General features: G+C 40.8%; 5 protein-coding genes across 19 annotated transcripts; 2 read left to right on the top strand and 3 right to left on the bottom strand.

The window, feature by feature from the left end:
• The first annotated feature begins 38221 nt into the window (after positions 1–38221).
• LOC101112460 (ATP-dependent translocase ABCB1-like) lies at positions 38222–204509 on the top strand. Of its 5 annotated transcripts, XM_060414579.1 has the most exons (28): positions 38222–38423; positions 38979–39048; positions 45104–45164; positions 75282–75453; positions 82512–82561; positions 84853–85044; positions 85428–85599; positions 110740–110853; positions 110997–111107; positions 111195–111320; positions 111427–111630; positions 112532–112702; positions 114706–114867; positions 115911–116087; positions 116610–116756; positions 117948–118055; positions 121337–121414; positions 124591–124674; positions 130815–131018; positions 139446–139546; positions 141478–141618; positions 144243–144399; positions 144883–145080; positions 153215–153421; positions 157616–183373; positions 183983–184068; positions 187538–187592; positions 200714–204509. In XM_060414579.1, the coding sequence occupies exons 5-25, from the start codon at positions 82554–82556 to the stop codon at positions 157649–157651; spliced, it is 2898 nt and encodes a 965-aa protein (XP_060270562.1). In that variant the 5' UTR covers positions 38222–38423; positions 38979–39048; positions 45104–45164; positions 75282–75453; positions 82512–82553; the 3' UTR covers positions 157652–183373; positions 183983–184068; positions 187538–187592; positions 200714–204509. The 5 variants fall into 5 exon arrangements, with proteins under 5 accessions (XP_060270562.1, XP_042105087.1, XP_060270561.1 ...); XM_042249153.2 differs by lacking the exon at positions 45104–45164 and having other exon boundaries at positions 158627–183373; XM_060414578.1 differs by having other exon boundaries at positions 153215–183373.
• SLC25A40 (solute carrier family 25 member 40) lies at positions 152155–280170 on the bottom strand. 7 transcript variants are annotated; one of them, XR_009600340.1, is made up of 14 exons: positions 279971–280170; positions 239449–239517; positions 238030–238150; positions 236351–236410; positions 234476–234582; positions 219399–219466; positions 217375–217499; positions 216583–216756; positions 214593–214702; positions 210842–210923; positions 208571–208651; positions 195512–195592; positions 177122–177169; positions 152155–170535 (listed from the first exon to the last, which is right to left on the bottom strand). XR_009600340.1 is itself a non-coding variant. In XM_027968516.3 (13 exons), the coding sequence occupies exons 3-12, from the start codon at positions 238124–238126 to the stop codon at positions 195561–195563; spliced, it is 936 nt and encodes a 311-aa protein (XP_027824317.1). In that variant the 5' UTR covers positions 238127–238150; positions 239449–239517; positions 279971–280170; the 3' UTR covers positions 185863–187078; positions 195512–195560. The 7 variants fall into 7 exon arrangements, 6 of the variants coding, with proteins under 6 accessions (XP_027824317.1, XP_042105083.1, XP_060270569.1 ...); XM_027968516.3 differs by lacking the exons at positions 152155–170535; positions 177122–177169 and adding an exon at positions 185863–187078; XM_060414587.1 differs by lacking the exons at positions 152155–170535; positions 177122–177169; positions 195512–195592; positions 279971–280170 and adding exons at positions 206051–208231; positions 242687–242892; positions 243525–243771.
• Positions 280171–280326: 156 nt separating this feature from the next.
• Positions 280327–306228, top strand: DBF4 (DBF4 zinc finger). Of its 3 annotated transcripts, none has more exons than XM_012176520.5 (12): positions 280327–280654; positions 281765–281937; positions 289343–289522; positions 291803–291853; positions 292335–292404; positions 292611–292687; positions 295164–295203; positions 296051–296093; positions 300215–300343; positions 300791–300905; positions 302793–302917; positions 305044–306228. In XM_012176520.5, exons 1-12 carry the CDS (start codon positions 280609–280611, stop codon positions 306020–306022), a joined length of 2028 nt encoding a protein of 675 aa, XP_012031910.2. In that variant the 5' UTR covers positions 280327–280608; the 3' UTR covers positions 306023–306228. The 3 variants fall into 3 exon arrangements, with proteins under 3 accessions (XP_012031910.2, XP_004007844.2, XP_042105081.1); XM_004007795.6 differs by having other exon boundaries at positions 296048–296093; XM_042249147.2 differs by lacking the exon at positions 289343–289522 and having other exon boundaries at positions 296048–296093.
• A 30674-nt stretch (positions 306229–336902) lies between these two features.
• On the bottom strand, positions 336903–383196 carry CCDC126 (coiled-coil domain containing 126). 3 transcript variants are annotated; one of them, XM_060414574.1, is made up of 5 exons: positions 382968–383196; positions 382483–382563; positions 380944–381065; positions 365171–365549; positions 336903–338681 (listed from the first exon to the last, which is right to left on the bottom strand). In XM_060414574.1, the coding sequence occupies exons 4-5, from the start codon at positions 365406–365408 to the stop codon at positions 338497–338499; spliced, it is 423 nt and encodes a 140-aa protein (XP_060270557.1). In that variant the 5' UTR covers positions 365409–365549; positions 380944–381065; positions 382483–382563; positions 382968–383196; the 3' UTR covers positions 336903–338496. The 3 variants fall into 3 exon arrangements, with proteins under 3 accessions (XP_060270557.1, XP_012031909.1, XP_004007843.1); XM_012176519.4 differs by lacking the exon at positions 380944–381065; XM_004007794.5 differs by lacking the exons at positions 380944–381065; positions 382483–382563.
• On the bottom strand, positions 343316–383196 carry LOC101110932 (merlin). Its single transcript, XM_060414573.1, is given in 3 exon segments — positions 343316–365549; positions 382483–382563; positions 382968–383196. A coding segment is annotated over 1 exon segment (1788 nt). The 5' UTR covers positions 345201–365549; positions 382483–382563; positions 382968–383196; the 3' UTR covers positions 343316–343412.
• Positions 383197–425410: the final 42214 nt, after the last annotated feature.

The raw sequence follows: 425410 nt of genomic DNA, 5'->3' as shown, positions 1-425410 counted from the left end.
CATCTCTCTTTGCATCAGTATGCCCAGATTTTAGAGTGAAGTCCCTAATCACAGTGTCCCTGTGAAACCTAGCTCGGTGCTGTGCAGAAAACTGGTTTTCAATAAATGTTCGTTAAATGTAACTTGAGGTCGCATTTGACATTATTTTACTCTAATTTTACAGTTTTGGTGGCTCCAAAATCCATTAAACTTTCAGCTCTGGTGTTGACATTTCTGGCAAAGAATATTATAGAATAGATACATAGATATAGTGTAGGTATCTCTGTACTTCTTGTATATTATACAAAATACTACAGGAGGTTCTGTTACTGTATGTTGAATGCTTTTAAAACAGAGCTTTGTATATTAAAGCTGTTAATTACTAATTTCCAAGGTTGTAAAAAATTTGAAATCTCTATTTGAGATCATCAGGGCAAAGACTGAGCCCTTTCATCCACTCAGCCTAATCACAGTATTAATAGAATGAAAATACCCTGTAGAAAAAAACTGTCACAACTAATTTATTACAATAAATATTCAGACATTAAAATTATAATAAACAATGTAGACTTTAAACATGATCTTTCACATAAAAGTAGGAGGTTTTTCCAGGGCAGTGCACTGGTTGCCAAACATTTCTTGTCTGCTCTGTGATGAATGACATAGAGGTTTGTAAGGAAGTTTATCCTACTCAAATCAAAATTGTTATTTAAATACAGATGAAAACTTCATAGAGAAGAGAATGGGAAGTTATCAGTTATCAAGAAAATTCCATGCTGGTTTGTCCTGCCGGAGGCAGAGAACACACATGTCTGAAACCCTTATCAGGAAGACAAAACCGAGTGGTCACATCAAATAGAGAAAAGTGAGATGTCGTTATTCTTAAAACTGGCTTCCTAGCCTTTCGAGTATATTTTCATGTTACTTGTACTACGAATTTACAGTTATGACTGAAGACTTAGTAAAAGTCCATCTTACATGATTAGGTAATAATGTTATTTTCCAAAAGCTACCTTTACTGGGATTCAGTTGATGGCACTTGCTGCACAAGATTTCACTTAAACCTTCTTTCCTATGCACAGCGTGTCATTAAACTGCCACATGGGGGCCTTATTTGATAAAGCTTTTTTCTTAATTACCTTGAACTATATGTTGTGGGTCTCATTCTTTCTTCAGATCACTAACCTGGGAAATAATGAATCAATTATATTCCAGTGCAAAGTACAATACTACTATAGAAGCACATGAGTTTTCATGTTATGTTTTGAACTATTTTGGCACCTACTGCAATTCTTTATTGATCCAAGAATTGGCACAAAGGTTATTCAGAGATGTAAAAAGACGCAGTAAAAATAATGAGAACAGTAAATGCCGAATTTAACCCACAAGGACTTCATAGAATTCAGTGGGTAGATTATACTCACTCATCGTTTCCGCAATCTCCTCTGTTTTCCCCATCAAAAAAAAGACAAAAAAAAAATTTAGAAAGACAAAATTCCAATTGTAAGACATAAAATGTCCTCAAATCTAAAATATTATAAGCCAGAGAGATTACCAAATCATTTATAATCTCAAAGAAGTGGACTTTCTATGTATACCCAAGCCCAGCACATACAGAAAAGATTGATAAAACTGAAGACACAACATTTTTTAATCTATGAAGCAAGTTTCATCATAAACACAAAGGAAAAGTAACAGACTGAGAAAACATATTTGAAATTCACATCATGGACAAAAAGCTGCTGCTGCTGCTGCTGCTGCTGCTGCTGCTGCTGCTGCTGCTGCTGCTGCTGCTAAGTCACTTCAGTCTTGTCTGACTCCGTGTGACCCCATAGACGGCAGCCCACCAGGCTCCCCCATCCCTGGGATTCTCCAGGCAAGAACACTGGAGTGGGTTGCCATTTCCCTCTCCAATGCATGAAAGTGAAAAGTGAAAGGGAACTCACTCAGTCGTTTCTGACTCTTAGCGACCCCATGGACTGCAGCCTACCAGGCTCCTCTGTCCATGGGATTTTCCAGGCAATTTCCTTTTATACACAATTTTTCTGTAGATCCATAAGCTCTGTTTCAGCAGAATAACGAAGGTGGAAGCCAAGTAGGAGACTAAAAGAGTGGGAACTGAGAATCACACAACTCTTTTTAAAGGTTATTATAAAGGGGGAGAAAAGAGGGGAGTGACCTATGGAAATGTTAAGTAAAGGGATGTTGGTATTCTATCCCTACTGTTGTGTTGTTTGTTTTCATGGAAATGACGTGAGCACATTTTAAAGCTGATGGAATGAATCCACTGGTAAGGAAGTGTTAGTAATGCAAGAGAGGAAAAATGATCAGAAGTGAGAATATGGAAAAGCAATGGGATCCAACGCATAGGTAGATGGATTGAGCTTTGGCTAAAGATACTAATTCTCAGTTGTAACCATAGAGAAATGTGGGAGCCCAGGTGCGAACATCAGTAATTTCAAGCTTTTATTATTAGAAAGATGAGGAAGTCCCTATCTGGTAACTTCTGTTTTAACTTCAAAATAGAAGACAAAGCCACTTGTTGAAAAATTCAAACAGTCCATCTTACACCGAATGGTGAAATAAGTTGACTAATGAAATTTAGGACTCCTCGTCAAGGTCTGGGGACCAATTTAAGATTGATGAGGGCTTCCCTGGTGCCTCAGATGGTAAAGAATCTCCAGCAGTGCAGGAGACCCAGTTGGATTCCTGGTTGGGAAAATCCCCTGGAGAAGGGAATGGCAACCCACTCCACTATTCTTGCCTGGAGAATTCCATGGATAGAGGAGCCTGGCGGGCTACACAGTCCATGGGGACGCAAAACCGGGCACAACTGAATGACTAATATATTTTCTTTTAAGGTTCATGACGATGAATTTATAGTGAGCCCTATCTATCCTATTGCGTAATTTTCCTTGATATTGTTAGTGTCGTAATCATCTGAGGCTGCCATAACAAACACCATAGTCTGGAAGGCTTAAATGATGCAGATCTATTTTCTCAAAGTTACAGAGGCTGAGAAGTCCAAGGTCAAAGTACCAGTTAGTTTGGTGCCTGCTGAAAACTCTGTTTGGCTGTAGATGGCGCCATCTCCCTGTGTGCTCACAAGACCTCATTGCGTCCTGAAGGCGGGGTAGCGAATGAGCGGGAGAGCAAATTCTTTGCTGTTATCTTCTGGCTTCCCTGGTAGCTTGGACCATAAAGTGTCTGCCTACAATGCGGGAGACCCGGCTTCGATCTCTGTGTCAGGAAGGTCCCCTGGAGAAGGAAATGGCAACCCACTCCAGTATTCATACCTGGAAAATCCCATGGACCGAGGAGTCTGGTGGGCTACAGTCCATGGGATCGCAAAGAGTCGGACACAACTGAGCGACTTCTCTTCACTCCTCTTCATTTCTCTAAAGTGAAAGTGAAGTCCCTCAATCGTGTCCATTGCGACCCCGTGGACTGTGGCCTATCAGTCTCTTCCATCCATGGGATTCTCCAGGCAAGAATACTGGAGTGGGTTGCCATTTCCTTCTCCAGAGAAGGGCACTAATCCATCATTAGGGCCCATCCTCATGACCTCATCCAACCCTAATAACTTCCTAGAGGCTCTGTCTCCAAATACTGTCACACTGGGAGGGTAGGGCCTCCGTGTATGAGTCTTGAGGAACACAACATTCAGCCCAGATGATTAGGCTGCTGGCATGGAAGTAATAAGGGAAATGTTGATTTTATTCAGGAATGAGATTTTTATGAGAGCGTAGGAGGAAAGACAGAAATACAAGGAAATTTGGGATATTAAGAGTATGATTCTAAAGAGATTCTTAACGCATTTTACACCGGACACAGAGGGAAAGATGAAAAGAGAGAAATGATGGGCTGGGGTAGAAAAGAAAGATCAAAGGACTGGATGATCTTTTTTTACTTGTTCTTGCCCTGTTTATAGTGCCTATAGAGTTATGGTATAGAGAGATGTTGAGTATGTTTTATTCAAATTATATTCATCATTATTTTCCCTTATTGGTCTTTCCCTGGGTCGTTTTAGAAAGGCCTTTGCCACTCCCAAGAATATTCAGAAATGTGGTTTCTCCTTTATATAAAAAACAGTCCATCTATTTTTTTTATTTAAAAACTTATTTCTGTAAAAATTTATAGGTGCTGTGGCTCCAGGAAGACAGATATCACTTTCATTACATTTAACATCTAGCACATTGTTTTTAATATCATAAAACATTTTTTAATAAAAAGTTCATCTATGTGGAATATATGAATGTGTGAAATTAGGATATATGTTTATTTTTCCAAATGGTTAGCCATTTGTCTAAGTTTACTTATTAAATGTTTAATCTTTTCCCTACCAATTTGAAATGTTAAATTTGCCGACATCTACTTCTGCTTTGTTGACTATACCAAAGCTTTGACTGTGTGGATCACAACAAACTGTGAAAAATTCTTCAAGAGATGGGAATACCAGACAACCTGACCTGCCTCCTGAGAAATCTGTATGCAGGTCAAGAAGCAACAGTTAGAACTGGACATGGAACAAAAGACTGGTTCCAAATAGGGAATGGAGTATGTAAAGGCTGTATATTGTCACTCTGCTTATTTAACTTCTATGCAGAGTTCAGTTCAGTTCAGTTACTCAGTCGTGTCCGACTCTTTGCGACCCCGTGAATCGCAGCACGCCAGGCCTCCCTGTCCATCACCAACTCCCGGAGTTTATTCAAACCCATGTCCATCGAGTCGGTGATGCCATCCAGCCATTTCATCCTCTGTCGTCCCCTTCTCCTCCTGCCCCCAATCCCTCCCAGCATCAGAGTCTTTTCCAAAGAGTCAACTCTTCGCATGAGGTGGCCAAAGTATTGGAGTTTCAGCTTTAGCATCAGTCCTTCCAATGAACACCCAGGACTGATCTCCTTTAGGATGGCCTGGTTGGACCTCCTTGCAGTCCAAGGGACTCTCAAGAGTCTTCTCCAACACCACAGTTCAAAAGCATCAATTCTTCAGCTCTCAGCTTTCTTCACAGTCCAGCTCTCACATCCATACATGACCACTGGAAAAACCATAGCCTTGACTAGATGGACCTTTGTTGGCAAAGTAATGTCTCTGCTTTTTAATATGCTGTCTAGGTTGGGCATAAATTTCCTTCCAAGGAGTAAGTGTCTTTTAATTTCATGGCTGCAATCACCATCTGCAGTGATTTTGGAGCCCCCCAAAATAAAGTCTGACACTGTTTCCACTGTTTCCCCATCTATTTCCCATGAAGTGATGGGACCAGATGCCATGATCTTCGTTTTCTGAATGTTGAGCTTTAAGCCAACTTTTTCACTCTCCTCTTTCCCTTTCATCAAGAGGCTTTTAGTTCTCTTCACTTTCTGCCATAAGGGTAGTATCATCTGCATATCTGAGATTATTGATATTTCTCCCGGCAATCTTGATTCCAGCTTGTGCTTCTTCCAGCCCAGCGTTTCTCATGATGTGCTCTGCATATAAGTTAAATAAGCAGGGTATTTATAGTACTCCTTTTCCTATTTGGAACCAGCCTGTTGTTCCCCATCATGAGAAATGCTGGGCTGGATGAAGCACAAGCTGAAATCAAGATTGCTGGGAGAAGTATCAATAACCTCAGATACTCAGATGATACCATCCTTGTGGCAGATATTGAAGAGGAGCTAAAGAGCCTCTTGATGAAAGTGAAAGAGGAGAGTGAAAAAGTTGGCTTAAAACTCAACATTCAGAAAACTAAGATCATGGCATCTGGTCCTATCACTTCATGGCAAGTAGATGGAGAAACACTGGAAACAGTGAGAGACTTTATTTTGGGGAGCTCCAAAATCACTGCAGATGGTGACTGCAGCCATGAAATTAAAAGACATTTACTCCTTGGAAGAAGAGCTATGACCAACCTGCTGCTAAACTGCTAAGTCACTTCAGTTATGTCCAACTCTGTGCAAACACATAGACGGCAGCCAACCAGGCTCCCCCGTCACTGGGATTCTCCAGGCAAGAGTACTGGAGTGGGTTGCCATTTCCTTCTCCAATGCATGAAAATGAAAAGTGAAAGTGAAGTCATTCAGTCATATCCAACCCTCAGCGACCCCATGGACTGCAGCCTACCAGGCTCCTCCGTCCATGGGATTTTCCAGGCCAGAGTACTGGAGTGGGGTGCCATTGCCTTCTCGGTATGACCAACCTAGACAGCATATTAAAAAGCAGAGACATTATTTTGCCAATAAAGTTACATCTAGTCAAAGCTATGGTTTTTCCAGGGATCATGTATGGATGTGAGAGTTGGACTATAAAGAAAGCTGAGCACCGAAGAATTGATGCTTTTGAACTGTAGTGTTGCAGAAGTCTCTTGAGAGTCCCCTGGACACCAAGAAGATCCAACCAGTCCATCCTAAAGGAAATCAGTCCTGAATATTCATTGGAAGGACTGATGTTGAAGCTGAAACTCCAATACTTTGGCCACCTGATGTGGAGAACTGATTCATTTGAAAAGACCCTGATGCTAGGAAAGACTGAAGGAGGGAGGAGAACGGGACGACAGGATGAGACGGTTGTATGGCATCACCGACTCAATGGACATGAGTTTGAGTAAACTCCAGGAGTTGGTGATGGACAGGGAAGCCTGGCATGCTTCAATCCATAGGGGCACAAAGAGTTGAACATGACTTAGCCATTGAACTGAACTGAATAATTTTAATAGTAATTTTACATTTGCAATGAATATATGTGCTCATGATAATAAATCCACAGAGACAATGCACATAAATGTTTCACAGCAACTTTTTTCAAGGTATCTCTCCAGACACAAAATAAAGATATATGTACTTAATTTTATCCAGATGGTCTCATGCTATACACAGTCAGTATGTATTTTCACTACCTGTCACTATTTGTGTTTGATTATAACGTTTTCTGCCTTCCAAAAGTTTTGTATTTTTATGCAGTCAAATTTATGTTTTTATTTTTATGTTTTTTCTGTTTTTATGCTTAGAAAAACTTATTTATGCTTAGATTATAAAAATGATTAACATTTTGTAATATGTTTTTCCTTTTTGTTTTTTGCATTTGTATATTTGATACTTATAAGTCTTGCTGTAAGAAACAATTGATGAAAAAGCCTAACTTTTCCAAGTGACTGATGCTTTAACATTGGTATTAAATAATGCATTCCTTCCCATGGACATGAAATGCTACCTTTATTAGGCTCTAAATATTTACATATATTTGAGTCTATTGCTGGATTTTCTATTCTGATCCAGTGATTTATCATTTGTAAGCTACTGGTACCAAAGTCTGATAACCATTGAATGAAGCCTTCTAATTTTTTTTTAACTATCTAGTAGGGCTTGTGTGTTAGTCACTCAGTTGTGTCTCCCTTTGCGACCCCATGAACTATAGCCCGCCAGGCTCCTCTGTCCATGGAATTCTCTAGGCAAGAATACTGGTGTGGGTTGCCATTTCCTTCTCCAGGGCATCTTCCTGACCCAGGGATCAAACCCAGGTCTCCCACATTGCAGGTGGGTTCTTTACCTTCTGAGCCACCAGGGAAGTAGGGCTTATTTCCTAATTAAACTCTTTCAGGAAGTTCTTAAGTAACTTTAGAGTGTCTATTCTTCACATTAGAATCATTTTGACACATTCTTCCCCCAAAGAAACTATGGGGATTCTGCTGAAAATGCACTGCATTAATAGATTAGGTTAAAAATATAAACATCTCTGCAATATTTGCAATGTTCTAAGACCAAGGTATGTGTCTTCAATTCCTTGAATATTCTTTTATTTCACTTGGTGGAGTTTTTGTTATAAAGTTCCAGTGATAGTATGACTAGGCTTTTTACTTTCATTACATGTCTAACTATTAATGGTTGTAATTTTTCATAGGAAATATACTTCCTTTTGCACAGTTATCTTTTTGAGTGTGCTTATTGTTATTAATGGGCTTCCCAGGTGGTGGTAGTGGTAAAGAAGCCGCTTGCCAAAGCAGGAGACGTAAGAGATGTGGGTCTGATCCCTGGGTCGGGAAGATCTCCTGAAGGAGGGCATGGCAACCTACTCCAGTATTCTTGTCCAGAGAATCCCATGGACAGAGGAGCCTAGAGGGCTACAGTACATGCAGTCGCAGAGTCGGACACGACTGAAGTGACTTAGCACACACACACACTTTGTTATTAATGTATTTTCAGTCAATTTTCTTAGATTTCAAGTAAACAATTATATCACTTGAGTTTACTGCTATAGCACTTATAATATTGACAGACACTTGGTAAGTATGCAATGAGCATTAGATATAATTATTATGATTATTATTATTTACATTGGTTATTAGAATGATTAAATTGTCCATGATGAAGTAAGTAGGTTTACATTTGGGGGTCTTGGCAAAATTATTCTAAATTTCATCTGTAAGTCATATAAACATGCAAATATAGCCTAGATCACCAGGTAAAGCAAGAGTAACAAGGGAAGACTTGCTTTATCAGATAATAAAATCTATTGTAAAGTATACAAAAACATACTATAGAAAGTAAGATACTAGCTCAGAAGCATGAAGATTAATAATGAAGTTAGTAAAGTAACACACAAATCTCTCTAACATCAAGAATTCATTTTTATTGTAGCTGCACATTCGGGGAAACAAACTTACTCAGAAGAAGTCCTATCTTGGGTGAAGGGCTATTGGTGGAAAACTGTATTTACCATTGGTACAGTTGCCTTGATAGTTCTGCTTTGTGGACCCTGCATTTTACAATGTATTATGAACTTTGTAACCCGAAGGTTGATGTCATTCTCCCAAATTGGCAGTCAGAGAGCCAGGGTGCAATATATCCCTATGAATGATGCTCATAATATGAGTTAAAAGTGTTAGGTAGTTAGAACAGGAAACAGGAGTCCAGAATGGCGGTGGCTAAAAGACAAGGAAGGGAAAAGCGCGTGAAAATAGAACAAAGGAAGGTCCGAGGACCGAAGTGAGGACCTCCAGTAGAACAAACAGCAGTCCTGGCTGGCCCAGCTTACAGAGGGCGGGCCCAGGGTGGGCAAGGAAAAAAAACACATAAAAAGAGGAGCCAAAGGGCCAGGGCTCCCCTCTCTTCCCTTCGTGTCTTTGGGTTGGCATGTCCTCACGCCTCAAGGATGTATTTTCCTGCTATTTTCTAAATAAAATTGAGCTGTAACATTGATCTGTCTAAGAGCTATAACATGGTCTATTTGAGACCCAAGAGCTATAACACAGTCTGTCTGAGAGCTATGATACTCCGAGGGCTCTAACCATTGCTTCAAATTTTTGTTGAGATGAGACAGAACCAAGAATACACTCGCCTGACAAGAGCATCAAGAGGGGGGAATGAAGGAGGAAACAGACAGAGCTGGACTCCATCTTAGGCCAGCTGTGAACATTAGGCTATACGCATGGTCACCCTCCCAGTAGACTCTGAACATTGTGCCCGGTGTCTATAGAGACGGCATACCAATGGAAAACCAGACCCCCCGGATAAAAGAGCCTCAGAACTTGTACCTAGACTTTCCATTGCCTAAAAGAATATGCTAATTATCTCTGTAACAGAGCAAAGTTCTAAATCCCATTGTGCTTATTGGGGTATGACCATAGGCCTATTGATAAATGTCCACTGTTTAACCATCTAGGCTTATGACACATGAGTCATCTCTCTTTTACATTGTCCAGATTAGTTTCAAGGAATCTGGGGAGGTGGGTTTGAGGATGTACACTCAGGGCATATAAAATTTCCACTAAAATTGGTCAGGGTCCTTGGCTAAGAGGAGATTCTGCCTTGGGCCCGCCAGTGTAATAAACTGCACTCCACTATCTGCATTTGTCCTTCTGAGTGAGTTTGTTTCCCGGAACTCGTGGCTACGACATTATAGCTATAACTGGGTGACTGCCAAAGCGATTTTCTGTAAGTTATCTTAGTCAACTTATACAAATGTAAAGCTTTTCAAAATAATCATCTTGGGGATATTTGGCAAAAGTTAAATATCAGTGAGAAATGGGTTACTCATAAACTTCAAAAAGGATTTTAAGCCATGATGTCAAAGATATGTATATATATATTGCTTTAATTCTTTCTGCTGATGGACTAAATGAGACTTCTTGAGCTTAAAACAATTTTCAAGAGAATTCTCCTAGAGAGATTCTTTAAGTCAAGAGAATTAAAATACATTTAGTATCACTTGACTATGCCCATAGTTGAATTTTGCATATACATGTTTAAAATATATCAAAAAGACCATGATAATAATGATTGCGTCCTTGAATTATCAGGGTCAAATTAATTATATTGTTAAGGAACTCAGGTTTGGCTGCTTACCACTCAAAAGCCAATACTGAGGAGACACATGTCGGTTAGAAAGAAATTTGCTTTATACCCTGGCAACCTGGAGAGAAGGTAGACTTGTGTCCAAAAACCAACATTGAAGATCCAGCTCAACAATAAAAGTTTTTTAAAAGAGAATCATTTGGGGAGGGGGTCTTCATTATTCTCCACTCTATGCAGACTTTCTTCTGATTGGTTGGTGGTGAAGTAACAGGGTGAAGTTCTAAGAATCTTGTGCTTAGCATGAAGTCATCATCCTCCACTTGAGTGGAGGCCTTAGTTCCTGCAGAAAAACTCAAAGGTATTGTTAATGTCCTTTGAGGAGGAACCAGGACCCTGCTATATTGCTGTACTATTGTTTCTGGAGTGTTCCGCCTTTGTTTCTGCCTTCCCTGCTGCTGCTATGTAGTCACCAAGTTGTGTCCAACTCTATGCGACCCCATAAACTGTAGTCTGCCAGACTGCTTTGTCCATGGGATTCTTCGGGCAAGAATATTGAAGTGGGTGGCCATCTCCTTCTCCAGGGATCTTCCTGACCCAGTAGTGAACCTGAGTTTTCTGCTTACTTGGGCAGATTCTTTACCACTCACCAAACCACCATTCCCTCCCTTCCCCTATTATCAACTATTTGACTCTGCCCTTTGGAACTTGGGGAAGGTCAAGGAGGCTGAATAAAGCCTATATCCTACAAACAGCAAGCAGGAGGCACAGAAAGGCCCCAAGACCCCAGACTCCCACTTAATTTTAATTCAGGGAACTGGGCAACTATGGCTCTGATAGTTGATGCCTGTTAAAATAGGGCATAGGGCCGCCTCAGTTTGGAGAATAGACACTGAACTGGAAGCATTTCTGAGTTCCAAGTCCTAGATCTGAGTCTTGTATGATTAAAATCTAAATCCCTTGGTCTGTCATTTTGATGTAACAGACCCAGTTAGAAGTAGTTGGAGGAGTGACAACTGGAATTTTAATAGACAAAATAAATCTCATTTCTTTTCAGAAGAATAGGCCTGAAACCCAATCTGGACCTGGCACTTTGAGGAGACTTGTAGCCTGGTAGCCAGTTGTTTCGTTTTATCAAAAGTTTGCAGTTACTAGCTGCCTGCAGACATTGTTTTTTGACAATGTCTAGGCTTCCCTGGTGGCTGAGATGGTAAAGCGTCTGCCTACAATGTGGGAGACCCGGGTTTGATCCCTGGGTTGGGAAGATCCTCTGGAGAAGGAAATGGCAACCCACTCCAGTACTCTTGCCTGGAAAATCCCATGGATGGAGGAGCCTGGTAGGCTACAATCTATGGGGTCACAAAGAGTCGGACATGACTGAGCGACTTCACCTCACCTCATCTCAGTGGTATCCAAGTCTGACCCAACTCAGAAAGCTCAAGGACTAGTCTGAAATTATACCCATAGTGTCGCCTAGTGATTTCCTTGGATGTCTGAACCGTAGCTATTCAATCTTTTTTTTTACTTTTAATTGTAATAATCTTCTTAATAGCCAAAGTAGATGTCACTGTTAATAATGATGTTAGTTTTTCTCTAGGTATGAGAAGATGCAAGAGTTGGGACTCATAAAATCTCCTCCTGAAAATATCTAACTCTCTGCAGGCCTGTTCTGCCAGTTTTCCCCAAAGCACAGAGTGCCTCGCTCCTGATCTCCGCCCTGCACTCCTTCCAGGGGTGTTGAAGGTCAACAGCTGCAGTGGCCATGATTTAATCTTTGTAGAGGTCAGTGGCAAGTGCCAGTTTCTAGTTGGCAGAGTCCCCTCATGAGGAGAAAATGATGTTTCAATGAACACTAAACCCAGTTTGTTAATGAAGGTCTGTATTTACTAAGACTCATTTCCTGGATAGTTCTTTGCTGTTAGGGTATAGTAATGTAGAATTTAATTATATTATTAGAAGACACCCTAAGTTTGTTTCTGAAGCTTATCTCAGTAAGCTCGAGATAAACTTGACTGTTATGGGGGGCATTTCATGACCATGTAGAAGATATTTTAAACTTAAATTATCATGCTCCTGCTGCTGCTAAGTCACTTCAGTTGTGTCTGACTCTATGCGACCCCGTAGACGGCAGGCCACTAGGCTCCTCCAGGCAAGAATAATGGAGTGGGTTGCCATTTCCTTCTCCAATGCATGAAAGTGAAAAGTGAAAGTGAAGTCACTCAGTCGTGCCCAACTCTTAGCGACCCCATGGACTGCAGCCTACCAGGCTCCTCCGTCCATGGGATTTTCCAGGCAAGAGTACTGGAGTGGGTTGCCATTGCCTTCTCCATAAATTATCATAGCCTGGTGTTATCTATATAAATCCATCCCGTACTTGTGGAAGATTTCCTTTTAATAGACTAGAGGATTTGGTTGAGACTTAGCTCATCATTCTGATTGAATTTGAGTGACCCTGAAAAAAAATTTAAATCTATGACCAGAGTCAGAGCAGGCATTATTAACTGGCCAGGTGAAGTGATTCCATCTAGTAATATCAACAGTGACCTGAACATGACTATAATTTTCCTTTTAAAGTAAATTTGTTCACATCCAACCGGTTAGAGCCTTGGAGTAGAGAAATTCACCAAGGTAACCCAGAGCTTGACACAGGTAATTGGGCACAAACCCAACAATTGGATTGATTTCTAAAACTAGCATAGGATCATGTCTATAATAGGTCCAAGAAGTTAAGAAAGCATTATAAATGATCATATGAATCAGGTCCAGCATCTTGGGCAAGTTGTCTACTTCTGATGTCATCTTCCTCTTGTCCTGCTAAGTCGCTTCAGTCATGTCCGACTCTGTGCAACCCCATGGACGGCAGCCGACCAGGCTCCCCCATCCCTGGGATTCTCCAGGCAAGAACACTGGAGTGGGTTGCCATTTCCTTCTCCAATGCATGAAAGTGAAAAGTGAAAGTGAAGTAGCCAAGTCATGTCCGACCCTCAGCGACCCCATGGACTGCAGCCTACCAGGCTCCTCCATCCCTGGGATTTTCCAGGCATGAGTACTGGAGTGGGGTGCCATTGCCTCTTGTCCTAGTATAGTGCAGTTTTCTCTGAGTGCTGTTTTAAGGTAAATTCAGGTCAGCAGTCCTCTCTATAAACTAGTCCAGTGAAGGGGCCTTTGGAAGTGGGAATTAATCTAAGAGCAATTTCCCCTTTAATTTCACTGTGCATAAGCTAGCTAAGAGTACCTGATAAAAAGATTCTTCCATCCATGTTGGAGACAGTCCCTTATGTCTTTTTCCAGTTCTGGTTGCAGGTCGTGAGGCATCTGATCTTCGTTCAAAGATAGATTACTGAAATAAGCTTCAGAAACAATCTTAGGGTGTCTTCTAATAATCTAATTAAATTCTACATTACTAAATCCTAACAGCAGAGAACTATCCAGGAAATGAGTCTTAGTAAATACAGACCTTCATTAACAAACTGGGATTTAGTGTTCATTGAAACATCATTTTCTCCCTAAAATCACCCTCATTTTTACCAAATATAACCAAATTAAGACTACTTTGTTTATGAAATAGGTCTGGTCTCAATAAACTTGGCCTGATGATATATAACCATAATTGATCACAGACTTTTTCCTTTGCTGAAACTTTTATAGAGTCTCAAACAGAATTTTTTAAAAAATTCATTTATTTTACTTGGAGGCTAATTACTTTACAATATTGTGGTGGTTTTTGACATCAGTTCAGTTCAGTTCAGTTCAGTCACTCAGTCGTGCCCGACTTTTTGCGACCCCATGAATCACAGCACACCAGGCCTCCCTGTCCATCACCAACTCCCGGAGTTTACTTAAACTCATGTCTATCGAATTGGTGATGCCATCCAGCCATTTCATCCTCTGTTGTCCCCTTCTCCTCCTGCCCTCAATACCTCCCAGCATCAGAATCTTTTCCAATGAGTCAACTCTTCGCATGAGGTGGCCAAAGTATTGGAGTTTCAGCTTTAACATCAGTCCTTCCAATGAACACCCAGGACTGATCTCCTTTAGGATGGACTGATTGGACCTCCCTGCAGTCCAAGGGACTCTCAAGAGTCTTCTCAAACACCACAGTTCAAAGCATCAATTCTTTGGCACTCAGCTTTCTTCACAATCCAACTCTCACATCCATAAATGACCACTGGAAAAACCATAGCCTTGACTAGATGGGCCTTTGATGGAAAAGTAATGTCTCTGCTTTAGAATATGCTATCTAGGGTGGTCATAACTTTCCTTCCAAGGAGTGAGCATCTTTTAATTTCATGGCTGCAATCACCATCTGCAGTGATTTTGGAGCCTAAAAAAATAAAGTCTGACACTATTTCCACTGTTTCCCCATCTATTTGCCATGAAGCGATGGGACCAGATGCCATGATCTTCATTTTCTGAATGTTGAGCTTTAAGCCAACTTTTTCACTCTCCTCTTTCACTTTCATCAGGAGGCTCTTTAGTTCCTCTTCACTTTCTGCCATAAGAGTGGTGTCATCTGCATATCTGAGGTTATTGATATTTCTCCCGGCAATCTTGATTCCAGCTTGTGTTTCTTCCAGCCCAGCGTTTCTCATGATGTACTCTGCATATAAGTTAAATAGGAGAATGACAATATACAGCCTTGATGTACTCCTTTTCCTATTTGGAACCAGTCTGTTGTTCCATGTCCAGTTCTAACTGTTGCTTCCTGACCTGCATATAGGTTTCTCAAGAGGTCTGGTATTCCCATCTTTCAGAATTTTCCAGTTTATTCAACATAAATTAGCCATAGGTGTACATTTATCCCCCCATCCTGAATCCTCCTCCTACCTCCTTCCCCATCCCATCCCTCTTGGTTGTCCCAGAGCATCAGCTTTGAGTGCTTTACTTCACGCGTTAAACTTACACTGGACATCAATTTTACATATGGTAATATACATGTTTCAAAGCTATTGTGTCAAATCATCCCACCCTCGCCTTCTCCCATAGCCCAAAAGTCTGTTCTTTACATCTATGTTTCTTTTGCGGTCTTGCGTATAGGGTCATCGTTACCGTCTTTCTAAACTCCATATTTATGCATTAATATACTGTGTTGGTGTTTCTCTTTCTGATTTACTTCACTCTGTGTAATAGGCTCCGGTTTCATCCACCTCATTAGAACTGACTCAAATGCATTCTTTTTTATATCTTAGTAATGTTCCATTATGTATATGTACCACAACTTCCTTATCCATTCTCCAGACTGAACTTTTAAAATAAAACATTTCACAGCTAAGAAAATCATGCAAAATGCTTATCATAGATCTTGCCTAATAAATCTAGGTGAATTTCCTCCCTTTTCAAGGTCTCAAAAATTCCTTGAGATTTCTGTACCTGTTAATGAGATAATCTTCCTAAATTATCTGATGAAGTTATTGGAAACCTAAGAGTTTCCAATTTTGGGAGAGGTCAGATAGAGAGAAAAGATAATTATTTCAATTTGTCTATACAGTATAATTTTACCATACTACTGTCATAATTAGTTTGAGGGGAAGGTTTTCCATACTTCTGGAAAACACATTCAAACTAGTAATTTTTTCAGATAGAAACCATAGAAGTTATAAGCATATTCACTAGTTAATTCAGCCCTTTTGTTAACCTTTGTGAAGTCATCAGTTTTCCCATTAGAATACCAGGACATATCAGAATTTCAGGAACTCCGTGTAATTTCTAGGATATCTATATTAGTAACATTTACCATAAAATATAACCTAAAATGATGTATTACTCATTGATAATATAATATTTCCCAGGTAATTTTATATACCAAATGAACCTACTTAGCTTACTATCTTTCTTTCAGGTGTTTCAGGGGCCCTTTGTAACATCCCAAAGTTAGCTGAAGTCAAAAGAACTTTAATAGAATTTGATTTAGGAAATTTTGTCCAAAAAATCAAAAGGGTCAAGAACACTTAGTTAGATTTAGCCAATACTAGTGGGTGTATCACTTAACTTGTTGATATTTTATAATGGGTGTACATACCAAAGCTCAAAGTCTAATGAAAGTTGATTCTACCATCTTGGACCTAGTTGGTTCTAACCAGTTTTCCTATGGCTGGGTCATTTCTAACAAAGTCTATTTACCCAATTAATTATAATCTAATTTTAGAAAATCCTGATCATGCATAACTCACTCATTTCAGTACTTTTTCATTTCTTACACCTTCTTTTACTGAAAACACTTCCCTTAAAACTGTTTTCCCATTGAATTCCTTTTCTTGTTGACAAATTTGTAACAGATAGAATACAGTCTCATTTGACCTCTAGTAATCCTAGGTACAACAGAAGTATTATATTTATTGATGGTTCTAAAGGCGTGTCTATATTACCAGATATTAATTTAATACTGAATATTTCCCAGTTCACGTTAACCTGAAATTTATTTAGCTTAATCTGGAATTGTTTCCTTTGTAAGCACTTAGTTTTTCTTAAGCCAGTTAAATAGAGCTCATTTACAAATTAATTTCAACAGTATTATCTAGAGACAAAGACACATACTGAGACATAGACATATACAGACAGATACAACATGAGATCTAGCTTCATTTCCTAAACTTAGTCATTAATCAGATATTACAATATAAAATTCACTAGTTTATAAAGAAAAGTTGGAATAAATAAAAACTTTTAAGGCATCTTCCTGTTTTTCCCTCCATCTCAGGAGTTAGAGATGGTCTAGATAAGTGTTCCTGAGAGCCGTGGTTTCAAAGCACAGCATCAGAATTCTAAAAAGTCGTTTGATCAAGTTTGCTTTTACTAACTGTATATGCAAAAAGAACCAGTTTTGAAACTGAATTTTAAGACTTTTACCTAAACCAACTTTCTCTGAGGTCTAAACAAAATGGTGACCACACAAAGCAAAATGGCCATCACAAATCACAACACAAATCACAGAGCATAAAACACATACATAGACCCAGACCTCCTAATCAGACACTCCCTTAAATAAAAGATTACAGTCTTTCAGAAAGCCACCTACCAAGACGCAGAAGTTCAGATCCAAGTACTAACAGAATAAATGAAAATATCTCAGGTCTTCAAAGATTTCAAAGGGGAGAAAAGAGACCAGGTTGAAAGAAGAGGGGTAAGGAGGCAGGAGAGGGAAAATAGGTGGCCTTACAGACTTCTCTTGCCATCTGCAGATATCCAGGTATTACGGGACTTTACCCTGGGCCTCCAAGGAAGGGAGGACTGGAACTTGGCCCTACCAGAAACAGATCAGACCAGAACCTAACTGAGTCCAAATCAGAAACCAGACAAAAACAGAACCAGAATTCAAATTCTTGGCCAAACTGAGGTGATATTCCTCCAACTCTCAGCTCAGGCTGAAGCCCTTCGACTAGACTTTTGTGCCCAGGACTGGGGGACTAGAAAAAAAAGGGTAAGATAAGAAGGGTTAAAGAGGGAAAAGAAAGAGGGAAGAGGAGAGAGGTCCATAAAGTCTCTGGCTCCTTACCCAGTCAGGGCACTCTGGCCAGTTGTGTGTTTGGAGGAGACCAGGGACTAAAGGGTCCAGGTTGTGGCCGCTGGGTCTATTCCATCGGCAGGCAAACTGGTCCCTGAGTACCCCAAGTGATCAGGATGTCAGTCACAGTGAAGAATCCCACAAGAGTTGCCATTTGTTGCAGGAAGAGAGACCCCTTCCAGAGCCCAAGACTGGGCTCTTGTCTAACACTTGGAAATGAAGACAAAGAGACTTTGTTGGGAAGAAGCACCTTGGTGGAGAGCAGTATGGTAGGGAAACCAGGAGAACTGCTCTGCCACATGCTCACAGTCTTGGGTTTTATGGTAATGGGATTAGTTTCTGGGTTGTCTTTGGCCAATCATTCTGACTCAGTCCTTCCTGGTGGCACATGCATTCTCTCAGCCAAGATGCATGCCAGAGAGAAGGATTCCTGGAGGTGGTCAGAAACGTGGTGTCTCCTTTTGACCTTTTCCGAACTCTTCTGATTGATGGTGGCTTATTAGTTCCGTGTTTCTTACTAGGACTTCCTGTCATGAAACAACTCATGCAAATAGTTACTATGGTGCCTGTCCAGGGTGGGCGGTTTCAGTCAGTATGCTTCTCCTAACAGTTGCAGCAAGAGGGAGCTACTCTCTAACTGCAGTGCATGGGCTTCTCATTGTGGTGGTTTTTCTTGCTGCTGAGCACGGGCACTAGGCTCACAGGCTTCAGTAGTTGCAGCACACGGGCTCAGTGGTTGCAGAGCGGGCTCATGGGCACTAGAGCACATGCTAGACAGTCGTGGCACACGGGCTTAGTTGGTCCATGGCATGCGGGATCTTCCCGGATCATGGATTAAACCTATGCCTCCTGCATTGGCAGGCAGATTCTTTACCACTGAGCCATCAGGGAAGCCCTGTTTCTGTATTCTTTTTTTTCTTAAGATCATTAATTACTGAGAACAGTTCAAGGTCAAGCATTGTGACCAGGCTTAGATCACAAAATAATTTAGGCCCAAAATGGCTTCTCTTAAGTCAAGAAAGCCATGTCTGATCCTCTTTCTCCAGGGATGCTCAACTGTATTTGGTTGCAGGAACAGGACTCCAGAAAGTACTATTACCATAGAATATAATGTGAGCAGTGCCTCTGTAGTTGAACAACACTGTGTCCCTATAGGGATGTCAGGGAAGGAAGTAATGATTGAGCTGAGGTGTGAAGGAAGAATTGGGCTTCTCCAGTGACTCAGTGATAAAGAATCTGCCTGCAGTGCAGGAGCTGTGGGAGACACAGTCTTGATCCTTGGGTCAGGAAGATCCCCTGGAGGATGGCATGGCAACCCACTCCAGTATTCTTGCCTGGAGAATCCCATGGACAGAGAAGCCTGGCAGGTTGCAGTCCATGGGGTTGCAAAGAGTTTGGACACAACTGAAGCCACTTAGCATGAACACACATAAAGGAAGAATTAGGAATTAACTAGTTAAAGGAGCTTAAGATGAGAGAAGAAACGTAGGCTGAAGGAAGAGCATATACAAATGTCCCAGGGCTGGAGGAAATGCATTCTCCCTGAGGTCAGTGTGGCTGGAGCTCTTAGAATAAAGGGAAATAGAGAGTATTTTTGGACAGAAGACCAGAAAGGAAGACAGCATTTGCTTTACACAAACTCCTTGACCTCAGGAAGCATTTTGATCTTTATCTTAAGAGTCCTGAGAAGCCCTTGAAATTGTATGTAGCAAAAGGCTGACCAGAGCAGATTTGTATTTTGAAAAGACACCCTGGCTGCCTTGTGGAGAACGGCTGAAACAGCAAGTAAGAAGTGCTGCCACATTATGATTTGGTAGCACTTAACCCCGCTCCAGTACTCTTGCCTGGAAAATCCCCATGGGCAGAGGAGCCTGGTAGGCTGCAGTCCATGGGGTTGCTAAGAGTCAGATATGACTGAGCGACTTGACTTTCACTTTTCACTTTCATGCACTGGAGAAGGAAATGGCAACCCACTTCAGTATTCTTGCCTGGAAAATCCCAGGGACGGGGGAGCCTGGTGGGCTGAGGTCTTTGGGGTCGCACAGAGTCAGACTCGATTGAAGCGACTTAGCAGTAGCAGCAATGTTTCATTAGTTTCCCTAAAGACTTAGGGTTTCATACACTTTCTGATTGAAAACTCTAGTTCTTTCTTTCATGCCTTAGTAGGTTCCTGATAGTAGGTGCCAGTACTGTGTACTTTCATGTCCTGAAACAACTTGTACTTTGTCGAAGAAAAACAAAAACATTTCATTTGCGGGGGGTGGATTATGTTGCTGTGGCTTCGCTTCATATGAGAAAACTACACCTTGTCTATCTTCAGTGTTTTCTAACCATCAACTCAGTAAATGACATTGTTGTTACAAACGCTCTCCTTTATGATATATAGGAATCCCTACTTGACATACAGTCCTCATTTAATTTTGGTTGATTGTGTTGTTATAATTTTCTATCTAAAAGGAAAAATAGAGAATAGACAAGAGTGTGGGAATTTCCCACACTCTTGGGAATGGATAAATAATTTTTAAGGCAAATGCCTGAATGCAGGATTGCCCTGGTTATGGCCAAGCTCTCTCCCCACTTAAGTGAAATTTAGCCATCAGACCAGTGTCTAAATCCATTTAACAGAACCCCAGGCCAGAAGAGCTAGATAATCTAATTTTCTGATTCCCTGTTTGCACCATCAAGCAGAACTGTAACTGATGGAATGGATTGAATAGAACATATAACCCAAATCAGCCCATATCCTGTTCCCATGGGCTTCTCCTCTGCTCTGCTTTGCCATCCACATACCTCCTTCCTGTATTAGGAAGGACTCTTGGGAGAATCAGAAATGATAGTGTGTGTGTGTGTGTGTGTGTGTGTGTGTGTGTAGAAATTAATTATGAGGAACTGACTCACATAAACACGAAAGTTGAGAAGTCTCACAATCTATGCAAGCTGGAGACCCAGGAAAGCAAGTGACATGATTCATTCCGCATCCAAAGGCCTGAGAACCAGGGGAGACAATAGTGTAAATCTCAGTCCGAGAACAGGAGAAGGTGAGATGAGACGTCCCAGCTCATCTCTGAGGCAGGAAAAACAAGAAGTGACTTCCTCCTTTGTCCATCTTTTGTTTTGTTCAAGCCCTCAATGGATTGGATGGTGTCCACCCACATTGGGGATGGCAATCTACTTGACTGAATCTACCGATTCAAATGCTAATCCCATCCAAAAGACTGCACAGACAGACCCAGAAATAATGTTTAATCTGGGAACCCTACAGTCAGTCAAGTGGACATACAAAATTAACCATTACATCACTCATTCCTCTCACAACATGTTTTGGTTTTCTTTCTTTTTAATTGAAGTATAGTTGATTTACAACATTTTGTTAGTTTCAGGTGTAGAGCAAAGTGATTTTGTTTTTATATTCTTTCTCATTATAGCTTCTTACAAGATACTGAATATAGTTCCCTGTGCTATACAGTAAATCCTTTTTATCTATGTTATACATAGTGTATATCTGTTAGTGTGTATCTGTCAATCCCATACTCCCAATTTATCCTCTACCCTGCCTTCCCATTTGGCAATTGCAAGGTTTTTTTTTTTCCATATCTGAGTCTGTTTCTGCTGTATAAACTAGGTCATTTGTACTATTTTTTAGATTTCATATATAAGCAATATCATATTTGTCTTTGACACTTCACTTAGTGCAATAATTTCTAGGTCCATCCATGTTGCTGCAAATGGCATCATTTCATTCTTTCTTATGACTAATATGCCATATATATAATGTATATATATATATATATACACACACGCACACCACATATTCTTCATCAGTTCACCTGTTGATGGATATTTAGGTTGCCTACATGTGGCTATTGTAAACAGTCCTGTTATGAACATTAGAGTGCACAAATTTTTTTGAATCAGAGCTTTCATCTTTTCCAGGTGTATGCCCAGAAATGGGATTGCTGGATCATAAGGTAGCTCTATTTATAGTTTTTGAAGGAACCTCCATACTATTTTCCATAATGGCTGCACCAATTTATGTTCACATCAAACTATGTAGGTAGCAGGGTCCCCTTTTCTCCATGCCTTCTCCAGCATTTACTATTTGTAGACTTTTTGATGATGGTCATACTGATCAATGCTACTTTATTATAGTTTTGATTCACATTTCTCTAATAATGGCAATGCTGAGCATCATTTCATGTGCTTATTGTCCACCTGTAGTCTTTGACTATACCACCCTGAAAGTGCTCAATCTCATCTATGCCACACTTTTTGTTACCTTTTGATTGAAGAATACAGTGAATATGGCCCACTGAACCTTTCTCAGACAATTTGACCTTACCCTCAAGTTATGTGATAGCTCTCGGCATGGTCCTTAATGTATTAATACTATGTGACTTGTGAAAATTATGTAATTTCTAAATACTTCTATTCTCTGATTTCTAAACATGGGATGATGATGACAGCACTTTTTTCATAGGGTTTGGGGGAAGATTAAATGGAAAACAAGAGAAGCTCTTAAAACAGGGTGTGGTGTATAGTAATTGTTCAACAAGTGTAAGCCATTATTTTTAATGGTTCTTCCTAGAGTAGGTACCAGAACATCAAATCTAGATTCAGCCAGTTTCTCCAAAATTCTATTACATAGTTTGGCAAGAGTTTTATAAATTTGACTTTCACATTGATTTTTTTTTTCAACACAGAATCGCCCAGTTCCATATTGAACAGAACATCTATCTTTCTTTATCAGACAAATTCATTATCTGCAGTATCCATAATATAACAATCTGTGCTAAATTTAACTATAAAAATGTTATTGTATGGCAAGACTATATTTATTAAATTATCGTGAATTTCTTCACTTATCGTGAATTTCTTCACACCAAGGACAAATTTTTATTCCTTGTTATCTGCCACAGAAGCTGTGCCACATAGCACAATGCCTTGCACATAGCATACAATCAAATATTTAAACAGAAAATGACATTATCATATAAATTCTTCATTCTAAATGACAATTCCTTGTAATCTGATAAAACTCTATAGAAGTCAAAAACTAAAAGCACAAGTTTTGTCTTCAATAAAGTTTGTAAGACAAAAAAGTGTCACACTTACAGAAATACATCATGCTACTTATAGAATAAAAGAACATATATATTTGTAAATTTTGGAAATAATAATTCACATTTTCTTCACCCAAATATTCAGGGCTTTTCATTATGTGCAAGCAGTATTATACAATTGTAATTGTATGGTAAAAACAATCTTGTATCCTGTGTTTTTACTTATTTACATGATAAACTCTTGCTATGTTACTCCACTGTCCTCTTACATATGAAAGTAGTCACAAATCAAATTTACTTTTGTTCCTATACTGTTGGATAATTACTTTCCAGCATATCATTTGTATTTCAAACAACATTGTAATAATCAATCTGTCATAGAGCTTTTAGTATTTAGAATTATTTTTCTAAGACCAGTTTTCAGGAGTATACGTTGTTATTGTTCAGTTGCTGAGTTGTGCCTGGCTCTTTGCAACCCCATGAACTGTAGCACGCCAGGCTCCTCCGTCCGTGGGATTCTGGAGAATACTGGAATGGATTGCCATGTCCTTGTCCAGGGGATCTTCCCAGACCAGAGATTTAACCCACATCTCCTGCATTGGCAGGCAGATTCTTTATCACCGAGCTCTCAGAGAAGTCATATATATGTGTGTGTGTGTGTGTGTGTGTGCGTGCGTGTGTTAAGTTCCTTCAGTTGTGTCCAATTCTTTGTGACCGTATGGACTGTAGCCCACCAGGGTCCTCTGTCCATGGGATTCTCCAGGCAAGAATACTGGAATGGATTGCTATGCCCTCCTTCAGGTGATCTTCCTGACCCAGGGATCAAACCCACATCTTTTACATCTCCCACATTGGCAGGAGTGTTCTGTACCACTAGTGCCACCTGGGAAGCCCACATACATGAGAGTGTGTGTGTGTGTGTGTGTGTGTGTGTGTGTGTGTACACATATCTTGAGAAAAGATCTATACTTTTGGCTGGAATTTTCCTTCTTCCTATGCAAAGTGCTTAGGACAGTAATAATCTTCACTGTGTTTTGTAAAAACATTGTCTTCCACCAATTTATAAGTGAAAATTGTGGGCTTAAGGAATGTCTGAATGTTGAGGGGGAAAAAAAAAAAGAAAAGATCTTAATATTATACAGCCATGCTTTCCCATTCCATAATTTTATTCATTCTTCCAATTATCCCCATTTCCTCGGATACTTCCTTTGCTTTCTTTAAAGGAAATAACTACATAAATTCTGAAATCCTGAAATTCTGAAATGGGATTAACAGATACAAACTACTATACTCATACCAGTCAGAATGGCCATCATCAAAAAAATTACAAATAATAAATGCTGGAGAGGGGTGAAGAAAAGGGAACCCTCTTGCTCTGTTGGTGGGAATGTGAATTCGTACAGCCATTATGGAGAGTGGTATGGAGATTCCTTTAAAAACTAGGATTAAAACTACCACATGCCCCAGCAGTCCCACTACTGGGCATATGCCCTGAGAAAACAATCATTGAAAAAGACCCCAGTGTTCTTTGCAGCACTATTTACAATAGCTAGGACATGAGATCAACCTAGATGTCCATCAACAGATGAATAGACAAGGAAGTCGTGGTACATACACACAATGGAATATTACTCAGCCATAAAAAGGAGCATTTGAGTCAGTTCTAGCGAGGTAGATGAACCTAAAACCTGTCACACAGAGTGAAGTAAGTCAGAAAGAGGAAAACAAATATCATACATTAACATGTACATATGGAATCTAGAAAAATGGTGGGCTTCCCAGGTGGCTCAGTGATAAAGAATCCACCTGCCAATGCAGGAGATGTGGGTTCAATCCCTGGGTTAGGAGGATCCCCTGGAGATGGAAATAGCACCCCATTCCAGTCTTCTTGCCTGTGAAACTCCACGGACAGATGAACCTGGCAGGCTATAGTCCATGGAGTCACAAAAAGTCAGGCATGACTTAGCAACTAAATGACAACAGCAAGGGAAATGGTACTGATGAACCCATTTGCAGGGCAGGAATAGAGACGCAGACAGAGAACAGACTTGCAGGCACAGCAAGGGAAGGAGAGGGTGGGATGAACAGAGAGTAGCTTTGGAACATATACATTACCATATTAAAACAGATAGCTAGTGGGAAGTTACTGTATGATGCATGGAGCTCAGACCTAGTGCCCTGACAACATAGAGGGGTGGGATAGGAGAGGGGGTCATTGGAGGGAGGCTCAGAAGGAAGGGGACAGATGTATACTCCTGGCTGATTCACATTATTTTTGGCAGAAACCAATACAACATTGTAAAGCAATTATCCTCCAATGGGAAAAAAAAAAAAAACAGGTAAACAACAAGGTTCTACTGTCTAGCATAGGGAACTGTATTCAACATCCTTTAAACCATAACGGAAGAGAAAAAATCAAGGAACACATGGAGTTATACCATCCAGACACGTAAACTAGGCTTCCTGCTGTCACGCCCAAGCAAATAGCAGTTATGAATACTAAAACACTCTTCCACACATTCCACCCATAGAGCCCATGACAACACCTTTCTGGATTTAATTACCAATCTCCCCATGTCTCAAGGCTACGCTGAGAGCTATCTCATTCAGAAACTAGCTCTGAAAACTGCCTATTAAATCGTTCAAACATACTCCAGCTCAGTAGTGTTAACAGGCCAGAATATACTTATAAGAAACAGTTGAAAATATATAACAATTGTTGATGCAGGTTGGTTTTACATTTTCATAAGTTTGAATTGCTTTCCTTGGCACATGGATGGAGACTATTTTAAGTATTTCAACAACAAAACATGCACCTCAAATATCCATCCTCTCTAATAGAGTTGCATTTAGCATTCATCTATGTGATTTTTTGGTGGGGGGGGGGGAATGTCAAATGTGGATATATAGGTTCTTAAACAAAAAAAGGATGTCTTTAAGTAGCACAATAGATGCCTGAGAAAAGATCTCAGTTCTGCTTTTTAAACACTCTATCATTTTGAACCTGAGGAAACACAGAGAAGTGGTTAAAGATGTGGGTTCCAAAGTTCAAATTGCTGTATGGGATCTTGAATGCAAATTTATTGGTCACTGACTGGGTGTTAGTTTACAGCTTTTTTAAACATCACTGAGTTTTAGTTTTCTTTAAAATAAATATAATGATAGCCCTAACTGTGTCAGCTTTGTGTAAAAACATCTGCTGCTACTGCTAAGTCACTTCAGTCGTGTCCGACTGTGAGACCCCAGAGACGGCAGCCCACCAGGCTCTCCCGTCACTGGGATTCTCCAGGCAAGAACACTGAAGTAGGTTGCCATTTCCTTCCCCAATGCATGAAAGTGAAAAGTGAAAGTGAAGTCGCTCAGTCGTGTCCGATTCTTGGCGACCCCATGGACTGAAGCCTACCAGGCTCCTCAGTCCATGGGATTTTCCAGGCAAGAGTACTGGAGTGGGGTGTCATCGCCTTCTCCGGTTAAAACATCTGATTTACAGCTTAATAAATATTAGTCACTATTTTTACCTTCCTTCCTCTGATACATTAGGAACTCTATTGAGGGCAAGGGTTAACCTTACACCTAGAGTGTTCAGTACAATCACTCAATAAATATTTGTTAAGTTTTGTTGTTATGGGATTCTTAGGTCTGATAGAACCATCTGGAGCACTGCTATAAAAAATTTTGTAAATAATGTATTTCTTGTGGCACCAGATTACCAGGGTAAAGCATGTAGTGACAAAGAGCAGAAAATTCTTTCCAATGCTAGTCACAAATCTCGAACATTTAACGGTCTCCAGAAATTTCTGTCTTTCTCTTCAATAAAGGTGATTTGCTCTATGAGTAACTAAACTTTTTTTTTTTTTTTTTGCCACACCACATGGCTCGTGGGATCTTAATTCCCCAACCAGGGACTGAACTCAGGCCACAGCAGTGAAAGTGCTGAGTCATAAGCACTGGACCATCAGGGAATTCCCGTTTTATAACATTTTTTATATACAAAAAGCTGTAAATAAAAAATTATTCTTTTGTGAATAATTATTTCATTTATTTGTAAGTAAATGAATATAACATATCCTGATTTTTATTTGCAATATGTACACAAAACTGAAAATCAAATCTATTGATTTTGATACATAGTTTAAAGAATTTCAGACATAAGCATTTTAAAAAATATATTAATGCCCTATTTTCTTCATAAAGTCTTCTCTGATGACTTGGTTGGGAAAAAGTCTGTCTGCAATGTAGGCCACACAGGAGACTCGAGTTTGATCCCTGGGTCGGGAAGATCCCTTGGAGGAGGAAATGGCAGCCCACTCCAGTACTCTTGCCTGGGAAATCCCATAGACAGGGAAGCTTGGTGGGTTACATTTCATGGGGTCGCAAAAGTCAGACACGACTGAGCACACTAGCACACATGTCTTTTTCTTCATGGTCTCAGAAAGATGGGAATCTTTCAGCTTCACTGAGTCTTAGTTTCCTCATCTTTAAAGGAATCTTTCTAAGAATGTTAAATGAATGTAGAGACGTTAATCAGTTAAGATCTTCCAAACTTCTTCTACAAATGTGGAATGATGATTCAAAACAAGCAAGGCCCAGTATAAAGAGAGAAAAAACCAGGGGATGAAACAACAGTATTAATTTAGCCATTCCTTCATTCAGTAAATATTTACCGTGTTCACTATCCTTTCTTTGTTGGGAAACAGAAGAACAAAGCAGAAACGGGCTGCCCTTCCAGAGTTTATATCTCAATGGGAAAGACACATTTTGTAATGAGCAAAAATTGCAATTGTGATGTTTAATAGGAAGGAGAAGTGCAATATACTCTGTGAATTGCTATCAAGATGACAAAATCTAACCCAGAAGAATAGGGAATATTTCTCTGAGGAACTGATGTTTGAAGCAGAAGAATGAATCAATTAGCCACCTGCTGGTGTGTGTGTGTGTGTGTGTGTGTGTGTGTGTGTGTGTTTCTATGTAAATGCATGTTGGCCAGTTGTAAGGGGTAGGAGAGGGTAGAGGGGTAGAGAAAGACCACTCCAGGAGGGTGGGCAAGAGGAACACCATGCACAGTAAAGCTCCAAGGAGCTGACAGAGGCCAGCGCGCCTGGATCATGAAGGAGCAAAGAGAAGCAGCCTGTAGCTACAGAGATGAATGGGGAATTGAACCTGAGAGCAACGGAAAGGCATTGCAAGTCTTTACATGGGTGTGTGACATGACCATATGTGCATTTTTACAAGGTACTTTCCCTGCTGTGGAGAGTGCATTATAAGCGTTCTAGAATGGATATGGAGAAGCCAGGTGGGAAGTTCTGATAGTAACTCAGGTAAGAGAGGATAGTAGATATTATGGTTTGACAAAATTGCGTGCCTGCCTGTGTGCTAAGTCGCTTCAGTCATGTCCGACCCTCTGTCCATGAGATCCTCCAGGCAAGGATACTGGAGCGGGTTGACCTTCCCTTCTCCAGGGATTACAAGGCTATTATCACTGTTGAGGAGAAAATGGATTCAAGTCTGACACAGAAAGTAGGGGAGAAGCAGGTGCCGAGGTTGACTGCCCCTTTCCCCAGGTTTCTGATATGAAGTAAATGATGGTGTTGACTCAGATATGCAACTGAACGAGAAGCCAATCTGGAGACAGGATCAGAAGTTCAGAGGTTGGGGACTTCCCTGGTGGTCCAGTGGCTGAGACTCCACACTCCCAATGCAGAGGGCCCAGGTTCGAACCCTGGTCAGGGTACTAGATCCCACATGTGGCAACTAAGAGTTCACATGCCCAGCTAAAGATCCCACATGCCATAACTAAGAGCCAGCACAGTCAGATTAATAAATAAATAAATAATAAAAAGAAAGAAAGCAAAAACAAGTCCAATACTCAATGTGAGATGTTTTGAGCCACCCAGACGGCAATTTTAAAGCATGATTTTTGGAATTTACTGTATTTAGAGTAACAAAGATAACAGAGTGAGAAAAACTAGACTGTAGAATAGCAAGAAGGTTCATCTTTGTCATGTGATAAAATGGTAATAAGATAATATAATTGGCTTGTAGTCGCTTTAGTTGTGTCCGACTCTTTGTGACCCCATGGACTGTAGCCCTCCAGAATCCTCTGTCCATGGCATTCTCCAGGCAAAAATACTGGAGTGGGTTGCCATGCCCTCCTCCAGGGGATCTTCCTGACCTAGGGATCAAATCCACATCCCTTAGCATCTCCTGAACTGATAGGCAGGTTCTTTACCACTAGCACCACCTAGGAAGCCCCAATATACTTGGCTTGTGGGAGGACTATTTGACTGTAATGCATAATAATCAGCAAAATAAAAGGAATAAAATTAGAAGTGAGAGCAGATTGTTAATTGCAAACTAAATTTCCAGTTCCTGGAAAAGAACATGCAATACGACAGTGATTAGAAGCAACACAATAGCTACAAGGACATGGCAGGTTATGTCAAGTAACAGAGACAATGCAGTCAAAAATTCAGTTGAACTACAGAATTCCTCACTGGGACGACTAACACAAGGGAAACCAACTAAAAGATAAGAATCAGAATTCATCAGTGTCTCAAGAAAAGGTCATGCGATAAATGACAAATTTCGCAATTTCTTTTACACTACTGGGGTTAGCAGTATGTCCTCGTTTTCTAATGATATGAGAAATGTTAATATCATTAAAGGTATTTTAATACATAATTTAATTTTGAGCTACAACAAAAATGCAACTTTTAATGAGCAATATATTTCTTTCATGCATTTTCAAGTATGTGCAACAAAATAAACCCCAGGTCTCAGTTGGCCAGCTTTAGAATCCCAGATAATTGGACTTCAGACACTACTAAGGCAGAGTGTACCCTCGAACTATAGCCCTTCTCCTGGGTCCTGAAAAATGGTGATTAAAACAGGCAAGTCTCAATGAGGCAGGCTAAGACCTACAACTGGGACCATTTGCTGCAGTGCTTGCATCTGGACAAATATCCCCTCGAGTAACAAAATGAAAACAAAGTATAAGAAACTAAAAATAATCATGTGCATGTGCGATTGGGGCAAATTATGGACAACATGATATGAAGAGACCAAAACCTAACTGCCACTTTTGAAGAGTGGGAGGCAAAAGCAAGGTACTGTGCAAGCCCCCTGCACACAATCTCACCAAAGAAGTGGGCAAACTACCTAAGCCACCCCTCCAGCCTGGGCCCTGGACCCACCCCTTGCTGTTTAGTCACAACAACAAGTCCTTTAAGTCCTGTCTGACTCTCTGCCACCCAATAGACAATAACCCAGCCCACCAGGCTCCTGTGTCCATGGAATTTCCCAGGCAACAAATACTGGAGTGGATTGACATTTCCTTCCCCAGGAGATCTTCCTGACACACCTACTGTCACCCCATATAAGGAACCAACTTGCCCCACCTCAGGGAGCAATCGAGCAAGCAAGGGAACCTGTTCTTTGTTTTCCCTCCTCTTTGCTGCAGCATGAGCCCCAGTAATAATGCCTTGTCTAAATTTCTTGACTGGCCTCTCATCAATTTTGATTGATTAAGGAGGCTGAGAACCCTAGTCAGTAATGTAACTGATCAAGGGCAAAAACAAAATCAAGTGAGAGAAACTTGCCACAAAGGTGAAGTAAAACAGCTAGAGAGTCTGATTGCACCTGTGCCCCTAACGCGCACCCTACAGTAGCCAATCTGAAATCTTCACCATTAGGATCCCTCTCAACATGATAGAAAGAACAGCAAACTCAGTGTCAGAAAATCTATATTGTTAACTCGACCCTTGCTGATTATATGGCCTTCAGTCAAGTGACTTAGCATTTCAGAGACTTGGTGTAATAAAAGACCTGCATACATTGACCTCTAAATTCTCACACAGGCGTAAACATCCATGAATCTAGAAGGAAACACTGGAGCGTGAGAATTACCCTACAGCAGAAACCATTTTACAGAAATAATTTTAAGAGCATCATTATCCAGTTTTGAGTAGGATGACCTCATGTGACCCAGACAGGATCTCAGATTCCCAAGATCTTAACTCCATCGCTGATAACCTTCCTCACCTCCATCCTATCTCAGAACTCATGCGACCGCGACAGAATCTAGGATTCCCAAGATCTTAACTGCATCATGATAACCTTCCTCCATCCTGTCTCAGTCACATGGGGTTATCCTACTTAAAATTACAATCTTTTCCTGACTGGCACAGTCTCCTTCCAGGATTTACCACAAAAGAGTCATAGGAAGAAGAACCTCCTGAAGAATAAAAATTTCTCTTCTTAGGAGAAGAAGGAAAGTAGGTGAGAGCATAAAAAATAAATTATAATAGTGGCTTGAAAAGGTAATGAAGGGTTGAGGGAGCTAGGATATAAATAGTCATCTAAATATACAGCCAGAGAGCCTGGACATTCCTCAGAATTCATTTTTAGTCAGTGCTTGTTGGTTGATAAAAACACATGTAATGGATTTTCTATTAATGGCAGAATTTTAAAACTTCTGAAAATTCCACATTAAAGAAATAAAAATTTATTAACAACACATTTACAGAAATTAAAATGCAAGGAATTGGAATTAAGATTCATTTGTGAATAGTTTAATAGGCTGTAAGATAAAGCCAACTAAATAAAAGTAGCTAAAATGCTGGTAGTTCCACATCTAATATCTAATTTTTCAATGCACTGAGTGAAACTCATCCCTTATGGGACTTACATGGCAAATACTCTTTGCATTTAAGATTGAGTCGTCTGAACATATTGGTGAGGATATGGAGAAAAGGGAACTATTGTGCACTACTTGCTGGAATGTAAATTGGTATTATCATTATGGAAAATAGTGTGGAGGCTTCCTCAAAAAATTAAAAACAGAACCACTATGTGGTTCAGCAATTCCATTTCTGGGTATTCACCTGAAGAAACCAAAAATACCAGAAGACATACGCTTGCTCATGTTCATTGAAACATTATTTACAATAGCAAAGACATGGAAACAACAGAAGTGTCCACTGACAGATGAATAAAGAAAATGCGGCATGTATACATAAAATGAATATTGTTTAGCCATAAAAAGAATGTCTCTTACTATTTTCAACAACATAGATGGATATTATGCTAAGGGCGTTATTGAGGGTGTTATGCTAAGTGAACTGAGTCAGACAGAGAAAGATAGATACAATCTGATCTCACTTATATGTGGAATCTTAAAAACAAAAACAAAACAAGCTCATAGATCCAGAGAATAGACTGGTGGTAGCCAGAGGTGGGAAGTGGGAGTGGGACAAATGGCTGAAGAGAGTCAAAGGTACAACTTTTCAGTTATAAAATAAATGTCATGAAGATGTAATGTACAGATAGCATGAAGTTAACAATACTGAATAACATATTTGAAAGTTGCTAAGAGAGTGAAATCTAAAGATGCTTATTACAAGGAAAATAAACTCCATAACTAGACGTAGTGATGGATGTTAACTAGACTTATTGTGGTGATTATTTCACAGTATACACAAATATTGAATCATTATGTTGTACACCTAGAATGAACATTGCTGCTTAGTTGCTCAGTCGTGTCTGACTCTTTGTGACCCCATGGACTGTAGCCCATCAGATTCCTCTGTCCATGGAATTTCTCAAGCAAGAATATTGGAGTGGTTGCCATTTCTTCCTCCAGGGGATCTTCCCAACCCAGGGATCGAACCTAGGTCTACCACATTGCCAGCAGATTCTTTATCGTTTGAGTCACCAGGGGAGCCCAAAACTAATACGATAATGTATATTAAATATATCTCAATAAAAAGAGTTTTTGGTAGAGCTTCACACACTAATTTTGCTTGACATTGGGTAGAAAGGTGTGTTTCAGAAGAGGTTAATGTTATTTTAAATGGCAAACAGTTTCAAAGAATATAGAGAAACTATCCTGACAACGGCATTTGTGGTATCTCTACCACAGACAGTACAGTACTACATGAACTGTACTTTTAAGCACTCTATGAACTGCAACACAACCAAATAATAAAACACACAATCCCATTCTATTTGGGCCAGAAGAACTTCTATGAATAAAGCAATCTGCAATCTCCCTGAAGGCAGAATTTAATGTTTATACCGTCCATCACTATCATTTAGCTCCTCTATGACCTGAAAGTCTTGTTGTTATTTAGTGGCTCGGTCGTGTCCTACTCTTTTTTGACCCCGGGGAATGTAGCCCACTAGGTTCCTCTGTCCATGGGATTTCCCAGGCAACAGTACTGGAGTGGGTTACCATTTCCTTCCCCAGGGGATCGTCCCAACCCAGGGATCAAACCCGTGTCTCCTGCATTGGCAGGCAGGTTTTTACCACTGAGTCACCTGGAAAGCTTGTTGAAAGTAACAGAGAATACATACGTGTAGCTACATACATGAGTGGTGAAGAATAGCAAGGAAGGGCAAAAGTAGACTGAGAAGGGGATTTTATTACTAATATATAACAACTACTGAGTGCTTAATATGTTTCAGGCACTGTACAAGCCTTTTCAATACACAAATCACTTAATCTTGCAATAACTTTATAAGGTAACCATTATTATCTCCTTTTACCAAAGGGACAACTCAAGGACTGAAAAGTTAAGTAAATTACTAATTGGTCAAACTGACGCAGCGAAAGGGCTTCCCAGCTGGTGCTAGTGGTAAAGAACCCACCTGCCAATGCAGGAAACTCAAGATATAGGTTCCATCGGGTTGTGAAGATCCCCTGTGGTTGCATGGCAACCCACTCCAGTATTCTTGCCTGAGAAATCCCAGGGACTGAGGAGTCTGGCAGGCAACAGTCCATTTGGTCGCTTAAGAGTAACGCGAGACTGAAGCGACTTAGCATGCATGCAATAGTTGAATCTAAGTTCAAGTTGTTTGTGGAATTTGGTACCATAAAAGAAAATTGCTGGCTAAATTAAAGATTTACATGTAGAAAGGCACAGAGGGGAAAAAAAGCAAATCATCTGAGAGGTGAGTTGGGCCAAAATGGAATGAACACTCATGTATGTGTTGGGGTTGAGGGAGAGAGTGTAAGGAAGTGAGGTGGATGAAGACAGTCAGAGAGACATTACGTGTTACAGCCCTTAAAAGTCAAGTGGAAACTCTCAGATACGATACAGCTATGGTAAGGAGCCACTGCTTGATTTCTAAGATAGAGTCATAAGATGAAAATGTTTCATGGGGCTTGAAAAGGCAGTGTAGGACAATGTACTATAATAGCGTACCCTTGTAGGCAAGTGGTTAAGAGTATAGTTATGAGGGCTGGGAGCTGGATTGCTTTCAAGTCCTGGGTCAGCTGCATACCAGTTGTGTGACTTTGGGCACGTGATGTCAAACCTCAGTTTCTGTGACTGTAAAATGGGAGTAACAATAAAATTACACATGTCAGAGGATAATTGAGAGGATTAAATGATTTAATCTCTTTCAAATACTTGGGATAATTCCTGGCACACAGCCAGTGCTTAGTCAATGCTAGTTATTATTATTCCCGTAGGTATGTATTATTAATGGCACCCCACTCCAGTACTCTTGCCTGGAAAATCTCATGGACGGAGGAGCCTGGTAGGCTGCAGTCCATGGGGTCGCTAAGAGTCGGACACGACTGAGTGACTTCACTTTCACTTTTCACTTTCATGCATTGGAGAAGGAAATGGCAACCCACTCCAGTATTCTTGCCTGGAGAATCCCGGTGATGGGGGAGCCTGATGGGCTGCCGTCTCTGGGGTCTCACAGAGTCGGACATGACTGAAGTGACTTAGCAGCAGCAGCAGCATGTATTATTTCTTCAGGTATGTAATAAACTGTGGCAGGGACTCTAATCTTGAATGTTGCAAGAGTACATTAAAGCCTGTGAAAGGACTACATGCCAGTGGAAGACAGGAAGGTACATATAATGGGGAAGCACACTTCAAGAAGGAAAAATGTCTGCTTGAATGAAGGTGTATGAGTCAAGACCTGCAAAGGGGTTGCTTTCCAAAGGGTTTCACCGGAAGTTAATGAGGTTCACAGTGGAAGTGCCTAGTCCAGCTGTTCAATATTACCAGGAATGGCTGACAGTAATGTGAGACAGGAGTCAGAGTCTTTAAAACCAATGGTTATGGCTTGGGAGTAGCTAGAATCATCCATTGTTTTAGGTCCACTGTATTTTATATCCATATCTTCATGCCAGTGGAACAAAACAACTAATATATATATATATATAAAAGAACTTTATTGAAAATTCTATGGGCTATTCTGATCCTTGAACCATGTACTCCTTGATAGAGATTATCACTTGAAGCTCAAGCCTGTAGAAATAGTGCAGTCAACATAATATATGTTCTACTTTTAAAAAATCCTATTACTCAGCCATAAAAAAGAATGAAATAATGCCATTTGCAGCAACATGGATGGACCTAGAGATGATCCACTAAGTAAGTCAGAGGGAGAAAGACAAATATCATATGACATCAATATTATGTGGAATCTCAAAAACTGATAAAAGGGAACTTATTTACAAAACAGAAATAAGAGTTGTAGACATAGAAAACAAACTTTTAGTTCCAAAGAGGAAAAGGAGCGGGAGATAATTAGGAGTTTGGGAATCACATATACACAGTACTATATATAAAATAAATAATGAGGAATTACTGTATAGCACAGGAAACTATGTTCTTTATCTTGTAATAATCCATAATGAAAAAGAATCTAAAAAAGAAAAAATATATATATATATATAAAACTGAATTACTTTGCTGCATACCTGAAACTAACACAACATTGACCATCAACTATACTTGAATTAAAAAAAATCCTGCATTGTTTTAGGGAGGATATAGGGCATTTTTCAAGGATACGTAAAATATTGAATATATGACAAGATCAGTTCAGTTCAGTCACTCAGTCGTGTCCGACTCTTTGCCACCCCATGAATCGCAGCACGCCAGGCCTCCCTGTCCATCACCATCTCCCGGAGTTCACCCAGACTCAATGTCCATCGAGTCCGTGATGCCATCCAGCCATCTCATCCACTGTCGTCCCCTTCTCCTCCTGCCCCCAATCCCTCCCAGCATCAGAGTCTTTTCCAATGAGTCAACTCTTCGCATGAGGTGGCCAAAGTACTGGAGCTTCAGCTTTAGCACCATTCCTTCCAAAGAAATCCCAGGGCTGATCTTAAGAATGGATTGGTTGGATCTCCTAGCAGTCCAAGGGACTCTCAAGAGTCTTCTCCAACACCACACTTCAAAAGCATCAATTCTTTGGCGCTCAGCCTTCTTCACAGTCCAACTCTCACATCCATACATGACCACAGGAAAAACCATAGCCTTGACTAGACGGACCTTAGTCGGCAAAGTAATGTCTCTGCTTTTGAATATACTATCTAGGTTGGTCATAACTTTTCTTCCAAGGAGTAAGCGTCTTTTAATTTCATGGCTGCAGTCACCATCTGCAGTGATTTTGGAGCCCAAAAAAAAATAAAGTCTGACACTGTTTCTACTGTTCCCCCATCTATTTCCCATGAAGTGATGGGACCAGATGCCATGATCTTCGTTTTCTGAATGTTGAGCTTTAAGCCAACTTTTTCGCTCTCCTCTTAACTAAATGAGGGACAGGGTAAAACAAAAGTGGAAAAAAAGAGCAGAAGCATGAATCAGATGAAAAACACATGGGAGAAAGGGAAAGCCTTATACATTTGCCCCAGGTGGAACAAAGGGTTGGTGTTAAGCCTTTAAATGGTTGGGCTGATGCTGTACCCAAACATTTCCAATTGGAACACAGAGAATATGAGTGGTCTGTTAGAGAGGCTAATTAACAGTATGTAAGGAAAGAAACCTGATTGTATAGCTAAGCGAAAAAAAAAAAATCAAGGCAAAGAAAATCTGGAATAAAAGATAGAAAATTATGGCTTTGAAATATGTTACTTAAAGTACAGAAAATACACTATGCTGTAAAAACTAAAAAGATATTCTTCTTTTAAACTTTTGCAGTGAGCTGAGAGGTAACTCCTCTAAGTCAGAGAAAGCAGACAAAAGGTTACAAAAACATCCATTTCCCCTGGGTTGACAAGTATGAAAAGCTCTGATGTGAGTTAACACTGCTTTATGAATTTGAATTGTCTTCACAATTGCACTTACTTTTCATCAATTTGAGGAAAAGAGAGGACCAGAAAAACCTGCAAATGGTAACAGTAGACACAGCACTAAACTACAACTAAAACAACAGGTTAAAATGCACGATACTTTTAGAAGCCAAATAAAAATATGTTTTAAAATGCCTCGAGAAAACCAGGGCATTCATCTGATGGCTAAAACCCAAGAATATTACACTCTTTTACATACATTTCTACCTTGAAATGTCCATTTCGATTTATATATTTAAGAAAAAATCTTCCCATATATGTCTTGAAGCAGAAAGTGTTAGTCACTCAGTCATGCCCGACTCTGCAACCCACCGGGTGCAGTCAACCAGACTCCTCTGTCCATGGAATTCTCTAGGCAAGAATACTGGAGTGGGTTGCCATTCTCTTCTCCAGGGGATCTTCCCCATCCAGGGTTGGAACCCCATCTCCCGCATTGCAGGTAGGTTCTTTCCCATCTGAGCCACCAGGGAAGACCATTTATTTGTATGTCCCTTCAAATAAAGGATAAACATATACACCTTAGAAACTGTCTAACATACTGAAAAAAACACTTGCAGAAAAATTTCACCTGGCCTTTTAAATAAGGCTGCTTGGAAGGGAATTTTATCTTTTCACCATATCTTTACTTTGTTGTTATAAAGAAAAAAATACATGACTTAAAAAAACACAAGTACCAAACGGTGGATACTCTAATGAAAAAATATAGGAGAGCGGAAGGGAATTTTAACTACAGAACAGGCAAGGCTGGAGATTGTTTTATTAGAATATATTGGATGCGATATCAAAGAAAATTTCCCTTATCTACTCGAGTCACAAGAAGCGAATTGTATAGTGACATTTATATCTCAGTTCAGTTCAGTCACTCAGTTGTGTCCGACTCTTTGCGACCCCATGAATTGCAGCACGCCAGGCCACCCTGTCCATCACCAACTCCCAGGGTTTACTCAAACTCATGTCCATCGAGTTGGTAATGCCATCCAGCCATCTCATCCTCTGTCGTCCACTTCTCCTCCTGCCCCCAATCCCTCCCAGCATCAGAGTCTTTTCCAATGAGTCGACTCTTCGCATCAAGCGGCCAAAGTATTGGAGTATCTATATACTCATAATTTCGTGGACTTGTACAGACAAGGGCTCTATAAACATAAAAGTTCTCAGTGATTCAGCTGATAAGCGTTCCCCTGCTCGCCCTTTTGCTGAGGGACAACAGAAGCGTGGACATTCCTCCCTTAATTCCAACCTGTTTCGTAACTTGGCGCAATCAAGATTCAATAGAACCGGCCGGGAGCCGTCCCGAGCCTGCGGCTGATTGGCTGAGCGCAGAGCACCGGGCGTGGGCTTTGCGCAAGTTCTCCGCTCCGTACTCCCAGCTCCCAGGGGAAGCCAGGGCGTGTTGGACCAGCGGCTCTTCAAGGCTCAGAGGAGCCGAGACCGCTGTTCGCATCCGCCGCGCCTTTCCGCTGGAGTATGAAATCTACTTCCAAGATTCACGCCTTAGTGAACATTCCGAGGGAAAGCCCGAGGTAGGGCGCGAGAAGCTGGGGACTAGACGGAGAAGGTTGGGGGGAGGATGGGTGGGCTCTCTAATTTCCTGAGTTGGGTTTCGGAGGAGAGGGCAGGGGAGATTCCAATTGGCAAGTCCAAGGAGACCAAAACGGGTGAGACTTATTCTCAGTCGGGGAGCTCTTGAGGCACCCCAGTCTCTAGTGTTTTGTTTTGTTTTGTTTTGTTTTGCGCTTGTTATGCGTCCTGGAGTCTGCTGCCGCGAGCCTGCAGAGCCAGCGCTGTGCGGGTAGCCGGGCTCTGAGCCCGCGGGCAGATGGATGGCGTGGGAAACCGGGAGGCAGAAGCCGCGGTGGAGGCGGGCAGAGTTTGGGCCGGGCCAGCGCCCTGCCCCTGTACTCGCGTGAATGCCTGACGCTGAGGCATGTCCCTGCGGCGACCCTCGCGGCCACGAGCCGCTGGAGCATCAGGGCGAGCGCTCCGCCCTTCTGCCCGGCGCGCTGCAGTAAAGTTCAGTTTCACCTTAGCCTTCTGAGGATCTTACGTTTGACTGATTGGCTGGGGTTGCTCCTCAGGTCGCGATGGATCTTGACGGCCGCAATGGAAGAGCAGGGGGGAAGAACTTCTTGAAAAGGGACAAAAAAGGTAGTTTGTTTCACTTTCATACTTGACATGGCTTGAGAAACTTGGGAGATTTGTTTCTGGCCTCCAACTCTTAAATAAATGAGCTGATGATGGTGGTGGTGATGGGTTTTGTTTTGTTTTGTTTTTATCTTAAATGCAGGCAATTGCGGAGGTTCGCTCGCTTGAGTTGAGCCCAACATTTGCACGGTGAGCTTCTTCCTTAGCTTTCTGGTCCCACACAGACCAAGGCTCATTTCCTTTCCTGTGTTTTATAACCTTCTGCTTTACGTGTGATGTTGATCGTGCGTGAGCCTGAACCGTGCGCTGCTTGTCCTCCGCTCTGTGATCCAGTCTGTTCCTTCTGGTAAAACAGTCACATAAACATTGCATGTTTGTGGCACGCAGCAGTTGAGGCAGAAGGCCACGACTACTTTTAAGTATTCTTTTTTTCTTTTTAAGGCAATGAGTATCTGACTCTGGTAGAAGTAATTGTGAGACGAATGTACTACCAAAGAATTATTAGAATGGTGTAAAATTATCCTGACTGTATATAGAATTGGTTCTGTAATCACATAGGAAAAATAATTATCTTTGGTAAACTTTGATCAGAGTGCAGTATCTGTACAGGAAATTTTAAATTTCATTCAGTAAGCTCTTTGTTAGTAATAAATGGTAAAATTAGTAAAAATATTAATATTATTAGAAACCAAGCTTTTCAGTGGAAGAGAAAAGAAATACAAGTGTGGACATTAAGTAGACTTTTTAAAAACAATGTTGAATTTGAATGTGATTTCATGATTTTTTTTAATAGGTTAGTTTCTGTCCATTGAAATGGATAGTGAGTGGCAAAGAGCACACTCAATGTCAATCTTGGTTTCTCAGTATCCTTCCTTACAAAACAGGAATCTGCACCCCATAGAGAAAGGGTTAATGCCAGATGAGCCTGAGCTTGAAGTATCTTGTGGTAGCTGAAAACAAGAGGTGGAGGGCAATTATCAAAAACGACACAGGAGCTGGCTTGAAGGGGCTTTCACTGGCCCAAATCTGGGACAGTTTGAGCATCAACAAGAATAATAACTGTGCTTGATTGTAAAATACTGAATAAATTAATTTTTAATAAAATTCTGAGAGGAGGAGGAAAACTAAGGGGAAGAGAGGGAGAACCTTCTTCACAGAAAAATGTTGAAACCTGCATTGTTGTAATTGGTTCAGGCAAGGGTTGTTAATGGATCCTAAACCATTCAGAGAAAGTTTGAATCTAGGAATTAGCCACAATTCTTCACTGGAAAAAGGAAAATGTGATTTTTCCAGTGGAAAGATACCACAGTTCTCCACCTTATCCAAGTGATCATACCTGGTCTGGCTCCTGGTGGAATAGACTGCGTTAGTGACATGACACCACCTAGGAAGTATGTTTGCAAAATCATTTAGTGAATCTAACTTATCAAGCTTTCAGACTAATGCTGTGCAATAGAAATATAATGTGAACCACATTTGTAATTATTAATTTTCTAATAGCAACTTTAAAAAAGTAAAAAGAAACAGGTGAAATTAATGTTGGAAATACATTTTAAGGATCCAGGTATATTCAACCTATTATCATTTCTACATGTAATGAGGATTATTAATGAGATAGTTTACATTCTTTTTTTACAGTGCATTCTCAAATCTGTATTTCATACTTCCTGCACAATTTGGACAAAATTTGAAACAGACATATCCAAGATGTGGGATATTCTATAAGACACCCGTTTTTACTCCTATAAAAAGTCAACGTTTGGTGAGAGGTAGGTGGGAAGAAGAATTTCTAGATTTGAAAGAGAGTAAAGAGACAAGTGGAGAAGGAAGTGGTAGCCTGCCCACTCCAGTATTCTTGCCTAGCAAGTCCCTTGGACAGAGGAGCCTGGCAGGCTACAGTCCATGGGGTGGCAAGAGAGTCAGACACGGCTTAGTGACTAAACAACAACAAAGGAACAAAACCACCACGTATAATACATGAGCCTTAATTACATCAGAGTTCTAAAAAGGAAAAACCTATAGAAACCATTCTTGGAAATTTTAAATGTGGATTGATATCAAAATTGCTGTTAATTTTATTGTATTTGATGATGGTAGGAAAACATGTGAAGTGCCATGATCTTTGCAGCTTATTTTCAAATAGTTTGATGATTAACAGTTATAAACTTCTTTATGCATTAAAGAAAATATGGTCAAAATGTTCACAGCTGTTGAATCTAGGTGAATTTTTAATGGGTAGTCATTATTAGTATTCTTTTTTTGTTTGTTTGAAGGTTTTCATAATGAATTCTCATAAAATAGGTTATATAGAGTGGAAGGTAGATACATCCCTTTTTGTTTTTAAGTTTTTAAACTTGGTACCTTAAATATGTATTTTTTGATGAAAACACTTAGGGACATTGAAATAAGGCTTTGTGGAAGGAAAGAAATTTGTTTGACAGATTGGTGGTTTCCAGAGGTGGAGGAAACGGGGACAAAACGAATGAAGGGAGTCAAAAGGTCCAAAGTGCCAGTTATAGGAGGTGTAATGTACAGCAGTGTGACTCCAGTTAACACTGTATTGCATATTTGAAAGTAGCTAAGAGTAAATCGTGAAAGTTCTCATCAAAAGGAAGAAAATTCTGTGACTATGTATGATGACAAATGCTAACTAGACTCATGATGATTTCCCAATATATACAAATATCAAATCATTCTCTTGTACACCTGAAAGTAATACAGTGTTTATCAGTTATACCTCAGTTTTTAAAAATTTAATTGAAGGATAATTGCTTTACAGTATTGTGTTGGTTTCTGCCAAACATCAGCATGATTCACCCATAGGTATACATATGTCCCCTCCCTCTTGAACCTTTTTGAAAAAGGTGTTCAGTAAATGTTTGTGGGATATTTACTTATTTATTCTTCTTTAAGAGCCCATATTTTGAAAACAGTATTTCTTTTGAGCTTGCACATACCTTCATTTTATTGTTGATTGGTCTACAAACTTTTTTTTCAAACTAGAAATTTTTTTTTCAGTTAAGAAACTCTTATTAAACTGTGCTCACCATTATTGATGTGAATCTGTTTTTATAAAGCTATGTATTTTTCCAGTTTTATTGAGTTATAATTGACCTATGATACTGAAAGGTTGTTGCTGAACCACGAAAAGATGCTGGGATTCTTGACCTCTGGAGGAGAATTCAATCCAGGGCCAGACGCTCAGAGCTTTTGTGTAATAAAGTTGTATTAAAATATGAAAGAGACAGAGAAAGCTTCTGACATAGACATCAGAAGAGGGCAGAAAGAGCACCCCCTTGCTAGTGTTAGCAATGGAGTTATATACCTTTTAATTAGTCATCACAATGAATCAAAAGAATGTCTCAGGTTTGTGAAAATTTTACCAGACCCACTCCCACAATTTACATTTTAGGATAACAAGATCAGAATTTAACAGTAGATCCTACCAGACCCACTCCCATAATACATTCTAAGATATCAGGATTAGTCAGGTTTTCCGGAAGGAGAAACAGTCCTCCAGCCGCATACATTGTTGTTGTATAATCCCTGTTGCTGCTGCTAAGTCGCTTCAGTCTGTCCGACTCTGTGCGACCCCATAGACAGCAGCCCATTGGGCTCTGCCGTCCCTGGGATTCTCCAGGCATGAACACTGGAGTGGGTTGCCATTTCCTTCTCCAATGCATCAAAGTGAAAAGTGAAAGTGAAGTCGCTCAGTCGAGTCCGACTCTTAGCGACCCCATGGACTGCAGCCCACCAGGCTCCTCCGCCCATGGGATTTTCCAGGCAAGAGTACTGGAGTGGGATGCCATTGCCTTCTCCGGTATAATCCCTGCTGCTGCTAAGTCGCGTCAGTCGTGTCCGACTCTGTGCGACCCTATAGACGGAAGCCCACCAGGCTCCTCTGTCCCTGGGATTCTCCAGGCAAGAACACTGGAGTGGGTTGCCGTTTCAAGTTTAAACTGAGTTGTGTAATTGACTAAACTAAGGAATGTAGAGGGAAAAAAAAGTTTGTCATTTTCTCCTTGAGAATTACAGACCCCTATCTTCCCTTTGAGAGCCCCACATCCCTTTCTCCTCCTTGGGGACCCTGAACTTCTTATCAATCTGCCTAGGAATTGACTCTCTCAATACCTTGTAAGTTTAAAGTATATAGCATAATGGTTTGAATTACAAATATTGTGATACACTACCACAACAAGTTTAGCTAATATCCTTCATCTTATACAGATAAAAAGAAAAAAGATTTCTTATTGTGATGAGAACTTTTAGGATCCAGCCTCTTAACAGCTGATTCATCTGTATCATATAGCAGTTAACTGTAGGCATCTTGTGGCACATTGCCTCTCTAGCACTCTTTTATAACTGAAAGTTGGTACCTTTGGAGCAGCTTTCTCTCATCCTGTCTCCCCCCTCTAGAAACCACAAATCTTTTTTTATTTTTCTATGAGTTTGTTTTTTAAACTGTATATTCTAATTCAGAATCATAAAGAAGCATGTGACTTGCTGATAATGTGAATAGGTTTAATGTTTGGGTAATAGTACCCTTTGGTATATTTGTATTTGTATTTGTATTTGTAAAGATTCTTTATTAAGATGCAATTTGATAAGCAACTTCGTATTTGTCAGCACTGTGTTGGAGCAAATGGGGATAAATGAATCTTCTAAGAGGGATGACAGTCAGTGTTCCTGGCAGGGCAGTGTCTCAGAAGTCTGACGCTGCACCAGATAGCCTGGTATCTGGGAGTTAGACTTCTCCGTGGAAAGCTTGGCTTCATTCTGTGTGACCTTGGACAAGTGAGTTAACTCTTCTCATCTGTAAAGGAAGGATTAAAATGTGCCTGCCTCACAGAGATTAAGATGAAATGAGGTCTTGTATGGAACGTGTTTACTTAGCCAGTGTCTGAAACATTATAAATTCTTCAGAGTAGCCGCAGTTTTGGAGAATGAAAAAATAAATAAAAAGCTGAGAGCTAAAACTCAGTTTTGTATGGCTGTTTTTCTCCTCTTATCCTGATTCCAGGGGTACTGAAACCGTGCCTTTACTGGGAATAGGGTGGAACCGAATCTGAAGAGCTGTGTTTGTATATTTTGTGTGTTTCTCAGCAGCGGAACATCGCTCCAAAGCCAAATATGGAGTAGACTCTGGATTATTTTCTTTAGAAGTTTCTTTGACTCTTTGACCTTGCTTAGCTTAAAGAATAAAGACACAGATGAATTTACTTTTTGAACTTGAAAAGCTGTGTAAAAAGAATGTACTTCTTTCCTGAGATAGTCTTTCTTTTAGAAATAGGAAAATACAGATGCGGAGGCTGCTCTCATATGCTGGATGGCAGTTAGAGTAAAACATTAGTTAGAGTTTTGAATCTGTGCTCGAAGTAATTGACCTTTCTCTGCCTGAGGACAGCTTTTTTTTTTTTTTTTTTTTTTTTTTCAGTTTACAAACCATCCTTTTTGATGGTGCTTTTTCTAGGTTGTGTGTATTGCCACCATGGCCCATTTAGGGCTCCAGACATCTTTTCAGAATTAGATTTGTTCATGGAGAGTGATTGAATTATGTTTCTTTTTTAGGATAATTTCTGCCATGCATGTTTGCCACTACTCTCCCTGAGGTAAAGGAATAATATCTAGGTAGAAGGATAGACTATCTGTTGCTAAAATCACTGAGATGATAATTAAAGGGATTAACTCTGGGGAGCATGAGTGAGTTCTAAGTAGAAGAAAGACAGGAAGCTCTCTTTTTTTTAATGTTAGTTTTATAATTCCAAATTTGTGTGTCTCTGTATATTCATCATAGAAAATTAAGAAATATCAAAGGCACAAGGAAGAAAATAATTTGAAATCTCAACAGAAATCTCAATACCCAGTGATAACCCCACGTATAGATTTCTAGGTATATGTAAACATACTTAAACTTTATAAATGGGATCATATTATAACCCGTTTTTTTAATGACACTGTAGACATGTTTCTTTGTCCTGGTTGTTTCTAAATATAAGCTCTATGTTGATTGCATATAGATTTACATAGTTTTTAAAGTTTTATGTAATTCTGTTGCTAGATTCTTCAGTAAAAAAGATGAGAAGAAGGAAAAGAGACCAACTGTCAGTACTTTTGCAATGGTGAGTTTGAATGTGTTCACTATTCTATATATACACACACACAGCTGATTCACTTTGCACAGCAGAAACCAACACAAGGTTGTAAACCAATCTCACTCCAATGAAAACAAAGTGAAACAAAAGAAAAAGTGCTGTGCCTTCTCTTGATCTAAAAAAGAGGTTTCATCTGGTATAATATTTTCTTGGGGAGTATGTTAATGAAGAGGTAAAATGAACTCATTTAATTTAGCTTGTTTTCAGGGAATGATGAGCATTGTACATTTGATTTGTTGTATGCAACAAATTTGTTGTATGCAAAGAGCCTCCAGAGTCCCCTGTACTAGCCTGTTCCCATTGGTGGTCTCAGTCCGAGACAGAGGAAACCAGCCACATGGAGTGTGGTTCAAACAAAACCTGGGGTACCCTGTCGCCAAGGGCTCTAATCTTGGCAGGTTTGAGGTCAAAGTCCCAGGCACTCATGATAGAAGTTAGCAATGGGTTATTAATTACTATGGCTTAGTACCTGTCACTGTGCTTCTGTGCTGAATAACTGAAAATCTGGAATTTGAAAACCTTAATATACTTGTCTTATTTTCTGGTTTCTTGATGGCCACTTAGAAGCTTTTCTTTAATCAGATTTGGAATAAGACAGGCTGGTTGATGAGCCCTCTCTACCTGTATCCATTTTTGTTTTTCCTCCTGAGAATGCAGATTTAGGGAACTGTGCAATCAGAACCTGGAAGACTTACTAAAACAATTAAGTCTTATAGTACACACTTTGTAATTCAGACATAACACACCAGACACTTGTAAAATTAGTGTGTGTGTGGGAGGGGTAGGCTATCTTATAAAATGAATATTAGTAAAGTGAATATTAAGTATGGTTACAGGCATAAAAAAGAGCTGCCTTTTACATTGCAGTGATCTTATGTGAACTTCATCTTCTTGCACTCCAGTTGCTCTTGATAAAATTCCACCTGTGAGTCTGTCTTTACTCTCTTTGGAATTTTGGGGAAATGAGACTGTGTACTCGGGTTATTCTCAGAAATAACCAAGTGACAGTTTTTGTTTTATATTTCATTTTATATTCTTATATTAAAAGAAGCTTTGCTGTTAAAATAGGGTTTATTCCCCAGATTTAATTTCCAATTCTGTCATTTAGAGACCAGAATATTTCTGTCTTTTGTAATTTCGTATATATATTTATATATAAATTTATTTATTTTAATTGGAGGCTAATTACAATATTGTAGTGGTTTTGCCATATATTGACATGAATCTACCATGGGTGTACAGGTGTTCCCCATTCTGAACCCCCCTTCCACCACCCTCCCCATCCCATCCCTCTGGGTCATCCCAGTGCACCAGCTCCGAGCACACTGTCTCATGCATCAAAACTGGACTGGCGATTCATTTCACATATGATAATATACATGTTTCAGTGCCATTCTTCCAAAGATTCCCACCCTCGCCCTTTCCCACAGAGTCCAAAAGACTGTTATGTACATCTATGTCTCTTTTGCTGTCTTGCATACAGGGTTATTGTTACCATCTTTCTAAATTCCATATATATGCATTAATATACTATATTGGTGTTTTTCTTTCTGGCTTACTTCACTCTGTATAATAGGCTCCAGTTTCATCCACCTCATTAGAACTGATTCAAATGTATTCTTTTTAATAGCTGAGTAATACTCCATTGCGTATATGTACCACAGCTTTCTTATCCATTCATCTGCTGATGGACATCTAGGTTGCTTCCATGTCCTGGCTATTGTAAACACTGCTGCAATGAACACTGGGGTACATGTGTCTCTTTCAATTCTGGTTTCCTTGGTGTGTATGCCCAGCAGTGGGATTGCTGGGTCATAAGGCAGTTCTCTTTCCAGTTTTTTAAGGAATCGCCACACTGTTCTCCATAGTGGCTGTACTAGTTTGCATTCCCACCAACAGTGTAAGAGGGTTCCCTTTTCTCCATACCCTCTCCAGCATTTATTGCTTGTAGACTTTTGGATCGCAGCCATTCTGACTGGCGTGAAATGATACCTCATTGTGGTTTTGATTTCCATTTCTCTGATAATGAGTGATGTTGAGCATCTTTTCATGTGTTTGTTAGCCATGTGTATGTCTTCTTTGGAGAAATGCCTGTTTAGTTCTTTGGCCCATTTTTTGATTGGGTCATTCATTTTTCTGGAATTGAGCTGCATTAGTTGCTTGTATATTTTTAAGATTAGTTCTTTGTCCGTTGCTTCATTTGCTATTATTTACTCCCATTCTGAAGGCTGTCTTTTCACTTTGCTTATAGTTTCCTTTGTTGTGCAGAAGCTTTTAATTTTAATTAGGTCCCATTTGTTTATTTTTGCTTTTATTTCCAATATTCTGGGAGGTGGGTCGTAGAGGATCCTGCTGTGCTTTATGTCGGAGAGTGTTTTTCCTATGTTTTCCTCTAGGAATTTTGTAGTTTCTGGTCTTACATTTAGCTCTTTAATCCATTTTGAGTTTATTTTTTTGTATGGTGTTAGAAAGTGTTCTAGTTTCATTCTTTTACAAGTAGTTGACCAGTTTTCCCAGCACCACTTGTTAAAGAGATTGTCTTTTCTCCATTGTATATTCTTGCCTCCTTTGTTGAAGATAAGGTGTCCATAGATGCACGGATTTATCTCTGGGCTTTCTATTTTGTTCCATTGATCTATATTTCTGTCTTTGTGCCAGTACCATACTGTCTTGATGACTGTGGCTTTGTAGTAGAGTCTGAAGTCAGGCAGGTTGATTCCTCCAGTTCCATTCGTCTTTCTCAAGATTGCTTTGGCTATCCGAAGTTTTTTGTATTTCCATACAAATTGTGAAATTATTTGTTCTAGCTCTGTGAAAAGTACTGCTGGTAGCTTGATAGGGATTGCATTGAATCTATAGATTGCTTTGGCTAGTATACTCATTTTCACTACATTGATTCTTCTGATCCATGAACACCGTATGTTTCTCCATCTATTTGCGTCCTCTTTGATTTATGGCAGAAAGTGAAGAGGAACTAAAAAGCCTCTTGATGAAAGTGAAAGAGGAGAGTGAAAAAGTTGGCTTAAAGTTCAACATTCAGAAAACTAAGATCATGGCATCTGGTCCCATCACTTCATGGGAAATAGATGGGAAAACAGTGGAAACAGTGTCAGACTCCAAAATCACTGCAGATGGTGACTGCAGCCATGAAATTAAAAGATGCTTACTCCTTGGAAGGAAAGTTATGACCAACCTAGATGGCATATTGAAAAGCTGAGACATTGCTTTGCCAACAAAGGTCCACCTAGTCAAGGCTATGGTTTTTCCAGTGGTCATGTATGGGTGTGAGAGTTGGACTGTGAAGAAAGCTGAGCACCGAAGAATTGATGCTTTTGAACTGTGGTGTTGGAGAAGACTCTTGAGAGTCCCTTGGACTGCAAGGAGATCCAACCAGTCCATCCTAAAGGAGATCAGTCCTGGGTGTTTATTGGAAGGAATAATGCTGAAGCTGAAACTCCAGTACTTTGGCCACCTCATTCGAAGAGTTGACTCATTGGAAAAGACTCTGATGCTGGGAGGGATTGGGGGCAGAAGGAGAAGGGGACGACAGAGGATGAGATGGCTGGATGGTATCACCGACTCAATGGACGTGAGTCTGAGTGAACTCCAGGAGTTGGTGATGGACAGGGAGGCCTGACGTGCTGCGATTCATGGAGTCTCAAAGAGTCGGACACGAATGAGCGACTGAACTGAACTGATTTCTTTCACCAGTGTCTTATAGTTTTCTACATATAGGTCTTTTGTTTCTTTGGGTAGACATATATTCCTAAGTATTTTATTCTTTTCATTGCAATGGTGAATGGAAATGTTTCCTTAATTTCTCTGTTTTCTCATTGTTAGTATATAGGAATGCAAGGGATTTCTGTATGTTGATTTTAAATCCTGCAACTTTACTATATTCATTGATTAGTCTAGTAATTTTCTGGTGGCGTCTTTAGGGTTTTGTATTTAGAGGATCATGTCATCTGAAAACACTGAGAGTTTTACTTCTTATTTTCCAGTCTGGATTCCTTTTATTTCTTTTTCTGCTCTGATTGCTGTGGCCAAAACTTCCAAAACTATGTTGAATAGTAGAAGTTTCCCTTCCTCTGTAATTTTCTGGAAGAGTTTGAGTAGGACAAGTGTTAGCTCTTTTCGAAATTTTTGGTAGAATTCAACTGTGAAGGCGTCTGGACCTGGGCTTTTGTTTGCTGGAAGATTTCTGATTACAGTTTCAATTTCCGTGCTTGTGATAGGTCTGTTAAGATTTTCTATTTCTTCCTGGTTCAGTTTTGGAAAGTTTTACTTTTCTAAGAATTTATCTATTTCTTCCAAGTTGTCCATTTTATTTGCGTATAGTTGCTGAGGGCTTCCCAGGTGGCTCAGTGGTGAAGAATCTGCCTGCTAATGCAGGAGATACGGGTTTGATCCCTGGGACAGGAAGATCCCCTGGAGAAAGAAATGGCAACCCACTCCAACATTCTTGCCCGAAAATCCAATGGACAGAGAAGCCTGATGGGCTACTGTTCATGGGCTCGCAAAGAGTCGGACACGACTGAAGCGACTAAACAACAATAGTTGGTTATAGTTGTCTCTTATGATCCTTTGTATTTCTCATTTCTAATTTTGTTGATTTGATTTTTCTCCCCTTGTTTCTTGATGAGTCCGACTAATGGTTTGTCAATTTTATTTATCTTCTCAAAGAACCAGCTTTTGGCTTTGTTGATTTTTGCTATGGTCTCTTTTCTTTCTTTTGCATTTATTTCTGCCCTAATTGTTAAGATTTCTTTCCTTCTACTAACCCTGGGGTTCTCCATTTCTTCCTTTTCTAGTAGCTTTAAGTGCAGAGTTAGGTTATTTATTTGACTTTTTCTTGTTTCTTGAGGTAAGCCTGTATTGCTATGAACCTTCCCCTTAGCACTGCTTTTACAGTGTACCATAGGTTTTGGTTTGTTTGTGTTTTCATTTTAATTTGCTTCTATGCATATTTTGATTTCTTCTGTGATTTGTTGGTTATTCAGCAGTGTGTTGTTCAGCCTCCATATGTTGGAATTTTTAATAGTTTTTCTCATCTTACTCATTGTGGTCCAAAAAGATGCTTGGAATGATTTCAGTTTTTTTGAATTTACCAAGGTTCCATGTGCAGTTGAGAAAAAGGTGAAATTCATTGTTTTGGGTGAAATGTCCTATAGATATCAACTAGGTCTAACTGGTCTATTATATCATTTAAAGTTTGTGTTTCTCTGTTAATTTCCTGTTTAGTTGATCTATCCGTAGGTATGAGTGGGGTATTAAAGTCTCCCACTATTATTGTGTTATTGTTAATTTCCCCTTTCATACTTGTTAGCATTTGTCTTACATATTGTGGTGCTCCTATGTTGGGTGCATATATATTTGTAATTGTTATATCTTCTTCTTGGATTGATCCTTTGATCATTATGTAGTGTCCTTCTTTGTCTCTTTTCACAGCCTTTGTTTTAAAGTCTATTTTATCTGATATGAGTATTGCTTCTCCTGCTTTCTTTTGTTCTCTATTTGCATGGAATATCTTTTTCCAGCTCTTCACTTTCAGTCTGTATGTGTCCCTTGTTTCGAGGTGGGTCTCTTGTAGACAACATGTATAGGGGTCTTGTTTTTGTTATCCATTCAGCCAGTCTTTGTTTTTTGGTTGGGGCATTGAACTCATTTCCATGTAAGTTAATTATTGATAAGTATGATCCTGTTGCCATTTACTTTGTTGTTTGAGGTTCGAGTTTATACTCCCTTTTTGTGTTTCCTGTCTAGAGAAGATCCTTTAGCATTTGTTGGAGAGCTGGTTTGGTGGTGCTGAATTCTCTCAGCTTTTGCTTCCCTGTAAAGCTTTTGATTTCTCCTTCATATTTGAATGAGATCCTTGCTGGGTACAGTAATCTAGGCTGTAGGTTTTTTTCTTTCATCACTTTATGTCCTGCCAAGAGTTTCTATTGAAAGATCATCTGTTATCCTTATGGGGATCCCCTTGTGTGTCATTTGTTGTTTTTCCCTTGCTGCTTTTAATATTTGTTCTTTGTGTTTGATCTTTGTTAATTTGATTAATATGTGTCTTGGGTGTTTCCCCTTGGGTTTACCCTATTTGGGACTCTCTGGGTTTCTTGGACTTGGGTGATTATTTCCTTCACCATTTTAGGAAGTTTTCAACTGTTATCTCCTCAAGTATTTTCTCATGGTCTTTGTTTTTGTCTTCTTCTTCTGGGACTCCTATGATTCAAAAGTTGGGGCATTTAAAATTGTCCCAGAGGTCTCTGAGGTTGTCCTCGTTTAATTCTTTTTTCCTTTTTTCCTTTCTGTTTCATTTATTTCTACCATCCTATCTTCTGCCTCACTTATCCTATCTTCTGCCTCCGTTATTCTATTGTTGGTTCCCTGCAGAGTGTTTTTTATCTCATTTATTGAATTATTTATTGAATATTGACTCTCTTTTATTTCTTCTAGGTCCTTGTTAAACCTTTCTTGCATCTTCTGGATCCTTATCTCCAGGCTGTTTATCTGTAACTCCACTTTGTTTTCAAGATTTTGGATCATTTTCACTATCATTCTGAATTCTTTATCAGGTAGATTCCCTGTCTGTTCCTCTTTGGTTTGGTTTGGTGGGCATTTATCTTGTTCCTTTACCTGCTGAGTATTTCTTTGCCTTTTCATCTTGTTTATATTGCTGTGTTTGGGGTGGCCTTTCTGTATTCTGGCAGTTTGTGGCTCCTCTTTATTGTGGAGGTTCCTCGCTGTGGGTGGGTTTGGATGGGTGGCTTGTCAAGGTTTCCTGGTTAGGGAAGCTTGTGTCAGTGTTCTGGTGGGTGGAGCTGGATTTCTTCTCTCTGGAGTGCAGTGAAGTGTCCGGTAATGAGTTGTGAGATGTCAGTGGGTTTGGAGTGACTTTGTGCAGCCTGTATATTGAAGCTCAGGGCTATGTTCCTGTGTTGCTGGAGAATTTGTGTGGTATGTCTTGCTCTGGAACTTGTTGGCACTTGGGTGGTGCTTGGTTTCAATGTAGGTATGGAGGCGTTTGATGAGCTCCTATTGATTAATGTTCCCTGGATTCAGGAGTTCTCTGGTATTCTCAGGATTTGGACTTAGGCCTCCTGCCTCTGGTTTTCAGTCTTATTCTTACAGTAGCCTCAAGACTTCTCCATCTATACAGCACTGATGATAAAACATCTAGGTTAATGATGAAAAGTTTCTCCACAGTGAGGGACACCCGGAGAGGTACACAGAGTTACATGGAGAAGAGAAGAGGGAGAAGGGAGATAGAGGTGACCCGAATGAGATGAGGTGGAATCAGTAGAGGAGAGAGCAAGCTAGCCAGTAAAAACTTCCCTATGTGCTCTCCACAGTCTGGATCCCTCAGAGATTTTCATGGAAGTTACACAGAGAAGAGAAGAGAAGAGAAGAGGGAAGAAGGAAACAGAGGTGGCTAGGGGGATAAAGGGGGGAATCAAGAGAGAGACAGATCCAACCAGTAATCAGTTCCCTAAGTGTTCTCCACAGCCCGGAACACACAAAGAGATTCACAGAGTTGGGTACGGAAGAGAACGGGGAGGGGGGAGATAGAGGCGACCTGGTGGAGAAAAAGGAGTCTAAAGGGGGAGAGAGCAATCAAGCCAGTAGTCTCACTCCCAAGTGAAAATGGGTACTGAAGATTGGGTTCTTAAAGATACAAAATTGATGACAAATACCAAAAAGCAAAGATTAAAAATCTAGAGTAGAGGTTAGATTCTCAAAAGTACAATATTAAAGCAAAAAGCTAATTCACAAAAATTATGAAATATATATATATATGGAGTTTGCTTTAAAAATAGGGTCTTTTTTTTGTTTTTGCAAAGTAATTGTAGGTTATAAAAATGAAAGTTAAAGGAGTAATAGAGGACTTAAAAATTTTTTTAATTTTTTAATTTAAAAAATGCTAATAGTAAAAATTTATCTAGGACTATCTCTGGAGTTGTTGCGGACAGTGTGGGGCCAGTTCATTTTCAGATAATTCCTTGATCCGGCTTATACTTCTCAGGATCTCTAGGCCCCTTCCTATGTAGTCGGTGCTAACTGCAGGCTTTTAATCCATTGTACTTGTCACTTCCGTAGTGGTTCCCTCTGTTTATTTTAGCTTCTTCTGTTTGCTGGTCTCTTCAGTGTCTAATTTCGCCCTGACACAAGGGGGCAGTGGTGGTCACTTTTTTAGGATCACTTGTTCAGTCGCACTGTTGGGAGGGAGGAACACTGCAAACAAATGTCACTGGTGTGTGGGGGGAGTGCTCACAGTGCCTGGGCCACACTGGGTTTGCCCCCTGCTCACGGCGTGTGTGCTTTCCCATTCTACACTGCTCAGGCTGTAGTTTGTTCTGCTGGAAGCTGTCTGAGGCAGGCCCTGGGTTGCATGCACTTCCCAGGTCTAAGCCACTCAGGTTCAGGTTCTTGGGTACTCCACAAAGACGCAGACTTGGTTGGCCCTGCGTTTTTGCCCTTCTCCAGTCTGAGCAGCTCAGGTGACCAGGTGCTTTGCCAGCGCAGTCGCCCCCAGCTGGGGGCTGAGTCTTATCGCCTCCCCCAGCCCAGCCGCTCAGTTTTCTGGGTGTACGATGGGCGTGCCCTGTGTCTCTTCTGGGGAGCTGATCTCTGGCTGTGACCCTCCTGGTGGATGTCGACCATCCAGAATCCCAAGAAGTTTTGGTTAGCGAGGAAGCCTGCTTGCAGTTTGGTAGAGGATGCCTCTGTGGGGCCGTGATTTCCCCCTTCCAGCTCTGGCTGCCCTCACCTGCATGTCTCCTGCGGGGGGTGGGCCAGTCCACAGCCCGCTAGCTCTGCTCAGTCCTTTGTTCTGTGAGCAGGCCTGGCGGTGTCTTAGGTTAGGGCTTTTCATGGGATAGCTATCCCACAGTCTGTGTTGCTATCTCAAGTTAGTTGTCTCAGATTGTCCTCGGGGCATTCAGGCCTGGTCCTTACCCTAAGCAGTGCAGCCTGTGCCTCCCTGTCCAGTCCCCGCTTGCTAGTGGCAGATGCGAGCGTCTGAGCTGCTTCTCTGCTGGGAGTTGCTGTTGGGCACATAATCTATGAGTTTTAATTATTTATTTATTTTTCCTCCCAGTTATGTTGCCCTCTGAGGTCCCAAGGCTCGCCACAGACTCGCCAGTGAGAGTGTTTCCTGGTGTTTGGAAACTTCTATCCTAAGACTCCCTTCCCAGGACAGATCTCCGTCCCTACCTCTTTTGTCTCTCTTTTTATCTTTTATATTTTTTCCTACCTCCTTTTGAAGACAATGGGCTGCCTTTCTGGGTGCCTGATGTCCTCTGCCAGCATTCAGAAGTTATTTTGTGGAATTTGCTCAGCGTTCAAATGTTCTTTTGATGAATTTGTGGGGGAGAAAGTGGTCTCCCCATCCTATTCGTCTGCTATCTTAGAACTGCCCCTCTGTAATTTCGTTTTTTATAAGTAAGTTAAGTTTAAAAAATTACTCTTATGTTTTAGAACATTTAACAGACCTAATACATAGAGGTAAGACTATTAAACCAATATGGGCCACCAAAGAATAAAAATCTGGAATTTGAAGGCCAGGTAATAATTACAACACAAATATAGCTTTTTATGCCATGGATTGCAATATTTTCTGTGTGAATGCATTTAATCTTTGCAACTCCCTTGGAGATAGATACTAGTATTGTTCTAATTTTGTAGATGAAAGGGAGGTGAGACTTACTAACTTGACCAGGAATACTCGTCAGGGCCAAGGTTCAGACCTGAGAAATTCACACTGTAAATCATAATGCTCAGGTTGTCATAGGAAGGAAGGAATATATTCTTAGCTTTTTGATGGAAAGCTATACTAAATATTTATGTGGCTTTTCCCCATGCCTTTCTCTTAAAGGAGATGATGAAAGTTTGTTGTTGAATTACGACGCTGGGATTTTTGGCCCCCGGAGGAGAAGAATTCAATCCGAGGCCAGAGACAAGGCTTGATCGCTCAGAGCTTTTGTGTAACAAAGTTTTATTAAAGTATAAAGAAGATAGAGAAAGCTTCTGACATAGGCATCAGAAGGGGGCAGAAAGAGTACCCTCCTGTTAGTCTTTAGCTGGATGTTATATAGTCACCGGTAGTCTGTTAATGAAAGAAAGGAATGTCTCAAAACTTAGAATGGCACCAGGCCCCTCACCCATAAGATGTATTTTGGGATAATCTTGCCTCCAAATGGTTCATCTTGGGCCATAAAAGGATTAACTTGAATCTTGAAGAAGGGCAGTAAAATAGTAAATGTTGCTCAGTCATGTCCGACTCTTTGCGACCCCATGGACTGTAGCCTACCAGGTTCCTCCGTCCATGGGATTTTCCAGGCAAGTGGGTTGCCATTTCCTTCTCCAGGAGATCTTCCCAATCCAGGGATCGAACCCAGGTCTCCCGCATTGTAGGCAGATGCTTTACCATCTGAGCCACCGGGGAAGTCTGAAGAAGGGCAGAGCACCATACAAATAGTGTCATTTACATAGATTAGAGGAACAATTTCAGAGTATAACATACTGGTTTATTAAGTAGGTTCTGAGCCAAAAGGCGGAACCAACTTAAAGACAGAGTTTGGGGTAAATGCATAGTATATTAGCATAGCTTAAGATAAACATTTCCATAAGAAAAAGGCAATGGTTAACGTCAAGTGAAACCAGGTGTCATTATGGCAACACAGAATTTTAAGAGAAACCTCCTTTTAGATTTGCACAGAAAAGGAAAAAATATCACTAGTTTTTTTCCTCCTGCCGCTTAAGAGAGATAAAAATGTCTGACACTTGCAGGCTATTTCCTCCATTTGGAGACCCCTGGCCTTCCTGCCTTTTACCCTCTCAATGACACAGAAAACTGAACTTGTGTATAAAACCCATATAGACAGGGACATATTAAGAATGTTTGACAGTAAAATGCTGATGCTATTAGCATTGCTGATTAATAAAAATTTCCAGCTAAGGTAAAAACTCGTGTGTTGGGAGTTTCCAAGAACCCCAGGTTGGATGATTTACTTGGGGTACCCATAGGACTCAGCTTATTGCCATACTCATGGCTAAGATTTATTATAGCAAGAGGACAGAAAGCAAAATCAGCAGTGGGAAAAGGAAGGGAAAGGTCCAAGAGAAGCACCAAGCGTCCTGTCTAGTGGAGTCAACTTGATTCCTCCAGCAATGAGTTGTGCCGACTCACTGTGTGAAATGCTGTCGGGGAAGCTCCATAGAGACTCAGTGCCCAAGAGTTTCTGACTGGGAGCTGATGATGTAGGCACAGCGTGTACCAAAATTCCAGACTCACAGAAGGAAGGCAGACCCTCAGCATAAAGCACGTTGTTTGTACAAATCATTCGGCCACTTCTATCAGTTAGGGTGATGGTTACTCTTCCCAAAATCCAAATTCTAGATGCCAGCCAAGGGCTAGCCTTGAATGCAGACTCAGGCTTGCAGTATTAACTGTTTTCTGTACACCAGGCCTGTTCACTTTTTTCTAGTAGAAGACTTTTTTTAGCAGTCTTGAGAAAATGATGACAAAGAGGTAAGGAATAGATTCAGATTTTTCTACTGGCCTTTATTTTCTCTCAGGCTTTGTTGCAACATTTTGTTGCTACATTTTGTTGCTGTTTAGTCACTCAGCCATGCCCGACTCTTTTGCAACCCCATGGACTATAGCCCACCAGGTTCCTCCGTCCATGGGATTCTCCAGGCAAGAATAGTGGAGTGGGTTGCCTTGCTTACACTAGAGCCAGAGCCTTTAACAGCTTTAATCATTTATGATAGTATGTGATTGGTTAAATTTTTATTTGCTTGGAATTGACAGGTTCTTTGGTGCAGTTACCTTGTGGCCACCTGGTCCTTCCTCATTGGAGACTTTACCATCTGGCTCAGTGTCTCCCTCTCCGCCCCGGGTGCTCCTACTATCTTGGGTGACTTTTATGGTGTTATAAAGATAACCGCTCTTTCCCTCCCCTTTATTCCAGCCACCCATGCACACACTTAGATCCTAGGTTTGTTATTTGAAACTGTTCTACATCTAAAGTGCCATTAGGAAGCAGTTAGATAGAACTAGCCAGCTACTCCTCTGTCTTCAATCTGCTCACTGTTTCTTCAGTGAGCTCAGTGCTCACTGTTGGATCCTGAGTCCCCTGACCTGTCAATTTCCCAGCAGCCCCTTCTTGTTCCCCTTCTCTTATCACTTTAGAGCAATGATCATCACTTTGGTTATGCTCCTGCCTGAGCTGCAGACTTCCTTTCACCTGTCACTTGTCAAGCTCAGCCTGGGCAGATCGACCATCTGCTTTCTTGGTGCCTGAACCCCTACATCTGATGGATGCTGGAGAAAAACCTCATGGAAGCATGTATCCCACACAGAAATTTTACTCTTCGTCTTCTCACTGAGTATGTTAAGCCCTTTACGAATTTCCCACGTCTCCCCACAAGCCCCAGCTCTTCGTGGATGACCCCTCCCCTTTTTGTTAAATTTCACAAACCAAATGGAAGCCCCCTGACAGCAGTTCCTCAGCTCTTCTCTCAGTCTACAGACACCGCGGTACCCAGGTCAGTCGCTTCCTCCTCCCTCCTGTTCTAGCAGAGGAAGCATCTGGTTCTTTAATCGCCCTCTTGTGCTCTGTGCTTTGGCCCCTGTGTCCTCTGCTTTCTCAAGGACCTCCCATTATTGTGATTATCCTTTCTCTTCTGTATCCTCCCTCTCTCCCTCTCAACTGGGTCTTTCTGATTGATATTTACATGTCACCTATCTTTAATTTCACCAATGCCCTCCGTTTCACTAAGCCTCCTCTAGCTTGCTTCACAAATAGGAGGTGACTTTGCTCTCTGTCTGTTTCACCTCCAAATCACTTCTTACATTCTAATTTGGCTCTGTCCCCACCACTCAGCGAATTCAGTGAACAGTCTCTGCTGACTTTTGAGTAGCACTTGACGCTGTTCACCATGTTCATTCCTCCTGTTTGCGTCTGCGATGCCAGAGTCTGCTCACTTTCCTCCCAGTTCTTTGGTTCTGTTCTTGTGTCACCTTTGCCTGTGAACTTAGAGCGCCTCCACCCCCAATCCTTGGAGTCAGTGGTATTGTTGGCCGTTCTCTAGTTTCACATGGCCATTTCTGAATCATTTTCGTGCAGAACTCCTTCCATATTTGTTTCATTCTGCAGTTATCATACCTTCTATCCATTGGCAGCGATACACCTTCTACTGATTTCTAGTCACTTCTGCTTCTCCATTGAGAACCTTGGCATTTGATTGCTTCTCCTTTGTTCACCTGTGCTCTCCGCATTCTTTTATTTTGGTCACCTTATTAACATCTCCTAGGTGCTGCATTCTTTGACCTCTTCAGTTCCAGTTCATCCCTACCTTCCTTTAGTAAATTACTTTATGAACAAAGATTTTTGGTTTATCATCTAGGTGGACGCCCATCTCTGCTGCTGTAAACTCAGATGAACCTCTTCCCCCTGCTCCCCCCAGCTACTTCTGATCCTTCTTGGTTGGCCATTCTTCCTTATCATCCTTTTTATTTTATTTTGAGTATTTATTTTCTATTGCTGCTGGAATAAAGTACTGCTAGCTTAGTGGCTTAAAACAACACAAATGTATTATCATATAGTTCTGGGGCTCAAAGTCTCACTGGGCTAAACTCAAGGTGCCGTCAGGGCTGGATTCTCCTCGTGGCTCCAAGAGGGAATGTTTCCCTCCTTTTTCAGCTTCTACAGGCTTCCTGCCTTCTTGGACTCCTGGCCCCTTCCTTACTTCACTCATCATTTCTCCTACTACTGACTCTGATCCCCATGGCTCCCTCTTATAAGGATCCTTATGATGACATTGAGCCCACTTGGATAATCCAGGATAATTTCCCCATCTCAGTATCCTTAATGTCTGCAAAGTCCTTTTTATCACATAAGGAAGCATATTCACAGGTTCCTGCGATTAGGATGTGGTCAAGCTCGGGAGGTGGGCATTGTTCTGCCTCCCACTCCTGCTCTGGACTTGGTTCTGTCAACCACTTTCTACCTCCTAGTCCCCCTGCTCCACGTTAGCTCCTCTACAAATTGCCCTACCCATGGTAGTCACATCAAGTCACCTCAGTTCCTACCTGAAACCCCTTTATTTTACCCTCAGATGGGAGGTTTAGCATAAAAACAAACTCCCTCCTCTGGCCATCAAAGGCCATCTATAGCCTGACCTCCATCTCATCTCTAATTTCACGCCAGACAGGTCTCCTCTACCTTCTTCTGTCCACAGTAATCATCATGTCTGGTCTTTGAAACACACAGGGCTTGTATTCACCCTGGGATTTTTTTTTTTTTTTCGTAAATGCCAATATAAAATTTACTATTAGAGACATAGCATAACAACAGATGGGAGAGCACACAGAGAAATGGTTTGTTAAGATAGAAGCAAGGCAGAGAAAGGGTGTGGGCATTCCCCCGCAGTGAGGGGGAGTGCAGTAAAGAGGCGGTCAAGTCGTTTATAGCAGTCATTTAGGGCAGTTCTTCTGAGTCTTTGTCTTCCTTCAGCCCAATTATCTGGTTTCTTTTCCCACACCTGACCTACACTGGGACCTTCCCCTGGGTACACACTCACCCCTCAGCCAAGATGGATCTCGAAGTAAAGGCTTCTGGGAGAAGCAAGACTCATTATGGCCTGGCATTATGTCTTGAGTTCTACCCATAAGAAGCCTTTCTGTGCATGTGCAGTGTCTCCCTTGTCCCAAAAGTCTGAGGGGCAGAGATACCTTAATCCTTTACTCACACAGGCTTTTGCCCCCTCTTCATCCTTGCCATGACTATTACCTTAAAGTGTTTGCAAGAGACAAACACTGGCTATTTACTCTCTGTTGTTACTTTCATTTCAAAGGGCAAATAGGAGGCTGACTGTAAATACCTAGACTGAAGCCACCTGTCTCTTCTCAGAAATGCTAACAGTTGTAAGCATCCAGCCTGAAGCCTACTTCTTCATGCCCCATGAAATGCAAACAGAAGGCCAGAAATGTCTAATCTGGAGCCCATCTATCCCCTACATCAATAATACACTAAAATCAACACACGATGAGACTCTGGTCTGATGGAGGTCAGATTCATGGCCATGTTGGTCCTAATGAGGTAGAAAAATATTACCTAGTCAGTGTAGGGTCAAAAGAAAAAAAAAAGCCTCAGTTTCTTCTTCTGAAAATCTAATTCCAATCTCCACTTATTTTTCGCATAAGCATTTCACTCCAGTAATCTATAACCATACTGGCTGTTCCAGTTTCTTAACATTCAAAGAGAATGCCTCCATGTCCCGTTAACCTGAAGGCCGTGAAACACCCAAACCCATGACAGGACAATCAGAAACTGATCAAGGTGAAAAACACCAGGTGGTCCATTAACTTTAGAACACGCTGTGCTCCTTAGACAATGGTCTGAAGTCATGAGAAAAGGTCAGGGCACCCCAGGATCTTTGTGTTTGTTCTTTCTGCCTGGGATCCTCTGTTCCCAGATCGTCACATGACTTTTTCCTTCCTATGACTGATGACTCAGCTCGGATGTTGCCTTTTCATAGTGACTTTCCCAGCCCTGCCAATCTGAGCCAGCTACTTGTCACTGTGACATCTCACTCCGTGTGATATTTCTCCTGAATAATTAACCACTGTCTGGTTCCTTGTTTATGTTTCATCTTCTCCTTGAATCTAAGCTCCATGAGGGCAGAAGGGTTTGGTGTGATTTCTTCATTGCTGTGCTCCAGGTGCCTAGAACAGTGCCTGGAACTTTAATAGGGACTGATTTACTGAATGAATGTTGAATATTGTGAATGAATATTGAATATGTCTATTTTCTCTTTAACTATTTGCATATTAGTAAAATATAAGCTTTATGAGGAGAGATAGCTTGTATTAGTCACGGATGTTGCTAGTACCTAGAACCACGCTAATCCTTACTAGGTGCTTACTAAACATTTTTCGAATGTTGAATGAATGCATGCATGAATGAATGAATTCATTGACGCTGGCCTCCAGCCAGGTACCATGGTAAGATCATGTTCTCCATCTTGCCTGCTGGATATTACCTAAGCCTCTCCCCTGCCAGCACCTTCTACTTCTTTGCCCTGGGAAGTCCACCCCTTGACTTTCAGTGCTGATCACCCTGTCTCCTGTGTGGTTCTGGCTCATCCGCTCTCTCTTCCCTGTAAGTATCTGACCAAACAGTTTTCATTTCCTTGTATTTAAAGGGCTCTAATTGTAAATAAACTTCTGTCTTAAATTTCCTCGAAGAAGGAAATGGCAACCTACTCTAGTGTTCTTGCCTGGAGAATCCCATGGCTGGAGGAGCCTGGTAGGCGACAGTCCACGGGGTTGCAAAGAGTCGGACATGACTGAGTGACTTCACTTTCACTTTCTTACATTTCACCCTATGTGTTACTTTTTTGGGGGGTCTACTTGACTCCTCACTGTAACCCCCTGAAGAATCTTATTTTATATTTCTAAAACTGATGACAGTGTCACGCGAGTGTATGTTCCTCGGTTCTTTGTCTTTTCACAACAAAGATTTGGAGTGACGGACATTAAAGCCCCCTTGGCGTGTCACAGCTCTCAGGTCTTGGATAGACCGTGTTATAGCTCTCAGGTCTCGAACGGACCATGTTATAGCTCTTAGACAAATCAGTGTTACAGCTCTATTTTATTTAGAAGATAGCAGGAAAATCCATCTTTGAGGCGTGAGGGCACTTCGATCCAAAGACGCAAAAAGAAGAGCACCCCAGCGTGCGGGAGAGAGAGAGCGAGCTAGCTTTGGCTCCTCTTTTTATATGTTTTTCTCTCCCTGGCCCTGTCCTATGTAAATTGGACCAGCCAAGAGTGTTGTTTGTTTTACCTGAGGTCCTCACTCCGGTCCTCGAACCTTCCTTTGTTCTATTTTTACAGGCTTTTCCCTTCCTTGTCTTTTAGCCACTGCCATTTTGGACTCCTTTTCCCTATTCTACCTACCTAACATTACCCCCTCAAGAGATGAGAGGCCCAGTTCTTTGGGAATAGGGTCATCGAGGTCCTTCTGGCTACTTCCTGCTGAACTGGGACGGCAAGGGGTATTGGGCCTCCCCCTCTTGCTAGTCTCAAGCCTCAGAGTCCTTATAGCGGTTTCCATCTAAGGATGTGTGATATTTTCTGTGGTCGGCTGTAGTTTTATATCTTTGTTGAACTGGCACTGCATGTTGTAGCTGGTTGACCTGGGCAGAGACAAAACAGGTTAGACAGTTGACAGTACATGGAATAAGCATAAGCATCATCAATATAGCATAACAAGGACTAGTAGGGGCATTAACCAATTTTAAATTTGCATCACCGGGATGCCTCAAGTCCCTCCTTGTTCAGGGATCAGAAGATCTATCTCCTGTCTGTTTTGGAGTACAATCTCTGTCAAGCTGTGTTGACTCTTTAGAGCTATCCTGAGACATCTTATCCCCAGAAACTTAATTTTGGGGGTGTTCATTAGAATGGCACTCATTGGTAGTCCTAAACAGGTATCTGAGATCTCCCAGAGGCTCACAGGTGTATGGAGTGTCCTCCTCTGTTTTCTTCCAAAGCTTGACTCGTGAGTAGTGAATCCAGGAGTATGTCCTGGTACCTTGACTGCTGTGGTGGTAGAAAGTATTACAGGGTAGGGGTCCTTCCATGTGGGCTGGAGTTGAGCCTTTGGGGACTCATATTTCCATGCTTTAATTAGGACTTGAGTCCCTGGAGCATATAGTGGTGACTCCTTAGAATCTTTTGGGTCCTGGTTCATACCCCACAAGCGTATATCCTGTTGGACTTGCCCAGTCGCCATGGTATAAGACTGGAGGGTCTGAACCTCTGGATCTAGGAAGAGGTCATTGACATAAGCAAAAGGTCTCCCATATAGCATCTCATAAGGACTAAGACCAACCTGTTCCTTAGGGGCAATGCGGGTGCAGAGGAGAGCTATTGGTAAAGCCTCCTTCCATCCCAGGGAGGTCTCCTGGGTTATCTTTTTTATCACTGATTTTAAGAATTGATTGGCTCTTTCTACTTTTCCTGAGGATTGAGGCCTCCAGGCACAATGGAGATAGTAAGTAATGCCCAATGCTTTTGAGATCCCTTGGGTGACCTTAGAAGTAAATGATGTCCCATTGTCACTTTGTAATGACCTGGGCAGACCAAATCTTAGAATGATTTTATGGAGCAGTTTTTTTTACCACCTCCTCAGCCTTCTCAGTCCTGGTGGGAAAACCTTCAATCCATCCTGTGAATGTATCTATCATGACTAATAGGTATTTATACCCTTGAGAAACTGGCATCTGGGTGAAGTCCATCTGCCCGTCCTCTCCTGGGTAGGTCTCACATCATTGGACGGGCTAGACCAGCTGGGGTCTTCAAGCTCCTTGGGGGTTGTTTAATTGGCAAGTGGGACAAGAGGAGACCACCTGTCTTATTGTTGTTTGGAAGCCTGTTCCTCCGAAGGAACTTTCTAGTAATCTTTGGAGGGCCTTTTCTCCTAAATGAGTGGTGGCTTGTAAGGAGTTAACCAACTTCCATTGGAAGGTCCCAGGCAGAAAAAGGAGTCCCTCCTTTTGGAACCACCCCATATGATCTTCTTGAAAGCCCTCACTCTTAGCTTTAAGAGTCTTACCTTCAGTATATGAAGGAGTTTCTGGCAAATTAGTCTGTGGAACTAAGATGGCAATCCCTATTAGGTCATGGTTCTGTAATGCTGCTCTCCCAGCTGCCTGATCAGTTGCTTGGTTCCCTCGTGCCACTTCTGTGTCCCCTTTTTGGTGTCCTTTACAGTGGGAGACTGAAACCTCGGTGGGCAGATGGACTGCCTCCAAGAGTCTAAGAATCTGATCACCATATTTGACTGGGGACCCTCGGGTGGTCAAGTGGCCCCTTTCTTTCCAAATAGCCACATGTGTGTGTAGCACCGGAAAGGCATACTTGGAGTCAGTGTAAATGGCTATTCTTTTTCCTTTTCCCAGCTCCTAAGCTCGAGTCAGGGCTATGAGCTCCACTAATTGGGCTGAAGTACCTGGTGGCAGAGGCTTGGCCTCTATGGTCTCAAAATTGAAGACTACTGCATACCTGGCTCTTCTTTTTCCATCCGAGACAAAGCTGCTTCCATCAGTGTACCAGATTTCCTCAGGATTGGTCAGAGGATCTTCTGACAATCCCTCTCGGGGTTTCGTCCAGTAGTCCAAGGTTTCTAGACAAGAGTGAAAGGGGAGAGAGCCCTCAGGGGTAGGCAGGAGGGTGGCAGGGTTAAGAACCTCACAAGGGGGTATAGCAAGGCCTGGATTTTCCATCAGCATTACTTGATATCTGAGGATTCTTTGATCAGACATCCATAAATGGCCTCTCCCATTTGGGAGTTGTTTTACTTGGTGGCTGATAAAAATAGTTAGTTTGCCCCCAAAGGAGAGTTTTAAAACATCTTCTATCATGATTGCAATAGCTGCAAGATTTCGAAGGCAGGGGGCCAGCCTGAGGTGGTTGGATCGAGCCTCTTGGATAAGTAAGCTACAGGCTGGGGCTCAGATCCCAACCTCTGAGTTAACACTCCCAAGGCTATTCCCTCTCTTTCGTGGACATAAAGTTGGAATGCTTTTTCTGGGTCTGGCAACCTCAAGGCAGGTGCCTGAGTTAAGGCCTGTTTTAACTGTTTAAGCCTTTGCCTTCTTTTGAGGAGTTCCCCATATCAGTGGGATTGAATCATCTTGTCCCTTTAAGCTTTCATATAAGGGCTGGGCAATTAGACCGTAGTTGGGTATCCAGATTCTACAATACCCAGTTAGCCCCAGGAAAGCTCGCAATTGTTTTCGAGTCGTAGGGGAGGGCAACTGGAGGATTCCTTGTACCCTATCAGAGGACAGCCTCCTGGACCCGTGTGTAATCTGAACTCCCGGTAAGTGACCTTTGTCTCAACCATCTGTGCCTTAGCACGGGAGACTTTATATCCCCTTTCTGCCAAGAAGTTTGGAACCTGAATTGCATGTTGTTGGGCACTTTTCTCATCTGGATAGCAGATTAGTAGGTCATCTATATATTGTAATATTTTCCCATTAGGTCCCAGGTCCAGATCTAGGAGATCCCGGCTAAGGACCTGTCCAAACGGTGGGGGCTGTCTCTGAACCCCTGAGGTAATACTGTCCAAGTCATCTGTTGGTGTTTTTCTCCTGGGGCCTCCCACTCAAAGGCAAAAAGATACTGGGATTCTTTAGCCAGTGGTATGCAAAAAAATGTATCTTTGAGATCCAAGACTATAAGCCACTTGGCACTGGGTGGGATTTCTCCCAAGATTACATAGTGATTGGGTACTGTGGGATGGAGGGGGACTACAGCTTCATTTATGATCCGGAGATCTTGAACCATTCGCCAGGTTCCGTCTTTTTTCTTTACTGAGAGAACTAGGGTGTTACATGGCGAACTGGTGGGGACCAATAGCCCACAAGCAAGGAATCTATTTATTAAAGGCTGTAGTCCCTCCCGAGTCTCTCTTTTGAGAGGATATTGTTTCCGGTTAGGAAACTGAGTGGAATCTCAGAGGACAGTGATGACCAGTTCAGCTTGGTGGGCTTGTCCAGGAATCCCCTGGTCCCACACCTGGGGGTTAATTTTGTCTTCCCATAGTTTTTGGTCCCTGTCTATTGAAGGTGTAATGGGTTCCTCAGTAGTAACCAGGAGCTGTAGACTCTAGGGGCTGAAAAACTTCCCATCACAAGGGTGGTCCCCAGTGTAGTGAGTATATCTCTTCCCAATAAGGGAGTAGGACACTCAGGGACCACCAGAAACTGGTGGGAAAATATTTGTCCATCCCAGCAACAAAGAAGTGCTTGGGTGAATCTTTTAGTAGTTGCTTTTCCTGTAGCACCTCAAATGGTACAGGTTTGGCAGGAGAAGGCTCCAGAGTAGGAGATCAAGACAGAGTAGGTGGCCCCTGTGTCAACCAAGAAATTTTCAGACCTGCCTGCCACATCCAGTTGTACCCTTGGCTCCAGCCCTGTGATGGTTATCTGTGACAGGCGGGCTGGCTGGAGTGGGCCACTTCAGTCCTCTTGAACCATCGTGAGGGTAGGCTTGGTGCTTGACCTTGAGGCTCTTGGGTCCCCAGGGCAGAGTGCCGCCCAATGTCCCAGTTGATGGCATTTATGGCAAGCCATTCTAGGAGACTTGTCATGGTTTTGATACTCTTTGGCCCAAAGCCCCGCCTGTCTACAGATCAGGCATTTGTCTCATGCCTTGTCCTTCAAGGACTTGGGGTTTGCCATAGAGCTTCTCTGGAGGGCGGCCAGCATCTAGGCATGCCTTGTCTCTTTCTTTCTCTCCCTCTCCTGGGCCTTGGCCTCCTTCTCCTGTTCTCTGTTATAAAAGGTATTGATGGCTGTCTGGACCATCTCATCTAAAGAAGCAGCAGGGTCCCGCTGTTGTAGCTGTTGTAACTTAATTCTGATATCTGATGCACATTGGGACAGGAATTTGTCCTTTTAAATCACCTGTCCCTCTTAAGAGTCTAAGTCCAGGTTGGTAAACTTTTGGAGGGCCTCTTTTAGCCTTTCCAGAAAGGCAGTGGGGTTCTCACTGGGCTCCTGAGTTATTGTTGAGACTGGGCACAGTCCCACAAGTAATAGGCTTCCTTCTGTTTCTGTGGGTGGACTACCTTAGGGGTGAGTCTTTCTGAAGCTTATCCTACCCAGAACTGTTGCAACCTGAGAGCCAGGCATCCCCGGGTCAGGGTGCAGATCTCCAGGCAGGCTGAGGCATGACAGCCTCCTAGAGATCGAATCCCCGGGCAGGTCGAGGCGTGACAGCCTCCCGAGAATTGGGTCCCGGGGCAGGTCGAGGCGTGATGACCTCCTGGGACCCTTGGGACTAGCGGATCCCCAAGCAGGTTGAGGCATGACAACCTTTTGAGGACCAGATCCCTAGGCAGGTCAATGTGTGATGACCTCCTGGGACCCCTGGACTGGATTTGGGCATCCCCAAGATCTCCAGTGTGACCAGTACTGGGTAGGATTAGGGGGTTGGATATTATACAGTATTTCCCTCCCAAGGCCAGCTATTTTCTGGTTGTCTCTCCAGAAGATTGTAGAGGCAACCTTGTGGGTCTGGATGGGGCTCAGGAAAAGAGCATGAAACAGGAGGAAAGGGGGCAGAGCACAACCTTTGAAAGAGTGACATAGCACAATGGTATAACGTAAACCAATTAAAACCAACTGGGTCCAAGATGACAAGTCAAATTCAAGTAAACCTTAATCCCCAATCTATAAGCCAACAGACACACCCAGAGGTGGCAGGACAGTTTCAAGGGACTGTCAAAAGATGGAGGAGTGGGTGGTTCCCCAGTGGCTGGGATGATCCTTTCACTCATTAGCTTATGAATTCACCCCCCTCCCAAAACCTAGCCAGGCCGCATTCCATGGCCAGTACCCTGTAGAGTGGGCACTTCTCTCTGAATCTTAACAAGTCTACCTCTTACTTATCGCTTTGACTCTCAATGAATTTTTGCAATGAGACCTCAGAGCCTGAGCTTTATTGGGTACCCAAAGCCATTTTGGGTTTTGGTTGGGCTCAAGTCCCAGGAGAGGGCTGAAGGACAGGAGGAAAAAGCAGTGGGAAAAACGTGCCAAGGAATCCCCTTCATAGCCTGCTGGAAAACTTGCTAAATATCTGACCAGTGCTTACAGTTTCATTGGTCTGATCCTTGGCACAGAGAAGAGAAAGGACAGAAGAACCCCCATTGGCTTGTGTAACAGCTTCTGGGCCTCAGCAGATAGCGCCTTTGGGACGTGCTGAGGAGTAGCCTCTCCAGAGTCCCTCAGTTGTGCTCCCTGTCGCCCGCCTGTTCACGGGAGGTTCGAGGAAGCAAGAAATGAGAGATTGTAAAGGAATTAAGGTTTCGATAGGCATGTCCCTCAAGCCGTAGGAGCGAGGACTTCCTACCTTAACTGGAGGTCTTCTGGAATCTGAGACTGAGCCGTGTGAGCTTTCTGCTGAGTTCGTTTTTCACTGTCCCGGTTTCCAACACGATGGGCCTTCCCCTGTGCTGGATTTTCTTCACATTCCACTTCTACCACAGGAGCTTCGCTGAGCTGGGCTTCTGCTGTGCTTGGCCTTTTCCGCGCGGAGGTTGTTTCAGCCAAGTTAAACCCAAGTCACAGCACCATAGATGTCACGCGGGTGTATGTTCCTCGGTTCTTTGTCTTGTCACAACAAAGATTTGGAGTGACAGACATTAAAGCCCCTTGGCGTGTTACAGCTCTTGGGTCTTGGACAGACTGTGTTATAGCTCTCAGGTCTCGAACGGACCATGTTATAGCTCTTAGACAAATCAGTGTTACAGCTCAGTGTTACAGCTCTATTTTATTTAGAAGATAGCAGGAAAAATCCATCTTCGAGGCTTGAGGGCACATGGATCCAAAGACGCAAAGTGAAGAGCGCCCCAGCGCGTGGGGGAGAGAGAGAGAGAACTAGCTTTGGCTCCTCTTTTTATGTTTTTCTCTCCCTGGGCCTGTCCTATGTAAATTGGACCAGCCAGGAGTGTCGTTTGTTTTACCTGAGGTCCTCACTCCAGTCCTGGGACCTTCCTTTGTTCTATTTTGGCGGGCTTTTCCCTTCCTTGTCTTTAGCCACCCCATTTTGGACTCCTTTTCTCTATTCTACCTACCTAACAACAGTACCTGCTTATATTGTATATTAGTATTATATCATACGCCTAATAAATGTTTCTATTATGAAGTACCATTTTTAGCCTCATAACAGCTATATGAAACTTACTGTATATGAGTATTTTCCTCATTTTATAAATGTAGAAACTGAAGGTCAAGATTATTAAGAGATTTTTTTCCCCAAAAGTTTCCTTTTGAGTAAATGACAGAGATGAGACGTTGCCCTGAAGCTTTTGTCCTATTCAGCAGTGTTACTACTGCCCTCAAATTGAAAAGTTGTTGCTAAGCCGTGAAAGATGCCGGAATTCTTGGCCTCCGGAGGAGAGGAATTCAATCCGGGGCCAATGACAAGGCTTAATCACTCAGAGCTTCTGTGTAATAAAGTTTTATTAAAGAATAAATGAGATAGAAAGCTTCTGACATAGACATCAGAAGAGGGCAGAAAGAGTGCCCCGCTGCTAGTCTTTAGCCAGATGTTATATTGCTACTAGCAGTCTGCTAATTAGAGAAAGGAAACGTCTCAAAACTCAGAGACTGGCACCAGGCCCCTCACCTACAACATGCATTTTGAGATAATACTGGCACAAGGTGAGTTGTCCCAGGCCATAAAATGATTGATATGAATCTTGAAGAAAGGCAGGTTTCCAAGCAAATACAGTCTCATTAACACAGCTTAAGAGAACATTTGCATGAGTTTGTCAAGTTCTTCTGAGTCTTAGGCAGAACCAACTTGAAGACAGAGGCTAGGGTAAATGCATAGTCCATTAACATAGCTTAAGACAAACATTTCCATGAGAAAAACCCATTGGTTCTCTCAAGGTTTGAGAAAAGTTAGGTTCAGGTGGAGCCAGGTGTCGTCATGGCAACACAGAATTTTAAGAGAAGCCTCTTTTTAAATTTGTATGTTGCTAAATCGCTTCAGTCGTGTCCGACTCTGTGTGACCCCATAGACGGCAGCCCACCAGGCTCCCCGATCCCTGGGATTCTCCAGGCAAGAACACTGGAGGGGGTTGCCATTTCCTTCTCCAATGCAGGAAAGTGAAAAGTGAAAGGGAAGTCGCTCAGTCGTGTCCGACTCTTGGCGACCCGATGGACAGAAGCCTACCAGGCTCCTCCATCCATGGGATTTTCCAGGCAAGACTACTGGGGTGCCAAATTTGTATAAAGAAGGGGGGAAAAAATCTAAAACTTGTTTGTTTCCTCCTGCTGCTTAAGAGAGAGGAAAAATGTCTGACACTTGCAGCCTGATTCCTCCATTTGGAGACCCCTGGCCTTCCTGCCTGTTACCCTCTCAAAATCTTACCACGTGCCCTCCAGAAGTCAGTCTTGCCTCACGTCACAAATAAATATGAAGTTTTGTACTTTTTCAAATTTGTCCTCATTCTCAGATACTTGTTTGTATCAGTGCTCACTTTTAGCTCATTCCTTCTAGCCTGAGATGAAGAGACATGCCTTTCCCTATGGGAGAACCTTTTCTCCTTTTAAAAAGTTTTATTTTTATTTTTCATCCACGTAGAAAGGTGGAATAGAAAGTGCTTACTCATATAACCATTGTCTATAACTAGTAGTTGTTAACATTTTTTACATACATTTCACCTGGAATTAGAGATTCATGATATTTTCTAGTACCTCCGTTTCTGTCTCTTAAAAATTTTCCTATCAAAGATTTTCCTCTAAAACATAATACAGTGATTATCTTTAACAAAGTGAATGTTAATTTCTCAGTATCATCTAATAGTTAATATTTGAACTTTCACAATTAGCTCCCCTAAGTGTCTCTTACAATTGATTTGTTCTGTTTTCTTCTTTTTCAAAATAACATTGACATGTTGAAAATATGATACCAATTTTCCTATAGAATGAATGCTTCACCCTCTGGACAATTTTTATTACTTTGTTCTGATGTCATTTAACTTATTATTCCACATCTTGCTTTTCTTATATGCTAAAAAAAGTAAAAGTCTTTCAGTTATCTCCGACTCTGTTGTAAGCTCATAGACTGTAGCCCACCAGGCTCTTCTATCCATGGGATTTCTCAGGCAAGAATACTGGAGTAGGTTGCCATTTCCTTCTCCAGAGGATCTTCCTGACCCAGGGATCAAACCCAGGTCTCCTGAAGCATAACCAGATTCTTTACCATCTGAGCCACCAGAGAAGTCCTATGTACTGAGAGTTAAGTCTAAAGATTTTAATACATGGCTGTTAAATATTTATGGTAAGAAAATTGCATAGGGAATGCTATGTACTTCATGTCCCATCACACCTGGAAATATCAAATGTCAATATATTCTACTTTTTTATGATGCTGAGTTTGATTGCTTGGTAAAGGTGATGACAGATTGGATTCCTCCATTGTGGAAGGAGCTCTACCCCCTTGAAGATATGAGGAGTCTTGGGGCATCAGGAAATATCTTGTCTCTCCTAATAGTTATCATACCTGCTGATGATCCCTCACTCCAGGTTCTCAAAATAGCTATTTCTCTTACTTTCTCGGACACTGTTGCATCTCAGTTTCCCTCCTGTATTTTCACCAATGCTCTCTTTGACTCATTTACCTACAAACATGTAGAAAATTTCTTTAAGAAGTTATCCCTTGGCATTACAACCATCTCTAGTAACCATCATCTCTCTTGCTTTTGTCCTAAGGTCATAAAAGAATGGTCCACGTGCTATCTACATTACTTGGTCTCCAAATTATTCTTAATCACACTCATTATTTCTTGCTAGACTACGGGACCACCAGGGAAGTCCTCCTCCTTGCTTTTCAACCCATGGTAAGCTTTTTGAATCTGGGAGGAAGCATCACCTTCTTTATGAAGCTTTTCTGCAAAGGACAGAATGACCCATTCACTCAAGTTTGTGTCTTCTCTACTGTGTATACCATGCTGTCAAAGCATGCAGAATGTATATTGAATATCCTTTTTTTTTTTACTTGAATTGTATTTTCGGTATTTATTACTGGATTTCTTCAGTCATTGAATCAGTTCAGTTCAGTTCAGTCACTCAGTCGTGTCTGACTTCTTGCGACCCCATGAACCGCAGCACGCCAGGCCTCCCTGTCCATCACCAACTGCTGGAGTCTACCCAAACCCATGTCCATTGAGTCAGTGATGCCATCCAACCATCTCGTCCTCTGTTGTCCCTTTCTCCTGCCTTCAATCTTCCCCAGCATCAGGGTCTTTTCAAATGAGTCAGCTCTTCACATCAGGTGGCCAAAGTATTGGAGTCAGCCTCAGCATCAGTCCTTCCAATGAACACCTGGGACTGATCTCCTTTTGGATGGACTGGTTGGATCCCCTTGCAGTCCAAGGGACTCTCAAGAGTCTTCTCCAACACCACAGTTCAAAAACATCAATTCTTCGGCGCTCAGCTTTCTTTATAGTCCAACTCTCACATCCATACATGATCACTGGAAAAACCATAGCCTTGACTAGATGGACCTTTGTTGGAAAAGTAATGTCTCTGCTTTTTAATATGCTGTCTAGGCTAGTCATAACTTTCCTTCAAAGGCGTAAACATCTTTTAACTTCATGCTGCAATCTCCATCTGCTGTGATTTTGGAGCCCAGAAAAATAAAGTCAGCCACTGTTTCCACATCTATTTGCCATGAAGTGATGGGACTGGATGCCATGATCTTAATTTTCTGAATGTTGAGCTTTAAGTCAATTTTTTCACTCTGCTCTTTCACCTTCATCAAGAGGCTCTTTAGTTCTTCTTCACTTTCTGCCATAAGGGTGGTGTCATCTGCCTATCTGAGGTCGTTGATAATTCTCCCAGAAACCTTGATTCCAGCTTGTGCTTCCTCCAGCCCAGTGTTTCACATGATGTACTCTGCATAGAAGTTAAATAAGCAGGGTGACAATATACAGCCTTGACGTACTCCTTTTTCTATTTGGAACCAGTCTGTTCCATGTCCAGTTCCAACTGTTGCTTCCTGACCTGCTTACAGATTTCCCAAGAGACAGGTCAGATTGTGTGGTATTCCTGTCTTTTCAGAATTTTCCACAGTTTATTGTGATCCACACAGTCAAAGGCTTTGGCATAGTCAATAAAGCAGAAATAGATGTTTTTCTGGAACTCTCTTGCTTTTTCGATGATCCAGCAGATGGTGGCAATTTGATCCCTGGTTCCTCTGCCTTTTCTAAATCTAGCTTGAACATCTGGAAGTTCACATTTCACATACTGCTGAAGCCTGACTTGGAGAATTTTGAGGATTGCTTTACTAGCGTGTGAGATGAATGCAATTGTGTGGTAGTTTGAGCATTCTTTGGCATAGAGTTCCTGATAAGCTATGAACGGAGGTTTGTGACACTGTACAGGAGACAGGAATCAAGACCATCCACAAGAAAAATAAATGCAAAAGAGCAAAATGGCTGTCTGAGGAGGCCTTACAAATAGCTGTGAAAAGAAGAGAAGCGAAAAGCAAAGGATAAAAGCAAAGATATACCCATTTGAACACAGAGTTCCAAAGAAAGCAAGGAGAGATAAGAAAGCCTTCCTCAGTGATTAGTGCAAAGAAATAGAGGGAAACAATAGACTGGGAAAGACTAGAGCTCTCTTCAAGAAAATTAGAGATACCATTTAGTAAATATTTATATTCATGGCCCACTTACTTTTATTCCAGCCAGTGATTAGTTTTTGAGTTAGTACTTTGGGAGTGGTGATGAGGGAAATCTTGTATATCAATTATCTTTTCTTCCTCTATTGAGGAATTCGACACTTTTCCACTTTATAGCCTTTAATAGAAGGTAAATCCGCCTGCCAGTGCAGGAGATGCGAGTTCGACCCCTGGGTCAGGAAGATCCTCCCGAATGGGAGAAGTATTAATCGCTTCCCAAGTGGGCCTGTCACAGCCCCAAGCCCACTCCCCTTACTGTGTCCTCTTCTTATCAGGTTTGCATCTCAGGAGCTCACTCTTTTCTTTCTTATGGTTTGCCTGCAATTAAAGAGTTTATGCAGATCTACTCTGGTCTTTGGGAAGCATGTATCTAACTCATTGCTTTCCCTTTCCTTCTCACTGTGGAGGCCTAATTGGTTTCCCAGGTGGTTCAGTGATAAAGGATCCGCCTGCTGCTGTAGGAGATGTAGGTTCGATTCCTCTGTTGGGAAGATCCCCTGTAGAAAGAAATGGCCACCCACTCCAGTATTCTTGCTTAAAGAATCCCATGGACAGAGGAGCCTGGTGGGCTGGGGTTGCAAAGAGTCAAACATGACTGAGAATGCACACAGGCATGGAGGCCTAATTACATTAATACCAGTTAACATTTATGCTAGTGCTGTTAGGCAGCAGATATTTGACCCAAGCCACTTTCTGAAAGCAGCAAAACATGTTTCCTCAATGGTGTCCTCAGAGGGACCTTTGGCAATCATGGTGTTTTAACCAAGAAAAATCTTGACCTGAAAAGTGGCTTCCACTCTTGGGAATCAGAGTCACAAATACTATATTTCTTACATTGAGCCATTATAGATCTCTTTAATGTTCCAGAATGTCCTGTGACATTCATTTTCTCATGAAGCCCTCATATGTAAGAGAAGGAAGATGAAATCAGGCGCATTCAGGGTGGTATGGCTGTAAATTGGTACAGCCGTGGAAAACAGTATAGAGGTTCCTCAAAAATGTAAAAGCAGAACCACACTTCTACTCTTGGGTATAGATACAAAGAAAATGAAAACATTAATTTAAAAAGCTCTCTGCACCCAAGTTCTTAATAACGTTATTTACAATTGCCAAGATGTGGAAGCAACTTAATTGTCCATCGACAGATGGGTGAAAAAGATGTGGCATACACACACACATACATACAATGGAATGCTATTCAGCCATAGAAAGAATGAAGTTATGCCTTTTGCAACAACATGAGTGGACCCAGAGTGTATTATGCTTAGTGAAATAAACCAAAGACCAACACTGTATGTTATCATATGTGTAATCTAAAAAATAAAATAAATGAATATAACAAAACAGAAACAGACTCACAGATACAGAGATCAAGAGTATTATCTGTGGGGAAAGGGAAGATAGGAGGGGCAAGATAGGGGTAGGGATTAAGAGGTATAAACCAACTGTATAAAATAAATAAGCTACAGGATGTATTGTACAGCATAAGGAATATAGCCATTATTTTATAATAAGTTTAGAGTATAATCCATTAAATTATTGAGTACCTGTTGTACACCTGAAGCTAATATATTGTAAATCAACTATAGTTTAATTTTTTATTAAGTGGATAGACTTAAGTCCAATATAAAGAATGTCAAAACTCAAAAAAAAAAAAAAAAAGAAGCAAATGCCTGCTTCTCTTAGGTTATTAGGCCAAGGTGGTTGCAATAGTAATCTACAGGTAACTATTTAGATTTTGGATACATTCGGAAAGTAGAGTTAACCTTCCATGACATCGTGCTAATTGTTTCTGTTGTCTGTATTTTCTCCTTTTTCAGTTTCGCTATTCAAATTGGCTCGATAGGTTGTGTATGGTGCTGGGGACTTTGGCTGCCATCATCCACGGAGCTGGACTCCCCCTCATGATGCTAGTGTTTGGAGACATGACGGATAGCTTTGCAGGTTTTGGAAATTTCGGAAACGTAACTTTTCCAAACATGACTAATGAAAGTAAGTGTTGTTTGTGGTACTGATTGTTTTGAAAGCTTGATGAAAAATCATTCATTGACTCACAGTGAAGTTTGTGGAGTCCTCACCAAGTATGCATGAGTGTGTTTAGTGCTGTGGGAGATGGAGGGGTCTGGCTATAGCTCATATCTGTAATGAATTTGAGAAGATGATATTCACAATCATTAGAACATACAGTGAAAGTGCTGGTAGAGATAGATAGGAAAAGAGAGCACTCTATGAAGGCAGAAATATCCCAGGCAGTTTCAGGAAAAGGTATTGGAACCTAATCTGGTATTTGAATATTAAGCAGGAATCAGTTACACAGTTCCCTGACATATTGATTATGGGTACAGGAGACAGGAATCCAAGATGATTCTAAAGTTTTTAGTCTGAGAAACAGCATAAGCTGGATACAGTTACTATCAACTGAGATGAGGAAGATAGAGGGAGATCAGTTTTGGCAGTAAATACCAGAAATTTAATTTTGGGCATCATCACAGGTTGGGCTTTTTGGAAACATGGAAATGGAGAAATGGGGACAAGAGAAGCTGTGTGTGTGTTTAGGATGGGAGAATGACAGATTGTTTGTATGCTGATAGAAATTATCCAAGATAGAAGAGAAAGTGATGCTTTGGGAGAGACGGAGAGATTCGTTTGAGTGCTGTCCTTGAGAAAGGAAGGAAAGTTATGCTTAAGAGGAAATACTTGCTTGAAGTACAGGCGTGAATAGTTCACCAACAATAACGGGTGAGAAGACAGAGTATTTGAATGTTAGTGCTCAAAGGTTGGAATACTTGGACATGAGGATTTGTAGAACTTGTCTTCTCAGTCAAATAGGAAGCAAGACATTTGGCTGATCAAGAAAGGAAACCTAAATTAAGTTCTAGGAATTCCCTGGCCATCTAGTGGTTAGGACTCCACACTCTCTCTGCTGAGGGCCCAGATTTAATCCTTGGTCAGGGAACTAAAATCTCCTAAACTGCGTGGCATGGCCGAAACAAGCTAAAACAAGTTTCTTAGCAGAGTGAGAAAGTGAGTGGACTAGGGTGTCACACACTTTCACGTCCTTGAACTTGATTGAGGAGAAACTGGCTCATAACTGTGAGCTCCCAAGTCACCTCTGGTCAAGTGTACATTGATTTCGACTAAACTGCACAAAGACTTACAGCCTGGTGTGCACTCAAGTCATGGAGACCTTGAAGAGGCCTGTTTGTGCACTCCAGGATTTAGTGACATAGATTTTGCAGGACCTTTAAGTCTCTGATGATTGCTATGAATCCCTTCCCCCAGAAATATGCACGTAGATATGCATGCGATTTGGGGTCTTTATGGATCCTCTGATACCTGTCTGTGGATCCTAGGAACTGTTTTTGTGTGTGTGATCCTGAAGAGCACATTCTTTACCCTGCGGCAGGACTGCTTCAAATTATGTGAATGCCGGTAATGAGTTGGGCTAGAGAATCTTACTGTGTGTCTGAGCTCTGTAAAATTCTCATGTGTTTGTTAAGCCCCTTCAAACGGACCAGCCAAAAGATGTTGCACCACCTTTGAACTGGTACCTTTCCTTCATACCAGTCACCAAAAGGAAATGTTTAGCTTTGTTTTTAACCAATGTGTTCATTGGTTCCCGTGCATGCTGTAATTTAGCAATATTCTTTGTTCATTGGTTCCCATGCATGCTGTAATTTAGCAATATTCTTTGGAGTTGTTACCACCTTACAATGCAAGGATCCTTCAGTGCTCTGTGGTAGCTCAGCCGACTTTATATGTACATCTGGGACCCCTATTGATCTTACTTATTTTTAAATTCAGTCCAGACACACACTGATCTAACTGTTGGAGGTGTTCCACGAGCCACGCTGTGCACCTGCATGCACTCCATGGAGGGCCGGTGCTGAACCCAGCTGTGCTAGTTGGGAAATACTGGGCTGTTAACGCACCTGTTGAAGGTTGGCCCAGTCTGGGAAGAGTGGGCTATCACATGGCTCCCTGCAGCTAGCAGAGCTGAGCTCACATGGGCCACGGTAAACGCACCTGGAGCTGTGTGGATTGGTCTTTTGCAAATTTTATTTTTTAAAATGTTTTTGTGTGAGTTTATTTTTTCTAATGTTTAAAGGTTATTTTCCATTTCCAGTTATTATAAAATACTGACTGTAGTCCTGGTGCTGTACAGTTCATCCCTTGTAGCCCGTCTTACACCCAGCGGTTTTGTACCTTCCCCTCCCAGCCCTGTGCTGCCCCTCCCCTGCTCTCCCCCTCTCCACTGCTGACCACTAGTTCTTTGTATCTGTGAGTCTGCATCTCTTTCGTTATGTTCACTAGTTTGTTGGGCTTTTTTTTTTTTAGATTCCACATATAATTGATAATATTATACAGAATTTGTCTTTGTTTTTGACTTATTTCACTTAGCATAATGCCGTAGAAGTTCACACCTGTTGTTGCCAGTGACAAAATTTTGTTCTCTTTTGTGGCTCAGTAGTAATCTATTGTATATGTATATATACACCACGTCTACTTTATCCATGTTTCTGTCAGTGGACACTTAGGTTGCTTCCATATCTTGGGCAACTGCAAATAATGCTGCTGTGAACATTGGGATGTGTGTTCAGCTGGTCTTTTTTTTAAAACTGCATTAACATTTGCATACATTTTATCTTGATCACTGAAAAATTATTTGGCCCTTACTTTCATAAGAAAATAATCAATCTCTTTAAGTAGGAGTACTAACCATTACTGTGTCTTGGCTTTGCCTGGTCCATATTTACATGTGAGATGGACAGTAACCTGACTTGTTCCCTAGTAGCATATATAAGTTCTCAAAATGGTCCAGCTGTGGAGACTTGCTCCTCCTTGGCATGCATCTTCATATGTTCGGATCACAGAGTTTCCACCTGGGGATGTAGTTCATGTTGCATTCCTTGCCAGCCCTTCCCGTTCAGCTCCCTCTTCCAGTCTTGGGGAAATTTAGAGGAATATTTGGACGTTTTGTCTGTCTCTGCTACCTTCTTAAGAGATACTATATCCAGTAGTTAAAGGGCTGGCTCTGGAGTGTAGGACTGCCTGGCTCTGAAATTCCACCTTTGCCACTTTTTGGTTAAGACGATTGGGGGATTATTTTCATGCTTTAATTTTCTCATCTTTGGAACAGTTAGATAGCAGTAGAACCTACTTCATAGAATGATTGTGAGAATTAAATGGATTCCTCACTTAAGGCTCACAGGGGAGGGTTTAGTCATGAAAAGGTGCTCAATAATTGTTAATATTTGTTATAATTATCAACAAGAAGCTCATGTTTCCATGTTCCTCACAAATGAACCTTCATAACTTGTAATGATATGGTTCCTTATCTCATTTCATCTTTTCAGAACTCTGTGATACTAACTCAGTTTTTAGAGTTGTTGAAAGGCATACTGCAAGTCACTCAGTACCTGTTATAAATGTGAAGCCGTCCTTTTCAGATGCATTTCCTTAGTAACTATGGACTGCTAGCCATGCCTTTCAGGGAAGGCAAGAGCCTCAAACTATGGCCCGTGGGCCATATCTGGCCTGTTGCCTCTTTTTACGCCATCTATGAGCTTAGAATGATTTTTGCATTTGTAAATCACTGGGAAAAAATGAAAGAAAAATCTTTTGTGACACATTATAAAATAATTTGAAATTGAAATTTCAGTATCTATACATAAAGTTCTAGTGGAACAGAGACATGCCCGCTTGTTGGCATAGTATTTATGGCTGCTTTCATGGAAGCCACAGACATTACTATGCTATTTATGGCTACTCCCTTTAGGGGAGTTTAGGATGGAGATAAAAAATGAGGCACTCTGTGCTCTGGAGAACTGCCAGAACAGGTCTTCAGATAGATGTTTTCAGGATTTGATCTTAGGAGCCCAGTTCTTGCATCTCCTCATATCTAGAAAAGCACTTATTTCCTTCATGGTGACGTTAGTTTCTCTTGACTAGCAGAAAACCTTTGCAAAGATAAGTGCTTGATTGTGTGAACTCCCCCTTTACCAAAATTAAGTATATACTGTCCTTCCCTCGCCACTTCTTTGGAGCAGTTTCTCAGAGCTATCTGAGGTGCTGTCTCCCAGACTATAGCCCTCATTTTGCCTAAAATAAAACTTAGCTCACAACTCTCTCGTGCATTTTTTAAAAACTTAAAATATGTCTAATTTTTCTAGAATAGTAGTAGTAGTGTAGAATAGTCAGATTTTTGTTGTTGTTGTTACTATGGGGGAGACACTTTTTTAAAAAGTAGGTTAGTTACAGTGTAAACTCTATAATATTATAAAAAGCAGCAAAAAATGAAAATAGATAATACGTGACCCACTCTAGGTGCTTAAGAAGTGAGATGAATAAATGAGAGACCAAATTACAGAATTTTATAGGTTAAAAAAGAGCCCAGAGAATCATCTGGCCCAAACCCATAATATTATGGATGTAGAAACCAGTGCTCAGGAAGCTGAGCCAACGTGGCCAGAATGGAATTGCTTGCTAGTGAGCATTGCTGAATTCCTGGGCCAGGAATCCTGCCTTTTATTCTGGTATTTCCCCCACTCTATTGGTGGTTTCAAATTCTGCCTAAAATTGAAGCAAACGCTTCAAACCCAACTTTTCATTTGGTCTTTTCTCTCCCTATGATGCCACCCTGTGGACTTACATATTAGTGTATCAGGCAGGGCAGCTCTGAGGTACCGCTCTCCAGGCCAGGAGTGACTGTGGCTCCCAGAGTCACCTCGGTCACCTGCGATGATCCCAGCCACCCTGAGTGGCAGGCAAGTGCCAGAGGGGAGTGATCATCTAAGCAGAAGGTCCAAGCTGCTCTTGCTTGTGTCTGATGGAGCTTCGTGCACAAGATGACGGGAAAAATTGAGTCATAGCATTCTTGAGCCAGAACGGCCCTGACAGGCCATTGAAGGCAGTGGTTTCCTCACGTCTGTGATCAGAGAATCCTCCTGTGTGAATGATGTCTGTCACAGAGGCTGCCTGGGGAAAGCAGCTCACAGAGAGGCCTCCTTGGTTGAGAGTGGTGGAGGGGGACCTCTGCTAATTGGCTCTCCGACCACCTGGCAGCAGGGCTGAAGTCACCGCATATGTTGCCACCACATATGTCCCAGCTCAGCCTGTGCCGAGTCATCCTTTTTCTTCCCAATTCCTCTCTGTGCTTCCACTCACCCCCGCCCACTAGTATCCAGTTCTCCACACACTCTCAGGAGGAGCTTTTAAAAATTTTTTGAAAAAATGTGTTTGGCCGTTCTGGATTTTAGTTGCAACATGCTGACTCTTAGTTGCTGCATGTGAGAAGTAGTTCCTTGACCAGGGATTGAACCCAGGCTTCCTGCATTGGGATTGCTGAGTCCTAGCCACTGCACCACCAGGGAAGTCCCTAAGAATGAGCTTTTATAAACATATGACAGTCACATCTATGCTCGATGGTTTTCCATAGCCTGGAATAAATACGTCTTCCATTGGCCTACCTGGCCCACCTGATCTGGCCCCCTCCTGCCTCGTCAGTCCCATTGCTCATTGCTTTCTGAGTACAACCCACCCACTGTTCCATGAATATTCTCATTTCCTCCCTGGCTAGGGGCCATGTAGAACCTGCCCAGCTTCTCATCATTCATTTCTCTCTCAGAAAGACCTTTGTCCCCAGTCCACTCCAAAGTTACTGTAGCATCACTGCTTTATTTCCCTTTTATGAGTTATTACACTTATCTTGTTGATTTATTGATTTACTTGTTTATTCAGTTCAGTTCAGTCACACAGTCATGTCTGACTCTTTGCGACCCCGTGGTCTGTAGATTGCCAGTCTCCTCTTTCCATGGAATTCTCCAGACCAGAATACTGGAGTGGGTAGCCGTTCCCTTCTCCAGGGGATCTTCCCAACCCAGGGATCAAACACAGGTCTCCCATATTGCAGACATATTCTTCACTAACTGAGCCACTGGGGAGGCCCCATGTACACATGTACTGACATGGAAAATTGGCCACTGAATGTGAACTGTGATTCTGTCTTTTAAAATAAGCATGTACGTGTATACTTGCATATAGAAAATAAAATCTGAAAAAAATTCACACCAGAATATGAACAGTGGCTAGTGCATGCACGCACGTGTGTGTGTGTGTGTGTGGAGGGAGGTGTTAGAGTCTAAATGTACCTTGTCCTAAAACGTTAACATCTGCTAATACTGCATAATGAGCTCACTGGTGTTTATTACTTTCTTCTTTGTATCTTATATTTTTAAAATAAAAACTGAAGAAATGTGTTGTTCAGTTTGAAATACTAAATGGTTTAGGGTCAAGCCTGCACTGATATTTATCAGGACAAAACCCACAGAAAAGATTTTTCTCCATGTCATCTTGGAGTGGAATTTCATAAAACATTTTAATCCAGGGACAGTAGTATCTCGGCTGACAGACTGCTTCTTAATCAATGCAGCTTTCTTCTCGCAAATAAGCCTCACTGAATTTAGTGTGTGTGGTTGCACACAGCCAGTAGTAAAGGATTTGCACAGATGCTTATAGATAATCGCAATTAAATTAGTTCGACCTGTTTTTGTGTAAGTTGTTAAGTGACACCAGTTTGATTCATTTTGATATGTTTATCTTTTTGAAATTCCCTCATTAGTCTGTGTTGGGTCTTAGTTGCGGCATGTGGGACTTTTGGGGGCACGTGTGCTTCTCCCGTCCGGGCGCGTGGGCTTCTCTGGTCGGGCCACGTGGGCTTCTCCCCTCAGGGCACGCGGGCTTCTCCTGTCGGGCTTGCTGGGCTTCTCCTGTCGGGGCGCGTGGGCTTCTCCTGTCGGGCCACATGGGCTTCTCCTGTCGGGGCGCGTGGGCTTCTCCGGTTGTGGCATGGGTGCTCCAGAGCGTGAGGGCTTAGTTGTCATGCACAGCATATGGGATCTTAGTTCCTTGACCAAGGATTGAACCTGTGTCCCCTGCATTGGAAGGCAGATTATTAATACTGGACTGTGGAGGAAGTTCTATTTATATGCATATTTTTAATGAAAAAAAAAAGAAACATAACAGTGTATGTTTGTTTTGCGATCAACTAGATACTATAAATAGAAGAGTATGGCAAGAAGCTGGAGAAGGAAATGACCAAGTAAGTAGATATTTTTCTGCTACTGCTAAGCCTTTCTGTCTTAATCCAATTGTAATATGGTTAAAAATTTTGCACTATTATAATAAAGATTCAAACTTTTGAGGGGATCAACATCATTGTTAGTGTTTTAGGAGGATACAATGTAGGTTTTTTTCTTAAAGAAAAGAATTTGCTTCATAAAACACTCTAAAGTGAAGGTTAAGCCTGGATCAGACTGATGTATGCATTGGTAAATATAGAATATCATCTGCAGGGAAATTAGAGGGGTTCAAGGTGAGCTTATTTAAAATGCAGTTAAGAATCACATTATTTGCAATGGCTTTGTATTATTAGTTTGCTTCTTGGTTGGCTTTAGTCATGATATAATGCGATCAGTTAAAGAGGATTTTTTTAAATATAGCATCTTATTCTGAACAATGAAGCAATGCATTCCAGAATAAATATAGTCCTTTTAACCTTAACTCACTTTGGAAGCTTTCATTAATGATTTACTTACCTTGAAGTTTGCTCTCAGAACAGCTTATAAAACATGTCCAAAGGCATGAGTTAGTGATTCAGAAGAAAATGATTGCACATTACCCTGTAAGTACTCTAGTAGATTTGAAGAAAATGGACATATTTGACCATATTTTGAAAGTTGAGAAGCAAACACTTCCAGATACTCTTATGGAGAGGCGCTTTTTTAATATTGATGAAAAGCAGTGTCTTATAAGCATCTTCAAAGTGAAAGTTTCTCAGTCATGTCCAACTCTTTGTGACCCCATGGACTGTAACCTGCCAGGCTCCTCTGTCCATTGAATTCTCCAGGCCAGAACACTGGAGTGGGTAGCTGTTAGCTTCTCCAGGAAATCTTCCCAACCCAAGGATCAAACCCAGATCTCCCACGTAGCAGGTGGATTCTTTATCATTTGAACTGCCTGGGGAGCCCATAATCATCTTAGAAATGCTTAAATACAGGTATTTTTTTCTGAGTAAATGTAGACTGGTGGCTTACAATACATTAGCTTATTTTCAAAGCACAGGTTCCACTTGTTAAATGAGGCTTCTTTTTAGCTATCTCTTGCTGTATCATTAACACTTGGATAATAAATATTGAGTTATATATTAACTAAAATGTAGTATTCTAATTCTAGCTTCCCTGATAAAGACATTGTACATTACCAGGTATAACTTGGGGGAGATATGTTTACATCAGGCTGTGAGCATCGACATCAGCAGCTATCTGGTTGTTACATCACCATTTTTATAGTTTCTGCATGATTCATACAAGTTGTTTGTTTGAGGGTGGCCAGTTGTGAACTTCTAAAAGTAGAAATATTGGAATCCTGTATTTCATTTTTGAATGTTTGTTTTTACCTAAAAAGTAATTGCTTAGTGAGGCACATGAGTTGTTTGCTTTTTTCTGTATGAAGACTCAGATAAGGAAATATAAATTTGGCATTTCTAGTTGATCAAGGGTCTGGTTTTAGAAGATGCTCATTCTTTTTATCGTTAGAATTTAAACTGGGGGGCCCTGCTACTTGATTCATTAAGCATTTCAGGGTAACTCATGATGGCCAGTTGGGCAGATGGTATAAAAACATTTTTTATTCTCAGTTGTCTGGCAGATTAATAACCCAAAAGGTCAGGTGACGATCTCCATCTCTTGGTTTCACTTTCTGGCAAGTTCTGTCCCTTCTTTCCATTCCCCAGTGTGCAGAAACCATCCCAAGTGTTCAGCTGATATAGGGGTAATCCAGGTGTGCAGGATGACACTGGTAGACCTCACCTAATGCTGTGATGCTTTTAGGCACCACTCACGTCTTTCACAATAACTGGCATTCTCTACATGCTAACTGGGTGCCAGGCACAGACGCAAGTGTTCTTATATATTAGTGTGTTACGGTTCTTTTTCTTGGCCATGTTACGAGGCATACGGGATCTTAGTTCCCCAGTCAGGGATTGAACCCATGCCCTTGGCAATGAAAGCATGGAGTCTTAACTGCTGGACTGCCAGGGAAGTCCCACTGTGTTACAGTTCTTATCTCCATTTTGCCAGTTAGAAAACTGGGACTTTGAAAGGTGAAGTCAGCCTGTATCGCAGTTAAGAGCTGGGATTTGAGCCAGAACAGAAAGCACGCTCTTCACCATGACATTCTACCAGGGTGGCTGGGGTTGGATGCTGACCATCAGTGCTGCTTTGAAGGAGGGCGAGGTTGCCAGATGACTGAAAAGGGCAGGGCAGGGGGTCTGCTGGGGACAGTGCATTGATGAGAAAGTGGCGTGTGGGCAGCTTTCTTGCTCTTTTCCAGGTACGCCTACTATTACTCTGGAATTGGTGCTGGCGTGCTTATTGCTGCTTACATCCAGGTCTCGTTCTGGTGTCTGGCTGCTGGAAGACAAGTACACAGAATCAGAAAACAGTTTTTCCATGCCATCATGCAACAGGAGATAGGCTGGTTTGACGTGCATGACGTTGGAGAACTTAACACGCACCTCACAGAGTAAGTACCTGGGTGTGTGTTGAACTCTGACATGTACTTCTTATTCTTTTAAAATGGAAGTGATGTCATAAAATCTGAGAGTAATTCTGAAACTAAATTCCTTCTGAGTCTTGATCGTGCCTCATGCGTCTTTTTGTTCCCAGAACCCTGGCAGGGCATGAAGAGGTCCCGCGTGACTGGTAGTGAATGAGGGGTTGGACTTGCTAGACCCAAGACATCCTGTGGGAGTGAGCATTAGGGCGGCGCCATGATACTTGCTGGGGACATTCCTGAGCAAAATCCTAGATGTAAACTGATTACCCCCCACTGAGACCAACAAACACTCAGGAGAAAAGTTCTGGTGTTCATAATCCTGATGTTTATTTCTAACACTGTTCTTTCAGTGACGTCTCCAAAATTAATGAAGGAATTGGCGACAAAATCGGAATGTTCTTTCAGGCAATGGCGACATTCTTCACTGGTTTTATAATAGGATTTACAAAAGGTTGGAAGCTCACCCTTGTGATTCTGGCCATCAGTCCTGTTCTTGGCCTGTCAGCTGCCATCTGGGCAAAGGTAGGTGTGAAGCCTGTGAATCCAGGCTATTAAACTGTCTCCACCCTCAAAAAACACCCCACAGCTCCTCCAGTAGAGGCTGTTTTTGTCACATGATGACCCCGACACTGACAATGACGTTAAATCTTCTGTTCAATCTTGGTGTTAAATCTTCCGTTCACAGTCAGTGGGAATAGGCAGATGTGAGCTCACTGAGTTGTCCCCACCCAGAGTCTGTGCTGTTACTGGGGGGAGGGAAAGATGGAGCTCTCCCGTCTCCTTCTCTGCCTTCATGCAGAAGGCATGCTCGGCTCTCGGAGAGCTGTGTCCCCGGTAGACAGTTCCACGTTCACAAGCAGAGCTTCAAGTTCAGTGACTAACACGTAAGTCCCATTCAGTCACCATTATTGATGTCAGTGTTTGTGTAGATTTTATTTATTTTGTTGGCAGAACAGTTTTGTCAGCATTATAAATGGCTCTGTGTTTATACATACTTAAGTCCGTTGGTGTGAAGACAGCTTTTTAAAAAGAGGTTTTTTCTAGCCCCTTACGCATGTACATCTGAGGTCTGTGGTTCCCTCTCTGTCTTGAAAGCAAAGCAATGCAAATGGCCCTCCCCACCTCCGCAGGGAGGCCTTCCTCTTGAGACTGGGTGTGGTGTTCATTCTAAATTGATTTCCTGTAAGTGTAGGTGGCTGTGGAGAGATTGGCCTGGTATGTAGTTTCTTAGAGAAAAAGAGAAATGAGAGACAGAGCTACACATTCACATGGCAAAAGGATGTGAAATAACGGAGGGCCAAGCAAACCCAAGCCTAACACAAAATGAATCAGGCTGTATTAAGAAATTAAAAAAATTTAACCCTGTGGGATGGATATTGTTTTGCTATTATAAACAGTAACTGCCATTTTTTAAAATATCTACTGTGTCAGGCAAGTATATATATTTTTCTCTTTTTTAAAAAATTTGTTGAAATGCAGTTAGTTTACAGTGTTGTGTTAATTTCTGCTGCTCAGCAAAGTAATGCAGATACACATATATATACATTATTTTTCATATTCTTTTCCATTATGGTTTATCACAGGTTATTGAATACCATTTCCTGTCCTATACAATAGGACCTTGTTACCCAGATTCCACTGTTTTTAGGTTAAAAAATCCCAGGGAATTTCAGAGTATAAAATAACAACATATCTTAATCTCCCCCCAAATTAGTAAATGTTAGTTACACTGTTTGCAATATTTAGCTATTATATTTTCTACATGTGAAGTAGAAGTTTATAGAATATTACAGAATATTTTCCCCCTCATTCCATCATATTATCTTCTTCTTCAAAGGCATGAAATACATGTTCTTGCAAAGTTTAGATATCATCTCCTTTAACAGAGGAAGAAATTGAAGTTCTGAGAATTCTTATTAATTTATTGTTCATACTAACGCAATGTTTGAATGGTATTGTTGGTGGCTAAACTGTATCTCTGTTGAAATATTTGGCAAAAGCCTTTGTGTTAAATGATTTTTCTGTTTACTAGCATGTTAGGCAAGGCAGGTGGCAGATTCTTCATATCAGTATTTGCTGAAAAACTGTTCTAAAATATATTGATGTTTGTTCTAGTTAAGTTAGGGGGGAAAGCAGTAAGTTAATCTTTTAATAATTAATTGTGCATTACTTCAGATACTATTTAATATTTTCTTTAAAAAATTTTTTAATATAAGTTAATTTATTTTGATTGGAGGGTAATTACTTTACAATATTGTATTGGTTTTGTCATACATTGACATGGATCTGCCACTGGTGTACATGTGTTCCCTATCCTGAACCCCCCTCCCGCCTCCCTCCCCATACCATCCCTCTGGGTCATCCCAGTGCACCAGCCCCGAGCTCCCTGTATTATACATTGAACCTGGACTGGCAATTCATTTCACATATGATAATATACATGTTTCAGTGGCATTCTTCCAAATCATCCCACCCTCGCCCTCTCCCACAGAGTCCAAAAAACTGTTGTATACATCTGTGTCTCTTTTGCTGTCTTGCATACAGGGTTATCATTACCATCTTTCTAAATTCCATATATATGCATTAGTATACTGTATTGGTGTTTTTCTTTCTGGCTTACTTCACTCTGTGTAATAGGTTCCATTTTCATCCACCTCATTAGAACTGATTCAATGTATTCTTTTTAATAGCTGAGTAGTACTCCATTGTGTATATGTACCACAGCTTTCTTATCCATTCGCCTGCTGTTGGACATCTAGGTTAATTGTCTGGTTGTCAGTCTTATTAAAAAAGAAATGAGGAAGCTGCTTTGTTCCTGTGATTCTGAGGCTCTCCTCTATAACTCAGAGGCAAAGGGGCAAGAAGGCAGAACAGGAAGAGGCTTGGCCCCAGCAAGCTTCCTACTCCAGAAAGCCTCTTTTGATCTCTGCATGCAATTGTCTAACCCCGCCCAGAGACACTGGGTCAGTTAGGGGGCAAAGGGAGGGGAAACTACCATATCCTACTGCTACATGAGGGGGTCCAACCTTAAGGACACTTTCACGCCCTCAGGTAGCAGAAGCAAGGGCCCTAGCAACTGGAGACAAACCATGCTGACGAAAGTCATACCACAAACACTCTGAATGTAAAACTGCTGCTTGACCCACAACTCACAGAAGTAGGTTAAGAATTATATGCTAAATCCCCAAAGGGTAACTGCTTGCTAAAGTAAAAGACTTTAAATAGGACCCAGAGTCTCCTGACATAATAGACACCACACCCAAAATATAGTTAAAAGAAGACCACTTGTCATACCAAGAACTACGAAAATCACAACTTGAATGAGAAAAAAACACTTAACTGACAAGTGCTGATACAATTCATATGTCAGTATTGTTTGGCATGGATTTTGGAATAGTCATCAGAAAAATGCTTCACTAATCAATTACAAATTATCCTAAAACAAAAGGAAATAGACAATATCAGCAGTGAAAAAGGAATTAAGAAAAAAGGACAGAATGGAATTAGATAACTGAAAGGTACAACCGTAGAACAAAAGTCACGATGGAGGGGTTACTCTTGTTGAGTGGAGAGGACAGGATAGAGTCAGTGGACTGGAAACAGAACAGTAGAAGTCGCCCAGCATGAAACAGAAAATGAAAAGTGCCTCAGGGACCTGTGGGACAGTAGTACCATATGGAACATTTGTGACCATCAGAGTCCCAAAAGAAAGGAGAGGAGTGAGGCTGAAGGAACACTGGAAGAAATAATTGCTGAGAATGTCCAAGGTTTGTGAAAGGCAGACCTTTAGCTCCGAGAAGCTAAGCTGACCTCAAACAGGATAAACCCAAAGAAATCCATGCTAAAGCACATCATAGTTAAATCATTGAAAACTAAAGACAGAAAAAGTTGAAATTGGCTAAAGATGAACAGCATATTACCTACAGGGAACATCAGTTTGAATGACAATATATTTCTTATCTGAAACCAGAAGGAAGTGGCAAATTATTTTTCAAGTGCTTAAAAGACCTGTCAACTGGGGATACTTCGTTAAAGTATTTTTTAGGAATGATGGGGGAGATAAAAACATTCCCAGATCATGGAAGACTATAGAGGAACTTTCCATTAGCATACCTCCTATTAAAGACTGGCTAAATGAAGTTCTTCAAACAGAAGGAAAGTGATACAAGGCATATTGGAGCATCAGGAAGGGAAAAGGAACAACAGAAAGAGCAGGAATTTGAGCCTTTCTTTTTCTCTTTTTTTTGGGCCTTTCTTTTCCCAGGAGATTTCTAAATCATATTTGAAGATTGAACCCAAAATGATAAGTGGTAAAATGTTGATACCAGTAGATTTTTATGTCGCCTATGAATATTGTGATATCCAGAACAACTAAGATGAAATAGTGATTAAAGAAATCTATTCAGTAAGTTCTGAGCTCCTGAAAAAGAATTCTCCAGGCACAGGCCACTTTTACTGGAAAATTTTACTGGACATTTAAAGAGGCATTGACACCAATTTTATACAATCTCCTCTAGAAGAAGGAAGACTTTATCTGCTTTCCCCCAAAAGCAGGAACTCTTGCTCTGTGAAAACCATGTAAAGGAGATGAAAAAACAAGCTACAACCTGGGAAAAAAGTAACATGCACATCACATATCTGACAAAGGATTAGTCTTTACCTAATGTATAAGGAACTCTCAAAATTTAATAGTTTAAAAAAAATCACCAAAACTACTATTAAATAGAAAAACCTGTAATCCCTTTTTAAAATCCAGATACATATTAGAATTATCTTGGAATTTTTTTAAAACTACCAATGCCCAGGTATTGCTTTTTTCCTCCAGAGTTCCAGATATGTTTCTAATAAGCAACCATGTTTCAAAACCACTGGACTGTATAATGATCTTTGTTGTGAGTGAAATGACACAAAGACAAAACACACGAGACACACAAGAGACAGACAATACACCACTCCGGCCGGAGGAAAAAAGCTGCGCAAAACTAATTGTGATTTATTTTTATAAAGCCCCCTAGGCAGAATTCCAGACTGCATGAATAAGCCTTTTCAGTACAGCGCAGGTGCATACATGTTATCGTACAGCAAGCGGAGTGAAATCTCTGTCTACTGCAGAGTTCTGTCCAGAGCCCTTTCTTTCTTCTTATCACAAGAAGGGAATGTTCCCTCGTTTGCAAGGGACCATTAAACTCAAGGCTGTGTCCAGACTCCTTGGCGGAATGCCTCGTTTGCAAGCATGTTCAGCCCAAGCAGAGACACCCGTTTGCAGGCACATCTCCGCTATCCTATTATGGCTGCAATGACCCTTCATCTCCCCCTTTTTTATTTGCTTTTATAAATTGTAGCATGGACTGAATCTTCTCTGCTTCGCGCTTTAGTTGTTTCCCTTTCCGCCATCGCTGGAAAACTAGAAAAGCAACACAACATAAAAGTAATATAAACACAGTGTTCCCAAAGGTAGTCCCAATTAGTGAGGATACACGCCCTAATGGACTTAAATTATTCATTCTCTCTTGAAGACTTTTCAGCAAATCAGGACCCCGTAATGCCAGGTAAAGTCCTGCTAAAAGTACACAAAATTTGTCATTCCAGGTCCATAATCTCCATAGTGAGATTTGGATGCCCAGTCAAGGATCATTTTACTTTATCCCATCTTTCACTCATGCTAAATGGTAAAGGTGTTATACAAAACTGAGAAGAATTCCAATCACATTTCAACACACTTCGTGTAGATAAAACAGCTAATTGATCTCCAAGCCAGGAAACGATGTGTTGAAGATTGAGCACGTCGGTAGCAAGTTGTGCATCCAAATCTCGCTGTTGTTGCCATAACAAATGAGAGTCTTTATGCCAGTCCCGAATAAAATCAGCTGCTTGAATTCCTTGGTGTAATGCAAGTCCTGCCACTGCCACTGTTGCAGTTACTGACGCGACTGCTAGAATCGAAGCAATGACCACACCAAGCATACGTCGAGATCGATGTAGCAAAGTCTGTACAGCGGTTACTAGATGAGAAACAGCAAAAGAGTCTGACCATGGCCGAGTCAGATTTATAGGTAACCATACTTCTGTCCGAGCCTTAACAATTACTAACGAGAAATTGGAGTTATAGGTTCGTCTTTCAAATTCTTCCCACCAAGACTGATTTACACATTGAGTTAGATTACAGTAGTCACATGACACAGATCTCACAGTATCATTCCAGGTCCAATTCCCATATAACAATGCAAAAGGATATTTTACACATGCCATTGCAGAATAAGATTTATTAACATGTAAATTAACATGGAATGGACCCGAAGAGTCACCACTATCCAAAGTATAGTTTGCTGACCAGATAGTGAGATTACCAGAAACTGCCCATAGTTTCCAAATATCCCCTTGAATGTGCAGATACCCTTGCAATTGTAATTGAGGAGGGACAAGTGCAAATTGCTGCCATTTAACTGTTTCATTACCATTGCCGATCAAAGTGCTATTTGCACAATGCCACCTAAAAGATTTATTTGACCATTTTTCTAAGAATTGCCCATGATCTGGACTCCAATCTACAATGATAGACCCAGAATAATTCATGACTTTAAAGGGTCGATGACCTCGGCAACATTCCCATTCCAAAGATTCTAGAGAAGAAGCAAAAAAGTTAACAGGACATAGTGACATATGTATTTCATTATGAATATCTACCGGTTCTGTCGAGATGCTAAATCCCCTGGTGGAAACAAGCACAGTAAAAGTAGCAAAATGGTAATTATTATATTTTACCCCCCATGTATTGTAAGAATGATGAGAATGTTCCTTGGTGGACAGACAAAAGGGGTGTCCTCCTATACATAAAGGAATACCTTCCACTGCAATGGTCAAATTACTAATATTATATTGCTGTTTATGATGAGATAGTTGTTCTATTCCCCCTCAAGCTGGTGGGGGAAAAAAGGCAGTCTCATTAGTACATACCTGCACTTCTGGTTCCCCTCAAGAAACTGCTCTTACTAATGGGGGATTAGGTATATATGCCCAATATGTATGATTACTTGCCGATACACCGATTACCTGACATGTCACCAACGCCATCATGGCAAGCAAAAGATTGGTAGGATTCAGAGGTTGCCCCGCCTTCATTAATGTCTTCTCTGCTTCCTGGGTCAACCTCTTCATTTGACCCCATGTAGGAGGTGTTGCTTCCCTTGTACAGAAAGTAAAGCTTCTCTGCATAGTAAGCTCTTTGAATTTTTGAACAAAGGGATCAGCCATTGTTGATTTTGATCAGTCTTGCTGGGGTCCAAAACCTGTAATTATTAACAGAAATGAAAGCATACCCTCGTCCCAAATATATTAATGATGCTGGGATCCAACCTTTATCTTTATCTTTATACCAAATAGGCATATTCAAGATCTGCTTATCCTCTTCTTTCCCTTGAAAATTCAACTCTGCTGCTGATAGATTTCCCTTACTCCAAACATTCAAAAAATTTAGGGTAAGTAAGGTTTTATTCAGAATGTCTTTAGGTTTCATAAATCTCTCTTGTTCCCCCTTTTTTATTTTTTCAAGATAATCACACAAGGTACGATTAGCTCTTTCAATGATAGCTTGCCCTTGACTATTATAAGGAATACCAAAAGTATGAGTTATATGGTATTGAGATAAAAAGTGAGCTAATTTTGCAGATTGGTAGGCAGGTGCATTATCAGTTTTCAATTCAATTGGTAATCCCATAACTGCAAAACAAGATAACAAATGAGTAATAACAGCGTCAGCCTTTTCAGAATGTAATGCAGTGGCCCATTGAAAATGTATGCAAGCATCTATAATATGATGCACACTTTTTTGTTGTCCAAAAGAAGAAATGTAAATTACATCCATTTGCCATATCTGATTTGCTTGTTGTCATCTCATGTTGACACCTGGTGAGGTAAATGGCAAAGCAAAGGGTGCACATATGGAACAAGAATGAACAATATTTTGAGCTTGTTTTCAAGTAATAGCATGAGATTTTTGTAACCCTTTGGAGTTGGTATGCTGTAAGAGATGTTCTTGTTTTGCTGCTTCTATAGGATAAAGTAAGGCATCAATTGTAGCATTTCCGAATGATAAGGGTCCAGGAAGGGCAGAATGTGCATGGATGTGAGTAAAGAAAATTAACTCTGAACATCGCAAGAGCAATTGTTGTACTTGGTAAAACAATTCATCAATAGCTGTTTTAAGGGTCAGTGGAAGGGAGACATGGGGAAGCTGTAGGCAAGAGAGAACAGCATATCAAGAATCTGAAACAGTGTTAATAGGAAGTTGGGGAAAATCTTGCAAAACTAAATAGATAGCCCACAATTCAGTGGGCTGTACAGAAGAAAATGAGTGGGGGAGAACCCTGGAACTTTCCGGGGTCCAATATCCAGCAGTATTTTTATTTGCATCTGTAAAAATAGTGGGCCCCTTAGCTGGAACATCTGAAATTGGGAAATGAGATATCATAGTGTTAGTCCGAAGAAAATCAATCAATTTAGATGACGGATAATGATTAGAAAATGAACCAGGATATGAGGTAAGAGAAATTTGCCAGTTTTCATTAAATTGTAAACATCGAGATATTTGAGCAGTTGTTAACTGAGTAACAATCTGGTGTGGTTCACATCCTGATAATTGTGAAATACGACGGCGACCTTTCTGTATAAGGAAGGCTAATTTATCCATATATGTAGTCAATTTTTTGGAAAAACTGTTAGGTAAGAAAACCCATTCTGTTAATCCTTTTTCTTGAGCAATTACACCAGATGGAGAATAAGGGGTATGAAATATTATAAACGAAATAGATTGAGACACATGTAAGTAAGTAAAAAAGCTGTCATTTAGTCGTTGCTCAACAAATTGAAGTTCCTGTAAAGCCAATGGGGTTAAGGTCCGGGGGCTATCCAGAGCTGTATCTCCTTCTAAAGCAGAAAACAAATGTCGTAATTGATAAGTAGGAATCCCAAGTACCGGGCGTAGCCAATTAATATCTCCCAATAACTTTTGAAAATCATTTAAGGTTTTGAGATGGTCTCTTCTAATTTGCAACTTTTGGGGCCTTATTCTATGTTGTTCCAATATTGTCCCTAAATACGAAATAGGAAAGTCCTTTTGAATTTTTTCTGGGGCTACTTGCAAATTGTATAGTCTTAAAGCCTCCTGTACTTTTAAAAAGAATTCATCACGTTCAGCAATATTAGGAGCTGCTAATAGGAGATCATCCATATAATGATATAGAATATAATTGGGGTATTCTCAATGGAGGGATTGTAAAGAGCGAGCTACGAATTCTTGGCATAAGGTAGGACTATTTATCATTCCTTGTGGTGAGACTGTCCACTGATAACGCTTAACAGGCTGAGCATGATTAAGAACAGGAACTGTAAAAGCAAATTTATCTCTATCTTGCAATTGTAGGGGAATGGTAAAAAAAAACAGTCTTTAAGATCTAGCACCATTAAGGACCAATTCTGAGGAATAAGAGCTGGAGAGGGGAGTCCCAATTGCAATGCTCCCATAGGTTCAATACATTTATTAACTTCTCGTAGATCAGTTAACATTCTCCATTTTCCAGATTTCTTTTTTATAACAAAAACAGGAGAATTCCAGGGGGAGGTAGAGGGCTCTATATGACCAAGTTGAAGTTGTTCTTGTATTAATTGTTTTAATGCCTCTTAGCTTCACTTGTGGTAATGGCCACTGCTCAACCCATTTTGGAGTATTAGTTAACCATTTTAATGGGAGTGCTCGAGGAATTTGAGCAGTGGCTACTAGTTTTCCGATGGAATGGTTACAGAAGCCCCCAAAGGAGAGAGAAGATCTCTTCCGCATATATTGATAGGTATGTGTACAATATAAAAGGTAACAAACACTGATCTTCCATTATGGAATTGGCATTGCAAGGGATGGGTACTCTTCCAGACGTCTGCAATGGAGCCCAGTCCCGTCAGCATTAGAGGGCTTTTTTCTTTTTTCCAATCTTGGGGCCATTGTTGAGAAGAAATGACTGAAACATCTGCCCCTGTGTCTACTAGTCCCTCAAAGTTGTTTCCTTGTATAATCAAGGAGAGAACAGGGCAAGAATCTTCGATAAGCATTTTCCAAAATATATGCCACCCAGTACTTCCAAATCCTCCTGTTCGTTCATTAGGAAGAGCCAAAAAGGGGTGATAAGATAGGAGAAGTATTTGAGCAATACGCTCCCCAGCTAACAATGAAAGCTTGGTAGAAGCAGAGACCATAATTAAAATTTCCCTAACATAGTCAGAGTCTATTACCCCAGGAATTATGGTTAAACCTCTCAAAGCCACGCTGCTACAGCCTAATATCAAGCCAAAAGTGCCTTTAGGCAGTGGTCCAAATACATTTGTTTTTAATTTGTAAATACCTCCCCCTGGTGACAAAAGAACATTATCAGCTAGTGGCAAATCAGCAGCAGCACTCCCTGAAGTAGCAGACCGTAAGTCCGAAATCATCATCTGAGGTCCTTATAATGGGGCATCAACTCGTAACGGTTGTTGGGAGGGAATAGGGTTGGGGCAGATGGGATGGGAGGAGGGCAAGGAGGAGAAGTCCCCAGTAATGTTCCTGGGCCCCAAGGACTTAGGCCCGCAGGATAGTTTCCCAGTATCAGGTTGCCCATTTTGTCTGTTTTAGATCTGCATTCATTAGTCCAACGAAGCCCCTTCCCGCACCGACGGCAAAGTCCAGGAGGAGTCTTATTCTTCCCAGCAAGAGATCTGTCTTTAGGAATTGCACCTTGATCAGCTTTTAATTTCTGACACACTCTTTTCATATGACCAGGTTTTCCACAGTGGAAGCAGTTACCTCCCTTTTGTGGTCTCATAGCTTTGGCCTAGGCTATAGCAAAGACATTAGCCTGATGCTCAGTTCCTCCTACTCCTGAGCAGGCTCTGATATATTCAGCTATAGGTGCACCCTGTCCCTTTAATGGTGCCAGTATACACTTGCATTCAGGATTTGCATTTTCAAATGCTAAAGTTTGTAATAATATCTCTGAAATCTCATCCCTCCCTACAGCCCATTCCACAGCTACCCTCAACCTTGCTAGAAAATCAGTATAAGGCTCATTGGGGCCTTGCATTGTTTTAACAAAGGAGGGCTGGGCGTGGCCAGTAGGCACCACACGGCGCCATGCTCTTAAAAAGACCTGGTGGACTTGTTGTAAGTCCTGATCAGAGTATTGAGCCTGTTCTCTTAAAGCCCGATAATGGCCCTCTCCCATTAGCTTGTCCTCGAGAGGACCGGGGGGATTCTGTCCCTCATTAATCTGAACCTGCTTTCTAGCTTCTTCCTACCAGCTACGAAGTTGCAACCATTGAGAGCCCTCCAAGACAGCTTGGGCAATAGATTCCCAATCTAACGGAATGATTAATTTGCCTTTTCCCAGTGATTCCAGCATAGCCAAAACAAAGGGAGATTGAGGACTGTATTGTGCTACTGCAGCTTTAAGATCTTTAAAAAATTTATATTCCAAAGGAGTGTATTGAATATTTATCACGTTGTCATTTTGCTGTCTCTGGATGGGAAATAATTGTGGAGGATCGATAAACCCACCAGGGGGAGCAGGCAAGTCATCATCATGAAGCATTGACAAAGAAAAGGAGAACTGACAATGTTCCCTGCCCACATCGCGCCGATCAACCGCAGTGGGGAAAAGAGAAGCACAAGGAGGAGCAGAAGGTGTAGATTTTTTCTCCTCCTTACGGGATTTCCACCATTCCCGGAATAGATGGGTCATTTCTTTCATCTCTTTGCCCTCCTCTGACGAAACCGAAGAAGCCTCTGAATCTGATTCTGAACTATTAGATGTTTCACCATTTACAGGAGGAGACTCACCTGTATCCTTGCCTTCAGGCGATGCAGAAGCCCCACCAACGTCTGACACATCCTCATAAATTATTTCTCCCCTCCTTGAAGCATTAGATTTAGTTTCACTGTCAGTAGAAAGCAAGGTCAAAGCCTGTGTTATAGCACTACACATAGTCCATAACTTCAAAGGGATCACATTACCCTTCTGATGTTGCTTTCTCAATTCCTTTTGAATTATTTTCCACTCCTTCAAATTTAACTGTAACTTAGTTTGATATTGAAACCAATGACAACATTGCTCCACCAAGCGAAAGAGCTCACTCAATCGATGAGTCGAGACCTTAACGCCTATGGAGTGGAGAAGTCCTTTGACTAACTCCCTGTATTGTGTCTGAAATGATGATGAGGAATTCCCCATGATTTTCCGAAAGTTACCCTGCTAGGGTGAGGAATTCCCCATGATTTTCCCGAAAGCTCCCCTGCTATGGATTTAAAATCCCCCCGGGGTTACTCACCCTTTCGGTTTCACTCAAGCCCCACGTTGGGCGACAGATGTCGTGAGCGAAATGACACAAAGACAAAACACACGAGACACACAAGAGACAGACAATACACCACTCCGGCCGGAGGAAAAAAACTGGACAAAACTAATTGTGGTTTATTTTTATAAAGCCCCCTAGGCAGAATTCCAGACTGCATGAATAAGCCTTTTCAGTACAGCGCAGGTGCATACATGTTATCATACAGCAAGGGGAGTGAAATCTCTGTCTACTGCAGAGTCTTTCCAGAGCCCTTTCTTTCTTCTTATCACAAGAAGGGAATGTTCCCTCATTTGCAAGGGACCATTAAACTCAAGGCTGTGTCCAGACTCCTTGGCAGAACGCCTCGTTTGCAAGCACGTTCAGCCCAAGCAGAGAGACCCGTTTGCAGGCACATCTCCGCTAGCCTATTGTGGCTGCATTAACCCTTCAACCTTTAATTTTATTCAGTTTGTTTCACTTTCTATTTCTTATTCAGTGCTGGCATTTCATTTAGTTTGTGTTTTCCAATTTCTCCATCTCTTTTTTTTTTTTTTTTAAGATGTTCTTTCTCAAGCCTTTATCGAGCATGGTAGAAAAGCTTTTGTATATATACATATATATAAGATATATAAATAAATATATAAATATATATTTTTTAGAAAACTTACAAACTTTTGCCTAACTGAAAAAAATTGATGACATTTTGATTCCACTTGTTTGACTTAGTATAAATAGAATGCTAGATTTCTAATTAAAAAATAAATATGCCACAAGCAACAAAGGTTTACTGTATAGCACAGGGAACTATAGTCAATATCTTGTAATAACCTGTAATGGAAAATAATCTGAAAATAATGTGTGTTTATGTATAACTGGATCACCTTGCTGTGCACCTGAGACACTGTAAGTCAGCCATACTTCAATAAAAAATATATATATTAAGGGAAAAAAGCAACCCTGAATGAACCAGTTAGAGAATGAGCAGAAGAGATAAACAAACATCATCAGAGAGGTTATACAGGTGGTAGGTCAGCACATGAAAGGTTGTTTAACAACGTTAGTCGTCAGTGAAAAGCAAATTAAACTGCAACAAGATACCATTATGCATCTACCAAAATGCCTAAAATAAAAGTGAAACCCCAAATGCTGCTGAGATGCAAAGAAACAGGGTCACTCATGTATTATTGGTAGGAGTGTAAAATGGTATTCAACCTGAAAAAATAGTTTGCGATTTCTTAGAAAACTAAACATGCAATTACCATACAATCCAGCAGTTGTATTGGACATTTATCTAAGAAAAATTATGTTCATGTGTTGAGTTGGACTGTGAAGAAGGCTGAGCGCCGAAGAATTGATGCTTTTGAACTGTGGTGTTGGAGAAGACTCTTGAGAGTCCCTTGGACTGCAAGGAGATCCAACCAGTCCATTCTGAAGGAGATCAGCCCTGGGATTTCTTTGGAAGGAATGATGCTAAAGCTGAAACTCAGGTACTTTGGCCACCTCATGCGAAGAGTTGACTCATTGGAAAAGACTCTGATGCTGGGAGGGATTGAGGGCAGGAGGAGAAGGGGACAACAGAGGATGAGATGGCTGGATGGCATCACTGACTCGATGGACATGAGTCTGAGTGAACTCCAGGAGTTGGTGATGGACAGGGAGGCCTGGTGTGTTGCGATTCATGGGGTCGCCAAGAGTCGGACACGACTGAGCGACTGAACTGAACTGAACTGAACTGATTCACTCAATCTGTATTCAGGTGTTCATAGCAGCTGTATCGGTAATAGCCCCAAACTGAAACAACCCCAGACACTCTTGAACAGGTTACTGGTTGAGCAACTGTGGTGCATCCAATGATAAAAAGGAAAGTAGTACTGATACACACACAACCTGGATGAGTCTCTAGAGATTTGTACTTGGTGAAAAAGGCCGGTCCCGAAAGGTCACATACGTTATGCTCTATTTATATAATATTTTTGAAATGACAAAATAACAGGCAGAACAGTTTAGTGGTTTTCAGATGTTTGGGATGGTGTGGAGGGGAGGAGAAACGAGGAGTAGGAAAGGAGGTGGCTGTGGCTACAAAAAGCAGGACTGAGGGATCCTTGTGATGGATTTGTTCTGTGTTGTGACTGTCATCACATGAATCTAGCAGATGATAACATTGCTTGGAACTAACACACACACACACACACACACACACACACACGAGTACATGTAAAACTGGTAAATCTGAATAACATTGAATTAATGTTAAGTGTTAAATTTTTGGCTGGGATCTTGTTCTGAAGAGATGTTGGAGATGTTGTTTGGGGAACACCAGATAAAGGGTTTATGGGATCTGACTGTCTTCCTTAGAACTGCCTTTGTGTCTGCAATTATCTCAGAATAACAAGTTTAAAAAAATAAAGCATGTATAAATTATCCAAACAAAATGAAATAAAGACCTACACTGAGAACTGGAAAAAAGGGACAAAGATGAAGGCCAAAACATCTGTCATGAACAAAACTATTGCTTCTGAATGTATTAGTTTCAACAATATATAGTGGCCTGTGTTAGCTTTTAACTTAAGAGGAATAACAATTTCATGTGTCTGGCACTAGTACAATTAGGCTTTGTTAAAAAAAAAATTAGCAGCCTTTGGCAGAAGGGATGAGTTAGTGAAATTTGATATCATTTAAGTGGTTGATTGTAATAATGGAACTATCACCATTCTGTTATTTTATATTAGAGGAACAGTAAAGTTGACTTTTCACATCCCTGAGAGTATTTAAAAGTGTTTTTTTTCCTTTCAATAGACATGATCTGTTAAAAACAAAACACTTCATGAACATTCTATCATAGTCTTGCCTAAGGATATGCTTTTCATTATGGAAGGTCATAGAGAAGCCAGGTTTATTGAATCAGTTGGAATGGTACTTGATATTTCAACAATAAATTAGAATAGCACATTTTGAAACTCCTCATTCAAAAATAGTTCTGCTAATCTTCTGTTGTCAGCTGCTTCTGGTGTGGTTGATGGCTGAGGTTTTCAACAAGAGCAGAGAAGCAGAGCTAAACTGTACTGTAGGCACCTCTTGCCTTATGCAGACCTGCTTGTTCAGGGATGACAGTGATCTCCCTGGGTCAGGCCCAGCGCTGGGAGCAATTCTGGCAGATGTGATAGGGCAGCCCTAGGCAGGTCATTCTGAGAGGTCAGGAAGGTCTAGAGCATCGGTGGGTTGTTGTTTGGGGAACCAAAGAGGAAGGTGCACACCGTACAACATCTGCCATGGAACCTGGTTGGTAAAGGTTTGTTTCCCTCAGCCACCCGTTCCTGCATCTGCCGTAGCTCCTTTACATTCGCGCGCAGCAGAGGGAGAAATGCGCTCTTAAAGTCAAAACAACTTTGAACTTTTTATAAGAAGGCATAGACTGTTTTTATAATAAGAAGGCATAGAACTTTTTCTGACAAGAAGGAATAGGCTGTTATTACTTATACAAATGAGTCCACAGATGCTATAAATTATTTATTGAAAGAGTATAATATATTTACTCAGAATTTGATTTGAATTCTTGTGTGCAATATTTAGATGGTTGACTAGTCAAGCATTTCAGGTAAAAATAGTGGTCCTTTGCCCTCGTCGGTTCACAGTTTTACTCACAGAGCCCTCTGGGATGCCACACATGTCGGTGGCTGGTTTTAGAGAGAAATTCATTCCAGTGGCCGTTGATTCATACTGTGAAGCCTTAAATCCTGGATATTGCACTTACTAGCAAACGACTTGACCTCTTTCTCGTTCCATTTCCTCATGTATTGAGGGGGGAAAATAATGCCTACTTCTTGGTACAATTGAGAAGAATCGGTGAAGGAGATCCTGTGTATATAAAGGACCCGGTACCGTTCCTTCCAAAGAACAGATGCTCAGGGACCAAACAGAAAAACCAAAGAGCGTCCATAAAAGAGGCCTCCATGGTGGCCTAAAGTGGTGCTAAGAAACCCTGCTGGAAGGAGCTCTGCTTCCCTGCCATTTGAAACCTCCCTGAGGTCCTGTCGCTGCACAGTGCTTGGTCCCCGTGTTCTCCTGGCCTCCTACCTTGGTGTTTCTGAACCAGAGTATAATTAGCAATTGCTATGTTGAGTACACCTATGTTTTTGATATACTGCCCCATTTTCTGTATTTATTGACGTCTAGAGTATACACTTTTTTAAGATGTAAAATCTCCCCCAAAGTCCCAGATTTATTTATTTGTATGAGAATCCATGGGGTACAGTGAGAAAGTTGAAATTTTACTTTACTATATACCATCTCAGTCCAAAAAGAAATGGCTATCATATGTATACTAAAAAATAGGACTTCATAACCAAAGACAAGTAAAAGATTTATATACATTACAGTATACTCTGTACCAGCAGCATTTGTGTACAAAAGGTAAAATTAACTTGTTAAAAAATTTAAATTATCTGCAATTGCATTTTTAAACAGATACTGTCTTCATTTACTGATAAAGAACTTTTGGCGTATACAAAAGCTGGAGCAGTAGCTGAAGAGGTCTTAGCGGCTATTAGAACTGTGATTGCATTTGGAGGACAAAAGAAAGAACTTGAAAGGTTTGAGTCTCCTTTTTTAAGCTGGTAGAGATGTAAAATTCTGTCATCTCAAATGCCCTTCAGGTTGACGGTGATGACTGATGTATATATTTCCTAAACAGCTTCTTGAATATATTACAGCATAATTAATATTCTAGAAAAGTTGTGATTCCAGTTGTAATTATCTTATATCTGCTAATTCAAAGTGTTTTCTAAAGTCTCCTAGATGGGTAGTGAGATAAAATAGTTTCTTAAGGCTGAAACATAATTAATATCTCTGATGATAATTTTTCTCCATCAAGTTAATTCTTGATTCTAGATGGATGGGGTCATTAAGTCAAAATAATGGTTACTTCTGGGGGAGGTGAGGGGTTGGTGGTAAAAGTGGGGCACATGGCAGGGGCATCTTGATTCTGACATTGTTGTATTTCATGACCTCAGCTGTGCTTACATGAGTGCTCACTGTATACTCTTTAAAATGTACACACTGTGTTTGGAGTGTTCTTTTCTCATATGATATATTTCATACCCGTAAAGATATCCTCTGGGAGATTTGTGATGGCTATGTACCTATCATAGTTCAGAGGAAAGGAATATCTGTGCTCTATCTCATTTCTTGCAAAGTTTTTTGCTTTTGCCTTAACATGAGTCTGACTAGAAAATGGGAAGTCTTGCTTCATTGCCTTGCAAATAACCAGTCAAATGAAGCCCCTCTTCTCTTGGAGCTTAAATTCTGGCAGGGGAAGGGGACAGATACAAACAACCACAGGTCAACAACATATCTAATGTAGCAGTTGGGGTAAATATTGTTTGGGGAAGTTAAATACTCCACTAGAGTCATGAGGGTACAGTTTCAAGAGTGTATTCAGCAAAGTACTTTCTGAATAAATGTCTGAGTAGAGACAAAATGAAATTTTGAACTTGGCGTTCATTTCCAGTTTTTCTCAATGGAGAAGTGTATCAGAAAAGGAATCTGTTTACCAACATGGGGCAACAAATCTTATCTGATTCTGCCTAGTTATTGCGCCAAGGGAAAGCATCTCTCTGTAGAAATCAAAAGTGCAAGCCTCACCTTCACCTGCTGCTAGAGTCTGAATTTATAATACTCTGAGCACCAGGGAGCTCTCTCTTCCTAAAGCTGAGGGTTTCAAATTAAAAATGAATCCGTATCCAGTGGTAGCGCTAAGGTGTTTGGTAGAAGACATTTAAAAACTGCTGAAAATTCATGAACTAAGCAGCTAAATTAAGAAGTTACAAAAAGAATAACAGAGAAAAGTAAGTATAAGAAGGATAAAGGATTAAGAGGAAAAACATTTTAATAGAAAATAAAGATAAAGAAGCAAAGTTCAGTTCAGTTAAGTCGCTCAGTCATGTCCGACTCTTTGTGACCCCATGAATCGCAGCACGCCAGGCCTCCCTGTCCAAAACCAACTCCCAGAGTTCACTCAGACTCATGTCCATCGAGTCAGTGATGCCATCCAGCCATCTCATCCTCTGTCGTCCTCTTCTCCCCCTGCTCCCAATCCCTCCCAGCATCAGAGTCTTTTCCAATGAGTCAACTCTTTGCATGAGGTGGCCAAAGTATTGGAGTTTCAGCTGTAGCATCAGGCCTTCCAAAGAACACCCAGGCCTGATCTCCTTTAAAATGGACTGATTGGATCTCCTTGCAGTCCAAGGGACTCTCAAGAGTCTTCTCCAACACCACACTTCAAAAGCATCAATTCTTCGGCGCTCAGCTTTCTTCACAGTCCAATGTTCACATCCATACATGACCACTGGAAAAACCATAGCCTTGACTAGGTGGACCTGTGTTTTCAAAGTAATGTCTCTGCTTTTGAATATGCTATCTAGGTTAGTCATAACTTTCCTTCCAAGTTCTAAGCGTCTTTTAATTTCATGGCTGCAGTCACCATCTGCAATGATTTTAGAGTGCAGAAAAATAAAGTCTGACACTGTTTCCACTGTTTCCCCATCTATTTCCCATGAAGTGATGGGACCGGATGCCATGATCTTCATTTTCTGAATGTTGACCTTTAAGCCAACTTTTTCACTCACCTGTTTCATTTTCATCAAGAGGCTTTTTAGTTCCTCTTCACTTTCTGCCATAAGGGTGGTGTCATCTGCATATCTGAGGTTATTGATCTTTCTCCCGGCAGTCTTGACTCCAGCTTGTGCTTCTTCCAGCCCAGCGTTTCTCATGATATACTCTGCATATAAGTTAAATAAGCAGGGTAACAATATACAGCCTTGACATAATCCTTTTCCTATCTGGAACCAGTCTGTTGTTCCATGTCCAGTTCTAACTGTTGCTTCCTGACCTGCATATAGGTTTCTCAAGGGGCAGATGAGGTGGTCTGGTATTCCCATCTCTTTCAGAATTTTCCACAGTTTATTGTGATCCACACAGTCAAAGGCTTTGGCACAATCAATAAAGCAGAAATAGATATTTTTGTGGAACTCTCTTGCTTTTCCCATGATCCAGCGGATGTTGGCAATTTGATCTCTGGTTCCTCTGCCTTTTCTAAAACCAGCTTGAACATCTGAAAGTTCACAGTTCACGTACTGCTGAAGCCTGGCTTGGAGAATTTTGAGCCTTACTTTACTAGCATGTGAGATGAGTGCAATTGTGCAGTAGTTTGCGCATTCTTTGGCCATTGCCTTTCTTTGGGATTGGAATGATAACTGACCTTTTTCAGTCCTGTGGCCACTGCTGAGTTTTCCAAATTTGCTGGCATATTGAGTGCAGCACTTTGACAGCATCATCTTTCAGGATTTGAAATAGCTCAGCTGGAATTCCATCACCTCCACTAGCTTTGTTTATAGTGATGCTTTCTAAGGCCCACTTGACTTCGCATTCCAGGATGTCTGGCTCTAGGTGAGTGATCACACCATCGTGATTATCTGGGTCATGAAGATCTTTTTTGCACAGTTCTTCTGTGTATTCTTGCCACCTCTTCTTAATATCTTCTGCTTCTGTTAGGTCCATACCATTTCTGTCTTTTATCGAAAGAAGCAAAGGGTTGACAAAAAATCATAAACTAATTTTTATGAAAATATGGATAAATAATGAAGGAGTATTTTGCAGGTTTAATCAGGAACAAAATGAAAGAGAAAAGGAAAAACGTTGCTATAGATTTTTAAAATATTACTTTAAGAATTACAGTTTTATACCAGTAATTAAAAATCCCTGATGAGATAGATGATGTCTCAGAAAAATATATGTTAAAATTCTCACTTAAGACGAAAACTTGAGTAGAACCATAATCATTAAAGGTATTGAATCCAGTTTAAATTCTCCATCTTTTGCCCTTCATCTACATACACACATAAACACGCAAAAACCACCAGGTCCAGATAATTTTTCAGACATATTTTACCAAAACTTCAAGAAAGAGATAACCCCATCTTACAGAGATTGTTTGAGAGAATGAAAAAAACATATATTATAAAGTTGTGAGTTCATTTTATGAGGCTAGTATAACCTTGACATCATAACAAGATAGCAGGTATATGAGAAAGGAAAATTATAAGACAATTTCATCTAATACATGGATGCAGAAAGTCTAGATATATTACTTGCTAAATGAATCAATGTGAAAGCTGTCATCAGATTTAAAAAAAATTTCTGAACCTGATGGCTTGATCCCATAAGTGCAAAGATGATTTAACTTAGGAAATCCATGAATATCATTAACCACATTAGTAGATTGGAAGAAAGACATTTTGTTTTGATGGATGAGGTAAAAGTACTAATCACAGATGATTCATGACAAAAACTTTCTTAATTTAATAAAGAATATGTACCAGATACCTATAAGAAATTTTATTAAAGGGTAAAATGTTAATAGTATTACTTTAAAATGATGAAACAATATGTCTGCTAACATCATTTCTATTTAAGGTTGTACTGGTACAAGATAATAAAAATAAGAGTAAGAATAATAAAAATAGAAAAGTTACTAGGTTGCTAGACAAAAAGCAAAGCTGTCATTCGGTATAGAGTATGTGATTGTCTTCACAGCAAGTCCAGTAACAGTGTAATAAGATCTGCAGACCAGCAGTGTACGGGAAGGCCTCTGGGTACCCGATGACAGTTCAGGGGTAAACATGGCATTCCTGTGAACAGCAGTGAACAGTTAGAGAACATGTAGTATTCCGTCAGTTCTAGGATGCACATTTTTCTCTTGCATTTCATCGTCTCTGAAATTGAGACAAATCCTACAATCAGAGCCATCTTACAATTGCTGTGGGTCTGGACAGAGAAGCTGAGTTCTTGCAGGAAGGATTTGTGTTTGCTTCTGCCACTCACTGGGGGCACTATTAACCTGAGCCCGTGTACATTATATTCTTTGCCTAGGAGTTTTTGACCACACTGGTGAATTCATATTTTTCAGACCTGTATAAGCATTGCCTTTTATGGTTCCAGTTCCCAGGGGACATGTTTCTTTCCCCCCACCCTTCATCTGCTGTCAAGGCTGAGACAAGCAGGCTCTCCTGCTGCCACTTCCCATGGTGCACATGCTTCTTATGTTGAGGCTGTAGCCTTTTGGGTCCCTGCTGTATATGGAGTGTTCTATTAAACTCCTTTATTACTGTTGCATAAAATAACACGGTTATAATACTTCTTGATTAATGGCATCCAAAATTGAAGAACATGATAATTTTAGAAGATATTATTAGCAATGAAAAACTATAATGATGTATAACCTGGGTGTAAGGAGGGAAAGGTGTCAAGTCCAATATTCAAAACTTGGATAAATCTTATTTTAGTTCACTGAAAGTTTAAAGGAATTGAACGTATTTTTTAATGGAGAGATCTAGGTAATTAGATCTAAGTAATTAGATGGTGATTGCAGCCATGAAATTAAAAGACACTTACTCCGTGGAAGGAGTGAACAACCTAGAGAGCATATTAAAAAGCAGAGACATTACTTTGTCAACAAAGGTCCATCTAGTCAAGGCTGTGGTTTTTCCAGTAGTCGTGTATGGATGTGAGAGTTAGGACTATAAAGAAAGCTGAGTGCCGAAGAATTGATGCTTTTGAACTGTGGTGTTGGAGAAGGCTCTTGAGAGTCCCTTGGACTGCAAGGAGATCCAACCAGTCCATCCTAAAGGAGATCAGGCCTGGGTGTTCATTGGAAGGACTGATGTTGAAGCTGAAACTCCAATCCTTTGGCCACCTGATGCGAAGAGCTGACTCATTTGAAAAGACCCTGATGCTGGGAAAGATTGAGGGCTGGAGGAGAAGGGGACGACAGAGGATGAGATGGTTGGATGGCATCACCAACTCAATGGACATGGGTTTGGGTGGACTCCAGGTGTTGGTGATGGACAGGGAGGCCTGGTGTGCTGCCGTCCATGGGGTTGCAAAAAGTCGGATATGACTGAGCAAGTGAACTGAACTGAATTAATTAGATATAGATTGTTTTGTTTTGTTTTTTAGAGAAGATAGTGATCAACTTTTTAACAAGCAAATGGGCTTACACAGTTATATTCAAAGATTCATATTCTGTGTAGAATTATTTCTTCAGAAGATGTTATTTACTGGACTCTGTCTTTGAAAGGTCCCCTAGAAAATTTGAAATTAGCTTTTCTTGAATATCAGGAGTAGACTGAAGACTACAACCTGAGGGCCTAAGGTTCTAAGGAGTGGGTTGCTATTTCCTTCTCTAATCTTTGAATAAAAAATAGAAAAATATATTTGTTAATCAGTGCTCAGGCTGATTTCTTTATACATTGTAGCATTATTCATATATTAAATTCTGGCATTCTTACAGAGTTTGAATTCTGGTATTAAGCTATTTCAATTAAGCAGTGTTGTGTTTTGTTTTTTTTTAAGTAGATACTAATAAGTAACCAGGTCTTCAAAAATTATAATAAACTTTGAAAAACCAAAGTAGCCCTCACTGGATTTTTTTTTTTTTTAACATTAAGAAACTTAAAAATCAATTATCTGTAAAAAAATGAAAATTTAGAAATATTTTCTCAAAATATGGATATAATTATGGTAAACCCTCCAGAATATGACAGAAATACTTTTCTGAATTTTATTCAATTTTAATTTTACTTTAATTTACTTTGCATGTCCTGGTAAGGAGTCAGGATTTAATTCCAAGGGCACAGGGAAGCAGTTAAGGGATTTAAACAAGGGAATGACTGTCTACTTTATATTTTAAAATCATTTCTCTGTCTGTAATTGGTCCGGTGAATGGATGAAAGCCATCAAAAATTTGAACTGCTCAGAAGACTGTTGAAGTGGTCCAGAAGAAGGAGGATAAGTCCCTGGATTTGAGATTTAAGTTGGAAGTGGAATTATTAAGGGGCTTCCCAGGTGACTTAGTGGTAAAGAATCCACCTGCCAATTCAGGAAATGTGAGAGACACAGATTCGATCCATGGGTCAGGAAGATCCCCTGGAGAAGGAAATGGCAGCCCATTCCAGTATTCTTGCCTGGAGAATCCCATGGACAGAGGAGCCTGGTGGCTACAGTCCATGGGATGGCAGAAGAGTCAGACACGACTGAGTGACTTAACAACAGCAATAATAGAATTATTAAAGCTATTCTTAGACCAAATATAATTCTTCAGTTTTCCTTCTAGTTCTTACCCTTCCGTTTGCTGCTTCCACATAGACAGGAATTAAGGTCTTTACTCTGATTTTCTCTTCAAATTAGCAGGTATAGTAAGATGTCTCAAATTCTCTTATAATTTAAAGTGGATTTAATTCAGTAGTACACAGTGGGGCTTCCCTGGTGGCTCAGATGGTAAAGAATTTTCTTGGAATGCAGGAGACCTGGGTTTGATCCCTGGGTCGGGAAGATCCTGTAGCTATCCACACCAGTATTCTTTCCTGGAGAATCCCATGGCGAGGAGCCTGGCGGGCTCCAGTCCATGGGGTTGCAAGGAGTCAGGCAGGACTTAGCACAGGACGCAGTTTATTTACATGTAAATAAACTGTGGAGTCGGACACCAGTGAGTGACTAACACACCCACACACAGCAGAAATTTTTCCTTGCTCCCATAGGTGGCTATTTGCATCATTGATAAATGTGTTCATATTACTTAAGAAAAATAGTTTTTCTAATTGTCAGTGTTTTGTTATGTAACTTTGACCCCTTTTAGGAAATTCTACTTTACCATTTTGATACTAGAGTTTTTAGTGAATTGATGATTTTAATATCTGATTTTGTACATGTGACATTTTTGTTGACAAGCTAATCAAAAAGCCTATGCAAAAGGAGTAGTGTTTGCTTCTCCTCCTTCCTTATCCCCTTCTTTTTTTCATTTATCTCTTCTGGCATCTAAGTGATTTTCTTCCTTGTTGCTTCTTCCTGTGCGAAAGTTTCCTCGGGCTGCTTGGGACACAGCGTATCACAGTGATTTCTACGTTAGTGTCGGTAAGCAAGAACTGAAATAAAGGCAAAACAAAGTGTGAGTCATGAGCGTTAAAGTTCCTTAAATGTAATCATGTGTAAGTTATGCCCAGTGGTACTTTCATGTCACATCAGCTCATAAAGTGGGAGACTGTATATTCAACCACTGAAGCACATTTCTCAAAAATAATTTTCTATTCAAGGGTTATAACTGGCTAGTTGAAGATTTACATTTTTTGGAGGGAGAAACTTTAATAATGTATTACCATTTTATCACTATAAAGTTCTGTTTAAATTTACTCTTTAGGAAGTAATCATGTAAATTTCATTAGGCCATGCCATGCTTTGGTAACTGGTTTCGGTGAGGTAGTTTTTAAATGTCATGAGGGCATGAAAGAATACATGCTCATATCTGAGCAGGGCTTGACCTCTGCTTGTACATTCTCAAATGGAACAAATCCTCCAAAAAAATTAATATAATACTGTATAATGTTTATACCATCCTGTGTTTATGGATCAAAGAACTCAAAATATACATCCTATTAAAAATAAACTCTTTCATTTCTGCAATTATGAGCTCCTCTTTTTGCAAGGCAGTGTTCTGACGGCCTGTAGGGAATTGTATTAATTGAATAAGAACAAATTTAAGGCTCAATTACAGTCTGTTCTCTCTGATAGTTTTACCATGGTTCTGTATCTGCAAAGATCCTTCTTTTTTTTTAAATCTGATCCCCATTCACTTATCTCCATATCTCCCTTCTTAAGCAGAACAGTCTGCTATGCACCTGTCTCCTTTAATTTGAATGTCAGAAATTAGCCACTTCCCCAGGGTTTAAAAAGTGCTCAAATTATGTTAAGTGATTAGAATGAGAGGGAAATGTCTATCCGTGCTCTCCAGCATTGCTTTGGTTTTTGTTTGCTTCCTTGGTTTTGCCCTCTTTTGCGTAATCTCCTGTATTTGACTATCTCTTGTCTCTTTTTGCAAATAAAGAAATTGAAGTCCAGACTGTCAGAGAATCACCTGAAGACATACAGCCATTTAGAGCTTAATCCAGGGTTCAGACCTCAGGTTTCTGACTCTCATAGTAGGGTTTATCTCCAGTATACCCTGCTGATGCTCTAAACCAAAATTCTTGGCCTTTGAAGACATATGAAAAGATTCCAGTCATATAGAATTTATTATTTCACGGATCCAGTAAGACTAATTCAGCATTCTCAACTGAAGAGTACTTCAATTTTAAAAATAGTTTTAATAGTCAGTATTCATATGTTATCTTGCCATGTAAAAATTTAACTAATGATGTTAAAAGTGTGAGAAAAGCGTACTAAATACGAAGTAACTCGATGCTTTTACTTCACATTCCTCAGGTCTTCTTTTCTGTATTAATTGGAGCTTTTAGTATTGGACAGGCATCTCCAAACATTGAGGCTTTTGCAAACGCAAGAGGAGCAGCTTATGAAGTCTTCAAGATCATTGATAATGTAAGTCAGGGCTGGCCATTTATCTGTCTGTCTAAAACAGGGTATTTCTTTATCACTTTTATTCAGCTCTCCACAAATGTAATTGAAAGTATTTATTGTAACCTAGTAGTTGCTGTAACCTTCTGAAATTTTATTCTGTTTAGAAACCAAGCATCAACAGCTATTCAAACGCTGGGCACAAACCCGACAATATTAAAGGAAATCTGGAATTCAGAAATGTTCACTTCCATTACCCATCTCGAAACGAAGTTAAGGTACAATGAAATGATGACTCAACGATTCAACAATGTACGTAGTCCTGAAATCTGTGGTTTAAGTTTATTTCTCGTTCATTCTCATAGATCTTGAAGGGCCTCAACCTGAAGGTAGGGAGTGGGCAGACGGTGGCCCTGGTTGGGAACAGCGGCTGTGGGAAGAGCACCACCGTCCAGCTGATGCAGAGGCTGTATGACCCCACGGAGGGCATGGTGAGGTGACTCTTGTTCAGCCAGATGCTGCAGCTCTGACTTACCTCAGCAGGTCGCACATCACAATTCTGCGCTGTGTGCATATCACCGCTCCTTTTTATTTTAGGTCAGTATCGACGGACAGGATATCAGGACCATCAACGTAAGGTATCTGCGGGAGATTATCGGGGTGGTGAGTCAGGAGCCTGTGCTGTTTGCCACCACGATAGCTGAGAACATTCGCTATGGCCGTGAAGATGTCACCATGGATGAGATTCAGAAAGCTGTGAAGGAAGCCAACGCCTATGACTTTATCATGAAACTGCCTAACGTGAGTCCTTCTCCATCCTTGTTGTGCTGGAGGGTCATGGCACGCCGGCCTGACGCATAGGAAGTCAGGGCAGGAATATAAACTGGAGGAACTTCCCAAGGTGGCAGATCAAGATGACTCCAGATTGTAAAGCTCGACTAGCATCAACTAGTAGCAGACATGCTTTTTAAAAACATGTGCTTATTTTTTGACTACTCTGGGTCTTCATTGCTGCCAGCCGGGTTTCTCCAGTGCGGGCAGCAGGGGCTACTCTCCAGTTGCGGGCGAGGGCTTCTCAGTGGGGTGGCTTCTCTTGTTGCAGAGCACGGGCTCTAGGCACCCAGGTGCCAGTAGTTGTGGCTCCGGGGCTCTGGAGCACAGGCTCGGTAGCTGTGGCACATGGTATTAGTTGCTCCGTGGCGTGTGGAATCTTTCTGGACCAGGTTTCAAACAGGTGTGCCCTTCATTGCGAGGGAGATTCTTACCCACTGCACCATGAGGGAAGACCTGACTTTTTTTTTTTTTAATTAGGGTTGGTTATTGCTAAGTTTGAGGCCTCCCAGGTGGTGCCAGTGGTAAAGAACTCACGTCCTAACGCAGGAGACATAAGACACAATTCCTGGGTTGGGAAGATCCCTGGAGGAGGGCATGGCAGCCCACTCCAGTATTCTTGCCTGGTGAGTTCTATGGACAGAGGAGCCTGGTGGGCTTCACTCCGTAGAGTCGCAGAGTTCGACACGACTGAAGTGACTTCACACACACACACACACACACACACACACACACACACACACACACACACAAAACTAGAGCATACTGCCTGTTAGATTTGGGTTGTTTATAGGATTACTTCCCATCTTAAAAATCTTAGGTGAGATTGCTTATTCTGTTGTTTAATCCTCCTGCGTTTTCGATGTTGTAGAAATTTGACACCCTGGTTGGAGAGAGAGGAGCCCAGCTAAGTGGTGGACAGAAGCAGAGAATCGCCATTGCCCGGGCCCTGGTTCGCAACCCCAAGATCCTCCTGCTGGATGAGGCCACCTCAGCGCTGGACACAGAGAGTGAAGCGGTGGTTCAGGCGGCCCTGGATAAGGTGGGTGAACCTCAGTTCAATCCTAGCTGGTTTATAAGCATAAGAACATTCCATTGTTAATTCTTCTTAATATTATTTTTAAAGAAATCTCTCCTAAAGTAATTCTTTAAGCTATTAAAACCATCAGGCCTCTCTGGATCTGTATAACTTCTATTTCTCTGGTATATTTTCAGGTAGAGATGAATAAACTTTCATTGAAAGATACTTGCACATTTTTTTAATTTAAACAATGAGAAATACAGACTCAGATGAAAGTTGGTCTTCATTGTGCTCTTAAAAACTTAGTGTTAGAGATCACCCTGATACCTAGGTTTTATGAGTTTTTACTGTTGTCACCACGAGGAAGGTTTACATCTAGTTCTCAGGAGATCAGATGCCTATCAAAGACAATGGGAAATGAGAGATCTCTTATCTTGAGGAGAGTGCCAGAGAGTTGATGACGCTGGGAATGAAATGAAATGTCCTTGACCATCGAGAGAGTTCGACCTTCCTGCAGTACTGAGTTCACGTGACTCACTCACCGGCTAGATTGAGTGTGTGCCACGCCAGTCACCGTGTGCTTGGTCTCTGGTGACAAGTAGGCTCGCTCTGTGAGGACACGGAACGTGGAAACCTTTTCACCCATAAGTGCTGTGAGTTCAAGTGCTCCCGGTAGAACTGAAAGATGAGCTCATTTCTGCTCCAACTATCCCCCTCTTCTAATAACAAAACAACTCTGTTTCGCTAAACATCCTGTCAGAGTGCATAACAGATTGTTGAGAAAGGAAAAAGAAAAAAGGTCCCTAACAATTTTGTGGACCAGAATAGATGGAGATGCGATTGAGTCTGCTTTTCCCTCTTCACTTTGCTTATCTGTGTTTTCTTTCTATTCTACCATGTTACTATGTATTAAATTATTAATAAAATAATTTAGAAAGGTTGCATTTAAAAATACCTTTTCCTGTTAATGCACATTTTAAAGGGGGCATTCCACATTTCATCCTTTGAAAACATCCAAAGAATCAATCCATTGTCTTCTCTGCTTTCTAGTTGTTTCCACCTAATTTTTCTGATGTGCTTTTTTTTTTTTTTTCTTCCAGGACTTTTTCTCACTTCTCTTTTTCAAACTGATCCTTATACCTCTTTTTGCTAGCTTATTCTTAGAATTTTATTGCTAGTTTCCAGAGAGAAATATGAGTAAGAAAAATTATAAGCACTGGGGAAGTTACAAAGGTTAAAGAAATCTCAGACAAGTGCTGGTTATCTGGCTTTGTTCCATATGAAAATAAAAATAAGATTGGGTGTTTAAGACATTTACTTAGCTCCTTAGTTTTTTCCATAATGCTTCTCCCTAGAAATAGGCATCATTTATTAAGCACTTACTGTGTACATCACAGTGCTACCTGTGCATTATTGTATATCACAACCACTCCAGAAAGTAGCCTTGCACTGTTATCCCCATTTGATATGTGAATAAGTTGAACCTTGCACAGGTTTAAAGGCTTGTATAAGATCCTGGAACTCATACAGAGCAGAACTAAGGTTTGAGTTCAGATCAGTGCGACACTGAAGTCTGGCCTGTGTTGCCTCACATTTAGTGTTGGTCTTGGTCATCCAGATGTCTGTGAGAGAGCACAGGGGGACTTCCAGGGGGCCTTGCTGCTGGCTGGCTTCACGGGATAGCAGCGGGCCTGTGTCTGCTCCGATTGACTGATTCCTGGGCTGTCGAGTGTTTTACCTCTGTATAAGCCCTGGATTATTATGTAAACTTAGGCTAGTAGAGATTGAGTAAAATCTTAGAGGCTTACATAGTGTTAATATGAGACTATCATATTTGTGTTTATACTTATTAAAGCATCATTTAAACCATTAACAATACATTTACTGAAGCCAGAGACTGCCTCATATGGCTTACACGGCTTTGCAATGTCCAGGGCATTGGTGGTCAGGAAATATACATTGAATTGCTGAATGTTTTTCATATAATCGTTCATGTATTCAAAAACGAGATTTTCTCCCTTTAGGCCAGAGAAGGCCGGACCACCATTGTGATAGCGCATCGTCTGTCCACGGTTCGCAATGCTGACGTCATCACTGGTCTTGATGATGGAGTCATCGTGGAGGAAGGCAGTCATGATGAGCTCATGGGGAAGAGAGGCATTTACTTCAAACTTGTCACAATGCAGGTGCAATCTGACTCTAGCAGTTTCCTCAAGTATCCCAGGCATGAGCCGATTTTGCTGATCTGGTGCTATAAATAAATGTTACTATTGATTATTTTGAGAAGAGGGAAAAAATTTTGGGGTGGGAAGCAAGGAAGATCACACCAGGTTTTAGATATTTTTTTCCCTCTTGAAAGGAGAGAAATGAAGAAGGATAGAGAAAGGTAAAATTAAAAAGGCTTAAAAGTGAGCTATCCACTCTAGTAGGGGCTTCGAAGGTGGCTCAGTGGTAAAGAGTCTGCCTGCTAAGCAGGGGATGTGGGTTCAATCCCTAGGTCAGGAGATCCCCTGGAGAAGGAAATGGCAACCCACTCCAGTATTCTTCTGGGAAAATTCCATAGCCAGAGGAGCCTGGCAGGTTACGGCCCATAGGGTGGCAAAAAGAGCAGGACCCAACTGAGTGGCTAACCAGCAGCCACAGCAGTATCCACTCTCGCAGCTGCTAGCCACTCATGGCTGTTGAGCACGTTAGTGGTGGCTAATCTGAATCGAAGTGGTCGTAAGTTGAAAATGCATACCAGAGTCCAAAGACTTAGTCCAAAGAAAAATGCAAGGTATCTCAAAAAGTTTTTATGCTGATTACGTTAATCTAATATCTTAGATACATTAAAGGTTAGATAAAATATAGTATTAAAGTTAACTTTACCTGTCACTTTTTTTGACATGTCTACTGAAAACATTGTGTCTCACAGTATGACTTGCACCGTTATTTGTGAGATGTCACTGGTCCAAAGCAAATCTGACTGAGCCAAAATCACTCACACAGAGGAGGTGACTAGATAAGATACTTGGAATGGATGCCATATTGTTTCAGCATAGTTTATATGGATCCTTATTTAATGGTTTCAATTTTCAAATATAATCACACCAAAAAAAATAGCAGTTCCATTTCATCCTTTCCCATAAGGACTTAAATTACCATTTTCCTTGATACCTACTGTTGAGCGATTAGATTTTGTTGGTTAATTCCGCCTAACCAACTTATGCGTATTTCTTGTTTATTTTAGACAAAAGGAAATGAACTTGAATTGGAAAATACCCCTGGTGAATCCCTAAGTAAAATTGATGACTTGTACACGTCCTCCCAAGATTCAAGATCCAGTCTAATCAGAAGAAAATCAACTCGCAGGAGTATCCATGGATCCCAAAGCCAGGACAGAAAGCTCAGTACAGAAGAAACTTTGGTACAAAAGAGGCTGCAGACTGATGTCTTTAGCAGAGGGCTAAGGCTGGGATGGGAGTGGGAGCAAGAAAGGGTTATCCAGAGTTCCCTGTCCTGTCCCTTCGCTTGGTCCACAGACCCAAATCTCAACCTGTTAACTCTAAGGTGGAATTTATGAATGATAATTTATAGGATAAGAACTTTAGAATTAGAGTTTATAATGTAAAGAGATAATAGTGGGTCTTCAAATACAAACAGTTTTGTTCTTTCATCCTTACAAATATGCTTGTCACATTCCAGATGTCCGGTCAGACTTATATATTTATGGACTCATCATGTATTCCTTTAAAAATGAAGGCACAATGTAACAGAATCTGTCAGCACTCTTTAAGAAAAGTTCCATAGCCATCAATTGATAAGGAAGTAGGAATAAGATATATTTGCTTAAAAACTGTTGTGCATACAGAAGAACTGTACGTCAGTTCAATCCATTAAGATCAGTTATTTTCCTAACGAGTTTGTTGTAATATTTTGTGTTCTCCAGGATGAAAGTGTACCTCCCGTTTCCTTTTGGAGGATTCTGAAGCTGAATATAACTGAATGGCCTTATTTTGTGGTTGGTGTATTTTGTGCCATTATAAATGGAGGTCTGGAACCAGCACTGTCAGTCATACTTTCAAGGATGATAGGAGTAAGTGTTTATGTTCGCTTTTGGGGACTTACCTGTGAGTCCTGACTAAAGAATGAACTGTTTGTATTTGAAAATTTATATAAAAGCCACAAAAACACACATTGCACCTTCATGAAACAGCTTGAAGATGTAGAGGTTTTATTTGTGATAGGAAAACTGATTCAAAACTTCCTTTGTCGTGGCACTTGGTTTCTATCCTAGGGCCCTGGGAATGAGATCCTGGAAAACAGTCCATGAAGCTGACTAGGCGACTGTCCCCTACCTGCCATCGCTGGACTCTGAGTCAACCTGAGCAATAGTTCTGTGACTGGTGTACAGAGAGGCTTCCTCACGTGTTCATCACACCAGCTCAAGGGAGAGCCACTCTCTGATTCGTGTGCTTGTCAGGACGTGATGAGGCTGAGCACTTGGCCTCTGTGGGATGTCCATCCCACGTATTAAGAGGAAAACAAATGGGATGGCTTGAAAAGATTCAGGTTGACAGATACTGGTCGCACCTGCTTTTCATGATGTCATTTTCAACCATAAAGTTACAATCTCACACGTCAGATTTTGGCCCAGTGTGAAAGAAGATGGGTTTCTTTCCCTGTGAAGTGGTTGTTCTCTGCCCTGCTTTTTGAGCCCAAGGCATCCTGTTTAGCTCTTTTAACCAAGGTCTCTGAGTGTGGTTCCGGGTGAGCTGGCTCTAGTTGCCCACTGTCTAACAGGCCACCCTACAAAGAAGGCTGGCTGAAGAAGCATCCTTTCTTCAGAGAGACCTGGGCTGAATATATGAGCTCACCTCCTGGGCTCACCAAAACCACATCAGCAGATGTGTCCCCAGACACCTTGGGACAGTTGGAAATGTCCCGTGTGAAACAAGACTGCCATGCAGTGTAGTCTCCATCACAGGAATAGGAGAGTATCTGTCCCCAGTTCTGCGGTAGTGGGTTTGGTGCTGACTTGAAGCACCCATTACTTCAAGAAGGAGTATGAGCGGAGAAAGACTTGGATGGATTAGTGAATGAATGACAGGCCCTGGCCCCCAGGGAAGGCACGGTGCTGCCCCATTTAAGTCTGGCCTTAGGGAAGCCTGCCTGAGCTCCACATGCTAAGGCCCTCTTGACCCCAAATACTATAACTCGATGTAACATGGGTCAGACTTTGATTTCTTCAGTGGTACTGAAACCCTTAAATATTTTCTTTTGCCAGATCTTCACCAGAGATGACGATGACGAAACCAAACGACAGAACAGTAACTTGTTTTCACTGTTGTTTCTAATCCTTGGAATTATTTCTTTTATTACATTTTTCCTTCAGGTAAGTGTCTACATTTTCACCTTTTTTTTTCCATTTGGAGAACTGTATCATTACCCAACTGGGGGAATTTATTAAACATCTGTGTGATTTGCTGTTGAGCAGAGTCACTCTTCTAGTCACTGGGCTCTTAGCAGTCAGTTTACTTGACTTAAACCAAAGATGTTTGCTTCCTCCGGCCTCCTCTTACACCCCAAGGGAAGGAACCCTTGCTTCCTTCCTTCTCCCCACCTTCTCCCCTGACTTGAAATGTTCATGAAGTCAGAGGGAACGGAGATTGTCTGATCTAACACAATGATTGGAAGTAAAAGCAGGGGTCTTAGAAATGGAATCTAGGGGAGCTGTGGACACATGTTTGGGTATATAAGTACTGCCATCCAGTTCTGATACTCAAGTATCTTCCAGTGTTCTAAAAGCAAGAACAAACCTTAGAGCCCCACAAGCCAGTCATGCTGATTTCAAAAATATTTGAAGAGTTTGTCATCCTTTTCCTGAAGAAGAAGAAATCTTTTCTAATGATGGAGGAATGTCAGTCTTCAAACAAAAAGTGTAGTAAGCATATGTAAAGTATCAGATTTTACAGATTGCCGATCATTTGGCTGAAATGAAATTGCCAGGAGTTTAAGCACTCTAGAAGCTCCGCATGGTAAGGCAGTATGGGCTTTGGTGTTAGGTGTAGGGTCAGGTATGAGTTGCACCAGTTCCTAATTTTGTGTCCTTGAACAAGTACATAACTGAACTGTGTAAGCCTCAGTTCCCTCATGTGTTAAAATGGGGATAATGGTAGCTGACTCTTGATGATGAAAAGAGGTAAATTCCTAGTTGTGTGTGAGATGATTATAAACATAATCACTCATTAAATGAATGAGTGGTTCCTGCTGCTGCTGCTGCTAAGTTGCTTCAGTCGTGTCTGACTCTGTGTGACCCCGTAGATGACAGCTCACCAGGCTCCTCTGTCTCTGGGATTCTCCAGGCAAGAATAATGGAGTGGGTTGCCATTTCCTTCTCCAATGCATGCATGCATGCTAAGTCACTTCAGTCGTGTCTCACTCTCTGCGACCCTATGGACAGCAGCCCTCTAGGCTCCTCTGTCCATGGGATTCTCTAGGCAAGAATACTGGAGTGGGTTGCCATTTCCTTCTCTAGAATGAGTGGTTAATCACATGTAATTTTTTAAGGTAGAACTCTCAATAGATCTCTTTATTTTGCATGATGTGAGCATGTTAATATATTTTGAATAGACAGGACACTTTTCTGGACATGATAGGAGATCGCAAACCCCAGAATCTTTTGTTACTGAGTCCTTCAAGTCTCTTTGGGGATTCTGATCATACTAGAATAAATGTGACACTCTTAACTTGTATACAAGATTGTCATACCAAGTATTAATGCCAGAGAAGTTGGGAGAATGTAGAGGTTACTGAGGGTGCAGTTCGTTAAGGAGTTTGGAGAGTCATAGGCTTTGAGCTGGAAATCTGAACTGGTGATGCAAAGGCAGACAAAGTGGTACCTTTGTCACACAGTGATACCCAGGGAGAGTGGAGCCTGGCTTGCCTGGCAAACCGAGGTGAGAACTAAGGCTCTGAATCCCAGGACCTCAGAAGTGCAGAGGTGGCACTGTGCCAACAATGGGATTAGAACATGGTGTTAGATGGTGTTAGCCCCTCATTTAGAAAAGCAAGGAAGGAGCTCATGGGGGATTACAGCCCAGGCTCTGGGTGCTCATTCTGGTCAAGATTCTCTTAGATGCGCATCAGATTCCAGCTCTGCCACCTTAGAACTATAGCCTCTGGCCACTTCCCAGCCTCCCTCAACCTCCATTTCTTCTGTAAAGTGGTAATTATAGGTTTGTCCTGAGGACTTGTAGAGAGAATGTTCCTGACATACTTATCACTGGCTAGTTCTCAACCAAATGACAGGAGTAGTATTCTCATAGTGGGCAGGATAGTTCCGGTTTCATTCAGTTTAAAGCAGAAACCTTCATCTGGTCACTTCCTAGTAAGGTTAATCATTTTGGTAATGGAGGGCTTCAGCTCAGTTAATCCAGGGTCTCTTTCTCTCCCGCTTGTCCCTGGCTTGGTGTGTCTTAGCAGAGAGTATACGCAGCATTGCAGCACTGGGTGGGGGGTGCTGGTCTGTGCACCTCCCCTGCCCCCTACTTCACACTGGTGACTGGAGGGGCTGGTAGCCTGCAGTTACACGGTCCAGCCTGGCTGTCCCCCTTGATCAGGACCATGAGGAAGAGTTCACTTTCTCTCCACTTGGCTCTTTGCCCGTGTTTCTTCTCTCTCTCTCTTGATAATGTCCGGCCTGCCCCCTGTGAGTGTGGAGGAGCTACAGTTGCCTTCCGTCATGTCTCAGATGCTGCAGGAGACTCTGGGCTCTTACTAGGGCTTCCCTTCCTCCAATGCACCGTCCAGCCAGTTCCACTCTGCTCTCCCTGGGCCACTGTGTGGCAGGCTCCATCTGTGAACCTCCCCTTCCCAGAGCTCCAGAGAGAAAGTGGCGCAGTGCCTCAGTCTGGCCCTATATATCCTCAAGCTCCGGGACGAGGGTCTGTCCTCCTTCCTCCCCAGATGTGGCCCTGCATGGCCACACAATCACATCTTACGCTCTTCTCTCCTCCCAGGCATAGGTCATATCCTTGGGGAAGGGGGAGATCAGTGCAGAAAACTCTCTGTCCAGTAAGCCTTCCTTTCCAGCCTATTTCTCTCCTAGACTTTGGCTTTTCTTTTAACTTGGAAACAAAGCGTTTGATATCTTTGTGTCTGCATCTTTTATGGCTGGAGGGGCTGCAGATTCCTGTTTTTCCAGGTTGCACCTCAGGTCTGGTGTAGTTGTGACCAGTGCCCGCCATCCTCCCACCCTCATTCACTCTCACAAATTTCCTGCTGGGGATGATTCATAATATAAACCCCTGGGTTAGAGTCGAATTCCCTTGCCTTGGGAACAACTCCCCAGCTTCCTCAGTGGCAGGCCCTGGTTGCTGAGAGAGAAGCCGGAGTGGGAAGGGAGACAGAGGAACCACTTCCTTGTAGATCCGCGATGGGCCCGCCGGCTGGCTGGGGAGCGGCAGTGTCGATTTCAAAACCAGATCCTCCCAACTCTGCCGGTGGCCCACCTCGCTCGTGGTCGCTGTTTGAGAAGCAGAGCCGCCAAGCCTTGAAACCGGGCTTTCCGGCTTTGTGTCCTGCCCCGGCGCTGACCCCACGTCCCTTTCCCTGGTGTCGGCGGCGGCCGGGCCTCTGACCAGCCTTCTCCCTGTGGCATGTCCCTCTCCACAGGGCTTCACGTTCGGCAAAGCAGGCGAGATCCTCACCAGGCGGCTGCGGTACCTGGTTTTCAGGTCGATGCTGAGACAGGTAGGCCTGCTGGGGATGGCGCCCCGGGGTGTGCACTGTGCCCTGTGGGGAGGCGGCGGGATTGTTGTCGGTGCCGCAGAGTGAGCCCGGGGTGCTCCGCTGGGGATGGGCTCGGGACCAGGGCGTCTCCCGGGCAGGCTCCCCTCTGCCCTCCGCCTCAGCAGCTGTAGGCGGAGGAGATGGAAGCGATCTTCCGCGCCCCCACATCCCTCTCCTCTCTTTCTTTCCTTCTCTCCGCGGGAGACCCGTGATGCTCATGTTTATTCCTGCCAAGAAGTGCCCTCTGAGCCCTTTCTTTCCACAGATCAAAAGTCAGCCCGTGGCCCACTTGGTGCTGCTTGGTTTCTGTGCTGGGGCTTGACTGATAGGCTCGTTCAAGCTGCACTGTTCCTAGCAGATAGTGACTTAGGTCCCCCCCACTGGGCTCCCTCCAGGCCCTGACAGCACATGGATGTGAATGTTTGCTTAGGGGAAGGGGAAGGGGGGTCCTAGACATGTCACTCAAAGCAGATCAGTGCAAAGGGGAAGGTGTCATTAACACAATCACCCACATTTTGCCTGTGACTTTGTAACTTTCCATTTAAAAATCACTAATACAGTGATACTTCACCAGAATGCCTCAGATATACCTGGGGGGATGGGGCGGGATTTGAACCCTGGCTCAAAGCATGGTGACCCCCTGCCGCTTAAAAACAAGACCTGTTTATGGGGATTGCTGGCTCAGGACTGACAGAGCCAGGACCAAGTCCAGGGAGTGAGAGAGCACTGTTTGGTGTAGGGCCTCTTGTCAGGATTTTCAGTCAGACAGTATTTATAAAGATCCGAATTAGACTCAGGGCCTGGGCCCAGGGCTAAATGCCCCATTCCCCGGCCAGGCCGTAGGCCAACTCCTAGGCCCCTTATACTTTGGATTTGAGCTGAGGATTTGTGTCATACCCTCTCCACCAATTATTCAGTCTAGCCATCATGCATTAAGTGCCTTCTGCTTACAAGGCATAATATACTAGGTATTGTAAGGTCTTCAAGTCAGAGTGGTGCCTGTATATATGGCAGTTATGTTCCAATAGGGGAGACACTTAAGCACTTAACAATTTTTAGAAAGCAAATGGATATGTACTATAATAAATTATAATGCATTATAACTAGTTTTTTCTTGAATATTTGATAAACACTGCTTTAACTGCAAATCACAGTTGAGATAACTTCTTATAAGCTTAGTTATTTTTGTAACAGATACAAACTGAGATACAAAACTCACAATATTTTTAGTATTTTTGTATTTAAAAGTGTAAGTGGTTTTGTAAAGAAAATCCTGTTTTATGTTGAATGTTAAAATTTAATCTAGATTTCTTTGGTTGATTTTTTTTTAATCCAATTCATTTATTCGGCCATAAACCATAGTCAGCTGTTTATTTGACTTCTCTATTTGAATGTCTATTAAGAATTTCATACCAACTGAGTTTTGGACACCCCTCCCACCCTTTGCCAAAGGGCTTACTCCTTACCTGCTGCTGCTGCTGCTAAGTCGCTTCAGTCGTGTCTGACTCTGTGCGACCCCACAGACGGCAGCCCACCAGGCTCCCCCATCCCTGGGATTCTCCAGGCAAGAACACTGGAGTGGGTTGCCATTTCCTTCTCCAATGCATGAAAGTGAAAAGTGAAAGTGAAGTCGCTCAGTCATGTCTGACTCCTAGCGACCGCATGGACTGCAGCCTACCATGCTCCTCCGTCCATGGGATTTGCCAGGCAAGAGAACTGGAGTGGGGTGCCATTGCCTTCTCCCACTCCTTACCTGCTGCTGCTGCTGCTAAGTCACTTTAGTCATGTCCGACTCTGTGCGAACCATAGACGGCAGCCCACCAGGCTCCCCCATCCCTGGGATTCTCCAGGCAAGAATACTGGAGTGGGTTGCCATTTCCTTTTCCAATGGGTGAAAGAAAAAGTGAAAGTAAAGTCACTCAGTCATGTCCGACTCTTAGCGACCCCTAGACCTCCCCAATATCAGTAAATGGCCCCTCCATTCTGCCAGTTGCTCAGGTTAAAGTCCTAGGAGTTGTCCTTGTCTCCTCTTCTCTGTCCGATATTACAACAGCCTCCTAACCCATCTCACTGCCTCAATCCTTATCCTAGTCCACTAGGTTCATTGCCCAAGAACCAGAATCATTCTTCCAAGATAAAAGTTAAATCACATCCCTCTGCTTAAAAGCTGCTGAAAACTACCCATATCTCTCAGGGTAAAATCTGGAATCTTGTGTTTTTTTTGTTTTTTTTTTTTTTTTTTGTCCACGTGATGCCACTTGTGGGATCTTAGTTCCCTGACCAGGGATTGAACCTGGGTCCTCAGCAGTGAAAGCATGGAGTCCTAGCCACTGGACCACCAGGGAATTCCCCAAATCTGGAATCTTTGCATTTGCCAGTAAAGTCACAAACTCTGTGTCCCCACTACCTCCCCAGACCTCATCTCCTAGAGCTTCACCTCATTCCCCATACACAGTCTACTCTCTACACATTGGCTGACGTAAGTGGGTATGGGGGTAGGGAAGAGGGAGAGCCCAGTGAGAATGGATGTCTGTCCCGAGGAAGAGGCAGCTTCTGTACATTTACATAGAGGTGCTTTTAAGGCTGGTGACCACCTTTACGCTTTCTTGCTTGTATGTGAGCGGATCAGAAACGCCTCAGCCTCGGGGCTTTTGCACATGCTCTTCCTTCCTTGTCCAGATACTCTCATCCCTCTGTACTCAGGTCTCTGCTCAAAGGTCACCTGAGCAAGGCCTTCTCTCTCACCTCCCCAGTCTATAAAATGATGCCTCCGCCAACTTTTTTTCCCTTCTTACCCCATTCTGTTTTTCTTCTAGCATTTATTACCCCTTGGCATAGTGTATATTAATTTGTGGCTTCTGTCCCTGGAATCTGGGCTTCATGAAAGCAGCAACTCTGTCATTTTTGTTCAGTGTTGAATAGGTCCAACATTTAGCAAGTATGTTTGGAACAGAATAGGCACTCAGAAATTTTTTGAGAGATGATCTCTTTATGACTTTATTAAGTCCCTTTCTTATCTACTCAGTGTCAAATCCTAAGTGCTTAATGTAGGAGATAAGGGCACCCTGTCAGTGCTCTTGAGCTGAAGGTCTCATGCGTCAGGCTTTAAGATAATGAAATGAGTTTCTCTGCCACAGGATGTGAGCTGGTTCGATGACCCTAAAAACACCACGGGAGCATTGACGACCAGGCTTGCCAATGACGCCGCTCAAGTTAAAGGGGTATGACAGCCTCCTTTCTGCTGTGATTGTCCTAATGGGCCATTTAGAATTTGAGCATGAAACTAATTCTCTCCCTACAGTTAATTCTCATCATCATTTAGAAAATGTCAAACCTTTAACCTATGCAATATATCATGTGCCTTACAGAAAAAATATTATCTATTTAAATATCATATGCTGTATCACGATAAAAGTGATAACTTTTGAGCTTTGTTTGTTATTTTTCATCTTATTCATGCTATTATCTAAATACATGTAGAAGGATAATTATTTAAAAAGGAAGTGTTTATCAGTGTATCATGCAAGCCCAGTCTTTTTTTATTTTATCTTTTCAGTCTGTTTTAATGCTTTGCTAATCCCCAGAAAATTGTAATTGCTACTGAAAAAAAGTGTGTGTAGCTGCTGTAAGAAAGTTTAGGGGCACTGAATTCAGAAGGGAGGGAAGAAAATCTAGACAAAGGTTGAAAGAAATGAAGAGTATGAAAAAATTAAAATAAGGGTAAAAGGAACAATTCTATCAGACTATAAAACTTAAATTCTGCTGCTACATGAATCTCTTTAATTAATATAACTAGAAACTGTTAAACCAGCAGGTTTTGATTGGTGGATAAAGTGACAGTCTTTTCTTTAACTGTACCATGTGTGCAGCCGAGTTGCTTCAGTCGTGTCTGAGTCTTTGCGACTCTATGGACTGTGGCCCGCCAGGCTCCTCTGTCCATGAGGATTCTCCAGGCAAGAACACTGGAGTGGGTTTCCGTGCCCTCCTCCAGGGGATCTTCCTGACCCAGGGACTGAACCCACGTCTGTTATGTCTCCTGCATTGGCAGGCAGGTTCTGCACCACTAGTGCCACCTGGTCTCTTTATGACAAAAATCCACAGGATGATGTGGAATTTGGGCGGGGGGAGCATGTGATCTCTGCTATGTCTTTACCTCCCTTGAACTATATCAATCTTTAGCTTTTAATCTTTCTGTAAGAGTACTATGATTACATTTCTTTTAACTAATACATGGGGATTCTGTAAGGATAAACTCAGTTATGAATGTGGAAGCACATACAGAGTTATAAAATCACAATAAAATCCTAGGCATTGTTATTTTAATACAGATCTCTTTGCTTAAAGCAAACACATCAAGAGAGATTGAGATTTAGGTCAAACTGTACAGAATCTAATAGAACAGAATGTAAACATCACTTGAAATAACTTTGAACTTCCTCAACAGACAATAATGTTGCCCTTATGAAGTCCTCACAGGATGTCAGATTGTCGTAAGTGCTATGGGAAAAATGGCTGCAGGATACGCTGTTAGGGCATGGTGGGGAAGGAGGGCCTCAGTCTCAGTGGTACAGTGACGTACTCAAGAGGCATGAAGGAAGGAAAGATGCCAGCCCTGTAGATGTCTAGACTGGCATGTTCTCTAACAGAAGGATCAGCAAGTGCAAAGCCCCTGAGGCTCCTGGAGCCTGTATTTCCACAACTGGTCCTAAAACAGCAAGGAATATAGTATAGTTGGGAATAAAAGGAGTGAAAGGAAATGTTGTAAGTTGAGATCAACAGCATATCGGAAATTATATGAGAAACCATTGTCGAGTTTTGAACATAGTAGGTACATGATCTGAAAATTCTGAAGACTGCTGTGTGAATAGGCTAAACGGGCCAGGGAGAGGCAGAGGGATTATTGCAGTAATCCAGGGGGAGGGCAGATAGTGTTTTAGACTAGGATAGTCATAGTGAAAGTGATGACAAAATCAAATTGGGTATAGTTTGAAGAAATAGCCAACAGAATTTGTTGAGTGGCTGAATGTGGTTATGAGATATAAAAGAAAGGAGATTTAAGGATGACTCCAAAAGTTTGGATCTGCGCAACTAAAGAAATGGAATTACTTTTTAATGAAACCAGAAACCTGTGAAAAGGGTTGTGTTTGGGACATGGTGCATGTGAGGTGCCCACAGTAGATGGGAGATGTCCTGATGGCAAATAGGTTTGCAAGTCTGGAGGTTAACAGAAACGTCTGGAAATAAACATTAGGAGATTTTTCATCCCGTGGGTGGCTTTTAAAGCCACAAGTCAGGAGGAGATAGCCAAGGGAGCATGGGTGATAGAGAAAACAGCATAGTCTGAGCTCAGCTACGAGGATGACCCAGCAAAGAAGAGCAAGAATTCTTGGCTGTTGAGGGAGATGGGCAGTATCCTAGAACAACATGAGAAAGCATTTTAAGGAGAGAACAGTTTAGGGTCTCAAATCCTGCTGATAAGCATGCAAGACAAGCATACATTGTACAGTGTTGTAAGACTTTCTGGTAAGTGGGGCAGGGAAATGGGGTGGTAGGTGGAAGAAGATGTAATGTATTACTCTACTTTATTTTTAATTTAAGCTAGCATAAGATGATAGCTGATTCACATTGTACAGTAGAAATGAACACAACATTGTAAAGCAGTTATCCTCCAGTAGAAAAAAACAGACTAAAATTTCTTAAGTGCAAATACTCATAACTTTCAAAATAAAATATAAAATGACAATAAATAAATTAGCATGAGGATCTGTCCACAAGCTTGGGGTTAATCTATTATGCTGGCTCCTTGGAAGGGCAATTCCTGGGGATAATGATCTCTGGGGACAAATTGTGTCCTGAAGTTTCCTAAAGCCAGTATTCCCTAGCTAAACTTTGCTTCCATAACTTCAGTGTCTCTTTCACAGAGACGTTGCCATGTGTGTTCATGTGCTTCCCACCGACACACATGCCCCACATCCCGTCTGGTGTGGAGGACTCAACCTGGAGGAAACCCACTAATTCTGTCCCTTGCAGCCTAACATTGAGCAGATGCTGCCTGGATGCTGTGCTGGTGGTCAGGCCTTCATAAATTCCTCTGGAGGCAAGCTTTCATAAATTCCTGAAGTCAGGCCTTTCCTGTCTTTGTAGAATTGTGCTCAGTCCTTCTCCTCTGCAGTGTTGTTGGCGGGGCCCTTGGCCACGTCCAGGAACTCCATTCTGTCTAATTCCCTGTTGGGGTCGGCCATCTAGAGCTTCTCACTTGTTTCCTCAAAGGCGTCCCCAACTCCCACTGTCACGCCCCCAGTAGCAGGAGCCACTCTGAGTCAGAACTGTTCTCCAGAGGGTAAAGCAGTGGCTGAAAGAGACCAGGGAAGAGGAGGCAAGAAGATAGGGGCGCTTCACCAGAACCAGGAAGCTCAGAATAGCTGTTGTCACAAATTGGCTGAGAGAGGACAGTTGAATCCCCTCCATGCCACCAACTGACCTGCCTATGATGGTGGATATGTGTGTTGCATTTGTGTAAATGTATACACATACATACACACACGGGGCTCCCCAGGTGGCCCAAGTGGCCAAGAATCTGCCTTCTATGGAGGAAATGCAAGAGATACGGGTTCAATCCCTGGATCGGGAAGATCCACTGGAGGAGGAAATGGCAGCCCACTCCAATTTTCTTGGCTGGAAAAGTCCGTGGACAGAGGAGCCTGTTGGGCTACAGTCCATGGGGTTGCAGAGAGTTGGACATGACTGAGCATGCTCGAATAGTGAATACATACATATACATATACATGTGTGTATCTATTTTACAGTAGGAAGTAGTACAATTTATATATATATAAATATGTTAGGCAAGCAATGCTGTCAAAAATCATTGCCACATAAAACAGGGCAAACTCAAGTCTGTGTGTATATAGTTAGTAATGATGTTCATCTAATTTTTTCATATTTAACTTCACCATCAATGATTTTCTCCAAGGTATTGATATTTTTGAGTAAGTAGCTTGCTTAATCCTGCTAATCATAAATCAGAAGAAAACTTTTATTTTCTTTCAAAAGTCTCAACATTTTGCCTATGAAATGATGGGCTGTTTAATTTTCATAGAAGGGTTAGAATTTTGAGGAAAAAAGCAAATAAGAGCCACATAGAAGTCAAAAGAAGCTATTTTAGAAAGAAAATTTCTGGAGAAGAGGGATGAGAGAAAGATGAAATGTTCTTAATTTCAAAAGGAGGTTTGGGAAATAGCCTTTTTTTCCCCTAGTAAACACACATATTTTAAAATTGGGTTTCAAGCGATCTGATGGTGCTCTGAGGAGGAAATAAATAACAGGGAAGGGAGAGACCGGAAAAAGTGGTTAGAAAAATGTGCATAGGGGAGTGGGGAGATTTCAGTGAGAGACTTAGTGAGTTTCAGATATTAGAGCATTTTTGCCCTAAACTTGTTTCACTCTTGGGCTCTGGCGTTAGAATGTTACCTGCCCTCCTCCTCACTGCTGAAATGAAAAATTTCTGGCTTCTAGTAATCTATGCTCTCCCTTGGAGTGTTCTAGAGACTCTTTTTCTGTATGAAGAATAGATATTGGGATGGTGAATGTGTCATTAGAATAAAGAACAGTAACCAGGGCAATGTCACCGGAAGCATTTAATCATACTATGCCAAGGGGCTTACTTCCCCGCCAGCTTAAGGTTCTAGGCTTTTTGGATCATCTTTCATGAAGCATCTTTGATCCATTTTACTTATTTCTGTGGCCTTGGCTGCCATCCTCAGTGAAACATTTATGTATATGAAAGCTTAGGTACTGGAGTAATTTATCTGCTGTGAACTTGGGGGATATTCTGAGTGCTTCTTGCAGTCGGGTGCTGTGGGAAATGAGTTCTGAGTAGGGTTTGTGGATACTGAAAAAGGAACAGTCTCCATCTTGCCTGTGCCACAGACACTTTTCAGATTATAACCCTTGACTTTGAAATTGAAAATGTGCAAATACAGAGCTGATTTGAAAGGCCGCTCCGCTCTGACTTATGCCAGATACGGCTAACCCTCCCTTTATATAAGCTCAGTGATGGCATCAGATAAAAATAAATGCTGTTTCTTGCAGCCCTGGTGCAATTCCTTGGTATGGAATTTAATTATAGAGCTATTGGTAGTTTTTAAATATTGTTTCCCCCTAGTTACTGGTTTGGTGTTTATACCAACATAAGTTTCAAATGATGTCAGAAGGTTGACATTGAGGCAGGGGGCTTGGAAAGAATTTGTCTTAAAACTCAGAGCCGCCAGAAGCTTTGGTTATTAATCAGTGTACCTAGTCATTTTGGAGTTGGAAAAAATTTGACCAAGGCCCCAGAGGAGGAAATGACCATTCTAGACTGTTCTCCATCATTAATCTTTCCCTGAGAATGGCCCCACTCAGGCAGAGGAAATTTGGAGAGTTGATAAGGCATGGGCCAGAGCAGGATTTTGGAAAGGCTTGAGGTTATGAGGTGTTTCCAGGGTAAGGGAGGGAAGTGTAGAGTAGTGAAGCAAATTGACTTTGTATTTTGACTTCTGACTTTTCAGTTGGAAATAACTGAAAGCTTCTGACAGTTATGCTTCAGGCTCCTTCTGGCATGTAAACTGAAGGTTCTGATGTCTGCTTAGTATCGTAAATTTAAATTCCATAACATTCAGCACTGGGTATTTTTTTTGGACACAGTCTCTCTAGCTCTACCTTAGTCGTGTCCAACTCTTTTGAGACCCCATGGACTGTAGCTCACCAGGCTCCTCTGTCCATGGGATTCTCCAGGCAAGGATATTGGAGTGGGTTGCCATTTCCTACTCCAGGGTATCTTCCTGACCCAGGGGTGAAACCTGCGTCTCCTGCATTGGCAGATGGATTCTTGACCACTGTACCACCTGGGAAGCCCTCTAAACACAATAAGCATCTCAAATAAGCCACAAAATATGGTTCAATATTAGGCTTAAATTATGGGTAGTTATGCATCTAACATTGGAAGTTTCCAACAGTCGCAGTTGAAAGTAATTGTCAGACTATTTTATCTTGCTAATTTGCAGAGTTTGCTTTAGGGATCATGGTGTCATTGTTTAATGAAAAGTTTAGTGGTATTAAAAAGCAAATGAGATAGAAATATGTAATTGAATTCTGAATTATTGACCTACTTTCAGTATTTATTCTGAAGTCATGGAAATCCTCATCTGGGAAACCAAATAAAGTTACATGTAAACTTTTACTACTAACTTATTAGCTCATAACCGGGGAGATGAGATTTTCACAAAGCTGAATTTTCATAATCACTAAGAAATACATAAGCATGGACTTTAGAGATGATCGGAAGGTGTCTCTCTAACAGTGTTTTCTGTTCGTTTTGCAGGCTATAGGTTCCAGGCTTGCTGTAATTACCCAGAATATTGCAAATCTTGGCACAGGCATTATCATATCCCTCATCTATGGCTGGCAGTTAACACTTCTCCTGTTAGCAATTGTACCCATCCTTGCAGTAGCAGGAGTTATTGAAATGAAAATGCTGTCTGGACAAGCCCTGAAAGATAAGAAAGAGCTGGAAGGTGCTGGGAAGGTGAGTCAAATGAGATAAAATTTCTGACCTGGGTAGAGTAAAATATTCAAAGCAGTGTTGTTCTGTTAGTCATGGCTACTTTCTATGCTCCGAGGATGGCTTTGGTTTTTGTTTATTTGGCTGTGCTGAGTCTTCGTTGTGGCCTGTGAACTTAGTTGCAGCATGTGGGATCTTAGTCCCTGGACCAGGGATTGAACCTTGGCCCCCGGCATTAGGAGCACAGGGGTCTTAACCACTGGACCACCAGGGAAGTCCCTGAGAATGTTTTTATAACCATTCCTCAAAGCAGTCTTATTTGACACTTACTGAGCAGATTGCAAACTGAAGAAAAGTAGCAAAACCAATTCTTAGACTCACAGACTGAAGACTCATTTTGTTGGACTTTTCTACTGCTGCTGCTACTAAGTCGCTTCAGTCGTCCGACTCTGTGTGACCCCATAGACGGCAGCCCACTAGGCTCCTCTGTCCCTGAGATTCTCCAGGCAAGAACACTGGAGTGGGTTGCTGCTTCCTTCTCCAGTGCATAAAAGTGAAAGTGAAGTCGCTAAGTCATGTCTGACTCCTAACGACCCCATGGACTGCAGCCTACCAGGCTCCTCCGTCCATGGGATTTTCCAGGCAAGAGTAGTGGAGTGGGTTGCCATTGCCTTCTCCGTGGACTTTTCTAGTTACAGACAATGGTTTTCATATCACTTTTTTAAAAATTTAAATGTATTTATTTTAATTGGAGGCTAATTACTTTACACTATTGTACTGGTTCTGCCACACATCAACATGAATCCACCATCGGCATACACGTGTTCCCCATCCTGAACCCCCCCTCCCACCTCCCTCCCCATACCATCATTCTGGGTCATCTCAGTGCACCAGCCCCAAGCATCGAACCTGGACTGGTGATTCGTTTCTTATATATTATGCATATTTCCATGACATTCCCCCAAATCATCCCACCCTCTCCCTCTCCCAATGAGTCCAAAAGACTGTTCTATACATCTGTGTCTTTTTTGCTGTCTCGCATACAGGGTTATCATTACCATCTTTCTAAATTCCATATATATGCATTAGTATACAGTACTGGTGTTTTTCTTTCTGGCTTACTTCACTCTGTATAATCAGCTCCAGTTTCATCTACCTCATTAGAACTGATTCAAATATATTCTTTTTAATGGCTGAGTAATACTCCATTGTGTATATATACCACAGCTTTCTTATCCATTCATCTGCTGATGGACATCTAGGTTGCTTCCATGTCCTGGCTATTATAAACAGTGCTGCGATGAACATTGGGGTACATGTGTCTCTTTCAATTCTGGTTTTCTTGGTGTGTATGCCCAGAAGTGGGATTGCTGGGTCATAAGGCAGTTCTGTTTGCAGTTTTTAAGGAATCTCCACACTGTTCTCCATAGTGGCTGTACTAGTTTGCATTCCCACCAACAGTGTAAGAGGGTTCCCTTTTCTCCACACCCTCTCCAGCATTTATTGCTTGTAGACTTTTGGATCACAGCCATTCTGACTGGCGTGAAATGGTACCTCATTGTGGTTTTGATTTGCATTTCTCTGATAATGAGTGATGTTGAGCATCTTTTCATGTGTTTGTTAGCCATCCGTATGTCTTTGGAGAAATGTCTATTTAGTTCTTTGGCCCATTATTTGATTAGGTCGTTTATTTTTCTGGAATTGAGCTGCAGGAGTTGCTTGTATATTTTTAAGATTAGTTGTTTGTCCATTGCTTCGTTTGCTATTATTTACTCCCATTCTGAAGGCTGTCTTTTCACTTTGCTTATAGTTTCCTTTGTTGTGCAGAAGCTTTTAATTTTAATTAGGTCCCATTTGTTTATTTTTGGTTTTATTTCCAATATTCTGGGAGGTGGGTCATAGAGGATCCTGCTATGATTTATGTCGGAGAGTGTTTTGCCTATGTTCTCCTTTAGGAGTTTTATAGTTTCTGGTCTTATGTTTAGATCTTCAATACATTTTGAGTTTAATTTCATAATTTGTATGGAAATACAAAAAACCTCGAATAGCCAAAGCAATCTTGAGAAAGAAGAATGGAACTGGAGGAATCAACCTGTCTGACTTCAGGCTCTACTACAAAGCCACAGTCATCAAGACAGTATGGTACTGGCACAAAGACAGAAATATAGATCAATGGAACAAAATAGAAAGCCCAGAGATAAATCCACACACCTATAGACACCTTATCTTTGACAAAAGAGGCAAGAATATACAATGGATTAAAGGCAATCTCGTTAACAAGTGGTGCTGGGAAAACTGGTCAACCACTTGTAAAAGAATGAAACTAGAACACTTCATATCACTTTTTCTCCTTCCTTCCCCTTTCTCCAGAGTTGCTTTATTGAGGAAAGGAGGCCTATTTAATTAGATGTGGGGAGGGGAGATTTTAAAAAACTTGAAAAGTCTTAAAGGTATTCACTCTAACTGGCTAAAATATTATCACTCTTTCCCTCTCATTACACTTCCTCCCTTCATGCTACCTGTGTTTGTGGTCTGTTGTTGTTGTTGTTAGTCGCTCAGTCATGTCCGACTGTTTGCAACCCCATGGACTATAGCCTGCGAAGCTCCTCTGTCCATGGGATTTCCCAGGCAAGAATAACTGGAGTGGGTTGTCATTTCCTTCTCCAGGAGGTCTTCCCAACCCAGGGATCAAACCTGCGTCTCCTGTTTCCTGTATTGGCAAGCGAATGCTTTACCACTGCCTGAACCACCTGGGAAGCCCCGTTCACCCTTCAGCCTAACGCATTTTGCTGGGGATGCAGGAAGCATGTTGCATGCTTGCCTGTTTGTTATTGTTGCTTGATTTGCATTTTGAATCTCCCTTTTTTTTCCCAAAAAGTTTTACTTTATATTGGAGTATAGTTGATTACACTGTTGTGTTAGTTTGAGGTGTGCAACAAAGTGATTCAGTTACACATGTATCTGTTCTTTGTCAACTTCTTTCTTCGCTTAGGTTATTACCGAGTTTTGAGTGGAGTTGTTGTTTTGAGCAGATGCGTATACAGCAGTTGCTCTACTCCTCAGGGTGGCCTGTGAGACAGGTTCTTCTATTAGCTCCTTTCGCAGGGGAGGCTGAGGCACAGGCAGGTAATGCCACAGTGCCTTAGAGCTCATAAGTATCAGAGCCACAATTCAAACCCAGACAGTCATGCTCCCAAGTTGTACCTCAGTTAAGAAACAGAGAGGTCTCTGACATATACAGACTACCATGTGTAAAATACATAGCTGGTGGGAAGCTGCTGTTTAACACAGGTAACTCAACTCAGTGCCCTGTGCTGACCTAGAGGAGTAGGATGGAGGGGAAGTGGGAGGCTCAGAAGGAAGGTGGTATATGTACACTTGGAGCTGATTCACGTTGTTGTACAGAGGAAACCAACACAACATTGTAAAGCAGTTATCCTCCACTAAAGAAAATAAAACAGAGTCTGCTGATGGTGGAGCATAGTCTGATATCACATGATCTGTATCACTGCAGAAAAGAGCAGTCAGAGCCAAGCTCCCTCAGAACTAGGCCTACCATCTAGGATAGGGTGACATCTACCTGTGGACCCTCCAAGGTCCCTAAGAGTCAAGGCAGTGACCCGGGAAGATCCAGTGGCCTTGGGTCCTTTGTCTCTGGACGAGGCACCTCACCAATAAGGATGATGAAAGGGGTCCTTTGGTTGGTTATCAGCACTCACACTTTTTCTGTTGCCTCCCTGCTATCTCCTCTGACTTTCTGTACCCTGTGTCCTTGGGATTCCTTCAGGAAACTTCTTTGGATCAGCTTTAGTGCTTCTCGGTGATTGTCTGGGGGAGAAAGTCCTCATGTGAGGTTTCCCTTTGGTCCTGAAGTCCAGCAGCATGGTGCTGGCCCTCGGACATTGGCTGTGGTCAGGCCCAGGTGACGTTGGCCCCTGGCAGGGAGTCCGTCCTGTGACCAGTCACTCCATTTAACCCTGTCCTTTGTGGGATTTTCCCCTGTGGTGTTGATTCATCTAATGAGAAGATGGAAAAGCGTGCACATGAAGAAAGTGCATTACTGTTTCTAGTGTCATCATTTACGGAGGTGTTCAAAGTGCCCCAGAGAGGAGGTTCAGGTTGTTTGCAGGAGGAAGACCAGTCAAAAGCTGATTCATTGCAAGCCACAGGTTTTCCGTCAAAGTGTTGCGTTAGCTTTAAGACTCTGGTAATTTGTTGGAAGTCGGGCAGGTGAAGGGGTGCAGATGGAAACAGATATGTTTGAGTTTAGCAGGTTTTCTGGATAAAGGTTGGGAGTGAGGTAAATGCTCTAAATCAGTGGTGGTTCATGAGAGACATAAGAGCAGGTAGGGGAAGTGATTGCTGCACCAACCAGTCTGCTACTGCTGCTGCTAAGTCGCTTCAGTCGTGTCCAACTCTGTGCGACCCCATAGACGGCAGCCCACCAGGCTCCCCGATCCCTGGGATTCTCCAGGCAAGAACACTGGAGCAGGTTGCCATTTCCTTCTCCAATGCATGAAAGTGAAAAGTGAAAGTAAAGTCGGTCAGTTGTTTCTGACTCCTAGCAACCCCATGGACTGCAGCCAACCAGGCTCCTCCGTCCATGGGATTTTCCAGGCAAGAGTACTGGAGTGGAGTGTCATTGCCTTCTCCAACCAACCAGTCTATGAAATAGTAAGTCAGCTCCCATCTGATCATCATTCTCAGGCTACCAGTTATTGATTGTTTATTATTTACCAGGCATCATGCTAAGAATGCTACATGTTCTCACTTGATACTCTCAATAACCCTTTTGAATTACCCTGTTAGATTATAAAACTCAGGGTTCAGAGGAGTCAGGTAACTTACCCAAAGTCACATAGCAGCAGCCTAATTGGTCTGTCTGTCCGCTTTTTATATTTGTCTCAGAGGCCTCAGTCATCTCTTATAAACACAAATAAGATCTTGCTAACCTCCACCCGTCTAGTGACTTCTGATCACACTGGCAATAAAATCAACCCTGGATTATGAAACTCTGCGTGAGCCAGCCCATGATGACTGCTCTGACCCTGTCTTGCACTGCTGTCTGCCTCATCCACTCTGCCCTGGCCTCATGGGCCTCCTTTCAGTTCCTACAAAACTCCAAGCTGGTTCCCTCTGATCTTCATAGCTCTTCTGAGAGGTCTCTCCTGATGTTCAAGTTCATTCCTGACACTTTTCTGCACTTGCTGTTTCTTTCCCATTTGTTTATTGATTAATGACTGTCTTCCCTACTAAGGTGGGGACCAGTAGCATATCTGTTGTTTCCCTTAGAAGGACGGATCAGGTCCAGGGTTGCAGAGCAGGACTGTGTGATCTCAGAGCCGGCTCTTAAAACCTCTACACTGCTCGTGATCTCTGCCCCATTGATGTCTGTCACATTATTCATGAATGAACATTTTTATAGAATAGATGCTTTGTCTTCTTTAGAAATAAAAGCCGTAATCACACTTGAGTTGCTACAAGGGTAGAAAGAGAAGTGTGAGGTTTTTTAGGAAATGTATGCATATTTTTTGCATTCCTAAAAATTATTTAGTACATGATGGTTTCTGAGGGAAACCCAGTGCTATTGATATTTCCTCCTCTTGAATTACAACTTCTCTCTCCTCACAGTGGTTACTGAGTCTCTATGTAAAATCTGGAGCGAATGAAGCTGTGAGGATGCAGAATACTAATTAAGCCTTTTCCTAATTTCTTCTTGTGTGACAAGATGAAGATGATTGTGCAGTGATTATATTATTTTACTCACTATTCAAGGTGTGTAACTCATGAACTCTCACTTTTATTGGGCTTTCCACACACTCTATAAAGTGATGACGTTACAAACCAAACAATACGTACTGGCATTAGAAAAAATGTGCCCAGAAAATAAGTATTTCTTAAAATCATTACATTGAAATTCACAGTAAAGTCTGGTTTTTTTTCAGCAGACAGTTTTAAAGATTGCTGAATTTTCTTAACTAGTGAAAAAAAAAAGCTTTTTGTTTGAAGCCTCATAAATGGAAATATTTCTGCCAACGATTATCTCTGAGGGTTTGACTGGAGGTGGATTTTTTCCTCTAACTTTTTGCTTTCTGCACTGTTAGTATTTTCTAAAATAAGTATAATTTTTATAATATGTAAAGAATTGCATAAAATAGTTTAACATAAATTGAATCTGTACATTTCCCTGTATTTGTTAGTAGCTTATGGTAAACTTGATATGCAGATGACACCACCCTTATGGCAGAAAGTGAAGAGGAACTAAAAAGCCTCTTGATGAAAGTGAAAGAAGAGAGTGAAAAAGTTGGCTTAAAGCTCAACATTCAGAAAACGAAGATCATGGCATCTGGTCCCATCACTTCATGGGAAATAGATGGCGAAACAGTGGAAATGCTTACTCCTTGGAAGAAAAGTTACGACCAACCTACATAGCATATTGAACAGCAGAGACATTACTTTGCCAACAAAGGTCCGTCTGGTCAAGGCTATGGTTTTCCAGTGGTCATGTATAGATGTGAGAGTTGGACTGTGAGGAAAGCTGAGCACCGAAGAATTAATGCTTTTAAACTGTGGTGTTAGAGAAGACTCCTGAGAGACCCTTGGACTGCAAGGAGATCCAACCAGTCCATTCTGAAGGAGATCAGCCCTGGGATTTCTTTGGAAGGAATGATGCTAAAGCTGAAACTCCAGTACTTTGGCCACCTCATGCGAAGAGTTGACACATTGGAAAAGACTCTGATGCTGGGAGGGATTGGGGGCAGGAGGAGAAGGGGATGACAGAGGATGAGATGGCTAGATGGCATCACGGACTCAATGGACATGAGTTTGAGTGAACTCCAGGAGTTGGTGATGGACAGGGAGGCCTAGCATGCTGCGATTCATGGGGTCGCAAAGAGTCGGACACGACTGAGAGACTGAAATGAACTATGATAAACTTAGTTCAGTCTTGTTGGCCTGCTGGGTCAGAATATAATATTTTTAACTTTATTTTTAAATTACTTTTTTTGTTTTTAAGAATATGGTATTAATTTCTTTCTTCTAGTAGCCTTTTGCATTAGTCTTTAAAACCAACAATGTCCTATCAAATATTCACTATTATCTTTGAAGTTAGGTATTGGTGTAGGATTCAGTAAAGAATCAGTGAGATTTTGGATTTGTGATTTTTGTGCCATTAATCACTCTCATATAATTGAATTTGTCCGTATTAGAGTCAGTTCTGACCAGGGAAGAGGCCAGAGAAAGGAAGAACATCTTAATATGGGTAATTTCTCTTAGTGATTTATAATTTAGACTTACAATCTAAAAATTATTTGCCTTAAAATTAGAGTCAAAAGGGACTCCAGAGACCCTCTTGTCTACCCTCATTTTATAGATGAGGAGAACAAGACAGAGAGATGTTTTAAGGTCCGATGCTGAAGCAGGCTGAAATATCATTTTGTATTGTACACTGGTGTTTTCTGTATTTTCTATAGCCTTTTACCCAGACTCTAAAAAGTGGTAAATGATGTATTTGTCCTAATGAGATAGCCTTGTTGGAAGTTAACTTTTAACTAAAACATAATCAAATGATAGTAACTTTCTGGAAAACAAATTGTTAATATGTGCTATACTACTTAAAAATTGGTTTATTTTCCTTGACTTTGTTAATTCACTTTTAAGAATGTCTAAGAAAATAATTTAATAGGGACGTAAATGTGCAAGGATGTTTTCACAGCATTCTTTTTAATAAGAATGGAAAACTTTGTTCAGTAAAAGCTTTGTTCAGTGGCCCTTTAAACAACCCATTGTTAGTATATATATTTAATAACCTTGGAAAAAGCTCTTGATATTTGTTAAAGCAAAAATAAGACTTTAAAGTCAAACATAGAACTGCAGCCCAATTTTGTTAAACAGGTATATTTTTAGAAAATAACAGCACGTAAGCTATTATGTAAAGTATACCAATATGTAATTTTCATTATCTTCTTTATCTTTTCAGTACTTTCCAAATATTCTTTAGTTGTCTCAAATGATGATTATGCACAGAAAAATATAAACATTACATTATATATTTTTAATAATAGCAATTATAATGATATTATAATAATTTATGTATAATAATTATGAACTTGAAATGTGACCATCATAGAAGAGAGAGTACTTCAATAGAGGTAAAATACTGAATTCTCAGGTTACTTTCACTCCTGTAAAGCTATGTGGCTTTAGGTAAGGGTCTTCATCTGTTGACACTTGAGAATCTCTTTCTGCAGAGAGGAGTTTAAATTAGCTCATGTTCTTTCTAGATCTAAACCTCAATTTGATAAGTTACTTAGTATCTCTTTCCATAGCAAAGAAACTTGGAAGTCATAATAAATATTATTTAATATATAATATTAATCTCTCTAGTGGAATTCCAACTCATTGCCACTGTTGGCTTTTGTACCTTTAGTGACGGAGCGTTCTCTCTTACAGATTGCCACTGAAGCGATAGAAAACTTCCGGACTGTTGTTTCTTTGACTCGGGAGGAGAGGTTTGAATATATGTACGCCCAGAGTTTGCAGGTACCATACAGGTAATAGCCACTGATGAGTAGGAGGGAGTATGGGGAGTTTTTCAATCATCAGGTTTGTTTTCAGGAAAATTACTTCGACCAGAAGGTAGGGAGTAAGTGGAGAGACTTCTAGAAGGGAACCTACTGGGAAGCAGTTGTATTTCTCCTACTTTTGCATTCCAGTCCCCCATAATGAAAAGGAAATCTTTTTGGGGTGTTAGTTCTAGAAGGATTTGTAGGTCTTCATAGAACAGTTTAACTTTAGCTTCCGGTCCCATCCCTTCATGGCAAATAGATGGGGAAACAGTGGAAATAGTGACTGACTTTATTTTTCTGGGCTCCAAAATCACTGTGGATGGTGATTGCAGCTATGAAATTAAAAGACGCTTGCTTGTTGGAAGGAAAGTTATGACCAACCTTGATAGCATATTCAAAAGCAGAGACATAACTTTGCCAACAAAGGTCCATCTAGTCAAGGCTATGGTTTTTCTAGTAGTCATGTATGGATGTGAGAGTTAGGACTATAAAGAAGGCTGAGTGCAGAAGAACTGATGCTTTTGAACTGTGGTGTTGGAGAAGACTCTTGAGAGTCCCTTGGACTACAAGGAGATCCAACCAGTCCATCCTAAAGGAGATCAGTCCTGGGTGTTCATTGGAGGGCCTGATGTTGAAGCTGAAACTCACATACTTTGGCCACCTGATGCGGCGAGCTGACTCATTTGAAAAGACTCTGATGCTGGGAAAGATTGAGGGCAGAAGGAGAAGGGGACAACAGAGGATGAGATGGTTGGATGGCATCACCGACACAATGGACATGGGTTTGGGTGAACTCCAGGAGTTAGTGTGGACAGGGAGGCCTGGCGTGCTGTGCTTCATGGGGACACAAATAGTTGGACACGACTGAGCGACTAAAGTGAACTGTAATTCTCCAAGAGAGGAATCACAGGACCTAACCTAAGGCAAGGACATCTCTGAGGTAGATCCAGTGAGAACAAGTAACCGAGGGCAGGGGAGGGAGCGAGGATACTGAGAATGCCTCTGACCCTGTGTTTGCGGCATGACCCTACTACAAGATCCTGCTGGGAATGAGTTCTTTGTGGAACATGAAATTCAGGGTGTCTGTGAGGCTTGAGGGGGTGCTTCCCGAGGACACCCTCCCTTCCTTGTTCTCTTTACCTGTCTCCAGTGCAGACCCTTTGTCCTTTAATGAACTCACAGTGAGTGCTCTAAAAAGTGACGTGGATACGAGCAGGCCCGACCTCTTTGACTCTCTTGTTTCTTATACGATGAAAGGAGCAGACTTGGGTTTTGTAATAGAGCCTTTTTATAGGAAAATAATTGTTTAAATCCCAGTCCTTGAAATAGAAGCAGAGGTGCTCTGCTTGAAACAGGCCCACTCACCAGTCTGCGCCCAAACCACCCAGCTCCATGTGGCTCAAAACCACACGTGTTAACTCCCTGGGGGCGCCTTCCCTAAAACCCCAGAGGGTTAGTGCCTCCTCCTCTCTTGCTGTAATGTGTTACAAGGGAAACTTCCACTGCATGAGTCATCCAGCTCAGCTTCTGGGTCCCAAGGACAAGAACATAGCTGGCACCTCTGCGTGGCCCTTCACGTCCCTGCAGCTCATGGGTGTTGGGTCAACACGTGTTGAGCGATTGTTCAGTGTAGAGTACATATATGTTACATGTCCACGGGTGGGGGGAAAAGGGAAGGAGTGCATTAACCCCTAACAAACTCTTCTTGTCCTTGGCTTATTTTACCTTGACCTCAACACTTTGAGGTGTGGTTAGTTCTCTGCTGAAGTGGAAATGTGAGGACCAAAGTTAGTGTTTTGGAAATGAAACCCATTTTGTCTGCTATGCCACCATCCCCTACTGCTAACGCATCAAAGATTATGTTTTAAGGACTGAGAAGTGAAAGTCAAGTAAATGTGAGAATGTCTTCTTTTCAGAAACTCTTTGAGGAAAGCACATGTCTTTGGAATTGCATTTTCCATCACTCAGGCAATGATGTATTTCTCCTATGCTGGCTGTTTCCGGTTTGGTGCCTACTTGGTGGCCCAAGGCATCATGGAGTTTCAGGATGTTCTCTTGTAAGTATGGGGCTCCTATTGACAGTCGGGCTCTAGAAATGAAACCAAGGAGCATGTGCTTCATGCCTGGATAGGAAGCCTTTCTGTGAAGCTTCATGAAGAGGTTTTGGTGATTCAGAAGTTAGTGTTTTGCCGCTGAGTCTCCTTGTGTTACTCTGAAAGCATCCCATTTCATTTGGAGAATTGGTATCTGCCCTTCTCCCCAGTATTGACTCACACATTTGACCTTCTCAAATCCATGTCTAGGTGGGGTTGTGATTCAATGAGGGGTTTCCAGCAGGTCTGGGTGTTTGGGAAGGAGCCTCACCCAGAGTCAAGTACTTAGTTCCTTTGAGAAGATTCTGAACAGGGCAGCTAAAGAATAGATGTGGAGCACTGAGTTCTGAGAGCCCTGGAATATTCTAGGATACATTTGCTTTGCTTGATAAAAGGAATTAGAAGGTAAGAGCTGGAGAAATTGAGGAATGAAAAAGGAAAGCTCTATGGGAATATCTGGCTCACCACTGTGAAATGCAGAAGATTGTCCCTGGGTCAGAAGACAGGCCTGGACTTCCTTCTAAAATACTGAATACACAGTTAAACTAAAATATGTGGTTTGGTAGTGAAAAGTGAGTGTACTTTTTCTGAGTGTCTTGATTTGGTGATGTGTGAGCTGCCTTTTGATAGCATACCATACTCAGTGGTGACAGTTTTATATTTAAACCAGCATCACTGAAACTTAGAAGTAAGTGTCAGTATAACATTTCCATCCTATTTAGACGTCGATCTGTGCATGCATTCCAGGTTTCTCAGGATGACCCCAACAGAAGATTGTAAAATTTCCACCCAACCTCTCTGACAGATGATATGCAGGTGCTCTTTATAACTATGAACAAAAGATTGTAATCAGGCATCACTGGTATTGGTGCTTGATTAGATAATTATTTGATAATTATTGCTTTGAAAGTGAAAGTATAGTCACTCAGTCGTGTCCGACTCTCTGCAATCCTATGGACTGTAGCCCACCAGGCTTCTCTATCCATGGGATTTTCCAGGCAAGAATACTGGAGTGGGTTGCCATTTCCTTCTCCAGGGGATCTTCTGGACCCAGGGATTGAACTCAGGTCTCCCAAATTGCAGGCAGACTCTTTACCGTCTGAGTCACAAGAGAATCCGAATTAGTGCTTTACTCTGAGGTTAAGGTATTCAGCTGATGGAAGTTGCTGACTCTCGGATTGTTAGATTCAGAAAATAAGTCTTCTGAGTAAGAGATAGGGGAGACCTGTCTGAAGAGCTATCTGTTTGAAAAAGATCCCACAGGTCTAGATAAGAAGACCAAACGAACCATCTAAGTGATTTGTTCATGGACTCACAGTATGATCCTCGGAAGATCCCCATGTTGTATCGGTTCTAGGCCCACTGTTTAAAAAGACATTTTGATCAATGTGTCCAGAGAAGGGCAGCTGGAATTTTGGGAGTGAAAGGAGTTACCAAAGATGCACAGGGCTTTTTAACTTATATTCCAGTTCTTTGAAGGGCAGTATTAGGCAAAAGGATGTACATTTCTCTTTGATTTGAAAAAGAACTTTTTAACAAAAGACTTCCTTCAGCAAACTTCCTCCTTCCTGAAACAAAGCATGGGAGCTGGCCTGGGGTGTGCGCCCTGGCACAAACTTGGAGAGCTGGACTCGACATCCTGTGAAGTCCTTCCCAACTTGAAGCTACTATGATTCTCATGATGTAGATTAAGAATGGCGATGCAGGGACTTCCTTGGTGGTCCAGTGGTTAGGACTCAGTTGCTTTCAGTACTGTGGCCTGAGTTCGATCCCTAGGGGGAGCTAAGATCTCAGAAGCTGCAGCATGGCCAAAAAAAAAAAAAACCAAAAAGAACTCAGTGCATCTTGAGAGCAGCACACTATCTGGCTGTGTAAGGAGCTCTCTTCTTTGCTGCATGGCTCACAGCTTTTCTAACACTCTGATCCAATTCCAGCAAAACTGCCTATATCCATTATTGATGGCCACAGATACTGCTGCAAGACAGCCACCCACTAGCCCCCAGGAATGCACAATAGTGAACATTTGTTCTTGGCTCTGAAGTCTTAAGTGGGTCAGCCAGGCAGTTCTGCTGTCTGGGCTAGGCAGAGGAGATCTCAGCTGGGCTCACGCGTGTGTGCAGTGAGCAATGGGCTGGTTGGCTGGGGCCCACACAACACTCTTCTGTCTGTGCCTTGTCCTCCAGCAAGCCAGCCGGGCTTGTGGTTGTGGCAGAATGAGAGAGACAGGAGCACTCAAGGCCCCCTGAATCATAGGCTTGGAGCTGGAAACCGTCACTTCCACCGCATCCTGTTGGCCAGAGCAAGTCCCAAGGCCAACCCAGACTCCAAGGGTAGGAAGACAAATTCCACTTCTTCCATGGAGAGGCTGCAAGGTCACGTTATAAGAAGGCGAAAACCCAGAGAGAGATGAAACATGGGGTCATTTTACAATCAGTTAACCACACTGATATGAACTTATAGGAAACTGTTGTTTTATTTTTTGGCTAATGTGTTGGGATTCTTCAAGGTAGCGCTCTCAGGTTGTAGAAGTGTCACTCTTGGCATCGCAGTCAGTAACTGTTGACATGTTTTGTCTTTGTTGTTGGCAGAGTGTTCTCAGCTGTTGTCTTTGGTGCCATGGCTGTGGGACAGGTCAGTTCATTTGCTCCTGACTATGCCAAGGCCAAAGTGTCAGCAGCCCACGTCATCAATATCATTGAAAAACTTCCTCTGATCGACAGCTACAGCACGGAAGGCCTAAAGCCGGTCAGTTTCATGTTTTGAGTAGGTGACCTGCTCCTAACTGATGAATGAATGGAATCTAAGTGGAAGTTTAATAAAATCTGTGCTTTCACTTGCTGGTAGTAAAATGAAACTTTCTTGATCATGGGTTCATTTTAATAAATGCTGATAATATTGATACATGTTAACATCTAGTACTTTTATATAACAAAGCCACAGGGATATAGGAATACTGCCCATTTTATACACAAATCCTGCGAATCAGGTTTTCTTATGTGTAGGTAATTCTGTTATAGCTTTGGGTTATCACGTTTGTATTGTGTTAATGAGACATGCGGTGGGAACACTGACCCTTTTAGATCTGTATTACTTTCTAGCAGTTACAACTGAAGCTTGATTGGAATCCAAGATCGCTGCCTTCTGATACCTGGCAGTACAGAGGATTGGCTCTAAAGTCAGTTTTCAGGATTGCAGCAATGAAATTTACTTTCACTGTCCTGATTTTAGAGTACAGTGGAAGGAAATGTGGCATTTAGTGACGTCGTGTTCAACTACCCGACTCGACCAGACGTCCCGGTGCTTCGGGGGCTGAGCCTGGAGGTGAAGAAGGGCCAGACGCTGGCCCTGGTGGGCAGCAGCGGCTGCGGGAAGAGCACGGTCGTCCAGCTCCTGGAGCGGTTCTATGACCCCTTGGCTGGCACGGTGGTGAGCACACTATTTTCTTCATCTTTTTGTGGAGTGTAGTTGATTTACAATGTTGTGTTACTTTCAAGTATATGACAAAGCAATTCAGTTATACATATATCCACTCTTTTTTCAGATTCCTTACACATATAGGTTGTTACAGAACATTGAGTAGAGTTCCCTCAACCGTAGGTCCTTGTCAGTTAGCTGTTTTATATAGAGAGGATTGTGTGTGCTAATCCCAGGCTCCTAATTTATCCTTCTCCAACATGTTTCCCCTTTGGTAACCATAAGTGTGTTTTCGAAATCTGAGAGTCTTCTTTCTGTTTTGTAAGGTTCATTTGTATAATTTTAAAAAATTTGATTCCACATGAGTGATAGCATATATTTGCCTTTCTTTATCTGAATTACTTCATTTAGTATAATGATCTGTAGGTCCTTCTGAGCATCCTTTCTTGTTCAGCTCATTCCAAATTTTTCATCTTCTTAATGCCTAGATGTATTTAATTCTCGACAATAAGCCATGGCTTTACAAACCTTTAAACAGTGATTCCACTTAAAGCCTGACCTGCTTGATACAGTCTCAAAGCTGTGTCCACTGTTCCAGCCAATTGGTCCTTTCCTTCAACTCTACTACCCTCCCCTCCTCTACAGGCAGCCTTTTTGCCTGCCATCCCCCTCCCCTTGGTCTCAGTTACATGAGAGGGTCCGGGGGGTGGAAATCCAGAAAGGCAGAGAAGGGTGCTGAGAGAAACCAGGTGGAAGCCAGGGATGGCAAGGAGAAGGTGGCCCCAGTGGCAGATGCCGTGGAGAGACGGGCACGATGAAGACTGCAGAGACGTGGGAGGGTCTGGCCGCTGATGGGCTGCTTCCAGCATTTCGCAGGCTGCTCAGTGAAGTGGTGCTGGGGGAAAACAGGTGGCATGGCTGAGGAGTGGTTAGGAGGGAGCAGACACGAAGTGTGTGTAGGCCAGTGGCAGACCAAAGGAGAGGGAAGGAAAACACGCCTGGGCAGAACCCAGGGGAGACGGTCATCATAGGGAATCGTGAACATTGTTATGGCTGAAGATGGGATAAAACCATTGATGGAGAAAGGAAATTCACACACCTTCTAAGGAAAAAAAAAAAGCGATATCAACAAATTTGGGAACCAGATAAAGAACACAGAGGGATTCTCTTTTCTTTCTAAACTAAAAGGGTACGTGAAGGGTCAGATTTATTCACGGGACATTGAGTAAACTGTCAATGAGTGCTTGTCAGGGACTATCTTAGGCACGGAGAAGGTGTTGTGAAGGGAGTAGGGACATTTTTTATTGTTATTTTTTGGTCGCACTGTGCAGCTTGTGGGATCTTAGTTCCCTGACCAGGGATGGAACCTGGGCCATTACAGTGAAATTACGAAGTTGTAACCACTGGACCGCCAGGGAACTCCCCCAAATAGTGAATTTTTAAATGACTGTAATGGGGACTAGAAAAGAATCAAATCAGGAAGGAGTGAAATTTATAGCAAAACATTTCCATTATGTAGGCCTTGAGTTATTGGTTATACTCAGGGGTGACATTCAAAATATTCAACAACTGGAATGGCCTGGGCACTGCCCAACCAGGATGGACACCTGCTTTGTACAGTGAGGCTGATGCCTGCCAGCTCCTTATGGGTCTTACTTGCATTAATGATTGACATGGAAATAGAATTTTCTAGCTGTAGGCGAGGGCTCTTTTCACTTCCTCACAGTAATCACAGTGATCATAAATATTTCTTACTGTATCCAAAGACAGTTGTGCCTTTAGTGAGTCTATTCTGTGACAGTTATGTACGCTTTGTTCTTCTTTAAGCTTGGTTCCTTATTTTTACTACTTATTACATATTTTCTGTGAATTCTGACTTTATGCTTCAGTTTTATGATTAAAGTTTGGACAGAGAACTCTCAGTGAAGACCTTCCTGACAAATGAAGCCATCCGAGGAGGAAATGTTGACTCTCAGACAGTGATTGTGGTCCTTAAGAGACATTTAGTAACCAGCATGTTATATGCTAATCTCTAGGAGATTCAGCCAGTCCATTCTAAAGGAGATCAGCCCTGGGATTTCTTTGGAAGGAATGATGCTAAAACTGAAACTCCAGTACTTTGGCCACCTCATGAGAAGAGTTGATTCATTGGAAAAGACTCTGATGCTGGGAGGGATTGGGGGCAGGAGGAGAAGCGGACAACAGAGGATGAGATGGCTGGATGGCATCACTGACTTGATGGACGTGAGTCTGAGTGAACTCCGGGAGTTGGTGATGGACAGGGAGGCCTGGCGTGCTGCGATTCATGGGGTCGCAAAGAGTCGAACACGACTGAACGACTGAACTGAACTGAACTGAATGAATTATAGGGGATGCTTAAAGATTTTAACTGAAGAGATAGGGCATATCCTTCCATGAGTTAAAGAAGATAGCCTTTGAGACGTCTGTAGAGTCCATTGGTTAAGACTCCATACTTCGAATGCAGGGGACATGGGTTTGATCCCTAATGGGGGAACTAAGATCCCACATGCCACCTGGCATGGCCAGAATTTTTTTTAAAACAGATGATAGATCTAGAGTTGATTCTTAAGGGAAAACTAGAACTAGAGGCATAAGGCTATACGGGTGTGCAATCAAGATGTTGTTTGATGAAAGAGATAATGTGAGCTGTGGCTGATGAGTGATTTGTTCCTAATGTAGCATAAGTTGGGCTTCCCAGGTGGGTAAAGAACCCGCCTGCCAATGTAGGAGGCTCAGGAGATATGAGTTCGTCCGTGGATCGGGGGGATCCCCTGGCGGAGGGCGTGGAAACCCGCTCCAGTATTCTTGCCTGGAGAATCCCTATGGACAGAGCAGCCTGGCAGGCTACTGTCCACGGGGTCACAAAGTCAGACACAACAAAAGCAACTAATCATGTCCGCATGCAGCATAAGTTGGCTGAAACAGCAGATTTAATTAGAATAATGACTCTCAAACGTGTTGATTATAACCCAGTTAGGAAAGACAAAAAATTTCATTCCCCACTCAGCACCCCCAGCTGCACTCATAGTCACTGTAGTGGGAAAACTCTTAGTAATAACAGAGTGTTGAGGTTGAAAACAGCAATAATGGTAAACAGTAAAATAATCAGACTACAAGAAAGTGAAGAAATAAATGAGTATTCTCCACATACATTAAGGCAGGGGAGCAAAATTAAAGACGTGAACCTTGTCAGTCATGGTTCGGCGTAGGAAACAGCACTGTGGGTGTCCGAGCAGCTGCATGTTTAATAAGGGGTTCAGTGCTCACGTCATGACTGGCAGAGGGGGGAGTCGGAGTCAGCGCTCCCAGCATGCAGATCAGTGCCACAGCTGCGATCCTGCGGCCAGGGAGCTACCGGGCTTGTGCCCGTGTCTCAGCTGCTCCGAGCCTGAAGGCACGAGGACAGAGTCTCACTGCTGCAAGAGCTGCTCCGCCGGAACACGGCTGACAGCTCACCACAGCTTCTGGTTCCAGGTTTTGCACAGGGCATCTCACTGGTAGACCCTCAGTTACTTCTGGCGCCAGAAGGGAGCCTAGGAAATAGATTTTAGTCCTGCAGCCCCTTGACAGGGGAAAGGACAGACACAGGAGAATATGGACATGAGTGCTGGGTGCACAGGAGAATAACCCTCTCAGGACTACAGTGACGATGCCCTGCAAAGTGCCCTCATCTGTTGGAGGAACACGATGATCTGCTCCTGTGTGTTTGCACTAGAGCTTTGAAATGCCACCAAGTGCTACACAGCAGCCAGCCTTCTTAGTCAAGTGCCCACAATAAAGGCTAGTAAATGTGCCAAGTTCTGTTTACGAACATCAATTAGCGATCTTGAAAGACTAAGTCAATAGGTTATTAGTGATTAGTTCTTACTGCCATGAAAAAAAAATGAGTCTGGTGACTGGAGCGTCATTTGATTGTAAGAACTGAAGCAAGGACTTGACCCTGAGGTCAGGAAATCCTCGTGACCATCAGGAAGCCTCAAGTCACACTTAGCAACATTGACCGGAGCAGTGGTTCTCAAACTGGTGTGGGTCCTAATGGCCTGGAGAGCTCACAAAGAATGCAGCCACCCTGGCTCATTTACACAGATTAGGACCTGGCCTTTTCATTTTTTAAACTTTCCCAGATGATTCTGATGCCAACCAGACTTTGAGAACCGCTGAACTGGTAACTGCAAGTTTCAGGTCACACTGTGGCGAGTCTTACCAAAGGAAGCTATGGGATTGTTCAGAGAGTAGAGGTTCTGAGTTTTGTGGGGCCTGAAAGTTGTACAGTTTCAGGGACTATACTTGAAAGAGTTAGGAACACAGAATTAGTCACAAGCGTAAATATTTACTTCTAATGAAAAAATTCACAACAAAATATTAAAGCCGTAAGGATTCTGGTCCCTCTCCTTTTTAGGCAAGTTATCCTAAAGGCTTAGCCAGAAAAGCCCCCTGACTACAGCCTGGCCTCCCCTCACCCAGGGCATTCTTTAACTCCCAGCCTTTGCCTGCAGATGAGGGTCCTTGAATCTTACATTCATTAGCTTCACTGAGACTCACTCGAGTCTTGGGTCTTCCCCTCACCTTTCCTTTCTCCCCTTGCCCCTCCCACACACCACCATCAGAGTCCTCTCTCCCTCTTAGGACACAGCTAGAAGCCTGTCATCTGGCTGTTACCCAGTGGGTACCTGGGCTTAGGTGGACACATTGTTCCTTTGAAAGAAGAGGGAAAGTATTTTTCAATTCTCAACCACTGTGTACCCAAAATCTAACCTGTAGTGTGCAGACCTGAGTTTCCTCAGCCACTAAGAACGTGACCATGCACAAGTGACTGAACTCTGCTCGTGTCCTTATCAGTAAAATGGGGATTGCTAAGTCACTTCAGTCGTGTCCAACTCTGTGCGACCCCATAGATGGCAGCCCACCAGGCTCCCCCGTCCCTGGGATTCTCCAGGCAAGAACACTGAAGTGGGTTGCTATTTCCTTCTCCAGTGAATGAAAGGGAAAAGTGAAAGTGGAGTCACTCAGTCGTGTCTGACTCTGCAAAATCACACCTATCTTGCAAGTTATGTCAAGATTAAATGAGAGAGTGCATGAGGCATACTTAATCACAGGACCTATAATATAATCAATGCTCAATAACTTATCTAAAACAATTATTTCAGAGTAAATACATACAGGAAAATGATACATATTTAACATTTGATTGTGCTACTGAAATCAGGCTGTAGATTTAAGTCTAGAATAGGGATAGCTCATCATTTTAATTTAGCCTTTCATTGTTACTGTCAGTGTGTTACCTGAGATTTTCATTTAGGCCAGGATCTTTTGAGCAGTGTTCACAGACTCACTGGATTTCCTTGGTCTTCCTCAGACCACCACCCGTGCCTCAGCCAAAGAAGATGTGCATTGATCTTTTCACATTTGGACTTTTAAACATATTTTCCCTCAGGAAAGGATCCTTTAGGAAACACAAGTTTTAAATAGTTAGCAGTGTCTGTGTATAGTGTGGGGATGAGGAGCTCTAAGCATCTTATTATATGTCTGATGGAAAAACTCACTGAAGCTTGCAGGGATCAGTCATATTCATCTGGTTATATTAGTTAAACAGTGTCTTTTTTTCTCCTAGCTCTGTGTGTGTGTGTGTGTGTGTGTGTGTGTATGTGTGTGTGTGTGTGTGTGTTTGCAACGTGGACTGTAGCCCCAAGGCTTCTCTGTCCATAGAATTCTCCAGGCAAGAATACTGGAGTGGGTTGCCATTCTCTTCTCCAGGGGATCCCCAACCCAGAGATTGAACCTGGGTCTCTTGCATTGCAGGCAGATCCTTTAGTATCTGAGCCACCAGGGAAGCCCCCTGGGGGTATAAGTCTGGAAAAAAATTCTTTTTCTTTCCTCAGTTCTCCACTTCTCAAGTACGCAGTGTTCCATCTAGCCTGACCTGCTCTATGGTTTGTAACCATCCTTGTGTGGTTTGTCCTTCCTCTCTTCAGCCTCTACTTTCCACTTTCACTTAACACCATGAGGAAACCTGGAGCGTAGATGCTTGGAATAGTCTCCATGACAACTGGGCTGGGTACTGTTGAGGTCATGGCTATGTTTTCCATCCATCTTTGCGCCTGCTAGTTTCACAAATAGAAGCTACCTTCCTACAGCAAAGCCCGTATGTACCCTGTCCTTGGCCAGCTGTCTCCCAGAGGGGTGCAGCCAGGCATTTGGGATTCAGAGTACATTTATAGCTCAGGATATACTCATCAGTATTAGAAAAGCTCAAAGCTGAGTCACTGATGTCTTCTTCCTCGGTTATGGCAGCTCTCACTTGAATGCCAGCGTTCTCTTGCAAAGTAGATCTTTGGGGCAGGTACATCTCCATGAGAGAGGAAGGATTTTTATCTGCGAGGCTGTAATGGGCACGCCCCAGGCTTCTGCAGGGTGATCCAAGGGGAGCCAGGTCCCTAGAGAAAGGCCAGGCTCTCCCTCCTGCTTCTCTGAGTAAGCTGTACATGTCTGTCCATCCTTTTATCCCCTCAGACATCTGTCCCTCTGCTGAGGTTCCGAGTGCATCACACAGGCGCCGTGCCAAACCACAGACAGTCCTTCACACACTCTGTGCCTCGCCCTGTGCCCAGTGGGGTCCCTGCTGACGTCCCTTAATCCTCAATTCCGGAGTTTAGGGATTATAATCATCCCCATTTTACGTGCAGAGAAACTGAGATACTGACTCACTTTCCTAAGATCAACAACTATTTAGAGAGATAGCGGCATCCTCCCACGCTCACTTCTGTCTCATTTGAGTCCTCAGAAACCTGATCCTAACTAACAGGTCAGGTCAGAAATGTGACCTCCAGGCCTGTTATGTGATGATAGCAGTTAGTTATTTCCAATTGAATCATGGATGCTTTTCCTGTGAAAAATCAGTACATAGCAGTAAGGATGGGGGACTTCCCTGACTGGTCCAGAGGGTAAGACTCCAGTTGAACTAGGGTTCAGCTTCTGGTTGGGGAACTGGGATCCTGTGTGCCACGTGGTACGGCCAGAAAACTAAAATTAAAAAGTAATCTTATTTTTTTTAAATGCCAGAATATATTCCAGAAATAGAATATGCTTTATTAGTTTCTGGTGATGGCTACAACAAATTACAGCCAATTAGGGGAATAAAACCCCACAGGTCTATCTTATAGATTCTGGAAGTCAGATGTCCAAAGTAGACCTCACGGTGTCAGCAGGGCTGTGTGCCTTCTGGAGGCCCTTAGGGAGAATCTGCTTGCTTATCTTTTCTGGCTCATGGCTCTTCCTCCGTCTTCAAAGCCAGCAACGACTGATTGAGTCCTCCCCATGTTGCTTCACTGTGATCCCCAGTCTCCTGCCCTCCACCCCTCCGCACAGTTCAGGACCCTTATGATTATGTTGGGTCCACCTGGATAATCCAAGATAAGCTCCTCATCTTGAGGTCAGGTGATGAGCAACCTTCCATCGTAATTCTCTCTGCGTGTGAATAACATGAGCAGGTTTCGTGAATTAGACCGTGGATATCTTGGATGGAGGAGATGGGCATGATTATGCCTTGTTGCTGTTGTTCAGTCGCCCAGTTGTGTCCAACTTTGCGACCCCACGGACTGCAGCACGCCAGGCCTCCCTGTCCCTCACCGTCTCCCGAAGTTTGCCCAAGTTCATGTCCGTTGCATTGGTGATGTCATCCAACATCTTATCCTCTGTCACCCCCTCTCGTCTTGCCCTCAATCTTTCCCAGCATCAGGGACTTTTCCAGTGAGTCAGTTCTTCACATCAGATGACCAAACTACTGGAGCTTCATCTTCAGCATCTGTCCTTCAGTGGCGGTGCGGGGTTGATTCAGGGCTGATTTCCCTTAAGATTGACTAATTTGATCTTGCGGTCCAAGGGAGAGCAATTATTCTGCCTTCCAGATGCATATATCAGGAGCCAGAGTTAAAATGGAAGAAACATAACAGTTCCCCACAGCATGCAGTTATGACCTGACCCAGTTGACCTTGACAGGCCAAACTAAAAGCCACAACGGCAGTCTCATAACAACTTGGCAGTCTTAACATAGGAAATAACAACATTCATTTTTCTAAATTCAAAAATGTTCTGGTTCTGAGGCCGATCCGTGATCTCTTGTTTTCAGTTTATCGATGGCAAGGAAGTAAAGCAGCTGAATGTCCAGTGGCTGCGTGCACACATGGGCATCGTGTCCCAGGAGCCCATTCTGTTTGACTGCAGCATCGGCGAGAACATCGCCTACGGAGACAACAGCCGGGTCGTGTCCCAGGAGGAGATTGAGCACGCGGCCAAGGAGGCCAACATCCACTCCTTCATCGAGATGCTGCCAGACGTAAGTCTCTCACCGGATGCGGTGCCTGGGAGCCTGTGGTTGTGATTCGTAAAGGGCTGGATCCCAAAGGTGAAGAGAAATGAGCAACCAAAACACACCCCTGATGTGGACAAGCATCTTCCCATCCTATGTCATGATTACAGGACACCTCCCGTCCCCATCTATGTCAGGATTATATGACACTTTCCGTCCCCGTCTATGTCATGATTACAGGACACTTCCCATCCCCGTCTATGTCATGATTACAGGACACTTCCCATCCCCGTCTATGTCATGATTACAGGACACTTCCCATCCCCGTCTGTGTCATGTTTACAGGACACTTCCCATCCCCGTCTATGTCATGATTACAGGACACTTCCCATCCCCGTCTATGTCATGATTACAGGACACTTCCCATCCCCGTCTGTGTCATGTTTACAGGACACTTCCCGTCCCCGTCTGTGTCATGTTTACAGGACACTTCCCATCCCCATCTATGTCATGATTACAGGACACTTCCCATCCCCATCTATGTCATGATTACAGGACACTTCCCATCCCCGTCTATGTCATGATTACAGGACACTTCCCGTCCCCGTCTGTGTCATGATTACAGGACACTTCCCGTCCCCGTCTATGTCATGTTTATATGACACTTCCCGTCCCCGTCTGTGTCATGATTACAGGACACTTCCTGTCCCCGTCTTTGTCATGTTTACAGGACACTTCCCGTCCCCGTCTGTGTCATGTTTATATGACACTTCCTGTCCCGTCTATGTCATGATTACCGGATACTTCCCGTCCCCGTCTATGTCATGATTACAGGACACTTCACATCCCCGTCTATGTCATGATTACAGGACGCTTCCCATCCCCGTCTATGTCATGTTTATATGACACTTCCCGTCCCCATCTATGTCATGATTACAGGACACTCCCGTCCCCGTCTATGTCATGATTACAGGATACTTCCCGTCCTCGTCTATGTCATGATTACAGGACACTTCCCGTCCCCATCCTATGTCATGTCTACCCAACCACCTGCCTGACTCCCTGTGAGCAATCTGACTAAAAAGTACACGTCTGGGAGGCCTTTCCCTCCACGTCAGGGCACGGGGCCCACAGAAGCAGGTGTGACCCTCCCCATCATTTCTCTCCGAACCTTCCTTCCACCTCCTGGCAGCTCTCCCCCAAGCCTCGAGCCTCTCTCTGTGAAGTCAGGCCAGGCCAGGGGACTGGACCCATTCAGAAAAAAGGCTCTGAGCGAGGGTGAGTTACTGGAGTGTCCGTGGTATGGTGGCATCTCTCGCCATGGCACGTTCCATGGGCCCCACGCTCCACTTGCAGGACTGATATTGAAGCCCGCCCTGGGCTGTTATCCCATGGGTGCCCTCTGAATTCCTCCTAGGAAGTTAGATAAATGGAGCCTCTTACCCTCTCTTAAGCCGCTTAGGTCCTGTATTTTAAGTGCATCTAGACTGTCTGGAGTAGGAAATGGCAACCCACTCCAGTATTCTTGCCCGGGAAAATCCCATGGATAAAGGAGCCTGGCGGGCTACAGTCTACAGGGTTGCAAGACTCAGACACGACAACACATATACACTAGACCTGTCTTGTCTCATGCCCCCCCATTGTCACAAGTTATGTTCATTATCGTAAGGAATTGCCCCCTGAAAACACAGCTCAGCTTCAAACTGGCAGAGAAGGTCCTCTCCTCGTGGGGAAAGATGACAATGCCTTATGGCCCTAGGCTGCTCCCGAGACTGCCTTTTCTTGAGGCTCTTCTCTGGATCACTGCTATCACCACACATCACAGTCCCCCAGGAAGAAGCAGTGTCCCCTCTCTCCCCTGCTTTAACCTTCTAGCCCATCTGTGGATAATGGGCCCTTCCCAAGGCTGGAACGTTCAGTGCATAACTTTAGTCCCCTTCACTAATGATGAGGTCAGTTAGTCCCCTTCACTAATGATGAGGTCAGTTAGTCTGGGCATGGGCCAGCACCTCAGTATCACCTGGGATCCTGTGAGAAATGCAGGTTTTCAGGCCCTACCCCGGACCTGCTGCACCAGAAACTTGGGTCTAGGAATCTGTGTTCTAATACCCTAGGTGATAAGCAGGTACAGTTAGAGAACCACTGGGCTAGAGGTTAACAAAGACAAATACTGAGAGTGATTATCATCTAGCTTATGCAATGTATCTTTCCCCTTCTCACTTTGTCTGCCACAGGGACCCATCTTCGTGGGCTCTGGGCTCTGTCCACAGAACACGCCTGTACACATCAGAATTCTTTTCCTCAGTGTCTACATGTGGAAAGAAAAGCCAGAACCCCTTAAGTCCTACTTTCTGTCCAAGGACCTACTTCTTCACCTTTGTGGTTCACACTAGGATTTACCTCATCCTGCAGCAGGGCTGGTCTAGTTTCCTTCTCTCAGGGTTTACAGTTGTGCCTTTACCTGCCTCAGTGGGATCTATATTGTGGCCATACAGCCTGGAAACCGCTCCACCTGTGTGGGACTCACTTCAGTGGATCGGCCTCTCCGGTGGCTGCAGCTCTGGGGTGGGCCTGTTGGCAACCAGCTGACCAAACCTCCCCCAAGCTTGGTCACACCATGTACAGGTGGAGAGATCTATGTTGAGTGCCACAGAATTAGGGTTGCTAGAAATAGCAAGGAAAAACAGGCAACTCTACATAGCACATGAGTTTTTTATAATTGAAGTACAGTTGATTTACAATGTTGTGTTAAGTTCTGCCATACAGCAGAATTGTTCAGTTACCTATATATGTACACCTTCTTTAATATTCTATTTCATTATGGTTTTTATAGGATACTAATTATAGTTCTGTATGCCAAACAGTAAGACTTTGCTGTATATCCCTCCTGTATACAATCGTTACTTCTGCTTTACGCCAGCCTCCCTCTCCGTCCCTCCCCCTCCTCCCTCCCCTTGGCAACGCAAGGCTGTTCTCTGTGTCCGCGAGCCTGCTTCTGTTCCGCAGCTAAGTTCATCTGTGCCATAGTTTAGGTGGCACATGTAAGTGATACCATGTGATATTTGTCCGTCTCTTTCTGACTTGCTTCACTTAGTGTGATAATCTCTAGTTGTATCCACGTGGCTGCAGATGGTATTATTTCATTCTTCTTTATGGCTGAGTGATAGTCCATTGTACCACACCTTTGTTAACTGTTCATCTGCCGGTGAATATTTAGATTGCGTCCATGTCTTGCTACTGTGAATAGTGCTGCTGTGAACATAGGGGTGTGCGTATCTTTTTGAGTTAGAGTTTTGTCTGGATGTGTGCCCTGGAGCGGGATTGCTAGATCACATGCTAAGTCTGTTTTTAGTTTTCTGAGGAATTTCCATACTGTTTTCCACACTGGCCGCACCAGCTTACATTCTCACCAACAGAGTAGGAGGTAGGACATGATTTAAAATCGAACTCTGGATGTCAGAATCAGAGCCCACCGTTTACAGGATTTCAGCCTGGCAAGGATCTGAGAATAAAAAAAGATAATGTGGTTTTCTAGGTTATACATTGCATTTCGTCTCTCACTTATTTGCCCTATTAATTCTAGTCCTTATCGTTATATTTAATACTTAATTATCTACTGTGGGAAACAATATGTGAAAAATTTCAGGAGAATTCTAAAAACAAAAGTAAATCAGGAGATTTCAGCTTTTCAAGTTAGATACCAAAATAGAATTTCTTAGCATCCATTAAAATTGTTGACGCTTTGGAAATAGTCTTATAAAAACAGACAGCAAAAGGTGAGCATTCTAAGAATCTTCCCTTCCTCACTTTCTGAAATAATGCAGAGAGCATCACCTGCTGGTCATAAATAAAATGAGCTTCAATTATATTATTACGCATAGCCTGTTAAAATCAAATTTCCTTCCTCTGACCAGTCTTTGTCCCAAATAATAGTGAAACCAGAAGGCTTGTAGAGACTAACATTGCAGCAGTAGTCTTCCTCAGGTTAATCTGTCCACACTAAAACATAATTTTTAAGACACAAATGTCTGTTTTCAAGAAGAGAAATTAATCCTGCCATTTAGAGCTATGTTTTTGCTGTTAAACTCATCAACCCATTCTTAGCTTCTGAACCTCAACCTTTTTGTGTATATGGACGTGGTTATCCTATTTTCTGCAAGCAGACTCTTTCTCACAGCTTGATCAGTTCTGCTTTTCATAATAACAAAACCCTGTTTACAGAAATACAACACCAGAGTAGGGGACAAAGGAACTTAGCTCTCTGGTGGCCAGAAACAGCGCATTGCCATAGCTCGCGCCCTTGTTAGACAGCCTCACATCTTGCTTCTGGATGAAGCTACCTCGGCTCTGGACACGGAAAGTGAAAAGGTGAGAATTTAAATTGGCCTCATTCACACTTGAAGCAGCTGTCCTTAGATAGTTTAAATTTGTGCTACTCTCTTCCACAGTAGAGAACAAAATTCAGACTGATAACGAATTTTGTTACTTTCAGTGGAATTTAAACTCTTTCTGTAGCTCTCATTCAAGAGAACTAAGATGAAATGAGGCAGTTAGTCTTAGAGCACGTGTGCTCCAAAAGATAGCCCTGGATCACTGTGTATTGATCCAAGAAGCTGCATTCAGGAGGCATGGTCCCATCTCTACTGACAGCATCTCCTCAACAACTGTATCAAAAAGTGGAAGCACAGAAAAATGTTTAAACCTGGCTGTTCCTTAAGGTAAATACTAGCTATCGTTTTTAGTTTGAGAAAAAGTTGAGTATTCAGGTATCTGAATGATAATCTCATTCTGAGTTTTGTTTTTTTTTAAATCTTTTATTGGAATATAGTTGTTTTATAATGTTGTACTGAGAATTATTTTTTAATCTTAAAAATACCAAAATTCAAAGAAGCTGTGTTTGGCCCGTGCCTAGGCTTCCTGACTTAACTGTAGTGGTAGACCAGAAGGATGCTGCGTGGCTAAGCCCACTACTGAATGCTTTTAAATGATTGCAGGGGCTGTATTTATAGTCACAACTTGGAGATAGCCCCTACCCAAGAACTAACCCAAACTAGGATTCGGTATCTTCCAGTGTAACAGATCCCTTGCTTTGTAAAATATGTATTATATTCCACTGACACTGTTAAAGAAGCACTTATCGTTGGATACATTAATAGTGAGGCTTGTTGTGAAGGGGGAATTCAAGGGGAAGGATTATTCTGACCAGAGGTAATTTGTGTGATTACTGAACAGGTGGTCCAAGAAGCCCTGGACAAAGCCCGAGAGGGACGCACCTGCATCGTGATCGCTCACCGGCTGTCCACCATCCAGAACGCAGACTCGATAGTGGTGTTTCAGAATGGCAGAATCAAGGAGCACGGCACACACCAGCAGCTGCTGGCGCAGAAAGGCATCTATTTCACCATGGTCAGTGTCCAGGCTGGGACAAAGCGCTAGTGAACGGTGACCATATAAGCTGTCAAACATTGTCTTATAGTACTTGTGTTAAAATATGGCAGTTAATCAAAATTAAAAAGCGAACACCTACCAGAGAAACTATGTAGAGTTACTTATTTAACATTTCCTGCCACAAAGGAAGATCCATCCCACTCTCTTCTGGGTCTTCAGAGACTTTATAATTGAAAGAACAGAAAGAAGCATCATCGACGGGAGTAAATCAGTGGATTTGATTGCATTAGAAAGGTTATAGAATCATTCAAAATAGATTTTGTTAATAAAGTGTATAATTTTTGTTTATATTTTCTTATTCGAACTGTAACTGATGACCCTGCTAACAGATTATAGAAGTAGCAAAAAGTACTCAATGTTTGCACATAGTGCCTATAATAAAACTAAACTTTTATATGACTGGAGTCATCTTGTCTGAAGTGCCTGTAAATCTGTCATCTCTCACTTGGACTATTGAAGATCATTTCTGCACTTAAAAAAAGGAATTCTTTAAAAACCTCCATTAATTTTGTAAGAATGGTTAAACTATATATTAATTCCTGTTGTACATGCCTTTTCACATTGTGTTCTACAAAACCATATGGCTTTCTTCTTCTTGAACTTGATCCTGCTGATTCTTGTATTTCCACATTATGCTGACTCTCAGACCAGTCACATAGATCAGTACAGGATTTTAGGGGCTGAAATGGGCAGAGGATGGACAGCTGTGAAGCATGTACTGTCGTGTATGTTGGCTATGTTGCATTGGTCTTATTAAGGGGTTTTACAGAATTTTCATCTTTTTGTACTTTTGAAAAATATTTGCATGTATTTATTTGGCTGTGCTGGTCTTAGTTGCAGCATGTGGGACCTTCGGTCTTCATTGCGGCATGTGGGATCTGTTTGCGGCATTCACACTCTTAGTTGCAGCGTGTGGGATCCAGTTCCCAGACCAGGGATCAAACCCAGGCCCCTTTGTCTTGGGAGCACAGAGTCTTAACCACTGGACTACCAAGAATTTCTTTTTGCACTTTTAACAATAAAAATCTTCCTCTGTTTTGATATTGAATCACTTTTCCCAGTAAACTGGACTCTTCCAAATTGATCCTTCTGGTGGCAGATGATTAAAATGTGCCCTAAGTTTAAATGCAATCAGAAAATGGTGCTCCAACTACAAAAAGACAAGCCAAAAAGCACTATAAACATGACTGAAAGGCACAAGCTGGGAGCGATATTTGCCATATTTATTACGAACAATTGGTATCCTGAAAATACAAAGAATTTTAAAAGGAACAAAAATGCCATCACCTCCAAGGAAAAATGGGAAGAGAACATGGTCCAGAAACTCCCACAGAAGAAACGCTGGAGAAAGTGCACGGTCCCAAAGAAATGCAGATTAACATGGCAGACCCTTGAGTAGTGACATCAGCCTTGTGGCAGAATAAGGCATCTGCCCTCTTTGTTTTGCCCTCAGCGACAGTAATTTGGCATTGAACCATGACAGAAGTACCGTCTGGGAGCTGCGGCATCCAACACCCTGTGCCAGGGGCACCTGAGAGGAGTCTTGCTTCCCCACAAGTCGACTAATAGGGATACAGACTTGGGCCCTGACTGGACCCTGAAATAGCCTGTGAACTGGCTGGAGCAGCCCATCCCGCCCCCCACCAGCCTTGGTCCAATAGCCCCTGGAAAACACTGTCTAAAGCAGTCACCCACAGACCAGAGAGCCTTTGAGAAGTCCAGGCTTCCAGAAGAGAAGTTTCAGCCCGCCTTTGGAGCCCCAAACTGAGTTTGGATGCTCTGAGAGAGCAAGAGGTGCAGCTTCACTTGACGTGCACCACCCCGCCCCCAAGGGGACCCAGCTCAGGGCAGGAGAGAGAGCCTGCAATTTATCTCAGGGAAAGTGAGAGCTTGTGGGTGACACGTGGCTTCCCAGTCCATGTGGGAGGCTGCCAAAGAAGCTCGTTTCTCTCTCCCCACATCCGGAGTCCTGAAACATGGGCTGCATGACTGGGAGGCAGGGAGAGATGGAGATGGCAGGTAGCCCCCTCAGGGCATTGAAGGCACACGGGTCCAGCTGACCGCACTCAAGAAGCTTGTCCTGAAGCTGCAGGGGATGCCTCACCTGCAGTGCTCAGCATATGCTGTGCTGTGCTTAATCAGTCAGTCATGTCCGACTCTGCAACCCCATGGACTGTAGACTGCCTGGCTCCTAAGTTCATGGGATTCTCCTGGGAAGAATATTGGAGTGGGTTGCCCTTTCCTCCTCCAGGGGATCTTCCTGACCCAGGGCTCAAACCCAGGTCTCCTGCATTGCAGGCGGATTCTTTAGCATCTGAGCCATAGCGCTCAGGATACCTCCCCCACGAATAGCCCCTGACCCTGTGGCCAGCTCCCTGTGTGCTCCCGACAGCAGTGGCAAGAGCAGGACCTGGCTGATGACTGGTGAGCACACACAGACGGCCGAGCCAAATCTGCCAGCTAGGGAGAAACCCCAAACTTGAGCTTTAGTGCCGCCTTTGGCAAAATAGGAGGAAGACAGCCAGTACTTGGCCAGATGCACTGCTGATCAAGAGAAGACATAAGCCTAAGGGTTCTGCCACAAGAGGGAGCAAGAAGAGTGGATGAGGCGCAGTCAGAGGAAGTCAGAAAGCCTCAGAATCCCTGGCAGGGCTGATGGAAGATACTTCTCTCCTGACCCAGTTAATAAAGGCAGGAGAAGGTGAATATTACTTCAGATGGGAGGACTGCAATGCAGACTTCAAGGGACATGAAAAATCAAGGAAACATGATACCACCAAAGGGTGACAATGTTGACAGAACTTTAGCTAGAAATAAAAGCAGAGGAATCAAGTAAATTGGAAGTGAAAGAGAAATGACAGCTGATACCACAGAAATAGGTTCTTAAGAGATTACTGTCAACAGCTATATGCCAGCAAGTTGAATAATGTTAGGATAAACTGATAAATTCTTAGAAACATACACCATATCAAGACCGAATCAGAAATCACAAATCTGAATAGACCAATAATGAGTGAGGAGATTTAAGTCAGTAAACCAGAACCTCCCAACAAAGAAAGGCCCAGAACCAGGTGGCTTCATTGGTGAGTTCTACCAAACATTTAAAGAATAACACCAATCTTTCTCAAACTCTTTCAAGAAATGGAGGAGGAGGGAACACTTCCAAAGTCATTTTACAAGGCCCGCATTGTCCTGATTAAAATGTCAAATAAAAACATTACAAGAAAACTACAGATGAATATGGGTGATCAATATAGGTGCAAAAATTCTTGATAAAGTACTTGCAAACTGAATTTAACAGCACATTATAGGGATCATACAGCATGATCAAGGGAGTTTATCCCTAGAATACAAGGATAGTTCAACACAGGCAAATCAATAGTTTATTAATAAGTTAATCCTATTAGATTAATAAAATGGAAAATAAAAATCAGATCATCTTAAGAGATGTAGAAAAGAATTTGAGGAAATACAACATCCTTTCATAATAAAAAATTTTCAACAAATTGGACATCGAGGGAATATGTTGTTCAGTCACTAAGTTGTGTCTGAGTCTGCGACCCCATGGACTGTAGCCTGCCAGGCTCCTCTGTCCGTGGGATTTTCCAGGCAAGAATAGTGGAGTGGGTTGCCATGTCCTCCTCCAGGGCGTCTTCCTGAGCCATGGATTGAACCTGCATCTCCCGTGTCTCCTGCATTCCAGGCAGATTCTTTACCTCTGCGCCACCAGGGAAGCCGTAGAGGGAATATACCTTAACAGAATAAAGGCCATATGTCGTGAGCCTACAGCTAACATCACACTCATTGGTGAAAGACTGAAAGCTTTTTCTCTAAATCAGGAATGAGATAAGAGTCCCCACTCTTGACTCCTAGTCAACATAGTACTGAGCATTCTAACCAGAGTAATCTGGCAAGAAAATAAATAAAAGGCATCCACATCAGAAAGGAAGAAGTTAGCTTGTCTTTGCAGATGATAGGATCGTATACACATACAGAAAACCCTAAGGATTCTACCGAAAAATGTCTTTCTCCCCATGGCTGCTTTCACGCAGCATAATGCCCTCCAGATTCATCTGTGTTGCCACAGATGGCAGGGTTTCCTTCTTATGGCTGAACAGTATTCCATTGTAAGTATTCACTGTGTTTTCCTTACCCGGTTGTCTCTTGATGGGTACTTGCGTTTCTGTATCTTGGCTATTGCGAGTAACGTGACAGTGAGTATGCAGTGCTGACTTTGTTTCTTTCAGGTGCACACCCAGGAGCGGAACTGCTGTATCCTGTGGTAGTTCTAGTTTTAATTTTTTAAAAATGTGTTTTGTGGCTGCGCTGGGTCTTCACTGTGGCGCTCAGGCTCTCTGTGGTGGTGCACGGGCTTAGTGGCCCCGAAGCCTGTGGGATCCTTGTTCCCGATCAGGATCGAGAGCACGTCGCTTGCATTGGAAGTGGCTTCTCAGCCACTGGGCCACCAGGGAAGGCCCTGGTGTTTATCTCTGAGAAACCTTCACACCGTTTTCCTAATTTGAAGCCACCAAAGTTGTGATAACTGGTTACAGTAGCCTTGGGAAACTAACAGAAACCTCAGATCAGGGAAGCTAAACATGATGCGTTTATTTTATTTTACTTTTTAAAAAGAAGGGGAATGAGGCTCTGAGTTGGGCTAGTGAGAAGAGGGAAGCACAGGTGGCTATGAGAAATATCCAGAGTCTAGATATGAACGGTGGAGGGAGGGGAAGAAACTGGCTAGGAGAATGCTGTGACACGGATGGAGGTGAACAGCTCTTTTAGGAGGAAGATTGTTCGTGTGGCTTGAAGGTGACATCTTGGTAGAAGGTTTTTTAGAGTGTGGCCCCTGGTTACCAACTAAACCCAGACGGGTCCCACTGTGTGCTGTTTGCTTGAAATCAGCTGTTTTATTTTCTTCGTTCCATCCTAGGATTACCCAGCTCTGTCCAACTTTAAACGATGATGATTTTTTTGTTCACCAGAATGAACTTCTGAATTTAGGGCAAAATGTGTTTCTGTTTCCTGATGCACACAGCAGCCGTTTGTTCCCAGGTCTCAGTGAGGAGTGTTTTTTGTTTTTTGTTTTTTTTTTGAGGAGTGTTTCTGAGTCCTTTCTCTTACTCGCATCTTCATTTCAGATGCCTGCTTCGAGCTTATGAGCCTTTTGAGGAAAGGATTGTGTCTTTGCATCACTTTGCTCTTTTGTCTGGCGCTGTCCTTAGGATACACTCAGTCAGGCTCAGGAAGTGTCTGCTCTTCTGCTAAGTTTTTTTAAAATCTAGTATGTACCTTCCTCTCTGTTACTTTTGTTTTATCAAAAATTAAGATCTAAAAGTGATGGGTTAATGTAAGATACATTAAGAGTAGTCTTATGTAAGTAAGGCCATATAGTTTCACATAGAAAATGAGAAGGGAAGCCCATGATTACCATAAGACCTGTGACCCAGCTCTATCTACTCCACCAAATAAAGGGGGAGCCTTTTAGGAGTTGTGTCCATAATTTTGTAAAAGAAAAAATATGAAGTGAGAGTAGTCCGATAACAGTATGATACCAATATCAACGTCCTGGGTTTGATTTTGTATTCTCCAGGGGATCTTCCTGACCCAGGGGTTGAACCTGGGTCTTCTGCATTGCGAGCAGATTCTTATTGTCTGAGCCACCAGGGAAGCCCTGTTATAGTTGTTACCTGCTGTCATTTAGGGAGGCTGGATGAGGGGTACACAGGACTCTACAATTTTTGCAACTTGCTGTGGGTCTATGATTATTTAACAACAAAAGGTTAAAGATGGAATCATATGGAGAAACTTAAAGATCTGCTGCTCTTCAAGTGCTGATTATGTGGGCTAAAATGAAAAATGAGTTACCCAAGAAGTGGTGTGAGTGGAGAAGACAGGCCCTGGGGATGAAGGGACAGCATTTCAGGTGGAGGAATTTCAGCCTCTACTCTGATTTCAGTAGAGCCTTTCAGCCGCTACTTAAAAGCACCTGAAGTACACATAGAAGGATGTTGCGGTTGGAGCTGGCTGAGCCAGGCAGAGAGGCAGGAAGCACTGCCGCCTTCCTCTGGGAGCCCTACTGACAAAATGCAGTTCGGGAGTGTGGTAAGCTGAGGATCAGATCTTGAGCTATGATTGCCTTTCCCTGTCAGAACCTAGCCAGCGTGCCATAGGAAGCAGCCCGAGATACGTGGGCCGGCCACATGACGTGACTCAGCAGAGCCCACAGCCATGATCAAGTGGCAGCCACGTGAGGGGGTACCACAGACTGCAACCCATTCAAGCCTCTAGATGACCGGCTCCAGCTAGCACCTAACTGCATCCTCATGAGACGAGACCTACCCCCTATGCCCAGTCAATCCACAGAACCATGAGTCATAAAAACCAGTATTTTAAACCAATTGATAACTAGAGCGAGTAATAGCCCTCTGAGTTGGAAAGCCTATAAATGACTTTCACTTACCTTAACTCTCGAAAACTTCAAAAGTATCCTGTAGGCTGTAACAACAGCCCAATCAGCATCTTGCACGTTAGAAGTCCTCACTAAGAATGTCTGTTAAGTGAAAACAACGAAAGATCTGTTGATCTCAGAAAAGAGATCAGACGAGATTTTCAGGAGTGTAGTCCTTTGTCCCACTTGGCACTCGTAACACCAAGGTGAAAGACCTCTGCTCTTGGCGTCGGGAGGACTCAGGAGAGCAGAGAAAAGCGGGAATGCTCACTGATGTGTGAGAGGCAAAGATGCATGATGAACTGTTTTCACCAGGACTCTTTCAAAAGAGCCAGTTTGGGTCATAAGGAAAGGTGACCTTTGAATTGGAAATGGAACATTTTTGCTTTCTGTGCTAGGCAGCTCAATTTAAATGTTTTCCCTCTTATTGATTGTCGGTCGTTCTGTGGAGAAGCATCAAGGTTCTCCAGCCAGAAAACCTGGGTTTCTCTCCTGGCTGGCTGTTTGTTACACATGTCATTCTTTGGGCAAGTTACTGATTGTGTCTAAGTCTTTATTTCCTCATTGGGCCTCATGGAATTTCAATAGCTACCTCACTGGATTACTTGAACACTGGATGTTATGATATTTAGGACAGTGCTTATCAGACAGAATAACGCAAAAACAACAATAATAATAATGTTGGTTGCCTTCAGGTCATGCTCTTCAAGGCCAGCTGTTCTCTTGCATGAAAAGAAAGTTCTGTTTTGTGTTTCTTCAACAATTACTTAAGTGCCTATGGGCTAGATATTAGGAGCACAGTGATAAGGAGCTCACAGTTCAAGGAGGCAGGAAACAAGGTTAGTAATGTGTAGGTGCCGTTACACAAGACTTTGGGGGAAGTTAAACAGAACGCCAGCACTTCTCTTGGGAGTGCTCTGAGGGTTAAAGAAGTTTCTTGGAGAACTGAGTATCGACTTGTCAGATGGATGCTAGAGGAAATCTGTGCACAGAGAGAGCGGTGTGCACATCCCCGAAGGCTGCATCGGAAGTGACTCACGGGCAGTTTCAGGTGCTGGCTTGGGAGGAGTGGGTGGTGGCCACCACAGGGATGAGGCTAGGAAGCCAGGAACTGAGCCTGAAGGGCCAGGTGTGCCAGCATAAGTGTAATTCTTTTTAATGCTTTATTTTTTTAATGGCACAATTGCTGTTATGTATTTGTGTGTTTGGTGTGTGTTTTTTATGTTTTTGTTGCCGTGTACAGGCTTTCTCTAGTTGCGGCTCGCAGGAGCTACTCTCTATTTGTGGTGTATAGACTTATGACTGCAGGGCCTCCTCTTGTTGTGGTTCGCAGGCTCTAGGCACACAGACTTCAGTACTTGTGGGCAGGGGCTTAATTGCTGCACAGCATGTGGGATCTTCCCGGACCAGGAATTGAACCCATGTCCCCTGCATTGACAGGTAGATTCCCACCCACTGCTCCACCAGGGAAGTCCCAGAATAGATATATTTTTATTCTTGCTGTAAGAATAAAATAGTTGTTTAAAATATTTAAATATTTTAAATATTTAAATATTTTAAAACAAAAATAAAATATTTGTTTAAAATAGTGAGAGTGTTGAGATATACCTTACTTTCAGGTGTCCACATTCCTACAAGGGTACCTGTGCAGTGAGATTTTATGAAAAAAAAAAACAGCTTTAACTTCTTTGATATTTCTGTTATGCAGATGGACATATCACCCTTTTACAAACTCCTTACCTAAAGAAAGAAAAGAACACGAACACACTAGAGAGCTAGCTTGCTACCCTTGCATGTGTGGGTAACCTGTAAGACTGCTGCTAACAGAATATTTCAACCACAAGCATCAGGGGCCACAGCATCCTAGCATCTGCTACTGCTACTAAGTCACTTCAGTAGTGTCCGACTCTGTGCGACCCCATAGACGGCAGCCCACCAGGCTCCCCTGTCCCTGGGATTCTCCAGGCAAGAACACTGGAGTGGGTTGCCATTTCCTTCTCCAATGTATGAAAGTGAAGTCGCTCAGTCGTGTCCGACTCTTGGCAACCCCATGGACTGCAGCCTACCAGGCTCCACCGTCCATGAGATTTTCCAGGCAAGAGTACTGGAGTGGGGTGCCATTATCCTAGCATCTCGGGCCAGAAATCACACTGTTCTTTTTTGGGAAAGGGAGGAAAGGCAAGGTGAGGGGAAGAGGGCTTTTTTTTTTTTTTCTCATTTTAGTGAAAAGATAGAGAAAACTAAACAATGTTATCAAGATCACCCTTCTAATCTATATTTTTATCATTAAACAACGGCATTTGAAGCTTTTCTGTTCTATTGGAATTTGAGTATGACAGTTTTTGCATTTCCCAAAGAGTGCATTGGGCTTCCCCGGTGGCGCAGATGGTAAAGAATCTGCCCGAAATGCAGGAGATCTGTGTTCACTCCCTGGGTTGGGAAGATCCCCTGGAGAGGGAAATGGCAACCCACTCCAGTATTCTTGCCTAGAGAATTCCATGGACAGAGGAGCCTGGCTGGCTACAGTCCATGGAGTCGCAAATTATCGGACATGACTCAGTGACTAACACTTCAAAGAGTCCATTGTCCCTATCTAATCCCCTCTTATGCAAAACATGTCTGTCAGTGTGGGCAATGACCCCATTGCTCCCACTCTTTTTAGACTTTACATAAATGACTCGGGCAATAAGTCATTTTCCCATGGATGGTCTGTGTTGCCTGGAAGACTGGCAGTTCTTGCCAGGCTACAGCTGAACCTACCTGAATTATTTGGGAAACACTCCCTGGTGGCTCAGATGGTAAAGTGTCTGTCTACAATGTGGGAGACCCGGGTTCGATCCCTGGGTTGGGAGGAAATGGCAATCCACTCCAGGACTATTGCCTGGAAAATCCCATGGACAGAGAAGCCTGGTAGGCTACAGTCCATGGGGTCTCAAAGACTCGGACACAACTGAGCGACTTCGCTATTCACTATAAGGCCACAATAATCTGCTTCCTTAGACTATAACATTTAAACTTATATTACCATATGTAAGATAGATAGCCAATGGGAATTTGCTGTATGGCTCAGGAAACTGAAACAGGGGCTCTGTATCAACCTAGAGGAATGGGATGGACAGGGAAATGGGAGGGAGCTTCAAAAGGGAGGGGATATATGTATACCTATGGCTGATTCATGTTGAGGTTTGACAAAAAACAGCAAAATTCTGTAAAGCAATTATCCTTCAATAAAAAATTAATTTTTTTAAAAATGGTGTGAAATTGTTTGGAATCAGGGAGCCCAGGTCTGGAATTTGTACATATAAATAGAACCTGGAGAGCGATATGCTAAAGGGAAATGGTTGGGTTAAAGTGAAAAAAAAAAAAATTTTATGGATTTCCTCTGTGAGAACAAATACTTAAGAGTGTCAGAGGCTCAATACAAAATACTGGACATTTCATGGAAGTTCAAATTCCTGAATAAATCTTTTGCATGTACTTCAATTCTGAAGGCAATTTTTTGGAGAAGCTAAATTTTTTATTGCCTATTAATCGATGGAATTAAATTTCAAGTACCTTTTAGATTGTCAAAATTTGCATTTATGCCAGAAAGTCCACTTTGGCTGATGGTTTTACATACTAGCATTGCATATCAAGGGCAAGGTCACAGGTTAGCTTTGCAAATTCTCAGCATCAACCTACCGTATGCTTTCTACACCTTTCTATGTTTCACAATATATTTTAGTTGGTTCTTTCCTTCTCTGGTTATCAGGTTTTAACATGCCTGACAGCGAGCGCTTGATCTTGCCGTCTGCACATCTTGTCTGTGCTCAGTCAGGGTCTTGGCCTAGTGCATGCCTTCTGCAGAGCACTGTGTGCACCATGAGTAGGCACAGCTGGGCAGGAGATGGCAGAGTCACCAGTCTCCAGGTTCTTCCTCTTGAGACAAGCGCCAGATTCTTCCCTTCACCCTTGTGTGTTTGCTGTCCTCCCTTCTCTCCACATGGCTTTCCGCCCTGGGAGATTGCCTTCTGTGGGTTCAGCTAAAGGAAAACCTGGGGTACGGTTGGAGGGGATCACTGCCCTTCTCAAAGCAGTTTTCTCTACGTGACATTCATAAGTGATCTGGTACCTCCTCCCTCCCCTCACCCATGCTGGCCTGGGCAACAGCCCCCGACCCATTTGCATGGCCCCAACATACGTCCTATCCATTCCGGTGTCTCCATGACACCCTATGTTCTGCTCATACCTTTGTAAATAGTCACTGAGTTAAATCCTCCTTGAATATCCTAATTAGAGTGTGCCATTCCACTCCATGGGACTTCAACTGATAAAAGACAGTTCCGTGACAAGGTAATGATTGCTTTCTGAAAACCTTCTCCATAATGGTTGTGAGTCTAGAATCCTACCTAATCTGTTCTAGCACATATCCCGGTGCATCCTTATCTGCCTGTTGCCTCAGTCGGATCATAGCTTCTTCCTTCCCAGGCTCCACTCTTCACTTTTATCTCTTTCTGTATTATTCCCTGCTTTTGGACTTTTAGAATTATTTCTTTTAGATAGAGCTTCATGCGTGAGGTTAGAGAATATGAATTTTGTATTTTCAATGGATATTGTGGTCTTGGAGTGGAGGAAAGAAATGTATCTTAAAAAAGCTAAATGACCTGTTACTATAGAACTCTCAAAACGTTGGTATCCTCCTGACCTCCGAGACAGCAGCCTGGTAGCCAGCACTTCTTAAATTATGTGGCCAGGGAACCCTTGTCATCTAAGCACATGGTGGGCTCCTCAGGTTACAGTTTGGAAAACGTTGCTCTTTTTCCACCTTTTCCACCTTTTCCACGTTCCATCCTTTTCCACCTCCATAAATATTTATTGAACAAATATTGACAAAACTGGTCAGAACTCTCAGAGAAGGGACATGGAAGACAGGATCCGTCAGCCTTTGCTTTTCATCCATCAGTGCTTGTTGTGTCAGAATCTTGCAGGATGTGTGTGGTGGGTGGGAGGTCACCCGCACTTCCTGCGAGATTTAGTTTGAGGGACTGATTGATGGTGCTTGGATTTCAAATCAGAGGTCTTCCCCCAGCCCTTAAGCCCAGATGATTTGTGGATGTAGTTTCTCCTCTGGGCTTTCTGTGCTGATTCCTGAGCCAGCTGGGGTGGAAGAGAAGTGGGAGAGAAGGTGGAGAAGAGTGATTACCAGGTGCTTGCAATGTGCTGGGAAATTTAGTTCATCCGCTTTCTTTAAGGAGATCACAGTCTAGTGGGAAGAAAAAGACGTTAGAATAATTAAGGCAGTATAATAGAGCATAACATAAAACTATGAAGATCTTGTACCCTGGTTTCTCTAAAAATATGTATACTTATTTATTTGGCTGTGCTGGGTCTTAGTTGCAGTATACAGTATATTTAGTTGTGCCATGCAGACTTAGTTCTGGTGTGAGGGATCTAGTTCCCTGACCAGGGATCGAACCTGAGCCCCCCGTGTTGGGAGCGTGGAGTTTTAGCCACTGGAACACCAGCAAAGTCCCTACCCTGGCTTTTTTAGTGTCACCTCATTGTTCTACTTTGATAAGCCCTATAATTGTCAGCATTTGACTTCATATTTTACTATAGAGTAAGTTTAAGGCCAGGAAATATCCACCTACCTGCATATTTTACATATAAAAACACAGATTTTTGTAAGTGGCCATCATCTACTAGGTGTTACTAAGAAGGTGAGAGAGTGTGGAGGAAGAGAGTGAGCAGATAAGTTAGAGAAATCTTTTAATCTAATACTTCATATCCCTTTTTCTACTGATGAACAAATAGAAAGACTGGCTCATTTGGTTTCACAATCTTCCTTTGCCTTGGCATCCAATTAGAGAAAATGGATTTTAAAAATCCAGGAGAAGGAAATGGCAACCCACTCCAGTGTTTTGCCTGAAGAATCCCAGGGATGGGGGAGCCTGGTTGCCTGCTGTCTCTGGGATCGCACAGAGTTGGACACAACTGAAGCGACTTAGTAGTAGTAGCAGCAGCAGCAACCCACTCCAATATTCCGGTCTAGAGAATTCCATGGACTGTGTAGTCCATGGGGTCACAAAGAGTCAAACACTTTTGAGCAACTTTCACTTTTATGTAAATGCAACATTTTTTTGTCTTTTTAAAATTCTGTTGAGCATTTTGTTAAAAAGTAAGAACAATCAAGACTTGCAATTTAGAGAGTTCCCTGGCAGTCCAGTGGTTAGGACTCAGCACTTTCACTGCCACGGCCCAGGCTCAATCCCTGGTCAGGAAACTCAGATCTCATGAACAGAACACTACCAAGCAAAAACAAACAAACAAAAAAAAAAGATTTGTAATTTCACGTTAATTTTCCTCTTGGATGGTAACTCCAGTCATCAAATCTGTTGTCCTTATGAATCTCCTAAGATCTTCAAAAGAAGACAGAAGATCTGGAAACTATTTTCAATACTTGTGAAAGCCTGTCCTGTCAGAAGTCATATCTATATTGAGGCTTCAAAACCTAATAATAAATATCTTGTTTTTAAATATTCAATATAAACTATAGTAATTAAGGTAATCTAGATAAGTACTAAATTTGCTGATGGAAGAGTTGATTTGCAATTGTCTGCTTTGTCTAAATCCACTAAAAGGACCAATAATAAAAATGATGGATCGTAAAAGAACTCGGAAAAAAAAAAAATCCAGCAGCAACTTCCAAGAAGATGGAGGAGACATATTTTTCCCTATTCCTCCTGCTAAGTACAACTAGAAACACAGAACATTATTTATAAAACAACCATAAGAATACTCGGAGAAGTGAAGAGAAGACAACCATGTCAAGGAACTTGGAATTCAAAGAAAGACATGGTGGTGAGTTCCTCATTTCTGTTTTGGCTTGTTTTGTGGGGATTTTTGTTTTTCTGTAATTGAAGTATAGTTCATAATGTTGCATATCAGATGCAGAGCAAAGTGATTTGGTCATGCATATGTATATACATGTATATATTCTTTTTCCATTACAGTTTATTACAGTATATTTAATATAGGTCCCTGTGCTATACAGCAGATCCTTGTTGTTTATTTTGTATATAGTAATGTGCATCTGTTCATCTCATATTCCGAATCTACCCTTCCCCTCTTTCCCCTTTGGTAACCATAAGTTTGTGTTCTATGTCTGAGTCTGTTGCTGTTTTGTACGTAAGTTCATTTGTACCGTTTTTACGATTTCACCTATAAGTGACATAATACTTGCCTTTCTCCGTCTGACTTACTTCCGTTAGTATGGTTTCTAGACCCATCTGTGTTGCTGCGGATGGCACTCTCTGCTTCTGGCTGAGTCATATCCTCTGTGTATAGGTTTACCACATATTCCTTATCCATTCAGCGCTCAGTGAACATTTGTTTTGCTTCCATGTCTCGGCTAAAAATTGCTGTGAACATCGGGGTGCATGCATCTTTTGATTTAGAGCTTTTGTCTTTCCTGGATGTATGACCAGGAGTAGGATTGCTGGGGGGGTTCCCTGGTAGCTCAGCTGGTAAAGAATCCGCCTTCAATGCAGAAGACTCTGGTTCAATTCCTGATTCAGGAAGATCCCCTGGAGGAGGAACCCACTCCAGTATTCTTGCCTGGAGAATCCCCATGGACAGAGGAGCCTGGTGGGTTATATAGTCCATGGGGTTGCAAAGAGTTGGACATGACTGAGCGACTAAGCACAGCATAGCATGGGACTGCTGGATCATATGGTAACTATATTTTAATTTTATTAAGGAACCTCCATACTGTTTTTCATAGTGACTGCAGCAATTTACATTCCCACCAATAGTGCAAGAGGATTCCCTTTTCTCCACACCCTCTCCAGCAGTTATTACTTGTGGACTTTTTGATGATGCCCATTCTGGTGTGAGGTAATAACTCATTATAGTTTTGGTATGTATTTCTTTAATAACTAATGATGTTGAGCATCTTTTCACGTGCTCCTTGACCATCTGTTTGTCTTAGGAGAAATGTCTCTGTAGGTCTTTTGCCCATTTTTTGATTGGGTTGTTTTTTTTGTTATTGAGTTTTATTTGCTGTTTGTATGTTTCAGAAATTAATTAAGCTCTTGTTGGTTGCATGGTTTAATCAACCAGTAATATTGTTGGTTTTATTAGCTGTTTTAACCAACCAATAATAAAATGGTTTAACCAACCAATAATAAAATTTGCAACCATATTGCATGGTTGCAAATATTTTATCCCACTCCATAAGTTATCTTTTCATTTTGTTTATGATTTTCTTTGTTGAGCAAAGGCTTGTAAGTTTGATTAGGTTCCATTTGTTTAGTTTTGCTTTTATTTCTACTGCCTTGGGAGACTGAAATAAAAAAACACTGCTATAATTTATGTCTGAAAATGTTTTGCCTATGTTCTCTTCCAGAAGTTTTATGATGTAATGTCTTATATTTAAGTCTTTAAGCCATTTTATTTTTGTGTATGGTGTGAAGGTGTATTCTAACTTCATTAATTGCAGCTCTTAGCTTTTGTAATACCACTTACTAAGGGACTATCTTTTTCACACTTTATATTCTTGCTTCTTTTGTTGAAGATTAATTGAACTTAGGTGTGTGGGTTTATTTCTGGACTGTCTACTCTGTTCCATAGATTTGCTTTGTTCTTTTTCCTCAGGATTGCTTTGGCAATTCTGGGCCTTTTAAATGGTTCCAAATAAATTTTAAAATTATTTGTTTCAGTTCTATGAAAAAAATGTCATGGGTAATTTGATAGGGATCACATTAAATCTGTAGAGTTCTTTGGATAGTATGGCCATTTTAACTACATATATTAATTCTTCCAGTCCAAGAGCATGATTATTTTTCCATTTTCTTGATTCATATTCGATTTCCTTTATCAATGTTTTACAGTTCTCAGTGTATGAGTCTTTTATATCCTTGGTTAGATTTGTTCCTAGAGTTTTTTTTAATGGGATTTTAATGGGAGTTTTTTTTTTTTTTCTCCTCTCTCTCTGGTAGTTCATATCACTGTAAAGAAATACAACTAATTTCTGCATATTAATCTTGAATCCTGTTATCTTGCTGAATTCATTTATCAGTTCTAATAGTTTTCATGTAGAGTCTTTAGAGTTTTCTATATAGAGCATCATATCATCTGTATGCTATAATTTTACCTCTTCCTTCCAATTTTGATATCTTTTATTTAGTTTTTTATCTGATGTTTCTGTCTTGTTTTGCTTTATTCTTGTCTTATATATGTCAGCTTGGAGCTGAAGAAGATGAAAACCCAGAAATGCCAGTGTGTACAGACAAAAAGCCCCAACAAAAGCCAGCTCTCTCTAGCCAAAGGACCAGGAAAGGGGCAGCCCAGCAAAATAGAAAGTGTGTAGATGGCAGCCTCTACTCTAGCCAGACATCATAGGAAAAACTATGGTATTCTCCAGACCCATGCCCGGAAAGACTGAGTGGCAAGCCTTGACTTCCACCCTCACGAGGCTGTAACAAGTGCACCCCAGCTTCACTGCCTGCCAGCAGGGAGCCGACTTTTCATCCCTACCTAGCAGTGATGAGGATTTGAGAAGAGGTGGCCTAGTGGAGGCTCAGGGCTTTCATGTTGACAGTAACAAGGCTGCCTCCCCATGGCGGTGTCAGTAGAGACCACGTGGAGAGCTGTAACAATGCACTCCCTCTCTGCCAAGCCAGGAGGGTATCAGTGCAGGCCTAGTGGGGGGTCAGCCCCTCTGCCTCTGCTCTGCAGCAACAAGGAGCCCCTCCCACCTCAGTGTCAGTGGAAACCAAGTGAAGAATGACACCCTCTCCCTGGTGGGGCACTGTCCTCAAATCAAGGAGAACAAAAGGTTTCAGTAAGAAATGGAATCTCACAACAGAATACCTCAGATGTCCAGGTTTCAATGGAATATCACTCAACAGACCAATATCCCTTATCAATTTAGATACATAAAGAAAACATATCACCATTGGGAAAGCTAAGAAAAGTATACAGCGACTTCTCTGTATTTGTCTTACAACCATACGTGAATCTATAAGCATCTCAAAATTAAAAGTTTTAAAAGAGTAGCAAAGGAGTGAGATAAAGAGAGTTGTAGATTCTGCCTAATATTAGTAGGGTTCCAAAAATATTGCACAGATGATTGCAAACCCAAATTATTTTGCTTCGGTAGATTTCTGAACATCTCACAACACTCTCTAATGTGACTGAAGCTGCCACAATTTTAGGGCTAGGAAATAGTGCTGTGAGTATCTGAGAACTAACATCAAATACAAACATAACGTTATTGTTCTTCTTTGTTATGTTATCCATAGGTATTTTTATCAAATAGTATGATATGAGCAAATATTTAATCTGTTATGAAGTAAAGTATAATTTTTTGAAAATGTGCAGTTTTAGAATAAACTTAAGAGTCAACATTAATGACCCAAAGCATAGTGACCCTACCTGGGGCTTATTCATTCACTCTCCAGCCTTGGCACCCTGCACCCCTTCCTGTCTACCCAACTGTTACCATAATCCTCACAGGGCACAGAATTCCATGAGGCAATGAGACCTGGGCATTCTCAATGTGCCATTACTCTATCCTGGAGGAAATGATATGACATTGGTGATTAATAATGATGCTTCTGCCCAACTGCTTTAATTTTAACTTCTGTCATACCTTTGCAAGTCTACCCTGGTTTAAGAGGGTGTAAGGAAGAGTTCAGTCTTCCGAGGTGGCACAGTGGTAAAGAATCCGCCTTCCAGTGCAGGATACACAAGAGTTGTGGGTTAGATCTCTAGGTTGGGGAGATCCCCTGGAGTAGGAAATGACAACACACTCCAGTATTCTTGCCTGGATAATTCCATGGTGAAATGAGCCTGGCAGGCTGTAGTTTACGGGGTCCCAAAGAGTTGGACACCATTGAACACACACAAAATGGGCAAGGAAGAGATCATTGGAAATATCCATTAAAGCCAGTTACGTTGGAAATCAGCATTACCCTCATCCTTAACATCTTACAGATGCCTTCCAAAGTGCTGGAGCCAAGTTAGATGAATTTTATAATGAGCAAAGAAAAGCGAGACCAAAAGGGAAGGATTTTTAGAAGATAAGAGGTCAGAGGTGGAGAGGAATTTTTGTTTTTCAAGCAGATAAGAAGGTTTTTGAAAAGAATTTTGGGAGAAAATTGTAAGATTGAACATGGCTTGAAAGCAGTGAAGACAAGAGAAATTATACTCTATCAACCTGGAGAGGAAGATGGAAGATTTAAGCAGAGGTATCGGTGGCAGGAAATTTGGAAACAGAATGCAGTGAAGTGAGAAACTGCTAGTCGCTCAGTTGTGTCCGACTCTTTGTGACCCCATGGACTGTAGCCTTCCAGGCTCCTCTGTCCAAGGAATTCTCCAGGCAAGAATACTGGAGTGGGTAGCCTATCCCTTTTCCAGAGGATCTTCCTGACCCAGAAATCGAACTGGGGTCTCCAGCATTGCAGGCAGGTTCTTCAACAGCTGAGCTACTAGGGAAGCACCAGTGAAGTGTGAAAGTGAAGTCGCTCAGTCGTGTGCGACTCTTTGCGACCCCATGGACTGTAGTCTACCACACTCCTCCGTCCATGGGATTTTCCAGGCAAGAGTACTGGAGTGGGTTGCCATTTCCTTCTCCAGAGGATATTCCTGACCCAGGGATTAAACCCAGGTCTCCCGCATTGTAGGCAGACGCTTTAACCTCTGAGCCACCAAGGAAGTCAAGTGTGGTGACATGCAAATATAACAGTCAAAGATAACATCTAACAGTCTATCTTCAGAGATGAAAAGTCAGAGAATTGTTAGCCACAAATACAACATAGTGGGAGAAACACTGCAGAGAATATTACCGTCAAGCTGAAGGTCCGCTGGACAGAGAACCGATTCCATCATTCTCTCTGCAGAGAAAACTGTTGCCAATTAATACACATGTAAATATAATATAAAATATAGAAAATAGTATATTCAATTACAATATAATATTATATAAAATATACAAAATATTAAGTAGTTTAAAATACTTTGGTAGATGGAGTTTGTTCTTCCCTTTGGCTCTTAGTTGTAAGGCATTCTTTTTTACATGTAAATCTTTTATGCTTCAGCTTAAAGGTATGGATCTATTCAGTACACATTTAATGACCTTCAAGTGCTGTGGGGACAGATAGAGAGATAGGCATGACTCTGCTGGCACAAGTCTTCCCCAGGGAGTCCTAATTCCATTCACTTTTTAGGAACTACGATTTCCTCACCTTTAAACTTGGAGAAGGCAATGGCACCCCACTCCAGTATTCTTGCCTGAAAAAATCCCATGGATGGAGGAGCCTGGTGGGCTGCAGTCCATGGGGTCGCTAAGAGTCGGACACAACTGAGCCAACTTCATGCTCACTTTTCACTTTCATGCATTGGAGAAGGAAACGGCAACCCACTCCAGTGTTCTTGCCTGGAGAATCCCAGCGACAGGGGAGCCTGGTGGGCTGCCATCTATGGGGTGGCACAGAGTCGGACACGACTGAAGTGACGCAGCAACACCTTTAAACTGAGAATAATACCACCTCACTTGTTCACCTTGAACGTGCTTCTTTTTTTCAGATTTAAATGAGGTGATACCTGCATGTGATGGCTTCATAATTTTATAAAACACTATAGAGATCTGATTTTTGTATTGATATATTCTCAGTTCATTTTGAGGCAGGAGCTGAGACCTGTTTTTCTTTATGTCCTCAAATCCTTGCACAAGGTCTGGTACTTAGTAAGTATGGGTAGCAAATGTTGGCTACCTCATTGAATAAAGCAGAGAAAAATACCTTTTTTTCCTTGGGTCTGATGTATTACTGAGGTGACACTAAACAGCAAGCATAGCCATTTCATACATTATATAGTATACTAGGTGTGGGAAGTGGTGTGGGAAGAAAAACTGAAGTAGAGTAAAGGGGAACTGGGGGTCCTGGGAGTAGAGATGCGGTTTTTAAGCAGGTCAGGAGTGGTCTCATGGACAAGATGGGAATGGAGAGGAGGCGTGTAGGAGGTGAAGGTTTTAGCCATGTGAGTATTTGGGGGAAGAGACTTCGGGGCAGAGGGAGCAGCTAGCACAGACACCCTGAGGTGTAATTCTGTCCTGTTTGAGGAACATCCAAGAAGCCAGTGTGGCTGGCAAGGAGTGAGGGAGGGAGAGAGGTAGAAAATGAGGTCAGAAACATTGCAGAGAGGGCCAGCCACTGCAGGCCAAGGCTCCCAGTGGACTGGGGCCTCTGGGGAATTAGGGTTTGAGGTGTTACGTGATCGGAGCCACTTTTCAGAAGAATCACTGGCTTCTGCTTTGAGAATGAACAAAGGCAGGAGAGGAGGCAAAGACGGGAGCAGAGGAGACTAATGGAGCTACTGCGGTCATTGAGGTGAGAGATGAGAGCGGCTTGCACCATGCCGGTAGGACTGGGGAGAGACAGACGGTCAGACCCAGGTGGCGCAGTGATACAGTACCCACCTACCAATGCAAGAGACGCAGGAGACCCAGGTTCGATCTCTGGGTCAGGATGATCGATCCCCTGGAGGGGAAATGCAACCCACTCCAGTATTCTTGCCTGGAGACTCCCATGGACAGAGAAGCCTAGCAGGACCAATAGTCCAAGGGGTCTCAAAGAGTCGGACATGACTGAGCAACTGAGCATATGATTTGAAGCCAGAACCTATAAAATCTTCTCATGGAGTATGAGGTGGGGAAGAAAGAGAAGAATGCAGGATGACTCTATATTCTTGCTGGTCAGTTGGATGGCTGGAGGTGTCAACTGAGAAGGAGAGACACCTGTTGGAGAGGCCAGCTTAGGGGAAAGGTCAAGAGTCAAGGTTGGGCACATTAAACATCCAAGTGGAGAGATCAAAATGCAGTTGTATATATAAGCCAGGAGTTCAGGAAGGAAGTCTAGATTAGAAAAGAAATTAGACATTGTTGGAGACAGATAGTATTTAAAGCCATGAGACCGGCTGAGATTACAGAGGGAGTGAGTCTAGACAGAGGAGGTTCACGCGCCAGCCTCGGCGCACTGCAGTGTTGGTTGAGAGGCAGAAAGAAGAGGCACAAACTGAAGGACACTGAGAAAGAGTGGCCATAAAGCTGAAGAAAATCCAAGAAACATGTGGTGTCCTGGAATTCAAGTGAGGAAAATTTGTCAGGGAAGAGAGAAAGACAAATTCGTCAGCTGCTTGAATTTGTTAAGTCAGATAAGGACAAAAAATTGACCTTTGGATGTAGCACGGTAGAGGTTATCAGTGACCTAACCAGGGCAGTTTTGGGAGTGTGACAGGTCAAACTCCTGATGCGAGTGTGTTTCAGGGAGGACAGGAAGACAGGAAACGGAGAAAGTGATAGAACTCTTTTAGTAGCTTAGCTGCAAAGAGAAGGAGGGAAATGCAGGGGCAGTCAGGAAGAAAAGCGGGGTCAAGAGAGTGTTTTTTAAGATGAAGAAACAGGGGTGGTCCAGCAGGGACAGAAAAGTGGACAAGGCAGGAGAGAGAAGGAATAACGTCTGCTAAAGAACTCATTCCTGAGGGGCTGGGATCCAAAGCATAAAAGTACAGATGAAAGGACTGGTTGCATATAAGGGCATGGACAGTTCATTTGGAGAAGCTGGTTCATTTAGGGAAGGCAGGGTGCTGGGTGCAGATGCTGGTCAGTGGGTAGGTGTCGCGGCAGGAGATTATGGCAGTTCCCTTCCAAACACTGTGACTTTTATCAGTGAAATAAGACGCATAGTACTTTAGCAGAATGGGAAGATGTAAAATGACTGAAAGATATTTGAGGGAAAAGGAAGCATGAAGTAATGGTCTGACATAGTGGGAGAGTGAATAAGGAAACAGTTGCTATTGGGCAGTAAGGGTTGGAATACACCAGTGGATAAGACAGCAAAAACTCTGTTCTTATGAATCTTGCATCCCTCAGAATGGACAATAAACAATAAGCATAGTAAATACATTAAATATATAGTACAGGGTCACTTAGTTTCATGGTGGGACATGTCAAATGGTTTTGTGTCTTTCTTTAGCCATTCTTTGTTGCATGCTGGAAGCTTGCAGTAGCTGGATAATTTAAATTAGCCAGAGTTGTACTTTTACCAAGAAACCTGATAAAGAGAGAAGGCAAGGGGTTGTGGACGTCTGCAAGATGAGTGGAAGACAGCACACCAAAATAGTGCGGAATAGTTAAAATACGCTAAGATCAATGAATTGGAGGAAGAAGGTGTTTTAACCATCCAATACATTTGACCCATCTTCTCCATCCCCGCTGCCCTGCACTAGTTAATGTGGTGGCTAAGAATACTGGCAGGATCAGAATTCTGGCTCTGTCAGTTAGAAGATCTGTATTCTGTTTCACTTTGTTTATCTCTGTCCAAAATGTACTGCCTTAATCACTATAGTTTCACAATAAAAGTCTTGATATCCAGTAAGGCAAATCTCTGATGCAAAGAGCTGACTCACTGGAAAAGACCCTGATGCTGGGAAAGATTGAAGCCAGGAAGAGAAGGGGGTGACAGAGGATGAGAGGGTTGGATGGCATCACTGACTCAATGGACAAAAGTTTGAGCAAACTCCAGGAGATAGTAAAGGACAGGGAAGCCTGGCGAGCTGCAGTCCATGAGGTCACAAAGAGTCCAACACAACTTAGCAACTGAACAACAACAACAAAGGCAAATCTCTGAATAATTTTCCTAAATAAATGTGGAATAACTTTTCAGGAAAGAAAAGTTGAGAAAAGTTATCACTGGCTAAAGGAAGCACAGAGCATTCTTTAGGTAAAAGGAAAATGATCCAAGATAGTGACTCTGAGATGTAGGAAGAAATAAAGAGGAAGAAAAGGATAATACATGTATAGATAAATCTAAATGAGAATGAATATAAAATAATTTCTCATAAGGGTCATAAAAGATAGAAAAAAATTAAAGTACATGACAGTAGTAGTGTGTAAGAGGTGGATAAATGAGGTTTGAGAATTTTAAAGTCCTTACATTGGCCTGGAAGAGGAAAAAGTACCACTGTTTAGTCAAAGATAGGTTATAATCTCTAGTAAACAATAAAATGAAATATGCACTTACTAAATCAAAAGAACCAAAGAATAAAAATAATCCAAAAAAAGCAATAATTAAGATTTTAAAAGAAAGAACTAATGGAACATGTAGAATAAGTAAGACGGAGGGAAGGACATTGACTCTACATCAATGAGAACAAAGCAGGATTCTCTCAATATCCTACCAACAAAAGAAAGTTGAGATTTCTTACAGCCTGAGTGTCATGGAGAATTCTCCAGTTTATCACAGTGGCTTAAATACTGTTTTTTAAAGAATAACCGGATGGATGCACCAAATAAGGTTGTTTTACTATTATTAGATAAATGTAAAAGTAGCCCTTGGAATGGACTGTAACACTGGCAAATACAAAGGACAGTCATTTGGGCAAGGCTTCTCTCTCCCCACACACAGGCCTCAGATGCAAGCCACATGTGATGAACACTTTTTATAAGGACAACTTTATGAACTGACTCTGACAGGGGAAAATGTCATATTCCTATGTGTTGGGTTTTGTTTTGTTTTGTTTTTAGTTCAGAAGCTTCCTACTTTCTCACGTGTCTACCTTTTCACTCCCCGAAGATATCTTTTATAGAAACTTAAGAGGCTACCATCTCCTTACAGGCTACTGAGTTTTATAATGTTCTCCTGTCACCACCAAGCTTTCTTTCAGCTCAACAATTTCAGTTGCTTTAATTGTAGAGTATTTTTTAAATAGTGATCTGACCACCTGTTAGACTTGTGAAGAAGAGGAATTCTGGTTGATCAAAGAAGAGAATCCTCTTGATTGTGGTAGATGGGCTAAGAAGAAAAAACATTTTTAGGAAAACTTGTAAATAAATTCATTTCTAATAATTCTAGAACATGCCACAGTTTCAGTCAACTCTAAGTCATCTCTTCAAGTCAGGTTCTGCCTAGCTCAAGCTGATATGCAGAGCGGGGTAGAGATAAGTGGCATACTTTATAGAGAGTGCTGGAGCTCCTGGCTCTTATCCCAGTCTCTCCTCATCAGCCTCTTCTGATCTTGTAACTATTAATACCTCTTATATGCCAGGCACTTTACACACATTATGTCTAATCCTAATAACACCTCAATTTTACGGTTTCAGTAAAATCAAGAATTAAGTAAATTGCCTAAGGCCAAACAGTAAGTGACTGTAAGAGGTGAGATTCCAAGGTCTGCCGACAGCACCTCCTCTTATAGGATGCTCTTTGTTAATTTTCTCTGGGAACCCGAGAAAGCCACGGTATGGCTTCTGTGTTAACAAGACAGCAGGAGCAAGGACCAGCAGGCAACCCTGCCACCTGGTTGGGAAGAGGGGAAGCCATGTGTATGGAGTGTACTCTGGTTCAGGCTCAGTTCTAGCTGCTTCTACCTTCTTAGTTCATTTATTCCTCACAGTGGCCTAGTAAGGGGGGTGTTTTACCCTCATGTTACCATATGAGGAAACCGAGGCTTAGAGAAGCGAGAAAGTGTCCAAGGTGACATAACTAGTGAGATAGGAAGCTCTGAGTTTGAATCCCACTGGCTTCAAAGCTATGATAACATGTTGCTCCCTGTTTTCGATTTTCCCTTTAAAGGAGTGTGGCGCGAGGTTCATGAAAAGGGATGAGAAAACCACACAGAGGATTCCCGAGAGCGCGAGGTTTAGAGACACCTGAGCACAGAGGGAAGTCCAGGATCAGAACAGGATTCCAGGAGAGGACACTGGAGACTGGACCCTGGTCCTGAGGATGTAGCCACAGGCGAGACTCGACCTCCCTGGGCTTCAGTTTCCTGTTGGAAAGGGAGTGGACGAGAAGCGGTTGAATTTGGCGATTTCTAAAGCGCCCTCCAGCCCTGAAGTTCTGGGCCTCTCCGTGTGAAGAAAGGCTTCCCTGGTGTTAAGAAGGCACCGACTGCATTATCCTGCGAAGAGCTTAATGCGATGTTTTTGGGTGGCCCTGCCCTGTTCTCAGCATCCCGAGAGACGGGTGGGTTCGGTGCCCCCCGGGGATGCAGAAGCAGCGGGAGGCGAGCGTAGGGGTCCCTCAGCTGCCCCATCATTGGTGAGCAGTACAAACTGTCCCCGCAAGGCTTCAAAAAGAAAACTGCTCTGAAGGAGTGTGACAGTCACTCTGGAGGGCTCGAGGGGCCCGCAGGCCAGACTTTCGGAACACCCAGCGGCACCAGGCTGGTCGCGGGGCTTATCGGCCGCAGCTGGCGCGGCGGGCCCGGGGCTGGCAGCTGGCCGGGGGTGGGCGGCCGCGGAGGGCGGCGCGCCGGGCGCCCGTCCCCGCGGGGTGTGCGGAGCGAGCCTGGCGGCTGGAGCGCCGCCTCTGCCCGGGGCCGTGGCCCCGGCGGCTTCAGGAGGCGTCTCTGGGGCCGGACCCTCTCGGGGTGGGGCGGGGGCGAGCAAAGTCTCAGGCCCCGCGGCTGCAGCCCCGGCGCGCCCAGCGGCTCGGCCGGAGACAGGCGCAGCCCCGGGTGAGGGGAGCGCGGGAAGGTGGGCTCCGCGCGGCGGGCAGCGTGGCATCCGCGCGGTCCTCCCGGTCCCCGCGACCAGTCTGCTGGCCCCGACCCCCCGGCGGGGTGGGAGGGGGGGTGTTGTGAGGAGGCTGGGCCACCTCCCCAAGCTGGGGCTGGTGCCTTTGCACCTGAGACTGGTTTCTCCCCAGGCTGAGATGGATCCAGAGGTGGGAAGGATCGCAACCTTCCGGATCACCGAGACCAGGGAGGACGGATTTGAACTGGGCGTCCGCAGGTACACCACCCTCGGCCACCGTTTTTCAGCTTTTCTCGTTACACGCGAGTCAGCAGAGCCACATGTAGCCGAGGAAAGAAGCTGAGTGGAGGATGCCTTTGGCCTTTGTTTTGGAGTTTCCTTAGAGTCTTTTCTGTGGTTCTGACTTAACCCAAGGAGTGTCACTGAGGCTTCTTTTGCGACAGGCTGGCTTTCCTGGTGGTTCAGTGGTAAAGAATCCCTCAGAGACGCCAGGATCCCTGGGTGGGGAAGATCCCTTTGAGACGGGCAAGGCAACCCACTCCTGTATTCTTCCCTGGAGAATCCCCATGGACAGAAGAGCCTGGTGGGCTACAGTCCTCTGGGTGGCAAAGAGTCGGACACGACTTAGCCAATAAACACCACCAGGAAAGAGAGCATGGTTTGAAAGCGCCCCCTTCCCTTTTTGCAGGGCCCTTCCATGAGCTTGTGTGGTATAACATTCCTTGCATTATGGAGCTCACGACTTTTCCAGAAAACTTTCCAGAAAACTTTCATAAGCATGGTCTGATCTTCCTGGCTTAAAGAGCATCAGACATCTGCTGTTGATGGTTGTGCTTTTTAAACAAGTGTAGAGAAGCAGGCAGCTTCTTCCTTCCACTCATTATTCCTCTTCCTCCTTTTACCCACCCTCCTCTCAGCTCTCCGCTTCCCTCTGTCTCCCCTCTGGGGGGTGAGGGGTGAGTTGGGGAGGGGAACCTTGAGCAGCCTGGGGCGGGTTACCTGCGCTTCCAAAGAAATTGTTGCTCAGATGCGAGGGGGAAACCTCTGCCTCTGTCTGCTTGCCTGTCTTTCTCCCTGTGCTGGCTCTTTGGTTCCCGAGGGCCCTCGTCACTCTCACTTCTCCACCTTAGCAGGGGCGTAAGCAATCAGTAAGTGGCAAGCTGTCTTTGTCCCTCTTTCACTTTGAGGACAGTGAATCATTTTTGCCTTCAGCCTCAAAATTTATGAGGCTGTTGTGGTCTCTGAGTTCATGCCAAGCCACCCAGAACTAACTGACCTGTGTCATCCAGAGATCACCCAGAGGGACAGACTTATCAGGTTCTGTAGTGGGTCCTCAAGCTGCAAGTGGCCTGATTAGTTATCAGAGAACATGCCTATCTGGTGGTTAGACTGGGGCATTATTTTAGTCTGTTAATTTCTTCAAACATGATCTTGCTTTATTTCTTCTATGTACTGTGGTATTCATTCACAGAATATCTAGTTCACCCTATAAAATTGGAAAACCAACGGGTGGTATTTTTTATTCTAGAAAAATGTGGTTTTCATTCGCTGGCAGTTTAGGCTGGAATTGACTGTGAATCTATAAATAGATGGTATTTTCTCCAAGAAGTCTGTTTCGTGTTGCACTGGCTAAACATTGGTGAGTGTACAGAGGGGCTACCCCTGCAAAAGACACAGTGGCACAACAGAGCCCAAGGAAGTGCTCAGAAGTGGCGCTCACAGCCTTGTGTCAGGAAGAAGACAGTTCAAAGAGTATGAAAGACTAAGAAAAAGTTAAGATTATGAACTCAAGTGTAATGAGACACACTTTTATAAAAAATGGACCAAAACTTGTATGCTAAAGGAAGTTCAGCTCACTTCAGTGGTCTAGGGAAAACTGAGAGTTCCATGGTCGTTCCGATCACGCAGTTTTGCCTGTCACATTCTTCCGAACACATTTCGTTGCAGATGTCAGTCCTTTGATTTTAGAAAATGTTCCAGATAGTTTGGGATTAAGTCCTGTGAATAAAAGTTTACCTGGAAATTTAAATGAATGCATTTAGGTAAAAAAAGTCTGCTCTGCTACAGTTAGCTTTTATTTATTATTGAGAATAGATGTAAACAATACATATGCTGAATATGTAGTTGCTAGAATCTTGCAAGTAGTCTTTATATGGCATGGAATTAAAGCCCAAGATACATAAAAGAAAAATATTACATCAAATTCCATCTTCCTGCCTAAGGGGAGAACCAGATTGTGTTTCATTCTATACCCAAGACTGAGGAAGCAACAGCATTTCCAACCTAAAACCAAATTAATAGCCTGTGCTTCTGAGACAAATTATCACCAAAGGGCATCAGATATCCCAGACCAGGAAACCAGGAGCACTCTTGGGCTGTAAGTAATATAAAGTTAGATCTATGCAAATAGTTGGTCATTTGTGAAAAAGAAGCATCCATAAACTCTTTTCCCAGGGGCACTTAGTCCTGCAAATAATTGTTAGCAGGTTATGAATGCTATGGGAACACGTTAATTAAGGCTAAAGAAATCAGGAGTGCAAAAAAGCAATTTTAAATAGGGTAGTTAAGGTAGGTCATATTGAGAAGGCAATATTTAAGCAAGAACTTGAAAAAAAAATGAGAGAGCCGTGTGGCATATATGTACCACTCCTGGCAGAGGTAATGCAGGCCCCTCAGGGGGAGCGTGTTTGGAGGGTTCACAGGACAGCAGCAGCAGAGAGAGCTGGGTGACTGGGGCCGAGCTGGCAGGGGTGGGAGTGGGCACTGTGCTCAGAGAGGCAACAAAGAATATCGTGTGGGGCCAGAGAGGCCAGGGTAAGGATCTGGCTTTTACTCTGAGAAAAGTGGAAGCCACTTGTAAGTCTTTGAGCAGAGTAGCAGCATAATACGACCTGAGAGTTGTTTTTCATTTATTGAAGTATAGTTGATTTCCAATGTTGTGTTAATTTCTGCTGTACAGCAAAATGATCAGCTATACATATATATATGTTTGCACACACATTCTTTTTCATGTTCTTTTCCACTATGGTTTATTACAGGAAGTTGAATACAGTTCCCTGTGCTCTGCAGGAGGACCTTGTTGTTCATCCATCTTATTTGTAATAGCTGGCATGTGCTAATCTAAAACTCCCAGTCCATCACTCACCTCTTCCTCCTCTTTAGCAAGCATGTGACTTGTGTTTTTAAATGATGACTCTGAGTGTTGCGTTGCGGATAGACTGAAGTGGGCACGAGCGGAAGTGGAGAAACAAGGCAGGAGTTCTCCGGGCTGTTAGGATAGTTATGAAAGTGGCAAAGAGTGAGTGAACTCGAGATGTATTTTGACTGTAGAGCCGACAGGATTTCCTGACGGCACTCCCTATAATCATTCAGAAGAGTGGCCTTTACTAATTTTAGATCCAGATGTACCTTTTCAGCACATGAAGAATTAACTGATCTTGCAGACATTGTTGACATGGTCATCTTCCTTCTGTGCATGCGTGCTGCAGGCAGGTGACCATTCTTCAGTTATCCAGAGATTTCTATCGTGCCTTGGACAGTTACCTTTGCACTTGGTTATTGTCTTACACCGTGTGTTAAACTGGATAACTTCGACAGTTTGTGGGCATCACTCTTTTACATTTGAAAATAAAATATTCAAATATGGTAACTACTTAAATTTATATTCAGTTGACTGTGAAATATTTTGTAAGAGTTTTTAAATACAGGTTTGTTTTTTTTTTTACAGCAGCCAAACTAAGGAAAAAATGAAGAAAGTAAATTTGATTGGACCATTAACACTGGTAAGCTGTGAAATATTAAGTTTGAATCAGTTCTGCCTTCATTTAAGTTTGATGTCTTGGATCTGTAGCGAGAAGTACTTTAAGATACATGTCCTGGATTGGCTCATTGTATTTAATGGCCCATATTCTCAAGGTGGATAATAAAACAGGTAGGGATAGGCTGGCTGGGAGAGCAGGTACACCAGTACTTTAGAGAATAAATTGTTTATACAACTAAATCTGGTTTTAATGCAAAGGTTTTAAATCTGCCTCTTACAGAAAACAAAATGTCACAAAACTTAAAGTAGAAACTGAAATTTTCATTTGAATTTGCAAGTTTAACCTTAAATATAAATGTAATCTTTTCTACTCTCTTAATTTTTTTTGCTGCTGTTCTGATTGAGGTTCAGGATAAAACTGCATTTTACTAGGAGTTAGGCATTCAGGCTTCTCTGGTGGCTCAGATGGTAAAGAATCTACCTGCAAAGAGGGAGATCTGGGTTCGATCCCTGGGTTGGGAAGATCCCTTGCAGTAGGGCATGGAGTAACCCCCTCCAGTATTCTTGCCGGGAGAATCCCCATGGACAGAGGAGCCTGGCGGGCTACAGTCCCTGGGGTTGCAAAGAGTCGGACACGACTGAGTGACTAAGCACAGCACAACACAGAAAGGCATTCTTCTGTTGGAAACTCACTGAAAACAGATCTAGGTTACTTAGGATATTACTCTGAAATTCCTGGAATTTTCACTGAAGCTTGGAGACAATAAAAGTATGTTTCATTAATACGAGAAACTTTTTAATTGAGGTGCAGTGAATATATTATATTACATGAGTTTCAAATGTACTATGAAAAGCCTTTAAAACTTTCCTCAGTTTCACATGGAGAAGGAAATGGCAACCCACTCCAGTATTCTTGCCTGGAGAATCCTGTGGACAGAGGAGCCTGGTGGGCTGCCATCTATGGGGTCGCACAGAGTTGGACACGACTGAAGCGACTTAGCAGCAGCAGCAGCAGCAGCAGCAGTTTCACGTAAATGTTTGGTGGAGACAACATTACATGTTGACTTGCTCCTATGCTTGAGCTGTGGCCCAGAAACTCAAGTGCTCTATCTCCCTTCCCCTCCGGCCACTAAGGTGAACCTTGGGGACACTGGTCCCTTTTGTGCCAATTTAAGGGGCCCTTCCCACCTGCTCTGGACTTTACCTGCCCGCCTTGTTTCATTCCAAGCTCCACCTGGCTTCCCACCCTTTGCCTCTCTCAACACTCTTGCTTGCCCTCTGTGTTTAATGATGGAATTTGGTCTCCCAGACCGAACTTCTGGAAATCCCTGAGAGCAGTTGGCACACCGCCCCCCACCACCCCCTACTTTGTGCTTTAGCCTCAGGGTGCCCCTGCATGGTGACTCCCTCTGACTCAGCCTCCACTCTCAAGGACCCCACTCTGCCCAGCCTGACTCATCACCCATTCTCTTGATGACTGTTCCTTCCTTTGTCCCCCAAAGGGAGTGGGGTGGCAGAGATAAGGGTTAAAAAGATGAGAGAGATGTGAGGGACAAAGGGAAAAGTATAGCAATGGAAGACTAAGAGACGGGAGATGTAGTCTGGAAGGCAGAGGATGAAAAGAAGAACAGAGAGAGAGGCATAGTTTCAGTCAATCAGAAATGGGGAGAAAAAGTGGGAATTTGGAGAGAACTAAAACAGGTGGTGAAGGACAAAGGGTTTGGAGTATCATGACACTGATCGCTGGTTAGTTCTTGGGTGTCGTGCACTTTACTGGTATAACTACTTCCCTCTATAAGTGATAAGTGCAAGTTGCTCAGTCATGTCTGACTCTTTGTGGCACCAAGGGCTATTCAGTCCATGGAATTCTCCAGACCAGAGTACTGGAATGGGTAGCCTTGCCCTTCTCCAGGGATCTTCCCAACCCAGGGATCGAACTGAGGTCTCCCACATTGCAGGCAGGTTCTTTACCAGCTGGGCCACCACAGAAGCCCTCTATAGACGGTACTACATCCAAGATAGTTGGTGTGGCCACCAGGCCTTTTAGACCTCTCTCTAATATCGTCTTCCATGGTCTGTACTGTGTGCTTAGAAATTCCACCACGTGGAGTTCCCTGAGGACTCAAGGCAATGGCACCCCACTCCAGTACTCTTGCCTGGAAAATCCCATGGATGGAGGAGCCTGGTGGGCTGCATTCTATGGGGTCGCTAGGAGTTGGACATGACTGAGCTACTTCACTTTCACTTTTCACTTTCATGCATTGGAGAAGGAAATGGCAACCCACTCCAGTGTACTTGCCTGGAGAATCCCAGGGATGGGGGAGCCTGATGGGCTGCCGTCTATGTGAACTACTATGAAACGACTCATGTAGTTTCCAGTCACCCTGCTGTTTTAACCCCCCACTTCCCCCACTTCCTCTGCACTCCCCAGTTCTTCTTCACTAACTCCCCCTTGTCCTTCAAGATTCTACAATGAGTATCATCTCCATAAGCAAGACTTCCCTAAAGCACACACCCAGGCACTCCTTACGGAGAAGGCAATGGCACCCCACTCCAGTACTCTTGCCTGGAAACTCCCATGGACGGAGGAGCCTGGTAGGCTGCAGTCCATGGGGTCGCTAAGAGTCGGACACAACTGAGCGACTTCACTTTCACTTTTCACTTTCCTGCATTGGAGAAGGAAGTGGCAACCCACTCCAATATTCTTGCCTGGAGAATCCCAGGGAGGGAGGAGCCTAGTGGGCTGCCATCTATGGGGTCGCACAGAGTCGGAAGCGACTGAAGCGACTTAGCAGCAGCAGCAGCAGGCACTCCTTAAGTTTCTTGCCCTTCACTAGTGATCTGTCTTCCAAAAGCTAACTTAAGTCTCTTAAAGGGGCCTTATCCTCAAGACCCAGAATATCTGTTCCTTCTCCACTCTATAATTCTCCCTCTGAAATATTCTGAATGTCTTTTTAAAGGATGTATTGTGTCTGTGTGTGTAAATGACATCAACCCCTAGCTGTTTCTACTTCACTACCTCAGGAGCTCTGGAAGATCAAACAGTGTTTCTTAATGAAACCAAATCTTAGTCCCTTCTGATTATATTGCAATCACTTATCCGAATAAGACACTGATTCAATGAAATTAGGATTTTTTCCACACAGATACAAAATAAATAGAATCTCAAAATTACTCTGACAATGATTTGAATTGAAATTCTCTTTCTTCCCTAATACATTTATTTGGAACGGTTACAAAAGTACTGACCTTAAAGAAAAATCCAAAGAACATACATGGTGAAAAAAGAGAAATTCTGTTTACAAGCTAAGTATTCTTCTCTTCTCTTTCCTTCTTTTTTTTAGTTTCGATACTCTGATTGGCAGGATAAATTATTTATGTCTTTTGGCGCTATCATGGCCATAACTCATGGGTCAGGTCTGCCCCTCATGATGATAGTATTTGGAGAAATGACTGACAGATTTGTTAATACTGGAGGAAATTTCTCCCTTCCAGATAAGCATTTCTTTAATTGAGATATGTAGATGTATAGATGTATTCATTTATTTAACTGAGTGAAAGATTAGAAATTGACTTTTCTACTCATCATCTGCTTGCTTCATGGTTTGGACAGCTGGGTAGCTTCAGATATCACAGAAGGAGTTTTAAAATACTCAGTAAAATTCCTCAAATAATCAGTTAAATTTCAACAAATAAGTGTGTGCTATTGGACTTTAAGTATAGAATAAGGAAATTTCCAGAAAGCTTTGAATTTCAATAAAGTAAGGAAGTCAGTCTGCTTGAGGATGGTGGACCCATAGCAGAGCATGTCTGCACAGTGTCCATTCAGTTAATGACTATTGATGAGCTCGCTTCAAATGCAGCAGTTGGCATGGCAATACTTCTTAGCCGTCCTCAGCTTGCAGGTCTGTTTCTGATGTTTTCTTCTTCCCCTCCCCCTCCCCCTCTCCCTCTCTCCTATCCTTCTTGCTAAAATTACACCTACTTTCTGTCTCTAATATTTGGATCAACAAGGTTGACTGTTCCTTAACAGAGCACTTTACTAAAGAGTGAATGGATTCAGTATGAGAATGATGTGCTTTGAAACTCACCCAAAGGACTAAAATTACTGGAGTGCCAAAGGAGTCACATAAGTTAATGCCATCTATACGAGGGGCTATGTCAGCAGCATTGGAGTGAGGTTCCAATGGACAAAGTTATTTTCATATTAGACAGACTTAACACAGAAAGGAAAATAGCCACACTTTCTGCCCAGCACGACGGCTCAGTTCCTCCCTAGAGACCTGCAGGCTCTAGCTGGAGGAGACCGAGTGGAGCCCTGCTGCTCAGATGGGGGATGTGCAGGAGATGGCTAATAAAGGGGAGGCAGCTTCTGCAGTAGAGGCACCTGATAGGCAGTAGACTGTATTTAGATGACACTCAGGAAGAGTTTCCAGTGTTCACTGCTGAGAGCTACATATTTGGTTAGCATTGTAGGGCTGGTTGTAATTACCTAAGAACATGATTGCTTAATTTATGCAATAGGATCTCTTTACATGGATATTGATGAATATTAATACCTTTTAGATGTCTAGCAGAAGCATCCTTTGAATAGTTAAAGCACACTCCTACAAAAAGAGTTTATTTATTCTCTAGTACTACTGTCTCTGAGAAGAAACTCTTTGTAACAAAAATAACAGAAATCTTTCATAGTGTGTATCATGTGCTAGGTCTTATTCTCAGTGACACATGAAGACAGCTGAGGCTTGGAGAGAATAAATAACCTCCCAAAATTACACAGTGTTAGGGCAGAATTCAGACTCAGGTCTTTCTACCGTCCATACCATGCTCATGACTGTACACATTCTACTGCCAATGTAGGTAGCTGTACATTCTCCTTTAAAAATTGTGTCTGGGAAAGTTTTAACTGGATTACTTGTATTCAACCAGTGGCCAAACCTTTAACACAAATATTGTAAAGAGTAAGATAGGATAGTTTAAAAAGTCTTTAAGGAAACTAGGAATTTTTAATTTACTTTCCTTTTACTTCTTATAAGATTTATAGATGTATAATACACACACAGAGAACAGGAGAATGCCCACATTAGAATATATCAATCAAAACTGGCTTCAATTTAGGATTTTTAAAAAATCAGATGAATGACTGGATAAACAAAAGTTGTTACATACATACAATGGAGTGTTAAAAAGCCTTAAAAAGGAAGGAAATTTTGACACCTGCTATAACAAGGATGAATCTTGAGGACATTACGCTAAGCGAAAGAAAACAAATATCATATTATTCTGCTTATAGGAGGTGTCTGCTGCTGCTGCTAAGTCGCTTCAGTCGTGTCCGACTCTGTGCAACCCCAGAGACGGAGCCCACCAGGCTCCGCCATCCCTGGGATTCTCCAGGCAAGAACACTGGAGTGGGTTGCCATTTCCTTCTCCAATGCATGAAAGTAAAAACTGAAAGTGAAGTTCCTCAGTCGTGTCCGACTCTTAGCGACCCCATGGACTGCAGCCCACCAAGCTCCTCCATCCATGGGATTTTCCAGGCAAGAGTACTGGAGTGGGGTGCCATTGCCTTCTCCGATAGGAGGTGTCTAGAGTAGCCAAATTCATAGAAACAGAAAAGAAGATAGTGGTAGCTGGGGCTGGAGGATAAGGAAATGGGGGGTTGTTTAATGGGCAGAGTTTCAGTTGGGGAAGCTGAAAAGTTCTGGAGATTGATTTTACCATAGTGTAAATATATTTAGCACTACTTAACTATACACTTAAAATGGTTAAGACTATAATGCATATCTTATCATAGTTAATTTTTTTTAATTGGATGCAATGTACTTATCCCAAGGAAGTTGGCATTTGGTCCAGTTTTATTAGTCCCATTTTTGTTTTTGCTAACACCAGAGTAATTCACAGCTTCCTTATTTGGAGCAGTCTGCTTATTTTTAATGTGTTTCTAATTATGCAACCAAATTGCTTTGAAGCTGGAATGGCAGACAGGTGCCACGTACTGTGCCCAGGGCCAAATTCAATGTCTTTCTGGGGAATGGCACGAGCAAGTCATTTGCAGACCTGTGACTACTGGAGTGATACACTCACTAGAGTTGCCAACTTAGTTTCGGTGACCTCCAAATTAAATGACACTTGGTTCTCTGCAGCCACGTTTGTCATTAGGCAACTTGTCTTGGAGGATTTGGAATGAGAAGTCCCTCAAATGTTATTAATGCCAGTGTCCACTCTTTAGGTTTGTACAAATAATATTCCCATGGCTCTTTGGAGAAAACGAATTGTATCGCTTCTCGGCCTTTTGGCTAAGATCAGGTGTAGAAAACGAATTGTTACATTTCATGCTCACTCTGAATCCAGAGAGCTCCTTGATATGTTTAGGTTTGTAGAGTTTAGCCAAAGTCATGGGGGCTGAGAGATGGCGGAGTCCTCAGGTGTCCCTAGCTGAGCTCGCTAGCTTGTCTCACCAAGATGATGTTTGTTTAGAGTCTATTCTTTAGAATTGTTGGATTCTTGGACAGCAAGACTCAATGGGAGCCAAATGAGACAAGAATGTTAGAAGGAAAAAAAAAGGTTTAAATTACAAGAGGGTCTGACAGTGAGTTATTGTGAACAGAGTCCATCCTTATCAACAGAATAAAGTCTCCGTGACAAGGTTGTTCCCTCACCATGACTCAGCTGTGCAGAAACTATGCATAAAACATTCCACATCCAAACCTTAAGAATGGAGTCCTAGGAAACAGGGTTTCTACAGAGTATTAGGAACTTGATATTTCATGCCAAGTCTATGTGGCTGTAATAATGTAGGAGGTTGTGTGGAGAAATTGATACACCCTGCGTGCCCTTGCATTGCCACATAGATGAAAGGAAAAGACATTTTTGAGCCCCAGTTACCTTGATTTATTACCCATACTGCTAAAACTGCCTGGCCATCCAGAAATTCTGTCTTGTGCTGTTTTTCCATGTAATATTAATAAAAGTAGTCCTGGACTGAATCAAGGGAGGCAGGCATCAATTTACTTTGAGACTCAAAGTGACAGCTCTCCTTATTTAGTGTCTCTTTGAGTGTTCCTTAAGGTATACGTTTATTACTGAGGCCTGTACCTGAATTTGGGGCAAATTACTTAACCTCTATAATCCCTGCTGTTACCACCTTTGAAAGGTAGGCTTGCTGATAGAATTAAATGAGATGACTTATGTCAAGTGTCTGGAACATAAATATTGAGGGGAAACTAGCTGTAAGAACTTGGAAATGCAACAATCACTCTTAGACTCTGTTTCCTCACCTATAAAATGTATAAATGTATGGAGTATATGTGGGTTCTCTAAAATGAAAAGGCAGCTTTAGAATTTCCCACATTTTTGCTATGGGAGGCATTTAGGTAGAATAGAGAAGTTCTCCATCCTGGTATATTAAAGTCAATTGGAAGCAATTTTTAGATTATGATCTAGTCTCAGCTAGAGGTTCTGATTCAGCTGGTCTTGGATGGAGCCTCAGTTCAGTTGCTCAGTCGTATCTGACTCTGCGACCCCATGGACTGCAGCACACCAGGCTTCCCCGTCTATCCCCAACTCCTGGAGCATACTCAAACTCACGACCATCAAGTCAGTGATGCCATCCAACCATCTCATCGTCTGTTGTCCCCATTGGACATCTATATTTTTTTCCACCCACCCTACATGATTCTAACAGGCAGACAGTGCTGTGAACCACTCAACCAGATAACTGCTTGAAGACTGTTTATGAGGCTGAAGCCTAACACATAGCATCTGGGAAGACCAGGCAGCGGCCTCCTCCAGATCGAATCCCATGAGATTTCCAGATCTAACATTCCAGATTTCATCACATGACTCTTGAAGGAGCACATTCATACACACGTGTCACACCCTGGTCCTCTGGCAGCAGAAACTTGGTTTCCTAGGGGCTGTAGGGCTTCTAGGGTTACTCACCCAGGATTAGATTGCCATTCTTGGCCTGGGACTCTGAGAAAGGAGCAGGTCAAGTTTGTAATGGTCGTAGATTTTTATTTCCTAGGAGGGAAGATCAATTTGAGTTATAATATTGGTGATGGAGGAGAGAAAAAGTCATTTTAAGATTTCACCTGCTTTCTAAGTTCAGGGGGGAAATAGCCCTGTACGCATAATCTGCAGGTTTCCTGTGGTTTTGAACAATGATTTCTACACATACTTCAGCTTTCATGTAGCTTGTCTGCCTCTCATTCCAAACACACTTCCAACGTAGCTATTGAAGGTGCCAGATTTATGAACTCAGGAAGCAAATGAGCACACAGAACTGAATGGATGAGAACAGAAGTGAAATAGAGTCTGCTTCCTCAAGGACCTAGTAGCTGATAAAGAGCTAGACTAATAAGCAGAAACAGTTTGCTGTGAACATCTATAGAAAGAACAATCCTGAGGGAGAAATTATGCCGCCATCGGGGCTACAGGCCTGGTAATTGATCCTGACGGTAGGTTAAGTTTAAAATAAATTTCTACCTCATCTCCCTTTGGTAACGCAGCACCCAGAAAATGTGACCTCAGGGCTGTCTGCACGTGATAAAGGAACAAAGCCCAGTTTCTCTCCTGGCGTCGTGGCAAGTGTGTTTTCCCAACAGTGCTGTGGTAGCATTTTATCCTGTCATGCTGTGAATGCAGTCAGTACGGGCTGTTTTCTTTTTATTTTTCACTTTGTGCTTGTTAAGTGAAAATAAGTCGTTACCACGTGAACCAGTCGGTGTGCAGTGTCGGGTGCTGTATGAGAGTGTTAGACGCTCAGCCTACTTACTGTAATAACTGAGTGACTTTGGCTAAGTTGCTTTATATCCCTGTGCTTCAGTTTCCTCATCTGTAAAATAGGAATTTATGATGTAGCCCTACCTGTATTGTCCTATCTATGGAATTGTGAAATTAAACCATGTAATGCATGTATAGTATTCAGAACAATGCCCAGCATATAATAAATGCTCACTGGATCCTAGCTGTTACGAAAACATGTGAACCAGAAAAGGCACAGTGACACTTTTACCAAAATTAGTTCAAAGTAAAAGACCATTTCCTTCCAGTTAATACTGCTTTAAAAATACCAATTTACAGGACTGCTAATAACCAAGACAAGGAATGCAGGACCCTGACGGATCACCATGATCCACTGACTTGTCTTTGAGCAACTCAGTGACTTTTCTTGTCTTTTTCTCCCTTTGCCATGAATGTAATTCAGACTTTCCATTATTTATGTTGTGAGGAAGCATGTAAGGGAAACACACACATATAGTAACGTAGAATCAAAAGAAGCAAGTATCTGTAAAGTGCTTTGCACCACTAAGAAAAAAGTGCCTGTTAAATCCTGTGTTTCTATGTGGACCATTTCTTTCTTCTTCCTCTGCCTTCTGTATGCCCTTCATCAGCTCCTCTCTGCTGCTCTAGGAAGCTGTGTTGCTAAAGGCCCAAGGCCTCTGGTAGGGGGGCAGTACCTGGGGCGGGGGGGCTTTACTTCCCCAACTGGACCCTCGATGTGCCTAAACCCTAGGGCCCTTTACATGGGCCAGATGATAAGAGTGACTTGAGAGTGACAGGGAAAGAGAAAAAGATTTTAAAAACCCGGCAGTGCCTTTCAAAACTGTCTTATTTTAATTTTGTTTTTATTTAGTGAATTTTTCACTGGCAATGCTAAATCCAGGCAGAATTCTGCAAGAAATGACTAGGTAATTGGCTAATGTTGTATATATCATATGTATTTCTTTATACTGTGCTTTTAAAAAACATTTTATTTGAAAATAATTTCAATCTTATGTAGAGCTATAAGCGTGTGCAAAGAATCCCTGTATACTCTAGCTTTTGCTAGACTCTTTATCCTATTGTTTCCATTTATACCCCCACCCCTGCCATTTAAAGTAAGTTGCACAGGGGACTTCCCGGGTGGTCCAGTGGTTAAGACTCTGTCCTCCTAATGCGGGAGGCCTGGGTTTGATCCCTGGTCAAGGAAATAGATCCCACATGCTGTTAAGAAGACCCAGGGCAGCCAAATGAATAAATATTTTTTAAAAAAGTAAGTTGCCCGGAGCATGGTCCTTTACTTATGAATACTTGATTGGTTCCAAGAACAGGGTATGCTCTTAATAACCACAGTACAGCTATCAACCTCAGTACATTTCATATTGATACAATACTTTGGTCTACCATCTGAATTCCAGTTTGGTCTGTTGATCTAATAATGTCATTTATGGCACTGTTTTTCCCTTTCTTCACCTTCTTAATAGAAATCCCAAAGCCTGTCACATAACATTTGTGTTTACTTATCAATTAATGTTGCCGACTTAAATGAGTACTGTGTGTTGCCATCGTGGCCTGAAAGGAAAATATATTTGAGAGTAATGAAATTGAATTTTTATTTCTAAAGATACTAACTTCCCTCCAATTTAGTTAAGACTACACTCTGAGTTGATTTGAATCCATAACATTTTAGCATTGGTTTTAAAAAATCTTTCCACTTCTGCCAATCAGGAAGAGGGTTTTTTGTTCTTTGTGTAAACAGTATGGGAAAAACTTACACTAAGAGCCATTTTGCATGTTCAGCCTATTTATTCCTGTATTTGCAATGGGGTGAAGCTTTTCAGAACAGTGAGATATGCAAGTTTAGAATGTGAATCATGGAAGTCAAATTGTGTCTACAGATTATTAATATGTTTAAAAATGATTCATGAACACCACTGTATATTTGCAGTTGACCACACAACTTTATTTTACCTTTGGCTGATAATTCAAGTGGATAGATTGGCCACTGTTCTATTATAATGTAAGAAAAGAGAAAAAAAAATGTACGTTATAATGTCCTACATGGTCTTTGTGATCTGTCAGTAAATTTATTAACTTCCAATTCTGAATATTTCTCTTCCAAACATAAAGACTCTATTTAAAAGAAACTTTTGAATTGTTTTCCAGATATGCATATTATTATTCAGGATTAGGTCCTGGAGTTCTTGTTCCTGCCTATATACAGGTTTCATTTTGGACTTTAGCAGCTAGCCGACAGATTAAGAAAATTAGGCAAGAGTTTTTTCATGCTATTCTATGACAGGAAATAGGAAAGTTAGGAAGTTTTTTAAAGAAAAATATACCTAAAATTTATTTTATTTTGTAATTCATACATAAAAGGTTTCCATGTGCTTGATTTTGTATATCTTTCTTATGAGGAAAATACTGGTCCCTAGTTTACAGGAACATAATTACTTGCTTTTCCTTATTATTTGTTCTAATTTCAAAGTAATATTATCTCTATTAGTAAAATAGGATAAATTAATATAAATTTTTAATTATTTTATCTTGTGAATATATCCCAGAGTCAGAGTACTATGCTTAAAATTCATCTCAACTCTGCTAACTTCTACTTTCCTAACTATCTTATTAATTATCTATTGATCTTTAAAAATATATGCAAATTAAATTCATGTTCCTCAATATAAAAGATAACATATTATGTGCTTTGCTTTTTCCACTACATAGTATATCCTGGAAATTTTAGAGATTTTTCTCATTCCCTTTTACACCTGCATATTACTCCAGTGTGTATGTCAGACTGTTAGTCTTTGCAATTACTGTTATAATCTGTATATTTTAAAAATATGTGTAATCTAAGTATATACTCTCAAAGAATTGAAAATAGGACTCAAACTGATACTTGGATGCCAGTGTTCACAGCAGAATTATTTTCAGTAGTTGATAGGTGGAAACAACCCAGATGTCCATACAGATGAGTGGAGTAACAAAATGTCATATATACACACCATGGAATGTTACTGAGCCATGGAAAAGGAATACATACCACATGCATGAGCCTTGAAAAAAAATATTACGTTAAGTGAAATAAGCCAGACACAAAAGGGCAAATGCCGTATGATTCCAATTTTAAGAATGAATCTAGGACAGGCAAATTCACAGTTAAGTAGATTAGAGGTTTCCAGAGACTGAGGGGAAGGGGAGAAAGGAAAGTTACTGTTTAAAGAGGTAAGGAGTTTTTGTTTGGCATGATGAACATTTTTTGAAATAGTGGTTGGTGATGGTTGCACAATAGTGTGAATGTGATTTTCACCTTACTAGCCTTTCACAACCCACTCCAGTGTTCTTGCCTGGAGAGTCCCAGGGACGGCAGAGCCTGGTGGGCTGCCGTCTATGGGGTCGCACAGGGTCAGACACGACTGAAGCGACTTAGCAGCAGCAGTAGCAGCAGCCGCCTTTCACAGCCTTAGGCCGGCCTCTTAGAGCAACTGTGTGCACACTGGGGGTTGAAACTTGTTCTGCTTGGGAGAGAACGAGTTTTCCCCAGACATGGACACAGACCTCTGCCACTCCTCCTTCAGGGACCGACTGACCTCTAGCAGGTAACCGTATTCCTGGTGCAGAGTAGATGCTGAATGTTTATTCAGTCAGTGGACAGAGGTTCCGTAGGTCAAGCCTCCAACTGAACTGCAGCAGTTCTGCTGCTCCTGCATCGCTTCGCCTTTACCCACATGCGGATTTCCTGGTGTTTCTGTCGCCTGGGCACTTGTGTTGTTCCTGTAGTTTTTTGTTATTCTTTACTAATTGGATATGACCATATTCTCCCCCCAAAAGGTAAATTCCATATTTGTTCCAGAATATCTCAAGCTTCCATATCTAGAACTTTAAAAGCAGCACAAATAATCCCACTGTAATGTTTCTATAAGGGGTAGCATTGAAACTACTGGAAGATCAAAAGTCAACATACAGATGTTTGATTTTACAGTATGTTTGCACTGTTTTATACAGTATGTATGGCGAAGGCGATGGCACCCCACTCCAGTACTCTTGCCTGGAAAATCCCATGGACGGAAAAGCCTGGTAGGCTACAGTCCACAGGGTCGGAAGAGTCAGACACAACTGAGCAACCTCACTTTCACTTTTCACTTTCATGCATTGGAGAAAGAAATGGCAACCCACTCCAGTGTTCTTGCCTGGAGAATCCCAGGGATGGCAGAGCCTGGTGGGCTGCCGTCTGTGGGGTCACACAGAGTCGGACATGACTGAAGCAACTTAGCAGCAGCAGCAGCATACAGTATGTAAAGTTTAATGGTTTTAGGATCTTACTAGTATCAAGTTTCAAGAGCAATTAAATATTTGTTATTTTATCCTAATTTTCAGGTAAAGAAGATACTCCCTCATTACTTGGCCTCTGTGGGTCTCTAACATCAGTGGCAAGTTACAGATCTCTAACAAGCCTAAAATAGAATGACTATCTTGCAAGTCCCACAACAGAGAAGACAAGCAGGTCTGACTCCATCCTAAAAAATTGTGTGTAAAAAACCAGAAGTTTTTATGTTGCAAATATTCCATATACGTAAGTTTGACTGCTGGGATAATCTTTGGAATTTTATATTGTTCTGGGACATGTCTGGAATTCTGTTGTTTATATTAGAGAATTCAGTCCACTCCATGTAAACTTCTGAGTGAAAAAAAAAATGCTGCCATTTTTCATTTAAAAATTATATTTGTCACTGAGGTTTAAAAATAGGCTTAAAAAACTTTCAGATATCCTCCAATAATCCATTGCAAATTGTACATATTTATTATTCAGCTGATTTTCATATATTTAAATGTATCATAGTCGCCAGAGACTGAGTTCAAGGTTTTATTCTAGATATTTAAGTATTTTCTTTTGCTCTCTTATTCAATGATTACATTTTCTAAAAATGACTTATTTCATATTTCATGAACTCCTTCCCAGGTTCTGATGTTTAAATGCCTTGTCTTTGAAGTGAAGAGAACGTTTCTCAGCTGCAGTTTCACAGCAGTTTATTCAGTAACTGTCTGTAACAGTTACCATTTAGCATTAACCTAACATTCCATTCAGCATTTTATAAATTTTGTAGGACATGCATTTAGGCAGTTACTAAATTTGTTGGGGCACAAGGAAAATATTTTACACTATTTTAGGCCATTTAGGTAAAATGAATAACATTTTGTTTTCCAAAATTTCCTTTAAAGTTTACCAGTTTTACTGGTCAACCGCATGTAAAAGAATGAAACTAGAACACTTTCTAACACCATACAAAAAAATAAACTCAAAATGGGATTAGAGATCTAAAGGTAAGACCAGAAACTATAAAACTCCTAAAGGAGAACATAGGCAAAACACTCTCCGACATACATCACAGCAGGATCCTCTATGACCCACCTCCCAGAATATTGGAAATAAAAGCAAAAATAAACAAATGGGACCTAATTAAACTTAAAAGCTTCTGCACAACAAAGGAAACTCTAAGCAAGGTGAAAAGACAGCCTCCAGAATGGGAGAAAATAATAGCAAATGAAGCAACGGACAAACAACTAATCTCAAAAATATACAAGCAACTTATGCAGCTCAATGCCAGAAAAATAAATGACCCAATCAAGAAATGGGCCAAAGAACTAAATAAACATTTCTCCAAAGATGACATATGGATGGCTAATAAACACATGAAAAGATGCTCAACATCACTCATTATCAGAGAGATGCAAATCAAGACCACAATGAGGTACCACTTCACACCAGTCAGAATGGCTGCGATCCAAAAGTCTGCAAGCAATAAATGCTGGAGAGGGTGTGGAGAAAAGGGAACCCTCTTGCAGTGTTGGTGGGAATGCAAACTAGTACAGCCACGATGGAGAACAGTGTGGTGATTCCTTAAAAAACTGGAAATAGAACTGCCTTATGACCCAGCAATCCCACTGCTGGGCATACACACCAAGGACACTAGAATTGAAAGAGACACGTGTACCCCAATGTTCATCACAGCACTGTTTATAATAGCAGGACATGGAAGCAACCTAGATGTCCATCAGCAGATGAATGGATAAGAAAGCTGTGGTACATATACACAATGGAGTATTACTAAGCCATCAAAAAGAATACATTTGAATCAGTTCTGATGAGATGGATGAAACTGGAGCCGATTATACAGAGTGAAGTAAGCCAGAAAGAAAAACACCAATACAGTATACTAACACATATATATGGAATTTAGAAAGATGGTAATGATAACCCTGTATGCGAGACAGCAAAAAAGACACAGATGTATAGAACAGACTTTTTGACTCTGTGGGAGAGGGAGAGGGCGGGATGATTTGGGAGAATGGTATTGAAACATGTATAATATCATATAAGAAATGAATCGCCAGTCCAGGTTCGATGCAGGATACAGGATGCTTGGGGCTGGTGCACTGGGATGACCCAGAATGATGGTATGGGGAGGGATGTGGGAGGGGGGTTCAGGAGTGGGAACTTATGTACACCTGTGGCGGATTCATGTTGATGTATGGCAAAGCCAATACAGTATTGTAAAGTAAAAAAAAAGAAAAGAAAAGAATTAAAAATAAATAAATAAATAAAGTTTACCAGCTTTAAAATTGATCACATTTATGTCCCATAAATTAGAAAAACTTAAAAATGTAGAGAACATGTTGAAAACAATTTTATCAGGAAGGATATCAAGTCCATTTAAGGATTTGAGAAGCTTTAAGGTAAGGATCAGCAGGCTAATCACCACACTTAACAGCATGCCTGACATCCAGTGCTGTTTTTCTCGTGTGCAAGAATGAATTGCATCTCACGTGCTTTAACAGCTTCTGTCATTAATCATGCCATAATCTCATTTTAAAACTGACCTTAAAAATTATTAGTTAAAAATCAGTTTTCTTTAAAAGTTCTGAGATGTCTTTTAAATTTTTGCAAATTTTGAAACAATTGTACATTTGGTCCCCCCAAATTCCACCATATTGAAAGAGGAAATGTATGAAGTATATTTTCTAAAGTAATATGAGGAAAACATGGTCAGTTGTGCCAAAGATCTTTTATACATTGTTTACATGAAGAGGCTACTACAATACTTATCTGGGACTTTGTATGCTATTTTTTCTTTGTTAATAAAACATTACATTCAAACTTAGCAACTTTGACTATTGAAAGAACATTCCTCCTAAAATATTGAGAGAAAAGCAGCACTTACCACAGTCATTCTTTGTATTCGAAATGTGGGAGTGTGGTGCTTCTCTGCAATACTTGACTCTCATTATTCGGAATTTAAGATAATAAACAGTAACAAGGCTAGTCATATGTTAAGACAGTTCAAACAATGTCATTTCAGGGATAAAGAAGACCTGGAAGCCCTTAAATTATTTAGATGTATCAGAACATACTCAGAGCTTTCTTCCTTTAGCTTAAGTTTTTGGTACTTGTAGTAATGCAAATATTCTTGAGAAATGGTACCATCAACCTAGTCTTAATTCTGTATACCTTATTGTGAATGATGTATCTACTGCAATTTGTAATTCAGCATGGGGAATGGAAGGAAGGTTAAAACAAGGTTACTGGAAACCTTGGGAGGAGCGAATGAGAGACAATTAAGGGTGGGAGGAACTTGGAAAATTTTAGGCTAGCCTTAAGCACTGTTGCTGCTGCTTTCCTAACAGTCAGACTATTTAAATGCTTTCATTCATGGTCCACTCTCAAATGACATTATCCTTCAATAATTAAAGAAAATCATTGTTACATTTTCCATACATTTTTATAATACAGAAAGGAAATACAGGATTCCATAATTGATGAAAATTTTCAGATTTGTTCTCACGTGTACCGGATCTTGTGCATCTTCACACGCTGCTGAGCGCATGCTGAAACACGGCCTCTGAGGACAGCGCCTCTTCCTCCTTTCTTGGAGCTCTTGGTGTAAAACTGAGCTGCTGATGTGACTTCAGGTTTCTACACAGTTCATTCCACGCTAGTTATAGAGGCAGTCTGTTAATGTTTGCATGAGGTATGTCTCTATCTTCAGTAGTGTTCATTGTTCACACACTCTGCCCTAAACAGAATGCTGAACTATATGCTCCTATTTCCATGCGTATTTTGTTGCCTTGATGTACGATACTTGTTGCATGTATATTAAACATTTTGTACCATGCAGTAGTCGTCTTATTTTTTCTTTGACAAAATGTTATTTGATTCAAGGTATACACTGAATTTTTGTTTCAACAAATGTGGTAAGTGTATATTAACACCTCAAATACTAATATGAAAATGCTTTTGGAGAAACCTTCATTTTGTTTCAAATTTTTATTTTCTAAAAAATGACATAATATGCTTTAAAATTGACAACATTCACTCAAGTGGTACAGGACAGTAGTGGTTTTGGCTGAGCTGTGATTTATGTAACAACCCTGTTTGTTTTCTGACGTGTAAAATGGACCCACCACCACCCTCTCAGCACCTATGTGGTGGCATCAGGATAAAGTCAACATTAAATAAAATTATAAGTTCTGAAACGGTAAGTACCAAATGCAAACTACTATTAACTGTGACTGACAGGAACCTTAAACATCCAAGTAGACTAAGTTGGTGTTAAGTCCTCTTTATTAGATAGATGTACATACAAGTTTTCAAGTGGTTAAAAATGTTTCTCAAATTTACAACTTATGTAAATTCTTTGTTCAATTTCCCATTGTTGGTTAGTTTCTGGTTTTAATAAACTCATCCACTGGATTACTCTGGAAATGTCACATGACTGCTTTGAACATCAGGGCCCTTAATTTTTTTGACCTAGTCCACTTTGCTCTTTAGTAAGCAAAGCAACTTCTATTTTGCTTTAGCTTTTTTTCCCCACAGATAGGAGGGGGAAGATAAAATTATACCAATGCCATGGTGGTGCCTTTTAAAAACATACTTTAGTATAAACCAAAACTTTTTTTTAAAATAGGTCACCTCATCATAAGCCCCATTTTTCATCCTGCCAGTCATTTTTCTAAAACCAGCTTCACTATACAACACTTAGTATTAATATGTGACACATTCTGGTGTTTTCTGTTTAGGCTAACCTATGCTATCCTGTTTTCTTTCAGTTAAAAAAATAAATAGGTCTTGAGAGAAAAACAAAACACAACTCTGTAACTTTTCAGAGCTGGGCCCAAAATACTTCCTTGGTTTTCTGTTGCCTTCTTGTTCCTTCTTGGCAGACCAGGCCCCCTGGACTCCTTTTCCCATCTGATCTACCACGGGGCATGTACACTCTGCTCAAGCCACTGGTGCTAAGTACCACTGCCTGATTGAAGACTCCCAGCCTCCAGGTATGTTGCCTTGGACTGCCTGTCCTAAGAACCATTTGCTGACCAGCCTGTGCACCCCAGGCCAGGGGAGAATTCTTCAGCTTTTCCATTACTTCTTTTGTTTATTCCTAACAATCACAGCTGAAACCTTAAGACCAGTGAGAGTAACTGCAGTGTCTTACCTCCAATGCTTTTTATACTGCCTACCACGTAAAAGAGCTCATCCCAGTAAGTGTGGAGTGATGGATTGAAACATAACAACAGTCATTTACTTTTAAAAGTTCACTTGGACAAAAATTAAAAAGTAATACACCAAACTTTCCCGTATTCCTGGAATTTGTGCCCCAGGAGGAAAAAAAGAGGCTAGAATTAAAGGAGTCAAATGTGGCTAAATAAACATAGTGATTAGTTTTCCTAGAAATAACTTTATTTTTGAAAATATGGAATTATATGAAAAGCAGCAAGCATGTAATACCTGAAGAAGACATTTTTCTTAAAAAACTTACACGTAAGAAATTAAATGTGTATGTTAGAAATTTTAACATTAACAGAATGCATTTAGAAACATTACCAAGAATACAGTTTGTAGCCAAACCTTTTTTGGTTCCTACTAGTAATGCTTTTTACCACTTAAGTATAGACAAAGCCTAAATTCAGACTTCTTTTCTTTCAGATACCTTGCATGTAATGTATGTTACAAAAACTACAGGGAGTTAGGTTTATTTAAGTTCTTTTAGTTATAAAATAATAATTTTCCACAATGCCGTCAATAGTGGGGAAGGAAAGGATGAAAGTTTCCCTTCTGTTTGTTTATAAGTGACATTAACTGAAATACATAACTGATTTTTGAGACTATTGTTCAAAACCTAAATTTTTCTGCCTCTTCCTACCAGTTACCCAAAAGAAGCACAGCAGGACAAAGGTAAATTTAAATTTAATACTGTAAAAATCAGTGTTCAAGATAAACTTCCATGTGTGTTTTATATATGTGTTTATAGAATAGCATTAACATAATTTTATATGAAAGTATTTAGCTAGAAGCACAGTGGTAGCTTTAAGAAAGCACAAAATATTTCAATGAAAATATATTTATATTTTTATGGATATATATGTTGCAAACTTAAGGTAAATCAACACAGGATAAAATAAACACAAAAAGTTTAAAATATAAACCCTATATAGTTTATTTCTGGTGAAACATTAAATATTTTTCTACTATATTAGAAAATACATTAATTCCTACCAACACTAGAGATTTGCCATTTAAATATATATTACTCTATTTTAGGGAAAAAATGTTTCACATTTTCATAAAATACAGATAGACTGCAATAAAGTGCTTTTTCTTAGAGTATACATATCCTGAGGAAAACAAAAATATTTAAAAATATTGTTTGTCTTGAAATCATATTCTTTTTCATTCTTACATTCATAAATTAAACGTCTTAGGCATTAGCCTCCAGTGACCAAAAGCTTTCTTCAAGGAAACTGGCTTGGTAGTTCTTGGTCTAGCACTCTCGTGTGAGATGTGTAAACTCAAGGGACATCTTGAACATACTCTGTCTCAGTGGTGTTAGGACAAGCGAAGAGATGTGACCTAGAGAACTTCACAAATGGTAATGCCTGATGACAAGATAGCTGAAACCAGAGGCCTTTCTTGTGCTGAAACGGCTTTCTCGCTGGCCTGAATACAACGTGCTTTTCCACTGCACACCCAAGTTTGACTGAGGTGAACACTGAATACGGTCAGTGAACACTCTCTCTCACAGAAACAGTAGATAACACAGGGTCTTTAGACATCAAAAATAGCAGCATCAATATCATACAAGTTATATTTTTGGTTCATGAACATAACATAGCCATACCTTTGATCAGAGAAATCTTAATACACATGAGGCCTTAAAACAGTAACATGGTGGGGGGCGGGAAAACACCCAAATACATGTGAATTAAAGAAAATAACTGATAGGCAATATTTGGTAAATGATGTGAATAATAATATTTAAAGACTGCTTTCCATTATCTACTTTGTTGAAACACTTAAGTATCTATGTCCATGATTTAAACGTGTATAAAAGACTTGGGAATTCTCATAGACTCTGTACATCATTCAGCACACAATTGCAAAAATGTTCGACGACTCTGACACTCCCAACAGGATGAAGTTACACAGAAATCTATACCAAACTCTGAGATTATTGCTTTCAGTGTAGAATAATTTCTCTCTTCTTTACAAGAATGCTCAACGGTTATGATTTCTGGAATATCTTTTTCAAGTTCTCAAAAATTAGGATAAAAATTTGAAGTCAGAATGATTAAATGCAAAGTAGGGTTTTACTATTCATTTAAATTATAGATAAGAATGATAGAAAACCACTGTAAGATAATAGCGAAAAAGGTGAAAAAAGCTCTTGTCTAAGAGTCTCCTCTTATTATTTGGTCATGGTGGTTATTTCAGGTTGAAACAGCATCTCTAGTATTGCTGTCTTTGAGCATTTTGTTTCTGGAAAAAAGACTTTCCAAATTCATATGTACTGATCATAACAGCACAAGCAGGAGCAATTTTAATTAAACGAGGAATCAGTCCTAAAAAGGGAAGAGAAAAATTCAGACCAAATTTTTCCTTACATTTTAAAATGTAATTTATTTGGTTTCATTCTGATAGTTATCAAATTAAGTGAAGTTAACATATAAAACACCGCCCCATAACTGGTGTCAAAGAACAAGCCGAACTGTTCACTCCTCACTTTAATTCCAAATTACTTCAAAAGCAACTGGTATTTAAAATTTTTAAACTTACAGCAAAGATACTTAGGAGGAAATAGTAAATGAGGAATATTTTCAAAAATTTTCTGCTGAAAAGCAATTAATTTAAAAGGAAAAGTAAACATTTTAGTCAACAGTTGGTAAAGGAAATATTTTTACCTGTAAATAATCCAGAAAATCCGTTCTGAGCAACAATGTTCTTCATTATACTCCAGGTTGACATTTGCAAGGGCATAGAAACTAAATGTTAAAGAAACGATGCTATTATAAATTACCACTTAATTTCTAATATAGATAAATACACATCAAAGAGTGTTAATGGGCTTTGGGATATATCAGTTCATTATAAGAACAGATCTGTTTACATAAAGAACTATTTTAAATCTTATTTTTAATAGTTGGATTCATTAAAAGAAACTTTAAAGGAACTTTTAAGGTACATAGGACCCGATGCAATCAGGGAGGTGGTGTGTATCCTTTATACTTTTATACGTATCTTAAAAATTTTTTCATAATGAAAAATTTTAAAGATGTACAGGAATTTTCATGGGGTTCCCCAAGTGAAGCCATGATAACCATTTTTCATTGTACTTTTAGTGCATACATTAAAAAAACTCTTTTCCCCAAAGAGAAGCTTTAAGGAAAATAGCTCATTTTCCCTAGGGAGGTTCCACCTTACTAGAATCTTTCTGAATAAATGTGCTAGTCTTGAAATAAATCAATCCTGTCTGCTCTGAAAGGAAGAGTTTTCCTGTAACTAACAGTAACATCTCGCTTATTTGCAACTGCTCAAGTGTCTGGAACACAGTAAAGAAACAGATTTATACATCTTTTGAAAACAGCAAAAATAGATGTTACTCAGATTCAAACATAAACCTCATGAATGTGCTGTACATACACCAAGTTCGCTCACCTTCGTTGTACACAATGATTCTAAGCAGCTGGCTTAGCCCCCAGACTACAGACGCTAAAGGTGAAAAAAAATCTGCTAAAAGGTGGGCATCCTACCACGTGAGCACTGTGACAGCTGAAGATTTCAGTCTTGCCCAGCCCAGTGCGTGATAAGCCAGCACTCCTAAGTGTCTCACTAGCTTCTGAGAGCTGCGTTATGAAACTACAGTCATCAATGTGTACAGTGACGACAACTCTGAGTCATTAGGATTAAAATACATTTTAGTACGTATGCCTAGGGAGAAAGGGAAAATTAGGGAAAGGGATCATTCAGTAACAGCTCTGTAGAATCTGCAACTTAATGACGAGGGGCTCATTATCTCAAAATTTCTTCTATATAAATCAGATTCTCTATGAAGATAAATAAGGCCTTGTCATTTAAGAAGCTAAACTATCTATAGTAATTAGTAACTATCTATCTAAAGTAATTAGAGCAACCAAACAGAAAGGATACATTTTAAAACCAAGAACAAAGTATTTATGATTGAAATTTAACTCTCTAAACACAGTCAGTGACAAAAGCTTTATACTGCAAGTTGACAACTTATACTCCTTGCTTAAATGTTTTCAAGTTTGGAAACAACTAGTAAAGAAAGGAGGCTAAGTAGCTGGGTATTTCTAATGTTATGCAGCTCAAGCTCCAAACCGATCTCTATTTTAACAGTAGGGTGAGATGAATGTAAAAGAAGACGAAGAAGACGACTTCTCAGCTGGAGGGAAGCCATGGCAGAGCCCTGCCTAAAGAGCCAACGTCCAGGAGCTCTTTCTACAGGGGAAAAGCAGCTTCATATACTGTAAGGAAACACTGTGTGATTACTAATATTTCAAGCACAGACAACAATAAACACTCCTCTACTGACCGTCCAAATGATCAAATCCTAAAAATGTTATGTTTCAGAAACAAAGCCCTATTTCCAGTGGGCTTGCTACACTTTCTATAATAAAAACAGAATGAATATAGTAGAAGCAACTAATAGTACTTTTTTATAAATACGGACCATTGTTAAATTCTTTATTGAGGTTGTTCAGTATTGCTTCTGTTTTATGGGTTTTTTTGCCCAGGAGGCATGTGGGATCTTAGCTCCCCAACCAGGGATCAAACCTGCACCTTCTGCATTAAAGGGGAAGTCCTCAGGACAATTTTGTTCTAGAAGAAATTACAGGTTATAAAGAAGTAGATGGGATAACAGGCAGGGGGAAAACAAAACACATCAAAAGGGAAGCTAAAAAATAGAAAAGAAAAAAAAGTATGTATATGCATACTAATATAGTCTTTAAAATTTCTTAAATTTTTTGCTTAGGTTTAGAGGTTTTTCTGGGTACTCCATTCTAACAGTACATTAGTTTGAGTTAAGTAGAGAGGAAGGCAACCAAGCGACAGGGGGAATCTTGTCTTCCCTATCTTAGATATTCCTAACTATCTAGAAAGAAAATATTTTTCATGGCATCTTAGACACATTTTAAATTAATTAAACTTACTTTTCTGGCTTTCATATATCCAAAGTTGTGTCTGCTTTTGTGTTTTTACCACATCAAATGGCAAAGTTACAACAGCTGCAAACTAACAAAAAAAAAATTGATTAATTTAAATTTTTCCCAAAGTATTTTATACTCTAATTAGCATATTACTTAATAAGCATAGTAATAAAATCATAATTAAAGTGAAACCAGGGATGTTTAAGAGAAGCTCCTATTGAAGAGGACAGATAAAGTCTTATGTATTCCTCCCAAAGTTCAGGACTAAAAGAATAGTCCCCCTATATTCCTGAGGTCACACCACACTAGTTGGCAGGCAGAATTCCAATCAGACCTCTGACTGCAAAACCAGTATTCACAATTTCTGATGCTCCTGTGTGTTCCTTTATTCCTTTACTACAGATGAAGGCATATGTATTTTAAAGCAGAAATTACTTAGTAATTAGCATTTAAAATGTTCCAAATGTTTTTTAAATTGTTAAAAAAATTAAAGAAAATGGACTTTTGAACTTTTAGTCCTACATACATTTTCTTTATGGGTTTCAACATATTTATCAAATGTAGTTCCCAAATCATTTTTAAAAACACATTTCATGCAAATCAAAACCACAATGAGGTGCCATCTCACACTGGTCAGAATGGCTGCTATCAAAAAGTCTACAAACAATAAATGCTGGAGAGGTGCAGAGAAAAGGGAACCCTCTTACATTGTTGATGGGAATGCAAACTAGTACAGCCACTATGGAGAACAGCGTGGAGATTCCTTAAAAAACTGGAAATAGAACTGCCATACAACCCAGCAATTCCACTGCTGGGCATACAAACTGGGGAAACCAGAATTGAAAGAGACACATGTACCCCAATGTTCATCACAGCACTGTTTATAATAGCCAGGACATGGAAGCAACCTAGATGTCCATCAGCAGAGGAATGGGTAAGAAAGCTGTGGTACATATACACAATGGAGTATTACTCAGCTATTAAAAAGAATACATTTGAATCAGTTCTCATGAAGTGGATGAAACTGGAGCCTATTATACAGAGTGAAATAAGTCAGAAAAACACCAATACAGTATATTAATGCATATATATGGAATTTAGAAAGATGGTAGTGATGACCCTATATGTGAGACAGCAAAAGAGACAGATGTAAAGAACAGACTTTTGGACTCTGGGAGAAGGCAAGGGTGGGATGATCTGAAAGAATAGCACTGAAACATGTATATTAACATATGTGAAATAGATCACCAGTCCAGGTTCTATGCATCAGACAGGGTGCTCAGGGCTGGTACACTGGGACGACCCTGAGGGATGGGATGGGGAGGGATGTAGGAGGGGGCTTAAGCATGGGGAACACATGTACACCCGTGGCTGATTCATGTCAATGTATGGCAAAACCACTACAATACTGTAAAGTAATTAGCCTCCAATTAAAATAATTAAAATTTTCAAATTAATCAATTTAACAGTTATTTCCATAATGCCTTAATTAAGCGAGAAAGGTTTTCTGAAAACAAATTCCCTTAAGAATGTCTTATATTTAATATAACAGTCATGCAAAGTAAAACAGTCTCTATTTTCTGTTTCCCAACTTACATTTGGCCAATATGCTCATAAAATGACCTTTAAAGTCATCTACTTTTATTTCACCTATCAATGTAAGGAGATTTAAGTTCTTGAAACCAGTTTCAGAGATCTCAGGTAAGATAAAATCAATGATCGTTTCTCCACAATCCAACACATATAGTTGTTCTTTAGTTTCTGAGGTGCATTGGCTGCAGATACTGAAACCTGCCGAGTATCTGTCCCTTATATAAAATGTCATAGCACAGCTGGTCCTCTGTGTCTGTGGTTCCACATCTGTGGATTCAACAGCCAAGAATCGAATTGGTTCAATCTGCAGGTACAGAAACCCTGGATAGGGGGTGCTGATGGGAGTATCAAAGGCAGCAACAATGCGGGATGAGCCTGACACTCTGCAGAATAACAGGTTTAGGCTGTTCGGTTTTCTAACAGAAAGCCTGGACATTATCCCACTGATGTGCTTTTCCTGTTGCAGACACATTTTTATTTGTTTAACAGTTAAAAGGCAGTAATATTTTCTAAATTATTAAAGATTTTAAAAATATATTTTCTGTGTTAGGTAAGAAATAGTAAAACAACATTCTTTCGTTACTGGAAAGCTGCGACCCTCCAGCCATCCAATTTTTTCTGTTTTTTACATAACGCACTAAGTACAGAATTGGTTCTACAATTGTTATGGATCACTAAACATAAATGGTACTTGTTTTTCATTTCATGGTGGATTAAGATATAAATAAAATTTGAAGTTACTTTTAATCACCTCACAAATAGAAATAATGAAAAGATTTTGCTAGTATTCTAACTTCTTAAATTAATACAAAGAATTTCTCTTTTGCCTCAGTATATTTATACCCCACTAATGCAGGAGACCCGGGTTCGATTCCTGGGTTGGGAAGATCTCCTGGAGAAGGAAATGGCAACCCACTCGAGCACTCTTGCCTGGAAAATCCCATGGACGGAGGAGGCTGATAGGCTACAGTCCATGGGGTCGCAAAGAGTCGGACACAACTGAGCAACTTCACTTCACTTCACTTCACTTCACTTCAGGGTTAATCTGCAGAAGGCAATGGCACCCCACTCCAGTACTCTTGCCTGGAAAATCCCATGGATGGAGGAGCCTGGTACGCTGCAGTCCATGGGGTAGCTAAGAGTCGGACACGACTGAGCGACTTCACTTTCACTTTTCACTTTCATGCACTGGAGAAGGAAATGGCAACCCACTCCAGTGTTCTTGCCTGGAGAATCCCAGGGACGGAGGAGCCAGGTGGGCTGCCGTCTATAGGGTCGCACAGAGTCGGACGTGACTGAAGCAACTTAGCAGCAGCAGCAGCAGGGTTAATCTGACATATACCAGACCCGAGAATCTTCATGTCTCAATTTTGAACACAATCTCAGGGTCTTCTGTAGCCTGAGGTTAGGTTTTCTGACAGTGACTCCAGTATTTTTCTGCCAGTCTCCATGACTGCACTGTGTTCCTTCACTGTCTCTATCTGGTTCCAGTATGTCAGCACATCACTGTGTCATCACAAATTCATTCTCTAAGTATGTGGGGATAAGAAAGCTCTCTGTGTCCAAGATCATGGTGATAAGAATCTGCATAAAGGCCCACTACATGAGTTTTCATTATGTGGAGGAGTGGCCAAAGGTGAACTCCCTACTACCCAAAAACGGTCACTGGGTGCTGCTCCCTTCTAATTGTAAGTTTTTTTTAAATTCTTTTAAGAGGTACTCAGCTAGAATGTTCCCAAAGAAACAGGAATTAGCAGCAAAGGATGCAATTACTTCTATTCAATCAGATGATATATAAGAGATAAATATTAACTAACAAGATCTACTGGTATTTAATGACCAAACTGCCAAATACTTTGTGTAATAAAGTACATCTAAACTCATTATCATAACTAATGATCTAACAAGTTCAAAAGTTTCAGAAAGATATAATGTACTTGTAATGTAATAAAGACAGATATAAAATGCATTTTAAAATATTTAATGGCTAGTGCTGATAATTTATCTTCAAAATAGGGTAGTAAATACTTAGCACTTTGACGATACACTACCCTAAAGCTGTTCTATCTCAATGGACATGAAATGCTACATAATATTTTGTTCTGTTTCAGTAAGACAATTATCACTATTTTGGAATATAACAACAATAGAATAAACTTACAGAACCAGACAATGCCCCTGAGGTAAAGTTGATCATAAATGTTGGTTCATATAAGCCAGATTTTGCACACAACCACTTCTTTAAGACTTCATAGTTATACCAGTACATTGCTACAAAAACAGAATAGAATGAACACATTTAGAAATGAAATGTGGACTTTATGGAAAATATTTGAAGAATATTATATATTAAAGGAAAACAGAATTCTAGTATTGACACACCTTGCTTTCTGCTTAGGCAAATACTAGGTGAAATTTGTAAACACAGTATCCAAATTCTCAGTAATATTCTAGGAGTCTTATAAACAAAACTATGCATCAGTAAAAAGAAGGACTTTAATCTCAAATCCCAACAAGAACACGAGAGGAAAGGAGAGTCACATCTCATGAACACTGATATAAAACTCCAAAAGAAGAAAAACTGAAGTATTTCATGAACTATCACACACTATGACTAAATTAGGTTATCTGATAAACACAATGATGGTAAACATAAGAAATGCTTTAGATACCGTGTATCACATTAACAGAATTGTAGAATCATCTAAAAATGATGGAAAAGCATTCAAAGGAATTTCTTAGAAACCTAGGAATAAATGGCAGCTTCTTCAACTGGATAAAGGATATTCATCACGAACTTAAAAATGAAATAGTTATAATTTACACATTATTGTCTACATAGATAAAAGGGAGGCAGACAAATTAGAATTTATAACAGTTTTAGAAGAAGCTGAATATAAGCTAACAGACAAAAATCAACTCACACTGCAACATCCACAAACACCTGGGAAACTTTTTTTAAATAGATTTTTAAAAATAGGCACTAAAAGCTGCAGATTCTTGTACATACCCAGCAAGAGACTTAAAAAATGTTCACAGCATTGTTTATTTGTTTATTCATGTATAAACAAGAGTGAAAAAAACACAGTTGCACATATAAAACAAAACAAGGAATATTTCCAAGTAAAATAACTTTTATACCTCAAAAATAGGCAAAACTGAATACCACTGTTTAGCAATAATACATATGTGGTAAAACTACTTTTTAAAATCAAATAAATGATAAAAATTCAGGTAAGAGGTTACCACTGAGGATGTGACAGTGGAGGTGGACATACGTGGTTTCATGATTTTAAAAACTGCAGTGTTCTAATTCATATACAGAGGCGGTGATGGCACAGGTGTGTCTCAGTGCACTTGGTAATTTATATCCTTACTACTTTTTATGTGTAAAACATCAAAACAAAGAATGAAAAAGTACTGGTCTAGGAATCCATGGTGTTTCTAAAAAGCATAGCTGAACACAAAAGTTGAAGAAAAATACTAACGGAAAGGGAAAGATACAGGACTGTGAACAGGAGTCCAAGCAAAGGATTAAATCAAAGACAGAAAGAATGTGGAATGTTAATACAACGGTTCTCAATAATTCTTTCTTCCAGGTTTTAAATGGAAACATCAGTTTCACAGCAGAAGTACTACTGAAGTATGCACATTCTATAAGCTGTTAATTTTGTATTTCTTCATGATTTTCTCCCTCTTCATAATTCAATGATTAGCATAATCTTGAATCTGATTTATAATAGTCCCTATAAGACATTCACTCAAGTGGGGGAGAATTTTAATAACTGAATAAAGTAGGAGTCAATATAATTCACAGGTGGTCTTAAATGTTATGATATTTTGATTCGTAGTACTTTACATATCTTACTAATTATGACTTCTTTACAATAATTTTAAAGGTAGCTTGCATTACCTAAATATGAGTAGTCACCAACTGATATTTAAAAAGAAAACACAAAGAGAAAAGAAAACCAGGCTTGAAACAGAAACCATCCATTAAATACTCATCAAGATCTGAGAGAGCCACACTGAACGAGGTGTGTGTGATCACCTAAGACAGTAGCTTACATTTAGCCTTAAAGAGTCTAGAATTTCCTTCATTTAAAAGTAGTACATACAAAGCTACTTAAAATGTAGCAGATAAGTCCTACCTGAGAATGGTACATCTCTAAGAATGGTAGGAGCCCAGCCCCTCCAGAGGGAAATCCAACCATCTTCAGATACTTTCTTGCTGACAAATCGATGCAGTTCCTCATAAGAAAACTTCTTAGATTGCATCTTGGTTCTGATCAATTCCAGTGGACTTATTACAGTCACTGCGCCAACTGGTACAAAAGAAGCGAATACAACTAAAGCAAGCCATGCAGTACGAAAACATGCGTGCAGTAATGAGTATTTCATGCATCTTTATATTTTAAAATTTTATTCTGAAATGTCTGCAAACTGTGTCTAGTATCTCATGATGGCAACATACTGGCTCAGATTTTTTTCCTTGATAAAGGGATTTCACATACCTTACTCTTTCAAGAGCAGGTCCACAGCCATTATACATCAACCAGGACTATTATAAACCTCACTTCCACTACACAGAGAAAAATGCCCTTCTGATTAAACTCTGAATCTCAGAGTGTATAAAGAAAATGATGAAAGATTCTGGCATTAATTAGACTCTGTTATTATCCTAAAATCTAGAATCTAAGGTCTACAATCTCACATCTGAGACTCTGTCCAAGAATTAACAGGATAGGCTGATCCCGTCTGGTTCTGACGGCAGTCACCACACAATGTGACTGCTAGAGCATAGGTGTCAGCATAGGAGGACAAACTATGATGCAAAATAAACCGTCACCAATACTCTGCTTGAAATTCTCCACGAATGTAAACATTTTAAAGCAAGCTTTAAGTAGAAATCAGAATGAAAATATTCTGAATTTATTACTTACGTCTGGCCATGATTCCAGCAACGATTGGTATGCGGCTTTCATTTTCTCCTAATTTAGATCTCAGAAGAGCAGTTAATTGATCATAGCAGGTAAAATAAATAACTGTGGCAGGAACTGCCATCACTCTGTTAGAAAAAACGAAAAGATTGGTCCAACACTATCAAAAGGCAGAAACATATTCTTACGTTACTATGAAGCACAAGATACAGTCATAGTGCATATGTATTCAGTCATATCAGACTCTCTGAGACCCCATGGACTGCAGCCCGCCACACTCCTCTGTCCATGGGATTTCCCAGGCAAGTATACCAGAGTGGGTTGACATTTCCTTCTCCAGGGGCTCTTCCTGACCCAGGTATCAAACCCACATCTCTTGTGTCTCCTGCACTGGCAGGTGGGTTCTTTACCAACTGCACCACCTGGGAAGTACAAAATGAAGATCCTTCTATTTTACAGAAGCTGAAAACCACAACAAATCAGCTATGAGATCAATTTTTCTTTAGGAATTAGCAGTGTTTAACTTAGACAACAAAAAGATGTAAAGTAGGTTTCTGCTCTCCAGAGATTTGTAATGTAGTAGAGAAGGGAAGTTTAGAGCACCCAGTCAGGTCAAAAATATGAAAAGACAAATAAGTCGTCTTGACTTATTGTGTGTCTGGTCTTCATTCCCAACTACATATATTACGGTAACATGAAAATCACTAAAGTAAAAAATCTTGTAAAAATTACTTGTAAAAAAGTACAAGCACAATTATAAAACACTGTTGAACTGTGGACCATGTCATACCTGCTTATAACTGAAAATAATGTCACCAGAATTATACATACTCAAAGCAAATTCCAATGACATTCTTTCAAATGGAAATATCAACAGGGACTTATTAATTAAACACAAAGTTGAAGGTACTATCATGTCATAAAGATTTAACACAACAAGAAACTGGTCTCTGTTTCTGGTCTAACCAAAGGACTATCACAGACCACACGTGGCAACGCCTAACACTCGACAGTGAAGTGCGGTGACGAGCACTTAGGAACAGGACTGACTGCTGCTCCTGGATCTATCACCAACCTTACAACCTTAGGCACTGTTCACAGTATGTGCCTCAAAACTGACTAATGTGCTCCATAACAAGATAAATCAGAAAAGTGAGGCAGAGAAAGGCAAGGTATTAATTGGAATTTTTACATTCAGCCTTACTAGCTTGTCATGTGAATTCACCTAATAGCTAGTTAGTACAGAATTTCAGTATCTGGAGAAGAGGTATAAATAGCACAATACCTCTCATTATTTTAGTAAAAACTCAAATGAACACTAATTTCTTAATTTCTGAACATGGAAAAATAAAGTATGCTTGTGCCCCAAATCCAGTATCTTCAGGAGGGTCTATTTGTCTACTTGACCTAGGGTCATCTTCAAGGAATTTAGCCCTCAAAATACTCCCTGTAACAAGGCTTTTCTGTATGTCTAGAGCACTAAACTAGCTTGCCTGCATTGATTTGTGCAACTGATGTGAGTTTTGGTAAACATCTGCTTCTTTTTGGGGGGCTGGAGTTTCAGTAACCACAGCCAGTCATGAACACAGCATGCTATATCATCAGCCCCCAGTGCAAACCCTAGACTCAGATTCAAGTGCCGGTAAGGCTGAACCCCTGCACTGGCCGCGGCGGCCTGGGGCTAGGAGAGGCAGCATGCGCCCTGCGTGTCACAAGCGGGGTCTTGGGAGGACTCCACCTGGCCAGCTCCTGTTGGGCCTCTCCCCTCACTGATTCCAGTTCACGCCTCTCCCCTCACTGATTCCGCTTCATGCCTTTTGCGGTAATAAACCACAGACATTAGTATACATCCTATGAGTGCTTCTAGCAAATCATTAAATGTGGGGTAGTGTCAGAGTCACAAAACAATGCTCTAGAAAATGAAAAGTTCTGATATTAAAAATGCATGATGTTGTCCCATCATACTGATAAGGCAAAACAAAACCACCACCATCACTAAGTAAGAAAAATACTAAATTTCAACTTACAACGTAGGAGGAAGGCCACTCCATAGGGATTTAATGCCCTCATTTCGAATGATTTTCAAAAAAGCATCCTAAAATTGTAATAGAAAAAAAGTGGTCAAAATAAACAAAAAAGCTTATAGTGATAATTGGTATTTGATTCTTTTAAGCATTTATTTCTAAAATAAAAGCTTCCCAGATTTATATACGCCCATTCTTTAAAAAGGAAAAAAGAATTTTTCTCAACTTCTAGACACAAATAATGCATTTCTAAATGACAGTTCCTGCTTACAAAATAAACCTATATTACTCAGCTTGGGACTGTTCTACTTAGGGCTGAGAAGCAATGTTTTTTGAAGATTATTATAAAAAGGAAGTGGAGGGATGGCAGAAAGTTAGAATAACTCTCCTCTCAAATTATGAAATCTGAGAGAACATTATTTAAACCCAGTATTTGAAACCTCTCAGGAAGAACAAAAAGCAAGTAGAAGCTAGAGGGAAGCTTACTGTTAAAAGTCAAATTGCCATGAATGAGGTTTGCACATTTACAGCTTTTTGCCGATGGGAGCTGCAAGGAACAGTACATTTACTTGCTTGAGATGGCAAACACCAGAGTTCAGGCTCGTGGATTAATCAGAAAGTCAGAAGGGAAATCCTAGGAAAAGAGGCTACAGAGGACATGTTGTTGTTGCCGTTTTAGTCGCTCAGTCATGTCTGACTCTGCGACCCCATGGATTGTAGCCCTCCAGGCTCCTCTGTCCATGGAATTCTCCAGGCAAGAACACTGGAGTGAGTTGCCATTTTCTTCTCCAGAGGACCTAAGCCCTTGAATTTAGAGACAAAGTCAGCCCCAAGATGTGGCTCACCACTCAATTGTGCAGCCCCAGGAGAAGACAACAAAAACAAACCAGACACCCCGTGGATGGCAGACGGGGTGGGAATTTCAGCTGCAGCCCCCCACAGTGGTGCCTGATTGTGAAGTCTGAATCTGGCCAAAGTTAACTGCCTTTTAGAACAGAACAGACTCTTGGGAAGAATATAAAAGAACCAACAGTCTTTACAAAGCATTCTTCATAATGTTCACTATCCAATCAAAATTCATTAGACATAAAAAGAAACAAACGAAGCAGTCGTCATCAGAAACCAGCACTGAGATGATTAACATGAGGCTATCTGCAGATAAGAACTCCAAAACACCTATTATAAACATGTGCAAGGGTTACAAAGATGATGGGTCCATAGTACGTGGACAAATTTGGAATTCAGCAAGGAAATAATTACTGTTAAAACTGACAAGTGAAAATTCTGAACCTGAAATGAAAAATTAACTAAGTGGGCTTAACAGCAGAAAGGAGACAGCAAGGAGTCACTGAAGACAAATCTAAAATTAAATCGGAAGAAGGAAGAGAAAACGAATGAAGAAAAATGGGAACTTCTCCGTGGTCCAGTGGTTAAGACTTTATGCTGTCAATGCTGAGGGTCCAGTTCAATCCCTGGTCAGGGACTGTGATCCAGCAACCCATGTGTCATGGCCAAATTAAAAAAAAAAAAACTTTGGAAAAATGATCAGAGACTCGGAGATCTGAGGGTACAAAAATGATCAGAGGCCCAGAGACCTGAAGGGAAATATCAAGCACTACAGCACTAGTTTATGTGGAGTCATAGACAAAAGGAAAGAAAACAGAATAGGAAATTACCTGATGCAATGATAAGCAAAAACCTCCCTGAATTAGTGAAACATATCAGTTGACAGGGTCCCAAAATATCAAAAAAAAAAAAAAAAAGACTAAAGTGAATAAAAAACAAAACAAAAAACAGTAGAGGAAAATGACAAAATACATATAGGGAATCCAGTTCAGTCGCTCAGTCGTGTCCGACTCTGTGACCCCATGAATCGCAGCACGCCAGGCCTCCTGTCCATCACCAACTCCCAGAGTTCACCCAAACTCATGTCCATTGTGTCAGTGATGCCATCCAGCCATCTCATCCTCTGTCGTCCCCTTCTCCTCCTGCCCCCAATTCTTCCCAGCATCAGGGTCTTTTCCAATGAGTCAGCTCTTCACATGAGGCGGCCAAAGTATTGGAGTTTCAGCTTCAGCATCAGTCCTTCCAATGAACACCCAGGACTGATCTTCCTTGAAGTCCTTCTTGAAGGAACCCTCAAGAGTCTTCTCCAACACCACAGTTCAAAAGCATCAATTCTTACGCGCTCAGCTTCCTCCACAGTCCAACTCTCACATCCATACATGACTACTGGAAAAACCATAGCCTTGACTAGACAGACCTTTGTTAGCAAAGTAATACCTCTGCTTTTCAATATGCTATCTAGGATGGTCATAACTTTCCTTCCAAGGAGTAAGCATCTTTTAATTTCATGGCTGCAATCACCATCCGCAGTGATTTTGGAGCCCCCAAAAATAATGTCTGACATTGTTTCCACTGTTTCCCCATCTATCTGCCATGAAGTGATGGAAACAGATGCTATGATCTTAGTTTTCTGAATGTTGAGCTTTAAGCCAACTTTTTTACTCTCCTCTTTTACTGTCATCAAAAGGCTTTTTAGTTCGTCTTCACTTTCTGCCATAAGGGTAGTGTCATCTGCATATCTGAGGTTATTGATATTTCTCCTGGCAATCTTGATTCCAGCTTGTGCTTCTTTCAGCCCAGCATTTCTCACGATGTACTCTGCACAGAAGTTAAATAAGCAGGGTGACAATATACAGCCTTGACGGACTCCTTTTCCTATTTGGAACCAGTCTGTTGTTCCATGTCCAGTTCTAACTGTTGCTTCCTGACCTGCATATAGGTTTCTCAAGAGGCAGGTCAGGTGGTCTGTATTCCCATCTCTTTCAGCATTTTCCACAGTTTATTGTAATCCACACAGTCAAAGGCTTTGGCATACTCAGTAAAGCAGAAATAGACGTTTTTTTCTGGAACTCTCTTGCTTTTTTGATGATTCAGCAGATGTTGGCAATTTGATCTCTGGTTCCTCTGCCTTTTCTAAAACCAGCTTGAACATCTGGAAGTTCACGGTTCATGTACTGCTGAAGCCTGGCTTGCAGAATTTTGAGCATTACTTTACTAGCATGTGAGATGAGTACAATTGTGTGGTAGTTTGAGCATTCTTTGCCATTGCCTTTCTTTGGGATTGGAATGAAAACTGATCTTTTCCAGTCCTGTGGCCACTGCTGAGTTTTCCAAATTTGCTGGCATATTGAGTGTAGCACTTTCACAACATCATCTTTCAAGATTTGAAATAGCTCAACTGGAATTCCATCACCTCCACTAGCTTTGTTCATAGCGATGCTTCCTGAGGCCCACTTGACTTCACATTCCAGGATGTCTGGCTCTAGGTGAGTGGCAGAGATTTTAAAATTATGAGACTGGGGCTTTTCAGTAACAATGATGAGTATGTCAAGGGCTCTTAGTAATATCAGAGGACTAGTAGTGGAGACCCGACAGTAATAAGGCCGCCTCACCAGAGGCAACGGAAATCACCTGGGGAGTCAGAAATTCCACTCCCACTGTCTTAGTCTGTTAAGGCTGCTGTAACAAAACATGACAGAGTGGGTAGCTTAGGAACATCATTAATTTATTTCTCAGTTCTCAAAGCCAGAAGTCCAAGATCCAGGTTCTACTAAGGTCAAATGAGGGCCCTGTTCTGGATTTCACACTTCTCATTGTGTCGTCACAAGGCCGAGGGGCGAGGAAGCTCTGCAGTCTCTCTTCTAAGGGCGTTAATCTCATTCATGAGGTCTCTGCCCTCATGACCTAATCAACTCCCAAAGGCTCCACGTCCTAAAACGACTGCATCAGGCATTAGGATTTCAACAATGAATTCTGGAGGGAACACAAACACTCAGACCACACCGTCCCACAGTGAAAGCCCCCGACTCCCACTCTGTGTGTCAGTGGAGGCTGACATGGAAGGAACACGGACTTCCAGCTCTACCAGCCTAATAACAAGGTGGCGCCCTCTTCCTCTGAGCCGACAGTGTCAAAAGGGCCAACTGGCATATTTAAATGAGATTCAGAGCCTCATAATACTCAAAATTTCCTGGTTCCAATTTAAAAAAAAAAAAAATCACTTGTCATTTTAAGAAGCAGGAAGAGGAAATTCCCTGGTGGTCCAGTGGTTACAAACTGGCACTCTCATTGCCAGGATGCCAGGTTCGATCCCTGGATAGGGAACTAAGATCCTGCAAACCACTTGGTGCAGACAATAAATAAATAAACAAGAAGGAAGATGTCAAACTGAAAGAAAGGAGACACCAGACAGACACCAAAAGTCAGACTGACAGGATTATCTGACAAAGGTTCTAGAGCAATCAACACAGAAATCACTGACTGATCACTTACAAGATGTCTGAAACAAATGAAACATAAGAACAGCTCAGCAAAGGAATATATACACAAAAACCTATATATCAAAATGGAATTTCACAACTGATACCACGGAAATACAAAGGATCATAACAGATTAATGACTATATGCCAGTAAAATGGATGACCAGGGGAAAAAATGGAAAAATTCCTAAACCAGAAAGAAATATAAACTATGAATAAATGAATTACCAGAAATGAAATTAAATCAGTAATTTAACAACTTCCAATAGACAAAAGTCCATGACCAGATGGCTTCACAGGTGAATTCTAACAAATACTTGGAGAAGAGTTAATGCCCATCCTTCTGAAACTATTCCAAAAAACTGTACAGGAAGAAAAACTTCCAAACCCCCAAAATGAGAAGCCCGTGCACCACCAACTACAGAGTAGCCACCACTCCCTGCAACTAGGCGGAAAACAAAAGCCTGCGTAGCAACAAAGACCCAGCACAGCCAAAAGTAAAGTGTACAAATGAAAAAATACATAAAATAAAATAATTCAGCTAAAAATAAATGCATATGATCATCTCAATAGGTGCAGAAAAAGCTTTTTACACAATTCAACATTCTTTCATGATAAAAACCCTCAACAAAGTGGGTATATGTTCCCTCAACAGAGGGAACATACCTCAACACACTGTAAGCCATAGACAACAAGCCCACAGCTAACATCATAGTCAACAGTGCAAAGTTGAAAGCATCTCTGCTAAGATCAGGAACAAGACAAGGATACATCTACTCTCATCATTCAATATGGTTTATTCAACATAGTTTTCAAAGTCCTAGCCACAGAAGAGAAGAAAAAAATACAAGAAATCCAAATTGGAAAGGAGGAAGTAAAACTGTCACCATTTACAGATGACATGATATTAAACGCAGTAAATCCTGAAGATGCCAGCAGAAAACTACTAGAGCTCCTCATGAGTTCAATAAAGTTGCAAGATGCTAAATTAATATACAGAAATCCACTGCATTTCTAAACACTAAAAACTATCAACAAGGAAAACTACGGAAATTATCCCATTCACAATCTTATCAGAAGGAATGAAATACCTAGGAATAAATCTAACTAAACAAGGTGGTAAAATATTAATACTGAATTATTATAAGTATAATAATACTGAATTATTATATTATAATCAGAAAATTATAAGACTAGAAATTGAGGGTTACTCAAACAGATGTTTTTTGATTGGAAGAATAATGTTAAAATGACTATACTACACAAGGCAATCTATAGATTCAATACAATTCCTATCAAAATGACAATGGCATTTTTTACTGAACTAGAACAAATATATTCTAAAATTTGTATGGAAACACAAAAGATCCTGCATTGCCAAAACAATCTTGAGAAAGAAAAACAAAACTAGAGGTTATCATTATTGCTGATTCCAAACCACATTATAAAACTGCAGGCATCAAAACAGACCCCTAAGGTGGCAGAGTTGAAGGACATGCGCTCATCTTCTGCGAGAACTCCAAAATTGCAACTAGCTGCTGAGCAACCACTGAAAGGAGAATATTGGATCCCACCAAAAAATGATACCCCACATCCAAGGGTAAAGGAGAAGCCCCAACAAGACGGTGAAGTGAAGTCGCTTAGTTGTGTCCAACTCTTTGCAACGCCATGGACACTAGGCTCCTCCGTCCATGGGATTTTCTAGGCAAGAGTACTGGAGTGGGTTGCCATTTCCTTTTCCAGGGATCGAACCCAGGTCTCCCACACTGTAGACAGACGCTTTCCGTCTGAGCCACCACTTGATCTTAGCCAGATGGTAGGAGGGGAGAAATCACATTTAGAATCAATCCCTATACCCGCCAGAGACGCTTGGAGGGCTCAAACAAAACCTTGTGTACATCAGGACCCAGAGACCCCACAGGAGACTGAGCCACGCCTGCCTTTGAGTGTTTGAGTGTCTCCTGCGGAGGCATGGGTCAACAGTGGCCTGTTGGGGGGACAGGGGCTCTGGCTGCAGCAGACCTGGGAGGCACAGCATGCGGCCTAAGGCCTCTTGGAGGAGGCTGCCATTAGCTCAACCATACAGCCACCGAGCAGATGACCCACAAACTGGAGAACAGTTATAGCAAAGAAGTTCTCGCACTGTTGCAAAAGTTCTAAGGCCCAAAGCAGATTTCTCAACCTGGGGATCCGGCAAAGGGACTGAGAATCCCCAGGGAACTTGACTTTGAAGGCCAGTGGGATTTGATTACAGAACTTCCACAGGACTGGGGACCAGACTCTTGGAGGGTACAACAAAAACTTGTACACACCAGGACCCAGGAGAAAGGAGCAGTAACCCCATAAGAGAGTGAGCCAAACTTGCCTAGGAGCATCCCAGAGTGTCCAGCAGAGGCATGGATCAACAATGACCTGCTGTGGGTCATGGCACTGAAAGGGAGGGAACACAGTCCCACCCATCAGCAGAAAATTGGATTAAAGATTTACTGACCCACCCATCACAGCAAGATTCAGATTCACCCACAGCCAGTCCCTCCCATCAGAAACCTTCCACAAGCCTCTTACCTTTATCCATCAGAGGGCAGACAGACTGAAAACCACAATCACAGAAAACTAACCAAACTGATCACATGGTTCAAAGCCTTCTCTAACCTAATGATACTATGAGCCACCCAAGACGGATGGGTCATGGTGGAGAGTTCTGGCAAAACATGGTCCACTGGGGAAGAGAATGGCAAACCACTTCAATATTCTTGCCTTCAGAACCCCATGAACAGCATGAAAAGGCAAAAAGATATGACACTGAAAGATGAACTCCCCAGGTTGGTAGGTGCCCAGCTGTTACTGAAGAAGAGTGGGTAAATAGCTCCAGAAAGAGCGAAGAGGCAGAGGCAGAGCAAAAACAATGCCCAGTTGCAGATGTGACTGGTGATGGAGGTAAAGTCCGATGCTCTAAAGAACAATACTGCATAGGAACCTGAAGGGTTAGGTCCATGAATCCAGGTAAATTGGAAGTGTCAAACAGAAGATGGCAAGAGTGAACACTGACATTTTAGGAATCAGTGGACTAAAATGGACTAGAATAGACAAATTTAATTCAGATGACCATTATATCTACTGCTGTGGGCAAGAATCCCTTAGAAGAAATGGAGTAGCCCTCACACTCAAAAAAACACTCTGAAATGAAGTACTAGGGTGCAATCTCAAAAACGACAGGATGATCTCGTTTTGTTTCCAAGGCAAAGCATTCAATATCACAGTGATCCAAGTCTATACCCCCACAACCAATGCCAAAGAAGCTGAGGTTGAATGGTTCTGTGAACACCCACAAGGCCTTCTAGAACTAACACCAAAAAAAGATGTCCTTTTCATCAAAGGGGACTGGAATGAAAAAGTAGTTAAGACGTACCTGGAGTAACAGCCAAGTTTGGCCTTGGAGTACAAAATGAAGCAGGGCAAAGGCTAACAGAGTTTTGCCAAGAGAACACACTGGTCATAGCAAACACTCACTTCCAACAACATCAGAGACAACTCTACACATGGATATCACCAGATGGTCATTATCGAAATCAGATTGATTATATTCTTTGCAGCCAAAGATGGAGAAGCTCTATACAGTCAGCAAAAACAAGATTGGGAGCTGACTGCGGCTCAGATCATGAACTCCTTATTGCAAAATACAGACTTAAATTGAAGAAAGCCGGGGAAACCACTAGACTATTCAGAAATGACATAAATCAAATTCATTACGATTATACAGTAGAAGTGACGATAAATTCAAGGGATTAGATCTGATAGAGTACCTGAAGAACTATGGATGGAGGTTGTAACACTGTATAGGAGGTGGTAAACAAAATCACCCCCAAGAAAAAGAATGCAGAAGGCAAAATGGTTGTCTGAGGAGGCCTTACAAATAGCTGAGAAAAGAAGAGAAGCTAAAGGTGAAGGAGAAAAGGAAAGATATACCCATGTGAATGCAGAGTTCCAAAGAGCAAAGAGAGATGAAAGAGCCTTCCTAAGTGATCAGTGCAAAGAAATAGAGGAAAACAATAGAATGGGAAAGACTAGAGATCCCTTCCAAGAAAATTAGAAATATCAAGGAAATATTTCATGCAAAGATGGGCACAATAAAGGACAGAAATGGTATGGACCTAAAAGAAGCAGAAGAGATTAAGAAGAGGTGGAAAGAATACACAGAAGAACTATACAAAAAAGATGTTAATAACCCAGATAACCACGACAGTGTGATCACTCACCTAGAGCCAGACATCCTGGAATGTGAAATCAAGTGGGCCTTAGGAAGCATCGCTATGAACAAAGCTAGTGGAGGTGATGGAATTCCAGTTGAGCTATTTCAAATCCTAAAAGATGATGCTACGAAAGTGCTGCACTCAATATGCCAGCAAATTTGGAAAACAAAGCAGTGGCCACAGGAAAAGTCAGTTTTCATTCCAATCCGAAAGAAAGGCAATGCCAAAGAATGTTCAAACTACCACACAATTGCACTCATCTCACATGCTAGTAAAGTAGTGCTCAAAATTCTCCAAGCCAGGCTTCAGCAATATGTGAACCATGAACTTCTAGATGTTCAAGCTGGTTTTAGAAAAGGAAGAGGAAGCAGAGATCAAATTGCCAACAACTACTGGCAAGTGTTGAAAAAAGCAAGAGAAATTCCAGAAAAACATTTACTTCTGCTTCATTGACTACACTAAATCCTCTGACTGTGTTCACTTCAGTTCAGTCGCTCAATCACATCTGACTCTTTGCAACCCCACGGACTGCAGCACGCCAGGCCTCCCTGTCCATCACCAACTCCCAGAGTTTACTCAAACCCATGTCCATTGAGTCAGTAATGCCATCCAATCATCTCATCCACTGACTGTGTAGATCACAACAAACTCTGGAAAATTCTTAAAGAGATGGGAATACCAGACCACCTCAACTGCCTCCTGAGAAATCTGTATGCAGGTCAAGAAGCAACAGTTAGAATTGGACATGGAACAATGGACTTGTTCAAAATTGGGAAAGGAGTACATTAAGGCTGCATATCATCACCCTGCTTATTTAACTTATATTCAGAGTACATCATGAGCAATGCCAGGCTGGATGAAGCACAAGCTGGAATCAAGATTGCCAGGAGAAATATCAATAACCTCAGAAATGCGGATGACACTATCCTTGTGGCAGAAAGCAAAGAGGAACTAAAGAGCCACTAAAGTGAAAGAGGAGAGTGAAACAGTTGGCTTAAAACTCAACTTTCAAAAGACTAAGATCATGGCATCTGGTCCCATCACTTCACAGCAAATAGATGGGGCAACAGTGGAAACAGGGAGACTTTAGTTTCCTGGGTTCCAAAACCGCTGCAGATGGTGACTGCAGCCATGAAATGAAAAGATGCTTGCTCCTTGGAAGAAAAGTCATGACCAATCTAGATAGCATATTAAAAAGCAGAGACATTACTTTGCCAACCAATCTCCGTATAGTCAAAGCTATGGTTTTTCAGTAGTTGTCTATGGATGTGAGAACTGGATCATAAAGAAAGCTGAGTGCTGAAGAATTGATGCTTTTGAACTGTGGTGTTGGAGAAGACTCTTGAGAGTCTCTTGGACTGCAAGGAGGTCAATACAGTCCATCCTAAAGGAAATCAATCCTGAATATTCACTGGAAGGACTGAAGCTGAAGCTCCAACACTTTGACCACCTGATGCAAAGAACTGACTCACTGAAACAGACCCTGACTCTGGGAAAGAGTGAAGGCAGAAGGAGAAGGGGACAAGAGAGGATGAGATGGTTGGATGGCATCACCGACTCAATGGATATGAATTTGAGCAAGCTCCGGGAGATGGTGAAGGACAAGGAAGCCTGGTGTGCTGCAGTCCAGGGGGTTGAAAAGAGTCAGATACAACTGAGCGACTGAACATCAACAACAAATGTGTACAGTGGATAGCTAGCAGGAACCTGCTATAAACCACAGGAAGCTGAGCTCTGTGATGACCTAAATGGGTGGGAAAGAGGTGAGGAGGAGGGAAGTCCAGGAGGGTTAGGATATATGTACACATATAGCTGATTCACTTTATTGTACAGAAGAAACTACACAACATTGTAAAGCAATTATAATCCAGTACTTTGGCCATGTGATGCAAAGAACTGGCTCATTGGAAAAGACTGATGGTGGGAAAGATTGAAAGCCAGAGGAGAAGGGGATTACAGAGGATGAGATGGCTGAATGGCATCACCAACTCGATGGACTTAAGTTTCAGCAAGCTCCAGGAGTAGGTGATGGACAGGGAAGCCTGGCATGCTGCAGTCCGTGGGGTGGCAAAGAGCTGGACACGACTGAGAGACTGAACTGACTAACTGAATCACAACAATATGGTACTGGCTGGAAACAGACACAGATCAACAGAACAGAATAGAGAGCTCAGAAATGAACCCACAACTATATAAGCAATTAATCTATGATAAAAGGGGCAAGAATACACTGTGTGGGCAAGACTGCCCCTTCAATAAACAGTGTTGGGAAAACTGGACAGCTACATGTAGAAGGATCAAACTGGACTACTCTCTCACACCATGTACAAAAATAAATTCAAAATACATTAAAGGCTTATATCTAAGACATGAAACCAAAAAACTTACAGAAAAAAGCATAGACAGTAAACTAGAGCACCACAACAAGGTGAGACACCTGAGCACCACAACTACAAAGTAGCCCCCGTACAAGCTCGCTGCAACCAGAGAAAGCCCTCATGCAGCAACAAAGACCCAGCACCCACAAAAACAAACGTTAAACTTCCAAAACACTTTATATGGAAAGACAAAGGAACTTTAGAAATAGCTAAAACAACTTCCAAAAAGAAAAATAAGAATAAAGCAGAAGGAATCTACTGATTTCAGGATTTACTCTACAGCTACACTAATTAAGACCATGTGGTACTGATATAGGTAACAGATAAATGTTACAGGATAAACAACCTATAAATAGATTCACACAATATGCCCAAATGATTTCTGATAAAGTGCAAAAGCATCTTAATGGAGGAACGATACCTTTTGAACAAACGCAATTGGACAACCAAAGGGTAAAATAAACAAAAAAGAAGAAACTTCAACCTCAAATCTATAGATTATATAAGAATGACTCAAAATGGATCAAGGACTTTAAAAATAGGAGAAAATCTTCAGATCTAAGAGTAAATAAAGAGTTCTTAGATTTGACACCAAAACCATGATCTATAAAGTAAAAACTAACTGGACTTCATCAAAATTAAAAACTTTTACTCCATGAAAGACTTTGCTTAAGAGGATAAAGGGGGAAGGTAGAGAGTGGGAATAAATATTGAGTAATTTAGTAACTACATATTCAACAAAGGACTAGTATCTAGATAATACAAGGAGAACTCAAAACTTAACAGTAAAAATATAAAGAGTTCAATTAGAAAATGGGCAAATGACATGAAGAGTCATTTCACTGAAAAGGATAAACTGATGGCTAATAAACATATGAACAGGTTTTCAACATCAGTAGCCACTACAGAAAATGTAAATTAAAACCACAATAAGGTATCAGAACTGCTAAAATGAAAATAGTAACAACACCAAATGCTAGTGAGGATGTGGAGAAGTTAGAACAGTCATACACTGCCACTAGGAATGTACAATGATACTATCAGTCTAGTAAACAGGTTGGCAGTTTCTTAAACCATGAACAGGCAACTACCATATGACCCAGAAACTCATGGATATTTACTCCAGAGAAATGAAAACTTACCATGATATTATAATTAAGAAAATATATACATTTTGGTCTTAATCCATGGATCCTGGCACACAGCTCCAAAATTCCTATAATTTCCTAACTGACATAGAGCAAAGGTATAAAAATGGTATGAATTTAACAGAAGCAGAAGATATGAAGAAGAGGTGGCAAGAAAACACAGAAGAATTATACAAAAAACATCTTAATGACCTGGATAACCACAATGGTGTGGTCACTCACCTAGAGCCAGACACTGGAGTGTGAAGCCAAGTGGGCCTTAGGAGGCATTACTATAAACAAAGCTAGTGGAGGTGAAGGATTTCCAGCCGAGCTACTTCAAATCCTTAAAGATGATTCTGTTCAAGTACTGCATTCAATATGCCAGCAAATTGAGAAAACTAAGCAGTAACCATAGGACTGCAAAAGGTCAGTTTTCATTCCAATCCCATTAAAGAACAATGCCAAAGAATGTTCCAACTACCACACAACTGAGCTCATTTTACCTGCTAGCAAGGTAATGCTCAAAATTCTTCAAGCTAGGCTTCAACAGTATGTGAACCAAGAACTTCCAGATGTACAAGCTGGATTAAAATAGGCAGAGGAAGCAGAGATCAAATTGCCAACATCCTTTGGATCATAGAAAAAGCAAGGGAATTTCTGAAAAAAATTATCTACTTCTGCTTTCTTGACTATGCCAAAGCCTTTTACTGTGTGGATCACAAAAAAACTGTGGAAAATTCTTCAAGAGATGGGAACACCACACCACCTGACTTGCTTCCTGAGAAATCTGGAGGTCAAGAAGCAACAGTTAGAACCGGACATGGAACAACAGACTGGTTCCAAATTGGGAAAGGAGTACGTCCACACTGCGTATTGTCACCTTGCTTATTTAACTTATATGCAGATTACATCATGAGAAGTGTTAGCCTGGATGAAGCACAAGCTGGAATCAAAACTGCAGGAGAAATATCAATAACCTCAGATATGTAGATGACACCACCCTTATGACAGAAAGCAAAGAACTAAAGAGCCTCTTGATGAAAGTGAAAGAGAAGAGTGAAAAAGTTCGCTTAAAACTCAACATTCAGAAAACTAACATCACAGCATCTGGTCCCATCACTTCATGGCAAATAGATGGGGAAACTGGAAAAAGTGACAGCCTTTATTTTTTGGGCTCCAAAATCACTGCAGATGGTGACTGCAGCCATGAAATTAAAAGACACTTGCTCCTTGGAAGAAAAGCTATGACAAACCCAGACAGCATATTAAAAAGCAGAAACATCACTTTGCTGACAAAGGTCAGTATAGTCAAAGCTACAGTTTTTCCACGGTCATCTACAGATGTCGGAGTTGGACCATAGAGAAGCCTAAGTGCCAAAGAATTGATGCTTTCAAGCTATGGTGCTGGAGAAGACTCTTGAGAGTCCTTTGGACAGCAAGGAGATCAAACCAGTCAATCCTAAAGGAAGTCACCTCAATATTCATTGAAAGGACTGACGCTGAAGCTCTAATAGTTCCGCCACCTGATGCAAGGAGCCAACTCACTGGAAAAGACCATGATGCTGGAAAAGATTGAGGGCAAGAGAAGGTGGCAATAGAGGATTAGATAGTTGGATGGCATCATCGACTCAAAGGACATGAGTTTGAGCAAACTCAGGGAGATGGGGAAGGACAGGGGCACCTAGTGTCCTACAGTACATGGGGTTGCAAAGTCAGACACGACTGAGTGAACAGCAAGGAATGCTGCCTGCATTAAAATCTCTGAAGAAAGGCATTTGGAGGCTTCCAGGCTGGTGAGCATAGGGAGGTGCTGGGAGAATGACAGGCCTGGGGAGGACGCAGAAGCTCCATGCCTCCCCTAAGTCCTGCCCTGTGCACCTCTTCTATCTAGCTCTTCCTGAGTTGTGTCCCTTCATAATAAACTAGTAATCTCTTAAGTAAATTTCCTTCCTGAGTTCTGCAAGCTGTTCTAGCAAATTACTGAACCCAAGGAAAGGATCGTGGGGACTTCTGTCTTTTGACTTGCAACCAGTCAGTCAGAAGCATGGGTGACAACCTGGCCTTGAGAGTGGTGTCTGAAATGGGACAGTCCCGTGGGAGCTGACAACTAACTCCAGGTAGATGGTGTCAGAATTGAGTTAAACTGCAGAACACCACCGGTCTGAACTAGAGGACTGCTTGGTAGGGGGAAAAATACCACTAATCTGTTCAGAAGAATTCTGAGTTTTCAGAGAGAAAAACAGCGAGTAGTTTTTTCTTGTACGTTGACACCAAAACCTGTGAATGACCGTATGCAGCAGTCTTATTCAGAGTCAAAAACTGGATATCACTTGAAACAAACTATGGTATACCCATACCATGTAATACTAGTGAGTAGTAATAAAAAGGAGCAAACTGGATACATTAAACAACTTGAACGAATCTTTAGACAATTAAAAGAAGTCAGAAGTACCAATCCCAAAATGTCCTATTACAGTTCCATTTATAGAACATTCTTAAGATGACAAAAATTATGTAAACTGGAGAGCAGGCTAGTGGTTGGTAGGAGTTAAGAAGTGGGTGTGACTACAGAAGGGAAACAGGAAGGATCCCTGGGTGATAGAATTGTTCTGTATCTTCACTGTATCAATGTCAACATCCTGATGGTCATATTGTACTCATCCTGTTACATGTTAGCAACTGAGAGAGGGTACACAGGGTCTGTCTCTGAATATTTTTCTTAAAATTATGTATGATCTACAAGCATTTCAAAATTTTAAAAGTCTACTCCTTTTTCCCCCATATATAAGAAAGCATAAACAGATGAACATAAAGTTAACAAAGAATTAAAAGTTAAAAAAGTCCTTCCCCTCTCCTGCTTCAATGTCTACCTTTTAACTGTGTGCTAACTACATGATGGACTTTTTACTCTCTTGCAACTGCTGAATCTTTCATATAGAAGAATAAACATAAGAATAAAAAACATGCTGTGATTATAAATAATGTAATCTCTTTACCAATGTTCCCTGGAAACGTCCTGGCTTTTTATACCATGCTTTGTTGCCTTCCTCTTCACAGACACACAGATGATCCATAAGTCCGTTACTATATAGAAAACATTTTCCTAACAAAGAAGATTACAATGGTCAACAATTATTTCAGACAAGTGTATTATTTTTACAGATGATCAAATAAAAAATACCAGGAGCAGGATGAACAAGACACAATTTTGTCTTCACCTTTTAGGATGAAAAAAACAATCTGATTTGTTTAATGACAGCACTGGGCTCTACACTCACAGTGGTGAAAAGCAATTGAATAAGTGACTGGATTCTGTGTGCAGGTCTATAGTCAAAAATGTACACAGAAAAAAATTCTCTTCAGTTATCTGAGGGAATGGAGAGGAAAGATAAGAGGAAAACCTCTTTTGAAAAGACAGTATGGGTGTGCGTCTTCTCTATCTGATCAGAACTCTGTGGTATGTAAGGGAAATTCTGACCAAAATGCATTATGAAACAATGCATATCTGAATCTTAAAAGAGCTCATTACAAGGAAAAAATTATATTAACTATATGAGGTGATGGATGCTGGCTAAACTTATTGTGGTAATCATTTTTCAATATATACATACATGAAATAATTATACTGTACTCCTAAAACTAACACTATGTTCTGTATCAATTACATCTCAACTGAAAAAAGTAGATTATGAAAAAATGTTTTTCATAATCTCAACCCATGCAAATAAAGCTATGCTTTGTCCCTTTCTCTGTATTTTTACTGCTTAATCTAGACACTGGCCAGCTCCCTCCTAATTGACTACAACTTTTTCTAATAATGATTCCTTCCCATTATTGGATTCATTCTTGCTCCCGTAATTGTCTTCCCCACTTAACCATATATAATGCTGTCAGTTTCATAATACACTGGTCTACCTTCAATATACAGGAAACTACTCTGCTTTTCATCCTTTCCTACAATCCACCTATTCTTTCATCTACCTGAATACCTGTTGTTCATTCTGTCTCCCTGATACACATTCAACAGGGTGGAATTTATGTATGAGCTTTTTTACAGTCTGTTTTCTGCTATTTACACACATTTGAAATGACATTATCTTTATAAAAACCGCAAAATATGGATCAAGGAATTGTTATTTTGCCTATCTAATAAAAACATGTAACTAGTCTTCTCAAAGTCCACATAAGCTCTAATGTCCAGCAATTAACCAAGCTGCTTGATAAAATATTGAATTTCCTATTACTATTCAAGCAACAGTTAGATGCCTATTGGAGGAATACTGTAGGATGGACACAGCTCTCGGACTAAAGTAGGAAGCTAGATTCAAGGCCCCTTATAAGTAAAATTCTGTTCTTACTAGTGAGGCATACACTGAAATACAAAATTGTCCTCTTCATTTGCTAGTAGGTTCATCAAAGTGTTACATGTGTTACATATATGCACACATATACACACAGCCTGTTGACTCTTGAACAACATGAGTCTAACTGTGAGGGTCTACTTATACAGATTGTTTTCAATAGTAAATACCACAGTGTTACATGATCTGCAGTTGGCTGAATCCAAGGATGAGGAACTACAAAAACAGAGGAATTATGGACACTGAGGGCCAACTGTAAATTATAGGCAGATTTTCAGCTACACCAATGGTGGGCAACATTAACCTCCTCATTCTTCAAGGGTCAACTGTACTTGTTTTCTGCCTAGACTTCATCAGGTATAACTAAGAAATGAGGAAAATGTTTCCGCATGAAGATAAAGGCATCAGTTTTCAAAAACTGGCAAAAAGAGAATTTTTTTTTTTTTTTCAATGAATGCAGTGACATTTAAAAACCTAACATAACATTTTCAGGATAAGCTGAACACATACCTTTGGGGAATGGGTTGTTTTGGGCTTGGAGTCGAATTTTAACAACATCAAAGGGTGTCACTATGAAGATACATAAAATTTCAATTAACAAGTGATATCTGTAATTTGCATAGATGTTTGTCCAAAGAAAATACACCACATGATACCTATATAATGGTTAAAACTATTTATCATAAAGTGGTTTCAAGTGTTAACATTCTAATTTTTTGCACTTGAATTTTGTTTAAAGAGGACCAACGAGAAAATGTAGTTACTTTTTTCACAGGTACTAAACTCTCATTTCGGAGAAGGCAATGGCACCCCACTCCAGTACTCTTGCCTGGAAGATCCCATGGATGGAGAAGCCTGGTAGGCTACAGTCCATGGAGTCGCTAAGAGTCGGACATGACTAAGCAACTTCACTTTCACTTTTCACTTTCATTCATTGGGGAAGGAAATGGCAACCCACTCCAGTGTTCTTGCCTGGAAAATCTCAGGGACGGGGAAGCCTGGTGGGCTGCCGTCTATGGGGTCGCAGAGTCGGAGACAACTGAAGCAACTCAGCAACAGCAGCAAACTCTCATTTATACTATTTCTACAGCTATAATTCCATTAACATTAAAGCTAAAATACTAGTATTTGTAAGAAAATGTTATCTAAGATAAAAGTGAATGTTCCAAAAGACCACTTAAATATCTAAAGATAACTATGTATTACAAGTAATCAATAATCAAATAATATAAGTCTCCCTATATTAAAGTCTCCCTCTGTTAAATTCACCTGCATCAAATAAAAACCACAGGTATTGAAAATTTGAGTAAGCTAGCCATAACTCTTTCTTGCTATCATATTGTGTTACTGTATATGGGAACAGTGCAGCAAAGGAAAATGGGCATTATGGTCTGAAGTAAAATACTATATTCTAAAGCAATTAGTTTACATTTGTTCTAACCATCTTGGGCTTCCTGGTGGCTCAGACAGTAATGAATCTGCCTGCAATGTAGGAGACCTGGGTTCAACCCCGGGCTCAGGAAGAGCCCATGGAAAAGAAAATGGCAACCCACTCCAATATTCCTGCCTGGAGAATTCCATCGACAGAGAAGCCTGGTGGACTACACTCCATGGGATCACAAAGAGTCAGACACGACTGAGAGATGAACGCCTGCTATCTTATTTAAATAAACTAGCCAACTCGTTCAAATGTTAAACTGGCACCTACTGTGTCATTTGGCTGTGTCTATAAGAAATTCATTTAAAGACAGAGAAATGTAGTCCAGAGAAATTTAAGCAATTCACTAAAAGCAAAGTAAATGATCATCTGAATTTGTTGGTACTGTAAGTTATCCACCTTCTATGTTTTTCATCATGCTCATATTTAACCCCGTATTTTTACTATTTTAAAAAGGATAACAGTCATAAAAGTTTGATATTGACAGAGACCTCAAAGAACTTCAGATCTAAGCCCCTAAATTTAGAGAGGGAAAATTAAGTTCAAAGAGAATAAAGACAATCCCAAAGTACATTCATCCTGAGAACGGCAAAGCAAAGACTAAAATGCTAGTCTCTCGATTCTCTGTCCAGGGCTCTTTCCTGTTATCATGATGAAGCATGAATGATAATATCATCAGTATTTCAGAGTAAAACTCAAGTGGGATCAATAATTCATTCAGATACATAATCTACATCCAACATTATTGTACCCATCAGTGATGTCAGTATAGCTCCAGTGCAAGAGGCGAACATTTGCTGAAGCGGCGTCACTGTTGTAATTGGTGGTCCCTCTGATTCAGGATCCATATCCTTAACTAACAACAGCAAAATCTGTTAAAGAAAAGCAAGATGTAAAATAAAAATGTAACAGAAGATGCCCTCAAAACTAACTGCTAAAAGTTAAATAAACTATAAAAACTAAAACCAGTATAACTATCAAAGCACATCTTGACCAGCAGAAGTATACACATAAGTTCTATACGCAAAGGCACAACACGGTTGTCATTAACAGAACATGTTCTCAGATGTTCCAAAGGTGTAATGTACTTCAGCTAAGCTATGTGAGCAGCATCACATTTGCAAGACAAATCAACAGGGCATTAAGAAAACAGAATCTGGCCATGGGACAGAATGAAAGCAGCTGACCAGTAAGACTCAAAATCAGAATTCGGTCTCATAAGAACCACTCAGATACTTGAATCTAGTAGAGTTATCAGCAAATATAGCACTATTTTTATTGCACTGCAAACACTGCTGCAAAAGTACAAAATAAACCAAAAGCATAACCTTCATAAAAAGCATTATTTAGAAATAAGATAGTGAGAAAGGCAACATATACTCTTTCTGAAAAACTCAACACAAGAGTATAAAATTCACTTATAAACTTACTAAAAAAATAACCATGGGCAACATACAGTATCATCTTTCCAAAGGTCTATGTACACAAAAACGCAAATATGGAGGCAGATTACATCTAACCAAATATGTACAAACATTCAAGTATCTATACATGCATCTTTTTTGAAAGACAAAATAGATTAACACCATTCATAGCTTTTAGTAGCCAACTTTGATGCTTAAAAAATAGATGTATTAATAAATACAGATTGACATTATCATTTTTAATGCTTTCATGGTATTCAATTATATTTATTTCGCCTCTTAGATATTCAGGTTATTGCCAATTTATTAATTCTTTAATTTCATAAACTCTCATATAAATATCTTTATACATACATCTTGTTGTAGTGTCTTTACAATTACTATAGGAGAAAAAGTAAGATTACTAGGCTAAACTAAAAACCTGAGAAAAATTACCAGTGCTTTCCAGAAAGACTGGACCAATTTTTATTTCTATGGAAATATATGAGTTACTGTTAGCCCATAAATTCACCAACACTCTCTCATACTTTTTCTGACCCATTTGAAAGTAGACTGCATACATCATACCCCCTTCATCCTATACACCTCAGAATACTTTCATATAATTGAGGTCCAATTACCAAATTTAGGAAACAATACTGACAGTATTCTAAAGTTCATTTTCCAATTCTGTCAATTATCCCAATTACAACCTTTATAAAAAAGAATGCTTCTATTGTTTCTTTAGGCTTTTAGTATTTACCTACCTGATTTAAGTCTTTTCCTCAACTCTATGTTCCAATATTTTATTGTTTGTAACATCAGTATCTGAAAATCTGTAGTGAAAAAAGAAAGAAACTGTCTTATCTTTTCACACAGGAAACAGATAGCAAACCTAAAGGAAAGGAGTATATAAAAAAACTTTAAAACATAAATCAACTAATATTTATTAACTATTATTATGAAATATTTTATTAAGTACTTTGCAGAATATGAAGAGCACTCCAGAAATATTATCATTAGAGTTATAAAAGTATTATCACACAAAAATCTTCATATTATCCCAGCGAATATACTCTACTTGAAAAGCAGACAATTCTAAACCTGAACATACTGACCCATCTTAGTATCAACAGGAGATGAACCACCAGATTTTGTGACGCTTGGAGGAAATCCAGACTAAAGTAACATGGTAAACATGTGCATGTTGCCACAGTACAGGAGAAGGTAACACTCTGGTCTACAGGACTAAGGTCTTAGCTGCTTCAAGTGAAAGTATGGTGGGAAAAAAGGTGGCAGGGAGGCACACTGTTCTAGAATAAAGGAATCCACTCAAATGCATCCTGGTTTAAATAAGAGAATTTTAAACAGCCAGTTTGAAAGTAACTAAAGAAATCTGAATGTGGTTGCATATCAGATATTTTTAAAGTATTCTTGATTTTGTTTGGTGGATAATGTTATTGTGCGTACATAAGAGGTCTTTTGGAATGATTTTGTTTGCTGCCTACTGTACAATATTACGGACTTCTATCTATAGTCCTTCAGGCACTCTGTTTATTAGATCTGATCTCTTGAATCTGTCAAATTTCCTCTTCTTCAACAAACTATGCAAAGAAATAGAGGAAAACAACAGAAAGGGAAAGATTAGAGTTCTCTTCAAGAAAATCAGAAATATAAAGGAACATTTCATCCAAAGATGGGCACAATAAAAGAAAGAAGTGGTAAAGGCCTAATAGAAGCAGAAGAGATCAAGAAGAGATGCACAGAAGAACTGTACAAAAAAGGTCTCAATGACCCAGATAACCATGATGGTGTGATCATTCACCCAGAGCCAGACACTGTAGAGTGTTAAGTCAAGTGGGCCTCAGGAAGTAATGCTATCAGTAAGGCTAGTGGAGGTGATGGAATTCCAACAAAGCTATTTAAAATCCTAAAAGATGATGCTATCAAAGTGCTGCACTCAATATGTCAGCAAATTTGGAAAACACAGCAGTGGCCATAGGACTGGAAAAGGTTGATCCGCATCCCAATTCCCAAGAAGGGGAGTACTAAAGAATGTTCAAACCACTGGACAATTACACTCATCTCCCATGTTACTAAGGTTACGCTCAAACTCCTCAAAGTTAGACTAGCATCACGTGAACTGAAAACTTCCAGGCATACAAGCTGGATTTAGAAAAGGCAGAGGAACCAGAGACCAAATTGCCAACACTTTCTGGATCATAGAGAAAGCAAGGGAATTCCAGAAAAACATCTACCTCTGTTTCATTGACTATGCTAAAGTCTTTGACTGTGTGGATTGTAACAAACTGTGGAAAGCTCTTAAAGAGAAGGGAATACAAGACCATCTTATCTGTCTCCTGAGAAACCTGCATGTGGGTCAAGATGCAACAGTTAGAACTCTGTATGGAACAACTGACTGGTTCAGGATTGAGAAAGGAGTACAACAAGGCTGTTGTTTACTGTCATCCTGTTTATTTAACTTATACACAGAGCACATCATGAGAAATGCCAGGCTGGGTGAGTTACAAGCTGGAATCAAGATTACCAGGAGAAATATCAACAACCTCAGATAAGCGGATAATACCACTCTAATGAGAGAAAGCAAAGAAGAACTGAAGAACCTCTTCATGAGAGTGAAAGAGGAGAGTGAAAAAGCCAGCTTACAACTAAATATTGAAAAAAAAACTAAGATCATGGCATCTGGTTCCATCACTTCATGGTAAACAGAAGGGGAAAAGATGGAAGCAGTGACAGATTTCCTCTTCTTGGGCTCTATAGTCACTGCAGATGGTGCCTGCAGCTGTGAAATTAGAAGACAACTGCTTCTTGGCAGAAAAGCTATCACAAACCTGTGTTAAAAAGCAAAGACATCACTTTGCAGACAAAGGTCCGTATAGTCAAAGCTATGGTCTTTCCAATAGTCACATATGGTTGTGAAAACTGGACCATAAAGAAGGCAGAGCATTGAAGAATTGATGCTTTTGAACTGTGGTGCTGGAGAAGACTCTTGAGAGTCCCTTGGACAGCAAGGTCAAATCAGTCAATCCTAAAGGAAATCAACCCTGAATATTCATTGGAAAGAATGATGTTGAAGCTCCAATACTTTGGCCATCTGATGCGAAGAGCTGACTCATTGGAAAAGACCCTGATGCTGGGAAGAAATGAGGGCAAGAGAAGAGGGAGACAGAGGATGAGATAGTTGAATGGACAATGGACTGACTCAGTGGATGGACCCAGTGGACATGAGTTTAAGTACGCTCCTGGAGATAGTGAAGGACAGGGAAGCCTGGCATGCTGCAGTCCATGGGCTTGCAAAGCTGGACATGACTGAGCGACTGAACAAGAGAATCAAGTGATAACCTTGGGATTTTGATTTCATCTGCTTGATGATTAGTCTCGCTCAGTGTCTTTTCACACATTGTTGGTCATTTGTACCTTATCTTTGAAAAATGTCTATTAAGGTCTTCTATCCATTTTTAAATCAAATTATTTGGTTTTTAAGCTGTAGGTGCTTCATAAATATTTTGGATACTAGACTCTTAATAGATATATTGTTTGTAAATATTTTTCTCCCATTCTATAGACTGTCCTTTTACTACAGTTTACTGCCTTTGGTGTATAGAAACTTTTCAGTTTAATATACTTTCATTTTTATTGTTGTTTCTCATGTCACATCCAAGAAATCACTGCCAAGATAAATGCTACGAAGCTGCTATCCTGTTTTCTTCTAGGAGTTTTTATATTTGGGGCCTCATGCTTAAACCTTAATCCATTCTGAGTTGATTTTGTATATGGTATAAGAAAAAGGTCAAAGTTCTTAATGTAGCCAAATTTATTGATCTTTTCCTTTACAGATAACACTTTTTTGTGCTTTCTTTAAACAATCTTTCCCTACTCAAATGTCCAAAACATATTCATCTATATTTCTCCCTAAAAGTTTTAAACTTTTGCTATCACCAAATTTTAAATCCTTAATCCATGACTGAGTGACAAAACTTTCACCTTCAATCCATGCAGAAGTATTTTAATAGCATGTGAAGCAGTGATCCAGTTTCACCTTTTTCCATGTTAAAACAGATAACCACTTTACCCAGCTCCAATATTAAATCCCTCTGGGACTTCCCCAGTGGTCCAGTGGTTAAGACTTTGTCTTCCAATGCAGGGGGTACAGGTTCAATTCCTGGTCAGGAAGCAAGGATCCCCTAGGCCTCAGGGCCAAAACATGGAAAGATAAAAGCAATACTGTAACAGACTCCAAAAAGACTTTTAAAATAGTCCATGTCAAAAAATATATATATTAAAAAAAATATTAAATCCCTCCTTTCTCCTTTAAACTGACATACTACTTGGTCAAAACTAAGTTTCATTTCGGTATGGAATTGCTTCTGGTCTCTCTATTCTATTTGCCAACTTATGCATCCTTAAACTGTAGCACACTCTATTATTATTATGTCCTAAGAAGCCCTCCTGTTTGGTAGGGTAAGTCTACCCTCCCTGTTCCTCTTCTTCACAAGTGTCATGCTTCTCTTGGCCCTATGTTCCCTTCAGAGTTTAAAACCCATCTTACCACGTTCCTTGAAAAACCTCTTTGGGATTTTGACTCAAATTGGATTGAATCTACAGATAAAACTGGTGAGGATTTTAACTGTGAATACACTCTATTCTTTTATTTCAGTTCAGTTCAGTCGTTCAGTCGTGTCCGACTCTTTGCGACCCCATGGACTACAGCACGCCAGGCTTCCCTGTCCATCACCAACTCCCAGAGTTTACTCAAACTCATGTCCATCGAGTTGGATGCCATCCAACCATCTCATCCTCGGTCGTCCCCTTCTCTTCTCACCTTCAATCTTTCCCAGCATCAGGGTCTTTTCCAATGAGTCAGTTCTTCCCATCAGGTGGCCAAAGTATTGGAGCTTCATCTTCAGCATCAGTCCTTCCAATGAATATTCAGGACTGATTTCCTTCAGGATTAACTGGTTTGATCTTGCAGTTCAAGGGACTCTCAAGAGTTTTCTCCAACACCACAGATCAAAAGCATCAGTTTTTCGGCACTCATCTTTCTTCATCCAACTCTCACATCCATAGACAATTACTGGAAAAACCATAGCTTTGACTAGACAGAACTTTCTTTCATTTATTCCGATCTTAATGTTGTTCTGAGAAGTTTTAAAATTTGTGCTATAGAGATATTGCATATTTGTGGCAGACCTAGTTCTAGGTACCTGATAATCTCTACTACTAACATAAAACAGTGTCTTCCTTTTAATCACATGTTCTCTGTACAGTTGGGCTTCCCTGATAGCTCATTTAGTAAAGAACCCACCTTCAATGCAGGAGACCCCGGTTCAATCCCTGGGTTAGGAAGATCTGCTGGAGAAGGGATAGGCTACCCACTCCAGTATTCTTGGGCTTCCCTTGTGGCTCAGCTGGTAAAGAATCCGCCCACAATGCAGGAGACCTGGGTTCAATCCCTGGGTTGCAAAGAATCCCTGGAGAAGGGAAAGGCTACCCACTCTAGTATTCTGGTCTGGAGAATTCCATGGACTGTAGTCCATGGGGTCGTAAAGAGTGGGACATGACTGAGTGACTTTCACTTGCTCTGTGCAATTAGAACATGCAACTGATTTTTTTGTCTGTTAAGCATGTACCCAGCCAATCTTGCTAAAATAGAAATCCTTTATTATTTTTAACTGTTGACTTCTAGACTCTCATGAGTTTTTTATGTAAATGTGTATGCTATGCTGTGTTCAGTGGCTCAATCATGTCTGACTCTTTGCAACTCCATAGACTATACCCTGGTTCCTCTGTCAATGGAATTCCAGGCAAGAATACTGGAGTGGGTTGCCATTTCCTCCTCCAGGCAATCTTCCCAACCCCAAGGGGTGAAACCACCTCTTGCATCAGCAGGCAGGTTCTTTACCAGTGTGCCATGTGGGAAGTCCATCAACGTGCATATTTGTCTGCAAACAATGACTGATTTCCATCATTCCTAATCATCATGCTACCATCTTAATTTCCTTTTTGTATAGCTAAAATGTCTAATACAGTCTTAGATAAATAGAGAAAATGAGTATATTTGTTCCATTTCTGAATTTTAAAAGAATTCTTCTAAGGTTACCCATGAGAATGATGTTTGCTCTAGACTTTTTATCCATTTATTTTTAAACGGACATTCTTCACCACATTAAGGAATTTTCTTTCCAATCCTAATCTGCTATAAAGACTTTCTTTTTCTTTCATTCTTTTTTCTATTCCAGTTTTACTAATGTAAAACTGATATAAAATTCGTAAGATTATTATAGTGACTTGATATATATGTATATGCTGTGAAAAAGTACCTTCTATCTAATCAATCAGCACATCCATCACCTCACATATTTAGCGATACTTGTTTTAGTGAAAACATTTAAGTTCTACTTTCTTAGCACATGTCAGTTATACAACACAGTATTATCAATTATAGTCACCATATTTTACATGAGATCTTCAATCTGTATTTCTCTTATAGCTGGAAAATTTCGCCATTTACTAACCTCTCCCTATTTCCTCCACACCCTGGCCCCTGACAACCACTTTTCTACTCTGTTTCTGATTTTTTTAAGAATCCACACACAAGAGGTACTATGCAGTATTTGGGTTTTTCTTTCTGGCTTATTTCACTGGGCATAATGTCAAGGTCCATCAGTGATGTCACAAATGGCAGTATTGCTTCTCCTGGCTGAGTAACATTCTATTTATCTATACCACATCTTATCTTCTCTCTTCACAATTTTACTGAGGATTAATTGACATACAATGAACTGCATATAAGTAAAGCTTACAACGTGAGTTTTGACCACCTGTGAAACTATCACTCATCAACAAAATGAGCATACCGGGCAGGCCCATTAGTGTCCTTCTGCCCCTTTGCCGGCGCTACTTCCCAGCTCCCATGCCTGCACCGATGCAGCTGTGAGCTGCTGTCACTACAGTCTCGTTAGAATTTCTGAAAATTCCACACGAATGGAATCACACAATATGTATTAATTTTCTTTTGGCATCTTTCATTTACCATAAGTGTTCTGACACTCATTTATGTATTGATACTTACTTCCTTTCTATTACTAAGTAGTATCCCACTGTCTAAACATACTACAATTTTTTTATTCATTCCCCGGCTGATAAAAATTTAGGTTGCTTCAAGTTGGGGACTAGTACAAATAAAGGGGCAATGAATTATTCACATATAAATCTTAAATAAATAAGTAGAAATAAAATGGCTAAATCAAACAGCAAATGCATGCTTAAATTCTTAAGAAACTGCAAATGTATTTTCCAAAGCAGTTTTATCATTTTATATTCCCACCAACATGTAAGTTCTGGTTGCTCCATATCCTTAAAACACTTGGTACAGTTATTTTTAAAACCTGTAATCATTTGAATAGCTGAGTAGTGATATCCCAATGTAGTAGTACTTTGCATTTTCCCAAGGAATAATGATGTGCATCTTTTCAAAATATGCATAATTTTATTATTTGTTGAATAGTTGGAAAATTTCACGTATTTTTTTGGTGATGAAAAGGCTATTAATACTTCGTACATAAACAATCACCAACCTTATCACAAAAAAGTAATAGCATATACTAAGCCAAAGAAAGTCTTCCCTGATGGCTCAGACAATAAAAAATCTGCCTGCAATGCAGGAGACCCAGGTTTGATCCCTGAGTTGGGAAGATCCCCAGAAGGGAATGGCTACCCACTCCAATATTCTTGTCTGGAGAATTCCATGGACGGAGGAGACTGGAGGGCTACAGTCCATGGGGTCGCAAACAGTCAGACACAACTGAGAGACCAACACACACAAGCCAAAGAAGAGAAATCCTTACTGAGTTTTATAATTTTTGGCCACTTGAGTCACTACTTGTAACATAAGAGATACAATGCTCTTCACTATATACATGGGTTTCTTGTAGCCACAAGTATTCAATTCCACAAATCACTATAAAATTTTAAATGCATAAATACTCCATTTGGTAGTGGCTACTTCCATGGGGAGTTTTAAACAGGCTATCTAACATTCATCCTTTAGATCGTCCGCAAGTATTAAACTACTCTTCTGCTACTGGGAAAAACAGACACACAATTTACCAAACAATTTACCACAATAAGCCTCATTCTAGTCATGAGACAGGTCTCAATGAACTTAACAGGATTTAAATAAAATATGTTCTCTGACAAACTAGAAAATAACAGAAAGGTATCTGGAAGTCCCTAAATAATGGGAAGCTGAATAACACCCCTCTAAACATCTCATGGATCAAAGTAAAAATTAAAAAGCATTCTTACACTTAATAATGAAGTGCTGAAGGTTTCCTTTTGATATCAAGCACATGATAAGAATATAATTACCACTACCCCTACTTAATGTTTTATTAAAGTTCCTAGCCATCTAGATAAGCAAAAAGTACATATAAACTTTATAAAGAAAAAAAAAATCAGTATTTCCAGATGACATAATTGTGAACACAGAAAACTTAAACGCATCATAGAATTACTAATATTAATAAGTTAGCAATGTTGCTAGCTATAAAAATCAATATGCTAGGCTTCCCTGGTGGCTCAGTGGTAGAGAATCTGCCTGCCAATGCAGGAGAGACAGGTTCAATCCCTGGTTCAGGAAGATCCCACATGCTGCAAGGCAAGCCTGCATGCCACAACTACTGAGCCTGTGCTCTAGAGCCTGGGAGCTGCAACTCCTGAGGCCACCTGCCACAAGTCCTGAAGCCTAAACACTCCAGAGCCTGTGCTCCACGAGAGAAGCCACCACAATGAGAGGCCCATGTACCCCACAACTAGAGAGTAGCCCGTGCTCATCACAACCAGAGAAAAAGCCTGTGCAGCAACAAAGACCCAGCACGGCCAAATAAATAAACGTTATTTTTAAAATTATAAAAAATCATTTCTATATACCTGTAATTCACAGAAAATAAACTTTAAAATAAACAGCACATACTGAGGCATGGAAGAATTTCATGTACTCTGGGGATAAGTTTCACAAAATATTCTCAAGACATCTGTTTAAAAAACATAAAATTTCACCAACTGAAAGGTCTTTCTGGGTGGAGTCCAGATGACAGAGCAGGAGGATGCTGAATTCACATCTTCTCACACCCCGGACACCTACCAGGGCTGCTGAGAGGCCCTGGCCACCTAAGGGACGGGAGGAATCCCCAAGCGACTGGGTAGGATGATGGAGAGAAAGGGGGAAAAGAAAAGTAGAGGTGGGATGGGAGAAGAAACCCTGAGGGGCAGCAGGAGGATGAGAGGGGTCACCACTCAGAGGGGCCCGCCCAAGGAACTAGGATTAGCAGGGATGCAAAGGGAGTTTGGGAGATAGTGGATCAGAGGGGAATGTGTCCAGCATCTCACCCACCCACTCAGCCACTGGCAAGCCTGCTGGGGTCTCAGACCCACCTTCTGGGGTCCCCTCCAGCCTAGAGGGTCCTGAGCCCCCACCCCCGCAAGGGCCTTTTCTAGCTGCTGGGGTCTTCAGCCTAAGCGCCTTCCTCCTCCCCTGGGGCCTTTTCTGGCTTTTTCTGCTGCTGTAGTTTTGTTTTATTTTGTTGTTGTTGTCTTATTTTCATTTCTCCTAAAATATCAAATTTTTTTTTTAATTTTTTATTCTTTCTTACTGTTTTGCTCCTTTTTCTTTGTTGCCTACCCACCCTACCCCACTGTATGGCATACAGGGGTCTCCGTTCCCTGGCCAGGGATTGGGCCTGAGCTCCCATGGTGGGAGCACCAAGTCCAAACCATTAGACCAACAGAGAATCTAGGATCCCAGGGAATGTTAATTGGTGTGAGTTACCCCAGAGGTCTTCATCTCAGCACCAAGACTCAGCTCCATCCAACTGCATGCAAACTCCAGTGCTGGACACTGCCTGCAGGTCAAACAACCAGCAAGGAGAAAACAAAGCCCCTTCCATCCAAAAAAAAAAAAAAAAAAATGAGATGACAAAACAATATGGGACAGATGAAGGAGCAAGGTAAAAACTTACAAGATCAAACAAATGAAGAGTAAATAGGCAATCTACCCAAAAAAGAATTCAGAGTATTGATAATAAAGACAACCTTAAACCTCAAAAGCAGAAGGGAGGCACCGATCAAGAAAACAGAAGAAATGTTTACCAAAGACCTAGAAGAACTAAAGAACAAACAGTGGTGAACAACACAACAACCGACAGAGAAAATACGCTAGAAGGAATTAATAACTGAAGCACAACTGAAGCAGAGAAAGTGAATGAGTGAGTGGGAAGACTGAAGGGTGGAAATAACTGTTGAAGAGCAGAATAAAGAAAAAAAAATGAAAAGAAAGGAGGGGAGTCTCAGAGACCTCTGGGACAACATTAAATGCACCAATATTTAAATTACAGGGATCCCAGGAGAAGAGAAAGATAAAGAGTCTGAGAAAATATTTGAAGAGACTATAGTCAAAAATTTCCCTAACACAGGAAAGGAAATTGTCAACTAAGTCCAGGAAGCACAGAGTCTCATATAGCGTTAAACCCAAGGAGAAACATGCTGAGACACATATTAATCAAACTAACAAAAATTAAATTCAAGGAAAAAAAATATTAAAAGCAGCAAGGGAAAAGCAACAAATAGCACACAAGGGAATCCTCATAAGGTTATCAACTGATTCTTCAACAGAAACTTGCAGGCCAGAAGGGAGTGGTGGAATATATTAAAAGTGATGAAAGAGGAAAGCCTACAACCAAGATTGCTCTATCTAGCAAGGGTTTCATTCAAAAATAATAGAGAAATCAAAACCTTTACAGTCAAGCGAAACTTAACAGAATTCAGCACCAGCAAACCAGTTTAATAACAAATGCTAAAGGACCTTCTCTAAGAAGAAGAAAACTTCTCTAGGAAGAAGAAAAATAACCACAAAAACAAAGCCAAAACAGTTAAGAAAATGATAATAGGAACATACATATTGCTAAGTACCTTGAATGTAAATAGAATGATTGCTCCAACCAAAAGACGCAGACTGGCTGAAGAGATATAAAAACAAAACCTATATATATCCTGTCTATAAGAGACCCACTTTAGACCTTGGGACACATATAAACTGAAAATGAGGAGACAAAAAATTATTCCATGCAAATGGAAATCAAAAGTTGGAGTGGCAATACTCGTATCAGATAACTAGACCTTAAAATAAAGGTTGTTTCAAGAGATAAGGAGGGCCACTACATAATGATCAAGGAATCAATACAAGGAATCAATTACATAATGATCAAGGAATCAATTACAAATATACATGCACCCAACATAGGAGCACCGCAATACATAAGGCATATACTAACAGTCATAGAAGGGGAAATACAACAACACAACAATAGTGGGGAATCTTAACACGCCACTTACACCAATGGACAAACCATGCGGTCAGAAAATAAATTAGGAAACACAAGCTTTAAATGGCACAATAAACCAGTCAGGCTTAACTGATACTTACAGGACATTCTACCCAAAAGTGGCAAAACACACTTTCTTCTCAAGTGCATACAGAACACTCTCCAGGAGAGATCACATCTTCATCCACAAATCAAGTCTTAGTGAATTTAAGAAAACTGAAATCATATCAAGCATCTCTTTTAACCACAATGCTGAGATTAGAAATCAATTATAAGAAAAAAAAAAACCTGCCAAAAAAAAAAACAAACACATGGAGGCTAAGATCTACACTACTAAATGACCAAGAGATCACTAAAAGAAATATCAAAGAGGAAATCAAAAAAACATAGAAACAAACGACAGTGAAAAACACAACTTAAAATCTACAGAACAAAGGAAAAGCAGTCCTAATGGAAATTTGTAGCAACTCAATCTCATCTCAAGAAACAAGGAAAATCTCCAACAAACAATTGGGTGCTTCCCTGGTGGCCCCGTTGGCAAAGAATCTGCCTACAGTGCAGGAGACCTGGGTTCGATTCCTGGGTTGGAAGATCCCCCTGGTGAAGGGCATGGCAACCCACTCCAGTGTCCTTGCCCGGAGAAGCCTGGCAGGCTACAGTCCATTTGGTCGCAAAGAGACACCACTGAGCGACTAACACTTTCACTTTCAACCTTACAACTAAAGCAACTAGACAAAGAAGGGGAAAACCCCTAAAGTTAGCAGAAGGAATAGATCATAAAGACCAAAGCAGAAATAAATAAAATAGAAATAAAGGTCAATAAAATTAAAAGTTGGTTCTTTGGGAAGATCAAGTTGATAAACATTTAGCCAAGGTCATCAAGAAAAAAAGGATAGGATTCAAATCAATAAACTCAGAAATGAAAAAGCAGAAATTACAACTCATGCCATGAAATACATAAGGGACTACTATAAGCAACTGTATGCCAATAAAATGGACAACCTGAAATAAATGTATAAATTTTTAGTAAAGTACTATCTTCCAAGGCTGAACCTGGAAGAAATAGAAAACATAAACAGATCAATCCATAAGTAATGAAGTTGAAGCTATAATTAAAAATCATCCAACAAATAAAAGTCCAGAACAGATGGCTACACAAGCAAATTCTGTTAAATATTTAGGGAGGAGCTAAATACCTATCCTTCCTATACTTCTCAAACACTTCCCAAAAAAACTGCAGAGGGAAGAACACTCCCAAACTGATTCTATGAGGCCACCATCACCCTGATACCAAAACCTGACAAAGATATCACAAAAAAAGAGAAAACTAAAGACCAGTATTGCTGACGAATACAGACACAAAGCTCCTCCATGAAATCCTACCAAACAGAATCCAACAACACATTAAACGGATTATATGCCATGATAAAGTGGGATTTATCCCAAAGCAAAGATTCTTCAATATACACAAAATCCATGTGATATACCAGACTAACAAACTGAAGAATAAAATCCACACGATCATCTCAACAGATTCAGAAAGCATCTGTCAAAATTCAGCACCCATTTATCATAAAAACTCTCCAGGAAATGGGCACAGGGGAACCTACCTCAATACCATAAAGGCCATACTGACAAACCCGCAGCACAGATCATTCTCAGTGGTGAAAAACCAAAAGCATTTCCTCTAAAATTAGGAACAGGACAAGGATATCCACTCTCACCACTTTCATTCAACATAGTTTTGGAAATCCTAGCCACGGCAATCATAGAAGAAAGAGAAATAAAAGGAATACAAATTGGAAAAGAAGAACTAAAACTGTCACCTTTTGCAGATGACATGACACTATACAAAGAAAATTCTAAAGATGCCATGCCCTCCTCCAGGGGATCTTCCCAACCCAGGGATCCAACCCAGGTCTCCTGCATTGCAGGCAGATTCTTTACCGTCTGAGCCAGCAGGGAAGCAGTCAGTAAGTATGGTAAAGCAGTCTCTGATCGAATTCAGGACACCCTACCCCCCAAAACAATACCTATTGAAAATTTCAAGCTGAAAAAGTCTGAGAATATAGCAGAAACAAGAATGTCCCTCTAAACTTCCCTGCCCTGTCCTCTCCTGAAATAAAACCATAGCACTTTCATGTCAGAGGTGCCCTCCCTACATCTCTTCCTCTTATTAATCTGCTAGTGTCAGTTTAACGTTCAGATCCAGCCAAGGACCATAAGAGAGTTGAGGAAAACCTTTTCCGCCCTTTCCACTATTCTTCTACATAGTTTTCTTATTTCCTGGTTTTCTTTTTTTTTTCCAAATGAACCTAAAATAATTCTGTCCACAAAATTTTTAGGATTCCTATTCATATATGCATAGGGTATATATCCGGAAGAGATTACAACTTGTAACCATAGTTTCCTCTATAGAAGGAACTAATTTGGAACTTCATACAACTGAACTTCTAACTTGTGCATATATTACTTTTTAAAAAGTAAAAATCGCTTTTGAGTTTTCTTATTTTAAAAAAAAAAGATGCCATTGGAAAACTACTAGAACCGATCACTGAGTTTGGTTGCAGGATACAAAATTAATGCACAGAAATTCTTGCATTCCGATACACTAATAATGAAAGATCACAAAGAGAAATTAAGGAAACAATCCCAATTATCACTGCAACAAAAACAATAAAACACCTATGGGGCCTCCTTTGCGTTCAGTAGTGAAGAATCCACCTACCAATTCAGGGGCTGCTGTTGCTGCTGCTAAGTCGCTTCAGTCGTGTCCGATTCTGTGAGACCCTGTAGACGGCAGCCCACCAGGCTCCTCCGTCCCTGGGATTCTCCAGGCAAGAACGCTGGAGTGGGTTGCCATTTCCTTCTCCAATGCACACATGCATGCTAAGTCGCTTCAGCTGTGTCCAACTCTGTGCAACCCTATGGACCGCAGCCCTCCAGGCTCCTCCATCCACAGGATTCTCCAGTTAAGGATACTGGAATGGGTCGCCATTGCCTTCTACCAATTGAGGGGATACGGGTTCAATCCCTGTTTATGGGATCCCATAAACAACAACATAAACAACATAATCTAGGATCATACATAGTAATAATCAATCAAAAGACACAGACTGGCTGGGTAGATACAAAAAGAAGACCCAAATATATGCTGTCTACAAGAGACTCACTTCAGACCTAGGGACACTTACAGACTGAAAGTAAGGGGATGGGAGAAAGGTATACTATGCAAATGGAAATCAAAAGAAAGCTGGGGTAGCAATACTCATATCAGACAAAACAGACTTTAAAACAAACACTATTATAAGAAACTAAGGACACTACATAATGATTAGGTATTTGAGGCAAGAATATATAACAATCATAAATATACATATACACCCAACACAGGAACATCTCAACATGTAAAGCAAAAACTAACAACCATAAAGGGAGAAATCGACGGTAACAAGGTAATAGTGGGGGACTTTAACACCACACTTACACCAACGGACAGATAATGGAGACAGAAAATAAATAAGGAAACACAAGCTTTAAATGACATAACAGACCAGACAGATTTAATTGCTATTTATAGGACATTCCATCCAAAAACAGCAGGCTACACATTCATCTCAAATGTACACAGAACATTCTCTAAGACTGACCACATGCTGGGCCACAAGGCGAGCCTTGGTAAATTTAAGAGAAATGAAATCATATCAAGCATCTTTTCTGATCACAACATTATGAAATTAGAAATAAACTATAAGAAAATATCTATAAAAACACAAACAAGTGGTGGCTAAATATGTTACTGAACAATCAATGGATCACTGGAAAAATAAAAAAGGAAATCAAAAAATACCTAGAGATCAATGAAAATGAAAGCACAACAGTAAAAAACCTGTGCGATGCAGCCCAAGAAGGTCTAAGCGGGACGTTTATAATGATACAATTCTACCTCAAGAAACAAGGAAAAAATCTCAAATAAACCACCTCACCTTACACCTACAGATAACAACTTAGTGTAACCTAATGAAGCTATGAGACATGCCGTGTAGGGCCACCCAAGATGGACAGCTCATGGTGGAGAATTCTGACAAAACATAGTCCATGGGAGAAGGGAATGGCAAACCACTGTAGCATTCTTGTCTTGAGAACCCCATGAACAGTATGAAAAGGCAAAAAGATAGGACACTGAAAGATGAACCCACCCTCCCAGGTCAGTAGGTGTCCAATATGCTACTGAAGTAGAGAAATAGTTCCAGAAGGAATGAAGAGGCTGAGCCAAAGTGGAAACAACACCAGCTGCGGATGTGTCTGCTGGTGAAAGTCAAGTCTGATGCTGTAAAGAACCACACTGCATAGGAACCAGAAAGGCTAGGTCTCTAAATCAAGGTAAACTGGAAATAGCCAAACAGGACACGGCAAGAGTGGACACTGACATTTTAGGAATCAGTGAACTAACATGGAGGGGAATGGGCCAGTTTAACTCAGAGGACCATTATATCTACTACTGTGGGCAAGAATCCCTTAGAAGAAATGGAGTAGCCCTCACAGTCAACAAGAGAGTCCAAAATGCAGTACTTGGGTGCAATCTCAAAAACAACAGAATGATCTCGGTTAGTTTCCAAGGCAAACCATTCAGTATCATAGTAATCCAACTCCAACCACTAATGCTAAAGAAGCTGAACGGTTCTATGAAGACCTACAAGACCTTCTAGAACTAACACCAAAAAAGACGTCCTTTTCATCATAGGGGACTGGAATGCAAAAGGAGGAAGTCAAGAGATCCCTGGAGTAACAGGCAAGTTTGGCTTTGGCATACAAAATAAAGCAGGGCACAGGCTAACAGAGTTTTGCCAAGAGAACACACTGGTCATAGCAAACAGCCTTTTCCAACAACCCAAGAGACAACTCTACACATGGACATCACCAGATGGTCAATGCTGAAATTAGATTAATTATATCCTTTGCAGCTGAAGATGGAGAAGCTCTATACAGCCAGTAAAAACAACAATGGGAGCTGACTGTGGCTCAGATAATGAACTCCTTATCGCCAAATTCAGACTTAAAATTGAGAAAACTAGGGAAAACTACAAGGCCATTCAAGAGTGACCTAAATCAAATCCTTTATGATTACACAGTGGAAGTGACAAATAGATTCAAGGAATTAGATTTGATAGAGTGCCTGAAGAACTATGGACAGAGGTTCGTAACACTGTAAAGGAGGTGGTGAACAAAACCATCCCCAAGAAAAAGAAATGCAAAAATGCAAAATGGTTGTCTGAGGAGGGCTTACAAATACCTGAGAAAAGAAGAGAAGCAGAAGACAAAAGGAGAAAAGGAAAGATAAATCCATCTGAATGCAGAGTTCCAAAGGACAGCAAGAAGAGATAATAAAGTCTTAAGCGAACAGTGCAAAGAAAGAGAGGGAAATAACAGAATGGGAAAGACTAGAGATCTCTTCAGGAAACTTAGAGATACCAAGGGAACATTTCATGCAAAGATAGGCACACTAAAGGACAGAAACGGAATGGACCTAACAGAAGCAGAGAGATTAAGAAGAGGTGGCAAGAATACACAGAAGAACTAAAAAAGGTCTTAATGACCTGTACTACCACAATGGTGTGATCACTCACCTAGAGCCAGACATCCTTAACTGTGAAGTCAAATGGGCCTTAGGAAGCATTACTATGAACAAAGCTAGTGGAGGCGATGGAACTCCAGCTGAGTTACTTCACGTCCTAAAGGATGATGCTGTTAAAGTGCTGCACGCTACATGCCGACAAATGTGAAAAACTCAGCAGTGGTCACAGGACTGGAAAAGGTCAGTTTTCCTTCCAATCTCAAGGAAGGACAATGCCAAAGAATGTTCAAACTGCTGCACAACTGCACTCATTTCACATGCTAGCAAGGTAATGCTCAAATCCTTCAAGCTAGGCTTCAACAGTATGTGAACCGAGAACTTCCAGATGTACAAGCCGGATTTAGAAAAGGTAGAGGAACCAGAGATCAAATTGCCAACATTCACTGGGTCATAGAAAAAGCAAGGCAATTACAGAAAAACAACTATTTCTGCTTCACTGACTACACGAAAGTTTTGACTGTGTGGATCACAACAAACTCTGGAAAATTCTGAAAGAGATGGGAATACGAGACCACCTATCTGCCTCCTAAGAAACCTGTATGCAGGTCAAGAAGCAACATTTAGAACCAGACATGGAACATACGACTGGTTCAAAATTGGGAAAGGAATATGTCAAGGCTGTAAATTGTCATCCTGCTTATTTAACTTATATGCAGAGCACATCATGGTAAATGCCAGGCTAGATGAAGGTCAAGGTGGAATCAAGATTGCAAGGAGAAATATCAATGACCTCAGATATGCAGTTGACACCACCCTAATGGCAGAAAGTGAAGAGGAACTAAAAAGGCCTCTTGATGAAGGTGAAAAAGGAGAGTGAAAAAGCTGGCTTAAAACTCAACATTCACGAAACTGAGATCATGGCATCTGGTCCCCTCACTTCCTGGCAAATAGAAGGGGAAAAAATGGAAACAGCAACAGACTATGTTCTTGAGTTCCAAAATCATTGCAGATAGTGACTTCAGCCATGAAATTAAGACACCAGCTCCTTGGAAGACAAGCTATGACAAACCTAGGCAATTTATTAAAAAGCAGAGACATCATTTTGCCAACAAAGGTCTGTATAGTCAAGGCTATGGTTTTTCCAGTAGTCATGTACGGATGTGAGCATTGGACCATAAAGAAAGCTGAGTGCTGAAGAATTGATGCTTTTGAACTGCAGTGCTAGAGAAAGACCCTTGAGAGTCCCTTGGACAGCAATGAAATCAAACCAGTCAATCCTAAAGGAAATCAGCCCTGATTCATTCATTGGACTGATGGTAAAGTTCCAATATTTTGGCCATCTGATGCAAAGAGCTGACCTACTGGAAAAAGACCCTGATGCTGGGAAAGATTGAAGGCAGGAGGAGATTATGACAGAGGAGGAGATGGTTGGATAGCATCACCATTTCAATGGACATGAGTTTGAGCAAACTCTGGGAGATACTGAAGGACTGGGAAGCCTGGCATGGTGCTGTCCGTGGGGTTGCAAAGAGTGGGACATGACTGAGTGGCTTAATAATAACAACAAATACACCTAAAACAACTAGAGAAAGAAGAATAAAACCTAAAGTTAGTATAAGGAAAGAAATCATAAATATCAGAGCAGAAATAAATGGAATAGAGACAAAGAAAACAACTGGAAAGATCAAAGAAACTAAAAGCAGGTTCTTTGAAAAGATAAATCAAACTAATAAACCTTGTATCAGACTCATCAAGAATAAAAGGGAGAGGATTCAAATCAATAAAATTAGAAACAAATTATAGCTGGTTCATGTTGATATATGGCAGAAACCAACACAATATTATAAAGCAATTATCCTCCAGTCAAAAATAAATAACTTTTTTTAAAAAGATATGTAAAAGGAGAAGTTACAACTGACTCCACAGAAATACAAAGGATCATAAGAGACTACTAGGAGCAACTAACTGTGTGCTAATCAAATGGACAACCTGGAAGAAATGGACAAATTCTTACAAAGGTACAGTTTCCCGAAACTGAACCAGAAAGAGATAGAAAATATGAACAGACCAATCAAGCACTGAAATTGAAATCCTGATTAAAAGCCTCCCAACAAACAAAAGTCCAGAACCTGATGGTTTCACAGGCAAATTCTACCAAACATTTAGAGAAGAGTTAACACCTATCCTTCTGAAACTATTCCCAAAAATTGCAGAGGAAGAAAAACTTCCAAGCTCACTCTGTGAGGCCACCATCACCCTGATACCAAAACCAGACAAAGATACAACAAAAAAAGAAAATTACATGCCAATATCACTGATGAACATAGATGCAAAAACCCTCAATAAAATACTAGTGAGCCTTATCCTACAATATATTAAAAAGATCATACACCATGATTGAGTGGCATTCATCCCAGGGATACAAAGATTTTTCAATATCCACAAATCAATCAGTGTGATACACCACATCAACAAACTGAAGAATAAAAACTGTATGATCATCTTAACAGACGCAGAAAAGCTTTTGACAAAATTCGGCACCTATTTATGATTTAAAAAACTCTCCAGAATGTGGGCATACCTCAACATAATAAAGGCTGCTGCTGCTGCTAAGTCGCTTCAGTCATGTCTGACTCTGTGCGACCCCATAGACAGCAGCCCACCAGGCTCCCCAATCCCTGGGATTCTCCAGGCAAGAACACTGGAGTGGGTTGCCATTTCCTTCTCCAATGCATGAAAGTGAAAAGCGAAAGTGAAGTCGCTCAGTCGTGCCAGACTCTTAGTGACCCCATGGACTGCAGCCTACCAGGCTCCTCCGTCCATGGGATTTTCCAGGCAAGAGTACTGGAGTGGGGTGCCATTGCCTTCTCCCGTAATAAAGGTAGTATGTGACAAACCGACAGCTAACATCATTCTCAATGGTGAAATGCTATGAGCATTTCCTCTAAAATAGGAACAAGACTAGGACGTCTACTCTTGCCACTTTTATTCAACATAGGTTTGGAAGTCCTACCTTCAGCAATCAGAGAAGAAAAAGAAGTAAAGGGAATCCAGTTGGAAAAGAAGTTAAACTGTCACTGTTTGCAGGTGACATGATACTATACATAAAGGACAGTAAAAGTGCTACCAGAAAACCACTCATCGATGGACTAGGCAAAACTACAGATTACAAAATTAACACACAGAAATCTGTTGCATTTCTATACACCGACCACAGAAGATCAGAAAGAGAAAGCCAAAAAAAAAATTCCATTAATCACTGCATCAAAAAAAAAAAAAAACTAGGAATAAACCTACCTAAGGAGACAAAAGACCTGTATTCCAAAAACTCTAAGAAGCTGATCAAAAAAATTCACAAACAGATGGAAAGACATGCAGTGTTCACAGATACAAAGAATCAGTATTGTCAAAATGACTCTGTTACCCAAAGCAATCTAAAGAGTCAATACAACCCATATCAAATTACCAACCAATAGCATTTTTCACAGAACTAGAACAAAAAAAAAAAAAAATCTCAAAATTTGTACGGGAACACAAAAGTCCCTGAAAAGCTAAAGCAATCTTGAGAAATTAACTTCAGACTATACTACAAAGCTACAGTCATGAAAACAGCACAGTACTGGCACAAAAATAGAAATACAGATCAATGGAATAGGATAGAAAACCTAGAAATAAACCCATGCACCTATGAACAATTAATCTATGACAAAGGAGACAAGACTACACAATGCTGCAAAGACAGTCTCTTCAACAAATGGTGCTGCACAAACTAGACAGCTACATGTTAAAAAATGGAATTAGATCATTCTTTGACACCATACACAAAAATAAGCTCAAAGTGGATTAAAGACCTAAATATGAGACTGCACACTATTAAACTCCGAGAGGAAAACATAAGCAGAACACCATGACATAAACAGCAGCAATATCTTTGTGGATCCATCTTCCAGAATAATGGAAATAAAAACAAAACTAAACAAATGGGACCTAATTAAACTTAAAAGCTTTCACACAATGAAGGAAACTACAAGCAAGGTGAAAAGACCACCCTCAGAATGGGACAAAACAATACCAAATGAAACAACTGACAATTTCCAAAACATACAAGCAGCTCAATACCAGAAAAACTAATAACCCAATCAAAAAGTGGAGGAAAGATCTAAACAGACATTTCTCCAAAGACACAGAGATAGCTAATAAACACAAGAAAAGATACTCAACATCACTTGTTATTAGAGAAATGCAAATCAAAACCTCAATAAAGTATCATTTCACACCCTGTCAGAATGGCCACCCTCAAAAAGTCCACAAACAACAAATTCTGGAGAGGGTGTGGAGAAAAGGGAACCCTCTTACACTTGGTGGGAATGCAAACTGGTACAGTCACTATGGAAAACAGTGTAGGAATAGAACTGCCTTATGACCCAGCAATCCCACTGCTGGGCATACACACCAAGAAAACCAGAATTGAAAGAGACACATGTACCCCAATGTTCAGTGCAGCACTATTTGCAATAGCCAGGACATAGAAGCAACCTAGATGTCCACTGGCAGATGGACGGATAAGAAAGTATTGAGTATACTCAATAGAATATTACTCAGCTATAAAAAGGAACGCATTTGAGTCAGTTCTAATGAGGTGCATGAACCTGGAGCCTATTATGCAGAGTGAACTAACTCATAAAGTGGAAGACAAATACTGTATAGTTAAACACACACACACACACACACATATGGAATTTAGAAAGATGGTATCGAAGACCCTAAGTGCAAAGGAGACACAGGCATAAAGAACAGACTTTGACTCAGTGGGAGAAGGCGAGGGTGGGATGATCCGAGAGAACAGAAACGAAACATGTACATGGCCATGTGTAAAACAGACGACCAGTGAAAGTTCGATGCGTGAAGAAGGGCACCCAAAGCCAGTGCTCTAGGACAACCCAGAGGGATAGGGCGGGGGATTCAGGATGGGGGTGCACATGTATACCTGTGGCCAATTCATGCTGATGTATGGCAAAAACCATCACAATGTTGTAAAGCAATTATCCTCCAATTAAAATTAATTAATTTTCAAAAAAAAAGCTTTTGCACAGCAATGGAAACAATAAACAAAATGAACAGAGCACAGACTGGGAGAAAATATTTGCAAACGATGTGACCGACAAGGTATTAGTCTCCAAAATTTACAAACAGCTCATGAGGCTTAACAGCATCAAAACAAACAACCCAGTGAACAAATGGGCAGAAGATCTAAATAGACAGTCCTCCAAAGACAGACAGATAGCCAAGAGGCACATAAAAAATGTTCAACATCACTAATTATTAGGGAAATGCACATCAAAACTACAATGAGATATCACATCACACCAACCACAATGGCCATCATCAAAAAACCCACAACAAATGCTGAAGAGGGTGTATTGATATTTCTCCCGGCAATCTTGATTCCAGCTTGTGCTTCTTCCAGCCCAGCGTTTCTCACGATGTACTCTGCATATAAGTTAAATAAGCAGGGTGACAATATACAGCCTCGACGGACTCCTTTTCCTATTTGGAACCAGTCTGTTGTTCCATGTCTAGTTCTAACTGTTGCTTCCTGACCAGCATATAGGTTTCTCAAGAGGCAGGTCAGGTGGTCTGGTATTCCCATCTCTTTCAGAATTTTCCACAGTTTATTGTGATCCACACAGTCAAAGGCTTTGGCATAGTCAATAAAGCAGAAATAGATGTTTTTCTGGAACTCTCTTGCTTCTTCCATGATTCAGAGGATGTTGGCAATTTGATCTCTGGTTCCTCTGCCTTTTCTAAAACGAGCTTGAACATCTGGAAGTTCACGGTTCACGTATTGCTGAAGCCTGGCTTGCAGAATTTTGAGCATTACTTTACTAGCGTGTGAGATGAGTGCAACTGTGTGGTAGTTTGAGCATTCTTTGGCATTGCCTTTCTTAGGGATTGGAATGAAAACTGACCTTTTCCAGTCCTGTGGCCACTGGTGAGTCTTCCAAATTTGCTGGCATGTTGAGTGCAGCACTTTCCCAGCATCATCTTTTAGGATTTGAAATAGCTTAACTACTCAGTCATTAAAAAGAACAAAATAATGTCATTTGCAGCAGTATAGAGGGACCTAGAGATTGACACACAGAGTGAAGTAAGTCACAGAGAAGCAGAAACATATTATGGCATCCCTTATATGTGGAATCTAAAAAGAAATGATATAAATGGACTTACAAAACAGACAAAAGACTCACAGATTTAGAGATAAAACTTATGGTTACCAGGAGAGGAAGGATGTGCGAGAGGGTTAGTTAAGGAGTTTGGGATGGATACGTACACACTGCTGTATTTAAAACAAGTAACCGAAGATCAACTACTGTATAACACATGAACTCTGCCCAATGTCATGTGGCAGCCTGGATGGGAGTGGGGTTGGGAGATAATGGATATATGTATCTTTATGGCTAAGTCCCTTTGCTGTTTACCTGAAACTATCACAACGTTGTTAATGGGCTGTGTGTGTTAATTGTTAAGCAGTTGCTCAGTCATGTCCAACTCTTGGCAGCCCCATGGACTGTAGCCCACCAGACTCCTCTGTCCATTGAATTTTCCAGGCAAGAATACTGGAGCGGGTTGCCATTTCCTACTCCAGGTGATCTTCCAAATCTGGGCATCAACCCATGTCTCCTGAGTCTCCTGCATTAGCGGGCAGATTCTGTACCATTGTGCCACCCGGGAAGCCCCATTAATTGGCTATACCCCAATACAAAATTAAAAGTTAAACAAAAAAAACAACTACAATGAGGTATCACCTCACACCAGTCAGAATGGCCATCATCAAAAAAAAAAACCCCTACAAACTATAAATGCTGGGGAGTGTGTAGAAATGGGAACCCTCTTGCACTGTTGGTGGGAAGGTAAACTGATACAGCCACTATGAAGAACAGTATGGAGGCGTCTTAAAAAACCAAAAATAAAACTATCATATGACCCAATAATCCCATTACTGGGCAAATCACAGTGGAAAAAAACACCTGTACCCCAGTGTTCATTACAGCACTATCTACAATGGCCAGGACAAGGAAGCAACCTAAATGTCAAGATATGGTACATATAAACAATGGAACATTTATTACTCAGCCATAAAAAGGAACAGTATTGGGCCACTTGTAAACACGTGGATGGATCTAGAGCCTGTCATACAGAGTGAAGTGAGAAAGAGAAAAATAAATGTCATATATTAGCACATATATGTGGAATCTAGAACAACAGAACAGATGAACTTATTTGTAGGGCAGGAATAAGTCATACAGAACAGACATGTGGACACAAAGGGGCACTGGGAGGGTGGGATGATTAGATTAGGATTGGCATATATACTCTATCATCAGTAAAACAGATAGATACCTAGTGGGAACCTGGTATAGGGCACAGGGAACTCAGCTTGGTGCTCTGTGACGACCTAGATGGGTGGGATGGGAGGAGCGATGGGAGAGAAGTCCAAGAGAAAGGGGATACGTGTACAGCTGATTCACTTAGTTGTACAGGAGAAACTAATGCAACATTGTAAAGCAAATTATACTCCAATAAAACAACAATACAACAAAACATTGCTGAAGGGAAAAAAATACAGGTCTTTATAATTCAAAAAGATACATGCACCCCTATGTTCAGAGCAGCACTATTTACAATAGTCAAAACACGGAAGCACCCTAAGTGTCCACTGGAAAATGAATGGATAAAGATGTGGTACACATATACTATGGAATATCTCTTGCTGTTTTTAGTCTCTAAGTTCTGTCTGACTCTTTGCAACCCCATGGACTGTAGCCCGCCAGGCTCCTCTGCCTATGGGATTTCCCAGGCAAGAATACAGCAGTGGGTTGCCATTTCCTTCTCCAGGAGATCTTCCCAACCCAGAGATCAAACCCGTGACTCCTGCATTGGCAGGCAGATTCTTTACTGCTGAGCCACCAGGGAAGGCCACAATGGAATATTACTCAGTACTCAGCCATAAAAAGGAATGCAATGTGGGTCATTTGTACTGGGTCATTTCCAGAGATGTAGATGGACCTAGAGTCTGTAATACACAGTGAAGTAAGCCAGAAAGAGAAAAACAAGTATCATATGTTAACACATGTATGTGGAATCTGGGGCTTCCCAGGTGCCGCTAGTGGTACACATAGCAGACGTGGGTTAGATTCCCGGGTTGGGGAAGATCACCTGGAGGAGGGCATAGCAACCCACTCCAATATTTTTGACCAGAGAATCCCATGGATAGAGGAGCCAGGGAGGCTACAGTCCACAGGGTCACAAAGAGTCAGACATGACTGAAGCAACTTAGCATGCACGCACGTGTGGAATCTAACAAAGAATGATACAGATGGACCTATTTGCAGGGGAGGACAGGACAGACTGGGAAATCAGGACTGACACATATATACTACCATGCGTAACACAGATGGCGAGGGGGAACCTGCTGTATGGCACAGAAAGCGCAGCTTGGTGCTCTGTGATGACCTAGATGGGTAAAACGGGAGGCTGGAAGGGAGGGCCAGGAGGGAGGGGATGTATGTGTACACACAGTGATTCACTTCATTGTACAGAGATGCTAACACAACCTTGTATGTCAATTACACTCCAATAATAATAAAACACTTCAAAAAGAAAAATGCAAGTTTTTATAATTCAAAAAGATACATGCACCCTTATGTTCATAGCAGCACTACTCACAACAGTCAAAACATGGAAGCAACCTAAACGTCCATCAACAGATGAGTGGATAAAGATGATGTGGTACATACAGACAATGGAATACGCCTCAGCCATAAAAAAGAATGGAATAATGCCATCTGCAATGACATGGATGGACCCAGAGATGACCATTACCAAGTAAAGTCAGTCAAAAAATAAAGGCAAATACCACATGATGTAACTTCTATGTGGAATCTAAAATATGGCACAAATGGACCTATCTAGAAAACAGAAATGAACTCAGAGACACAGGGAACAGTCTTGTGGTTGCCAAGGGGAGGCAAGTACTGGGAATAGATGTACCCTATTATATATAGGGCTCATGAACAGCAAGGTCCTACTATATAGTTATATTCACCATCTTGCCATAAACCATAATGGAAAAGAATATTTTAAAACATGTCTATATGTACATAAGAGAATCACTTTCCTTTAGAGCAGACATTGGCAAAACACTGTAAGTCAACTATATTTCAATTTAAAAAATAAAATTAAAACAAAATTAAACGTCTTAATAGAAAAAAATACCACTTTATGGACTGAAATAATAAATGCTATAACTATATCAAATCTTCCAAACTGGTTCTAAATTTACAGGAATCCTAACAAAAATTCTCAATTTTTTAAAAATTGTGGATTTGATAAAATACTTCCCAAAACCTATATTGAAGTAAAATGGCAAGAGTTGCCATAAATTGTGAAATGCATCTAAAGCAGTGCTTACATGGAAATTTATGGCATTATATGCTTCTATTAAAAAAAAATCTAAAAAACAAGGATCTAAGCACTTGCTTTAAGAAACCACAAGAAGCAGCGCAAATTAGAACCAAAAAAGGCAGAAAGAAACAATTCAACCAAAAACGGAAATGAATCATTCACAAGAGGTTCAACAGCATATATGAGAGAACAGACAAAAGAATCAGTAAACCTGAAGATCAACTGAGATCATTCAATCTGAGGAACAAAGAGAAAAATAATGAAGAAAAATGAACAGAGTCTAAGAGACCTAGGTGACATTATCAAGCATATCAGCCTACACATAATGAGAGTCCCAGAAGACAGAAAGGAACAAAAAGAACAGAGGCCAAAAGCTTCCAAACCTTGATTAACAGAAGAGTGGGAGGAGAGAAGAGAAGGAGAAAAAGAAACTACACATTCCAGAGTCTCAACAAACTCCTGGCAGGATAAGCTCAGGAACAGCCACACTAAAAACATTATAATTAAACTGCCAAAAGCCAAACACAAAGAGAATCCTGAAAACAGGGAGAGGAGCAATTCATTACATTAAAAGGATCTTCAATGATTACAGGCTGATTTCACATCTAAAACCTGGAGGCCAGAAGGCAGTATACATTCCCGGATAATCTGATAGATTTTGTCTCTAGTGATCTTGTCCTCTAAGAAATACTAGGGGGCATCCGTTCAAGTTAAAATGAAACACACCACTATATAGTAACTAGAACTCATATGATGAAGCAAAAAGCACCAGCAAAAGTAACAACATAGATAAATATAAAAGACAACTGGTCTTCCAGCTCAAGATGGCAGAGTACAAGGATGTGTGCTTGTCTCCTCCGGCAAAAGCACCGAAATTGCAATTACCTGTCGAACAACAACCGACAGGAGGACATTGGAACCCACAAAAAACATACCCCACGTCCAAAGACAAAGAAGAAGCTGCAGCAAGACAGTAGGAGGGACGCAATCACAATAAAATCAATCCCATACCTGCCAGGTGGGTGACCCACAGACTGGAGAACAACAATACCAAAGAAGTTCTCCCAGCATTATGAAGGTTCTGAATCCCAGCCTGGGGATCCAACAAAGGGACTGAGAATCCCCCAGGTTATCTGGCCTTGAGGGCCAGTGGCATTTGATCACAAGCCTTCCAGAGGACGGAGGGAACCAGACACTCTAGTCTTGGAGGGCACAAACAAAATTTTGTGTGCATCAAGACAGAGAACAGATCAGAGGGGCAGTGACACCACAGGAGACTGAACGAAAACTACCTGCTAGTGTTGGAGGGGCTCCTGTGGAGGCGTGGGTTGGCAGGGGCTCACCACAGGGGCAGAGTCACTAGAAGGTCCCCCTTAGCATAAACCCTGTTGGAGTTCACCATTAATCCTATCATAAAGCTTGCAGACCCCAGGGCAGGTCACCTCAGGCCAAAGAGCTACCAGGGAGGGCGTGCAACCCCCCCCCCCCCCCCCCCCCATCAACAGATAACTGGATTAAAGCTTTACTGAGACTCTGCCCCTAGAGCAACACCCAGTTTTCCCCATAACCAGTCCCTCCCATCAAGAAGCTTACACAAGCCTCTTAGCCTCATCCATCACAGGGCAGACAAAAGAAGAACACAGAATCAGAGTCTCAAGGCAGCTAAAACAAAAACCATACTACAGAAAGTTAATCACAAAGAAAAAGCAGAAAGTTATGTCCCAGATGAAGGGACAAAGATAAAATCCCAGAAAAACAACTAAATGAAGTGAAGATAGGCAACCTTCCAGAAGAAGAATTCAGAATAATGACAGTGAAGACGTCCCAGAATCATGGGAAAAGAATGGAGGCAGAGAATGTGAAGATGCAGGAAAGGTTTACCAAAGACCTACAAGAACTAAAGAACAAACAAACGGAAATAAACAATACCGTAGAAGGAATCAACAGCAGAATAACTGAGGCAGAAGAACGGATAAATGACCTGAGCACAGAATGGCAGACATCACTGCCACAGAACAGAATACAGAAAAAAGAATGAAAAGAAATGAAAAGAGCCTAAGAGACCTCAGGGACAACAGTCAACACAACCAACGTTCTTATTATATGGGTCCCAGAAGAAGAGAGAAAGGACCTGAGAAAATATTTGAAGAGATAATAGCTGAAAACTTCCCAAACATGGGAAAGGAAATAGTCAACCAAGTCCAGGAAGCACAGAGAGTCCCAGGCAGGATAAACCCAAGGAGGAGCACACTGAGACACATAGTAATCAAACTGACAAAAATTAAAGACAGATAAAATATTCAAAGCAACAAGAGAAAAGTGACAAATAAAATACAAGGAAACTCCCATCAGGCTATCAGCTGATTTCTCAGTGGGAACTCTACAAGCCAGAAGGGAATGGCATAATATATTTAAAGTGATGAGAGGGAAGAACCTACAACCAAGAATACTCTACCCAGCAAGACTCTCCTTCAGATTTGATGGAGAACTCAAAAGCTTTCCAGACAAGCAGAAGTTCAGCACCACCAAAATTTAGCACCACCAAACCAGCTTTACAACAAATGCTAAAGGAACTTCTCTACACAAAACACAAGAGAAGAAAAAGACCTACAGAAAATAAACCCCCCAAAATTAAGAAAATGCAATCGGGTCATACATATTGATAATTACCTTAAATGAAAATGGATTAATAAATGCACCAACCAAAAGACACAGACTGGGCGGATGAAAACGTGCGTGTAAGCACTTCCACTTGTCATATCACTCTGCTTGACCCCCCCCAAAATTGTATGCAATTATTTTATATTGTTAAGTTAATCATGTTCTCATGATGGCTTCCAATTACAATTATCCTTTTTTTTGGGGGGGGGGGTCTGGCTATTGATTGTGAAAACTGATAAACATCTTTTACTCTTGTGATTATGTAACTCTTACTAACTTAATTGTATCATGATTGGTTAACAGAAAAGTAGAACTCTATATCACCAAAACTAGGATCTAATAGAAAAACTTGTAATCCCTTTTTAAAATCCAGATGCAGACGAGAATGTTCTTGAGATTTTTTGAAAAATACAAATGTATTTGTATACAAATACCTAAGTATTCCCTTTTTTCCTCCAGAGTTCCAATGTGTTTCTAATGAGCAGTCATGCTTAAAAACAAGATCTTTTATCTAGTTTGTTTCCTTTTTTCTATTTCATTTCAGTGCTCCCATTTCATTTATGGTCTCCAATTTCTCCATCTCTTCTTGCATACATATATATATGCATAATATATATATATTTTAGAAAACCTATGAACTTCTGCCTAACTAAACTAATTATAACATTTTGAATCCACCTGTTTGACTTAGTATAAGTAGAATGCTAGATTTCTAATTAAAAAATAGATATGACACAAGCTACAAAGGTTTACTGCATAGCACAGGGAACTAGAGTCAATATCTTGTAATAACATATGATGGAAAATAATTTCAAAAATAATATATGTGTACTTGTATAACTGAATCACCTTGCTGTGCATCTGAAACATTGTAAGTCAATATACTTCAATAAAATATATATTTTTAAAAAGACAACTGGATAAAGCAACAAAATAAATCTTTGATGATGAGGATACAATACATAAAGATGTAACTTGTATGAGAGCAACAACACACAGGGAGGTGTTAGGGGACGTAGCCACATACTACTGAAATTAAAAAGACACTAATCTCATTGTTATAAATTAAAATACTAATTAGTAATTAAAAGTAATGTCTCTAAAAGTAATGTCTTCTGCTATGAAGACCTACAGGATCTTCTAGAACTAACACCCCAAAAAATGGTCCTTTTCATTATAGGGGACTGGAATGCAAAAGTAGGAAGTCAAGAAACACCTGGAGGAACTGGAAAATTTGGCCTTGGAATACAGAATGAAGCTGGGCCAAGGCTAGTAGAGTTTTGCCAAGAGAATGCGCTGGTCATAGCACATATCCTCTTGCAACAACACAAAAGAAGACTCTACACATGGACTTCACCAGATGGTCAACACCAAAATCAGATTGATTATATTCTTTGCAGCCAAAGATGGAGAAGCTCTATAAAGTCATCAAAAACAGGACCAGGAGCTGACTGTGGCTCAGATCATGAACTCCTTATTGCCAAATTCAGACTGAAATTGAGAAAGTGGAGAAAACCACTAGACCACCCAGGTATGACCTAAATCAAATCGCTTATGAGTATACAGTAGAAGTGAGAAATAGATTTAAGGGACTAGATCTGACAGATAGAGTGCCTGATGAACTATGGACAGGAGACAGGGATCAAGACCATCCTCAAGAAAAAGAAATGCAAAAAGCAAAATGGCTCTCTGAGGAGGCCTTACAAATAGCTGTGAAAAGAAGGGAATCAAAAAGCAAAGGAAAAAAGGAAAGATATACCCATCTGAATGCAGAGTTCCAAAGAACAGCAAAGAGAGATAAGAAAGCCTTCCCCAGCACTCAATGCAAAGAAGTAGAGGAAAACAATAGAATGGGAAAGACTAGAGATCTCTTCAAGAAAATTAGATACCAAGGGAACATTCCATGCAAAGATGGGCTCGATAAAGGACAGAAATGGTAGGGACATAACAGAAGCAGAAGATATTAAGAACAGGTGGCAAGAATGCACAGAACTATACAAAAAAAGATCTTCATGACCAAGATAATCACAATGGTGTGATCTCACCTAGAGCCAGACATCCTGGAATGTGAAGTCAAGGGGGCCTTAGGAAGCATCACTACAAACAAAGCTAGTGGAGGTGATGGAATTCCAGTTGAGCTGTTTCAAATCCTGAAAGATGATGCTATCAAAGTGCTGCACTCAATATGCCAGCAAATGTGGAAAACTCAGCAGTGGCCACAGGACTGGAAAAGATCAGTTTTCATTCTAATCCCAAAGAAACACAATGCCAAAGAATGCTCAAACTACCGCACAACTGCACTCATCTCACACACTAGTAAAGTGATGCTTAAAATTATCCAAGCCAAGCTTCAGCAGTATGTGAACCATGAACTTCCAGATGTTCAAGCTGGTTTTAGAAAAGGCAGAGGAACCAGGGATCAAATTGCCAACATCTGCTGGATCATGGAAAAATCAAGAGAGTTCCAGAAAAACATCTATTTCTGCTTTATTGACTATGCCAAAGCCTTTGACTGTGTGGATCACAATAAACTGTGGAAAATTCTGAAAGAGATGGGAATACCTGACCTGCCCCTTGGGAAACCTGTATGCAGGTCAGGAAGCAACAGTTAGAACTAGACATGGAACAACAGACTGGTTCCAAATAAGAAAAGGAGTACATCAAGGTTGTATATTGTCACCCTGCTTATTTAACTTATATGCAGAGTACATCATGAGAAACGCTGGGCTGGAAGAAGCACAAACTGGAATCAAGACTGCCAGGAGAAATATCAATAACCTCGGATATGCAAATGACACCACCCTTATGGCAGAAAGTGAAGAGAAGCTAAAGAGCCTCTTGAGAAAAGTGAAAGAGGAGAGCGAAAAGTTGGCTTAAAGCTCAACATTCAGAAAACGAAGATCATGGCATCTGGTCCCATCACTTCATGGAAAATAGATAGGGAAACAGTAGAAACAGTGGCTGACTTTATTTTTCTGGGCTCCAAAATCACTGCAGATGTTAATTGCAGCCATGAAATTAAAAGACGCTTACTCTTTGGCAGGAAAGTTATGAAGCAGAGACATTACTTTGTCAACAAAGGTCGGTCTAGTCAAGTCTATGGTTTTTCCAGTGGTCATGTATGGATGTGAGAGTTGGACTATAAAGAAAGCTGAGCGCTGAAGAACTGATGCTTTTGAACTGTGGTATTGGAGAAGACTCTTGAGAGTCCCTTGGACTGCAACGAGATGCAACCAGTCCATTCTAAAGGAGATCAGTCCTGGGTGTTCATTGGAAGGACTGATATTGAAGCTGAAACTCCAATACTTTGGCTACCTGATGGGAAGAGCTGACTTATTTGAAAAGACCCTGATGCCGGGAAAGATTGAGGGCAGGAGGAGAATGGGACAACAAAGGATGAGATGGTTGGATGGCATCACCGACTCAATGGACTGGGTTTGGGTGAACTCCGGGAGTTGGTGATGGACAGGGAGGCCTGGCATGCTGCAGTTCATGGGGTCGCAGAGTCAGACACGAATGAGTGACTGAACTGAACTGAAATGTAAAACGGATTAAACAATCCAAGAAAAGGGCAAAGACTGGCAGAATTTTTTAATAAAAGACAAACTCTACCTAGCTATAAGAGACCTATTTTAGATTCAAACACAAACATAAACTGATAATAAAATAATAAAACATAAGTATAGGCAACATAAGGAGAAGGCAATGGCACCCCACTCCAGTACTCTTGCCTGGAAAATCCCATGGATGGAGGAGCCTGGTAGGCCGCAGTCCATGGGGTCACTGAGGGTTGGACACGACTGAGTGACTTCACTTTCACTTTTCACTTTTCACTTTCATGCACTGGAGAAGGAAATGGCAACCCACTCCAGTGTTCTGCCTGGAGAATCCCAGGGACGGGGGAGCCTGGTGGGCTGCCGTCTCTGGGGTCGCACAGAGTTGGACACGACTGAAGCGACGCAGCAGCAGCAGCAGCAGCATAGGCAACATAAACATAAAAGTCTGCATTGTGTGTGATGTGTGAAGTCGCTCAGTCATGTCCGACTCTTTGTGACCCCGTGGACTGTAGCCACCAGGCTCCTCTTTCCATTGGATTCTCCTGGCTAGAATACTGGAGCGGATTACCATTTCCTTCTCCAGGAGATCTTCCCAACCCAGGGATTGAACCCAGGTTTCCTGCATCGCAGGCAGACACTTTATCCTCTGAGCCACCAGGGAAGCCCAGAGTCTGCATTAATGGATCTTTAATTAGTAATTCCTCTTTTTCTTCCCTCTAATGACTTAAAATACAATTATACAAAACAATAACTGTGTTAATCACTGTCATGCATAGCATTGTTATTTACAACATACAATATCATTAATGTTGCATATTTACTTATATACGATATATGCTTTCCTATATATAAACATCATATATTTATACTTATGTTACATACTTGTAATAGACACATTTAAATGCACATTATATGTGCTTATATATATCACATACATTATATATAACAGTAACAATATGTCATTTACAAGGGGGCTGGAGGAATGGAGTTATATAGGAGAAAAGTTTTTACATACCATTAAAACCAAGTTGGTATTAATCTTAAATACACTTAAAAACTAAATGTGAACTGCAATCCTCAAGAAATAAACTAAAAACATAACTAAAATATATAGAGAAAAAATGAGAATGCAATCAAAACATTACACCAGAACATCTAACACAAAAGGTGGTGAATGAATCGAGAAACGAAAATGTATGACATACAGAAAAAAAGAGCAAAGTGGCAATGTGAGCCTTCTATTTTGAATAATTTCATTAAAGACAAATGGATTAAATTCTCTAAGCGACTGGAAGAGTCAATATAAAAAGTGATCTAACTACATGCTGTCTACAAGAAACTCATTTTAGAACCAAATACACAAATGGGTTGAGAATGAAAAAGTAAAAATTTATTCTATGAACACTGCAACCAAAGGAGAGCCAGACTGCCAATACTAATGCCAGACAATAACTTTAAAACAAAAAGTTACAACATCAAAGAAGAATGATATAAAAAGGTCAATCCAGCAAGATTTTAAAAAATTATAAACGTATATACAACAGAGCCCCAAACTATACGAAGCAAAATCTGACAGAAGACAACAATAGTCGGAAGCTTCAGTATTCCATTTTCAATGATAAACTGAACTAGACAAAAGATTAACAAGGAACTAGAAAATTAAATAGTACAAACCAACTAGACCTAACAGACTTACATAGACTACTCCACCAAACAAGAGCAAAACATGCTCTTCAAGTGAACATGGAATATTCTTCATGACAGCTAGGGTACAAAATAAGGTTCTGTTAAGTTTAAAAAGACTAAAAATTATACAAAGCATCTTCTTTGATCACAGGAGGAAAAAAATAGAAATCAATAACAATAGGAAATTTGGAAATTTAAAGCTGTTGAATGAAACAATACACTCTTAATTAACCAACAAGTCAAAGAATCCATTACAAGGTAAATTACAAAATACCTTGAGAGAAATTAAAATGAAAACACAACATACCAACACTTAAGGAATGCAACAAACGCAGTGCTAAGAGTACCAAGAGGAGGGAAATTTATAGTTGTACAGGCCTACATTAAAAAAATAAAGATCCCAAATCTCTATTCAAAGCTGAACTTCTTTACAGAACCCAAGAAAAAAGTTAACTAATCCCGAAACAAGAAGAGGAAAGGAATATTACAGATTAGAATGTAAATAGAGTAGAAAAACTACAGAGAAAACTCAATGAAACCAAAAATTGGTTCTTTAAAAAAGAAGCGAAATGTTTGTTAGTCACTCAATCATGTCCAACTCTTTGCGATCCCATGGACTATAGTCCACCAGGGTCCTCTGTTCAGTGAGACTTTTCAGGCAAGAATACTGGAGCGGGTTGCCATTCCCTTCTCCAGGGGATCTTCCTGACCCAGGAATAGAACTCACTGCAGGCAGATTCTTTACCATCTGAGCCACCATGGAAGATCTCTTTAAAAAAGATCACCAAAATTAACTTTTGGCTAAACTGACCAAGAAAAATAAGAAGACTCGAACTGGTAAAATCAGGCATGAAAGTAGATATTATCAAAAGCTTTACAGAAAGAGAAATTATTACACGAGATGAACAAGTAGAGTTGGACCATAGAGAAGGTTGAGCGCCAAAGAACTGATGGTTTGAAATAATGGTCTGGAGAAGACTCTTCGGAGTCCCTTGGACAGCAAGGAGATCAAACCAGTCAATTCTAAGGCAAATCAACCCTGAATATTCATTAGAAAGGGACTGATGCTGAAGCTGAAGCTCCAATACTCTGGCCACCTGATGCAAAGAGCCAACTCCATGGAAAAGACCCTGATGCCGGGAAAGACTGAGGGCAGGAGAAGGGGGTGACTAAGGACGAGAAATGGGCGGATGGCATCATCGACTGAGAGACACGAGTCTGAGCAAACTGCAGGCGCTAGTGAAGGGCATGGAAGCCCGATGCGCTGTGATCCACGGGGCTGCAAAGACTCAAACATGGGCTGCGCAACTGAACAAAAACCCGTCAACAAATCACTTGAAATAAGCAAATTCCTAGAGACACACAAAGTACCAAAAGTTACTGAAGAAAGGTACCACTTTCTAAATCATTCTATAAAACAAATATTACTCTTTAACACCAAAGTCAGAAAAAGAGATCACCTGAAAACTACATTCAGGAGGGAAGGGGGCAGGACATAACCCTTGAAGAAGGACATATCGATGATATGACAGAAACAGGTCAGAACCAAGATGGCAGAAGAATCCACTTTCAGTAGACCTTGAACAGTAGCACACACTCATTGTAATACATTAACATGCTAAATGACATGAGCACCTATGTCAGTTCCCTGGCCAACCATAAAAGGATAAAAGGTGGGCAGTGGTCCAATTCCTAGAAATCTCTGATTCCTAGAATTCTCCTGGAACAGTCGGAATAATCCTCCCACTTGTTAGCCTATGAAGTTACTCAGCTCATTAAAAATTAATGCCCCCATTTTTCTGGCCACTCTCATCTTTTGACATGGGATCTCATTCTGTCTACAGAATGTGTATCTCTCTAAATAAATCCCACTTCATACCTATTACTTTGTCACTCACTGAAGTCTTTGCCTGTGTGGATCACAACAAACTGTGGAAAATTCTTCAAGAGATGGGAATACCAGACCACCTGAACTGCCTCTTGAGAAACCTGTATACAGGTCAGGAAGCAACAATTAGAACTGGACATGGAACAACAGACTGGTTCCAAATAGGAAAAGGAGTACGTCAAAGCTGTATATTGTCATCCTGCTTTTTTAACTTGTATGGAGAGTACATCATGAGAAACGCTGGGCTGGAAGAAGCACAAGCTGGAATCAAGATTGCCAGGAGAAATATCAATAACCTCAGATATGCAGATGACACCACCCTTATGGCAAAAAGTGAAGAGGAACTAAAAAGCCTCTTGACAAAAGTAAAAGAGGAGAGTGAAAAAGTTGGCTTAAAACTCAACATTCAGAAAACGAAGATCATGGTATCCGGTCCCATCACTTCATGGGAAATAGATGGGGAAACAGTGGAAACAGTGTCAGACTTTATTTTGGGGGGCTCCAAAATCACTGCAGATGGTGACTGCAGCCATGAAATTAAAAGACGCTTACTCCTTGGAAGGAAAGCTATGACCAACCTAGATAGCATATTCAAAAGCAGACACGTTACTTTGCCGACTAAGGTCCATCTAGTCAAGGCTATGGTTTTTCCTGTGGTCATGTATGGATGTGAGACTTGGACTATACAGAAAGCTGAGCACCGAAGAATTGATGCTTTTGAACTGTGGTGTTGGATAAGACTCTTGAGAGCCCCTTGGACTGCAAGGAGATCCAACCAGTCCATTCTGAAGGAGATCAGCCCTGGGATTTCTTTGGAAGGAATGATGCTAAAGCTGAAACTCCAGTACTTTGGCCACCTCATGGGAAGAGTTGACTCACTGGAAAAGACTCTGATGCTGGGAGGGATTGGGGGCAGGAGGAGAAGGGGACAACAGAGGATGAGATGGCTGGATGGCATCACTGACTCAATGGACTCTGAGTGAACTCCGGGAGTTGGTGATGGACAGGGAGGCCTGGCGTGCTGCAAAGAGTCGGACACGACTGAGCGACTGAACTGAACTGAAGGTCAATATTTACCTAAGGTCATAAAACTACCTAGGAACAGAATCAGTACTGAATAAAACTCATTTTCTCTTGATTCACTGCCAAATGTTCATTTAATTAGACCATGATTCTGCTCATGTTCTCCAGCTTTGCTTAACAGAACTCTTCAATCAACTTTCCACAAGGAATGCTGCCTCCATACCTCTCTTCTTGCATTCATACCTTTCACCTGAAGCACATCTCAAGAAATACTTTAACATAAACCTTATTTTTTTTACCAATAACTCCGATTATATACATGATGGTAAAGAGGTGTCTATGTTTACAAGCCATAGATATATGACTACATCCTTCTTTCACTCGCTACCAAAAGATCTGAGCTCCAATAATAATTTTTTTACATTGTCTTTGGGTTACAGATCAGAAAAATTCTAACACTATACAGCAAAACAAACTTTCTGCTTATTCACAGCTGGGCATTATCACCTGCAGCGCAGTCAAGGGTGTGTCTCAAAGCCTAGGGTGCTGTTACTGTCCTTCCTCATTATAGCAAATAAGAAAGGTACCTCAGCTTTCACTGCAACATAAAATGGCCTTCCTATTTTTGTGTTCTTCAACAGAAACATATTTAAATCTTTTCCATATCCCCTAAGAGCTTCCCAGATGGCTCAGACAGTAAAGAATCTTCTACAATGCAGGAGACCTGGGTTCAGTCAATGGGCTAGAAGATCCCCTGGAGGAAGTAATGGCAACCCACTCCAGTATTCTTGCCTGGAGAGTTCCATGAATAGAGGTACAGTCCAGGGGGTCACAAAGAGTCAGACATGACTGAGCGACTAAAACTTTGACTTTCATATCCCCAAACCTTCCAAAGACCCTATCTTCCCTTCCTATCACTATAATTTCCTACAATGACACAGTTTTTGCAAAGAGTATACTCAATCCACCTCCACTTCAAGCCCATCATTTTCATCTAGTACTGTATTTAACTTAGCTATCTCCTGAAATTCTCACTAAGGCACCAAAGACATCTTAGACACCAGAATCAAAGGCCCATTTTTCAAGACTTAGCTTTTCAGAACCCGTGAAGTTGGAGAGGCTGATACAGAATAAAGTTCACCAGGATGACAGCACTTACTTAGCTCTTACTCTGTGCCAGTTCAGTTCAGTTCAGTCACTCAGTCGTGTCCGACTCTTTGCGACCCCAGGAATCGCAGCACGCCAGGCCTCCCTGTCCATCACCAACTCCCGGAGTTCACTCAAACTTACGTCCATTGAGTCCGTGATGCCATCCAGCCATCTCATCCTCTTTCGTCCCCTTCTCCTCCTGCCCCCAATCCCTCCCAGCATCAGAGTCTTTCCCAGTGAGTCAACTCTTCGCATGAGGTGGCCAAAGTACTGGAGTTTCAGCTTTAGCATCATTCCTTCCAAAGAAATCCCAGGACTGATCTCCTTTAGGATGGACTGGTTTCATCTCCTTGCAGTCCAAGGGACTCTCAAAAGTCTTCTCCAACACCACACTTCAAAAGCATCAGTTCTTCGGTGCTCAGCTTTCTTCACAGTCCAACTCTCACATCCATACATGACCACTGGAAAAACCATAGCCTTGACTGCTGCTGCTGCTAAGTCGCTTCAGTCGTGTCAGACTCTGTGCGACCCCATAGACAGAAGCCCACCAGGCTCCCCCATCCCTGGGATTCTCCAGGCAAGACCACTGGAGTGGGTTGCCATTTCCTTCTCCAACGCATGAAAGTGGAAAATGAAAGGGAAGTCGCTCAGTCATGTCCGACTTGACTAGACGGATCTTTGTTGGCAAAGTAATGTCTCTGCTTTTGAATATGCTATCTAGGTTGGTCACAACTTTCCTTCCAAGGAGTAAGCGTCTTTTAATTTCATGGCTGCAATTAACATCTGCAGTGATTTTGGAGCCCAGAAAAATAAAGTCTGACACTGTTTCTCTATCTATTTCCCATGAAGTGATGGGACCAGATGCCATGATCTTAGTTTTCTGAATGTTGAGCTTTAAGCCAACTTTTTCACTCTCCTCTTTCACTTTCATCAAGAGGCTTTTTAGTTCCTCTTCACTTTTTGCCATAAGGGTGGTGTCATCTGCATATCTGAGGTTATTGATATTTCTCCTGGCAATCTTGATTCCAGTTTGTGCTTCTTCCAGCCCAGTGTTTCTCATGATGTACTCTGCACTCTGTGCCAGGCACAGTACTAATTAGGCTTTCAAAAAGGTTCCAATTAATTTTCACATCTGAGAAATGTTTTTTACTCCCTTTTCAGATATTAAAATTTAGGATCAAAATTACCCAAAAACCATATAGTCAGTGAAGCCTGCACGATGCCAATGTTCATAATTTTGTGACATTTGAAGATCAATTCCATGTTTTCTTCCTAACTCTGTGGCCTTTTCTCCAACTCTCACTATTTCATCATCCTGCACTCATCACTACTTCTCTTATTTCACATGCTCTACTGGGCAACTTCTATTTCCTCCCATTACTTTAACTGCATTCTATATCAGTGTTTCTTAATCTTTTAAAACTTTTTAGAAACATAAAAACCTTGCGTTCTTTCTGTAGCTTATATTTTGAAAACAGATTTCTCCCAAATAGAAATTATAACGCTGCATGTTTGTCCAAACTATACCTCCTTCAGCCTTTAAAGCTCTGATAACCTCCTAGGCATCACCCCATGACTGAGAATCAGTGCTTGGGCTGTAAGTCTCTCAAACTATCTTCCCTTTATTCGACAAGTCCACCATTCTCTCCCAGACATCCCTCCTGCTGCTGCTGGCTGCTGCTGCTGCTGCTGCTGCTAAGTTGCTTCAGTCGTGCCCAACTCTGTGCGACCCCATAGATGGAAGCCCACTAGGCTCCCCTGTCCCTGGGATTCTCCAGGCAAGAACACTGGAGTGGGTTGCCATTTCCTGCTCCAATGCATGAAAGGGAAAAGTGAAAGTGAAGTTGCTCAGTCGTGTCCGAGTCTTAGCGACCCCATGGACTGCAGCCTACGAGGCGCCTCCAGCCATGGGATTTTCCAGGCAACAGTACTGGAGTGGGGTGCCATTGCCTTCTCGGCATCTCCTGAACTCCAGACAAATGTTACCAACGATCTAATAAAAATGGATCCTTTAGTATCTCCCCAGACCCTTCAAACTAAGGCCATTCACAGCAAAACTCTTATTTCCCTCAGCAAAGCTGAACCATCATCCCTCTGTGTCCTCCATTTTGGCTAAAGGTATTTACAATACCCCTTTTCTACAATTTAAGGTACCTATTTGTGGAAACGCGGTACTGGCATTAACTTCCCTGAGCTTTTTCACAAGTTAAAAATCAACCACCAAACAATGAGTGCTTATCATAGCCAGGTGTTAAGGAATGCATAGTACAAGATTTAACTCTTTTACTCCTTAAGAAGTTTACAGGCAGAAACATACCAAAATCCTTTTGTGTGTGTGTGCAGTGTTTTCTCACAAGGTGAAATTGACTTAGTTTTCAAAGCATCCCAATGGAATCCTTACCACAAATCCCATTTTACGAGATGTAAAAAACTGAGATTCAAAAGGAGTAAGTAATTTAACCAAATTTTTACAAAAGGATCTGTGGAAGGTCCAGACCCAAAAACCTAGACTTGAGATTTCAAATTTCCTTCCCAGTTACTGTTGAAATAACCTTCTCAGTAAAACGAAATCAAGTGTAGGTACAAGAGGTCAATAGAGTAGCGCACGCAAACACCAAAAAGCACAAGGCGCCCAGGACGCGCTCCAGGCCGGGGGCTTCCTGGCCCAACCCTCGCTCCGACGCCTCCCGGCAGCTCTGTCCCGTGAAATGTCTCTGCGGCCTGCCTCCAGATGGCCCGGTGACCGCGGGAAAACCGCACTCGGGGCGCGGAGAACAGAGCCTGCAGCAGCCAACCCGCCCCGCCCCAATCTGAGTCCGGGCTCGGCCGCAACCGCTGCGTCCCCAGCAGCCGGAACAGTCGACCCGCCGGGAACAAGCGTACCTGGTGGAGGAAGCAACTGGAGGGCAGGCGGTCCGGGCAACCTTAGAAAGCCGGAATGACCCCGGTGGCGAGCTGGGCCGGCCGGCGGCGCTAACTGCATTCACTCTGTTCGGTCAATTCGGAACCACAAGGACTCTTCAGGGTAGCGACGTGAGGCGGCGGGCACCGAGCGCGGACCTGAAGCCGAGAAAAGGCATCGCAGAGGAGGAGCCGGCGGGGCACAGAGACACCGCCCGTGGGGGCGGGGCGCAGGCGCGAGGGGCGGGGCGCGCAGGGCGAGGAGGCGGGCACTAAGGGACCGGGTGCGCGGCGCGAGGGGGCGAGCGCGAGGCGGGGCGCGCGACGTGAGAGGGGGCGGGGCGCACGTATCGGCGCCGCGGCCGCGTGACGCGTTTTCAAATCTTCAACCGCCGCAGCCCACTCGTTTTTGCTTTTCCTCTTCCTTCTCCGCGCCCTGGGGCCGGATTCGGCCCCGGAAACCAAGCCGGCGGGTGAGGCATCTCTACTGCGTGGGTGTGGTGGCCCGCGGAAGGGGAGAGGCGACCGGCGGGTCAACGGGCCTCGAGGAAGCCGAGTTTCCTCCGCGGCCCGGGGCGACACTCTCTCCCGACCCAGCATGTAGGTGCCGGGCGGCTGCCATGAACTCCGGAGCCATGAGGATCCACAGCAAAGGACATTTTCAGGGTAGGAAGCCCTTCCTCCGTTTGCAGTCCCTTTAATCCTTTCCTCCTCTCCTGGTTCCATTGTTTCTAAAGAGTTCTCGCCCTGGGTCTCTGCTTTTCTGCCTGACACGTGCGTCCTGCTCTGTGGCCTGAAGGAGGCACGGTTCGGGGAGCAGAGGGATCCCAGCCCCTGGAGCTCTCCCGGCTCCAGCTTCGGCCCCAAATTCCTCGTCGTACGGTCGGTTATAAAACGAGAAGACAGTGTGCGCACCCGGGAACCCGCCGGGGCTCCCACAGATGCTGCGACCCTTGGAGGCTGCAGATCGAGCCTCGGTTTAAAAGCAGATGTGTTCAGGGCTTTTCGCTTCCTGATTAAATTGTGGATTTTTGGTCTTATGAAGTTGAAGCAAAGTATTTTATTTCAAACACACCTTTGCTGTTTTCAACATTATAAACAGAAACAAAAGCAAACCTTCGTTTTCAGGCACTTGTTAAGTAGTCCGGCCTCCAAGTGTTTCTTCTTAACATATAGTGTGTAGTGTGTATACGTGGTCTCCTACTATAAACAGATTTGAGTTCTTTAATTTTTAAGCAGTTGTTTGTAGTTCAGATCTGTTTTCAAAAGAAAGAATGAAATGAATGGTGATTTGGTTCTTCAAGTGGACCGTTTAGTCTTTTCAATATACATTGACTCTACCTGAAACTTAACCCTTGAGCAGTCAGGAACCTTTGAGGATTAGGTCAGTACCAGTTTTGAGTGTTCAACAGAATGCCAGAAGCTCAGTTAAGTATTTGTTGAGTAAATACTCCATGGAGTTTACATCCTATGAAAACTTCGAAATTGGTTTCATAAAGTTCCATGCCTTAATGCATAAAACAGGATTAAATGCATGAATATTTCCTGCAAATCAGCTCCTATGAACAATAAACGTTTTGTGACATAACAGTATCTGTTTAAAGACTATTTTGTCATTATCCTAAGTGACACTACAGAGGAAATAAAATGTTAATGCTGAGTTAGTAGGATTATATTTTTCCCTCTGTGATATGATTATTACATAAACAAATTATTTTTTAAACAGAAATTTTGTCTGCGTAAAGCATGATCTAATTCTAATTTTTTAAACAACAGGTGGAATCCAAGTTAAAAATGAAAAAAACCGACCATCCTTGAAATCTCTGAAAACTGATAACAAACCAGAAAAATCCAAATATAAACCTCTCTGGGGTAAAGTATTTTACATTGACTTACCTTCTGTCACCATATCTGAAAAACTGCAAAAGGACATTAAGGATCTGGGAGGGGTAAGTCAAATCCATGGACTTTGATCAAAAAGAAAAACTTTCTAACTTATAATCATTTAAAATTTTCCTTTTGGGAAAAAAAGGTATAACCATATAGCACCAGGGGCTTCCCTGATGACTCAAAAGATTTAAAGAATCTGCCTGCAATGCAGGAGACCCATGTTCAATCCCTGGATAGGGGAGATCCTCTGGAGAAGGGAATGGCTACCCACTCCAGTATTCTTGCCTGGAGAATTCCATGGCCAGAGGAGTCTGGAGGGCTATACAGTTGAGGGTCACAACGAATTGGACACAACTGAGCAACAAACACTTTCACTGTTTACCAAGCTTAAATTTTTTATCATCTGTTTATCATTAGTGCAAAGTCATGTAGCTTCAGAAACCTGACAGAACTTTCAGATTTCTGTCTGGTGTAAAGTTCACAGTGTGAGAAATGAGACACCCTTGTCCTGGAGGAACTGCTGACTGCCTTTTCATTGTAATGTTGGCATGTCCTTCAGGTGGCAGGAGCTCTTTGATTGTGATTATTAGGAACTTAAATATAAATAAGATGGTATTTACAGAACAAGGGAAACCTGTTTAAACCACAAAGATGTAAAATTTCTTTTGACTGATACAGTCTCAAAAGAATGAATGTCACTAAGGTACCACTTTTGGATAATGAATATGGGAAATGTGCTTCTTTTCTACATTATACATTTGAGTAGTAGAAAATTTGGATAAGATTACAAGATTTTTTTTAGAAGTAAGGGTAATACTGGATAAATTTTGGCAAGGTTAAGATTTAATTTCCTGATTCTTCCTGTTTCAGAGATTTTTGTCTTGGTTAGCATTTTTTAATAATATGAGTAAATCCTGCCACAATGAGGATAAAAACTTGCAGAACATGTAAGAGGTTTTTTGGAACTATTTAATCTGTCTTTGAAAAGCTATTCTACTGTTTTGCTGTTTTCTTAAAACATTGTCACACACTTGTCGTAGTAGTAACATGTTATCAGAATAACCATATGACTGCATTCCTAAAGGTTATGTTTTGTAACCTAGCACATTTGAATAAAGGATCCTTGCATTTTAAATAGTAAGTACTCAAGTGTTCAGAGAAGTTAAGTGACTGGCTCAGGGTAGAATCAGCCTAATTTCCAGACTCACATACTATTGCACCATTCTGTTCCTCTAGAATCCATGGCTACAGTGGAAAAACTCATTAACCCTGCTGATGTAAATCAGTAATTTTAGATTTATGTTTTTAGCAGTGGAGCTCTTCAAACAAAATCGTGTTCAGAAGTCCAATGTATAAAGCCACTGCTCTAGCTAAAAGAACAGTACAGAAGCTCTCATCCCTATAGCAGTTCCTGAGACACTTGCAAGAACCAAATTTTGAATTAACTTATACATTAGATAATAGTTGAGAGTTGGTTTTATCAAATTTTCATCCTAAAATGGTTTGAACTAGGCCAATGAAATGAAGAGTATATTTCCCCAGAGCTGTGGATTTTGAACTGAATTTGATTATTCTTTAATTTTTCTTAAAAACTCTTAAATTCTGATCTTCCCAACACACTACGATTTCTGTCCCTGGCACAGTATTGTTTCTATCACTGAAAAAGGCTGTTAAGATCTCAAATGTGAACTATAAAGAAACTTTGACCTCCATACACTTAAGTTTTAAGATTCAACTCTAAGAAATAGTTCCATAGATATTCCTTGAAAGGATTATGCTTACTATTAATTTTTATAATTACCTAAATCTTTTATCCATTTGTAATTTATCCTGCCTCAGGCTATTAGCAGTGTTAGTCTGTTTTAAAATGGTCTATGCGTTTTTTTCTCTCATCTTAATGAAAATATCTGGTTCAGTTGCTCAGTCATGTCCAATTCTTTGTGACCCCGTGGACTGCAGCATGCCAGGCTTCCCTGTCCATCACCAACTCCCAGAGCTTGCTTAGACCCATGTTCATTGAGTCAGTGAAAACATCTAAATACACTTTTTATTTGGAGAATACACTTCTGACAATTAAACACTGAGAGCACATCAGGAAAGTCTGACATAATGGGAAAATATCTTGAATAGTGGAAAGGAAGGCTGCTATTGCAAAACCAGCCATGTAAAGGCCCATGTCTAAACACTGGACTAAAATAAGAGAGTTGGGAAAGAAAAGAGATTAGGGTCAGATACCTTACCATATCATGGACTTGAGGATAAAGTACTTGTTTTTGATGTTCAGTGTAACCTTTGAGTCATTAGAAAATAAATTGTGAGTTTGTACTTTTAAAGACCTAGATTCAACAATAGCTAATAAAGACAAAACTAAGTTAATGGTACAGGACCCAGTATTAAGTATTTTGGTAGATTCAAAAATGAATCTGATACCTAGTCCACCTGCAATTTCTAATCAAGTAGAGATGGCATTGTTACAATTAATTGTTATATAACAGAATGTTAAAAGGGAAAGATTATTTCCAACTGAGGAACCTTGGAGGCCATTGTATGGACACAATTTAAACTCAGCTTTGAAGATTGATTATGATTTGAGCATATGGAAATTCATTCAGAAATTATTCCACCACTGTTTCCCATATGGTAGCACTATTTAAGATGATAGGGATGCAAAAATTAGATGTAGTCTAATCTTCTAGGAATTCAGCCTATAGGAATATCAGACGCCTAAATAAATAAGTTGCAGTATAACATTGTCAGTGCTTTATCAGAAATTATGTAGAAATTGCCATTAGAATACAGAAATGGAAATTATTAACTCTGCCTTTTACAATTTATAGCAATGATAAAGTTTGAGCTGAATCTTGAAAGCCTAATAGGAATATACCAGGGAGAATGAACAAACTAAATAGAAGAAAGAGCATACATAAAATATATGTATGTGTGGTTTGAGCAGCTGTTAGTAATAGAGTATGAGTTGATCTTGGGATTTAGATGGGGGAAACAGCAAGAAACAATGTTACATTGGGACCAAACTATGAAAGATACTTTGTTCACTACTAAAGAGTTACAAGAGGTGTAGGAAATGGAAAACCAAAGGAAATGTGGGTACTAGCATAATGAGTCCGTCAGGACTGAGCTTCCCTTTCACTTTTTACTTTCATGCATTGGAGAAGGAACTGGCAGCCCACTCGAGTGTTCTTGCCTGGAGAATCCCAGGGACAGGGAAGCCTGGTGGGCTGCCATCTATGGGGTCACACAGAGTCGGACACGACTGAAGCAACTTAGCAGCAGCATGACAGACATACAAACCAATGCAATAGAAGAGAGAAACTAGAAATCGTCTCATATAGTCACCTGATTTTCATCAAGGTTGCCAAGACCATTCAATGGGGAAAGGCTAATCTTTTCAACATATGATGCTAGGAAAACTGAATATCAACATGCAGAAGAATAAAGTTGTACCCTTACTGTACATTATACAATGTGGTTAATTAAAAATGGATCAAGACCTAAAACGTAAGAGCTAAAACCCATAGAGGAAAGTATTGGGGAAATCTTCATGATACTAGATTTGGCATTGATTCCTTGACTATCATACCAAAAACACAGACAACAAATGAAAAAAACAGATAAATTCGACTTAATAAAAATGAGGTTTTGTGCATCAGAGGACTACTGTCAAGAGAGTAAAAAAGACAGCCCACCTAATGAGAGAAAAAAATTTTGCAATTTTTTTCTGTTTGTAAAATCTGTTGATAGATTAATATCCAAACTATAAATCCTACAATTCATCAAAAATCAACCCAGTTAAAAACTGAGCCAAGGACTTGAGTAGACCTTTCTCTAGAGAAGATATGTATGGATAGCCAATAAGCACAAGAAAAGATGTGCTACATCACTGCTCAGTGCAATTCAGTCGCTCAGTCATGTCCGACTCTGCGACCCCATGAATCTCAGCACACCAGGCCTCCCTGTCCATCACCAACTCCCGGAGTTCACTCAGACTCACGTCCATCGAGTCTGTGGTGCCATCCAGCCATCTCATCCTCTGTCGTCCCCTTCTCCTCCTGCCCCCAATCCCTCCCAGCATCAGAGTCTTTTCCAATGTGTCAACTCTTCGCATGAGGTGGCCAAAGTACTGGAGTTTCAGCATTAGCATCATTCCTTCCAAAGAAATCCCAGGGCTGATCTCCTTCAGAATGGACTGGTTGGATCTCCTTGCAGTCCAAGGGACTCTCAAGAGTCTTCTCCAACACCACAGTTCAAAAGCATCAATTCTTCGGTGCTCAACTTTCTTCACAGTCCAACTCTCACATCCATACATGACCACTGGAAAAACCATAGCCTTGACTAGATGGACCTTTGTTGGCAAAGTAATGTCTCTGCTTTTGAATATGCTATCTAGGTTGGTCATAACTTTCTTTCCAAGGAGTAAGCGTCTTTTAATTTCATGGCTGCAGTCACCATCTGTATTGATTTTGGAGCCCAGAAAAATAAAGGAAAATGCAAGTCAAGACCCCAGTAAGACAAACATAGAAAACCAACTTAAAATTAAACAACAAGTTCCAATTGTATAGCACAGGAACTATATTCAATATTTTGTAATATACTATAATAGAAAAGAATATGAAAAAGAAGATATATATGAATGTGTAACTGAATCACTTTGCTGTACACCACACACTAACACAACATTGTAAATTAACTATATGTCAGTCCAAAGAAGCAATGTGTTACCACCTCACATCCATTAGGACAGCCACTGTCAACATAGGTGTCAGTGAGGATGTAGAGAAACTGGAACCCTTGTGCACTGTTAGTCAGATTTAAAATGGTGCAACTACTATGGAAAACATGTTGTTTCCTCAAAATGATAAAGAAAGGAATTATCATTATGATCAAGCAGTTCCACTTCTGGGTATATATCCAAAAGAACTGAAAGCATCTTGAAGAGATAATTTATATACCCATGTCCAGAACAGCATTACTCACAGTAACCAAAAGGTGGGGGGGGGGGGACAAATATTAATAAGCAGATGAATGCATAAATGTGGTTTATACATACAGTTCAGTCGCTTAGTTGTGTCTGACTCTTTGTGACCCCATGGACTGCAGCATGCCAGGCTTCTCTGTTCATCACCAACTGCTGGAGCTTACTCAGACTCATGTCTATTGAGTCTGTGATGCTATCCAACCATCTCATCCTCTGTCGTCCCCTTCTGCCTTCAGTCTTTCACAGCATCAGGGTCTTTTCAAATGAGTCAGTTCTTCGCATCAGATGGCCAAAATATTGGATGTTCAGCTTCAACATCAGTCCTTCCAATGAATATTCAGGACTGATTTCCTTTAGGATGGACTAGTGGGATCTCCTTGCAGTCCAAGGGACTCTCAAGAGTCTTCTCCAACACCACAGCTCAAAAGCATCAATTGTTTTCGTGCTCAGCTTTCTTTATAGTCCCACTCTCACATCCATACACGACTACTGGAAAAACCATAGCTTTAACTAGATGGACCTTTGTTGGCAAAGTAATGTCTCTTCTTTTTAATATGCTGTCTAGGTCATAGCTTTTATTCCAAGGAGCAAGTGTCTTTTCATTTCTTGGCTACAGTCACCATCTGCAGTGATTTTGGAGGCCAAAAAAGTAAAGTCTGTCACTGTTTCTGATGTTGCCCCATCTATTGGCCATGAAGTGATGGGACCAGATGCCATGATTTTAGTTTTCTGAATGTTGAGTTTTAAGCCAACTTTTTCACTGTACTCTTTCACTTTCATCAAGAGGCTCTTCAGTTATTCTTCGCTTTCTGCCATAAGGGTGGTGTCATCTGCATGTCTGAGGTGATTGATATTTCTCCCGGCAATCTTGATTCCAGCTTGTGCTTCTTCCAGTCCAGCGTTTCTCATGATGTACTCTGCATATAAGTTAAATAAGCAGGGTGACAATATACAGCCTTGACGTACTCCTTTTCCTATTTGGAACCAGTCTGTTGTTCCATGTCCAATTCTAACTGTTGCTTCTTGACCTGCATACAGATTTCTCAAGAGGTAGGTCAGGTGATCTAGTAGTTCCATCTCTTGAAGAATTTTCCACAGTTTGTTGTGATCCAGACGGTCAAAGGCTTTGGCATACTCAGTAAAGCAGAAATAGATGTTTTTCTGGAACTCTCTTGCTTTTTTTATAATCCAAATGATGCTGGCAATTTGATCTCTGGTTCCTCTGCCTTTTCTAAATCCAGCTGGAACATACGGAAGTTCTCTGTTCACGTACTGTTAAAGGCTAGCTTGGAGAATTTTGAGCGTTACTTTGCTAGCATGTGAGATGAGTGCAGTTGTGCAGTCGTTTGAACATTCTTTGGCATTGCCTTTCTTTGGGATTAGAATGAAAACTGACCTTTTCCAGTCCTGTGGCCCCTGCTGAGTTTTCCAAATTTGCTGGCATATTGAGTGCAGCACTTTCACAGCATCATCTTTCAGGATTTGAAATAGCTCAACTGGATTTCCATCATGTCTGCTAGCTTTGTTGGTAGTGATGCTTCCTAAGGCCCACTTGATTTCACATTCCAGGATGTCTGGCTCTAGGTGAGTGATCACACCATTGTGTTTGGAATATTATTTAACATTGAGAAGGAATGGAATTCTGTTCCATGCTACATCATGGGCAAACCTTGAAAACACTGTTACATGAAATAAATAAGACCCCAAAAGATAACCACAGGATTCCACTTATATGAACTACCTAGAATTGTCAAGAGACTTCCTTGATGGCTCAGCAGTGAATCCATCTGCAATGCAGGAGATACGGGTTTGATCCCTGGGTGGGGGAGATCCCTTGGAGAAGGAAATGGCAACCCACTCCAGTATTCTTGGCTGGGAAATCCCATGGACAGAGAAGTCTGTCTGACTACAGTCCATGGGGTCATAAAAGAGTTGGACACAACTTAGTGACTAACCAATGACTGAATTGTCAGATTCACAGAAATAGGAAGTAGAGATTAAAAGAGATAAAAAAGGCTGGTGGGAGGGGGAAATGGGGAATTACTGTTTAATGGGTACAGTTTCAGCTTACAATGATGATCAAGTTCCAGAAACAGATAGTTCAGTTCACTTGCTCAGTTGTGACCGACTCCTTTCAACCCCATGGACTGCAGCACACCAGACTTCCCTGTCCATCACCAACTCCCGGAGTTCACTCAGACTCACATCCATTGAGTCCGTGATGCCATCCAGCCATCTTATCCTCTGTCATCCCCTTCTTCCGCCTTCAGTCTTTCCCAGCATCAGGGTCTTTTCCAATGAGTTATTAGAACTCTCCTTGTACTTTCTCAGGACTCAAGGCTTAGAATAATACAGCATAGAAATTTAGAAAATATTGAAAATGTTTCAGATTGACATTTCCTATTGTGCCTAGCATATGAAACAGTTAATGGTTTATATGAGTTCCTTAAAAATATTGTGTTTTCCTTTAGCGAGTTGAAGAATTTCTCAGCAAAGATATCAGTTATCTTATTTCAAATAAAAAGGAAGCTAAATTTGCACAAACCTTGGGACGAATCTCTCCTATACCAAGTCCAGAATCTGTGAATACTGCGGAAACCACATCACCTCATCCCAGCCATGATGGAAGTTCATTTAAGTCTCCAGATACAGTAAGTCTCTGAAATATGCTTTGAGACTCTGAAAGGCTATGAATGAGTGAGTGAAAGTTGCTCAGTTGTGTCCAACTCATTGCCACCCCATGGACTCTACAGTCCATGGAATTCTCCAGGCCAGAATACTGAAATGAGTGGCCTTTCCCTTCTCCAGGGGAACTTCCCAACCCAGGAATCGAACCTAGGTCTCCTGCATTACAGGTGGATTCTTTACCAGCTGAGCACAAGGGAAGCCCAAGAATACTGGAGTGGGTAGCCTATCCCTTCTCTAGCAGATCTTCCCTACCCAGGAATCGAACCAGGGTCTACAGCATTGCAGGTGGATTCTTTACCAACTGAGCTATGAGGAAAGCCCCTGAAAGTCTATAGGATGTTATAATTAAGAGTGGGCTGACAGCAGAGTTCACCTAGGTAGAATAATATCTACATTAAGTGTATCTACATTAAATGTGGCTTTCCAGTTGTCAATAAGGCTGCTGTTGTATATAGAATGGTGATTTTTTCCTCCTAATAATACTTATACATAGTCTTACTCCAGGGGGCTTCCCATGGAAGTGGTAAAGAATCTGCCAGCCAATGCAAGAGACACAGGTTCAAGCCCTGGGTTGGGAAGGTCCCCTAGAGGAGGAAATGGCAACCTACTCCAGTATTCTTGCCTGGAAAATTCCATGGACAGAGGAGCCTGGCGGGCTACATACAGTACATGGGTTGGCAAAGAGTTGGACATGACTGAGTGACTGAGCACAGTCATACTCTGATTCCTAAAATACATCCTTCCATTTAGTGATGACTTATGTTTAGAGTAATTTACAACTAAAAGATGACAGCAGGTCATTTTTTAAAGAAGGAATAGACACCTCTTGTTTGTTTCAGAGCATGGTAAACACACAGTAGCCCAGGGGCCAAATCCAGCGTGCTGCCTGTTTTTTTTACAGCATGCGAGCTAAGCATGAAGTTTACATTTTCAAATGGTTGGGGGGACATTCAAAAAGAATACTTTGTGACAAGTGGCAGTTATATGAAATTCAATTTTCATTGTTCATAAATAAAAGTTTTATTGGAATACAGACATACCCATTCGTATAGGTATTGACTGAGTGCTTTACTGCTATAAAGGTAGAGTGGGGTAGTTGCAACAGAGACTGTATGGCCTGCAGAGCCATATGAACATGTACTGCAGGGCCATATGAACATGTACTGTCTGGCCCTTTAAAGAAAAAGTTTGCCAACCCCTGGTCTAGATTTACTAACATCACTTCAGTTCAGTCGCTCAGTCGTGTCTGACTTTTTTGTGACCCCGTGGGCTGCAGCACACCAGGCTTCTCTGTGCATCACCAACTCCTGGAGTTTACTCAAACTCATGTCCATCCAGTCAGTGATGTCATCCAACCATCTCATCCTCTCATCCCCTTCTCCTCCTCCTGCCTTCAGTCACATCACTACCACTCAGTTGCCAGTAAGTTGTAAGATACAGTGAAGGGTAAATTAAATTGATTTAATTGGTTATGAAAAGCAGAAGAGATTGGAAAAATACTGTTTATCTCATTTTAAAATTGAAATTAATTAAATAATTTTAAATATTGTCCCCATCTTACCTCATGTAGCCATTTGGGAAGCAGGGACACCTGGAGGCAGGGAAGAGAAATCACTTGGGAAAAAAGAGACAAATATATAGAAAAAAAAAAAGAAGAAGAGGCCTAGGAAGCCTCATACATTCTTTCAGTTCATGCTTTTTTTGAGGAACAAGGTTGTACAACAGTGACTAGTTCCAAATTAGTTCCTGCTGATAGCATTTCAACTAATTTTCCTAATGTCTTATTTAAAACTGAAACTGTGTAAGAACCAGTATATCCAGTCTACTCATATCATTAGGTCTTCAGTTAAACAAGAAATTAAAAATGTAAGCTTACATTTAATTACAGGCAGAATCTCAAATCAGTCTATTTTATTTTTACGTTGAATAACGTTGACTACAGAACTGACCTTGGATCTCATTCAGCTGAGTTCAGTTGCTCTACTTAAAAAAGAAGAAACAAACTTTTTCATCAGAAATCTAATTGCAAACAAAGACCCTAAGGAGATCAGTTTTTACCATATTTACACTGATGGTTATTAAGACTTGTGTAAATAAAGTATATGTATTTTAAAGCTCATGTTTATATTAAATTTTATTTTTAAATTTTATCTACTTGCTTTGCTCATTTTGTCTTTTTAAAATTTTTTCCAGTAGGCACTATGTATAACTATATGTTTGGTTGTTCTTTGGTCTTTCTATAGGTGTGTTTGAGCAGAGGAAAATTATTAGTTGAAAAAGCTATCAAGGACCATGTAAGTAGGGATTTTAAAAATTCACAGTGTTCTGTTACTTCACTGAAGTGTAAAATAGAGATGTTCCTGCAATCTTCTTTTCCTCACTTTTAATAGAAAAAGCCTAAATATCAGCATGTGTCTTGTTTATAAGAACAGAATCTGCTTTTCATGAAGAAACACCTCCATCATGTGGCCTTTTAAAGTATTACTGGACACTTCTGAAGCTTGTGGCATTCTGTGATTTAAAACAAAATAATTTCTTGAAACTATTAACTGTAAGGCTACAGGGTACATTAATTTTCAAGAATATCAGAATGTATTAATCAGGAATGGTTTTAGAAATTCCAGAAGGAAAAACTGATGTCTTCATTGTTGTTGTAATTGTGTAGGGTCTGTTCTGAATAACCGTAAGTGACATTAAACTTCAATAATATTTTTAATTTAGCTCATTTAAAATAGTAATTTCCTAGAAAATCTATCAAACTTTTTTTTTTAACAGGACTTTATTCCTTCAAACAGTATATTATCTAATGCCTTATCATGGGGAGTAAAAATTCTTCATATTGATGGTAAGGATTTTATTACTGTTTTTGAGAGTATTTTCTATAAGTGTCTGTCTGTCTCTTGCTTCCTAATTTTAGATAGAGTTTTAATAGCAAGACATACCTGTAACATTAATTCTTTCATCTAAATTTAGTACAATTTTAAGAAAGTAGCAGTGTTTAACTCCAAAGTCAAAAATGCTAATCTTAAACCCTTCTTTCTTTTAAAAAAGACATTAGATATTACATTGAACAAAGGAAAAAGGAATTGTATTTACTCAAGAAATCAAGCACTTCTGTAAGAGATGTGGTATGTTATTTTCCTTAATTTTTAAACTAATTAGAGACAATGATTAAGCTCGGTTTTTAGTTATGTATCTATAAGCTTCTTTGCCAAGTGGAAAATATTACTGCCAGAATATCCTAGGGGTAATCATGTATGCTATATGCATGATTCTGTTATCTGAATAAATTATTGCATATCACTTTAGGATTTACTTACACGGTGAAAGTTGTTTCAGGGATGGTGGCATAGTTTTATTTTCTTCTTTGATGGCTGCTGCTGCTAAATCACTTCAGTCGTGTCTGACTCTGTGCGACCCCATAGATGGCAGCCCACCAGGCTTCCCCGTCCCTGGGATTCTCCAGGCAAGAACACTGGAGTGGGTTGCCTTTTCCTCTTCGATGGCTACTGGAGCCAAAAGAACAGATATTTTTGTTCATTCTGAAGGAAAACACCATGCCTGACATATTGCATTTTACTCCTAATGTGCATATACTCCTTTCAGGAACACAAATAGGGAGGCTTACTGATCAAGTTCTCTAATTTCTGTCATATAGTATGACTGTCTGGGCTAACCTCAAGATGTTTGTTAAACAAGTGTGTTGGGCATTAATGTCTGTTAGACCTAATGCTCTACATCTTCCGTTTCTTCCGTTTTTACTAGCTTCCTTGACAAAGCCTCTGTATAGAATTATGCCTTCATGATCCTTTAAAACAAACCTCTTCTGTCCTTTAAAACAAATACAGTAAAACCTTCCTTGACCTCACATCCCTACCTACTATTTAATCTTTATATCATCCAGACATTTGACATTTCCACTTTTACACTTCCCACTTGCTTTTCAACATGGATGGTACAAAACTGCTGACCAATTTGGCATTTTAGGTGTGCACTTTTAAAAAACCAGTCATATTGGTTCTCTATGCTACTGTTCACTTCCTCCTTGAACTTATTTTCATCTGGAACTTCTCTCATCCCTTTGCTTTCTCATAGTTCTCATATCTCAGAACATTCTTTGTGGTCTGGTTTTTCTTCACTCAATCATTAAATGAATCTAAATGGTAAAGAAGTTTTACAGAAGACTGTATATAAAGACATGAAGCCATATGTAAGGTGGCATGTTTGGGGAATTTTCTGTAGTATAATACAACCTGATCTTTGAGTATGAAAGTGATAAGAAATGAAGCTAGAAAGGTTAGTAGGTTAAGATAGGTCTTTGTACACTACATAGAGTTAGATTTTATTTTTAAGAGTTTGGAACATTACTGAGAAATAACGAATAGAGAGGAACCTGGTTGGATAGGTATTTTGGAAGGATCCTGTGATAGCCAATTAACGATATTTCCTTGCAAGGCTGATCATTTTACTCTCATAGTTCTACCTTTTCCAAAAATGCAGTAGAGTTGGGAATCATACAGTATGTAGCCTTTTCAGATCGGCTTCTTCACTTACTAATAGGCATTTAAAGTTCCTCCATATTGTTTTGTTACTTGATAGCTCATTTCCTTTTGTGGCTGAGTATTCCACTGTCTGGATGTGCCACAATTTACCCATTTACCTTCTGAAAGACATCTTGGTTGCTTTCAAGTTTGGCTGCCTGTGGCACCTTTACAGCTGCAGTTTCTTAACTGGGGTCCACTCTCATGTCAAAACTGGGGGGGAAAAGAGGAAATAATACAGGGATTCCCTTTGTACTCTTTGGACAGCAGGAGCCTCTTTCCTGGCTCTTTGTAGCCAAAAAGATGAGGTTTGTATAGGAGTTACAGCCACTGACTCTGCTATTGCTGCCAATCTCAGAACTAGAGGCCCATTCTTCAAGAAGCATTGCAAGAGAAAAGAGGGTAGGAGAATAGAAAATATATCCCCTATCCCCTTAAAGATAATTCTGACTTCCTTCTGCAGTATACCTACTTTTGTTTACTTTTAGTCCTCAAGTAGTAGTTCATTGAATTTTGTACGGTTTTTATTGTCATCACTTCATATGGGGAGTGACCATATAAAATATATTCCATCTTGACTAGAATCAACAGGCTAATAAATTTTTTAATAATTCTTTGATGAGTTTATCATCACAAAGGTTTTGCTGAATAAGGGCATAAAAATAATTAACATGACTATTTTTAGATTATTCTGTTAACCATGCTTTTTCTTTATTGGTTGATTTCTTTTTGTGAAGATAAAAACAATTATAGCTAAAATGCAAGGTATGTGTTGGGTGTACTGTAAAAGTAAGCTTAGGTTACTAAGTTCCATACCAGTGGTTAAGATCTTTAATTCTTGAATGATCTTTGTTTCCTTTCACTTCTTTGGTTGAATTGATTTTTAAAAGCAGCTTTTTCTTGTTTTTTTTCCCCCCATGAAACTACAGTAATCAGCCTTCCTTTGTATAGTTCTTTTTCTATATGGTTTTTTAATTTTAAGGATATTGAACAGTTGCAGTACCCGTTTTCCCTTTTCAAGCCCAGTGTTTTCACTATATATTTATATTTCCCCCCACTCCAGGGCAAGAGAGTAGGAGGTGTTGGCACTCAGAAAACAAAAAGTAAGTATTTTGATTTTCTTAAGTGTGCATGTTTTGCTAGAAAATAGAACAAACATAAAACATCTACTGAAAAATCATGTAACCAACCCTTTAAATGACTTATTCAGTGGTTCGTAGCCTTTTCCCCCATGGCTGTCTGGTGAAGCCTGTGGGCTTTTGTTAGAATGATTTTTTGTAGCCTACCAGGCTCCTCTGTCCATGGGATTTTCCAGGCAATAGTACTAGAGTGGATTGCCATTTCCTTCTCCACATTATATTACTAAGAAAATAAATTATATTGAAATTCAGTTATCAGAATATTTTTCAGTATACAATAGTTACATACTTGTTTTTATTACACATTAAAAAGTTCTACCAGATATTATAATTGCTACTGTAATTCTGTTTTTAAATGATGACTGTAAATGATGCTTTGAAATATTTGTAGTAACTAATATGATATGGAAATGTTTCAACTGGTATCAAAATTAGAAGCACTGCTAATACTACTGTGGTCCTCTTGGTTATGTGCAGAATTGGAGGAAATGTTGAATTTAGGTTAGAGACTAGTGAACATGAAATTCAAATTTTCCTTTTTTTAGCTCAAAATTCTCCTGAATTCTACTTATAGATCCTTTGAGGGATCCATTCAGTTTAAGAATTTCAGAATATAGACAGAGAGTTTGTTATTTTGGAAATGGATTTATAATTATAAGATACCTTACCTGAAGCTGAAAATTTCAAACTGAAGTGAAATGGGTAATGGATACTTAGTTGGATTATTTTAACCTGAGAAGTTTTGTTAAAAAATAAAAAAAATTCTGGATTTATAAATACCTAATATCATACTTTATATATTCCCAAGCAGGTAGACTCAAAAAGCCTTTTGTAAAGGTGGAAGATATGAGCCAGTAAGTATCTTCAATTCAATCTGTATGATTTAAAAGGAGAAAATATTTTAATAAAGGAGAAAATCTAATTAAGCTATTTCCACTAATACTCTTAGGTCCCTTTATGTTAGATTTACATGATGCTAATATGCATGTGGCACAGTTTCAAAAAGTATCATTAGGGCAGCAATGGAGCAGACACAGAGAGCAGACCTGTGGACACGGTAGGAGGAGAGGAGGGAGAAAGGGAGATCTATGGAGAGAGTGACAGGAATTTACAGTACCATGTGTAAAGCAGATAGCCAGTGGGAATTTGCTGTATGACTCAGGGAACTCAAACAAGGCCTCTGAGACAGGCTGAAGGGTGGGGCTGGGAAGGAGGTCCAGAAGGGAGGGGACATGGGTGTACCTATGGCTGATTCTTGTTGATGTGTGACAGAAAACCACAAAATTCGGTAAAGCAATTATCCTTCAATTTAAAATCTTTTTAAAAGCATTAATTACTTTGTGCTTGAGGACTGAATTTAGTTTCAGTAGGTTTTAGATAATAATTACTTAAAAATATAGTTTAGAGCAACCATGAGACCATCTCATTTTTCAGTACTTCAAATAACCCTTCTCTGGCTGAATGTAATACCATATGATTTAGAACTATTACTTATATTGCATTTACATTTTTGAAAAATAAATTATTAGTTACTACTTGGAAATATAAAATCTGACTATAACATGTAAAGTTGATAGTTTTCTTAAACTCATTCTGAACCTCTGTAATACAATCTTAATGAAGACTACAGACATAAGTAAATTAATTAGGCATGGGAGAATTAGATTTCTCTTAACATTCTACTGCTTATTTAGACACATGTGATTAATTCTCTTGGGTACTCACTGAAGTGACAAAGATACATTGAACACTTTTTATTAAATGTGCTTGCTGTGACAGAAAAGTACAATTTAAAATTAGGCCTAGAGAAGCATCAATAAGTAGAAAGACAGCCCATGTTCATGGAATGGAAGACTTCTTATTTTTAAGATGTCAGAACTACCCAAAGTGATCTACAGATGTAGTGCGGTCCCTATCTAAACAATGACTGTTACAGAAAGAGAAAAATCCATCCTAAAATTCATATGGAATCTCAAGGGACCCTGAACACCCAAAGTAATTTTGAAAATGAAGAACAGAGTTGGAGGTCTATACTTCCTGATGTCAAACTTACTACAAAGCTGTAGTAATCAAAACAGTTTGGTACTGACATACAGACAGATGTATGAACCAATGGAATAGAAGAAAGAGCCCAAGAGCAAATCTGTATATGATCAAATGATTGTGGACTAGGGTGCTGAGAGCATTCAGTAGGGAAAGGACAGTCTTTTTAATAAATGGCATCGAGAATACTAGGTAGCAACATGCAGAGAAGAATGAAGTTGAACCCTTACTTTATGCAATATATAATATTAACTTGAAATGAATCAGAGACCTAAAACTATAAAGCTTTTGGGTAAAAAACCATGAGTAAGCTTTATGACATTGGAATTGGTGCTCATTTCTTGGATATGACACTAAAAGCAGAAGCAAAAAGAACTAAATTTCACTACATCAAAATTACAAATTTCTGTGCCCAAAGAACCTAACACGATGAGAAGGCAACCTATGGAAAAGCAAAAGAAAGTTGCAAATAATGTATCTAATAAGATGTTAATATAAAGAACAATAGAAAGTCAAATGTCCCAGTTGAAAAATGGGCAAAGTTCATACATTGATTCAAAGATATACAAATTACCAACAGGCATATGAAAAGTTGTTCAACATTACTAATCATTAGAGAAATGCAAATCAAAACCACAGTAAGAAATCGGTGAAGTTGCTTCGTTGTGTCCAACTCTTTGTGACCCCATGGGCTGTAGACTGCCAGGCTCCTCTGTCCATGGGATTTTCCAGGCAAGAATACTGGAGTGGGTTGCCATTTCCTTCTCCAAAGAAATCTATTGCCTCACAACTGTTAGGATGGCTACTGTTTTAAAAAGAAAAAACAAGTATTGGTGAAGATGCGGAGATACTGGAACTCTTGTGCACTATTGGTAGGATTATAAAATGGTGTAACCACTAAGGAAAACCACATAGAGACTTCTCAAAAATTCTGAACTGTATGATCCATGAATTCCACTTCCAAGTATATATATCCAAAAGAAACACACAGTTTTGAAGAAGTACTTATACATGCATGTTCAGCACTACACTATTCACAATAGCCAAGAGGCAGAAGCCACCAAAATTTCTTCATCAACAGATGAATGGATAATATGGTGTGTGTATGTATGTATGTATATATATACAATGGAATATTGCTGTGCTTAGCATTGCTCAGTCATGTCTGACTCTTTGCAGCCCCATGGACTGTGGCCCACCAGGCTCCTCTGTCCATGGAAATCTCCAGGCAAGAATACTGGAGTGGGTTGCCATTCCCTTTTCCAGTGGATCTTCCCAACCCAGAGATCAAACCCAGGTCTCCCGCATTGCAGGCAGATTCTTTACCATCTGAGCCACCAGGGAAGCCCTCAATGGAATATCATTCACCTTTAAAAAGGAATGAAATTTTGATACATACCACAATATGGATAAACTCTGAAGACATTGTGCTTAATGAAATAAGAGGAAATTACTGCATGATTCTACCTAATGAGATAACCTAGGCAATGGCACCCCACTCCAGTACTCTTGCCTGGAAAATCCCATGGACAGAGGAGCCTGGTAGGCTGCAGTCCATGAGGTCACTGAGAGTCTGACACAACTGAGCGACTTCACTTTCGCTTTTCCCTTTCATGCATTGGAGAAGGAAATGGCAACCCACTCCAGTGTTCTTGCCTGGAGAATCCCAGGGACGGGGGAGCCTGGTGGGCTGCCGTCTATGGGGTCGCACAGAGTCAGACACGACTGAAGCGACTTAGTAGTAGTAGTAGTGTAGTCAGATTCATAGAGACAAAGTAGAATAGAATGGTGCTTATCAAGGGCTGGTGGAGAAGGGAGAATGAAGAGTTACTTATTTTATATATGGATACAAATTTTCAGTTTTGAAAGGTGAAGAAAGCTCTAGATATGAACAGGTGTTAAGAATCTGAAAACATTGTGAATATATTTAATACAACTGAATTGTGTTCTTAAGAACAGTAAATAGTTGGAATCAAGATTGCCAAGAGAAATATCAATAACCTCAGATAAGCAGATGACACCACCCTTATGGCAGAAAATGAAGAGGAACTAATAAGCCTCTTGATGAAAGTAAAAGAGGAGAGTGAAAAAGTTGGCTTAAAGCTCAACATTCAGAAAACGAAGATCATGGCATCCGGTCCCATCACTTCGTGGGAAATAGATGGGGAAACAGTGGAAATAGTGTCAGACTTTTTTTGGGGGGGCTCCAAAATCACTGCAGATGGTGCCTGTGGCCATGAAATTAAAAGACACTTACTCATTGGAAGGAAGGAAAGTTATGACCAACCTAGATAGCATATTCAAAAGCAGAGACATTACTTTGCCGACTAAGGTCCATCTAGTCAAGGCTGTGGTTTTTCCAGTAGTCATGTATGGATGTGAGAGTTGGACTGTGAAGAAGGCTGAGCACCAAAGAATTGATGCTTTTGAACTGTGGTGTTGGAGAAGACTTGAGAGTCCCTTGGACTGCAAGGAGATCCAGTCAGTCCATTCTAGAGGAGATCAGTCCTGGGTGTTCTTTGGAAGGAATGATGCTAAAGCTGAAACTCCAGTACTTTGGCCACCTCACGCGAAGAGTTGACACATTGGAAAAGACTCTGATGCTGGGAGGGATTGGGGGCAGGAGGAGAAGGGGACGACAGAGGATGAGATGGCTGGATGGCATCACAGACCTGATGGACGTGAGTCTGAGTGAACTCCGGGAGTTGTTGATGGACAGGGAGGCCTGGTATGCTGCAGTTCATGGGGTCGCAAGGAGTCGGACACGACTGAGCGACTGAACTGAACTGAACTGAAAGATAGTAAATTTCAACTTATTTCTATTGTTTGTTTCAGACTTCAGATGAATTATATGATTTTAAAATATAAGACTTAAAGCATGTTTTCTTTCATCATAAAGATTCTCATGTGTTTGTTTTTTTTACTCTTTTAGGCTTTATAGGCCATTTTATCTTCAGCTGACCAATATGCCTTTTATAAACTATTCTATTCAGAAGCCCTCCAGCCCATTTGATGTAGAGAAGCCATCTAGCACTCAAAAGCAAACTCAAGTTAAACTAAGGTTGGTTTTACCTTCAAACAGTTTTTAATCTTTTTAATAAATACTTTAAATAATTCATTTAACGCTGTGGAGGGGGGCAGTGTATGTGATCACTATTAAGGTTTCTCCTTTGGATATTTTAATGCCCCTTTGCTAGATTTAAAGTCTGAATTTTTTTCACTCTGTCACATTTAGACACTTCAGATTGGGGTTTGAGAGGAGAAGCTAAAAAATATTTACAAATAATTAAAATACATTGTTTCTCTTCAGTGATGAGATAATTCTCCTGAATAATCATTAATTCTCATTTTGCTGCTTAATTTCTTAAAAAGAAAAATGGTTAGAAGTATTTGTTTATATAAATCTCTGCAGATTATAGCAGATGCTGTTTAAAGTCTAGGACTGTAAATTTTTTTTTAAGTATTCCCTGTGTTCAGTAGTTAATCTTTTACCATGTATTTCTATCAGGATCCAAACAGATGGTGATAAATGTGGTGGAATTCCAGTTCAAATCCAGTTAAAAGAGAAGAAGAAAAAGGGATACTGTGAATGTTGCTTGCAGAAATATGAAGATCTTGACATTGTAAATATGATTTTGTATTCAGGGGGTTGATGTTTCTAAAACTATGAATAATATTTGCTGTATAAATTTTAGCTTATTCTTTTGATTGTGGTTGGTAGCTTCGTAATTAGGAAGTAGCATATACTTCTTTTTGATAGAATTATCTTAAATTTTAAGAACCCCAAGTGGGGAAGTATATATTGAAAAGTCATTTTTATCCAGTCAACAAATATTTATTGAGCGGTTACTGTGTACCAGGCACTGCTCTAAGTGAAAAGCATCATACGAAAGAGACCGATTCCTTATCCTCATGAAGATTACATTCAGTGGAAGGGGAGGAAAGAGAGGTAACCATAGGATAAAAGAATAGTGAAGTATAGAGAGAGAACATTAGATCAGTGCTATGAGAAAGCAGGAATAGAAGATGTTGCTGTTTTATTTAGAGTAAACAAGGAATTCCTAATAAGGTGAGCTTTGAGTAGAGACCTGTGTGACTTTGAGGGGACAGACTTGTAAATATTGAAATAAGCAGTGCAGAAGTGGTAAAGTAAACTGATGGGATCAAAAAACAGATGTTGGTGGACTAAACAATAGTAGTAGAAGTGATCAGACATGGTGAGACTGTGGATGCAATTTAAGCTGGGGCCAGGAAGGCTTGCGAATTGGTCGGATGTTGGGGGAGAGAGGAGATGACGGGCCATGGCTGTGAAGTGCAGCATTTCAGTCCTTAGCAATTTACAAGTGGGCAAGAGATTACTGATGGGAGGATGAGAAGAAAGTGGAGACTTTTTTTTTTTTGCAATAGCAGAAAGAGAAATAGTTGAAAATGTATGTGGGATGAAGAGAAGGTGGGAATAATTACAATTTGTAAACTGATAAAAAAGCAAAATAGCTTTGGATCCAGGCTAGCCCAGGTTTGAATCCTGGCTTCCTGCCTATGTGACTTTAGACAATACCTAGCACTGTGCTTGTTAAATATTAGCTGTTATTGTTTGAATGTTAATTTTTAAAATAATAGGTAGGTCTGTTTTGGTACTTGGTTTTGGTAGAAGATAGTGGGAAAGTTGAGAAAAAGTACTTGAAATGTCTGATTCATAAACTACCTCTGTCCTCAGACTCTAAATTCAAGTTTGTTTTATAACAGAAGTTTGTGTCACATTTTTGTGTTCAGTTTATTTAATAAAGGAAGAAAACAGTTTTAAATTATTTTTAATCAGAAGCTGAACTTTCTCAAAAATATTTCGTCTAAGTTTTATCTCAATACACTGAACTTGTTGACTTTGTTCTTGACCACCCTTAAAATGAAGAAGACTGTCTCGGTACTCTCTGTCATAAGTACTGGGTAATTGAGATCATTATTTGCTTATCTCAAAAATGTTGTTTTTATTCCCAGCATTAGTTGTACTTTTTTTTTTATTTATCTTCTAGATTCTTCTTTTGGGTTCTTATATGTTAAGTAACGTTTCATGTATTTAATATTTTATAAGGTTTACCTAACTTACTACTTGGTGGTAATTATATAAGGATAAAATAATGTAGTAAAGAGAAGTCTTTCCAAAAATATTAGCATACTCTAAATGCTCATTAGCATACTCTAAATGCTCAGTATTTCTGTTTTTCTTCAGCTTTATTTCATTTTCTGATGTAACTCCCTCATTTTCAGTTCCCTTAAAACCACAAATTCATTAGTACTTGATTCTTCTCACTGGAAAATGGAAGACTGAAAACCAAAGTAGTTTTAGTGGTTTCTGAGAAAATAACTTTTATTCTACTTATTTTAAGTTCTGATAAAGGATATTTCTTTGGAGTAGTTATTAGAAACTTAATTTTAAGGGCAAGAAGATACTAGAAAACCTAAACAAAAAAGCATCTATTACTTTATAATTATTATATACTTTTTTGTTTTAGCATCTTCTGAGTGAGCAACACAGAAACTTTGCACAGAGTAATCACTATCAAGTTGTTGATGACATTGTATCTAAGTTAATTTTTGACTTTGTGGAATACGAAAGGGACACGCCTAAAAAGAAAAGGTAATTTATCAACCTAAGTTTTAAGACTATCAGACTATTAAACTAAAAATAAATACAAAGTTTTCTGTTCTTAGAAGGATTATAATTTCAGGATATAAATATGGTTAATAACTTATTACTTGCACCACCAAAAGTGCTTACCTTAGATTACTTTTAAGGCTCTCTTCTTAACATAGTCGAAAAGAGGAGTTGGCAAAAAATACAAAGAATTGTTTTAGGCTTTGTGAACTACAAGATAGCTATTGCAGCTACTCAGCTTTGCCTCTATACAATGAAAGCAGCCACAGACAGTAAGTAAATGGGTGTGGCTATGTCCCAATAAAACTTTTATTTGAAAAATAGATGGCACACTAGATAGATTTGGCCCCCCATCTAGACCATCTCCTTGGACTCAAAAAATTGAACTTTTTGTTATTCTTAAGGAGTTTTAAGAAATTATTCTACTTCTGTTAAATCTTCTTTATACTTTTACTAGATATTTCTGCTCTGCTTGCTGATAAAAGTTGTGTCAGTACCTTTAATAAACATTAAGGTGAATACAGTGCTGTTCAATATACAGTAACTGTACATGACAAACTAAGCCTCATTAAGATTATACCAATAAATCTAAAATTTTAAAAAATGCTTTCATGTGGATATACCCTAGAATTGGTAATAATGCAATAGGTTATTTAGTCCTTATATCTGGTTTTAGACCAATCATAAAGGCATAAAGACTACTAAACATCATATTTCTGTAACATTCAGAATGACTGCTCATGACTGATTTAATAAAATATTTGGGGAGGAAGCATATCTTCAACTATTAAAACATATATAGGCTACGGTAAGAATGTGGAATTTCCTAAAAACTCATTCTGCAGCAAAATCCTACACTAGTACTTATACATAAACTGGTTATTCCTTAATCAGTATCCTATTACCTGCACAGTTTTTATCTCTACAGGCAAGTCACCTAAACATCTCTGGACTTTCAAAGGAGAGAGTGGTGTTGGACTAGTGTTTTTATATTTTATATCCTCCATTTTGTTCAAGAGGAGTCTTAAGTGAAAGTATCAACAAAATAAGTAGAAAAGGAACCATTCTGGTTTTGAAGGGGCAGTTGGAATTCTGTATTTTTCTTCATTATCTATAACATGTATAACATAAAACATAATTAGTGAGCTGTTGTAACCACATGGCTCAGTGGTAAAGAATCTACCTGCCAATGCAGGAGACATAGGTTCAAGCCCTGGATTGGGAAGATTCCCTGGAGGAGGAAATGGCAACCTACTCCAGTATTCTTGCCTAGGAGATCCCATAAACAGAGGAGCCTGGCAGGCTACAGTCTATGGGGTCACAAAGGGTAGGATATGACTTAGTGACTGAGCACGCACACACAATACAAAATAGCATCTCAGGAATATTAAGAGGCTCTATGAAGTGGCTTCCCTGGTGGCTCAGACAGTAAAGTGTCTTCCTGCAATGCGGGAGACCCAGGTTCAATCCTTGGTCTGGGAAGATCCCCTGGAGAAGGAAATGGCAACCCACTCCACTACTCTTGCCTGGAAAATTCCATGGACAGAGGACTCTTGTAGGCTATAGTCCATGGGGTCGCAAAGAGTTGGACATGACTGAGCGACTTCACTCCCTCATGAAGAAGAGAGTTTCAGGTCAAATATGTGTATGAAACTTAAGGACTACTAATTTGTCATGTTTAGAAGTATGTTACAAGTTTCTGGTTCATTATAATATAGAACTGTTATATTTAAATATAAATAAATCAAAATATAGAAGTTAAGAAAATTTTCAAGATAATAAAAAAATTAGGAGCAGACCCAAATCCCTTCACTATCATCTGTCTTTGATTTATATGGTCAAAGCAGTTTTAAATACCAAGTTCAAGATACTGCTTGCCTGTGGTAGAAAGTGGAAGAATGTGGATAAGGAGTGGCACACTAGAGTTTTCAGCTATATCTGTGAAGTTTCATGACTTCAAAACATCTAAAGCAAATTTGGCTAAAGGTTAAGAGTTCTATATTTTTGTAATGTTTTCTTAATTAAATAAGTTTCATAAACAGGTTTAAAAGATACTCAGAGTTTTGATAGCAATTATTTTTAATTTTTTTCTTTTTTTTTCTTTGAAGAATAAAATACAGTGTTGGATCCCTTTCTCCTATTATTGCAAATGTTGTGAAAAGGTCTGGAACTAAAGAGCTGGAATTGCTGCATAATTCTCAGAAAGCCTCCAGGGAAAATGTACATATGAGGAAGCAGGGTTTCCTATATAAAGAACCTGTTCAGGAACCTGAACAAAAGTCTGTGTCTTCGTCAGAACATTCCCGCCACCATTCTAGTGAACTGAGAGAACTTGATGATAAAACATCTCATAAATGTTCCATGTTAAATCCAGCTGAAAATAACATAAAACAAAATTTTACACCTCTGCCTCCATGTAAAAATAAACAAGAATGCATTCTTGATGTTTCTGAACACAAATTAATTTCAAATGAAAGTGACTTAGAAGTGAAGGTAGATCACTGTCCCTGTAGGCCACAGACATCTATACAAGTTTCTAATTTCAATACAGATGATAGCGCATCTCAACAGAAACAAAAGTCAGATACTGTGCTTTTTCCAGCAAAGGATCTGAAAGAAAAGGACTTTTATTCGGTATTTCATCGTAATTCTGATCTGTTAGCAATAAACAGTTCACAGGAGCACCTAACAATTTGGGCAGAAATTCCATCTGAAAGCCCTCATGAGGAACCCAACACGTGTGACATCAAGAGTATGGATAGTTTGCCTTCTGGTAAAATCTGTCGGAAAGTGAAAATACCATTAGGAAGAAATAAAAAAGAAAACCTGGAACCAAATGTGGAGTTAGATAAGAAAAGAACTGAATTTCTTACAACACAAGAAGAAAACAGAATTTGTAGCTCACCAATACAATCTCTACTGGATTTATTTCAGACTAGTGAAGAGAAATCAGAATTTTTGGGTTTCACAAGCTATACTGAAAAGAATAATATATGTGATGTTTTAGATATTTTGGAAGAGGAAAATTCAAATCTGTTAACAATGTTTTTCTCTTCCCCTTCAACTTCTACATTTACTGGCTTTTAGATTTAAAATAAATGCCTTTCAGAAGCAATGATCATATTCTTGACTTCTTTATAAATATATATAAAAATTCTTAGTTTGGGGAATGGGGGTTTGCCAGTTTTGTTTATAGAACCAAATGTAAATATTAACAATAAAGGTGATTTTACATTTTTCTATAGAATCGCATATATTTTTTTTTAATTATGGAATAAACTTGTGACTCTTTACATACTGTGTTCATAATTGTTTTCTAAGAATTTTTATGAATAGTAAATTTGCTTTATGTCAGTGAAAACTAATTTCAAGTGAAATTTAGAGAATATGAAAATTCAGCATTATAAATTAGGTACACTGGTTTTATGTATTGTCTATTAAAATAATTTCCATAATATTGCTTTTAAAAACCTCATTTTCACACAAACAAATGTGGTTCAGTGTCTTGAGTTCTAGAAATCATTACCACCAGAAACATTGACACCTGAAGGTGAGCTTGGTGGACCATGCTGGTGTGCTGGCACTGAGGAGTTATTTGTAGCTCATTAGAAGCTATGAGGAAAAAAACCAGGCTAGCTTATGAAATGAAATAATCTTTCTTACCTTTGGAAATACTTTCTTCCAAAATTAATTCTTTCATCCCTAGTTTAGGGGACTTTCCTGGTGGTCTTGTGGCTAAGACTCCATACACCAATGCAGGGGGCCTGGGTTCCATCCCTGGTCAGGGAACTAGGTCCCACATGCTGCAACTAAGGATCCCAAGTCCCACAACTAAGACCTAGCGCAAATATTTTGTAGAAAATAGTAGTTTTAAAAAATCCCTAATTTGGTATCAAGAAATGAGAAAAGGGGTGACAATGAATTGTAGATAAGTTTCGAAACGGAGACTGCCTTTGATCAGTAGGCAATTCAATAATTTAGAGAAATTCAAATATAAGGAAAATTTCAACACCAGTAGACAGTTAATAAAAATTGGTAAACAGGATAGAAAATTCCATTAGTTAAGTATGAGGGTTTTTACAGAGACATGTTTTCACTAGTGAATTCACATAACAATGGACAAATACTCATTTTCAGAATGCTCTCATATTTCAAAAACAGTTTGTTCTCATTGTTAACCATGTTTGAAGGGCTAAATTGGGTGGGGTTTTATTTTTCCAATAACTCTTTGAGGCTCCCCAGAGACCATATTAGTTGCCCCTAATAGTAATCCCATACTCTACTCTTCTCTGTATTAGTACATTTAAACTATAAAAGCTGAGAGCCTTAAAGGCAACTCATCACAGGTTGGGTTCCCACAGGAAGTAAACTAGTTTAGCATACAGGTGGTTTTCTAAGGAGTGCCTCTGGACATAACTGACCCCACAGGAATCTTAAGGGTTCCTAGGTGAAGCTGACTGGTACATCAGTAAATGTTCAGTAACCAAGGAGGTTCTGCAGCTGGGAATTCCTGAAGGAGCTGACAGTGTCTACTGCCTTGTACCCTCACCAACAGGGGTGCACATTCTTTATTAGAGGCATCAGGGTCAGTTACTCCTACCGGGATGGTGCCTCCTTGTCTGCTGGTCTCTTGATATAAGGAACCCAAAGGGGCCAAGTGATAACTGCAGCTTATCACTCAACAGGAATTACTCAGATGGGAAGCACAAATTCCAAGAGGAACACTGGTAAGTAGGGCCACTCCTGCTTCTGCCTGTTGGTTCCCACAGCCATGTATTCTTTTATCAGAGACATAGCACCATTAAATCTTTTGAACTAAGTATATACTATATCCTAGATGCTATCCCATCCTCAAAAATACCACCTCCACACTGCTAAGCTAATGCTACAGCTGTGCCTTTTAACAGGCTTCCTGGGTGGTTCAGCAGTAAAGACTCTGCCTGCCAATGCAGGAGACATGGGTTCAATCCCTGGGTTGGGAGGACCCCCTGGAGGAGGAAATGGCAATCCACTCCAATGTCCTTGCCTGGAGAATCCCATAGACAGAGGAGCCTGGTGGGCCACAGTCCACAGGGTCGGAAAAGAGTCGGACACAACTGAAGAAACTGAGTACATATGTCTTTAACAGGCCATTCCAATATTCCTATCATTGGGGAAGCTTCTGGTGATTGGGTATGAATTAAGACCACAGACGACCTGATATGGGCTCACTACCATACCTCAGCTATAAAGTCAGTCCCCTACTGTAACATGAAAATATGTAAGATGCCATGCCAATAAATCAAATCCTCAAATTGCAATGGTGTAAACAAGAAAGACAAACTCATACCTGGAATACATCTGCTACCGTGTCTAGCGTAATCAAGTTGCCATCAAGTGCCAGCTTGGTCTCTTCAAGGTGCTGTAGCAGGAGCTCACTGTTAGTCTTTCTGACAAGTTGAACTTCAAGCTGAAGCAGAAACGCTAGATCAACTTAAATGAATAGAAGTCCATATTATTGAGCCCAGTCGTGGCTTTCATCCCTGCCCCCATAGCCCTTCTGCTCATAAACCCACTGTGCCAGCACTGGGGTGATACTAACGTGTGATATGAAGATGCTCACACTTCACGCCCACTCCCATATGCCACATGCCTCTACCCCTTTCACTTGATCTTCCAATCTTTGTCTCCACAAACCCCTTAATAGCCAGTCAAATCATTTTTCACTGCCCGAGAGTCCACATATATTCTAAACTCATGCCATTTCTCTTTCCACACACACGGGTAGACTAGGTCACCACTTGAATCTCTGCCCATTGGAAAGATTTTCCCTGTGTTTGACTTTAAATGCCATCTATTTTCAGCTTGCACCCACAGAAGCAGCTAGTCCATGAACCAAGTCTGGGTTTTTCCTCCTTTTTACAACTGGTCGTAAAGGATGGCCCATACACCTGTAGGTGTGACCTGAGAGACATACAGCAGTGATGGATGCCATGGGGTCCATGCTGCCTGCTCATGCAATTCCCAGAAGCCCTCAGGTCCTGCTCTTGCCCAACCCTGGATGGACCAGTCCCATCTTACCATGGATTACTGCACACCTGCTTCAAGTTATGACTCGATGGGTCTGAAAGAATCCCAACTCAAGAGTGCCAGTTGTAGCCACATGAAGATTTTGCCCCATGCTCAGGTACTTCATCTCTCATACATCATCTCATAAAATGAACTATTTTCATTTTTCATACAATATGTAATTCTCCACTGAAGATGGCATGGCCTTACTCTAAAACCCAAGGCCTCAGTTGTGATTTCCTATCGGTGCTTGCCATAAACTCCAGCTTTCCTTCAACTGAAGTCTCTAGAACCTTTGAACCTGCCAGGCTATATGACTGCAGAGCCCTTTTCTGCTCACAGCTGGCACCCTTTCATGCCATTGTGTGGAAGCACCTAAATATATTCCAGTGGGAATATACTGCCTCTAAGATCCGAAGAGGCCTACTAGACATCATACTTCCTTCTTCATGTTTGGGAAGTTCAGGGTGCAATCATTTGTCCTTTACTTCGGAAGCCACATCCTGGAATCCCTCTGACCAATGGAACTCTAAAAATGTTACTGACGTGAGGAGGCCCCTTAATCTTAGGTTCTCTCTCCTAGGATCTCTCTCCTACTATTTAGGGGGCATGTGTGTCTCATCAGTGTCCAATGTGCTAGCAACTTCTTGCTCATAGGGTCTAATAAATACATTATCATTGACATAATGTATTAAAGTGACGTTCTCTGTGGCATCCTCTTCAAATTATAGGATGACAAAGGACAAGAAAGTTTAAACAGCTATGAGGTAAAATCACAAAGGTATACTATAATCTTTTCCCTGTGAATACACACAGTTTCTGATCTTCTACTTTCCTAACAGGGATAGAAAGTATGCATCTACCCAACCAATGTCTGCCCACCACGGACTCGAGACTATGTTCATTTGCAAAGGAAAGGATACCACATGTGGCACTTCAACTGCAGCTGAGCCTGTGACTTAGTGCGGTTGCAGTCTACAATTGCCTTTCTCAACCCAGACGACGGGAATCAATTAGCCTTTAGGTACTTAATATCTCCTCCATCACCACCACCCCCTCCACCGCTACCCCATGGTAAGATATCATTTTTGAATTATTATTTGCCTGAGTGATAGAGGCAGTTTTGGAAATTCCTACTTACTTGGGTTTTTTTTTTTTTTCTTCTCTTGTCTCCTCCATTATAATGATTCTTATATATTATAGGTTGGGGACAAAATGTGAGGGATTTTATGAAGTACTGAGTATTCTCTAATAAAACATTCAGAGGCTAAACAAATGACATTGCAGAGCTGACCCACTGCGAGCCAAACCTTGGCCAGGACTCCATTTATTAGCTGGTTGGCACATCCCCGCATTATATGAGGTACTCTGGATCCCAGGTATCAGTGTCAGTTCAGACGCTGTGTCCAACAAATATTGGGCTATTCTTACCTTTATCCCCAGTGCAATTACTCAAGCACCTCGAGGTACGTCCCTTGGGGGAGGGGCTAGGGGAATCATCACCACATGTACTTAACGTGTGTCGCAGGGTCCTTCTCCTGGGAACAGGACTGGGGTCTTTTCAGTCCATTTCTTCAGTCAGTGGTTTCTGGGTTGAAAAACTGACTCAAGTTTGGAAACAGAACATGAGAGCATGGTTTTATCAACTACTCTCAGCCTCCCAAGGTGAATTTATTTTAATGATACATATTGAGTAAATTCCTTGGTTGTTATCCATCTGTTTTTGCTCCTAAAGGAACTGTGTTCTCCGAACCAACTCCACAACTTTCTGAGGATCAGGCCTTCTCTGGCTGCCTCTTTAACCTTGCCAAGTATTATTATAATTATGTGCACCTGGCATCCATATATGTGAAAGGTTTCATTCAAATATATAAAATTATAGATAGATATGTAGAACAGGCAAGATGTGGCCAGAAGCACACTACTTCAACAACAGTCAAAGGAGATGAATATGATACACCACATAAAATGAAAGTTAAAAACTGTATGATCATCTCGACCAATCCATGAAAAGTGCTGAACAAAATTCAAAATCCATTCATAATAAAAAACTGTCAACAAACTGGGCACAGAGAGAATGTTTCTCAATATAAGAAAGGTCATATATGACAAGCCCACAGCTAGCATCATACTCAATGGTAAGAAACAACGTTCTTCCTCTGAGATCAGGAACAAAACAACGATGTCCACTTGTGACACTTTCATTAAACATAGTATTAGAAGTTCTAGCCAGAGCAATTAGTGAACAAAAAGACATAAAAGGCATCCAAATCAGAAAGGAAGAAGTAAAACTGGCTCTATTTATAGGTGACGTGATATTATATACATAGCAAACCCTAAGAATTCACCCTCAAAACTGTTAAAACTGATGAATTCAGCAAAGTTGAAACATGCCTTTGAAGAGCTCCAAGTGAGGTCCTGAGCCAGTTCTACTTAGCTGAGGGTTCTAAAGAATGCTCAAGAGTTCTGTAATAAAGCCTTGCCTTTCTCCAATCTATCAAGGACAAGGAGCAATATCTGTAGTTCCTTGATCATTACATAGTTCTTCCAAGTTGGGGAAACCCCAGCCATATTTTACCCAGGGGAAGTTGTAGAGCAGACAGGAGTGCCTTAAGTAAGTCACCCTCGGTGTCTTATTAAAAAGTTCCGGGCTTAGAACTAGTACTTCAGGGATTCCTTCCAAGTTCTATCTCTTTCTGACTCTGAACCCACTAGCTATATCTGGCTGGGCAGACGTAAACACAGGAGTTAAGATAATAATTCTGAGAGATGTAACCCAGAGAATTTTTTTTTTTTTTGCTATGGTGTAGGGATATCTCACTGGCCTCTACCAATGCCTAGGATAAATATTCTACACCAATTCCCAGCCAAAAACTTTCTGATTCAAAAGTTAATATCTCAGGAATCTTACTACCTACCAAAAAAAAAAAAAAAAAAGGAGCTGGAAGACTCAGCATCATTAGACAGGAACAAAGTTCATTCTAAATGAATAAAAGCAGCATTTCTGTTTAAATACCAGTCTCAAGTAACACTATAAATAGTACTTAGTACTTATATAGAGCTTCCTATGTACCAGGCATTATTCTCAGAGCTTTTTATCTATTAACTCCTTTATCCTTATAACAATCCTATGATGAAGTAGGTTCTATCACTATTGTTCTCATTTGCCAAACGAATATACTAGGGCATAAAAATGTTTGGTAACACATATCCAGTGGCAGAGCTGATTTAAACCCAGGCAGTCTGGCAAAGAATTTGTTTTCTTAGCCACTCTGCTATTCAGTGTAGAACCTGCCCCCAGGATACCTGCAAAGTTAAAACCCAAGTCTAGGACAGGAAGTTCTAACCCCACATGCCAATGCAAACAAGCCCTGACAGCACTCTAGATCTTGATAACAGCTCAATCAAATGATCTCATTGCCCAAGTCAGATCTTTAAATATGGAAATACAGAAAGTGTGGAATATGATGAATAAATCAAAGGCTTCCAGAAAAGTTCTCACTGATGCACACATCACTTCAGATTTCAATGTCTTTGTATATGCTGCAATATTCTCCTCTCCTCATCATGCAAACTCCTCCTTAACTTTCAAATTCAGAACAAGCATCCTGCTCCCTGGAAGGCCTTCCTCATTCCCAACTCCAAAGGCAACCCTTTTTCAGCACTCTTTATTGAAGCATTTAGCACCTTACAGTCTATCTGCTATTATTCTCATCACCCTAGATGGTAAACTCTTTGAAAACAGAACTCTTTGGAAAGCCTCTGTTTCCTCATTTGAATATTGAGAGTAATAAAATTACATCTCCTGTGAGAATTAACTGGATAATCTCTGTAGACTTTCTTGACATTTAGTTAGCACTCAAGTGAAGGATAGCCACTATGAAAGTACAGTTTTGTAACCTCGGGTAGCTGATAGTGTTGACATACAATACACGGTAATGCTAAACAAGTACAAAATGATATTCAGAAGTCATTGAGGAAACAAACAAAAACAACAAAAAACTCACTGAAGATATACTTCAAACGTCTCAGTTAAAGGTCTTCATTGCTAGTGGATTTGTCAGTTTTGCTTGTGGAAATTTCACAATTCATGTTGTCACATACCTTGCTCATTTTTCCTTTCTTTGGTTCCTTTTTCTGTTTCATGGTTTTAACTTTAAATAAAAACAATGGTTGCCTTCAAAGGTTATTTAAAACAGATCAAGTTTTGTTATAATTGCTAGCACAAGAAAAATTTCAGTGTATCCAAAAAAATTTCTAAGCTCCTTGACATAACCTATTTTACTGTATTATCAAGGATACAATAAAAATGCCAGACTAATAAAGAATTTGGGACATTCCTTTGAGAAACTTGATATTATCTATTGGATAAAAAAAATTTCTGACCCTTAAGTAAGTCTTGGTCTGTATAGTTTGTTTACCTTCTTGAACAACTCCTAAGTATCTCTAAACTCTCCTTCTTACTAATTATACAAATATATAAAAATTGATTAGTATAAAGTTATTTTACCTTAATTCCTTTGAAGGGAATAAAATAGCCATCTTATATCATTGAATAAGGTATCTATTTCCTTATGCAGGGAATTTCATGCAGTTATAAATACAGTTTATTTTACTCTAATAATTTTTACCCTTTATATATTTAGGAAACCTGAGCCTTACTGCAGAGATTCAACATAACATAATTATTTTCACAGTTTATAGACATCCATGCTACAAATTGTTACCAAAAGTCTATGCTATATAAGCATTATGCTAGGTGCTTGGGATAGAGGAAGACAAATGGAACAAAACAAAGTCAGCAGTGATAAATATCACAAAGAAAAAGAAAGCAGGTTAAGGGGAATAGAGAATGAAGGGGAAGAGGTGTTATACATATCAGGTAAGTATCTCTGAAGGAAACAAGACAGTGTCACAGGACGCTGAGAAGCAGAGTTTCAGGCAGACAGATTAGTGAGTACAAACTGTACTGTCCCAGGGCAGAAGTATATTCTGCTTGTTCTAAGCACAGAGATCAGTATGACTGTAGTGTTCATAAGGGAGAGGAAAATAAGTAGGATATGAAGTCAGAGAGGAAGCAGGGCCCAGATCATACGGGGCCTATGGATTCAATGGAAAGATGACATGAGACACATATGTAAATCTTCTAGCAACCATATTTTAGAAAGTAAAATGAAACACATGGAATTAATTGTAATAATGTACTTTATTTGACCTACCATATCTAAAATATCATTTCAATACATAATCAATACAATAAAATATGAATAACATTCTCACATTTTATCTTTCCTACTAAAAGTCTTTGAAATCTGATGGGTATTTTATATGCGCAGCACATCTACATTCAAACTAGCACATTTCAAGTGCTCAATTGCTCAAGTGCGCATGTGACAAGTGGCTACGGCATCAGTGCTGTTATAGACAAGTATAAAGCCTTTAAAGGGTTTTAAAATTTGTTTTACATATATGTATACATATATATAAAAGAAGAGAAGTGAAAGGCAAAGGCAAAAAGGAAAGATATACCCATTTGAATGCAGAGTTCCAAAGAATAGCAAGGATAGATAAGAAAGCCTTCCTCAGTGATGAATGCAAAGAAATAGAGGAAAACAATAGAATGGGAAAGACTAGAGATCTCTTCAAGAAAATCAGAGCTACCAAAGGAAATATTCAAGCAAAGATGGGCACAATAACAGACAGAAATGGTATGGACCTAACAGAAGCAGAAGATATTAACAGAGGCGGCAAGAATGCACGGAAGAGCTATACAAAAAAAGATCTTCAAAACCCAGACAATCACGATGGTGTGATCACTCACCCAGAGCCAGACATCCTGGAAAGCAAAGTCAAGTGGGCCTTAGGAAGCATCACTACAAACAAAGCTAGTGGAGGGGATAGAATTCCAGTTGAGCTGTTTCATATCCTAAAAGATGATACTGTGAAACTGCTACACTCAATAGGCGAACAAATTTGGAAAATTCAGCAGTGGCCACAGGACTGGAAAAGGTGAGTTGTCATTCCAATCTCAAACAAAGGCAATGCCAAAGAATGTTCAAACTACTGCACAATTGCACTCATCTCACATGCTACCAAAGTAATGCTCAAAATTCTCCAAGCCAGGCTTTAACAGTACGTGAACCATGAACTTGCATGTTCAAGCTGAATTTAGAAAAGGCAGAGGAACCAGAGATCAAATTGTTCGATCATCGAAAAAGCAAGAGAGTTACAGAAAAATATCTACTTCTGCTTTATTGACTATGCCAAAGCCTTTGACTGTCTGGATCACAACAAACTGTGGAAAATTCTTCAAGAGATGGAACTACTAGATCACCTGACCTACCTCTTGAGAAATCTGTATGCAGGTCAAGAAGCAACAGTTAGAATTGGACATGGAACAACAGACTGGTTCCAAATTGGGGAAGGAGTACCTCCACACTGTGTATTGTCACCTTGCTTATTTAACTTATACGCAGAGTACATCATGAGAAATACTGGCCTGGATGAAGCACAAGCTGGAATCAAGATTGCCAGGAGAAATATCAATAACCTCAGATATGCAGATGACACCACCCTTATGGCAGAAAGTAAAGAGGAACTAAAAAGCTTCTTGATGAAAGTGAAAGAGGAGAGTGAAAAAGTTGGCTTAAAACTCAACATTCAGAAAACTAAGATCATGGTATCTGGTCCCAACACTTCATAGCAAATAGATGGGAAACAATAGAAATAGCGTAAGACTTTATTTTGGGGGGCTCCAAAATCACTGCAGATGTTGACTGCAGCCATGAAATTAAAAGACGCTTGCTCCTTGGAATAAAAGCTATGACCAACCTAGACAGAATATTAAAAAGCAGAGATATTACTTTGCTGACAAATGTCCATCTAGTCAGAGCTATGGTTTTTCCAGTAGTCATGTATGGATGTAAAGTTGGACTATAAAGAAAGCTGAGCACCAAAGAACTGATAATTTGAACTATGGTATTGGAGAAGACTCTTGAGAGTCCCTTGGTCTGTAAGGAGATCCAACCAGTCCATCCTAAAGGAAATCAGTCCTATTCATTGGAAGGACTCATTTGAAAAGACCGTGATGCTGGGAAAGATTGAAGGTGGGAGGAGAGGGACAACAGAGGATGTGATGGTTGGATGGCATCACCGAATCAATGGACATGAGTCTGAGTAAACGCCGGTAGATGGTGATGGACAGGGAGGCCTGGCATGCTGCATTCCATGGGGTCACAAGGAGTTGGATGAGACTGAACTGACTGAACTGATAAAAAACATTTATATGTTATATGTTATAATATATATAAAAGAACAATATAATGAATTTAAAGTTGCCACCACCCAGTTTTAACAACCAGCAATATGTGGCCATCACTCCCTCTGTGCACCTTCCCCAAACCTAGATTATTTTGAAGAAATATACTGAAGAGTTCTTCACAAAGGAATGATTTTAACAGCTCACCTGACTGCCAAGTGGAGACTATCTTGTGAAGGAGAAGCACAGATGGAAACAGGAAGACCTGTTATGTTGTTGCTCAGTTGCTCAGTCGTGTCTGACACTTTGCGAACCCATGAACTGCAGCACACCAGGCTTCCCTGTTCTTTACTATCTCCTGGAGTTTGCCCAAACTCGTGCCAATTGAGTCAGTGATACCATCCCACCATCTCATCCCTTGTCTCCCCCTTCTCCTCCTGCCCTCAATCTTTCGCAGAATCAGGATCTTTTCCAATGAGTCGGCTTTTCCCATCAGGTGGCCAAAGTATTGGAGCTTCAGTTTCAGCATCAGTCCTTCTGATGAATATTCAGGGTTGATTTCCTTTCAGATCGACTTGTTTGATCTCCTTACTGTCCAAGGGACTCTCAAGAATCTTCTCCAACACCACAGTTCAAAAGCATCAATTCTTTGGTGCTCAGCCTTCTTTATGGTCCAACTCTCACATCCGTACATGACTGTTGGAAAAACCACAGCTTTGACTACACAGCCCTTTGTCTGTTATGAGCCTGTTACAATAATCCCAGTGCATTTACAGCAGCTCAGTTGGAAGTGATGGAAGTGGAAGTGGTAAGATATGGTAGATCTTTACTATACATCAAGGGTAGAGGCTGACAAGACACATTGGTGAATTGGTTACGGAACGCATGACAGAACGATCAGAGACGACTCCACCTATTAGGCCTGAGCACCTGATACAGCTGCCATTTACTGAAACAGGGGAGACTCAGAGGAATACCTGCATAGAGACTGAGAGTTCATCTTTGGACTTGTTAAGTTTAGATAACCTATTAGGCATCCAAGTGCCGATAGTGAATAAAAGTTGTATATCAAGATCTGCAGTTCAGGGAAGAAGTCCAGGCAGAGATATACATTTTAGAGTGATTAGAAAATAGGTCGTATTTAAATCCATGGGACAAGATGCAAGCTCTAAGAGATGAATATGAACGGAGGAGAGGTCCTGTTACACTCCAATGTTGAGAGCAGGAAGAGAAGGAGGATCGAAGAAAGAAGACTCAATCAAAGCCCCAAGTGAGGCAGAAAAAAATAAAAATAAACACAAGAAAAAGTAGTGTCCCAGACAAGTAAAAAAGTATTTCAATATAGCAATACATATTACACATACACACACAGCAGTATTCAATACAGCACCAGTAACCATACTCAATATCTTATCATAACCTATAATGGAAAAGAATCTAAAAAAGAATACATATGTACATATGAGCCAGACACGACTGAACACACACGCATATGTATAGCTGAATCACACTTTGCTAATATTGACAAATTAAGTAAATACAGAAAACATCAAAATGTTCCCCTTTGACCAAAATTTGCTGTATATCTAAAACACTGTAAATCAACCATATTTCAATAAGAATTTTTAAAGAAAGAAGTATTTCAAGAAGGAGGTGGTATAGCAAAACAGAAAACTAAATTTAAGAAGAAAATAAAAACCAACGCCTAGAATTTGAAAACAAACTGAAACAAATGAAATTAATTGTGTATCAGTTTGGCAACAAAAACAGAAAAAAGAATTATTCCAATTAGTCCTAGAGCCTACTATTTTGCCTTTACAGTCCTTAGTACAAAATATTCTTAGGAGAAAAATACTGAAATGGCAAACAAATCTTAAAATACCTAATGTTGTTTGTAGTTTTATTGTTAATAGTAACAACTATATTATTATTTTGAAATTAACGTGTATATATTTTTAACATAATAGAACTAAGAAACTATGTTAAAACTGCTAAAGACCAATGTTCAACATAAGAAGGTCAGTTAAAAAAATCTTATAGTTTTACATTGTGGCTCTAAGTATTGGTATGAACTTGTAACCTTTTTATTTTTTTAAGTTACATATTTTCTAGCTCTGTCCACTGAAGGTGGTGATAATCAAGTAGCAACAAGCCATTTTGTGGTCCCCAAACACCATTCCACACCAAAAGAACTCAGGGTTGTTTTTTTTTTAACAAAGGCAGTTCCAGGAATTGTACCAACTACATTTGGGATATCACATTGTGATAGAAAGGAAGGAAGCTATCAAAAGCTAATATTGACAAATTAAGTAAATACAGAAAACATCAAAATGTTCCCCTTTGACCAAAACAGAATAATGTGAATATCAAACAACTGCAACTGACAAAAATACATTGAATGTGTAAAGTCACGAGTTCATAGTGATACTCAAAAAAGGAAAAAGAGAGATTTTTTTTTGGACATGATGGAGGTTGCTAAGTAACCAACACAATACTCTAAAATTGGGTAATTTTAAGGAAATAACTGAAGATCTTTGCTGTCTTTCTGGTTTGAACAGTATTCCAGGGTCATCAAATAATTCTAAAGGACATAGTAAAATTTCCTCTATACATAATAATTCTAGCTAATAAATGTAGAAGTAATGATCAAACTGGAAACCACCATCTTATAACCCCTATTTCAAGATGAATCAGATAATGATCATCAACAGATATTAAAATCATTAGTTAAAAGTTTGCTGGGAAACTTCACAGGGAAGGAATCAAACTGAATTAGCACCTGAATTAATTAAGTCACCACCTGAATTAAGCATTACTAAAGAAGTGAGACAATCTGACACTATGTGGTTCTCCGGGTGATAAACAGTATGAAGTCTGTAATGTCGCTTATGGCAAAAATCTGAAACAGAACAATCAGTTCTTTAGATCTCACTTCTAGACAACAAACAGGACTACTGACTCACCTTCTACAAGACATAAATAAAATAAGCTTCAGCTATCAAGAGAATCCCTTACCCCAGCATAAAAGCCCTGAGTTCTTCCACAGCCATAGAATACTGTTCCTGCCTCAGCAACTCAAACACCACAACTCAAGAGGTGTTGAGTAGAAGCATAAAGGTCAGAACTGAACTAGGCAAATGCAGCAACCTCAACGTAAGGGACCCATTTTGACAGGGTGCCTGCACCTACTTCACAAACCTGGTGTGGGCAGATCTGACATAGGACACACAAAACTCTATGTTAATGGTAGGACAGATATCTTTGTAGAACAATTCTGTTTCCAAGAAGATCTGTCCATCATTGACAGAAATAACATTCATTGGAATGTAACCAGACACATCAACAGCTTGTGCTTCTGGTAAAGAAGGCAAGAAGCCACCAACAAAAGAATCCTTCGCTATGTTTGCTCTCTCCAGGAGGTGGGAGTGTAGATCTAACACCTCACCAGGCTGGGTCTCACGAGTAGTAGAGTGGTCAGCGCATCAGCGGAGGCACCTGACAATAAGCAATAGCCTGTTTATAGGTAATTCATTCGTGAACAATCAAAGTATGTTTGCCATCGTCCCTTAAATACTGCCCCCACCCCACCATAGGATGGTAAGAATAAGCAATCAGGTACTGATGTGGGGCTGTGTTAGAAGGAGAAGCTGAAACCACAGTAGTGTATTCGTGTTCTCCATGGCATCCACATCTGTTACGTGTCTTTACCAACTGGCCAACGATGGATCTCTTTTGACCAACAGCAGTGCAGATATATAACAGTACAGCTTCCTCTTTCCATCAGAAGAAAGTGAAAGTTGCTCAGTCATACCTGACTCTTTAAGACCCTTGGACTGTGGCCCAACAGGCTCCCCTGTCCATGGAATTCACCAGGCAAGAATACTGTAGTGGGTTGCCATTCCCTTCTCCAGGGGATCTTCCCAACCCAGGGATCAAACCTGGGTCTCCCACACTGCAGGCGGATTCTGTACCATCTGAGCCAAGCTGTCCTCTGTTCTTGGAGAGTGTAATCTTAGAGCCAGTCCCTCTGAAGTACCAGTCTTCTGAAGACAAATGTTAGAGGCATGGAGGTTCCTTTTAGCAATAAAGGATGATCTCAAATTTTGAACATCAGCCTGGCCTGCCAAGGGAGGGTGTGCAAGCCACACAGCCCAAGGATGTGTGCACAAACAGCATCTTTGCAACTCACCTTGGATGCTTCCTCTGCAGCTGCTATCTCTAGACTGACTCCCAAACAAACATTGACCAGAAGAAATCATACTAATATTTTAAGATAGTATATAAGGATTATGAGATAATTATATAAGACAAAATATATTTGTAAGAAAAATCCTTATTATAAAGTCATAAGAAAAATAAATAAAAGTATAATTCAGTATAAACATAAAATAATTCTTATATAATTTTTTAACTTTTTATTATGAAATTTTAAAACATACACAAAAGTAGGAAATGGTATTCTAAGATTCAACCATTGTTCACATTCTGTCATATCAACTTTATGAGCACATATCTCAAAGATAACACTAGCAAAAATTTTTTTAATTGATTTTTTTATTGAGGTAAATTGACATACAGCATTGCATGTCAGGTGTACAACATAATGATTTGATATTTGTGTACACTGTGAAATGATCACCACAATAAGTATAGTTAACATGCATCACCAGAGTTATAGAATGTTTTTCTTCTGACGTGAGCTTTGATGTTTCATTACTCTCAGCAATGTTCAAACACGCAATATAGTATCATTAAATATAGTTGCCATACTATACATTACATCCTGACTCATTTATCTTATAAATGGAAATTTGTAGCTTTTAACTCCCTTTATCCATTTTGCCCACCCTGCAACCCCCGCCTCTAGCAACCAACAGTCCGTTCTGTCTACAAACTTGGTTTCTGTCTTTTAGATTCCACATGTAAGTGAGATCCTTAACGAGCAAATTTGCTTTAAAACATACATACAAAGGTATCTCCTTCAGCACTATTTGTTACAACATTTATTAAAAGAGGATTGGTGGCATGAATAGCCACTATGAAGTTCTGTGCAATGTTGGGGAAAAAAACGGAAGACTTCTTGAACACTACTATGAAGTGATCTCCAGAAAATATTTTTAAATGTATAAACTATGTCACAGACAATGGGTATAAAATGCCCAGAAATAACTGAAGAGCAAAGCAAAAACTAAATGAAAGCAACAACATTACAAACCACACTAGATATTATTATTATTAACAACTTTAAGCCAATAAACTTGAAAATTTAAATGGACAAGAAAAAAAAATAGAGAAAAGCCAACTTACTAAAACTCACACAAAAACAAAAAGTAAATCTAAATAACTCTATACCTATTAAAGAAAATAAACCCATAATTAAAGACCTTCCCCCAAAGAAATCTCCAAGCCGTATCACTTCACTGGTGACTTCTAAATTAACAAAGAAATAACATCAATCTTATAATGCTCTTATAGAGAATACTTTTCAACTTGTCTTATGACACCAGAATAAACTCAACACCAAAACTGAAGGACTTACAAGGACAGAAAATTACAGATTAATTTTTTCATAAATCTATAGATTTAAAAATCCCTAAAACAAAATAGTAGCAACTGAATCCAATAACTTATAAAAGATATAATACATTACAAACTTGAATGCAATGTTGGCTTAATATTTGAAAATCAATCACTGCATTTCGCCATATTAAAAGAATAAAGAAAAACACAAACTGACAGGAATATAAAATAGAAATTAAACACTGGTACCCGAGTTGTACAGTAAATCTAAAACAAATGTGTATATATATAGATAGATAGATAGATATAGATATAGATATACACACACATATAAAATTTTTCCCAGGGATATAGGTAGCAACTCGGTTTAGAATACTGTCAAAGAGTTACTCTCTCCTCTTGGCTAGGCCTTATTCTGTTTATAAGCAGCAATGAGATAAGTTTGGGGACATCAACAGACAGAAATGGGTCAAAGGGTTCCTTTATTCTCTGTTTTCAAGACAATGCTTTATCATCCCTTTGCTGGTAGAATTTACTTTTTTCCAGTGTATGCATGAGCAGTTCAGGAATTCCACTCACATGATTTTACCAGTTTGCTCCTAATCTATAACTAAGTTCTCTGGGCACAGTGAAGTAAATGTCCTCAAAGGAATGAAGTATTATGACTGTTCTATTACCTACCCTGAGCATGGGGAAGTATGGAGATATCCAGTCACACCACTACCAGAGAGAATGCAAAAGGCACAAGCACTTTGAAAAAATAGTGCATTTCTTAATATACTTGCTATATGATCCAGTACAACAGAATGGTTCCAAACAGGAAAAGGAGTACGTCAAGGCTGTATATTGTCACCCTGCCTATTTAACTTATATGCAGAGTACATCATGAGAAATGCTGGGCTGGAAGAAGCACAAGCTGGAATCAAGATTGCTGGGAGAAATATCAATAACCTGAGATATGCAGATGACACCACCCTTATGGCAGAAAGTGAAGAGGAACTAAAAGCCTCTTGATGAAAGTGAAAGTGGAGAGTGAAAAAGTTGGCTTAAAGCTCAACATTCAGAAAACGAAGATCATGGCATCTGGTCCAATCACTTCATGGCAAACAGATGGGGAAACAGTGGAAACAATGTCAGACTTTATTTTGGGGACTCCAAAATCACTGCAGATGGTGACTGCAGCCATGAAATTAAAAGACACTTACTCCTTGGAAGAAAAGTTATGACCAACCTAGATAGCATATTCAAAAGCAGAGACATTACTTTGCCAACAAACGTCCTTCTGGTCAAGGCTATGGTTTTTCCAGTGGTCATGTATGGATGGGAGAGTTGGACTGTGAAGAAAGCTGAGCGCCGAAGAACTGATGCTTTTGAACTGTGGTGCTGGAGAAGACTCTTGAGAGTCCCTTGGACTGCAAGGAGATCCAACCAGTCCATTCTGAAGGAGATCAGCCCTGGGATTTCTTTGGAGGGAATGACACTGAAGCTGAAGCTCCAGTACTTTGGCCACCTCATGAGAAGAGTTGACTCACTGGAAAAGACTCTGATGCTGGGAGGGATTGTAGGCAGGAGGAGAAGGGGACGACAGAAAATGAGATGGCTGGACGGCATCACCGACTCAATGGACGTGAGTCTGAGTGAACGCCGGGAGTTGGTGATGGACAGGGAGGCCTGGCGTGCTGCGATTCATGGGGCTGCAAAGAGTCGGACACGACTGAGCAACTGAACTGAACTGAACTGAATGCTACTCCTAGGTATTTATCCAAAAGGAATGAAAATTTATGTTCACAAAAAAGAATGTTCACAGCAGTTTTATCATAATAGTCCAAAACTAGAAATAGCCCAAATGTTTACCAACAGAAGAGAATGTAATCTGTGTTATATTCATACAATGAAATACTACTCTACATTAAACAAATTACTGACACATGTAACAACATAAATGAAAATCAAAAACACTTTTCACTTCACGACGACTGTAAGCAGCCAAACTGGTTCCACTTATATGAAATTCTAGAACGGGCAAAAGTAATCTATGGCGGAAAAAACTGCATTGGGGTGGGGGGGGGGGCGGTGGGATTTAACTAGGAACAGTATAAGGGGTCTTTCAGGTGTAATTTTAGTGTCATATATATTAACAGTTAACAGGCTAATGCATTTGTCAAAACTCAGCTAAAGTGTGTTAAAATTTGTGCATTTTACTTCATATAAATTTTACATCAAGAGGAAATTTTAAACACTGAACTCCAGTTAATGACACAAATGTTAAAGCACTTAGCAAAAAGTGGGTGAAAACTGTAATTTGCTTCAGTGAACATAAAAAAAGAAAATGACGTTAATGGGTGGATATAGCAGACTATAACAAAAAAAACCTAACAGTAGAATCTGGATGGTGGACATATTCTTTCAACCTTGCTGTATGCCGGAAAGTTTTGTAATAAGAGACTGAAAATAAATTTAAAGCTCTGTTGCCTTCTCTGAAATAGGTTCACTGAGAAAGCTTTCCTCAGGTAGACACAGAGCAAGTAAGCATAATTTGAAGAAAGAGAGAAACTTGTTACAGGACTTTGAAAAACACAAATCTTCATTCCTTTTAAGCAGTGTATATAATTTGCCTTCACAATACCTTTGAAAGGACAGTCTTTTGTTGTTTTTGGTCACTAAGTTGTGTCTGACTCCTTGCAACCTCCTGGAATATAGCACGCCAGGCTTCCCTGACCTTCACTATCTTCCTGAGTTTGCTCAAATTCATGTCCATTGAGTTGGTGATGCCATCCAACCATCTCATCCTCTACTGGCCCCTTCACCTCCTGCCCTCATTCTTTCCCAGCATCAGGGTCTTTTCTAAAGAGTCAGTTCTTCGAATCAGGTGGCCCAAGTATGGAGCTTCAGCATCAGTCCTTCCAGTGAATATTCACGGTTTACTTCCTTTAGGATCTCCTTGCAGTCTAAGGGACTCTCAGAGTCTTCTCCAGCACTACAGTTTGAAAGCATAAAATCTTTGGTGCTCAGCCTTCTCTATGGTCCACCTCTCACATCTATATATACTGGAAAAACCATAGTTTTGACTATATGCACCATTGTCAGTGAAGTGACGTCTGTTTTTTAATAAGGTGTCTAGGTTTGTCATAGCTTTTCTTCCAAGGAGCAAGCATATTTTAATTTCATGGCTGCAGTCACCATCTGCAGTGATTTTGGAGCCGAAGAAAATAGAATCTGTCACTGCTTCCACTTTTCCCCCTTCTATTTGCCATGAAGTGATGGGATCAGATGCCATTATCTTCACTTTTTGAAAGTTAAGTTTCAAGCTAGCTTTTTCACTCTCCTCTTTCACCTTCATCAAGAGCTCTTTCTCTTCACTTTGTGCCATTAGAGTGGTATCATCTGCATATCTGAGGTTGCTGGTATTTCTCTTGGCAATCTTCATTCCAGATTGTGATTATCCAGCCTGGCATTTTGCATGATGTACTTTCCATATAAGTTAAATAAGCAGAGTGACAAAATATAGCCAAGAAGGGTAATGTCAAAGAATGTTCAAACTACTGCACAGTACTTAGTGTGACATAAAAACATTAGTTGATCCTCATATTTTGACAGTGCCATGTTTCCTATAAAGAATGAGAAATGATTAATTGCACAGTAAGGGTTAGGTCTATAAAAAAAATTAATCAAGGAGCTCCCAGAACATAACTTAAATTTATTAGTAAAGTAGGTGTATTTTAGTTTCTTCAACCAATCTGAAGGGAGATAAGAGTCCTACCTGGCTTGTCTGGTATAGAATTTTGTTACTCTCCTTGCTGCTGGTTCAGTTCAGTTCAGTTCAGCCGCTCAGTCATGTCCAAATTTTTGCGACCCCAGCGACTGAAGCACTCCAGGCCTCCCTGTCCATAACCAACTCCCGAGTTTACTCAAACTCATGTCCATTGATTCAGTGATGCCATCCAACCATCTCATCCTCTGTTGTCCCCTTCTCCTATCTTCTATCTTTCCCAGCATCAGGTTCTTTTCAAATGAGTCAGTTCTTCACATGAGGTGGCCAATGCATTGGAGTTTCACCTTCAACATCAGTCCTTCCAATGAAAATTCAGGACTGATCTCCTTTAGGATAGACTGGTTGCATCTCCTTGCAGTGGGAAAACTGGTCAACCACTTGTAAAAGAATGAAACTAGATCACTTTCTTACACCGCACACAAAAATAAACTCAAAATGGATTAAAGATCTAAATGTAAGATCAGAAACTATAAAACTCCTAGAGGAGAACATAGGCAAAACACTCTCAGACATAAATCACAGCAGGATCCTCTATGATCCACCTCCCAGAATTCTGGAAATAAAAGCAAAAATAAACAAATGGGATCTAATTAAAATTAAAAGCTTCTGCACAACAAAGGAAAATATAAGCAAGGTGAAAAGACAGCCTTCTGAATGGGAGAAGCAACTGACAAACAACTAATCTCAAAAATATACAAGCAACTTATGCAGCTCAATTCCAGAAAAATAAACGACCCAATCAAAAAATGGGCCAAAGAACTAAATAGACATTTCTCCAAAGAAGACATACGGATGGCTAACAAACACATGAAAAGATGCTCAACATCACTCATTATTAGAGAAATGCAAATCAAAACCACAATGAGGTACCACTTCACACCAGTCAGAATGGCTGCGATCCAAAAATCTGCAAGCAATAAATGCTGGAGAGGGTGTGGAGAAAAGGGAACCCTCCTACACTGTTGGTGGGAATGCAAACTAGTACAGCCACTATGGAGAACAGTGTGGAGATTCCTTAAAAAATTGCAAATAGAACTACCTTATGACCCAGCAATCCCACTGCTGGGCATACACACCGAGGAAACCAGAACTGAAAGAGACACATGTACCCCAATGTTCATCGCAGCACTGTTTATAATAGCCAGGACATGGAAACAACCTAGATGTCCATCAGCAGATGAATGGATAAGAAAGCTGTGGTACATATACACAATGGAGTATTACTCAGCCGTTAAAAAGAATTCATTTGAATCAGTTCTGATGAGATGGATGAAACTGGAGCCGATTATACAGAGTGAAGTAAGCCAGAAAGAAAAACACTGATACAGTATACTAACACATATATATGGAATTTAGGAAGATGGCAATGACGACCCTGTATGCAAGACAGGGAAAGAGACACAGATGTGTACAACGGACTTTTGGACTCAGAGGGAGAGGGAGAGGGTGGGATGATTTGGGAGAATGACATTCTAACATGTATACTATCATGTGAATTGAATCGCCAGTCTATGTCTGACGCAGGATGCAGCATGCTTGGGGCTGGTGCATGGGGATGACCCAGAAAGATGTTATGGGGAGGGGAGGTGGGAGGGGGGTTCATGTTTGGGAATGCATGTAAGAATTAAAGATTTTAAAATTTAAAAAATAAAAAACTAAAAAAAAAAAAAAAAAAAGAGTCTTCTCCAACACCACAGTTCAAAAGCATCAATTCCTTGGTGCTAAGCTTTTTTATAACCCAACTCTCACATCCACACATGACCACTGGAAAAACCATAGCCTTGACTAGATGGACCTTTGTCGGCAAAGTAATGTCCCTGCTTTTTAAAATGCTGCCTAGTTTGCTCATTACTTTTCTTCCGAGGAGTAAGTGTCTTTTAATTTCATGGCTGCAGTCACAATCTGCAGTGATTCTGGAGCCCAAAATAAAAGTCTGTCACTGTTTCCCCATCTATTTGCCATGAAGTGATGGGACCAGATGATATGATCTTACTTTTCTGAATGTTGAGTTTTAGGCCAACTTTTTCACTCTCCTCTTTCACTTTCATCAAGAGGCTCTTTAGTTCTTCTTTGCTTTCTGCCATAAGGGTGGTGTCATCTGCATATCTCAGGTTATTGATATTTCTTCCAGCAATCTTGATTCCAGCTTGTGCTTCATCCAGCCCAGTGTTCCTCATGATTTATTCCGCACATAAGCTAAACAAGCAGGGTGACAATATATAGCTTTGACTGACTCCTTTCCTGATTTGGAACCAGTCTGTTGTTCAATGTCCAGTTCCAACTGTTACTTCCTGACCTGCATACAGGTTTCTCAAGAGGCAGGTCAGCTGGTCTGGTATTCCCATCTCTTTCAGAATTTTCCAGTTTATTGTGATCCACACAGTCAAAGGCTTTGGCATAATCAATAAAGCAGAAATAGATGTTTTTCTGGAGCTCTCTTGCTTTTTCGATGATCAAGTGGATGTTGGCAATTTGATCTCTGGTACTTCTGCCTTCTCTAAAACCAGCTTGAACATCTGGAATTTCACAGTTCACGTACTGTTGAAACCTGGCTTGGAGAATTTTGAGCTTTACTAGCATGTGAGATGAGTGCAATTGTGCAGTAGTTTGAGCATTCTTTGGCATTGCCTTTCTTTGGGATTGGAATGAAAACTGACCTTTTCCAGTCCTGCGGCCACTGCTGAGTTTTCCACATTTGCTGGCATATTGAGTGCAGCACTTTCACAGCATCATCTTTCAGGATTTGAAACAGCTCAACTGGAATTCCATCACCTCCACTAGCTCTGTTCGTAGCGATGCTTTCTAAGGCCCACTTGACTTCACATTCCAGGATGTCTGGCTCTAGGTGAGTGATCACACCATCGTGATTATCTGGGTAGTGAAGATCTTTTTTGTATAGTTCTTTTGTGTATTCTTGCCACCTCTTCTTAATATCTTCTTCTGTTAGGTCCCTACCGTTTCTGTCCTTTATTGAGCCTATCTTTGCATGAAATGTTCCCTTGGTATCTCTAATTTTCTTGAAGAGATCTGTAGTCTTTCCCATTCTATTGTTTTCCTCTATCTCTTTGCACTGATCACTTAGGAAGGCTTTCTTATCTCTCCTTGCTTTTCTTTGGAACTCTGCATTCAAATGGGTATATCCTTCCTTTTCTCTTTTGCTTTTCGCTTCTCTTCTTCTCAGAGCTATTTGTAAGGCCTCCTCAGACAGCCATTTTGCTTTTTTGCATTTCTTTTTCTTGGGGATGGTCTTGGTCCCTGTCTCCTGTACAATCTCATGAATCTCCATCCATAGTTCATGAGATACTCTATCAGATCTAATCCCTTGAATCTATTTCTCACTTCCACTGTGCAATTGTAAGGGATTTGATTTAGGTCATACCTGAATGGTCTAGTGGTTTTCCCTACTTTCTTCAATTTAAGTCTGAATTTGGCAATAAGGAGTTCATGATCTGAGCCACAGTCAGCTCCCAGTCTTGTTTTGCTGACTGTATAGAGCTTCTCCATCTTTCGCTGCAAAGAATATAATCAATCTGATTACGGTATTGACCATCTGGTGATGTCCATGTGTAGAGTCTTCTCTTGTGTTGTTGGAAGAGGGTGTTTGCTATGACCAGTGTTCTCTTGGCAAAACTCTACTAGCCTTTGCCCAGCTTTATTCTGTACTCCAAGGCCAAATTTGCCTGTTACTCAGGTGTTTCTTGACTTCCTGCTTTTGCATTCCAGTCCCCTATAATGAAAAGGACATCTTTTGGGGGTGTTAGTTCTATAAAGTCTTGTAGGTCCTCATAGAAACGTTCAACTTCAGCTTCTTCAGCATTACTGGTCAGGGTATAGACTCGGATTACCGTGATATTGAATGGTTTGCCTTGGAAACAGAGATCATTCTGTCATTTTTGATATTGCATCCAAGTACTGCATTTCAGACTCTTTTGTTGACCATGATGGCTACTCCCATTTCTTCTAAGGGATTCTTGCCCACAGTAGTAGATATAACGGTCATCTGAGTTAAATTCACCCATTCCAGTCGACTTTAGTTCGCTGATTCCTAAAATATCGACATTTACTCTTGCCATCTCCTGTTTGACCACTTCCAATTTGCCTTGATTCATGGACCTGACATTCCAGGTTCCTATGCAATACTGCTCTTTACAGCATTGGACTTTGCTTCTTATCAACAGGCATGTCCACAACTGGGTGTTGTTTTTGCTTTGGCTCCGTCTCTTCATTCTTTCTGGGGTTATTTCTCCACTGATCTCCAGGAGCATATTGGGCACCTACCGACCTGGGGAGTTCCTCTTTCAGTGTCGTATCTTTTTGCCCCTTTTCATACTGTTCATGGGGTTCTCAAGGCAAGAATACTGAAGTGGTTTGCCATTCCCTTCTCCAGTGGACCACATTTGCTGCTAGTAGCAAATTATTAGAATTCTGTACATTATTTTTCTTCTTAAATAAAGAAAAATGAAAACAGCTCTGCCAAAAGTCATACCATGAATGTAGTAGACGTTAAGAAACACTTTTTTTCAACTTCAAAAATCTAAAATATTTTTAACAGAATATTTTGAAAAATCAACTTCAAAATAGCATTTATTTTTAATATTAAAATACATAATGCCTTTTAACTGGATTAAAAGTGTGATCATGTCCTATTTAAGTTATATCCATCTATCATAACATATTCATATGTACATTAAATACCATTTAAAGATAAAAACATTTGTCTTCAAATCCCTAGAAAACAACTAAGAGAAGACCATAGAGAATGAGGAAAACATGAAAAATCACTCCTATTTACTCATATTACTATCCTTGAAACATACACTGGCATCTCACAGGTTTCATCTACTACAAGGAGTTATTTTCCAGAAAACTTCTGAGTTCCTTACACAAATGGACATGGGTCGCATCACTTCTGTTTTGTGATATGTCTCAATTCTTGGAGTTAGCAAAGTTTTTGTTCTTTTTATTTTTCTATATATATATAACTAATAAAAATGAAATGTAGAAAGATACAACTCTTAACAGTATAAAACACACTATACTTAGTAATAAATATAAAAAAACGCATACAAAACCTCTGCAAGGGAACTTATAAAAGTTTACTGAGAAACATTAAAGAAAATCTTAACAAATTTTTAAGAGTTACCAAATTATGGAAAGAAAGACTCAATTAAAGATTTCAGTTCCTTCCAAATTAATTTCTAGTTTGATCTTATTCTGAAAGCTTTTGTTTTTAAGCTGCAAATCATTACACATTAAACTGAAATAACAGGACTTCTTCCCTGGTGGCTGAGTGGTAAAGAATTTGCCTGCCAAAGCAGGAGACAGTGAGTTTGATCCCTGGTGGGGGAAGATCTCATATGTAATACAGCAACTAAACCCATGGGCCACAACTACTGGCCTGTGCTCTAGAGCCCAGGAGCACAACTACTGAAGTCTATGTGCCCGGGAACCCCTGCTCCACAAGAGAAGTCACTACAGTGAGAAGCCCGCGCACTTCAACAAGGAGTAGCCCTGCTCACCACAACAGAAAAGCCGGAACAGCAATTTAGACCCTGTACAGCCAAAAATGATAAAATTTTTAAAAATAATATACAAATTCATTTGTTAATTCATTTAGTAAACATTTACTATGTACCAGCTACTGTGCTGGGAGCTAGGAACCTGACGGTCTCTGAATATACAGAAAAGCCTCCTATTTTAGAATGGTAGTGAGAGAAGGTCTCTCTGTAGAAGTGACTTTCAGTTAAGACTTAAAGAAAGAGAAGCCACTCATGACAGATGGGAGAAGAGAATCCAGAGGGAACAGTGTGAATGAAGGACTAAATGCATGAAGCAGGGACCACAAGTGATAACAGGATTCCAAAGAAAGAGGCAATCTCTTGAGGGTGGGAATGGAAAGCCTGGAATACTAAGTAGGTAAAACCTGACAAGAATATTGGAAAAAAAAATTGTACTCAAACCAGAGAGAGTAAGGGGAAGGATTTCCAAGAAAGCAAATAGAAAAGAACAAATCAGGACTACATGATATAAAATAGGGTAGTCAAAGCCTGACAGCAGAATTGTTTCGTAGTTGTGACTACTTTAGGACTGGGCTTCATCTGCTTGGAATCCCAATGGGACACTGTAAGATAGCAATGGGTCCCAGCTGTGCCTATTATCATGGGACGTTATTTCACGAAGCCAGCACTCATGCCTTATCATCAGCAAGAAATACTAGTTATCCTGGCTTTGCACAGGCAAAGAATACTTTCCATCTGGCCTTCTGGGTTGTGAAGAGATCAGTTCTCTCCACCATGGCATCAGTATATGTGAAGGGAAGACTCCCTGGAGAAAGGTGTAAAAAGTAGAGCTTATGCCCTCCCCAAGTTCATTATTTCCCTGATAAAGGTTTAACTGAGTCCTAATCAACAGGAAGAAAAATGTTCTCCTTTTAGAGCTGTGCCCTTGACTTCCTTTTTAGCCTCAGGAAAAGTTTCTTTCTAGAAACAGAAGGCAGAGTGGCCACTTTTGCAGTCTCTGGGCCCCTCAGCTAACACGCTGTGTCAGAAGTCACTTGTTTTAATCAAAGAAAGAGCAACCTTTCTTCTGCTTTAACCATGGTTATCTAGCACTGTATTTAAACTTAACATTGTTTTTAGCACATGGTATTTAGGGGAAAAGATAAGAATAATTAAGCCACGTAAAGAGAAAGTTATTTTTACTTGAAACTATCAATATTCATAGCAACTTCCTGGAAGAGTTTATTTCCAAACACCATTTAGTTATTTCCCAAGGCAGAAAAAGCAGCAGCCTATAAAGAGAGAATAAACTACATAAATATGTCAATCCTCCAACCCCCAACTTCTGACTGCCTTTCTCCTCCAACTGTGTCTTTGCCTGGAAGTTAAAAGAAGGGCATTTTCAGCTAAAATGTACTGTTACAGTTCACAACATTCTTTACATTCATTCTACTTTTAAATACGAGTTCAGGTGAAGGCCAGAGAAGCCTTTTATTTATACAGGATGAGTATTAATGAAAATGCTAAAAAGAGGAATTCTATGAAAATTTTTCCTCACTTCTCCATGGAGAGATCAATTCCAGGCTGGTAATCAGTGCAAGGACCATGTACAGTGAGCAGAAATCATCCAGAGACAGAAAACAGGTGGACTCAGAGCTTTTGCAATTTAAAGTACTCTCAATAGCTTACTACATGGCTCAGTGGTAAAGAATCCACCTGCCAATGCAGGAGGATGCGGTTCAATCCCTCGGTCAAGAAGAGCCCCTGGAGAATGAAACGGCAACCCACTCCAGTATTCTTGCCTGGGAAATCCAGGCAAATTCTTCCGTGGAGCCTGGCAGGCTACAGTGCTTGAGGTCGCAGAGTCAGACACGACCGAGCATGCCCACACACACTAGATACTGATGGAGAACGGCCCTAAATTCCATGCTGGACACACAAAAAATGGCCCTAACAGCAAGACTGAGCAGATTCTATTCACCCTAGAGAATATGCACCAAGTTGATTCCTCCCTTCTCTTTAGCCCAAGATGTGATGTAACAGCCGCTATTGTGACAGGCTTGTTCATAAGCTCCCAAACACTATGGCGTGTGTTCATCTCCCAGTATCCACAAATCCAGCTATTCTGGGCCATCAGCCTTGGTCGGGGCTACCACCAATGCCTGGGAGCCCAGTACCTACTGTGTGACGCCTCTTCAGACTCTATGTGCTTTGTTGACCCAGGCGTCTGGAGACAAAGTGAGGAGATCTCTCCTGGATCACAACAGAAAAGTCCATAGGTCCAGGGGACAAGATAAGGAGAGGAAGGGAGAATGCTTGAGCTTACTTAAGCCAAGATTTGCAGAACACCTGATAAGGCACAGTGACCAAGAGCACAGACCCTATAAACCAACCCTTCTAGGTTTCAATCTCTGCTGAACAGCATAAGAGATCTGTGACCAGAGCCCTCATATCCAGCTTCTGCATACCTTAGTCCATTACCTACAAAACAGGGATTAACAAAACCTATCTCACAAAGCTGTTTTGAAGATTAAAACAGGACATTGTACATGATGGCATAGTGCAGGGCTCAGCCCTTAGTAGATGCTCAGTAAGTGTTACTGTAATGATATCATCACATGAGGGATATTATTAAAAATAAATTATCCAAATCCTTCCTGCTCTAACTCCTTCCTCCCAGAACACACTGTGGTTTTGAATAGTTCTAATATACAAGGTGTAGAGCCTCTTTCAGGAGGCAGAGGCCAGTGGCCCTTCTTACCTGGCAGAGACCCCCTTTCTGGGCTATCCTGCTTCAGTTATCCACTCAAGGCTTCTGGCCTGAGACTCCCAATTCCAATCTCAAGAAAACACTCTAAAGGGAATTTTTTTCCTCCTTTCAAACTCATGAAGATGAAAAAGCAAACAAAAAGCACATTTGTCTTAAAATTGAACATAATCTGGTATGGGTTAATTTCCAAACACCAAATGTTTCCTCTCCTCAAACTTTGCTATTATACCTCACATCACCTTCCCGTTTAAAAAGAATCCTCAGAACCAAAGTTTACTTCTTTGTCTGAAAAAAAATCAGTATTAACTATTAATGTCTAATTGATATGAGATAGTAAAGAAAGAGTGGGTGGATGACTGAATTAAACACTCAGAAAACTAAATGAAAAATGATTTATTTAAATGAATGATAATGCTAATCAACACTCAAAAAGAAGCAACATGAAGTAACATTTGACCTAATAAAGACTTACTGGAAGCCCTAATCTCATTCTGGAAAGATGTCTGAGAGATACTGACACTAATTTAAAAATACATATATATATATATATATATGAATGTATATACACACGTGGGATAGCTCCTCTAGGCCCTCCTGCGCCTGCTCAGCCACCGCTTCTTGGACGTAGGGCTGCTCCTCCCCAGCCGCCGCCCCTGGCCTCAGACGCCAGGTGGCTCCTCCAGGCCGCCCCTGGCCTCGGACGTGAGGTAGCTCCTCTCAGCCGCTGCCCCTAGCCTCGAACGCAGGGTAGCTCCTCTCGGCCGCTCCTGAGCCATTGCAGCCTGGCACTCACGGCCGCTTCCCCTGACCTCGGAAGTGGGATAACTCCTCTTGGCCGCCGCCCTTCGGGCATGGGGTCCTCCCAGTTTCTGTCCCTGACCTCGGATTTGAGCTATTTCAAATCCTGAAAGATGATGCTGTCAAAGTGCTGCACTCGATATGTCAGCAAATGTGGAAAACTCAGCAGTGGCCACAGGCCTGGAAAAGGTCAGTTTTCATTCCAATCCCAAAGAAAGGCAATACCAAAGAATGCTCAAACTACCGCACAATTGCACTCACCTCACATGCTAGTAAAGTAATGCTCAAAATTCTCGAAGCCAGGCTTCAGCAATACGTGAACCGTGAACTTCCAGATGTTCAAGCTGGTTTTAGAAAAGGCAGAAGTACCAGAGATCAAATTGCCAGCATCCGCTGGATCATGGAAAAAGCAAGAGTTCCAGAAAAACATCTATTTCTGCTTTATTGACTATGCCAAAGCCTTTGACTGTGTGGATCACAATAAACTATGGAAAATTCTGAAAGAGATGGGAATACCAGACCACCTGACCTGCCTCTTGAGAAATCTGTATGCAGGTCAGGAAGCAACAGTTAGAACTAGACATGGAACAACAGACTGGTTCCAAATAGGAAAAGGAGTACGTCAAGGCTGTATATTGTCACCCTGCTTATTTAACTTATATGCAGAGTACATCATGAGAAATGCTGGACTAGAAGAAGCACAAGCTGGAATCAAGATTGCCGGGAGAAATATCAATAACCTCAGATATGCAGATGATATTACCATTATGGCAGAAAGTGAAGAGGAACTAAAAAGCCTCTTGATGAAAGGGAAAGAGGAGAGCGAAAAAGTTGGCTTAAAGCTCAACATTCAGAAAACTAAGATCATGGCATCCAGTCCCATCACTTCATGGCAAATAGATGGGTAAACAGAGGAAACAGTGTCAGACTTTATTTTGGGGGGCTCCAAAATCACTGCAGATGGTGATTGCAGCCATGAAATTAAAAGACGCTTACTCCTTGGAAGGAAAGTTATGACAACCTAGATAGCATATTCAAAGCAGAGACATTACTTTGTCAAAAAAGCTCCGTCTAGTCAAGGCTATGGATTTTCCTGTGGTCATGTATGGATGTGAGAGTTGGACTGTGAAGAAGGCTGAGCACTGAAGAATTGATGCTTTTGAAGTGTGGTGTTAGAGAAGACTCTTGAGAGTCCCTTGGACTGCAAGGAGATCCAACCAGTCCATTCTGAAGGAGATCAGCCCTGGGATTTCTTGGGAAGGAATGATGCTAAAGCTGAAAATCCAGTGCTTTGGCTACCTCATGCGAAGAGCTGACTCACTGGAAAAGACTCTGATGCTGGGAGGGATTGGGGGCAGGAGGAGAAGGGGACGACAGAGGATGAGATGGCTGGATGGCATCAGAGACTCGATGGACGTGAGTCTGAGTGAACTCTGGGAGTTGGTGATGGACAGGGAGGCCTGGCGTGCTGCGATTCATGGGGTCGCAAAGAGTCGGACATGACTGAGTGACTGAAGTGAACTGAATACACACATGCGGGCGTGCGCACACACACACACACACACACACACACACACACACACGTGCGCTGGAATATTACTCAGACATTAAAAAGAAAGACATAATGCCATTTGCATTATGGCAACATGGATGGACCTGAAGATTATCATACAAACTGAAGTAAGTCAGACAAAGGCAAAGATCGTATGATATTGCTTATATACAGAATCTAAAAAAATGATACAAATGAACTTATTTACGAAACAGAAATATACTCACAGACTTACAGCATAAGCTTATGGTTAACAGGAGGGAGGGGTAGAGGGGGAGGAATATATTGGGAGTTTGGGATTTACATGTACACACTGCTATGTTTAAAATAGATAATCAACAAGGACCTACTGTACAACACAGGGAACTCTGCTCAGTATTCTGTAATAACCTAATGAAGAACGAATTTAAAAAAGAACAGACACATATATAACTGAAACCCTTTGCTGGATACCTGAAACTAACACAACACTGTTAATCAACTATGCTCCAGCATAAAATTAAAATTTAAAAAAAGACTCAACAGTAAACTTCAACTTGAGGGAACAAATCTAGGAACCACTTCCAATCACAAACCTCAGAATTCGTTCCCATCAATCCCCAACTTCAGACTCTTCTAATCTGAACGAGGCAATCTTTCATTTTTCTCTTTTGAATTGATGGAACAAAACCCCAAATTATCTAAAATTCCTGTTAATCACTTACCATTTATTAAAAGAACAATCACCATTAAAGAAGAAAACTTATAACACTTTAAAGTACAAATAATACATTTTATTTCATCCCTGAAAACAAAAACAAAAAATGTACACACCTAATGAGAGACTGAACAGCTATTCCAAACTTCACCTGGAAATGGTATGTAAATAATTTCTTCACATAAGGCAGGGTACAGGGAAGAGTTTGCAAAGATACCTTCAAGAAGTCTTTTCTCATACTTACTTTAATAAACCAGTATAATTATTGCTACCACGTCTGGTAGCACATTGTAATAATGAACAATACAATTTCTAAAACTAAATGCAATACTGTCTAAATCTAGAAGCTAGCTCCACTTAGAGAATAAATACTATGAAACATAGGGCACCATATGGCAATTAAATTTGCAACAAGGAAAATTTAAATAAAGGTGTACTTTGCTCTATACTAGAATTTACCCAAGATTGAGCTCTCTTGTGCTATATATAGAATAGCTGTTTTCCTGAAAAGATAGTCCATCTTCATAATTTAAATTACATTTTAAATGCTCTTATTTTTAAGTGGTCACTAAATAAATGAATATCTACTGTGTATCATACAAATCCAACATTTCATAAAGAGTATATATTCTATATACTATAATGTTAACATTTTCCAAACAATTTAATGCAACACAAATACTTTTATTATATACATCTTGCTAAAGTCCTTAAGAGTTCCAGTCTCACAAATATCTCAGTATCCCCCTCCCTTGTCAATACAATAAAAGCAAAAATTACCCAAATATGGAAATAATGTGCTTTCTTGACAGCATAATCACTCAAAGTGTTATATTTTTAAATTAACATTCATCTATATGAAAAATCATGAATATTTAATCTCATCATAAAAATATCTTTTATTCTTCAGAATACAAGTATATAAGAAAATGTTACATACGAGATTGGAGATTACTATTTTAATGTTATTTAATTGCCCCAATGTTTAGAATAGTTTACAAACAGTGGCTACTACCCATTTCAAGATTATACTCTTACAAATGTAATTTTTTTTAATATACAATAACCTTCAGTTATTCTGAAGGGATAGTGCAAATGAAGACATTCTTTGGGTCACCATTTCAAAACACTATTTTCAACATTATACTTCCTTTCTCTCTGTTCATAATCTGAATAACAAAATATAGTAAGTACTGGAATTAACCACATTTTCTAATAGTATTAGTCCAACAGTTACATCTATCCATAACAAATGACAAAACGACTCAATAACAATATTCCTCATCTGTCTAAAAAATATGTTATATATTTAAATAAATATTTTGTAGAAATGAATCCATCTTTCAGTGTTTTTGTTTCAACTTGGTCTCAAACACAAAGGTTTATACAAAGATCACCTACCTGCTTACTACATCAACCATGTTACCAAATTCCCTTTAAGGCTATAGTACAGCATTGAAGAGATGTGCCTGAAAGCAAACTAATAACTTTTTAAATTATATACAGAATTAAAGTTCCATGAATCCAGCATATTCCTTGAAAATGCGTAGAGCTTTTATTGTAAAGTATTACTCTATGCTAGCCAGTGATTTTCTGCCATAGGATATAATCCATGGTGAATGTAGCAGCACCAGGTGATCTTCAACTGCTATCTAATGCTGCCTGATGCTTTTATCCTTTTATTTGTGGTCAGTGGCACTGGATTCCCACTAGTACCACTGGTAGTGCTAGCTGCTGAGCCATTCACAACAATATAGTCGACTTTGTTCTCCAGCTTTACCAAACGTTGTAAAATGTCATCCAAAAGGACAGCAATTGTTCTTCTTAGATCCGCTAGGGGGAAGAAAAATGAGAATAAATCATAATAAACAGTGATAGAGCACTTAATATTTGTGCTTTCATAGTTTGACGGGAAACATGAACAATTATTGAATCATCTGAAATATACTAGAGAGAAAGCACTCAAACCGCAAACAGGAAAAGCCCCAGTATTTTAATCTATAGTATCACATACAGAGTTTCTTATAGGAATAATGTCAGTTATAAATGTGGGGAAACTCACTTTTCTAATGCAATAAAACAGATTTAAGTGCTGGTTTAAAATGTTAGTCCCTCTGTAAGAAATTCATTTACTTTGAGACTCTTAAGCAGACTGTAAAGATGACTGTGGGCTAGGCACGTAAGGTTAAAAAGCTACCTAAGTAAGAAACTCAATGAAATGCAGAAACAAAAAAACCTAGAACCTCCACAGGCTGAAATGTGGGGGGAACCCAGGAACCAGAGCAGAGCCAGGAACCTGGTTAGTGCAGTACAGATAGTAGTTTTGACTAGCAAATGAGAGGGGGAACTATCTTCTAATCTCTCTGGGAGGTTACATGATGTCAGCAGAATTTAACTGGCAAGAATGAAATTATGCGAAGTAAATCAGAAAGAAAAACACCAATACAGTATATTAACGCATATATATGGAATTGAGAAAGATGGTAATTATGACCCTATATGTGAGACAGCAAAAGAGACACAGATGTAAAGAACAGTCTTTTGGACTCTGTCGGCGAAGGCGAGGGTGGGATGACTTATGAGAATAGCATTGAAACATGTATGTTACCATATGTAAAATAGATTGTCAGTCCAGGCTCGATGCATGAGACAGGGTGCTCAGGGCCGGTGCACTGGGATGACCCTGAGAGACAGGATGGGGAGGGAGGTGGGAGGAAGGGTCAGGATGGGGAACACATGTACACCCATGGCGGATTCATATCAATGTATGGCAAAACCACCACAATATTGTAAAGTAATTAGCCTCCAATTAAAATAAAAAGAAAAAAAATGAAATTATGACCCTCTGCTTCATTTTAAGTCTCTTTACTCAGGATTCCCAATGGCACCTAGCACATATTAGGTATTCAGTCAGCGACAACTAATACAGTTATTTTTGTTGATCCTGGACCCACCTCAACCCCAATCTGTGATCAGAGAAAAAAATCATTTTAACAACAGCTAATAAAATTGTTAATGGTTCTGCTACTAAGTCATCAGAAAAAAAAAAATAGAAGAAAAATAAAACAGGTAAATTGGACTTTATCAAATTTAAAACTTTCGGATATCAAAAGATACTATCCAGAAAGGGAGATGACAATCTACAAAATGGAAGAAAATATTTGCAAATCGTGTATCTGACAAGGGCTTAATATCAAGAGCATATAAAGAACTCCTAAACCCAACAATAAAAAGATAAACCACTCAATTTTTAAAATCAGCAAAGGACTTGAAAAAACATTTCTCCAAAGGCGATATACAACTGATCAACAAGCATGTGAAACAATACCAAACATCACATGATACATCACTTTACACCTGCTAGGATGACTATAATCAAAGAAAGAGAAAATAATAAACACTGGCAAGAACATGAGGAAGTTAGAATCCGCATATACTGCTAGTGGGACTATAAAATGGCATAGCCATCATGCAAAACAGCCAAGCAGTTTCTAAAAAAGCTACACATACCATGAAAAAAGTGAAAGTGAAAGCCACTCAGTCGTGCCTGACTCTTTGCGACCCCATGGACTATATAGTCCATGGAATTCTCTAGGCCAGAATACTGGAGTGGCTAGCCTTTCCCTTCTCCAGGGGATCTTCCCAACCCAGGGATCAAACCATACGACCCAGAAATTCCACTCGTAGGTATATACCTTTAAAAAGTGAAAGAAGAGACTCAAAGAGGTACCTGTATACCAATGTTTATTTCAGAATTATTCACAATAGCCAAAGGTGGAAATAACCTAAGTGTCCGTCAGTAGGTGACAAGATCAACAAAATGTGGTATTCACATACAAGAGAATATTATTTAGCCATAAAAAGGAACAGTGATCTCTAATACATGATACAAAATGGATGAACCTTAAAGATATTACACAAAGTAAAATAAACTTCCATACCTATATGTCTCTATCTTGATTTATCTCTTATTTATATCTCAATAGGTTTTACTATTTGTATAAATGTGAAGAGAGGCAGATACAAATAAAATTAACCATGTGTACACAAAAAAGAAACACAATTATAATAAAATGCAAAAATGACTAATGAAAATAAAATATATTAAGTGTTTAAAGTGTAAGTCAAAAACTTTTCCTTATTAATATTTTTCAAATTCAAATGAATATTTTACTGCCACTAACATCTGCTTAATTGTACAAGGGAGAAAAGTTAGAAGTCACTTCTTGATCAAAACAAATCACTCACTGTAAAGTTTTATTGTGAAGCCAGCAATAAAACAAGAATGCTTCCTCAGAACTAAAAGCTAATTTAAGTATCAGAGCAAATAGCTAGGTAAAAATCATTTCAAAAGCCTCATAAACTCTGTAATTAAGTGGACATTAATTGTTCAGTCTTTTACATTTTTAATACAGCTACCCTCTCCCATTGAGTGCTGAATAAATTATATCATTCAACAAATATTTTATTACTTCCCTACTTAAGAGTGCAAGGCACACTGTTTAGATCTCATGAGTAGATCAAGAGATGTTCCCATCAACTTCCCATGCAAATTCAACGCCTAGGTACATTAAAAAAGCCTAGTTCTTAAGCAAGAAAAGAAAAGCTACATAATGATCTGACTAAGTGCAAGAAGTAACAAATACAAGTTTTCAGTACCCTTTACCCAGTTTCCCCCAATAGTGACATCTTGCAAAATCACATAAAACATCACTACTAGAGTACTGAGTCTGGTACAGTCAAGATGCAGAGTATTTCCTTCACCACAAGGATTCCTGGGTTGCTCTCTTACAGTAACCCTTTCTTTTCATTAACCTTCTAGTATGATGGATTAAGCTGATTGCTTTTTGAAAACTAAAACAGACTCGCATTCCTGGAATAAATTCCACTTGGTAACAGTAATTAATTCTCTGTATATGTTGTTGAATTCCACTTGCTAAGTTTTTCCTAAGGACCTGCACATCTATACTCACGAGGGATACTGGTCTTTAGTTTTTATTACCAATACAGTCTTTGGTTTTGATGTAAAGTTAATACTAGCCTTATAACTGAACTGGGAAGTGTTCTCTCCTCTTCTATTTTCTGGAAATGACTGTGTAAGATTGATACTCAGTTCAGTTCAGTTGCTCAGTCGTGTCCAACTCTTTGAGACCCCATGAATCGCAGCATGCCAGGCCTCCCTGTCCATCACCAACTCCTGGAGTTCACTCAAACTCATGTGCATCGAGTCAGTGATGCCATCCAGCCATCTCATCCTTGGTCGTCCCCTTCTGCTCCTGCCCCCAATCCCTCCCAGCATCAGAGTTTTTTCCAATGAGTCAACTCTTCTCATGAGGTGGCCAAAGTACTGGAGTTTCAGCTTTAGCATCATTCCCTCCAAAGAAATCCCAGGGTTGATCTCCTTCAGAATGGACTGGTTGGATCTCCTTGCAGTCCAAGGGACTCTCAAGACTCTCCAACACCACAGTTCAAAAGCATCAATTCTTCAGTGCTCAGCCTTCTTCACAGTCCAACTCTCACATCCATACATGACCACAGGAAAAACCATAGCCTTGACTAGACGGACCTTAGTCGGCAAAGTAATGTCTCTGCTTTTGAATATGCTATCTAGGTTGATCATAACTTTTCTTCCAAGGAGTAAGCGTCTTCTAATTTCATGGCTGCAATCACCATCTGCAGTGATTCTGGAGCCCCCAAAAATAAAGTCTGACACTGTTTCCACTGTTTCCCATCTATTTCCCATGAAGTGATGGGACTGGATGCCATGATCTTCATTTTCTGAATGTTGAGCTTTAGGCCAACTTTTTCGCTCTCCTCTTTCCCTTTCATCAAGAGGCTTTTTAGCTTCTCTTCACTTTCTGCCATAAAGGGTGGTGTCATCTGCATATCTGAGGTTATTGATATTTCTCCCAGAAATCTTGATGCCAGCTTGTGTTTCTTCCAGTCCAGCGTTTCTCATGATGTACTCTGCATATAAGTTAAATAAGCAGGGTGACAATATACAGCCTTGACGTACTCCTTTTCCTATTTGGAACCAGTCTGTTGTTCCATGTCCAGTTCTAACAGTTGCTTCCTGACCTGCATACAGGTTTCTCAAGAGGCAGGTCAGGTGGTCTGGTATTCCCATCTCTTTCAGAATTTTCCACAGTTTATTGTGATCCACACAGTCAAAGGCTTTGGCATAGTCAATAAAGCAGAAATAGATGTTTTTCTGGAACTTTCTTGCTTTTTCCATGATCCAGTGGATGTTGACAATTTGATCTCTGGTTCCTCTGCCTTTTCTTCTTTTTTTTTTTTTTGCTTTGGACGAAGGAAGCATAGGATCCCACATCAGACAAGGAGAGACAAATACTCCTGAGAAAAGACCTAAAGACTCAGGTCAGGAGAACTAGAACCCCACGAGAGAACCCTCTGCAGGGTCATAGTTCAAGGCAATTGCACACGAAAGGCCTGGGCTCTCCGCTTGCCCTGCCTTCGGGTGGCTCCTGCGGTGTCGGTCCCATCCCGTCGGTGCAGGGGGCAGACTGGCAGAAGCAGCCGACCCTGGGGTGGCCGGGTCACTTGCTAGAGCTCTTCAAAGAAGGCCACTTGGGACTTGGCGCTCTGCAGGGTGAGCTTTTTGATGGTGTTGTGCTTGCTGCCACCGCCACCCCGGTCGGAGTTCTCGTTGTGCAGCATGTCCAAGGCCGTCTCCCACTCTTTGAGTCTCAAGGCCTCAATCTCGGTCTTGAGCTCGTTGAGCTGCTCCTGCAGGTGCTTGCTCTTCTCCATGTACTCCACTTTCTCTTTCTGAATCTCCATGGAAAGCCACTTCATGTCGGTGTCCTTGAAGTCGAAAGACAGGCTGTTGCCAATGAGGTTGAAGCTTGCCATGTCGGGAGGCAGTGGTGCTGGGAGTGGGTTCATGGGCGGGTACGTGGGCTTGGTGGTGATTTCCAGCAGCTTCTCCTTGGCTCTTCGCTCTGCCTCACCGGCTTCCTGCAGGTCCTGCTTCAGCTGATCAGCCTCTTTGGCCCTCCTCTCTGACTCCTCGGCCATCTTCAGCGCCAGCACCTTGGCCTCCAGCACCTTCTGCTCCATCAGGCGCTTCTCCTCCTCTGTCCAGATAGCCGTGGCCTTGATGCGCTGCATCTCCCGCTTGGCCTCTGCCGCCTTCTGGGCCAGGAGCTTTGCCGCCTCCTCTGTGATCTGGGCCTTTTCAGCCAACAGGTCAGCTGTCTCCTCGGACCGCATCAGGGCTTCATTGGCCATCGTTGCCTCTTCCTTCATCTGCAGCAGCCGCCTCTCCAGCTCGTCCCACGTGCGCTCAGCCTCCTCTCGCATCTGCTTCTCCTGAGCGAGGCACTGCCGTTCCATCTGCTTTCTAGCCTTCTCCTCCCTGGCCTGGGCTTTCATCTGCTGGACTTCCAAAGAATCGGCCTTCCTTCTCCTCATAAACAGGTCGTGATTCCCAATACACAGCTGGAGAATCAGCTTATTGACACGAAGCTTTGAGGAGTTAAATTTGAAGACATCGATTTTCTTATCCAAAGGCTTAACGGTAAATTCCTTGTCGCTATAGGAGATGTTCCGGATTTCGTTCCACGGGAAGATCTTGGGGATCAGCCTGTTCTCAGGGTCATAAGTGTGAAGCCCCAAAGCATCCACTCCGAGCAGCAGCTCTGTGCCCTTTTTATTCCTGATTGTGAAGTAGTTCACACCATACATCTCCAGGTCCTGAGCTATCTTTAAATACTCCATCTCCGCTTCGTCCCTGGCTCGGCCTCGGTGCTCCGCGCACCAGGCTGTGATCCTCTCCTCCCACATTTCCGGAGTCATCTGATACAGATTTATTACCCTTTTTGGAAGCAATTCCTCTTGGGCCAGAAACCCCCGCTTGTGAACAGAGGGGTCGTAATCGCCGTACTTGGCCTGGATGGCCTAAGAAGTCAGGGGCACAGAAGCCTCGGGAGGGCAGTAGATTTTTTCATCCAAGATCTGCTTCTTCACCTGCAGGAAGAATAAGTGTTGCGTGATCTCCTGAACCAGCTCTTCCTCGGCATTCTCAGGATAAAATTTGGCCGGGAAGTGAAAGGTGACTGGCTCTTCCTTTGAGACATCGTGATCCAGCACCTTCTTGTCCATCTTGAGCCAGGCCACGGTGTCCTTGATCGTGTACTGCAGGCCGAAGAACCAGGTTTCGCGAAGCCCCAGGGTCCGGCACACCAAGTCAAGCAGGTCCTTCCCCTTCCACTTCATCTCGCAATTGAACTCCATCTCCGCGTCCATGGTGACGATCCGCACGGTGAATGTCTTAGGCTGCTTCCTCTGGAGCGAGCTGAAGCTCATTCGGGAAGCGATGGCCCCGGCCATGGCGCGGGGCTCAGGCGCAGGACCCTCGCGCCCCAAGGCCTGCGCTCGGGACCTTTTAGCCTCCCTGGAGGAGGCGCACAGGCCTCAGGGCCACCATGGTGGCCGGCCGGCCGGCCCGAGAGCTGTCTGAGCGGCGCGGGCCCCCAGCGGCCAGCATGGGCCGCGAGGACCCTGCCCAGGAAAGGAAAGAGGAGTCCCGGGGGCGGACCCTGACGGCCCTGGGCAAGGATCGCGATCGGGGACCGACGGGGAGGGCACGGCCCCGCTCTCCGGTACTCGCGCCGGGGACGCTGGGAACGCCCGCGGACGGGGCCCTTAGACGGCGGCTGCCCAGAGCCCGCGCGCCTTTCAGCGGCCGACGGAGGTCTCAGGGCCGCGCTACAGCCGGGCGCGCACGTGCGCGCGTGGCTGTCACCGTCCTCGCTCCGCGCGCCTGCGGGAAGCGTCCCCTCCCCGCAGCCTGCTCCCCTCTGCCTTTTCTAAAACCAGGTTGAACGTCAGGGAGTTCAAGGTTCACATATTGCTGAAGCCTGGCTTCGAGAATTTTGAGCATTACTTTACTAGCGTGTGAGATGAGAGCAACTGTGCGGTAGTTTGAGCATTCTTTGGCATTGCCTTTCTTTGGAATTGGAATGAAAACTGACTTTTTCCAGTCCTGTGGCCACTGCTGAGTTTTCCAAATTTGCTGGCATATTGAGTGCAGCACTTTCACAGCATCATCTTTCAGGATTTGAAACAGCTCAATTGGAATTCCATCACCTCCACTAGCTTTGTTCGCAGTGATGCTTTCTAAGGCCCACTTGACTTCACATTCCAAGATGTCTGGTTCTAGATTGCTATTAAAAGTTCTGATAGAATTCAGTGCAACCACCTGGGCCTGAAGATTTCTTTTTGGAAGTTCTTAAACTATAGTCAATTTCCCTAACAGTTAAAAAAATTATCTCACTTTGTAAATACTGTGATTTTTTTTTTAATGTACAAAATTTTTTTTTATACAAATTGACAGGTTGTGGCAACCCTGTGCCAAGGAAGTGTATCGGTGCCATTTTTCCAACAGTGCTTGCTCTCTTCATGTCTCTGTGTCACATTTTGGTAATTATCGCAATATTTCAAACTTTTTTATTATGGTATTTGTTATGGTGATCTGTGATCAGATGTGCAGATATGTGAAAACAGTATGGGGACTGGAATTCGAAGTGAAGCCTGATGACTGTCACTGAGTTGATGCAATCTCATGACAGAAAAAAAAATTAGCAAACAAAAGAAACCCTTTAACAAATGAGAAGTTGCCTCTTTAAGGAATGAGTAATGTAACTGGTTTACTGACACGGACTCTACTCCTAGTGAAGTTGCTATGAAGACTTGAAATGACAAAAAAAGAAAAAAAAGACATTAAGAATATTACATAAACTTAGTTTGCAAAGCAGCAGCAGAATTTGAGGACTTATTTCAATTCTGAAAGTTCTACTGTGGGTAAAACACTATCAAACAGCATGGCGTACTATAGAGAAATCATTTGTGAATCAGTCAACTGATGCAGCAAACTTCACTGTTGTTTTATGTGAAGATATTGTCAGCCCGCCAACCCTCAGCAACACCACCATGACCAGTCATCAGCCATTGACATCAAGGCAAGACCAGTTTAAAAAAAAAAAAAGATTATGACTTGCTGAGGGCTCAGATAATGGTTAGCACTTTTTAGCAATAAAGTATTTTTAATTATGGTGTGTACATTTATTTGGTTTCTTAGATAATGCTATTACTATTGTACACCTAATAAACTACAGTGTAAATGTAACTTTTACATGCACTGTGAAACCAAAAACTTGGAATGACTTGCTTTATTGCAGTGGTCTAGAACCAAGTATCTCTGAGCTATGCCTATACAGAGCCATTCAAATTACTTATTCCATACTGGGTGACTGTGCTAGTTCATGGTTTTAGAGGTACTGCTGATGCTGCTGCTATGTCGCTTCAGTCGTGACCGACTCTGTGCGACCCCATAGACGGCAGCCCACCAGGCTCCCCCGTCTCTGGGATTCTTCAGACAAGAACACTGGAGTGGGTTGCCATTTCCTTCTCCAATGCATCAAAGTGAAAAGTGAAAGTGAAGTTGCTCAGTAGTACCCAACTCTGAGCGACCCCATGGATTGCAGCCCACCAGGCTCCTCCATCCATGGGATTTTCCAGGCAAGAGTACTGGAGTGGGGTGCCACTGCCTTCTCCATTAAAGGTACTAACCCCTTTCATATAAGTTACTATGTTTATGCGTGGAGCTGTTCATAGTAGTCTCTTATTATGCTTTTGATGTTTGCAGGGTCTATAGTGACAGTGCAATTTTTCTGTCAGTCTTATTAGAAGTTTGCCAGTTTATTCCCCACTCTTTCAAAGGAAAAGCTCCTTGTTGCATTGATTTTCTCTACTGATTTTCTTTCATTTATTTCTGTTCTTACTTTAATCATTTCCTTCTTTCTGCTCTGCTCTGGGTTTCTTTAGCTCTTTTTTTCCTAGGTTCTTGAGGTAGGAGCTCAGATTACCCATTTAAGACTTCTCTTTTCTAAAGTATGTACTTTTCTAAAGTAAACTTCTCTCTCAGCATGGCTGTAGCTGTGTCCCACAATTTTTTATGCTGCACTTTCATTTGGGGATTGTCCTATTACCACTCTTTTATTTCTAATTTGAGCTCACTGCAGTCACAGAATACACTTTACAATCTCAATTCTTATTTGTTGAGGTTTGTTTTATGTCTTAGGATAACTATTTTGGTAAATGTTCTATGGACTGTTAAAACCCGTGTATATTCCCTGTGTTGACTTCAATTTTGGAGTGTAGTAGCTATGTTAAAGATTAACTATTTGGTCTCATTGAAGCCAACACAATGCTCCTGTGTTTTTTCTTCAATGATAAGTAAAATGCTTACAGAATTTGAAAAAAAAAATGTGTATCTTGCTGTTATTGATGGAGCTTCCATATATGTAGGAGTCCACTGCTCAGACTGGGTTCTTCAGGTCTTTTATATCTTTGTAGATTTTCTGCCTAGTTCTATCAGTTTCTGAGAGAGCAGTGTTTAAATTCTCAACTGTAATTGTGGATTTATCCATTTTTACTTTCAGTTCTATCATTTTTGTAGATACATTTAGGACTGTTATTTTTTCTGGGTGGATTGACCCCTTTATGATTATATAAGGTCCTTCTCTAACACTGGTAGTTTTCTTGCCTCTGAAGTCTACTTGATCTGTTATTAATGTAGACATTCCTGCTTTCCTTTGACAAATATTTGCATGAAATATCTTTTCCAATCCTTCTACTTACAGCCAGCCAGTATCATTAAGTTTGAAGTGAGTTTCTTGTAGACAGCACATACTTTGTCATGTTTTTTAACCCAACCTGCCAGTGCCCTCCAACTAGTGCACTTATAACACTAATAATTAATGCAATTCTGGTACATTAGGACTTAAGTCTGAAATTTCATCTTTTGTTTGTTCTGTTTTTTCACTTCCCTGTTTTCCTTTTCTTACCTTCCTATGGGGTACTTGAGTATTTTTTAGAATTTTTTTCATATTTCTGAAGGGTTTTTAAATGTATCTCTCTGCAAGTTTTAGTTGTTCTGGATATTACATCATATACATAATGTACGATAGTCATTTTACCAATCACAGTGATATACAGAAGCTTTACCTCTCTTAACCATCTGTGATCCAGCAGATCCAGCAGGTCCAGCAAAGGGACTGAGAATCCCCAGGGAATTTGACTTTGAACGTCAGTGGGATTTGATTACAGAATTTCCACAGGACTGGGGAAACAGACTTTTGGAGGGCACAACAAAACCTTGTATGCACCAGGAAGCAGGAGAAAGGAACAGTGACCCCACAAAAGACTGAGCCAGATTTGCCTGTGAGTGTCCTGGAGCCTCCAGCACAGGCGTGGGTTGACAGCGGCCTACTGTGGAAGCAGGGGCACTGACTACAACAGTCATGGGAGCCACAGCATCCTGGCTTAAGTCCTTTTTCAAGAGGTCACCATTACCCCTAACACAGTTTGGCCTAAGGCCAAGATACAGGGAGGGAACACAGCCTCACCCATCAGCAGAAAATTGGATTAAAGATTAACTGAGCATGCCTCCCCAACCATAGCAAGACCCAGTTTCCCCACAGCCAGTCCCTCCCATCAGGAAGCTTCCACAAGCCTCTTATCTTTATCAGAGGGAAGACAGAATGAAAACCACAATCACAGAAAACTAACCAAACTTATCACATGGACCACAGCCTTGTCTAACTCAATGATACTATAAGCCATGCTGTGTAGGGCCACCCAAGATGGATGGGTCATGGTGGAGAGTTCTGACAAAACGTGGTCCACTGTAGAAGGGAATGGTAAACCACTTCAGTATTCTTGCCTTGAGAACCCTATGAACAGTATGAAAAATGCAAAAAGATACGACACTGAAAGATGAACTCCCCAGGTTGGTAGGTGCTCAAAAGGCTACTGGAGTAGAGCAGAGATATAGCTCCAAAGGAATGAAGAGCTGGAGCCAAAGAATAAAGAACCCAAAGCTGTGGATATGTCTGGTGGTGGAAGTAAAGTCTGATGCTGTAAAGAACAATACTGTATAGGAACATGAAATGTTAGGTCCATGAATCAAGCTAAACTGAAAGTGGTCAAACAGGAGATGGCAAGACTGTACATCAACATTTTAGGAATCAGTGAACTAAATGGACCGGAATGGGTGAATTTAATTCAGATGACCATTATATCTATTACTGTGGGCAAAAATCCCTTAGAAGAAATGGAGTAGCCCCCATAATGAGCAAGAGTCCAAAATGCAGTACTTGGATGCAATCTCAAAAACTACAAATGATCTCTCTTCATTTCCAGTGCAAGCCATTCAATATCACAGTAATCCAAGTCTATGCCCCAACCACTAATGTGGAAGAAGCTGAAGTTGAACGGTTCTATAAAGACCTATAAGATGTTCTAGAACTAACACCAAAAAAAAAAAAAAAAATGTCCTTTTCATCACAGGGGACTGGAATGCAAAAGTAGGAAGTCAAGAGATACCTGGAGTAACAGGCAAATTTGGCCTTGGAGTATAAAATGAAGCACTGCAAAGGCTAACAGAGTTAAGCCAAGAGAATCCACTGGTCATAACAAACATTGTCTTCTAACAACACAAGAGACGACTCTACACATGGACATCACCAGATGGTCAATACCGAAAACAGACTAATTATATCCTTTGCAGCGAGAGATGAAGAAGTCCTCACAGTCAACAAAAGAATCCAAAATGCAGTACCTGGGTGCAATCTCAAAAATGACAGAATGATCTTGGTTAGTTTCCAAGGCAAATCATTCAGTATCACAGAATTCAAGTCTATGCTCAACCACTAATGCAAAAGAAGCTGAAGTTGAACAGTTCTATGAAGGCCTACAAGACCTTCTAGAACTAACACCCAAAATAGATGCCCTTTTCATTATAGGGGACTGGAATGCAAATGGAAGAAGTCAAGAGATACCTGGAGTAACAGGCAAGCGTGGCACTGGAGTACAAAATAAAGCAAAGCAAAAGCGAACAGAGTTTTGCCAAGAGAATGCACTGGTCATAGCAAACAGCCTTTCCCAACAACCCAATATACATATACACACTACTCAATATAAAATAGATAATAAGGACCTATCGCATAGCACAGGGAACTCTATTCAGTAATCTCTAATGACCCATATGGGAAAAGAATATAAAAAAGAGTGGATATATGTATCACTGATTCACTTTCCTATGCACCTGAAATACAATATTATAAATCAACTATACTCCAATAAAAATTTTTTTAAAGATTAAAAAAAAACCATCCCAAAGAAAAAGAAATGCAAAAAGACAAAATGGTGTCTGAGGAGGTCTTACAAATAGCTGAGAAAAGAAGAGAAGCGAAAGGCAAAGGAGAAAAGGAAAGATAGATCCATCTGAATGCTGAGTTCCAAAGAATAGCAAGGAGAGATGAGAGCCATCGTAAATGAACAAAGAAGAAATAGAGGAAAACAATAGAATAGGAAAGCCTAGAGATCTCTTCAAGAAAGTCAGTGATGCCAAAGAGGCATTCCATGCAAAGATGGGCACAATAAAGGAGAGAAAGAGTATGGACCTAACAGAAGCAGAAAAGATTACAAACCGGTGGCAAGAGTACACAGAAGAAATATACAAAAAAAGATCTTAATGACCCAGATAACCATGATGGTGTGATCACTCACCTAGAACCAGATATCTTAGAGTGCTAAGTTAAGTGGGCCTTAGGAAGCATCACTACCAACAAAGCTAGTGGAGGTGATGGAATTCCAGTTGAGCTGTTTCAAATCCTAAAAGATGATGCTGTGAAAGTACTGCATTCAATATGCCAGCAAATGTGGAAAACTCAGCAGTGGCCACAGGACTGGAAAAGGTCAGTTTTCATTCCAATCCCAAAGAAAGGCAATGCCAAAGAACGTTCAAACTACCATACAATTGCACCCATTTAACATGCTAACAAAGTAATGCTCAAAATTCTCCAAGTGAGGCTTTAACAGTACATGAACCAAGAAGTTACAGATGTTTAAGCTGGATTCAGAAAAGGCAGAGGAACCGGAGATCAAATTGCCAACATCCGTTGGATCATAGAAAAAGCAAGAGAATTCCAGAAAAACATCTACTTCTGCTTCACTGACTACACTAAAGCCTTTGACTATGTGGATCACAACAAACTGTGGAAAATTCTTCAAGTGATGGCAATATCAGACCACCCTATCTGCCTCTTAAGAAACCTGTATGCAAGTCAAGAAGCAACAACAGTTAGAACCAGACATAGAGTAACAGACTGATCCAAAATTGGGAAAGGACTACATCAAGGCTGTATACTGTCATCCTGCTTATTTACCTTATATGCAGAGTACATCATGTGAATGCCTGGCTAGATAAAGCACAAGCTGGAATCAAGACTGCAGGGAAAAATATCAATAACCTCAGATATGTAGATGACACCACCTTTACAGCAGAAAGTGAAGAGGAACTAAAAAGTCTCTTGATTAAGGTGAAAGAGGAGAGAGAAAAAGTTGGCTTCAAAGTCAACATTCAAAAAACTAAGATCATGACATCTGGTCCCATCATTTCATGGCAAATAGATATGGAAACAATGGAAACAGTGACAAATTTTATTTTCTTGGGCTACAAAATCACTGCAAATGGTGACTGCAGCTATGAAATTAAAAGATGCTTACTCCTTGGAAGGAAAGCTATTACCAACCTAGACAGCATATTAAAAAGCAGACACATTACTTTGCTAACAAAGGTCCATAGAGTCCAAGATACCGTTTTTCCGGTAGTCATGTATGGATGTGAGAGCTGGACCACAAAGAAGGCTGAGCACTGAAGAACTGATGCTTTCAAACTACGGTATTGGAGAAGACTCTCGAGAGTTCTTTGGACTGCCAAGAAGATCAAACCAGTAAATCCTAAAGAAAATCAATCCTGAATATTCACTGGAAGGACTGATGCTAAAGCTGGAACTCCAGTACTTTGGCCACCTGATGGGAAGAGCTGACTCATTGGAAAAGATCCTGATGCTGGGAAAGATTGAAGGCAGAAGGAGAAGGAAGCAATAGAGGATGAGATAGTTGGATGGCATCACCAACTCAATGGACATGGTTTGAGCAAGCTCCAGGAGATGGTGAAGAACAGGGAAGCCTGGCGTACTGCAGTCCATGGGGTTGGAAAGAGTAGGACACGACTGAGCGACTGAACAACAACCATCATCTGTGACGGTTCATTCTGTGTCAATTTGGCTAGGCCAAGGTATGGAGACAAATCTACCAGTCTGGATATTGCTGCGAAAGTACTTTTTAGATGGGATTAGCAAGGCCCAGTGGTAAAGAATCCACCTGCAATGCAGAAGCCACAGGATACTCAGGTTTGATCCCTGGGTCAGGAAGATCCCCTGGAGGAGGGCATGGCAACCTACTCTAGTATTCTTTCCTGAGAATCCCATGGACAAAGGAGGCTGGCAAGCTACAGTCCATAGGGTTGCAAAGAGTCAGACATGACTGAAGCAACTTAACACAGCATTTAAACCAGTAATGTAATTACTCACCATAATGTGGGTATACTTCATCTAGTAAGCTAAAGATCTTAAGAAAAGACTAAGGTTTCTGGAACAGGAAGAATTTTGTCCCCAGACTGACTGCCTTCAGACTCAGGACCTAAACATCAGTTCTTGCCAGAATTTTCAGCCTGCCCTGAAGATTTTGGACTTTCCAGGCTCCACAACTGCATAAGCAGCAAATTTCTTAAAGTCCATGTCTCCCCTTGATTTGTTTTATTCAGATTTAAAAATCTGAATATGCCATCCTTTTACCAACTACTTCATTTATAAGATACTGCCTTAAATATTTCCTCTACATAAATTTAGAATCACATCAAGCAGTGTTATAATTTTTCCTTCAACAATTTTTGCTTCAGTTTAGAAAAATCAAGAAGAAAAACAATCTGGTGACCTACCTTTATTTTTATGCATTGTGTTTTTCTTTCCCTCCTGATTGCTCCAAGTTTCCTCTATTTTTATCATTTCTTTTCCATTGAAAGAACTTCTTTAGCTGTTTCTTAGTGTAGGTCTGCTGGTAACAAGCTCTTTTCCTTCATCTAAGAAATACCTTTGATTTCCCTTAATTTCTAAAGGATATTTTCACTGGGTATAGAATTCTGGATTAAGAGTTCTTTTCTTCAAGCATTTAAAACAAAATATGCCAGAAATCAACACAACATTGTAAAGCAATTATCCTCCAATTAAATATATATATATACACACACACACACACACACACATACACATATGCCACTTATTTCTAGTCTTGATGGTTTCTGATGAGAAATCCACTATCATTTGAATTGTCTTCTCACTGTTAAGTGTTGTTTTTCTCTAGGTGCTTTTGAAAAGATTTTTTTTTTTTTTCTGCCATATCACACAGTTTGTGGGATCGTCCTTGACCAGGCATTGAAGCCAGGCCACCACAGTGACAGCCCAGAACCCTAAGGTCACCAGGTAAGTCCAAGTGGTTTTTTTCCTAAGTTGCTCTTTTAAGTTTTCAGAAGCTTACTTATGATGTATCAGGGCATGGACTTTTTTCACTAATCATACTTGGGGTTCACTCAGCTTCCTGAATCTGAGGTCTGTGTCTCTTGAAAAATTTAGAAAGTTTTTGGTCATAATTTTTTTGAACTACTTTTCCAGCTCTGCCCTCATTCTCTTCCACAGAAGTTATATCTTTTGTTATAATCCTACAGGCCCCTAATGCACTAGAATTTTTTTTTAAGTCTATTTTCTCTCTGTTGTTCAGGTTGGGTAATTACATCGTTCTATAGTTCAGTTCACTGATTCTATCCTCTGTTTTCTCCTTTCTACTTTTGAGTCAATCTGCTAACTCATACTTTTCATTTCAGTCATTGTATCTTTCAGTCCAAAAATTTCCATTTAGTTTTTCTTTATATGCTCTATTTATCTCCTAAGACTTTCTGTTTCCCTGTTGAGCCTTTCTGTTCTTTCATTCTGTTCTTTGTGCTCATTAATTCCTCACTGAAGCATTTAATTCTGACTGCTTTAAAATCTTTTTCAGATAATTCTAACATCAGTCATTGGTTATCTTTCTTCATTCAGTTTAAGATTTCTCTGGTTCTTGGTATGACAACTGATTTATATTTGTAACCAGGACATTTACATATTTTATTATGAAAGTCTGGATCTTATTTAAACCTCCTATGTTAAGTAGTATTCTCTGATACCACTGTGGCAGGGCAGAGGGGTGTCACTTTGTTACTGCCAGGTGGAGAGAAAAATCTAGGTTCCTGCTTAGCCTCCACTGCCACCTGAAGGTGGTGAGCTCTTTGTCACTGCTGGATGGAGGGAGGAGTTCCAGGCTCCCCTTCCCCACATACTCTTCACTGACATTGTGATGGGGACTGCTGCTTACCACTGGGCAATGGTGGAAGTCCTCACTCTCCACTCCTCTGACATCACCCCTGAGGGAGGGAGCTGAGCACCTCATTACTGTGTAAGGGTAGAAGTCCTGGCTCCCCATGTGGTCTCCACATGGTGTAGGGGGAGTCTGGATGCTCTGTTATAGCCTCACAAGGGTGGGAGTCTGTGCTCCTCACTTGGCCTTTGATAACGTGGGTGGTATAATGGTAACTTTCTTCTGTGTTGTCTGGCTAGAGGGGAATGGTTTATGTCTGAAAGTTTTTGTCTTGCTAGGCTGCCCCTCTTTGGCTACAGAGAACAGGCATCTGTTGGAGTTTTGCTTGTTTTGTCTCTGTCTACGCCTGTTGACAGTTCTTAATTCTCAGAATAGCATTTAAATATTAACACTAAACTGTTCTCCAATTCTCTGAAAATATTTGGTGGAGTCCATTTTCAGCAACAACAACAGATGGTAAAACCAAAACTCTTAAAAGAAAGTAAGGTCAGACTTTGGGTGGAAAAGCCTGAGGTGAAAAAAGATGTGTTGCTGTACATTCAGGTGTAGGAAACCACAGGTCAACTGCAAATGTTCTCTAACAGTCACTGGGCATCAGAACAATAAGCCCAAATTCACTGCTCTGCACAAATGACAGAATCCAAAAAATGTTACATGGGAAGAAACATTTTCTTTCTTAGAGAAAACTAAGAATGTTAAGCAATATTCTTAGATACCTTTTTAAGATATCTTAAAAAGAAATGATGGTATCTTAAAAAGAAAGCACAAGTTACTCCTCAAAATTTACAGACAGTAATCTTAAAGCTGAACTGATCTGTCCATGGCTCTTGCAATAGTAACAATTCACTGTAGACCAACATTTTAAAAAATATATTAGCTTGTGTTTTGTTTGCCAACTGGGAAAATCACATTATATAGCTCAAGGGAAAACCATTCAATAAATATTATTTTGACTGACTAGCCTTTTTATATGGTAACAACTAGAGGCTAAATGGTTTCTATCAATGGCTGAAAGCTCAAGTTCACCAGAACTCACAAAATTCTGACCTTACTGTAATTTATATTGCCATTCCAGATTACTGGCACAAGGATAGAATTCAAATAATGAAACTGAAATAACTGGCTACCTAGTCTGCAAAAAAGAATCAGCATCTCTTATTGTTTGCACCAGAAATCTCAACTGTATTACAGACATGCTTGGTTGCTCAGTTTTGTCTGACTCTTTGCGACCTCATAGACTGTAGCCTGCCAGGCTCTTCTGTCCATGAATTTTCCAGGCAAAAATACTGGAGTGGGTTGCCATTTCCTCTTCCAGGGGATCTTCTTGACCCTTGACTAAACCTGAGTCTCCTACATCTCCCACTCTGGCAGGCAGATTCTTTACCACTAGCACAACCTGGGAAGACCATATTACAGACAAAAATGTAAAAAAAAAAAACAAAAAAACTGCAATATATTACAATGTGTTTTAGAAAAAAATTTTTAAGCATATAACTAAACCATAAAAGATGACAGACACGTTTTACCATACAAATTTTTTAAAACAATATACCAAGTTATCAGACAACTGATGAATGAGAGCAAATCCATATGCTACATATACTGACAGCGTGAATGTCTTTATTAAAAAATCAGTCAAAAAGTAATTTCCCTGCAGAAAAACTGACAAAGGATACAAAATATTCCCTCTTGTATGTATAAGAAATACAAAGCCAACAAACTAGAAAATCTTTCAACCTCTCCTCTAAACAAAGAAATGCAAAAGCAAACAATTAGCTGCCATTTAAAAGTAGACAGAACTGGTATAGTGTGGAGAAACTGGCACTTCCACAGTGGTGGGAGAATGGAAATAGGAGTGCACACTGGCAGCACAACCCTGGAGGGCAACTTGACACGTGTCTATTAAATTTAACATGCATACCCTTAGCCAAATATTTCATTTTGAGGAAAACCATCCTGCTGAAACAGTCATACAAACATAAAATACCCACACATGTATTATTCACACATATATTTCATACACACACACATATCACAGCACTAAATCCAACATACAAGGTTAGCAACAAATTATCCATTATTACAGAATAAGCAGGGAAAAAAGGAACCTTTTAAAATGAAACAATATTAAGTCACTAAAAAGAATGAAACAGACTATAATAACATGGAAAGGCATCTATAATCAAGTGAAAACAAGAAAGTTTCAAACTAGCATATACATAGTACAATCCCATTTTTGTTCAAAATGTGCTGGATGATATGTCTGCAAACTAGAGCTGGTTGGTTATCTGTATTTGTAAAAAAGTTTTACTGGAACATAGCCATGCTCCCTAGTGGATCCCTGGTGGCTCAGACAGTAAAGCATCTGCCTGCAATGCAGGAGACCCGGGTTCAATTCCTGGGTAGGGAAGATCCCCTGGAGAAGGAAATGGCAATCCACTCCAGCACTCTTGCCTGGAAAATCCCATGGATGGAGAAGCCATTCTCCGACGCAAAGAGTCAGACGCAACCGAGCAACTTTACAAGCAAGCCAGCCAGCCATGCTCATTTACTGAAAAGAAGACCAAATGACCCACAAAGCTGAAAATACTTACCATTTAGCCCTATATGAAAAAGTCTGCAACTCCCAATATATACCAAATTAACTGACATTGTCTCTCTCTGCTCTTTTACTTATCTATGGTGCATATTTCTGTAATATTTGAATGCTTTTATTTTTTTATAACCAGAAATAAATAAAAAAACATTTCAGATCACTGGTTAAATACCATCTGGCCATTAAATGATGCAGGTATATATTCACTGACATTGAACTAGCTCTACCATATATTTTAAATATAGTTTAAAAGATACCATGTGTATATGAGTCTCATTTTGCTCTTATAACTGAGTTGTTATATACAGCTACCCAGCATAGCACAGAACAGCTACCTTTAAAAATATCAGTTATTCTGCTCAAGCAGAGAAATTTTTTTCTTTTTCCAAAAGAATTGCTTCTTCACATTTCTATCAGTGTCCTTGGACTAAACAGAATGCAAAACAATGTAACATTTCATCTGCATCTGCCACCAATACCGCCATCTCAGTTTATACCAACTCCATCTCTGCTGCTGCTGCGAAGTCGCTTCAGTCGTGTCCGACTCTGTGTGACCCCACAGACGGCAGCCCACCAGGCTCCCACATTCCTGGGATTCTCCAGGCAAGAACACTGGAGTGGGTTGCCATTTCCTTCTCCAATGCATCAAAGTGAAAAGTGAAAGTGAAGTCGCTCAGTCGTGTCCGACTCTTCGAGACCCCATGCACTGCAGCCTACCAGGCTCCTCCATCCATGGGAGTTTTCAGGCAAGAGTACTGGAGTGGGGTGCCGTTGCCTTCTCTGAACTCCATGTCTAGTCAACAATATTTGATTCTCAAGAGCCAATGCAGACTAACGCTCATCACTTCATAAAAATCATCATAAAGACAATAAAAAAGTGTCCAGGGCATTCCCAGATAAAAATAGTTAACTCAACAAAGGCACTTAAACCTTTGCTGACTCGAGATACTCCATCAAAACAGTAAAGGTTATTCTTTTTCACGCTCTCTTTTTTTCATGCATACATGGATGAGGCCAAAGATAACAGGAAAGGAGACAACAGCAACAAAATTCCAGAAGCTGGAAAGCAGATGGATGAGACCTGGGGCTTCCCCGGTGGCGTCAGTGGTAAAGAATCTGCCTGCCAATGCAGGAGACACAAGAGATGCAGGTTCGATCCCTGGGTCACGAAGATCCCCTTGAGAAGGGCATGGCAAACCACTCCAGTATTCTTGCCTGGAGAATTTCATGGACAGAGGAGCCTGGTGGGCTACAGTCCATGGAGTCACAAAAAGTCGGACACAACAGAGCACGCACCCACAGGGGAGGAATGGCTACTCTGTGTCCTAGATAACTGATTTAGCATACCTGGAAAAGTTGGATCTTGAAACAGAAACCAAAAAACAATTGAAAAAAATAAAAGAAAACAAAGAGCAATTCATTTTTCTCCAAAGAAACACAGCCCAAATGGCCCAGAAATTGCTGTATCAGGTACTAATGAAAATAGGAGTAAAAAAGGAACCAAAAATCAAAGAACTGGATAAAAACTGATTTATAAAGAAATCTGATTCCTAAATTTTCTCTGCTACTCCAAACTGGGCAATGGCCCCTCCACCACTGCAGAAAATCTGAGAGGCATTTTTGGAAGCCAGTAAAACAGCTGAAGGCCTGGGCACCACACTGAAAACTGGAGGAGGAAGTGAGAGTTCACATAGTGAGCACTGAGGCCACTCCTCCCGCCGCACCCTTTTCCCCTGGCTCAGAGAAAAAGTGTTCGCTCCCAGAACACTTGGAGGCATAGATGTTCTGCAAGTGTTGGAAGAGACTGGAAGCCCTTCTCTAAGGAGTCTGACCAGCTTAAGAGAAAAGACCTAAACATACTGATATTCAATTCATTTCAGTCGCTCAGTCGTGTCCAACTCTTTGCAATCCCATGGACTGCAGCATGCCAGGATTCCCTGTCCATCACCAACTCCTGGAGCTTGCTCAAACTCATGTCCATAGAGTTGGTGGTGCCATCCAACCATCTCATCCTCGGTCATCCCCTTTTCCTCCCACCTTCAGTCTTTCACAACATCAGGGTCTTTTTAAATGAGTCAGTTCTTCGAATCAGGTGGCCAGAGTATTGGAGTTTCAGCTTCATCATCAGTCCTTCCAGTGAATATTCAGGATTGATTTCCTTTAGGATGGACTAGTTTGATCTCCTTGCTGTCCAAAGTACTCTCAAGAGTCTTCTCCAACACCACACTTCAAAAGCATCAATTCTTCGGCACTCAGCTTTCTTTATAGTCCAACTCTCACATTCACACATGACTACTAGAAAAACCATGCTGCTGCTGCTGCTAAGTCGCTTCAGTCGTGTCCAACTCTGTGTGACCCTATAGACGGCAGCCCACCAGGCTCCTCTGTCCCGGGATTCTCCAGGCAAGAATACTGGAGTGGGTTGCCATTTCCTTCTCCAATGCATGAAAGTGAAAAATGAAAGTGAAGTCACTCAATCGTGTCTAACTCTTCTCAACCCTGTGGACTGTAGCCTACCAGGCTCCTCCGTCCATGGGATTTTCCAGGCAAGAGTACTGGAGTGGGTTGCCATCTCCTTCTCCAAGAAAAACCATAGCTTTGACTAGATGGACCTTTGTTGGCAAAGTAATGTCTCTTTTCAATATGTTTTCTAGGTTGATCATAGCTTTGCTTCCAAGGAGTAAGCGTCTTTTAATTTCATGGCTGCAGTCACCATCTGCAGTGATTTTGGAGCCCCCCAAAATAAAGTTTCTCACTGTTTCCATTGTTTCCCCATCTATTTGCCATGAACAGACACTGATACTATAATTTAAAAACTGGGGCACTTCCCAGGTGGTCCAGTAGTTAGAAACCCACCTCCCAGCACAGGGGATACAGGTTCTATTCCTGGTCCGGGAGAATTCCACATGCAGCAGCAAGGCAGTTAAGCCTGTGCACCAGAACTACTAAGCCCACGTGACACAACCACTGAAGCCCATGCACAGCAACAAAAGACCCAGCACAGCCAAAAATCAATTCGTTAATTATTTTTTAAAAAGGGAAAGAAAAATTTAGCTGGCCTTTGTCCCAGGATCCTGGGAGGCAGACTCTGAATGCCAGGAAGTTCCTGTCTTTGTTACTCATGGTGGGCCCAAGGAATTGCACTTGATATTAACATATTATTGACCAGAGATTAGCACCAGAGGCATTAGTTTCCGCCAAAACCACCCCGGGTCAATAATGTGTTAACCTGGGACTCTTGGTGCGCCCCTAGATAGTGTGTACGGAGGTGACTCAGAATGGGGACAAGCCATACAGAGAGACCCATCTTGTGATTAGAGGGTTAGGGCTTTCCAGTAGTGGAGAGGTGAGGGAGACTGGGAAATTGAGCTCAACCACATGGCTCATGACTCAATCAATCATACCTCCACAATGAAACATCAATAAAAACTCTAGACGCCGAAGTTTCGGTGGGCTCACCTCACTGGCAATGCTCTTAATACTGACACACGCTGACATGCCAGGAGGGCAATGTGTTCTGATTTCATAGGGAGAAAACAACAGAAACTTCGCATCTGGAATCCTCACAGACCTGCCTTGTTTGTCTCTTCCTTTGACTGATTCTGATTTCCATTCGGTGGTAATAAAACTGTAACAGTTAGTATAGTACTTTCAGTGAGTTCCATGAGCTGATCTCATGCATTATAAATCTGAGAGGATAGTGTGAACCCTGGAACTTGTAGAGAGCTGGAAAAAAAGTGGAGATGACCTGGGGACACCCAAACTTACGGCTGGTGTCTGAAGTAAAGGCAGTATTGTGAAGGATTATGCCCTTAACCTGTGAAATCTGGCTGAATTACAGGTAGTTAGTAATCAGAAGTCACTGTAAATATTAAGGATATGCCCAAACAAATGACCCAGTCAGATCATCTGAGCGAACACCACTCAGCAACTCAGCATTTCCCATCAAGGTTTTAGTATCTCACTATTTAAGAACACTTCAGAAAAGTTATCACTAATTAACCTTAGGAAATAACAAAAACGGAGCTCTTAGCAGTTAAAAATGAAAGAGACAAAATTCCATATAGAACTGAAAATACAGCTGAGAAAAAACTTTAATGAATAAAACAAAAAGACTAAAAGGTGGAAACTAGGAAAGCAAATAAAGAGGAGTTAGTGGAAAATTCTGAAAAAGATGGGAATAGCAGGCCACCTGACCTGCCTCTTGAGAAACCTGTATGCAGGTCAGGAAGCAACAGTTAGACTGGACACAGAACAACAGACTGGTTCCAAATAGGAAAAGGAGTACGTCACAGTTGTATATTGTCACCCTGCTTATTTAACTTAGATGCAGAGTACATCATGAGAAATGCTGGGCTGGAGGAAGTACAAGCTGGAATCAAGATTGCCGGGAGAAATATCAATAACCTCAGATATGCAGATGACACCACCCTTAAGGCAGAAAGTGAAGAGGAACTAAAGAGCCTTTTGACAAAAGTGAAAGAGGAGAGTGAAAAAGTTGGCTTAAAGCTCAACACTCAGAAAACTAAGATCATGGCATCCAGTCCCATCACTACATGGCAAATAGATGGGAAAAAATGGAAACAGTGGCTGACTTTATTTTTCTAGGCTCCAAAATCACTGCAGATGGTGACTGCAGCCATGAAATTATAAGACGCTTACTCCTTGGAAGGAAAGTTATGACCAACCTAGACAGCATGTTAAAAAGCAGAGACATTACTTTGTCAACAAAGGTCTGTCTAGTCAAGGCTATGCTTTCCCAGTGGCCATGTATGGATGTGAGAGTTGGACTATAAAGAAAGCTGAGCACCAAAGATTTGATGTTTTTGAAGTGTGGTGTTGGAGAAGACTGTTGAGAGTCCCTTGGACTGCAAGGAGATCCAACCAGTATTTCCTAAAGGAGATCAGTCCTGGGTGTTCATTGGAAGGACTGATGCTAAAGCTGAAACTCCAATACTTTGGCCACCTGATGGGAAGAGCTGACTCATTTGAAAAGATCCTGATGTTGGGAAAGATTGAGGGCAGGAGGAGAAGGGGACAACAGAGAATGAGATGGTTGGATGGCATCACCAACTCAATGGATATGGGTTTGGGTGGACTCTGGGAGTTGGTGATGGACAGGGAGGCCTGGCGTGCTATGGTTCATGGGTCACAGAGTCGGACCCAACTGAGCAACTGAACTGAACTGAGAGGACTAGTTTAGAGGGCCCAAATGCTGAATAACAATTCTAAAAAGACAGAATGAAAACAATGTGCAGGAAAAAATCAAATAAATAATTTTGGAAAAATATTCCAGAATAAATGACGTAAGTTTCAGGATTTAAAGTGCCCACTGAGGTTCCAGCACATGAATCCATACCCAGGCACATCATCAAGAAATCTCAAGACAACAAGGTTCTACTGCATAGCACCGGGAACTATATTCAACATCTGGTGATAAATCGTAATGGCAAAAAAATGAAAAAGAACATGTACATATATGTATATAGTTATAACAGAATCACTTTATAGAAGAAATTATCACAACACTGTAAATCAACTATACGTCAATAAATTTTTTAAAAGAAATTTCAGAACAACAAAAATCTTATAAGCATCCAAAAATAAGTCATATATAAAGATTGAAGAACCAGAACAGCATTAGATTCCCAAAAGGACAATGGAAGCTAAGAAGGAAAAAAAAGAACAAAGCCTTTAAAATCAGACAAAAACTATTTCCAAACTAGTACCAAAACTGTCAGTTAAGCATGAAGATAGAGGGTAGCAATTTAAAAAAAAAAACTTTTCAGATATTCAGATATGCAAGGACTTTCTCCTTTTCTACCTTTCTGAGAAAATTCCCAGTGGGTCTGTTCCCCCAAAATGAGGGCTTAACCAATAAAGGGGAAGTCCCAGGATTCTAGGATACAGGAGATCCAACATAACAGAGGGAAAGGGCACCCACGGGATGGTGGTGGAGTGGGATCCTAGAACAATTCAGTACTGAAGCCTAGAGAGGACACAGACCAGGCCAGAGCAAATCCAAAGGCTCTGGGAAAGATTTTACTCAAGAAAAAAGTGGTGAAATACCTAATGTGTCTGAATATACGGAAGGAGATTTATATGGCTGTGGGGATAGAAAACTAGGCAAAGAAATAAGAATTGATCCTTATAGATTTTATTTCCAGGGGAAAATATAGTTGTACAGAAAAAGGAAAAGTAACCATTAGGTATTATATGGCTCAGTAATATTAACAAATGCCACCAATACAGTCATAATAATAAAATACTAATTACTGTTCCAACCAAAATTATGATGGGCCAGGAAGCACGTGTGTGTGTGTGTGCATGCGTGTGTGTATGAAAGTAGCCTAGGGTGGCTGGGATTTGGAGTAAGACATTTGGAGTAAGAAAGAAAGCTGAACTCTCACCTTGTAGTGAGATGTAAACAGATAATTCCTGTAAGTGAAAAAGTCAAGAAGTAGCTCATAGAACATGCTATTTAGAGGCACGGATGTAATCACCAAATACAGCAGATTAAATAATTTTAAATGGCTGACTCTAAGGAATGGGAAATTTGAGGGCTGTTGGAGGTGGTAAAAACTGCCCTTTCACAATCATAACATGTTTGCTTGTTTAAATACATACATGTATAATTTTAATTCAAAAGATATTGAAATAGTCCCCACATTCATATACACACACCATGATCTAGCTCTTCTCTTTAAGTCTTAAAGGCAAGAGAGAACACAACACATAAGGAACTTCAAACACAGCAGCAAGTGGGATGTGAAAAGGAGAATGGCGACAAGCAACAGTGGAGACGCTGGCAAAGGCTGCTTCTCAGGAATTCACAGATGTTATGCGATTGATGCTCTACAGTAATGTGAAACCCCTGGAGTAGGGAATGGCAACCCACTCCAATGCTCTTGCCTGGAGAATCCCATGGACAGAGGAGCCTGGCGGGCTACAGTCCATGGGGTTTGCAGAGCTGGACACAACTGAAGTGACAAAGCAGCAGCAGTAAAGCGACAAGCAGGAAAAACACAAATATGAACTAGGGATGACAACAGTACTGATTATGCAGGAAAAGTCACTCTATCAGGGACACATACAGAAATATCTGGCAGTAAAATGCCACAGTTTTTATAATCTAAATATTTTCCAAAAATTGGACAAAGCAAATATTGCAATACGTTAGAATTGTTAAGACTTCAGTGATGGATTATTTGGATATTTATCGGGTTTCTATTTTTCAGTACATTTGAAATTTTTCATAATAAAAAGTCATGACAAAATTACTTTGTGAACACCTGTGCATGAAGTAGTGAGTTGGATCTCCATGATTATCATTAAATGGGGACAAGATGAAGAGGAGAAAACCAGGAATATTCTACGGTTATCTTACCATATCCTGCCATAGAAGCGCCGTTCTCGACATCCATTGTGTTCTTATTTTCCTCTGCTAGGGCTTTAACATATTTTTTGCTTAAATCTAGTATCTGCTCACGTAACTTGACACTGCTTTGATGTCTTGGTCGTTGAAAAATATAATGCAGTAACATCAATCCCCAAAGGAGTCCAAATACAAGCAACAGTAAACTCAATTTCTGGGACATGGATTTTCTTGAGATTGTAAAAACCATTTCTGAGGAACCAAACAGACTCAACTGAAAAATGGTACCTAGAGGCAAGTCACCAAGCAATCAAGACGTGAAAGAAAAATATCTCCTCCTCTAACGTATATTCTTCATGTTCAGCAAGGTTGCCGCCAAATCACAATAACTCTGTAAAATTGAGAAGAAAAAAGGCGATTAGTCTTAACTATATCAGTAATAGAATAGACAATGATAGATTAAAGAAGAGATTCTACAAATAGTTTTCATTTGGAATTGTACTGTCTTCTTTTTGATTAATTTTCTCGATCACTAAATAAGCCTCCAGGTCTTTTATCAGCTCTGTTTACACAGTTCTTCAAAAATTTAAACTAGAAATAAATGTCAGTTCATTAGAACTACCTGAAAGAAACGCCACCATGGTCATGAAACTCTTTGAATAACTTCTCATCGTCTGTAACTAAAATGATGAATATATAAGATTTATAGAGATATCAGACTCTTCCAATACAAGTCACCAACCTAAATGTGTGAAAGCAATTCCTCCTTCTCCTTTAAAAAAAAAAAAAAAGTTGATTCCAAAATGAAAGTCAGAAATGGGAAAGGTAAAACAGACGGGAAGATCAAAACGGCTGACTGAAAAACAAAACCAAGCCCACAATAAGTATGCCAACATCACTAGAAAATACTACTAATGACAGTGGATAATCTTAAAAAATAACCAACCTAAGATGAAAAATAAGTCATAATTTCTAAGTTTATACTTTTAAGTTTATGCCAGACATGACAAGCACTTTCTTTTTTTTACATTTCCAAATTTACAATTCTAAACAGGTATGTATTTTTTATAATTTGAGGAAAAACTGAAAAGTTATATTTCAGTTTTTTAAAAGAGATAAAGTAATAACAATCAAGGAATCATAAACATCTTAACAGTAATAATGTGCCCAAATCACCAAAGGGTCCAGTGAAGAAAACTCTTCAATTATGTCTAATGGGATAAAATTCTTCAGGGAGAAATATACCTAGAGTCCAAAAAATTCATTACACAGCTTAATGAAAATAATCACTAAGAACTTTTTAACTTCCTAAAGTAGTATGGGCAAATAAAACACACTAATTCCAACCTACTTAACTGAAGTAATAAAATCTAGTTTGAGGATAGTATGACTAGAAATGAATATAGTATCAATGAAGGTAAAGCATTCAATCACTCTCAACACATATTCATAAGCCAGCATATATGATAAGCAGCAGGAAAATCCTGTTTTGCCCTAGGAATCTGATTTCTAGCATAGGTGCTTTCAAACCTTTTTGAAAATAAATTAAGACAGTATTTACTCAATGATCTTATGCAAAATATCAAAATACAAAACACATATAATCAAAGTTTTTTAGCAAACGCATGTGTGTTGAGGTATGCTTAAGGGGGAGATCTACTGCCCTGCCAATTTTGGTTCAGAAAATTCCCATTCTTACTTTACTCCACCCTGCCACCCAGTCCCTGACACACATCCAATAAATTCTGGAGCTTCAAGGTTTGAAGGTCTACCCATCTACTCTAACTGAAGTATATTTATCTTTCCAAACCTCACTACAACCAAGACTACACCACCAACTAGGTATGTTAATTACTATGTAAAGCAATTAAAAGTTAAGGAATTAACTCATTTTCTAATTTTCTTCTGCTTTTTTCTCCAGTTACCGTGCACCCAACAAACTCCTTCAGAGTTCACTGAAACAGTATCATTAATATCAATATTGGATTACTAAATTTTGTTTAACAAAGTAAGGTAAACATCACCTAATATTTTTTTCTACAAATATTTTTACATTTAAGTTCAGAAAAAATAGAAATTATGGGTTCCCAAGCAAAATTTAAAAACATTCTTTCACATATATAAACCTTCCTTCACACATCTTTACAGGTGCTTGTGTCTTTTCAAATTTGACCTGAGTGCTAGATTATCCAACCCAGTACCCAGTGGAAAAATCAACTGGGAATCTGTCCTGAAGCAGTCAGAGCAGGGTTCTAAAGGTGGCACGCCCACAAAGCCAGAAAAGTGACATCACCAGAGAACTGAGAACACAGATCTGAAGGTATTTTGGCAGATGAAGGTTAAAATGAGGGCCTAAAAAGCTCTAGACTACTGTACCTGTACAAGGCCACAAAGGAAGAGACTCAAAACCAGAAGCAAGAGGATACTTCAGTTAAATAACAGCAACAATCATCACTACACTTACTTACTTCATACCAGATTCTACTCTAATCTCCTTACAGAAATTAGCTTATTTAATCTTCACAATATCCCATACTAATAATAATCTAACTTAAACAGTTGAAAAAAACTGAAGCAAACAGACATTAAATTGAGTTGCCCAGTTCAAGAGGGTGGGGACATATGTATACTTATGGCTGATTCATGTTGATGTATGGCAGAAACCAACACAATATTATAAAGCAATTATCCTTCAATTAAAAATAAATAAATTTAAAATATATATATATACATATATATATATCTTACATTAAAAAAAAAAGTTACCCAAGATCAAACAACTAGATAGTGGGAGAGAGAGGATTCAAAGCTCAGGCTCTTAACCACTGCCCTCTTTTACAGCAACGGCATTAAAAGAGCAGCAGCAGCAACCACTGCAGTGAAAGTACTGAATCCTTATCACCCGTACAGACTGAAATAAACACTTCACAAAGGTTATTTCATTCACTATTTACATAACCTCAAAAAAAAAAATGTTGTTGTTCCCACTCCAAAGATGACTAAAGTAAGGCTTTACGAGGTTAGCCTGCTTAAGATTTTTTAATACCCAGGACCACTCACTTCACTTGCCTGAAAACTTTGACAAGGATCACCAAGTCCACAAATTCAGAATCTATATCTCCATTCAGGGTCTCTTCTTTCCTTTAAAAGGGTCCTTGCTGCTGCTGCTGCTGCTGCTAAATCGCTTCAGTCGTGTCCGACTCTGTGCGACCCCAGAGACGACAGCCCACCAGGCTCCCCCATCCCTGGGATTCTCCGGGCAAGAACACTGGGGTGGGTTGCCATTTCCTTCTCCAAAAGGGTCCTTAAACCCAGCCATATTAGAACTCCTAGGTTTTATGAAACTCCACAAAAGTGGCAAAACTTCACAAAAGTGACAAATCCCCAAAGTGTAAATGGCATTAGGAAGAGAACAGGAGGTTCATGGGTAAGGAAGCTGGAATGCTTAGTGAAAGAGAATAGTTAAACCCAGGGAGCCTAACCCATAAGAGGTAAAATCCCTCCAAGGAGGTTCAAGCTTAAGGATGAGAGGCTGGGGAGTTCTCTGGTGGCCTAGTGGTTAGGATTCTTGGGTTTTCGTTGCCATGGCCCAGGTTCAATCCCTGGTCAGCGAACTGAGATCCCACAAGATGCACAGTGCAGTTAAATAAATTAATTAATTTTTACAAAAAGGAATGACAGACTGCTCACCATCATGAACACAAACTCTGCTAAAAGGCAGTACCAACACCAGACACAGAGAGAAAACCCTGGGAGGAGACAAGGCACAAGCAAGGCTGAGGAGGGCATATCCCAGAGTAACAAATCCCAGGGAACAGGGAAGCCAAGTTTCTCAGTTTGAGGGACCCAAAGAAGCTGCAAACATTAAATAAAGAACCCCCCTTTTGGTTCTATACTGTGTATGACCCAACTGTACCACAGATTCAGAAAAGGGGCTTTCATGAAAGATCTCTGTAGCCTTGATTCTACATGGAATGTGTCTACTCACCATTGCCTACAACAAAATTAAAGCAGACCATCTCAGAAGGAAGTCAGGGAAATTTCAAAGGGACTCTGCAGTGTGAAATTTATACCCTGTGTAACTTGCTTGTGTTTCTTACATGGTTTTCTATAGAGATAAGAAGTTTTACTATTAAAAGGGTTTGTCTCTGGGAATAGTGAAGAGGTCAGAAGTTGGGAGCAGTTAATCCCTCAAGATGTGAGGGAACTACAAAAGGACACCAAGGAAGAAACGAGTATGGAAGACACCCTAGAGCCTTCTCTAAGCTGAAATGATGGCCCAGAGCCAGCTTCTGCCTGACAAAGAGCTGAACAACTCAACAGTCCATGAGGATTCTCCACAGTGACCCAAGAAGACCTAAAAACTGTTATCTCAGGGTGCATTTCCACAAGCTACTCCAGGCAAGCCCAGCAGAGGTGACTAAAATACCAAAAAGGATACACTTCTGCTTTTGGTCTCTTCTGAGGGAATACTTCACATTAAAACCACCTGGAAATTTTTCTTTTTTTTTAACCCCAGTGCTGACGAGCCTGGAGGAAAACCAGAATCAGCAATGGCTAGAGGCCAGAAGCTATTTCTCCCTGGAACTTTGCTCCCAGTAAAAGATACATTTATCACAGAGGCAGAAACTATACATGCAGGTACTACAGACATAGCACAACAAGCGGGAGAGCACACAGAGAAGCAGTTTGTTAAGACAGAAGCAAGGCAGAGACGTACACCCGGAGCGAAAAGGGTACAGGCACCCCCCCTAGTGAGGAGGAGCCCCACAAGGAGGCGGTCAAGTCATTTATATACCTCAGTTCTTACCGATCTTTGTCTTCCTTCAGGCCAATTATTTGGTTTTTTTCTCCACACTTGACCTACCCTGGGACCCTCCCCTTGGTGCCCACACACCCCCCAGCCAATATGGATCTCAAAGTGAAGGCTTCTGGGAGGAGCAATACTCTTTATCCCCTGACTTTTGACCCACCCACAAGGAGCCTTTCTGCGAACGTGTAGCAATTCCCTTGTCCCAAAAGAGGGGGGAGTAGAGATCCCTTAATCCTTTACTCAAATAGGGTTTTGCCCCTCTTTGTCCTTGCCATGACTATTACCTTAAGGTGTTTACAAGAGACAAAGACTGGCTATTTACCTTGTTTCTGCTGTTACTTCCATTTTGGAGAGCAAACAGGAAGCTGACTGTAAATTCCTCAACTGCAGCCCATCTAACTCTTGTCTCAGGAAATGCTAACAGTTCTAAGTATCAGGCCTGAAACCCACTTTTTCGTGCCCCATGAAATGCAAACAGGAGGACAGCTGTAAATGTCTAACCTGGAGCCCTTCTATCCCCTGACTCATTTCTGTGCAACGTTCTGTTGCAAATGGCAGAGAACTTGAACACTGAACTCCCCAATTTTTCTTTGTCCTTCAAGTACCAGTTCAGCTCCTGAAAGGCCACCTAGATCAAGATAGAGACAATAATAAGAAACCTGAAAGGCCTACACTGTCACTGGGGACTTATGGCTACAATCCAGCGTAGCAGTCGTCCTCCACCCAAACAGTCTAAAATATAAAAACATTTCAATCTTAACTTCTAGGCCCCTATATTAATTTCTTACTAATTACTTTAAAAAATAAAACTTCAAATATGTCCCAAGTAACAGCTGGAGTTTTTAAAGGCAAAAGTAAAATCATTATTGAAACCGAGCAGGACCCAGTGGGAAGTCCTTTCTGTGTCCCCTGTTTCTTGTTCTTAGGAAACAGACTTCATTCAGCCTCCTAGACGTTTCCTGAGTTCCAAAGGATAGAGTCAAATAACTGCTAATCAGCAAAGTAAGAGAATGCAGAAACAAAAGAGGAAGAGTCAAGAAACAACAGTGCAGTGACAGGGACACTTCCCCAGTGGCCCAAGTGGCTGAGACACCCCGCTTCTGCAGGCGGCATGGGCTCAGTCCCTGGTCGGGGAGCTAAGATCCCACACGCCACATGGGGCGGCCAAAAAGAAAAACACAATAGTGCAGTGATGAGGCACGGTCCTGGTTCCTCCGCAAAGGATATACATAACACACCTCTGAGTTCTTCTGCAGGGAAAGTCCCCACACAGGTAGGAGATGGTAACTTCACTCTGAGCACAAGCTGTTACCTCACCACCAACCAGTCAGAAGAAAGTCACACACCATACAGCCCTCACCCCAAATTTTGTCTATAAAAACTTCCTCCAGAAAAGGGACTTTTTGAGCATTATCTATCCCAGACAACTGATTCCGTTCAGGGCCCCACAGGCCTCTGTGTCCCCCATTTCTTTGATTATAAGAAACCACCTTCATTCAGCCTCCATGCCCTTCCCTGAGTTCCAATGGGGCAGATACAAGCAGATGTTAATTAGGGAAGGGAAAGCATGTGAGACCAGGGAGAAACAGTCAGGACCAGCTTTGGGGCAAGGTCCTGTTTCCCATCTAAGGATACACACAACAATGTCTTTAAGCTAAGGTATGATTCCCACAAGTAAGCAGACCCAAGACCAGTTGGACCTAAAGTTTGATGATGGTGACTCCAACCTATCTCACCACCAACCCTTCAGAAGAATAGCCAGGAATGACCATACCCTCCTTAAACATTTACTATAAAACCTATTATCTTCCCCAAGTGAGGATACATTGTTTCGAGGGCAGGAGCCCACTGTCTCCCTGCCTTTGCCTGGCAAAGCACTAAGGCTATCCTTTTTTACTTCACGGAAAACTCTGTCTCTGAGATTTGATTTGGCACCAGTGTACAAAGAAGCTGAGCTATCAGCATCACAACTTGTATGGCACCTTACAATAAACACTGTATTTTCCTTCCCAACAACCCAGTGTCAGCAGATTAGGTTGACTTTACTGCAGGTGGGCGGATCACAGTTTTGGTTCAGTAACATATTAGCTTCATCATCATTATTTTGACCTAAGACAGACTTCTGAATATTTTTAGGATTCCCAGGGGAAAGTTCTCACACAACTGCAGAAATTACAAAAGGAATTACACACCATATGGCCCAAAAGTAGAAAAATTAAGGAGAGGAGACACGCTTAAAATGAACCTGAAGAAGGGCAACAGAGTACCATCCAGAGTATGCTCCAAGTACCATCATCTCCAACTAAATTACTGCCGCTACTTCTCAAGTGATTTCCTAGATTCCTCTCCAACCCCACTTCAAGCCATTGTTCTCAGAGCAAAACAAGCCATGATCTGAATAGCCACAATTTTAATTTCTACCTCCAAAGGAAATATGCAAACTGTCAATAAGCACATGAAAAGGTACTCAAACTACTAGTCTTTAGGGAAAAGCAAATCCAAACCACAATGAAATACCACATGACACCATCAGGATGGCTATGAAGGGCATCAGAACACGTCACCCCAAAATATCCACTTTGGTATAAGGATTATTTTGAGCCGAAGATAACTGAGATACAGCAGATGCAGTAAGCCCTCCCTGACCTCCCCCTTTCTACCTGAAAGCAAAACATGAATTACTTATGAGAAAGGTGAGAACACTCTTTATCACAGGAGACAGGGCACTGATGCTGAGACAAATCTGTACAAACACACCTTAGTAAAACAAATCTTATCTTTCATTAGTTTCCCCCATTTATTTATCTTCCCACAATTTACTGACTCCAGAAGCTCAAACTCCTTTTCCTTTGTCTTATCACACTTCCATAATTTATGGCTCTTTGTTTAAATGGTATACACACTCTCAGTACTAACTGCTTCTTTTATTTTTTAAGTTCATTTCTATGATGTGAACCATTTGTAAATGAAACAACCTTTCTCTCCTGTTAATTGATCTTTTGTCAGTTTAGTTTGCAGAGTCCTGGGCACTGAACCTAAGAAGGTAGATGAAAATGTTTTTTTCTTCTACGGTAATTATTAAAAACAAAACCAAAACTGTTGGTACAGTTGCAAAGAAATTGAAACCCAATACAAAATGGTGCAGGTGCCATGGAAAGCAGTATTGGCAGTTCCTAAAAAAATTAAACAATTTGACCCAGCTATTCCACTTCTGGGTGTAATTACAAAAGAACTGAAAGTGTTATGAAACACAAGTTCATGTGACTGATGCATAGTAAGGCCAAACCAAAACATGGGAGTTTGGAGCAGAGAAAGGTTTATTACAAGGCCAACCAAGGAGAACAGGTGGCTCATGCTCAAAAACCTTGAAGTCCTTGATGGTTTTCAGGGAGAAAGTTTCATCGGCAAAATCTGGAATGAGGGCTGTATGGTATGTTACTCCCTTCTGATTGGTTGGTGAGAAGGTTAAGAGGGCGGTATTCCAGGAATCTTGTGCTCAGCTGAAGTTAACCATCCTTATCTGTATGGGAATCTTAGTTCCTCCAGAAAAACTGAAAGATATTATATATATATTCCTTGAGGAGGAACCAGAATACTACTTTAATTGCTGCAATATAGTTTCTTGATGTCTCTCCTTTGTTTCTGCATACCCTTACTTGCCTGATTAGCAACTATTTGAATCTGCCTTTTGAAATTCAGGGAGGTCTAGGAGGCTGAAGCCTTCATTCTGCAAGAAAGAAATGGAGGTGGGGGGGGCGGGGGGGAGCTTGGAAGGGCTTCTGTTCCCAGGTGGTCCCCGCTGGGTCCTGCTTGGTTTCAAAAGCAAGGACTCAAAGAGGAACTTGTACAGCCATATTCACTGCAGCACTGTGAGGTGGGAACAACAGGTGAACAGCTGAACATTTTGTTTAATGTGGTATATACATACAATGAAATATTATTCAGTAATAAAGGAGAATAAAATTCTGATACATGCTACAATATGGATGAACCTTAAAGGCATTATGCTAAGTTAAAGAAGCTAACACAAAGAGACACATAGTATATGATGCCACTTGTACAGGTACCTAGAAGAGTTAGTCAGAGATAGAATGTAGAATGGTAGTTACCAGAGGCTAGTGGGAGGAGAGAAGGAGAGTTATGGTTTAGAGTACAGAGTTGTATAAATACTCTGGGATGAAGAAAAACTTCTGGAGATGTAAGGCAGTGATAGTAAGGAAGGAGGTAGATGGACTCCTGGGCTAACACAGAGCTAACATATGATCCTGCAATCCCACTCTGGGGCATATATCCAGAGAAAACCATAATTCAAAAAGATACATGCACCCAAATGTACACTGCCACAGTATTTACAACAGCCAGGACATGGAAGCAACCTAAACGTCCACTGATGGATGAATGGATAAAGAACATATGGTACATACACAGAATGGAATATTGCTGCTGCTGCTGGTGCTAAGTCACTTCAGTCGTATCCAACTCTGTGCAACCCCATAGACGACAGCCCACCAGGCTCCCCCGTCCCTGGGATTCTCCAGGCCAGAACACTGGAGTGGGTTGCCATGTCCTTCTCCAATGCATGAAAGTGAAAAGTGAAAGTGAAGTTGCTCAGTCGTGTCAGAGTCTTAGCGACCCCATGGACTGCAGCCTACCAGACTCCTCCATCCATGGGAGTTTTCAGGCAAGAGTACTGGAGTGGGTTGCCATATATTACTCAGCCACAAAAAAAGAATGAAATAAAGTCATTTGCAGCGACATGGATGGACCCAGAGATTGTCATACTGAGTGAAGTCAGACAAAGACAAATATCATGTGACATCACTTACATGCTTAATCTTAAAAAATGGTACAAATGAACTTATTTACAACACAAGAAAGAGTCACAGATGTAGGAAACAAACTTACAGTTACAAAAAAAAAAAAAACCTCTTCAATGGTTTCCCACTGTACTTAGAATAAAATTAAAACTATTTACTGAAACCAAGTAGGACCCAGTGGAGCACTCCTAGGTACAAATGCTTTTCTGTGCCCCCTATTTCTTGTTTGTAAAGAGAAGGCTTCACCAGGTTCAAACAGATACTGATCACAGAAGGGAGAGAATGCAGAAACAAAGGAGAAGCCGTCAAGATACAACAGTGATGAGCACACGATTCCTGGAGTTCAAGGTTTCTGAGCAGGAGCTGCCCATTCTCCTTTCATGCTTGTTGCAATAAACCTTTCTTTACTCCAAACTCCCATTTTGGCCTCTTTGGCCTCACTGTGCATGAGGCACACAAACTTATGTTTGGCAACATGGCCACAGTCGAAAAGGTTCTGCATTGCTGACTTCACCATTATCTCTGTCTGTCCTAATCTCACACCACTTTCCCCTTGCTCACTGTACTACAGGTCAAGCTAGGCAAAACACACCAAATTCCTTCTGAACTCAGGGTCAATACAACTGCTATTCCCTTGTTTGAAATGCTCTCCCCATGGCTTATTCCTTTTCCTCCTTTAGTATTCCTCCTTAACTCAAATGTCACCTCTTCAAAAAGTAGCACTCCCACTCCTACCCCACCTCCAGCCTCAAGGTACTCTCTATCAATCTCCATATGAAATTACATACAGTATGATCCTGCCTCAGTATCTGCAGGGGTTGGTTCCAGGGCCCTCAGTGGATACCAAAATCCACAGATGCTCAAGTCCTTCATAAAAAGTGGTATATTATTTGCATATTACCTATGCACATCCTCCTGTATACTTTAAATCATTTCTAGATTACTAATAATATCTAATACTATTTACTAATGTAAATGCTATATGTTAGTCACGTCCGATTCTTTGTGACCCCATGGACTGCAGCCTGCCAGGCTCCTCTGTCCATGGAATTCTCCAGGCAAGAATACTGGAGTGGGTTGCCATGCCCTCCTCCAGAGGATCTTCCCAACCCAGGGATCAAAACTGGGCCCCTTCCATTGCAGGCAGATTCTTTACAGTCTGAGCCACCAGGAAGTAAATGTGATATAAACAGTAGCAAATTCAAGTTTTACTTTTTGGAACTTTCGGGAATTTTTTTCAGTATTTTCAATCCACAGTTGATTCCACAGATGCAGAATTCACAGATACAAAGGGCTGACTATGTTCTATCTTTAAAACCTTAACCAAGTTATTTTATCTTCCTAAACCCTAAAGTCTCACATCATGGAGACAATAGTACCTACCTAACACTGGTGAGGATAAAGACACCTTATACTACTAACGTCAATAAATATTAACATTTATTAGTACATTTATCAGGTACTTACACACCAATATCAGTTAGCAATTTGAGTAACTTGAGTTAATACAGGGGATGTTTTCCTAGACGACTTCCCAGGTGACACTAGTGGTAAAGAAACTGCCTGCCAATGCAGGGCACATAACAGATGCGGGTTCGACTGCTGGGTCAAGAATATCCGCTAGAGGAGGAAATGGCAACCCACTCCAGTGTTCTTGCCTGGAAAATCTATGAACAGGGGAGTCTGGCGGGCTACAGTCCATGGGGTCACAGAAGAGTTGGACACGACTGAGTGATAAAACAATGATTAAGACGACTTAACAGCATGTCATGGATGAGAACAGTTCCTCTTCCATATGGCCTAAAATGAGACTAGAGTAGCTGTTTAAATGCTACCTGTATGAGAAAGGTCTTAAAATCTCATAACCTTATTCTAGTCGACTTTCAACTCCTCTCACATTTCAAAGCACATTACTTTATACCAACTGAGCCTTGTCTCTTTAAGTCCCACGTCCCTTAAGGGCAAGAGTAACGTGCCGTACACTGCAGCCATAACTTCCACAGAGCCTGGAGAACAATCAGCAGAAATGCTATTTACTTTAAGCACACCCTCAGCCTACCCCACCAACTCCCCTGAGCACCAATGTAACCTCCCTGCAATGTTTCTGAGGGGCAAAGGTGCAGAGGAGAAGAGAATTTCAAGATAAAATTAGTCAGTTGAGTTCTACAACCACAGATCCAACCAACTGCAGATAGAAAATATTTAATGAAAAGAAATTCCAGAAAGTTCCAAAAAGCAAAGCCTGAATTTGCCATGCACTGGCAACAATTTACACAGCATTTGCATTGTATTAGGTATTATAAACAATTGAGAGATGGTTTAAAGTACACAGGACAATGTGCATAGGTTATCTGCATATAACATGCCATCTTATTAATATATAAGGGATTTAAGCATCCCAAAGATTTTGGCATCCATGGTCACAGGGCAGTAAAGGTACAGTGGACCTGGAATCAATGCCCTGCAGATACTGACGGACGACTGTATTTTCAATTACCTGAGCAGAAATCTGATTTAATCTTCTCACATTTCAGATGTAGGAACTAAAGCTCAGAGGTGTTAAGTGTCTTGCCTAAAATGGAGGCAATCAGTTAGTAGCAGAAACTGTACTGGCCCTGAACACAGGTCCTGACTCACTATTTAGGTTTTTGTCTGTACCACACTACCTCCCCTACCTCCAGGAGAAAAGACTGTAAGTACTGAACGAACTATAATATCAAGTGAATCTTGTTCTTTTTTGTTTTAAAGGAATGTAACAAGAAAACAGTAATGGCAGTTTAGGTCAATGATACTAAAAATTCTGAAGATATATAGTTTGGACTATTCTTTAAACTATCAGGTTGGTATATTAAAGTTTCAAATATGTTGATTCACAGAAATCAAAGTATTACAAAGTTGCTATAGGAAGAACTTAAGAAATCGTAGATCTTTATTTTTTTAACATAAGCAAAAGAACTAGAAAAAATCTACAAGGTCTTCTGGATGTAGGTATCTTCACCATGATCAGCAAATACAATGAAAGAACACATTTTCAGAAAAAATAAAGGGAGGGCGGGGGGAGGGATGACACAGAAAGAATCGTATTCAAACACAACCTTTACTACATACAGTTTCATTTAAGCCTGAAAGCCCTTGGTTTATTCATTCATTTGCTCACTTATTCATTCACAATATTTATTAAAGCACCTACTATGTGCCAGGAACAGGAGATGTGAATGGAAACAAGCCAGGATTCCTGCTCTTCTAAAGATTATGCTTTAGTAGAAGTCAGATGGTAACAAGCAAACACAGAAACAAGCTAATTTCAGCTGGCAATAAATTGCTACGAAGAAAATAAACAGAGATTGAGAAAAAATGAGAATTTGGAGGAGCCAAATGAGCTTTGAGGTCAAGGAAGGAGGTCTGACCTGAAGAAAGAAACGGAAGTATGAAGTCTGGCTCCAATTTCCTTCTAACCAAAACCTTGAGAATTCTAACCAGAATCTTGGGAGCAGACAGTAAATTTCTTATTTCTATTCTCCTCAGTACAAACATATGAGAATGAAAGGAATCCCAATCCCCACGTGGAATGGCCTGGTTTGGAGAAACTGTCCAAAATGAAAAGGAAACCCACAAGCAAAGAAAGCTCTGTATTCCCTTTTCTTATGAGAATGGCAGTTTCGCTGTTTCGTAACACACGAGTAGTAATGATCTGACGTGGTGGTCTTTACACAGGAAAACATTCTTTTTGACCTTTTCTAATATGAAAAGGGCAGTGGTAAGAAGGAGGAGAAATAAAGTCTATCTGGCAATGTGATGGCATATTAATTTGTAATTGCTGTTAAGCATTTTAAATACAATTTTTCAAACTCCAAAATATTGCTCGTTACAAAACACTAAAGTAGAAAAACAAAGAACAAGGGGAAATTTTTTCTAAATTTATATATTTACTGTATTACAGACCTTAATGTATTCACTCCAATTCACAAGATTTACACATGAACAAAGATTTTTCAAAGCTCTTGCCAAACAGCAAACATGCAAGTAACTACATAGCTAAGCTATTTTTCAGTGGTTTCTCCCTAGCCAAAGACCTAAAGACGAATACATTGCTCCAACATTATTACTAGGGAAAAGTAAAAATAGAGGATCAGTGAATATTTAAACTAGAAGATCCTCATTTTAAAAACAAGGAGGGCCTTCCCTGGTGGTCCAGTGGCTAACACTCTGTGCTCCCCATGCAGGGAACCTGGGTTCGATCCCTGGTCAGGGAACTAGAGCCCACAAGCTGCAATTAAGAGACTACATGCTGCAACTAAAGATCCCATGTGCCACAGCTAAGAGACGGTGTACGCAAATAAAGAAAGAAATATCTTTTAATAAATAAAGAGAAGGAAAGGGAAGCATCAGGAGGATTAATGACCACCCAGTGTCAAACAAATGGGGAAATTAAGCATCTAAACTCTCAGCCCAGGACTCCAGCGTTTTTTCAAAAGCAAGGAACAAGAATCTACTTTTCAACTAGCCCTTTTTAAACAAGATGAAACACAGAACACTTCCCTGGTGGTCCAGTGGCTAAGAATCTGCCAATCAATGCAGGGGACATGAGTTCGATCCCCAGTCCAGAGAGATCCCACAAGCCAAGGAGCAACCAATACCATGCGCCACAACTACTGAAGCCCAGCGCCCCCTAGAGCCTGCTCTCCACAAGAGGAGCCAGCGCACCACAGCTAGAGAGGAGCCCCTCCCACAACTAGAGGAATCCCGTACACAACCAAGATCTAACATAGCCAAAAACACAGAAATGAAAGAGAAATTATCACAGTAGACTGTACAGAATATAGATTTTATTTTGTAAAACTTTTTTCATCTTTATATACACATGTAGTTTTTTCATACACACGCACACAGAGTTATATATCCGTAGAGTCTGTCGGTTAAAAGGCCCCTTTCTATGGGCTGCAGTCAAAAATGTTATAAACGCTGCATTTCACACTGCCGATCTTTAAATACTTCCTTGTATTTTTATGCAGACGTTGCAATAGCAAGACTAAAAACTTCAATGGATGACCAATCCTACCTTGGAACTCTCTCCTTCAAGTCCCATTTTTGCATTCATTCAGGGCTCTACTTTTGTGCCGTTATGAATATATAACTGAAGTAACTATTAGCAGCAACTAGCAAGCACAGAAGCTCTCATTCAGCCAAAGGTGCTACAAGAATCACTGCCTGTTGGTCTCCTACGGAATTTACAGCTGGAAAAGCAGATCTTTATTACAAAAAGACACAGTATGTTCTCACTAGAGCTCAGAGGTTCAGATAGTTCTCTCCAAAAAAAGAAATAAGTATGCCACAGACTTGCCTTTGAATGTAATTTCAGGAGAAAAGCTCATTCCTAAAATATTTTCTAGTTTCTCTACATAAATTGCCTGAGGCTAACAACTAGGGAAAAAATTTAACATAGGACACAGCCATCCACTACTAACTAGGTCTAAGACTTAAAATGTGAACTGCCTTGGAAGAAGCTACACTATAATTCCAGCTAAGACACAGAAATATCACATCTCAAGATCTAAGATCATTTTTAGATGGAATATTGGGGAGAGGCAAAAGACAACGAAAGCACTGCAGAGGACAAAGACAGATAAAAGACAACGGATAAAATAAGTGAGGGTGACGAGGAGAATGTTAGAGCAAAAGGGAAACTACTCAAGCACTACACACAGTAAAAGTGTAATCCAAAATACATCACACCCTACTAGATATTTCAGCCACTGACTCAGCCAATCATGGTTTGTGCCACATGACCCCACCTCCCCTTCCACAGCTGACCAGACCAGGACTGGGCACCTTTGCCTGAGACTTCGCACAAAAAAGCCCCTAAAAAAAACAAGCTGTTGGGAGAAAAATAATAAATAAATAAATAATACCTATAAATAATAAATAAATAAATATCACAAAAAGAAACAATGAGGTTGAATTAGGGGGACTAACAAACCCAAGTTATACTGTTATTTAGTTGCTAAATCCTGTCCCCACTCTTTTGGGCCTCCATAGACTATGGCTTGCCAGGCTACTCTGTCCATGGGATCCCAAGTTATATAAAAGCAGGGATAACAGATAAAGAGACTGTGACTAAAGAAAAGAGATGCAGAGTACGGAGGAAGAAAACTAACCATGTCAAAAATGCAGAGAAAACATGTGCAGCTCCTGAAAGAGGGATGAAAAAAGATTCTTGTTTATGGCAGCTTTCTCTTCTTTCATGTGCACCCGTTCCCCAAGGTGGGGGAAAAATACCCTAAGACACAAATAAATTATTAAAAGGGTTTACATCATTTTTTTCCCACATTAAAAAAGAACTTATCACTGAAAAGTCTGAGTTAGAAGAATCCCTGGAATCAGACCAATTCTCTATTTGAAAGATGAGGAAGCTGAAAACCACAAAGGAAACTAAGGTCATACAGAGTGACAGACCCAGGACAAGAATCAAGGTCTCCTATCTCCACAGTCATTATTCTGTCCTATACACAGCACTAAATGACAACACCAACAGAGAAATATTTTTTCCTAAAAACAAGTATTTCTGCCACACATTTCTAAATGAATAAGAAATCTTTATGTGCACTATGCCATCTCCCACAGTTTAAATATGTTTTTCACGTATTTACTCTAAGGTTCTCTGATATCCTGATGAAATACATTCAGCAGATTTCTCCTTAAGTAATTTTTTTTCATGCATGTGTCTCTCAAGACATTACACAAAATTCACCTTGCTCCACTGGCTTTTCCCCCACAGTAACCATACATTCAAAAATAGCTTAATGTAGAGAACTTATTTCAGACTGCACAGTATTTGAACTCAAAGTAGTACAGAACACACATTTTAAATGAAAACAATTTCAACAAAGGATCATAAAGATTTCCATGAGGAAAAACTCAACACCTATGTCGGTAAAATTCAGGAGAAAACAGTGCAAGAACAATCATAACTAAAGAAGGACTAATGTGAAATGCTTCCAATCATTTCTTATAAAATGTATTGCTAACATTGGATTTATCCTGAGAACAAACACTACAACTTGGAAACAAAAAGCCCAAAAGTGAAAATTACTAAAGCCCCAGGTTAAGGACTGCAGAACACCTAGATGCTTATTCTGCCAAAACACTTAAGCTCCTCCAAGAATCCCCTACAGAACACAGGGGGGGATGGGGGTGGGGTGAGTAAGTCCTCATATCTAAAGCGAACCCACAAAAAGCAGAGTCATCAATTTTCCAAGAATGTTCTCAGCCATCTTAAAACGGCGGAAATTGAAAACACAGCACATTTTAAAGAATCCTTTACTTAGGTTTAAGGTGAACAAGATATATAAAGTGAAGCATATACAACCCAGAGTGCCAGTGATTAAACAAGGAGAACACAAAATTCACCAATCTAGGGGCCACTTCAGAATAGCTAATGTAATTATCACACTCAAAGAATTTTTCCAAGTGAAGAATTTGTGGCGTTGTAAGCGTATTATTTCTTATTCTAGCAACTTAGAGATGTGTACTGTTACGGCCATTTGATTGGTGAGAAAATGCAGGCTTAGAGCCTTAATTAACCAAGGTCACTAAAGCCAGGCAGTGAGTCGATCAGTCTTGGAAGCCAGGCTGTTTTAATAGGGCTTGCGAGATTATAAGCCACAGTCGACATAGCCGTTTAAATTCATCCTTACCAGTCACCCAGCAGCTGAGTTTTGGAGACGGAATTTAAAAAGGGCATCTGACTTTCTCTCTCAAAGTAGAACAGAACTGAGCTGTCAGAAACAGAAAAAGAAGTGAGTGCGGCTGCCGCGCGGGCGCTCCAACCCTGCAGCTCAGGTCCGTCGCTCCCCGGCGCCAGCGGCCACGGGACCCAGCCCGCCCCACTCGGATCACGCAGCCCGAGCCACGCTCGGTTCTCTGCCCGGGGCCCTGGGGCCGCGGTTGTCAGACCTGGAGCGGCAGGGACAAAGACCCTCCTCGGCCGTGGCCGGGAGCTGCGAGTCAGCGCTGGAGCGGGGTCTTCGCGGACGCCCCGCGGCAGCGGCCCCGATGGGGCGGGGGACGGGGCACGGCGGAGGAGAGGCGGCCCCCGGCCCGAGGGGCTCCGGCAGAGACGCGAGCGGGATGGACAGAGACGCCTCCAACCGCGGCTTCCCTCTCGCCCCCTCCTCATTACCTTGCCTTGTGGGCTTCACGTCTCTGTCGCCGACGCCGACTGGCTTCCGAGCTGGGGCGGCGCAAAGAAAGCCGATTAGCGGGCGTCAGCTGCGTCCTGCCCTCACGAAGCAGCCTCCAGGTGGGGATGAAGAAAGGCCTGAGCTGGGAATCAGCAACAAGGTTGGCTCCCGGCTTGTGGGGATTTTACTCCTCTTGTCCCTCACACTCCGCTTCCGCTCCGCCTCCTTGCCCGGCCCTTCCCCTGCTTGGAGACCTGCGGCCCGTAGCGCGACGCATTGTGGGGGATGTAGTCCAGGAATGCGGAAGACGCGGCACGTGCCTCAAAACGGCTGGCACCTACTCAGGGTCAGGAGACGCCGTTGCGTGGCAACCAGAGGGGGCTGCCAGCTCCTTCCTGAGAATTGGAAGGCGAGCTTCGCGGAGGCTTACTCTCTGGTTTAATTCGCTGCAAGCACTGAAGAGAGAGCGTGGGCGTCTCACTCACACTCTCCAGCTGGGAACCAACAATTACACGCCGTTGGCTTGAGGCAGAGGGCTTAGTAGTGATTAAAAGTGTACTACTGGCAAGAATGCCCGTTATTGCCCCTGAATGTCCTTAGCCAATGGAGTAAGGGGAAAAAAAGACTAAGAACAGGAACAAAGTCGTTATTTTTCATAGATATGTATTGGCAAATCCAAAAGAATCTGCAGATAAATTATTACGATGAATGAATTTAACAAGATTAATAGAAAAATAGTATCTTTCAAAAATAATACTTTTTTCTATAGTCTAGGGGAAAAGGCTAAGGAGATCAATCAAATCACCAATCCTAAGGAAATCAGTCCTGAATATTCATTGGAAGGACTGATGTTGAAGCTGAAACTCAAATACTTTGGCCACCTGATGCGAAGAACTGACTCATTTGAAAAGTTCCTGATGCTGGGAAAGATTGAAGGCAGGAGGAGAAGGGGACAGAGGATGAGATGGTTGGATGGCATCACCGACTTGATGGACATGAGTTTGAGCAAGCTCCAGGAGTTGGTGATGGACAGGAAAGCCTGGCATGCTGCAGATCGTGGGGTCGCAGAGTCGGACACGACTGAGCGACTGAACTGAACTGAGGGAAAAAGTTAGAAATTTTAAATTAGAGTATTTGAAGCTTACAGTACCTTCAAATAAATATCAAATATCTAGAAATAAATCAAAAAGTGCAAGACCTATATGAAGAAAACATTTTTAAAACACTGAAGATGACCTAAACCAATAAGAGATAATAGTGTTCACAGACTGCAAGATTCAGTATTGGAAGATGTCAAATCTCCCCATATTTATCTATGGATCCAGTGGAATTTCAGATAAACTTCAGTAAGTTGGGGGGGGGTGAGAGAAACTTAACGAGCTAATCTAAAATGTTATGGAAAAGCAAAGACAAGTATATATGAAATATGAGAAAGAGGAAGAAGTAAAAGAAAGACCAGGAGGAGGAAGATGTGCAACCAGATATCGAGCTTTCTTATAAAGCCATAGTCATTAAGGCAGTGTGATATTGGATCAGGAGTGCACCAATAGACCAATCAGACTGAGTAAAGAGCCCACGGATGCCCTACTGTCCCCACATGAGTCTGAGTCTGCTAGCACCTCCCCTAGGAGACAGTTGCTGTTGGCCAGCCCCTGCTATTAAAAAAATAAAGAGTGCAGAAAGTCTCATCTGTACATGGAAATTTGACTTATGTTGTCATGAGTCAAGGCTATGGTTTTTCCTGTGGTCATGTATGGATGTGAGAGTTGGACTGTGAAGAAAGCTGAGCACCGAAGAATTGATGCTTTTGAACTGTGGTGTTAGAGAAGACTCTTGAGAGTCCCTTGGACTGCAAGGAGATCCAACCAGTCCATTCTGAAGGAGATCAACCCTGGGATTTCTTTGGAAGGAATGATGCTAAAGATGAAACTTCAGTACTTTGGCCACCTCATGCGAAGAGTTGACTCACTGGAAAAGACTCTGATGCTGGGAGGGATTGGGAGCAGGAGGAGAAGGGGACGACCGAGGATGAGATGGCTGGATGGCATCACTGACTCGATGAAAAGCACTAAAATATAATTGAAAAACTAATAAATTAACTACATTAATATTTAAGACTTGATTTCATCAAATGACACCATTAAAAGAGCTAAAAAGCAAGCCTCAGAGTCAAATAAATGACAAGATTATGCTGTACAGCTTAAATTTATACAGAGCCATATGTCAATTATATTTCAGTAAGCTTAAGCAAATCTCAGAGTCAAATAAGAAATTACAATATTGCATTGTATATCTCAACAGTTATCTCTCAATGAAGCTGAAAAGACATTTACAGCATGTAGAAACAAGAGAAATCTTATACCCGGGATATATAAAGAACTACAATCATAAGAAAAAGATTTGAACAGGCACATTACTAAGGAAGAAATCCAAATAGCCAGTAAACATGTGAAAAGTGTCAATCTCATAAGGGAAAAGGAAATGGGAACCACAGCAAAATAATACTACGCCACCCACCAGAATGGCTAAAATGAAAGAGACTGACAATTACAAGTTGGCTAGAAGTGGAGAAACAGGAATTTTCATTTACTACAGGGAGAGTAAATTAAAAGAGCAGTTTGGAAAAGTTGTTTGACCTTATCAACTGAAGTTGAACACAGGCCCACACGTGACCAAGCATATCACTTCCTGGTATATACCATGAGAAAGGGTCATCTGCACCAAGATACATGTGCCAGAATGTTACCAGCAGTGCTGCTGTTACAGCTAAAAACTGTCAGCAACCCCATGTCCTCTATCAACATAAAAATGGACAAATTGTCATATGATAATAGAATATGATAAAGAAATGAATAAACTACATGCAATAATATCGCTGATCTTAAAAATATGTTAAGAAACCGCTCGCAAAATAATACATACTATGTTATTCCATTTTTATAAAGTTCAAAAACATGAGTAAAGAATGCGTAGGGACTTCTCTGGTAGCACAGTGAATAAGAATCTGCCTGCCAATGCAGGGAACTCGGATTCGATCCCTTGCCAGGTAGATTCCACCTGCTTCGGAGCAACTAAGCCTGTATGCCACAGTTACTGAGCCCTCACTCTAGAACCTGTAAACCACAACTACTGAAGCCCATGCGCCCTAGAACCCCGTGCTCTGCAACAAGAGAAGCCAATGCAGTGAGCAGGCTGCTCGCCGCAGCCAAGTGTAGCCCCTGCTCCCTGCAACTGGAGAAAGCCCAAGCAAAGCAACGAAAATAAAGCAGAGCAAAAGAATAAATAAAATTATAAAATTTTAAAGTAAAGACTAAAAATGTTTTTTTAATGAAAGAATGCATCCTTAGGTGCTGAAACAGTAAAGAAGAACTAGGCAATAGTTACCATAAAAAAGGAGGTTGGAGATTTCTCTGGTGGTCCAGTAATTAAAGACTGCGTGCCTCCACTGCAGGGGCGTCTAGGAAAAAAAAAAGGAGGTTAATGGCTACCTCTAGGACAGAAGGTACTTTGTGGGGAAGGGGTTAAGACTGGGAATTCTCTTATGGAAGGGGGAAGGGAGAGAAGGTAAATAAACAAAAAGGCACAGCAGAATGTGATACCTGTTATGATGGTTTAGCCACTAAGTCGTGTCTGACTCTTGCAACCCCATGGACAGTAGCCCACCAGGCTCCTCTGTCCATGAGATTTCCCAGGCAAGAATACTAAAGTGTGTTGCCATTTCCTTCTCCAAGTGATCTTCCCCACCCCAGAATCTAACCGGGGTCTCCTGCATTGCTATCTGTAGAGAAAAAAACATATTTTGTTTGAGGAAAAAACACTTCCATCTGAGTGCGAAAAGTCTGTTCAGTAACCAGGTACAAATGAGAAGGAGCAATGCAGGTCATGTATACAAAACACAAGATACCTGGATACAGATTACCTGAACTGTCCAGTACAATAGCCATTATATCCATTTCCTATATTAGGTTGTGAACACATTACTATTCACTGTTTCCCAATACTGGTAGAAGGCGCTTGGTAAATATATGATGAATAAATAACTCTTCCCACTGGCCTCATACACAACTCTCTGGACACCTGGATGCCTCATACACAAACCACTGTACATATATATTTAATAACAGCTATTTGAAAGAGGTTTCCCTGGCCAAAAAGATTCATCTACTATTATTTTCAAGATTTCTCATCACCTCCATTGTATCCCACATCTTGGTAGACAAATTAATTTGGAAGGTTGAAAATAATAATTATTATTATATTTTATAGCCCTTTACAACTTAGAAATAATTTTCTTAGAGGTAGTGGGATGTATTGCCAAATTCTGCCCACTCTTCTGTCAAAGAGAGACCTAGAGTCAAAAGAATGTAATCAGTTGCTCAAATAAATTTGATCAGAATTGAAACCATTCCTTCTTGAAGTCAAAGGAAAACCATAGCCAACTAGTTCTTGACCTCAGTTTGGAAAGTGCCTCATTAGCAATATAATAGATGGTGGTATTTAGTAACTAAGTCGACTCTTGTAACCCCATGGACCATAGCCCACCAGGCTCCTCTGTCCATGGGATTTCCCAGGCAAGAATACTGGAGTGCACTACCACTTCCTTCTCCAGGGGATCTTCCCAATCCAGGGACCAAACCCACATCTCCTACATTGGCAGGCAGGCTCTTTACCTCTGCTGCCACCAGGGAAGCCCATGTAACAGGTAAGAAGGTAGTTTATTCCTAAAATACGTTGCTCGTCATATCACGTTAACAACAAAAGTAGACTTTTCCGAGGTTAATTGTGTTGTCTCTGAGGAAAGGAGTGAGAAACTAAACTAGGAGAAGGAGTTGGAATTGGAGTACCTAATTCTACGCTCATATATGAGGCAGAGCATGACACAGCTTGGGCCTGAAGTATTGCTCAGCTCTGCTGAAACCATGAAAAGGACTCTGGGCTAAACCTGTGGGGAAATGGTGGCTCTCTGCTGAGTTTGAAATGCGGACAGCAAGATGAGGGAGAGACAGGTCAGAAATGAAGAAGCCTCCCTGAAGGACGCCATTGTTGGGAAGGCCTAAACCTGGAAGCAGCTTCCGCTGGGCTTTGAGGGGGTACATTCAAGTTAACAGAATCTTCGTTCCTTCCACGTTGTGGTAAGTTTCTGTGGTGTGCCTAACCTTTTATGGACAATTCTACTTTTCCACACAGTGTTCCAAAGGGTTTGGTCTGGGGAGTCTGACAGGCTAGGGAAGAGAACCCTGAAGCTGCCCCTCTTCTTTGGGGCCTGGGAATGCAGGAGGAGCCTACTAACCACAGGAAGAGCTCCTAATCAAAAATGTAATAAACAGTTTGGCCAACAAAGGGGATTTTTTAAAATATACAATATGGTATGTTTTTTATTTAAGAATGTGTCTTTGTATATGTATATATCATTTAACATTGTGTAAAAAATATCAAAATAAAAACAACGTTTTGGCTTTTTAAATTTTATGTGGGAGTACAGTTAATTAATGTTGTGTTAGTTTCAGGTGTGCAGTTATACATAGTGATTCAGTTATACATATAATGTGTCTATTCTTTATCAAATTATTTTCCCATATACGTTATTACAGAGTATTGAGCAGAGTTCCCTGTATACAGTAGATCCTCATTTGTTGTCTATTTTAAAGATATCAGTGTGAACATGCAAGACAGGTATTTTAATTGTCTACCCCTAAGCGACAGAGGATGAGATGGCTGGATGGCATCACTGACTCGATGGATGTGAGTCTGAGTGAACTCCGGGAGTTGCTGCGCTTCATGGGGTCACAAAGAGTCGGATACGACTGAGCGACTGAACTGAACTGAACTGAAGCTACATGGCAAATAGATGGAGAAACAGTGGAAACAGTGACAGACTTTATTTTGGGGGGCTCCAAAATCACTGCAGATGGTGACTGCAGCCATGAAATTAAAAGACACTTAATCCTTGGAAGAAAAGTTATGACCAATTTGAAAAGTGAAAGTGAAGGTGCTCAGTCATGTCCGACTCTTTGTGACCCCGTGGGCTGTAGCCTACCAGGATTCTCCATCCATGGGATTTTCCAGGCAAGAATACTGGAGCGGATTGCCATTTCCTTCTCCAGGAGATCTTTCCAACCCAGGGATTGAACTCAGGTCTCCCACATTGTAGGCAGACGCTTTACCATCTGAGCCACCTAGACAGCATATTAAAAAGCTGTCTTACTCTGCCAACAAAGGTCCATCTAGTCAAGTCTATGGTTTTTCCAGTAGTCATGTACGGATCTGAGAGTTGGACTATAAAGAAAGCTGAGCACCAAAGAATTGATGCTTTTGAACTGTGGTGTTGGAGAAGACTCTTGAGAGTCCTTTGGACAGCAAGGAGATCCAACCAGTCCATCCTAAAGGAAGTCAGTCCTGAATATTCATTGGAAAGACTGATGTTGAAGCTGAAACGCCAATACTTTGGCCACCTGATGCAAAGAACTGACTCATTGGAAAAGACCCTGATGCTGGGAAAGATTGTAGGCGAGAGGAGAAGGGAACAACAGAGGATGAGATGGTTGGATGGCATCACCGACTCAATGGACATGAATTTGAATAAACTCCAGGAGTTGGTAATGGACAGGGAGGCCTGGCATGCTGCAGTCCGTGGGGTCAAAAAGAGTCGGACACGACTGAGCAACTGAACTGAACTGAAGCTAAAAACCCATCATATATTGCCTTATTCAAATTTAGGCCTTCCTTTATGGAAAGCACATCTTATTTCTTTAAACTCCCATATGTAAACTGCAAAAATGCGAAGATGAACATTCAAAATACCAAGATCATAATGACGATTATATCTCCCAGCAAGTGCTCATACACACTCAGGAAGATGGATTTTAACCTTTCACACCAAAATGTACAAATATGTATCTTTTTTTTGGGGGGGGGGGTGCTAACTTGCCTAACCACAAAATTACCTATATTTTGTCCATTATTATAAAATTCAAAATAATGACCTCATTAAAGTAAATCAATTGATGAATGCTATTGCATTCAAGGCTCATTAGTATACATTTTTCCACATAAGGAGCTAGATTTAGAAACTGAACCCTCCAAATATTCTAAATTAGATAAAATGGATTCTATTTTTAATAACTATGTTTGATAAATCCCAAGGATTAAGCCACTTTCCTTGGCTATGTCTTAGTTTATCCATTTGTTAAAAAAAATGTTTAGGTATCTCTCTACATACACTTACTCAAATAGATTATGAAATCTTGTCAGTCAAGATTTATGACATTGCAAATTTGAAGAAAAGATGTGATATGGTGTAGAGCTGTATTAATATTTTGGTCTAAGCATTATCCAATTTTATTGTATTTTAATTCTTACAATCCCAAGAGCTTTGTCTGTCATAAGTTACATTTTAACATGTTCTGTAAAATTCACACATTCCAATACATTTCCCACTGTACACTACTCAGATCAATCCTTTAGCAGAACAGATAGATGCAGCCTGGAAACACTAGTCCCTGTCGAATTCATCTACTTCCACCCACATTCTGTCAGCCATCTCTCTCAGATTCCATAAAAAGTGAGAGGGAGGCTTCCCTAGTGGGAACCATTTCAAGACAACACTGCAGGCTTGAGAGAGTAAATAAAGTGTTACTGAGATTATCTGGGCTGTACTGCATGTGACTGAGCCCCATTAAGTCATCTTTATAAACTCCTAAGATTCTGGGGAGTGGATGCAGAGAGCCACTGTTTTCAGGTACCCAAGTAAGAAAGTTTGCTTCTTAAAACTGCCGCCTACAAATCTGGAGTGATTGGCCCCTATCTTCAGTCTCTCTTTGCCCTCCGTTCAGGAGATCCTGTTTGGGATTTCACATAGAACTCTCGGAGTTTTGAACCAACAACAGATGTGGTTCCTGGGGGAGGCTGCGGTGACTGGAGTGAGTCATCACCACATGATTCTGCTCCACCTGCCTCTCATTCTGCTGAAACAGAAATCAAGCCCTGAGTCTTTGGCGTGGGAGCACTGACTCCAAGATCTAGACTACCAGAGAACTAACCCTGCTGCTGCTGCTGCTAAGTCGCTTCAGTCATGTCCAACTCTGTGCGACCCTATAGACAGCAGCCCATCAGGCTCCCCAGTCCATGGGATTTTACAGGCAAGAGTACTGGAGTTGGGGTGCCATTGCCTTCTCCAGAACTAACCCTAGGAAGTATCAAATACTGAGAATTCACACAAAGGAAACCACTTGAACACAAGACCCCACATCACTCAACCACCAGTAGTAGCACTCTGTGCAGGATGCCTCATCTAAACAACAAAGGAAACAAAAATACAAACCCAATCATCAGCAGACAGGATTACCACCTCACTCAGCCTTGCCCATCAGAGGAAAAACAAACAAATAAACAAAATTAAAAAAAAAAAGCTCAGCGCAAATCTCACCGTATACACAAACCACTGGACCAATCTTAGGAGGGCAGAAACCAAAAAGAAGAGAGAACTCAGCCTTGAAGCCTGGGAAAAGGAGACCTCAAACATGATAACTTAAAAAAAATAATAATGAAAAGGCAGAGAAATACTGCCCAAATGAAGAAACAAATTAGAAACAGAAGTCCAAATAAATGAAGAAGAAATAGGTAAACTATCTGAAAAAAATTCAGAATAATGATAGTAAAGGTGATAGAAAACCCTGAAAACAAAATGGAGAAAATACAAGAATCAATTAACAAAGACCTAGAAGAATTAAAGAATACAGAGACAAACAACATAATTACTGAAATTAAAAATACTCTGAAAGGAATCAATAGTGGAATATCTGAAGCAGAAGAATGAATCAGTGAGCTGCAAGATAAAATGGTGGAAATAACTTCTAAAGAGCAGAATAAAGTAAAAAGAGTGAAAAGAACTGAGGATAGCCTCAGGGACTTCTGGGACAATATCAAACGCACCATCATTCGAATTATAGGGGTCCCAGAAGAAAAAGAGAAAAAGAAAGGGAATGAGAAAATTGTTGAAGAGACTATAGTTGAAAATTTCCCCAACATGAAAAAGGAAATAGTCAATCAAGTCCAAGAGACATAAAGAGTCCCATACCGGATAAACCCCAGGAGAAACACACCAAGACACATACTAATCAAACTAACAAAGACTAAACACAAAGAAAGAATATTAAAAGCAGCAAGGGAGAAGCAACAAGTAACATGTAAGGGAAAACCCATACGTTTAACAGATGATCTTTCAACAAAAACTCTACAGGCCAGAAGGGAATGGCAGGATATATTTAAAGCACTGAAAGGGAAAAATCTACAACCAAGATTATTGTACCCAGCAAGGATCTCATTCAAAGCTGATGGAGAAATAAGCTTTTCAGACAAGCAAAAGTTAAAAGAATTCAGTACCACCAAACCAGTTTTACAACAAATGTTAAAGGGACCTAAATAGTCAAGAAATACAAGGGAAGAAAAAAGAGCTACAAAATCAACCCCAGACAATTAAGAAAATGGCAATGGGAACATATATATCAATGATTACTTTACATGTAAACGGATTAAATGTTCCAAGCAAAAGACACAGACTGGCTGAATGGATACAAAAACAAGACCCATATGTATGCTGTTTATAAGAAACACACTTCAGACCTCAAGACGCATATAGACTGTAAGTAAGAGGATGGAAAAACATACTCCATGCAAATGGGAAGCAAAAAAACAGAAAGCTGGAGTAGCAGTCATCATATCAGACAAAATAGATTAAAGAAGATTACAAGAGATAAGGAAGGATACCACATAATGATCAAGGGGTCAATCAAAGAGGAAGACATAACAACTGTAAATATATATGCACCCAGCATAGGACCACCTCAATACATAATACAAACACTAACAGACATAAAAGGAAAATTGACAGTAACACAATAATAATAAGAGACTTTAACACCCCACTCACACCAATGGGTGGATCATCAAAATGGAAAATTAATAAGGAAACACAAGTCTTAATGATACATTAGATGAGGTGGATCTCATTGATATCTTCAGGACATTTCATCCAAATGCAGAAGAATACACCTTCTTCTCAAGTACACGTGGGTCATTCTCCACATCTTGGGTCACAAATCAAACCTCAATAAATTTAAGAAAGTTGAAATCATATCAAGCATCTTCTCTGACCACAACGCTATGAGCTTAGATATCAATTACAAGAAAAAAAAACTGTAAGAAACACAAACATATGGAGATTAAACAATACATTTCTAAATAACTAGCAAGTTACTGAGGAAATCAAAAGGGAAATCAAAAAATTTCTAGAAACAAATGACAATGAAAACATTAGAACTCAAAACCTATGGGACGCAGCAAAAGCAGTTCTAAAAGGAAAATTTATAGCAATACAATCCTAGCTCATAACTGGAAAAAGAAGAACGAAAAACCCAAAAATTTGTAGAAGGAAAGAAATCATAAAGATTCAAGCAGAAATAAATAAAAAGAAAGAAACCATAGTAAAGATTAATAAAACTAAAAGCTGGTTTTTTGAGAAGATAAACAAAATTGACAAACCTTTGGCCAGACTCATCAAGAAAAAAAGAATAATCAAATCAACAAAATTAGAAATGAAAAAGGAGAGGTTACAACAGACAGTGCAGAAATACAAAGAATTCTAAGAGACTATCATGAACAACTATATGGCAATAAAATGGATAACCTGGAATAAATGGACGGATTCTTAGAAAAGTTCAATCTTCCAAGACTGAACCAGGAAGAAATATAAATTATGAACAACCCTATTACAAGCACTGAAATTAAAGCTGTGATCAAAAATTTCCCAAAAAACAAAAGCCTAAGACCAGATGACTTCACAGATTTCTATCAAACATTTAGAGAAGAGTTGATGCCTATCCTTCTAAAACTCTTTCAAAAAATTGCAGAGAAGGAACACTTTCAACCTCATTCTACAAGGCCATCATCACCCTGATACCAAAACCAGACAAAGACAACACAAAAAAAGAAAACTACAGGCCAATATCACTGATGAACATAGATGCAAAAAATCCTCAACAAAATTTTACCAAACAGAATTCAGCAACACATCAAAAGTTCATACACCATGATCAAGTTGGTTTTATTCCAGGGATGCAAGGATTCTTCAATATACACAAATCAATCAATATGATACACCATATTAAAAAACTGAAAGGTAAAAACCATATGATAATCTCAATAGACGCAGAAAAAGCCTTTGACAAAATTCAGCACCCATTTATGATTAGAACTCTTCAAAAAATGGGCATAGAAGGAACCTACCTCAACATAGTAAGGCCATATATGATAATCCTACACCAAACATTCTCAATGGTGAAAAACTGAAAGCATCCCCCCTAAGATCAGGAACAAGACAAGGGTCCCCCTTTCCCCTTTTATTCAACATAGTTCTGGAAGTCCTAGCTCCAGCATCAGAGAAGAAAAAGAAATAAAAGAAAGCCAGATCAGAAAAGAAGAGGTAAAGCTCTCACTGTTTGCAGATGACATGATACTGTACATAGAAAATCTGTTTCTGTTACTGAAAAATTATGAGAGCAATTTTTGCAACAGAAAATTATGAGAGCTAGTCAGTGAAATTAGCAAAATTGCTGGATATAAAATCAATACACAGAAATCACTTGCATTTCTATATACTAACTGAAAAATCAGAAAGAGAAATTAAGGAATCAATCTCAGTCACCATTGCAACAAAAAGAATTGAATATCTAGGAATAAACTTACTGAAGAGACAAAAGAACTGTACACAGAAAATTGTAAGACACTAATGAAAGAAATAAAAGATGATATAAACAGTCCATGTTCCTGGGCAGGAAGAATCAATATTGTGAAGATGACTACACTGCCAAATGCAATCTACAGATTCAGTGCAATCCCTATCAAATTACCAGTGACATTTTTCACAGAACTAGAACAAAAACTTTCGCAATTCATATGGAAACACAAAAGACCCAGAACAGCCAAAGCAGTCTTGAGAAAGAAGAATGGAGATGGAGGAATCAACCTTCCTGATTTCAGATTATTCTACAAAGCTACAGTCATCAAGATAGTATAGTACTGACACAAAAACAGAAGCATAGACCAATGGAACAAGACAGAAAGGCCGGAAAAAAACCTGTGGACCTATGAGAACCATATATTTGACAAAGGAGGCAAGAATATTCAGTGGGGCAAAGACAGCCTCTTCAATAATTGGTGCTGGGAAAACTGGACAGCAACATGTAAAAGAATGAAATTAGAACACTTCCTAACACCATACACAAAGAAAAACTCAAAATGGATTAAAGTCCTAAATGTAAGACCAGAAAGTATAAAACTCTTAGAGGAAAAAATAGGCAGAACACTTGATGATATAAATCAAAGCTAGATCCTCTATAACCCACCTCCTAGAGTAATGGAAATAAAAACCAAAGTAAACAAGTGGGTCATGATTAAACTTAAAAGCTTTTGCCTAGCAAAGGAAACTATAAGCAAGGTGAAAAGACAGCCCTCAGAATGGAAGAAAATAATAGCAACTGACAAAGGATTAATTTCCAAAATATACAAGCAACTCAAACAACTCTATACCAGAAGAACAAACAACCCAATCAAAGAGTGGGGAAAAGACCTAAACATACATTTCTCCAAAGAAGGCATAGAGATGGCTAACAAACACATGAAAAGATGCTCAGCATCACTCATTATTAGCAAAAAGCAAATCAAAACCGCAATATCACCTAACCTCACACTGGTCAGAATCCCCATCATCAAATAGTCTACAAATAATAAATGCTGGAGAGGGTGTGGAGAAAAGGGAATGCTCTTGCACTGCTGGTGGGAATGTAAATTGATATAGCCACTATGAAAAACGGTATGGAGATTCCTTAAAAAACTAGGAATAGAACCACCATATAACCCAGCAATCCCACTTCTAGGCATATATCCTAAGGAAACCAAAATTGAAAAAGACACATGTATCCCATTGTTCACTGAAGCACTATTTACAATATCTAGAACACAGAAGCAACCTAGATGTTCATCAACAGATGAATGGAGAAAGAAGTTGTGGTACAAAATACACAATGGAATATTACTCAGCCATAAAAAGGAATGCATTTGAGTCAGTTTTAATGAGGTGGATGAACCTAGAAGCTATTATACAGAGTGAAAGTCAGAAAAAGAAAGATAAATATTGTATTCTAATGCATATATACAGAATCTACAAAAGTGGTACTGAAGAATTTACTTACAGGGCAACAATGGAGAAACAGACACAGAGAATAGACTTTATGGACATGGGGATAGGGGAGGAGAGGGTGAGATGTATGGAAAGAGTAACATGGAAACTTACATTACCATATGTAAAATAGATAGCCAACGGGAGTTTGCTGTATGGCTGAGAAACTCAAACAGAGGCTCTGTATCAACCTGGAGGGGTGGGATGGGGAGGGAGACTGGAGGAGGTACGAAAGGGAGGGGATATATGTATACCTATTGCTGATTCAGGTTGAAGTTTGCCAGAAAACAACAAAATTCTGTAAAGCAATGATCCTTCAACAACAAAAAAAAATTTTTTTAAGTGAGAGGGAGGGAAAGAAGAAAAAGACTATTTAATGCAGGCATTAACCAGTCTCTCCTCTTTTCCTGCCTCCCCACTCCTATGGCTGATGATAACAAACCGGGCATGCACTCTGTTACCATAAAAATAACCTTATTCATTCAATCATTTCATCAACAGGTATTTATGGAGCACTAACTGCCCACTTTATACCCAGTGCCTTGGAGAATACATGGCAAGCACAAAACAGGCCTGCAAATAATGATTTTATGAGGAGGTTGGACAAACAAGTTAACAAGGAAAGCATATCATATTACTAAATGATATGATACCAGGAATAAGTGTTATAAAAATTTAGGGTGACATAAAGTCTATAATGTGTTTAACTCAACCAGATGGTAGATGTGTAAAGTTTAATCATAAAAGGACTTAATTAACTTTTAAACTCTATTCTTCTCTTACTGTGAGAGTTGAAAACACATAACCCAGCGTCCGAGGCCAGTGGCGGCCGGGAGGAGACACCCCATGTCCGAGGTCAGGGGCGGCCAGGAGAAGCCACCTCGTGCCCAGGCCAGGGGCGGTGACCCTGAGGAGCCACCCCGAGCACGAGGCCAGGGGCGGCAGCTAGGAGGAGCCACCCACACCCAAGTCCAGGGCCGGTGGTTGGGAGGAGCAACCCAAGGAGCAGTGGCTGAGCAGGCACAGGAGGGCCTAGAGGAGCCATCCCACGTTGAAGGTCAGGAATGGCAGCGGTAAGAAGATACCCCTCATCCAAGGTAATGAGCAGTGACTGTGCTTTGCTGGAGCAGCCGTGAAGAGATACCCCACGCCCAACGTAAGAGAAAGCCAAGTAAGATGGTAGGTGTTGCAAGAGGGCATCAGAGGGCAGACACACTAAAGTCATACTCACAGAAAACTAGTCAATCTAATCACACTAGGACCATAGCCTTGTCTAACTCAATGAAACCAAGCCATGCCTGCGGGGTGACCCAAGACGGGTGGGTCATGGTGGAGAGGTCTGACAGAATGTGGTCCACTGGAGAAGGGAATGGCAAGCCACTTCAGTATTCTTGCCTTGAGAACCCCATGAATAGTAGGAAAAGGCAAAATGATATGATACTGAAAGAGAAACTCCCCAGGTCATTAGGTGCCCAATATGCTACTGGAGATCAGTGGAGAAATAACTCCAGAAAGAATGAAGAGATGGAGCCAAAGCAAAAACAACACCCAGCTGCGGATGTGGCTGGTGATAGAAGTAAGATCCAATGCTGTAAAGAGCAATATTGCATAGGAACCTGGAATGTCAGGTCCATGAATCAAGGCAAATTGGAAGTGGTCAAACAAGAGATGGCAAGAGTGAACGTTGACATTGTAGAAATCAGCAAACTAAAATGGACTGGAATGGGTGAATTTAACTCAGATGACCATTATATCTACTACTGTGGGCAGGAATCCCCCAGAGGAAATGGAGTAGCCATCATGGTCAACAAAAGAGTCCAAAATGCAGTACTTGGATGCAATCTCAAAAACGACAGAATGATCTCTGTTCATCTCCAAGGCAAACCATTCAATATCACAGTTATCCAAGTCTGTGCCCCAACCAGTAATGCTGAAGAAACTGAAGTTGAACGGTTTTATGAAGACCTGCAAGACCTTTTAGAACTAACACCCAAAAAAGATGTCCTTTTCATTATGGGGGACTGGAATGCAGAAGTAGGAAGTCAAGAAACACCGGGAGTAACAGGCAAATTTGGCCTTGGATTGTGGAATGAAGCAGGGCAAAGACTATTATAGAGTTTTACCAAGAAAATGCACTGGTCATAGCAAACACCCTCTTCCAACAACACAAGAGAAGACTCTACACATGGACATCACCAGATGGTCAACACCGAAATCAGATTGATTATATTCTTTGCAGCCAAAGATGGAGAAGCTCTATACAGTCAGCAAAAACAAGACCAGGAGCTGACTGTGGCTCAGATCATGAACTCCTTATTACCAAATTCAGACTCAAATTGAAGAAAGTAGGGAAAACCGCTAGACCATTCAGGTATGACCTAAATCAAATCCCTTATGATTATACAGTGGAAGTGAGAAATAGATTTAAGGGCCTAGATCTGATAGATAGAGTGCCTGATGAACTATGGAATGAGGTTCGTGACATTGTACAGGAGACAGGGATCAAGACCATCCCCATGGGAAAGAAATGTAAAAGAGCACAATGGCTGTCTGCGAAGGCCTTACAAATAGCTGTGAAAAGAAGAGAGGCGAAAAGCAAAGGAGAAAAGGAAAGATATAAGCATCTGAATGCAGAGTTCCAAAGAATAGCAAGAAGAGATAAGAAAGCCTTCTTCAGCGATCAATGCAAAGAAATAGAGGAAAACAACGGAATGGGAAAGACTAGAGATCTCTTAAAGAAAATTAGAGATACCAAGGGAACATTTCATGCAAAGATGGGCTCGATAAAGGACAGAAATGGTATAGACCTAACAGAAGCAGAAGATATTAAGAAGAGGTGGCAAGAATACATGGAAGAACTGTACAAAAGATCTTCACGACCTGGATAATCATGATGATGTGATCACTAATCTAGAGCCAGACATCTTGGAATGTGAAGTCAAGTGGGCCTTAGAAAGCATCACTACGAACAAAGCTAGTGGAGGTGATGGAATTCCAGTGGAGCTATTTCAAATCCTGAAAGATGATGCTGTCAAAGTGCTGCACTCAATATGCCAGCAAATTTGAAAAACTCAGCAGTGGCCACAGGACTGGAAAACGTCAGTTTTCATTCCAATCCCAAAGAAAGGCAATGCCAAGGAATGCTCAAACTACCGCACAATTGCACTCATCTCACATGCTAGTAAGTAATGCTCAAAATTCTCCAAGCCAGGCTTCAGCAATACGTGAACCGTGAACTCCCTGATGTTCAAGCTGGTTTTAGAAAAAGCAGAGGAACCAGAGATCAAATTGCCAACATCCGCTGGATCATGGAAAAAGCAAGAGAGTTCCAGAAAAACATCTATTTCTGCTTTATTGACTATGCCAAAGCCTTTGACTGTGTGGATCACAATAAACTGTGGAAAATTCTGAAAGAGATGGGAATACCAGACCACCTGACCTGCCTCTTGAGAAATCTGTATGCAGGTCAGGAAGCAACAGTTAGAACTGGACATGGAACAGACTGGTTCCAAATAGGAAAAGGAATATGTCAAGGCTGTATATTGTCACCCTGCTTATTTAACTTATATGCAGAGTACATCATGAGAAAGCTGGACTGGAAGAAACACAAGTTGGAATCAAGATTGCTGGGAGAAATATCAATAACCTCAAATATGCAGATGACACCACCTTTATGGCAATAAGTGAAGAGGAGCTAAAAAGCCTCTGGATGAAAGTGAAAGAGGAGAGTGAAAAAGTTGGCTTAAAGCTCAACATTCAGAAAACGAAGATCATGGCATCTGGTCCCATCACTTCATGGGAAATAGATGGGGGAACAGTGGAAACAATGTCAGACTTTATATTTTGGGGCTCCAGAATCACTGCAGATGGTGATTGCAGCCATGAAATTAAAAGACGCTTACTCCTTGGAAGAAAAGTTATGACCAACCTAGATAGCATATTCAAAAGCAGAGACGTTACTTTGCTGACTAAGGTCCGTCTGGTCAAGGCTATGGTTTTTCCTGTGGTCAGGTATGGATGTGAGAGTTGGACTGTGAAGAAGGTTGAGCACTGAAGAACTGATGCTTTTGAACTGCGGTGTTGAAGAAGACTCTTGAGAGTCCCTTGGACTGCAAGGAGATCCAACCAGTCCATTCTGAAGGAGATCAGCCCTGGGATTTCTTTGGAAGGAATGATTCTAAAGCTGAAGCTCCAGTACTTTGGCCACCTCATGAGAAGAGTTGACTCATTGGAAAAGACTCTGATGCTGGGAGGGATTGGGGGCAGGAGGAGAAGGGGACGACCGAGGATGAGATGGCTGGATGGCATCACGGACTCGATGGACATGAGTCTGAGTGAACTCCGGGAGTTGGTGATGGACAGGGAGGCCTGGCGTGCTGCGATTCATGGGGTCGCAAAGAGTCGGACACGACTGAGCGACTGAACTGAACTGAACCAGAATGTTCTAAACAATGTACAGAAAAGTTCCCTTTTTGGGTTTATAGTCCTCTGCTCCCTGCTGGCTATTCCAGCCTTTGTAGGTATTCACAATTGACAGCTCTGGGTATATCTTTCTTGATTTGAACTGTGCACTTACAGATGTACTTTATCTTAAAAATAAAAATGTATGATCTTAAAAAATGTAGAGGCTATAGTTCAGTTCAGTTGCTCAGTCGTGTTCAGCTATAAGATCTGTGGAAAAAAACAGAGTAGCTAATGTTTGTGTAATTTTCAAGGCATTTTTGCATTCAGTTCAGTTCAGTTCAGTCGTTCAGTTGTGTCCGACTCTTTGTGACCCCATGAATCGCAGCACACCAGGCCTCCCTGTCCATCACCAACTCCCAGAGTTCACTCAGATGCCATCCAGCCATCTCATCATCTGTTGTCCCCTTCTCCTCCTGCCCCCAATCCCTCCCAGCATCAGAGTCTTTTCCAATGAGTCAATTTTTGCATTACTTCTTCTAATTGTAATAACTCTCTGAGAGGTACACAGAGAAGATAATATCTCAGTTTTTTGTTGTGGAAATTAATGCTCAGAGTAGGGACATGAAATGCCCAAGAAGACATACCCTGTAGGTGGCAGAGGAAAGATTAGAAATTAGGTCTTTTGACATCTCAACTAAGACTCTACCCTTACCATAATAGTATGAGTCTGTTTTCCAGGTACTTGTAAAATGGAATGAATAAAGAAATAAAGTATCTCACTCCCTTTTCCTGTGTATGGGATTAACCACAAGTTAGACATCTTTAGTTTTCTTTCCTACAGTCTCTTAGCACCTACTCCAATGCCTGACTCCTGTTAGGTGGCCTCAGGAAACATTTGTTGAAGATGTCCACTCTACACAACATTTTGGGGAAAGCTTGATTTGTTTAAAGCAGAGGTTCTCAGAAACCCATCTATACGTTAGTGCTTGGCTAGCTAGATATGCATTTTATTTTTAAAAAAATATTTATTTTTGGCTGCATTGGGTCTTAGTTGCCACACAGAAGATCCTTCGTTGTGGCTCTCGGTTCAGCAGCTGCCTCAAGGCATGTGGGATCTTAGTTCCCTGACAAGGGATGGAACCATAGCCCTATGCATTACAAGGTGGTTTCTTAATGCTGGACACTAGGAAAGTCCCTAAATGTGCATTTTAAAATTACATATCTCAGAGCCCCATCCGTGGAAATTTTAACACAAGTGGTCTTGAGTGAGACCCAGGAATCAGTGTTTTTAAAATGATCCTGTGATGATTCTAATGAGCCTTTGGATTTAGAAACCTCTGGTTTTTAAAGTATCTTGCTTCTCTTTATTCCTCCCTCCCTCCACCTTAGTCTCTAGAGGGAAGTCAAAAAAGCAGATGGGAAGAGAAAAGTAAAGATGAACAAATATGTGGCCCTATAAACTCACCCTTGGGAGAGAAACTGCCCCAGGTCCCAATGGTTTTCCAGTTTTCAATTCTAGTCCCTTATGAGCCTAGGTTCTCTTTCAACCTTTGGATTCATTTATTTAAGTATTCATTTAGAAATGTGCCAGGTGCTGGGGAAATAGCAGCTAGCCGTCAAAGTCGCTGTGTCCAGAGATGACAAATGCTATGAGGAAAAGTAAAGCAAGATAAGAGGATGGAGAGGGGCAAGAGGGAGGAAACTATTTTAGCCAGGGAAGGCCTATCTGAAATGAGTTTCAGGAAATAACCTCTGGGGCTCCCCTGGTGGCTCAATAATAAAGAACCTGCCTGCCAATGTAGAAGGCATGCGTTCAGTCCCTGATTCCGGAAGATCCCATACGCCAAGAAGCAACTAAGCCCATGTGCCACAACTATTGAGCCTGTGCTCTAGAGCCTGGAATCGCAACTATTGAGCCCATACGCCACAATTACCGAAGCCTTCACGCCCTAGAGCCTGTGCTGTGCAACGAGAGAAGCCACGGCAACAAGAAGCCGACACACTTGCAATGAAGAGTAGCCCCCGCTCGCTGCAACTAGAGAAAAGGCCCGCACAGCAACAAAGACCCAGTATAGCCAAAAATAAACAAATAAAATTATTATCTTTTTAAAGCAAACGCAATACTGCTGTACCCCCATAATAAATTTGAGAAGATAGATAGGGACTGAGGCATCATTGGAGTATCCAGTGGCCGGCCCAACAACCGTCTATTAACAGGCTAGCCAGAACTCCTCTACCACTACTATGCGACACTCCTGGCCTCTGCAGGTACATTTAATGAATCTTAATGATCTTTGGCATCTGGTCCCATCACTTCCTGGGAAATAGATGGGGAAACAGTGGAAACAGCATCAGACTTTTTTGGGGGGGCTCCAAAATCAATACAGATGGTGACTGCAGCCATGAAATTAAAAGACGCTTACTCCTTGGAAGAAAAGTTATGACCAACCTAGATAGCATATTCAAAAGCAGAGACATTACTTTGCCGACTAAGGTCCATCTAGTCAAGGCTATGGTTTTTCCTGTGGTCATGTATGGATGTGAGAGTTGGACTGTGAAGAAGGCTGAGCACCGAAGAATTGATGCTTTTGAACTGTGGTGTTGGAGAAGACTCTTGAGAGTCCCTTGGACTGCAAGGAGATCCAACCAGTCCATTCTGAAGGAGATCAGCCCTGGGATTTCTTTGGAAGGAATGATTCTAAAGCTGAAGCTCCAGTACTTTGGCCACCTCATGAGAAGAGTTGACTCATTGGAAAAGACTCTGATGCTGGGAGGGATTGAGGGCAGGAGGAGAAGGGGACGACAGGGGATGAGATGGCGGGATGGCATCACCGACTCGATGGACATGAGTCTGAGTGAATTCTGGGAGTTGGTGATGGACAGGGAGGCCTGGCATGCTGCAATTCATGGAGTCGCAAATGGTTGGACACGATTGCGCGACTGAACTGAACTGAACTGAACTGAGTGATTTTTGCATTGTTTGCTCCAGATTTAAAGCACCAGGTAGGAATCCCCAGAAGGTCCATTGGTTAGGATTCCATGCTTCCACTCTTGGGGTCCCTGAGTTCAATCCCTGGTCCAGAAACTAAGATCCCACAAGTCTCATGGCATGGCCAAAAAAAGAAAAAGGAGGAAGCACAAGGTGAGTGAAGCTGCAAGGTCAAGTCTAAAGCTACCTGCCAGTACTCCACCTGCAGTGTACAGGAGACAGAAACTCTCTCTGGGGGCAACCAAGAAGAGGATCCCAGCATGGACTCCCCGAAAGCTGCCATCTCATGAGAGAGTCCCCTGATAGAAGGCTTTGTATACTGCACTATCAAAAAAAAGGCACAATATCACTATAGTTTCTCTTTCTTACAACTAAAGGAGTCCTAATATAACCCCCAGAGGAAGGCTGTAACCTTAAGATCAACAGAGTGCAAAATTCTATTCTGTCCTGGGACATTTAATAAGCATTAACTAGGCACAGTGCCAGGATGTTAAAGACCCAAATGTGTAGAGGAAGAAAATAGATTCTTGAGTTAATGATCCTTAAAGCCTAGATCATCTTTTAACCTCAGATATGCAGATGATATCTGAGGGCTTCCCTGGTGGCTCAGCTGATAAAGAATGCCTGCAATGTGGGAGACCTGGGTTTGATCCCTGGGTTGGGAAGATTCCCCTGGAGGAGGGCATGGTAACCCACTCCAGTATTCCTGCCTGGAGAATCCCCATGGACAGAGGAGCCTGGTGGGCTGCCATCCATGGGGTAGCAAACAGTATGACATGACTTAGCTACTGAACAACAATAACAACAACAACAAAGGTCTAGATGGGGAGACAAAACATATAAAATTTTTCAAAATAAGACAGCATATTTCATCGGCCAAAAAAGTGTTACTGCTAATGCAAAACAGTTGGATATAGTGCGTTAAAACCCTTGCTCTAAAACTAGACTACCTGAGTTTGAGTTCTGCCTCCATCCATTACTAAGGGCAAAACTCTGTGAATGTTAGTTTCTCTGGGCCTCAATTTTCTCATTTGTAAAAATGTGGATAATAGGGCTTACCTGGTGACTCTGGTAAAGAATTTGCCTGCCAATGCAGGAGACCAGGGTTTGATCCCTGGTCTGGGAAGATTCCACATGCCATGGGGCAACTAAGCCAGAACGCCACAACTACTGAGCTGCGCTCTAGCGTCCCAGAGCCGCCAACTACTGAGCCCGTCTCTGCAACAAGAGAAGTCACTGCAATGAGAAGCCCTTGCACCACAACTAGAGAGTAGCCGCCACTCACTACAACTACAGAAAGCCCACATGCAGCAACGAGAAGACCCACCACAGCCAAACACTAAAATAAATAATTAAATAAATCTTCTTTTAAAATGTGGATAATAAACATATCTACCTTGCAGAGTTCCAGTGAAGATTGAACTGAGATAATCCATTTAAAACCCTTCACACTATGCCTGGTCAACACATAGTTAGCACCAATACAGGTTAGCTAAATTGTATTTAATAGCTACTGTATTTTATCAGTATAAATTGATAAAATTGTTTGTAAGATCAGTCATTATTTTATAAATTACAATGAAAGAAAAATCCCTTCCAATAAACTCTAATACGATGCTTTCCTATAACTTAGGAGTTTTCTATACAATCTCATCCTCCATGCACCAAGAATGTGGTGCAGCATTAAAAGAGTGCTCCCGAGGACTTCCCTGGTTAAGACTCTCTGCTCCCAGTGCAGGAACCTGTGTGCACGCTAAGCTGCTTCAGTCATGTCTGACTCTTTCCGACCCTATGAACTGTAACCCATCAAGCTCCTCTGTCCATGGGATTCTCCAGGCAAGAATACTGGAGTGGGTTGCCATGCCCTCCTTCAGGGGGTCTGCCCGGGCCAGGGATTGAACCCAAGTCTCTTATGTCTCCTGCACTGGCAGGTGGGTTCTTACCACTAGTGCCACCTGGGAAGCCCTTCAGTGCAGGAGGTTTGGGTTCAGTTCTTGGTCAGGGAGCTAAGATTCCACATGCATCATGAGGTGTGGCCAAAAAAAACATAAAACAGTGCTCCCAATAGTCTCCAGGATTCTCTACCACATTACTGGCATCCCTTTTATAAATCTCTCTGAACATCAGTTACATTCAACGTATGTGGTACCAACAATGCCTTTAACTCAGCTGAAGTGATGACAATTTGAATATCTATGACCATAACACTAATAATTGCATCTATGTCCACATGACTGATGATGTATGCAGAAGCATCCTGATTTCACAGACGTTAATGTGTTTTTTTTAAAAATTGGATTCTTAGAACTTTTTGAAGTATTATGATTTATAAAATTCTAAGGGACTCAAAGCCCAGAGTTTGTTCAGGAGCTCAAATTCTGCAGTCTTATAAACCAAAAGGACAAAAAGCAATAGCTTTGACAGATGTTTGCAATGAATCATCTTTGTTGCTGTAAACTTGTAGAAAACTGTTAAAATTGTTACTATAGTGAACACTAAAAGAAAAGCATTTTCAGGACTGCCAGGCCAAACTGATGTGCAGAGAAGTTTCCTCAAAATCTAAGAAGTGTAACAGTGGAAGGGAAACATGTGAGACTTCACTCTATTCCTTCCGCGTTACTCTGATCATCTAAAAGTCACCCAGGGAATTCCCTGGTGGTCCAGTAGTTAGGACTCCACACTTCCGCTGTAGGGGGCCTGGGTTCTGTCCCCTGTAGGGGAACTAAGACCCCACAAGATGCATGGCATGGCCAAAAATAAAATAAAGGTCATCCAGCCTTTTTAGAAAATTCCTCCAGTGAGAGTAAACTCAAAACTTGCAAAGGTAGTTTGGGGACTTCCCTGGCCCTCTGGTGGTTAAGACTCTGCTCCCAAGGGACACAGGTTCTATCTTTGTCAGGTGACAACAGCAACAACAAAAAACCAACTTTCAAAGGAAGTTTGCCTCACTTTAGGGAAATTCTGCTCATAGTTCTTCTGTATATTAAAAACCAAAATTCTTACTTCCATGCCATCCACCTCTTGGCCCCAGTCCTATACTTTAGAACCATGCCCTCAAACATATTCACTTCATTCCACCTCAAGTTCTCCCCTCAACGTCCTTCACCTCACCTCCCCACCTCTTTAAGCCACATCTTCTCTCTTCCAGGCTCCATCAATTTCGAGGGTCAACAATAAGGGCTGAGATCAGCTGTGCGGTTCTTCTGCTGGGCCTATCTGGAATCACACAGCTGTAACCATCTGGCAGCTGGACTGGGCTGGGTGGTCTAGGATGGCCTCACTCATGTGTCCAGTGGTTGTCCTGGCTGTCAGCTCCATGTCTCTCCACGTTGTCTGTTGTCTCCAAGGGGTCTGGTCTACTTTACCAACAGCATCATGACGGCAAGAAAGTAAGAACAGAAACTACAAGCCTTCTTAAAACCCAGGCTCAGAACTCACACAGTGACAGCTCTTCCACATTTTCTTTGCCAAAACAAGAACAGTCCAGCTTAGACTAAAGAGGTAGATAAGCAGACTTCACTTCTTATTAGGAGGAGCAACAAAGTCACAATGCAAAGGGGTGTGCATACCAGCAAGTCCTTAGCATTTTACTTCATTTACTTTCCTCAACAACCTATGGAATAGGCACTGTTATTATGTCATGTTAGATATGAGCAGGACTGATACACTTATAAGGTGGGACTTGAAAGTTATAACTGGAAAAACTACTGTTGTTTCTCCACTTTCCATTCAAACCACTTCTGTAGGGATGAAATCTAAGGCAAGTCATATGACTTTAGTGGTCACTCTTAGAAAATAAAAAGTCTGCTTTTCAGGTTTCTGAGACAGTCTTAGTCCAGTAATTAAAATGCCCAGTCCTAGGTAATAGGTTGATTTCCAACTTCTCGCTTTGCAATCATTATAATAACACTAATTGATTCAGACAAGACTCATCAGTGGATGCTAAATATTCTCGGTGAAAATTTGATGAGGAGAAGGAGATTTATAGTGTCTCAAAATACCTCCCTTCAAAATCATTATTCATTTCAAATGGGAAAATTGTCACTTTATGATGGAGAGATCTGCCAGACACTGCCTTATCCAAGCAATCAAAGTTAACATGAATAATAATGGGACAAACTGACACCAAGTGCCTCTTGATGTGACGTACTAAGAAGAGAACAGCATCAGTTTGGGAACAGTCCTGCTAAGAATGCAAATTTTCAACTTAATCATGAGGAAATATCCAATTAACTCAAATTGGGGAATGTTATGCAAAATGAATGCCCTATATAATCTTAAAAGTATCAAAGGTCATGAAAGACAAAAACTGCTGAAGAACTGGCCAGATTAAAGAAGAATAAACACACAGGAGGGCCTCCCAGACCGTGCAGTGGTAAAGAATCTGCCTGCCAGTGCAGAAGACTCAAGAGATGTGGATTCAACCCCTGTGTCAGGAAGATCCCCTGGAGGAGGAAACGGCAACCCACTCCAGTATTGTTGCCTAGAAAATTCCATGGACAGAGGAGCCTGGCAGGCTCTACAGTCCAGGGGGTTGCAAAGAGCTGGACACAACTCTTTGCACACATACACAAACACGCATGTAATCCATGAGACACTAAATGTAACACATGAGAGGGACTCACTTTAGGGGTAAGACCTCACAGGATACTGACAGTGACCACTCTCTTCTAATTCCCAGCCTTCCTTACCCTTGCGATAGGGTGTAGTTAGCAAAAGTTGGGGAATTTGTTTAACCTCCTCCTCTTTAACTCCTGATTTGATGATCTTATCCATCATTTTGGAATTGGGGATAGTTGGTAACATTTAGGGGGGACTCATTTAAAATGCAGAAAAGAAACTCTATTTTAAAATACCATTATATGAGGGACTTCCCTGGTGGTTCTGTTGCAGGAAGGCGGACCCCTTTCAGGGCCTGAAACCGGGCTCTTGTCTAACACTCGGAAATGAATTGTCCGAGGAGGCACATGTGCTGACAAAGTAAGAGATTTTATTGGGAAAGGGCACCCGGGTGGAGAGCAACAGGGTAAGGGAACCCAGGAGAACTGCTCTGCCACATGGCTTGCAGTCTCAGGTTTTATGGTGATGGGATTAGTTTCCGGGTTGTCCTTAGCCAATCATTCTGACTCAGAGTCCTTCCTGGTGGTGCACACCTTGTTCAGCCAAGATGGACGTCAGAGAGAAGGATTCTGGCAGGTGGTCGGACATGTGGTGTCTCCTTTTGACCTCTCCCGAATTCTTCCGGTTGGTGGTGGCTTATTAGTTCTGTGTTCGTTAGCAGGACCTCCTGTCATAAAACAGCTCACACAAATGGTTACTATGGTGCCTGGCCAGGGTGGGCGGCTTCAATTAGTATGCTTCCCTTAACAGTTCAGTGGTGAAGAATCTGCTTTCCAATGCAGGGGACGTGGGTTTGTTCCCTGGTCAGAGAGCTAGGGTCCCACATGCCACTGAGCAACTAAGCCCATGTAGACAGTCCATGGGCCACAATGAAAGATCCCACGTGCCACAACTAAAACCTGACACAGTCAAATAAATAAATTTTAAAATAAAATACCATTTTATGAGGAAACTAATACTTTAAAAGTTTAAGTAACTTGGTCTATGCCACAGATAATGAAAAACAGAATTGGGATTCAAATATCAGTATCAAATTTATGCTTATAAACTTCTACCTTGGTAGATTTGGCCTGTTCTTGGCTGCTGTATCTTTTTAGCTCCTGATTAGGTCATTTAAGGAATTTACTCTGTATCTTAATAACTATCTAGCACTTACTATAATGTGCCTTACATATATTGTCTCACTTCATTTTTTACAACTGTATCATGTAGCTATTATTGTGACTTAAGAGTGACAAAACTCCACTTGTGCCACAACTAGAGAAAGCCCACATGCCTCAACAAAGACCCAGTGCAGCATTAAACAAAAAAGTGTTAAAAAAAAAAAAAGAAAAGAAAAAGAGAAACAAGATTAAGAGAACATAAATGGCAATATTGAAATTGGCATATCCAGTAGCTGAGATTATGGGCCAATTTTATTTTTCTTTCTGCTAATCTGTATTTTCCAAAGTGTCTCAGTGCATTACTTTTGCAATGGGAAAGGACAGCTTTGTTGTTGTTGCTGTTATTTTAACAAGGCTCACAACATGAGTGAAAACTCTGGAGCAGGAGTCATGGTGAGAAGACTGAAAGGACACTCAAGGGCCTCTGGCATGAACACTTAAGGACCAAGACTTACATTCCAATATGCAAATTAAGAATGGCTTGTATTTCACTCCAGATGGGTTTTAAAAAATAGCTTTGGATTTTCTCAAAAGGTTTAAAAAAAAAAAAGGTTTGGCTCAAAGTCCTAGATTTCTGCATCATTAAGCAAAGAATAAATGACCAATTACTTTCTGCCAGGCACTATTCAGAAAGTACTTTGCATGTATTAAATCAACTAATCTTCAAAGTAACCCTAAGACATAAAGACAATTATTATTCCCATTTTACAGGTGAGAAAACTTCTTTGAATCTTGATCAGTCAAGTAATTTTCCCAGTGTCTTACAGCTAAAAAATGGTAGATCGTCAATTGAATCCAGACCTTTTATTTCTAGAGTCTGCATTCTCAAGTTTTGCTTGAAACATAATGATGGCAGAATTTAAACATATTAGTCATAAAACCATTTAATATTCCTGTACTCTCCTTGAAAGTGAAAGTGAAAGTGAAGTCGCTCAGTCGTGTCCGACTCTTTTCCACACTGTGGACTATAGCCCAATAGGCTCCTCAGTCCATGGGATTCTCCAGGCAAGAATACTGGAGTGGGTTGCCATTTCCTTCTCCAGGGGATCTTCCCGACCCAGGGATTGAACCCAGGTCTCCTGCACTGCAGGCAAATGCTTTAACCTCTGAGCCACCAGGGATATGGCATCCCAATGGACCAGCCCTAAATTTTTTAAGCCAGGAACTGACCGAAATGTTATGCGCCTCAAGGATAAAACCTGGCAGATTTATAACAGAAAGCAGGATAGCTAATTTACACTGTTGTATTTGTTTTTGGTATATGGCAGGGAGATCCAGTGATATATATATATATATATATATATATATATATATATATATATATTCAGTTATATATGTGTATGCTTTCTTATATTCCTCTCCTTTATGAGTAACCATTATTCTTATCTCTATCCTCATATACATTATAATGTTATAACACCATCATGTTAAAAATTGTAATGCAAATGATAAATTATTATAACAAAAATGTGACCAATTTTTTCATTTACCATATAAATAGTTGTCAGTTATACTGCCATTTTCATTACCTATGTTTCAAGAGAATCATAGGTCCCTAAAATAGTCCTTGAGTTTCTCTTCCAAATTGTCAATGCTCAAATATTACAAACAAAACCAAGACTGGAAGTACGCTAATCAGTTTGTTCAGATCTCTCTTCAATTGAACTATGTCTTAATCTATTATGGACAGAAAGCATGCTCTGTGGAATTTAGTTTGATGGTTATATGTACATGAATCTTATTTATGAAATTTATATAAAACCTTTGTTTCTTTGCTCTAATTTCTTTATATTTTATTGAATGATGTCTTTGTTAATATCTTATGATTTAGAAAGCTGTTTTCTCTAAAATTATAAAACTTACCATTCTCAAAAGTGAAACTTAGCTAAGTAAGGGATTTTTGTAATGCTTTTGCCAACATTAGCAATAATAATGAAGAGTTTATATCAAATCACTGTGGCCAGTGCAACTTCAAAATAAGTTTCATTTTTCCTGCAAAGGCCACAAATCACTCTTTGCTCAAAATCTATTATTTCGTTTAACTTTTATAATGTACCTTGTATCTTGTTTAAATTAAATGCAACTACTTCGACAAAATTTAGGAAGCATTTTCTTCATGCGGTCAGGAGTGATATTGTATATGATTCATCAAGATGTTCAAAGTTTGGACAGATTCGGAATGTTGTATGTAATCTTCTATTTGTTCCAAAGAATATGAGTGCTATTGACATGAGTAAGTCTAACAGATGTGAACGAAGTTCAGAAGTGGTTTCACGAATGTTCTGGATTTGGTGCTAAAATAAAGCATGTGCCCTTTATTTTAGCAGGACAGTTATCACAGGCTTCATCATGCATGGAGGGGCTCTGTAATAGACTTCTAGGGCCCCATGGTACACCTATGAACATAGGAGTTACTGATAGATCATACTCAGTGCCCTGAGCTCTCATTGCCCCACAGCACAGGCCTGGCATAGGTATTCTCAATGCACCTTGGTCAAAGTCCCAAGGACTGGTCTGAGGCAAGGGATTAGGTGGCACAAACTCAACAAACAGAATTCAAGGAGAAAGGATTCTGCCCTGCATGTAATATGTGTTACATACGCATCAACTGGACAAAGAGAGTGCAGGGAAGATCTAGTCTCTCTAAGACCTAAGAACATAACAAGGGATCTTCAGCTCAGGAAGAGTGCTAAGTAGTGTGTGAACCCAAGGCTGAGGTCTCATACTGAGGGCCTTGGAAACAGCCTTGAAGAAGCTCTACCTGTAGGTACACTGGCATCTGTGGCAGCCTAATCGTCCTTCTGCAGACAGGCTCAGTCCATCAGAGTGAGCCCTCTGCTAACCTATCAAAGGAGGGAAAGAAACACGCTTCCAGGACCCTTCAGATTTGGTTCTTAGCAGACTTGCCTTTGGCAATCTTTTGAATCAAAGCTTAAAACTGAAAAATGTTTTATCAGTTTTTCACTTAAGCCAAAGGCCTGTGCTTTTTTTACATCAAGTGTGATACCAATGGAATATTTCTTAATTTTTCACTTTGGTTTTTTTTCTGGTAGTTCAAATGTGCGTGTGTATAAAATTACTCAACATGCATGAGAAACGCTGGGCTGGATAAAGCACAAGCTGGAATCAAGATTGCCAGGAGAAATATCAATAACCTCAGATATGCAGATGACACCACCCTTATGGCAGAGAGTGAAGAACTAAAGAGCTTCTTGATGAAAGTGAAAGAGGAGAGTGAAAAAGTTGGCTTAAAGCTCAACACTCAGAAAACTAAGATCATGGCATCCAGTCCCATCACTTCATGGCAAATAGGTGGGGAAACAGTGGAAACAGTGGCTGACTATTTTTCTGGGCTCCAAAATCACTGCAGATGGTGATTGCAGCCATGAAATTTAAAAATGCTTACTCCTTGGAAGGAAAGTTATGACCAACCTAGACAGCATATTCAAAAGCAGAAACATTACTCTGCCAACAAAGATCTGTCTGGTCAAGGCTATGGTTTTTCCAGTAGTCATGTATGGATGTGAGAGTTGGACTATAAAGAAAGCTGAGCACCAAAGAATTGATGCTTTTGAACTGTGGTGTTGGAGAAGACTCTTGAGAGTCCCTTGGACTGCAAAGAGATTCGACCAGTCCATCCTAAAGGAGATCAGTCCTGGGTGTTCATTGGAAGGACTGATGTTGAAGCTGAAACTCCAGTCCTTTGGCCACCTCATGCAAAGAGCTGACTCATTGGAAAAGACTCTGATGCTAGGAAAGATTGAGGTCAGGAGGAGAAGGGAAAGACAAACGATGAGATAGTTGGATGGCATCACTGACTCAATGGACATGGGTTTGGGTGAACTCTGGGAGTTGGTGATGGACAGGGACGCCTGGAATGCTGTGGTTCATGGGGTCGCAAAGAGTCAGACACGACTGAGTGACTGAACTGAATTGAACTGAATTGAACTGAATTGAAGTTAATTATACAAAGATGGGAGTTACTATTGGCTCAGAGGTTAAAGCATCTGCCTGGAATGCGGGAGACCCAGGTTCAATCCCTGCGTCGGGAAGATCCCCTGGAGAAGGAAATGGCAACCCACTCCAGTACTCTTGCCTGGAGAATCCCATGGAGGGAGGAGCCTTGTGAGCTACAGTCCATGGAGTCGCGAAGAGTAGGACACGACTGAGTGAGTTCACTTTCTTTCACTTTTCTTCTCTCACTTTGTTGTTGTTCAGTTGTTCAGTCGTATCTGACTCTTTGTGACCCTATGAAATGCAGCACGCCAGGCTTCGCTGTCCTTCACTATCTCCCAGAGTTTGCTCAAACTCATGACAATTGAGTTGGTGATGTCATCCAACCATCTCATCCTCTCTCATGCCCTTCTCCTGCCCTCACTCTTTCCCAGCATCAGGGTCTTTTGCAGAGAGTTGTCTCTTTGCATCAGGTGGCCAACGGATTGGAGTTCAGCTTCAGCATCAGTCCTTCCAATGAATATTCAGGGTTGATTTCCTTTACGATTGACTGGTTTGATCTCTTTGCAGTCCAAGGGGCTCTCAAGAGTCTTCTCCAGCACCACAGTTTGAAAGCAGCAATTCTTTGGTGCTCAGCCTTCTTTATAGTCCAACTCTCACATCCATACATGACTACTGGAAAAACCATAGCTATGGATATACAGACCTTTGTCAGCAAAGCGATGTCTCTGTTTTTTAATATGCTGTCTTGGTTGGTCATAGCTTTCCTTCCAAGGAGCATTAGTTTTTTGAATGTTGAGTTTTAAGCCAGCTTTTTCACCCTTCTCTTTCACCTTCATCCAGAGGCTCTTTAGTTCTTCTTCACTTTCTGCCATGAGGGTGGTGTTATTTGCATATATGAGATATCAAATTGATCATCTTTTCATCTTTTATTTAATTTTCCATCATAGATGATGATCATTATCTGTCTTAAATGTTTAGCCATTCTTCAAATTTCAAAATCATTTATTTTAAATCTAGAAACGTTCCACTGCTTTCTGTAAATGCTGTGCTGTTATTATTACTTTAAGAGCATTACAATAATGTCTTACATCACTGTTTGCTTATAATGGTGAAGCTATCATTGTTTTCTGTTTATTTGGCCTTTTTTTTTTCCAGTTCTAGTAATAGCATGTGTGGTTTTGTAGGTATTGGTGACATTTCTATTCTTTTAATCAAGAACCTAAGTATTTCCTGTATATTGTCACCCTGCTTATTTAGCTTATATGCAGAGTACATCATGAGAAACATTGGGCTGGAAGAAGCACAAGCTGGAATCAAGATTGCCAGGAGAAATATCAATAACCTCAGATATGCAGATGATACTACCCTTATGGCAGAAAGTGAAAAAGAACTAAAGAGCCTCTTGATGAAAGTGAAAGAGGAGAGTGAAAAAGTTGGCTTAAAGCTCAACACTCAGAAAACTAAGATCATGGCATCTGGTCCCATCACTTCATGGGAAATAGATGGGGAAACAGTGGGAATAGTGTCAGACTTTATTTTGGGGGGCTCCAAAATCACTGCAGATGGTGATTGCAGCCATGAAATTAAAAGATGCTTACTTCTTGGAGGGAAAGTTATGACCAACCTAGACAGCATATTAAAAGCAGAAACATTACTTTGTGAACAAAAATCTGTCTAGTCCAGGCTATGGTTTTTCTAGTGGTCATGTATGAATGTGAGAGTTGGACTATAAAGAAAGCTGAGTGCCGAAGAATTGATGCTTTTGAAGTGTGGTGTTGGAGAAGACTCTTGAGAGTCCCTTGGACTGCAAGGAGATCCCACTAGTCCATCCTAAAGGAGATCAGTCCTGGGTGTTCATTGGAAGGACTGATGTTGAAGCTGAAACTCCAATCCTTTGGCCACCTGATGCAAAGAGCTGACTCATTGGAAAAGACCCTGATGCTGGGAAAGATTGAGAGCAGGAGGAGAAGGGGACAACAGAGGATGAGATGGTTGAATGGCATCACCAGCTCAGTGGAAATGGAAAATTCATTTGAAACAGAAGAATATGATTATCTAGGATCATTATCCAGGAACATTGCTCAATGAACACTGAAAAGCCTCAGTGTTTTCTTGCTCATCCAACCTGTTGATTTCATGTATAATTCTTAATTTTTTGAATTGCCTTAGCTAGTCATTAAATCTTTATTAACAAAAAATATGAAATTGCACACATTCTATTTGACTTAAGCTATGAATCTGAAGAATAATTTTTTTCCTAGCTTCACTGCATGGATCAGTTATCAAATCTCCATTAAATAAAAAACTGTTATCTTCTATTCAAGAATTTCATGTGGGTCATTCTCAATAGAAGTCTATTTGCTTTCATTTTTTCCAATTTTAAAAAATTTAAGCAGACTGCCTCTTTCAAAGATTTCCTTTTCTTTTAAGCTCTTTTTTCTTTCTGAACTCCATTTCTGTATTGTCTGCATTTATAATGACCTTATATTCTCAGTGATCCAGATTTTAAAATAATCTATAATATATTGACTTTAGACAACTTAAAAGTATTTTCATTTTAAAAGTGAACCAGGAGGGTTTCCCTGGTTGTCCAGTGGTTAGGAATCTGCCTGCCAGTAGAGAGGACTCAGGTTCGACCCCTGGTCTGGGTGGATCCCACATGCTGCTGAGCAACTGGGCTCGTGCACCACAACTACTGACCCCATGTGCCCGTACTCAGCAACGAAAGAAGCCACCACAGAGGAAAACCCATGTACCACACCTTGAATACCACACCTTGAGAGTAACCCCTGCTCACCACAACTAGAAAAAGCACATGCACAGGAGAGAAGACCCGTGCAGCCAAAAACTAACTAATTATTTTTAAAAGTAAACTAGGAATTCCCTGGTGATCCAGTGATTTAGGACTTAGTGCTTTTGCAGCTTGGTATGTGAAGCCTGGAGTGCTGCGATTCATGGGGTCGCAAAGAGTCAGACATGACTGAGCGACTGAACTGAACTGAACTGATGTGGAAAAAAAAAAAAATAAGAAAAAAGCAAACTAAAATACACATAAAAGTAAAAATTAAAATAAAATTCCATGTACATTTTTCGAAAAAGTCTTTTTCTTCTAAAATATTCAACATTATTACATGAAAAGGTAATATATAACTTACAATTAATAGATAGCAGAGGATATCAAAAATGTTTAAATCTGAATTTTAAATTTAGTTTTCTAAAACTTTATACCTTTTAAAATACCTTGTATAAAAATAAAACTGTTCATAATTCTAGCATCTGTTGTCCATTTAGTTGCCAATGTAAAGAATCAGTTTTCCATTGTACACATTATGTCTAAACCACACATTTAGTAATAGGAATTGCTCACTACTGCAAACGTTCTTCAGCTCCTATATTTATCTGTTGCAAATAAAGTACTGATTTATAAGGAACTACCACTCAGAATATCAAGAGAGAAGCAAAGAAAGGGATGCTCAGCGCTGCTGGGAAAGGACACAGCATTTTGCAAGAATCTATTGCATTGTAGTTTCATTGAGTAGGAGAAAACTCTTGAGAGTCCCTTGGACTGCAAGGAGATGCAACCAGTCCATCCTAAAGGAGATCAGTCCTGGGTTTTCATTGGAAAGACTGATGCTGAGGCTGAAACTCCAATCCTTTGGCCACCTCATGCGAAGAGTTGACTCATTGGAAAAGACCCTGATGCTGGGAGAGATTGAGGGCAGGAGGAGAAGGGGACGACAGAGGCTGAGATGGCTGGATGGCATCACCAACTCGATGCACATGAGTTTGGGTGAACTCCAGGAGTTGGTGATGGAGAGGGAGGCCTGGCGTGCTGCAATGCATGGGTCGCAGAGTTGGACACGACTGAGCGACTGAACTGAACTGATTGCTTTGTAACATTTGAGAGGAGGAGTCACTGAGTAATTAATTTATTTTCTCCCACACACATTCAGTTGCTCAGTCGTGCCCGACTCTTTGTGATCCCATGGACAGCAGCCCTCCAGGCTCCTCTGTCTATAGGATTTTCCAGGCAAGAATATTGGAGTGGGTTGCTATTTCCTCCTTTAGGGGATCTTCCCAACCCAGGGATCAAACCTGAGTTTTCAGTGTCTTCTGCATTGCAGGCAGATTCTTAGCCGCTGGGCCACTGGGGAAGCTGGAACACCTTACAGACTTTCACAATAATCTAATCCAGTGCCACTTTTTATTTTATTTTATTGATTTATTGATTTTTGGCCTGGCCTCATGGGTCATGGGATCTTAGTCCACAAGATCTTAGTTTCTCAACCTGGGAATGAATGTGGACCCTCAGCAGTGAAAAAGCAGAGCCTTAACCACTGGAAAAGAGATGAGAATACCAGACCACCTGAACTGCCCCTTGAGAAACCTGTATGCAGATCAGGAAGCAACAGTTAGAACTAGACATGGAACAACAGACTGGTTCCAAATAGGAAAATGAGTACATCAAGTCTATATATTGTCACCCTGCTTATTTAACTTATATGCAAAGTACATCATGAGAAACACTGGGCTGGAAGAAGCACAAGCTGGAATCAAGATTGCCGGGAGAAATTTCAATAACCTCAGATATGCAGATGACACCACCCTTATGGCAGAAAGTGAAGAGGAACTAAAAAGCCTCTTGATGAAAGGGAAAGAGGAGAGCGAAAAAGTTGGCTTAAAGCTCAACATTCAGAAAATGAAGATCATGGCATCTGGTCCCATCACTTCATGGCAAATAGATGGGGAAACAGTGGAAACAGTGGCTGACTTTATTTTTCTGGGCTCCAAAATCACTGCAGATGGTGATTGCAGCCATGAAATTAAAAGACGCTTACTCCTTGGAAGAAAAGTTATGACCAACCTAGATAGCATATTCAAAAGCAGAGACATTACTTTGCCAACTAAGGTCCATCTAGTCAAGGCTATGGTTTTTCCAGTAGTCATGTATGGATCTGAGAGTTGGACTATAAAGAAAGCTGAGCACTGAAGAATCGATGCTTTTGAACTGTGGTGTTGGAGAAGACTCTTGAGAGTCCCTTGGACTGCAAGGAGACGCAACCAGTCCATCCTAAAGGAGATCAGTCCTGGGTGTTCATTGGAAGGACTGATGCTGAAGCTGAAACTCCAATCCTTTGGCCACCTGAGGCAAAGAGTCGACTCATTGGAAAAGACCCTGATGCTGGGAGAGATTGGGGGCAGGAGGAGAAGGGGAGGACAGAGGATGAGATGGTTGGATGGCATCACTGACTTGATGGACATGAGTTTGGGTAAGCTGCAGGAGTTGGTGATGGACAGGGAGGCCTGGAGGGCTGCGATTCATGGGGTCACAAAGAGTCGGACACAACTGAGTGAATGAACTGAACCCCTGGACTGCCAGGGAATTTCCTCAGGGACACCTTTTTAAAGAATATAGGACAGGATTTCCCTCGTGCTCCAGTGGTTAAGAATCTGTCTGCCAACGAAGGGAACACAGGTCTGATCCCTGGCCCGGGAGGATCCCACATGCTATAAGGCAACAAAGCCCGTGCACCACAACTATTGAAGCCAGTGTGTCCTAGGGCCTGTGATCTGCAACGAGAGAAGCCACTGCAACAAAAGACCCCATGCACTGCAACAAAGACCCAGAGCAGCAAAAAAAACTATAAGTATAAATAAACAAATACAGAAAGAACATGGGACAAGACGTGGATGCATTTCTCTGGAGCCTGAATATCATTAGTCACACAAAAAGATATGTAGGCTACAGGCCCAAGTTCTGCCAGCCCTAAGTACCAAGTCAGTGACCAAGGTGCCCATTTGTTCTCTAAGAAATGTACTTTTTGTATATTTGTGATAATTAGAGACTTCTAAAGTGCAGAGTCCAGAGCAGAGGCCCCTCTTGCTCAGATCTAAGGTCCTGCCCTATGTTGCTTCCTATTCTTTACTACAAATGAAACCAAGATAAACCTTCTAATTTCTGTCTCCTTAAGGATCTGTAAAGAGTTTCTCAGGAGTCAAACTGGTGGGTTATAAAGTATAGCACATTCTTAATTTCACTGAGTACTGCTCTCTGAAATAGCTATACTAGTTTACAGTCTTGCCTGTAACAGATAAAGATTTTCTCCATTTTTCTATTTAAGTATATAATTTTCCAAAATTGAAATGGTATTGTCCTATACCTGTTGCTTCACAATGGAAATTTTCAATAGTCTAATTTGGTATTAAATCATTGGCTGGATCCTTCAGGCAAGATTGTCTAACCAGTAACCACTGAATTATACAAGCACTGGAGCCACATTCCTGCATCCTTCATTAGGTAAACATATTTGTTTATCCAAAACACAAACTTCGCCAAACTACTAAGACTGCTCCAGGCATTGGGTTGGGGGGGTGGCAGGAGGCTGGGATGGGGGGAGGGGCCGGGGGGAGGGAGGAGGGGCAGAACCCCAAAATAAATAATAGACATAATCCCCTACACTCGAAGACCCTGGAGTCTGGAAGATGTTAATGAAACACCTGTTCCAAAGCCTTGCAGAATCAAGAGTACTGTCATTTTAATTTCTTCTTTTACAAATGATTTAGTCTTGTCAAAAGAAAGGAAATAAGGTAACCTAAAAATACTTGTCTCTGCCAAGCCCTGACTTCTAGGACATGTTTACTTTGTAAGAGCACCTAAGTAATACCTTAAATAATCCTTTCTTGAATCTTGCCCAGGATCAAATCAGGTATGAGTTCTTCACCCTCTCCTTTTGGAAAATTGTCTCCATTTTTGTCAATTTCTGATCTTGATTTCATTCTCCTTGATTTTCAGAATAACATTTGTTCAACCATTCATTCTGGGCTGTCTGAGCATGCTGGATGGACATAATTCATGTAGTCCATGTAGTATTAGTTACTCAGTCGTGTCCGACTCTTTGCAACCCCGTGGACTGTACCTGCCAGGCTCCTCTGTCCACGGAATTCTAGGCAAGAGTGCTGGAGTGGGTTGCCATTCCCTTCTCCAGGGGATCTTCCCAACCCAGGGATCAAACCCTTGTCTCCCACATCACAGGCAGATTTTTTTTACTGGCTGAGCCACCAGGGAAGCCTCATGAAGTCTAGATGATCAAAATTATTTAGACCTCTTCACAACTTAGATACTCACATTTCTCACCCATCTTGGACTCTAGTGTTTTCTAAGCCTCTTTGCTTTACCCTTTTTCAGTATGAAGAGCAGCCTCCTTGGCATAGAGTTTTGCCTGCTCTGTCGCTTGTTCACATTACACAGTTGGCCCCAAGCACCAAACCAAATACTTTATCCTTTTTGTTCTAATATGATTTATGAAGCTCTTTTGTCCTTAGCAGATTCGTAATTCTCAACTCACATTGGGCTTCAGTGTACCTGACGTCAACTTTTACAGATCTAGGACATTCTCTGTGCTCATCTTTAATCATATTTCCTTATTTACATCATTTGCACATTTTTGATTAAACTCTGAACTAAACAGAAAATACCTCATGCTATCAAACTGGCTTATTCACACACCTTCCTCTTCTCCTCTTCATTGCTTGCGTTCAGTTGCTTCAGTCATGTCTGACTCTTGCAACCATGAACTGTAGACTGCCAGGCTCCTCCGTCCATGCAATTTTCTGAGCAATAATACTGGAGTGGGTTGTCATTTTCCTCCTCCAGGGGACCTTCCTAACCCAGGGGTCGAACCTGCGTCTCCTGCATTGGCAGGTGGATTCTTTACCAATGAGCCACAGGGTAAGCCCCTTTTCCTCTTCATTAGGATCATCTAAAATTATCAGAATCGAATATTTGAGGGCAACTCAATCCTCTTGATCAAGGTGCATCTAGCAGAACACAAGCCAAATAAATGTTTAGTGAATGATAATAAATGAATGAAAATTTCATTCCATAGATTTATGCTTGTCTTTCTTTGAACTTTTTATAATCTAAAATTTTTGTAATTTTCAAGATACAGATAGATAGTCCTATTGTTATAAAAATTTACAGCTTATTAGAGTCTTTTTTTCCCTACATTAATGTCCCTTTTACTTCAGTCGATTTCTATTTTTAAAGCACTTGCATATTTCTGAGTTTGTAATTAGTGAAGATGTTAACTCAGTGCTATGGCAGCTGCTCAGAAAAACCCTCTTGGGCCTGACACTCATCACACCTACGTGTAATGATTTTCTTTTTTCTTTTTTGGCTGCACCATGCAACTTGTGGAATTTTAGTTTAGACCAGCAATTGAACCCAGGCCCACGGCAGTGAGAGTTTGGAGTCCTAACCCCTGGACCACAAGGAATTCCCTGCAATGATTTTTTTTTTTCATAGGCAGCAGGGTGACTAACAACCAGTGACGACCTGTGCCTTTTCCAAACTGAAGAACTGCTATTCTGTATTGTGAGAGAATCTGAAGCATCTTTAACCCCCTTGCTTATACATCCCCTTGAGTAAGAAATTTTATTTGCTTCCATTCTTGATATCATTGTCTGTAAAAATATATTGACAGAATCTATATTCTGTGTATCCCAAATAAGATGAAGAAAGTTATGTGATTGAATGTTTGCCATGAACTTAAAATTCTACCCTTGGGAAAGTTACACAAGGAAGACAAATTCCTCTCCCCACTCCCTTCAACTTTGGCTGTTAATAGCTCATCTGTTCCCATAGGTACTCAGGCTGTGGGCTGTGGGCTGCAGGCAAAACCCATCAGGGACCACTAACAGCCGGTTCCAGGCCCAGAGTCTCGGAAACCAGGGAAGAATTCTGTCTTCAGCAGGAATCGAAGTACTTGGTGGATAATGTCTAGGTATTGGTTTGTTTTTTATTTGCTGGGGAATTAAAGGGATATGGACCCCGCTCATTAGTCTGTGCTGCTTTCATCCTTTAGTCTCTGTCTCATGGCAATCAGCTAATACCAGAGAATTTCATGGCAGTCAAGAGATGTGTTCATCCCCAAGAGGGCAGGCAACCCCAATTTGGGTAGTTCTTAACACTCTTGTTACGAAGTATTAAGGCAAGTTAGAGTTACTAATTGTCCCAAAACTGTACTTTTTCTTCATCCTGGATATAGCTTGGATGTTTTAGATGGAACATACCCTTATTTTTATTGGAGTATAGTTGATTCACAACGTTGTGTTAGTTTCAGGTGTAGGACAAAATGAATCAGTTATACATACGCATACATGCTTGCTAAGTCGCTTCAGCTGTGCCCTATTGTGTGTAATGCTGGAGTGGGTTGCCATGCCCTTCTCCACGGGATCTTCCCAACCCTGGAACTGAATCTGTGTCTCTTACGTCTCATGTACCGGCAAGTGGATTCCTTACCACTAGCGCCAGCTGGGACATCTACATATACATATATCCACTCTTTTAGATTCTTTTCCCATATCAGTCATTAGAGCATTGGAAAGACTTCCCTGTGCTATGTAGTAGGTTAGTTATCTATTTAGAAATTAGTTATCTATTTCATATGTAGTAGTGTGTATATGGAGAAGGCACTGGCAACCCACTCCAGTACTCTTGCCTGGACAATCCCATGGATGGAGGAGCCTGGTAGGCTGCAGTCCATGGGGTCGCACAGAGTCAGACACGACTGAAGCGACTTAGCAGCAGCAGCAGCAGTGTGTATATGTCAATTTCAATCTCCAAATTTATCCCTCCTCATCCTTTCCCCTCTTTGTAATTATGTTTGTTTTCTATATCTGTGACTCTATGTTTTATAAATAAGTTTATTTGTGCTCTTTTTAAAAAAAGATTCCACATATAAGCGATATGGTACTTGTCTTCCTCTGTCTGACTTTCTTCACTCAGTATGACTATCTCCAGGTCCATCCATGTTGCTGCAAATGACATTATTTCATTCTTTTGTATGGGAACATAGCCTTATTTTGACTTTAGAGATAAATCTTGCCATTAAAAACTTGTCCTGTATATTGAACAATCCCATTTATATGAAATGCCCAAGATAAGTAAATCCATAGAGACAGAGAGTAGATCAATGGTTGTCAGAGAATGAAGGGAGGGGAGAATGGGAAATGACTACTTAATCGGTGGTAGTTTCTTTGGAGGATGATACAAATATTTTGGAATTAGCTAATAATGATGGTTGCATAACTTTGTAAGTATCCTAAAACTCACTGAAACTGTGCACTTTAAAATAGTTTAAACGCTGTCTTTATGTTATGTGAATTTTATCTCAATGAAAAAAAATTTTTTTTTAATCTGTTTTGTTCTGTTCCAATGTTTCAAAATTAGTATTGTCGAATGTAAGGGAAAATATAAAGCAACAACTTATATAAAGCTTCAGAAGGCTAATGTTAATAAAAGATGAGTTGACCAAAAGAAAAAAAAAAAGGAAATGTGTGTGTTTGGTGCACCCAGCTGCATTTATAGACCCCAGTGTCCCAAATCCCTGACCTTGGTTTTCCAACATGCTCATACTGCCACCTGGCGGCTTTGACACTCCAAAGCAGCTCGGGTCCCACGTTCATGACTGCCATCTCTTACCTATTCTTTCCTCTAAGTCTGCCCTCTTCTGGTGGTAAAGGATATGCAAAATGAATTCTTTGCTAAGATTTGAAAATTCAGGTGAGTCAGTAAATGAAGATCTACTAAGCTCTCAAATAGCTGAGCAACATATTAACTCAGAGAGCAGCAGAGGTAGAATTTCAGGCAGACCCCACTCATTCCACCAAATAAATATGTACCAAGCCTGCTTTGTACCAGCCACTGTTTCAGGTTCTAGGAATATAGCAGAGAATAAAACTGATGAAAATCTGGGCCTTTGTGGCTCTCATACCCTTGTGGAGTGGGGCAGAACAATAAAAATTAATGAACTAATGTTACACATATCAACCTGAATGCATCTCGTAAACATAATGTTGTGGAGGGAAACATTTTATCAGAAAACATAGATTGAAGGCAAAAGGGAGAAGGTGGTGGCAGAGGATTAGATGGTTAGATAGCATAATCAACTCAATTGACATGAATTTGAGCAAACTCCGGGAGATAGTGAAGGACAGGGAAGTCTGGCATGCTGCAGTCCACGGGATCACTAAGAGTCAGACACGACTTACTGACTGAACAACAACAAATACTATAAAGGACAAATTTTACAAAAATTTTAAATGTGAAAAATAACATTATTTATACTGCTTAAGGTATATTGCGTAAGTAGGCAAGGAGTTCATGCTTCCATACCTGGGAAGCAGGAGGAGAAGACCAATTTGTAGCATTTGCTGATTTCCATAATAGGACCAGCTCACAATATCCCAGAAATGTTAACAACCAGCCCTAGCAAGCCTATGTGAGCAGCCTCCAGTGCCCCACTGCTATCTGAGTTGGCCCTATTTAAAAGTACAGATGATTCCTTCTTAGTAACGGAAGGGAAGAATCATAGCAGGTATGAAGGGTGAGCAGATGGGATAATGGGAGCTTATGAAAAACTCTCATTTTCCTAGGACACAGGGAGAAAGTGAGTGCAAGAAGGAAAAGTTTTGAATTTCAAAAGAAAAGAGGACGCAGGGGCAAGAGGGTGACCCAAGGGGCTCCTGAACTTCGCTCCTCCTGTGGATACACCTAACACACAGCTCTGCACAGAGCAATTCCCTCTGAGAGAAATCCAGAAACTAGCTGAGTGGCACCTGCACATCAGACAATGAGAAAGTACTCACATTAAAATGGAGAGGAAAAGCCGAGACACACTCTCACCATAAACCCCTACCCCGGCACAGCACCACACTGTTGGGATGGAATCCCCAGTTCCATTTCATTAAGATTGGTTCTCCCTGAGTAGCAAAGACTTTGGATCACACACGTAGTGCCCCAACTTTTAAGGCTTCTACAAGGGGGACAGGCCCCAAGTGACTTAGCTCTGATAGTCAAAGGAACTTGCATTCAAAGTGCCACAAGACTACAGCAGACATAGAAGCAGCTTTTAAACAGGTGCAGGAGACTACGCCCCGCCGTCACCACCCCCCTGCCGCTGGATTCAGCGCAGAGGGAACAGGCGAAAGTGCCTGCCTCCCAGTTTCTTCTTGGAAGGGGTTTAACTCTGTCCTTTCACAGCTGCTGCCTGAGGGTCCAGCTGCTAATTAGCC

Source organism: Ovis aries, chromosome 4, assembly GCF_016772045.2.
Source record: "Ovis aries strain OAR_USU_Benz2616 breed Rambouillet chromosome 4, ARS-UI_Ramb_v3.0, whole genome shotgun sequence".
NCBI classification, from domain to species: domain Eukaryota; kingdom Metazoa; phylum Chordata; class Mammalia; order Artiodactyla; family Bovidae; genus Ovis; species Ovis aries.
This window is presented reverse-complemented; position numbering and strand designations above follow the sequence as displayed.

Excerpts from the sequence above, each read along its gene's own strand:
- LOC101112460 (XM_042249153.2), top strand. Across the intron at positions 114,868-115,910 it reads TCAAACTTGTCACAATGCAG|ACAAAAGGAAATGAACTTGA; the intron begins GTGCAATCTGAC and ends TGTTTATTTTAG. Across the intron at positions 153,422-158,626 it reads TCATCGAGATGCTGCCAGAC|GTGGTCCAAGAAGCCCTGGA; the intron begins GTAAGTCTCTCA and ends ATTACTGAACAG.
- SLC25A40 (XM_060414586.1), bottom strand. The coding sequence starts at position 238,126 with ATGGATCCTGAATCAGAGGGACCACCAATTACAACAGTGACGCCGCTT. Across the intron at positions 234,583-236,350 it reads AAACAACCCATTCCCCAAAG|GAAAATGTTTTCTATATAGT; the intron begins GTATGTGTTCAG and ends CTTCTTTGTTAG. Across the intron at positions 219,467-234,475 it reads GACGTTTCCAGGGAACATTG|GATGCTTTTTTGAAAATCAT; the intron begins GTAAAGAGATTA and ends TTACAATTTTAG.
- CCDC126 (XM_060414574.1), bottom strand. The coding sequence starts at position 365,408 with ATGGTTTTTACAATCTCAAGAAAATCCATGTCCCAGAAATTGAGTTTA. Across the intron at positions 338,682-365,170 it reads CGCTTCTATGGCAGGATATG|CGGATCTAAGAAGAACAATT; the intron begins GTAAGATAACCG and ends TCTTCCCCCTAG.
- DBF4 (XM_004007795.6), top strand. The coding sequence starts at position 280,609 with ATGAACTCCGGAGCCATGAGGATCCACAGCAAAGGACATTTTCAGG. Across the intron at positions 291,854-292,334 it reads AAAAAGCTATCAAGGACCAT|GACTTTATTCCTTCAAACAG; the intron begins GTAAGTAGGGAT and ends TTTTTTTAACAG. Across the intron at positions 295,204-296,047 it reads TGGCACTCAGAAAACAAAAA|CAGGTAGACTCAAAAAGCCT; the intron begins GTAAGTATTTTG and ends TATATTCCCAAG.